Here is a 558,285-nt window from a genome sequence, read left to right on the forward strand (position 1 = left end):
GTACACCATCCATCCATCCACTTTCTATAACGCTTATCTTACAGGGTCACGGGGAACCTGGAGCCTAATCCAGGGAGCATTGGGCACAAGGCGGGGTACACCCACTGGGTAGCAATCCATCATAGGGCAGAATCACATACACATTCACACACCCATTCATACACTATGGACACTTTGGACATGCCAATCAGTCTACTGTGCATGTCTTTAGACTGTGGGAGGAAACCGGAGTACCCGGAGAAAACCTACGCAGCACAGGGAGAACATGCAAACTCCGCACACACAGGGCAGCAGCAGGAATTGAACCCCAAACTTTGGAGGTGTGAGTAGGATGTGCACCCCTCTTTACACTACTACAATGGATTTGAAATGAAGCAATCAAGAAGTGATTGAAGTGTAGAATTTCAGCTTTAATTCAAGGCGCTTTAAAAATGATTGCATTAACCATTTAGCAATTACAGGCATTTTTTCCAGAGGCTCTTTTCACATTTTCATTTTCACAGGCTCAAAAGTAATCGGTCACACGAATATAATCATAATGATTAGGATTATTTTTAATACTCGGATGCAAATCATTTGCAATCAATGACTGCCTGAAGTTTGGAATCCATGGACATCATCAAATGCTCAGTGTCCTCCCTTGACATGCTTTGCCAGGCCTTCAGTTGCTGCTTGTTTGTGAATCTTTCTGCCTTCAGTAAGTGAAAAGCATGCTCAAGTGGATTGAAGTAATTTGACATTTAAGAACACACACACACACACACACACACACACACACACACACACACACACACATATATATATATATATATATATATATATATATATATATATATATATATATATATATATATATATAGATAGATATATATATATATATATAGATATATATGTATGTATGTATAACAGTTAATACAATATTTTGTTAAACCCCTTGAATTAAAGCTGAAAGTCTACACTTCAATCACATGCTGATTGCTTCATTCTATTCTAAATCTACTGTAGTGGTGTACAAAGACAAAATTAAGAAAATTGGGTCACTGTCCAAATACTTATGAACCTGAGTGTATAACATCCCAGTATATACAATAATACAGTTTCATCACTATTATACTGCAGTGCTGCTGAATTCTCAATTCTGATTGGTTGGAAGGTGTATAATTTTCTATATTATAAAGGTGTAATTCATCCCGTTCTGTTTTTTCTGTAACATGACAAGCTGTGTTTTTATGTTATTAACTTTAAGAGAGAGAAAAAAGAGGTGAGGCTTAAATGTACCTGTAAACATGTATGATGTGTCTTTCTTTAATAAATAAAAAAAGTGTAGGCCTATTTGTTGACAAACTGCTGTGGTATAAGAGGAATAAAACACTTCAGTATGTGCTGTTTATAGAAAATAATCACATGAAGTGGTAATGCTAGCTTCTCACCTCATCATCTATTATATTCCAATAAAAGCATCCCGTATCATGTTTTATTCCTTAATTATTGCCAAAGACCAAATAGCATGGGAATAATGAAACATAAATCTTTGTGGAACTCATTAACTGGTCACTCTCAGATCCAAATGGGACTCTAAATGGGAGCTTTACAGTACTAAAAGGCAGGATCACTTGGAGGGTTAAACCTGTTAAGGCTATAGATAAAAGACTCAGAGCCAGTGCTAATGTTGTTCCAATAATATATATATATATATATATATATATATATATATATATATATATATATATATATATATATATATATATATATATATATTTTAACATTCCTCAAATCACTAAACATTTAATAATGAACATTTCTTGATTCATATATACACATTCCTTGTTTAGATTAGTCTTAAACTCAAGTAATTTAAACAAAAGTGCTAAAAGATGAGGTTTACCTAAAGTAGAGTCATGTAAAGTAGTGTTAAGCAATACACATAACCACATGTCAAAAGAGAAAACACATGGATACCATGTGCATCTGATGCCAAGATGTTTAGTATTTGAATGATTCAGATGAATGATTTCACAGTGAAGTGCATAAGGCAATACTTTGCAGTCCATGAGTTTTTTACATGATGAATACCTAGGATGTTGTTTCCTATTTCTTTTTTCTTGTGAAAACCCAATTACTGGACTTCCTGTCATTTTTGAAGAGTCATAGCTTCATAGCGTCAAAATACCGTGAGTAATATATTGCCTTTTCACACATCTCAATGTGCTTCATCATCCTTGTCATTAAATTTATCGTTAAATTCATATCTTATCATGTATGAAATCTTAAAAACATAAACATTACACACATGACACTTTAACACTGGCATCATTCCCAGCAAGTTCCCACATGTTTAAATATGATGATAAAATTTCCAATAACAGGGTAAAAAATATGCTGTCCAGTGTCCAAACAAATATATCATTTAACTTTCTTTACAGTGGTGTAGACACTGTAGAAGAATATTACACTGGCAGAAACAGGAGAAAAGGGTCATAAGTTAAAGTTTCATTTTTATTAATTTTTTCTTTATAATTTTTTTAATTAAATCTCCTATCACTGTTTCTCAAGCTCAAGAGTAAACTGGTATGACCTTACTAATGGTACATATTACGTTATATAACTAACCAAACATAATGCAACTGTGTAAAATAATGTAAAATTTAGTCTGAATAAATTTGCTCCTTTTTAAAAACATGCATGTTTCTTTTCTGCAAACATCCACTTGTGAAATTACATCAAAACAACATTAACAAACAAAACTAACACCAAACACTGTGATATGTAGTGCTGTATGCATTGCAAGTTATACTGTAAATTGCTTTAGTTGCAACTTGTAAAGATGTTTACGATACTATACTGAGACTTTATTTTGTGTAGGTTTATATAATGTAGGTCTTCCTGCTGTAGTGTAGTGTAAAGTGTCTTGAACTTTTGGACAAATGACACAAATGAAAGGTTTTTAACTACAGGAAATGTTTGTTGGCAACTCATGCATTATTGGCTAAATGATGTGGTACTTAATGTCATGACATACATATTGCTACTGTAATTAATCCTAATTCCAGTAAGAATATTTATTGTGAATCTTCAATGACTGTATTTATAGAAAAAAAATATATATATATATATATATATTGTGCATTCTGAACTGCTTTTCTGCTCACCACAGTTGTGAGAGTGGCTATTTGAGTTACTATCAGACTACTAATTACTACTTTAAAATTGTAATCTGATTACATTACTGATTACTGCATGTAACTACTGCAGGCTAGTAATTACATTACTTTCAAGTTACTTTCAAAATCTATCAAACCTATTAAAATACACTACAAAGTGAAACTTACAGTTCTTTCAGTAATTTTAGCACGTGCTCTCTGGTGATTCATTAAAGCGCATGCTCATTGCTCAGCTGCGAAGAGTGTTAGCTAGACTGTTAATCATCCAGGGCTGAGCCCAGATTCTTCTCCATGCATTTTTTGCAGCTCAGCTAGTAGCCTAAGTTTTGTTTTATAGACGCTGAGGTAACGTAGCTGTCAATGTATGACATGATCAGAAAAAGTTGGATTTATCATAAAACTTGCCTCAGGTGTTGTCACTGTTTGTAGGACTATGGGACCGATAAAATATAAAACTTTTCTAACTAGGTTGGTTTGGTGTCGCTAGTTAAGGGGAGGCACAATTAAGCTATGGGTTTAGCTGCTACAGTGTCATGCAAAGTACATTATCTTTCCTTATGCTCTGCTCATATCATGTTCACGTAAACTGGAACTCATATAGACATTTACACACCATGTTTTCCTGCTCAGCATGAGAGAATGTTGCTGTTTCAATTTCAACCCCTTTACTGGTTAAAAAAATATATCATATATATTTTATATATCCTATATAAATTTTTGTCACACTGACTGTGAGCTAGTGCTTGGCAGAATTGAGAGCTGTCAGCCAATAAGACATGAGTATTTCCACGTATTTTCCTGTAAACCCTGCCTGATTGGTCTCACCTCCGTTCACTGAAGATATAAAGTTACAACACCGCCATCTTCTTTTACTGACGTTCAGTTACGTAGTGACAAACTGCTACAAGTGGAGAATTAATTGGGGCTAAAGAAATTTTTTTTCGGGCTACAGCCCTGAAGGCCCAGGCCAGGTTACACCCCTGGCAGCTGTGCAAAATGTGATTTATTTTAAAAATGCATTTTACTTTTGCAATATTGTTTTCTTAACAATAAATTTGTAATGCAAGTAACAGAATTTTATGGACATCAGTAACTGTAATCAAATTACATAAATTTTAAATGTGTTACATTACTGCGTTAACAGAAAAAGTAATTAGAATACAGTAACGTGTTACAAAGTAACTATAATACAGTAACACGTAAAAGTAATTAGAATACAGTATTTTTGTAACGCGTTATACCCAACTCTGGTTATTTTAGCCTCCCTGTCAGCTCGAACCAGTTTGGCCATTTTCCTCTGACCTCCCACATGAACACATGAACACATGAAGAATTTTTATCCCCCAAAATGCCGATCACTGAATGTTTTTTGTTTTTGGTGTCATTTTGTGTACACTCCAGAAACTGGAAGATAAGCAGTTTCTGTAATACTCAAACCGACCTATCTGGCACGAACATCCATGCCATGGCCAAAGTCCCTGAGATCATGTTTTTTCCCCATTCTGATGTTTGATGTGAACATTAACTGAAACTCATGATTTGTTTCTGCATGATTTTATGCACTACATGCTACCATATGATTGGTTGACTAGATAACTGCATGCATGAGCAGGTGTAAGTGATTCTAATAACACCTGTGGCCGGTGAGTGTACAGTATATGGCTTCAAAAAGTCAAATATTTCATCTAGCTTACAGAACAGTTGTAATATCTCATGCTCCAGATTTTCCACCTTTTCAGAATTGAGTTAAGGCAAACATTTTAATACAGAACCTCAGAACCTGTGTGTGTGTGTGTGTGTGTGTGGCATATAGCAATCACCCAGTCACGCACATCCGACCGTTTCATCAGAGCATTGATTTAGCTAGCCTCATTTGCTCCAGTATTTAAGGTCAGGTTTGCTGTCAGCTCTTATTTACACTGAGCTAAAGAGGCAAGCCTGATGGAGCCTGATCTGACCCTGAATCAAGCACTGAAAGCAAAAATGCTTAAAAAACAAACAACCTCCCCCCCCCCCCCCGCCCCCAGCAAAATCAAGAATATTTGCAGTGCAGTGCACCTTTCTTTGCTACACACTTATTGAACCCACTTATATACTCAGCAAAAAGAGAAACATCCCTTTTTCAGGAGACTGTATTTTAAAGATAATTTTGTAAAATCCAAATAAGCTTTACAGATCTTTATTGGAAAGGGTTTAAACAATGTTTTTCATGCTTGTTCAATGAACCATAAACAATTATTGCACATGCACCTGCGGAACAGTCCTTAAGACACAAATAGTTTACAGGCGGTAGGCAATTAAGGTCTCAGTTACAATAATTTAGGACACTAAAGAGACCTTTCTACTTACTCTGAAAAACACCAGAAGAAAGATGCCTAGGGTGCCTGCTCACCTGCGTGAACATGCCATAAACCTGCTGCAGGGAGGCATGAGGACTGCAGATGTGGCCAGAGCAATAAACTGCAATGTCTGTAATGTAAGATGCCTAAGACAGTGCTACAGGGAGACATGAAGGACAGCTGATCGACCTTGCAGTGGAAAATTACATGTAACCATGTGTCCCCCCAAACATGATGGAGAACTTGCAAATGCCTTGGTGGAAGAGTGGAGTAACATCTCACAGCAAGAACTGACAAATCTGGTACAGTCCATGAGGATGAGATGAACTGTAGTACTAAAAGCAGCTGGTGGACACCAGATACTGACTGTTATTTTTAATATTGACCCCCTATTTGATCAGGGACTCATTATTCCATTTCTCTTTGCCAAATATCTGTGAAACTTGTTCAGTTTATGTCTCAGTTGTTGACTCTTTTTATGTTAATACAAACATCAAATTTTAATTTAATTTTAATTTTAAAATATTAAACAAAATGTCATACTATGTATCAGTATAGATCCTTTTGATGTTGTCATAAATACAGGGGTGCTTGGAAGTTTGTGAGCCCTTTAGAATGTTCTATATTTCTGCATAAATATGACCCTAAATCATCATCAGATTTTCATACAAGTCCTAAAACTAGACAAAGAGAACCGAATTAAACAAAAATATTATACTTGGTCATTTATTTATTGAGGAAAATGATCCAATATTACATATCTGTGAGTGGAAAGTAAACCTTTGCCTTCAGTATCTGGTGTGACCCCCTTGTGCAGCAATAAGTGCAACTAAACGTTTCTGTTAACTCTTCATCAGTTCTGCACAATGGCTTGGAGGAATTTTAGCCCGTTCCTCAGTACAGAACAGCTTCAACTCTGGGATGTTGTTGGGTTTTCACACATGAACTGTTGCTTCAGGTCCTTCCACAACATTTCTACCTGATTAAGGTCAGGTCTTTGATGTGGCCATTCCAAAACATTAACTTTATTCTTCTTTAACCATTCTTTGGTAGAAACACTTGTGTGCTTAGGGTCATTGTTTTGCTGCATGACCCAGTTTAGGAACATTTTGCAAATAATTAGGTTAATTGGCAACAGGTCAGTAACATGATTGGGTATAAAAAGAGTATCTTAGAGAGTATCTCACAAGTAAATATGGAATGGAATCTGGATGGAAGCATATGTTGCTCTAAAACCTGAGAAACAGGAGAAGGAAAGGGAGTGCTCATGATCTAAAGTATACAACATCATCTGTCAAACATGTGGAGGATGTGTTATGGCATGAACATGTTTGGCTGCCAGTGCAACTTGGTCACTGGTGTAAATTAATGATGTGACTGCTGATTAAGTAGCAGGATGAATTCTGAAGTGTATAGAGCTATACATTCTGCTCAGATTCAGTCAAATGCTGCAAAACTGAAAGGACGGAACTTCACAGTACAGATGGCTAATGACCGAAAACATACAGCGAAAGCAATCCAAGGGCTTCTTAAGGCAAAGAAATCAAATGTCCTAAAATGTCCAATGACCTCAACCAAATTGATCATGCTTTTCACTCACTGAAGACAAAACTGAAGGCAGAAAGGCCCACAAACAAGCAGGCCTGGCAAAGAATCTCAAGGGAGTAAACTCAGCATTTGATGAAGTCCATGGAGTCCAGATTTCAGGCAGTCATTGACTGCAAAGGATTTGCATCTAAGTATTAAAAATAATCCTAATAATTACGATTATGTTAGTTTGTCCAAAAGCTAACATAATGTAATTCCTAAAGAGTTAATGCAATATTTCTGTTAAACCCCTTGAATTAAAGCTTAAAATATATTCTCCAATCCCATTTTGATTGCTTTACTTCAAATCCATTGTGGTGGTGTACAGAGGCAAAATTGCGAAAATTGTGTCTCCGTCCAAATACTTATGTACCTGACTGTATGTAAGAATTTCCAATCGTTTCCTTATTAATGACTTGTGTAGCTATATATGTATATGTAGCTTTTTATTAAATATAATCTTGGCAGCATTTATTGTACTACATCCCCGTTTGTGTACAATTAAAGCTGATTTTCTGAGATTATTATTCACAGAGACAGAACAAAGCACATAATCAGTTAGGTACAGTAATTAGACTAATCTAAATCATTATTGCCTCTCTCTGTCTTTCTTCCCTCATTTCCTCTGCCATGTCATTCATTTGATTAGCTAATTAGGTATTCAGATACGTTTACAGAACAATCTTTACCCAGCAAGATGGAACAAAAGGATCTAATTAATCCTAATTTGTAATTGAAGCAACAACAAACATGACATTGGCCAGCTTTGCATGTCATACAATCTCTAGTTCTGCTCACTGCATTTAGCAATAAAGCACTAGGGTTGGTTGTAAACATTGAGTAACCTGAAATAATTTTTTTATTCTGATGAATAATGGTACCATGATAGTGAATTTAAAAGCATTCATGCAAGCAAACCTGCATGAAAAGGAACTGTTATGGTTGATTTGGTGAGTTTCGTGGTTGGAACATTACTTAGGATATCTTTTGTATGAAATCTGTCACAGATGATAGGGCACCTACGTCATATCCGCACCTGGAATCAAATTTAGGCATTTAAATCAAAGCCAGCGACTCTAGTGTTGATGCCTTTTATACTGTATGTTGGTGCTCTTAAAAGTCTTGCCTTACTTTATATTTTCTTGTCTATCCTCATACTCACCCTTATGTTTCCACCAGTCATTGCATTTTGCCCTGGTGATCTGTTGAAATCAAGGCCTAGTGAAGGCACTGTGAAATGCCATCCTATCAGTTTTGCAGCATTTGACTGAATCTGAGCAGAAAGTATAGCTCTATACACTTCAGAATTCATCCTGCTACTACATCAGCAGTCACATCATTAATTTACACCAGTGACCAAGTTGCACTGGCAGCCATACATGCCCATGCCATAAAACATCCTCCACATGTTTGACAGATGATGTTGTATACTTTGGATCATGAGCACTCCCTTTCTAATACACTAGGTTTTAGAGCAACATATGCATCCATCCAGATTCCATCCCATATGTACTTCTGAGAGACTCTGCCTCTCTAAGGTGCCAATTAACCTAATTACTTGCAAAATGTTCCTAAACCGGGTCGTGCAGCAACACAATGACCAGGGTCATCAAGTTGAACTTATTTTGTGTTTCTTTTGTTCCCTTTGCATTCATTTTGTATATAAATCCTCACGAAGTAGCTTCCACACAGGTCTTGTGGTCACAGGTCTAATCCAGTGATGTCGCTCTCACTTTTTATATTTCATGTGAATTCTGGAATTATTCTGGAGTTCTAGGTGGTTCATTTAGGAGATATATGTTTATATGATTCATTTCATCACACATTTATATTAAAGAATGAAAGCTACTATTTTTTTTTTCTTTTTGGTGTATTTTTGGTGTAAAAAATTGCATTTTGATTTTATCAGACAATGGACTTGTGTTTCACAATGTCATGGAATTCATGGGTTATTAATGGAAGTTCATGGGTTACAGTTGTAATTACATGTGGTATTCTGCTGTGGTATATGTTCATGGGGTATACATGTGACCACATGAAAATATATTCACTATACTCACAATTAGCCTGCCTTATATGATACCTATAGCTGTAGCACCCCCACAAAACCCCCATAAAACCTACAGAATGCCATAGGACCTCAATAAGGTTTCCCATAATCACCAATAAAAACCTGACCCTGTATATTATAAAGTCTATTTAAGACTCACATTACATGTTCTGCATAAGATTAATGTCATTTCAAGTTCCTGTTGATCACTAACCCATATAAATACAATAATAATAAACACCATGGAAATCAGACCATATTCAAATGAGTAACCCATGAAAAAAACAGAAATACAACAGAAAAAAAGACACATTTAGATTACGAGTTCTGATGTGCGTTCTTTCTTTAAACCTCATATTCAGTGGTTTGCTAATTTACCACAGAAGTCTAATTGAATACACGTTGGAAATTTCCTTTGGAATGCAATGGCAATTTTCCACATGACTCTGTCCAGATTCTGGGAAGTCAGTCCATGTCAAAGGATGGCAATAATCGTCTTACAATTTTGGTTGTCTTGTAACTACGTGCTTCCCCATGCATCATTATTGTAAGAACATTAAAACAGCTAAAATGAGTTTATGTTTTCTAAGTCTTTGTTTATTTATTGGCTTGACCTAATGTTCCTGCTTTATTATTTTAAAGCATAGTCATGTTGACATTTTTTTTTTTACAAAACCTTCTCTCATCTTATGTCATACTGTATTTTTGGATTATTATATACTGTATTTTGTCTTTGGTGTAGGAAAAGTATCCCATTTTTTGTTTATTATTTAGGCCTTGGTCATACCTGAAAGTCTATTTGGTTGTCTATGGCATGTGCCTGTTTGCATGAATGCACCTGCCTTGAATTTTTGTATTCAACTGTAAGTATAGTATTTCAGTGATGTTTGTTGGTAAATGAGGCCTTTTAGCTGTACTCATGTTCGACGCACATGAATCGAAGAGGGCTTCAGCTTAAAGCACGTTGTGATGATGGTACATGACGCGTCTTGGCCCAAATCTGCTGTAATTTTGAAAAATTGCAATCGCCTCTGAATATTGTGGACTTTGCTTGATTTTTGCTTTAATTCCTGCGATCTGAAAATCTCAAAATCCTGAAGGGACTGACATTATACTGTAATCACATGTTACAAGTTGCAATGTTAAGATGAACACAAAAAAAGCGATTGAGTAATCATACTTTTTTCCTTACTTTTTTTTCGTAAAAAAAAAAAGAAGACATTGGGTAGCTTTGTTGCCTCACAGTTCCAGGGTCATTGATTCAAGAATCTGAGCTCAGGATACTGTCTGCATGGAGTTTCACATGTTCTCCCCATGTCTAGATACAATGATTTAAATTGCCCCTAGTTGTGAATGAGTGTGTGCACGCTGCTTCATTCTTGTTCTGCATGTATATGGAGGAAATGTGTACTTATTTCTAAACATATTTCACAATAATATTGCTAGAAAATCATTCAAATAAATGGTCTGAGTTAATGGATTAATCTGTTGTTAAGTAGATATTAAACATGACAGTTACAATGAACATTTTGAATGAACCTCTGGACAGAGTTAGAGATTAAATCTTTTGGGTGACTGCTCTAAAGAATATATTAATATATTAAAAATATATTAAATGCACTAGGTAAAGCTCTGTGTTAGTTTACTTGGACAGTTTGTTCTGTTCTGCTGTTCCTTATCCTCAGAATAGATAATGATGATTCTTTAACATTATACTGATAAGAACTAGTCAAAAAGAATATTAGAACTATAAGGACTTCATGAACAATTTGGCTTGTTAAGAAACACAGTAAGATTTTTGTGTGCTTATACACCACTGACATTGTTGCTTTTTTCTTTTTTTCTTTGTTTCTTATGTCTTGTAATAACTAAAGTTCTGTTCTGTAAATTTGGATACTCCTTAGATAATCCTCATTGGCATCTTATCAAGATAACACAATGGTAGTGTTATTAGCCATCTTGGTGTTTAGCCATTTTGCTATTTTTATTATTAATCTAAATAGAGCTGCAGAAATGCATTGCTGTCTTAAGGATGATGCTCAGAACAACACCCATGGCCACTAGCTGTTTGAAATTAATACAGCATTGGGTTGAAATGTTGAGTAATAGAAGTAGCAACAAACCTGTCATTGTCATATGTAAAACTGAACAAAATCACTTTGCTTTGATTAAGCTGAATCAATACTTGAAGCAGAAGATAATGACTAGAAAAAAAAAAAAATCACTTTGAAGCGTTGAGTTAAACTGTGGAGTATTCACCCCTTTAATGTTTCCACATTTTTTAGTGTTACATCCTGGAACTGAAATGGACTTAATTGTGCTTATATTTCTACATATTTGCATATAAATAAAACTAGAATGCATGGTCCCATTGGACTGATGAAACCAAATTTGAAACCAAAAAAACCTTTTGGCCTTGGCACAAAACATCACATTTGGCGGAAACCCAACACTGCACTTTACCATGAACACCATGCTTCACTAAATCAAGGTGGTATCATATTCACGTCATCTTGTGGAGATGCTTTTTCAGCAGCAGAAATGGGCAAGCTTTCATTTTTGGCACCTTTGAATGTTAGACATACTGTGTAAATCACAATGTAAAAATCTCATTAAAGTCTGTTTAATTCCAGGCTCTAACATTGCAAAATGTGGAAAAGGAGATCAGTATTTATGCAGGGCATTGTTTTAGGAGGGATGTAACTGTTTATGTTGGCTCTGACTGTCGTAACTCCTTGGTATACCAAGTTATGTTTCAGTTTCCCAAAAATCACAAGCTTTCTTAACAGTGAGACTTCACAGCTGCATAGGCTAACAAAATAGGCTGTCAGCTTTCCAGCTGTCATCTTGCCAAGATTGCAAAATCAAGAAGCACTAAAGTGTGTTGGTGATGGAAGAGGGGGAAGGGAAATGAAATCTGGCCCCAGTTTAATCTCATGGCACTGTGATCCCTTTCCAGATCTGTTCAGACCTGAAAACACGGATAACAATACTTTCGTTTTTAAAACAGATGTGGGAGTTTATTTCCCAGCTTTCCAGTTGGAAGGAAGAGAGAAACATTTGATTAGAAATGTCTGATCTTGTCCTGGTTCACATAAGAGAATCTTTTTAGAACATTCAGTTTTAAAAACTTATTTATCTATTGACAGAAATAAGAGATTTATCCAATGTACTGTATCATGCAGTCCATACAGGATTTGCAGGTTTTTTTGTGGCCAAAAATGCTTAAATGCGTCTTTTTTCAAAAAATGTGATGCAACTTTTTTTTTTTTTTTGCAAAAAACTACTTAAATTGGCAAAATTGCAATTGCATGAAAATGTTTTTCACAATCATGTTTTTGGTAAATGAGACCTTTTAGCTGTACTTATGTTCGACGCACATGAATCGAAGAGTGCTTTGACTGAAAGCACTTCATGATGTCACATGACATAATATGACGCATCTTGGCCCAAATCTGCAGAAAATAATTACTGTGTTAAGAATTGCTTCAATGAATTATAATTTCTGTTAGGTTAGGAAAGAATACTCCCATAATACTCCCGTAAGTTTTTGTTTTTCCTCTTTCATTTACATTTACTTTTATTATATTTGGCAGATGGCTTTATCCAGAACAACTTACGGAAGTGCTTTGAAGTCTCTAGCAATAAATACATTCTGATTCTGGTTCACTGGGTCATGGATTAAGAATACTATCAGTCAAAAAACACATTTGGGAGGTAATATAGTCAGAAAAGCACACAGACAACACATTTTTTGCTTAGATGTGATCCAGTTTTGGGGTCATCGCAGCGGATCACCTGTCCGCATATTGATTCTGGCACAAGTTTTACACTGGATGACCTTCCTGACAACCCTGCCCACTGAAACTGAAAATTGATGTACAAACATTGCATTATGTTTTGCAGTACTTTGACAATTCATAACAATTCATGGGGGAGTTTGCTATGGGGAAAAAAGTTTTCCACTTTTTATATTCTATCATAATACTTATAATCTGAAGGAATATAAAAAGGCATAAATATATTATAGGGGGGCACAGTGGCTTAGTAGTTAGCATGTTGGCCTCGCATCTCCAGGGTTGGAGTTTTGAATCCCGCCTCCGCCCTGTGTGCGCAGAGCTCGCATGTTCTCCCCATGCTTCGGAGGTTTCCTCCAGGTACTCGGGTTTCCTCCCCCAGTAAAAAGACATGTTTTATAGGCTGATTGGCATTTTCAATTTGCAAAAAAAAAAAAAAAAAAAATGCATAATGAGTATAATACTTGTATATTTGGGGTGAAAGTTGTTTTTGTTTAAACAAAGGTTCGTCACACGAAACATTTCATTTATTACTGTTTACTGCTCTTTATAGTATTTTTAAATGTAGAAAAAATTTATTTCATTATTTTGAAGGCATCTTTGCTGTACAGCATTTATTTGCATATGCCTCAAACTTTTGCACAGCACTGTAGTTTTGGTGAGCCTGTACTGACTGTAGCCTCAGATTCCTGTTCTTGGTTGACTGGAGTGGAATCTGATGTGGTCCACCTTAAGGTTTGACATGTTGTATGTTCTGAGGTGCTTTTCTGTTCACCACAGATGTAAAGAGTTATGGGTCATTCCATCTCAAGCGGTCCAATAATTGTTTTTAATTTTTATATTTTTTAAATATTTTTTTTAAATAAATCTTGAGCATTACATTTGAACTTAACTTCTAAGTCTAAGGAACAAGAATGTGCAAAATGTTTGTGTGGCTGTACATGTACTTTGCTCGAAAGACCAGTTAGGACCTAGGACCATCCTCTGCCGAGATACTGAGGTTTCATTAAACAGCTGTATAACAAAAACTTGTTGTGTGCCATGACACAAAGATCATCGTCCTAGTTAAACCAAGTAAAAATAATTTGAAAAAAAAAGAAAAGAAAAAAAAAAACATCCCAATTTGCAATGACAATACACAGAGGTAATCACTCATTTTTTTTTTTTTTTTAGGAGAATCATAAACAGTTGAGCAACTTGCATTGGACCACTTGAGATGGAATGACCCTTGTTTGAGTTACTTTACACTTCCTGTCAGCTTGAACTAGTTTGTCCACTCTCCTCTGACCTCTCTCATTGACAAGGCATTTCCTCCTCTTTCCCCACATGCTGATGTTTGATGTGAACATTAACTGAAGCTCTTGACCTGTATCTGCATGACTTTTTGCACTGTGCTGTTGTCACATGATTGGCTGATTGGATATTTGTGTGAATGTGCAGATGTACAGGTATTCCTATTAAAGTGATTTTTGAGCACACGCGCATGCGCACGCACACACACACAAACACACACACACACACACATCCCCCCAAGATATCTCATAAAGTATATGATCTTCAGACATCATTCAAACGGCTTTTTTTGTTGCCTATATCACATATTAAAGCTATAAACATATGTTTTAACATAAGCTGGTTGATAATAAACCTTAAAAACAGACTCACACAAGAATCATAAATGTTTTACAGCACTGCAGTTGACAGTTAGCTGCCTATAGATGCACACATTTATAGATGCACATAATCTTTTAATGACTGCCACGATTGGTACAGTTGTGCAACTCATGCATACATTTTCCCACGACAGTGTCAAAACAATCAAATCATGCTAAACCACAGGACCTGTGTGAACATATTTAACGGAAGAGGATATTGTATAATCACTTTAAAGCCTCAGGTGCCTCTGACGACAACTGTTTGCTTTGTCTTAAAGAAGGACAGTTTCAAAGTCTTGCCCAACTCTGAGTTAACATTAATGCCGTCAGAAGCCTCAGTTTGGTGTGATTCTTCACAGTAAGTCTTTGCAGAGTGTTTGCCCTGACTTGTTGCAGAGCCGAGGGTTACAAACTAATGACGCAGAAAATTGTCACGCTTAGTAGCTAATGAAAGATATTGTAAAACAGAGCATTGTATAATATTCCTACTCAGTTGCAAATGTATTCAAGTTCCAAAGTAAAATCCATCCATCCATTCATCTTCTATACCGCTTATCCTTTTCAGGGTCACGGGGAACCTGGGGCCTATCCCAGGGAGCATCGGGCACAAGGTGGGGTACACCCTGGACAGGGTCCAAAGTAAAATATTAATCATAATTTAATTGACATTGCAGTGCAATGGTTTTTTAAATAGTCTGAATCTTGCAAATTTGTTACCATTTGCATATAGGAAAGATACAAAGGGTAAGGTTAGGGGTGGGGTTAGTATTTTTAAGTATTCTTGCAAACTTTATACATTTTAGGAAATTTAGGAAAATCTGACCACATAAATTTTTTGCTATTATTGTTTTTTTTTCATTTTTGCGTAACAGTAAATTTGATACGATTAATAGGCAGTTCTTAGGCAAAGATGATTCTGAAAATTAAATAAATAAATAAATATATGAAATGAACCATGCAAAATGGTTTGGGTTAAATCTCCTTTACAATTACTATAGGTTAAAATGCACAAAATCACATCTGCTGTAACTGATAGCTGGACAAATGGAAACATATCTTTAACAACAAATACAGTAAGTGAAATATCCATCCATCTTCTGTACCGCTTATCCTACACAGTGTCGCAGGGCCTGGAGCCTATCCCAGGGTACTTGGGACAGGAGACAGGGGACACCCTGGACAGGGTGCCAACCCATTGCAGGGCACAATCGTACACACACTATGGACAATTTGGGAATGCCAATCAGCCTACAACACATGTTTATGGCCTGGGGGAGGAAGCCAGAGTACCCGGAGGGAACCCCTGAAGCACAGGGAGAACATGCAATCTCTATGCACACAGGGCAGAGGCGGGATTCGAGCCCCCAACCCTGGAGATACTGTGCCCACCAGTAATTGAAACATCAAATTTCATTAAAAAAAATATTCCATCAAGAGCACAAATAGTAATTCAATTATAATCAGGTAAAGTACATATTCTAAAAAATAATCCTTAACAGATATTAACTATAAGTGTAATTATTTAAGTAATGCCCACCTCTGACTCTAACTTTAAGAAAAAATTGATTATTTTGGGTTAATTCTAGGGGTCTTTGGATAGTTAAATGTTTTTCACTTTCTGAAAGAGTTCTACTTGGAATCCTGTCTGATTGTGAAGAGATGCAGAGATGAGTGTGCCAATATAAAAGAAATAGAAAATAATGCATAATTAAATAATTAAAACGTTAAATGATTATTTAGATATATCAGCATTTAAAACAAAATGTTAAATAATCTAAGAATAAATAATCTAAAAAATATATATTTAATGTCTGATTTTACTGCTTGTTAAATTATTTCCATATTTAATCTTTTATTTTGCTATTAATTTTTTCTTGTTGTTTGGGAATTTGACCACCAACTTCATACTTGGGATTGTGTTCTGCCTTCTAATTAAGAGTGTCTGTATATAAGCATTTTACCAACTCAATTAATGGTAGTGGAGTAAACTCTTTAAATCCACTAGAACACAGTCATGAACACGGTAATTTCTTGTGCAAAACACATAATCAGCCCCTAAGCCCCCTTGACATCCCCATTTCCCTTCCTATTACTCTCCCTTAATGCATTCCAATCCTACTGAGCATGCCTGGAAATTCCAGTCTAAAAGTATCACTTGTTTTCCAATAAGGGGCGTGCCTCTTGTGGAAATCCCACCACTGGGATATATAAGAGCGAAAGTTGTCCTCTTCTACTCACATTACTGTTACTCACTCTTCAACTAGAGCACTAGACAGCTGGACTTCCATTTCTTTCTTTTTAATCCTGCATTAACATGACTTTTCTAACTCACGCTGTCAGCTTTTTGCTGGTTGTGGTCCTTTGTCTCCAACATAGCGATGGTAAGTCTGCAATGATTTGACTCATTTTGTGTTGAATTTAATATTTGGAATGATTTGGATTTGTTGGCAAATTACCACATATAACTAGAAAAATGTAGCAGTAGATGTGAAAATAATGGTAATCTTATTATGTTGAAATGATTATGCATTTAAAGAAGGCAAGTAAAGAGCATCAATATAAAACAAATTTTGCCTTATAACATGCTATTTAGGTATAGCCTTGCTTCTTGTGTGCATTAATCTGTATCTCTGCCTCACAGCTCAGTCAGTACCGGACAGATGCAGATGTCAGATCACGTCCTCTAAGCCTTCTAGATGGAAAAATATCGACGGGTTCTCCATCACTGCACCAAGATCCCGCTGCAAAGCCACCGAGATCATGTGAGTGTCCTAAAATACTGATAGTTGGAATTGTACTGTATCAGGCATCATATCAGCTTATATTCCTCTTGTGTGTACTGTTTATAACTCTTGTAACTATTGTTACTGGTTAATTTATAGTAGTTTTCATATTTGACTGATTTTAACTATTTGGGCAGAAATGTGGCCACATTGCTAATACAGTATGATTTGTTGTTGCTTGTTTTTAGACTGACACTGAAGACTGTAAATGCAAAGACAAATGAGAAAGAACGACGCTGTATTAGCCCAAATATATATCAGGGCGAATACCTTCAGCAATGCTGGAACAGGTACAGGACATCCTACTTTCAGTTTCTCATTCAGGATTTTGTGTAAAATTGACTTCATGAGAGAGCCTTTATGTCATTTGTACATTTTGGGATCTTTGTGCCTTCTTTAATTTAACACTCCTGATTCAAGAGGGAAGTAACAATAAGTAGTGCATGCTGGGAATAGATTCAACAGAATGCCAAAAAGAGCAAGGTCATAATTAACATGCATGATTTTAGTAGAAACACCTGTTAGTGATGTACCTTTTTGTGTCGTTATAAAAACTTAGCTAATGTTCTTGCATTTACAAAATGTTAAATAACATCTGTTGTTTGAACAGGATAAACAAAGATGGCAGGAGAGCCACTATCAAGATGTCTGAATGTGGAATTTCCAGAAACACTGCAGTAAAAATTGAAAACACAACCACAGTAAGTCAGCAGTGAGTTACTGAAGATTGGTGAAACTCCAGGAATCTTTGTGGTCATGTGACCAACACAATCCAGTGGGAATGCTGACATCCAGCCTCCTTTCAGTGTCTGTCTGTAAACTCCAGCTGGATGACCCGAGGACGATAACGCTTCCATGAACTGTCAAACACAGATGTTTCACAGAAAAGGCTGTTGCAGGATTACAATGAGCACTGAATGTTTTACAGGCCTGAAGTAGGCCATCACTTTAGGCCATCATTTTATTTACTTAGAGCCAGTATTTAAATCGTTATATATTATATTTATTTGTTGTTATTATTAAGTATTTTAAATAAATGTGTGCATTTTGTATCTTAAGTCTCGTGTATGTGTTTCTCTTTCGAAAATCAGCACAAAATGGTAAAAAATTATTCAAAAGTTTGCATGGTTTCAAACAGAAAGTAAACAAACTCAAGCCAAACATGATCAGAGGTCCTAGTTTGCTGGTCATGTGATCCATGTTCATACAGAGGGATTGAGCCCCACCTGCTGATCGCTCTGCAATATTTGACCTGAATATTTGATAACAGTTTTTTTTTTTTTAATTATTAAATTACTCAATGATGAGATCACTAAAATGACAGACTTCATAATTTCCACATGCACATTTGCTTATTTTTTCAATTGCAAGCAACGCATATTATAATAATCACAGGGCGACAAATCAGGAAAATTGATTCATTGTTAAACATCACGGTTCAACCATTGATTACTTTGTGTGATTTGCCTTTGTGGGTGGCTTGGAAAATATTAACTAATCACAAAAACTCACTGGATGTCCATTACACACATGTGGAGAAGCATGCACAGAACAATCATCTATTTAAACATGCATTGTAAATGATTGATGGTGCAGAGCTCATAAATACGTTTTATTTTTGTTTATTTTCATTGTAATTATGGTATAGTCTATAGTTTCAATGGTTTAACCATAAATATTTTTATTTAAAAAAAAAAAAGAAATGATGACATCTTTATGCACATTGCATTGCTTACAATTCATCATTACATGGGTGAATAGCAGTGTGTGTGTCTTTTCTGTATTTTCTGTCTGTGGGCTCTTAATGGTCTGAAGCAATATTGTATATAATTATAACAGGTAATAAGGTAATGCTATAATATAACCCATGCTTACTCAAATTCTTGCAAACAGAAGAAGCATGCACAAACTGAAAACTATACTAACAGTATGTGTAGAGATATGTTTTTCAAAATGTAAATTAAAAAACAAAACAAAACTATCTATCTATATCAGAGCCCTCCACTAATATTGGCACCCTTGGTAAATATGAGCAAGGAAGGCTGTGAAAAATGGTCTTTATTGTTTAATCCTTTCGATCTTTTGTTAAGAAAAAATTCACAAAAATACTCTGCTCTCATGGAAACGTCTGTTGAGGAGAAGGTGCTGGACATTACTACTAGATTGACAGATGAAAAAGTCGTTAGTCTTACTGTTATTCTCCCGAAGCTTTGAGGTCACAGCAATTAATTCTAAGCTGAGGTGGTCTTTCTGATGACTCTGCACTTTGACCAGAAATGTTGACTAACAACATCAATGTGAAATTGTGTGACAGTTCATATAAATCCCTCAGTTTACTGTCGACATATAGCACATGAAAATTAAAAACAGAGAGAAAATACACAGAAATTGGGTAGTTTATTCGCTTGCTCATTTGCTCATAGCTGCGGTAGATTTTACTCTTGAATCAGTAACAAAAAGCAACTTGGCCACAAAAAGCAGACTGGGAATTTGCTGTCAAGCGGCCCCAATTCGATACACTAAATTCGAACTGACACAACATGTTTCTCGATCAACGATTCATTAATAAAAACAAAACAAAACACACACACACACACACAACCTGTTCATTTGTATTGTTTGTGTTAATCTAATATGTAAAACTTTGTGTGTACACAAAGCAAAAATTCAAAGTAGAATTAATGTAATGATCACCTGACACCTAACTTGACAGCCTAATTTTTTTAAAATCAGAATTAATTAAAATATTGCAAAACACTCAACAGTGTTTAAACACAGAACTAAATTAGAACCAGCAGACTCTACTACTCTACTCCACAGTAGCACATTATACTCATGGTAAGTGGTCTGCACTTATATAGCGCTTTTTTAACCTTAGCGGTTCACTGTATCTCATTCACCCATTCACACACACACTCACACACCAATGGCATGCAAGGTGCTAGCTTGCCACTGAGCACTGAGCAACTTTGGATTCAGTGTCTTGCCCAAGGACACTTCGGTATGTGGAGTCACGTGGGCTGGGAATCGATCCGACACCCCTACGATTTGTGGACAACCTGCTCTATCACCTGAGCCACAGCCTCCCCATATCCACACTACATATTCACACAAAGCACACTAAATTTACAGCAAAATTCACATAAAGAACATTATATTCACACTGTATCACACAAAGCACACTATTCAAGATGACCTATTGAATATCTGTATATAGGCTATGTAATGCCAGGGTTGGGAAAAAAAGACCGTCCCACCGGGAAAATTCCCAAACTTCCCAATGGCTAGTCCGCACCTGGTCACATCCATTTAAGACAGCATGAAAAAAATGGCAGGGCACACTGTGCAAATATGTAGACCTGGTGCGAATTGGCACAAGGTTAAAAACAGGAACTAGTCCGGAATTACAATGAACTCAAACGTCTTTCATTGGCAACCCTAGCCATAACTATGCTTGGGGCCTCAGAAATGCCAAATCAGTCCCTGACCATGTCTATGTAAAGTAATTGTTTAGCACGGATGTCCACAGTATTGTAAAATTCATAAAGTTTAACCAGTTGATCAAATTCAATTCACTTTACAGTCATGAAAGGATTCATCCTCAATGTAGACCATGTCTTGTATGCAGAGATGAAATGGACTGCTCTGACTCTCTCTCTCTCTCTCTCTCTCTCTCTCTCTCTCTCTCTGTGTCTGAGTGTGTGTGTGTTCGTCCCTGTGTTCTCCAGGGAAATCAAGACCTTTCTCCTGGTTTAACTAACAGAGAGTGTGTGGGGAGAATAGATCCTCCATAAATTTGAACACTTTGTCAGTCTGGAGGGCCGGCTGGCGCTTTTTATGCTCTCTCTCTCTCTCTCTCACTCTCTCTCTCTCTCTTTCCTCTGATTAATCTCATGCCTTCAAACACACTGGAATATCAAGCGAATACTGCCACAGACCTGAAATAATAATTGCTTGTGTTCAGCTGTGGTCCTCAGGAGGAGAAACTGTATATATACTGTACCACACAAGGAGAACACAGTGTGTTGTTTCGATTACAAAAAAAAAACAAACAAAAAAAAAAACAAAAACAAATAGGAATTAAATGACTCAATTTTCTCCATTGCTATCCTTCCCTCCCTGCTCTCTGTATCTGTTTGTCTGTCAGTATAAAGACTTCAGTCCTGCACTGTGAAAGAAAACCATCTTGCTCAATTAGTACAGCAAATAAATACTGGTTGAAAAAACAGCCAATAAACTGTTGTATATTCACAGATACTTTACTGTAATCCTTCTTTTGCAGTGCAGTCCAATCGATATTTAGAGCCAATTACTGTTGTTGAACAAATGCATTTAAAATGCAGCTGGGAATTTAAATTTAGCTCAGAGCTTAAACTCATGAAAGAAAGTATATTTAACATGTTCTTTTTTCAACACTTCGGGTTATTTTAGCATGCTGATATTGTATTGTTTCTTATTTACATCACTTTTATTATGTAGTCTATTTTAATCGTGATTCCTGTTTTTTTTTATTTAAAATTATTATTTAAATTTTTTTTAAACATATTCTAAAGCACTTAGGAGTGCATATACAGTATACATGAAATGTTCTCCATAAATAAAGTTATTTTATTATTATCACAGATGCTGCCTTTCTGAATCATCATACCTCCCAACACTAAGAGTATTATCATGTGAGTCCAGGAAGTCGCAAAATGCACTGTGGCTAGAACATATGATAATGCGATACTAGGACAATATGACAAAATATGTATTTTTGTATATGAATACATGATAATTTTAGACATTTGTAGTTTTTAATTATAAAAATGAGAAAAAAAACATGGAGGTAGAGAATATTACATCACAATAGACAAAGTTACAGTGTAAATAACAATTAAAAAGTACATTTAGAACTAAAGTCCTTCTTCCTTTATAAAAAACAAAAAAACAAAAAAAAAACCAAACAAACAAACATCAAAAAAACCTAAGTTAATTAATGTAGCCCTATTGCACAATTTGTCAGCATTGACCAGATGTTATTTGGATAGTGGACTATTCTCAGCACAGCAATGAGAGTGATATGGTGTATACAAATTACATAACAATGGTGTTAGGAGACTCAGGAGAATGTCTTGGATCCTTATGCAGGAAGGCTTTATTGACAGAAGCGGAACACTGTCCAAATCCCCAAATGATAGAGCAAACAGGGGTCAAAATGACAAAACCTGAGGATAATCCATAGAGGAATCAGACGAACAAGCAAAATGTCTAGACACTTTAAGTGCATACACAACAAGTGACCTGGTGAGTCTTTGCAAGGTGATACTGAAAAGTATGAGCTTATATACAGTACATGAAAGGGGAATGTGAACAGGAAATTGGACTCAGATGGTGCAATACTTCAGGAGAGTGCAACCTCTGCTGGCAAGGAGGGGTAACATCCCGAACAGGTGTTCCACTCTTTTTTTCCATACATAATGTGTGCTTATAGTTCTTTAACACTTATCAGTGTCAGGTTATGATCACAGGACTGCTGGATATGGTACTTGATAGATGGGATTGAGCCGGGTGGACAATTAGAAAATAACAACAGATGAGTTCCCACACAACCCTAGAGCATAACAGATCCATCTCTATGCTTAACAGATGGCAAGGTTTTTTTGTTTCATCAAACGCTGCTTTCTCCAAACATACATTTGTTGATTGTTACCAAAGAGTTAATTTTTACTTCACCAGTCCACAGCACACATTTCCAAAATGCCTCTGACTTATCCTGATGTTGTTTTGTATAATTCAGATGTAGACTTTGTGATAAGGTCACAGGTAAGGTTTCCTTCTGATGACTCTTCCATGCAGATCATGTTTGTGCAGGAACCACTGCTTCTGTGTCAGGTAAAACTTCCTGCAGGTCTTTGATGTAATTTGGGGATTTTGCTTTGCTTTTCTACCCAGTGTGCTTTTAAATTCTTTTTGCTTCAAAAATCAACAAAATATGGATTTGGCCAGGGATGGCCAAAGGTCTGTTTGTCTTCCCTTCCCTAAACTGCTGCCACAAAATTGAAGCACACAATTGTATAAGATGTCTTTGCATGCTGTAGCTTTAATATTTTCCTTTGCTGACATTTGTAATGAAGGGGCCCAAACCTGTTCTAGCATGACAGCGCCCCTGTACACAAAGCAAGGCCTACGGTTTGCCAAACTTGGTGTAGAAGAACTTGAGTGGCCTACACAAAACCCTGCCATCAACCCCACTGAACATCCATTGTGTTGTATGAAGTAGAACACTGACTGCACTCCAGGCCTCCTAACCCCACATCAGCCTTCCCAGAACAGATGTGGCCACTGAAAAATGCGCGTCAAAGGACAAAGGATCCTGCGAAGGACGTTACCACTTCGCTATTCTAGCACACACATTGTTGTCACGTTAATTTAAATACTATAGTTATTGTACCTGTATTACCTGACTCGATTATGCTTGCTTTGTAAAATTTAATCTTGTAATTAGAAACTTGTTTAAATTAGGTTTGGCATAAGTTTTGATGAGAAATGTAATATTTTTATGTGAACCATACGTAATATTTTTTTTAAAAATCTAACCAACCACAAATTCCTTTTTTTTTGTTGTACCATGTCTTCAGCTACAGTATGTTGTTCCATACGCCACCTGGGGGTTATTGTGTGAAGCACAACAAATTAATTTAAATTCGTGTCTGTAGGGTGCCACGTGATCACACATGATGAATTGTGTGAAACCGCATGAAAGAATGCACATTCTTAACGCACCTTTTCTTGAAAGTTGCCAACACTTTTGAAGCAGACTGTTCATATAATGAGTCTTAATTGATAACATATACATATTCACAGTGAAATTCTTTTCTTTGCATACTCCAGCATGTCAGGAAGCTGGGGTCAGAGCACAGGGTCAGCCATGATAGAGCGCCCCTGGAGCAGAGAGGGTTAAGGGCCTTGCTCAAGGGCCCAACAGTGGCAGCTTGGCAGCGCTGGGGCTTGAACCCCCGACTTTCCGACCAGTAACCCAGAGCTTAACCATCAAGCCACCACTGCCCATATACTGTAAATAAATGTAGTATTCACAGATACTTTATACTGCAATTGTTAGAAATGGAATATGTTATTTCATAAAGGGCCAATAATACTGCAGTTGACTGTATGTACTATATCTACTAGTATGGATGTTTTTGAATGCGACGTGAGCTTGAGTGTACAAGCAAGCTGAATGTTGGTTTGATCTCTGGTTGAGTCTGTTTCTTCAGCTCTGAAAGGCTAAAGCTGAGCATTTTCTTGGTGTTGGTCTTCTGAAATAAAACCATATCTACCAGGTATCAGGAAGAAGTTGAACACAAAGCCAGGTTGTTCTGCAGTCTGGAATCCATTCTGCAGTCTCAGCTGCTGTTCACATTGGCAAGGAGGTTCTCTCTGTGTCTGTCTGGAGGATCTGCTGAGCTTCCTCTCTCTCTTCAATTTGATTGGTCTCTTTTTTCTGTGGTATGAGCCAACTCATAGCCACCCTGGCATTATAGTGTACCTGGGCATTTGCTGCCTGATTGCTTTATATGGCTCTGTTGCTCTGCAGCATGCCATTTGAGGCTGGTGTGGTATATGGGAGGCATGGTTGCATCAGCCATGAAATGGACTCTGACTGGCAAAACCATGCTGACTGTAACACTAAACTGACATTTTTTTGTGCTTTTTGAGATTGCAGCTTTGAGTGTGAGAAAGGCTCTAGTATACATATTATTATTATTATTAATATTATTATTATTAGTCATACCACCAATCACCATCCACAATGTCAGTGGTTTCATTAAGACCCTCTAATAAGCACTAATAAAGTTATTTCACTGGAGTGGATTAGAAAATCTGCTATATAAGGAATAAAAAATGATGGGGCCTGCTATTATAGGACAACTATCAACAGCATGGTGGAATGATGTGGCCTGAAGTGAAGCAGAGTTAATGTTAGCAGTCCAAAGTTGATTATTTACCAATAACAGCATGTCCCAATTTTTTTATTCCTCATATAAACCACAGTATTTTGCCAACTCTTACATTTTTTTTGTTATTTTTGAATGACAGAATTTTATTATTGAAGGACAAAGAGTCATACTTTTTTACTGTTTATAGTTTCGTTTAATGTGGTGGAATGTCCACAAGACAAGTTAGTTCTGTTATCACTTCTGTTATAGCAGCTATAAACAATTGTTCCCTCAACATCCTCTTTTTTCCTCTCTCCTGAGTTAATAAGACAAACAAACAAGCAAACAAAAAAAAAAAAACCCAAAGGTTGTCAGGTTACCGAGAAACCAGAAAGTGCAAACTCATTTGTCCTGAAGACTTTCCCATGGTGGAAAACTTACCGACTGTTACAAAGCGCTGACACTGGAGACTCCTTCCATAAATGTTAAATAAATATCTCCTTACAGAACATTTCACAATGTCAACAATGATTTATTGAGTTTTTTTCATTATAACTTATTTTATGTGGACCGTCCACCATACAAGTGCCAGTGTATGACCTGTTACCATAGAAATGATAAGATATTAGAACAAGCACATTAATATAAAGCTATGATTTGAATTACAGCCAGTATTACTATACAATATTACTATATACTATATATCAATATTACAATATTACTATCATTTCTGCTGTTATGGAAAAGTAGTGCTCATATATTTACATACCTCTTGCAGAATCTGCAAAATGTTAATAATTTAAAAAAAAAAAAAACAGGGATAATTAAAATTGCATTTTGCTTTAATACTGCCCTGAATAAGCTATTTCACATAACAGATGTTTACATATAGTTCACAAGACACAATAATAACTGAATTTACACAAATGAACCAGTTCAAAAGGTTACATAAGCTTGATTCTTAATACTGTGTGTCGTTACCTGGATGATCAGTGACTGTTTTTATGTTTTGTGATAGTTGTTCATGGGTCCATTGTTTGTCCTGAGCAGTTAAACTGACAGTTATTTCTTCAGAAAAATCCTCCAGGTCCTGCACATTCTTTACTTTTCCAGCATCTTCTGCATATTTGACCCTTTACCAGCAGTGGCTATATGGTGTTGAGAACCATCTTTTCACACTGAGGATGACTGAGGGACTCGTACACGACTATTACAAAAGGTGTAAACATTCACTGATGCTCAAGAAGGTGACACAATACATTAAGAGCCTGGGGGATGTAAACTTATGAACAGGATGATTGGTGTAAATTGTTATTTTGTCTCCTGGGAAACATGTAAATAACTTATGTATCTTCTGAAGGGAGGTACTAAATGAGAAAAATAAGATCTATAAACAAAATAACAAATTATAAAAACTTTTTGTGTTTTCTTCAAAAAACAATCATTTATTTATACAGCTGGAAAGGGCCAACTGTACATGTGTGTAACCTTGAGGAATCATGACGCCCACCGATATGTCTGCTGCTTGTATATATACAAGCATATATATCATTCACTTCAAATAAAGCGAATGATATCAGAGCAAATGAAAAAAAAAAATGTCGCAATGTTCTGACAATGAACCCAGTTACAACACAGTAAGAGACACCTTTTATTGTGGCTCAGTAAACAGCTTGTTATGTTGTCTCACTCTGTTTTATCTTTCACGAAGGCTTTCCTCTAATCCATTTGGCTCTAAGTGGAACTTCTGATGTCCCATCTTGTCAATCAACCTGGCTTGGCACGATAAATAAAGGATAACAAAGCTGTCCAACTGCACTGCATCTGTTCCGCAGGCCCTCAGAGAGCATGATGGGAACAGAGCACTTGTCATTTCCCAAGCTAAGGGGAAAAAGAAGAAAAAGGAATGACGTAAAAATTACCAAAAAAAGGAGTATGAGCTGCTGTATTTCTAGTGGATATGTGTATAGAGCTTGCTTCTAACAAGCCTCCTCACTGATGCTCAGCTGTGTAACACATCTCCTGATATTTCTGTTCCTTAGTCGATTGATGGCTACAGTATGTTGCTTGTTCATTGCATCATTATGCAGACGCTAAATGGGATTTCCTCGCCAGAGCAGGTTGGATGGGTAATGCAGGGCCACTCCAGCAAGAACAGCTTGTGTGAGCATGTAAGAGACAAACTTGGGATTTGGCTGGTGCTTCTAGTCACTGAATTTGGCTTCCAGCATGTCTCTTGGGGTGTTCAGATGGAGCGTCTGGAGGCTGTTCTGCACACACACACACACACACACACACACACACACACACTGAAAGGTTGAGATTCTCTTTAGGAGGATTATGCAAAGCTGACCTACTGGAGCAGCATAATTTACAGCAACTCCTCAGCTGTCACTCAGACACTAAAACTTTGAAGAATTTTGGGTGTAAGATCTGAACACTGCATTTGATCTAACTACAAAAAGCTACCACAGGGAGCCTCAAGTACATAGCATCATAGTTGTGTGTTGTCTTGCCACCCAAAAGACATAATTGTAATAAACACAGTTGATCTGACGAGGGCAGCAAAACCACCCTGAAGCATATCTCCTTCTCCGTTCTTGCATCAACATGCTGCCTAACTCCCCCTCCACATGTTCTCTGAGCCCTGGTGCGACCACCATAAGGGATCTGCTGCACTGCTCTACAGCACTGAATCCATTAACCTTTTCACCTGACTCCCATGGAAGAACACAGGCGAAGAAGCTAGTGGGCAAGAACCACAGCCCCATGAGCCCCTTTGTAAAAGGGAGGTCAGGAGACATGGTAGGAAGGGGCCACCCACCCCTATTTGTACCAATCAAGGAGGTGTCGCCCCAAATCAGTGGCTTAGTTATTCACAAGCGCACTCATCGCTCACGGTCATAGCGCTTCGCCGAAATGCAACTTCGCCCTTGATGTGCCTGTGCCCGACAGGCGACAAATTGCAAGAAATCTAACTTGTTTGTGATTATTATGTGAAGTCAGAGCCTCTGATGGGTTTCTGTCACTTGGAAGTGAGACTTCAGAGGCGGTTTGTGTCAAGGCGGGTAATGTGATGTGTTGTCATAAGGAATGACTTTAGGAAAAGAAACAATGGGCTGTTCTAAACTTTGAAGCTTGCCCAGCTTTGAAACTTATTAACAGTCATGTTACATTAATATTGTGTGTTGGAGGTTGTGTGGAGCCATACAAATACATATAGTAAAGCCCAAATGCTACTGTATGAGCTTCATTGCTGATTGGGCATTAATGAACGATTGTAATGATTGGGACATTAGGTGATCAAACATTTACAACTATCCAGTATATAATGTTAATTAAATAATTCAACTAACATAAATCAACTAATTATTATTGGAGTATGTTCCACATCAATTCCCAGAACTAGTAACCACATATGTACTGCAAATACTAAAAACCTAAACTTTTATCATATGAAAACTATCACATGCATCTGTTCAGGATTATACAAACGTCCTCCTATGCAAGCTGACATTTCTTCAGCTCACAAGGAGCTTCCTGGATAGGAAATTCATGCCTGGAACCCTTTGTCAGCTGAATACATGCTCAAAACAGGCAGAGAACATTATTACTGGTATTTTTTTTAACCTTCAGAGAGTACATCCCAGTCTTGTAAGAACAAAAAAAAAAAAACAAAACAAAACAAAAAAAAACATATGTTTTTGGAGTTGTACCCTGAAACCTTCAAACAGTCAGCCAATAAGTAATCCAGAAACTTTGGTCTATGAATAGAAAACACAGAAATGACAAAAGAATGAGATGACAAGGGAGGAATACCAAGCCGTCACACATTCTCATGAGGAAGCTGAAAAATTGTACAGATTGGCCTTGAGGTTTTTTTTCCATGGCAAGAGTAATCACAATCTGTGGGAATGAAGATCAAAAGGAATTAAAAGTGAAAACCGAGAAGGATTTCCATGAAAGCACCGAAGTACTTTTACGACTGGGAATTGCCAAAGCGAGATGATAAGAAAGCTTGACCTATGCTAGGTAGTTAGAGTTAAGAACTCAAAAAATAAAGGGAGAAGTTTTAATGAGAGAGGATGTGACAGATTGGAGATCAAGGTAAGACTAGGAGACAGAAGATGAAGATGTACACCTAGGTGACCCTGAGGGTTAGATTAGAGATTTATGGCTGGTGACTGAGAAGTCAAAATCAGATTTCATTACCTTAAGAGATGGAAAAAAATTGAGGACAGTTACTTCTAAGCAACTCCAATGAAATAGTGGGAAAACTTGGTGTAGTGGAAGTGCTATGCATAAGAAGATGGAAAATAGTTTGTTTTTGAAATGTAGATAAAGATGGGCATTTTCTTTTCATTATTTGTCAGTTATTTCCTTATTAGTGTCAAATGTTTTCAAGAATGAGCAATTTCACTCCTCTTTTCCTTTACAAATCCATTTTGGAATTCTAACAATAAGCACTTCAAACCACATTTTAAGCTAAATGAACTTTCGAAAGCAGACATCTGGACCAAAACCTTAGATCTATTTGAAATCATCCCATGGACACATAGACTATAAGAGCTATATGAAAGGATTTTAGCTTTCAGTATTTGCAAAGAAAGGGATGAGGTCAAAAACAGGTTAGGCTCAGTGTGAAGCGCATGGTTTGACCACTCGATGACCCTCAACAAAGCCAAAAACGGGTCAGCACTTAGTTGGCCGCTTCCTTTGGTTTGCTTTCATGTCTATGACAGCTGGATCCGAGTCAACTAAGTGATGCAATGGTGCATGTGGAGAAAAACTGACAGCTCCCATGCTCATATGACTTGCAAACCTATGGTATCTTGGAGAAAAAAAGACTAAGTTAGAAAGAAGTGAATGGCAAGTGAAGGTCTGGTGTTATGACTGAAGCAATTTAAAGGATTATTAAGTAGTGTGTGATGATTGGCTGAATCCAAGAGTATAATTTTATTCAAGATGAATCTTGAAATCATTGTGACAAATCATATCAGACAAAACACAGGCAGAAAAGATAACACAAGACAAGACAAAAATACAAAATACAAGGCATGATCATAAATCCCAGAATACCAATGGGATTAGAGTGGCGCTAAAGCAGCAGAAATGTGAACAAAAATAAGATCCTGGGAAAACACAGGGAACCAAGGCGAAGAATTGAATGCAGTTTCCCCCAAGACTTTGTTATGAACAAAGAAAAAACAGGGTATATACATACTGGGGATATACTGTATGTACTGAATACGAATACATTATTTAGCATGAACACATATTGTGGGGCGGCTGTGACTCAGGTGGTAGAGCGGGTTGTCCACTAATTGTAGGGTTGGCGGTTCGATTCCCGGCCCACATGACTCCACATGCTGAAGAGTCCTTGGACAAGACACTGAACCCCAAGTTGCTCCCGCTGGCAAGCTAGCAACTGTCAAACCATTGGTGTGTGAATAGGTGAATGAGACACAGTGTAAAGTGCTTTGGATAAAAGCGCTATATAAGTGCGTCATTTACCATTTATAATGTATTCTAAACAGATACAAATACAGCTACGAACAGGATGTGCACAAATATTATTACTAATATTATGTTTTATTGTCATGTAAGCAGGGCTTGGAGATGGATGCAAGTGAAGTTAAAGCTTTTAATGAAGAGAGACAGGCAGACAAATCCAAATCGTAGGGCAAAACCGAGGTCATGAAACAGGCATGGGGTCAGGCAATCGGCAAACAACAGAAACTAGGCTTAGACCAGAATCAAGAAACATGAGGACAAAACAGGATCAAAACCACGAAACGTAAACAAGGTTCAAAAGGCTTGGTACGGGTCTGGCGGTAAACACACAGAAACAATACTTTGAAACCTGACAATGAAACACAAGGGGTTTAAATATACACGTAATCTAAGGGGATATCACAGAACAGCTGAGACATTAAAACAACCAGTAACAAAACAGGGGCGGAGACAGGACAGAAAACAAAAAACCCCACAAGTGTCAAAAGTAAAAACAGTAATGACAACCCAGAAGCATGAGCTGTCACACTTCGGGCAGTTCACGCTTGCTGAATGCTCCGGCACTCAGCGCAAGGGGAAATCCTTGACATTTATACAGCTTACCAGAAAGGTTCTCAGGGCATCTGGTTGATACCAAAGGTGGGCATCAGGCCTGGGATCTCATGGAGCATAACAAAAAAGTGGGAGGTTTTTTACTTTCATCTGGGCATTAGTGAGAGTTTAGATATGAAGCTCGTTGGACAAGGAAAGACCACATTCATAAACATCAATATGTGGCACTGTGCACTGCTCTTAATGTACACTGCATCCTTAGTTACTGCCTGGTCAGGTTTGTTGTGGTTTAAATGAGGTGTCTAGTATCATGGGCAGATACAGTAGAAACCAAAATAATATCTGTGAAACAGTTCCATGCACATTTCTAGTTGAGACCAATTCTGAACTTGAGTGATGTTGCCGAGGTTGAGAAACTGTCAAAGCCAGACCACGCTGATATTGCCCACATTTCTACATCAGGGATTTTTCCACTGTTTTGGGAGGCATAAAGCTAGGGTTCATATTTAATTAAAATAACAATAACAACAACAAACCCCTTTCTTTTTATGCTATGCCCATCTTGTTTTTAAACCAGTGTACAGATGCAGATATGGAAGCATTGAACAGATTCCGATACAGCTGGTGAGATTGTGTTATACCCCAATACAGTCTAATTAAAGAGAAACAAAGAAGCAGGTGAACACATTCAGGGAGAACAGACAAATAATGTGATGAGGGTGAAGACAGGACCTAAACTAAGGTATAAACAAAACAGCTGCACAAAGCGCTAGTCTCAATGAGAATGGCAGTGTATATTGAGGAGCTTATGCTTTTATATACAGTCCTTTATCAATTACAGTTTGGCCTTTGGATTGCAAATTCATAATAACTCGCATGAAGAAGCTTGCACTGAAAGCTTGTTGTTTGAAAATAGAAATATTCTAAATGTTTCATGGAGGAAAAAAAGATGCGGTTTTGAGTTGCCATGGCATTTAATTTCCCGTAATACTGTGTAAGAATGTCATACTACCATTAAAGGTAATTGTCATGATTATATGACATTTTACAATATTTTAATGTTTTCTAGTGTAGATTTGATAACAGGTGTTATATACGATATGAAAACATAACATGTCATGTAGAATAGTCCAATATTTCAGCATCTGTAACATTGATGCGAAGTATAGATTTTTATTCTAATTTCTGATTGGATGGTAGGTGTATATTGGATGTCACTGCTGTCAATGCAGTCACAAATTTAGTCCCAGTTCTCAATCAATACTTCTGAATGTAACCATGACGATGAGTATAAATAATGGTTTATATTCCTACTTTACTATCACATATCATACAAAAGACCACTAGTAAAAATGCTTATATTTTGGATTCCCCCCCTAATTTAATAAATTTTTGTCATTACAAACTAAATTATCAACAGTAAATTGAGTGAATAGTAGAATCTCAGAAATATGTACATGAATTTCTTAGTACTAGATATGTCTCCCTTTTGCTTTTACTTTTTACTTTTTTAACAACATGCACTCAAGCTGGCATAGACTTCACAGATTTGTAGCAAACCTGATGATCCATGTTAGATCAAATCCATCACAGTGTTACCTGAACATGTGCTTTCATTGAAGGGATGAGGAACTGAAGGAAAATATGACCTTTTGTACAATGGAGGAAACATGGTCAATTTAACAAATTGGCTTCAAATTAAATAGTAACCTAGGAAAAAAAAAGGCAAACGTTTAAAACTTTCTGTCCATTTCCAGTTGGTTTTCAATGTGGTTTCAGAGTTGTTGGACCCCAACTGTCTGTTTATATGCAATAGATATACTGTATGCTAACTAGCCCACTTAGCCAAAATAAACATTTGCAATAAGCTATCATGACATTAGCTCTCATGTTTTTAGCAGCTATCACATGACAATCCAAATAGCTGCATGACACAGATATAGCCCTGGGCATAAATATAATGAATGTCTTCCATGAAATGTAAATGATGTTAGAATTATTATGCATGGGGTCAAGTAAAGTGTAGCCAAGTTGTGCATGTATGATGTTAATATACAGTTGAGGTCATAAGTTTACATATGCTTTGCTGAATCTGCAAAATGTAAATAATAATAATAATAATAATAATAATAATAATAAGAAGAAGAAGAAGAAGAAGAAGAAGAGGAAGAAGAAGAAGTAGAAAAAAAGGGATCATAAATATTGCATTTTGTTTTTTACAAGTATGTAGTCAACAAGACACAATAATAACTGAATTTACACAAATGAACCAGTTAAATAATTTACATATACTTGATTATCAATACTGTGTGTGTTACCTGGATGATCAACAACTGTTTTTATGTTTTGCGATAGTTATTCATGAGTCCATTGTTTGTCCTGAGCAGTTAAACTGAACACGGTTCTCCAGGTCCTGCACATTATTGACTTTTCCAACATCTTCTACATATTTGACCCCTTTCCAACAGCGGCTATATGATGTTGAGATCCATCTTTTCACACTGAGGACAGCTGAGGGACTCGTACACAACTATTACAAAAGGTGCAAACATTCACTGATGCTCAAGAAGGCAACAACTTTTCAACAGGATGATCAGTGTAAATTGTTATTATTTTATTTAAAGAAGTAGACAAAATTAAATGTAAACTTATGACCTCAACTGTAAAAAGTACTAGAACTTAGCATATACAAACAATTTGACACAGGTTTGGTTACCCCGGCCATTGCATATTTGGAGTTTGATTAAAGCAATTCTCCTTTGTTGTGCTTCATAGCCATGTAAGCATGACAGTGACATCTGTGCTAATTGCTGTGTTGTATGGGCTGATCACTGTGTGCCAAAAACACATTATATCGATACTGATCTACTTTTAATGAGGCACTGATGAATGGCCATATTGCAACGGTCTATACTCGGTGTAAAAATATGTCATCTGCTGAAGGACCAGGTCAGACAGAGTATGTTCAATATTTCAGTCATGTAAAGCATCTGACATCGATGCAGACAGTAAATGTGGAATACAAAACACACAAACACACACAAACACACATCTTGTACCTCCCATTTTACTTACACACATACACCTGACACCATGTCCACTCCATCTGCCAAATCAGAGGCACAGTTACAACTTTGCTGATAGGCAGCATATCAAATTTAAATGAAAACCTCATAGACAGGGCTAAAATTAATCCAGAAGTAGACATTTATCCTGAATAGTTAATCAGGATCTTAAAAACGGCTTTCTGAAACAAACGTTAACCTCCGATTCATTACTTCTGGACTACGTAGTATTAAATTAAGTTAAATAAGATTAAATTGAAGCCAACCATTGTCATGATTAATGAGTTTGAGCACACTCGGTGGCATGCGGAAGTTGCTTTTAAAATCTGGCATGGATCCAGAAAAGTGGGAAAGTGTCTGAAACTGGAGATACTAATTCAGTCAAAACAACGATCCAAAGCCTGCAGTGAGCGGGAGAAAATGCCATTCAAGCAAATTGTTATAAGGAAGCCCTTCACTTAAGATAAACAGCAAATATCAACTGTGCAATGAAGGAAAAGAAAGCTGGTACATCAATTTGCAATGAATTCACTGTCAATAAGCACACGTCTAAAAGAACAATGCAGCAATTTCAGGTAAGGACATTTATCTTTATTATCTCTTTTATGGACTCACTGCTGTGATGTTACCTTTATTATTCAATGCGGTTATTATGGAAGAACATGAAGATAAATGTAAATAGTGAGAGAAAAGTACCTGAAAATAAATACTCTAACCAGACAATGTTTGTATCAAGTCTACTAACTGTCCTACATAGAAAAGACTTGGATTTTAGTATTTTCAGACAGCTAAGAAGAAAAGTTGCAATAATGATAAGCATCTTCTTGATTAAAAGCACAGTGTTGTCTGAAGGTGCTGAAATCGGCACTTACAAACACCAAACACCCCCTCTACTAAACTTTCATCATGTAAATAGCACTGTTGCTCCAGCATTACTGGTTGTGAACAAAAATTCTTAGACTTCAGAGCATAGCCACTGTAAATACTGCACAATGAATCATTTTGTAATGATAATCAGTTTAAAAGACAATTGACATATTGGTAAATTTAACAAAAGTTAGCAAATTGGCTAACGTTAAAAATAAAGCTAATGTCAGATGTCAGTTTTATTCATCATGGTGCCTTAAACCACAAACTTTCCAGTCATCTTTTGAAAATGAGAAATAATGCATGCTGTTATAGTAAATAATTAATGATGGGCTGGTTTCAATGTATAGTAGGGAGCAGATACAGCCCTGAAGTTTTTTTTTTCCTTCCAACAATTGCATTTTTAAAAATGTATTAATGAACAACACATCATATGTTTTGTGTATAGTTATGTTTAATGTTGTTGTCCTACTTTCACTTACAGTGAGGCCCATTTTGCCTCTGTACACCACCACAATGGATTTGAAATCAATCAATCAAGATGTGATTGAAGTGTAGACTTTCAGCTTTAATTAAGGGGTTTAACAAAAATATTACATTAACCATTTAGGAATTACAGCCATTTGTTAGAGTCCCTCCATTTTCAAGTAATTGTACAATTGACTGATAAGCAGTTTCATGGCCAGGTGTGGCCTGTTTCCTTGTTATTATATGATAAATTAAGGAGATAAAAGGTCTGGAGTTGATTCCAAGCACTGAATTTGTATTTGGTAGATGTTCATTTAAACTCTCTGGCCCTGTTTACACTAGTGCGTTTTCGTTTTAAAACGCATAACTGTTGCTATGGTTACGCCTGTCGTCTACACTACTCCGAGACTTTTGGAAACGCCGAAGACCCTGTTTTATTTTAAACCCCGGGCTCGCGTATCAGTGTAAACAGACCAAAACGAAGACTTTTGAAAATGAAGGCGTGGCTTCGCCCACAATCGCCCCCTGATTGGGTCTTCTGGATCATTGCGTATCCTTCTCTGATTCGTCAAGCCCGTACCATATGACAATTACACTACCTTGATCGTGTACACAACAACACGGAGACTGAACCACAAGTTTCGCTGGCTTTGTCGTCATTCTTAGCAGCCACCGTGCAGTTAAATTCAGTATTTTATAATACTGCAGCTGCATACACGCGCAAGAGGCGAGCTATGATTAGAGAAATCGCCAACAAATCTCATTTCAAGCGGCGTAATCCCTACATGGACCGCCGGTTTGTTGTGCCTACCGGTGACTAGCGACCCACTTCCTGTTTACACTTGTTTGCGCATGCCCAGTGTGCATGAATGGTCATGTGACATGCATATTCATTCGTGTAGTGTGGACGGAGATCGTTTCTGAAACACGGCGGAAACGCCAATGTGTGGACGAGGATCGTTTTCATTTTATAACGCCATTTTCAAACGAAAACGCACTAGTGTAAACAGGGCCTCGATAAGCAGTCCAAAGTGGTGTCGATGCAAGTGACGGAGGACATCATTAGGATGAAAAAAACAAAACAAAAACAGACCTATCAGAGAGATAGCAGAAATCAACAATTTGGTACATTCTTAAAAAGAAGGGATGCACTTCTGAGCTCAGCAAGACCAAAAGGCATGGGAGACCACGGAAGACAACTTAAGTGGATGATCACACAATTCTGTCCTTGTTGAAGAAAAACCCTTCACAACATCTAGCCAAGTCAAGAACACTCTGGAGGAGGTAAGCATGTCATGGTATACATGTCAAAGTATACCATAGTAGACTGAAGTAAAGGCCTGGCAAAGCAACTCAAGGCAGGAAACTCAGCATTTGGTGATGTCCATAGGTTCCAGACTTTAGGCAGTCAATGACTACAAAGGATTTGCATCCAAGTATTAAAAATAATCCTTTGATTTATAATTGTATTAGTTTATCCAGTTACTTTTGAGCCAGTGAAAATGGAGGGACTCTGTAAAAAAAATGGCTGTCATTCCTAACAAACTGTTAATGCAATATTTTTATTAAACCTCTTGAATTAAAGCTGAAAGCCTACACTTCAATCACATCTTGATTGCTTCATTTCAAATGTACAGAGGCAAAATTACAATAATGGTCACTGTCCAAATACTTATAGACCTGACAATACATTTTAACAACTCTAAAAAAAAAAAAAAAAAAGTCGCTTCTTCACAGCCTCTTTTTTTGTGTCTAATGAAGTTAAAAAAGCAGCAACATGTTAAAAAGAAACCACATTCTGCATCCTGAAGACCTTCCTGTTAAATAACATCTCTTCACAGTAAACATCACCATACCAGCAATGGCTTTATATATATATATATATATATATATATATATATATATATATATATATGTGTGTGTGTGTGTGTGTGTGTGTGTGTGTGTATGTGTGTGTGTGTGTGTGTGTGTGTGTATATGTATGTATATATATATATATATATATATATATATATATATATATATATATATATATATGTGTGTGTGTGTGTGTGTATATATATATATATATATATATATATATATATATATATATATATATATATATATATATATTGGTTTATGTGGAGTAGCCTCTAAGGACGTTCCTATGCGAGTTGTTACTGTAAAAACAAAAAAGGTATTTGATTGAGCTCATTAATAAAAATCTTCAGCTGGAACTACTGTTATACAAAATAAATCAATACCTTCTGACCAAGGAGAATTCAGCAGCACTGTGGTGTTAGTTGAATCAATTGAGGATGAAGAATATTTTAGTCTAGATTAAAAAGACATATTAGTTCATGACTAGGCTTATTCAGGAAACTGTCCCCTTAGCTGTGCAATCCCTTTGTAATGTGCAATCAATCTAATAATAGTCTCTCATATGGTAAAAAAAAAAAAAAAAAAAAGAGTTTAATACTTTATGCAAGTTATTAACTGAATAACAGTAAAACACTGAATTAGTACTCAGTAAAAGCAAGCTGTAGTGAATGTCATGCCATCTCAAAATAATCTTTTTTTATGTCTAGTATCTGTCTGGGTTTAAATCTACAACAGAATCTTTTCTTCACCATTGAGAGGTGTATAAATTCTCAGAGCTTGCTGTTGATTTAGATTGAGCCGCAGTTCTTCTCTGTTGAGTTACAGAGATCTTATAATGGCCTTGAACTGTTTTGGTTGAGTGCGACTGTCGACTCTCAACGCTCCACTGCCAACAGCTTGAAAGATTTTATTGCAGACAGCGCATATAGACAAGAGAGAAAACAACTGCCATTTGACGAGACAGAAAAAGAGAGACAGAGAGGAAAAAAGTTACGCCAACTTGTTTAAATACATATGTAACAACCCCCCCCCCCCACTCCCCCACACCCACACACACGCTCCAAAAACAAAACAAAAAACAAACACCAATGCATCATGAATATTTCAGCTTTGGCGAGCATTTACATCATGTACAATAAAAAAATATATCTATATTCACTAATATTTTAATATCAGCACTCTGGTGATTAATGTTTTTTGATACAAACATTATAACCAAGTAATTCTTATAATGATTGATATGGTGAAGATTTTTTTTGTTAGGAGAAATGATTGAATATTTATGGAAGAAGTCTCGTTGTAAGCACTCTCTGTCTCGGTAACGTGTTCCATTTCCTCTGTAAAATGACTCGTCTTCTCACTCGTGCCACATCATTATTTTTGTATAACACCACACTCTGTTGTGTGTTTTTTCCTTACTTAATGCTCACTTTCAGACTCGAGAATTCACCCATGCTGTGGCATAAACAAGATTGACATGTGTACAGACATACAGTTCATACAGACACAGTACAATGCTAAGACTGTGTTCCTTTATATATAAGATACATAGAAGACATAGAATAGGTAAGTATATTTATATTATATACACATATAAATACTAAATGGGACACACATCATTAAAAAGAAGTGACAAATTATGCATGGTAACTCTCAACCATCTTCCACAATTAGGAATAAAGTGTTTGCATGCATGCATTAACAACACTACTAACACAACTGATCAAGATAATCATCTCTGTATTACGCAATGGTAATTGGATTATAAATATGTAACAGCCCTATGCAAATACTACCATATAACTGCGGTATGAAAATAAACTTTACAAATTAAATAAAACTTTCTAACATTAATAACCCATTCAATAACTCTAATTATGTGTGATTGAGTTCATGTCAGTGACAGATATTAGAAATAACACATTCATTATGTGCCTAGGACATAGAAAAGGAAATGTTTCAGGCCTGGTGAACTAACTCAAGCTATCCCTATCCTGTACAATTTAATTAGGAGAATTAAAAAAAAAAAATTCTTGTGTAGTGTATCCAGTTGGCACTTATTAGTCTATTTTTAGCCGCAGCATGGGTGTGGGGTCATATTTTCAGTATGGTATGCTAACTAAACTGGAATGAATCCATCCACAGTAGTGCAAACCCAAAACTCTGCCTCCCTTAGTTACCTCTGAAGAGACTTCCAATGCATTCAGGGTTTCAGAAAGGCACTTCGAATTGGTCAGAGCATAGCAGTTTGGAAAGGTCACTCTCAGAATCCAGATATTTGTGTAATACAGTCATATATTTTATTGGACAATTTCTGATTATATTTGTTTGGCAGCATCTAATGTGAAATAATTAAGTAATTGACAAGAATACAACTGCTCATGCATTTATTTCTACAAAACTAAATGTTGAACGATATTCTGGCATATGTGAATATAGAGTGGCATTTACTGTTTAAAGTGCCCCTGTTATGTTTTTTCAGATATTACCTTTCATCTAGTGTGTTATATAGCTGTTTGTGAATGTAAAAAGTCTGAAAAGTTTCAAAAATCAAAGTTCATGAGAAATGGAGTTATTGTCTCCCAAAAGAAAGAGCAGATTCTGAACAGAATGAAACAAGTCGTTAATAATTTCAGACTTACTTCCTGCACAAACCTATGTAGGTTTGTAACAAAAAAACTCGCCTTTGGTCTTCATTGGCTGCTCGCAAAAAACGTGTACTTTGACCCACCTTTGTTGTTGCCATAGTATCCGAAGCACAAACTGTAAAGGCACAGCCCTCTTCTGGAAAGGGGGAGCTGTGCAGCAGCTCATTTGCATTTAAAGAGACACACACAAAAACAGCATGTTTTTGCTTCCACCCAAAAAGGGGCATTTACAGCATGGTATTAAAATGATCCTTGGGGTATTTTGAGCTGAAACTTCACAGACACATTCTGGGGACACCTGAGACTTATACTAAAAAGGGGCATAATAGGTCCTCTTTAATATATGCACACTACAGGGTGTCCCCAAAGTCTCCATACGTAGGTGAACTTAACACTTTTTAGCAAAATGTCTTCCAAAACTTTTAATACTTAGTTTATATTCTATATATTTTTTCATATAGCCTTCAAGAATGCCTTTGACAAAAGTAGAACACCTTAAGATCATTCTCACACATTGAGATCAACCTGTCACAAGGTTTCGATGGACTTTACAGGAAACATGGCAAGCACATTACACACGACACTGTTGCCGAGTTATTAACAAAAATAAAAAAGACTGTAAGTGTTGCATATCAACCGAGAAGTGGATGTCCACGAACATCCACTGAGAAAAGCACAACTGACATGGTGCTGGCAAACATAGTCCCCCTTGTATGGAGAGTTTTGGGACACTCTGTAGATGCATTGAGCATTTCCAATGCAAGAGGCAGCATCTCTTATTGCTGCTAAGATCTACATTGCATCAAAAAAAGTATGCATATACACTGTATTGCTGAGGGTTTGTGGACACCTGACCATCACATGCATATATGAGCCCTACCCAAACTGTTGCCATGAAGTTGGAAGCACTTTAACTTTGTATTCTGCATTACAACTTCCCTTTATTGTAACCAACAGGCCCAAACCTTTTCCAGCATCACAATGCCCCTGTGCACAAAGCAAGCGCCGTGAAGACATGGTTCGCCAAGATTGGAGTAGAAGAACTTGAGTGACTTGCACAAAACCCTGAACTTAACCCCACTGAACACCTTTAGGATGAACTGGAACGCCGATCGCACCCCAGGCCTCCTCACCTGACAATCAGTAGCTGACCTCACTCATGCTCTTTTGGAATGAGCACAAATCCCCACAGCCATGATTCAAAATCTAGTGGAAAGCTTTCCTAGAAGAGTGGAGGTTATTATTTCAGCAAAGTTGGACTAAAACTATAATGGGATGTTCAACAAGCACATATGGGTCTGATGGTCAAACTTTTGGCCATATAGTTTAGTTCATTTTCTATTTCTGTCTAAATGCATGTCTGGACTGTGGCTACTCTGAACTGTTTTTCCTTTTGTCATGTTCACAACCTCATTTTAAGGTAGTTAATAGCAACCCAAACGTGATTGTGTAACGGACCAAACTATGACTTTCCAGTAGGTAAGGCTGCATTTACACTGTAGGTCTTGATGCCCAATTTCAATTGGTTGACTATATCCGATTTTGATGTCAATCGCCATCGCAGCTTTTTTTTAAATAACGTACGACTCGCATTGACAAGGGAATATCCGATCTGTCCGCTTCATGGCAGACACAAATGCACGTATCCGATTCATATAAGATTTATATCCACATATGAATGAGGCTTGAAACGGATCTGAGAATATCGGAATCCATGTGCTTTTTTCCTGCTTACATATTCATGGGTCATATCCGATCTGTGCCACATGGGAGGAAAAAATCAGAATTGGGTCACTTGAACTATGTATTGTAAATGCGGCCTTGCTACGATTGTGGAGGCAGTGATTAACCAACGAAATTCAAGATACTGTATTTCACTCAACAAGTGTCAATCTCCTAAATGTAGACAGGCCACCTGTCTATCTAGTGGATAAATTAATAGCTAGGCCTAAAGCTGGACATTTGACCACCCTTATTGTTCCTTATAGCAAAAAGGTTAATACTTTTCTGAGTATTTTATTGGTTTAATGAAGAAAGCTTAATTTTATTCTCATCAATATATCAGATTTTATAGCTAAATAAAAAAAGGTCAAATACCTTATTAGCGTCTTTCAAATTTGAAATATTATTTTATATTGTGCAGAGTATAGTAATGATTTATTGTTCCCTCGCACTTCAAGTAGTGCTTTACATAATCAGACATTTTATTAGGATGTTTGTTCTGCATCATTGTGATAACTAGGCATAAGCAAACGTGAAAATTGCTTTGATTTTGAACCACAAATTCACCTTAACTACACTCTTAACCCAAGTTATTTCAATAAATTACAGCAGAAGGTTTTATTTTCTAGCAAAATGAGACAATAATGAATAAAATTATTGGATTGAGTTCCACTAGATGGTACTGCGGCACCCACAGCTTCTCACTTCCCACTATCTAGATAAGATTAGTTTAAATTATACATATTTCATGCAATGATTGAAATGAGCAAGCTTAAGCCACAGGTGGCTTGCCACACCATCCAACATTTTATCATCTTTCACCATATTTCCATGACCCAACAGACCCATAGTAATGAGTTAAGAGACATTCTAATTGGATGGAAAGCAGATGAAAATTCATTTGAGTAGTACAAATAAGGTCTTTGTATCTCAAAGAGGAAAAGACTATATATATATATATATATATATATATATATATATATATATATATATGTGTGTGTGTGTGTGTGTGTGTGTGTGTGTGTGTGTGTGTGTGTATGTGTGTGTGTGTGTACTGTATACACCTGCTCATTTATGTAATCAGCCAATCATGTGGCAGTAGCACAAGGCTTAAAATCATGCAGATACAAGTCAAGAACTTAAGTTAATGTTCACATCAAACATCAGAATTGGGAAAAAGTGTGATCTCTGTGATTATAACCATGGCATGGTCGTTGGTGCCAGATGGGCTGGTTTTAATATTTCAGATACTGCTGTTCTCCTGGGATTTTCACACACGACAGTTTCACAGATTTTACACAAACAAACAAACAAACAAAAAACAATGAGTGAGCAACTGTTCTGTGGGTGAAAATGCCTTGTGATAAGAGAAGTCAGAGGAAAATGGTCAGATTGGATCGAGTTGCCAGGAAGGATATAATAATTCATATAATCATGCTTTACAATCGTGGTGAGCAGAAAAGCATCTCAGCATGCACAAAACATCGAATCTTCAGGTGGATTTTTGTTTTTTGCACCATTCTGTGTAAGCTCTAGAGACTGTTGTGTGTGTGAAATTCCCAGATCAGCAGTTTCTAAAATCTTCAAACCAGTCCATCTGGCACCAAAACCACGACATGATCAAATTCACAAAGATTAGATTTTTCCCCCATATATGTATGTTTGTATACGTGTGTGTCTGTTTGTCTGTGTGTATCAATATCTGATGTGAAAACCTGAAAAGTAGCCAAATCTTTTGAAGGAAATCTTTCCTTCTTTTCCTCTGAGAGATACAAGGACCTTATTTGCTCAACTCAAATAAAATTCCCTTATATCCAAGCAACTGTGAAATTAGCAGTAAAAGGACCTCAATAAAAAGAGTATTGGAATGAGTTGTAGAATTTCAAAGAGCCATGTAACTGCTTAGCTCAGCAAAATCGCCCGAGTGTCGAACACGGCTTGGGTTTTTCATGGGTGTTGCACGAATCAAAAGGATCTTGACAGTTCAGAAAGTTATTGTGTGAGTTGTTTTGGCCACTATATCTTAACAGAGATCACATTTTTGAATGTGAATCTTAAGTTGCATGATGTTCTTTTGTGTGTGTGGGTGTATATACATACATACATACATACATACACATGCATCCAGAAAGTATTCACAGAGCTTCACTTTTTCCACATTTTGTTATGTTACAGCCTTATTCCAAAATGGATTAAATTCATTATTTTCCTCAAAATTCTACAAACAATACCCCATAATGACAACGGGAAAGAAGTTTGTTTGAAATCTTTGCAAATTTATTAAAAATAAAAAACAAAAAAGCACATGTACATAAGTATTCACAGCCTTTGCTCAATACTTTGTTGAAGCACCTTTGGCACCAATTACAGCCTCCAGTCTTTTTGAGTATGATGCTACAAGCTTGGCACACCTATTTTTGGGCAGCTATTTCAGACTGTGCATTTAAGTTCTTCGACCAGGGTGCTTTGTTGCTATGGCATTTCATGAGACTTATTTTTGAAATTTGTTCAGTGACTGCAGGCTTCTATGTGCACATGTGCATACATTAATAGGGAGGTTGTTAGATAGACAATGTTTTATTTATATATATATATATATATATATATATATATATATATATATATATATATATATAAATATATAAATATAATGTATGTGTATAGTACATACAACTACTGGTGCTGAGGCATCTAGCCTGGACTCTTCTCTTCCAGACTGCCAGAAGGCACCCTCCCATGAATTCTAACAAACTTCCTCAGTTGCACTCAGTACTTCCTCTTGGACCACTATAAAAAGGACATGAACTTGAACCACATGTGAGTCAGGTGAGTTCAAAGCTGCATATTTTTGGACCGATTATCTATGTTTTGACCTGTTTTGCCTTGCATATTTTTTTCCTATGCCTATTCCCTTTATTCTGATGAATCTGTCCATCCATCCATCCATCCGTCCATCTTCTACCGCTTATCCTCTTCAGGGTCACGGGGAAACCTGGAGCCTATCCCAGGGAGCATCGGGCACAAGGCGGGGTACACCCTGAACAGGGTGCCAGTCTATTGCAGGGCACACTCACTCATGCATTCACACACCCATTCATACACTATGGACACTTTGGACATGCCAGTCAACCTACCATGCATGTCTTTGGACTGGGGGAGGAAACCGGAGTACCCGGAGGAGACCCCCGCAGCACGGGAAGAACATGCAAACTCCGCACACACAGAATCTCACACAGAATCGAACCCCCGACCTGGAGGTGTGAGATGAACTTGCTAACCACTAAGCCACCGTGCGCCCCCTGATGAATCTGTTTTTTTTTTTTTTTATTTTGACCCTGGTCTGGCACACTGGCTTACTGGTTAGCATGTTTCCCTCACACCTCTAGGGTTGGAGAGGAGGGTCGATTCCTGGCCTCTGTCCTGTGAACGTAGAGTTTTCATGTTCTCCCTGTGCTTCAGGGGTTTCTGCTGAGTACTCCACGTCCTCCGCCAGTCCAAAGACATGCGCTGTAGGATGACTGGCATTTCCAAATTGTCTGTAGTGTGAGTGTGTGAGTGTGTGTGTGAGTGTGTGTGTGAGTGAGTGTGTGAGTGTGTGTGTGAGTGAGTGTGTGAGTGAGTGTGTGAGTGAGTGTGTGAGTGAGTGTGTGTGTGAGTGTGTGTGTGAGTGTGTGTGTGAGTGTGTGTGAGTGTGTGTGAATGTGTGTGTGAATGTGTGTGTGAATGTGTGTGTGAATGTGTGTGTGAATGTGTGTGTGATTGTGCCCTGTGATGGTTTGGCACCCCGTCCAGGGTGTCCCCTGCATCGTGCCACGAGTCCCTTGGGATAGGCTCCAGCAAACCTGTGTAGGATAAGCGGTACAGAAAATGGATGGATGGATGGACCCCGGTCTGTATTCCAACCCTGTTTTTGGATTCTATTTTTTGGATGTATGTTTTGTCCCTGGTGAATCCTCTGATAAACACCTTGCCTGTTCTGACTTTGTTTTGCCGTAATAAATCCCATGCACATGGATCCTTATTCTGTGTCTCTGAGCCCTTTGTTACAGGTACCAAAATACAAACATATAAACATGATACAATGATGATGAGGACATAACAAAACAGAAAAATTGTACAACACCTCATACATGAATGCACGAACCTCACAAAACTTCCTGTTTCCACTTCAGCTCATGTAAAATTCTCCAGATCGACTTCAGATGTTGAGCAAGATGTGTATGCACACAAGTGTGTTTGAACTCGGGAAAGTGGAACAAATGTGTGTCACATTCATGAAACATTTATACTTTTTCTTGCAAGGATTTTGCATTTCTTGCCTTTTATTGTTTCTCAGACAGCCGTGGAAACAGGAAGCGTAATACTTTTTTCCTCCCTTAATCTTCTTCTTTCTGCACCTTTCCTTTCTGTTTCTTTGGATAAACGGGAAGCCAGAGTTTCTGAGTCTTTGTTCAGTATGAAAGATACAGCATCCAATCTAATGCCTGTTTTGCTGTGTGCTATATAGGAATAGAAATTGCACAGTTTAAAAGTTGGGTCGTATTGAACAGTTGAGTGCACTGTGTTCAGTTCTAAATTCGCCTAATTCAATCTAATGCCTGTTTTGCTGTGTGCTATACAGGAATAGAAATTGCACAATTTAAAAGTTGGGTCACATTGAACAGTTGAGTGCACTGTATTCAGTTCCAAATTTAGAACCGTATACAGTGCACTCAATTGCTCAATGCAACACAACTTTTTAAATCGTGCAATTTCTACGTATATTGGTACATCGAAGTATAAGACACAGTGTGGTCTGTAAGTAATTACATTGTTTTTTTGTCTCTGTACTACAGTCAAATTTTGGTCCTGGAACTGAAATGAGACATTAAGTCACACTTTACAATACTATACTTTATGCCATCATGCTGTTGAATTCTCGAAGGTGTTTTCATTTTCTATAACAGTAGCTCTGACAATAGTGACGACTGCAAGGCAAATCAAAGGTTAATTTTAATATTGTATAATGGCTATACAGTTGAGGTCATAAGTTTACATACACCTTGCAGAACCTGCAAACTGTTAATAATTAAAAAAAAAATAGGGATCATAAAAATTGCATTTAATTTTTTATTTAGTACTGCCCTGAAAATGCTATTTCACATAACAGATGTTTACATATAGTCCACAAGACACAATGATAACTGAATTTACACTAATGAACCAGTTGAAAAGCTAACATATTGATTCTTAATATTGTGTGTTGTTACCTGGATGATCAACGGCTGTTTTTATGTTTTGTGATAGTTATCCAAAAATCCTCCAGGTCCTGCACATTAGTTGAGATATATTCTCTATGTTGATGTTGAGATCCATCTTTTCACACTGAGGACAATTGAGGGACGTGTACACAACTATTACAAAAGGTACAAACATTAATTGATTCTCAAGAAGGAAACACGATACATTAAGAGCCTATGGTGTAAACCTTTGAACAGGATGATTGGTGTAAATTGTTATTAGTGTGTAGTGTGTTTAAAGATATTTTTTTTCATTTAGTACTGCCCTTCAGAAGCTATATACCATGTTTACATGTTTCCCAAAAGGCAAAATAGTGTGATGATGTTTATTTAGCATTTTTTGGAAGGAGTCTCCAGTGTAAATGCTTCTTTACAGTCAGATGTGAAGCTGTAACTTTATATTTTCCAAAAAGTCTTCAGCACAGACAACTTTGCCCTTTCAGTAAAATGACAAGCTACATTTTTTTTTGTTTTACTAACTTGAAAAGAGAGAAACAAAACAGAGGCTGGTAAGGCTTTATTGCTGTTACACACTACATGGACAAAAGTATTTGGAAACCTTATGCTCACCCCCATATGTACATTTACATTTATTGATTGGCATATTGGATTGGATTTGGCAGATGCCCTAATCCAGAGCGTCTAACATAAGTGCTTTGAAGTCTATCAATAAATACATCCTCATATTGGTTCACAGGGTCAGGGACTAAGAGTACCATCAGTCTAAAAACCCTGTTGGGGAGGTAGAAAAGTATGAAAGACAAAACAATTTTATTGAATAACAAATTGTTAACTGAAGAGGTGCTTCGTGAAGAAGTAGGTCTTTTGTCATCGTTTGAAGACACACAGTGACTCAACTGTTCAGACAGCTATGGGAAGTTCATTTCACCACCCAGGTGCCAGAACAAAGAAGAGCCTTAATAGATTCCTTCCTTGTACCCTGAGAGATGGTGGGTCCAACCGAGCAGTGCAAAAATTGGAGGGAACATGGTGCAGTATGGGGTGTGATAAGTGCCTTAAGGTAGGTGGGTGCTGCTCCATTTTTGACTTTGTAGGCAAGCATCAGTGTTTTAAATCTGATGTGGGTAACTACAGGGAGCCAGAGGAGGGAGTGTAGCAATGGGGTAGTGGATGAGAACTAGGAAAGGTTGAAAACACATGCTTGTTGAATGTTCTATTCCACATGTATTCCTCACTTTGCTGTTGTACTAAGCTCCACTCTTCTGGGAAGGGTTTCCACTAGACTTTAGAGCATGGCTATGGGGATTTGTGTTCATTCAGCCACAAGAGCATTAGTGAGCTCACACACTGGACATCTATTGACTGGCATATTCCACTGATTTGGTAGCTCAGTAGTTAAGACATTGGACTACTGATCGGAAGGTCATGACCATAAAAAAAAAAAAAAACACACACACACACAAAAAGAATAAAAATGAAACCCCATTGTTAAATGGTTGAACGAGCTTCATATAGGGTTTTGTAGGCTCTTTACCAGTGAAGATCTTTATGATGCTTTTGGAAAACTAAGCCCAATTTGTTATTACTAAATTGAAAATGTGTAATATGTGGAAGGCTGTATATTCCTGAAAGTAATTTCAATTTTGAAAGCAAACTTTCAAAGTATGCTAGTTTATTTACATTGCCAATGCCCTTGATATGAGTGCTTGGGTTTACATAATTTTGTCAGTGTGATTTTGACATTTATATCAAGCCAACCAAAAGTATAAACATATTCATGTTTGACAAATTAGATAAGCGCTGCACTAGCCTGGACTTCTGAAAAGTAATTACAAAAACAAGAGGTTCCCAGGCCAAATGCCATTTAGTAAGTGTAAGCCAAATGTTTGCAGACTTTCAAATGATAATTTTTCAAATAAAATTCAGTCCATTGTTGCAACGCTTTGCGTAACTTTGACAAAAACAAGTCTTTTAGTTGACTTTGAAATGAATTTGTTTGGCAATAACCCAAGGATTATTCTATAGTCTAAGCTTGCTTGGATGTAAAAGTACAAAATTCTAAGTGAGAAACTCAGAATAACAGATACTCTACTCTAAATTTACTTAATATGTGCAGGATCATGTTCCATTAGCCCATGTTCTGTTGGTGACTCTTACTTTCTCTTCCACTTAGGTCAGACCCATTTAATTCTTCATGCCCTATAATGACAGTATAATTATGTTATAATTTAAGATCCAGCCACTCATGGGACCCAACAATTACTTGGTACTATGCATAGCCATTACAGCCACTTTGTTGCCATTAACTGGACCCAGTGAACTTATGATCGCAGCTGCTGCATTTAGACAAAAACTGAAGGTCTCAGAATAATACCATTATAACGGCAGAATATTATTGGTTATCTGGGTGAAAGAGAAAGATGGGACTATATAACTAATAATAATAATAATAATGATAATAATATAATAGAATTTATGCATTAATTTTTATGGATACACAAAAAGCACCGAATTACAGTCCTAAATTAATAATAAAAACTAATTTTCACTGCACCTTGTAGTTTCTGTTACTCACTGTCTTTAGACATATTGTTTTACTTTTGTTTACTTTTGTTCATAGTGTTTTAATTAGACATTGCAGATCTTACTCGCGCTCCCACTGTGTATCAGCGCACCTACACCACGCGTGAGGAGCAACGCGGCCTTGTTACATTTACATTTACATTTATTCATTTAGCAGATGTTTTTATCCAATGCGACTTACAAATGAGAAAATACAAGCAAAGCGATATATCAAGCAGAGAACAATACAAGTAGTGCTACCATACAAGATCCATTAATTGAGTTCCAGAAGAAGCAAAGTGCACAGAGTAGAGGTGTAAGTGCAATTTTTTTTTTGCAAAATTTGTTTTTTGAAGATGGTGAGAGACTCTGCGGTCCGGATTGAGATTGGAAGATCATTCCACCACTGAGTAACAGTTAGTTTGAATGTTCTTGAAAGGGACCTTGAGCCACGCTGAGTAGGTACCACTAAGCATCGGTTGCTTATCGATCACAGATTGCGCGAGGGAACGTAAGCCTTCAGGAGAGAGTTGAGGTAGAAGAGTGCTGTTCCAGACAAGGTCTTGTAGGTGAACATCAAGGCCTTGAATTTGATGTGGGCAAAAACTGCTAGTGTTCCATTTGAGATGATATTACCTTTCTAATATTCATACACTAGACAGTAGAGTATATAATACATAGTGTAAGTGTATAGTATGTCATTTTGGACACAACTTTAGTATTTACTCTCCGAAGCTTGTTTTCGGAACATAAGTAACACAATGAGTATATGCACACTGTGCCACGTGCAGAACGACTAATTGATAATGAGATTCGTTGACAACGATTTTCATAATCGATTATTATCGATTTTATCGATTAGTTGTTACAGCTCTAATGGAAAGATTTATGTACAATAATCAAACACGGTCTCATGTTTGCAAAGATATAAAATACATTACAGTTCAAACCAACTACTAGCATAGTCTGTCATATTTACTGCAAATTTATACCCACATGACTTACACCACCAACTTGTATGTGAAGTTAGGGTTACGATGTTCGGGTTTCATTTATGTGAAATCCAAGAAAATCTTTCTATTACTTGAATTCCTACGAGGATCAAATAATGAACTCAGTAGCTTCAGCATGGCAGTTTTCCAGTATGTGTGTTTTTTAAGATATTCATTTAAAACATCAATAGTTTATCAAGGTGGCATGGTGGTGCAGAGGGTAGGGATACTGCCTCACAGCTCCAGGATCCCTTAATTGATATCTAAAATGAACAAAAATGACTAAATATAATCAGCTATAATGAATTTTATGAATATTGCAATTCATAAAAATTCACACAACTCAAGTTTTGAATGGTAAACCTTTGGATAGGAAGTGGGGTTAGCTGTCATAGTCATAACTTGGCATATGACTTTGTATAAAAATAAACGGATAGTTATTCAAAACTCTGATTTTGGTGGGAGACAATAGACGGCAAAAATCACTTCCTGGAGTGTCGTCTTAACTAAAGAAAAAGCAAGAAACCTTTTTTCCCACAGGGCATACCAGGATTATTATTATTATTTTTTTTACCAACATATCAACTGGGATGCGATATACAGTACTGCATATTACCTGGTAATTTCAACTGGTCTTTTTCTAAATGATTGCATTGTCATTCCAGATTTGTGTATGCATAATGCATAAAAATTACTGACATGATGGATTCAGACCAAAATCCCAGAGATACTTCAGTAATAATTACATTACCACATCTCTCCTTATACCAATAGGAAAACAATACAAAAGCAGTAGTCCAATACGAGGAGGGTTTATTTATGGCCCTTTGATCCATCCATCCATCTTCTACCGCTTACTCCTTCAGGGTCGCGGGGGAACCTGGAGCCTATCCCAGGGAGCATCGGGCACAAGGCGGGGTACACCCTGGACAGGGTGCCAGTGGCCCTATGATAACATTATATATTTATAAAATGCTAAAGTTGTACCTGGTGTGGATGTTAAGGATGCACGCTTAGTGTTCCCAGTCAGAAAGGGTTCAAAGGGTTAGACCCTGAGAATCTAAGAATCCTTAAATATCCAAAGAATGGAACAATGAACAAGAAGTACTGTGGCCAAGAAGTGCAAAACAAAATACCAAATCCGAAAACAAAATAACAAATCTGACAACAAACTAATAAAAGTGATGTATGTAAGTTTGTTAGCAGCTTGCTGTTCTTCCTGTATATCTTGATTGAAAGATGTCTCTTCCAAACAGCAGTAAGTATTCCATTCACAAATTATTCCTACCGTTTCTGTTTTGTCTGACTTGTTATTTTGTTGTCAGATTTGTTATTTTGCTGTCCGATATGTTATGCACTTCTTGGCTACCAAAAAGAACCCATTTTAAGTATATGTACAAATGCGAACATCAAAATAAGTACGAGTTTAAAAACTATGTTAAAATGATCTTAGCAAATTTGGGTTCAGATTTGTTATCTGCTTTCCTCAGAGTAACTATTTTATGCCACAGTGAGTTGAGTTCTGTATGATGAGATGTTGCCCACATGTATAATTCAGTAATATTTCATCCTCTATCTTTCATATTTGGACCTAAGAGTCAGGCAGGCTTCATGCGCAGTGGCAGATGAGACACTCATATTTGCTGGAGGCAAGAAGGAAGTGGTGATTAAAGACTACCTAGACTCTTTATACTGTAATAGCAGTGAAAAAGGTTATCAGAGACAGAGCACCCCACTGACATACACATTTAGATGAAAAGTATAAGCAGATACACAGATCTTTGATCTCTGCAATATTTTGATCTAAATCGAAAAGATGACAGGGATTATAAACTATTTCTCCATAACATGCTGTTTGAATACTATTTTCTCTTTTTCTTGTTTGCCATATCAAGCCAATATTAAGCCATGATCTAACCTAGCTCAAAGTGGAAGATGTAAAAATCATAAGCAGTGTCCAAGCCACACAATTCACCACCACACTTAATTATTAATGACTGTGAAGTTAACTCGATAACTTTAAACAAAAACAATATCACTTCCAAATTCATAAAAGCGTGTCATTGCGGCTAATTACTCGAGAATTGAATAGTGTTACTGTAAAGGTGTAGTTCCACTCAATGGGGAACATTACACTGTGGCATGACTTGTGATTTTGGATGAGAGCAAGGCAGATCTGAGGTGGTGCATAGTCAGAATTGTGATGTGAATGCATTGATTTCACAGAGGATGAATACAATGCAAGGATATCAGGGTGCTCCTTATGCATCTTTCCTCCCTATGTGGGACCAGGAGTAATTATACTAATCAGGGATCTCTAATGTTGATATCACTATCTTTTACTGTACTATTTAGGCTTTGCTAAGTTTGCATCAGTTCCTTTTCCCTACTATGTGTGCACATCATTTTAAATTATTTGAAATTGTTTATCATTCTAAAAGTATTTTCTGACAAATGTGTCGCCACAAATGGAAAATGACCTATTCATATACATTTATTGGATCTGAAATGCTTTATCAATGGTGTGTTTGTAAGAACAATTCCTGCTTTTAGTTTATATAAAGGTAAAAACAAAACAAAGACATACAAATACATTTTCCCAAGTGCAGGTAAATGCTGATAAACAACAGCAAAGAATGTGTCAAACCACACTTCAATTAATAGCAATACACAGGCTACAGATTTTAGTAACAAAAATAAATAAATCAATGCAATAAATTTGCAACATAAGAAAATCTGTGTATCACATTGCACTATTTAACACTGCACCAATTTTTAAAAAATATATATTTGTGTGGACAACCTGGTGGCTCAGTGGACATTTCTGACTCTGAAACTGAGAGTGCTCAGCATGGAAGCTCATGTCTGTAAACTGAGTCCTCATTATAACTCAATGACCGGCATTTCTTAGGATGATTTCTAAGGTACTGTGTGGAGGTTTTCTGCCAAGTTCAACTAAAGCTTCAGTAGCATCCAAAAAGTTATTTTTATTTCTTGCAAATGTCCTATAATTTGATTTCCATTATGCCAGTGGAGTGGAATGCCAGTGTGAGCAAGGGTTAATTCAAGTTTGAGTAAAATGGACATAAAATGAATTGTACTTAAAATATGCTTTCTTAAATTCAATACGATTTTTTGTGTGGAAATTGTTACCACACTTTTCTTGAGTAAATTTCACTCCAGTATTTTTTCAGTGTAGGATTGGATAGTAATGTGCAGCACATAGCAACAAATGTACTCATTCACACAGAACTGGCCATGATGGAAGTCAATATATCACAGTGCAAGTATTTTAATTAATTTAGCTCTAATGGACAGCAAAAATACAGTCTCATGTAGATTAAAAACAAAAATGACTTCCCATCTTAGTCCTATGCAATGAGCTGATTAATTGGCTTAATCTAATCTGAAATATTCTCAAATTAAGAAAGTACATTTAGCCTTTCTTTACTGTGTGCCTGTATTTCCTTACCATTTGCCTCTCTGGTTTTTCCAGCACCCTTAGAAGTGGACAGCTTCCCACAGTTTCGATAATATTAGTTGACTAGTCTATAAAACCCTTTTATACATACCATTTTCTGACAATATACGTATTTAATACCATTTTCATCATGCGCTATATATACTTGCCACTAGATGTGAGAAGCCAGACACAACTTTTAATTTTACACTTGGCCAGTCAATGTCAAAGTCTCTGCATCCATGTGTTTATCTTTTCATATGAAAGGAAAGCGCAAGATAAATTATAGGAGAAATGTTTATTAAACATTATACAATCAAAAGCAGTTAAGTGTACATGCTGTATCTATTTACTAAGGCACATAAGTATCAAGGTCTAAATCAATGCTTGAGGTCAAAACACAGGCAGACAATAAAAGGAGAAAGTTCTACTGTATAATTGCAATACATACAGTACAGGCAAGGGTCAAAATCACATGGAAGCTAAAACACTGCATGGATAAGAAACTGGAGATATGAGAAACTAGAATGAAGAAAAAGAATCAATGACTACGTTTACATGGACAGCAGTAATCTAATTATTGACCTTATTCTGAATAAGACAATATTGTGATTAAGGTGTTTACATGAGTCGCTTTTAGAATATTCTTTTCATATTCCTGTTTTACATGTTATAGAACATAGTTCGATTAACATCACACGTCATTACGTCACCGCGCCACGCTGTCCAACGTTCCTTCCAGAATTTCACGTATGAACTGCTGATTTATATTGGAACTGCTGATGCACACAAGACAACACAAAGGCTGTGTTTAAAATGACAGGCTGTGTGTTCTACTTATACTAAATCAAATACACAGTACATGAACAGGAATATTTCCAAGACACCAAAGATACCCAAATGAGCCATTTCATGGTGTACTGCATCCCTCAATACACTTAGTCATTTCATTTCTAAAATAAAACTGGAAAACTACAGTGACGAATACATTAGACATACATGCAAATACCTGAGTTTATTTTTTCATGCATTATGTTGTAGGTAGTACACATGAACACACTTATAGGACAGCTCTAACAACCCCAAATCATATCTATTGGCTAACTTTCACCTGTGATTGGCTAATGTCAGACTGATTGACAGTAGATAGGAAGGCCATGGACTCATGGACATCCAGCTATGACTGACTGATGATAAGGAGGTAGGGAAAACACTTAGACTGTTAAGCGAGATCCCTTTTAAGTTGTAAGAAAGTTTATCTGAGGTTTATACACTGAAAATATTATCACTGCTGCAGTTTTCTGAAATCTGCTATGTCTTAATCTTTAAAAATAAAAGCCAAAGTCTCCACAGAGTGACAGTGACAACCCCTCTTTTTTTAAATATTTTGTTATTAGTATTTCTGATTCAGAAATTGCTTAATGCACCTTGGCATGCATACAAGCCTGGGGAAAAAAAGTGTTATTATGTGCTGATTATACAAAGTGGGATTTGGCAGCCTTTGTGCTGACGTAGGCAGAACAACAGATATAAGAGCACTTCTGTCTCAACGGAAGCTCAGCTGACTATCAGCGCACAGCTGCCACTGGCCTGCTGCTGTGAGGTCTTGGATAAATTGAAAAACTCCTTGAAAGTTGGACTTGGAGACTGCATTAGAGTCAGACATTAATTGGTCTGTTTGCAGTGTGCACCTAGTGAAGTATGTGCTTACACTAGGCTTTTTTTTTTAAAAGTGATTAATCAGGTCTTTGTAGTGAATTCAGCTACAGGAGAATGTGCATAGCTTAATGGTAATGATGGAAAATTAGACAGGTTTGCAAAGGTCCTTAGTGCATCACCTAAGAACAAAGTGAAGAAGACAAAGAAATATAATTCATAGCAAGAAGACATGTAGTGGGCACACAGTGGCTTAGTGGTTAGCACATTCGCCTCACACCGCCAGGGTTGGGGGTTCATTTTCCACCACTGCCCTGTGTCTGTGGAGTTTGCATGTTCTCCCCTTGCTGCGGTGGTTTCCTCCGGGTACACCAGTTTCCTCCCCCAGTTGAAAGACATGCATGGTAGGCTGATTGGCATGTCCAAAATGTCCATAATGTCCGTAGTGTATGAATGTGTATGTGATTGTGCCCTGCAATGGATTGGCACCCTGTGCAGGGTGTACTCCTCCTTGTGCCCGATGCTCCCTGGTAGGGCTGCAAGATTATGGCCAAAATGATAATCCCGATTATTTTGATCAATATTGAGATCTCGATTATTTATCACGATTATTAATTAATTTTAGCGACAACATATTTTTATTGCACTTTCACGTTTATTAAATTTTCTCATGCCACAATATAACACACAAGTAGGCATGAGAAAACTTGAGCTGGTCAATTATGACAGAATTTAGGAACATAGTGTGAGCCATGACACATTCATTTACCTTCTGATAAACTAAATGTAATATTTTCAGTTCATTTTACAGGCTGTATGCAAAAAAACAAACGTTAACCTGTTCCACCTTGTAAACAAATACAATAATCATCAGTGTTCAGTCTTTGAAGTCTGCTCCTCTTAAATATATTTAAAGCTACACTATTAGACATTTTCCACTGTCATGGTTCTGGGCTGGAGTCAGTCCTCGAACCGCTCTATGTATATTGTGTATATATCTGAATAATCTCACATAGGATGTGATTGGGTGAGTTCATTTTAGTTTAATGGTGTTCATTACTGATGCTCTGATCAGGATTTTTACAGACGATATGATCCAGATACCAATCTTTTTTTGTTTAAACTTTAATCAGGAGGTCTGTCATAAACAGTTAAATGTAAGCTCTCTGCTCGTGGTCACTGTTAATTGAGTTAAAATAATAGCAATGAGATACTGTTGGTTAATTGATAAATAAACAAGCATAAAATATTTATCTTAAAAACAATAAAGAATCCTAATTAAGAGTAGACTTACACAAAAATGATCCATATTAGGAAAAAGGATGGATGGATGGAAGACACGTAGTGAGTTAGGTTCTCTGTGTTACTATTATGCAGGTGTGGAAGTCTACAGACTACATGTACTCTCATTAAAGTACTTCAGCACATGGTTCACGGTAACAGTACTTTTTCTTTATAATTAAATTATAGTACTTTTACTTGAGTTTTTTTTTTTTTTTAAATTCACCTTCATCACATTTATTTTTGATCACTGTTGTAAAAAGAGTAAAAAAAAAAAACAGAGTAAAAAATAACAATGCATTTAACCCTGGAACCCTACATTTTTAAATAATACAATTTCGACACCCAGTCAATATAAAGTAGTGTCCTGCTAAAAGTCTACAAATACCAGTGTCCTGGTAGTGTCCTGCTAAAAGAGCCAAATACTTAGTCAGCAGCAGCAATGTCCGAGACAGTGGAGACAGATCAGCATGGCCGAATTAATCAGGTATCTTCAGTTTTAAGTGCTTCAAAGGAAAAATCGAGATAATGATCTGCAAATTATATTAGCCAAAACCTGTAGAGATATCAGTGTTTCACAGCTCAACACACAACCTATGGTAACATGTCCAGGTAAAATATTAGCTAGCTGAGTGAGCTAAACTAGCTAGCCAGATTTTTTTAATGCTTTACAGTATGAAAAGTCTGTATTAAAATTTCATTTCAATGTTTAGTACTGATTGCCTGTTTTGCTCAGTACACTATATGGCCAAAGGTTTGTGGACACCAGATCAAAACTTCCATATTTGCTTTTTGAACATCTCATTCCAGATTTAGCCCACCTTTACTGTTATAATAACCTCCATTCTTCTGGGAAGGCTTTCCACTAGGTTTTGGAGCGTTGCCTATTCAGCCACAAGAGCATTAGTGAGGTCAGGCACGGATGTCAGACGAGGAGGCCTGGTGTGTCGTCAGCATTCCAGTTAATCCCAAAGGTGTTCACTGGGGTTGAGTTGAGGGCTCTCGGCAGGACACTGTAGTTCTTCTACTCCAACCTCAGTTGTCAGGTTTGGGCTTGACCCCTTAATTCCAGTGAAGGGAAATTGTTATGCTACAGCATACAAAGACGTCCTATACAATTGTGTACTTCCAACGTTGTGACAATAATTTGGGGAAGGCCCAAATATGGGTGTGATTGTCAGGTGTCCACAAACTTTTGACCACATAGTGTATATCTAACAGCTGCTACAGCCTGACAATAACATTCAGAATACTGTGTAAGGGGAATCTTTGCTAAATAGATAAATCTGTATCTAGAAACATGTATGAAGTTACATGAGCCATGTAGATAGCTAGCTAATGAACCCAGCAAACTAATCAAACCCCAACAGCACATGTAATTTGTAAAATAATTACTCAATTCTTCAAGGTAACAGATGAGTTAATTACTCATGCTTGAGTACGTTTCTTGATCACTACATTTACTTTTACTAAGTGAATTATTACTACAGTAGCACTGCTCACACTGTCAGTGTGCTTTGCTCTCTTTCCACCTATTAAACCATTAGGAAGATGGGGTCTCATTACAGGCTTAAATCTCTTACACATAGGAACATGTTTTTGAAAGACAGAAAGACAGCTCTATTTGTGATAGTTCTGAATAGCAAGCACAGTAAACAGAAAAGCTGCCATTAGCCAGCTCTTTTGTTTGAGCCAGACAAAACTCATGGCTCTGCTGTTTGTCCCTTTGTAATTTGTACATTGGTTAGCCTTAATGTTTGCATAATTTATTTATTTCTCTCTATCCTCTAAAGGTGTTTTGAAAAATCAGTGGTTGAATAAGTACCTACTTCATTCATGTTTATTACACCACCATTGTATTTCACCTTCTCAATCACGATTGATGATTCTACGGATATGTCAGCGAAGTAGAATAGCATTCTTCATTCTTGTGAGTTCTGAGCTGTGGTTAGTCTTTAGCTTGATTACCAGTGAATGACCTTGGTTGACCAGCTCTTTGGATTTGCTTGCACTTCTTATCTTTGGTGTTTTTACCCTGTCTTGCCACTTGACTATGTTTTGGATTGTGTATTGGACTTGTTTCAAATGTGTGGAATTTCTATGTTTGACCCCGGCCACTTTGACCCTGATTTATCTGCTTTTGATTTATTTAACTGCCTTTGCATATGGGATCCATATAATGCCTCCAAGATCCCTGTGTTAGAGTATGTTAAGATACTAATAATGAAAATATTTAATAACCCACCCTTTCCCTTAATAACTGCCTCCAAGAATTTTTGCATCCTTTGAATCTTTTGAATATAGCTATTAGCTTTGAATATAGCTATAGCTATATAAATATAGCTTTTGAATCCTTTGAATATATCCTTCAATATAGCTATATTGCTATATTACTTTTGGATGTAATATAAATGTCCTGCAGACTGATGCTGGCTCCATCTTATTTGTGGAAAACACAGGGTCCTAAGCGACCAATTTCTAGGGGCCCATGCCAAAATATATCCTTATAACACCTTAAATATGATCATTAGACCATTAAGCTACTTAGCATGGTGAAACATTACATTGCTTCATTGGAAATTACATTACTATATAGATTGACATTTCTCCCAACTGAGCAGTGATTAAGTCAATAGGCTATTGTTTTTATAGCTACAGTAGTAGTAACAAGCTAGCAACTTAAAATGATAGCCTCTTCTTCCTCTAGGTACTAGCTAGCTAGTTAGACCTTAACTTTTTTCCATTTCAATTACATCAACAAACAGAAGCAAGAAGCTGGATAAGCTGGCTAATTAATCTCTATTGAGTATCTAATATCTGATTAAATTTCTAATTAATTAGCATTCATTTCTTAATGTGTGTTGGGTCTGTTTCTCCTTTTATGCTTTTTTTTTCTGTCCCTGATAGATAAGAACACTTCATGATCACCATTGCTTCATGATGATCTGATGCCAATTATGCTAGTTAATGAATTTAGTTACATAAATTGCAGTTTCTATACTTTTCACACCATAAGGTCCTCACCCTATGACTACCTGATACATAAACCTTTCTGTAAATGATAGTAAAGCGTATTTATTATATATCGCTTATAACAAGATATGACACTGGTTGTTCATGGATACACAGGTTCATGTATATACAGATGTGTGCCAGTTTTTATGGCTGAATGCACTCTATTTTATTGACTTTTTATTGAACTCTTTTATTGCATTGTGTTCACACAGTTGCCAGTGTAGCTTACTGTGTAGATGATTACAGTCAATATGCCTTGCAATTTTCTCGTTAGGGATAAATATTTGATTTTCTTCAGATCTACTTAGCATGGTGGGGTATGAAAAATAAAGTGCTTTCAAGACTTCCAACTTTGATCCTATGAATGGTGGCATGATTGGTACTTGTAATGACCATGAAACAACATGCATGAAAGGCTACAAAGGTTAAAGAGGGAGGTTATCAGTCAGAGGTTTTAACATGACTTTATTGATGTAAAATATCACTTTGTAACAAATCACAGCAGCACAGAGGAGACCACAAAGCCAGGGTAAAATCACATGCAAACTTTTATTTATTGATGCTTGTGCTGCTTGGCATGGTCAGTGGGCAGTAATGTAAAATTTAAACAAACAAAAGTGAAGCTTTCTAGTTCGCTTGCTGCTCACCCTTTGCTCAGCTCACCACACACACACACACTCATCTCCCTGCTCAGAAATAAACGATAAATAGGGCATCAGATGTAAAATATAAGTGTGCTGCATCAACCACCATTGCAGACTCCTCCTAAACCCTGCACACACCGGCTACACAATGAAATTTTTTGCTTATTTCACATACTGTATGGGTAACACTTTACAATAACAGTACATGAATAATCATACACTAATACTTGAATTACTACTTACTTAAATATGAACTAATGATGAGTTAAGGCATGTACTAATCACAAACTAATGAACAACTAACCTTAACTATGACGTGAGTCTTATGAATTCATGCGTGAAGTACATTAAGTACATATTAGTACGTGTTCGTTAGTTAATGTTAACACGTTAATATGTAGGGGTAAACTTTTTTTGTTTGTTTTAAATGTTAATAGATAACGCATGCTAAATGAATAAATGGTACTGTATTAATTTCACCCTTGTGGGCAAAGGAGCAGTGCCATATGCCCTAGCCCAGAGCATGTACTAGTACTAGAGTGGGATTTGAAAAGAAATGGCTGGAGTATGACATAAAACAGGTTGAGATTAAATTATTGGTATTTATTATTAGTGCATCTTTCTACATTCAATATGGAGGATCAGTGAAAATTATGAAAGTAATCCAGCACCATCCAGTGATGTTTTTGTACGCAGCTGCATATGGCAAATTATATAAACAATTTGAATTTATGCACGTTTAATTTATATTCTTTCTTATAGAGCATGTTTGATTTAGTTTACCCTTACATGGTAATTAATACATTAACTAACAAACATTAACTTAAGTTTTCATTATTCACACATGAATTCATAAGACTCCTGTCATAGTCAAGGTTAGCTCTTCATTAGTTCATGATTAGTACATTCCTTAACTCATCATTAGTTCATATTTAAGCAAGCATTACTTCAGGAATTAGTGCATGATTATTCATGTACTGTTATTGTAAAGTGTTACCCAAATGTATAGAAGGCAAATTTCTTTCTCTGGTGTGTTTTTTTTTTTTTTTTTTTTAAAATTTACTTTTGTGTTTTGATTGACTTGAGAAAAAACAGATATTCAATTCAATTCAATTTTATTTATATAGCACTTTTAACAATGAGCATTGTCACAAAGCAGCTTTACAGAAATGTATACATTGAAGATATACATTTATAAATTGATAAATTTATCCTTAATGAGCAAGCCAGAGGTAATGTTGGCAAGGAAAAACTCCCTGAGACGACATAAGGAAGAAACCTTGAGAGGAACCAGACTCTAAAGGGAACCCTTCTTCATCTGGGTGGACTACTTCATCTATAGTGATAGAGATAGTGATAGGGATAGTGCAATTATAAATAATTCCCTTCAATAACTGTGTACTACATGTTCAAAAAGTGCAACTGTATGAACAGGAAATTCATTACAGTTTTAACATGATGTCTATTTTGTTGAAGTGATAAACTATTCACTGGTGGAGACTTGACTGCAAAACTGTTCGTGGCAATTGCAGTCCAAAAGCTATCATAGTAATTGTCATCCTAAGCCATCATAGCAAAACTGTTCATATTGATTGCAGTCCAAAGCCATCTTCATGGTTTGCTTGATATGCAAGATATGCATGCATGCACGTGTGTGTATCACAGGGAATATATGTAATTTTTCTTTTGACAACAATTCTCAATTCTCCTTGGTATTTATCACTGCGGGCATCATTTGAGCTTCGATATATTATGAAATCCTATTTAAGGATCGTTGGTGCAAAAAACATGACCCCGTCTCGGATAATAGACTATTACCGAATGTGATTACACCCTGTATGATAAGCTTCAGCGGTAATAGAAATCTCTGCTGCGTAGAGAACACCAGAATGTTCAGGGAGGGTCTTGTGTCATCCTTAACAAGCTTATTTAATTACCTTTTTTTTTTCTTCTGTGGCCTGTAACTCTGTTCAGAGAGGTTACTATCAGTGCTCCTTCATAAAGCTCCAACACAGTCATCTTACACTTTAGGATTGTTTGTTTTTGATTTGTCAGAGTGCTTTAAATCTCTTTATTACACACTATCTGCCTCAGTTGCTGAGCTGTATCGCAAGCATTAAAAGTGCTTCCACCAATAAAAAAAACTAATCGGCTAATACATACATGGCTAATAAATTGCCCAAACAAATGGCATCAAAGTTCATGGTATGTCTAATCCTATTGTAAATACTGTGTGTTGCTGCGTGAATATTTAGAGGGCATGCAGCAGTGTGTTGCTGTATTTTTCCTCCATCTTAAAACTTGCTGTACAAGCATTACGCATCAGCACTCATGAATAAAGAAATACACATCAGCAGAAAGAACACTTTTGTCATTTTGGGTAAATAAATGTCTTGTTTTTTTTTCCAGACTTAAATTTGATATGTTGCCTGCTGCCATTTTAACATAGTATTGTATACTAGTATACTATTGACTTGAAATAGATGGTAATGTACAGAAAGTTATATGTATTTTTTTGGCCAAGACATTTAATAACTTTTAACATTGCTTATACTCATTTTAACAGAAAGAGTTCAATGATTGTGTTGAAATAATGTTAATGTATATTCTTTTAACACAACATTTGCACTAATAAGCAGCAAAATCACAGAGAGCCATTTCCCGTATACTGTATGTATATGCATTTTCAATACTGGCAGTGACAAGGCAACATTTGAATTTTTAGTTGAATACCCAATCGTTACAACTTTAGTTTCTATTTGTGTCCTATCTTTAGTTCCCATCCATCCATCCATTTTCCATAGCACTTATTTTACACAGGGTCACAGGGAACTTGGGGAACAAGGTAGGGGACACCCTGGAGGGGTTTCCAACCAATCACAGGGCACAATCGTGCATACATTCACACATTACAGACAATTTGGAAATGCCAATCAGCCTACAATGCATGTCTGGGGAAGGAAACCAGAGTACCTTGAGGAAACCCCCAAAGCACAGGGAGAACATGCAAACTCTGTGCACACAGGGTGGAGGTGGGATTCAAACCCCTAACACGCTGAAGCCACTGTGCCACCATGTTTGGTGAATACATGAAGTTAAAGCCTGTTCTTTTATTATTATTATTTTTTAACTTAAACCTATTTTTAATCACTGTATTGATGCCTTGCCCACACAAACACACTAGCTTTTTCAATACTTTTCCATCCACAGTGAAACATGAAAATTATGAAAATGGCATGCTCGGTATATGAGTGTCTGACTCATGACCTTTGCATTATTTTGGCCATTTTGATTTGTTTGAACAACATGAATGTTAACAAAATATTTTTTGGACACTCAGTGTTAATTGTATTCTTTATAAACACTGTCAAGCATTGACACAAAATTACCTAATACGTAAAACAGCATCACAATACATTTTGTCATCTTGTATTTGTAGAAATCACATGCGAATCCTACAACAAAAAGCTTTGTTTTCCCTTATCCACAATGAGCCTTATTGAGTTGAGTCTTGCAGAGGTATAGACAGAGGTCTGTCTCAGTTATGTGTGATTCTGACCTTGAACTTGCAATAAGTGAAATTTTCTGCTTGAGCAAGGAGCAGTATTAAGTCTAGCACCATGATCTGATAGAGTGTGTTAACCACAGTATGTCACCAAGAAATTAATGTTTTGGGCTGTAAATACATGCAATTCCAATTAAGGCCTATATACTGTAGTAAAAACAGGGTAATGAGTACTGAATGCACTGATTGTGTCTTGGCCTTCAATAGTATGTTGTAGCCAGCTTGACTCTTTGGATTCCAGTGACTACTTTTCTTCTAAAGATCGAGTTAGATGCCTTATCTATAGATGTTACTAAGTCCTGTTTAGTACCTTGCATGCACCTCCATACATTGATTATATTCAGACTGAATTCTGCCTCAAGGTCTCTGTTGTTTTTGGCTGTTCCAAGGTAAAACATAAGGGTGTCCTGTTTGCACTGAAGCTGTGGAAGAGCTTAATTTTGGACATTGGATCTGCTCTAACCGTTTCAGTTTTTAAGCATATTTCTATGTTAGTTTTATAAATGGATGTGTGTGAATGTGTGTCTATTTTGTCTGATTTTATGTTTTCATTTTTGATTTTATGCTTTTTAATGCAGTTGTATGTACTTTTGTTTCAATGTGCTTATTACTAAACTTACTGACTACTAATTTACTAGATAGCAGCAGTAACCAAGCATGGGATAACTAAGTGTGTGATAGCATCGATTACATTTTGATTGTTTATTGTGAGGTTTTGTGGAAAAAAAAAAAAACTGTATAAAAATAAGCTTATAAGCTTATTTATTCCCACTTGATTTCAAACCTGCAACTTTATTACACTTCATACAACAGTTAAGGTTATGGTGATGGACGAGGTTAGAAGTTGCAGCTTTTTTTTCTACTTAAGGTTTCAATTTTCTCTCTGCTGCAAAAGACTTTTCAGTATGCTAAATGTGTTCCCTAGATTTTAACATTCTGAAATGGACCTCTTAACGGTTTCAGTACGCTGACGCACGTTTCAGCTCAGCCCTGAGTCCTGATACCTTGATTTAAGTTTGGATATTCAGAAAGATAGGTCATTGAAGCATGGCAAGATGTACCATTAGTATGAGAGTGTGAGGAATGCTGCATAAGTGTGTGTGTGGGGTGTGTGTGTGTGCTACAGAGGCCACCGGGGAACAGTGAAGACTGAAATTTCCTCTGCCGCTTTGATCAATCATTTGAGTGTGGCCCGGATGTAGTGACTCGCTGAATGTCAATAGCTGCGGTCAATAGCCCCTGTGCTGTTTGATAGAGATAACTAATGGCAAAATCTTTTAATCGGCATTGTTAAGCCCCATCTAACACCCTGCAGCCATCACTCAATCTGGACTAGTTAGGAACATTTCCATTGCGGTGTGAGTGGAAGGAAGCATAGCAGCCTCATCTCATCTCAGGATTCATAATAATCATAATAATGAGTGATAGAAATGAAAATTTCTATTAATGAAGTTATGAGAAATGGTATGATTGCTAAACCTGATTCACTTCCTACACTTACAATGGGGGAAATAAGTATTGGATCCGTCAACATTTTTTTCAGTAAATATATTTCCAATCAGACTATTTACATGAAATCCGGAAGTATAATGAATTCACAACATTAAAGTCCATGAATAAAGTAATATGTGTAATAAAGTGGAATGACACAGGAAAAAAGTATGGGAAGTATACTTCCACTATCCAATTTGAGATGTGCTGCTTCAACACAGCATCACTTCTACGGTCGCCACCAAAGCAGGCCAGCAACTGCTGGTTATGTAGACCCTACCTGTATAAGGAGGCTACCCTGCTGAGAAACGTGAACATAGCCCTCCCTGGTGATTGATATATGAAACCACCACTATGTTGTCTGTCACAACTAACACATGGTGACCATGGTGGACAATGCATAAAGTCATGCAGATACAGGCCAAGAGCTTCGGTTAATGTTCACGTCAAACATCAGAATGTGGGAAAAGTGTGATCTCAGTGACTTTAACTGTGGCATTGGCAGTTGATCTACAGCTGATCTAAGATTGCCACACAAAACAGTCTCTAGAGTTTACACAGAATGGTGCAAAAAACTGGACAGTTGAAGGTTAGAAAAAAAAATCACCTGGTCTTTTTCCAGTCTTCAACTGTCCTGTTTCGGAGAGTCTGCGCCCATGATAGAGACTGTTGTGTGTGAAAATCCCAGGAGATCAGCAGAAGCTCAACAACCATGCCACAGCTAAAGTCACAGAGATTACATCCCCCCCATTTTGATGTTTGATGTGAACATTAACTCTTATTAGCTCTTGACCTACATCTGCATGATTTTATGCATTGCGCGGCTGCCACATGATTGGACGATTGAATAACTGCGTAAATGAGAAAGTGTACATGTGTTCCTATTACTGTGGATGGTGTGTGTGTATAATAATATCCTGCAAATTAATTGTCCTATACATCCATATATTGAATACAATATATCCCTCTATGTGGGATGGTGCCCATGTGAACAATTCTTATCCATTTGTTATCAAGAGGGGAGGACCCAGTAGTAACCAACAGAAATCCAAAAATTTGCCATATGATCCACTGGCAGCCAATTTGATTCTTCATTCAGCTTCATTAACCTAATTAATAGCAAAATGTTCCTGCAGCTGTTTATTTTTAGTAACACTTACTTTCCAGCCTTTTGTTGCCCCGTCCCAACTTTTTTGAGACGTGTTGCGGCCATCAAATTCAAAATTACCTTATTTTTTTTTCTTAAAGTGGTACATTTACTCAGTTTAAACATTTGATATGTTATCTATGTTTTATTGTGAATAACATATGGGTTTATGAGATTTGCAAATCATTGCATTCTGTTTTTATTTACATTTTACACAGCGTCTAAACTTTTTTTGGAATTGGGGTTGTAGAAAAACACTACAAACTTTTTTTTTTACCAAGTGGTATCATAATGCATCACATACAGAGAAGTAATGTGTCCTACCTTCACTATGTACTTAATATGACCTTGCGGCACTTCTGGTTACTAAAAAAAAGTAATTGCTCGTTGCCACCTGCTAACTGTTAAAAACCATGAATACTAATGATATGTTGGTTCATGATTCATTGCAGCCATGAGCCCTAAAGTGGAGAATTAGTAAAAGGCTTGTTGAAGTTTTTTTCCCTCTCCCTGGTGGAACGACATTGGGACACAGCTCTGCACTAGTGTATTAAATGAGTAGCCATGACCTTAACACGGCTTCATAATTATTTTTTTTCCTGCCGTCGGGCTCCAACTCTACCTCACCACCACTCAATTAGCCAGTCTTCTTCTCAGCCCTGCAAGGTCATTATCATCAGACCCACTTAAATTACGCTCATTGCCTGCTTTACTGCAATGTACAGGAGACTGGACAACGAAGACATATGAAATGCATCAGGTCAGCAGAGCCTTCCAGCTTATATGGTACAGTTATTAGAATCAGTTTCATTAGACTTTTCAGTTTTATTAGCAAAGAGTTGCTTGCCTTAACCCAGATGCTGCACCAAGAATGAATTAAGAAGGAGTAAAGGAAAGTTGAATACTCTTATGCAGTGGTCACCAAAACTCTTCCTGGAGAGCTCCCTACCTGAAGACTTTAGCTCCAACCTTAATTGTGCCCACCTGACCATCTAATCATTGGCTCAAGAAGTTCTTGATCAGCTAAAACAGGTGTTTTAGATTTTGGTTGGATGAAACTTGCAGGAAGTTAGATCTCAAGAAAGAGGGTTGGTGACCACTGCAGTACTGCATAGTGATGAATAGATGTATCAAATAGTAGAAACAACAGTATGTGCATATGGAATAAGATGGAAAAATTGGACAGTATACTGTAGTAATTACTGTAAAATTATCATGATTCAAGCAGCTATTTTGATTGAAATGGAAATCATGGCACTGCCACACACGTGCACAAACACACACATTGGCCTCTGCAGTCAGGCTGAATGCATGAATCCACATGGGTTCTTCAAATAGCAATGTATGCCATAGTGGATATAAAAAGAAAAAGGATAAATTGGATCCCAGGACAGTCAGGTCTTTGAAGTTGCAAGGAACGCAAGAAGTCACCCAGTGTTTTCAGGTTTGCCTCACTTTTACAATAAGACCTTTGACAAGAGAGAGGCTTTTTTTTAAGAGCAAAAGCGATGAGACTCATTTAGGTTTCCCTTTGAGTTTTCCCCCATGTTGCAAAAAACTTGTCGCAGTGATGGCCTTAGTGTTTCTGTTCCACACTTTGCCTCTGAACTTTATTAGCAGGAACAAGAAGAACAAGATATACTGCAGAAGACATTTCTTTGAACATATCTTTCAAATCCATTTTCAGCCCATCATGCTACCAGTTTTTCCAGGTTATTCCCAATGCAGTACAGTAATACTGTTTTGCAATGTGAAACCAAGTATGAGCTCATGATTGTAAATAGAATCATGCCCTTCTCTATAACCATTGGCAGCTCATTGATAGGTGCCTCACCCCATATACACTCTATTGGCAAAAGTTTGTGTACACCTTACCATCACACCCACATGTGCTTCTTGAACATCCCATTCCAGATTTAGTTCCCCGTTACCTGTTATAATAACCTCCACTCTTCTTGGAAGGCTTTCCACCAGATTTTGGAGCATAGCCACAAGATCATTAGTGAGGTCAGGCACTGATGTTTAGTGAGGAGGCTAGGGTGAAGTCAGCCTTCCAATTCATCCCAAAGGTGTTCAGTGGGGTTGAGGTTGGGGCTCTGTGCAGGCCACTCAAGTTCTTCCACTCTAATCTTGGCACACCATGTCTTTGTGGACTTTTTGTGCACAGGGGCATTGTCATGCTGGAACAGGCTTCTTAGTTCCAGTGAAGGGAAATTATAATGCTACAGCGTACAAAGACTTTCTATACAATTATGCGCTTTCAACTTTGTGGCAACAGTTTGGGGAAGCACCACATATGGGTGTGAATTACTAGTTATTTATTTTAAGTGACCAATAGCTTAAACAAATGTTGCTATTTGACAAAGGTCCTTTCTGTGTTATTTGTTCCATAGAGTTATTATTGCACCTAGTGATCAGCAATGGGAACTTTAACAAGCTCTTACAGATGGCCATTGGGGACAGACTGCAAAAAGGTTTGTGTGGGGTTTTTTCCCCCCCAATTGAGTTAGTTAAAAATACTCTGTGGGTGCCAAGATCTTTAATAGCAAATAACTGGAAATAAACCTAGTACACTTTTCACAAACAAAGGCAAAGTGCATACAAACTTCAATCTTTTTGGGTAAGTCAATCAGTTTGGAACATCTTGACTTAGCAATATTCTTCTTTGCAAAAGCATTCTAACTCGGTCAGATTGGCTGGGCATCTCCTGTGCACATCCCTCTTCAGGTCACCCCACAGATCGTTGATTGGATTTAGTTCTGGACTCTGGCTGGGTCATTCCAAAACCTTGAACTTGTTTTTGTGAAGCCATTCCTTTGTTGATCTGGAGGTATGCTTCATGTCATTGTCATACTGAAAGATGAAATTCCTCTTCATCTTAAGTGTTTTAATGGAAGTGTTAAGGTTTTGCACTGGTATTTGGAGCTATTCTTTAATCCCACCACCCTGATTAATGCCCCAGTTCCAGCTGAAGAAAAACAGCCCTGTGACTTGGAAGTATGATGCTGCCGCTTCCATGCTTCCCCATGGGGGATTGTGTTCTTTTGGTGATGTGTTTTTTTTGTGCCAAATATATCTTTTGGTATTATGGCCAAAAAGTTTGAAACTTTGTTCTCATCAGACCATAACACATCATTCAACATGGTTTTGGGAGATTGGATGATTTTTAATTATTATTATTTTTTTTTGGTTAAAAAGAGACTTCTGTTTTGCCACCCTACCCCATAGCCCAAAGATATGAAGAATTTGAGAGATTGCTATCACATGTAGGGAGCAACCAGTACTTGCCAGAAATTGCTGCAATTTTTTTTAATGTTGCTGTAGGCCTCTTGGCAGTCTCTCTGACCAGTTTTCTCCTGATCTTCTCATCAATTTTAGAGGGACGTCCTGTTCTTAGTAATGTAACTTTCGTGCCATATTTTCTCCACTTGTTAATTATTGTCTTTACAGAGTTCTTAGGTATATTGAATGCCTTTGAAAAAATTTTGTAACCCTCTCCTGATTTATATTTTCAACAATGAGATCCCGTGCCTGCTTTGTAGACTCTTTGTGGTCCCTGGTTTTTCTAGTTGGATGTTACTAAGAAGATGTCAGGAAAACCCTATAGGAACACATATTTGGGGGTTATCAGTCACTTTAATTGATGGCAGGTGTATACTAATTAGTATTTAACATGCATTTGAATGTAATTGGTTGATTCTGAACACTGCCACATTCCCAATTATAAAAGGGTGTGCACACTTATGCATGCTGGGTATTGGAAGTTTTAGGTTTTTCTTGGGGGCTTGTTTAAGGTGTTTTGTGTGGTTTTTGAAATGTAAGTGAGCTGGAACTTTTGATGAAACTTGGCAACCCTGGTTAATGATATTATCTTTTCTGTGTCTCTCGCTGGAGACAGGAAACTCACCTGCTGTATCAAAGACAACTGAATGAAGGTACATCTAGCTCAGAATGAGCTGCTATGCTGTATGCCAAATGACTATGTTGTCATACACTCATTTGCCTATTATTGGATTACTCTAAAAATTCACTAGATAGTAGCCTGTAGCATAATGTAAAACAGATATCTATACTAAGTAAAACAAGGTGTGAACTGTCTTTTAATTATTATTTTAACTATTAAATCATTAAGAAAATCTAGTTTCAGTACCTACATTTCATTGTTTACTACATGCACATTTATAACAACTTGCATATTCTCTACACACTTTTTTTCAGTGAAATAAATCACCAGTTTATCTCTTCATTTTATTAGCTGGAGGTCAGTGATGTGATCTTGTTAAGATTAGTGTCGGTGCCAGTCTGCATTACAACTAGAGTCTCAAGCTGTTTTCAATTATCATAACTTACAGCTCATTAGTACAGTTAATGTACAGTTAAATGATCTGTTGTGGATATTTTAGTCCACCTTCAAAATAAGTTAATGGCCTGAATAAGGCTTGTCTGCTTTATACAACAATATTATTATCGTAACATCATAATCAAGCACACGAGTGATAACATAGTAGCAATCAACAGATTATTTTTTTTGTTTTGTGTTCCATGACCAATTTATGCGTTTTTTTTTAAACAGGGTGTTGTGAAGCAGAGTTACTTTTTGCTGATTACTTTTCAAGAATGGCACAAAGTGTTTTATTCTTATATCACAGCAACTTACCAACACAATTAAAACATGGTTCTTATTAAATAATGACATCTCACACTTTTCATACATTGATAGTTACATTCAATGTTGTGAAACTAGTCAGTTCCTGTTATCACTCACTTTAAAACAGTTATAAACAATCATCCTCTAACCAGCCTCTCTTTTTTTTCTCTCTATTAAAATAAGTCTCAGCTAATCATGTTATAGAGAAATTGCAAAGTCCTCTCTCTGTCTCTCTATCTATCTATCTATCTAATATATATAATATAACATTTCCACCATTTTTCTCCATGGTGATCACCTGCCATTTCCCAACCCAACAGCCAGCTCTCCCCTGTCATACAGCTACCAGCCAGAGGGTGAAGGCTAACAGACTCAGAAGAACAGCACTAACTACCCTCTTCCACATACATGAGCTCAGAGATGGCCACGACTGGCTAGTGTCGCTATGATTGACAGACTAGGGAAAGTATGATATCACTCTGAACCTGAAAGCATGGTCAATTTATCTCCATTGGCTACCAGCCCACAAATAGCTGTGGCATTGCTGGGATTTGAACTTGTGACTGGGCAAACATTTTTCTGTTGCAGCAAGGACATCTAAAACATACTCTGTTAAAAGAAGCTCTGTACTTGCCAACTGTTGTGTTCTTCTCTACTGCTATTTTGTAGAGTATTATGTAACAAAACTATATATTTTTCATTATATTATAGTTTTCATTATGTAACCATCTGTTCATAATAAAAAATGCATTTTTAATAATCGGAATAAAGCATCTGCTTCTCAATGTGGAATCATATTAACGGAAGCAATTCATAACCCCCCACATATGCTGAAGTTTAGCGCAAGACTTGATTGAAATGCCGCTGGCTAACCTGCATTTTTTATATATATATATATATATATATATATATATATATATAATATGAGAAGTTGTAAATCCTGATGCTTAAAAGAATCCATATTCAGCTTCACAAAAGCTCTGTGATTTGTGCAGAACAGAACAGCTCGTTTCTTTCTGTTATAAATGCACTGGATGCATGACCTTTTAGGATTTGCAAAAAAATGTGGCATCATGCTGCCTACTTTGTCCTCATTTACTGCAGGAAATGTCCATATGTTATTTTCAGCATATGAAAAGTGGGATACGGTGACCTCACCAGAGGGAGTTTTGAGATTTATATGCAAACTCTAAACTTTATGAGGCTTTGGATTTCTTTGTTTTTGGGTCTCTCAACTGCAGATCTGAGCTGCACAAAGGGAAAGAGAAACAGAAAACTTGAATTTCCTTAATTCAGCTTTACAAACAGGTGCAAATGGAAAATTATGCAAATCGGATCCCACTTAAAAATGGTAGGAATTCTAAACGCAAACAGAAGTTTAATTTGATTTCATATGACATACATGTTGACTCAAGGAAATTCTTATGAAACCATGTTGGTGATGGCTCTCTAATGTTTTATTGTTAAACTCAGCTTCATGTAATCTAATTTCTCCTCCATCATAAATTCAGACTCAGAGACAATAAGCACTCTATAAATACCATGTTCTAACATTTACACTAATTTATTAGTTAACAACTAAATTACTGTTAATAGTTTTTCCACAAAACAAGTTAGTTCCTATTATCACTTACTTTATCACAGCTATAAACAGTGGTTTCCTCACCAAAGCTCTCTCTCCAACACCCCCCCCCCAAACTTTATTTATGAAGTTAATAAAAATATACATCCTTTCTCCTGAACACCTTCCCATGGCAGATACCATATGAACCGTTACAGAGCATTGGCACTGGAGACTCCTTCATTAAATGTTAAATACATTTTCTAGCTAGTTTCTCAGCAATGCTTTGACCTTTTTGCACCAGAATTGGCAGACACCTCAATGACGAGTTTGTGAGACAGGTTCTTAAGTTTCATCATATTTGACCACTAGTCGGTGCTATAAAAAGGAAAAAAAGTTCTCCATTACTTTTGAAGTGTTTGGTTTAGAATCATGACTATTGTTTTCACTGAATCATTGGAAGCTTCTAGGGTCAGCTGAAGTCTGAATTTCAGTCAGAAATTGTATTTTAGGAACAATTTGGAATGTCTTGAGAACCCTTTAAAAATTTCCACACCCTTCAATTTTTGTCCAATCTTCACCACTTCTGGCTGAAATCATCTTCAGATGAAGCTGCATAAAACGTTTCAGATGGACCTTTGATATTCAAAACCATTCGCCCATAGCATGTAAAAATTTTGACAGTACGGGTGTAGAACAGGACGTGAGTTGAACAACAAGATCTCATTCTGGGCTTATGTCCCCTTCCCCATTTCCATTTTTTCAGAAACAGTAGTGCAGTGATGTTATTGCAATTGCTGGCCAGTTTTTCAAGCTGCTGCTGGTACTGCCTGAGGAGAAGAACCTGCACTGCCAACTCCTGCCTTAGCACTCCCAATTCTGCTGTATCCATATTCAGGCCAAGCATTCTGTCGCAAATGCAGAGAGTATTTAATGAGAAAACAACTAATAAACAAACAAAAGGCAGGAAAAGAACCAGAACCTATAAAAACTAAAAACAAAGGACTAACTAAGGCAAGACAAGGAAAATTGAACATGAACACAAATACTACTCACAGTACAAACACAATAACATAATGCTTGACAACGAAGGAGGGAAAACACGAACATAAATAGGGTAACTAATTAGGGAAACACTAAACAGACGTGCACAAACACAGGAAGTGAGACAACAAAGGAGGAAATTAAAAAATGTGAGTGAAGGTGCCTTTTGGCAGTCTTGAGGGGAATTGTCCATAGTGAATGTGACACACATTGAGCTCTGAAACCTGATATTTTAACAGATGGCTCGCCGCATTTGGTATGTAGAAGAAACGGTGCATTTTTATTATTGTTATGAAATTTTGTGAAGTTTTTTTTAAGTGAATTATTACTAATGTAACATCTGTTGATACCTTTATAGGCATAAAACATTAATCATATGTACACACACTAAACATTGCACAAATCTGTGCAGTTACAGTGTCAATAAAACTTCAATATTAATGAATAATTTCAGTGTTTACAAGCACTACAAAGATCTCAGTCAGTTATAAAAAAAAATGTGCTCATAAGTCTCCAATTGTTTGATCTGAAATGATAAATCATTTGTCAATAGATTCCTTGGAGACTGACATTTTGAAGTCATGTATTGTTTTTGAATTATGCAAAATAATATAGCAGGCATTCATTGTGATGTTACCAAAAATAATGTGAGGTCATATTTTTTTTTTTTTTTTTTGCAGCGCTTCATTGTATTGACAAAATGTGAAAGCTATGTTGAGGACATGTCCTGAGGGAGGACGTTGGTGTCATTTGACTACGTAGTGATTGACCCCTAAGTAGCTGCTTGCAGCTATATTTATTGTTGTTATTATTATTATTACTACTAGTAGTAGTAATATTGTTGTTATTTACTGTTTCTCCTGAGTCACCCATCCTTATTTATTGTAGCTCATGACTGGCTTCTTAATTAGCCGATAGTAGTAGGTGCATGTTAAAGCAGAAAAAAAAAGCTGAAGAAAAAAAAAGCTATCATTTGCTGGTAATGTTGAATCTTACTAGGAAAAGACTGGTGGTTATCAGAAATTGAGTGACTTGCAAAGCCCCCAATTCAGAACCAATTCTAGTTCACTGGTGCAACAAATCCTCATATTATTCTCACCAGGAGAGAAATGAACAGACCAAGTATGCAAGTACTGCATTTTTTTCTTAGCAGATAGATCCTAAAAATGTACTTAACTTTTAGATAATTATGTTTATAACTGTGTTTGCAAAGCTATGAAATTCTACGCCTGGATATAATTGCAGTGTCAATTTTACCCAAAGTAAAGTTTGCAGTTCATGACTTTTTATTTACTTTATTGGGGAAATTACAGGACTGACTGTCTAAGCTCAGTCTGCAGCTGAAAGAAACCACACACAGCAGCAAATTTGGTCTTCAGTTACATTGCATTGTCTCATAATAATGAATAAAATGTTGCCTATATAACAAAACAACTGGCTCTCCAAACTTCATGATAGTGTATTATGTGCAGTAGTATTCATTACTTCTAATATAATTATGTAGCAATATTCATTACTCCTTATAAAAAGTCAGTTACAGTTACCAGTGCATTTTAGATGTTTAAGGACCTTAGTGCTCTAAAGGAGTTTTACTTGGAACATTATCTGAAAGGGTAATCATCTTTTGTAGGGTTCTACATAGAATCATTAAGGGTTTTACCAGAGGGACAACCCTTTGCGATATCCATTTTTAATACCAGAGCACAGGTGTAGTATAAGTATAGTACTGAGATCTACTTGCCATTTTACTAGGTTTTATTTTGCTTCATTTCACCTATTTAATTTATTCTCTGATTGTATTTACAATGCTTTATACAGTCCCCTCCGAAACTATTGGAACAGCAAGACCAATTCATTTGTTTGTGCTATATACCTAAGACATTTGGGTTTGTGATCAAAAGATGGATATGAAACAAGAGTTTAGGATTTCAGATTTAATTTCTTGGTATTTACATCTAGATGTGCTAAACAACATAAAACATAGACCCTTTTGTATCAGACCACCCAATTTTTAGGTGAGCAAAAGTAAAGGAACAGATAAGTCTTGAAGTAATTTAAAGTAAATAACACTTAATATTTGGTTGCATATCCCTTGCTTTCAATAACTGCACCAAGCTTGTGACTCACTGACATCACCAAATTGTTGTTTTATTCTTTTGTGATTCTTTTCCAGGCTTTTACTGAAGCCTCTTTCAGCTGTTATTTGTTTCAGATACCTTCACCCCTGCTCAGTACCTTCACCCATCCACCACTTTCTCAGTACACCAGGGGTTCTTTCTTTTTCAAAACATTCCGAATTGTTGTATTGGCTGCGCCCAATGTTTGTGCAATGCCTGTGATTAATTTCCCCTCTTTTCTCAGCTTCAAAATGGCTTGCTTTTCTCCCATAGACAGCTCTCTGATCTTCATGTTGGTTTATCCTTTTTAACAACAAATGTGGACTTCACAGGTGAAACTGAAGGCTAAAAATTAGGAGTAGATGTTCAGAGCTATTTATTATTTAAACAGTCAATCTTACAGGGCACACTTGGGTAACAAGAAACACCTGTCAGTGACATGTTCCAGTATTTTTCCTCACCTGCAGTTTCGTTGGTCTACGAATAAAAGGGAATAAAAGGTGAAATTCTAAACTCTATCATATTCATTGTTTGATCTCACACCCAAATGTCTTCAGTCTACAGCCAAAAAAAAATAAAAAATTTGGCCTTGCCACTCCACTAGCTTTGGAGCGGCCTGCATATGTTACTTTCGATATCTATATCCATTTACACCACAGCTGTGTTGAATTCTCTGTGCTTTTTGGTCAGAAGGTGCTAATTAATTTTCTAGCCTAGCAGCTTTGACAGTAGTGCAGCTGCAATGAAAATCACAGGTTTAGATACGTAATTATAATGTCATCTTTTCTAAAATAATTCCAAAATAATTAACCATTTCTGTGGTATTTATACTGCACAATTACTTGCATAATATCTACCGTTTGTCCAATATATCAGTGTATTTTTGTCCTAATGCATTAGTACATAATACTGTATCCCAAATACAATTGCCAGTGGTTTGGAGTTCCACACACACCTCTGTATATAATACCTATAACACACAACACGTTGCATGAGAGATATTACCGATAGGTAGTTAGGTAATGAAATAATCTGATTGTATTATGGGTTTATTATGATCAGTGTAGCTGGTTGAAGGATGGATATTGAATGGACATGGTCTCAGTGGGAGTGTGTGGGTGGGCGTAGGAGTGAGTGGTTGTTTGGTCTCTCACTGAATGATGGATTGCTTAGGGTTGTTTTTTTTATTTATACATTTTTTATTTTGAAAGAATTTAGAGGATTTATTTGAGTAATTTCCTGTCAGTCACACAGTCAGCCCATAAGTAGCTTTAAATTAATTAATAAGTAATGATATTACTTAAACAGTGAGAATAAACCAGTAGAAACTGAGGTGAATTTAAGGAAACTAATAAAAAATGTCAGATCCCACTGATTCACTGCCATCAAAATGAAATCTCCTTTTTTTTTACTTTGTAAACATTGTGAATGTAAATTGAAATCACAAACCATCATTTATAATCAGTGAGTTGATAACTCTTTTGTTAATAATTGTTAATGCATTTACAGTTGGGTTAGTTTAGTTCCTAAGGATTAAACTAGGCATAAGTACTGAACCCCTTGATTAATTATACAAGGCTTATGCAACTCTACTCAGTACAACTCATACAGCTAAGTCAAACTGTACATGACAACAACAACAACAACAAAAAACAAACATGTTGAGACTTAAGCATATTCATTAGTGTTGATGGCAGAAAGTTTTGCATGCAACCAAACTCTTTCGAGACATTCAGAATAATAAGTTTCAGCATAGTGTGAAAGGTACCATTTTGAATGACTCAGCTCTGACATATCCTTCTTTTAATATTCTGTTCCTACTCATGCGTATTGTTCATACCAATGACCTCTGGAAAGCTGGTATTACCAAGGGATGATGTAGCAAGGGTATCCATCAAATCCAGAAAGGTCTCTGCTTCTGTATCGCTCAGGTCAGACCTATGTTCCTTAGCCTCACATACTCCTGCTTGGCGAGCCTCCCTGCTGAATGTAGAATTGAATACAGTGTGACACTTTTCCAATAGGGAATGTCACTTTTTCTTGTACTGCTGAATATACATTAGACACACTGGGCCCATCTGAAGCAAGTGAAATTCCTTGTCCTTTTTAACGTAAAATGTGTTGAGGTATAAGATACAACATCTTCTCCCTGGACACCATGAACATGTGTCTCACATTGACCGCACTTTGTTTAATGGTGAACTCATAAGGTCCAGCACTATATAGTACTGTATGTAATTATGCTTCAAACGATGAACTTCAGCTTCATTTAGGAAAAAAAACCTGGTTGATATTATATTGTTACCTGCATAGAGATGAACAGGAGAAGCTATTACACTATGGCATATTTGCTAATGTTGGAAGTTGTTTTCTGAGTAATGTATCTTGTGAAACTAGTGCTTTGGTCCAACTATTGATGTCTGATAATGTCTGATAATAATGAATGCAGGTGAATGATGGCGCTGTGTCATTAAAGTCAGAATTGAACTATAAATGGGTTAATGGATCACTCAACCACTCTAATTAATTCTAAATGAGCATCCACCAAAGAATCATGGGAGACGTGAATGACAATTAAAAAAACTGCCAGGATGCTGGTACAGCTATTAAAGTAAATATATATCATAAATTATGCCATAGCTGGAATTGTTGCTGCCTCACAGCTCCAGGGTACCCGGTTTGAGCATGAGATTTCTGCATACTCTTCCTGTGTCCATGTACGTTTCCTCTGGTTTCCTCCCTAAAACCTTCAAGTTCAGGGGTGTCCAATCTTATCCCGAAAGGGCCAGTGTGGGTGCAGGTTTTCATTCCAATAAAGCAGAAGCCACTCCTGAATCTATTGAAAGCCAAACTCAACTGATTAAACAGGTGGAATCAGGTGTTGCTCCTGCTTGATTGGAATGAAAACCTGCACCCACACCAGCCCTTTTGCGGATAAGATTGGATTTCCCTATTCTAGTTGGTAGATTGGCTAGGTATGAGTAAGGTTGCAAATGTCTGTGTGTGTGCATGGTGTCCTGCAACAGATTGACATCCCAATCAGGGTGTCTTTCTTGAACCCAGTGTTCCCAAGATAGGATCCATCATGAACCTGACCAGGATAAAGCTGAAAATGAATGAATGAATGAATGAATAAACCATAGCTTTATAATGGCAATATAGAGTTTTGTAAAGCTTGTGTAATATGCTAAACTTATCAAAATGACACGATGAAGATTTGAGTTAAAGTATATTAGTCATAAAATACCAAAGGGAGTGTTTTTGTTATTGAAGATGGAAAATTTTTGTCCATATGTTGGAATAATTGGTCTCTAATTTATTGTGATATTAAAGACAAATTATTTTTGGGTGGCTGAGTGCTTAAGGATTTGGACTATTTATCAGAGGGTTACTGGATCTAAGCTGCCACAGTTGGTCCTTCAGCAAGGCCCTTAACCCTCAAGTGCTCAAACATATCCAGTCTGAATTTGGATTATATTGTCAACTAAATGAGGAAATGTAAACGTAAATACAGCTTCATTATAAATACAAGCCTTTCATTTTTTTGATTTTAGGAAGTAATTGTGCAGGATCTTTTGTTATTTTCGAAGTGGTAATAAGCAGCACAGAGTACTTTACTCAGAATTCCAGAGGCATAGTTGTGAATTATAAAACAAATGACGTCTACTTGTATGAAATTATTGAATAGGGCCAGTGAGCCATGGCTGCAGGTGCCGTCTCGCTCAAAACTTGCCAATGCCACATTATGCAAAGAGCGTGTTTATCAAGGGTTGCTATCTGCAGAAGAACAGAAACATTGCCATGACTAATTACTTAACCATCCGTTAATATTGCTAGTTTCTTTTTAACTTGGGGAGGACACACTCTTGGCCCCCTAATATGATTCAAGTTTTTAATCATTTTTGAGTATTTTTGATCAGAATTTACACTTTTGCAGTACAAATGTGCCCATTAATCAGTTATTCAAAAACCAGATGAGGGCAATTATCCATATGTATCTGTTAGGTAAATGTAAATGTAGCTACCCTTATATGCTACAGCAATGTGAGAATTGATTAATATGCATATTTATGTGCAACTTAATTAATGAATTGTGAGAAAAAATCATGATCTCGTAGGCAAAACCAATGATTCCCATTTCATCAAGAATCATGAGACTAGTGTGATCTTCTGGGGACATGTGGTCAGTCCCCACAAGGTTTATTTTGAACAAAAACTGCAGCTTTTATTTAAAAAAATATGAAAAAATGGAGCTTTTGCTGCATTAAAAATTATGTCAATGAAAGGTTCTCCTAAGGATTGAAAAACAAATATATGCCGTGTGTGTCTGTGTGTGTTTGTGTGTAAAATCTTAATCGAGCTGTGTATTTTTCTTTGCTGACTCTGCACAACCGCTACAAGGGCCCTGCTCTTCCATTAATAAGTTTTTTAGCAGAGGATATAGGTCTCCCACTGAGGCGACATGAAACTGCCACCCTGCGGAGTGCACCAGAACAAAAACTCTATATCCATAACCTACAGGGCCGGATAATACAGACAATATTAAACATACAGGTTGCTGACAGTTTAATTTCAAGGCACCAAGGATAAGTAATAGTGAAAAATAGAGTAAGGGTTCGGTCTACTATGTAAAAATGTATGCATATATAAAGATCAATGCTTTTTATCATATACAGTTTGTGATTGGAGTTTGGGTTTCATGGGTTTGAGAAAGTCAAGAGATATTTGGCAGAAAGTAGGTACAGGGAGCTATTATCCTGAGGCATTGAGAAAGAATCTGTGGCTTAGAATCTGTTGTTTCTCTCCCTCATTGCAAATTCATATATCAGGCACCTGTATCATGAAGTTCTCAGTCTCGTTTTCTGCTTCATTGGTTCCTGGTTTTGACCTTGTTTATGCAAAAAATGATTCTGATCATGGGTTATCCTAGTTTAATATTGTCTGTCTGTGCTTTGACCTCTGCACCTGACTATGATTCTGGATTTCCTTGAGTTTTCGCACTCACCTAAACACATTATGTTTGGATGCATGAATAACGTTGCAGGAAATAGTAAATAGGAACCGTAGAGTAGATAGGTCACATTCCATAGTTCTTCTTTAAACTGCTCTGAGCAACTTTAAGCAAGTACATTTGGACAAACCAACATCGTTTGTTAGGCCCTGTTTACACTAGTGCATTTTCGTTTTAAAATGAAAATGATCCTCGTCCATACTGGCGTTTCCACTGTGTTTCAGAAGCGATCTCTGTCCACACTACACGACCGAAAACGGATGTCACATGACCATTCATTCACACTGGGTATACGCTTACAAGTGTAAACAGGAAGTTGGTTGCTAGTCACCGGCAGGCACAACAATGAGCATGATGGCGAGGAAAAGCAAAGGCATCTGATATTTTATGTTTGTATTCATGTTAATTTAATTAAAACTTAATTTACGACTTTTGTGTTGTGATACTTAATGTATGTTTACAATTTTGTTATTTACTTTGATATTTTTGTTAGAGTATTTGCTTTTTTAAAAAAAAACCCAAAAAACATTGTGTTTATTACTTTCTAATCATTCTATTTTCCTTGTCATGTTTTTTTCTTTATAAATATGGATAATCGAAGCTAGCATGTACACTAGCATGTATTTAATCAAACTCAATGCAAATTCAAATAATTGAATTCATTTGTACCATTTGCACATTGCAGTAAAATCATAACCGATACATCATGGTAAAAACAGATGCATAGGTCACATAAGTAGTCATACACTCGTTATGTAATAAAACAATAAGGGATAAGCTTTTTTTTTTTTTAAATGTAGGCTGCTCAAATTGCTTATGAGTCAAGAAACCTTGTCAACACGCGTCTCACTCTTTTCCCCTCAGTTTTGTTGTCCGCTCTCTCAGCCACTCTACTCTGGTGGGTGGCTGAAAGTCCCTTTCGCACTGGAGAGCAGCATTTATGCATTGTTCATTTATAGTTTTGTGGAGCGCTTCACAATAGTGAAAATTCTTGGCCGAAGCCGAATACTGAACACGTTTTTTCACGTTTTTTCCATTTATTTTGCCATTTTTTTCACCATTGCCTAAATTAAATAGTCAAAATGTGCTTTTCACTATTTTGTCTTGCTTTTCAAAGAAAAAAATCAATTACAAAAACTACAATTTCAAAATATTTATTTAACACTGAACATTTTTTTTTCCATTCCAGCAGGCATAAGCTACCAACAAGGCACAATATAACTTTAAATAAATAAATGAGTAAAATAAAAATATTTTGATGTGGTCATCTTTGAGCCCCCCTTGAATAGCCTATGTTAGGCCTATAACTGACTGCTGAAAGAATGGAACACTCTGTAGCCTACAACTAAAAAGTGCATTGACAAGAGTGCAAAAAATGGTTCTATTCGGTTATATACGACTGATTATATTGGGGATATATACCGCTCGCGTCCCTGTACACCTCGCGGAGTATTATAGTAAATATAATATAGTTAGATACGTTGTTAATGTTATGTTCCTTGATAGATTTAGTTAGTTTAAACTATAGATTAGTTCATTTAGTCCACGCTGGGTTTTCCGCTCCCAGTCCATAGTACTAGATCATGTTTCTTGTTTTGTATTGTGACCCTGTTTTCTGTGACCGCGACTCTGATTCCTGCTTTGCCCCATTTATGCCTGTTTGCCGATCGCCGACCCTTTGCCTGTCTTTACGTTTTTTGGATTACGATTTGGATTTGTCTGCTTGCCCTTAAATAAATACGTCTTTACCTGCTTCCGTACTCTACTCCCTTACGTCTCGCGACGTGACAGAATACTCCGGAACAGAAACAAAACAAATGCACGTGTCCACAGTAAACAATGTCACGTTTGTCAACATCCAAAGAGCATGTGCTCGCTGTGCACGTAGCTCGTGCATGCACGCGCCCCCTCATCACTCCGTCCCGCTGCCGGACGTGGAGGTCGTGACATTCGCGCGTCTCACTCTGGTTGCTAGGCTATTTGGTCGCGTCATCAAACACTGTTCGGTCAAATTTATTCGACCTTTTCACTAATTTCGGTTGCCGAACATTCGGTGCATCCCTAGTTGTGAGTAGGGCTTATGACGCTTGAAATAAGATTTGTTGCTGATTGCTCTAAACATAGCTTGCCTCTTGCGCATGTAGGCAGCTACAGTATTATAAATACAGAATTTAACTGCACAATGGCTGCTAAAAATGACTATAAGTAAGTAAGTAAAACATAAGTAAAACAGGGTGCTCACGCACACCTGATTGTCATCCCATTGATTGAAAACACTTGACTTTAACTTCACCTTCAAATTAACTGCTAATCCTAGAGCTTCACATACTTTTGCCACTCACAGATATGTAATATTGGTCTCATTTGATTAATTGGGTTCTTCCTGTCTGTCTGTCTGTCTGTCTGTCTATCTATCAGAGAACCCCTAAGAGTGCTGAAGTTAAACTTGTATTTGGAAAGAGTTAAATTCCTGAATGCACTGAAATACTGCAATTTATTTCAACACTCAAGTGTTATTGTGCTTTTGTGGTCTATTTGGCACAAATTATAACATTGTCAAGAAGACATTGTCACTTTCCTTCCTTCAGAAACACAGTATATGTTGCATATATTCAGCCTTTGCTATAATAACAGCCTCTAACTTAAATTTTCTAGCCAATTTAAATTGAACTGGCAGCTGGGCATAAAGGGGTAATGTTGCTGAGCAAGTAATCGTTTGATACTCATAGAAAGGACCTGCTTCCTGCCAATATCCTTTTAGATCCAGTGCTAAGATCAGATTAAAGAGGTTAACTGCTAACATTACAGGCAAAGCCATTAGGGGCCTTTTCTAAGAATCTAAGAATTTAGAATTAAGCATTCTTCATGGATATTTTTGGGGGGCTTTTTGAATCCATAACATTATAAAAAAAAAAAAAAAAAGAGCCATCAAAAAGAATTCTTTCTTCAGTTCTCCTGCATGCATAGAAGTCAGTTAGTGTTCATTTGTCATGAACTACAGTTCAATTCAGTCCAGTGTTGCCAAATCTTTTCAGGGGAAGTAGTTAATGCAAGCTTAAAACATCACTAGAAGTCAACAAATGATGTCATAGACTAATTTCTATTTTCAGTGATTACTCTCAAAAGCTGTTACTTAAAAAGGAAGATATTCTGTAGACATTTAGAATAGTATAGAATAGAGTTTTATCAGAATAAAAAAAATAACTTATTTCTTATTGGAAGATGTCGTCTTTGGTTATGGCATCACAAATTGTTTACATGTCTTTACAAAATCTTATAACTTGTATCTAGAATGCAGACAAAAAGCACTGAGTATTTGGGAAATGGACATGAACGGAACAGTAATGTATGTAATAATGGGCTTTTATTGCTTGTAAATAAAGCCAAGAATACAGTTTAAAATGAAGAACAGAGAAGTGTGTTGGTGGAATAAACAACGGTGATCAGTGATTAGTGTTTGGGGAAAATGGTGACCAGTTATTGGTTGTTGGGAACAATGGTAATCAATGATTGGTCTTTAGGAACGATGGTGATCAGTGATTGTTAGTTTTCTCTTTTGTTTATTTTACTTGAGTCATTAACTAGGCCCTGTGTGTGTGGAGTTTGCATGTTCTCCCTGTGCTGCGGGGGTTTCCTCCGGGTACTCCGGTTTCCTCCCCCAGTCCAAAGACATGCATATTAGGCTGATTGGCGTTTCCAAAGTGTCGGTAGTGTATGATTGGCACCCTGTCCAGGGTGTACCCCGTCTTGTGCCCGATGCTCCCTGGGATAGGCTCCAGGTTTCCCCGTGACCCTGAAGAAAGGATAAGCGGTATGGAAGATGGATGGATGGATGAGTAATTAACTATTGGGTAATTTATGCACCACTAATTAAACAAACTCAGTTTAAGCTGAATTTTCTTTCTTTCTTTCTTTCTTAAATACAATTGCATTTTCATTTTAGTTACATTAGCTATAGTCACATGTTGCAATTTATAGATACTTCAAAACCATTTTTTGTTTTATAATTCTTACAGTGAGGTTTTTTTTTAAAAATCCATACATTATAGCTAACTTTGTGCTTCATTTGAATCCTTGGCAATTATGTAATATACTAAATGAGAGTTCCATGAGTTAAGATTTTTATATATATATATATATCTCTGACCATATGTGAAGAGGAAAAACAGACTTCTACAGTACACTTATCTGATAGCAAATAATGTGCATGTGGATATGTGATTGTTTGACCAGTGTTGGTGACCAGTCATTGAGGGGGTTTGGAAGATCTTTTGCATGAATAAAATAATAAAAAAATGTGTGTATGCCCATGTAAAACTATATTCTACTTTATGCTATTTAATTATTGGACAATTGATTTTTGCTAATGTCACACCCTGTAACATAACCCCACAAAGGCATTTAAATGCCATATCTTCTGTGATATCATATAAAGAAAGGCATCGCTGCCAGCTAAAGTTCCTCCTCTGTAATATACCAGTGCTTTGTAGTTATAAAACCAAGCCACAAAGGGCACATTGGGACACTGACTCTGGCATTTAAACCTGCATTTGTTTTGTTTTCTGCAGGTGCAATTTGATCTTTCGGACTGACCTGGGAACAGCTTTCACAACCTTTCTCCTAATCTCCACAATTACCACAGAGGGATATGAAAGTGGTGCCTAATCAGCACTGAAGGGCATTTTCTTTTTTCAAGCTTAACTCTGTTTTTCTCTTGCATCTTTGTGGGAGCTGAATGACAAAAACAGGGGTGGCCAGAATGAGGCATCCAGGCTGTTCTGGCAGTCTGGATCCTCATAAACAATGCATGGACCTGGGGCTTTGAAGCCAGCTCATAGCTGGCTGGCCACAGCAACAACTTCCCTGGGTTGTCACACTAGTGGATTAAAGAGAGACACCGCAATCTGCTACACTAAAAAGGAACAGTGGATAACTTCTATGAAGTAGTCTCTGTGAGGACACTCGAGCTTGGATAGATTACCTCAGGGATGGTATTGGGATGATGGGGCAATGCATTCAGTGAAACTACTGTCTATGCAGTATTTAGTTGGGAAGTACAGCCTTGAGTGTTTTTGCAATGAACCAGACTCAGTAGAAGACTCCATGTGCAGATTTCATTAAAACATTAAAACACAATCAAAAATTTGTTACACAGGCAAAGATCCAACACAGTAATGGCACAAGTTTTCAATCCAAAGAAGAGTTGGGGAAATGGTCAAAACTAAATGGTGCAACAGATAAGCATTTGCCCTGTCATCAATTAGCGAGATTGTGAGTCAAAATTCCAACAATGGCACAACAATCCATGGTGGGAGCCAAAGGAGCAAAATCAACAATGCTTTCTGGTTGGGAGGGATGGCATAATCTTTTCCCTGTCAATCCCAGCAACACTAGCCAGTTGTAGGGGTGTAGCGCTCTTCTCCAAGTGTGTTAAGCTGACTCAGCATGAGCACCAGTTTGAAAAGATGTGGTTGGCTGGCTTCATGTGTCTTGGTGGAAGCACGTTTTAGCCTTCATCATCCCTGATTGGTAGCTGTTGTATGAGAAGGAGGATAAAACGGATAAAACAAGGATCCAAACCTAAGTATTTAACAGAGATTGGCAAGACTTGCAAAAATGCACTGGAGAGCTGCTTATGATATAGAAAGAGAAACTTGAAAGTAAACAGGAAATGCATTCTGATGACACTGATCTTTGATGGCAGGTAGGGGTACTGTCCTGGCCTGACACTTTTATTATGCATCTTTCGTGACTCTGTATCTTTTTCCAGACTCTGTATCTTTTTCCCCTTCCACTGCCACCCTACACACTGTTTATCAGGCTCATGAGATCATCCAATCACTATGAGTCTATAGACACTAATTTTGCACACTCTCAGCTATTCCTCAGATATTACAGAACGCCACTGTCAGGTTTTCCTGGCATGTTGATGGATGACAGTTGAGGGAATTTCATATTCTTTTCAGCCTTTGTCAGTCTATATAAATCCTATTTGCACTAATGCTCAGACTCTAGACATCTGTAATCCCAGTTCCTTCCACCAGGTGAAACATTCACAGCCAAACTCAAAAACCTGCAGAGAGAAAAAATAAGGGGGACTAGTGAAATATTATGCAGAGTTCTATTTTTTTCCCGTCATAGCTCAGTGACTATGCTCCATAAGAAACAGATGCCTGTGCCAAAAACTGCTTGATGAGGATGGCCCTACTGGATGTAATTACTTGTCAGTGCTCGATTTTTATTATGTTATGAGGGAATGCAGACAACCTGTCTTAGCGTCATAATAGAGAGGCATTCATTCATCTTACCCTCTAACACACACATGCTCACATGCTAATAGTGGCAGTTGGTGCTGACTCCTTTAAAGTGCATAAAAAACTAGGCATGAGAAATGCAATGTTAATCCATGAATAATGAACTCTTCAACGATAACTACAAATTCCTTTGGAAGGGTTGGTGGAATCATGATAGTTCTCATGATAGATAGCAACTAAGGCCTGCTGGGAAATGAACTTGTAGCACAACACGTTATTGTTCTGAACCCCATTACTCTTAGTGGAAGATGTGTTTTTAACCTAATCTGATCATGCATCACTCCAGACCGCTCATTACAGTCTGTTCTACAGTAGACATCGTGGACTTTGGCACCTTGTCTACTTGCTTTTAAACTGACAGGTTTCTTTTTCTCAGATGATGACAATGCTTGAACACCCCCCCCCCTTCCCCCATGTTCTATTTTGTCCTTTTGCAAAATTTATGACTATTCTTGCCCTTCAGTGTAGAGTTTAATCAATGAGCTTACTCCTCAGAGTGAAAGGCTACCTTCGGTTGAGAAAGAAAACCTGTTTCCTTGCGTTATGTGCTTCTCATACAGTAATCTAACATGTTTCAATCTGTTTACATGTTAATCATATCCATTCTTTTATGTTTTATGTCGCAGATGTCTTTTTGAAATTGCACCATCCATTTACCATACTGCTTATCCTGCACAGGGTCATGGGGGAGGTTAGAGGTGGGGGACACACTGGACAGAGTGCTACCCCATCTTAGGGCACAATCACACACCCATTCACACACCATTTCACACACTACAGACAATTTTGAAAATGCCACTGAGCCTACAGTGCATGTCTTTGGACTGGGGGAGGAAACCGGAGTACCTGGAGGAAACCCAGAAGCATGGGGAGAATATGCAAACTCAATGCACACAGGGTGCTGGCAGGATTCAAACTCCCAACCATGGAGGTGCGAGGCAAACCACTAAGCCACTGTGCCCCTGAAATTGCACCATTAATACAGCAAATGTGGGTTTTTTGGGCTTTAAAGCCCAAAAAAAACACACAAAAAAGCCACAAAGTACAAATTACACAAGAGGACAGATGACAGAACCAAAAGTGTAAAATGTTTTTTTGTTTACTTAATAAAAAGAGTCTATTTATTTATTTATTTATTTATTTATTTATTTTTACCATATGTGGCAATCAGAGGAAAACCAGTAGTCATGAAAAAGGCTTGAAACACTTCCATATAATATCACAAACACCCATCACTGGCTTTAATGTCTTGTCAGTAATTGCATGAACTGTCTAATTGGCACAAATGAACAGGGACAGGCAGCTGGATGTTTTATGCTTCAGAAGGGACTTAGGCACAAACAATCTAATTGTCTTTCAGCATGTATGCAAATTCAGGTATCTTGCATTTTATTGGAGTTATCCACCCAAACGCCTTGGGTAGATAATGTAAATGAATGGCAACTGAATAGGGGCTTTGCTGTGCTTCATACGAATTAGACTGTAATTGGGTTTACTTAAGCAGTTGATTGTTAATTATACAATGAAATTGCTAATAAAACCAACATTATTCCTCCTATTAAAGTGAATCAGAAAGCAAGGCAAAGACAGTTGCCAGCTACCCATTTACTTAGAAAATATTTTTTTTTTTTTTTGGGGGGGGGGGTTGTTGCGTATTGAAAAAGGGTCGGTTCAGTTTTGCCATTTTTATTTCTTCCAGAAAAGACCCTCAGAGTTAAACTAAAGAAGGGGTAATTAAAAGACATTGAATGTTAAAATATACTCACATTAAATTGCTTTACTCAGTGGGCCTTGAGAAAATGTGGCCTATTTTAAAACTAATTTGCTGCAATTATCTAGTTTTCACATTTTAAGCTTTGAGGAAGCCACGAATCGGATAAAGCTGAAACCCTGCCATGTACCTCATTTACATCTACTAGCATGATTAACCTGCACGGCACTGTGTTCTTGTGTCCTGAGTTTCTACACTTTCTTATTCACACTGTAGGGCCAAAATGAAGTTTTTATTCAATCCCTTTTATTCAAAACTATGAAAGTAGAGAAATAATAATGAATCAGACTGAATTAGTGTGAAAAGAGGTTGAGCACTTGTTAATTAAGGATCTAAGTGTACAGCAGAGAATGTGTAATAAGGAATAATATTCCTTTGCATGACTAGCCAGGCAGAACTCTTTCAAAACTTTGCTCATCAGTTTCTCAAGGGCACTGTGAATAGACATGATGTCACTGACCATTTTCATTATGAAGCTGATTATAGAACTAATTATAGGTTGTAAATGCTACTCTCTCTCTCCCTGTGTATACAATATGTCTTTTGTATCTCGTTCCACCTGTTTAAAACATATGCAATTAAGTGCAAATTCTGTGAAGTGGACTTGGACTTGTATTTCATGCAGGGTTGCAGGACTAGGAAATATCAAATAAGCTTTGCAATGCTGCAATGTCAACGTCCTGCCTCAGTATTCTGTTTCAGTAAGGCTAATTAGCCTGGGGGGAGGTGGAGTGTGTGTGAGGGGTCGGGGGGGGGGGCAATTATGGGGTGAGGGTAGCATATGAGCCATGCGCTAATCGACAGATGCTAGTGCTAGATCTCCTTCTGTGCAGTAGATCGTGCAAAAGGACGTGCAGACAGAGCAGCTGGATTTGCCACCAGTATCTCCCAGTTGCTGTGGTTATAATCCCCTCTTGCTGATGGGGTGTTCCGTTTTACTTTCTAGACAGTGATTACTTTCAAGTAGCCTAGGGAGGATGCTGTGCTCCATGGCCCACACACTTCCAGAACTAGTAGCAACAGTGTGGCAGTGTAATGCTCCAGGGAATCAGGCTCAGTGAATAATAAGTTGGTGTGTGTTGCTCACAAGGCTCAAGGAAGCACAAGGGACTAAGTGGGATTGACTAGTATTGAGCTGTATGGCTGCACTATGATGGCGGATACTACACTTTCCTCAGCAGCTGGGAGTGCATGAAATGGAAAATGACTGATCATGGCTGATCTAATAGCTCCCGAGAGGATTCTTTTGTCTTCATTTGGTATTTAGTGCTGTAGAGGAAGGAAGTGTGAAGATTTATTTGAAGCATGCAGCAGATGTGATCATTTTGCAGCCTATTCAAAAAGGGGCTCACAATTGCAAATTTGACAAGTTGTATTAAAACTTACAAAGTTTGGGTTCCCAAGTTTGCACTCTGAGTGTAACACAGCATGAGCAGTATTTCAAAAAGATGCAGTTGGTTGGCTTTGTGTGTCTCAGAGAAAGTACATGTTACCCTTCAATCTCCCCAGTTGGTAGCTGTTGTATGATAGGGGAGAGCTGGCTGGTGGGAAGGAACTGGCAGGTGACAAAATTGAGGAGAAAAATGGGGGGAAACAACATGGGTAAGACAAACATGGAAGATACAGCTCAGAAATGGTATAACATGAGAGATTGGCAAGATTTCGCAATTATGAAGCAAAGAGCTTGTGCTTGGAGAAAATGGGGGGAAATCCTTGAAAAAAGGTTTCAAGGTTAGGGTCAGGGATAGTGTTTTTACCTTTTTCTTATGACTTATTTATATGAATTTATACAAAATCCAACCATATTGCCATTGATTGTTTGAATTTATAGACATTTCTTATTAGATCAGATTGAGGTTCCTTCACCATTTTATGAGGCTCACTGGAATTTTGTTTTTCTATGGTTCTACTTCCCATCATTTGGTGGAACTGATGAAGCTCCACAGATGTTTGGAGAAACCTGTTCAAAATTATGCCAAAATATAGTTTATTTGCTTTACTTCTAGTAACTATAATTTCTCAAGCTGTATCTTCTGTAATTTTCACTGATTCAGCCATTTTGTTTACTTTCTTTCAGCCTCTTCCCCCGACATGCTGCATACACCTTTTGCAGCCAATAAGGGAAAGGCATGAAACCTGCTTACAGCACTACTTTTAAATCACTTTATTGCATGCTACACCAAGAAATGTCAATACAATTGTTGTCAGGGTAATGTAGTTACATGCCTTAGACTTTTCAGGAGAAAGGGGAGAAATGAGAGAAAGTGAAAATCCACCAAAGGCAAGAAAACATTTTAATAATAAAATGTGTAAAATACACTAAAAATAGTATAAAATAGTATCTGTTTTTTTTTCCACACACAGTGAAGCTAAGGACATGTTCACAGATCACAGCACAGCCTAAATCCTTCCACCTCATTTTGTGTTTAAAGCATAACGCCAAAAATGTCATGCTTGGGAGGCGCTGTTCACTGATCTTAAACATGCTTTTACACGCTGGTGTTTGATTTGGTGTCCAAAATGACAATTTTCAAATATTGTTGTTGACAGGGTGGGTTTTTCCATTTCCTTTTCGGTACAGTATGTCCAAAAAAAACCAACAAAAAACGTTCACATAACTATACAGATGTGGCCATTGAGAATGCACGTCAAAGGAAAAGGGATCCTGCGATTTCATGCGGTATCACGCGCATGTTGCAGGCACATGAAAGACAAGACCAATAGGGGGCAGTTGTGTTTCATTTGAACAACCACGGCTTGCTAGTAGATTCAGTGGTTCTGCCAGGATATATACTGTACAGCAGATACCCTTTTTCCTACCAAACGGTGCTGTTTCTTGTACTGAAGCCTATGATCTGCTTGTGCTTGGCCAGTGGATCTGTGAAACTCTCTCAGAACCGTTTTGCAGCAAGTAGCATTGCAAAATATGGAATGTGTCATCAGTTAGTTAGATTTAAGAAAAAATATAATGTATGTTTAACATAAAAATATTCCATTTCTCATCAAAACATCATTTCATTGCTTATGCTAAACCTAATTTAAACAAGTTTTTAATTACAAGACTGAATATAGTGCCATATTTTGTGTGTTTTGCCGTTATAGTCATGTCCAAGAGCATGCATATTCAACAAAAATTTGTGAAGGCCCAGCTACATAAAATTAATTACTTACAAAGATCTGGATAAACAACTAACATGACTGAATAGTTACATTATTCAGATGTATTGGGCAAGTAATGTTTTCTAAATGAATATAAAAACAGACACGAATAGTAACTTCAACAAAAAAAATCACACACATGGGAGATTTTTACCTTCATACTTTCATACTTCATACCCACCAATGGTGTGAGTATGAAGCTCATGTGACTAGGACACGTTTATGAATTCCTTTTTGAATAGGAGGCACATGTTTCTTGTCTCATTTTTTTTTTTTGTCTATTGTCAGTAGTTCACTCCAGTATTTTTGTACAAACTGGCCTGACATTCACAAAAGCAAAAATACCATGGGCATCTCTCTGCTGGGGTCTCATTTAATGAATAATAATAATAATGAAAAAAGATTACCTTTCATTTCCTCATTTTCAAAAGAATGTTTATTAAAAGAAAATCTTCCAGTAAAATCAAATGGGAACTATGACATGCAACTTAAAGGACCCTAGTTTGACAGCAGCACTGCATCCCAGCGTTGTAATACATTCTGATAGCATGTCAATTGAACGTTTCTTATCTTTCTGGAATGAAACAAACCCATAAACGGAAGTACATATAAACAACAGTTTCTTGATTCAGGAAAGACATTGTTGAAAGATAGTTAGATTTATAGATCACTTTAGAAAGATTTCCAGAAAGCTGTGCAGGGCATCTGTTAGATACCAATTATGATCTGAAGTTCAGGAGTTGAGTAACATGATGTTCTGCTATTATAATATTTGAATGAAAAAAAGATAATGGCATTGTGTTACACCATTAATGGCTACAATGATGATTAGTTTATGGCTATAAATAAGACAGAATTGATTTAAGGTAGTCATGTTTTGTTTTGCACTTCCTGTTACCACTTTTATCATCATGGACTCATGAACAGATTTGACATCGCTTTAAACTTGAAGTGGAGAATAAACGCATACTTTTTAAAAATCTTTAACCATTCCAGTAGACAAAAGATCTAGTATAGAAGGTTTGTGTTTAGAAAACTGGAAACTCTGAACTATAGCCAGTTTTGTTTTCATATGTTGATTGGTTTTCCTACTTTTTTCCTTTCTAGTTCTGAAATGCTCTGCTAGGTAACCTCCAGACCATAATTCGCCAATTGACAACCCGTGGTATACGGCATAGTGAAGAACTAGTGCTCTATAATATTCCAAACATGTCCAAATCAGTACAGTATTCCCATAATGAATAGTGCTGAATAAGGTGTAGTATTAGTATGCATGATAAAATTCCACAGGAGCTTGAGTCTGTGTGACACTTTTTAAAATCGGCAGGCACCATAATATGAAGCCACTGGTTCACACCTTCTCCTTCACACTTGGTAGGAAGACAGAAATAAATGTGCTGTTCCTTTCGTTACACATCTCAGTTCTTTCCACAGAAGATTAGGTTTTAGAGGGGCTTATCATCTACATTTACATCTGGCTATCCTCAGTTGTGGTTTTAATTCTTTTATGGGTAAGATTACCAATAAGATGCAATAAATCAATGTGATGTTTTTTTTTTTCAAGTTCCAGTGAGTGTGAGAGTTGATTTATAAAGTGTCTGTTTTACAGATGGAGCAATGTCATCTTGGTGAGTATCGGCAGATTGTGAGAATGTGCACATTGCAATGATAAAATATGGATTTTTCAAAATGAGACTATGAAAAATCTGTGAAATCTGTCCTGTTGTGTTCCAGGTGACCAACCATGCTATATCACCTGCTGCAGTTAATAGTGCTGCCATATTGGAGAAATATTAAGGCATTTCAATGATTAACAAAAACTGTAATGTCTGAGAATCAGTATATATACAATGGGTAAACTTGTCCTTCCTCCTAATTTATTCTAACTACAATGTACCACAATGTCACTTATTGTATATAATAATATATTGCAATACCAACAGATACATGGAAAGGTTTTTAACTTGGGATCATTTTCACATCATATCTGCCAGGAGCCTGTGCCTCATGAGGTGAAGGGACACCTCAAAAATTTATAGGACATATGTTTTAAACAGACTGGGCTGTTAGTCACCTGCATTTTTCAAGGAGAGTACCAGAGACTTTCCACCTGGGGTGATGGGATAAAGATGCACAGCACTCAAAACCTGTAGTTTCGAAGAACAACAAATCTGGGGGGATTTTGGCGGCATTAATATTTGCGCACCACAATAAGCGAAACCATGTTGATTTGCAAACGCAAGCCCAGGCGATTATTTATTACATTTGGTATTACACTTGATATTACATTTAAAAATATACAGTATATGTAAAGTAAAAGACATTTTAAACATAGGTAAAGTGTCCTTGATAACAATCTAAGTGTTATATTCACAGAAGGTGACCAAAAATGCAAAAGTTACATCAATATTTACATGAGGTAACTATTGATATAACCCCCCCAACCCGCCCCATTTTTTTCTGTGCTGTCTTGTGTAAGACGATGCAAGAGGCAAATCAAAAATGAAAACTCAAAACCACTAGTACACTGATATAGGATTATTCAGTAGCTTATAAAATAGTGTGATCCAGCATGTCCTATTTTTTTCCCCTCCAGTTTATATGTTTATATTGCATACCAAAAGTTCATTGTGCTCAAAACTTACTGAAGCCATGAGATACTAAAGGGGGTCATGAAAGTGTGAAATAGTGTGTGTACGTGATTAGTTCTTGATTTTAAGTTGTTGAATTAATAAACGTAGTACTTTTGCCAGGGTTTTTGTTACTTCACTGTACTCCCCTGTAAAAAAGACATTCTGATGGTTTGAAGGATAAGCTTAACCACTTGAGTGTAATTGAAAGGTAATACTTGAAAGAAAGAGACACTTTTTTATACACTTTGGATAGTCCACAAATCATCTATAGACCGTCAACATCCTGTCAGGTGATTGTCAACAACCTGCCAACTAATTCTAATCAATTTAAACTGTTTATGATCGTTAATGCTAGTAGATAATCTACTCTCCATAAACTCTATAGAATCAATTTGTCACTTGTTTTCTTTCACTTTATTAGTCAACTTTATGGTTGTTGGTGTTTAGTAGATAATCTATACACACTCTATAGAGTCTATAAATCAGTTTGTCACTCGTTTTCTTTCATTTTATCAGTCAACTTTATGGTTGTTGATGTTTAGTAGATCATCTATAGACTATCAACTTGTCAGCGCATTCCAGGTCCTATCATAATTTTACAATTCACTTCAAGTAGACACTACTGATACATTTTATAACATGTTTATATGGGCATGTTAATGGACACACATTACTGTACATCATGATAGATATTTTACACTCTAATTTAACATGAGTGTTGTTTACACGTTTTAAACCCTTTTAAATCTCAGAAATCATGAGTCAAAAATTAGCTATCATGTTTAAAAGGTCATCTAGGTTTCAGGTCCTTTAAATATTGAGGAAGAGAAAGGCAAGAAGAAGACAAGCCATGATTAATAAGGCTTAAAAAAAAGTCTTATTAATGCCAGATCATTAGCATACACAATCATGTTGTCTAATTATACAACAGCTGTGCCACACATTAAAAAAAGTAACTTCTAGACTTCGCTGACCTCATTAGTGTGAGCAGAAAAAGCAACTTGTACACTATGGTAGTCACAGGTGAGAGAAAACTCATGAGAAAAATAATTGCAGCTCAGCATGGGTTTACAAAGCTGTCATTTTTGAGCATGCCTTAAAATGACTCTTTAATAATTTAAGAATTGGTGTTGTAATTACCCTGTAGTTTACCTCCTATGACAACAATAAATTAATCTGATTAACTGTCTAAATTTAAAATTCCAAGTTGATACTTAGAAAATGAACCTGAACCAATAAATTATAGTCAGTTTGCTAACACTTCACTTAAGGGTAATGTTTCTTAGAGCTACACGATTGAATACACTCTGCATGACAACTGACATGAAGTTCAAAAATTACATCAATATTAACATGGGGAGAAGTGTACTTCATATTTAGAGTTGGGTTATGTAGGTGGTTAAGTGGAATTGCCTAGCAGTTCATGCAGATGATTAAAATAACTATATATATAATATATAAATCTAAAACGGCATTTCAAAAAGGCCCCGTTTTCGGAGTAGTGTAGATAACAGGCGTAACCGTAACAAAAGTTATGCGTTTTAAAAACGAAAACACACTAGTGTAAATAGGGCCTTAAAAAACCTAATTGCTCCCGTAAACTTAAAATCTGGTTGTGCCACCTTTAGCAGCAATAACTACAACCAAACGCTTCTGATAACTGGAGATCAGTTTTTCCCAGCACTGTGGTGGAATTTTGGCCCACTCTTCTTTGCAGAAATGCTGTAGTTCAGCCACACTGGAGGGTTTTCGAGCATGAACTGCCCATTGAAGGTCCTGTCACAGCATCTCAATTGGTTCAATTCAGTGACTAGGCAACTCTAAAACTTTAATTTTTTTTAAGCCATTCAGAGGTTGACTTACTCCTATGCTTTGGATCATTGTTTTGCTGCATAATCCAGTTGCGCTTGAGTTTAAATTTATGGACTGAAGACCGGACATTCTCCTTTAAGATTTTTTGTTAGAGAGCAGAATTCATGTTTCTCTCAATTATTGCAAGTTGCCCAGGCTCTGAAGCAGCAAAGCATCCCCACACCATCACACTTCCACCACCATGCTTGACCGTAGGTATGATATTCTTTTTGTGGAATTCTGTGTTTGGTTTACGCCAGTTGAAACAGGACCCCTGTCTTCCAAACAATTCCACTTTTGATTGATCAATTCACAGAACATTCTCCCAAAAGGTTTGATGATCCTCAAGGTGTGTTTTGGCAAAATTTAGATGAGCCTTAATGTTCTTCTGGGTTAGCAGTGGTGTTCACTTTGCCACTCTTCCATGATTGCCATTTTTGTCCAGTGTCTTTCTGATAGTGGAGTCATGACCCTTGACCTTTTGTTGCAAGAGAGGCCTGTAGGGCCTTTGATGTTGTCCTTGGCTCTTTTGTGACTTCCCGGATGAGTAGTTGCTGTGTACTTGGAGGAATTTTATTTTTCTTTAAGCCAATAATGAACATAAAGTGTGGGACATATTATTATTATTATTATTATTATTATTATTATTATTATTATTATCAAAGTGGCTTAGTAATTAGCACCTTTGCTTCGCACCTCCAGGGTTGCAGGTTTGAATCCCGCCTCCTCCTTGTTTGCATGGAGTTTGCATGTCCAAAGACATGCGTTGTAGGCTGCTTGGCATTTCCAAATTATCCGTAGTGTGTGAATGTGAGTATGATTGTGCCCTGCTAAGGTTAGCACCCTGTCCAGGGTGTCCCCCTCCTCATGCCCCAAGTTCCCTGTGATAGGCTCCAGGCTCCCAGTGACCCTGTGTAGGATAAGCGGTACAGAAAATGGATGGATAATAATGATGATAATAATAATAATAATAATAATAATAATAATAATAATAATAATAATAATGAGATATACTGTAAAAATGTTTTTTAAAAAATCCTCCAAAAAATATTCAATATGTCAAGGAAATTTAAAATATAACATCCATTTTTAATTGTGTAGGCAAAGTGAAGCACCAAAGTTGAAAAAAATTGTGTTTAATTCTATGTAATTAGCTTATGTACTTACTATGTGTGACATTTGAAAATGCTTACTGTATATGATATGGCAAGAAACACAGTTTTATACTAACCATTTTTTAAATTTATTTTAGACCTTAAATTTAATTTAAAAAAAAAAGTTAAAGGCAAGGACAAGGGTCAAATAGCTGGTGTTCAAACTAAAAGAGCATCAGTCACAGAAACAGCTGAAATTTATCAGCGTTGAGGGCAGTCGTGTCAAAAATCATCACTGAATATGCCAAACAAATAGAAAAAAAAGCCTCGGGAAAGAGGAGCAGTGTGTTAGTGAGCTAAAGCTCAGTGACGGGCATGGAGAGACTTTGAACCACAGCAAACTGGCTTTAACAGCTATTTGTCATTTGCTTTAGGGCTGAATTTTGGAAACCATGTGCAAACATTGCCATGATAAAATGGACTCAGTGCCTAAATTGAGCACCCGAAAAAGTCAGCATGATTAAAGGTGTCAACTTTTAGTCTTTAGATAGCTTTATATTTGGAGAGATTGTAAAGGTCATATTCCACCTCTGCTTACTGACTGTTCTTGACTGATATACCAACTCAGTCTCATGTAAAAGTCTAAACTCACTAAAACATAAAAATCTCTTTTGTTAGATTTTGTAAAATGTTGTTTTAAGTAAAACTATAACTCTTAATCCCTTGTAATAACTTTAACCATTTATGTTTTGACAGGCAAATTAGTACTCACAAAATTTTATTCAAGTTCCATTCTTTCTCCAGCTGTTAAGAATTAACTAGCAAGGGTCGGTGTTCTTAGGGACATGGTCTCTCTTAATTTTGACCCATTTTTATTTTTTCTTGGCCATTAGTTTTGATAAAAAAAAAAACTTTCTTTTTTTTAATAAATTGTACACAAGCAACTATTTTGATTTATATTTTAATTTTTGTTTTATGATATAATAAATAAATAAATATGTTTTTTAAATTATCATTTAAAATTTTTTATTTGGCTTCTAGGCTACCTAACTTTTGCATATAATACCCTAATAAATACCTAACACAGTTGTCCACCTTGTGTATATATAGTACGTAAAGTTGTCAACTAACTTTGGCATACTTTTTTTTTTACACTGCTAGTGTATATATTCTTTTTTAGTCACCCTATAACTCCAATATAGCTACATTCTGCCAAAAAAATATGTAAACTATGAGTGGTCTTATATTTGCTCTTTAGTATTGGTCTTGACCATTAAAATTTCCAATCTTGTCATGATATAGGTTATTTTGGGTCTTGTTTGCCTCTAGAATAAGACAGTCTTGACTTCAAAAATGATAACCAATTTCATGCCATTAAGAGGAGCTGTTGCTACTGTACAGGATGTCAGGAGATTGCATGGGGAATGTACAGTACCATTTATAAACACCTGAAATGAGTGGAAATGTCATATAACAAATTGCAGAAAACCTCTGAAAGGCAATGAACAGTGACATTTCAGGAAAAACCTTCTAAATGGCCCCCTTTCATTACCATGGTTATAGTCTTAGCCTTAGATGCTCCACCCATGACACACAGCACTACTGATATCTATTGTGCACTTTTCTGGCCCAAGCTTCAGAATTGGTGTAATTAAATTGAAAACAAATATTCAAGCACTGTGGCAGAATTTTGGAGCTAAACATAGTCATTGGAATAAAACAAAACTCATGACATTATATATATTTAAGAGTTTTTACAGAGATCAAACAGGCTCCTCTTCTGGAATCAGATAGTTCTGGGAAACATTTACTGACAAAACGTACCAGACTCTGTAGTACCAGGTTGAAGTCTGGCTTGTGAGACTACCACTTCTATGACTTGTGAAGGGTGTTTCAATGAACAAGAGGTCTTATCTCTCAGGATTTCAAAACATAAAAGGAAACTAGAGGAGGAATCTAGAGGAAACCAAAAAAAAAAAAAAGGATAATGTTAAGTTGTGGTGGAGATCATGACAAATTAATGAAGGATGAGAATTGTAAAGTAAGAAGTAATGTAACGTTAGCCCATATTTTTGTTGTTGTTGTTGTTGTTTTCTGACAAGCAAGCAGCTAGAGAAAGTGCTCAGTCTGGAGTCTAGACAGTTGAGTTGTCTTGATAGATATTTTTTGGCCTGCAGGTTTTAGAGTATACTGTATACAGTATGATTGTTTACATTTATATTTACGTTTTATTCATTTGGAACATGCAAAAGCAACTTACAACTGAACTGAGCAGATGAAGGGTGGCGAGACCCCTTGTTTTTGCAAGACATTATTCAAAGTGGTTGGTAAATTTCCTGTTATGGATCCAGTGTATTTTTGCCTTGGACCTCCACAGTCTCTTTTGCTTTTGATGGTAAAAAGCTAAAGATTTACAGTTATTCTTTAGCTGAGTAAAGTCATATATGCTCTCTAAAGGCCTACACAACATGCTTTTGCACACTCACCTGTGTTTATCATCTAACTCCTGGTGCTCCTAATGCCTAGACTCTTATAAAGATCTTTCATAAACATCTACAGTTGGTGATAGTAATGGTAGACAAAACACAGGGGAATCAATACACCTTTCATTCAACAGCATGTCTGAATCTAGTGAAAGGTCAAGCAAACACGAACATCGATTCCACATCAAATGTGAACAGTGTGTGTCAGAAGTAAATGTTTGACAACATGAAAAAGGAATGACACTCATGGTATAAACATGGCAAGTGTTTACAGAACTGCAGTATATATTGGCCTGGCAGAATTTACCTTTATTTTTTGTTATACTGTCTTTCTGTTTGAATGCTGTATTTTTGTTAAGCTGCACTAGAAAGACTGATAGACAACTGAAAGTATTCATTTAACAATAGTGCAAGAGCTCAGAATAAATATTTTCTTCAAGAATGTGCCAAAACATTATTTATTTCATTGTCATGCAGAAACAAAGCCATTTAACATCCAAACCCATGTATTTTATTTATACAAGTGTGAAAGTGATTAGGCAGTAATGTGTGTTCTTTTAATTTCAATCTAGATGAAATAATGATTATGAAGTGCATAATGTTAGCTTTAAATTTAAGGATTAGTATGTCCAGAGCAGCTGAACCCTGTAGGAATTACAGCCATCTTGTAAATATAGTCCTCCCAATTTTGTGTACCAAAAGTATCTGGATAATTGACTTTCAGTTCTTTCATGGACAGCTGTGTTGTTGTGTCATTATTCATCCAGGGCAGAGCTAATTAAAGGTCTAGGGTTAATTCCAGATGTGGCATTTGAATATGAAATTTGTTTCTCTTGTCTCTAAACATGTTGATCAAGAGCCAATACCATTAAAGCAGGCTATCATGCTATTAATCAGAGACAAAACATTAATCATGTTGAAATGTTGGTACTTTGTTAAGAAGCAAGGATAGGCTGATGGGTTTATAAACAGCAAATAACACAGAAGGCAAGTTTTAAACGAGTGAAAACTTTTTAATAAACTGCATTCATTCATCTTCAATAACTGCTTTATAAGGTCACAGTGGATGCAGTGGCTAACAGGGAAGCTAAGGCCTAACAACAGCCTTACTCATGATAAAATCGCTGTAATGCATGCCCTTAATATTAAAGCTTACTGCTTTAATATAAAATATTTTATTGGGAACACCACACTAATATTGGATAGGACCAATTTGCTCTCAGGACAGCCTCAGTTATTTGCAGAATGAATTCCACAAGGTGTTGGAAAAGTTGCTTTAAATTACTTTTCCATGTTGACATGATTGCATCACATAGTTGCTGTAGATTTGTAAACTGCAGGTTCAGTCTTCCTATTCTACCACATCCCAAAGGTGATCTATTAAATTGAGACTGGGAAAGCTACTGAAGTACACTGAACTCATTGTCATGTTCATGGAATCAGTTTGAAATGACTTCTGATTGAACTAGTACACTGCAAAAAAGGAAACGAGTCTTATTTTTTGTGTGAAAAGAAAAATAACCGTGTCAAGCATGTTTTGCATTAGAAAAGTAATATAATTTTAAGAAAATATATCTAACTTTGTCTTAATAAGCTATTCCAGCTAATGTTGAGCAAGATTTAACCAGTAACAAGCTACAACAATGGTTTGCACAAAATACCAGCAGAGGAACAAGATGGTTTTCCTTATTGTAAGACTAAGACCAATTGCACAGTTAAATTTTTCAATGAAGCAGCTGTGTCATGGTTATGCTTAAATCCACAGTGGACCACATTACCCATCAGCCCCAGTATGTCACTTGTCCCACTTATCACTCACACTTGTTCTGTGTTACCCCTAATAAGAAGGTGAACGTTGTGTCCCAAATGACATACTGTACACTATACACTTATACTATGCACTATACACTCTGCCATCTAGTGTATGAATTTTTGAAGGGTAGTATCGCCTCAAATGGCACACTTTCTGTATTGTACTAACCGGAAGTATATGCTGTTTCCCGGTTGAGGGCAAATTACGTCAAACGCTTGTAATATGATGGTGCTAGCATTAGTGAAATAGCCAAACAGATAACAAAAATGAATTGGTACATTTTAATGTTTCCTTTTATGCCCAATAAGACCTCAATCACCATCAGACAGAGGTGTAATCATCTCCGCAGGTGAATTTTGCTTGCACAATTTAAAATCAACATAATAAGTTGTGGTAATGCAATGCAAAAAAAATGCTGGCAATGCAAAAACACTTGTTCAGCATCTGAGCCTGATATGGCCCCTCCCCATCCACCACGTAAAGAAATCTGCGACTGTTGAGTGCATGAAGTGTCCATCGTTCCACACTTTGTTTTTTCGGTTGAATGAGTGCATCATCCGGAAACTTAAAATGCATTTTGTTTTGGGGGTTTTTCAATGTGAACACACTAATCACACTATTTATACTACAAAATGGTGTAGAATAGTGGATAAGTGTGCAATCTGGGACTCACTATCTTTAATTCGTGTTCATGTGGTGTCATGTGAGCTATAGCCGCTCTCATAGTCTGCATGTTTTTGGTTGTGTCCATTGTTACATTTATGTTTTTTATTTCCACAGTTTTGGTTGTTTGTTTTGCACTTTATTCAATAGAAATCTGCACTTGCATCCACTGCCTTCTGCAATCCCTGACACTATGTTGTAGAGTTTTTCCCTGTTTCAATAAAAATGCTAAAAATAACAATGCTTCTGGTGCCTTAATTTAAGACAAAGTCACTTACTTATTATTATATTGTTTGAAGAAATTGTGTCTATTTGTTAGCTCAATCAAGAGTTAAGTTTTTAAGTAAGTCTATCTTGAATAACCACGTTTTCATTGCTTGTAAGCACAGCTTGCTTAAATTTTGGCATTTTTGTCTAGTTTTAAGAGCCAACAGCATTTTTTGTGAATAGATATTTATGCTATTTTCAAAATTCTTACCAAGGCAGTTTTGCTTACTCCATTGGCAGATTTTTTGCTTTGCTTATTTATATATTTTTATTTTAGTACACTTTTACTAGATTGAAGTGTGTCTTGCTTGTTTCAAGAAAGGCATTTTTTTTTGCAGGGTGTCAGTATTAGACGGGTAAATTGTGGCCATAAAAGGATGGTTGTGGTCAGCAACTATACTCTGTGGCATTCAAACAATGTTTAATTGGTATCAAGAAGCCCAGTGTCTACCATTAAAAAAAATAAATCCCCACACCATTACACCACCACCACCAATAAATGGAATGTTCTGAATTGGCCAAGTAAGTCACCGGACTTGAACCGTACTGAGCTTGTGTGTTCCGTTACTGAATATGAGACTGAATACAAAAGCTGTAAAAATCTGACTATTGATATATTACTGAACTGTCAAAGCAACAACAGGGAAGATAGCCACAAATATAAGATCATCAAAAAATAGCAAGTAAGAATAGAATTCCAGTGAAGAATAAGTTAATTGCTTAATTACTTTTGTCTGTTGAAAATGGGGACTATATATATTGTGGTGTTACATGAACATAGTGGGGAGCTCATAAACTGCTTCTATAATTTTAGTTAAATATTGCTCATGAGGGGTGGAGTTTAACAAAAGACATTATGTGTGATTCTGACCTTGTACTTAAGACCATTTTTCTTGCAAAATATTGGCTTGAGCGAGCAGAAGAATTAAGTTTAACACTACTCTCTGATAGTTTGATGTAATCAATAATTAATGTAACCACAATTTGTCAGAATGTTTTGGGTTATAAATACATGAAAAAATGGAATACCACTTGATGCAAAACAAATAAACAAACAACAACAAAAAAACATAAATATGACACTATTAATAGACAATACTATTAATTAAATTAATAGTATTATCTCTTTAAGGCGCACAAATTTTTTTTTCCATCCTGGGCAAGTCAAAATAATGAAGTAAAAGTGAATTAATAGTTAATTAAAACTGTAAAATTAAAGATTACACCTTGTGCGCATATTATGGTTTCATTAACTGTTAAGCCACCACATATAAAAAAAAAAAAACAAACAAAAAAAATAATAATGAAGGTACTGGATCAGGTGCTGTTTTAGAAGTTATTGAATAATGAGGTTGGAAGTCAAACTGCTAAATTAAAGCAAATTTGCAGTGATCTATGTGATAGTTACTACTAAGACCATTCAAGCAGCAATATACTAGACTCCTATGTTTATTTCAATGTTTTCCATCTTGTCATTTTTTAATATATATTTTTAATTGTAAATTGTCTCTTGTTTTTATGCTAAATCTTAATGCATTTGACAGAAAATATTTGCTTCTTCAGTCAGCATTTTCTATACCTAATTTTATTCAGGCTTAAAGATAAGTGCATCTTGGATACTTCCACTAAAAAAAACAACCTTACAGGTATGTACTACACACAGGTGATTTGCATAATCAAAAATTGTCTTAAGCAGGTGTATAACCTGATTCTGAATATGTGCAATTTCCCCCACATAAATGTGTGTGTGTGTGTGTGTGTGTGTGTGTGTGTGTGTGTGTGTGTGTATATATATATATATATATACACACAGTATCTTACAAAAGTGACTACACCCCTCACTTTTTGTAAATATTTGATTGTATCTTTTCATGTGACAACACTGAGAAAATGACACTTTGCTACAATGTAAAGTAGTGAGTGTACAGCTTGTGTAACAGTGTAAATTTGCTGTCCCCTCAAAATAACTCAACACACAGCCATTAATGTCTAAACCGCTGGCAACAAAAGTGAGTACACCCCTAAGTGAAAATGTCCAAATTGGGCCCAATTAGCCATTTTCCCTCCCAGGTGTCATGTGACTTGTTAGTGTTACAAGGTCTCAGGTGTGAATGGGGAGCAGGTGTGTTAAATTTGGTGTCATCGCTCTCACACTCCCTCATACTGGTCACTGGAAGTTCAACATGGCACCTCATGGCAAAGAACTCTCTGAGGATCTGAAAAAAAGAATTGTTGCTCTACATAAAGATGGCCTAGGCTATAAGAAGATTGCCAAGACCCCGACACTGAGCTGCAGCATGGTGGCCAAGACCATACAGCGGTTTAACAGGACAGGTTCCACTCAGAACAGGCCTCACCATGGCTGACCAAAAAGTTGAGTGCACATACTCAGCGTCATATCCAGAGGTTGTCTTTGGGAAATATACGTATGAGTGCTGCCAGCATTGCTGCAGAGGTTGAAGGGGTGGGGGGTCAGCCTGTCAGTGCTCAGACCATACGCCGCACACTGCATCAAATTGGTCTGCATGGCTGTCGTCCCAGAAGGAAGCCTCTTCTAAAGATGATGCACAAGAAAGCCCGCAAACAGTTTGCTGAAGACAAGCAGACTAAGGACATGGATTACTGGAACCATGTCCTGTGGTCTGATGAGACCACGATAAACTTACTTGGTTCAGATGGTGTCAAGCGTGTGTGGCGGAAACCAGGTGAGGAGTACAAAGACAAGTGTGTCTTGCCTACAGTCACGCATGGTGGTGGGAGTGTCATGGTCTGGGGCTGCATGAGTGCTGTCGGCACTGGGGAGCTACAGTTCATTGAGGGAACCATGAATGCCAACATGTACTGTGACATACTGAAGCAGAGCATGATCCCCTCCCTTCGGAGACTGGGCCACAGGGCAGTATTCCAGTATGATAACGAACCCAAACACACCTCCAAGATGACCACTGCCTTGCTAAAGAAGCTGAGGGTGAAGGAGATGGACTGGCCAAGCATGTCCCTATTGAGCATCTGTGGGGCATCCTCAAACGTAAGGTGGAGGAGCACAAGGTCTCTAACATCCACCAGCTCTGTAATGTCATCATGGAGCAGTGGAAGAGGACTCCAGTGGCAAACTGTCAAGCTCTGGTGAACTCCATGCCCAAGAGGGTTAAGGCAGTGCTGAAAAATAATGGTGACCACACAAAATATTGACACTTTGGGCCAAATTTGGACATTTTCAGGGGTGTACTCACTTTTGTTGCCAGCGGTTTAGACATTAATGGCTGTGTGTTGAGTTATTTTGAGGGGACAGCAAATTTACACTGTTATACAAGCTGTACACTCACTACTTTACATTGTAGCAAAGTGTCATTTCTTCAGTGTTGTCACATGAAAAGATATAATCAAATATTTACAAAAATGTGAGGGGTGTACTCACTTTTGTAAGATACTGTATATTGTAGCGAGCTTAGACTGTGACGATTTGAGCACAAACACACAGGAGGCCACTTTATTTATACAGTTATTTATTTATTTAATTATTTATTCAGTAGTGTGGGTGTGTGGTTGAGAAAAAGGTGTGGTGGGGTGAGGTGTTTGGAGGTTGGTGTCGCCCTCGGGGTTGTAGAGGGCGTGATGGGGTCTTCCAGAGAAGTTGAGGTCCTGTTTGGAGGTCAGGGAGCTCTGGGGAGGCAGCCAGGGAGTGAAGTCTTCTGCTGTGTCCCTATCTTCTGTGAAAAATAGAAAACAGAAAGTTATCATGATTTCGGAGACTGTATCCCTCTTTATTAGAGGAGGTAGGCCCTTTTATACACTCCTGCCGGCTGCTGGATTGTGGAGAGCTGCCGCGCTGATCATTAGCCACCAGCCGTGTGTGTTTCTGTGTCCCCGCCTCGCAGCCACACGCTCTCTGGCTGTCCAAAACATTAGTGGTGCTGAAGCGGTGCTGTCCTTTCAGCACCCTGGCAGCAGTCACGGGAGGAGCATTTTTCCTCTTTTCTGTGCCGGCCGCTGGCCTGTAATCACAGTATCCCCGCACCCCCTCAGTTCCGAGTCTACTTCCGCTGTGCGTTGGGCCATCAGTGCGTCGCGTTGTGAGGGGGTGTTCCCATGCTGGTCCGTCTGGTCCGTCAACAGAGAGAAGTGTCGACCTGCCAGGTAGTAGTGCAACTCTTCAATGGCCCACTTTATTGCCAGGGCCTCTTTCTCCACAGCAGCATATTTCCTCTTGGCCGCTTCCTGTTGATGTAGAGGACCGGGTGCTCTTCTCCGTCCAAAGTCTGTGAGAGGACAGTGCCCAGCCCGGTCTCTGATGCATCTGTGTGTACCGTGAACGGCAGGGTGAAGTCTGGGTTATGTAGTAAAATACAGACCATTTCACCTGGTCCAGTTGTCCCTTCTCTGTGAGATCTGAGAGGAGGGAGGCTACAGAGAAGTTACACACGAATCTGCGGTAATACCCTGTCAACCTCAAGAAAGCACGTAACTGTTTTTTCATTGTAGGCCGAGGGTAGTCCTTAAATGCCTCGATCTTCTTTGCTTGTAGCTTTAGGAGGTCCTGGCCGATATGGTAACCAAGGTACTCTGCCTCGGTCAGCCCTCGGTGACCCTTTTTTGGGTTGGCTGTCAGCCCGGCCTTCCGGAGCTCCTTCAGAACCTCCCTCAGGTGGAACAGGTGATCAGACCAAGTTGAGAAGTGTATGACTACATCGTCCAGGTAGGCGGCTGCGAATGCACGATGTGGTTGTAGGACGATGTCCATCAGCCTATGGAACATTGTGGGCACTCAGTGTAACCCAAAGGGGAGATCCCAGTACTGCCAGTGGCTGTTCACAGTACTGAAGGCAGTCTTTGGTCTTGCTTCTGGGGCCAGTGCTACTTGCCAGTAACCTTTTCTGAGGTCTAGTGTGGATATGAATGGGGCTCTCCCCAATCTCTTCACAAGGTCGTCGATTCAGGAGAGGGGATAGCTGTCAAATTCTGAGACCTAGTACAGCTTCCAGAAGTCATTGCAAAGGCGAATACTTCCATCGGGTTTCGGCACAACCATGATGGGGCTGAACTAGGGGCTGGCAGTCTCTATGATGTTGTCCTGAAGCATCCAGCCAACCTCCTCCTCGATAGCCTTGCAGCGGGCCTCCGGGACATGGTAGGGCTGCTGTCTAACCACAACTCCCGGGCGGGTCATCCCTGCAGTTCTGTCAGCTCCTGTCTCTGTGTGGGGGTTAGGTCCTCTCCCTGCCAGACCAAGGCACATTTGCTGTGATCTATGTCTAATGTAGCAAAAGCAGACAACACTGGAGCAGGTTTGATCCACTTCTTCAACAGGTTTATATGATATGTTTGTATCTCAGCCCTCTTACTGGGCTGCTGCAGGCGATAGTTCACAGCACCCACCCTCTTGAGTACTGTATACGGGCCTTACCATCGGGCCAGGATTTACAGGCGGTGTTCAGTACTAGCAGGAGCACCCGATTCCTCGGCTGGAAGTCCCTTGGTGGTGTCGTGCGATTGTATACTCTTCTTTGTTCCTCCTGAGTGGCTTTCATGTGTTCCTGTATGATCGGAGCTACTCAGTCGATCCGCTCCTGCATCTCTTGTATGAACTCGATGACTGAGCAAAATGGTGAGGGTGGTTCCTCCCACGCTTCCCAGGCCATGTCCAGTAGTCCTCGAGGTCGCCGTCCGAAGAGGAACTTGAATGATGTGAAGCCCGCGGATGCTTGAGGGCACTCTGGGACGGCGAAATGGATGTAGGGCAGGAGTAGGTTGCAGTTCCTCCCTTCCTCATGTACCACCCAGTGCAACATCCGTTTCAAGGTTTGATTAAATAATTCAACAAGCCCATCTGTCTGTGGTTGGTAGACGGACGCCTTCAGGTGTTTAACCTGCAACAGCCGACACAGATCAGACATTAGTTTGGATGTAAAGGGCATCTGTTAGTATGTCCTTCAGAATCCCCACACAGCTGAACAGGAGCACCAGTTCCTTAGCAATGTTGCGGGAGGCAGCTTTACATAGTGGCACTGCCTCGGGGTACCTGGTGTTGTAGTCCATGATGACCAGGATGTATTCATGACCCCGGGCGGATTTCGGGAGCGGCCCTATGAGGTCCATGCCGATGCTCTTGAAGGGGATGCCAATGAGGAGAAGAGGGATGAGGGGTGCTGGTGGGGGCTTCCTTGGAGCAGAGCGGTGCGTTGGCACTGGGGGCACTGAAGCCTCGGACCTTTGCATACATTCCAGGCCAGATAAAGTGGTCCTTCAGTTTCTCCGGTGTGTTTTGGGCCCCCAGGTGGCCCCGAGTGAATGGGCATGGGCCAGGTGCATCAGTAACCGGGTCCTTGTCTTGGGTACTACTAGGAGGTCGTCAGTTTCTCCTCTGCGGTTGGTCCTGTAATAGAGCAGACCCCCCCGACTAGAAAGTACGCTGTGGGGAGTCCATGGTCCGGATTCTGGTTGACTCTCTCGATCTGTCGCACCTGTGCCCAGCAATGTTTCAGACAGTCATCATCTTTCTGCTCCCACCCAAAGTTCCCCTGTCATTTCACCTGCTGGAGTACAGAAGGAATTGTGTTAGTATATGTATGTGGCTCACCTTCTGCCGTGGTGTCCCCTTCGTCCTGGGCTATGTAGGCCTGCTGGACCCATGGAGCTTTCCATCGTCGTGGTGCCCTCTTGGTCATGGGAGCTAGGCCAGTCAGGAACCCTGGCCAGTCTCTTCCCAGGAGTAGCAGCACTGGAATGTGGCCACCAGGAGTGGCCAGGTGCCTCTTTTGCCCTGAATGTGTATCTTGCACATGTCACCATGATGGTTCCTTTCCTGACAGTCCTTCTTGGCAGGATTGACGGTCTGGCCATTGTCACTATGCTACCTGAGTCTAACAAGGCTGTGACTGTGTGTCCCCCTACCCATACTGTCTGGGTGGGTGTTTTGGATTGTCCATGATTTCGGAGACCGTCTCCCGCTTTTTTAGAGGAGGTAGGCCCTTTTATACTCTCTCACCGGCTGCTGAATGGTGGAAACCTGCCACGCTGATCATTAGCAACCAGCCATGTGTGTTTCTGTGGCCCCGCCTTGCAGCCACGCACTCTCCGGCTGTCCAGATCATTAGTGGTGCTGAAGTGGAGCTGTCCTTTCAGCACCCTGGCAGCAGTTGTGGGAGGAGTGTTTTTCCTCTTTATATATATATATATATATATATATATATATATATATATATATATATATATATATATAACTCTATCAAATGACATATGGAATTGAGATCTAGTAGTCATTTTCACAATTTAAATTAACAAAAAATCTGATCGGTTACATGGAAATAAGTACACGCCTACATTTATCTCACCTTCAAATTCATAAAATTAGAATCAGGTGTTCAAAATGAGAAAAACAGTGAATCAGTGATCAGTGATCAGAACCTGATTAGGGAGTGCAGCTGGAACCTGTCTTATTTATAGCCCTCTCATATTTAGTGTCTGGTGTTCCCTTTGCTAAGTGTGTGGTGTCATAATGCCAAGATCTAAAGAGTTCTGTAAGGTCTTCAGAAAAAAAGGTTGTGGATGCTTATGAGTCTGGCAAGGGATTTAAAAAGAATTTGGATGACAGGATATGCTAGTAAGTCTTGCAACTGTTGGTGCCAAATTGCATGCTTCTACAATCAGAAAGAGCTTGCACAAATTTCACCTGCATGGGAAGCATGTCAGGAAAAAGCCTTTGCAAGACTGCAGTTTGCCAATGAGCATATCAGCAAAGACCAGGCCTTTTTGAATAATGTGCTCTGTACAGATGACTCAAAGATAGAGTTGCTTGGCCACAGTAAAAGCAGACATGTTTGGCACAGATCAAAGACAGCTTTTCAGGAGAAGCACCTCATAACAACTGTGAAGCACGGTGGTAGAAATGTTATGGTTGGGATTGCTTCGCTGTCTCAGGGACTGGACAGCTTGTATTCATTGATTCAATTATGAATTATGCATCATATCAAAGAGTGCTTGAAGACAATTTGAGGCCATCTGTCCAAATGTTGTAGTTGATCCGCAACTGGACCTTTAAACCAGATAATGATCCTAAGCACACTAGCAAATCCACCAAGGAATGAAAGAAATCCAAGAAAATGGAAGGTTATGGAATGGTCTGGATTTGAATCGCATTGATGTTGTGGGGGGATTTCAAACGGGCAGTACATGCAAGAAAACCCTCAAACATCTTGCAACTGAAAACATTTTGCATGGAAGAGTAGTAAAAATTCCAGCAAGCCTGGTGGACAATTACATTTACAGTTATTCATTTAGCAGACGCTTTTATCCAAAGCGACTTTCAATTACACAAAGGGGGAAATTCTAGCTTATGAGGCCAAAGGTGTACTTACTTTTTCCACAGACGAATATCACATCTATTGATTGAATGATTGAAAAAGCTAATTTTCCTTGTGTTTTTGTTCAAGTATATCAACTTTATTAATAGGCACTGTTTCAAAGATGATCAAATGTTTGCTTGTCCAAATATAAATAAAACATTTTTTTGCATGGGGTGTAATTATTTTTTCACCTGAATGTATATAGATAGATAGATAGATAGATAGTAATCCATATAAACAGATATGGATTACTCAATAAAGTTACACTGTTTTACTTCAAATACACTTTGCAGGTGGCATTGATCACCGACTACCATGACTACTATGTGGACAAGTTATGGGGTAAAAACTCACTTAAATACAACTCTACTGTATGTGTATATGCACAAAAATTGTAGTATGGTTACATTTGAATTATTAAAAAAAAAACTTAGGCAGTGTTGTGGATAAAAATGACATGAAATAAACATGAGGGAGACCTAGTATGAGTAATATGTAATTTTATTCATGCTTCATGTTTGACTCTTCAAAGGAACAAGCTTTTATACTGAACCTGGACAGATTCCTTGCACCAATCCCACTGGCTACCAGTTGCAGTTTTGTATCTAAAATGCAAAATTTATATTTGTTTCTGACAAATCACACTGAAAAATAAAATGTTATGAAAGTACATACAAGTGTACTTGTCCCTTCTCCCTTTGATCTTACTTCCAGACAAAAAAAAAAAGAAAACATAATATAACAAAAGCTTGAAGCAAAACTGAAGACACAGATTAAGCCCTAATACCTTCATTTTCATGCTATTGAGGAACTGTAGAATTAAAATCGGTCCTGCTCCGTGTTGCAGAATAGCATTAAGACCGCGGGGACTCATTACTCATCTGAGAGATAGATATTGGTCTGATCAGAGATGCTGAACACAAAAAGCAGAGATCCGATCTCAGTGGGCGACTGATGCGGATGAACACCTGTGGTTCTTGGACGTGGCACTGAATTTAATTATAGAGAAAGAGAGGAGATGAGAGAATGAAACATAACATGACTGAAAGAGGGGAAAGGGTTTCCAACACTTGAAGGGAGGAAGAAAGGATTCTAACTTTTGTCAATTTTATTAGCTTTCTGGGAAGTGAGGTTTGAGTGGTTATTGGCTTTAATGCTATGTATAGCATGTGAAGTGCAGAGAGTGTAACTTCATAAGTTAAGACTTTTTTATTTTTTTTCCAATTAGAAACACCATTATTGCTGCCTTTTGAATACACCAACACCAAGGGAGCAATTTATATTCTGCCAACTACATAATAACAAATAATTAGTGCATACTTAGGTTTTAAGTTTCTTAGGTTTGCTGAAGTCAACAAAACTTGCCGGCCTTTGGGGCCAAAAATGTACTTTTGCAAGATGTGTGTAATGTAAATAAGTTTTCCCCCAAAATAGTGTGCTAGACTTTTAGGAGACATTAAAGGAAAACTCAACACTGAAACACATTAAATGTGTTTATATTGAAATATTTGTCATGTGCTTAGCTATTCTCGTGATAATTTGTCGGTTGTTGCTGTATTTTTATTCCTGTGAGAAGTTAGTAGTAATGTCTGCAGTAAGGATATCATATTAACCATACAGACATCTTAAACATAATGGATAACAGTCCAGTTTCAGTATTGGCTCCTAAAAACAGAAGAGCAGGAGCTTCTTTTCTCACTCGCCAGTTTCCAGTTTCCATATTAATAAGACATCCAAAGTAGAAATAGTGTACACAGCAAATTTAGAGCAGAATACATTGCAGCTATACAATGTAGTTACACTGAATTATGGAAGAAACTCAGCTCAGCTAGAACTTATGTGTTTGAGCAGAGTGTACAGATCAGAAGATGAGAGAGCTAGACAGACTAAAGGATTAAAGAGCTGTGCATTGCTCTCTTGAGGTAGAGATGAAACAAGTGGTAAATCCCTCTGGCACCACTATTATGGGTTAGTTGAACAGCTCTGTGAGTAACCATTAAGCAAAAATAGACCAACATATCACTGAACGAAGTCTAAACTAAACTTTCATTACAAAATAAATGGTCATTAAAGATCACACGTTAATGATTGTAGATTAATATGTAAGTCGTTCAGGGTGGATTTTTCCTTTAAAGATAGCTTAGTCTATTTCTGTGAGAAGCAAAAAGGTAAATTCAACCACTAGCTGAGGTGAAACATGCAGAAGATCCCAAGATGAATCTTGCTGGGCTTTGAAACAGGCCTCTGGTTTGCTGCATCAGTGAGGTTTTAATATTCTGTGATGTTAGAAGATCAGAGGAATAGGATCCGCAAGGGTCCCAAACAGATCTGAAAACCTTCTCCACACATTTCCTGATGAGGCCTTCATTTTTGCATTACTCCATACCAGCTTGTCCAGGGAGACTATCCAAAAACGTTAACAAGAACAGCACCGTCTTCTTTTGGAGGCAGCGGACACGAGAATGGAATTTACTTGGTCCACAGAAGGGGGCCATAAATAAGCCCAAATTGGTTACGACAGGCAAATATGGTGGCCTGCACACACGTGAAAACATCCTAATTTAATCATGCAAATTCAGTTGTCTGGGCAGCCGTGCAAGTCGAGCAGCACAAATCAAGCCAGGTCCCATATTAGCAAAAAGACTGTGTGGAGTGGCTTTTTGCAAAAAAAAAAAATGACTACATCAAAGGTTTATGAGGATATGCTGTAATCAAGATCTTGCTTGAAATGTTGCCATTCCTTTAAGATGCTCTTTGCTGTATTAAAGTCTAATCAAACACAATATCATTAGCAAAACCTCATCCAGCACCATCATTTAGCATTGTTAAGAAGAATTCTTCCTTTTTGTAAATAGATGCAAATCACAGTAATCCTAACCAGAGATAAAATAACCCTATTGTTTTCCTGTGTATGAAAATCTTTTTCTCGTGTAGTCTAATATGCTTTCCTCTGCCTGAGAACCAGACTGAGGCTCCCACACGTTGTCTTCTCTTTCCAGCATCTTATTGGACCATGAAATTAATATACAATCATAAATTATTCATTATAGCAAGGCTTTTTATCTGACGGGTCCTCTCTGGAATGGCCTAATGCCTTGGTGTTGACAACACCCAACTGGACGGCGCGTCCTAGTTTGTTATGTTTAAACATTAAATTTAACAAGCTGAGACGGGCTAGCATCAGCTCCGTTATAAAACTGGCAGTGTAACCCGTGAGCCCAGTGTAACCGCACTTTATCTTTCATTACATGGACACTGAGATTACCACTTCCTGGGACCAGGAGAGACCTAATTTATATCCAATGAAGGCCTATCTGTTTAACTCCAGATTTACAGGGTTATCAGCATGATGTGTTGGCTTCGTGTTAACGCTAATTAGAGGTGGATGACTTCGAAGTAGGGTTATGGTGCGTGGAGATGGTGGAGTCTTTGCTCTCTATCGTCTTCATCCTGAATATTTTTAATGAGTGAATGGATCAAATTAGACTGCTGAGTTGCTAGGTTACTCTCAAGCTCCAACGGAGCCGCTGACACAGGCAAGCTCCTTAAAATGAACAAAGCAAGTGCAGAAAATATAGCATATCCACTTTTTTCACAGTGTGGGTTAGATTTGCACCGCACTTTGTAGCTCATATGTGAAATGATCAAACAAGAGTACTGATGGCATAAACACCAGCAGAAGCAGGAAGAGAGCAGGAGGATTGCAAATGCTTATCACTTTCTGATCTGCTAATCAACATAAAGGCTTTGCATCACTACAGACATGATTTATCTGAAGTCATCTTCAGTTTAAGATCTAATCAGATGCTACTAAATATTGCAAGAATGATGTAATCTGATCAAGCTCATTACAAAAGGTAATAATTTAATTTAATCTGAAGATTCAGGTTTTCCTCTGCTCCCAACTCACTTGCTCTAATTCAGCTCATGAAGGGCTCCTCAGTACATTATTAAGATTTTGAGGCATGTTGGCAGACACACTTTACTGAATCTTATATATATATATATATATATATATATATATATATATATATATATATATATATATATATATATATATATGATTGTTATTAAATAAGAAAACTTTCAGTATATTCAGTAAATAATTTTTCAATCATGTTTTGGATACCCAAATATAAATCCATTAAGTAATCAGTAATTAGGGAATGAAACACTTTGGGGTGTGCTGTTAAAGGAGGATAATTAACAATGGGGTGTTATGGTCCAGTGTAAATCAGAGTTACTGTTACTACCCTCAAAATGATCACTTCTCATAACCACAAATCCCAAAGTGTTTTATTGTTTTGCCAACAATTATATTTTTTACTTTATTAATTACAACAACATGTTGTGCTTTGTAACCATTTATAATTACATTTAATGTTGTGGAACATCCATGAAACAAGTTTGTGGAATGATATCAGTTATGATATTCCCTCACCGGCTTGCCATGAAACCAAGAAAACAGAAAGTGCAAAAAAGCAACCATTTCAACGTGCTTACACTGGAGACTCCTTCCATACTGTAAATATTAAATAAATGTTTCCTTCCATACATGAAAACTTTACCGTATCAAGACTCTACATTTTTCTTTGTTGAATAAAAAACAACACTTTATTAATTAAAAATTAGTTAATTATTAGCCTTAGATTAACTACAGAAATTATATTATATTAGAATGTGTGTGTTATATAAATATAAAACTGAATTTGTTTTACAGCAGGCATTACTGTTAGAGTTGTGATTTTACAGAAAATTAATAAATACCTTCTCACCAATCACATTTGAGCATTCAACAATAATTACAGTCCCCTCCTAAATTGTTTGAACAGCAAGACCAATGCTATTGTTTCCACTACACATTAAGTACATTTGTGTTTGAGATCAAAGATGGATATAAGACGAGAGTTTAAGATTTCAGCTTTCATTTCCTCATATTTACATTTAGATGTATTAAACAACATAAAACATGACACCTTCAGTGGCAAACCACACAATCTTTAGGTGAGCAAAAGTATATGAACAGATAGTCTTACAGTAAATTAATGTGAATAACAATATTTGGTTGCATATCCCTTGCTTGCAATAACTGCATCAAGCAAGTAACCTATTGACATAACCAAATAGTTGGTTTCTTCTTTTGTGACGCTTTTCCTGGCTTTTACCGCAGCCTCTTTCAGCTGTTGTGTGTTTCGGAGGTGTACTACTTCAGTCTCCTCTTCAGGAGATGAAATGCTGCTCAACTGTTAAGGTCTGGTGATTGACTTGGCCAGTCTAAAACCTTCCACATTTTCCCCTCCAATGAAGTCCTTTGTTGTGTTCGCAGTGTGTTTTGAGTCACTGTCTTGCTGAAGTCATTGTCCTCCCAATTAGATTGAATGCATTTCTCTGTAAATTGGAAGACGAATTGTTTCTGTAGACTTCTGAATTAATTTATCTGCAACTATCATTAGTTACATCATCAATAAAGATTAGTGAGCCCAGTCCAGAAGCAGCCATGACACTACCTCCACCATGCTTGAATGATGAGCTTCTACGGTTTGGATCATGAGCAGATTCTTTCTTTCTCTGCTCATTGGTAGAGGTTAATCTTGGTTCCAGAACTTTTGTAGTTTATCTCTGTATTTCTTTCCAAAATCCAATCTGGCTTTCTGATTCTTACTGCTGTTGAGTGGTTTGCATCTTGTGGTATGGCCTCTATATTTCTGCACTTGAAGACTTCTTTGAATGGTGGATTGTGATACCTTCACCCCTACCCTGTGAAGGTTGTTGGTGATGTCATTAACTGTTGTTTTTGGGTTTTTCTTCATAGGTCTCACAATGTTACTATCATCAACTGCTGTTGTTTTCCATGACTGACCTGGGGATATTCCAGAAAGCAGGGTTAACTTACCATCACATAAACCCTGAACTCTCGGTTGATTAACCCAAACCTTGCTTACTTGGAGTATGTTGGTTCCAGAACACTGGTTAGGAGTTATTTCAATCAACCTCCAATTGGTAACTCAGAGTTACCAACAGCGAGTACATAAAGACATTATCAATGGATTGCAGAGTTCAGGAGTCACCATGGAAACCCAGGGTGAAAAAAGTGAGCTGCATACTTCAGTGAAGCAGAGTTAGAGGTATTAATGAATTCTTATGAGGAATATAAGCCATTTATAAAAAAAAAAAAAGTAACTGCTGCTTCGGACATAGAGTTGGCTTGGAAAATGGTAATGGATCAAGTAAATGCGTGAATTTATAAGTTCATAAATATCTGAAAAGTTTCTTATTATTATGATGCTAAATTAAACAGTGATCCTATTAGACCTGTGCTGTAACATTTAATAGATATGCCTTTACTTTTAACCCTCCATCAATTTCTTAACATTGTACATAATACTAATAATATAATAGGTTTTATATTTTATCAGGTGTAATCCTCTGGACCCAAAAGAACTTGGAGCCAAGTTAAAATGAAATACAAAAAAAGATCATATTTAATAAATCTCCTAAACTGTAACCTAACTAATTGGCCCAACCTTCTATAATAACTTTTCCTTAGGGTCGATAAAGCCACTGGAAGAAGGCAGAGGCCCGTAAAATGGGTGGGGGACCAATAACACCTTCACTCACTTAGGCTGAGGAGCTGGCACTGTGCCTTAATCAAGAGGGCAGTTCCAGGGGGCAGTTCATCAGTCAGCTACCTCCCCCTTAAAGATCATGGCTGGGGATTCCTGTACAGAGGAGGGACCATCTACCGCCACACACAATCTTGGCGGTGTAAAAAATTGTTTGTAGTTGTCCTGATTAAAAATATTTGGTGTGTTTATGTATTACAGACGTTTATGATATCAATTATATTAATTATCATTCTGTCTTCCTAGCTGCCTGCAAAGGAACTGTATAAGGCCCATCTTCAAAGGCAAATTAGAAAAAAGTGATATGGAGATGAACCTTCTACAACTTCAAATGAAGGAAAAAAAACAGGAACATAAAAAGGCCAGGCTTGAAACTGAATTCCTGAAGCGCATACTAACGTTAGGCAAAGTATTTGCCTGGTGATGATTATTCTGTCAGTTATTGTTGAATGGTAAAGCAATAAATACAAATGTCTTTTTCAATTAGAGTAAATAAAGAAACAATGAACCACACTTAATGTTTCACTTTGTGCATTAGTCAATTAATTAAGAATGATTTTGGCAGATCACATCTTGTACCACCCTGCCATCTCTTTGGCTCACTGGGGGTTCCTCTTGGCATCTTCATCAATTGTTCATCATGGTTTATGGCCAGGTAACTTCACAAAATTGTGTAGGAACCGTTTGAGTGCAAGGCATACTGTACGGCATACTGTACCTGCTCCGGAGCAGGTTATGTTCAGAGAGTAAGTTGCTATGGCTACTTAGATACCCTGAAAGTTTTTGGAACCGAAAGTTGAGGTTATCCGTTAAATCTGAGTAAATAACCTGCTTTCTGGAATATCCCCCGTTCCATGTCTGGTTGTTAATACACCAGGGGTTTCTTTCTTTTTCAGGACATTCCAAATTGTTGCATTAGCTATGCCCAGTTCTTGTTCAATGGCTCTGATATATTTTCCCTCTTTTCACGGCTTCAAAATGAGTTGCTTTTCTCCTAGAGACAGCTTTCTGGTCTTCATGATGGTTTATGACTTTTAACAACAATTGCACTCTTCACAAGTGAAACCTAGGGCTGAAACCAAAAGTAGACATTCAGAGCTATTAATTCTTTAAACAATCAATTTAATAGGGCATACCTAGGCAGCAAGAAACATTAGTCACATCTTCCAATATTTTTGATCACTTTAAAAAAAAATGTGTGGGTTCAAACAAAAAGTGCCATGTTCTTAGTTGTTTAACACATCTGGATGTAAATATGAGGAAATGAAAGCTACAGTTATGATCTATCATCTCATATTCATCTTTTAATCTCAAACCCGAAATCTTCAATGTATACCAAAAAAAAATTAATTGGCCTTGCTGTTCCAATACTTTCAGAGGGGACTGTATGTATTCCATGTTTATAAATAATTTATAGCCAACCCTTAAATTAAAGTGTAAATGTAATTTAGTAAATGAAATTTAAACAAATCAATGGGTTAAATTAGACTGCTGTTAATGCAAAACAAATGTCTAGAAAAAGAGAAGAGAAAGTTTAAAGTGCTGAATATGAATTAGATAAATGACAATGATTTAAACTCTTCTTGCTCATAGGTTTTGTTATTTCAAAGAGGCAAGTAGTCTTAAACTGTTTGTCTGTATTCAGTCCACACCAGAACCATCAGCAAGTCATCCTCAGAATTTTAATCAAGTAGCTAAAATTATTGAGATTATTTATTCAGAAACTGTTTTGAAGAATCCTGCTGAAAGTTCAGGGCACTTATTTTTATTTTATTTTATTATTATTATTATTATTTTTTTTTACTGTCAATCAATATTAATCCATAATTTTATCTGTCCGTTTGCTAGCAGTTCCATAACAATTTTTACCTCAATTGTTTGAAAGGTTTTAATATTTAATGTCAATATTCAATTCGGCTAATGATATTAATTAGGTAGATGTGTTTACAGTATTTGAAGGCTTTGCATTTTTCTACACTGCAGTCATTGCAGTCAGATAGATCATACTAATTTGAAGGTGCATTAGGCAAGATTAGTCAAAAATTTGTCTTTAACAGTTAGGTAGGTGGGGTCCTTGAATCTTTTACTCATTTATATTTCTTAGTCCTTGTATTTTGCCAGGAGTACATAGTTCTTGAAGGGCACTTGGCCATTCAACTGCTTGAAACCCATGTTATAACACTATAAACAGGAAATTCGACTGATTTATGAGAATGGTTAAGAGTGCCTTCGCTGTTCTCTTTTTCTATGTAATGAGTACTCATGAGATTGTAAGCTCTGGTGTTAGCATTGTTAACATAGTTAACTGAACAGAAGTTATCTAGCATTACATACATTTCCTGTGAAGGTGATTTTTCCAAAGCATTTCCTTACATGGCTCTATCAGTGATCAAATCGTATCTACGTCGTTCATTATATAAGGCAGGCATTCTAAACAATTAAACCAAAAAGCTTTATACAGATTGTATTTACATACCTGTAGTAAATTATTCCATCTTGGAAAAGCACTGCTAGTGTTTATTCTGGTTTTACTGTGTTTCTTGTTAAATTTTTTCAAAGCAAAGTCTGTGTTTTTGCTTACAGGAGAATTACCAAGCTGTACTGGGGTTCACCAGTTTCAGATGTTTTTTCTTTCTGAACAGCGATGGGGTGGACTGAAGGGGCATTGGGGAGTATAAAATGACAGACAGGAGGCTCATGTAAACACAAACAAGCACTATGTGCAGTAATGCAATTTTCCAAAAGATTTTTCTCAGCCATATAATACACTTGTGCTGAGAATATGAGACCATACAATAATTTTTTATCTTGTTCTACATATATTCCAGGCTGTTGTTACAAGTCAGACATAATATATTAAAAAAAAGACTGTTGCACCTTTAAAGCACAAAGTACATACTAATGCACTCATTATAGTGGCGTGACTGGGGACCTTCACCCCTTGATGAATTCATTATTTATGATCTGGCTCAAATCATTAATTCTTTAAAGTGAATTTTTTTTTTGTCATCTAGGATAACAAACGATCACTGGTCTCCTAATTATCATTTATTTTCTCTTGTTTTTTTTTTCTTGTTTTTTTTTTTAAATTTCCTTTTCTTTTTAACCAGTCATGATTTCCCTAGTTTTCCAAATGAATCCTAGAGAGAAGTGGAGAACAGGGAAGGGATGAGCTTTGCTTAGCGAAAACATTCCCAATGCTGCTTTCCCTGCCAGACAGAGTATGAGGTAATTGCACCACCCCCTTTCCCCTCATACTCCACCTTTCTGCTGAAACACATGAGTTCAGAGATTGTCTGGATCCACTGCAGATGGGCTAAAAATACCAAAATATCAGCGCTCCAGCCAGCGCTCCAACCACGGATTCTAGCAATTCCCATCAATGTATCAGGTTTGTAGTTTAATTCTCTTTAAATGAGATATCAGTCATCAATAGTTGCAACTGTCTGGAATCATACTTACTCGATAACAGTCTATCTTCTCAGTGCAAATGTTGAGTTCATTAGTTGTAGCTTGTAGGTGAAGTATTCACTTGAGTACAGTTTTTCAGCCCTGCAATCCCAGCTGAGAGCCCTAGACTTGATTTTAGTGCCTGCAATTATCTGATCCTCAATGCTGAAGATACAGCAGTGGGCAGCAGGAGTGCAAACTGAAGGCCATGGAGCAGTCAAGGTCAAAGGATGTGGTGGAAGAAATACAACGATAGGTTAATTGCTCTCCTCTAGCTAATCCTAAAAGACAGAATGCCTGCTGACATGGGGATTTAGAGTCCATACTATAACTGCCAAAGATGAGTTAAGGTGAACGTGCAGAAGGGAGGAAATGACCATAATAAGGTACGAATCATGGGTGATAATAAGAAGTAAGTAGCAGTAGTAATAATAATAATAATAATAATAATAAGAGGTAAGTAGTAGGAAATTATGAAATAAACCTTTTTTTTTCCCAGACCATTTTCTGTTGAGAAGCAGAAATGAGAAATAATCCATTCTTGAATAATAAGTAGTATTTATTACATATTCAGAATTATACAAAGATATACATTCAGTCCGCTCTAAAACGATTGGAACAGCAATGCCATTTTTTTTTTTGCTGTAGACTGAAGACATTTGGGTATGAGATCAAATGATGAATATGAAAAGAGTTTAGAATATCAGCTTTTATTTCCTGATATTTATATGTAGATGTGTTAAACGACATAGAACATACCACCCAGGTGAGCAAAAATATTGGAACATGTTACCCTGGTGTGTCCTATTTGTGTTACTTGTTTAAACAATAAATAGCTCTGAGTGTCTTCTCTTGGGTTTAGCCTTCAGTTTCATCTTTGAAGACTGCATTTGTTGTTAAAAAGGGTAAGCTAACATGAAGATCAGAGAGCTGTCTTTGAGAGAAAAGTAAGCCATTTTGATGCTGAAAAAGGAGGGAAAATCAATCAAACATTGGGCATAGGCAATACAAAAATTTGGAATGTCCTGAAAAAGAAAGAAACCACTGGTGTTCTGAGAAACAGATATCGAATGGATCGGCCAAGGAAAACAATAATAGCAGATGACAGAAACATTGTGAGAGCTGTGAAGAAAAACTCAAAAACAACAGTCAGTGACATCACCAATATCCTGCACCGGGGAGGGGTGAAGGTATACGAAACAAACAATAACTGAAAGAGGATGAAATAAAAGCCTGGAAAAGCATCACAAATGAAGAAACAATTTGGTGATGTCAATGAGTCGCAGGCTTGATGCAGTTATTTCAAGCAAGGAACATGCAACCAAATATTAAGTGTTATTTAATTGAATTTTCTTTAAGAATTATCTGTCCCTTTACTCTTGTTACAACAGGTTATATGTTTTATGTTGTTCCACACATCTAGATGTAAATACCAGGAAATAAAAGCTGAAATCCTAAACTCTTGCCGCATATCCATCTTTTGATCTCAAACCCAAATGTTTGTGGTGTATAGCACAAACAAATGAATTGGCCTTGCCATTCCAATAGTTTTTGACTGTATTCAAATATATTTTTGCACTAACTTTTGGTAAATAATAAAGTAAATCTGTATATGTATATTTCTTATTTCTTGAACTTGTGAAGTCATTAACATGTAGTTTACTTTCTTTCCTTTGATATATATAGTCAAAAACTTTTCAGTTGTTCAACTGAATTGCAAAACAAGCACAGTAATACAAGATGACAAAAAAACTTCTTCGACATTTCTTTTATGATGAATGCTACTTTTACATTGTCAGACAAAGAAGCAGGTGTGATTCGGCATTTTGCTCTGTACTGGAGTTTTTATCTTATATCAAACGATGTCGACTGCACCTCATTTAATATTCACAAAGGCTTTGCTAGTTCACTCATCATTTCATTCAGGTTGTGTGTCAGCAGGAAAAGTCTAACCTGAATAGTCGTTAATTTTTAACACTTTAGCACTTATTAGGTGTGCTAGAAACCCCAACATAAACCAAGAACATCAGAATGGCCTGTATTTTAAAAGGTTTATCCATGACAAACTTTGAGCTATATACAATGTGAACTATATACAATGTTAACTATTATCACATTTATTGAGAAATATTTATTTTTAGAATGGCAGTGAAACATTGTACAAGTTTGTGGTGCTATTTTTGTGCCAGCGCAAGTATATTTTGCTGTGTAATGCTTGTGATTTTATATTTTGGTTGAGACTTTTTGTTTTTGTAGATTTGTGCCCTGTTGCTATTTTTCTATTTATAAAATAATGCTCTCCGTTGACGTCGGTAGAGCAGCGTAAAGGAGGCCATTTAAAATCCACCGATGCAGTTATTTTCAATCCTACTTTTCCACTTCAACACCTACTGGTTTGAAACTGTATGTGTTTCCAGCTCCCAAGACCCCGTCCTAACCCAGACACACACAATACTGTACGTTATTTTCCTGACCTCAAGCAGAACCTTATAAATCTTTTCACAAATCTTAGAACAGTTTTGTGCATGTTCGTTTTTTAACATTCTCCAACATCAGTAAATAAACTTAAAGCTTCTCGCCTCCTAATGGTTATAGGTGCTGGTTTTCTAATTAGAGCAAATGGTTTTGTTTTATACTAATCAAATATTGATGTTATCTTAGAAGTTCTTGTAGATGTTATTTTGTTGATTTAAGTAATAATTTTCCACTCTCTGTTCAACAGTTCATATACAGTGGGGTCCAAAACGTCTGAAACCACCCTGATAATCTTTTTTTTTTTTTTTTTTTCCATTTAAAAATTGGACATAAACAGAAGGTTTTAGAATTTTGAAATATTTAAAACAAAGAAAGTAAATGTTCAATGTGTTGAATATTTAATATACAGTAGGCCCCTATTTAAATGTAAGCAGTGATACTGACCATGTTAACTGCTTTGTACAAAAGACCAGATTTTCCTCATGCCTTCCTCACTCATGCAATATTCCAAAGATTCTATTTTTTACTCTAGCTCTTATCAATAATCCATCCATCCATCCATCCATCTTCAACCGCTTACTCCTTTTCAGGGTCGCGGGGGAGCCTGGAGCCTATCCCAGGGAGCATAGGGCACAAGAAGGGGTACACCCTGGACAGGGTGCCAGTCCATCGCAGGGCACACAATCACACACACATTCACACACCCATTCATACACTACTGACACTTTAGACACACCAATCAGCCTACCATGCATGTCTTTGGACTGGGGGAGGAAACCGGAGCACCCGGAGCCACGGGAATCGAGCCCCAACCCTGGCGGTGTGAGGCGAATGTGCTAACCACTAAGCCACCGTGCACCCCTCTTATCAATAATATAATTTGTAATGAAAATTGTTCTATTAAATTTAAAAAGAATGTAAAATAGAAGTATTTTCACTAGTGCTCTCAGACTTTCCACTGTTTCCACTGTATTATGTGAAACTGCTGGCTAGAAATCCTAAAATGAGTTTGATCTGCCTCTCTCACTATGGTTTAAAAACATGCGATGCATCTTGCAATAATAAGTCCAGGAATTAAAAATATTTCTTTTGTCTGGACTTTGTGTTTTATAAATTATTATTATTTATTATTTATTATAAATGCATACTTTATTAAAGCAGCAGCCTAGCATAAATAGTGGAATAATTTCTGAGAGTTTAATACCATGATGACACAAAGATGACAGCGATCACAAAATATGACATATTTTAAATCCCATTTCCATGTAGAAAAGCCAAATATGTTTTAGATTGTAGCCCATATTTTTTTTTTTGTTTTTACTAAGTGGTTGCTTTATAATTAAGGCATTTTCTTCATTCCAGTTGCATAGTTGTTCAGCCAATCCAAAGACACCTGATAAGCTACAATTAAGCGTTTTGACTTGAAATGTGCAAATAAATAACATTGAGATCTACAGTATTTTAAATCAGTGATTCTTGTTGTAAGCTTTATATTCATGTATAATTTGGTGTGATTGGAAAAAAAAAACTTAACATACCCACTTCTGTTTCCCCACGTCCCTCCATTAGTTTAACAAGAAATGTAAAAAAAAAAAAAAAAACACCTATATGTGATATCATTCTAGTGCTATGTCGCAGTTGTTGGTGTGATTCAGTGGGAGTCTGAAGTGGGAGGGTGTGATTTCAGAGACAGAGAGATAGTTTCAGCTTTTAAGATTTTCAGTTCTGCCACAGATGTTTGAGTGCTGGTGTGCCTCAGGCACTCATTCTGTTGTCCTTCATCACCCATGCACGAAGCTGTAGGATGTGAAACCAGTTGGTATTTATTTCATTTCATGGGATTCTAAAGTTCTGTGAGTGCATGAGTTTTTTTTTTTTAGTTAAGTCTTCTCACATCATTGCTGCCATAGCAACAACTAGCAGTGCTAACAGAGATGTTATTAAAGTTATGGGGCGAAGGTGCTTGGTGAAATAATCAGCTCTTGGTTTGCAGGAAAGAGAATAAACAACTTTGGCAGTGATGCATAAGGAGTGATGGTGGAGAAAAATTATGCTTTAGTTTCGAGTCTGTAATTTTAGTTCCTGTTTTGAATTTGCAAGCAAGAGTACCATTTTTTATTATTGGACAGAGCTATTATTATTTCACTTCTGACAAATTAGAGGAGGCTCTTTAAAAAGAGAAGCAGGGTTTGTGAAGGATTGTTTTTTTAGTATAATTCCCTACAGTGTTTTATTACTTTGATAATAAGTGAGCATAAAGTCTCTCTGTCTTTCTCTCGCTCTCTCTCTAAGCGTATACTCTTAACAGGTCAGTGCATCCATTCACCCTTATTGACTCATATGACAGAAGACATAAATTAGGCCTCTGTATTATTAAATCCATGGAAGGTTTAACTGACTTCATTTAAGAAGTTGGCTTCTATGCTCAGCAACACGTGATTGTGTTGACCTCTTGTCAGAGAGCAGAGGAATCAATTTTCTTTCAAGAGCAGGCAAACACGTGACTCATTGGGTTTAGATAACAAAAGGAGGACTCAGGTGATTCAAGTGTATTTTCACACTCAAGATTCATCATCTTTCTGGCAGGATCGAGATTTAATTAACCCAAGTGACATGCTCATTTATATTCATTATTCCACCTTTACTGTCTGAAGATAGTCTTGTTTGAAATAAAGCAAAAACAATGATTATAATCAGATATGTGTTTCTTTGATGTCTGTAGTCTATTCCAGGTGGGGGGTGGTTGTTTGGGCGTAGATTATAATGATGTTCCCTCTGTCAGACCCTGATTAAACATGCTGGGAAAATGTACCTTTAAAACGACATCGACGATTCCTCAATAAGACAAGACTCTGTCTACAAATCATTAATGTTTTTAAGAAATAACCACTCATTAATAATACATGCTAATGTGATGTGAGATTTCTAGGTCCCTAACTTCCCAAAAACCTTATTTAAAAGTTACACCATTTTTATCTACAACAGTAGTTAGTAACTTAAGACCACAGGCTACCTCTATGTTTATTCTGGACAAGTTACACATATTCAGAATTGGGCTATGCAGCTGTCCATATTATGGGATCACAAAGCCTCTGATGTTGCCAGGTTCTCCTTTAGTAGAAGCTTCCAAGACAGTGTTTCTTAATAGGATTTTGACAACCTTTAAACAGAAGAATTTGCCTTTAAGACTGAAAAAGAAAACAGCACTAGAAAACTGAAGCACTGAAAAAGGAAATAGCTTTTTTTCTTTGCTATCAAATGTAATAAGATAAAATATAAAATATAAAAAGAGAATGATATATGAGAAGATTGCAAGCTTTGAAATTAACATTTAATAGGAGCCTAATGCTATTGCTGCATGAACAGTCTGAATTGTAATTATCACATTAATCACTTCAAATGTAGTTTAATTTAACAACTCATTATTCGGCAGCTTATAAAATAGCACTTGATCCAGCACATCCTATTATATTACATTTTATTTTGTTTTACAGTTAATTGTACTTGATGAACTCATGAATTACGATAATTCCAATTAATGAAGGGACGGGATACTAAATGGATGTCATGGAATCGCAATGTGTGCTTGGGGTGTAGGCTATTTCATTATGCTTTTAATTGGCTACATTGAATTGTTGATGTGCTCTCATGTCAAGAAAAAGATGCTGATGACTTGAAGAATAAGCTGATCAAACATGCTATGCCATTGCTGCATTTGGCTAGAGGGAAGAGCTAACTTGCAATTCCCAAAAAGCCAAAGAAAACAACTCAAAATTCCTTGAGTCTTCTCAACTACAGGTTCCTCCGAGGTCAGGGAGTGATATCAAATCAACATGGCTGTGCACAGCATCAAAAGTAAACAAAGCAGCATGTCTTACCTTTAAATGAATTAGACTGTATATACAAGTATTTATTTTAGAACAATCAACATACAGACATATTCGCTTGTTAAATCTATAACAGGGGGCATGGTGGCTACATGGCACATTTTCCTCGTACCTCCAGGGTTGGGGGTTTGAATGTTCACCCCGTGCTTCAGGGGTTTCCCCCCCAGTCCAAAGAAATGTGCTGTAGCCTGATTGTCATTGCCAAATTGTCCATGAGGGGGTATACATCACCAGTCCCCCCCCCCCCCCCCATAAATTGAAAGCATGAAATGCAAAAATGAAATGCCATCATTCTGAGCTCTGACTTCCCACTTCTGAGGTAAGTCGAATGCAGCATATGCTTTCAGCTCACTTTCATTTAATTTATACCTTTTCCTAAAACATTTTGCTCCTTGACTCAAGCAGTGAGTTAAGATGATGTCTCCTCAGACAATGAGAAAAAAAACCTTTTCTTGTACTTTAAAAGGATGATACTATTAATTCATTAATAGTGTAATATTTATTTGCATTTCATATTGGCCTCAAATGGCATTCTATTTTTTTTTTGAGTGTATATTTACACCCCGAAAACATAAATTACTGTCTAACATGGTTCATCAAACCGTCAGACAGTGTCACTGAACTTAATACTGCTCCTTGTTTGAGCTGATATCACCCAAGAGAAAAAATGTGTCAAACTCAGACAAATCTCTGTTTTAGGCAAACTGTGCCCCGAGCATGCAATCCTCATGCAACTCTCTCAATATCACTTAAGTCTGTAGTTGTTTGAGGTTTGAATATCGATGTGTGCAATTTTGGTATTAGATCCTAACTATGTGCTCTTAACTCAACTCTGAATATAGCATTACCAGCAGCTGAAGATAAGTAAGTAACTCAACCTGGCAACCCAAACCGCATAACCATGCACTTTGGCCTCCAATAACTATGAAAGCTTTTGTATCTTTTATGTCATATTTAACGTACTTTGTGCAGGCCCACAGCCAGGTCATCAAAGACACTTCAGCTTAGTTAATTCAACACACAGTGCTTTCTGGCAGGGGGTCCTGTTTGCAAGATTGATGAGATGGCTGTGTTTAATTACCTTAATTTGGGCTCCTGGCACAGATGTGTTTGCGGCAATGCAAATCAGCCAGGGGCAGATTCACACCTCAGCCAGTCCCCCTTGTTGGACATCAGTGTCAGGCCAACGGATCTGTATTAAGTTATTCAGTAGGTGAGGTTTATTAGAATGTACATACCTGAAGCCATGTTCTTGTGTTGAATTGTGCTAAAACCTTCACATTCTATTCAAAATCTTTTTAGTCAAACATATGGTCTGTACCCTTGGCATTAATTTTATTACATTACAGTGACATTAAAAGCTGTTTCTGATAGTAACGTGATAAATATGTCAAAGCAGCATGAAATTACAGGCAGAACATCATTTCCAAAACAACACTACAGCAAAAAAAGGAATTTCATATAGGAGAATCAGGGCAGTCCCTTCTTAATTGGCAATTCATCCATGAGCTAAAACATTTCTCAGCTTTTGAGAGTCACATCAGCATTGGCTTCAAGATTTCAAGCTTGCTAGACAGTTAAGTGTTTGGCTAGTACATTTATTTGACACACACTCAGAAAATTATAATATAATGCTTACTTAAGACAGTTAATCAACTCACCATCAAATATGGCACTGTAGCTAGCTAGCATGTGTGTGCTCTTATTTCTGTATACATGCAGACCTGCTAGCAAAAAAAAACAAAACTATTAAGAATGAGTAACTAACTAGCAACATTATTTCAGCTAAAATACTGCAATTGCAGGTTTGACTGACTGATATTTATTAAGGGCTTCCACATAAAGGGTTTCAGCCACATGAATATGTGAAAAAAATAAAGTAGCCTTTGGACAAGTGCTAGCTGTGCTTAGCGTTGCCTGTACCATGATTAGCATGCGAGACACGCAAGCAATTTTTCACCTGTCAAATGATAGGCTATGCTGAGCTGGGGAATTCTGACCTTTAATACAGGAAACAGAGAGAGGCAGGTGAAACAAAGAGCTGTCTTTTTCCTGCTCGGGGGGGCATGCCGAATAGAGAAAACAACAGTGTAATAAAAGAAAGTGTAATGTATTTCATATTCAGTTAACTTAATCCCAAAGTGTGGCAAGATGAGACAATAGTTCTGACATCCCATGAGTATATTCTTATCCCACAAATTCTCAATCCTAGCTATGCAGCCACCATAAAGCATTTAGAAATATAAAACGCTGAGTAATTTTTCCACAGGAATTGTACTTTATTAAGCAGTTAAAATATATTTTAAGTCATGTAACAGTACTTTTATTTTGCTATTTCCCACTCCTGATTTTATAAGTTTGTTATTGTTTTTCCATTTCCTTTTTTTCTCCCTTGCCAGGCATTTCAATTTGCATAGAAAACCTGAGTGGTATTAGTACAACTGGCACCAACTGTCAATAATCATGCAGGTTGTGGTTGTAATTTAAGCAGCATTAACGTTGTAACATCAGAACATCCATAGCTGCATGTGTACATTTTTTGTGTACAAGTGCTGAGATATCGGCATTCTGATATCCATCCATCCATCCATTTTCTGTACCACTTATCCAACACAGGGTCAAGCCTGGAGCCTATCCCAGAGAACTCAGGGCATGAGGTGGGGGACACGCTGGACATCGCAGAGAACAATCGCATGCACATTCACACACCACGGACAATTTAGAGATGCCAATCAGCCTACAAAGCATGTTTTTGGGCTGGGGGAGGAACCCGGAGTGCCCAGAGGAAACCCCTAAAGCATGGGGAGAATATGCAAACTGCATACAGACAGGGAAGAAATCGAACATTTGTGTGGCAAATGTGCGAACCACTAAGCCACCGTGCCCCCACATTCAGAAATTCAGCCTCTAACTTTAAGAAACATAAAGTTTCCGTTTTATGCTAACCAATAATATAGCTATTCTCACTACTCCAAGTACTTTTAAACAAGCTACTCTTTTTTTTTGTAGTTGTTGAGATACTTTAACTCTACTCAGACTACATTATTTGGTGGAAAAACAATACTTTTGCTTGATACTTTTTCAGTACCCTTTCCTTTTCTATCCCCTGATAGTGTGAGGAATCTAAGTCTGGACATATATGTGGTTAACAATATTATAGTAATGCTTGAATCTGATTGGTCAGAAGGTGTTGATTAATTATCCATAACAGCAGCTCTTACAATAGTGCCAGCTGTCATTTGAATCACAGGTTTATATCAATTCACTCGTGGCCCACATAAAGATCACCATGAGATTATTAGGGACTGTATCACATAGAAACCATAAAGGTGGCTGTGGATGTTCTTCCTTGGATAACCATAGGACTGCAATCACTAAGAACAATTGGCACTCAAGACTCCATCATTGAACAGTTAATACCTTCAGTTTCATACAATATATTTAATAATAGAATTAAAATAATGAAGTGACTCAGCTCATACTAATAGGTTACTCATAATCTAATAAGTTCCTATTTACATACTGTAGTTGCACTTTTTGAATATAGAGAATACAATTATAGAAGAGAAATTATTAATAGTCACACTATCCGGTGTCAGCTAGATGAAGATGGGTTCCCTTTTGAGTCTCATTCAACTCAAGGTTTCTTCATGTTGTTTTACAGACATTTTCCTTGACACCATCACTTCTGGCTTGCTCATTATGGATAAATTTAAATAAATTTAAATTGTATATATTTCTGTAAAGCTGCTTTGCGATGCTGCTTTTCTGTACATTGTTAAATGCGCTACACAAATAAACTTTTATTTTATTGAATTGTGAGTAATTATATGTTCATTTAACATTTACTTAAGGACTCTTCAGTGTCAGCCCTTGGTAATGTAAGTTTTCCACCACCGGAGAGTCTTTAGTACAGAGGACTTTGCACTTTCTGGTTTCTCTGTGACATGACAAGTTGCCTGTGCTTTGGGGGTTTCCTTTGAGTACTCTGGTTTCCTCCCACAGACCATAGACATGCCTTGTAGGCATCTCTAAATTGTCCATAGTATGTGAATGGGTGTGAATGTGTGTGCGATTGTTCCCTGCAACGGGTTGGTACCCTGTCCAAGGTGTCCCTTGCCTTGTCCTCCAAGTCCCCTGGCATAGGCTCCAGGCTCCCTGCAACCCCCAGTTGGATAAGTGGTACAGAAAATAGATGGATGGATGGATCTGAGGCTGAGAGACTGAGGACTGTTTATAAGTTCCACAACATAAATGTAACTATAAATGTAAAAGCATGATGTGTAATTCATTAATAAATATACAAAAATTGTGTTCATTCACAAATTGTTGTGCTTTTAAGAGGAATAAGACGGTTTACTTCATGCTATAGAAAAAAAATGCTGTATTGTGATTTATTCCCTAATTTACTATTGCACTGAGAATTATGTAGCCGTACAATTTATTTCATTTTGATCTAGAAGCCAAGCAGTGTCAGCTGCTATACCTATACTATACCCAAATGATGCTCACACCGTTTTGTTTTCTTTGCATGATACAATATATAAACATAAACAAGTCCTATTATTTAATATATTAAAGCACCAGTTAAAGGAGGAAAGATATACAGATTTTAGCAAAGCAATAGAATGTTAACATAACCTTAATGCCAATGTATGTAATTAGAAAAAGGCCTCATAGGGAGGACTGTCCGTGGGGGGTGGGTGGGGGTGCAACAGCCTGACAGGAGTTGGAGAGAGAAAGGGAGAGAATGAGAAAGTGCCTATCCGGAGGCTGGTAATTGGTGAGCTGTGTTCAGCTGAGGTGAAAGATCCTGGGGCCACACAAGCACACACAAGCGCGCGCACACACACACACACACACACACACACACACACACACACACACACACACACACACACTCTTGCAGTGTACTGCCAATGTTCAGCCAACGCTTAGAGAGATGTAACCTTGAAAGCTCCAGTAATCACTCTGTTGGGCACCGGTTATCAGTGTCCTAGCTACAGCTAATCAGGCCTGAGAATGGATTACATTATCTACCATTTCAGGAAATAAGGATATGCCAGACACCAGAAGGCTAGAAATGTATTTGGAAAAAAGTGGCTATGAAATATAGTGAAACATCAATAAATTTGTAAATATTTTCCTGTTTATCAGATGAACAACATTTAAATCACAGCACATAGTCAACTTTTCTTCAGACACATAACATACTGCCCACTTATATTCAGAGCTCTCAGGTGGTGTGTTTGTATTGCTCATAAGGATGCATAAATCTACACAATATATGGTAACACTAGACTTAAGAGTTATGTAATGGTAATATTGTGACAGAGCCTGCTGAGTACTTTCTAGATAAACTCTGTATAGGTATAACCTGTATGTGGTACATGGTGGGAGCATTAACCAAAAAGTATGCTGTATAATATTTTTACTAAAGCCCTATGCGGACAGGATTCAATTTATATGTGGACCTGGAGTAATTCCATCATTTCCACATGCTACCCTGTGATTTTATTTCCATCCGGATCACCCATTTCAGTATTTTTCTCCCTGCACCACTGTGAAAATTACAGACCAAATTATCTACTGTTTTTTGAACAAATTTTTGGTGATCTGAAAACTTTAGTCCCATCCAGTTTGATACATTATTGATTTTGCAGAATGATGCCACCTCTTGCACTGGAAAAGTTTCTTGACCACTGCTACTTAATGTATTTAGTCAACTATATGAAAAGATGAATACTTTAGAGGAGTCTCTCAAGGACTTGCTTGATATGTGTTATATAATATTGACGTCATACTGCATATGCTGGACACCCATTATCAGAGGTAACAGAATTAAATAATATTAGAACACAGCAATTCCAACAGATACTTAAAGGGGATATTATAATGTCAGCTACGCAGTGGTGGCTGATCCATGGGGCAGCGATATATATCAGCCATTCAACAAGTCGTAATCTTCATAAAGTCCTCATTCACAAGTCTGTGTTTTAATTCAAATACATATTTGAAGTGACCAAAGTTATTTATTCATTTATATATTTATTTAAAATCCATATGACAGATATAGTATAAGCCTGTGTACCACTGAATTGCTCACTTTTCTAGATGCTGTGCAATCATAATGTGGAAGCATGCTCACTGCCCCATTTAGCACCACAGAGTTATTATTACATTGACTGGTCAAAAATGGGAACTGCAATAAGTGGTAATAGAGTCCCATTAGGGCAAGAATCACACTGCTCTATGCTCACTCTATGAACGTTTTCAGTGAAGGAGGAGCAGCAGACAGGACAGTTAATGACAGGGTTGCCAAGGTTGTGTTTTTTTAACACTAATTTGTGCTAGTTTAAAATACTCTGTGGCCACCAACATTTTGTTTTATAGCAAATAATTGGAATTAAAATTCATCATGTTTGCAAACAAACTCAAAGTGTAAGTGAATACATTGTGAAGTACAGAACTATTTACTTTGTTATATATATTGCAAAGACTGGGAGAGGGAAAGAGGGGTTTGTGGAGTGGATCAATATCACATGCAGCTGTTGTGATGTTATAATGTAAGTTGCCCTGGATAGTGTCATAACACAACCTTATTTTCAAAAATAATCTGCGTTACCTGGTTTATGTGTTATGTCATCTTAAAAGTGAAAGAAATTAGGCATTATGACAGCTAAAGTCTATTAAAATAGGTCTTTATAAATGTAGGTTTATGTCAGTTGTAATGAAAGATATTTGGAGGTCTTAGCCAATATATAGAATTGTTAGCCAATATATAGTACAAAGCTTTGTTGTTGAGCATAAGCATTAAACATTTTTATTGTGGCTGTACATATCATGTTTTCTAGTGTAGAGCCAGAACCATATACAAATAGAGGTCTGGTTATACACTATATGACCAATTGTTTGTGGACAACTGATCATCACACTTATATGCATTTCTTGAACATCATATTGCAGATTTAGTCTCCCTGTTCTGTTATTATAACCTCCACTCTTTGGGGAAGACTTTTCAATATATTGAAGAGTGGCTGTGGGGATTTGCCCACTCAGCCACAAGAGCATTAGTGAGGTCAGGCACTGATATACAGTGAGAAGGGCTGGGGCACACCATATTAGGCAAATCTATTTTTTGAAGCATGAATCTGTTCCAACAGCTAGAAGATGTTTGTCACCCTGGGAGAATGATACAGGAAGGTACGCGCTGACCTTTGTGTTAAGACTTTAATCATGCACCCACGGGCAAGCCCACTCACATTACTACTCACATTATGAGTACCTAATGCACTGTTAGAAATAATCACAGCACACAAAACACTATACTCAGTGTATCTCTAAGTACACTGATCAGTCATAACATTAAAACCACTGTAAGGTGAAGTGAGTAACATTGATTATCTTGTTACAATGGCACCTGTTAAGGGGTTGTATATATTAATCAACAAGTCAACAGTCAGTTCTTGAAGTTGTGTTGGAAGCAGGAAAAATGGGCAAGTGTAAGCATCTGAGCGACTCTGACAATGGCCAAATTGTGATGAATAGATGACTGGGGTGTTCCCAGTATGCAGTGGTTAGTACCAACCAAAAGTGGTCCAAGGAAGGACATCAAGCGAACCGATGACAGGGCCATGGGTGCCCAAGGCTCACTGACGCTTGTCAGGAGTGAAGCCTACCCTGTCTAGTCCAATCCTACATAAGAGCTACTGTATCACAACTTGCTGAAAAAAGTTGTCCACAAAAATTGTTCAGGAATGGTTTGAGGAACATGATACAATTTATGGTGTTGACTTGGTGTCCAAATTCTATCTCAGTCGATCAATGGACAAAGTCCAATCCATGGAGGCCAGACATCGCAATTTACAGGACTTAAAGTATCTGCAGTTACCATCTTGGTGCCAGATACCACAGCACATCTTCAGAGCTCTTGTGGAGTCTATGCCTCGACATGTCAGAGCTGTTAGGTGGCACAAGTGGGACCTACACAATATTAGGCAGATGGTTTTAATGTTATGGCTGATTGGTGTAAATGCATTGCTTAATGCTTATGGTTTGTACTGCATGCTATGGACATTTCATACAGTAGAGGTTTAATTGGTGACTTGGTAAAAAAAATTCCAGTTTCTTCTAAACAAACTTGATCTCACACAAAATATAGTAGTCAATTAAATGAAATTACGAAAACATGGCAAAAGAACTAATATGTACCACAAAAACCCTGCCTAATGGACAAATCATTCAGCATTGAATGATATGAATAGGGGCAGTTGTAGCTCAGTGGCTCGGGCAACTGACCAGGTCATCATGAGTTCAAGCTCCGTTACTGCCAAGCTGAAACTGCAGGGGCTGGACCCTCTCTGCTGTTATCATGGCTGACTCTGTGCTCTCACCTGAGCTTGCTAATAAGCTTGGATATTTAAAGAATAGAATTTCACTGTAACACACTTGAATATCTGAGAAACATACTATCTTCTAATTTTCTGTATTATCCTTGTGAGGACCTTCCACTGACATAACTGTTAATGCAGCTTATTAATGTTATGTCTAGCTCCAGGATTTTTTGACATCAACGAGTATGGACATTATCCACTTCATAATCCCCCTTTCCCTATGCCAAACTTTGCAATTTATTGGTGCATGGATATATCTTACAGAAATGGTTTAGTGCAATGTACTGTAGATACCATAGCCTTGGGTACATGCAAGATCTGTGCACACAGGTCGGGAATCCCAAATCCCAACTCCCAACTCTGTGTGCGTAGAGCCCGGTTCAATTCCCGCCCCTGTGTGCACAGAGCTTGTATGTTCTCCCTGTGCTTTGGGGGTTTTCTCTGGGTACTCCGGTTTCCTCCTGATTAAGCAATTAATGCAAATATACCCCAAGGCTATGGTGTCTATGGTGTCACTGAACCATTTCTGTAAGCTATATCCATGCACCAATAAATTGCAAAGTTTGGCAGAGGGAAAGGTGGCTTATGAATTGGATTATATCCATACTCAGTGATGACAAAAAAAAAAAAATCAAAGCATGGGGAGAACGTGCAAGCTCTGCGCACTCAGGACAGGGGCGGGAATCGAACCCCCAACCCTGGAGGTATGAGGCGTGCTAACCATTATGCCACCGTGCCCCCCACATATAAAACATACCAAGATATTAAATGATATTTCAAATAATATCCCTGGTGTCAGATGAGACGACATCACACACTTCATAACATCTACGTATTTCTCTGTCATATCCTGTTGCATACTTAAATTGACTGTATACATTATGCATATTCATTTTAATGTGTATTCTTAAGTATTCTTACAGTCCTTGTCAGCGGGTGTATAGTTTCACGAATAATTTCATTTTCCGAATGCCCAGAACGAGATGAGATTTCTTTTTGTCACTGTTAATACTGATAATATTTGCTGTTGTAGATCTACTATGGTTACAAAAAGCAAAATAACAACACCAGCCATATTTGTCACCAGGCTTAGTTGTGAAAACAGTTGTTTTCAATTAATTATTTTCACAATTGTGGAAATTGTATGCCTAGTTATTTTACACTGCCATGAAAGACATCTCATTTTACTCAGTAAAACTATTTCTACATAAAGTTTCTTAAGTTAGCCATAAGTCAATTTCACAATGTAATATATACAGTACCCATAAGCCCCAGCATGTCACATGTCTTACTAATCACCCTCACCTGTGTATCCATATACCTTGTTAGCACCACTATATAAGTGCTAGTTTTTCAGTATCCCAGGGTCAAGTTTTCTGTTGTGATAGCTGTAGTTGGTGTGTGTGTGTGTGTGTGTGTGTGTGTGTGTGTGTGTGTGTGTGTGTGTGTGTGTGTGTGTGTGTGTGTGTGTGTGTGTGTGTGTGTGTGTGTGTGTGTGAGTCAGTGTGTCTCACAGTCTCGCTTGTCTGTATGTTTTTGCCTTGTATCCACACATAGGCTCAGGATTATGGCACTGTTGCTAGTAACAGGAAGCTAGATAAAAAGAAGTAGGCAGAGGTTATTTGCAATAGGGGGGCCTTGTCATTGGCACCCAATTTCAGCTGAGCCATGGCTCGTCCTTCAGTTTGTTCCATGTCTATTGTTCTAAAGAGGAAAGGGGATTTGACTTCAGCTTCACTTCAGCTGAAGGATGAGTATGATGTGTTTGATGATTACAGTAAATGTCAAATGCAGTTTGGTGGAAAAAAAAATAAAAAGGAGAACAAAAGGGAAAGAAAACATAAGAGACGGTGCAGTTAATTGTGTTAGTTCTGCTGAAAGAGTCAGGGCCAGTTTAGTCTAGCCTAACATTTAATAATTTCACAAAATTTAGCTCTTACAGTGGAGTGAACCTTAAGAATCTTGTCATATAATCCTGTCTGAAAGATTTTAATCTTCATCCATTTTTCCAAGGAGAGCTGTTAGGTTTCATTTGAATCAAATGTGAAACTGAAAAAGAAAATCACAAGCTGCAGAGCGTGCCAGAATTAGGTGTAACCACAAATGTAAATAGAGTAGACATATTAATTTAAGTCCAGAAGCATTGTATTTTTAAATAAATGCACATATTTGTGAGACACAATACATTTGTGGGACTCAATGAGAGGCAGAATGAGAACATTCTGTATTAATGGTCATAAGGTCATAAGGGATTGTCTTGATTAGATTTTTTTCTCAATCATCTTGGAAATGGTTAGTAATTTAGTTAAAATTCAGTTATTTAGTTATAATTTCTTTAAATGCGTCCAAAATGGTAACTCTGTTATGACACTGACTACGTTTACATGGACAGCAGTAATCTAATTATTGACCTTATTCAGAATAAGACAATATTGTGATTAAGGTGTTTACATGAGTGGCTTTTAAAATATTCCTTTCATGTTCATGTTTTACATGTTACAGGACACAGAGCGATTAACGGCACACGTCATTACATCACTGTGCCACGCCATCCGATGTTCCCTACAGAATTTCACGTATCAACGTACAGTTCGTCTTCTTTATGGTACTGCATACAGTTTTGGGTGTTTTTATTTAAAATTTTACGAAAGCTTCAAGTGCAGTTAATTATTTGTCATACTGTATGTGCAAATGGACGACTGCTTGAAGCCGTGGGCTACGTCCCAAACTGTGTACTTACCTACTATATAGTAGCCGAAATACATGTATCAAGCCTACTATATAGTAAGTAAGTACGTGGTTTTGGACACAGCCGTGCTCTCTTGTTTGTCATCAAACGGTTAAGCACTGCCATGTGTGATCGTGTCCTGTCGCAAAATGCGGTGAAAATTCCCACATGACGTTAAGTGTGATTAAGGTGTGTACATGTCTGTAATGCACGTCAATAATGCGACTAAAACAGGAATACGCCACGTCTTAATTCGATTTGTGTTTACTTCGTTTATGACTTTAGCCGGATTAAGGTAATAAAAAATTGCTGTTTACGTGGTAGTTTCTTAATCAGAGTACCGTCTTAATCGGGTTAATATTGGATTATTGTTGTCCATGTAAATGTACTGATTGTCAGATTATTGAAATGATCCCTATGGTTCAGATCATCAAAATGTTTTCTTCCAGATGTTAATGTAATCAACTAATGAATTTGAACCTAATGAATTGCTATAGGGTTATAGTAGGGTCCATTCTTCTATAGAGTTTCTGTCGAGGTTTTTTTTTGTTTTTGTGATTGTTGCAGCCAAAATGCTTGATTTTGCTGTGGCTTTTTTCAAAATTTGTGATGCAGTTTGCAGAGTTTTTTGTGCTTTTTGGGGGAAAACTACTTGAATTGGTGAAATTGTTTTTCACAGTGATGTTTGTTGGTAAATGAGAACTTTAAGCTGTATTCATGTTCAACACAGGTGAATCAAAGAAGGCTTTGGCTGAATGCACGCTGTGATGACGTCACATGACATGTCTTTGCCCAATGCAAACATTGAAGGATATTGGACAAAGTGAAACTCTAGACGATTATTACTGCAAGAAGTGGACTAAAAGAAAATTATGGTGGACTAAGGTATGTACTAGCATTCTGGTTTGAAAATATGTTTTAATTGGACATGCTGGAAAGGTTGGCAAGATACAGCTAACCTGTGAAAGAATGAGAGGTCACACTGACAGAGTTCTTTGACTTGCTTCATCTCCAGGAGAAGTGCTCTTTATCCTGTATGTTGGAGCCTTTGGGACTGGAGCAGGTGGGCTTCATTATGAAGTCGAATGCTTGTCTCCAGGCATTCACTCTCAGTGCTTGAACTGCACAATCGACTACGCTGCATAGTCCATGATCTTGATCACTTCCTGATCCTGAACTGCTGCATAGTACTGCCAATATTCCGAACTGGCATTGTGTTACACATTCTCCATCATATTCACACACAATGTATTTCTTTCACATCAGTACTATTGCCCTGACATGGGAGCAAGTTGTGCTCAAAACTGGAGTGAAATTGTCTACAGTAAGCCCTTATTTGGGACAGGATGGTGAGATAGATATGTTGATGGCATTACAGTGACATGTTTAGAATCAGAAGCAAGTATTTTGAAATTTCTTTCCTTTATAAATAGCATAATGCCATTTCAAGACTCAGATGAATTCCCCTGATTTAAACTTCCTTACAAATCACTGTGAGGTACTCAACTTCACTCAACTTCAGTTGAAAACAATCCTTAGTGCAAGCAATTCTTATTCCCTCTGGGTTAAATTGAAAAATGTTCTTAGGTCAATGAGAAAAACAGATATGAGACACTGAAAATTAACATTTTAAAGGGTTTGTCAGAGCAATTATAGACAGAACACTTGAAGGAAGTGAGGAAGAAAGGCATCACTTATTAATAAACAAAATAAAAAAATCTCTTTCTCAATATCCGTATCAATGCTGATACTTACTAGAATATTTATATCATGAATATTTGTGATTTATTTTAAAGCAGTGATATTCAGTATAACTTGGCAACAGAAGATGGCTGCTTAGAAGATATATGTTAAGGGTGTTGGTTGATACAAAGAACTTTTGTCACATAAAGTAGGAACAGAACAGAAGCAAGTGCAGGTAAGGCAGTATAATCAACAAAGTCCAAAGGATCAGGCAGAAAGCAAAGTCCAAGGCAGGCTACGGTCAAACGATCAGGCATACAGGCTAAACAAGGCAGAGCAGAGAATCGAGGTCAACAGGGTAAACAAAGTCCATGATCAGAAAAGTAAACATGACATAAGGCTCGGAAATATGACAGACACTAGGCAACTGAACGTAATACTTCGCAAAGTTATTGTATAGAACCAGTCTCTTTATACTGTAGTTGTGAGTGCTGTGAATTGTATGCGTGGCTAGAATGAATGTGAGCGTTCTGGGAATTGCAGTCCACGGCGGCGATGTTTGTAGGTTGCAATGCAGGATGGGAAATGTAGACACTGGCTTGCTGTGATATGACAGCTTTTATATTGGTATCATATTGAAAATGGAAAAAGTGGGCTTAGTACATCAATGCTAATTATATATTGATTGTGTCTGCTATTTTAAAATGAGGTTTTAAAGTAAAATAGCTTTATTCTTGTTTCTCTAATGGATAATAATGACCTGTTTCAATGGTTTAGCCAATGGAATAGTGATTAGTGAATGTAATATGATGCAAATTGACCCGGTTGTAAATGGAATGTGAAAATCATGATTCTACAATTGGCCAAATCATAAAGGGCATGTAAAAATAATTATTCTAATCAACCACCACATATTTACACTGTATTTATACTAAGAGTGGCATCCAGTGGCTATAAATACACCATAAAGTCATGTTTAGCAAGGTTTACAGCTACAGTGTCATGAACTTCCTCAACATAATCCCTCAATCCTATCCTCAAGGGCTAATATCTTTATAATGGTTATTAATACACTGTTTCTTACATGAGAGGGACATATAGATTTCAATTCTTTCAATGATGTCATTAATCCCCAATCATAAGAATGTTAAACCACTGGATATTCATGTAGAAAAAAAAAAGACAAAGCACAGAAGAAGAAGAAAAAAATCTGCAGTACAAAAGAGTTTCAGTTAGTTCAAAACTAATTAGCAACTAGAGCATCTCAATCAGATTCACATTAGCACAATCAATCGTTGTGAAATGGCTAAAGAACTGTTGTAATAAACCACGATTCCTCCCTTTTCCTCTTTCTTTCATTAAGAAACAGATCAATCTTCGATCACAGCCTCTCAATCACATGATACAGAATCTGGATTAATTGGGCGTGTTAAAGCCTGGTTTGTGGCTTTGGAATAGGTCAAGGCAAATATTTACGGCAATCAGTGAGGGAGTGGGTCTCAAATTGTCAAAGTGTCCTTGTCCCTGCCAGAAGCCTTAAGCTGGGGGGGGGGATCAAGGAGTGTGCACATGCATGAATCAAAGCACTGGGCAAACAGGGGATGTGCCGCAAGGGTTTCTTATGAGAGGAGAGAGACAAAAAGAGACTTACAAAAAGATAAAGCATACATGCAATGTATTTTCTTTCCACTTTCCATGCTTTGCATTTCAAGAACCTTGACAGTGCCGCTACCTCAACAGCTCAGCTCTCTTAATACAGCCAGTACAGACTGATAAACCTTTAGATCAAATTTCAGATTAATTCTACATACTCAAAGACTCTGTGTAAAATCACAGATACTATAGTAAGCATTAAATGTCTGGGGTCTTTTCTATGCATTCAAGTGGGCATTATGATCTAAGTACTGCAAAGAATGTTTGTAGGTCTAAATGTGTGTCACTGCAATGCCTGAGTAATTTGACTTTTGGACATTAAACAGTAATTAAACATCAAACAGTGCTGTATTTTCATGATAATTCAAATGCAAATAAATAATGCACTAAATGGCAGATACATTTGACTATCAGTACATGTGGTATCCAGGCTAAAAGCATCATAATTATAAGGAGCCATCTGTTCTTTGTAAATAAATTAGTTTTATTTTGTGCACATTCACAAAATGATAGGGAGCAGGATTTTTAAGCTTTTGTTTGAAGTCAGGAAAATTTGACCCTTCCGTCTGTGCCAAGAAGCGGTCTTTGTAATAAATGTTAGCACTGTTGACACCAAGGGCGTAGGTTTGATTTTGACATTGGTGGGGACATAAAAGCAGTCCACAGAGACATGTGCCTAATCAAAGCTTTCATTTCAAACACACATGGATGAACCATGCAGTACATCAGCCTAACATTTGTCGCAATACTGAATCTCACTACTAACATATCACCATGTCATTGTTCAACCTCACCTGTGACCCTGCCTTTCCACCTGCGTCTCTTCCGGTGCTGTCCGAGATGCTACCTGGCAGGACTGTTTGTCATCTGACCTGACAAAATAACACATTGATGCATGCCATATGAACATTTGAGGAAAAACATTTATGGCTTAGTTAAGTATTAATATTATCATTATTGTTGACTCTACACATTAGAAATTGAGAAAATATTTAAGTGATTTACATTTTGACATGTTGTAAAATAGCTCCTAGTGTACACTCGTGTGTGTGCGTGTGTGTGTGTGTGTGTGTGTGTGTGTGTGTGTGTGTCAGTTAGCCTAATTTCGTGATATACTGAGTCAAGATGGTGGCCAGACAAAGAAAGGTGGGCATTAGGAACTACTTTATAACAAGTCAAAGTATGCACACGTGTACACACACACTAACGTTTAGGCTTGCCACTCATCTCGTTAATACGGGATTGTCACTTATTTAAAAAATGCACTGTTCCTGAATCAATATGAGACGCGATTGATTTGTCCTGTATTTTCGTGAACAGAACTGTTGGTATAAGGATGGTGTCTTCCTCACGTGCCGGTAGTCTTAATGATGCGCATTTAATTGACGGAGCTTTGGTGCTTCGTACCACCGAATGTTAGGAAGAAACGGCAAATCCAATCCTATTAGTGACGTGAGTTAGGGAGGCGGGACTCGTAGTAGAGAATGAGATCTGTTAACCATTTCTGTGTAAGTTGTGCTGCTGCACAAATGGCCAGGACGTTCTTGTAAAAGAGATTCTTAATGAGACATTTCCTGGTTAAATAAAGGTTAAATAAAAATTTTTATAAAAACCACAAGACACAGACGGACAACGGTGGTTATATATAAATACATTTGAATTGTTTGATCAAAATTATTGCTAGGGACAATTCAGTAGTCGCTGAATATTGGTAGGGACATGTACCTAGCATCCGTACTAAATTCGATGCTCCTGACAGACTCTCTCGTGCCTCTCCTGTCACACTTATGTAGAGGAGTTCATTCCTGGGCACAAAAACTAAATTAGCAATACACTAGCAGTATACCAATAAGATATTCTCATGCTTGCATACAAATAAAAGCCTTGTCCAGTTTAATTAAACACTTTAAGTTGTTTGTGTACATACAGTATAAAATAGGATACATACATTTTTGCATCAGCTGTGGGGACATTTACAGCCTGCAGCCTTTAAAACATACCTATTATACTGATCCTGGCTCAATGTGAGCATTTCTAAATGTTTGCCTGTGTGTGCCTAGTATTAGTCATCATTCATTAGAAGTAGAAAAGATTAGAAAAGCTCTGGCATGCAAAAATTACATTCCTTCCACTGGAAATTGTTGTGATCAACGTGAGCAAAGTTCATTAAACTTGTGTCACCAAATAATAGATCACCTGCTCTGGTTGCATTCAAGAGACCCATTTGTACTGTATTATAGTGCAGAAGATCCAAAATGGCAGAAGTTCTAACGATGCCCTTGTGCAGGATTTACCCAAGATTTCATGTAATACCTCCTAAGCCTACTATAAATTATTCCATAAAAAATACCAGGAGACTGGTTAAGATGGTATAATTGTATACATAGGACTTCACTGAGTACTATTAAATTTGTGTAGGAAAGTTTGCATTTATGGTGCTAGCAATCCAAGACAAGGCTAAAAATGTTAGGCCACAGCCAAATTGCTAACCAACTGCACAAACACAATAACACAAATGACTTTATTCATAGCCAGTCCTTCTTCCACCCTTGGCTTTGGCCTTCCTGTTCTTCCGGTTCTTGCAAAATTCTGCATTTTAAATATGTCTATTACACAGATCCATCCATCCATCTTATATACCGCTTATCCTTTCTTCAGAGTCACAGGGAAACCTGGATCCTATCCCAGGAAGCATGGGGCACAAGGCAGGGTACACCTTGGACAGGGTGCCAATCCATCGCAGGGCACACTCACATACACATTCATACACTACGGACACTTTGGACATGCCAATCAGCCTACCATGCATGTCTTTGGACTGGGGGAGGAAACCGGAGTACCCAGAGGAAACCCTCCGCAGCACGGGGAGAACATGCAAACTCCGCACACACAGGGCCACGGTGGGAATCGAACCCCCGACCCTGGAGGTGTGAGGCGAACGTGCTAACCACCATGCACAGTACACAGATTTCTGTTTAAAATAGGTTTTTTAAAAAGCCGTCTTCTACTACTTTTTATCAGGGGAAAATGTTTTCATTTCATTTGTCTAAAGAATGTGAAAGGTGGGTATAAATTCTTTACATACGTTTTGCTTCCGAAATCGGTCTGTAATTATCTTTCTTTTTTTTAGTTTGCCATAAGTGGAAATCTAAAATGACCAAGGAAATGATATGTGGGACGGGCAAAACCTTGTAGGATATATATGTATTCACCAGCCATTTAAATTGGAACATCTCTGATGTACCTCGGAACTTTATCGATTATCCAATGGAAAAACCTTGCCTGTTTTTTTTTTTTTTATCTAATCTTAAACTATCCAGTTTAGGTGAACAGCAAATTCCTGTTCTTGGCTGACAGGAGTAGAAATCGATATGGTATTCTGCTGCTTTAGCCAATTCTCCCCGTGTTCAACATGCTATGCCTTTTGAGATGCTGTTCTGCTTACCATGGTTTTTACCATGGAATTTAATTGTTTAATTGTTACTTCCTGTGAGATTTTGTACTTTTGTAGAGATAGAAATATATTTATATATAATATATATAAATATATATTTATAATATATATTTATAATATATATGTATATGCACATACATATATTGCAGCATTCTTTGTAAACTCTGTAGACTGTTGTGTGTGAAAATCTCAGGGGATCAGCAGTTTCTAAATACTCAAACCATCCCATCTGGCACCAACAACCATACCACAGTCAAAGTTACTGAGATCACATTTTCCCCCAATTCTGATGTTTGATTATTGACCTGTCTGACCTGTGTCTGCATGATTTTATGCATTACACTGCCATATAATTGGCTATCTATATTAATTACTTGAATGAGCAGGCATACATGTTCTCCTACATGCACATGTGGAATGATGCACTGACCAAAAAAGTTCAACAAATCAAAATTATTTTATTTTGTAAATAACCAGCATTCCTAATGAAGCTTTGCACACTCTTGGCATTTTCTCACCCAGCTTTCACTCAGGAGGCTATTTTTAAACATCGGAATAGGTCAAGCTCCTCTCTGCTTTTCCTAAATTTTAATTGAGAACTACTGATTTAGGTGAACCATTTAATTTTAAGTAAAAACTAATGTAAGAATGTCCTCAATATTTTCATTTATCAAAATGTCTTTGCAACAAAATACAGAAAATATACAGTATGTTTGATTTACTATACGTATATGGAAATACCAGACTGGATATTTATTAACTCTGTTCAACCCATTTGAACAAGTGAATTGCATTCTAGATTGAATATATTTTAACAAACAATCAAAGCTTCAATTTGCAAACAGCCATTCTCATGACTGCAAATAACCCTGTGTTTAATGGTTTAATGTACTGGTGTTTAACAGTATATTGACAAACCCTCGAAATCACAAGTAGATCCCACATTATCCCTCATGATTGATCCAGCTCGCTTAATACCTGATGAACCTGAAACCTGATCAGCAAAAAAGGGGGTTAGGGTTAGCCAAGCCAATAAGCCTGTTTGGCCTGTCCAATGATATTCACACTTCTTATGAATCCTCAACGGGACTGAGTAGGACCTATACAGACTTCATCAGATTAACCATTGATTTCAATTAGCTCTGGGCCACAACTAAACAGCTGTTGTCAGTCAACCATCAGAGCTAGTGCTATATTGATTCACATGGGATTATTCTATTCTGTTTGAGTATGCGGTTGGTGGCATGTCATCTGATTGGCAGGTTTTTTTTTTTTTTTTTGCACACTCAGCAAGCTATGTGTATGAATAGACGTACATAAAGGTTGCTAGTAAGGTTACGGCACCACATGTGCAAAAAAAGATGACGGCTTTCTAAAGGTCAGGATTGATGGAACCCAAGAAATAGAGAGAGGCAGAGAGTTGCATGATGAAGGAAGCAAGGCAGCTGTGAGGGAATGCATGAAAGACAGGGGTGAAATAAAATGTCCTTCTACACTTCCACAATCTGATTTGGGGTTGGATGTCAAAAGGAAAGCTACTGATACAGCAGTACAGTAATGCTGTCTCTGCAACCGTGATGTTGTACTTAGTTAAGTATTGGAAAGGTGTATATATGTGTATGTGAAAAATATTGGTGACTGGGTCATAGTGGCTGGGTCATTTACACTGACTAATGTATCAGTGCACCCCTCCCCCACCCAAAGCCTCAGCCCAGCTCCTTGGGTCAAATCAACTAAGCGTGGACTTTTTGAACTCCCCTCAGGTGGAGGTAGCGGTTTTCACACAGACAGTCTGTTAAATTTATTTGGAGAAACAATGTTTGTATCAATATATTTATCCATAAAACAATTACTGTACACTAGAAAAAGCAAAAATGTGTGATAACAGTCCAGTTTACATGACCTTAAATGCACTACCTTTGTTAGCTTTGGCTTACTTGTTTTAATGCCCACTGGATCATAAGTTGGTTACTCAGTTTTTTTTGGATGTTTTAAACATCTCCTTTGATCAAAATCTGACATTTTGTCTTTTTGAGTCTTTTACTTCAAAGTATATATATAAACACCACTTTAGCAGCTCTAGCAATACATTTTTGAACACCTTCTTGTAAATAAATAAATGAGATACCATGTTGAAATATTTCTTTATAATGTGGTATATTTGACATTTTCAAAGGGTAAAAATAACCCTGAAAATAATTACCCATTTATGGAATAAAATTAACACAGCATTTCTGTAAAAAATAACCATTCTTTGGTTGGAAAAACGACCCGTTTGGTGAGTTAAAATGAACAACACAACTTGATGGGTTAGTTTAGCTCAAAATGTGTTCTGTCTTGTATTTACCCAGCTGTTGGGCTAAAAATAACCCAATTTGGGTTGTTTTTAACCCAGTGTTTTTTAGACTGTACTGCTCGGCTGTTGATACAGTATGCACTGATCGTGTCTAGTATGAATACAATACTACATGCTACAACCAACATACTACATCCGCCATGTTGGCACTGTCATGTGACCTACAACTTCAAAAGAGCTGATGTGCTGCTTTCTGCCATTTTTGATACTGGCAGCTCTTCCATGCCAGTCCTGTTGCCTTATGGTATAGTGCAGTGTCCATTGCTTCCATACTGCAGAATCTCGGCAGAAGCAGAAGGCCATCTGGGAATTTATCGCCTACTGTTTTATCAATACTGATAATTCGGACACGCTACTCCTTTGGCGTACTGCTTTTCATCTACTGTATAGTAGGGTAATAGAGATATTCGGACACAGCCTACGTGTCTCACCAAAGGAAGACGTAGAAGGAACACGAAATGCACTTGAATCCTGCGCACATTGCATGCCATTTGACATTATTCATTATTGCCCAGGTGTATGTCACGTCAAACCTAAACTTTGTGAATGAGACACAGCGAGCCAATTAATGGAATAAATACCCATTACTTGGGCTACTTGGAAGTTATGAACTTTCTAGAAACTTTGAAATTAGTTTATTGATTGTTCCTTCTATACCCTGTGCCCTGTCTTGACAAAATAAGCACAAACCTCCATCTTTTCCCCTGCTCTCTCTCCTTTCTCTCTCTCTTTCGCTCAAAGATATGAGTCAGTGCTTTCCATGCTATGGATTTAGAGATTTTTCTCATTATGTCTTTTTTTTGCTTATGCTATCATTAGACCATTCATACATTGTTATCCACAGATAATTGAGCAATCAAGGCAAAGATCAATGCAAGGCAAGTATACATTTGTTAACCAGCTTGAGGTGCATACAGATCTGCTCATGACAAAATTCTTCCCAAAATAAAAGTATGAGTGTGAGCGAAGCTTATTTTGTTCTCCAGCAGACTTGGATTTACTACAAAAGGTTCAGTTTAATTACACACTGGCTAATGTGCCACAGCATTTTACCAGCTGCATTTATAATACATCCAGATTTGGCATGTGTTGGGTATCAGATTGGTTGGCAGAGAGTTCCTGGTTTATTTCTCATAAAGTTATCTGTAATTTTATGCCATGTGTAAAATGGTACAATGACCTACTCAACCATGTGGCATCTCAAACTACAACAGCCTGAAAGGCATCCTAAAAATCAAATATAGCATGTTTCTAGGAGTGTGACAGCAGCTCCTGGCAAAATGTGCGCTTAACCCCTGGGCCTGCCATCCAAATTTATGTAGTAAGTTAAAAATGGGTGTTACTTTTGCAGTGTGTCAGACAATTTAATGGGAATTCAATTCAATATTATGAGGTAAGACAGAGAAAGCACAGAACTTAATACTAATTGTAAACTTAACACTAAACCACATTTAACATTTCTACATATTAAGAGCAAACTTGAAATGTTACTCCAGTAACAGAAATTGAAAATTAATTGCTACAAAAGTAAGTCATTCAAATAATGACTTGACTATGTCTAATAAAATATAAAGTGCAAAAAATCATTCCAGGAATGTATTACTCTTCACACAAGATAACATATTTAGAACAAGTAATCAATGAATATATGTGACATACTGTAGCTGATGTTAGAAATTGGCATTATATTAAACTCAGGACATCAAATTCTGTTTAAAAATGTAAATTTTAATCTTTTTAGACTCTTTGTCCATTGCAACATATGTCACATGATTCACTGATTTTCTTTTTTACTTAAAATGCATTGCTTAAAATAAAGTTAAATTATTAGATAACAAAGAGCTCTGGGTAACCTATAAGAGTACTATATAGAACATATGTATCACAAAAAAATTCAGAAGAGGAGGGATCTTGCAAAACTTCTTTATATGCATTTAAAAAAATATTGTTAACTAGATTTGAGGATATAAATTAGTGCATTTGAACAGTAATTACATAATCTTAAAAAAGAGTGGACATTCTGCCTGAACTGAGGTCAGTAACTATAAGTATATACAGTATATACTATGAAGATGTAGTCTTAGTAAATGCAAAAAAAAAACAAAACAAAACAAAAAAAAACAAATGCAATGTTTTTATGATTATTCAAATATCTTTACTAACAACTACACTGGGAACAAGACGGGAGAGTTCGTCCCAAATGGGACACCAGTTGCAGGGAACCATTCATACACACACACACGCAAAAAACCGCATGTCTTTGGACAGGGGAGGAAACCGGAGGACCTGTTGGAAACCCTCAAAGCACAGGAAGAACATGCAGGAAGAACATGCAAACTCCGGGCCAAACTTGCAAGCCAAATGTGCTAACCAACTATTGTTTTTAAAAAATCAGGACATAAATGATTATATTTATGTTTACAGCATTAGAGATCTTCTGGATATCGGTCTATAGCTGAATATCTGTCAAACCTGAAATCATTAGGCTCTGAAAATAAAAAATAAGATCCTATCTGCACTAACACAAGTGGTCTATTCAGAAATTATGAAATAGGAGTAAAATATTTGAATACTTAAATAAAATACAGACAGATTGATCCTAGCACATATTCAGTGGTTATTTTCAGTAATAACAAAAACAAATTCAGAATGCAAGGGAGACATGCATTAAAAGCCATCCAAACAGGCAGAACAACCAACCCTATCACACATGATAAAGATCACCAACTAATACAAAACAACAAGCTCTAGAAATAGAATTGAAGTTTGATGTGATATGGTTTGCAGTATTATATAAATGTATAATATACTGTATAGGATAATAGTTATAATGATAAAAAGGTGGTAGAAACCATTCTGCACAGGAAAACCCATATTTGAGTCAAAAATAAATGCTGTAAAGTAAATGCCATTCTAGAACATGCATATAGTGCAAATATAAAACATATAATGTAAATATACAGCATTTACAAATGTAAATAAAGAAGAGTAGAAATTATCCCCTATGTGGAGCTTCACATGTTCTCCCCATGTTTGGATGGGTTTCCTTGCACTGTCCAAAAAAGTGCACAGGCTCAGGATCTGCAAGCTTGACCATAATAAAGCATTTACTATAGATGAAGAAAGCATTCCTGTGCTTTTTTGGAGGGTGCTATTTACAGAAGAATCAATAATAAGTGTTTTAGCAACTCTGGCCTCAGTGACAGTTAAAGCTGCATTAATGAAAAGCCTCTAAACTTTAAAAGGTTGTGTTACATTAAATACCCAGCAATCTCTGTGGTCTCATCACACTTATCAGGTGGCCATTTTCATTTATCTCTGTAAGGACTGAGGAAAAGCTTAGATTTAGATTTAATGCATTATTGTGAGATATTTATTCGATATAGGTACAATACTGGACTCTTAAGACAAAACTGACAAACACTGACATTAATATTAAGTACAAATGCATCCATTACGTTGTCCTTGTTCATTCCACTTCGTCCAAATTATTGGTGGTGCCCTTTCTTATTACTTGAACACAAAATCTGACCATATCCTTCTAGTTATTATCTTGCATTGTACTGGATTGACATAATGTTCTATTAATTGGCCCATTCAAGTCAATTTAATTCAACACATAAAATGTATTTAAGAATCCTGGTGGAATATAATGGCAAGAGACTAGATGTGCTTAAGTGGTCTTATCATTTCAATCAAAATCTATGTGATTCCACTACAATATTAAACTACAATATTAAATATTAGGCAACCATCACCACATTGTTCTCTGGAGATGCTTCTGTGGACCATTATTAATATGCTGCCAGAGGTAGAAGGATGAGAGTATAAGAAAATAATGAGGCAGAGAGAAAGAGGGCTAATGATAGAGAGACAGAGGATAAGAAAGATTAAAAAAGGACACAAAAGGGAATCTTACAGTATATTAATATATTTCATATATTTATTTTAAATAATTTTCGGTTTTGTTTCAGTACATAGAGAGTTTGTTTTAATTTTCTGAAAATTACATTTAAAAATGTTGTTGTATTTTTAAGAATTTGGGAAGGTCTTGATTATTGTACAGTTGTGTGCAAAAGTTTACTACATAATATAAAACAAACCAGAGAAATTTATTTCATAGCAACAAGATATTAACTCTAAGAAAAATGGTCAAATTTACCTCCAACAGCTTTCACATATGATCAGCTGAGGATCTTCTTAGTTTGCAGTGTTTGTCCCCCCATACTTGTCCTCACATGCTATATCTGTTCAAAACTCCTCCTTTATTTAAATATTTTTTTCAGTTGATTTCACCAAATTGTAGCAGGTGGGGGTGTGGTTTGGTGTGTGTCTGCATCATGAAAGAGAGATTTGGGGACAAACCATAGGGTAATGACAGAAGTTATGGCACAGTAATGTGTTAATTTCCTGCATGTATTTATTGTATAGTTTCCTCTCTCCTGCTGCCTGACACTAAGCTGTGTGTACTGTATGTGAGTGCTTGTGAGCAGAGTTTACTGTGACAGAAGGGATGGAAAATAAATGTTTATGTTGAACTTGACCCTTAGGTCTTCCATGTTTCTGAGCTGGATGCTCTCAAACTTGTCTCCACTCACTATCCAGTCTGCAGGAACCCCAACAGAGCTTCTGCAGTCCAGATCAAGCTGAAAGACTGCTAGTATGTTTTCATTTGTTTATTTCTCTTGGTATCATGGCACTGCTGTTGTGCTAGAAGCACGAGGTGGAAAATAAAACTTCACATTTTGATCCTGAATCTGTTCAGCAGGGTGCTCTCTTGTTACTCATTTGTTACTCCTGTGTTTTAAAAATTGTATTGGAATTTTATTTCTTTTCTCTTTTTTGGAGATAATTATCAAATAGACCCACTTTTTTCACCCAGAAATCGTCTGGGTTACCCTGTTCCCTGAGAAGGAAACGAGATGTTGCACTGGGAGCACCTCTCGTGTGTGACCGGCATCTGAAGCTTGTGTAAAATCATGCCTATTTATAGGCCTGCCATGATCAGGTGACGTGGCAAGTATATGCACGTCACGTGATATAAATATGGCACCTGTGAACCGAGCCATCAGCCTCTATTATCTGAAACGAAGACGCAATTCACAGGCCTGCCCTGCTATGACAAAGCTACGCAATGTCTAGTTCCCTTCTCATTGAACAAGGTTACATGCGTAACCTAGATGTTCCCTTTCAAGCAGAACTTCGATGCTGCAGTCTCTCTTGTTCCGGTGTGGGGAATGGAGGAGGGCAGAAAGCCTGCAACACCACAGGGTGGACAGCCGATGTAGGCACCTTAGGAATATAATATATATAAACTTGGACATTGGCTATTATAGTTGAAATTATGGTTTCTCTAGCACACAGTGAAAATTAACCAAGCTAAAAACGAGCGGAATTTCAGTTTGTCAAACACATTAAATCATGTTAGTCAACAGAGTATGGATAGACCTTTACATTGGTAGGCTTCTTGCTTTTAGGGGTACATGAATCATTGGCATTATCACTATTGTCAAAGTTATTATATTTACTATTAAGTTCTTACAGTTATCCTGTTTCACAGGTAACTTGAATTCAATGGGTTTAATTCAGTAACTTCAGTAGCTTAAAAACATGTAGAACTATAAACAGTGTCAACTTGGAACTATTGTGTTCTGTCAGTTGAAAGTACAGAAAGCTCTATAGCCCATGTATTGTAATCTGTCTATGCTAGATAACCAGCCATTCTCAGCTGTTGAGGATGTGGAATTCTGTCACTTAATATCTCACCTGGAGCCTTGCCATGGGCTTTCCAGTTGGATTTTTTTTTTTTCAGGTGTTGCCCTGCCCTAGCTCTGTCAAACAGTTTCTGCCCACATAGACCACCTCCTGAAAGTAACTAGCATCACTTTAAATCATTGTGGTACCCCATTTGCAAGCAGTATATGGAGTTCAGACATTAGTCCCACATCTATGTTAAGCTTAACAGCTCAGTGAATCAATTCCAGCTAGGAGCTGCACAGTGAAGTTCGGCATGCATGGGAATTCACCAGCTCTCACACAGCTATTCCTCTGACTACACACTTTGGAGTTTGACAACATGCTTCAATAAACCAAATTAAACTGGGTTTGGTGTCTTTGCCTGAGTACGTAAGTTTCCCAGTCAAACTGCCCCCAATCAAAATCGGCATTAGTCAATCATGATTAATAATATTTGACAATCAGTATTGACCTCAGAAAACACTGGATTGCAATTATCCAATCAGCCAATTGTGTGGCAGCAGCCCAACACATAAAATCATGCAAGATACAAGTCAAGAGCTTCAGTTAATGTTCACATCAAGCATCAGAATGAAAAAGAATTTGATCTCAGTGCGTTTGACCATGGCATGGTGGTTTGTTCAACATGGACTGGTTTGGGTATTTCAGAAACTGCTGATCTCCTGTGATTTTCATTCACAACAGCCTCTAGGGTTTACACAGAATGCCACAAAACAAACAAACAAAACATCCAGTGAATGGCAGTTCTGTTGGTGGAAAATATCTTGTTGAAGAGAGAGGTCAGAGTAGAATGGCCAGACTGATTTGAACTATGGTACAGGAAGGCTATGGCAACTATGATGACCATTCTTTTCAACCAAGGTGAGCAGAAAAGCAGCTCAGAAGGCACAACACATTGAACCTTGTGGCATATGGGTTACAACAGCAGAGGATCACATCAGGTTCCTCTCCTGTCAGCCAAGAACAAGAATCAGAGTCTATAGTGAACACAGGAGCCAAAACAGGACAGTTGTATCTCTTGAGAATCATGATCCCTGCTGTGACATGCAGATGGGTGTTGAAAGTGCCCATATTGAATTGTGGCCATAAATGGGATGGGTGTGGTCAGCAAAAATACTCTCTGCCATTCAAATAATAATGAACTGGAAGGTGGGCCTCAGATTCTTGTTCTTGGTTGACAGGAGTGGGACCTGATGTGGTCTTCTGGTATTGTAGCCCATCCATCTCAAGGTTTGGTGTGTTGTGTGTTCTGAGTTGCTTTTCTGCTCAACACGGTTGTTAAGAGTGTTTATTTGAGTTACCATAGACTTCCTGTCAGCTTGAACCAGTCTAGCCATTGTTCTCTTATATTTGTATTTAAGGACTTTCAGACTTCAGATCAGCTTTAATAAAGTCAAATGCACTTATAGGTTATTCTAAGCCTATACTTGTCTTACAGCCTCAGATGCACTTCACTTGCACAGCTGATAAAGGTCTTGGTCCAAAAGTCCTGTTTCTTTGGAAGCTGTGTGTACTGAACTCACTTACTCGATCTACCTTTCTAGCGAGAGAGAGAGAGAGAGAGAGAGAGAGAGAGATGGCATCATGGCGTGTTCAAATATACAAATTGCAAGCTACTGAATTAATTTACATTAGTGGATTTAGTGTATATGGTACCAAGAAATTGAACAAAAGTTAGGAATATTGTTCAGTTGGGGGATTTAAACATCATGCATCTATATCTTCATTACAGCATTATCAGTGGAGTTGTGTTTACTCACTTTGTAGACATAATTACTAAAGCAGTTTCCAGACATTGTGAAGTATGGAGCCTTAGAGGTAAGTGATAAGTCCACTGCACAAAATAGACCTGCGAACACTCTAAAAGCACATGGCCTATATCCGCAGGCTTACTTCCAACAGGAAATATACAATACAGACATTCTGGCTGGCCTCCACTTGAGGATGCCACTCATTTCTTATGCACTCATCCACGAAGTGTTTTCCTAGTTAAGTCTGAGCACTTCACCATCCTGTTCAGTTTTTATTTCATTTGTACCTTCCTGGTGGAAGGATATTCTGTTTTTGCTTCCCTCCAGATAGTCACAGAGCCCATCGTTTTACATATTGATTTGATTTGTGGGCCAAGGCCTATCACTGAACGTTTACACCTGGTTGCCTTTAATATATCAGTATAAAAAGAGCTGTTTCCACAGTTGGTGGAGGAGGCAGTGATGTGAAAAGAAGATGAATTGAGAATAGAGTATAATTTATATTTAAACTTAAATTTATATATATTGTATGTATATATATTTATATATATACATACAATTATAAATATAATATAATATAAATTTATATATATTGTATGTATATATATATATATATATATATATATATATATATATATATATATATACATACACATATGTAATATATATGTAATATATATGTGTGTGTATGTATGTATGTATATGTATGTGTGTGTGTATAATACATACTCTGCAAATAAAGAAACATCCTTTTTGGTAATAAACTGCTTTTATTTCCAGCAAATTTCTTAATGTGTAAAAATTTGTATTAACATAAAACTTTCAATAACTGAGACTTAAACTGAACAGGTTTCACAGACATTTGGTGGACAGAAATGGAATGATGAGTCCCTGAACAAAGTGGAAGTCAATATCAAACATAACAGTCAGTATCTGGTGTGGCCACCACCTGCTTTAAGTACTATAGTTCATCTCATCCTCATGGATCAGGTTTGTCAGTTCTTGCTGTGAGATGTTACTCCACTCTTCTACCAAGGCATTTGCAAGCAAGGACGATCAGCTGTCCTTCCTGTCTCACTGTAACACTGTCTTAGGCATCTTACATTACAAACATTGCAGTTTATTGCTCTGGCTACATCTGCAGTCCTCATGCCTCCCTGCAGCAGGCCTATGGCATGTTCACTCAGGGGAGCAGGCACCCTAGGCATCTTTCTTATGGTGTTTTTCAGAGTCAGTAAAAAAAGTCTCTTTAGTGTCCTAAGTCAGGGGTTCCCAAACTTTTCCAGGGCAAGGCCCCCCAAATGGCATTAACATTTGACCAAGGCCCCCCTTTTGCAAGATGTCTTTAAAACACATTAAAAATACAGACTTCTGAATATATCTCCCTTTTTTATTAACAATTACATCTTACATCTTTACATTACATTACATTAGGAATTGATTTTGTGTGTGGTTGTCTGAGAGTGAGAATTTATTTTTCACACCAAATTGTTGAGGCCCCCCGGGCGCCCCCTGGCAGCCCCCAAGGGAGCCATGGCCCCCACTTTGAAAACCACTGTCCTAAGTTATTGTAACTGTGACCTTAATTGCCTAGTGCCTGTAACCTGTTAGTGTCTCAAGGAATGTTCCATATGTGCATGTGCAATAATTGTTTATGGTTTATGGTTTAAGCATGAAAAACTTTGTTTAAGCCCTAAGATCTGTAAAGCTTATTTGGATTTTACAAAATTATCTTTAAAATAGAGTCTCTTGAAAAAGGTACGTATATATTATACACACACATACTTGTCTGTCTTAAGGGTTATGGGTTTTCTTCCACAGCCTGGCCACCAGATTTAATCAATATCTCAGTCTTTAAGTTTCAGGGTCATAAAAGGGCAACTGAGATTTGATTCCCAATGCTTCATCCTTTGTTAAAATTTGAACCCACCTAACGGATATTAGAATATTCAGTAAGTATTTAATTATTTGTTTTAAACTACAGTGTTGCTGAATTATTGAATCTGATAATATTGGTAAGAAGGTGTTGATTAATTTTCTAGAACAGCTTGGCTAGAACAGTAGTGCTGGCTGTAATTAATTATATTTAATTATATTTAATATTTTATTAAATATATTCCTGCACTCTATCAAATATGTTATTATTTCTATAGTAACAATTCAGTCAGAGGGACTTTCCATAATCTAAGGCTAATAATATAAATTTTTCACCACTGGATGTCCTTCAAGATTGCTTTTTTTTAACTTCAATAGAATAGACTTCCCAGAACTTTCCAGAATAGTTTCCAGACCCACCGTGACCAGTCTGCTTGCCCATTTTGTTGCAAAAAAATTACTAAAGCTATAGAGCAGAATTTAAGTGTGTGCTGTCTTGGAAGTGGTTTGGTTGCCTCACTGGTTTGCATTTCATCTGCATTGGCAATGTGACCTTTGCATACAATGCTTTAAGGTGAATGTTGAAATCTGACTTGCATATGTGAGCCTTTCTTTATAGGCAACACTGTTACTTTTGTAGTTTAATATAATCAGTATGCTTCGATGGAAACTTCTTTTCAACAGCTGAGCTGTTTGTGAGCATGAATGGTGTGATGTGTGTTTGACTCCTTGCTGTGTGAGTGAAGCTGTAGGACGGGTAGGATACGTTTCACTGCTGGTGAAGATGTTTATTGAAGTATGCAGTCCGTGTAAACTTTATAAGTTTACACAAAGGAAATTGGGAGCCGAGTCAGCTCTTATTGGTGAGATGTTCCAAATAATCTGACTAACTGCAAAGAATCTTAATTTCCATCTCTAATCTGTACCGATTCGCTAAAATGAACAGCCAATTACAGCCAGTCAGTAGCTTTGATTGACACTGACACCAACAAAGGACAACTAGTGACAGAATTGTGGCATACATTATGGTTGTCACGACACCATAAACATATCTTATGATACTATACCAGCTGAAGTATCACAATACCAAGTAGTATCACGATACCACACAATATTGTGTTAATTCATAATTCAAATCTCCGAAATGAACCAGATTTACAGAAATACATAGATATAAATGAAATGTTTTCTTTTCAATATGTTATTACAGAGAATGAATAACTGGCTGTTGGAAAAACTCAAGAACAATCAGTTGGCAAGCAACTAATTCATTGTACCACATATTTAATCTATTGTTCCCTAGGGTATAAATAACTGAATTTAGAAACTCAAAAAAAAAAAAAAAAATTCCTATAATTGGGAACGTTAGTTTGCTTACTATCAAACACGGCTAATTTTATTATTTACACACAGTAGTTAGTGTAACGTTAGATTGCTTACTATCAAGCATGGCTAATTTTAGTATTTAAACACAGCGGTTAGCAAAGGGGTGGGCAGTCTTATCCGGAAAGGACCGGTGTGGATGCAGGTTTTCATTCCAACCAAGCAGGAGGCACACCTGATTCCACCTGTTTAATCAGTTGATCTTGGCTTTAAATAGATTCAGGTGTGCCTCCTGAAAACCTGCACCCACACCCCCTTTCCGGATAAGATTGCCCACCCCTGGGTTAGCATAATGTTAGCTTGCTTGCAAGCAAACAGGAAAACTTTAAAGATTAAGAATTTATGTTAAATAAAGTGTATTAACCTTTGTGTATTCTGCAAAATCAGTGAGATGTGTCATTTTAGCGAAAATAGTATTAACTACCGCACGTACAAAATAACTTATGGTACTACCGTATTGAAGTGACTACCATTTAAAATATACATTGGCATCAGCTGTATTTTGAAGCTTTAGTATCGTGATAGTAACGTAGTACAGTTATACCATTCAACCCCAGTATACAGCACAGCAAAGTGTGGTAAGCATGCTAAAGACTCATCTCAGAGCATGCAGAGAAAACAGTGTGGCCAGATCGGCACTAGCCTTATATCTCACAATGTACTGCTTTATGAAGTGCAATTATAGCTCATAAAATCAAATCAAAGTCCTCCTGCTTCATTACTAATGCAGCAATTAAACCATGGGTTGACCCCTTCTTTTCAAAATACTTCATTACTATCAGGAGCAATTTCCTGTAATCAATACTGTTATTGTGCTGTAGAATGCATGCCATTTGTTCAGGAGTTGCATCGGCCTTACTTACTTGAATCACATTTTTGCCTTGAGGCAAATTTTTAGCATTGTGGTACTTTGCAATTCCCTTGAGCACATCTGTGCATCTATTGGCTTAACAATTAGGCTCTAAATGTTCAGCTACAAACCATGAAGGCTTTATCCTCGAATGAATCTGAAAAGTCTTTCAGTTAAATGCTACACTTTCCAGTCTCTTCATGATTGATTCCATTTTTTTTTGCGTCAGGTGAAATAACATCAGGCCTGAGGAGAGGAATGAGAGCGCATGCTTGAGTATGAGAGCCAGACACAATAGAAAGAGACAGAGTGAGACGCTGAGAGAGTGCATGAGGAGTAGAGAGTCGAACAGAGACAATATAGAAAGAGACAGGAAGATAGTGGATATGAAAAAAAGAGAGAGAGTGAGAAGTAGCAGCTTGTATAATGACACTGAGTAAGGGGTGTTAGAGATTTTGCTGGGACAGCATTAATGGCGAGTACACCTGACGTTCAAGTGGCCCCTGTCAGCCACATTACAGCCTCAGGCTGCCCAGACAAGTGGAAAGCCAGCCGAATCAAAATCTAGGCATCTGCAGAACCCCAGAGAAATGGTCATGTGCAAATTTGCAGTGTGAAGCTGTTTTATTTGCCTGAATGAAAGTCAAGTGCATGTCAACAGCACCGGTATGCCTCGGATACATTTCATGCTTCTGGTTTCATTTGCGTGCAATTTGGTGCAATCCAATCTGTGCATTCTTTATATTTCCCTCTGCTCTGTAACATATTTGCCCCACACTTCACTAATTTCATCATCCACCTTAAAATCCAGACTGGCTACACAGTTTAGATGGGTCATTCTACGGAAATGTGCATTTTTCTGTCCCTGGATTTCACAGAATGATTACACTTGAAAAATCACTTTATTGTTACAATGTATTTATATTTTAAAGTAAAACAATATGTTATTTGAACAATTACACCTTCTTGAGCCATCACTGTGGCTATATTTGTTTTTTAATCAATTATATAGAATTTCATCACCATAAAAGTGCTTGTCCCCACTGTCATGTATAGAGGTGAGTGCTGTATTTTGAAGTCAGAAACATGTTTTTTTTTTTTTTTAACCATTTAAACAACAATAATGTATGCATAACTATCAAATATCTGATGTAAATGATGTAAAAAAAAAAAAACAAACAAAAAAACTAAATGTCAAATAAATATTATAAAATATATAATAAAAGTAGTTGTCCCCTAGAGTCATGTCACTGGTGTTACCGTACAATAAAAGTCTCTTATTCTGAAATAAGAAATCATACTGATGTCATAATTTGACTTCCTGTGGCCCCTTCCCTGAGGATCTATGAGGAAAGGCACATGGTAAGTCCACTGTCTCTTTTTAGTTATTAGAAATGTTGTCATTTATATCATGATTTCATACGAAGCTTTTAGTTGAGGTCACTGGTATGACCTACTTTATTCTTAGGGAAATGTAAAAAAAATTGAATACAAATGGATTAAATTACATATTTTAATGTGTATGCCATGATTTACAACATGTGGCTTGAAGCCCTGTAGCAGCCATTTTGTAAAATGCATTTTTCATGAAAATTGTCACTGGTGTTTCCGTCACTGGTGTTACCTTACCTATAGGTAACACCAGTGACGATGAGTAACACCAGTGACTCCCATGTATAAATAAACTTTATTCAAAGCTGTTCCTTGAGTTCTTTTGCATAGAATATCACTCCGTTTTCAGGATTATAACGTATTTCTCATGGTTAATGCTCCTTTGCACAGTTATGACTAAATTGAGTGCAGATAAGAAGCAGACAGCGTAGGGATCTGGCAAACAAGGACCCCATGCTCTTCTGCCCGATCTCCCCCAGCAGAAGGCATGACCCACGAACTATATGGGCTCATTTGGACCCTCTTCTTCAGTTCCTGGCAAAAGACCACACTAATGTCCAAAACCTTCACTTTTTTAGTGATAGACCTGCCACCCAATACAAGAACCGTGCAAACTTTTATATGACAGCCACTGAACCACACCAAAGAGGTTTCTCAACAGTGATGTGGAACTTCTTTGAGGCAAGTCATGGAAAGGGTGCACCAAATGGAGTGGACCAAATGGCTAGCAGAGGGCACTGGCTCGGCTCCTGACGAGTCACGTGACATTGTTTTTGTTCGCTCTCTTCCGGATTGAGCATTTTGTATTAAGTGACTTTAATTTGCCCCAGGTGTCCATGCCCTGAGTTAATCATGTTCTTTATTTAAATGCCTGGGTGACTGAGGGCTTCGCTCAGTATTATATGGTGTCGTTAGTTGATCCTGGTTAGTATTGTGTGGATCAGTAGTCTCGTTTGTTTTCTATGCCTCGAATGTTCTCGTTTCCGGTGAAGACCATGTCTACTTGAATCGTGAGTTTTGTGTCTAATAAAGGCTGTGACCTGCACCTGCATCTGCCTCCAGTCTACGTTTCGAACAGAATACTGAGCCCAAAATGCGGAAGCAGCAGGTAGCCATGAGCGCAAGCCGAAGAGGCCAGGATTTGGGGCGCTTTACCGTTCGTCCCTGGAGATGAGCAAACAGCTCGAAGAGGAAATTGCTCAGTGCAAAGCCGAGCTGCGTGCCGCGTTGTCCCTCGCGCCATTTACCCCGTCCCTGCCGCCGAAGAGCGACACCGTGCAACGCAGCCAGCAAAATGATCTGAGCATCTGGGGCTTCCCACGGCAGGGGAACTGTACAGCGCCACGCAGCCAGCAAAGTGACCTGAGCATCTGGGGCTTCCCGCTGCAGGGGAGGTGCACCATGCTGCGCAGTCCAGAGGTGAAGGCTGGCCCAGAAATTTTTTTTGGGGGGGCAACGAGGACAGCAGAGCTCCAGCCTGATGCCTACGGGGAGGTCTCAGCTTTGGAGCTCCCACCTGAGGTCAACATGGCGACCTCAGAGCGACAACTTGAGGCGACTGAGGAGGCCGTCCCGCTGCCCTGCCCGGCCGAGGAGGCCGTCCTGCTGTCCAGCCCAACAGAGGAGGCCGTCCCGCTGCCCTGCACGGCCGAGGAAGCTGTCCTGCTGTCCAGCCCAGCCGAGGAGGTCATCCCGCTGCCCTGAACGGCCGAGGAAGCTGTCCTGCTGTCCAGCCCAGCCGAGGAGGTCATCCCGCTGCCCTGAACGGCCGAGGAAGCTGTCCTGCTGTCCAGCCCAGCCGAGGAGGTCGTCCCGCTGCCCTGCACGGCCGAGGAAGCTGACCTGCTGTCCAGCCCAACAGAGGAGGCCGCCCAGCCCTCCAGTCCCGCTGGGGATGCTGCCCAGCCCTCCAGTGCTGCCGGGGGTGGCACCCAGCGTTCCAGTGCCGTCGGGGGCGGTGCCCAGTGTTTCAGTTCCAGAGCCGCTGGGGGTGGCACCCTGCGTTCCAGAGCCGGCGCCCTGTATTCCAGAGCCGCCGGGGGTGGCGCCCTGCATTCCACTTCCAGCGCCACACCCGACTTTCAACCCCGGTGGGGGTGTTGCTCCGCCCCTCTGCTGCCCGATGGAGGCTGCCTCGCTTTCCGTGGCAGCGAGAGACAGCTTGCACAGGGGCCCGGGACCCCCGTTGGAGGGGGGTTCTTGGTGCTCCGGGAGGAGCACCCTTTGGAGGGGGGTTCTGTTACGCCACGGCCAGCAGAGGGCACTGGCTCGGCTCCTGATGAGTCACGTGACATTGTTTTTGTTCGCTCGCTTCCGGATTGAGCATTTTGTATTAAGTGACTTTAATTTGCCCCAGGTGTCCATGCCCTGAGTTAATCATGTTCTTTATTTAAATGCCTGGGTGACTGAGCACTTCGCTCAGTATTATATGGTGTCGTTAGTTGATCCTGGTTAGTATTGTTTGGATCAGTAGTCTCGTTTGTTTTCTATGCCTCGAATGTTCTCGTTTCCGGTGAAGACCGCGTCTACTTGAATCGTGAGTTTTGTGTCTAATAAAGACTGTGACCTGCACCTGCATCCGCCTCCAGTCTACGTTTCGTAACAGTTGCATTATCAATGTTATTCTTTACCTCTGACTACATGTGCTGAAGAGGTTGAAAAATAATATTTCATAAAGACCTTTATTATTGCCAAACGAGTAAGGTAACACTAGTGACAAATAGACGGTGCATGCCTTCTTTAAATAAATACACAAAAAAAGAAAAAAATCATTAAGCTGTCATTTAAGTGTATTCATACATCCAGTGATTTAAGTAATAATGCGGTCAAAGTTTAAATGTTAAAAAAAATACATTTTAAGACATTCTGCCATTACAAAAGTGCATGTTTCTGTAGAATGACCCAGATCCACTCACCTTAGCACCAAGCCCTTAATTCCCTCTGCAGCACAGAGTGTTAAGCACCAAAACACAGTGGAACTTAGCATCAATTATCACTCCCCTGATGGCTAGCATCCTCGCACTCTTCTGGATAAAACGATCACTATTTAAAGAAACATTTCTCACATAACACTGAAATAAAAGCTGACACATTCTCACATATATGCAATTTTTCTATTCTATGCTAACAAGAAGACCATTACCGTGTACTTTATAATTGCATGTATCACATGGCACAAATTCATATTACAGTGCTCTTTTGTTTCTTACACACAATTCATCATGCTAAGCATATGCAAAAATATGCACCATTTATGCTGAAGCAAAATAAAAGCCCATCACTCTGTTGGGGGTCTTGTTGGGTGGTGAATACACAACTAAAGTGCACAATTAAAAATTCTATAACTGTCGCTGAAACATCGTGGAATTGTTAAGAAAATAGGAATGGAGGAAATTCTGTTCATCTTGTCAAGGAGAAATCAGTCCAGTGAGACGTTGGTGGAAAGGGTCCAATTTAAAGAGGGAGATCAGGGAGTTAAGAGCAGAGCAAAGGGCCCATAATTGGCATATTGTTTGCCTTATTAAAAGAGAAAGCCGTGCTGATCTCTTACACTTGCCAGAGTTTTATTAGCATCTTGGGTAAACACAGTGGCTGGACTATGTGAAAAGAATACTGTAAGTACAGGAGAGTACTTGGTGTCCATTCTTTTATTTACATGAGTTAATTGGGACTATTTATTAATAAAGATAATTCATACAGTGAATGAAGGCTTTGTGACTTCAGACCCTGTGTAGGTTATATTGCATTAGCATTTGAATTTGGGAGGTTTATCGACTGCTAAACTGCCATATGCCTGTTCCTTTTCAAAGGGAACTCAACGTTTCGTGCGCTTCATGCTGTGGGAAGCGCTCTCACGCATGACCAGTATCTGAAGCTTGTGTAACATTATGCCTATTTATACGCCTTGCGTGATCAAGCAATTAAGCACATCGTATGATATAAAAACGGCACCTGTGAACCTCACTGTCAGCCTTATTATCTTCAGCAAGACTGCATGTCGGTCATTTGTGTAACGCTCGTAAAAAGACATAAAAAGACGCTCGTAAAAAAAGAAAGAAAAATCTCTTTACTTTTCTGTCCCCTTAAAAAAAAGGAGAGAGAAAAGTATGAGTGAGAGAGAATTCAGGAAGTATGTCACGTCTTGCTCCCGTTTCATCATGGACACACACACACACACTCTGTATGAACTGTTGAGGCACGCCAGAGCAGCCTCGAGAGGTCTTACTGTGTGTATTGTGAACGCCTAACAATTTGGAAGCTCCGCTTGTGGCTCGCTCTCTTCTCTGCTGAAGGGAGTTGGGTTTCAGATTCTTGTAGATCCTGGGGATCTCATATGGATCTGGAAGAGGAGCCGGAGATGAGCGCTGCTTTATCTCTTGCTGTGTTTTCTGGGGCTGGCTCTCTGCCGGATTGTGGAGCTCATGTTGCGACTCCTCCTTTCGCTATGGAAAGGCAAAAAATACCCAGAAGGGGGTGCCATGGCACCAAAACCAGAAAGCAGCTCTCAAGCATATAAAGAGCTGCTTGAAGTGATTACTAAAGCAGTTAAAAAACTAAATCTAAACTGTCTTGGGGAAGAGGAAATGGCTCACAGCAGGCTGGACTTTCTCTTTCTCCCCAGTGAAATTAAATCTCCCACACAATGCAGAAAACTGATTTTTTCTAGAAGTGCAAGATGAAATATCGCACTTCTGAGGAAAACCATACACTAGCCATATTTATAACCCTGCGCCGTCAGATTATTCGGCCATTGTGGGGAATGAACTGTAAGTCTATTTAGCCATGCCGAAGGTGGAGGAGGTGCTTGCGAGCTACCTCTTTCCATCAAAGACAGGTAATTTGGGGGGGCTGGCTTTGCCATCCAAGCCATGTAAAGCCACCTCGGCATTGTTGGTCAAAGCCTATGTGGCAGAGGGTCTCACTTGTGGGTCGCGGCATACAATGGCAGTGTTGCAGGCCTACCAAGCAGACCTGCTGAGTGAGCTCAACATATGGCCGTGTTCAGCCAGTTCCTTCCCCATGGTGTCGAGTTCACAAGGTGAGCCCGGGCCAGAGCTAATGCAAGGGAGGCACAGAAGAGAAGTGTGGTGGCCCGCCTGCCTCCCCCCCCCCTGTTGGAGAGCCAGGGGGACCAGGCGGCCAAAGTCGCAGCATGCTAATAGGCCTGATCTGACAATGATCATAAAGGATCATAGATCATAAAGGATCATAAAGCAGACAAAGAAGTTGCGCTCCTGAGGGGCCATGGAAGGATGTATCAGGGGATGTGAGGTTGTTAGGGCGGATAGCCCCCAGTACTACTGTAGGGCCTCCCCTAGCCAGGGCTGTCCCGGCGAGCTGGCACAGGCAATGAAAAGCTGATGCTTTCCCTCCAGCAGAATGTGGAAGAGTTAACATCACTAAAAGACCATCTGACAGTGTGGAAACTACTGCCAAATGTGCCTCCATGGGTTCTGTCTACCACCTACCACAGAAAAGGGTGACCGGGTACAGTTCAGAGCGCGACCCCTCGGTTCAGAGGTGTGCTCACCACAGTAGTCAGCACAGAGCAGAGCCTGATGTTAGCACAGGAAGTCAGATCCCTCTTGGAGAAAGGGGCCATAGAACATCTACATGGTCTGAGAATCTGGAGGTGTCCCTGGTTTCTAGCCTCAGATCACACTCTATGGGCATCTCCTTATCATAAGATGGTAATGACAGATGCTGGGGCACAGTCTTCGACGGCTGTCCAGTTCATAGTCTCTGAAGCGGCCCTCATCTGGAGTGGCATATAAATCGCCTAGAGATGCGGGCCATATTTGTAGCACTGATATTCATTCTTCCTCAATTGAGAGGTCACCCTGTTAGTTGTGACAGACAATACAGGAGTGGTCTCATATCACAACCACCAGGGAGGGTTACGTTCGTGCCTCCTGTTCAGGCAGGCACAATTAATTCTTCTTTGGGTGCAGAGAAAGTTTTTGTCAGTGCGTGCAATGTACATTCTGGGCAACAGGAAAATACGGGCAGATGTCCTATCAAGGCTGGGGCTGAGGCCCAGAGATTGGAGGCTCCATCCACAAGTGGTGGAATCCATATGGTGGAGGTTTGTCCAAGCAGAAGTTAATGTGTTTGCCTCTGAGGAGACAACACACTGCTCCCTGTGGTTCGCCCTCACTCCTTTCACACCATCGGGGCTGGACGCCATGGTGCACATGTGGCTGAGGGCATGACTGTATGTTTTTCTTCCAATTGCTCTGCTCCCACAAGTTCCAGTGAGAGTTCACCAAGACTGTCTATGTCTGCTGCTAGTAGTAACCTTATTGGCCAAACTCAAATATGGTTCTCAGAAATAATATCCCTGCTAGACAGCACTCCTTGAGAGATTCCCATCTGCAGGGATCTACTGTCTCAAGCTGGAGGGCTGATTTATCACCCTCGGCCAGAACTATGGAAACTTGGGTCTGGCCCTTGAGTGGCACCATCCATGAGGAAATTGTATGCACTCAAGTGGCAACTGTGGAATGTCAGTTAGACCCAGTAAACTGCATAATAGCTACAGTCTTGGCGTTCTTACAAGGATGTTTTTCAGCATGGTTGGCTCCTTCTACAAACACACCCTTATTGATTGAGCCTCTGTGGGGCAACATCCTCTAACATCGAGGTTTATGCATGGTGTCATCTGCCCATCTGCAGACCACGCATACCTTCCTGGGACCTTTCAGTGTCCTGGAAGGTCTGTCAGGTGCCCTTAGAGTCAGCCTTAGATAAGCTCTTCTACTGGCCCTGACATCTCTCAAGTGAGTAGGAGATCTACAAGCTCTATCTGTTGCCCCTTCCTGCCTTGACTTTGCCCCTGGATTAGCCAAGGCCTTCCTATATCCTACGCTAGATCCATCCATCTGGATGAGGAAACCGGAGTGCCCAGAGGAAACCCCCGCAGCACGGGGAGAACATGCAAAGTTTGCACACACTTGGCCCCAGCGGGACTCAAATCCCAGACCCTGGAGGTGTGAGGCGGACGTGCTAACCACTATGCCACCATGTGCCTAGGCCAGGTTATATTTCTAAAGTGCCTACATCTGCTGCCCAGCCAGTAGTGTTGCAGGCTTTCTTGCTTCCTCCGTTCCTTTACCCTTAAATGATGTGTGTGCTGCGGCGGGGTGGTCTATGCTGCACATATTCATTCAGTATTACAGCATGGATATACATTCCACTTCAGGCTCGAGTGTCTTGGTATACATTCCACCCCGGGCTCGAGTGTCAGGATATACATTCCACCCCGGGCTTGAATGTCTTGCAGTGACCCTCAGGCTCGGCACTTTTGAACAGGCCATGCCCTCAGTATGACGGAGTGGGTATTCTCGTTCCCACAGCGTGAAGCTCACGCATCATTGAGTTCCCTTTGATAGGGAACATCTGGGTTACGCATGTAACACTGTTCCCTGAGAAGGGAATGAGACGTTTGCATAGGTTTGTCATACTGGGGCATTCCTGTGAATTGCACCTTCACTTCAGATAATAGAGGCTAACAGCACGGTTCACAGGTGCCGGTTTTAAATCACACGACGTGCTTAATTGCCATGTCACCTGATCATGGCAGGCTTATAAATAGGCATGATGTTACACAAGCTTCAGATACTGTTCATGCGTGGGGGTGCTTCCCACAGCGTGAAGCTCATGCAATATCTTGTTCCCTTCTCAGGGAACAGGGTAACCCAGACATTTCCCCCCTGATTTCCTACAGGAGTCTGAACTAAACAACAGAGTATCTCCATCACCATATTTGTATAGGTGACTGATACCAAAATTTTAAATGTTATATGTAAAATCTGTCTGATTAGAACATAAAAGGGTGATTTGGTGTTATTCTGTTTGATTTCATATAAAGTCATAAGAATATTCACTCTTACCCCTAAGCCTAACCTTGATATGTTTTCAGATTAAACTGGAATAATAAAGATAAAACACTCCTCAAAAACCAACTGCTTTTTTTCAGCAGACCATGCTGAGAACTATCCAGTCATGGCCCTGTTGAATGCTCTCTGTCCCAGACTCCCTCACTGCTACGGCACTCAGGCAGAACTTTATACAACGCCACAAGAGGAAATTAGCAGGGTTGTTAAACTATATCCATGAATGCTTAACAAAGAACTCCTCAAGTTTGTTTTTGGATAGTTCTAGTATTTTGAAGGGGTTCGCGAGTAAAGTAGGTTCTGAAGTGGTTTTACTTTTAAAAATTTCTGACAATGAAACCTTTAATTGTAGGTTTACACATTTAAAGGGTGCTAGATGGAAATTTTCTAAGGTCACATTAATCCATCTAAAGCTCTGTAAAGGCAACTCAAGTTCTTCTACTCAAACCTTGGCAAACCATGTTTTTATAGACTACATTTTGTGCACAGGGGCATTGTCATGTAGGAACAGGTTTTGGCTAGGTCAAATCTTAATGCTTAATGCAAAGACATTCTACACAATTGTGTGCTTCCAACTTTGTGGCCACAGTTTGAGGAAGACCCACATATTGGTGTGATGGCCCAGGTGTCTACATACTTTTGGAAATAGTGCAGTTTCGATTATGCTTGTTGAAGATAAACCATATAAAAGTTTTGTGGTTGCCTTATGATTGGTGTTTGGAGGCTTTATTCAAGATTTGAACTCTCCAGTTTACATCAAAGTTGTTAAAAGTGATGAATTCTGACATGTAGATATTGAGCAGTCACCAATTATTTAGCATATCCCAGACTGTAGATTTATGCAGTGACAGTCGTAAAAGGATGATTACGTGATAACATAGAGTTTTTTTTTATCTCCGTCTCCATTTCATCGACAGTGATACGAGAAGATGCATATCAAATACAGTCATGGGTGTAATGAATGCAAACAAGGTGGATTATTTAATCTTTTTCCTTTTTCCCCCAAAATGCCTAAAGTAAAGAGAGCACATATTGGCCAAGCAAAGTACCTATTACACAAAAGGACAAACAACAGAACTGTAAGACAGTTTTGTGCTTTTTGGTTGGAGCAAATTTTCTGTTTACCATTTCTGTTTGGTATTTGAAGGAAAAAGGCATAAAGCCATTAGAGCAATACAGACTTGAAACACTTACACTTACAAAAAAAAAAGCCAGGAATGCAACTACCTATGTATGTAGTTGTACACAAACTGTTGATATTGACCTCCAGGGTTGGGTGTTCGATTCCCACCGTGGCCCTGTGTGTGCCGAGTTTGCATGGTCTCCCCATGCTGTGGGGGTTTCCTCCAGGTACTCCGCTTTCCTCCCCCAATCCAAAGACCTGCCTGGTAGGCGGATTGGCATTTCCAAAGTGTCCGAAGTGTATGAATGGGAGTATGAATCATTGTGCCCGGGGGCCATCTTCAGTCGTCTTGACTCAGTCTTGCCACTGGATCATAGTGGTCACCGGGAAGTGAGAGCGAGGCCGATGCTGCGCAAGTCTTCCTCACTTTAATCCAGTTCATGCGCAAGTCGAGTTCCAGTTTGTATTCTCCATAATGGAGGCAGAAATGAAAAAATTTCGGTCTTCGTCGAAATCGACGAAGACCGAAATCTAATGGTTTGTCCCAAATCATTCTTATTATGCTTTGATGAGACCATTGCTCAACCCTGGTAGTTTCACTGCCAATCTATTAATTATCTCTTTATTGAGACATCATTTCCCCCTCCTCACCAAAGAAGAAAAACTTTCTTTTCTTTTCTTTTGCAAACTTTGGATTTTTGTCAAGGCTTTCTGTAAACTTTTCATATAAACAGTTGGATGGCAACTGCAATTTACTCTCTTCCTCTCCTCTTCAGCAACTGTTCCTATCTTTTACTTCCTTGACATTTGCTTCTCTTGTGCAGCTCAGTCACTGTGTTCCAGTCTATCGCTCCTCCAAGTATTAATGTTTATCTTTGCATCTCACTTACTCAAAACCTCGCTCTTTCTCTTTGTGCCAAACAACCTGGCAGTGAAGTAGCAATCTAGAAGAAAAGCCTATTATGGTTGCCTGCAATTCTGGCAGCCCTCGTCCTCCCTCCCCTCTTCCCCTTTTTCCACAAGCACCTTTTTAAAATAATGCTGATGTCCTAACAAATCTGACAATTAGAACTTTTGCTGTTTTAATATCAATTCAAAGACCACAATGAGTTCATATTTTTTGGTGACAAGCTTGGGAATGGGAATTTACTCCAGAAGAGACATTATAAACAGAGGGTCCACGGCTAAAATAGCTTACTATATGTATAATGCATATATTATTTTGGATGTGTATCTTTGACTTACAGGCTCATTTGAGTACAAACAGATTTTTATTGTATAAAAGTACTCACTGATAATATATCATCAGCCTTCCCTCGAAAACATTATGAAAAGTTGTCAGAACTAGTTGAGTACTATATACAGTGTATGAAATAAAAATATCTCTCAAAGTTAAAACAGAATTATTAGATTGACTCTTTCATGGTAAACAACTCTCAACTAAGCACAGACTACAAATTCATTTTCTGTCTAATCTCCTGAAATGTGTTTACTTATGAGACATTTAAACATTACAAATATTTTTTTGAAGCTACTTCAAGCAGAAAAAGATTTTGAAACTTAAGTTTTGCTTCACACTTCTTAACCATGTGATTAATCTGATGTACTGCAATTTTTATTAACATAATATGTGAAGATATCTTGAGTATAGCAAAAGCTACCTAATATTTATCATTATGAAAATATTATATAAGAAAATATTCAATTATTAAGGCTATTTCTGCACATACTTATTAATTACTAATCATGCTTACATTATCTTATTCTATTGGCAGTAAATTTAGCCTCTTCCTAGAAATAAACGCATGAAAGAAAATATCTAATATTTAATAGGCATAATAAAAATAATCTAATAAAAATAAATATTAATATTAAATGTTAATATTATCTAAATTAGCTTATATTCAAGACATATGCTAAGATATCATATGTGCAGTGTGGTAAAAATCTAATTGTGGATATGGATGTGGCTGTCACAGTTACTGCATACTAGGAGAAAAAGCAAAACTTCTTACTTTTAACTCTTTTGACCAGAGGCCAAAAAGGGAATTTCTGCCTGTTTTGGGGTGCCTGTGTTCAGCATTGAATTTTTATTCTTTGTGATGTCACACTCCACAGTAGTGGTTAATGGCTCATATAAAAGTAGACACTTAGGGCTTTAAGAATTTGCTGTTTTTACATAAATATTATTTTTTTTACCTAGCCCACTAGGTTTAAATGTTATAATTTTATTGTGGCAGTTATGCAGTGTTTTACTATCAAAAAAGCTTTAGTTGCGCTGTCCATTTTATCTCTGTACCAGTGTTATTGTGGAGAGGTGTGAATTGTTTTCCTAGCAGAGAGCTCACACCCATCCCTTTTCCCATCGCTATGCTCACCAACAGCTAAACACAGAGACATGATACTCTACACACAGAAACCCAACAGTGTCCTGACTAATCTTATTACAGACTTGTTTCAATAAAAAAAAATCCTATCCAAACATTGCTGATTTGATCACTGATAAGGCAATTTAACTGTGCTTGGAGTCAAAATGAAACACTTACAAAATGAGCTAGGCAGCTAACCTTATATAGCTGGATATAACACAAGCTCTTTTACAGCTCATTGCAAAGCCAGCCAGGATTCTATCATTGGATGTTTATTAGAGATTGATTTCTTAGAACTTGAAGGGGTATGAGATGGTGGATGATGCATCTGTCCCAAAGGTATACACTAGCAGATACACCAATCCGCCATAACATTAGAACTACTAAAAGGTGAAGTGAATAATATTGATTATCTTGTTACAGTGGCACCTGTCAGTGGGTGGGATATATTAGCCAGCAAGTGAACAGTCAGTTCTCGAAGGGCAAGCATAAGGATCCGAGCAACTTTGACAAGGGCCAAATTGTGATGGCTAGACGACTAAGTCAGAACATCTCCAAAACAGCAGGTCTTGTGGGATGATGCCAGTATTCAGTGGATAGTACCTACCAACAGTGATCCAAGGAAGGACAACCAAAGGCTCATTGATGTACGTGGGGAGTGAAGGCTAGTCCGTCTGGTCTGATCTCACAGAAGAGCTACTGTAGCACCAATTACTGAAAAAGTTAATGCAGGCTACACCGAAAACACTGCAACACAGCTTGCTGTGTATGGGGCTGTGTAGCCGCAGACCAGTCAGAGTGCCTATGCTGACCCCTGACCACCACTGAAAGTGCCTACAATGGGCACGTGAGCATCAGTACTGGACCATGGAGCAGTGGAAGAAGGTGGCCTGGTCTGATGAATCACATTTTCTTTTACATCATGTGGATGGCTGGGTGTGTGTGCGTCACTTACCTGGGGAAGAGATGGTACCAGGATGCACTATGGGAAGAAGGCAAGCCAGCAGAGGCAGTGTGATGCTCTGGGCAATGTTCTGCTGGGAAATCTTGGGTTCTGGCATTCATGTGGATATTACTTTGACATGTACCAGATACTACAGCACACCTTCAGAGGTCTTGTGAAGTCCATGCCTCGACAGGCCAAAGCTGTTTTGGCTGCACAAAGGGGGAACCTAAATAATATTAGGCGGGTGGTTTTAATGTTATGACTGATCAGGTTAGATGAATGCAAGCCTCGAGTACCATCAATCCAGTGTCTACTTTCTTAAATCTCAAACATAAATTCAAGCAGATGCGTTACATTTAAGATAGAGCTGTCAGATCTCATTAGGTTGTTACCACATTCTGCATATTTCAGATGGGCAGCACTTTTAGGATCTATCCTCATCTCAGGACTAATGGTGGTGGTGATGGATTTCAGGTGAACTTGGCATTTATCATCTTCTAAGTATGATGATGGGGTCTGAAAGAGAATAGGAAAAAACATCTTTCAAATGGGTAATGGTCAGCTATCTATGCTTATCTAAGATTTCATTTCACTGAAACACAGTACATTACCACCTTAAAAAAATGTCATGATAAAAGCTGGCTCATTGGTTGACAATTTCCAGTTTATACTGATCTGGAAGATAATTGAGTAGCAAGATACATGTAGTTCTTATTCCCTGAGCACATGAGGTAGAACAGAGGGGTCTGGTGTAGGGAATGTGTATTACACCAAAGATTGAATGCTTTAGAACTCACTGAGGCCAAGGACTGAATTCCCTACAGACCATTCCTTGTTAGGAATCTCTTCATCAATGACCTAATTGTCAACTGTGTCAGTAAGAATGTCAGCAGAAAGATAAAAGAAGAAGGAGAAACTGCTGAGAGTGAAAGGGAAGCAGGGATCAGAGGGGTTATGGTAAAACGACACACTAAGTTTTACCCCTGTGCCTGCAATGGAACTGAGAATTATATATTTCTTAGAAGTAAATAAATGGCAGTGTCTATTTTGCAGGATGACCAACATTCCATTTTGAAAATATAAGATCTGCAATACACAATGACACATAATGACCCTTACTCATCAAAATTACATAGAAACAACTGCAGTGAAGTGAAAACTAGCTCCTGTCCAATACTTTACTTATAACTTACAACATGCATTCAGCATGATTTAATTTAACCTCATATACAGTTGCAATCAAAATTATTCAACCCCCATTGCAAATCAGGTTTACTGTCAAAATTTACAGACTTTCAGCTGTTTGCAATGAACAAATCAAACAAAAGAAATTTAAATAGTTCAACACAATGAATGCTTCAAGTGGTTTCCCCAAATTAAACTGAAAATGCAACTAATGATTTCTCTGGTTTCAAAATTATTCAACCCCTTCATGACAAGCATCTTTAGTACTTAATAGAGCACCCTTTTGCTGTTATGACCTGCTGTATACAAGATGCATAGCTTCTGGCAGCATTCCTGAGGAATCTTAGTCCATTCTTCATGAGCATTGGCCTCCAGTTCAGTAATATTCTTGGTTTTGTGTGCTGCAACTGCCTTCTTCAAATCCCACCAGAGATTTTCGATGGTGTTTAAGTCAGATGACTGTGATGGGCCTGTAGAATCTTCCAGGAATTCTTCTGCAACCAAACCTTGGTGGAATTTGAGGTATGCTTGGGATCATTGTCCTGTTGGAAGGTCCACTGATGCACAAGCTTCAGCTTCCTCACAGATGGCATGACATTTTCTCCTAGGATTTCCTGATACTTCAATGAATTCATCTTGCCTTCCACACGCTGCAGGTTTCCAGTGCCAGAAGCAGCCCCAGAGCATCACTGAGCCACCACCATGCTTGACTGTGGAGAGAGTGTTCTTTCTTCATTCTTCCATTGTGCTTAAAAGTTCCACAAAACAGAATCCCAAAACTTCTGTGGCTTATTTATATGATTTTGAGCCGACTTTTCTTGTACTTTTGGGTCAGTAGAGGTGTATGTCTTGGAGTTCTGGCATGGAAACCTTCTGCGCTCAGTGCCTGTTGCCACCAAGTCTTGCTGCAGGTCTTTTGCAGTCACTCGAAGGTTATTCAGAACCTACCTTCTTAGAAATCTGGTTGCAACCGTTGATGGCTTCCTTTTTCTGCCCCATCCAGGTATTTCATGTATTATCTGACCTGAGCCAGTTCAGGTATTTCATGTGTTCCAGCTCAAGCACACCTGGTGCAACTAATGAAGCCCTTGATTAGTTGCATCAGGTACGCATGAGACAACACCTGTTTTGCATATTTGTGCTGTTGTGTGGGATTCTATTCTATTCAGGGGGTTGAATACTTTTGAAACTGGAGAAATCATTATAAGCTGCATTTTCAGTTGAATTTGGGGAAACCACTTGAAGCATTCATTGTGTTGAACTATTTAAATTTCTTTTGTTTGATTTGTTCATTGCAAACAGCTGAAAGTCTGTAATTTTTGACAATAAACCTGATTTGAAATGGGGTTGAATAATTTTGATTGCAACTGTACAAATAATTCAGATGAAGCATGCCTTATTTTATGCAGGGTTATTTTAAGGTTGCTCAAAATAAAAATGAAAAGAAAAAAAGGAACAGAAGCTGAGTACAAAATGAAAATATGAAATAACGTTAAATTAGTTAAAACTGTTTCAGTGGAGAAAAAGATACTCTAGAGTGGAGGAAAAGATACAAGGGTCCAAGTAATTTGTTGTAATCCTTTGTTTTACTGCTTTGTTTGTTTTACTGATGTAGGAGATGTGGGTAAAGTATTAATATTAATGTAAATATTAGAAATTATTATTCTTTTTAATAATAACTCTAGTAAACATGGCACCAGTCCATTGGAGAAAATAATCACAGATAGAACCTAATAGTCATGTCAAGAAAAACAAATGATTTGTCTAATATATGAAGAAAATGTCTTTACTCAAATTATTTGAGTTCTACACAGAAGGATGCAAAAAACAGTGCAGTTCTGCAGGCAGAAACACTTTGTTGAAGTGAGATATCAGAGGAGATAACAGTAGTTGTTAACTTTCTCTTCTGCAAATTGAAAGTCTTTAAGTTCGTATTCTTGATTAATTTACTGTAATAAACTGTTGAAAGATAGACACAGGAAGAAAGGAATGATGAATCACATCAGCATATGAAAATGGTTTGACATTTAGCTTTGATTAAGAGGCAGTTATTCTAAATAACAGTGCTGGAATAGGTGAGTGAATATATATTAATATAAAAAAGTAAACACTTGTTAACACTTGTTAGTAAACTTGTGGCAACACAGGCCAAGAGCGATGTATATTTTTCTTGTTGCTGCTAGCTAGCCTACTTTCCCATCCAAGGCAGGTACACGTTAGAGAATGGTAAACTAAAAATGTTTGTTAATGTTATCAAAAGAATCAAAATATAAGAACCCGTAAATACATCAATATTATTATTCTAAACTTTACCGTTCATGTTTTGTATTGTTACATAGCACGTTCCTGCATTTTCCTGAAGTATCCAGTGCATGTAAGGTAAAACGGAAGTACGTATACACTGCTTTGCGGAAAATCAAACGTTTTCTGATGTCATTGTGTAATGACTATTAGATGTATTACATAAACACTTGATATGCTGTTTAAGCAGCCTGTTGTTAAGAAATAGAGACTAACTCATGAAGTTTACCTCATCAAAGCTTTTAGCACATTAATATTATTATTTTTTTTGCACTCGTTCAGACCCCTCTATTAATTGGGGTATAAATAAGAGGGCTGTTTTTTGTATTCAAGGGGGAAGTGAAATTGACAAAATTGTTGTGAATTAAATTGTTTGTTCAGTTCAGTGGAGTTGTTATAATTTTGGAACAGGGGTTCCTGTCAGCCAAGAACAGGAATCTGAGGCTATTGTGGGTACACTCTCACTGAAACTGGACAGTTGATGATTAGAAAAACTATTTGTGAATTGTTGAGGCTGTCATATCAGAGCAAACCAGCGACTCCATTTCCGAAGAGGACTACACTTCACACACACACACACACACACACACACACACACACGTTCACCTTCTGCGGAGTTTTAATCAGAGACACCTGTTCCCATTTATACTCACATCACACCACACATAAAAGAGACTGTTCAAACACTTTGCGAAGTATACGCTCAGGTGCCTTGTTTCTGTCATTAACCAAGCCTTATATCGTGTCTGTTTATTCTGGTTTTTTGATTTTGCTTACATTTACGACTTTGTCTGTTTGCCCTGCCCTGTTTGTGCTGTTTACCTGATCACCTGACCTCTGCCTGTTCATGATTATTGTCTTCAGCCTTACCATTTGGACTTTTTGGTTTTTGTATTGAATTCCCATACCTGTATATGCTTCTGTCTGCACCTCCATTATGTGAGAGAGGCTATGAATTGTGATATTATTCTGTAATAGATAGAGAGTTGCACTTAGATTGCGCAATATACGTAATATGAGCCTTTTTTTTTTTGGTCAAAAATCAGGACTATATCAGACATTCAGCTGACTAGATCTAAAATCTAAATTTAATTCTAGAACTTAAGCCTGAATTGCAATGTCAAAACGAGGGCCATTGAGTCATAAGAAATCTATCTACAGGTGTAGTAGAGGTTTTAAAACCTGGCATAAATGATGAATTGGACAAAGCCCATCAATAACTCTAATAGATCTCCTTAATGGAAGCATAAAAGCAGACAGATAAGAAGTTTAGCCAGGCAAAATCATAAATCACATCCTCAGGCTGACCTATATAAAGAATAAATGACCGAGATGGGATTTCATGCAGAGTAAATGGACATTGGATCACAAATAGCACTGTTATCACAATTATAGGGATATGTACACCATCAGCAAATGACATAAATTTTCCATTAACACATTTCAACATGCTAAATCTTAGTGTTGTCATTTAAAGGGATTCACGCAATACGTAATACATGTTGTAGGCTTCCTCTTACTACTTGTTATAAGTTGCTATATCCTATTAATTCATGTTTACTTTATTTTCCAGGATTTTTGTCTTGAAAAAAATTAAAAGGAATATCTTAATTCTGCAACAGTATGATATAGGCTCAGATGGTTCCCCAGCAACTCAGTCAATTCCAGCTTTGAGGAGAACATAAGAGAGCTGCATGAATCCCTTCACAGATGAGCCACAGATTTGTGCATGCTGCTTTGTTCTATTTCAGCCGACTCTGCTTTGCCTCTCCTACAGTCTCTTCTACATGTCTAAAAAAAAACTCGCACTGATTTCCAATTGCTTCACCATGCATCTCCGTAGGGCACTATTTGGAATGTTAGGGTTGAAAAAACTAGCCACAATTAGCTTGTCGTCATGCTGCATTGATGTTTCACCCCATGGGCCTTGTGATCATCAGTGATTTATGCTAGAATATAGTGGATAAGAGACAACCCACTTCTATTCATGCTGCTTTATAAAGTATAAAAAGGTTATAAAGGCTAGACTGAATCAAGGGAACAGTGAGTTGGGTATTAGCTTAGAAATCAATCATCCTACCATGTTTTATACCCATTGTGGTTACTAAGTTCACATAAAGTTCTAAGTTTAGAGTAAAGTTTAACTTTAGTAGATCAGAATTGAGCCACAAAATACTAAAATGGTGTGTGAAAATTATCATCATTGTTAGTAATAATGGATGATGAAATGCTAATCAATCTCTGGCTTGCATTTGTTGTTAAACAGGTATACAATTAACAACAGTGTTGGATAGAGCATTTACTTTTATTTAAGACATACATTTCAAGCAACACTCCCACTTCTATCATAATTCTGCACACATCCACCACTATCATCTACTCCACCACATGGTTCATTTCCCAAAGAGGTCATTGTGTTTTTAGTGGTGCATCAAACTCTTCATTCCCTCAACCATAAGCAAAGATGAGACTTGAGTGAATGTGTTGCAGAAAATCCTGACATCCAGCCTTTTTTATGGCCACTTGCTATTCCTTTTTCTTCATTTTAGAAGCAGTGGAGGGAGACTGATTGTGGCAGATGCACGGCCTCTTGGGTCGTGTAAGGTAAAAGTTCGATCCTGATCTTGTGCAGATCCTGTCCAGCATCAGGCATTAGAGGATGGTGCAGGGAGAGGGAGCTCATGCTGAAAATCATTCACGTTAAATGCCAGCTAAGAATAGATTTCAAATCAATCAAGATTCGCTAACACAGTGCTGGCACACTGTTGGCCACATATATTCGTTTGGAAGTGCTAAAGCTCTGGTGCAAATTTGTACAGGAAAAGAATGCTTCCAGGATAATTGAAAACACTAACCAACATTGATTAGTTTTCCTGAAATGTAGCCTTATTTCAGACCAGTAATTTACATTTTCAAATAAAAGTGCATTGATGTTAATAATAATGGCTATACATTGACCAGAAACAAAGTTTATTGTAAAAAGTTGTAAAAGTTAGGCATGCTTGCATAGTTCATAGAGAACTTCAAAGATTAGCACAATGTGTTTAAATGTGTCCAATAAGAGTCTATTTATTGGAACATTTCTGAGCTTTCCCCTCACAGCACACATTTTTAAATTATCATTATCATTAGATTGAAACTGACATTATTCATAGGCCAACTTGTTTCTGAGGTATTGCATTTTGAATAAAACCCATATCGTGTGCTGCACAATGTTTTTGTGTTTTCATTATGTTAGTTTGTGTCCCTGGTTTAATAAATAATGCCGACATTTTGGTAAATTTGTGCCGTTCTCTAAAGAACACGTGCCCACAGTTTAATGGGTATGCTGACCCGATATTGGTATGCTTTGCTCTAAACGCGAACCTCAGGAACCTCAGAAATATTTCTATGTGGTAATATGCCTCTTTTTTCTATCATCACCAACCATTCCTCAAACTGAATCTTTGGAGCGATAAGTTTGAGCATCAGCATCTTGTACCTGTATGTCCGAAGAGTACGGTTCAGATGACGCAGATCTAAAATTGGCCGCATACTCCCATCTTTTTTGCGGACCAGGAAATAATGGCTGTAAAAACCTTCCTCCCTTAGGGAACAAGGGTACATGTTCTATGGCCCCTTTTTCCAAGAGGGATCTTACTTCCTCCGCTAACATTGGGCTCTGCTCTGTGCTGACTACTGTGGTGGGCACACCTCTGAACCGGGGGGGTCACGCTCTGAACTGGACCCAGTAACCCTTTTCTACGGTAGACAGAAACCACGGAGACACATTTGGCAGTAGTATCCATGCTGCAAGATGGTCTTATAGTGATGTTAACTCTTCCACAGTCTGTTGTAGGGAAAGCACCAGATTTCATTGCCTTGTGACAGCTCGCTGACCAGAGAAGACTGAAAACTTGGGACGGCCTTGGCTAGGGGAGGCCCTACAGTAGTACTGAGGGGTAACTGCCCTAACAACCTCACGCCTGCTGATAAGACCCTCCACAGCCCCTCAGGACCGCTTGTTCTTTGTCTGCTTGGCCTTTATGATCATTCTCAGATCAGGCCTATTAGCTGGCTGCAACTGTGGCTGCCCAGTCCCCCTGGCTCTCCACGGGGTGAGGCGGGCAGCCACACTCATCTTCTGTGCCTCCCTCGCACTAGCGCTGGCAAACTCAACATGACAGGGAAGGAACTGGCTGAATGCCACCATATGTCGAGCTCTGCCATTGTATGCAGTAACCCACAAGTGAGACTGGCTGCTGCATAGGCCTTGCCCACCAATTCTGGGGTGGCCTTACATGGCTTGGATAGCAAAGCCGGCCCCCCTAAATTGCCTGCCGTAGAGAGAGGTAGCTTGCAAGTGCCTCCTCCACATTCAGCATAGCTAAATAGCCATGCAGTTCATTTCCCATGATGGCCAAATAATCAGACAGTGCGGGGTTATAAATATGGCTAGTGTATGGTTTTTCCACAGAAGTGTGATATTTCATTATGCACTTCTGGAAAAAGAAGGGAGTTTTCTGCAGTTTGAGGGAGATTTATTTTCACTGGGGAGAAAGCACTTGTCCAGCCTGCTATGAGCCACTTCCTCTTCCCCGGGCCAGTCTAGATTTAGTTTTTTTAACTGCCTTAGTATTCACTTCAAGCAGCTCTTTATATGCTTGAGAGCTGCTCTCCATTTTTGGTGCAATGGCACCCCCTTCTGGCTCCTCAGAGTCAGAGAGGTTTTTTTTTGGCTTTCCATAGCGGAAGGAGGAGTCGTCATGCAAGGTCCAAAATCCGGTGGGGAGCCGGACCCGGAAAACAGAGCAAGAGACACAGCAGCAGTCTCCTCTTCCAGATCCATACAAGATCTCCAGGGCAGCTGTCCCAAATCCGCAAGGCTCTGAAACTCCCTCCGGCTGAAAAAAGAGCAAGCCACGAGTGGAACTGCCTAACTGTAAGACGTTCATAATGCACACAGTCAGACCTCTTGAGGGCTGCCCTGGCGTGCTCCTTCCCTAGACACTTCACACAGAAAGTGTGCCCCCCCACCCCCCCGTGATGAAACAGGAGCAAGGCATGACACACTTCCTGAATTCTGTCTCACTCATACTCTTATCTTTTTTTAAGGGACAAAAAAGTAAACAGATTTTTCCTTCTTTTTTTGAAAAGACAGGGAGGAAATAGAGTCTTTTTACGAGCATTACTCAAACGACCGATATGCAGTCTTGTTGAAGATAATAATACCTCAAGGGCTGGGCCAGATTATCCATGGGGCATTATGGGCATGGTTCAGGGGCTCATGCGCATTTGGGGCCCAAGGGTGGGAATAAATTTTTCTTTTCTTTTCTGTGTTTTTTTTTTTTTTACATTGATGAAAACGGAGGGCAATGTCTGGTTGGGCCACACCAGATTAAAAAAGACACATGCCACTTAACGTCTACAATGGTGTAGGCCGTAGGGAGTATGGCGCTTGAAAGTAACTTTTAACGTTTTAGACCCGAGTTCGAATCTGCCTTTTGCTGAACTTGCTCTTCTCCCTTTTCCCATCACATATCAGATAAGAAAGGCATTTATTTTCAATAAAATTGAGGAAGATATTAGAAAAGTGGAAATAAAGTGCCTAATGACTGTTTAACAATAAAGTGTTTATCGGTTAGTGGTAGGTGTAGGGAGGTGCAAATATCTGCCACTATTTAAAGGTTTATATAGCATCTAACAACTATTTGCACTTATTGCAAAGAACTGCTACTTTTATATAATGCAAATAGAATATATCGCTATTTATTTTCACTTAGTGTAAATAGCATATCGCTAAGAAAATGCTGCTATTGTCACTCAGTGTAAATAGAATATAACGCTATTTTCACTTTGTGTAAATAGCATCTATCTCTATTTGCACTTAGTGCAAATAGCTGCTGTCTTCAGATAATGATTTTTAATAACCAATAAAAAGCACGCTGATATTTTTAAAAATCTAAACAGAATGATATAATTGATCTAGCCAAGCTACAAGACATTTTGCCCAGGGGTCTCTGAATTCTTAATCTGGGCCTGCCCAAGAGTTAAATATAATTGTTCAGTGTACACAATTCCTCACCTTTGCATGCTTACCACAACTCAGGAATATGTTAGGTGTTTTATGTCTCCATACTGACCAAAATATGGTTTGTGAAAAAGCTCAAACATTTAGCTGATCATAAATATAGTAATAACATTGCAGTGAGTGTTGAAAGGTCATTAAGGGAGGTCATTAGGATCAAGGGAGGATGACAGTCTAAATTGAATGCCTGTCTCAGAGCAAGGGAGAAGCAGAGGGTGCATCCAAAGCATCAGTTAAGGTGAGCAGGAGCTCAGCATGTACAATGAAAATTTCTAAGGCCATGAGAGCTCATCATGCCCCTGTTATGTCCCCGATACATTCTTGAATCTTGATGCATTATAATCTGTTATTTATAGAAATTAAGCAAAAGCAGTTTTCAGGTAGGAGGGCTAAAACCTTCACCTTCTTTTTTTTTCTACAGCCTCACCCATCTCAATTGCATTAAAAAAAATCTAAGCAAATTTGTGTACATGCAATGTTGCAACAAGAGCCAAGCACAAACCATTTAAAACTGTTGTACTAAGTAACCTTGCATGAACTATTTATAATTGTGAGTCTATGCTCATCAGGTCCATCCTGTTATCTCAAATTATGTTTAAACACAGTTTTGCGGTTTTGTGAAGGTTTAAAATAAAAAAGGTACCAGTTCTCTGTGTATTCCACATGGTTTGCTTCATGCTGTGTTACTTCAGGAGTCTATAATTATGTCTGACAGCCACATCTACTTCTTCTCTAGTGTGCATTTCGGACATCACAGGCATAATGGATGTCAAATGAAGCACGGTACCAGTAAAAAAAAAAAATCCTCAGCCCATCATTTATCACTCTTAATCATTTCCCGCAGATTCCTCAAGACCATGTTTATTGAACGCATCTATCTTTCTCCAGCTCAGCTGCCGGACAGAGACGGATCACAACAGCGTTGAGATTTAAAGACTTTCCTGGACTGTCAGGGTGAACTGACAGTTCTTAATTCTTCTAAATGCTAACCACTAGCTTGTGCGAAACTGGTAGGCATGCATTCAGACACACACACAAACTTTCTGGCTGAATTAACAATGTGTGCATTGTGATACAGCCCGGGGTTGTGCTTGCTGAAGCACTAAGGGGCAAATTTTTCCAGTCACATGCAGGAGACAGTGAGTAGGTGTGCATCTATGCATGAGTGCAGTTTGTTACAATCAATGCATTACATCTTTATTACTTGAAAGTCTTGCAACCAATGAAATGAGAAAACTGCTTTAATAAAAAATGATTAAAACTCACTTAGGAAAATGAGTGCGTATGAATTGCACAATTATATTACACTTAATAGTACATTTCTACTAACTCTCCTGAACATTATCCCTTCCCTAAAAGTCTTTTTGGTGCTGAATATAACTAGCACTGTAGTCTACATTCAGATCAAATACAGAGATAAATAATTCATGAAAGCAAAAAGTGAGACGGAGAGAGAAGGAACAAGAGAGACAGGGGGAAAAGTCTATTTTTGCATTCATTCAAGCGAAGGCTACGACCCTCATTAATGCCCTCGGATAGGGAAAGGGGACCTTTCAGATTGCAGACTAAAAGAGAAAGAGATGGTGTTAATGATGAAGAGAAAGACCGAGATACACACAGAGAGGGTTTGTGTTTGGAAAGTTTTCTGACAGCCAGCTGGCAAGACAGTGATTCCTGTTTAGCCTCTGGTGCCTTGTCTATACGTAATAACCTTCCTCATGAATATTGCAGCCCGGCTGAATTATTTATCCTCCTGTGTTCAAAATTACACGCCAAACAATTTCAGACTCTCAGAAAACCAGAGGTACAGTTTTGGAAAAGGGAGACAAGTAGGGTAGCTTAAAAACCTTCATTTGATTTAATCCTTCATTAATATCAAGATACAGAGATACAGACTTCTAGAGGTGCCTCACTCATGGTTTCTCTCTTCTGGTCTTAAATTATATATATATAATGGCTTCAAGCTGGAGAAAAGAGAGGGCCAGGAAGTGGCATGCCATTCTAGAAAATCCTTTTGGAGTTTTGTAAATAGCTGGTAGGCCAGAAGCAGTCTACTCTGAAAACTGTTCTGAAAAGGATATTGGCCATTAATAGAAGCATGCAAACAAGACAGTCAGTGCAGTTCCCCGATAAACCCAACTGTACCAAGTGTAGAGTTTTACATGAAGGAGACTGGTCAGAAGGAGGTTCAGGAGGTGGTCAAGAAGGTCAGAGCCAGTTCAGTCCCTGCACCAGGAGGAGCCCAATAAGGCACTGTCTGAGGTTAAGTCTCTCCAAAAATAATTTCCAAAATAATGTATGATCTTGATGGATGATCTTGATGGATGATCGTGACAAACACACTTGTCTTAGGGAGCAGGTGGATCCTCAAGTATCTGTAGGAGGCCTGTGTGAGATCCAATAAAGCCAGATTACTGGTTTTCAGGACAAGAAAGACCACGAATAAGTTCCAATTCACTCCACAGCACTCAAATTCCATCCATTATGGAGAATCAAGTAAAGGGCTTAAGCAAGGTGTTTGACTGCAGGGTTGCAGAATCCATTCAGATAAACCAGCAAGAGCTGGAAGTCTGTTTAGCTGCAGTGGACAAATAAGTCTTATGTGGTACAGTGAAGGGAAATAAGTATTTGAATATTTTTGTTTTTGTTATTTAATATACCGTACTTCCAATGTACTATATATCCACTTCAAATGTACATATATAGTATAATTTGACTTTGTTTTTATAAATATGAACAAAATAGTATGTATTTATAAGCATAAACAAAAATGTTTAAAAATGAAAAAGTATTCAGACACCACAAAATAGCAAACTTCAAGATGTCTATAGAAAGAAGTAATTAGATTTTGCAGGATTGTGGTTCAATTCCACTTGGCAAATTGTCTTCAGTTCCCCAAAGTTATAAAGGTTCCTCTGACAGACTTGCAAAATCCTCACAAAAAATCAAGTCAGGAGACTGGCTAGGCCAAACAAGACATTTTTGACTGTATACAGTATTTGTTTCTTGTTGTCTTGTTGAAACATTCATATTCTCCCAAGATTCAGTTTCTTGGCCAATGAGATTAAATTCTACTCTAAATATCTGGGTAGACTGCTCAAGTCATGTTTTCTTTAATGATATGTAACCCCCCATTACCCTTTTCAGAGAAGCAGGTCCTTGGGATCATATAACCCCTTTTTTCTTCTTTTTTTTTTACTGCTGACTCTGAGAACTTTAGGAAGCTCCTTCACCTTCACCATAATTTCTACTTGTTGCATGAAACATTCCCAACAAATGGCTAGTGACCTGGGGAAGCAACTCTAATCCCGGAAACAGTTACAGTAATATCACGGGGGTCAGACATATTGCTGCTGTCCGAAACCAGCAATTAGATCATTCTCTTGAAACTTACCATTCCTTAGGAGGACCACATGGTCCATTCCGTGAAAGGAAGAGGGTAAAGTATACTGACATCTTAGAGCTGGGCAGCAGCAATAGGTATTAAGTGAGGTATAAGCCCATTGATGTTGGGTGCAGATGATTTGCCAACTAATCAATATCCAGGGTCTACATTATGCTGGACATCACAAAGAGCCACCAAGTGAAGGGCAATCCAGATGGTAATGATTACAGAAGAAACTGCCTTTAGGTGGCTGTGGCTCAAAAGCTGCGGGTATGTAGCACCACGTTGACATATCAGGACTTGATCAACCCTGGTTTGGTCATCTGGGCAAGGGCATCTAATGTTAAAAGACCTAAAACACCTGATGACATCATTGATGATGTGTCCAGATGTACCACAAAATGTGTGAAAAAAAGAATGGAGTGAAGTTTTATCTATTTCCTAAACCAAATACACCAGAGGAAAGGCATATGATTTGGATTAAACAATGTGGAAGATTGCATTGCCAATTTATGTCTGCCAAAAATCCCATGCCACAAAGGTTTGTGCTAAAATATACAGTATGTCTGTGTGTTGTGAAAGCTTGGAATTTGTCTGGTCACTGGCTGTTGAAGTCAAAAGTACAGCTTGTTAGTATAGCCTTTTTAGATGTATGACCCGGTACCAAAATAGTCATCAGTAATCTAAGTTTTTATTGTATGGGTCTACTTATAATTTAACCTTAAGAAATTGAAAACTTCTCAACTCAGAGACAAATGATTTATAGCTGTATGAGAAATGAGTAAACTGGACTACATCCTACTCGAGCAGGCAACGCGGAGTGAGTTTAGAGACTGCTGTGTCTTTGTCTTCACGGAGATGTGGATCAGCGACCGAGTTCCAGATGCCACCAGTCAGCTAGACAGGCTCGTTTCGTTTCGTGCCGATAGGAATGCAGCTCTGTGCAGTAAGGCTCGCAGTGGTGGCTTGCGTGTTTACATCAATACAGAATGGTGCAAAAACTCGGTACTAGTTTCTAGTTACTGCTCATCACTGGTGGACTTTGTGACTGTTAGATGCAGACCATTTTATTTACCACGGGAATTCACCACTGTTCAGATAATCGGAGTATACATCCCCACCCAGTGCTAATGCTAAGGAGGCATTCTGTGAACTGTATGGGGCTATTAGTGAACTGCAGAACACACACCCCCATGGACTGTTTATCGTCTCTGGAGATTTCAATCATGCAAATTTCTAATCAACATGTGGACTTTACAACGAGAGGGGCAAACACACTGGATCTTGTTTACACAAACATATATTTTCACTGAGATGGTAGCTCAAGTAGTCTTAATGGTTTTGTTTCTCCATAACACTTTTTTGTATTTACATTGGTAAAGTATAAGGAATCTAATTAGTCAAAATTGTATTTCATAACTGATGAAACAGAGACACTCTTTTATAATTAATTTAGACCCAAAAGGATGTGAAACTAAAGGATAATTACATTATGTAATACAGTGATTACACTGCACATTAAGTGCTTAACTACTTTGTGTCTGGCTTTTTACTCCTAAGAGTCCCAAGGCAATTACTAAGTATTTGTACAACTTAGTTGTATTAATGTACAAATGGAAAAGACACATACTTTCAATAGCACAAATATGTAGTGTGAATGAAGGCTTATTAAAGAAAAAAAAAACTCTGCCATGGAAAAGACAAATGGAAAAGACACATGCTTTCAATAACTCAAATGCGTAGTGTGGATGAAGGCTTATTAAAGAAAAAAAACTCCAGAAAGAAACAGAAACCATGGAATGATGTGTTATGCCAAGAGAGTGTAAAGGCAATGTATAATATACTGTACAATGCTTATTCTTAGCATAACAGCACCGACATGGCACCATAGGTAAAAAGTAGAAGGAGTTAATGACAGTTTGAGCTGTCCAGGATTTAGGGTATGTTTGCTCTCACTGTGCTTGGGACATTACATATACAGAGGCATGGTCTTCCAGGAATGCAGTAGGAATACAATTTAGGCCTTTTCACATTGCACCGATCTTTTGGCAGCATTTATTTACTTCACTTCAATGGGGATGAACAACACTAGTAATGATGTTGCAGCTAATATTATCAATTGTTCACTGAATGCATTTTGTGTTCCCTTTCAAATGGAAGTCAACGCTGCATGAGCTCTATGCTGTGGGAAGTGCCCTCGTGTGTGATTGGCATCTGAAGCTTGTATAACATAATGCCTGCATATCAGATGTTTGTGTAACACTCGCAAAAGACTCTTCATTTCTTTTATACTTTTCTGTCCCTTTAAAAAAGAATTAGCGAGAGATAATTCAGGAAGTGTGTTATGCCTTGCTCCTATTTAATCACGACGGGGGGGATCTCGTATGGATCTGGAAGATGAGCCGGAGACGAGCGCTGCTCTATCTCTTGCTCTGTGTTTTGGGTCCGGCTCTCTGCCGGATTTTGGAGCTCGAGTCGTGACTCCTTCCACTATGGCAAGCCAAAACACCCTCTCTGACTCCGAGGAGTCAGAAGAGCATGCCATTGCAACAAAAACTGAGAGTTCGCCAAGACCATCTACTTCTGCTGCTAGTAGCACCTTATTGGCCAGCTCGAATATTGTTCTCAGAGATAATATCCCTGCTAGATGGCACTCCTTGGGAGATTCCCATACACAGAGATCTACTGTCTCAAGCCGGAGGGCTGATTTATCACCCTCAGCCAGAACTATGGAAACTGTGGGTCTGGCCCCTGAGCGGCACCAGCTCATAGATTCTGGTCTCACAACTGTGGTTGCAGAGACCATGTTGAATGCTAAAGCACCATCCACGAGGAAATTGTAAATGCTCAAGTGGCAACTTTTTGTCTCATGGTGTGAGTAACATCAGCTAGCCCCGGTGAACTGCACAATGGCTGGAGTTCTTACAAGGATTTTTCTCAGCAGGGCTGGCTCCTTCTACAATCAGGATCTACATGGTCACCATTTCGGCCAGCCATGCCTCTATTGATGGAGCCTCTGTGGGGTAACATCCTCTAACTTCAAGATTTATGCATGGTGTCAGGTGGCTGAGGCCCATCTGCAGACCATGCATATCTTCCTGGGACCTTTCTGTGGTCCTGGAAGGTCTGTTAGGTGCCCCATTTGAGTCCTTAGAGTCAGCCTCTGAGAAACTTCTACCTCTAAAGGTAGCTCTTCTGCAGGCCCTAACATCTCTCAAGCGAATAGGAGATCTACAAGCTCTCTCTGTTGCCCCTTCCTGCCTGGACTTTGACCCTGGATTAGCCAAGGCCATCCTGTATCCTAGGCTGGATTATATTAGTAAAGTGCCTACATCTGCAGCCCAGCCAGTAGTGATGCAGGCTTTTTGCCCACCTCCGTTCCTCACACTGGAACAAGATAAATTGCACCTACTGTGTGCAGCGCATCTCTAATTGGATAGTGGAAGCAATCTCTATCGCTTATGAGGCGCGCGGTCTGGCTATGCCTCTGGGCATAAGGGCTCATTCCACTAAGGGGCTCGTCTCCTCAATGGCCTTGTACAAAGGGGGATTCTTACAGGATGTGTGTGCTGCGGCAGGGTGATTTACACCATACAAATTAATTCTATATTACAGCCTGGATATACATTCCACCCGGGCTTGAGTGTCTTGCAGGGACCCTCGGGCTCGGATCTTTTTGAACAGGCCATACCCTCAGTATGATGGAGTGGGTATTCTCGTTCCCACAGCGTGCAGCTCACGCAACGTTGAGTTTCCTTTGAAAGGGAACGTCTGGTTTACGCATGTAACCCTGTTCCCTGAGAAGGGAACGAGACTTGCGTAGCTTTGTCATACTGTGGCATGCCTGTGAACTGTGCCTTCGCTTCAGTTAATAGAGGCTGACGGCGGGGTGCATAGGTCATTTTTATATCACACGACATGCTTAATTGCCACGTCACTTGATCATGGCAGGCCTATAAATAGGCATGATGTTACACAAGCTTCAGATGCTGATCATGCACAAGGACGCGTCCCACAGCATGGAGCTCACGCAACATCTTGTTCCCTTCCCAGGGAACAGGGTTACATGCGTAACCCAGACGTTTTCATGGTTACTGGTTTATTGTACAAGTTGGTGGAATCTAATTTCAAACTAAGTTTGGGGACAGTAGTGGCTTAGTGGTTAAAGCTCTGGGTTACTGATCAGAAGGTTAGGAGTTCAAGCCCTGGCACTGCCAAGCTGCCACTGTTGGGTCCTTGAGCAAGACCCTTAACCCTCTCTACTCCAGGGGTGCCATATAATGGCTGACCCTTCACTCTGACCACAACTTCCTGGCATGCTGGAGTATGTGAAGAAAAGTATTTCACTGTGCTGTAACCAATAGACACTCATTATCATTAAGTTCTCTTGTTTTTATTTATTTCTTTGCTCGGGCTGATCCTTTTTTCAAATGCGCACTGGAAAAACACACTTCAGTGACAGGCCCACAACTTCCCCAGCTGCCCCTTCTTGACAGCAGAGCTGATCACTGGCATAAAGAGACCTGCACACCACCACACAATCTACCTTTGGTAGCAAATTGTCCTACTGACTGGCATACCAACTTCATACTCCACAAAAATGTTGCCTATCATTGTTGTTTACATAATTGAGCCCTTTTCTTTCTCATCAACCAAATCATTGCTGTGAAAATGTTGAAAGTGAGCCCAGTGGGTTTTCATTACACATGGATTTCAAGTTGTAACGTGCAATAATTTCCATTGTCTATATGGGCTATTGAGTGTGTGTCGCTTCTGCATTTTGTGTGCAGATCTATACATATCTAAGGTTCTTAGTGATTCAAGATTTAACAAGTTTCTTAATCAAATCCCTGTATAAGCTAATATAGGAGCTGTTTCTCTGTATTTATTTCCCAGATCGGCAGATGTTTTGAGGGCCCTTTTGAATGCTCTTAAAATTTCATTGAAATTCCCCTTTGAAGTTTGAAAGTCAATTTGAAACCAATGACTTTTGCTTTGAGTGCCTCAAATGCAAGCATGGGTAGACAAAATGTGCATACTGTACAAAAACAATCATACTGGCTAAAACACTATTTCTATTTCTTGGGTAGTTTCCTAAGGTACATTTAGGTTTGTGGTAATTGATGTGCACCATTGGACTAATGGGAAAATGCTACATATTACTTTTAAATAGTCTGTTAATTTAGCAATTAAATTTTGACTGATAATGTCTGATAAATGTAAATACACTCACCACCCACTTTATTAAGAGCACCTATACACCTGCACATTCATGCATTTATCTAATCAGCCAATAATGTGGCAGCAGCACGATGCATAAAATCATGTAGATACAGGTGATTTTTTTTTCTAATCTTTAGCAGTCCAGCTTGGGTGAGTCTGGGCCCATGATAGCCTCAGAGTCTAGTTCTTGCCTGACAGGAGTGGAACCTGATGTGGTCTTCTGCTCTTATAGCCCATCCACCTCAAGGTTTGATGTGTTGTGCATTCTGAGATGCTTTTCTGCTCACCACAGTTGAAGAGTGATTTTGTTAGTTATTATATCCTTCCTGGCAGCTCAAACCAATCTGTCCATTTTCCTCTGACGTAAGACCCCCAGAACTGTTGCTTACTCAATGTTTTTTTTTTTTTTTTTTTTTTTTTACAGCATTCTGTGTAAACTCTGGAGACATGTTTGTGAAATTCCCAAGAGATCAGTAGTTTCTGAAATATTCAAACCAGCCCATCCAGTACTAATATCCATGCCACAATCTAAGTCACAGAGATCACTCTTTTTCTTCAATCTGATGTTTGATGTGAACCTGAAGTTCTAGACCTGTATCTGCATAATGACAGTGAGTGTACATGCACACCCAAGCATACTGTACTATTTCTTTCTTTATCACACACTTTATCGCTATCATATATATATATATATATATATATATATATATATATATATATATATATATATATATATATATATATATACTGATTATTTTGTATATTTCAATACATTCTGTCAATCGTAGAAGATCTGATTTAGCAGAGCAGGTTGCTTTATTTCCATACTGTTTTTGGCAAACTGGGTTATGAGAAATCATTGGATTATAAGCTACCTCCTGGTATATCTCTCAATTTACCCTTCACTACAATATAATAGTTTACTGCTGTTGTACTAACTACAACTTTTGTGATCATAGCACCCAATCCAACATGAACTCATGATCACTAATATATAACTATTGGTATGATTAATAGAAATAGTAATAATATTAAAGGTTTGTCATTTGTATAAAACCTGAAATCATGAAATCATTAAATCATTCTCTTTCAGAATAAATTCTAAACCATGAAATTATAAAATCAGCTCTTTTGTGTACTGCATTAAAGATTTTTGGCATCAAGTTCATTCAACAGCTAAATTCCCATAGCTGATTCCAGGCTTGAACCCACAGGTTCAGGTCAGAATTCGTGGCTGGTGGCATGTGAACACATGCTACACAGCTCTACCTGGTCATGCCATGCCCTTGAGCACAGAACTCAACCCTCATCTGCTCAAGTCCACCTGGAATTCAGTGAAACAAGGACACAAGTGAAATGACAAACTCATACACACACCTTTTTTTTTTTTTTTTTTTTTGCATTGTCTAGTTTACACAACATAGCTCTAAATTCTCAAATGAATGTACAGTAATTTGGTGGTATGTACAGTATATATAAATTATACATACTTAAGAGCAAAATTGTAATTTGCTTTTTCTGATTTAAGCTGTATACATCTGCCTAACATTCTATCATATTTCCTTCTATTTTATACCTGTGGTTTTACTTGCAATTTTATAAATGATACTTATGATGGAACTGAAAATCATTTAAATTTCCATTATATTTTAGATTTGCTGGCAGGCATGAGAATTGCCTCTTTATATTTGTAGTCAAAAACTTAACTACCGTTCTAAATGAATCTGCCTAATTGCCATGGAAGCAAATTGGGGTGTAACCATGACAACACGCATAAATATTTGATGAGGCTAGTGTATTTATGCTTAGTTATTATGTCAATAAACCAATATGAAGCTTTTGGCTCTCTGTTCTTCACTGCCCATCTACCGGAAAATGTTTTAATTCAATTGTATAAAACCTGAACCAGGATGTATCTAATGGATAATTCACATCTCCTGTTTTTATTGCACTAGAGTCAGCTGCATCCCACAGCTTTTAACAAACAAATTCAAAAAAATATATACTTGGCAAAAAGAAAAAAGAAACATTCTCTCACATTCAACTGCTTTTATTTCCAGCAAATTTCTTAACATGTGTAAATATTTGTTCAACATAAAAACATTCAACAACTGAGACATAAACTTTCACAGGCATTCGATGAACATAAATGGAATAATGAGTCCCTGAACAGTGGTTACATGTAATTTTCCACTGCAAGGATGATCAGCTGTCTGTCCTGTCTCTCTGTCTTAGGCATCTTACATTACAGACATTGCAGTTTATTGCTCTGGCCACATCTGCAGTACTCATGCCTCCCTGCAGCAGGCCTATGGCATGTATGGTGTTTTTCAGAGTCACAAGAAAGGCCCCTTTAGTGTCCTAAGTTATTATAACTGTGACCTTAATTGCCTACCACCTGTAAAGTGTTTTATGGACTGTTCCACAAAGTATGAAAAACATTGTTTAAACCCTTTCCAATAAAGATATTTAAAGCTTATTTGGGTTTTTACAAAATGATCTTTAAAATACAGTCTCCTGAAAAAAGGGACTTTTCTTTTTTGGATGAGTATATATTGGAACTATCATAATATATGTAGGAGTAAACAACGTGAGATCATAAATGTGAAAAAAAAAATCTTAATGATGCTAGACAATATAAAGAAACCAACATAGTAAATTCAGGTTTTCTATACATATTTAGGAAAGAGAATGAAATGTTATCAGATTCTCTGTGTTAAAGAGCTGACTGAAAATAGACTGAGGACATCAATTTGTCTTTTATTGACAAGGGAGACACTTTCAGGGAAAGGCCTTGTTTTTCAAGCTAAGATGTTCTGTATCTGAGTCACTGCAGGTCTACAATTGTATCAGCAAACTATGAGAAGGCAATCAGTCGAACGTGATAGAGGAGTTAACAAAACTAATATATACTCCTCTGTCACAAACCGTTACTCTTCTTTTCAGGTTATATTGAATAAATCTAAACACTCCACAAGGATCAGCGGGTGATGGATGAAATTGATTGAACTGTTTTTTTCAATGAAGATGTTTTTAGGTAACCTAATCGAATAAAACTGCAAAATAAAAAGTCTTAGAATGTAATAACATTAACCAACAAAACATGTACTTTAAATGACCTTATTTGTGACAATCATTTATCATTTATGATATTGACTGCATTTTATGGAATAAAACCACCTTATGGAATAGTAAGAAAATGGGTGGCCTGATTTTAGCTTTGGAACTTTTGGAATACAAGCCAGTGGTACTAATGATGGTCTTCAGCCTACTTCTCTATAACTAATCTCTATAACTAATCATCAAATGACAGTCTTAATTAGTTCTTCTAATTAGACTTAATTCTTCTAATCCTTCTTTTAAGTTAGCTATTTTTATGTTATTTGATTATGATTAAACAAAAATACAAAACTTCTAAACCTCTAAACACATGTAAGTGCTATGATATAACCATTTCCTCAGAAAATAACATCATGGTGTTATTCACCTATGCCTCAAAAATTTTCTTGTAACAGGGCAATTTTCTATATGACACAAAGAAATACTCAAAATAAGGTTTCAATTTGCTGCTATGACAGTATAGAATTTCTGAGTTCCAGCCATACATTTTCTGTACCACTTTTTTTATTTTTTTTTTTATTTTTACAGGGTCATGGGGTAGCCTGCAGCCTATCTCAGGGAACTTAGGACACAATGTGTATGATATCCTGGACAGGGTGCCAACCCATTGCAGAGCACAATTGCACACACTCACACACTACGGACAATTTGGATATGCCAGTCAGCCTTCAACACATGTCTTTGGACTGGAAAGCCGGAGTACCTGGAGGAAGTCCCTGAAGCACGGAAGGAACACGCAAGTTCCACACATGGCAAAGGCAGGATTCGAACCTACAACCCCAAGGTGCAAGGTAAACATGCTAACCACTAAATCTAGACTAGATTGTGCCCACCAGAATTCTTGAGTTGACTGTTGTTGTTGTTTTTTGATGTTCTAAAGATCTAACAATTTAAAACTTATAGCTGCAAATATAAACATTATAAATGCATATATACAGTATATGCATATTCCTGAGGATTTATATGGAACTGATACTCATGTGTTATGATTACTTGTTAAGCTTTCTGCAATTTCCAATTGCACCTTAGTGTCAGCCAGGGTGAGAAAATGAACAAACTGAGCATAATTCAGAATTTTTTGGAAGAAGTACATTTTGTGGCTATGAAGTTACCAGATAAACAGTAAAGGAAAGTACAAAAGCAGAGAAAAAAGAGAAAAAGTGCATTTGAGAGAACACATCTCATTCTCATTGGTTCTGCTGAGTGCCAGACCCTAGATGCTGTTTTGCATCATTCCCCCATAATATTTAATTTTCATGATGCATGATCATTATTTTTTTTCCCTTTGGAGTTGATTGTCTGTAAGCGATTTTTCATTTTTCCTCCTGCCCTTCAGATACATATCAAATCCATCATCATCATCAGAGAATCAAAGCTGGATGTTCTGAGGCAATCGTGGGAATGCATAATCATCCGTTTGCCTAAAGCATTACAGCTACTTTATTTGGTCTATCTCTGCACCTTAAAAGCTTGTTTCCAAACACACTGCTTGCAGACTTGTCCTTCAAAGACTGAAGTGTTGGTGAGAGTCGTTGAGAGCCGACATATCACAGAACTGCGGGATGCTGGCAATTTACATATTCAGGCTCATTTTCGGGATTGACTGAAATGGAAGTTGGGTTGACATCAATAATACTATTTTGTACTTTTTAACATCAGTGTTTGCAGCTTGCTTTTTCAAGAAGAGCAATTTTTCTTTGGATTATTATTATTTTCCCATCAGTGTAAAAAGAGCATTGACCACAAACTACATCTATATTTTCTCACAAATAGTACAAAGAAGTTGTTTTTTTAAAATTATAAATAAAAACAAAGAAACAGATGGTCACGTAATGTAGGTTGGGATGGATGCAAGTGCAGATAAGAGCTTGATTAGACGAAAGATAGGCAGACAAATCCAAATCCAAAAGAAACACAGGCGTGGTCAGAACAGGCAAATGGCATGAGCATAACATGTCGACCTCCTGGCTTGGGAGGCTTCTCGTCGCCCTCAGACAGGAACAGGGTTTGGGAAGCTATCTTATCGACCTCAGACAGGAACATGGCTTGGGAGGCCGGCTGGTCAACCTCAGACAGAAACTTGACGTGAGAGGTCGCCTCGTTGACTTCTGGCAGGAACTCTATAGGTGAGACCACCTCATGGATCTCAAACTGGAGCTCTGGGGTTGAGGTCACCACACTGATCTCCGGCTGGAGCTCTACAGGGGAGACCACCTTATGGGTCTCAAGCTGGAGCACTGGAGATGAGGTCACCATGTTCATCTCAGACTGGAGCTCTGGGGATGAGGTCGCCACATTGACCTCTGGTTGAAGCTCTGGAGCCGAGGTCGCCACGTTGACCTCTGGTTGGAGCTCTGCAGGGGAGACCACCTTGTAGGTCTACAGCTGGAGCTCTGGAGATGAGGTCACTATGTTGACCTCCAGCTGAAGCTCTGCATGTGAAACCACTTCGTGGGTCTCAGACTGGAGCCCTGGAGCTGAGGTCACTACATTGACCTCCGGCTGGAACTCAGCGGGTGAGACCACCTCGTAGGTCTGAGGCTGTAGCGCTGGGGATGAGGTTGCCAGGTTGACCTCTGGCAGGAAGTCTGCAAGTGAGATCACCTCTTGGGTCTCAGGCTGGAGCTCTGGAGCTGAGGTTGCCACGTTGACCTTTGACTGGAGCTCTGCTGTGGGGGCTGCCCTGTTTGCCTGCATATAATAGGTGGTGAATGGCAGGGCAGGTTTATCTGCCAAGCTGACCCCCCTCCCAAAAAGATGTTCCAGGTCAACCTTGGATTCTGCATTCCCAAACACTATCACAAATAGTCCCACAAACTGAGTTCTAAAGTCCACTGGATCCCATGGCCACTAGAAGCTGTGCCCACTGGTGGGCTGGGCCGAAGAACCGGGGCAACAGGAACCTTAGCCATTGCTTCTTGCCGGGCTTGGGGTCTGCTAGGCTCGCAAAATAGAACTGGCAGTCAACAAGAAAATATTCAGAGTAGCCAAGAAACCCATTATATGGATAGGGGAGATCTATGACAGTCCACTGGGGTGGCTTTGGATCGAATCCAAAGCTGGGACCGTTTGCTTGGTTTCCCTAGCATGGCATCTCCTCCGTCTTCCTGCTACATCCATGTTGAGGATGGATTTTTCAAGCTTTGGCACATGCTGCATGCTACAGCGCTAGCACGAGCGGAAATTGTGACACAGATGGGTACATGCCAAACAAAATTTACATGCCCTTTAACAACATTAGCTAAGCTAGCCAGCTATTTGCATATATGCTATGGTTTAAATAATTCCAGCTTAATAGTCGGCCTAGCTAATGTATATTTCTTCAGTAGCATGTTTGATACTACTCAAGTAGTCACTAATAGTAGTCACATTAGTAGTCATTATTGTTCATTGTCAGTACCATTACATTGTGTAACCCAGTCACCCAGTGTGATAACAAGCTAACTAACATTGGGGTATTTTGTGTAAACTGTTAGCCAATCTTGATAGCAAGTATTGTGTGGACACGTGTCCAAGGTTGCTTAAAAACAACAGGAGCCAAGTTTGATAGCAAACTACCTATCTCTCCACAGCTGGTCTCGCTCAATACATCTGGGTAACCTTCTTAAATAGCAAAAAAAGACATTTGCTATACAAGTCATCTAATAGGGAGTCCTCCTTCCCACACCATGGATGCCAAGGTGGTGAATCCTGACTTTCTCAGAAGAAGTGTGCCAGATCGTTGAGGGAGGGCTCGTGTCTCTACTGTGGGGGCACTGAACACTGGTCTTCAGATCTAGTGCAGCTCCATCTCCATAGAGCAAGCTGCCACTAATCTTCCACCACATCAGCCCTGGAACTGTGGTCACTACTCCACATTTCTGGAAGGGGGAAGACCAGAATACTGCCTTCTCCACAGCCATGGGATTTGAGAGTTTCTAGTGATGCCATATGGATTGCCCAGTGTCTTAACTGTGTACCATTCATTCATCATTCATGAGGTGCTCTGTGACATGCTCCACATGTATGTAATGGTTTACATTGCTGACATGTTGATGTACACATGGGTGACTAGTGTGGTGCAACTATTATTTAAATTTTATCAGTGGCCTAAACTTTGCATATTTGCCCTGAAATTTGTCACTCATGTTCCTTGTTCCTTATTGGCACAATCAAGACAGTTACCAGCAGGAAAATGTCTTATTTATCTAATTCGGTTTTCTAAAGTATGTTGTTTGATCCTTCTTATAGGTCAGACTACAGAGGCCATGTTCCAGCACATCCACTACTTTGGTCTTCTTGAAGACATCTCTGACTTAATAACCTAGTTCACTTTCCAGGGATGGGAGGCCTTCATTAGTCATTTGGGTATCAAGATGATCCTAAAGGTTAGTCACCAGCCTGGTACAACAGTTTGGTGGAGAAATTGAACCAGTAGTTTTGGAGGTATCTCTGCAATTATTGTGTATACTGCCAGGTGACTTCTGTAATGAACTCCATGTCCCATCATGTTGTGCCAACGGTCCTGGCCTTGGCATTGTGTGCCCAGTGCTCCATCTCACTGGAATACACCTGTAGTTCATTTCACAGCCAATTAAGGATGCTATTTTAGTCAAGTTCATTCTCACAGTCCTAATGCTTTGCAACTTCCTCTCACGCTCTCTGACGTTTGAAGTAGTCTCTGTTTAAAACTTTACAGCTTTGGTCCATAGGCTTTGTTACAGCTGACATCACTAATTCCATGACTGTGTGTTTGCATGTGTGTTTTAGGTTTGGGGTTTATTTTTTTAAAATTCATTCCTGTTTCTGTTTTATACTAAGTTGCAAGTGTAAATAAATTCACCCACTATTGTCTAACCACAGTTTAGGTGTTGTTACACTAGCTAACATTAGGGTATTATGATATGGTGTAAACCAGAAATATAGGTCACTAAAAGCCAGCTAACATAAGGGCAACTTACAAGGTATAATGCCAAAGTTTCTAGCAGCCAAGATAACATTAGATTATCACTAGTAGGCAGGTTTATTATCGAGTTAGTTAAGTTAGTGTGATTGTGTTACAGCATACACAAAACAAGTACAAAAGTACAAATGCAGCACAAAACAACAATATAGAAGTTTCACTTGTAGAAACAGACAGATTGTCTGTAAAAACTGATTGTAAACTATTATAATTGCTTGTGTTTGTGTATGGAGCAGCATATAAAGAATCCATGTAAGTAAGTAAAAGGGTTCTCTGCCTGCTAAAATTGTTTAATATCCTTCACCATCTTATATTTCCAAAGCAATTACCCTCAATCCATAGCCTCAAGGGCAGAAATATTGCATCGTAACCACATTATGACATTTCCTCAGGTAGACAATTAAAAACACCTAATCCTAAATGTGTCCAGTGGGTACTGGATAAATTACATTACCGTCCACATGCCCGGTTTTCCCACAGAGCATCTAAAACATTTAATTTCTACTTATCCAAGCCTTCATGTCCCACCAGATGTAGTACAACAACTGAAGAGGGAGTGATGTTAATTCATCATACTACATTAAAGGCATAATAGCTGAGCTCAAACAGACAATTAGTTATTTTTTTGGTTTTATTATATAAGCTACACATCTTTAGAGTGAGTATAAACATACATGAGCATACTTTCCAATGAACATAGTATATGAACAGCTACAAGGTAGGCTAAAAAGGTAAATCTACTAAATTGGCCAGTGTGTGTGTACTATGTAAATGCTCCATCAATGCTGATACACGTATATGATACCTGGTCAGTGATAGTCCTATGCTGGTCACTTTTCATTAATGGGGTGGGTTGGGGGCAGGGTGCGTAGCAATAAATGGGCTACTCTCAGTACTTGTATATTAAGAAAGTGACATATAAGTAGGTTATAGATGAGTATATCAAAAGATAAGTCCTATAATGATAGAGCACTATCCTGTTGTTGATTTCCTTTTTTTATTTCCTTTATTACTAGGCTGCTAAAATTGTAATTCAAAGAAGCAATCATGCCATGCGTTTTCAGGATATTCTTGGTATCAAAGAATGGAGTGTCATTCAAACCTCTTTCTCTCCCTGCTTTTAGAGCCAAATCACTACATATGACAGAATGGTGATGTTCTCGCAATTGTCATATTCATATAGTATTTTTTGCTTATGCTTTCTCAAAATAAATAAAATTAGATTTTTTAAAATAATTTTTATTCTACTGTACATTTTGAAGATTGTTTGAACATTTTATAGCTTTTCTTGCTTAGGTCCACCAGCACACACGCACACACACACACACACACACACACATACACACACACATTCAGGTTCAAGGACACCATCTTTCGATCATTATTCTATCCTTTTTTTGCAGCATTATGTAGCTTTTTCTGAATTAGGACTTTTGTAGTTCTATACCCTCCTATAGACACTTGTCACTATAAACCACTTAAACAATGATTACCCAAAACCCATGTAATTGCAGTTTGTCGTAATACTTTGGCACGCTCCACTAGTGTTGATAGTTCTGTATATACCTACTGCTGTAGAGGAAGAATTTAACTGCATATTGTACTCTGTGCTTGTGCAGTTGAACCCGAATTTAAACCTACATCATTACAATGATCTTTATCTCATTTCAGCATGTCAAATCCTGAGTTATGAAACTTATGATCAAGTGTAAAAATTCCTGCAAATTTGAATTGTAAATCAATAGAAAGTTATTTTGACTGTTCAAATTCATCCTGTGATTAAATATTTCCATCTTGATGTGCGTGGTCTATTCCTTTGTGACAACGTCCCCATCAACACGGCTCACTGAATAGTTTCATAAGTACGAAATTACTTTTAAAAAATCTTATGCTACAGTCATCAGAACTCAATCTGGTTGAACATCATTGGGAATTTTTGGAGTGACGTATTGGAGGGCGTTCTTGATCATCAAAACATCATTCTGTGCGAAACTGCATTGAAGCTGTTCTGGTGGCTCGAGTGGCCTACACCTTAAAGTACTAAGACTGTTTATGTTGGCTTTTTCTTCAATTTGTAACCTGTAGCCTCACAGAAATAACTTTTAACAATGACAATAAATAAAAAGAAAATTCTTCTTGTCTTCATTTTTTATCTTCAGAAAATCTGGTTCCTACACCCATCTTCTGAGATGATGCTTATTTTTGTCAAGCCATTGAACAGCAGTTGCAATGTCTTTTGTTATCAATGGCTCCTTCATGAGACAAGAACACAGAAGTATGGGATGAAGTATAGAAAATATTTGCAACAATACCTATTTTTGTACAGTATTTGAGTCAGGAGCAGGAACCATAGTAACATTTAGGAATTATTTGTTTTGTCATATCTCCCTTTTTGAGTCTTAAAGGGATATTGGCATCATCATTTAATAGCATACAGTATTGTAACGGCATGAGGGTGATTAAATGACAGAATTTACATTTTTGGGTGAACTATCCTTTAAAAACACACATACCGTTTTGCTTCTCTTAGTGTCCTGTCCTTGTTTCAGTGGCACTTGCACTTCAAAGGCATTTGTCCTTTAACAAACTTATTTTAAGTTTATTTAGATTCAGATAGAGAGAGAAAATTATAAACATAAGAAATATGGATATAACTTTGGATAGAACAGCAAAATTCTGCAAAAGAATATGACCACCATTTCCTTATGAAAGAAAGATCGCACTTGCATGGAGAGAAAAAAATAAACACGTTAAAATATCATGTAAAATAAATTCATGAATAAAAAAGGATTGAGGCCTTCACCTGCAACTGAGGTAACTGTAAGCCTCTCTGAATTGTAATATGTGTCTACAAGGGAAAAAAGCACCACACATATTGCTCAAATTCATCAACTTTGACCAATTCAATACTTACATTGCTCAAGAAGACTAGTATTAAATTCACAAACTGTGAATACAACATAAACTGGAACAATTTATACTAATATACAATTTATCTGTACAATTTATACAATATCAGTAAAAGCTTCAGTGACTTTATCGCTACCATAACGTCACTTTAAAAAAAAATCGTTATGGAGTGTGCTTTCGAAAGTCTACGTATTTGTTGGAGTAAAATGACATACTAATGTGGAAAAATAACGATATACTTAATAAACGTTACCAAAAAAATCTTACCGTGTTCTGCGCCCTAACTTCTAGCCAGAAACTGCTGGCTTGGTCCTTTTGTCCTGGAACTACTGCTGTGGCTCTGTAGATGTATACTATTGTGTCAAAGGGGGTAGCATTGACACTTCACAGCTCCAGGGTTCCTGGTTCGATCCTAAGCTTGGGTTACTGTCTGTGTCTCTGCACATGTTCTGCCACTGTTCACTTGGATTTCTTCTGAATGCATTTGGAATCAGACTGCAAAACAAATCAAGACAGCCATCCAAGAACACAATTAATTTTCCTAATTATGAAAGAACAAAGCAAACTAACAAACTCAGTTGCAGCCGAAAAAGGGAAGAAGAAAACGTCTGAATATGCTTGGAGAATTATTAAATCAGAGTTTAATAACGAAATGCTATGGTGCATTGCAAACATATTCAGTTACAAGAACAAGAAATTAACATATGTCTAATCACACACAGCACAAACAATTTGGAATAATTAATTTCAGATTCCATATTTGTATATGTTTGGGAAATGCTTAAGAATTATGGATATACAGTGGGGGAAATAAGTATTGAATGCATAAACATTGTTTTCAGAAAATATATTTCCAATAAGGCTATTCACATGATATTTTCACCAGACATCAGTATTAACTCAAGAAATCTGGAAATATGAAGAATTCAGAACATTAACATCCATAAATAAATTTATGTGTAATAAAGTGGAATGACACAGGAAAAATGTATTGAACACACTAAGGAAAAGCAGTTCTCCAAGGCAAGGTAAGGCAAGAAACCAGCTGAAATCCATAAGTAATTATTCCTTCTATCTATGCAAATTAATATTAGCTGGGTTAGTAAATTGATGTTCTACAGGAGCTCCTAGCAAGATATCTGACCAGTCAGTCAGAAGAATAGTCAGAAGCGTAGCCCAAGAGCCAAGGACCACTCAGAAAGAGCTCCAGAAACACTAGGAGGCATCAGGTGCCATCGTCACAGAGAAAACAATAGGCAATGCACTCCACTACTCAAGCTCACCCCGCAAGACTCCATTACTAAAGAAAAGGCATGTTGAAGCTCGTTTAAAGTTTGCTACAACTCATTTGGACAAGCCTATGAAATACTGGGAGAGTGTAGTCTGGTCAGACGAGAGCAAAATTGAACTTTTTGGCTGTCATACTGCACATCACCTTTAAAACACTATACCAACAGTGAAGTTTGAAGGTGGAAACATCATGGTGTGGGGCTGTTTTTCATTGCATGGTACTGGCAGACTTCATATAATTGAAGGAACGATGAATGGAGCCCTTTACCGGGAGATTCTTGAGAAGAATCTGCTGCCATCCACCAGGATGATGAAGATGAGACGTGGGTGAACCTTCCAGCAGGACAATGATCCAAAGCACACAGCAAAGGAAACTCTCAATTGGTTTCAGAGAAAATAAATCAAGGTATTACAATGACCCAGTCATTCACATGACTTGAATCCAACTGAACAAGATTTAAAGACAATATGTTTTGATGAATGGGACAAAATCACACCTGAATACTGCGGCTGATTAATTTCTTCATACAGGAAGTGTCTTGAAGCTGTCATTACAAACAAAGTCTTCTCCACTATTAAATAAATTTCAGCTAGCGTGTCCAATACTTTTTTCCTGTGTCATTCCACTTTATTACACATAACTTTATTTCTGAATGTTAATGTTTGGATTTCTCTATATGTGTGGATTTCTTGAGTTAACACCAAAGTCTGGTGAAAATTTAATGTGAATAGCCTCATTGAAATTATATTTACTGAAAAAATGTTGATGCATTCAATACTTATTTCCCCCACTGTATATTTGATATTCAGTAACAGCTTTATAATGGCAGTGTAACCACAGAAACCATTTTGTGAAAGAAGTCTATTAGTTACTGATTCAAAGACATGTTTTAGTCTGTTGTGTTGTGCCAATGTTGTGATGGCCATCTTTATCAACCACCAATTGCCTTTCTATACCTTGCAGATCCATGAAATTGGACCATCCATGGAGAGCAACTCATCCTCTGGGGCTGTACAACGATGCAACAGATGCACTTCCAAGCTGGCACGTACACCTAAGGGATCGGCATCTGCACCTGGACATAGTAGCCCAGATCTGGGAAAGGTTTTTCAAGGCACAGTTAGGCCTCTTTGCCAAAGCAACTTCAACATATTGCTGATTGAGGCTTTCTCTGGCAGGGCTGGGCAGCATGCTGGGACATGATGTGTGAGGGTCTCCCCTGTGTTAGCAGTGGTTGGCATACTGGGTGATGGAAATCATCACTATAGTCCATAGCTATGCAGGACACCATGACTCTCTCAAGCATGTTCTCCAGGTTATTTCCTAACTTTTCTAGCATCCCTCCCAGTGGTGACTGCAGCCTCACCTCTGAACACCTCTCCACTTAGTCGTGAAGTGAATTTGGACCCTTATGACATAGTTGACATAATTTATCTGATGACTGGACATGGAGATATAGAAGTAGTGTTCACAGTGCACCGAGTGTACTCTTCAAGTGTACCTGGACTTGGATTCTAAGAACCTTGTTGATTCTGCTCTGGCAGCCCACTTGCAATTGACACATGATATGGGGGAGGCTATGCCTTTGGCTGTTTTATGTTGTAGACAGATATGGCTGGCACAAACCTCTTTGCCAGAGACCATAAGAAGTGAACTAAGGAATTTGCCAGTAATGCACAGTCACATCTTTCATTCAGATTCTCAGGAGGTGCTGGATAGGGCAACCTATTTCATAATTCCAAAAAAAGATGATGGTCATCGTCCCATTCTCAATCTCAGGCACTTCAACCAGTACTTTAAAATTCTTCGATTCACAATTCTTCTATTCAAACAGATTCATGTAAAGATGGTAATGCAGTCCATATGGGCAGGAGAATGGTTCACGTCCATGGACTTAAAATACATGTATTTCCACATTCCAATTTGTCCAGAGCACAGGCCTTTTCTCCACTTTGCTTTTCAAGGCCAAGCTTTTCAGTTCTCGGTTCTACCATTCGGCCTGTCTTTGGCACCGACAGTTTTTACTCAGATGATCTCAGCTGCCCTAGCTCCCCTTTAGTTGCGGGGTATCAAAATCCTGCCATATCTGGATGATTGGTTAATTTGTGCTCCTTCTCTAGAGCAGGTGATCAGGAACACGGAGGAGGTACTAGGTCATATTCTGCCCCTGGGGTTCAGGGTGAACTGGAAGAAGAGCAGTCTGCAGCCTCAACAGCAAGTAAAATTCCTGGGGCTATATTTCAATTCTATAACAACAGAAGCATGTCTCACTCCCCAGAGAATAGGCAGCCTGGAGAAGGCTTTAAGTCACTTCCAGAAGGGGAAGCTTGTGACAGCTCACAGGGCTCAGAAACTGGTAGGACTGATGGCGGCAGCATCAATGGTGATTCCATTAGGCATGCTGAGGACACGTCCAATATAGAGATGGTTCAATTCTTTTTGTCTTCTTCCAAAAAAGGACAGAAGAATGAGGCTGTTGGTGACACAGGCCTGTATGCGGGCCTTACTCTGTTGGCAATCTTCCTCACAGAAGATCGGTGATAAAAACAGACGCATCATGACAAGCTGGGGAGCCGTTTAGGAAGGCATGTCAGTAATTGGCAAATGGGACCCCCCTTGGTCATCAGAACACATAAATGTGCTCTAACTGAGGGCTCATTCTCAAGGGTTTGTTACTGTTTTTATGTCACAAGCATGTGCTAGTAAGAACAGACAGCACTGAGAGCAATCCACATACCAGGGGTAACAAACAGAGCAGACGACATTTTGTCCAGAACAGGGGCTCTCCTACGAGAGTGGCTGTTACACATGGGAGTAGTAGCCCAAATTTGGGCCCGAAACAGGACAGCTCAGATAGATATTTTGCCTCCAGGGAGACGACCCATTAACTGGGAAGGTACTCCCTCATGGTACAAGAAGGCAGCTTAGGCCTGGATGCTCTGTCACAAGAGTGGCCGACAGGCTTATTATACACCACCCCCCTTACCGCTGATTTCCAAGGTCCTCCAGAGGATCAAGGAAGGTAATTACACATTTCTGCTAGTTGCTCCATGCTGGCCGGGAAGATCATGGTTCCTGGACCTAGTTCAACTGATTCAGGGTACCCCTGAGTCTGTCCCTCAACAGCTAGATGAAACTGTATGTGAGACATTGGATAACGCCAGAGCCCCATCTACTCGCATTAATTACTCCATAAAGTGGAGAATTTTTTCATAATGGTGTTTAGGCATGAATGTTGATCCAAGAACCTCCTCTGTGCCACTTGTCCTTAGATTCCTGCAGTCTCAACTGGATCAAGGCAAAGCAGCCAGTACAATCAAGGTTTATGTCTCAGCTATTTCAGCATCTCATTAGGGAGTTGATGGCCAGCCAATAGACCAACATCCCTTGCTATATCTGTTTCTGAAGGGAACTCGTCGCTTGTGTCCAAATCGCACTTTGCGGGTACCAAATTTGGATTTGCCCTTTGTACTAGGCTCTCTCACTAAGCCCCCATATGAGCCTATGGCTGATGCAGACTTAAAAGCTTTGTTTCTCAAGACAGCTTTTCTCTTGCCTATATGCTCTGCTAATAGGGGAATTGTGTGCTTCATCCATTAGTGATGATTGTTTATGTCGGAGGCCAGATGGCACCGGGGTGACATTCTGGCCCAACCCTGCTTTTTTAACAATTTAATACTCACTCTAGAAATCAGGTTCTGGAGCTAGTTCAATTTCAACCCCTTCTTCTTCACAAGCAGAACAGCAGAGTTTACTCACCCTATGTCCAGTTAGGGCATTACTCACCTGTGTAAATTTTACTCAGACTTTGAGGTAGTCTCATTCTCAGCTTTTTGTTTGCTATGGAAAGGCCAGACTGGGGTTGCCACATTGGTTGGTTGATGTTATTTCCCATGCTTATACAGTAATAGGGTTGCCAGTTCCTATGGTAAAATGGGCCCACTCAACCAGAAGTGTAGCTACTTCTTGGGCAGCCCTAAAAGGAGTTCCTGTGGGGGAAAGTTGTGCGGCAGCATAATGGTCTACACCATGTACGTTTGCAAAATTTTACAGAGTTGACATAACTAGTGCAGCATCTGTCAACACTGCAGTTTTGATGTCTGTTGCGCAGCAAGGTGGGAATAGTTCAGATTCTGTAGTTGCAACTCTGTTGACATGAGTCATCCTATTTAGACCATAGTGACAGTCAGAGTGGGGTTGAAACTGATCGTAAGTTATGAATATAATTATGGATCTGTGAGACTGAAGTGGTATTCACTTCACCTGTCAGTGGTTTTAATGTTATGGCTGATTGTTGTATATAAAAATTTATATATATATATATATATATATATATATATATATATATATATATATATATATATATATATAACATAGAGTATATTTTAAGTTAAAAAAAGACATTCAGCTTAGCTTTGAAAATACTTACAAAAAATTGCAGCATATACTGCAATGGCGTGTAACACATTTTATTACTTAAAAAAACATAAACATTAGTTGTTGAACTATCAAATAATCAAAGATGAATCTATTTAGGCAGGACATGTGATATAAACTGACAGCCAACATCTAGACAATAATGTGCAATTTTTCTGTTTACTTGAATTATAATAAACTTGTATAAATTGCTATTTTTTAACCATAATTGGGGCTGTAGAAGTGTTGTACAAATATTCAAAGAGTTTCACTACAGTTTTACAAAGCAAAGTTTTTATTGATTTTTTGCAATTGTATTAGTATCTCTTAACTTACATGTATGGCTATATCTAATACATTGTTAAACTGGCATTCTCACAGTCACATCACTGTCAGCCTTGAACTTTATTTCCCATCAGACTCACAAACTACTACAGGGTCACGTGACTCTGTCTCAGGATCTAGCTTATAAGAGTCCTGATTATGCACACCTGTTTCCAATAAACCCCACAGTATATAAGGGCTACACAAACACTCAGTGTTTGTGACTTCTCATTCCTGGCGAATACTACAGATGTTATTAAAGTTTTGTATTCTCAGGTGCTCTCATGGTTTTGATTATAACATCCAACCCAATATTTGACATGTATCCAACCCAAACCGCCTCCATGACACAACTGCAAAAGAAAGAAAGGACTCCTGAGCCAAAATGTATGAAGAGTTATGAATTAATAGGTTGAGAGCAATGATCATACATGAATTGATTTTCTTATCTTTCCTTGCATTGCGGCTCATATGTTCCAAATACAAACCTCGTTATAATTCATTGGAAGTTGCCCCCATGCCTTGATGTGTGAACTTATGCTAGGCATAAACCATGTATTTTTCATGAATCCTACATGAAATTTCATAAATGATTTCTGTTTTTCTTTCACTCCATTATTGCTATGCAATACCACGGTATCTCTATCTGTGTTCCAAATATACATATCTGTATCGGTCTTTAGCACAGTTGGGTGTAATACATTACAAAGTAACTGTAATCGAATTACATTTACATTTATTCATTTAGCATATGCTTTTATCCAAAATGACTTACAAATGAGGAAATACAAGCAAAGCGATATATCAAGCGGAAAACAATACAAGTAGTGCTGCCATGTAAGATCTATATTTGAGTTCTAGAAAAGCAAAGTGCGCAGAGTAGAGGTGTAAGAGCCACAGTAAGGTGTTTTTTAAGGGTTTTTTAAAAGGATAATGCGGGGTTGGCACTTTAGGGGTTAGTTATGTGCTCACGGAAGAGGTGGGCCTTTAGCTGTTTTTTGAAGATAGTGACAGATTCTGCTGTCCGGATTGAGGTTGGAAGTTCATTCCACCACTGAGGGACAGTTAATGTGAAGGTTCTGGAAAGGGACCTTGAGCCACACTGAGTAGGCACTACTAAGCATCGGTCGTTAATCGATCGCAGATTGCATGAGGGAATGTAAACCTTCAGGAGAGTGTTGAGGTAGTGGGGTGCTGTTCCAGACAAGGTCTTGTATGTGAGCATCAAGCCAGTGGAGGGAGATGAAGAGGGGTGTTTGATGGAGCTGGCTGGGAGGCCCGAGGGTAATAATGATAATGATAATGAGTCTTTATTTATCACATATACATATGCACAGTGAAATTCTATTCTTCACATACCCCAGAATGTTAGGAAGCTGGGGTCAGAGCACAGGGTCAGCCATGATACAGCGCCCCTGGAGCAGAGAGGGTTAAGGGCCTTGGTCAAGGGCCCAACAGTGTCAGCTTGGCAGAACTGGAGCTTGAACCCCTGACCTTCCGATCAGTAACCCAGAGCCTTAACTACCAAGCCACCACTGCTGCTAGTGTAGAGTAGTGCGTTGCAGAAGTCCAGTTTTGAGATGACAAGAGCCTGGACTAGTAGCTGTATAACCTGTTCTGTGAGATAGGGTATGATTTTCTTGACATTGCACAGAATGAATTTACAGGACTGTGAAGTTGTTGAAATGTGGTCTGTAAAGGTCAAGCTGTCATGAAAAAGCTGAATTACTTTTTCTGATAATGCAGTAATGTAATCCATTACATTTTAAATTTATGTAATTTGGTTACAGTTACTGTTGTCAATAAAATTGTTACTTGTGTTACAAATTTATTGTTGAGAAAACAATATTAAGTAAAATGCATTTTTAAAATAAATCACGTTTTGCCCCAACGATTTTTTCTTTAGCCTGAAAAATTCTCCACTTGGAGTGGTTTGTCACTACATAACTAAATGTCAGTAAAAGAAGACAGCAGTGTTGCAATTTTATATCTTCAGTGAAGGGAAGTGAGACCAATCAGACAGGGTTTACAGGAAAATACGTGGACTTATTGTCTCATGTCTTATTGGCTGACGGCTCTCAATTCTGCTAAACGCTAGCTCACAGTCAGTGTGAGGAAAAATGGATATATGCCGATTTTTTTTTTTTTTTAACCAGTAAAGGTGAAACTGAAACAGTAACATTCTCTCATGCTGAGCAGGAAAACAAGGTGTGTACATGTCTATATAAGTTCCAGTTTACATGACCAGAGCATAAGTAAAGATTGTGTACTTTTCATGGCACTGTAGCAGCTAAACCCATACAATGATAGCTTAGTTGTGCCTCCACTTGGCTAGCGACACAAAAGTAGCCTAGTTAGAAAAGTTTTATATTTTATCTACAAACAGTGACAACACCCGATGCATGTTTTACGATGATTCCAACTTTTTCTGATCATGTCATACATTGACATGTGATAAAATTACTGAAAGAATGAGTTTCACTTTGTAGGGTATTTGTGTTGGTTCAATAGGTATTGAACGTAACATGAAAGTACAGTAATTAGTAATCTGATTACTTTTTACATGTAGTAATCAGTAGTGTAAACTGATTTCTTGTGTTTTGTGTATATCTCATACTAAATAGTTTTAGATTTTCAAATTAATTACAACATAAAAAAGCAACCTGAGTAAACACACAATACAGTTTTTTTTTATTTTATTTATTGAAGCAAAAAAAGTTATCCAATGCCTATCACCCATGTGAACAACTAATTGCCCCCTTAAACTTAAAATTTGGTTGTGCTACCTTTAGCAGCAATAACTGCAACCAAACACTTCTGATAACTGGAGGTCAGTCTTTCAGTGTTCATTAAAAGTTGCCCAGGCCCTGAAGCAGCACAGCATCCCCACACCATCACACTTCCACCACCATGCTTGATTGTAGGTATGGTGTTCTTTTTGTGGAATTCAGGACCCCTGTCTTCCAAACAGTTCCACTTTCGACTCATCAGTCCACAGAACATTCTCCCAAAAGGTTTGAGGATCATCATGGTGTGTTTTGGCAAAATTCAGAGCCTGTTCTTCTGGGTTAGCAATGGAGAATGTAAATGAGCTGGCGAGTTTTGAGAGTTTCGTCTTAATCAGAAGTTAATTCATACCTATGTAATTGAACTTCAGACCTTGCCCACTTATGTTGTTTTATAAGTGATGTGTTATTGAAAGAATAAGCCACACTTCTATGGATGCCATTGTCTTTTTGATAGTGGAGTCATGAACAGTGACTTTTATTGATGCAAGAGAGGCCTGTAGGTCCTTTTATGTTGTCCTTTTGTGACTTCCTGGATGAGTAGTTGCTGTGCTGTTGGAGGAATTTTGGATGGTCGCCACTTCTGCGAAGGTTCACTACTGTGCAGAGTTTTTCCATTTGGAGATAATAGCTCTTGCTGTGGTTCTTTGGAGTCCCAGAGCCTTTGAAATAGCTTTGTAACCCTTCCCAGACTTATGTATTTCAATCACCTTCTTCCTCATAATTTCTGGAATTTCTTTCAACTTTGGCATGGTGTGTTACTGGGTAAGACCTTTTAACCAACTTCATGCTGTTGAAAAAGTTCTATTAAAGTGTTGATTTGATTGAACAAGTTTTGCAATAACCAGGCCTTGTTGCATTTAGTCCAGCTGAACCCCATAATGAATGCAGTTTCATACATTTGGGGAATTAGTAACTGTGGGGAAAATACATTTTCACACAGGCCCAACTGATATTGGATAACTTTTTTACTTTAATAAATAACAATCATTTAAAAACTGCATTTTGTGTTTACTCAGGTTGGCTTTGTTTTACCTTAGATTTTGTTTAAATTTCTGAAACAATTTAGTACAAGATATACACAAAATCAGAAGAAATCAGGATGGGGCAAATACTTTTTAACAGCACTGTATAAACAAACTAGTAGCCTAATCTAAAACACAGCAACTCTGACCAGAAAGCTTAAGAAATTAAGAATGAGCATGGTCTTTCGTTGTCATGAGCAGTTCAGCTACTTTCAGCACCAGCTGAACATAAAAACCGTCTGCTCACATTACATTTTTGTTGGCAAATATTTGTATCTCTTCATTTGAATTGCCTGCTGATGGATATCTGTTGTCACTTTGATTCCTCTCCATGTTTACATCCATGTGCAAGATTCTTTAATCAAAAGTGACCTACAGATCATATAGGATACAGTGCAAAGATATAGCTAGAAAGCCAAAATCATGTAACTGGTAAACATTTTGTTGCAGTTACATTATATGTGCCATCTGGATTTATTTTTCTACAGTTAACACTATGAAAGATCATTGACCTTAATTTCAGTATCGCTGCAAGCCCTTTTAAAATGCAATGTAAAAACAAAATTCCAGAATGAATTCAAAGTAAATATTGAAAATACCACAGAACAACAGATACTCTTTGGTATTTACTGTATAAGGCACTCAATTATGTATTTCACAATCATCAGATTTATGGGCTTTCTCTCAGGTCACAGAGGTATGGCAGAGAGCAGCTTATGAAATGTTAAGGGTTCATTAAGGCTCTTCTCCTCGTAATTGCAAGGACCAATTAAAACGAGGGGTCAATTTCAAAGCCACTTCTTGTCCTCCCAGAGAATGTAAATGAGCTGGCGGGTTCTGAGAGTTTCGTCTTAATCAGAAGTTAATTCATACCTATGTAATTGAACTTCAGACCTTGCCCACTTATGTTGTTTTTATAGTGATGTAACTGCTTGAAAGAATAAGTATTTGAAGAGGGGGTAAGAAAAGTCTGTTGTTTATTTATTTAATCTAAAACTTACAAGGAAGACATAATAAGCAATTATCTATGTAAATATTACAATAAATAAACAAGGAAACATGAGTGGGTATGCTTCGCTGATTGCTCTTTTCATTCTTTCATCAGTTTATCTTAATCATTAATTGCTTTATCTTGGTCAAGGATTTTTTTCTAAGAGTGCCTTTTATGTAGTTTACATCAAAATGGCCATATCTTGGAATATCATGATGCCAGATTTGGGCAAATGCATCCACGATATTTATATAAAACAAATATGATTATGGTTGGTTCAATCAAACTATAGTAAAAGTGACTAGTATTGTTAGTATGCCTGCAATGTGTAAATAATAAATAAATAATAATGACAACATTCAGCAGCATGTGGAATCACAATCAAAGACATATTATTGACATACTAGATGTGGTGCAACATACAAGTCTACATACATACATAAATCCTAACACATTGATATAACATATCACCACATCATCATGAAATACACCTTTTTGCATGCCCTTTTATTCTTTGCACACCTTGTGCTTTTGTTTGTTTCACCATGTGCCTTTGTTTTGGTTTTGGTAATGTCTTTGTTCCTGTCATATCATTGGTCTGTTCCCCAAATGTGTGTACCTGTTCCGTGTTTAGACCTTAATTAGTTCATCTATTTATACCCCACAGTTTCTATGTTTCCTAAAGTCTTGTAGAATGTTTTGTACATTAGCAATCTTTAATTCATGTTCCTTGTTTTTTGATCTGCGTAGAATTTGGATTTGAATAGAAAACAAATAACAAATCAATTTTACACACTTGTGTCCTTCTTTCAATTACACTGTGTTAGAGAAGACTTGCAAAGGATGAAGCAGCTCGATGTGCAAAAGTGTGAAACATGGTAGAGAAATATAGCTCTTCTGGTGGAGTGATGAACCAGTGCATTTTATTGGTCGTAAAATATTCTTTTATTATTAAAAAAAATGTAAAATTGAAAGATTGGATCAAAATGATAGACATTGTAGCTCTGTTCTATTTTAGTATACACACATCAAGTATAATTAGGAATGGTTGTGTATATACTGTATGTGTGTGGGTGTATATATATATATATATATATATATATATATATAAACATAACTTTATTGTATTAGGAACAAGTGACTAATAAGCAGTCCTTGCTCAAAGATGATAGGTGATAGTGTCAAATTGGTATGCATGTGATTGTGTGTATATACAGTATATCTTTTACACAGATGAGAAGTTCTTAAATAATTGATATATGCTACTATACTTGGCTATTTTAGAAGGTTTCTTCTTTAGCTGAGTATAATTTTAAAATTAACACTTTCCTTGGGTAAATTACTGTGAAAATAACCCATTACATTTTCATTCAGATATTTCAAGTATCTCAAAATTTCATTATCATGTTTCTGTGCATTTTAACTTGATTTATTAACTATATTCAAAGCATCCAATCAAATGCATACCAATTTGTTCAGACACCATCACCTATCATCTTTGAGCAAGGACGGCTTATTAGTCACCTAATTTAATAAAGTTATTTTTTTTTCTTTGTTTGTTTTGTTTTATATGTGAGGTAAAAAAGAAGGAGAAGAAGAAAAAGAATGCTAACCTTGTCCATAAGTCTAACTTTACAAATGGGAAGTAGTGAGCACAAGATTGGACCTTTTTCCAAATGTGAGACCATGTTGATTAAAAAATAAAGTTATAGAGTACATTTACGGGTCAACACTTAACTCTTAACTAGTTAACTCTAGTAGAATCTTGATGAGCTACTTCCACTTTTGACACAATATCCATATTTTCACTTTTTGGTAGTAGGGAAATAATATACTAGTGATCCTGCTATTATTTTTTTTTTTTACATTAAGTTTTGTATGAAGTTTTTGAATGAAGCATAGTGGCTTAGTGTTTAACACATTTGCCTCACATCTCTGGGGTTGGGGGTTCAAATCTTGCCTCCGCCCTATGTGTTCGGAGCTTGCATGCTCTCTCCATGCTCCGGGTACTCCAGCTTCCTCCCCCAGTCCAAAGACATGTGTTTTAGGCTGATTGACATTTCTCTAGTGTGTGAACGTGTGTGCAATTGTCCCACACCTTTTGCATTGAGTTCCCTGAGATATGCTTCAGGCTCCCCTGTGACTCTGTGCAGGATAAGCAATATGGAAAGTGGATGGATGGATGAAGTAATAAGGAAAAAATACAAATGATAACCCCATCCATAAGTCTAACTTTACGTATTGTTAGATTATGTAAAGTTGCATACTAGTAATTTGAAGATTTTAATTGTTTCAAATGTGATACCATGTTGGAAAAAAATTGTGAGGACAAAAAATTGTCCTGACTAATTTTAGTTGTATAATGATTTACATCGTTATTTGTAATCACTTTGTAATTGTAAATGTTTTTTTTTTTTTGTTTTTTTTTTTTTAAATATTTACAACATGGAATCTACTTCCATATTTGGAATCCCATGCAAGTAAGCTGTTTCGGCTTAATTTGAATGTAATTTCTAATCCAATCCACTGATGTATTTATGGCATGGATGGTTGTTATGTTGACTGACACCACACATCTTGTACATGAACATAGACAGATTGTCATAAATCACACTATCACGCCTCTGACTTGTCAACAGAAGCTTGTAGCTCTGACACTTGGAGCTCTGATACTGGGATTATTGTATACATAAGTCTAATATTAGAAATCTGTGTGTACAAGCAGACAGCAAAAAAGCCAACCAAATGCAGTTTTGTAATTTAGTGTGACCCATTACATCTGATGCATTTTGTTAAATGATTTCAACTTCCAGCATAGTGGACTGAAAAATAAACCTTATTAATTATAATGGGTCTTTCACACTGTGGTCTGCATTATTAATAATGCAGACTACAGTAATTAATAATTAGTATTAATATTTCTCATGCATCAGATTTTTACAGATTTTAGAGTGTACATTGAATTCATACTTCAGGCAGATCAAAAGGGGTTTTTTTCTCCTGTCATGTCAGTTTTTTTTTTCCTCCTGGAATTAGGACGGATACACGATAGTCACATTACATATTTCTGTCATATGTATGCAAAGATACAGTATCTGTATGCAATAAATGCTGTTTGAAGGCACTATGCAAATGTGCATTTGTAAATCGTGGATGCATTTGAATTGCATCTGTAAGTAGAGAATGAAATATGTTTGTATGGGTTCATTTATTACAACTAATAAAAATGGTACCAAGGTGAAATGATCAATGGAGCAGGACTGCAAGGAGAAGCTGCATTAGATGGATTTCCATTTCCATTTGAAGCATTGTGTACCCATATTGCTTGAAGCAGGGTGGTTGTATCAGAATAGTTGGGCTTTGTGGGTTTCTTCCTCTGTGAAAGGATATGAATGGGTGCACTGTACAGCTGTATGGTTCATGCAATATTCAAATTGCAGAGGCGTTCAAGGATTTATGGGTGCATTCAGATTGTGCCTCTTCAGATCCTCTGAAGATGGAAAGATATTCCAGTCTACATGCTTTTCTTGTATGTATTATTTATATACACCAAACTAAAAGGATTTAAGTAGCAGGCTTATACAGTCAATGTTAATAAGAAAATTTTAAGCACTTTATGACCTGTAACTATAAGATTTAATGTTTTGATTTCTTCTGTTTTTGTGTATATCTCATACTACATAGTATTAGATCTTCAAACAAAATACAACATAAAACAAAGGAGTAAACACACAATACAGTTTTAACCATAAACTTAAAATCTGTTTGTGCAAGTGCTGGCAGTAATCTAGTCCAGCTAAACCCCATTTTGAATGCAGTTTCATAGATTTGGGGAATGAGCAACTAGGGGACAAATACATTTTCCCACAGGCCCAGTTGGTTTTGGGTAACTTTTTTGCTTCAATAAATAACATTATCATTTAAAAATTGTATTTTGTGTTTCCTCAGATTGCCTTAGTTTTATCTTAGACTTTGTTTTCACTCCTGAAACAATTTAGTATGAGATTTACACAATAACAAAAGAAATCAGCCTGGAAGCAATTTTTTTTTTTTTTTTTACAGCACTGCAGAATTAGCAGAACTGAAGAAACCCCAGCAATAAATTTTATTTACTTTTATTAGGTGTAATAAAAATCAATAGTGCACCTTTATTAAATGTGTCCATTACTATGAAGCTGCTGCATGTTAAAGACAGTTGTAGCTTTTGATAGTTTCAGCCAGCACACATTGCATATGTTGAAATGCTTGGAAAGCCAGTGATAGCAATGTACATTTTAAATAGCATTTTAAACATTTAATAATAATAATAATAATAATAATAATAATAATAATAAAAATAAAATTAGCTTTCTTGGGAAAGCTTAAATTAACCTAATGGGGAACACACTTTTATAGGAACTCCTATACACCTGCTGATTCTCGAGAGTTTACATACATACATTTACATACGAGTTACACATGTAATCCTGTTCCCTGAGAAGGGAATGAGACGTTGCGTTAGCTGAACGTGGCGGGAAGCACCCTCATGCATGACCAGCATCTGAAGCTTGTGTAACATCATGCCTATTTATAGGCCTGCCGTGATCAGGTGAAGTGGCAATTAAGCGTGTCGTGTGATACATAAACAACACCTGTGAACTGCACCGTCAGCCTCTATTATCTGTAGCGAACACGCAATTCACAGGCATGCCCCAGTATGACAAAGCTATGCAACGTCTCGTTCCCTTCTCAGGGAACAGGATTTCATGCGTAATCCAGACGTTCCCTTTCAAAGTGAACTCCATGTTTCGTTAGCTGAACGCTGCAGGAACAAGAATATCCACTCCATCATACTGAGGGTACAGCCTGTTGAAAAAATCCGAGCCCGAGGGTCACTGCAAGACACTCGAGCCCGGGCCGGAATGTATATCCAGGCTGCAATATAGAATGAATTTGTACAGCATAGACCACCCCGCCGGAGCACACACATTCTGTAAGGATACCTCTTTGGACAAAGCCTTCGAGGAGGCAACACCCCTAGTGGAATGAGCTCTTATGCCCAGAGGCGTAGCGAGGCCGTGCCCCTCATAAGCGATAGAGATTGCTTCCACTATACAATTAGAGATGCGCTGCTTCAACACAGCATCACCTCTACTGTCACCACCAAAACCGACCAGCAGCTGCTCTGACTTATGCCACTTACTGGACACAGTTGGTGCAATTTCTCTTGTTCCAGTATGAGGAACGGAGGAGGGCTGGGCTGGGCTGCAGATGTAGGCACGTAAGGAATATAATCTGGCCTAGGATATAGGAAGGCCTTGGCTAATCCAGGGGTAGTCAAGGCAGGAAGGGGCAACAGATAGCCGTAGATCTCCTACTCACAAAAGATGTCAGAAGCTTCCCAGAGGCTGACTCTAAGGGCTCAAATATGGCACCTGACAGACCTTCCAGGACCACAGAAAGGTCCCAGGAAGGTATGTGTGGTCTGCAGATGTGCCTCAGTCACCTGACATCACGCATAACCCTCGAAGTTAGAGTATGTTGCCACACAGAGGCTCCATCAGTAGGGGCATGGCTGGCCAAAATGGTGGCCAAGTAGACCCTGATTGTAGGAGGAGCCAACCCTGCTGAGAAACGTCCTTGTAAGGAATCCATAACTGTTGCTATTGCGCAGTTCGCAGGGTCTAGCTGACATTCCTCACACCACAAGACAAAAAGTTGCCACTTGAGCACTTACAATTTCATCGTGGATGGCATTCTATCATTCAACATGATCTCTACAACCTCAGCTGTGAGACCAGAATCTATGAGCTGGTGCCCTTCAGGGGCCAGACCCACAGTTTCCATAGTTCTGGCCGAGGGTGATAAATCAGCCCTCCAGCTTGAGACAGTAGATCCCTGCAGATGGGAATCTCTGAATGAGTGCCGTCTAGCAGGGATATTGTCTCTGAGAAACATATTCGAGCTGGCCAATAAGATGCTACTAGCAGCAGAAGTAGACAGTCTTGGCGAACTCTCCCTAGAACTTGTGGGAGCAGAGCGATCGGGGGAAAAGCATATAGATGTGACCTCGGCCACATGTGCACCATGGCGTCCAGCCCTAATGGTGCGGGAGGAGTGAAGGCGAACCACAGCAAGCAGTGTGTTGTCTCCTCGGAGGCAAAAACATCCACTTCCGCTTGGCCAAACCTCAGCCATATGGACTCCACCACTTGTGGTTAGAGCCACCAATCCCTGGGCCTCAGCCCCTGCCTCAACAGTATGTCTGCTCCCACATTCCAGTTGCCCAGAATGTACATTGCACTCACTGACAAAAACTTCCCTCCACCCAGAGAAGAATTAGTTGGATCTGCCCGAACATAATCCTCCCTGGTGGTCAATATATGAGACCACTGCTGTGTTGTCCTTCAACACATGGTGACCTCTCAATTAAGGAAGAAAGAATTTCAGTGCTAGAAATATGGCCCCAGCCCGTGAGGGAGGTGTCTGTCATTACCGTCTTGGAGACACGTCAAGGAGACACCTCTAGACTGTGACCCAAGGCACTGACTCTGATTACTCTCAGGGGTTTCATCCTTGGACGAAACTCCCAACTTTTCAGCCACCACTGAAACTCCTGTGCAATAGCTGTAAAACCTCCCTACCTCATGGAACGGGGTACATGTTCTATGGCCCCTTTGTCCAAGAGGGATCTTACTTCCTGCGCTAATGTTGGGCTCTGCTCTGTGCTGACTACTATGGTGAGCACACCTCTGACCCAGGGGGTTGAGCTCTGAACTGGACCCGGTAACCCTTTTCTACAGTAGACAGAACCCATGGAGACACATTTGGCAGTAGTTTACACGCTGCCACATAGTCTTTTAGTGACGTTAACTTTTCCACATTCTATTGGAGGGAAAGCATTAGATTTTTGTTGCCCTGTGACAGCTCACTGACCAGAGAACACTGAAAACTTGGGACAGACTTGGCTAGGGGAGGCCCTACAGTAGTACTGGGGGCCAACTGCCCTAACAACCTCACATCCCCTGATATGTCCCTCCACGGCCCCTCAGGACCACTCCTCGTTTGTCTGCTTGACCTTTATGACCATTCTCAGATCAGGCCTAGTAGCAGGCCGTGACTGTGGCTGCCCAGTTCCCCTTGCTGTCTGCAGGGGGAGGGGGGCTGCCTTACTTGCCTTCTGTGACTCCCTCACAATAGCGCTGGCCCGGGCTCCACTCGTGGCTGCCCAGGTGAACTCAACACAACAGGGAAGGAACTGGCTGAATGCCACCGTATGTCGAGCTCACTCAGCAGGTCTGCTTGGTAGGCCTGCAACACTGACATTGTCTGCAGTGACCCACCAGTAAGAGTGGGTCACTGCAGACCCACTACTGCATAGGCCTTGCCCACCAATGCCACGGTGGCATTACTTGGCTTGGAAGGCTAAGCCGGCCCCCCGAAATTACCTGCCATTGATGAACAGAGGTAGCTCGCAGGCACCTCCTCCACCTACAGCATAGCTAAACAGCCATGCCGTTCATTCCCCACGCTGGCAGAATAATCCAACACGGGGTTATAAATATGGCTTATGCATGGTTTTCCCCCATAAGCATGATATTTTGTCATGCACTTCTGGAAAAAAAGGGGTGTTCTGCAGTGTGAGGGATTTATTATCACTGGGGAGAAAAAAGCTCATCCAGCCTTAGTAATCACTTCAAGCAGCTCTTTATATGCTGCTCTCAGTTTTTAGCACATCCTTCTGGCTCCTCAAAGTCACAGAGGAATTATTATTATATTATTTTTATTTTGTGTGTGTGTGTGTGTGTGTGTGCTTGGGTTTTTTTTGTTTTTTATTTGGCTTTCCGTAGTGGAAGGAGGAGTCACGACGCGAGCTCCAAAATCCAATGGAGAGCTGGCCCCTTAAGACAGAGCAAAAGATAGAGCAGCGCTTGTCTCCGGCTCCTCTTCCAGATCCATATGAGATCCCCTGGACCTGAGACGGCTAGCTGCCTTGGCAGCGGCCGGCCCAGATCCGCGAGGCTCTGACCCTAACTTGATTCATCTGAGAAGAGAGCGAGTCACGAGCGGAGCTGCCTAATTGTAAGGCATTCACAATGCATACAGTCAGACCTCTTGAGGGCTGCCGTGGCCTGCTCCACCTTAGACACTTCACACAGAAAGTGTACAGTCCTCCCCATGAAGAAATGGGAGCAAGGCATAACACACTTCCTGAACTCTCTCACTCATACTTTTCTCCCTTTTTTTTTCAAAGGGGCAGAAAAGAAAATTTTTTTTTTTGGAAAAGATAGAGAGGAAATGAAGAGTCTTTTTGCAAGCATTACACAAACGAACGACATGCAGTCTCGCTGAAGATAATAAGGCTGACTGCGCAGTTCACAGGTGTCATTTATATATCACGCAATGCGCTTAATTTCCACGTCACCTGATTACGGCAGGCCTATAAATAGGCCTCATGTTACACAAGCCTCAGATACCGGTCGCACGCGAGGGCGCTTCCTGCAGCATTCAGCTAACGCAACGTGGAGTTCCCTTTGAAATGGAACATTCAGTGAGCAGCATTTCTGCAGGAGGAATGGCCAGACTGGTTTGACTAGGACAGGAAATTGAAATCAAATAACCATTCTTTGAGCAATTACTGTGGTGAGCAGGAAAGCATCTCAGAATTCTCAGCACGTTGAGGCAGATGGGCTACAACAACAGAAGACCACATTCGATTTCACTCCTCTCAAGCTAAGAACAGGAATCTGAGGCTACATCAAGTGCAGACTTAGTGAAACTGGACAGTTTAGTACCATTCTGTGGAAACTATAGATTGTTGTGTAAAGCTCAGGCTATGAGAGGTTTCTGAAGTACTCAAAATCAACCCACATACCTGGCACCAACATTCATGGCATGGTCAGTGTCACTGAGGTCACATTTTCCCCCATTGTGATATTAGGTGAATATTAACTAAAGCTCTGGACCTGCACGATTTTAAGCAGCCATGTGATTGGCTGATTGGACAGTTGCCTGAATTAGCAGTGATACAGGCGCAATTGATGTTCCAATCCATTCCAAAGGTGTTCAATGGGGTTAAACCACTCAAGTTCCTCCAGAACAAACTTGTCAAACCCATGTCTTTATGGACCTTGTTTTGTATACAGGGGCACAGTCATGCTGGAACAGGAATGGGCCTTCCCCAGAATGTTGACACAAAGCATATATTTGAAAACATATATTTTTCAAAATGTATTTGTATGCTGTAGGATTAACATTACCCTTCACTGGAACAGAGGGGCCCAAACCATGAAAAACAGCCCCAGACCATTAAACTTTACTGTAGGCACTATGTATTCCAGTAGGTAGATTTTTCCTGGCATCTGCCAAACCCAGATTCATCCCTCAGACTGCCAGATAGTGAAGTGAGATTCATTACTCCAGAGAACATATTTTCACTGCTCCAGAGTCAAGTAGCAGTGTGCCTTACACCACTCCAGCTGACGCTTGGCATTGTGCTTAGTGATCTTCAGTTTGTGTGCAGCCATGGAACCTCATTTCATGAAGACTCTGACACACAGTTCATGTGCTGATGTTCCTTCCATAGGCTGTCTGGAACTCTGTAGTGAGTGATGCAACAGAGAATAATTGATTTTTATGCACTATTTTGCCCCACTCTGCGAATTTCCATGGCCTAACACTTTGTGCCTGAGCTGTTGTTGCTCCTAGACACTTCCATTTCACAATAACCACACCTACAGTTAACCTGGGCAGATCTAGCAGGGCAGAAAAATTTAATGAACTAACTTGTGGTAAGATGGCATCCTATGACAGTGGCACATTTTAAGTTACCATGACCTCCATTATGTGCTTTATTTTATGCACCTTTTTTTTGCACCCATTACAGTAACAGTGGGTGTGGCTGAAACACCTGAACTCAATAATTAGGAGGGATGTCCACATACTTTTGGCCATATAGCATAGTTTTACTTGTTTTGCTTTTTGTAAACTAAACCTAGAATACAATTAGTGAGGGTACTAATTCAATCACCAATACAGTATACTAACTAAAACTATGGATTTTTTTGACAAATAAGTAAATCCAAATTAGCTGTCAAAATTTAAACTGCTGTATTCTATGTATTAGAGCAAGGGTACTCATTACTGTGAAATCTCAGACTTGGAGGAAGTTCACAATGGCTCAGCATCTAGACAGAGCAGAATAATGAATTGATTACAGCACTCGGTAACTCGGTATTTAAGGAATCCTCTTTGGAAGGCAAGGGTGAATTTTGCTGGCACATTTCATTCAACCAAACTTCCAAAACTGGCAAATCTGAAATTTATTCTTAACACAAAACCTCGCAGGGAGCATACACATACTCTCTCATTTTCTCTGTCTTGTATTCTGAGAATGGATAGACTAATGAGAGAGAAAAATACAAAATCAACAGCATTTGCTATCAGTAATAGCACATGGCATGTAGTCTTGTTAATTCCATTACACAAGAAAGTACATCACTCACTACATTGTGAAGCAAATGAGGCAATACTGTGGCAGTTTTGTTCATGACCCCCTGACCTCAAAGTAATAAAATTAATCTCCTTCATGACTTCATTCCTAAATACAGACATATTTTGTTCTTTGGTGGATGAAAAAAAAAATTTGTTATACTTCCCATGTCTCCTATATGTTCAGTCTGAATTGAACTGGACTGATTGGATTGACTGAAGAAGTGACTAATGGAGGAAGTGTTATTTTTAGCCTCCTTTTTGTAAGCAATAGATTCTCTGTTAAGTAATTGTTATGGTTTAAGAGAAGAAAAATTAAGGCCCTCAGAGACAACATTCTAGTTCTTCCTCCCAAAATCCCAACTTTGAACACTGTAAACTAAACAGCCAACCCATACTGGTAAACAAGCTGTGTTTTTTTAAAAAAAAAAAAAGCACTACTATGTGACCTTCATATTCTCAATATGTCACAAAGGTTGTAAATCCAGCCTACTGAGATCACAAGTAAATCCAAATTTTTGTTTTGTTCCAGATGACAGAGTTCATCCTTTGGTGACCTACTTTTGAATACATAGAACCACTGCTGTGTATAAATATGTCCTTCTAGATGCACGCCATCTTTTTTTTAGCAAATTGCCGTGCCTTGGGCTAACATGAAACTTTGATCAAGCTCTATGTGTCTATAATTTAAACAAGAATTTATGCATGTCGACATGCTGGACCAGCGGGTGGTGTTGCCACCTCACAGCTCCAGGCTCCCTAGTTTGATCCTGGGTCCCCAGTTAAATGCTGTCTGTACATAGTTTCTCATGTTCTCCCTATGTCCAAGTGGGTTTCCTTTGGGTTCTCCAATTTTCTCCAACCTTCCAAAACTTGCCTATATGTGAATCAGCCCCTAAATGTGAATGTGTGTGCATGATGCCCTTGGATTCACTGGTGGTCCATCCAGGGTATATTCCTGCCTTGCACGCATTGTTCCTAGGATAGGCTCCACATCCACCCTGACCCTAGCCAGGATAAAGTACTTATTGAAGATTAATGAATGAATAGTAAACTACCCCCAGTGCACAGCTTGTACACAACTTCACCTCAGGGTGAACATGTAAATGTGTAACTGTAATCTCATACATGGAACACAGTGTCAAATATACAAATTATTAATGAAACCCAGTTGCTTCATTTCAATGGTAATAATTAAATAAATGAACACAAATCTATCAATTAATATAAATAAGACCATCTATTCAACTGTGACAAAAGAAGTGCTGCTGTATAAAGGGAGAACAGGCATGCTGGTTTGTAATGCAGAGCATCACTTTAGCACAAAGACTAAGTGAATAATAAGTAACAGATCTGGTATGTCTCAATATGCAATGAGCCGTATACTTCCTACTGTGCTGCATGTGATCATCTGCTTCATCCAAAATACACCAGGTTTCCTTCTGATAATCGCCTTCCTGCTTTTTCAACAGTATCAGGGGAGGGTGCATTCAAACACGTGAGGCCAGACTTCTGGTGCAACAGTCATTGAGAAACTATGTATTAAATATAGCAGTTTCCCTGTATGATGAACTTGGTGTCCATAATCAAGTAGTTACAGTGTTGATATCTTTTTTTCTCTGTCTTCATGTCAAACAATTTTCATTTCACCCTAAATTCAAACAAATTTAATTCACACCTAATTAACCTTTTCTTTAATTTACCTCCAGATTTTGCCCATTTCAGGCTGTTTCACTACCAACTGACATTTCTTTAATTGGTATAGATGTTATTCAAAATAACTTCTGCCTTTGACAAATTTCTTTTCTTTCACCAATTTGTCCTTAACTTGGTCTATTGTGGACCCTGGAATTTAAAGAATTGACATTCATGTATGGGAACTTTTGAAGAAGGCTGGCCAAAGGTACCAACACTACTCTGCAAACAATTTGGAGTTTTTGATAGCCTACTTATACCACTTCCAGTTAGCACTGAGAAATTATTGCAGTGACAGTGCGACATGCAGCACCATAAAACTATGGAATTGTGACTGGAGTATTATTTGATGGTGTTGATGTGATTGAGCCAGAGACAGTACACACTGAAAGATGTATGACAGTGTTCATTTTTGGATTTTGAACATGAAATTTTGTGTACCTGACTATTGTCTTATGGCCTATTGAAATAGTGTAGTGTTTCTGTGCATGGCCATAACTAGCTATGAGGATGTACTGGCCAAGACAGTGGATGTTTTGGAAGGTTCTGGTATTTTTGTTGTCAAATTCAATATTGAAACTGATGATTTGTTTTTGACTGACCACAGAGTAGCAGTGGAGGTCACTTTAGGTTTTCCCATAGACTTAATAAACCATTATGCTTAGCTCTCATGATGCATTATACTTCTAGACATAAACTTCTTGTTCAGAGATAGCCAAAGCACATCTTACATAGCTATGATATAAATGTTTGAGCTTATATGAAAATATAAATAAACTCAAGGGTTGCAGTAAAGTTAGCTGATGCCATTTTTATGTATGCTTTTAATGTATGCTTTTTCAGTAAACAGAGAGAAAGAACAGGAGGAGCACTACAGAGAGAGAGAGAGAGAGACAGCTGTGTGTCAGAGCAGCTAATGGATGAATGAAGCATCGATTGATGTAGTACACATTCAGCATTATTAAATATTACCTACGAAGTGAGTTACATGTTGACATTATTCAACATTACATGTGCCCTGTAATGCACATGTGTCGCAAGAAGCATCTGTTAGGTGAAGGCTAAACATGCACAGGGCAGCAAAACATGCACAAAGGAAAGTGCTATCTGCCCTCTTCTGGAAGACAGGGGATCGCTAGCTGGTGGGTGGGTGACCAAATGGGGGAGAAAAACGGGGGAAATGTTAGCTCCTGGTTCTGGTGCTGTTTGAATGTTATTTCATATTGGTTGACTATTTGCCCATTTAGAAACAATGGCCCATATGTGTTTCTGCAAAAATGGCAGTTTGGCACATACTGGCCTTCAGTTTGGGGATTTAAGGCACAAAGTCACTGCTGCTTGAAAGGGAAATTTTTATGCTTAAATGATTCTGCCTGGAAAATCACTACCAATTTAATACATCTTTAAAAGATGTAAAATTAAATTGGAGTAACATGTTAGTTAAATGTCTGGCTCACTAATCTCCAAGGGTACACTCATCAAGTAGAAGCCCATCTCTCATCTGAAGGGTCCTTTGGTTTGTGCCTCTGAGGGAATCCTTACGGGTTCCGCTAGGTTGAAAACCAAAGAACCCTTAGAGCATTTAGACTTGAGCAAGAGGGTTGTGAAGATACAAGGAGAATGAGAATTGCTGTGGTATCTACAAATACAACACAAATTTCGAAAAAGGTGGGACACTATGGAAAATGCTAATAAAAACAAAGAGGAGTGATTTGTAAATGTACTTTGACTTGAATTTAAACAAAAATATATAAAGACAAGGTATTAGATGCTTTACATAGTCAATTGCAAAGTTTATTTTGAAATTGATGCATGCAACATGTTCCAAAAAAGTTGGGACAGGGGCAATTTAGGACTAATAGCAAGGTGTCAAGTTGAAATAAGAAGGTAATGTGAAACAGGTGAGGCAATCATCTAATCATAGTATATAAGCAGCCTCCAAAAAAGGCCTAGTCTTTCAAGAGCAAGGCTGGGTCGAGGCTCGGCAATATGCCAACAGATGCATCAGTGAACAATCCAGCACTTTGAGAACAACATCACCCAAAGACAAATTAGGATTACGATTCTGAGCATTTCACCTTCTACAGTGCAAGATATAATTAAAAGATTCAAGGAATCCGGTCAAACCTCAGTGCACAAAGGGAAAGGCCAAAAACCACTTCTCAATACGATCCCTCAGACTTCACTGTCTTAAAAACCCTCATGAGTCTGTAATGGATATCCTAACATGGGCTCGGGAATACTTTGGTAAACCTTTGTCAGTCAACACCATTCGCCTCTACATCCACAGATGCAAGTTAAGGCTTTACTGTGCAAAGCAGAAGCCAAACATCAACACTGTCTAGAAGTGCCTCTGACTTCTCTGGGCTTGGTCTCATCTGAGATGGACAGTAGAACAGTGGAATTGTGTTTTGTGGTTAGACGAGTAAACATTTCAAATAGTTTTTGGACAAAACAGCTGTCGTTTTCTCCGGGCCAAAGAGGAAAAGGACCATCCAAGCTGTTATCAGCTTCAGGTCCAAAAGCCAGCAGCTGTCATGGTATGGGGGTGTGTCAATGCTCATGGCATCGGTAACTTGCATATCTGTGAGGGCACCTTTAATGTGGAAAGATATGTACACATTTTGGAGCAACATATGCTGCCATCCAGACATTGTGTTTTCCAGGGACGTCCCTGCATTTTCCAGCAGGACATTGCCAAACCACATTACAAGCGTATGGTTGTGTAAGCAGAGAGTGTGGGTGCTAGCATGGCCTGTGTGCAGTCCTGCAGCCAAAATAAGGCAACAAAGGCCTTGTACAGTTGCACAGCTGAAGAAATACATTATGGATGAATGGGGGAAAATTCAGCTTGCTAAATTTAACCAACTGGTGTCTTCAGCCCCTAAGCGCTTAATAGGTGTTATTGAAAGAAAAGGTGATGTTACACAGTGGTAAATAGTCGACTATCCCAACTTTTTTGGAGTTTGTTGTCATTAGATTTGAAATAAGTGTATATTTCATTAAAAAAAAATAATAATTCACAGAATAAAACATTAAATAATGTGTTTTCAATATAGTACAGGGTGAATTGAATTTTCAAATGACTCTTTCTTTGTTTTTTTTTTGCATTTTCCATACTGTCCCAACTTTTTCGTAATTGGGGTTGTAGTTGTGACACTGATGTTGTTGTTTTAGAAAGTGGATTTTGTTCTTATTGAAGCAAATTAATTAAATTAAGTTGCCTTGTCATTCACATCCAGGAGCAGTTTAATTTTCTCAAGTCTGCTTAGGATTTAAAGATCAAACTGATCACAAATCAGCATACCTCAATACGAAAGGGCATATTCACAGCAGACTGTGAAGCCATGGCTTTGAGCTCTACTGAATAAGACACAGCACCCTGATTGTTTCTGACCTAGTCAGTGAACTCAGCAGTGAGGAATACCAATACTCCATACAGGAAACATCTCTATTCAGTAGAAGTCTCTGTTTTAGAGATAAAAAAAGAAGACTATGAAAAAAAAGGCAATTCAGTATTGAGGTCTCATGTTTGGAAGGTTTTTTCCATTTTATTTTTTGCCTTGTATTTTCCCCCCTGGAGATCCATGAAAAAAAGGCTCTCTTTGTAAGTCATCCTACTGTTGTTACTTTGTCAAATCTGTTTGGATGTATCCCACACTGCAGTGGCAGTCCATTTTCACACAAGTTTATTCTCTCTGTTTTTGGGCCAACATGAAATCTGTGCATTCAGAATTCACAAACTTTGCATTTATTTAGTCTATATACTAGTCCATGTATTTAGTCTATCTCCACAATTTGTCTCCTACTCATGACAATTTACAGGCCCCAACCCCTCCCCCCCATCCCCCCCAATGCACACACACACACACACAATGTTGCTATGCAGACATGGATAACATTTGCAGCTTGAAGTTAGTGCCTAATTAAATCAAGAGGAAAACATAACAATGAAGTAGACGGGAGAATTCACCAGCATGAGTGGCTCAAACTATGCTTTCAGCAATGTGTTTTCTTTTTTATGTGTGGACCCCATACCATCACTCATCTGTCTGGGTGATAATTGTGTTTTTCACAAATGCTGGCATGTGAAACTGATTCATATAGTCAGTGTGGCCTTTTAGCCCTCACTCCCAGTTGGTTTTCAACTTGTAGAATGTTAACTATGGAAACTCAGAGAATAAAGAATATGAATAAAATATACAAGGAAACCTGATAGAGTGGAATATTTAAAGCTGGTCAAACAGCCTCCTTCTGGAAACAAACCAAACAAGTGACACCAAGTGAGTCCATGTAAACAAAAAAAAAAAAAAGGAAAAAAGAAAAAAAAGGGTGGTGGTTTGGTAAATAGCATGCTTGCCTCACACCTCCAGGGTTGGGGGTTCAAGTCCTGCCTCCACCCTTCGAGTCTGCATGTTCTCCCAGTGCTTTGGGGGTTTCCTGCAAGTACTCCGGTTTCCTTCCCCAGTCCAAAGACATGCAGTGAATGTGTGTGTGATTGTGCCCTGCGATGAGTGTCCCCTGCCTTGTACCCCGACTATCCCAAAAAAATCTTTGTTAAATATGTGTGCAACAATTTTTGGCACCCCTATGAATTCATATGAGAAAAAATATATTTGAAGTATACTCCCATTGATATTTAAAAAAAATAGACTATTTTTGTTAATTGTTTTGTGAGTTGAGAATATATATACACAGTGGTGCTTGAAAGTGTGTGAACCCTGTCGAATTTTCCATATTTCTGCATAAATATGACCTAAAACATCATCAAATTTCCCCAAAAGTTCCAAAAGTAAAGAGAAACCAATTAAACAAATTAGACAAAAAATATTATACGTGGTCTTTTATTTATTGAGGAAAATGACGCAATATTACATATCTGTGAGTGGCAAAAGTATGTGAACCTTTGCTTTCAGTATCTGTTGTGATCCTCTTGTGCAGCAATAACTGCAACTAAATTTCTGGTAACTGTTAACCAGGCTTGAACTGCTTGCTTCAGGTCTTTCCGCAGCATTTCTATTGGATTAAGGTCAGGACTTTGACTTGGCCATTCCAAAACATTAGCATTATTCTTCTTTAATCATTCTTTTGTAGAACAACTTGTGTGCTTAGGGTCATTGTCTTGCTGCATGACCCACTTTCTCTTAAGATTCAGTTCATGGACAGTCCTGACATTTTCCTTTAGAATTTGCTGGTATAATTCACAATTCATTGTTCCATCAATGATGGCAAGTTGTCCTGGCTCAGATACAGCAAAACAGGCCCAAACCATAATACTCGTACCAGCATATGCCACAGATGGGATAAGGTTCTTATGCTGGAATGCATTGTTTTCCTTTTTCCAAACATAACACTTCTCATAACCAAATATTCTACAGGTGCAACTAAAAAAAAAAATTATATCATGGAAAAGTAAATTTTTTTCTGTAATTTAATTTTAAAAGTGGATCTTTCATATATTCTCAATTCAGTACACATAAATTGAAATATTTCAAGCCTTTTACAGCTTACAGCTCATGGAAATTAAAAAAAAATCCAGTATCTCAAAATACTAGAATAAATAATTTCTTCTAATAGATCTTTAGCAAGCTGCAGCAATGTTCTTTTTGGAGAACACACCATTGTTGTTCAGTGTTCTTCTGATGGTGGACTCATGAACATTAACATTACCCAATGTGAGAGCGGTCTTTAGTTGGTTAGAGGTTACCCTGGCTCCTTTGTGAACTTGCAGACTATTTCAAGAGCCTTGCTCTTCGAGTGATCTTTGTTGTTCAGCCACTCCGCGGGAGGGTAACAATGGTCTTAAATTTCCTCCATTTGTACACAATCTGTCTGACTGTGGACTGGTGTAGTCCAAACTCATTAGAGATGGTTTTGTAACCTTTTCCAGCCTCATGAGCTTCAACAACTCTTCAAAAATCTAATTTGTTCAAGCCCTGGTACACATCCACAAACATCCACAAACTTTGCTAGATCCCTTTGGGGTATTCCAAAAAGCAAGGTTAACTTACCATCACATAAACCCTGAAGTCTAGGTTGATTAACCCAAACATTGCTTACTCTGGGTTTTCTGGTTCCAGAACACCTGTGAGGAGTTAGTTCAATCAACCTCCTTTTGGTAACTCAGAGTTAATGCACGTACTGTGAGGACATAAAGACATTGTCCATGGTTCCACGATTTCAAGAGTTACCATGGAAACCTGGGTGAGAAAAAGCTAGCCACATACATTAATGCATTATTAGAAATATAAGCCGATTATATATATATATATATATATATATATATATATATATATATATATATATATATATATATATATATATAAGTTCCCTTTCATTATGAAGTAAAATTTAACATTGATCCTATTAGACCCATGTCGTATAGATAAATATTTACTTTTAGCCCTCCATCAGTTTCTTAACATTGTACATAGTACATTGGCTAATAATATATAGACTTTATAGGTGTAATTTTATCAGGTGTAATCCTTCTGGATCCAAAGAACTTGGAGCCAAGTCAAAATGAACCACAAAAAACATTCTCCAAAAAGGTAATATTTCATAAACTGTAAACTGACTATTTGGGCCTACATTCTATAATAACTTTTCTCTAGGTTCTATATAGCCAACAAGAAGAAGGCTGAGGCCCATAAAATGGGTGGGACGACCTCCACCTTCAGTCACTCCGGATGAGGAGCTGGCCCTTAATCAAGGGCGACCCATGGTCGATGGGATTCCAGGGGGTAGTTCATCAGAGTCAGCTACCTCCCATGATATAAGTGGCCTGTTAAAATGTAGGTATAACATTAGTACTAATAAGATTTTTTTTTTTTCCAGTGATATATCCTTAAACATTCAAGATGACCATAAACACTGCCACCATTTGAAAAAGGCATTTTGAAATAACACTTTACTGTCACTGTTTCACTTGTGTATTATACATGCTTATTTTATTTTAATGCAAATTGTGTGTACAATCTTAATTGTAGTGTGCCTATTAGATCAAATGGAGTTAAAAAAGATGACCATAAAAAAAGCTAAAGGTGGGCAAAGTATTGTATTTGCCTAGTAATGATTATTCTGTCATTTATTGTTGAATGCTAAAGCAATAAATACAGATGTCTTTTTGAATTACAGGAAATAAAGAAACAATGAACCACACTTGACTGTTTACTTTGTAGTCATTTAATTAGAAATGATTTTGGCAGATCACATCTTGTACCACCCTGCCATCTCTTTGGTTCACTGGGGGTTCCTCTTGCCATCATCATCAGTGGTTCATCATTGTTTATGGCCAGAGAACTGCAAAAAATTATGTAGGAACCGTTTGAGTGCAAGGCATACTGCATGAATGGCCCTACACACCGTTGCCTTATCCAGATGCTCTGCATCACCCACATTATGTACAGAAAACTCCCTGTGGCAAAAAAAAAAAAAAATTTAGGCCAATACATAAAATGTGCTCACTGTTGAGCGTTGATCCAGGATGTGTCATGTTGGCGATGTGAGATTTCAAAAAGTTTGTTAAATAAATGAACGATTCTCAGTAACGGTAAAACAGTAACACTCCCGCAAATATTCATCTGGATATGAAAAAGATTTCCTATAATCTGTGCTTCCTCATCCACTGGACATTATTCAAAAGGGCTTGCTATGGTCAGTCAGCTCTCAGAAACAGACTAATCCTGGAACATAACCTGCTCCGGGCCGCCTCCATATTTGGAACCGAAAGTTGAGGTTATCCGTTAACTCTGAATAAACTTACCCAGGTTAGTCGCATAACCTGCTTTCTGGAATACCCCCGCCCTGTTTTTGAATTCTGCCTTTACCATTTGTTTTGGATTTGTCTGCCTAGCCTGCTATAAAAGCTTTAGCTGCGCTTGGATCCATCAACACTTACTTTATGTAACATTTTGCCACTCATGGGGATATTGGATCATTTTCCTTAATAAACAAATGACCAAGTATAATATTTTTGTCCCATTTGTTTAACTGGGTTCTCTTTGTCTACTTTTAGAACTTTTAGGAAAATCTGATATTTATCCAGATATATAGAAAATTCCATACGTTTAAGCATCACTGTATGTTCAAAACAGTTTAGCTTTAAAACAATAATTATTACAAAACGCTCTTGTATTTTTCCTTTGCTTGTTTTTCATCGATCTTAAATGATGCAGATGTGTAAACAATTGAGTGGAACCCAGTGTGGTCTTTGGCTATTGTAGCCCATCCGCTTCAAGGTTTGACAAGTTGTGTGTTATGAGATGCTTTTCTGCTCACCCCAGTTGTAAAAAGTGGTTATTTGAGTTAGCGTAGACTTCCAGTTAGCTCAAACCAGTCTGCCCATTCTTCTCTGACTGCTCTCAAACAAGGCAAAGGCATTTCCAGTCAAAGTCACTGTGATCACATTTTCCCCCATTATGATGCTTGGTGTGACCTGTTTATGCATTGTGCTGCTGCCACATGATTGGCTGATTGGATAATTGCAAGAATGAGAAGGTATACGGGTGTTCCTAATAAACTGGTCAGTGAGTATTTTCAGTTGTGGTCAAATCTACATCCAGTCTGGAAAAAAACTGTATGCCACAAAATTAAAATGCAATATCCTTGATGAACATGATGATATTAGCAATGACATTTTCATCCGTGCAAATCTGAAAAGGTCAGTCTGGGAAAATTTGATCCAAGATACATGATGGTGGCCCTAAAGTAGCCCCATATACAGCTCTGTATGTATGACCGCATATTGTATGTGCAAATCGCACTTTAATAACGCTGATTGCTACTGAGGGGATTTGAACAGTCATGTTGACTAAGCGAGTGGAGATGAGATGATGAGGCTGAGCTATTTTTCTGAGCCTGGTCCATAGAGAGAGGAAAGGCGGATGGATGGGACAGAGAGAGGAAGAGAGTGAGGGAGATAATGATGAGTGAGACCATAGCTCTGAAGGCCTGTCCATAGCAATACCGTTAATCTAATACAATATATCTATTTAATTTTGTGAGTCGAAGCCTGTGCAGCTGTTAATCATTTTTAACACCTCTGGTATGTCAAGGCACCGGGTTTAATTCGTACAAACGCATAGGGAAGTTGGAAGAGAGGGAGAGAATGAACCGGGTAATCAGATGTAAGTTCATGTACTGTACAGCAGTTTAGACAATTGTGTGTACATACTAAACAGACATCCTGCAAAATTTACAAAAACTTAACACTGAATATCAGCACAAATGAGGGAACAAAAATTTTCAATCAAGTATGACTTACATTAATTTGGCAGGGGAAAATGTTGGTGAGAGAGAGAGAGAGAGAGAGAGAGAGAGAGAGAGAGAGCTGAATTCTTCTACTCTTAATTTTACTGATATTAGGTGAGAACAAGTCCACACTGTCAAGTGGAAGATTTTCCCAGCTCTACAAGCACAATGTTCCCCAGGAACATTTATACTGAATTATGTTTTGTGCATTCCTTCCTTCCTTTCTTAATGTTTATAATTAGGCTCCTTGGAAAATGTGCTGTCTTTATTTGACTTTTAAAGTTAAAGCTGCATTATCGAACTTTTTTTGGTTAAAAACTAACAAAAATCAATTCTTGAGCAAGTACATTAAAAAGTCTCCTTACCTTACCCAGATTTACAATGGTAAGCTTAAAAATTATTTATAATTTGAGCTGTCAGGTCGGATTTTGCGGGAATGATGTTGTTCGTCTTTGTGTGGTTACGTTACGTCCGTAAACAGAAAGAAGAAGCTACTATATTGGGTGTGGGGGCTGAGGATGGTGGAGTGTTTGTAGCTTGTTCTTACAACAGGTGCTTAGTATTTAAACCTGTCATCTAGATGGCTGCTTTAATCTGGATAGTTCTAAATGAAAATCACTGTTGACATCTGGGAAATCACCTAAAACCAAGAACCCTAGAACTGCGGAGAGCCTGCAGTCAAAAAAGGGAAAGTGACAGAGCCCATGCTAAAACAAGAATAAATATCAGCATGGCTATTGAGAGGTGTCAACAACTCAGAGATCTGAAGGGATTGAAGACCAACGCTTCTGTTGAAGATAAGACATTTTAGTGTCTCAATAGGTAGCTAGCTAACATTAGTATACTTGTTCGCTTGATTCAGCTAGGTATCAAGATTCCTATGTTGATGTTTTTTTGTTTGTTCACCTCTACTGCAAAAAAAACTGTATCTGCCGTCACCTCCGTTGTCAAGTATCAGAGCTTATATGCAATCCATACGAATACCTCAAATCATCAAATTAATCCATGTAGAGGAGCAGTGCCGAAGCATATCCCAAGTAAAAAATAACTCTGCAAGTAACTTTAAGTTTCAATCAGAGATGCTGCTAGAGAGGCAAAAATTCAGTACTGCAGCTTTAATATAAATGAGCTTACTTTAGGCTACACTACATCATTGTGTTTTGATTAAGAATGTCTAGGTGTCAGGTTTATTAAATGAAGGAAAAAGACATGTAAATTTTGTCAAATTTTTATGAACAATTTACATCTTAATTTTTTACATTTAAATTTGCAGACAGAACAGATTCCCTGGACAGAAAATTCCCAGGGTTGAATGAACACCTACAATTAGTGTGAAACGTAAAATCACACAAATGAGCTTATTATGAGAGTTTTTTTTTTTTTTTTTAAAACATAATGATTCAGCATTGTATATGCTAATTCACATTATTGTATACCACAGCACTGTGGAACTCTTGAATCTAATTGGTTTTGAATCTAATTAATTTTCTATAAAAGCAGATCTTACATTAGTAATTCAAATTTATGTTAATCCCCTTATTCTAATAGGTCATCATGTCTATAATTCACAGGCACTTGTATGGCGGATGCTCTACATAATCTAAGACTAATAATAAATATGGTGTTTAACAAAGAAATGCATATAATCCTTGATATCGTGATGTTTTCTGTTTATTTAATTACCAATTTTGAAAGGAATCTTCAGCACCTTGTAATAGTACAGTAAGTGTTCACAACAGAGGGGATGACAACCTGCTTTTTTTGTGATTGTTGCAGCCAAAAATGCTTGATTAACTTTTTTGCCTTTTTTCTAAATTCATGATGCAATTTTTTTTTTGCACAGTTGCAAAGATTTTTGGCCTTTATTTATTTATTTATTTATTTATTTTACAACATTAAAAATAACTCTAAATGGATAAAAGTATGATGTCATTAATTAATAAATAAAACACTGTATTCATTGCCAAATGATTGTGATATAAGAGGAATAAATGTATACTTTCTGCTGTGTATGAATTAAAGTAGCTTATATGCTGAATGCTTGGCACCACAGTGACTTATATTTGTCTGATCCATTTCTAATTCAATTTTAATTCAGTCCTGTGATGTGCACATTTACCAGTTCCAGTACTGACTGAAATGTTTATTACGTGAAATAGGGTAAAGTCACAAGGAGGATTATTCCCCCTGTTTCACTCTGCCTTTTCACTGAGCAGGACTGGACTATAAACACACTAATTACATTTTTAAAACCCACTAAAAAAGCTTTCTGTTAAATTAACACCTACAGGGTTTAACTTCCTTTACAACTTTGAACCATAAGGATTAGTATCCACTAACTCTATAGAATGCAAAATGCAAAAAACCATGCAAAATAAATATGCCAAAGCTGTGTTATGAGAAAGGGAAGTAGAAGGCTTAATTAAAATCTGTGAGCGCTCATTTAATACTGCTGGTTCAATTAACTAAGTGTTAATTCAGCATTAGTGCTCTAAATCTAATTACTTTACAATGTCAAACTCTCCCTGACACATGATTCTTATGTAATCTGTAAAAGTAAGAAACCAAAACATGTGTGTTTATAACAGCAAAAAAGCCAAGTGCTTAATGATCACTAGTGGTTATATAATTCTAGCTGGACACAATCAATGGGTGGCACCAATGTTTCATTTCAAGTTCTTGCTGAGCACAACCTCATTCTTTTGGGTAGACCCTTCTGCAGAACTATTCTATGAGCTGCGAAGACAACTCTGCGAAGCACTGCTAACAAGCTTTAACGGGTGACTGTCTGAGATGTTGAAAAATTCATATGACTTGCTCAGCTCACAGTTAATGTTGCTAGCTAGTATTGTTTGTGGTTGGGATTTTTAAGTTGCAGCGGAAAGGTCTCTGTTTCAACCTGTGTTATTTGGGCTTTCAAAAAAAAAAAAAAGAGAGAGAGAGAAGAAATAAAATAAACACAGTGCTGTACTGAAAGTCAAGTGGCTGGTAAATTTGTCAGGTACTTTAATTGCCTACCATTTTATGCACATTTCTGTGTGGGCATTCTGTGCAGATTAAATATTTTATTTCTGCAAGGAAGCATCATAATACGTCCACAATATACACACATACAGCTTAAAGGTAAAGGTAGAGCTGCAGGTAGTGTTTCCTCCTCACAGCTCCAGGGTTCCTGAGTTCATGTGGAGTTTTCCTTGTCTCCATGTGGTTTTCATCCGGGTTCTCCGGTTTCAAAAACCTCCCAAAAACATACCAGTAGGTGGATTGGCTAAGATAAATTGCCCCATTGGTGTGAATGAATGTGCGATTGTGTGTATGCATGATGCATTTGATGATCTGGTGTCCGATCCAGGATATATTCCTGCCTCGTTCCCAGGTTTTCCCAGGGTAGACTCCGGGTCAGAATCTGAATAAAGAACTTACTGAAGATAAACGATTTAATGACACTGCTTCCATCCTGATTAAAATTCAAATACATACTTCAATAGAACGTGATGAATCCTAGAGTGATGGGTACAAAAATATTCGCCCCCTGTGTTGCTTGATTGTAATTCGTGTAGAAACAAAAAATAGTCACAGAAACAGTTTCAGTGCGCCTTGGTGTCGATTTCAAAGCGCGGCTCGGTTTGGAAAGCGTCCGTCCAATCTGGCAACCCCGCTCCTCCTCCTCCTCCTCCTCTTCCTCCTCCTCCTTCTTCTCTTTATTTGATGAAAGCTTTCAACTCAGAGCGCTTGCACTTTTCGCGACGAAGCGATTGACGCTGCGTTCTCTGGAACTTGGGAGAAGAGTTCATTGCTAACTACCAAGAGAAAAAAAGAAGGACTGAACACGGAGTGAGAAATACAGAAATATAGTGTTTTCAGCGATGCGGAGAAGGAACGGATTCGCTCTGGTTTGGCACGGGCTTTCCTGTGCCCTGTTTTTGCTCTGTATCGGGATGCTGGTCGAGGCGGACATAAGTTGCCAGTTTTGTCAGCCGGTGGGAAAGTGGCGCCCGAGGCAGCTTCAGCTCAACATGGACGCTCCGGTTACTGCAACAGGCGAAGTTTTAGGACGCGGACAGGTTTTCAACGTTGAGCACGACTGCGCAACTGAGCCCGAGGCTGAATCTCTGGGTTTCTCAAGGCGCAGACGGAATACTCGCGCGCAAGAGCCACTGGTGACAGCGCGCGGTATCCGGAAGTCCAGTTTAACCCGCAACGAAGCGCCGGACGAACCCTACACACACAGCGCGCGCCCTGGTGCGATCCTTCCACCGCGTAAGAAACAACGCGCGCGCAGAATGCGCAGGGACGCACAAGGATCCCGGGATGATCCTAAATCCCGACTGCAACTCACCAGCTCCACGTTCGCCCTGAGCGGAGACTCGGCTCACAACCAAGCCATGGTGCACTGGTCCGGTCAGAACAGCAGCGTGAGTCTTATAGCCTAACTTACTTATCCCAGAAGCATTAGTTTGTTGATCAACAACATCTTTTTATGCAATAAAAGAGGTTCAAGTTGTTGCTCTCCAGAGAAACGTGCGCGACGCATGAACCTGCGCGCGCCCTGTGCGCAATCTGATATATCGTTTCTGCATCGCGGTGCTGGACTTTGTGATACCAATCACAATTAGACGTTTTCATATGGTGCAATGAGCATCCTGAATTTGCCTGACACATTGTATTTCATTTTTGTTTTGCAGGTTAAATCAGTGCAGTCTCAAATCAAGTCAAGTCAGGAGTTTACTGTTCATTTGTTGCAGTCTATATCATTCCATGATGGCCTAATATTTTGGCCATATGCAGCTTAAATGGCTTGCTTATATCCTGTTGAAAATTGTCTCATGAACAATTGAGAAGGATCCAGCCAAGCAAGAGGTTTTTAAAAATGATTAAATTCCATGTTATTAAAGTTAGAAACGGTATCACCTCTAAACCACATAAACCACAACCTTAACCTTTGTAAGTTTTCATTCAGGGCTTGCTCTGATTCCATTTGTTTTTGTTGTTGTTTCATTTGATATTGATGATACTGATCATAGCTCAGAGTATTGGTTGAAACCCAATATAAATCAGAGACTGCTATCTTTTTTTTAGTCAACTTTATATAAGCTTCTTCTGCCAAATTATGCAGGATTCATGTTTGGCTTTAAGGCAAACAATCTGTAGAGTGTAAGTCAACATCACACAGCAGAGAAATATGAATAATGGAAAACATGGTGACTTTGATCCTATATCAATACAATGTTTCTGGCTAGTATTGGGCTTGTTCCTGAAATTCAGCCTTATTTTATGTGAAATGAGTGAAGTGAATTTTTCACAATATTGCATGCAACCATGGTGGTCCTGTGTTTGTGTGGGATTTTAGGTGATGTGTGCGTGTTTTTTGATCAGACCACATTTTGTCTTAGTCAGACATGATATTTAACATTCATGTCAGTCCTGTTTCATACTCGATTGTACATTTTTGGACAGTGATTTTACAATAACATCACATACTAATAATAACATACTTAAAACTCTAATAATGTTATTTTGAGAGATGCTTCCACACAAACTTTGATCCATTTGCTGAATTTATGCACTTTGCACTAGAGCTGCAACAGCTAATCGATAAAAATTTATGATAATCGATTATGAAATTCATTGTCAACGAATCTCATTATCAATTAGTTGGTCTGTGCACGGCACGGGGGAGATTTACTCACTACACTACTTCTGTTCCGAAAACACGCATCAGAGAGTATATACTAAAGTCGTGTCCCAAATGACATACTATACACTTGCACTGTGTACTCTACCGTCTAGTGTATGAATTTTAGAAAGGTAATATCATCTCAAATGGAACACGAGCGTGTATAAGCTGTTGTTATTATGAGTTTTTTTTTTTTTTTAAATATAAGAGTTCATTCAGCATTGTATATGCTAATTCACATTAGTGTATACCACAGCACTGTTGAATTCTTGAATTTAATTAGTTTTGAATCTAATTCATTTTCTATAACAGCAGATCTTACATTAGTAATTAAAATTTACGTAAGTATAAGCTGTTTCCCAGTCAGTGGCACGTGACGTTATACGCATGTAATGTGATGCCGCTGGATTTAGCAGATACCCAGAGTCACCCAGAGACTTTCTTCAGTTTACTGTTTGTCAGCGTTACCTTTTATTCCCAACATGACCTCAGTCACCATCAGACGGAGGCGTAATTGTCAAGTGACTGAGGAAGAGTGTGCAACCCAAGTCCTCTAAGGCAGGGGTGGATTTTTTATTAAATACCGCAGAAAAGGATGTAACCTGTAAACTTTACAAAATGGAGCTTGTGTAACAGGGAAGCACGGCAGTGATGCACGAGCACAAACTTATATTTATATCCAAAATGCTCCACTGTGTGCAAGGGGTTGGGGAAACTGGTGCAAGTTGCTTAAAATATTTAGTTTAATTCTAGTTTATTGTCATTATATGCTGTATCTGCACGGTTGTAGTGTAACTTTTGTCATTTATTATAATGGAAGTGATATGTTAGTAATGAGGCCGTGTTGCTCCTCACTCACAGTGTAGATGCGTTGATGCAAAGTGGGCGCGCAAGTAAGATCTGTAATGTCTAATTAAAACACTATGAACAAAAGTTAGCACAAGTAAAACAATTTGTCTAAAGGCAGTGAGTAACAGAAACCACAAGGTGCAGTGAAAGGGAGTTTTTATTATTAATTTAGGACTGTAGTTTAATTCAGTGCTTTTTGTTAATAAAATGAATAAATACTATTATATAATATAAACTAATAATCATGCATTATTTTTTATGGATGCACAAAAAGCACTGAATTAAACTACAGTCCTAAATTAATATATATTCTTGTTTGTGTCTGTGTGTATTGGGTTCTTTTCAGTCTTATATAATTGGACAAACAGTGATGTAAAGTTTTAGTCTGAAGTTTATATTTGTAACACTCAGTTTGTGGATTTTATTTTAAATACATGAAAAAAATGACCCCCCCGCCCCAAATTAATCGATTAGTCGAAGAAAATAACGATGGGTTCTGACCAGTCCTATCACCTCCCCTTCTTCTACAAGAGCAGAAATCTGTCTTTTATGGCTCTCCCAAGCCTGAGCGTCTTTGTTATATGCCTTAATTGAATTTCCCCACTTTTGCAGTGTGAATAGCAAAAATCAATACATGAACTTTTTGGTTTTTTTTTTTTTTTTTTTTCCTCCTGTAAGTGTGCGAGACCTAGATGAGAAGCTTAGAATGGATTGAATAAAAAAGGCATGTGTTAAAATTGTCTTATTGCACAGGATAATGCAGCGCAAAAAAAACTATTCGTTATTGTGTGAATGCAAAACAAAAGGGGAGGCTTTTAATGGCTGCATCACACACAAATGTAAATAGGTATTAATGGAGGTATAAAGCTGTGGAGTGTTTACACAGACACTGTGAAGGTTTATGCACTAATGTGGAAAGAAAGGGGGTATGGGTATGGGTGTGAGTGTGTGTGGATGCTTATGGAGGGGTAGGACATCTGCTTTCTCACCACAGTCTAGCCACCATTCTTACACTCACACACTGCACACACAGACACACACACACTTCCACTGAGACAGATGGACCACACTCCTGAAGATGCCCAGAATCTTGTTTCTCTCCACAGTTTCTACATCCAGCAGGGCTTGTTGATATAAAAAAAAAAAAAAAAAATCAAAAACAATTAATGTAAGACAGTTCTTGTAATGATTATAGATTGCTGCCATCATCTTGAAGCGCTTAAAGGATGTGATGATGAGCCAAAGTGATTTAGTGCCAGGATTTAGAGCTTCTCTACTGTAACAGCTAAAGTGTTCTCATCCATAACCAACATTAATTAAAAAATGAACAATGTGATGCATGTGGGATGAATCCTAGTGATTATGATAGCACTTAGTGTTAAGTGATATGATTATATATATGTATTGTGATAAAATAAGAAACAGTATACTTTTCTAAAATCAGTTATTATGATATCTTTTTATAAGATAAAAAAAAAAACTATAAACTGAATGGGAGGAGCTGATTTAAACTTAAACTTTTGTACTTAAGCTTTAAAGATTTTCAAATGTTTTCTCTTTTTCAGTGTTTTTAAAATTTTAAAACAAATAATTAAAAAATATATAATTTTTTCGTTTAATCGGATTGGGGGGGGGGCTTTCAGTAACATTTTCTCTTTAAAAAAAAAAAAAAAATCCACAAACTGAGTGTTACAAATATAAACTTCAGACTAAAGCTTTATATTAACATAACTGTTTGACCAATATATTATAATATAAGTATTTATTATTTATTATAAGTATTTATGCATTATTTTTTATGGATGAACAAAAAAGCACTGATAATTAAAATACAGTGCTAAATTAATATAATAAAATCTCACTTTCAGTGCACCTTACAGTTTCTGTTACTCACTGCCTTTAAGCATATTGTTTTACTTATGTTTACTTTGATCATACTGTTTTAATTTTACATTACAGATCTTACTTGTGCTACACTATTTATCATCGTGTCTGCATTGTGAATGAGGTACAACGCGGCCTTGCTACAGATAGATCACTCCTGTTATAATAAATGAGAGAATGCACACTGCATCGCGCATATACAGCATATAATGACAATAAACTTGAATTAAACTAAACTTTTTAAGCAACTCGCAACAATTTCCCCAAGCCCTTGCACAGTGGAGCATTTTGGATATAAACATATAACTTTGTGCTCGTGCATCACTGTCATGTGTCCGTGCTACACAAACTCCGCTTTGTAAAGTTTGATGATCTTCTCAGCATTTAATTTAAAATGCTCCCTTGCATTACAGGACTTCTAGGCTCTGTCTGATTGTGACTGAGGTCATGTTGAGCATAAAAGGTACTGCTGACATAAACAGTAAACTGAAGAAAGCCATTGTTGTTGACTCTGGGTATTCTGCTAAAGCTAGCGGCATCACATTTCGTGCGCATCATGACTGGTGCCATCGACTGGGAAACGGCTTATACTTCCGGTTAGTAACAAAACGTTAGTGTTCCATTTGAGATGGTACTACACTTCTAAAATTCATATACTAGATAGTAGAGTGCATAGTGTAAGTATATAGTACATAATTTGGGACACAATTTTAGTATTTACTAACTTTTTAGTATATATCTATGATGCATGTTTTTGGAACAGAAGTAAGGAAATGAGTAAATGTAGCCTGTGCTATGCGCAGATCAACGATAATGAGATTTGTTGAAAACGATTTTCATAATTATTATAAATTTTATCGATTAGTTGTTGCAGCTCTAGTGATATGATATTTTTATCATATTGCCCACAACTGATATATCAATAAGCATAATCTTTACCATAAGGTATCAGTGGTTTTTTGATTATTTTCTTACTTGGGCTAACAAGTATCTGATTAAATTGTAATTGTGTTTTCTTAAAATTGTGAAATATTTATTCACGAATATGTCTTCAGGTATCACAATATTTTTATCATATTTTTCAACCCTCTATGGATGGACACTAGAACAAGCCTTAGCTTCCAAGCTTTAATCAATTCTGATTTTTTCCTCTGTTAAATTTTGACGTTTTATGTTTGTAATTGACTAGCTGTTCATACTTGAAAATGGCTCTTATTCTTTAAAGTGTATAGAAACGAGTGCAGATTTAAGTGCAAAGTGTTGAATCAGCTTCAACTGTGTGGAAACTAGCTCCCGCCCACTAGTCCTGTATTTACATTGCATGTGATGCCCCAATTCATGCTCATATACATCTAATTTACATAAAATACACCCTAATTCCTGCATGAGTGAACCAATGGTGAGCCAATAAAAGGAAAGCATTCAGTAGGCAATCAAAATCCTTGAGTGAAGAAGTGCTTTGTTCGAGGTTGCTGGGGGAAAAAAAAAAAGTAGAAAAAAGCAGCTCTTGTGTTATCAAGGGTGGAATGGTGTCTTCCAGTGGTATTTATGTGAACTATTTATAGCTAGGTTTTTATCCATTTTCGAACTTGAACACATCAGATGTAATAAAAGCTTTAGTTATAAAGATAGATGAGCCATGCTTCCATCCTGATAATCAATAAAGAAATCCTTAAGTCATATAAACACAGTGCTGAAAGAATTGAATCGACAACTAAAAAGCAAAGCAAAAATGAATAAAATCATATTTGACAGGTTTTGCTGCTGATATGAAATTATATAATCTCACAAAATGTGTGATGTGTACATGAATGCACCTGTTATCTGTTACTAGTTAAATGAAGGACTAATATTGGCCGTAGGCATGCTTGAAAGGACACAGGGATTCAAATGCATTAAAGAAAAGCAGAAGAATTTCATAATTTCAGTGGCAAAATAAATGAACAATCATCACAAGCTTGAATTGCATTGGAGATTGCCTAACCTCTCATCAATGGCTCAGGATCAAGGCGAGAAGGCAAAAAATGGCCAGATGCACAGCTTTGCTTGCACAAGAGCTGTGTGGGTGCAAGAAAGAAACCACTAGCGATATGAATATAAACAATAAAGTGTCATAGAAAGCACAGACATGTACATCGGAGTGTTCTTAAGACTTCATTGATTTACTATTTACTTATATCTCTGTTTAGATTGAATTCATTTTAAATGGGAAATGGGTTGATGTCACAATTACTGAGATGTCTTAATGATTTTTAGCTCTGTCCAAATATGTTTTTATAGATTACATTGTAAAATTACCATTTGAAATAAGCACCAGTTTAATAATGATGATGATGATGATGATAATAATAGTTATAGACAACTTTATTTGCTGAAATAAAATGATGAAACGTAATGTAATAGAATGCACAGGATAAAATGGAAGGTGCAGTGAAAATATAAGTGCAAAAATAAGCAAAAAGTGAATGTGAAAATGATGAAACAAAAATAAAATCAATGAAATGCTTTCACTTAAATGCCAAAAAAAATAATGCTAAAGAGTTAGAACTTTAGAACATCTATATTGGCATTCCAAATTAAAATGATACTAGAGATACACCGATCAGCCATAACCACTTGGCACCTATGAAGTGGTGGGATATAGTAGGCAGTTGATATGTTGGAAGCCGGAAAAATGGGCAAGCGTAAGCATCCTAGTGACTTTAACAAGGGCCAAATTGTGATGGCTATATGACTGGGTCAGAGCATCTCCAAAACGGCAGGTTTTCTGAGGTGTTCTCGGTATGTAGTGGTTAGTACTTACCAAAAATAATCCAAGGAGGGACAACTGGTGAACAGGCAACAGGTCCATGGGTGCCCAAGGCTCACTGTTACCCATGGGGAGTGAAGGCTAGCTCGTCACATCCGATCCTACAGAAGAGGAACTGTAGCACAAATTGCTGAAAAAGTTAATGCTGGCTATGATAGAAAGGTGTCAGAACTCACAGTGCATCACAGTTTGCTGCGTATGGGGCTGCATAATCGCAGACCGGTCAGAGTGCCCATGCTGACCCCTGTCCACTGCCGAAAGTGCCTACAATGGGCACGTGAGCATCAGAACTGGATCATAGAGCAGTGGAAGAAGTTGGCCTGGTCCAATGAATAATGTTTTCTTTTACTTCATGTGGACAGCTGGGTACATGTGTGTTCCTTACCTGGGGAAGAGAGGGCACCAGAATGCACTATGGGAAGAAGGCAAGCCGGCGGAGGCACTGTGATGCTCTGGGCAAAGTTCTGCTGGGAAATTCTGCCACACAATATTAGGCAGGTGGTTTTTATTGCAATGGCTGAACAGTGTATATTGGCCTGCTAGTAAAGATTTTTGGGCTTTCTGTGTTAGTATGGAGACACTCCATTAAGCACTCTTTTGTATTGTCTCTTTCATATGTCATGTTTCATGGATGGAATGTGAAATTTTGACAAAAACCAGAAAGCTTTGATTGATGAAGTCTCGAAGCCCTTCATTATCTGGATTGTAATAGTCTCTCAGTTTTATATCACTTTGTCTGAAAAGGTTTGCCATATAAATAAATATTTATTTCTGATTATGAGATGGAAAATACAGCTGTGAGCTCAGTGTGTGAAACTGCCATGTACACATAATTCATATGCATGCAGTGCTGTTTTTAAGTTTGGCACACTTCCAAAATGGCTGTCTGTTATGATCAAATGCAAGTGTAATGTTTAGGGATGTATAAATGCCATTTTTCCCAGTATGACTACACAGTTTTTTGTACTCATTGATACTGTTACTAAAACTGAAATGAGTAATCTAATATTACGCAATCACGGGTGTCATGGAACATATTGTAGGAGAAGAATGTTGACACAAATTTTGAGTTTAAATGAGACTCTTGCAGAAGTTCACGCGAGAGTAGCGCTTTGGTGTGAGTGTGTGAGGGGAAGATAAACAGCGGGGAAGTACATGTGTGATCCAGTAAAATGGGTTTTATACGCCTGCATTGTGTCCTGTATTGACTGAGGTTCACAGCCAACCGGCCAGCCTAGGACCCACAAAATCATGCTTGGTAAGATGGGTCAGTGGATCAACGCTAAACTCACGCACTACCGTAGTATGCGGATAGCAATTTTACATTATTATTTTGATCTGTTTATGTTGGTGTGCTGTTAGCAGTGAACTCCTAGTGCTGAGTTTTGTGTTTTTGATGTTATGGCATTTAAACATTATAATTAATAAAGAATGTGGGGGTGGGGGACCAGACTGTGGTCTTTAAAAATGAGTGCTGTGAATTGCACCTTGACTCACGAGAAAACTATAGATGCTAGAGAGTGAGAGGAAAGAAGTGTGTGTGTGTGTGTGTGTGTGTGTGTGTGTGTGTGTGTCTGTCTCAGTGCTTAGTGCTCGCATAACTGAAGTGCTCTCACACATGACAGTGTCTCTGCACTCTCACTTCAGTACTCCATGCTTGCAAATACCTTTGTGTGAAATTAACATAATCATTCTCACATTTATAATGATCATAGTGATCATATAAGACCATAATGCTTTGCGTGCTTAGGTTGGCCTATATTTTTCTTACTATAAAAATACTACTTAAAATTCCGTAAGATGCTTTATCACGTTACTTGTAATGTAGGAAGATGCTGTAGGTGTTTTGAAATTTTAGCAGAGAAGTTTGCAGTCTGTCTTGCAAACCTTACCTTGCATTCTGCCTTGATTGATATCATTAACCTTGAAATACACCCAGGTTGCTGTCATTTTGTGCACATCAATGTACACTAGACGTATATCACAGTTTTTCACATGGTTCGGGATGTCGGTATTGGAGCATTTTTACGAGCAGGGTATTCAGACCAACACCATTATTGGTATCAATGTATCCCAATAATGTTGCTACTTTTTAGAAGTCCATAATAAGAGTATTGTATTATGAGCATTCTGTCATTGGTTTGTTACTAATTGTCTAAAGAACCACCAGAAAAAAGAATCAACTCTTGCTTGCTTAATTATTCACTCAAAAACAATCACATAAAGTTCCCGTTAACCTTGCAAAATGCACCACGTACACCAGTTGTCACACACAAGAGACCAGCTTGCGTTGCCGTCACAGCATGCTAAAATCTATTTTTGGCTGCTTTTTTGCATGTAAAGTGTTAGGAGTGCTACATTTGCAGGAATAACGAGAGAGAATAGGTCTGATCTTGCAAAGCTCAGTCTCCAGCTTTCATCCTTCTTCTTGAAAATGTGCCTAATTGGATGGCTTGTAAGACACAGTAGTCTAGAGTCAGCACAGCTCCAAGTGTTCAAACTAGCATGCAACAGCAAGGTGTTTGCATAGTGCAAAATAGTCATAACGAATTATCATGTTCATGCTAGTACCATTTTCTTTTATATATGAAGACCTAGTATGCTTGCTTATGTTGGCTTCACATTTTAAGTACTTGTGCAGTGCAACCACACATTCAACCACTCTCTCACTCAAATAATGAAAGATTTTTAAACTCAGTAGTAGAAAGTTTTCATGGTAAGTGTATGGAATAAACCTGCTCAACCTGTAAGCCTTTCCTGGATTGTATGTTTTTTTTTGTGTGTGTTTTTTTTTAAAACACAAAATACAGTTTTTAAACGATAATATTAGTTATTGAAACAAAAAAGTTATCCAATACCAACTGAGCCTTTGTGAAACTGTATTTGCCCTCATAGTTACTAATTACCCCATAATTCCCCAAATCTATGAAACTGCTTTCAAACTAGGGTTTTGCTGGACAAGACTCAACCAGGCCTGTTTCCTGCAAATCCTGTTCAATCAAATCAGCACTTTTTTTCATATTTTTCAATATGGTAGATGACGCACTTATATAACGCTTTTATCCAAAGCGCTTTACACTGTGTCTCATTCACCCATTCATACACACACTCACACACAAGTGGTAGCAGAGCTGCTATGCAAGGCGCTAACTTACCATCAGGAGCAACTTGGGGTTCAGTGTCTTGCCCAAGGACACTTCGGCATGTGGAGTCATGCGGGCCAGGAATTGAACCGCCAACCCTACGATTAGTGGATAACCCACTCTACCACCTGAGACACAGCCGCCCCATATAGCCGCCCCACAGCCGCCCCATATTCAATAGTATGAATTTGGTTAAAACGTCTTGCCCAGTAACACACTATGCCAAAATTTAACGAAATTCCAGAAATGATGAGGAAGAAGTTGATTGAAATACATCAGTCTGGGAAGGGTTACAAAGCTATTTCAAAGACTCTGGGACTCCAAATAACCACAGTGAGAGCCATTATCTCCAAATGGAAAAATGTGGCACAGTAGTGAACCTTCCCAGAAGTGGCTGACCTTAAAAATTCCTCCAAGTGCTCAGGAACTACTCATCCAGGAAGTCACAAAGGAGCCAAGGACAACATCAATGGACCTTTAAAAGGCTTGTATCAATGAAGGTCACTGTTCCTTACTCCACTATCAGAAAGCCACTGGGCAAAAATGGCATCCATGGAAGAGTGACTAGGTGAAAACCACTGCTAACCCTGAAGAACCTTTAAGGCTCGTTGAATTTTGCAAAAACACTTATTGGTGATCCTCAAACCTTTTGGGAGAATGTTCTGTGGACTGATGACTCGAAAGTGGAACTGGTTGGAAGACTGGGGTCCTGTTACATCTGGCTTAAACCAAACATAAAATTCCACAAAAAGAACATCATATGGTCAAACATACTGGTGGAAGTGTGTTGTAGGCTGCTTTGCTGCTTCAGGGCCTGGGCAACTTGCAATAATTGAGGGAAACATGAATTCTGCTCTCTACCAGAAAATCCTGAAGGAGAATGTCTGGTTTTCAGTCCGTAAGTTGAATCTCAAGTGCAACTGGATTATGCAGCAAGACAGTGATTCAAAGCATAGGAGTAAGTCCTAGTCCTAGGCTTAAGTGAAAGACTGGTCTCCAGTTATTGGAAGCGTTTGGTTGTAGTTAATGCTGCTAAAGGTGGCACAAACATATTTTCAATTTAAGGGGGCAATTAGTTTTTTACATTGGTGTTGGATAACTTCTTTTTGTGTGTGTGTGTGTGTTTACTCAGGTTGCCTTTGTTTTATGTTGTATTTCGTTTGAAGATCTAATCCTATTTAGTACGAGATGTACACAAAAACAAAAGAAATTAGGATGGGGCAAATACTTTTTCACAGCACTGTATATAATACCATATAGAGAAACAGAGAAAAGAATAAGCAAGCAACAAGAACAACACTTGGAATAAGATTTAAGGGCAAGGCATTGAAAATAAAAACAAATGAGTGACATCCCATGATGGACAAAACAGCACAAATATCACTTATTTTCTCCTCTTAAAAATGATGTGGGTCCATTTTGGGATGCCTGTTGATTTGAACAGCTCTCTAAGTGCTGCCCTCAAAGCACTAAGTGCCAGATGCAGGGTTTGAAATGCTTACCTCTAACTTGTGAATTGGAAAAGTGCCCTACTTGACGTGGGAAAAACATAGCATCCAGCCTACTACCACTACTTACAAGTGCTACTCATTTATCAATCAAAACATTCAGTTTTTACAAGACTAAAGAATAGTCATGGAAACAGAATATTTTTATTTCTTTGTTTTATAACTTAAATTTTTTATTTTAAGTGGCCTTAATTTGGAGAAAGCACTATGTAATAAAATGTATACAAAATTTATTTTCTCAAAAAAGTAGTAGAAGAAGCAATTTATAAATCTAAATTAATTTAACTGAATTATGTGGTTGGATTTCATTCGAAATTCACATGTAATTTAAGAAAGCCATAAGCAAGAAAAGGTAACATTTATGCTTGTGAGATTGTGTGCAATGTGCCATTGTCCTGTTATACCTGCTAACTATTACCAATTGACAATAGTATCAGCTGAGCGACTCTGAAGGAGAAAAAGAAGGGGGCGGGGCCAGACATATGTAACATGTGTCATGTATATGTTATGTCATTACAGCAAAAAAACCAACCAAACAAAAACAACATAAAAAACAGAAGCTGGTTATGAGTCGGCCCCCTGCGACCCTGTGTAGGATAAACTGTACAGAAAATGGATGGATGGATACTCCCATAATATTGGCAAACTTGGGGTAAATATAAGCAAAGAAGGCTGTGAAAATTTGTCTTTATTATTTAACCTTTTGATCTTTCGTTTAAAAAGAATTCACAAAAAATACTCCGCTCTCATGGATATCAAACACTTGCAAACAAAACACAGGTTTATTAAAAAAAATCTTTGTTAAATATAGGTGTGCAACAATTATTGGCCCCCTTTTAGTCAATACTATGTACTACCTCCCTTTGCCAAGATAACAGCTCTGAGTCTTCTATAATGTCTGATGAGGTTGGAGAATGCATGGCAAGTGATCTGAGACCATTCCTTCATACAGAATCTCTCCAGATCCTTCAAATTTCGAGGTCCATACTGGTGGATTCTCCTTTTCAGTTCACCCCACAGGTTTTCTATGGCTTTCAAGAGATGACGAAAGAAGCTATGCCTATGTTGTTATAGCATCATGTTTATACATTAGTGTAGCGGTGGAGACCTCTTCCATTCAGAAGGTTTTCCAACCAGTCTTGCGGTGCTTACGTGTTCTCTGGCTAGGGCAATGACAGTTGATTAAGCAGTCCTTTGTTGTTGTCGGGGACACAGTGAGATGCTGGCCATATGTGGCCATATGCGTCCTCTGAATGTGTTTTGAGTGATTGGATTACAATGCATCTTCAAGACTAATTGGACCCAGTTCACACCTGCGTTGTTGGCTCACCCAGGACGTATGTTAATGCCAGGTGTGAACAGGCATTTGGACCCCATGGATTGATTATGGCCTGACATGCACTGTTGTGGAACCTTATCCAACAGGTGTGTGCCTTTTCTAAATCATGTAAATTAAATGTGTCACAAGTGGACTCCAGTCAAGTTCTAGAGACCTCTTAAGATAATTAAAGCAAAGAGGATGCACCAGAGATCAATTTGGAGTGCCTTTTGCCAAGGGTCTCAATACCCGTCTAAATGAGAGATTTCAGTTTTTAACTTTTAAGAAATATTTCTAAAAACGTATTTTTGCTGCCTCCATCCTGTGTGCAGAGTGGGAGTTTGCATGTTCTCCCTGTGCTTCGGGGGTTTCCTCCAGGTACTTCCGTTTCCTCTCCCAGTCTAACGACAAGCATTGTAGGCTGATTGGGATCTCTAACTTGTCCATAGTGTAGGAATGGCTGTGTGAGTGTGTGGACAGTTGTGCTCTGCGATGGGTTGGCACCCCGTCCAGGGTGTCCCCCACCTCGTGCCCCGAGTCCCCCTGGGATAGGCTCCAGACTCCCTGTGTAGGATAAGCAGTACAGAAAATGGATGGATGGATGTTTTTGCTTTGTTGTTATGGATTATTGTGCATCATAATGGCTAAAAATGTCAATTTAACCCACAAAATGTGCAAAAACTGTAGGGCTTTGAATACTTTCTGAATCCACTATATGACTGGTCCTTAATACTTCAATCAGTGATCGGGTCTCAAATAAATAAATATTCTTTCGGATTATATTTTTAGAAATGTTTTAATGTAGCCTATTGACTACAGAAGTTGGGCTGCATTTCTATCATATGGATGCAAACTGAGATCATACAGACCTCGCAACCATGGATGAAGTTCTAAATATAAATGTGTGTTCCTGTAACTACTCATGGTGCTTATGGAAGAGTAAAAACCACTGATAGGTCTTGAAAGTTACTGATAAACTTACAGTTGTGCTTCTATGTTTAGTTCTTGATGAAAAGGAGAGCAAGTTGCACATGGCATATGGGTAGAGCACAGTTGTTCCAAAGAATTGAAGCTGGAAAAAAAAAAAAAACTTTAAAGAAGTGGCATGCAATTAAAATTTCTGAAATTACAGTTACATAAAATTCCTTGCTTACAAACTTCTGGATAAGCAACTAACATGACTGAAAGATCAAACATTTCGCTTTAATGCTTAAAAAATAATGATTAGTTTATAGGCATAAAAAAAAGATGATACAAAAAGGGTTTTTTTTTTTTTGCATTGGCTTTTCACCTTCCCACTTTTGCCATGGACATTTAACAAATGCAGCATCTGCATGTGGGGAATAAACACAATTTTTCTTGGTCCAGTCATTTAAACATTCTGTTTTTATTGTCAAACCAGATCGTCAGTTCACTAATCAGACCAGAGAGGACATATAAAATGGGGGAAAAAGTCTTTGAAAACTCCTCTTTCTGACCAATGCCTCTGGCCCTGTAGCTAGTCTCTGGTCCAATAATTTGCCTTCAAATAAATAATTTGCATAAATAATTATGATTTGGATCTACCAATATAGTTTGTGAGCAGATTTTGGTCTGCTGAATACTGGCACGGGTCCACTAGTTAATGACTTCTGATTTGGAGGCTTGCATATCGTTGGTAACAAAAAATTGATATTGAAATTATTAGAATATTACAATATTCTAATTCTAATCTATCGGTTGCATTCTGCCACTTCCTAGAACACATCAGGTCAATAGACTAGTGTATATATACATACATACATACATACATGTATACATATTTTGTGTGTGTGTGTATATATATATATATATATATATATGTGTGTGTGTGTATATGTGTGTGTGTATATGTATGTATGTATGTATATATGTATGTATATGTAGTGTGTGTATGTATATGTCATCTTTAATGGTGATTCTAATGAGCGCTGCTAGCCATCCATTAATACATTGTGTTGTAAATATTAGGAAGTTGGATGGATGGATGGACTTTAGAGTCAACTTGCAGTGAAATGGGGAGGATGTATAATGCTTGATAAAATCTTGATTAAAGTTTTCCATACCAGGGAAAATAATTAATTTGGTGTGAAAAACTGGTCTATACAGTATAGATAGTTAGTGCAGTTACTGAATAATTCATAGCTGAGTAGTACACTTTAAAAAGCTGTTTACATACAATACAAATTGACAAAATTGTGCATCTCTGCAACTTTAGGTTTTGGTTTTGAACTTAGCAGCAGAATAAATAAATAAATAAATTCATTGTGTTATGTTGTTATTTAATGTGATGTTACATGATGTTTTGTGCAGCACTTTGGATCAACTATTGTTGTCTTTAAACATGCTTGATAAATAACATTTGATGTGACTTTGTTCACAGAAATCTTGTTAATGTCATACAAACTACAGATTTTATGTTCAGAAGCATATTTAATGTAGCAGAGGTGACAATCATTGCATTTGCAATTTTGATCCCTTGCTATATGCAATATATGAGATATGGGAAAAGTACAAGAACGAATTTCTCAGATAATGTAGTGATCAGACCAAACTTCAATAAAATTCACCCAACAAAAATCCAGTTCACTCAAGAAGAAAGAATGCTAGGTGTCAATATTGCTTTCAGTTTTGTGCCAAATTTATATACTGTAGCTGAACTTTGACCTGTGTATTTGTAAGCCAATAGAAAAAAGGAATGCAGGACTGTGGGCTCTCTAAATAAATAAATAAATAAATAAATAAATGAATGAATACAGGAGCTGCTTATTATTAAGTAACACTCACACTGTACTTTTGCCTCTCTGTTTTATTACTGTTGCTTGGGGCATATCTGAAAGAAAAATGAGCTATCTTGTCCACCAACACACTCTAGGGTTTTCTGGTAAAATTTGGTTTTTTTTTTCTACTCACTGCTTGCTGTGATTTTCCTGTTAGCAATGTTGTCACCTCTGAAGTAGTCTAGCAAGCCAGGTTTGTAGCATTCACTAGATAGTCTGGTACTTTTCATCACTTTTCATGATTCTTAACAGTATCTTATGCTAGTGGTATTCTTAAATGCTGGCCAATTTACAAAGCAATATTTTAAAATGCTCTGAATAAGGATGTCTACCAAATTCTGTAAATGTAAATGCTGTAGTAGTCTTACATTTATATTCCCACTGTGGGAGAAAGGTAATGGACAAATGGTCTTTGCTTGATTGGTGAGCTTGACTTGACAGACAGGAAGGCTGAAAACTGGATGCCAGTTGGTTTTGCAAGAAAACACAGAGCCATATGACACTTCTTTCATTCCTCAAAATTTTCAGCAAACTTCTCCTCTTGGCCAGTCAGCCATCATTTGCAGCTCTCACAATCCAAGTCTCAGCAGTGTTCTTCTCATAATCAACCCATGAGCCCAGGGTTTTGGGCTCATTTCTGCAGTTGCTAAGATAATTGTGGCCTGCTGGGTTTGCTGGGTCACAGACAGAGCACTCATTGCCTCAGACACGCTCTGCCGCTTATGCTTTTTTCCTTATCAACCAGAAAGACGGTGTCTGGCTGCCATTATTCAACACTCCTCCCAGGTACCTCTGTCTCATTGAGTTCGCTGTCTGTTATCTGCATGCTGGAAAAAAATCTATTATTAATACAGAGAAATTTAGCTGCTACACAAACTGTTCCCTCTGGGATTCAGAGATCCTCAGTGAAAAGGGACCACATAAATAAAGATGTGATTTAGTGCAGAGGAGTTCAGAAGAGACCCAGGTGTCCGTGCAGGATTTCGTTAAGTATGAGACGTTCCTGTGTGCATAATTTGTCTCCTTTCAAAATTAAATGCCACAATCACTTTTCAATTTATGGCATGTAATCGTAAAGCAGTTGCTAGGGTGAACTCGTGCCTGTGCATGCGCTCTGAGTACTCCATTTAGCTTGAGATCACAGCTGCTTGGGATGATTTAACATTGCAGATTAGTGTCAGTGACAGTTTTCACGCTGTCTTCAGTTTCAGTAGGATAACGGTAGGATGTCGTGTGATGTCATTGTAAGATGAGTGAGGTGAGAATTAAATCTATATGCAAATGTAACAAGGCACCACATTCCCAGAAAATGTTACAAGTGGAATCAGACCAATCTGAATAAATATACCGTAAAATATATACATAAGAATAAAGATGCATAATGAGTAGTTTGTATATTTTATTTACTGTATCTAAGAGATAACGGCCAATGACAATAATGTAAAGGCAAAGAATCTCAAGTGGAGTGGTGTTCAGTTCAGCTCAATTTTATTTTATTTGTATAGCACTTTAAACTGTTGGTATTTTTATTGTTTTCTCTGCCAATTTTTTTTTAGTTTTATAATAGTGCAAATGCTTTTCTGTTGGAGCATATTACAGCCTAATATTGAGATGCTTGAGATTCGCTTTCTCCATTTTGTGCTTAGCTGTATAGAACCGATATTTCTCTGGCTGTGTTGTCTGGATGTGGTCTCCAGCTGTGAAAGCAACTGTCTAAATTGTAGTATAGAAATGCTCAGTGGAAAATAAGCAAATTTCCCCACATGCAGCAATCCAGTTGCAGGGAACATTATCAAGACCGTAAATATATTTGAAAGTGCTTTCACATATGCAGCATCAAGCCCATTTGAATAGAACCCTGGTGATCTCTATCTTGCAGATGAGAACAGCAGCACACTTGGGTGAGGACCAGAACAACCAATAGAAATCGTCTAACCTAGGTGGTCTCAATTCAGATCCAATTGAAATCTAGTATAGATTGTTTTCAACGAGACAATGATTTCTTCTTGAATTTGATGACATTAAACATGTCCTGTATTTTGGATTGTGTACAGTAGATCTGCAACTAACCATTATTTTCATAATCAGCAGATTTTTTTTAATCGGATTTAAAAAGAATCAAGAATCATTGATTCTTTAAAAATAATCAATTAAAAAGAATCAAAGAATCATTACAGTAATACATTACTGTAATGTCTGTAATTTAAGATGCCTAAGACAGTGCTACAGGGATACAGGAAGGACAGCTGATCATCCTTGCAGTGGAAAATGACATGTAACCATTTGAGCCTCGCCCCGCGCCCCCCTTCGAAAAACGACACGATCGAGAACTTACAAATGCCTTGGTGGAAGAGTGGGGTAACATCTCGCAGCAAGAACGGACAAATCTGGTGCAGTCCATAAGGTTGAGATGCTCTGTAGTACTTGGTGGCCACACCAGATACTTAGTGTTACTTTTGATATTGACCCCACTCCCCTTTGATCAGGGACTCATTATTCCATTTCTGTTCATCAAATGTCTGTGAAACTTGTTCAGTTTATGTCACAGTTGTTGAATCTTTTTATGTTAACACAAATATTTACACATGTTAAGAAATTTGTTGGAAATTAAAGCAGTTGAATTCTTTTATATATAAATAAATAAATTATATATAATGATGGTGACTGTGGTCATGATGGGCATAAAAGGTAACATTGACATAAACAGTACACTGAAGAAATTAATTTTCGTTGACTCTGGGTATTCTGCTAAAGCTAGCACTGACGCATTACCTGCGTTTGTCATGTGCCATCGACTGGGAAACAGCTTATACATCTAGTTAGTAAAAAAAAAACAATGTTCCATTTGAGACTATATCACCCTTCTAAAATTCATATTCTAGATGGTAGATTACATAGTGCATCGTGTAAGTTCATAGTGTGTAGCATGTCATTTGGGACCAAGACAACTTTGGTCTGTACTCTCTGCGATATTTCCGATGCAGGTTTTCGGAACAGAAGTAACTCAATGAGTAAATGTGCCCCACTCGTGCCATGTGCAAATCAGCTAATCGATAATGAGATTCTTTGACAACGATTTTCATAATTGATTATTATTGATTTTATTGATTCGTTGTTGCAGCTCTAGTGTACAACATTTTTCTGTAGATGTGACCTGCTACAAAAGTGACCTGTGAGGCACAAACTGAGCCAAAGGTCAGAAATGTAGCGCTGCAGAAAGCTATTTGTTTGACAAACAAAAGAGAAAGTAAAACTCTGGATGCAATACAAAATTATTAAACTAGTTGGCATACTGTAAACAGATGGTGTGAAAGATCCCAAAGATTCATTTGAGTCATAGCATGGTCTAGATTTGCTAGATGGGTTGTGCTTTTATCAGAAATGAAATAAGACTTTGGTTTATACCTCTTTTTTGTTATTCATCAAGATACAGTATAATTCAGGAAAACAGAATGGGGTGGTGAAATGGAGCTGGCAATCAGAGATATTGAGACACATCAGACTGCAAAAATACGATAATACATTTGTCCTTCAGAGTGCTAGCAAGCCTTTTCCATTATTGTTTAATGGGGTGATGCTAGTGATTTGCACTATAATCATTTGAACATTTCTTGGGATTACAATTAAATATGGCCAATTTTGTAAAACAATTAAGATTAACATCCATCCAGATTAAACAGAAATGGAAATAATTGTGCATGACTGTAACATGGCACTGTATCAAGGTAATTAAAGAACTTTGCATAACACATACAGCATGTTCCATGTTGTTTAGCATGTAATGCTAGCGAAAAATGTAAAGCAATGAGCTGCATATGCGACTAAGTTTTCTTTAAATTAAAAATGCAACCATGTTATGGCAGATAATAAACAATTCACACAAATGCCTCGATCATGGAAAGAGCAATGCTTCTTTCCCCTTTACTCTCAAGTAATTAAAATCTTTACTTTGGACGCATTGCTCTGTGCATACTAAGTAAGAAATCTTGATGTAGAGTAATGGCACTCTTGGCAAATATTACAAATGATCCCATTGCTGAATGCATTCTGTTAATTGGTGCATGGCTGTTAAGTGCAGTCTCATGTTTGGTGACTTCTTTTTTTTTTTTAAAGGAAAGTTTAATTTTTATTCCTGTTTGCTCATCGCTTTCTAGAGGTACTTGTCTAGACTCTCAGGATGTTAAGTATGAAAAAGTGTACCGGGGAAAATGAGGTGGGGATTATATGGTATAATATGTTGATTTGCAAAATAGTAATAGTTTGAACATGCTAACATGTATGAACGTAGGAATGGTTTTAATAATGGTTCAAAATAAAGAAGTACCAGCTTATAAAACAAATTACAAACAATTAAGAGTATGGTAAAGGATGGAATTAGTGGTGATTTCTTATAACTAAATTCCAATCCAATCTTATATGATTTGTACGAGGTAGGTTCAATTTAATTTAATTTCATAAAAAATATAGTCATCAAGCAAGGTATTATGGTAACCCCGCTTTAACCTTTGTAACCTTTCATGGAAATTGTCTACTGTGAATTTTTATGGATTTGCAGTGGTGAGAACATACAAATAAATTCCTGGTTATTGTTATTTAAGGATGATAAGCACAAATTAACTCATGACTGATGCTAATAGTTCAGTGAGCTAGCTCTCTTAAAGGCAGAATGACAGCCACAAGCTGTCTAGTAGGTCAATAGTTTCTTCAGCTTTGTTAGTAAATTATGAAAAATATTCCATACAACTAGAAATTACACTGCTGATATCCATGGCTTACCAAACTATTGAGAAGCATCAACATTCCATGTCTGTACAGAGAGCTCTCAGAAAATGTATGAATGCCACAAGATGGGCATGTAAATGCAGTAAACATGACCCCATTGCAACTCTGACTCTTTAGAAGTCCTCATACAGTATGAATTCATCATGCATTCAGCTTATAAGAATCGTTTTCCTTGAGGTTGATACACACTGGGCTTTTGTGATTATTGATATTTATTTCCCTGCTTATGATTGACCATTTAAAAAAAAAAAAATCGCTATTGTTAATTTAATCGTCCAGAAATGATAGCCTAAAAAGACAAAAGAAAAAAAAAAGCATTTCCACCATTTCAGGTTTAAGTACCGTAGAGGAGGGTGTAATAATATTAGCTCTGCAGTCAGGAACTGCTTGCCAGCAGCGGCAATTGCAAAAACTCAGCTGGAAGTGATTCAGCAGTAATGTTCAATAAACAGTAAAAAACAACAACATAATAATACTTTTTCAATTGAATTCTTGTACAAAATGGTTGTCTAATATCCACATGGCAAACACTTTCACTGTTCATCTGCTGCTCAAAGTGTTTGAACGTTGAACGTGTGGGATGACTAGTGCAATAGCAACACAAATACAGTGTATTTATTCACCTTAAAATACAGTACATTTGACATTTTATTTCATATTAATGAACTCAAAACATTCTCCATTTACCATGACAGAAAGCAAGGGCAAAAGAAAGCAATTCCCCAAGTTGAGAGCATTTGGGATGGGGGGAAGGGCGGGGCTTCCATGTGATGTTAGGTTAGGTTAGGTTCAACCTTAGTGTCCTTGTACTCTGACAATTACAGAGAAAATGAAATGCAGTTAGCATCCAACCAGTTGTGCAAATAGTAAGTAAGTTAAATAAATACGGTTATGGTGTGATAAGTTAACAGTGTACAGGTAAAGGTACTGTAAACACAATGATGCATACCAGTGGTGATGCAAATGGAAATTATGTTAATTGCAATATATAGGAACTGAGGTGCAATAGGTTGAGATAACCAGTACACAGATAGAGGTAAACAGCATGTAGCAGTAGGTACATACAGTGGATTACAGTAAATATACAGTAGATGTGCAAATAGCAATAAAGTGCAAACAACACACACACACACACACACATACATATATATATATATATATATATATGTATGTATGTATGTATGTATGTATGTATATATATGTGTGTGTGTGTGTGTGTGTGTGTGTGTGTGTGTGTGTGTGTTATTTGCACTTTATTGCTTTATATATATATCCAAAAAAGTTGGGATGTGCAATATAACGATTTCATTATCCGTACAAAACCTTACTTGTATTATATTTTACAGATAATTTTTTTTTTTTTGGCACTGATTTGTAGATCTAGTGGAGCAGCTGATAGTAAACAGCCTTTGGCAAGATTTGACCTCACTCAGTAGGTTCACTGGTAGCTGCCAAAGTTACACACCTGTCTCACATGCTGGGGGGAAAAAACTGAAACCTGGGACCTGGCAGATACTCTGCTTTGATCTTCTGAGTGTTATCTGTCCGGTATCTAGCAGAGAAGGAAGAGCAGATAGTAGGGAATGATAGTGTTCACTTAGGATGGCAATCATGGTTGCAGGGAATTCTGTGTTACAGTGATCCAATTTCTATGCAAACATAGTCGGGTCTAAAAATCATGAATTAAGTGAGTGAGTAAGCAAGTAAATAAATAAATGGAAAATAATACATTTTTACTGTATCAATTATCCAAGAATTTAAAGTTTAAAACTTTTTAAACTTTTTAAAATTCTTTCTAGCTGTTTTTGATCGTATAGATGAAATTGAAATATGTATTAAATGAGGATATAACACAAATTTATTCTTTTATTGCTTATTTTTCTCTCACAGCAAAGTCCCAAAGTATTTTATTCCTCTTATACCACAGCAATTTGACAACGAGCACTTTTAAAAAATTAACTAAAGAAGGACACTTCATACTGTTTTGTATCATTTTATACTTGGATTTAATGTTGTGGAATGTCTAGGAAGTAAATGTCTCTTACTTCCTGTTATCGCTTAATTTATGTTGGCTGTAAACCACTGTTCCTTCACCACCCTTGTTTTACTTTCTCTGGAAGTTAAAAAGACAATAAATGCAGCTTGTCATATTACCTAGTAACCAGAGAGTGTAAAGTGCTCTGTCCTGAAGACTTTCCCATGGTAGAAAACTAATAGACTGTTACAAAGTGTTGACACTAGAGACTCCTTCCATACACATTAAATAAATGTCTTTATAAATGTCTCTACTTCTTTCAAATGGTAACACAGAGTATGCACTTAATACACAGTGTTAATGTTGTCTCAGTGACTTAATTGTGCATGAGATATTATCGCTGCTACTGCTTTTAGTACATAAGAACCAATTTGTGCAACTTGAAGAATTTGTGCCAATTGAATTGCTGTTCAAGTTCTGTGATAAATGTTCCAAAGCAAGTTTCTGAAATTAGATTACTTTTTGTCTCACATAGTTTCACTGCTTCACAGTGAATCCTTAGTAACCCAGACCTGTCTGATAATGAGAGGGAAACTCAAGTAGAGCAATCTCAGTTAAAGGGACGTATGCATGAACAGCGGTCACTGGAAAGGTAGTTGGCTTTTTCCTTTCAAACTTTATGCAAGTCTGCACTTGACACTGGTGATGAGCATCACAGGGCATTTTTACATTGGTTTCAAAAAGATATTCAGATTAGTCTGTAATGGCATGTAGCCTCGTCTTTTAGAATTTATTTACAGGATACGGTGAGCGCTTTTTCATTTGTTCTGCAAATGACTGCCCTTCAGTTGAGTGTGTTCAAGAATGTCAGTACATAAAAAGGAAACAGAATGATGATCTTTCACAAATTGCAAGTTAAAAATGAAATCACATACTGACAAGGTATTTTATGAATACAATCATTCCTTTGCAGCTCTTTCAGTGGTACTACAATTGCAAATAAACCAGATATTACATGTTTTTGTAGGTGAATTAAAATGGATGGAAGAGCCTTAAGCCATTAGGGGATAAGATATTTTCTCAGACTGACAACGATACAGAGAAGAAAAAGGCTTGTTGGATGTATGGCATGTCAGAAGTGTGAATTATTATATAAATTATTCCCAGAACAGCCACATTTCATGCGAAGGTGGTCAGAATTCTAACATTCAAGGGTGATTGCATTTCATTTTCACATTTATGACTCAGTCCCAAAAATTGAACTTCAGACTGCTGTGTTGGTCATTTTCCTTTACACAAGTACTGGGAGTACTGTGAGTGACCACAACACAGAGAATCCAGATTATCTATGAGACATGCCCCCTCTCCCAGCCTTAGTAAGTCAGATTGACAGGGGAGATTGCCATGTAGAGAGAAAGCTAGAGGTCTCCTTTTACCTCGAAATGCATCAGAGAGAAAAAGTCCCATCTCCGTCCCGATCAGCCACAGATGGCCCACTCGCCACATTTCTGAGGGACAAATTGAATCTCGTTCAATCTATAACCCTTAGGAAAATGAGTGAAGGAGCAGATAAAAACGCTATTTTCCGCAGTGTAGCCATAGCCATGAAACAGATGAGATGCGTGGCGGAGATAATTGAGAAGCGCCACACGGAGAGAAATGGCTTAACGCTGGACTGTTGTTCTGACACTGCCAGGTCTGCTGTGTCATGTGACAAGCCATCAATGTTTTATAAGAGCAGTGCAGAATATTAAGTGGAACTCATTTTTTGTTTTTATATAAGATGAGTGATCCAGGAAAATGCACTAAGCAAATTTGGGACAAATATCTTGATTAAAATATATGGAAGCAACATCAAAATAATCCCCAATACTGTCATCCTAAATCAATTTCAATATTGATTATACTTTAATTCTTTTATCCTGGCTCTCCATCAATATGACTCACTATAACAATATTATAATGATCACTGTGAGTATCCCAGCAAACACAACATTTCCCTAACGTTAACATTTTGCTTTTTTGGGGGGGCATTTCATAACACTCTGGGAACACAATGTTCTCTTATGGTTATATGACAGTTATATGACAACCAACGAGGACTGTTGTCCAAAGCCCGATTCCTTTGCGGCTTGTGGTGGAAATCCTTGGAAATAGGATGGAATTACTGCAGAACTGCCATAATACAAATATGACAGTGTGCCAGTGTCTACAACAATGTAATGCTAGAATGCTACTGCTAAGGCTGCATTTACACTACATGGTTCAATTGACACAATTCTGATTTTTTCCTCCCATGTGGCACAGGTCGGATATGACCCATGAATGTGTAAGCAGGACAAAAGCACATGGATTCCGATATTCTTAGGTCAGTTTCAGGATTCATTCATATGTGGAAATAAATTTGATATGAATTGGAGACGTGCATTTGCGTGTATCATGTAAGCGGACAGGTCGGATATTCCCCTGTCAGTGTGAGTTGTATGTCATTGAAAAAGCATTGGTGGTGAATGACGTCAACTCAGGTGGACACCAACTGCGAAAACACAATTCTCATGGTGCAATGGAGGACGTTCATTACATTCCCATAACTTTTAAATCATTTGAACCTAATGTTAGAGGAACATTCCCTGAACTCTACCTGTACGCACCTGTTACTATGCTGATACGGTATTTTGCGTTAATTTAATTTTCTGTTTTTAAATCTGAAATCAAAAATGGGGAAAGGTCTCTGTTTGGTTTTCTTATTCATAAGAATAAATACAGCAACCATTAAAGGCTTTCCTTTTCAGAAATTATTAAGATTATTAACAAGAACAGTATGCAATAAATTTTGTATAAATTTCATACAATATACATTTGTATGAAATTTAACGAAATTGTTTCATTTCTTATATTCAGCATTAGATCAAGATAATTTACTCTTCCCAATATCTACTTCTACCTTTCAGCTGTTTGCATCATACACTGCTCTATCTAGATGTAGACACAACAGAAATGAATAAGGACCTTCATGCTCTCTGAAGAAGGTGTGAGATTGATGACCGTAAAGCAGCAGAAGATGAGTCCTGTGGCTGTTCCTTTCCAGCCTGTGTTGAAATGCAAAGATGTAGTGTTTAAGGATGACATCAAATCCCATTCAATAGTGAAGCCTTGTCCATGAGAGTGGGGGAAATTTGGACCTAAATGAATGAAACGAAAGGCAAAACCCATGAATATTATCTGAGGAGAAATAAAAGAATGTATTTTTCTATTATATGATAGATATAATTGTAATAAAATAATCCACAGTATGCTAAAATAAGTACTGTCAGTTACCATATATTTCTGCTTGCTTTTCCTTTGCATGCATCTATTCTACCAGGAATGCAATAAGAATGCAATACTAGCACATCCGTTTCTCGTTTCCATCCTTCATCGAGATACATGTGCTCAATTCAACTCCAGCTGAACCAGCAGCACACAAGTGATCACAACAGCAAGACAAAAAAAAAAAAATCTATTTAGTCTGACCTCAGTAGGATTCAAAGCAATTAATGTATGAGAACATTGAGGGAATGTCATATTTTTTTCAGTGTGGTTAGAAGTGTTGCTGATACACTTATCATGAGATCAAGTTGGAGCATGTATATGTTTGTGTGAAATTATGTGGATGTGTGTAACAGAACCAGGAAAAAAAACCCCAAAAATCCAAGCCAGTTCTCGGCGGAGGAGCACAGAAAAGACCGATCAATCTTGAATGTGTAATTGACATTCCCTCTAGATGCTATTAAACATGTGCCACTTCAGTCTTTCAGTCTGTGCTGCTGCTTCAGAGTGTCCAAAAGCTGCTCATCTAGTGGAAACAAGCTGATAACACTGAACGTCTGGGAAATGTTGTAGTGCACTGATTCCCTGATTCGTGAACAACCTAAAACACTAACACTGCACCTGATTGGCCTGGTGGACATGTTTAATCAGCAATGGTGGAAAAAGAAGGACCAGGAGAATTCTCTCTTCCTTTCTTAAGCTTCCATCGCCATAATATATGCGTCTTATTTCAGTCAGTATCACCGAAAAAGAAACCTTCTAGGAAAAGAAAGACAAAATTAAATCATTTTAAGGATTTTGGCTTTAAATGTTTACAGATGGTCTACATGGCCTATATTTATCTTTGTTTGTCATTGTATCTCTCCTTCTCTCTGTCTGTCTGTCTGCCTCATTTTCAAACTTTTCCCTGTGCCATCTTATTCACAGTTCTGTTTCAAATTAGCGTATTATTGGAGCAATTGCCAAATCAAATTCCAAGTTAAATTTCCTAAATGAAAATCTTTCTGATTCTGCTTTGCAAATTAAAAGTCTATAGTGCCTTGCATAAGTAATCACCCCCTTCTTTACCTCTTTCACATTGGAACTGGGATTGACTTCATTAGGACTATATGCCATGATTCTATTCAAAATAGCCCAGAACATAAAAGTGGGAGGGGAAAAATTACTATAGCTTGCAAAATAATTTAAAAATAATTTTAGTTGTGTGCAACCTGAAGTCACATAATTAGTCTAATGGATTTCACAAGTGTGTAAGTAAAGTCTCATGTGAACTTGATACAAATACACCTGTTCCTGGAAGAGTTTGCAAGAGAAGAACAAGGAGATATCAAAAGTCCAGGACAAAGTAAAGAGGCCAAGTGTAATTTTATTCTTCTATTTTATTAAAATTCAAGTCAGGTTAACTCTATCTTTATCTAATTGAACAGCTTGAAAGAGAGCTGTTAAGTCCTCATACTTGCATCCTCCTGACACCTTCATGACAGAAAAAAATCCTTACATTTGAACAGTTACAAAAATCAGGGCAGGTTAACGTGCTGATCTTTTTTTTTTTTTTTACCTAGTATGGTCTTTAAAGTGTTCCACATCATTTTTTGATGGGTTAATGTGCTGTCACTGGAATCAAAAGGTATGAGAGGCTAAGGTGTGCGTCAGACTCTGGCAAGGCCCATCTGTGCGAAATGACTTTGAAACATTGAACTGGAGACAGATGAAGACATCTGGAAGCTCCTGCCACATCTGCCACTGTCCAAATGTGTTTCCCCCCAAAGCACTCTCATCTCAGCACTAAACGACCGTGCTGCTCTTTGATCAACCGTGTGCCACCTTCGCTCTGGCAGCGTCTGGTAATTTGGGGTTGATTATCTCCTCTCATCTGATATGAATGCACGGTAATATCAGCAAGGTGCATCAGTGTACAACACAAATTAAACACAGTGTATACTTATTTTATCTTACTGAAGAATTCAGTTATGTCAGTGACAAGATTTAGCAAGATTCACAGTTGACATTATGTGGTAAACAATGGTTTTGCATAAATACAACCACCTTTTCTGTCAATTATCAGGCATCAGGATTCTCATCGTCTGCCATTTCCTTATCCAAATGTTGACATTAAAATGAAGGACCAGGGAATAAAAATAGTACTAATGATGTTGTTGTTGCCCCCCCCCCTTCCTCCCTATTTCCCCCAACTGTTTTACTCTTTAATTATCCCCCCACTCTGTTTAACCGTAATTTATATGTAAAGCAGTGTGGGGAAGTTGCAGGTGGTGGAATGATGAATTGGATAAAGGCCGGGATACAACATGCACATCATTAAGAACTGGGTCGTTTGGACAAGGATATGAGATGGAGAGTAATTGAATCATCCGACTCACTTGTAGTGCACTCCACTTTAGAGAATGAAACGTATTTTTCTCCTTAAGCTATTCGCCGGTCATGGCCAATTAAGTACCACCAGCTCACATTATTAATAAGGGATTAAGCAGATAAATCCATAAATTCATATATTTACTGTATTTACAACCCAATATTATGACCTTCTATATATTGCATTATGTGCATCAATTATTTGACAAAACTGGCTGTGTTGATCATTTTGAAAATTAACAATACAGTTTAATAGTTTACTTAACCCTGTATATATATTTTTTGTGTTCATTTTGACTTGTTCAGATTAATGGTAGTGTGATGTTGATTTGAGTTTCTTATTTGTAATTTTAATTAGTAATTCTCATTTAAAATGGGTAGAAAATTGCTGGGTGATTTATTAAGTAAAATAGATAAATAAAACTTTGTAGCCTGGCATTAAATGATTTATGATACTGCAGTAGCAGTGCAAATGTTAAATGGGTTGATTAAGGAAATGACAAGAATTGAAATAAAAATTTGTTAAAAGAATTACTTGTGGCCATGGATTGATATTGGATTGGAAAAACGATCTGTGATGATAAGGCACAGATCTTATATGAACAGGATGCAACTTGTCATAAATCAGTATAACTTGGCAGCATAAAATTCAGATGGGTTTTAAGGATGATGTCAGTATCAGATCAGTATAGGAGATCAGTATCATATGAATAATGAAAAAAGTAGGATTGGTGCATCCCTGTTACAATCAATACTGATTCTTTCTCTTAAAAATGTAGATCCAGGATCATTAAATGGTAGCCTACAGGCTGAATAAAATTTTTCTTCAGTCACCACCCATCCTACAACACCTTTTTATAGCTACATTAAAATTTTGTAAAATCTGTAAAAAAAAAAAAAAAAAAAAAAAAAAGAAAGAAAGAAAACTCCACTACTGCCCTTAAGAAGACCTATTGAAAAGTGTAACTAAAAATACCCTCTTGCTCTGTTGACAGAGCTGTGTGTGTGTGTGTGTCTAAGCACACAGACACTGTGCCTTCATCACTAACAAAAAAATCCTAGTTCAATTTGTCTCTATGCTAACAGCATAAACAGCATAATTGTTTGGATTTATAAGCGACCAGCTGAGTGTATAAGCTTGCTTTACCAATTCCATGTCATGTTGCACATCATAACTACTAGTGTAGTGAAAGATATTTGCTGTTGGTTAACTGACACCTTTGTAGATCTAAGCACGGGTATACAGACATTGACCAAAAAAAAAAAAAACAGAATTTAATTACACTACACATCAACCTCTATAGGAACACAAGATACTCTAAATATGGTAGCTTATGTAATGCAACAAAATATCAGATGGTGACTTATTATTAAATGACATTTATGTTAATACAGAAATAAAAAAAGTACATTCTATCTTTTTGCATACAGTTCACTGATTTTACTTTTCCCCACTCAGATACATCTAGACTTTTTTGGTAGCACTAACCGGACACCTGATAACATTGAGTATAAACCATGGACACACAAGATTTTCACCACATTATTGTCCTCACCTATGATTAAAAATAAGCCAATAACAGGCAATCATGATGGCATTTGATTGTAGAGCTGAATGTGTGTGAATCAAGAGTAACAAAGCATAAAAAATGTTTGGTGTGATGGTATGGCTTGGTAGTGTTGCCTTCTTGCAGCTCCACAGCTACTGGTTTAATCCTGACACTTTCTGTGTGATGTGTCTGGGGGTGGAGCATGCCATGGCAGCCCTTGAGAGGTCTGACTGTGCGCACTGTGAGTGCCTTACAATCAGGCAGCTCCGCTCAAGGCTCACTCTCTTCTCGGCCGAAGGGAGTTGGTGTCAGAGCCTCGCAAATCTGGGCCAGCCGCTGCCAAGTCAACCAGCCAGCTCAGCTCCTGGGGATCTCATATGGATCTGGTAGAGGAGCCAGAGACCAGCGCTGCTTTATCTCTTGCTCTGTCTATCGGGTCTGGCTCTCTGCTGTATTTTGAAGCTTGCGTCGTGACTCCTCCTTCTGTTATGGAAAGCCAAAACACCCTCACTGACTCTGAGGAGACAGAGGGGGTGCCATTGCACCAAAAATGAAGAGCAGCTCTCAAGCTTATAAAGTGCTGCTTGAAGTGATTACTAGGGCAGTAGAAAAACTTAATCTAGACTGGCCTGGGGAAGAGGAAGTGGCTCGTTGCAGGCTGGACGAGCTATCAGTGAATATAAATCTCCCTCATACCACAGAAAACTCACCTTTTTCCAGTAGTGCATGATGAAATATCACGCTTCTAGGGAAAAACCATAGACTAGCCATGTTTATAGTCCTACGACGTTGGATTATTCGGCCATCATGGCTATTTAGCCATGCCAAAGCTGGAGGAGGTGCTTGCGAGATACCCTTCTCCATCAATGGCAGATAATTTAGGGGGGCCAACTTTGCCATCCAAGCCATTTAAGGCCACCTTGGCATTGGTGGGCAAAGCCTATGTGGCAGCGGGTCTCGCTTGTGGGTTAATGCATACATTGGCATTGTTGCAGGCCTACCAAACAGACGTACTGAGTGAGGTCGACATCGGGGAGGGATTTGGGCCTGAGGCAGTGGCAGAGTTTTGTCACACCACGGATTTGTCTCCCTGGACGACCAAGGAAACAGCCCGTCATATTGGCCGTTCAATGGGTACCTTGGTTGTGGCAGAGAGGCACATATGGCTCAACCTCTCAGAGATGGGGGATAAATATAAGGTCTCCCTGCCGCCCCTCAGGACGCCCCTGAAGATCCTTGTGGCCTGTTCGGCGGTGCAGTTAATGCCATCGTCAACAGGTTTCGCAAGGCAAAACAGCAAACGGTGGCGTTCAGCCAGTTCCTTCCCCATTGTGTCGAGTTCACCCGGGCATCTACGAGTGGAGCCCAGGCCAGCACTAGTGTGAGGGAGACACAGAAGGGGAGTTTGGCTGCCCACCACACCCCACGGAGAGCCAGAGGGACTGGGCGGCCACAGTCGCAGTGTGCCAATAGGTCTGTTCTGTGAATGATCATAAAGGCCAAGCAGACAAAGATGGAGCAGTCTTGATGGACCACAGAGGGAAGTATTCCTGTGGCACCTCCCCTAGCCAAGGTCATCCCAAGTTTTCAGTCTTCTCTGGTCAGCGAGCTTTCACAGGGCAATGAAAATCTGATGCTTTACCTCCAACAGAATGTGGAAGAGTTAATGTCACTAAAAGACCATATAGCCGCATGGCAACTACTGACAAATGTGTCTCCATGGATTCTGTTTACCACAGAAAAGGGTTACTGGGTCCAGTTCAGAGCGGGGTCAGAAGTATGCTCACCACTGTAGTCAGCACAGAGCAGAGCCTGACGTTAGCACAGGAAGTAAGATCCCCCTTGGACAAAGGGGCCATAGAACATGTACCCCGTTCCCTGAGGAAGGGAGGTTTTTACAGCTGTTATTTCCTGGTCCGCAAAAAAGATGGGAGAATGCGGCCAATTTTAGATCTGCGCCATCTGAACCATACTCTTCGAACATACAGGTTCAAGATGCTGATGCTCAAACTTAATCCACAGATTCAGTTTGAGGACTGGTTTGTGACTATAAAGCTTAATGATGCATATTTCCATATAGAAACATCGCCCTGTCACAGGAAGTTGTATGAGATATGAGCTGTTTCTGTTGCCCCTTCCTGTCTGGACTTTGCCCATGGATTAGCCAAGGCCTTCCTATATCCTAGACCGAGTTATATTCCTAAAGTGCTTATGTCTGCTGCCCAGCTGGTAGTTCTGCAGGCCTTCTGCCCTCCTCTGTTCTTCACACCCGAACAAGAGAAATTGCACCTACTGTGTCCAGTAAGGGCTCTCTGTACTTATGTCCATTGCTCCGGCCAGTGTCGTAAGTCAGAGCAGTTGCTGGTCTGTTTTGGTGGTGACAGTAGAGGTAATGCTGTCTTGAAGCAGAGCATCTCTAATTGGATAGTGGAAGCAATCTCTACCTCTTCTGAGGCACAATGTCTTGCTAGGCCTCTGGGCATGAGGGTTCCTCCCAATAGGGGTTCACCTCCTCGATGGCTTTATCCAAAGGGGTATCCTGACAGGATGTGTTTGCTTCAGCAGGGTGGTCTATGCCACACACATTCATTTGATATTACAGTCTAGATATGCATTCCACCCCAGGCTCGATCGTCTTGCAGTGACCCTCAGGCTCGGATCTTTTGAACAAGCCATACCCTCAGTATGACTGAATGGGTATTCTCATTCCCACAGCGTGAAGCTCACGCAACTTTGAGTTCCCTTTGAATGAGAGTATCTGGATTATGCATATAATCATGTTCCCTGAGAAGGGAATGAGACATTGCACAGTCATACTGAGGCATGCCTGTGAATTGCGTCTTTGCTTCAGATAATAGAGGCTGACAGTATGGTTCACAGGTGCCATTTTATATCACCCAACGCGCTTAATTGCCACTTCACTTGATAACGGCAGGCCTATAAATAGGCATGATGTTACACAAGCTTCAGATGCCAGTCACGTGTGAGGGAGCTTCCCACAGCATGAAGCTCACACAACGTCTTGTTCCCTTCTCAGGGAACATGGTTATATGTGTAACCCAGACATTTTCCTTTTTTTTTCATTGGCTGGAGATTGGAGAATTGACAGGTCAATGTCCACTTGGGTAAAGTCATAGAAAAGCAAAAGCAACAGCTTGAGCCCAGGTCAAATCTAACTGATAACCATTGATGCACACTGCAAAAAAAAATGTAATCTAAAAAATAGTCAAATTTATCTAGTAATTCCTATTATTAGATTACATCAAACTAAATATAAGACTATTAAACCTATTTCTAATTTCAAGCTTTATATTTTCTTAATCTATTTGCAGATATTGTATAATTGCTTCTTTCAAGAAATAAACACTAAAAACAAGCATTAATTAAAAATTTATCTAAAAGATTTTCCTCTCTCTGCCAATAAAACAACCTTGAACTATTTCAAGCTTGGAATTAGTAAAGAAAAATAACTAGAAATGGGCTTAACAGTAGGCTTTAAAGGAGACCTATTTTAAGCCTTTTTACAAGATGTAATATAAGTCTCGGGTGTCCCCAGAATGTCTCTGAAATTTCAGCTCAAAATACCCCACAGATCATTTATTACATCATGCTGAAAATGCCCCTTTTTGGGTGGAAGCAGAAACACACTGTTTTAGTGTGTGTCTGTTTAAATGCAAATGAGCTGCTGCTCCCTGCCCCCTTTCCAGAAGAGAACAGGTAGTGCTTTGGATACTACATTAGCCGTGGAATCTGATAACAAGCTCATTAACAATGCGGCCTGGTGTAAAATGATTCGCACAAAACATACACTGTCTTTTTGAAAACTATCACCTTACTGTATTGTGCATAAAACTGGTTTCGGGTTAAAAATAAAAATGACAACATAGCTCTGGTCTCCGTGAAAACAATCAGAGACCATGGTAACATTAGCCGCATGAGCCATGGTATCTGCTAACAAGCTCATTTGGAAAGGCGATTTGCAAACATTTACAAATTATAAAGTGCGATACTTACATCTTCTGGATATGAAGCTGGATCATGAACAGTTGGTACTGATCCATACTTGAGAATCAAGTTTTTAGCAAATCCTGCTTTGTATTGACCCTCATTCACAAAGCAGTTTTGTGTAAAATGATTTAAGGTATTTTTGGGGCACATTTCCTTCAAAAGTAAAAGTTCTCCACTGCGTATTCAGAGGTTCTGATGCCGGGAGTACATAAAGACTGCAACATACAGCCAACAACGGAACACTTACAAAGCTTACGAAGCTGAGACATTCTTTTTATCACTGTAGCTCATCACTGTAGCTGCTCCAGCGTGGAAAACATGGACGACTGTGTGTAGCTCACTCAGGGGAGGATCTATGCTAATAGGGCAGAGCCCCTGGGAGGGGATTGTTCCAACGTGACGTCGCGTTAGGGCAAAAAATAAAACGGCTCATTTTGAGACACATATGATTTATGATTTATTGGGGATATAAAAAAAAGGAGTGAGTGGATTTTTAACATTGTCGGGTGGTTGTGTACGCTCTCTGCCGACAGAGATTTATGTTCAAACACCATTTAAAAGTTAATTTTGCATAATAGGTCCCCTTTAATGGCTATAATGGAAATAATGTATTGTCCTATGCCTAGTTTCAAGCATGATGCAGCTTGGCACAAAGTGAGAAGGTCTGGATTGAAGAGTACAGGTGTACTTTTCACCCAGTTATATATCTGCCCGTGGCTTCAGTGCAAGTGCTATCGAACGTCAGAGAATGTTCTATTATTTATTATTTTACATTATTACAGCATGAGCACAGTGAGATATTCCAGTTCAGCTGTAGCCCAGGGACTGATCATGTGTCACACAGCTACTCTTTCAACTTCAACACTCAGTCTGGTCTTTGTTGCTCCTATACATTATTAATCTTTCTGTTTGGTTCATTACCTAAAGAAGCAGGTGATCTGTTTGATATTGAAATCAGATGTATTTTTGAATACAAAGTAGATCAGGTTTTACCAACAATGTCAGAATGTCTGTGTCTTTGAAAGGAGGATGATCCCATAGTTATGGTGAAAAGGAAAACATTGAGGTAATGATGACATCAAAGTTGCCCACACACCTTCCAGGAACAGTGGCAGGTGTTTGATAGTGGGATGTTGGAATGAAAGAGGATGAGTAGGTGAAAGCGTGTGTCAGCTTTAGTTCAGTTGAGGTTTTCGTAATATGTTTTCTGCCCATGCCAAGGACATTCTGGACAGGAATACCTACATTGACAACTAAGCCATTTCAAATATTTTCTATAGATTTATTTATATATATACATTTCATATATATGTACACCTTCAGAGGTCTAGTGGAGTCCATGCCTCGATGAGTCAGAGCTATTTTGCTGGCACATGGGGGACCTACACAGTATTAGGCAGGTGGTTTTAATGTTATGGCTGATATGTATGTGTGTGTGTGTGTGTGTGTGTGTGTGTGTGTGTGTGTGTGTGTGTATTCTATATATATATAATATATTCTATGGTTTTTATATATATATATACACGACAGACAGACAGACACAGTTGGGCCAAAAAGATTGCATACCCCTTGCAGAATCTAAGTCGTAATACTGTTAACAAAATAAGATTGATCATAAAAATCCCATGTTGTTTTTTATTTAGTACTGTCCTGAATAAGCTATTTCACATAACAGATGTTTACACATAGTCCACAAGACAAGATAATACCTGAATTAATAAAAATTACCCTATTCAAAAGTTTACATACCACTGATTCTTAATACTGCATGTCATTACCTGGATGATCCACGACGATCCTGAGCACTTAAACTGCCCACTGTTCTTCAGAAACATCCTCCAGGTCCTGTACATTCTTTGCTTTTCCAGCATCTTCTGCATATTTGACCCCTTTCCAGCAGTGACTATATGATGTTGAGATCTTTTCACACTGAGGACAACTGAGGGACTCATACACAACTATTACAAAAGGTGCAAACATTCACTGATGCTCAAGGAGGCAACACAATACATTAAGAGCCAGAGGTATGTAAACTTTTGAACAGGATGATTGGTGTAAATTATTATTTTGTTTAAAGATCTTTTTTTTCATTTAGTACTGCCCTTCAGATGCTAAATAAGATAGTTACATGTCTCACAGAAGACAAAATACAAACAATTTACACCGATCATCCTGTTTAAAAGTTTACTTCTCCCTGGCTCTTAATGTATCGTATTGCTGCTTTTTTGTTTTAGTGCATTTTTATTAATGGAGAAATATTTCATTTAATTATTTTTGAAGGCATCTTTGCCCTACATCATTTCAAAGACTTTTGCACAGTATTGTAAATATACTATACAGTACTCTCTCTCTCTCTCTCTCTCTCTCTCTCTCTCTCTCTCTCTCTCTCTGTGTGTGTATGTGTGTGTGTGTGTGTGAGAGAGAGAGAGAGAGAGAGAGAGAGAGAGAGAGAGAATATATATATTATATTATATTATATTATATTATATTATATTAGTGCCCTCCACTAATATTGGCACCATTGGTAAATATGAGCAAAGAAGGCTATGAAAAAGTGTCTTTATTGTTTAACCTTTTGAGCTTTTAATTTAATAGATTTAGTAATTTAGTAATTTAACAAATATACTTTGCTAATATGGATATCAAACACTTGCAAACAAAACACAGGTTTATCCCCCAAAAAATATATTTGTTAAATATAGGTGTGCAACAATTATTGGCACCCTTTTAGTCAATTCTTTGTGCTACCTCAGTTTGCCAAGATAACAGCTCTGAGTCTTCGCCTATAATGCCTGATGATTTTGGAGAATACATGGCAAGGGATGTGAGACCATTCCTCCATACATAATCTCTCCACATCCCACAAATTTTGAGGTCCATGCTGGTGGACTTTCCTCTTCAGTTCACCCCATAGGTTTTCTATGTGGTCCAAGTCAGGCAGCTGGGATGACCATGGCAAGACCTTGATTTTGTGTTGATTTTGATGTATGTTTTGGATCATTGTCCTGCTGGAGTATCCAACTATGGCCCATTTTATGCTTTCTGGCAGAGGCAGTCAGGTTTTCATTTAATATCTGTTGATATTTGATAGAGTTTATGATGCCATGTATCCTAACAAAATGTCCAGGTCCTCTGGCAGAAAAACAGCCCCAAAACATTAAAGAGCCACCACCATATTTAACCGTGGGCATGAAGTACTTTTCCATATGGCTACCTCTCTGTATGCACCATATTTATACATGTGTGAAAAACGTTTATTTTATATAAACCTGTTTTGTTAGCAATTGTTTGATATCCAGTATTTTTGTGAATTATTTGAACAAAAGATCAAAATGTTAAACAATAAAAACAGTTTTTCACAGCCGTCTTTGCTCTTAGTTACCAAGGGTGCCAGTATAAATGGAGGGCACTAATATTGGCATGATGCGAGTGCACAAATGAGAACATAGGATCAAATAGTCCAGTAAATCAAACCATTGAGTCAGCGTCAATCCACACTGTTAAGTCACTTGACCTAAAGATTACAGACTCTTATAATGTGAAAGTCATGATATGAGTGTAATGCATGCTGTTCATGTGAAAAAAGCTAATACTGATGCCATACCAACATTACCTGGAAAAAAATGACCCAAACATATCTCTTAAGACCTATTTGGACAGGTTTGGGACCCAGGATAATCCCCTAGGTTATTTCTAACCAGATCAGCCATTTTCATGTTTTTCCATCCACTTTTATTTATTTATTTTTTTAACAAAACAGTGTTCTGGTCATTTTAGCCCCATCGTGATAGATACTACTGGGATTTTTGCAGACATTTTATTGAACACTTCCTGAATCAAGAAACGAGAAAAGTGTGATCTTGAAAGCTGATTAAAGGGATGATTAGGCGTTGGCATTATAACAATATCATATCATTTTTTTTTAAAGTCATTTCTTTGATACATGACATGTATCATGCTATATAGATTTGGCCACAAACTGCCAGTTATACAGTAGTGTTGCATTTAAAAAAAAAAAAAAAAAGTAATTGAATAATTTTTTTATGTCAACAAAATAATTTTTTTACTATATATATATATTTTTTTTAATTAAAGATTAAACACAGATTTTACCACCACATTGGCTGCTTCAAGTCAGTTTGTAATTGAATTCATATTAAATATTGTTTATTATATAATCAATATATAAATATGAAACAAATAAATATAATCATAAATGATCCGGTAATGCTATTTACAGTATCTCACAAAAGTGAGTACACCCCTCACATTTTTGTAAATATTTGATTATATCTTTTCATGTGACAACACTGAAGAAATGACACTTTGCTACAATGTAAAGTAGTGAGTGTACAGAGTGTATAAAAGTGTAAATTTTCTGTCCCCTCAAAATAACTCAAAACACAGCCATTAATGTCTAAACCACTGGCAACAAAAGTGAGTACACCCCTAAGTGAAAATGTCCAAATTGGGCCCAAAGTGTCAATATTTTGTGTGGCCACCATTATTTTCCAGCACTGCCTTAACCCTCTTGGGCCAGCAGTTCACCAGAGCTTCACAGGTTGCCACTGGAGTCCTCTTCCACTCCTCCATGACGACATCACGGAGCTGGTGGATGTTAGAGACCCTTTGCTCCTCCACCTTCCATTTGAGGATGCCCCACAGATGCTCAATAGGGTTTAGGTCTGGAGACATGCTTGGCCAGACCATCACCTTCACCCTCAGCTTCATTAGCAAGGCAGTGGTCGTCTTGGAGGTGTGTTTGGGGTCGTTATTATGCTGGAATACTGCATACTGATCATGTTCTGCTTCAGTATGTCACAGTACATGTTGGCATTCATGGTTCCCTCAGTGAATAGCCGTATGAGTGCTGCCAGCATTGCTGCAGAGGTTCAAGGGGTGGGGGGTCAGCCTGTCAGTGCTCAGACCATACACCGCACACTGCATCAAATTGGTCTGCATGGCTGTCGTCCCAGAAGGAAGCCTCTTCTAAAGATGATGCACAAGAAAGTCCACAAACAGTTTGCTGAAGACAAGCAGACTAAGGACATGGATTATGAGACCAAGATAATCTTATTTGGTTCAGATGGTGTCAAGCATGTTTGGCGGCAACCAGGTTAGGAGTAGAAAGACAAGTGTGTCTTGCCTACAGTCAAGCATGGTGGTGGGAGTGTCATGGTCTGGGGCTGCATGAGTGCTGCCAGCACTAGGGAGCTACAGTTCATTGAGGGAACCATGAATGCCAGCATGTACTGTGACACACTGAAGCAGAGCATGATCCCCTCCCTTCGGAGACTGGGCTGCAGGGCAGTATTCCAGCATGATAACGACCCCAAACACAACTCCAAGATGACCACTGCCTTGCTAAAGAAGCTGAGGGTGAAGGTGAAGGACTAAACCCTATTGAGCATCTGTGAGGCATCCTCAAACGGAAGGTGGAGGAGCACAATGCCTCTAACATCCACCAGCTCCGTGATGTCGTTATGGAGGAGTGGACCAGGACTCCAGTGGCAACATGTGAAGCTCCGGTGAACTCCATGCCCAAGAGGGTTAAGGCAGTGCTAGAAAATAATGGTGGCCACACAAAATTTTGACACTTTGGGCCCAATGTGGACATTTTTACTTAGGGGTGTACTCACTTTTGTTGCCAGCGGTTTAGACATTAATGGCTGTGTTTTGAGTTATTTTGAGGGGACAGCAAATTTACACTGTTACACAAGCTGTACACTCACTACTTTACATTGTAGCAAAGTGTCATTTCTTCAGAGTTGTCACATGAAAAGATATAATCAAATATTTACAAAAATGTGAGGGGTGTACTCACTTTTGTGAGATACTGTATATTCTATCAGCTGATGAATATAAAACAACTTATAACCATGTGTGACGTTTGTTTTTAGCAAAAACTCCTCCGACATTCATTTAATTGCCTTTCAGATGCAAGAGTTTTATCCTAGAGGAGACACTGTTAGACCTCTCGCAGTGAACATCATTCCGTTTGAATACTGATTTGTTCAAATTGGTATATGTCAGTGACTGATTAATGATTTGCATTCCACTCAACACAGCACAAAGTACATAAAAAGACAAGAACAGTGGAAAGTTAAAGAAGAGTTGAAAATAAAAGATTATAGAATGTGTTTACATTTTATTTTCAATCAAATTTCCATTTTTTGTACACCCTGTGAATTGTGATTCATAGATTTCCTGTCTTCTGCTAACTCGGCTTTGCCTGCCGCCCTTCACTCCTCCACGGGCAGTGCCAACAGGCCTGGATGCCTGCTTCCCTACTGGGTAGTGGCATCCTGATTCCACACCCATCTGGTTGGTGCTCTCCATGCTCTGTTTGGCATGTGGCCAGAGCTTCTTTTCCAGAGCTGGCTGAGGCCTGCGTCCTGCTAACAAACTCCAGTCAAGGTAGCGCCATCCTCAAAGCAGATGGCACACTGATCAAAGTGTAAGGCTCAGGAGTGAAAACAAAGGCAACTTGGGTAGATAGAATTAAAGAGAAAATGCACTGAAGGAACTGAGATAAAAACGTAATTCATCATGATAAAATGTTTTGCAGAACTTTGTAATGAGAAAGTGTGGGTAAGAATAATGTGGAAGTGAATTGGATTTAATTTGATACCATGTTGTTGTGGAAATGTCAAATGAATATGATAATACAAGACAAAGAGCTTTGTTTATCCCCTGTTTACCCTTATAATCAGAAATGAAAAAGAATGACTGACCTGGGATATTTCTTTTCAGGTTTTCATCCTGATCTCCTATCGGAGAAGTAGATACGTATGTTTTACACTGGTAAAATGCCTGAACATTAAGCAACCTTCTTTCATCATGATCCAGTTCGTATTTAAATTATTTTCTGCACAAGCCTAACTATGATTCTTACACTCCAATCAGCAGGGTCTCTTTTCACACCTACCCTTCCAGCGTTGCAGTACATAAGTGCCAGGCTCAAGGCTGTCTAAGTCTCCCTTGCCACTTCTCCACTGCCTGACTACTGCAAATTAGGACATGGATAATCAAAAGTGAAAAAAGAGAAGCAGATTGAAAAAGGAGGAAGGAGAGTGAGAGAGAGAAAAAAAAAGTAGCGACACTTTCCAAGGTCAAGAGTGCCTGGACTGAATCGCCAAGCTGTGCAAGCATATCCTTTCAGTTGAAGCTTCGCCTGGGAGAGAGTGCGTAACAAAAGGGATAGGAGCCATGAAGAAAGTTGTCGATGGTTCCACGTTATCTGATTGTTGCATTTGATAGAAAAAAGGCTGAAATGCAAATTTAACAAAAGAAACTGGTTTGAGAGATATTGTCATCTGTGAAGGGCTTACAAAATCTTAAAGCATATTCCTCAATCTCATTATGTCTGAAATGTGGATATAACATAAATTTCATACAAGATTCTTGGGAAGTTTGCCAATGTGTAGGGTAAGGTGTTGTTTGTGAGAAAGAGTCAAGAAATATGATGGATTTGCATTCAAACGTTGCAATTTAAAATTAATTTCTGAAAAATTAGCAATTGTTCCGTGAGGGGTGTAACACAATGTCATCTGTATCTACAACCCCAATTCCAAAAAAGTTGGGACGCTGTGTAAAATGTAAATAAAAACAGAATTCAATGATTTGCAAATTTCATAAACCTATATGTTATTCGCAGTAGGACATGGAAACATATAAAATGTTTAAACTGAGGAAATGTACCATTTTAAGGAAAAAATAAGGTAATTTTGAATTTGATGGCCGCAAGCATCTCAAAAAAGTTGGGACGCAGTTAAAAAAGGCCGGAAAAGTCAGTGTAAGCATGTGTCAGCCATAAGCTTCCGCTTTTTATTCAATACTCTAAGAACATAGGATACAATTACAAAAGACACAATGTACATGGTTGATTTATTTTGCTTGTGGTAAAAAAATGTGCTTTAATCTTTTTATTCAGGACTTAGCTTTCATTCATAAAAGCCGTCAGCTATAAATGCCACTTTGTCACACACTGGTCTCTTTCTTCATTTGAAGATGTGGTCCAATATAGTACATACATGTTCTAGCTAGAAATCATTGTTGGTGTATACAATCCTTCCTGAAATTGCTAGGGTGTCTAGTGCTCCTGTACTTTATATAATTATATTATATTATGCACACCAGTTAAGACTTGTATTCCCAGAACAGACATTTGTTCCCAGAACTGGGATAACTATATGTCGGACTCCCAATGAAGAAACAATCCACATTCATTAGAAAAGTTACAGTTATGTTTGTCTGCTTCTGTGAGCCTTCAAAATGTCATGGTATGATTTAGAAAAACAACAACAACAACAACAAAACACTGCTTCTGTCTCCAGTGTAATGTTTGCATTCATTTTTTACATATGAGTGCCAGATAAACTATTGGCAAAACATAATTTGTATTGTATATGAATAGAAAATATAATTCTACTAAATATTCAGTTCTACTTTACAGAAGGTTGACAAATGATAGGAAAAATGGTTGCTCTTTTATACTTATTGTTGTTATCCACTGAGAGGGAAGGGTCACTAGATCTCAATCGATTAAAACACCCATGGGAGATTTTGGAATTTTGGGAATATTTCTTGGAAGAACAGTGTTCCATCCCTATAGTACAGTCCCACAGAACTGAAGCTGTTCTGATGGCTTGTGGTGGTCCAACACCTTAATAAGACTAATTTACCCCTGTCTGTTAGGTCGTGTTAAATTATTTCTACATAAGCCACTTTTACTCCAGTGTACAAAATGCTTGGAATACATTTTTTTTTTTTAAAAGTGTAATGATTTTTTAGCTAATGTGATTTTAACTTTTTGTCAATGTGCAGTACTTGAGGAAACAAATATGTCATAGAAATAAAGACGTCTACAGTAACTCCACTAACAACTCTTTACAAACTTGCTGAACAGAAAAGCATTTCAGAATGCACAACACGTCAAGCCTTGGAGGGGTTAGGGTACAACATTGGGTTCCATTTCGGTCAGCCAAAAACAGGAAACTGAGGCTACCGTGGGTACAGGCTCTCCACCACTGGAGAGCTGAAGATTGGAAAAAAGACCAGGCAATGTTTTTCCAATTTTTGGTGAGTCTGCATTGGTGGTACACGTTAAAACATACAAATCAGTTGGACACCTGGGACAATCAGATTATGCACCAGGGTTCTTTGTTTTATTTCATTATTATTATTTTTTATTTATATGTAGTTGCCCAGACAAGTAGGTTCAATAAGCTGGTTGTGTGACACATTTTGACTCTACAACACAAGAACTGCTACTTGTACCCAAATCCTGCCACCTGCTTTAGTACAGCAAATCAAATCAGGGTGCAATCTGGCTGTTGCTACAAACTATTTTTGAAAGTTTAATTAGCTTGTGCAGATGACAAACGACCTTTTCAGAATCAGGAACACTCAAGGGTGTGGGAATACTGATGAAACCACAGTAAAAACAGTAATTTTTAGCCTAGTTAACTGAGTTTTTAACCAACCAAAATAGGGGATGGGCAAGCACATTAAATGTAGTTTGCCCTGACATCATTGTGTGATTTAAAGAAATATGTTGTAACATATGTCTTATCTAATCTAATGGCTACCACGCTAGTCATTTAAAACAAGATAGCTAGTCATATCAGTCCAGTGTAGTTAACTGATGACACTGAAGTGTGTTACAGTTAGAGTGTTTTTTTTATGCCCCATATTTTAGATGGAAAAGAACTATACAGTAGCTAATGTCCTTACTAGAATATATTAGCTAGCATACTGCAGCATAAGTATGTAGTTTGGAAAATAGTACCTGGAAAGTACCCACATTTGATGGCACACCTGCTATTGCCTGGCAAATCCCAACTGCTCTTTTGCAGAAGAAGAGGAATTTAACATCAACAATCTGACAATATTTGCATAACATGTCATCTCCTCAGTGACTAGCATACCTTTCTCTTAACTGTCAACGCTTGACTGAATCGGGTTAGGCACCAGCACGGGGGGATAACAGAGGCAGCAGCACACAAGGATGACACACATCTGTCTGCCCGGTGTTCAGAACCACATGGGCATCGTTTCAAAAAACACGAGCGTCTTACATAAGCCATAAGAGGAGTGTGGGAAGCCATGGTGGGTGGAGCAGACGCTTTGAACAGGTGTCGTGATGCTTTATAAGTGCCGCTTCATTGTCAGTGTGTGGAAAATGCGGCACATTTATGATGAGGACATGTTTCTTTTTAGGTCAGTACAGACCATGAGCAAATAGTATAGAGATGGCACTTGCTTGGGCAGCTGTTGAATGTATTTTAATATTAACATTATTTTTTTTATTGTAAATGTCACACTTTGAGGCACCACACTAGGAGCAATTTGTGTAAATAACTCAAGTGTCAGACAGAAACTAGGCTTTAAGAGGCCTGAGACAAAGAAAAGGCGTTTAAAAAAAGAGTGAAAAGGAAGTGCGAAAAGGAAGCTTTGCTGATGCCAACAGCATCGGCATTATGTGGAATGAAGCATGGCAGTGAGAGATGGCAGGGTGAGGCTGGCAGAGAGAGGATAGAGCAAAGCTGTTCCGAAACTACACTCGTTGATTCAAACACACACACAAACGACCTCCCATAGATGCACCCCACGCACACCCTGCTCTACACAGACTTCCCTGCAGCTCCATACGGCTTCGCTTTAAAATAACTAACCGTATAACACTAGTGGTACAGCATCAAAACATCTCCTTTTACCAAAACTTTCTATGACTAGTACCAACCTCACAATCTTCACCTTTGTGCCTTAGGAGAAAAGATACTTAGCAAAATGTCTAAACAAAATGGTGGATTATAATAGACCAAAAGTTCATTCAGAACCATTCAGTGCTTTACACATTCGTGTAAAATTGGTGTGATGCAAGATAAAATTTTCTGGTTCTAGTAAAGACTGTTGCTGCTGCATCCTGGACTTACAAGTGGAGCTTACACTATAGACTTAACTCTTATAGGAAGTCTAAACTCTGAATTACATCGTTGTTAAGCTACTAAGTCGGGGAAAAAAAACATGAATGCCTCAATGAAGGTATGTGTTTTGTTAGCAACTTTTTCCAAACAGCATTTGACCTATTTTGACAAAAACAGGTCAGTGTTAAAATTTTAACAACTAATGTGTATATGTTGATTGAGCTAAAGTAAATTCTACTATAAACACATTTAAAATCGTGAAATTATATTTTATTTACTGTTGATGGTGTGAGTAGCCATGTTGGCACAACATAATATGCTGAACATGAGGTTGAGGTACACTTCCTAATTTCCTAGTAGGAGTTTCAAATTGAGCGGGATTTACTAAACATTCTGAGAGCAAGATGTTACAATAGTACTTAGTACTTCTAATAAGTAATACTTATATGTAACAAAATCATGAACTAGTCTTTTTCTACAGTTTAAATTGATAGAATGGAGACATTAATCACACCAAGATTTCTTTTCCAGATGTACATGGTGTAACTGAAAGGCACCAAGTGTTATTGCATAATTAGAAAGCCTACTTCTAGCTGCCTGTAGCCCTATGAGAAGTACTCCTGTCTTGTCAGAATCAAGCATAAAGATGTTACACAGCATCCAATGTTAATGTCCTTTTCATTCCTCAACTTTATTAAGCTGGTGTCTGTCATCTGATTTGGCAGAAACGTACAGGTTTGTGTCATCAGCATATGAGTGAAAAGTTTATTACGTTAACCTGTCATGTTTCAGCTGTGATGAAGCCTAAACCCTTACTGAAATATTTAATGTATGTGATTCCTAGATAAATGTGAACCGAGGTGAGCTGCCTTAACCTTTTCTAGGATCTTGGAAATAAAGGTGATATTGGAAATAAAGGTGACTGGTCACATTGGTCACATTGGTCACAATCCAAGTTTCTGTTAGATAAAATAATGCAAGGGGGTCTTAGCTTCAGATAAAAGGTGCTGGTGGTGCACTTGGCATGATGAAACATTCTAAGATTTTCTGTATAGTCAGTGATATGTGGGTGACAAAAGGCAGTCATGAAATGATTAATTATTTAGTATTTAAAGAAGTAGATGTTCTAGTGTTATGGCTTTTTGCCTATGTAATGTTTTCACTCAGTGCTCAGTGGAAAGGCAAAGAAAATAAAGTTAACAAAAAAGTTTACTTTATTAATGACTGCTACCTTTGGTTTAAAGTTTTACTTTCAATTAGCATGTGCCATGTTTTATCAAGTACAAAATTACGTGAAGTTGATTTAGATTACAGATGAAGGTTCCCTTGTTGTTAAGGGAATTTTTGCACACAACCATTTCATCACTACTTCTTGGTTGTGTGTGTATATATATATATATATATATATATATATATATATATATATATATATATATATAATGTATATAAAATAATATACCATACTGGTCTCGTCAAAACTTCCCTTTATTACCTTTTCAAGTCTCTCTGGCTGAACAGTATTTCCTTCAGCTAAATCGTGAATGTGATTGAATAAACTGAAACAAAGAATCTGCTACACAAGCCAAGCTGGTTCACATTTACTAAATCATATATTTCTTGCACACTAAGTTGTTGGATTTTTGGATTGTTGAAATTTTCTTTTCTAGAAATATTGTTATAATTATCCAGAATTAACATACTGCTTACATTCTTCCTGTCATTACTTCAATTGCCACTGTTCTGATACTAGAGTAACTCTGGCATCAAAATTGGAAATTCTGGTGGCTTGGCTAATTTGTCAATGACTTCATTGCGCACTAAAATGTGCAGATATTTTCTACCCTATATGTCAATGACAAACATTTTCGCACCTTCAAAATGATCTGTATTATTTACTGTAGAACATTTGGCTACAGCCTATTCTTCCACCACTTATTAGCACATCATTAGCCAGCCTAATTGCTCTCAAGTGGAAAGTACACTAAATAGTTTGCCCATCTTTGCCTAGTTTATATTTGTCTCATGTTCCTGTTACAGCCTAGAGAGTAGGTAACTGACTTATTTAATTTGCTCACATGAGATGATTTGAAGTTTCTACCCACTGCAAGCTTCTAGTGAGACGGTTCATTGATCTCCTAACATGGCACAGTCCACCTACTGGGATCAGCTTTGATTCAGCCCAGGAGATAATTATATCATGCTTTCATTAATACATTAATATATTACTTTAATATATTTAGTAATGTACATCTGAGACAAGTACAGGTAACTAAAGTAACATTTCTGTGCCGTTCACAGGATGCTGACTTGACTAAAGCTAGCTGGTGGGAATTTTTATTTGTGTGTGCCTCATATAAGTGTTGACTCTCCACCTGGGACTCTTAAATAGTGCTGGTTTGAGCAGTTTTCTTTTTCTACCTCTCGTTGTTTTGCTCTCCTCCAACATGCACGTCTGAATTTTGCAGCGGTGCAGGTTTTCACTTCTTCCTTTAAGCTGGAACTAAAAAAAACACATATAGTTCTCCAGGTTCCTTTCACTGCCATTCTTCTTATCTTACTGTTGTCCTTTAACAACTCGCTCATGCTTAGGATTGGCTCAGCTCAAACTTCCCTGACACACGACTTGCAGAAAAAAAGCTATGATATTGCACCTAATAAGATTTCTCTGTGCTTTTCCCCTTGCCCTGGGCCTCCTCCTCCGTTACCAAGGAGGCTGTTTAGTTCAAGTGGAGAGGCTTATTACTGTATTCCACTGTCAGAGAACCTGTAGAGAGAGAGAGAGTGAAAAAAAATGAGCTTTACCTCAAGCGACTTTCCATCATGTATGATCCTTGAGATAGACTGTAGACCCTGGGTATGATCTGAAGTAAATCAAAATTACAGCACAGCAGGATGGGAAAAAAGATAAACTTGCAGTGGTCTACTTTTGCACCTCTTTGCCAATGTCAGTGTAATTGTAAAGACGGACCACCTGTTTGTTAAATTTATTTATATTTAACATATTTTTAATGTATTTGTTTGTTTTTGTTTGTTTATTTTCTTTATTTTATGTAGTAATTGTTTGTTTACTTGTTTTAGCTGACATTGATGATGCAAACATGGGCACAGTGGCTTAGTGGTTAGCATGTTTTCCTTGGGAGCTTGAATCCTGCCTCTACCCTGTGTGTGCAGAGCTTGCATGTTCTCCCCGTGCTTTGAAGTTTCCTCTGGGTACTCCCGTTTCCTCCCCCAGTCCAGAGACATGCATGGTAAGCTGATTGGCGTGTCCAAAGTGTCTGTAGTGTGTAAATGGGTGTGTGGGTCTGTGTGGGATTGCGCCCTGCGATGGATTGGCACCCTGTCCAGGGTGTACCCTGACATGTGCCCGACGCTCCCTGGGATAGGCTCCAGGTTCACATTTCTAAACTGTCCGTAGTGTGTGATTGTGCCCTGTGATGGGCTGTGTGCCCCCGCTCTGAGTCTCCTTTGATAGACTCCAGGCTTCCAGTGACCCTGTGTCAGAAAAGTGGTACAGAAAGTGGATGGATGGATGATGATCCAACCAAACGCAAACAAAACAAACAAAATTATTCATATTTTAATTGTTTTCTGCCTTTATGCCTTGTCTATATGTCTGTTTGCATCGTAATAATTAACACATCCCTTATGGAATAATAAACACAAATTTATCAACAGTAAACATTTATTAATTATTCACACACAGTTATTTGAATAATTTCATGTGAACAATTGCAATTAGCAATTTTAATGATTTTATACCACTTTTATTTTAGTCGTGTAAAAACAAGCAATAAGTAAAAAGCATTAGTTAAATAATTAACGTTTTAATTTAAATAATGTACATATACACATGGATATCAGACTCGGGACAAAATTCTGGCAGAACAAATACTGATCCAGTTTGATGCAGATCAAAAAACAAAAAAATGTGGGTATGCTATGAAATGTTTAAGGGGCAGAGACTTTTGAAGAGTGGTTATATTAGTCCTTACACTTTATATGCTTCTTACATGACTGTATATTTGTGTGCATGTTCCATCCAAATCCAGCCAGTAGCCAGAGGCGTCATGTATGTATAATTTTATTCTTAGGCTAATGTATAACACCAGAATTGCTTAATGGCTTCTGTGATTGAATTGACTTTAAGCCTATTAATTACGGTTCATTCTGTTGATTAACTTCGACCAGTTTTTCAGTTCAGTCGATGCTCATATCTGGCATAAATTCTAAGCCACATATAAAGTGTTCATAATTTGCACTTAAGCCTGATATGATGTTCCGATGATGTACTGCAGAATAAAAATGCATGAATATGAATGACCATGCGCAGGAAAAAAAATTATCACACACTTACTGAAAAGTTTCTTTAGCTGTAGCTGGATTACCATATCATTAAGTGTTTGTTGTTCATTGAAGTTGTCAGCTGCTGGACACACTGAGATTGGTTATTTAATGCTGAAACAAAAAGAACATTGTGTTTTAGTGATAGCAGTGGATAATATGTAAGAATACAAATAGCAAAAACTTGCAAGGATCGATTGTAAACACAAGTGCCTTTAAAAAAAATGTATAGGCTTTTCATGTCTAGGTTTTATACAACCCCAATTTTAAAAAGTTGGGACGCTGTGTAAAATAAAAAAAAATAAAAAAAACAGAATGCAATGATTTGCAATTCTCATAAACCCATATGTTATTCACAATAGAACATATCAAATCATATCAAATGTTAAACATGTCAAATGCACCATTTTACCATGGTTTTTACATTTTACCATGCACCAGCTGTTTCTTTTTAGTAACACTTATTTTCCACCCTTTTGTTGCCCCGTCCCAAATTTTTTGAGACGTGTCGCAGCCATCAAATTCAAAATGACCTTATTTTTTAATTTAAATGGTACATTTACCCCAAACATATAGGTTTATGAAATTTAGAAATCGTTGCATTCTGTTTTTTTATTTATATTTTACACAGCGTCCCAACCTTTTTGGAATTGGGGTTGTAGTTTATCATCCTTTCATCCAGTCCCCATGCAGACCCAGCACCATCCTGTACTGAGCACTTAAAAATACTGTAGCAGAGCATATCAACATGTGCTCAACATGAGCTGTAGTTCAGAGATGTTTTGTAAACATGAGCCATCTCAGCTTCTGTTGCATATTCTCTGTGCGGTTTATCCAATCACATGCATTTAAATAAATTATTCAGCTGAAGGCAGCTCATCGGACCAAACAGAAAATTTATTGCAGTGTGGATGAATGGACAGAGAATTGTGCATTTATTCTCCTGCTTCATAAACAGATGTCTCTCAACAGTCCAGAGAAGAGGTGTGTATCTGGACAGAAAAGTCACTGGAGTGGGTGGTGTTTACTTCAGATATGATCTAAAAGTAGTCAGATATGAAACCATAAACTATTTCATAAGATGTCTTATTTATAACCACAAACCAATCGTTAAAATTAATGAATAAAAAGGTAAATTCAGCCATGGTAGACATTTAAAATTTTACGTAACTGGACCTTTACTAATTTTGGTTGAATACCCCTGTCATAACCCTTTAATGGTAACGTATCATATAAAATAGATGCAAATAAATGATTTACCAAATGGAAAGGGTATACTCAGACAGACTGCACTTGATAATGAAGAGTTGCTGAATAACAAGCGTAGAAACTATAATTACCTCCTTGAAATTGCAGTGACAGCGAACACATTATTAAATATCCAATTTGTGAAAACGATTTCTCGGTCAATTTGAGATATCAAGATAATGCAGCAGATCATAAAACATGATGAAGATAAAGAGGAGGAAACATGTGTAATAAATGGAGGGAAATACATTTTTGGACAATTCAAAAATAGCAACAGTTTTTTTTAACAGGAGATGGATAAGGGAATTAGCCAAACGTGAACGATAATTATGTATGATGAATCAGCCTCATCACTATATTTTGGACAGCTTTCAGCATCTTTTCTTCAATGACAGAATTCTGCTTTTATCAAATTGTCTACTGTTCCTTGACCCGTGATGGTCAAAAGTCTTTCTGTGATGTCATTCATATCCTTTGTCCCTTTGACTCGGACTTCTCGGGTTCCCATGGGGAAGTGGAGGGAATGTTTATCTCAGAGTTTCATATTTTTTCTGCATGATCTCTTTTAACTCTGACAGTGTTTCGTTATAGGCTCATGGCTTTATTTTAGAGTGTCACTGGTCTTCTATTAAACGAAAAATCCACCTTTAACAACTTGTATATTAATATTTATAATTCATTTGGGATCTTCAATGGCGTTACATTTTTTTGTTATATTTGTTGAGTTTATTTTTTAGCTTCAACTTCTGTCATTGACATGTTTGTACCTTTTCAAAGGGTATTCAATGTTGTGTGAGCTTTACTCTGTGGGAAGTGCCCTTGTGCGTGACCAGTATCTGAAGCTTATGTAACATCATGCCTATTTATAGGCCTGCCATGATCAGGTGACGTTGCGTGATATAAAAACGGCACCTGTGAACTGCGCCGTCAGCCTTATTATCTACAGTGAGACTGCATGTCGGTCGTTTGTGTAACGCTCGCAAATAGACTCTTAATTTCCTCTCTATCTTTTACAAAAAAGAAAGAAAAATCTCTTTACATTCTCTGTCCCTTTAAAAATAGAGAGAGAGAGAGAAAAGTATGAGTGAGAGCGAATTCAGAAAGTGTGTTATGCCTTGCTCCTGTTTTCTTCATAGGAAGAGACGGATACACTTTCCGTGTGAAGTGTCTAGGGGTGGAGCACATCAGGGCAGCCCTCGAATGGTCTGACTATGTGCATTGTGAATGCCTTACAATTAGGCAGCTCCGCTCGCGGCTCACTCTCTTCTTGGCCGAAGGGATTTGGGGTTCAGAGCCTCTCAGATCTGGGCCGGCCGCTGCCGAGGCAGCCTGCCAGCTTAGGACCTGGGGAGCCTGTATGGATCTGGAAGAGCGCGTCTCTATCTCTTGCTCAGTCTTCCAGGTACGGCTCTCTGCTGGATTTTGGAGCACAAGTCGTGACTCCTCCTTCCACTATGGAAAGCGAAAAAAAAACTCTCCTCTCTGACTCCGAGGAGCCAGAAGGGTGTGCCAAATATGGAGAGCAGCTCTCAAGCATATAAAGAGCTGCTTGAAGTGTTTACTAGGGCTGGACAACCTTTTTTCTCCCCAGTGAAAATAAATCTCCCTCACACCGCAGAAAACTCGCCTTTTTTCCATAAGTGCATGATGAAATATCACGTCTCTGGGGAAGACCATACATAAACTGTATTTATAACCGTGCAATGTCGGATTATTCGGCCATCATGGAGAATGAACAGCACAACTATTTAGCTATGCCAAAGGTGGAGGAGGTGCTTGCGAGCTACCTCTCTCCATCAATGACAGGTAATTTAGGGGGGCGGCTTTGCCATCCAAGCCATGTAAGGCCACCTCAGCATAGGTGGGCAAGGTCTATGTGGCAGTGGGTCTCGCTTGTGGGTCACTGCATACAACGGCAGTGTTGCAGGCCTACCAAGCAGACCTGCTGAGTGAGCTCAACTTGCATTCAGCTCCGTTGTATCAACTTCGCTAGTGCGAGGGTGTCACACTCTAGGGGCATCTCCTTATCGCAAGATGGTAATGGCAGACACCTCCCTCACAGGCTGGGGCATGGTCTTAGATGGCTGGTCAGCTTGCAGTCTTTGGAGCGGCCCCCATCTGGAGTGGCATATAAATAGCCTAGGAATGTGGGCCATATTTCTAGCACTGGAATTCTTTCTTCCTCAATTTAAAGGTCACCAAGTGTTAGTCGTGTCAGACAACATAGCAGTCTCATATATCAACCACCAGGGAGGATTACGTTCAGGATTACGATGGACCATCTACATCTGCTGCTAGTAGCACCTTATTGACCAGATTGAATATGGTTCTCAGAGATAATATCCCTGCAAGACGGCACTCCTTGGGAGATTCTCTTCCACAGAGATCTACTGTCTCAGGCCGGAGGGCTGGTTTATCACCCTCGACCGGAACTATGGAAACTGTGGGTCTTGCCCCTGAGGGGCACCAGCTCATAGATTCTGGTCTCACAACTGAGGTTGTAGAGACCATGTTGAAGGCTAGAGCACCATCCACAAGGAAATTGTATGCTCTCAAGTGGCAACTTTTTGTCTCGTGGTGTGAGGAACATCAGCTAGACCCAGTGAACTACACAATAGCTACAGTCCTGGAGTCCTTACAAGGACGTTTCTCAGCAGGGTTGGCTCCTTCTACATCTATGTGGCCGCCATTTCAGCCAGCCATGCCCCTATTGATGGAACCTCTGTGGGGAAACGTCCTCTAACTTCGAGGTTTATGCATGGTGTAAGGTGGCTGAGGCCTATCTGCAGACCATGGATACCTTTCTGGGACCTTTCTGTGGTCCTGGAAGGTCTGTCAGGTGCCCCATTTGAGCCCTTAGAGTCAGCCTCTGAGAAGCTTCTGACTCTAATGGTAGCTCTTCTGCTGGCTCTGACATCTCTCAAGCAAGTAGGAGATCTACAAGCTCTCTCTGCAGCCCCTTCCTGCCTTGACTTTATCCCTGGATTAGCCAAGGCCTTCCTATATCCTAGGCCGGATTATATTCCTAAAGTGCCTATGTCCACTGCCCTGCCAGTAGTATTGCAGGCGTTCTGCCCTCCTCCATTCCTCACAAGAGAAATTGCACCCACTGTGTCCAGTAAGGGCTCTTTGTACTAATGTCCACCGTGTCGAAGCAGTGCATCTCTAATTGGATAGTGGAAAAAATCTCTATCGCTTATGAGGCGCGGTCTCGTCACGCCTCTGGGCATAAGGGCTCATTCCACTAGGGGGGTCAACTCCTTGAAAACTTTGTCCAGGATGTATGTGCTGCGGCGGGGTGGTCTATGCTGCACATATTCATTTGATATTACCACCTGGATATATGTTCCAACCCGGGCTCGAGTGTCTTGCAGTGACCCTGTTCCCTGAGAAGGGAATGAGACGTTGCGTAGCTTTGTCATACTGGGGCATGCCTGTGAATTGCATCTTTGCTTCAGATAATAGAGGCTGACGGTGCGGTTCACAGGTGCCGATTTTTATATCACGCAACGCGCTTAATTGCCACATCACCTGATCATGGCAGGCCTACAAATTGGTATGATGTTACACAAGCTTCAGATACTGGTCACGCGCGAGGGCGCTTCCCACAGCGTAAAGCTCATGCAACGTCTCGTTCCCTTCTCAGGGAACAGGGTTGACATTTATCATCACGTTGGTTAACTGTTTCCTACATTCAGTGCTGTTCGACTAGCTGCTGACAGTGGTGCCAGTGAGATTTATATGGAATTAAATTTCTGCCAAAATTATTGAACGTAACTTTTCAAGAAACAGAAATATACAATGAGAAAGAAGAAAAACACTCTGAAACTGACAACAGTGAACTCAGTGGCAAAAATTTAACATGGTCTTCAAATAAACAGCATTCTTTGTTAACAGTTTGCTAAGCTTCCTTTTTACTAATTATGGTTTATGAATGCCGCTCCTGAGAGCTCATCTAAAAAAAATAGTCGTATGAGACTACCCAAACCTCAAATATTAATGACGAACTAATATACTGATTAAGTAAGTAATTTCCACTACAAAGTACAAACACTATAACTAAGAAGAAAAAACGCATGTAAAATGTGTAATAATAATAATAATAATAATAATAATAATAATAATAAATAATACTCAAGAAGTTTAGAAAAAGGTGCTTGATCTTTACTATACCTATAATTCCCTCATTTAATACTCATGCAGTTGGATTTAATATGGAGTCTTTGACATTTAACTACCATTTTTTCTCATTTAGTTCTACACAGCCTACACTCATATTATTATGAAAAGATATCAGCTTGCAAATAAAACCATTTTTGTCTTGCATGTTGAGCACAGCCACTAATTGCACTTTAGGTTCATTGTACTACGAGGCAAAGCAATTCAGAATTTTTTTGCCTCATCTGGAGATGTATGTTGAGCTCATATCAGATTAAACACGGAAGTCGAAGGTTTAATTTACTTCTCCGCAAAATAAAAAAAAAAAATGCTGACAGCGGTATTCTTCAGCAGAAAGTAATTATATCTCACTTTTCATATACGAGAGGACAGCTTGGTGGAAACAGTTTCAGAATCGCAAGTTGAATATTAGCTATGTTGGAGCGTGCGGCTAACTCGGCAGTGAGCTCATGGAGAAATTTCACCATAATGTACTTTGCTGAGGCATGGAACATGCTTCCACAAACAAGGGCATCAGCAATTTCATAAATGAAATTGACCAAAGTTGTACAGAAAAGGCAATTTCATTTAATCCATAGCTGCAGGCGGGGAGGCTGCACACTCTTTTAAGGTGAAAATTGCACGCAAATGGCTTCATCTTCTCTAAACCCTTCTGTAGTTCATAGGCTGAATATGGTGTCAGTGGAGAAGAAAATATGAGTGATACTAAAAAGTCGAAAGAGCAGGATGCTCAGATCAGTTGCATTTATGAGCAAAAAAATACACCTAATGGGGAAAATATGGGTATCATCATACCAATACCTATCGATACCAATCATTCTTGGCTCTCATAGCTCCACTTCTGCTATTCAAGCTCAGTTAGGATCCCTGTCATTTAATGTGAAGTCTCATGTAAAGAACCTCGGAGTTGTGTTCGACACCTCTTTATTATTTGAAAAGCAAATCAGTTCTGTGCTTAGAGGCAGCTTTTTCCATCTCAGGGATATCACTAAATTGAAGTCCTTCTTGTCAAGGAAGGACTTGGAAATTGTGATTCACATCCTTATCACATCAAGGCATGACTCTTGCAACACTTTATGTTGGTCTTTCGCAATCGTCTCTTGGCCGATTACAGCTGATGCAAAATGCTGATGCCAAATTTTTAACAGGGACCAAAAAGACAGAGTACATCACACCAGTTCTTGCCTCTCTTCACTGGCTGCTGATGAAGTTTCATATAGATTTTAAGATTCTGTTGTTTGTCTACAAGGCCTTGACTGGACCATTACATGGTAGGTCTGCTCCTTCCTTGTCTAGTTTTAAATCATCTCTAAAAACACACTTGTATTCTTTAGCATTTAATAGTGGCTAGGGTCCTGAATTTTTTCACTGACTGTTGTTTAGTTGAATTGTTTTATTTCTTGAATCTGTACTTTGGAACAACATATGTTGTAATTAAAGTAATGTGTTGTAATTAGAATTGCAATTATAACTTATCAGGTAGGATGCCTCCTTGGTGATCCAGATAAATACAGGTGGATCGGTGTCATTTAGGTTTCTTTATTTTGGACGCTTTAAAGGAAATGTAAAGTAATCAATAATACAAATGTATTGTTATTTTAGCTGTCTACCACAAGATGGAATTAAATATTGAATATGATCTCAAAGTGCAGATTTTCTGCTTTAATTGGCGAGTACTGCCTGAAGTCTGATACCAATAGACATCAGCAAATGTTGGGTTTCTTCACTGGTGATGCTCTGCCAGGCCTTTACTGCAGCTGCATTCAGTTCTTAATGTCTCTTGGGACATTTTGCTTTTAGTTTTGCCTTCAACAAGTGAAATGCTTGCCCAATTTGAATCAGGTCAAGGGTTTGCATTTGGCTGAATCTGAGCAGACTATATAACAATATAAACTTCGGACTTCATCCTGATGCTTTTGTCAGCAGTCACATAATCAATAAATACAAGAAAACAGGTTCCATTATCAGCCATACACGCCCACACCATTAGATGAGGTGGTATACTAAAGATCATGAGCAGTTCCCTTCCTTCTCCATACTCTTCCCTTCCGATCATTCTGGTACAAGCTAATCTCATCTATCCATAGGATGTTGTTCCAGAAGTGTAAAGGCATTTTTCCATGGTCTTCCAAGCCTTTTGGTGTTTCTCAGCTTTTTTATTTATTTATTTATTTTTTTAAAGAATTTACAGAATCGTTGATTTGGCCACACGTAATGTTTTTGTTATTGCTCAGGCTTGGCTCACTGGCAGTGACAGCTCTTTGGACTTCAAATTGAGAGTTAACAGCATCAGATTCCAAATTCAAATGGAATCTTTTGCAAAATACATCCTATTGTCTAATAACTTTCAGTCCCTTGAAATATTCAATATACTGTGGTAGATGGCAAATATGCAAATAATTCTGGACCTTACTGTACATGTGTCTTTCATAAAGAAGCCAATTTCATAGCTCTATGTTTCCAAACCTTAATCATCAACCTAAATTATTACCCCTTGGCACTGTAAGTTTAAATTTTTTACCTAAAGCATGTTACTTTTCAGTATAAATATATACTATCTCTACTAATGTTAAAAAAAAATTAAATTAAAAATGAAATTAACTTTATTAAATTAAATAAAAAAAATTCTTGGGGACCCCAAGAATGAACTACTGTAATAAACAACCATCATAGCAAAATTTTAACTTATTTATTCTCAAAACATTATTAGCTATGTAATTAATGTTACCTGAAAAACAAACAAACAGATTATTATTATTTTAGGAAAGTTACAGTTAATTCGCTTATTGTGTAAAACAAAAATAGATACTTTTCTTTAATACAAATTGCAGCTTTTATACCAAGTACAATCCACATTAGAACTTAAAAGTTTATTTACCATCCTTTGATTCTGGTATAATTTACTTTTCAGTAATTTCAAGTTAACATTATTTATGTTATATTTATATGGTGAAACAAACCGGGGTCATTTTGACCCCAATATAAAATAATTGAAGTAAACCCATAGTCATTCAAACTTCATTTTTTAAAAAAAAAATTATTTGTTGGACATCCACAGCAGCAGGTGGAGTTTTCCTCACTCCCATTGATGGTCATTGCTGCTCAGATTAGGGCTTGGAGCATGGCAGTATCAGCTCCCCTCTTCATGGGTGGCCTGACCAGGGCATGCCCCAGCTGTCTCAGGTAGATCCAGCGATGTTTGGCCACTTTCTGAAAAAAATATATATATAATTGTGGCAACAATATTCATTTCTTTCATTAGAAAACTAACATTTTATTTATAAAAAAAATATATTTTTTAAATGGGTAACTTGGAGCAAATTATTCTGAAAAGTAGCCAATAAATGTCCAGCATAGGTGAGAACTCCTTTAATACAGTTTTAAAAGCATCTCAGGGTGATTCCTTAAGAAATTGGTTGAGAAAATGCCAAGAATACACTTCTGCAAAAATTGTATCTTCTTTGAAGATGCTATAATGATTATTTTTTTTTATCTCAACATAGTTCCCATAGTTCCATTTGTGTTATTCCAGGATATTGGTGTTCATTTATAGATAATATGTAAAAATAGACAGTATGTTTAATAATAATAATAATAGTAATAATAATAATAATAACTCAGGTTTCCTCCCCCAGAATGGATGTGTGAATGTGTGTGTGATTGTGTGCCCTGCGATGGATCGGCACCCTGTCCAGGGTGTACCCTGCCTTGTGCCCGATGCTCCCTGGGATAGGCTCCAGGTTCCCCATGACCCTGAAAAGGATAAAGCGGTATAGAAGATGGATGGATAATAATAATAATAATAATAATAATAATAATAATAATAATAATAACAATAATAATAATAATAATAATAATAATAATGATGATGATGATGATGATGATGATGATTTATTATTATTATTAACAACAACAACAACAGCAATAATAATAATAGCAGCCTTAGTTCATGGTCCTTCAAAGGCTCACAAAAATATTGATGTGGTCCAGACAAAATTTGAGTTTGAGTCCCTTGGCTTAGCAGAAAGTTTTACAACTGCCAATCTGGGATTTAGAGATTTATTTTATCCTTTAGCCTGGGAGCAATTTGGCTAATGTTTTGCCATGTTCCTCATGTACAAGCAACATCCTTCCAAAGTAGCTCTCAAGGGCAAAAGCCATCAGCTGGGATCAAATCTGTGTCCTTGAATCACAGCCAAATTGCCTAATATTCTGGCCTTCGTGTCACATGTTTGCAGTAGCTCATTATATGTGCATTATACATGTGCATTATACATGCATTTGTCAGTCATGCCTGTTTGTCAAAGGTGTCACTTTCAGATGTTAAATGTTTGCCAGTGGCTATTTTGAAATCTTGTGACAACCATGGGAATCAAATTTCAACTGGCACTCTTGTGACCCAACTTCCTTTAAGTGACCCGTTTGTAAAAGGTAGAGCTGCTGAGACATAAAGTCTATCAAAGCCACATTATTCAGTGCCAAGGAATATATTACAGAAAGTCTTTTTTAATACATGCTATGTCAGTGTCGACTTTGAAGAGATTACTTTTGGATTTGGTTCCTCAATTAGAACCGGGTTGAATTAGGGCTTTGTTAAAAGGTCTGAGGATAATTACGCAGTGTAAAATTATGCAGTGTAATAGTCGCCGGCATAGGAAGGGATTACCAGTTAAATATTTGTTTTCTCTACTGGGGAAAAAGAAATTAGTAGAAATTAGTTCAGTACTATGTACAAGTATGGCTTGTTGATAGGTTTATATGATATTGATGTTGCAGTAAATTACAGAAGATAAATACTGAATATCCAAAATATTAAAATATACATTAAATATTTATAACATTTTACATTTTAGCTGTTTTCAGATTTTAAATGCCGTTGTTCATTAAAAATTCTTAAAATGGTACGCAAAACTGCTAGTCTCTTTGTCAATTGTCTCTGAAGAAGGTTTTTCAATCAAAAGTATATGATTCACTGTGAGACTGTCAGATTGTTGTTTTTTTGACTGGTCGAGTTAGTTAGTTAGCGTGCTGAGACTATAGAGTGCTAGTACATTGCAGCTAGCTGGCTATTTCATGTGGTGTTTAAAGATTCAGTTAGAAATTTCTCACAACTAATCAGCACTGTTGCATGATATGGAATTTATGGGTTGAACAGGTAGCCAAGGTACCCAAATAAATAAACATTATAGGTTCTGCTACATAGGCAGTGTTAGCGCTTTTCAAAATTTTACGTAAAATACTGAAATACTGTACATACAGGCTTAGGTACAAATATTGAAGCTTCTCTGTTGCATAAATCAATGAAGTATTGTTCACATAACAAAGTCTAAGGATTACAGTCAGGCTAACAAATTTCTTCTAGTTGAATTCATTTCTTTAGAAAAAAAGTTGAGACTGATGTGCAATAACATTAAAGCACACTATGAAGCTTTTTTAATGGAATATTTAACAGGATTTTTTGAGCAAACTTTTACTTCCGTGCACAGTTGCCATTTGGTTTTATAAAGTCCTCTATTATTTATATAGTTCTCAATAATGTAACACCCAGGTCAAGACCATAACATCCATTTTACTTAGATCTCAAGGTTTTTTTTTTTTTTTTTTTAATATTCCCATTTATATTTTACAGTGCATGCTCATGGAAACCTCATTCAAAATCGCCTAAAATTACCATCACATTTTCACAAACAAATTCAAGTTCAAGTTCATTTTATTTAAAAAGCACATTAAAAAAAAAAAAAAAAAGCCTGAGACTGAGCAAAGCGCTGTACAGAAGACACAATAAAACAATGCTAGAATACAAGGAAATAAAAATAAATAAATAAATACAAATACTATATCAACACTAAAATGTATAAATGTATAAATAAATACAAATGAACGCTAAGTCAACTCATACGAAAGCAATTAACACTTAAGGTAACGGTGTGGAGAAAGGTACTCACGTTTGCTGGTTCGAATTTGGCATGAGATCAGGTTGGAACTTGGCCATCTGTTGAAAGGCATTTATGAAATCAGTAGCAGCTTTGGTTACTATAATGCTCAAAATTTCTATTTTTATTTATTTTTTAATTTAATTTTATTTTTTTAAAGTGTTTCATGTCTGTAGTGCTCTACTGGCTTCATGCCATTCCCTCAGAATACTAAACATCAGAGGTAAACAGAAAAGTGCATACAAACATAAACCCACTAAACTTAATCTATCTTTAGTTCTCCTCCAAAAGCATTTTGGGAATTCAATAATGAATGTTTTACAGATGTATGAAACATATTATCCCAAATGCAAAAATATAATGGGTGTTTCACTTCATGTAATCACCTGACAAGACTTTTACTGACTTTTTACTGACTTTTACCTACAGTATGGGCTAGAAAGAAATTTGCCCAAGCCTTGGGTGTGTCTCGATCAGCTCCCTTGCTCTTTAGGTTGTGAATCAGTAAATCGTGTGCACGAGTTCTGGCACTAGTAAGGACCCTGGCTCACTTCACATTGCGACAATGATAGCTCAATTTCCGGTGACATAACTATGTACTTAAAAATTACTAAAAATTAAAAACATAAAAATATTTTAGTTTTATATGTCATATAATTTGTTAGTTTAATCACATGCATGTCTGTCATGGAACTTCAAACAGGATCATAGGCTAGCTATTGGATTAAAAAAAAATATATCATTAAACATTTAAAAGTCGTTAGTCTCCAACAAACTATATATAGAACATCAAATAAAGTTAAAAATAGCTAACGTAAGTAATCATTGGAGTGCTACAACAACGAGAAAAAGCTACTTACATTTGTAGACAGAAATTGTAGATGGAAGTCATTTCCAGTAAGGGACCATAGTGAGTATTGATGCTCCCAGGTTTGTGCGTGCATTGTGGGATGTTTAAGGAGCGAATTTTCCAATTCTCTGGAAGGATTTGTTACGATTGAGATGGCCTTTAAAATGGCTGTCTCTTATTTATTTTTATTCTAAAAACTCTTGGGTTAAAAACAACCCAACTAGTAACCCAACTAAGGGTTGATATAACACCTTCCCAACATTGAGCTATTTGTGTGCAGCTAGGATAATGTCTTATTGGCAATTAATGGCATCTAACAGAAAATAAATTATTCATGAAAATACACTTAGGGTTAGGGTAAGGTTAGTTTAAATTGTATCATAATTGGGTAAAGTCTGCAATATTATTTCAGTATATGTGCAACAGTAACCAAGCTAATAAGCTAACAAAAATAACCTCTATTAACTTTGTTACCGACTGGGATGTAACCGGCTTAGCCGTGTTAGCCCATTCATAGCAGCCGCTCCTGATTTGAGTAATAAAATCTGGTTAGCTCTTATATTGCTTAAGCTGTGAGCCAGTTGACGGAAACCCTCAAGAACTGTAGGGCTCTGTAAATCTGTATTAAATGTCATCTCAGAACCCATGAGATCTGTTGGACTGCCCTAAATATGCTCTCTACAGGTCAGGTGACAGTATTCAAGCAGGGGCTCTGGGCTTAATGGAAACATGTGCCACATGATTTATGAGGAGGTATCCCTGTTCAGTTGGCTGATGTCTTTGGGGTGGAGCAAAGTGTCATCACTTTGTAACCCCAGAAACAAAAGTGAATGAAGAAATATATTTATATTAATTTAGAGTAGCATATAATGTTGTGCTTATGATATGGTTATCAGGAACTGAAAGCTTTTACATGTGACTTGGATTTATTCTGCTAGGGAATGGTGGTTCATTGTCATTTTTGTTCTACAATTAGCTTTATTGTCATTATTTTATTTTTATTCTTCACCATATAAATCAATTTGAATGTTTAATACTAGCAACTGAAACTTACTCACTACATGAATACTGCTATGACAGTGAACATGCACAGTTTTTTTTGCTGCACCCCTGAGTATACAATAGTTATTATATCTACCGTTTGTGGTGCAAATTGCCGGGCACCTTGTATAATATTCTAAACAACGTTCATTCTTCCATTCAGAAATTGCATAGCCCATTGGGAATCCTGACACTGCAGTAGAAATTAAGTTCTGTGAATATGTTATGCTATCTAATCGCTCTTTTTTATATATACCAAAAATATATAAAAATTCCAGGGAGTAACTGCACTTGATTTCTGTAATAAAGCAAATTGCAGAGTAGTATATAAAACTTCCCAAGAAGCAAGGCATGTTGGGCAAAAGTCCATCCTTCAGCAGGAAAAGGGCAGGAAATGAAACTGTTTTAAGATGTTTAAAGCATCAGATTTATGTCTAAAGTACCTCATGTATTCCATGGGGTTGCAGTGAGTGTAAATGAGTTTTTTCTTATTTCCTAACCGCATTGCTGCCATAGCAACTATTAGAGCAATGCCATAAGTACTATCATTAATGTTATGTCAATTGCTCTTAAAATATCTTCCTGTTTCTTATGGAAATGAAAAGTCTTTTTTTTTTTTTTTTTTTTTTTTTTTTTTTTTTTTTTTTTTTGGAAAAGGATCATCCAGGGCTTGTTTTAGTTTCTCTAGTACATTTCTTTGAACATGCAGAATCTATGGATGCTTTGAGCAAGGAGTAAATCACAACAGGGTGCACTGTTCTAGGAAAACAAGGAACAACCACCCATTACACCACTGTTACAACCCTGAAGTTTTGAAGTTGATGATTTTTCTATTACAGCATTACATATTTTATTCCTCTTATACCATAACAATTTGTTAGCAATTACATTGTGTTATTAGTTAAAGAAAGGCACTTCATACCTTTTTTTATTTATCATTTTGTAGCCATATTCTATGTTGTGGACTGTCTGAGAAACAAGATTAAGTTTAGCACTTATGTTATAGCAATTATAAACAGTTGTTCCCTCACCAGCCTCTCTTTTTCCTCTCTCTTGAAGTTAATAAGATGCAAAGAAACCAGAAAGTGATAAATTCTCTGTCCTTGACAGCGCCGACACTGGAGACTTCTTCCATAAATGTTACATAAACAACTCCTTAGAGAAAACTTCAACATATCAATTAGCATTGATTGGTAAAAAACATCTCCTTTTTAAAAAATCTGTTCATTATTAGGTTTAGATTATGTGGCATGTAACCATTCAATCCCTGTGAATGAGCTGCTGCTATGGAAACAATAATATATTGTAAATCTGTGATTTACCTTGTAGCTGGCACTACTGGCAGAGCTGACCAATCTGATTTGGGAATCCAGCAGTGCTGTGACATAATGGGATTGATCAGTTCCAGTCAATTAAATGTGGTAGGTTATAGGGGGATCTGAGTCATAAATGTGATATTATTATAAAGACATATTGTAATATGTAATATTGTTACGGTTATCCCTGTCATATATCTGCCTTTCAGCAATGTCATTTATTAAACATCATGCATGACATTAGATTTGCAATGATTTGTCATCTCCATGATTACTGCCATATGAATTTGGAATAATGTCAGTTATAATGGAGACTTTTTTAATGTCATTAAATGATAGAGCAACGTCAAGGCCCCTTTTCCCAGCGTCATAATGAACAAAGCTTGTTCTTTCAGCCACTCATTAAGCCAGAACAGATGTTTTATTAATGGGAATAAATTTTTGTTCATTTGTGACGATTCTTCAAAGTCAGATTTGAAGGCTGAGAACACTGACAGGACAAGATGCCTGACTCATTACATAATTGAGCCTAATGAAGATTAAGTATGGGTGCGATTGACACTTTGCCCAGTCACACTCGTGTCTTTGAAGAGTCTTCACTTAAATAAGTTTAAAAATGAAAGACAATACTCAGCCGCAGTGTTACACACATGGATAATCAACAAGGTTTCATTTATTTTGAAGTCAGTTGAAGTGTCTCTTTCTAGTAACTACTTTAATTCTCACTGCTAATAAAACAGCATTACCACTGCACACTGATAAAAATGTTCATTACCTTTCAAAGTTCATTAGGGTTGTATCTATTATTTTAACAGCAGTTTAAGTGGCTTATTAAGTCACACAATAATTCTTTCCTTATTGATCCCACATTGGGAGGCTGCAGGGCCGGCCAAATATCATATTTTTCAAATGCTTCATGCTAACATGCTAATGATTTTTGAAAATTTGAACCCTTACCCTCATCCAGACCATTACCACCCATCAGTACTGGCAATGATCTTACTGTGGCAGCAGCATAATGCATAAAATCATGCAGATACAAGTCAAAGCTCCAGTTAATATTCACATCAAACATCAGAATGGGGGAAAATGTGATCTCAGTGACTTTGAATGTGGAAGAATGGTTGGTGCCAGATAGATTGGTTTGAATATTGCAGAATCTGCTGATCTCTTGGGTTTGTTTATGACATCTTCAGACCTCAGCATCAATTCTTAGCCATATGACAAAACTGCATCATGTCCTAGCATGTTAAGATGCTTCTGTAAAACACTCTTTCAATCTGGACTGAAGATCATGATCATATTATTTGTGATCATGTAATAGCTAGCTGAAAATAGTGATGGCTTCTTATCAGGTAAGATTTTACAGTTAGGTTGTTTCTGTAATATGATCTCTAAATACTACTTTATGTTCCAATAGTCTGGCTGTAGGTTTTCTCTGGGTACTCCGGTTTCTTCCCCCAGTCAAAAGACATGTATTGTAGGCTGATTGGCATTTCCAGATTGTCCATTGTGTGTGAATGGGTGTGTGAGTGTGTGTGTGATTATGCCCTGTGATGGGTTGGCACCCTGTCCAGGGTGTCCCATGGCTCATGCTTCCAAGTTCCCTGGGATAGGCTCCAGGCTCTCTGTGACCGTGTGTAGGATAAGCGGTACAGAAAATGCATGGATGGATGGATGAATAGATAGTCTGGATGTAGCGGAACTAAACGTTAGTGGTAACGGTGGCATTGTATACTCTGCAAAGCAATTCCTGACAGTAATCATGCAATCCTGGCAAGCCTCCTCAGTATACCAGTCATAAAGGTTCAACATCTACCATCCTGACACACAGCAATACCATTATTTGCCAAAATGAGACCCAGGTGCCACTTTCAGTGGAATAACTTTTCCATCAAGCAGCTGTACCCATGGCTTCCATAGTGCTACATGCTGAGAGATGTCGTCAGTTATAACAATAGTCATGATTTCACTGCAAACTGCCAGCTCTTGATGATCAATCCCATATATTTATACACCACCTTGGCAAAGACCCAAGTCAACCTTAGACTAGGAATCCAGCTTTTGATCACCCCAGGCAACACAGTAATGACTTGTCACTGGCTTACTGAAACATGAAAGACGAGGTTTGTTTTTTTTTTTAGTTGTGATCTCAAGGCCCATTGAACCCTAAAGGTCATTTGATAACAAGGAGAATGTGATTATGTATAGCCATGGATTATTAACCTTGTGTTCTGTTACGATCAAATTTACAAGATAAAACATGATATGCTTGGTTAAATGTCTCTAATGAACACTTAAATTAATTTAACTCCTTATTATCCCTCATGCATTTTTCATGACAGGGAGGGATATGAGTCTGGAAACATCCTTTGAAAAGAGTTGAAAACAGCTGACGTAAAACAAAGTATTGTGCTTGGGTTAGTGCTCAATAAAGCCGATACCGATCAGTTACAAAATGCCTTAATCGGCATAAATATCATCCCTAGAGATAGGTCAATGGAATGGTAAGTTATGAACAACACAAGGGCATAAAAGCATGTTAATGTTACAGAAGTGAGAGTGGTGATGGTGTAATTCAGTGAAGGGAATATCTGTTATGAAAAACTGAAGGCTAGTGAATTGTTAGAATGCTAAGGTGACAATCAGTACGTTTACATGAATCCAATATTAACCAGATTAAGACAATACTCTGATTAAGAAACTACCCTGTAAACGGCAATTTTTTATTACCATAATCCCATTATAGTCATGCTCGAAGTAAACACAAATCGAATTAAGACGTGGAGTACTCCTGTTTTAGTCGCATTATCTACATGTATTACAGACATGTACACACCTTAATCACACAACGTTGTGTGGGAGTTTGCACTGCATTTTGTGACAGGACACATTCATACACGGCAGTGTGCAACCATTTTACGACAAACAAGAGAGCACGGGTATGTCCGAAACCACATACTTATCTGCTATATAGTAGGTGAAATACATGTATCTCGGCTACTATATAGTAGGTAAGTACGCAGTTTGGGACACAGCCCATGGCTTCAAGCAGTCGTCTGTTTGCATGTACAGCATGACAAATAACTGCACTTGATGTGTTCATAAAAATTTTAAATAAAAACACCCAAAACTGTATACAGAACCATAACGAAGACGAACTGTATGATGATACATGAAATTCTGGAGGGAACGTCAGACGGTGCAGTGCGGTGATGTAATCACGTGTGCTGTTAACCGCTCTATGTTCTATAACATGTAAAACAGGTACATGAAAGGAATATTCTAAAAGCAACTCATGTAAACACCTTAATCACAATATTGTCTTATTCAGAATAAGGTCAATAATTAGATTACTGTAAATGTAGTCATTGTGACGTGTTCAGCATACAATCTCTTTAAATATTGCTTTTACACTTTGATTTATATTTCAAATTTGCTGGTAAGATTCTCATTGTATTGTTGAACTGTGCTTGACATTCTGAGAACATGCAAACAAAATGAAATAAAATGAATGATAGTGATTGCACATCACTTTTTTTAATCTGGTGTAATAAATAAAATATAAGCATCTATTTGGCAGTCAGGGCAGGTTCTGAAATAAGATGGAGATTGTGATTGGTGCTTTTTCTTTCCTCTGCCACAGTAGGATCAGATTCATAGAGCTAAGTGCAGAGATGTGAGATGTCATAGTGAGAGTCTGGAATAAGGGATATGCAAGGCACACGCTCGGGTCAGAGTAAAAGCAATAGGAGAAAACAAACAAACAATAAGATATGATCTCTACCACCTTCTTATATTTGCTGGCTTGTTCACCAAATATTTGTGTTTTGGTGTAAAAAACAAAAAAACAAAAAACAGTACACTCAATGAGCACTTTATTAGGAACACCTTAACACCTACTTATTCGTGCAATTATCTAATCAGCCAATCGTGTGGCAGCAGTGCAGTGCATAAAATCATGCAGATATGGGCAAACAGCTACAGGTAATGTCAACCATCAACCATTATATTAAGGGGAAAATGTGATGTCAGTGATTTTGTCTGTGGCATGATTGTTGGTACCTGATGGGCTGGTTTGAGTATTTATATAACTGCTGATCTCCTGAGATTTTCATGCACAACATTTCTAGAGTTTAGTCAGTATGGTGCAATAAAGAAAAAACATGCAGTGAACAGCAGATCTGGGGATGGAAACGCCTTGTTGATGAAAGAAGTCAATGAAAAATGGCCAGACTGGTTCAAACTGACAGAAAGGCTACAGTAACTCAGAAAACCACTATGTACAATTGTGGTGAGCAGAAAAGAATCTCAGAATGAACAACACTTTGAACCTTGAGGCGGATTGGCTACAACAGCAGAAGACCACGTTGCGTTTCACTTCTGTCAGATAAGAACAGAAAGGTGAGACTGCAGTGGGTACAGGCTCACCAAAACTGGACTGGACTTGCTTTGCTAATCTGCCAGTGAAACCTAACACGTACCATTTAAATCAAACAATTTTCAATTGGATTGCATAATTTCATTTGTGTTTAAATACTCATGTTGCTTTAGAAGCATTTACATTTTGTCTACTACCATTTTTCATCAGAACTAGCTCTACAGTGCAACTCACAAGCAACAAGTAAAGTTCACTATGTGCCTACAAGCGACATGAGCTACATGTTGCTTGCTAGTGTGAACTTGGAGGAAGGTTCATAGTATTAATGCACCATAAATGTGAAATTGAGGTGTTTCTAGGATTGTGTCTATGCTGGCAACTCATAAACAGGTATTCTTTTTTCATACAGGAGGACTGAAAAAGAATTAGAGCTTAATTCACAACTACATTTTGACTGAAGAATTCATGAACGCTACACCAAAAAATGTTTTCAACACATCATCAAAAATTATTACCTCAGTAACTGCCTTTAGTTAAGTGGCTAAGTGAATTTCAAGTATTTAAACTTGAACAGTTGCTGTTCTTTTATCAAATACTAAAGACAGGGTATATGGGGAAAAAAAAGTTGATAATTGCTGGAGTATTACTTTAATGTTGGAATGTATGTGTTCTGCATATATAGTCCACACAACAAATGCAGCAATGATGGCAATGTTTTTGTTTTTGACATTTTTATGTGATTAAAAATGGCTGTGTTAAGGAGTCAATTAATTTGTCATTTATATAGACACCAAAGAAGTATTCACGGGCTGCCATTTATAGAAAGTATTGTATTCTATGTCTGTATATGTGCGTGTGTGTGAAAGACACGACAGTGACAGAATGACTGAGAGAGAGGGGAAATGTAGAGGAGTAATTTGCTGGTGTTAAAAATAAACAGCAGCTTCAAGCTTCAGAGGGCCTGGGAGAGTAAGAAAGTGGCATTGATGCATGATCATCCCAACCGGCTTATGATTGATACCCGGCAAGGGCTAGACTAAATTGCCACAATTTGTTTAGATCCTCAGCAGAGAATATCTAAACATTAATAAAACATTATCAATCATTAGCATGGAAGTGGGAGAAACTCTGTGAGACGCATGGCAAATTAGTCGTCACCCAGAGATGCTCGGGAAACTTTCTCCAGTTTAGCAACTTCTGCCAAACTAAATGCATTAATGAAGCTGTGAAAGTGAAGGCTCACACTGAAATCTATTCTTAACTTTTCATCAGCTATTGCATAATGATGTTAATGCTGTATTTTGTATACGCTGCATATTTGCCTGCTCGTATGTAGGCACTTTTTCAGAGTTGACATTATGGTGAAGTAATAAATGGTTTAATTAATGCAAGCGGCCAAGGCAGAAGGTGCCAGCGCATGGCTCAAACAAATGCATGTTTGTTCACTTAAAGCTATTGACAGTTCCATTACTGTTCCAAATCTTGACAGCAAGAGGTGAGAGTTGCGAGTACATAAATAACCGAAGGTGTCAGCGAATTAAAATAACACCAAGTGTCGAGATGGGGGGAAAAAAGCTATGGAAACTTGAAAAGACAGAATCTTGTGTGTGTGTGTGTGTGTGTGTGTGTCCTCCACCTTATAAAACTCTTTTCTTAAATATAGAGTGATACATCAAGGAGGAGAGAGAGCAGGGAGAAAATAATTAGTCTCTATAGGGTGAATAAGACAGTGAAACCTGCTCCAAACCAAGCACACCCCCCCCCCCCCCCCCCGCAATCACCGTGCATGTCTTCAATCTAGAAGAACAAAGACAAGGCGGTGTGTTTTTGTACCTGAGATCCTTTTTTCTATTTGATGGGATATAAGAACAGATAATTAACAAGCAACAGCAGGTATCTTGTAGGGAAATAATGTGTACAATAAACAGACAAGAATTGCAGCTTTGTTTTCTCTTTGGGATTGTGACACAATTACATTTCCATTTATTCATTTAGTAGGTGCTTTTATCTAGTGGGATTTGAATGTAGGACAGAATACAATACCAAAACACAGCTGAGTAGTTTGAATAAATTTTGAGCTCACAACCTGAAAGGAAAGAAAGACTTGCATATAAATTTTCACAATTAAACATCAATGAGAACCAAAACTTATTAATGTAATACTATTTTACGTGGAGTTTTTATTTATATTGGCACCCTTGGTAAATATGAGCAAAAAATGCTGTGAAAATTTGTTTTTAATATTTAACCTTTTGATTTAAAAAATCACAAAAATACTCTTATCTCGTGCATATCAAACAATTGCAAACACAACACAGGTTTATATATATATATAAAAAAAACTTTGCTAAATATAGGTGTGCAACAATTATTGGCACCCCTATGAATTCACATGAGAAAAATATATTTGAAGTATGTTCCTTTTGATATTTAAAAAAAAAAATAGTACATCTGAAGTGACTAGGAACAGGAAATTGTTCAACCATGACTTCCTGTTTCACAGGACTATTAATATGAGGTAACACATAGGCCAAATTCCCTTAGTTATTTATAACAATGGGTAAGACCAAGGAATATAGCTGTCAAGTGCGGCAAAAGGTTGTTAAGCTTCACAAAATGGGAAGTGGTTACAAGAAACTAGCACAAGCATTGAAAATCAAGGTGCTGCCATGGTCATCCCAGTTCCCTGATTTGAAGCCCATAGAAAACCTGTAAGGTGAACTGAAGAAGAGAGTTCACCAGCATGGACCTTGAAATTTGAAGGATATGGAGAGATTCTGTATGGAGGAATGGCCTCACAATCCTTGCCATGTATTCTCCAACCACATCAGGCATTATAGGGCATTATAGGTGTTATCTTGGCAAAGGGAGGTAGCACAAAGTATTGACTAAAAGGGTGTCAATAATTGTTGCACACCTATATTTACCAAATATTTTTTTGATAAACCTGTGTTTTGTTTACATTTGTTTGAAATCCATGAGAGCAGAGTATTTTTGTGAATTTTTTTTTTTTAAAAAAAATTCAAATGGTTAAGCAATAAAGACAATTTTTCACAGCCTTCTTTGCTCATATTTACCAAATAGTGCAAATATAACTGGGTTGAATTGAACTTATAGGTCTATTTTCCCCATCAGGTTTTCATACATATACCCACAATGCCGTTCAACTGTCACGAATACTGCATTTGTTGAACAATATATTGTCCAGAAATAATTGTGATAAACGATATTATTGCCATTTTATGACCATTTTACGCCACAGATATAACGATAATATAATAGCATAATAATGCAAGTACACCCTTTCAAACAGCAATGAACTTTTAATTCTTAAGAATATTCAGACATCGGCATTGGCAAAAAAATTATTTTTGTCTTCTGATGAAAATATCCTTTAAATTTCATGATTTATTAATTTTAGTCAATTCATGCACTGTGCAGCTTCAGCTCATGCAGCTTGAGCAGGTAAATCCCCAACATTATTGACTATGACTGGATTATTTGAAACACTCGAACTATTATTCCTAGATTTTTCTTCTTCAAAAAACATTGTTAGAGCATTGATAATATCTTGTGTGGAATTTTTTTCAACAGTATGTTTTAATTAAAATTGGTCCTAGTGCTTGCTACACATAAATTGAAATGCACAGTTTTTGCATTCAAATGTGCATTTTTATATTAAATTTGACGAATATTCCAAGTTGGAATTTTAATTTGACAGCCCTAGAGCAGATGACAGGACAGAAGCAGCCCGAATGGCTAAAATGTTGGTGGCATTCATTCATGTAAACAAACAATCAGGTAAACACAATGGGCAATATCAAAGTCAGCAGAAATGATTGAGGTCATGTCCATATATCATATGATAAGTCGATGATGTAATAATCGTGACAGGCTTACTGTTGACAGTGGCGCCAATGGGAATTGCTTTATCTGTACCTAAAGAGAGTGATGCAGCAGTGCTTTAGTGTTTAGTCTGTCTCACTCCCTCATCTGTACACTCTGCTCAAACAGAGCAGGTTTCAAAGTGTCAACTTTCTTGCTCTTACCAAAGTAGTGCTCGTCATCTTGCAGATCACTAACTGCTATAACTCTGCATTGTGTAGCTGCTTTGCATTCTGGCACTTTCAGTCCATCATTTGCTATCTCCATGTTGGATTCCTCATTAATATGACAATGAATATCCAAATCTTGAGTTCAAAGGCAGTAACAGTGAAAGACAGACATTATCCCTTATAGCAATAAATATATCCGCCAATGACATCAGAATGGCACACAACCACAAACTCATAGAAATAATGAAAATACAGCGCCAACCAGAAAATTAGCACCAGGATCACTAAGCACATCATAAATAATTCAATATAAATGTATTAAATGTGTTTCAGGGTGGAGATTTCCTTTAACTGCCCACCAAGTTTGCAGCAAATCTGACAGCAGTGTTTTTACAACAGCCAATACAGATAAAACCAGGCTGATGCAAACTGATTATGCTCTGCAGTGCAATAATACTTTCATGAATAAATAAACAGTGGAGATTTTCAAAGACTTGCACAGTTTATTTTCTACCTTAAGGAAAAAGAAGTCCGTGATAAAAAGCATGCAATAATAATATAATGGAATAATGTATTTGTAATTGCATAATGTACTATAGAAGAATGAAATAAAAGTTTGATTGTAGGTGTAACAGATGGTCTAACTTCACTCACGAAATTACTATACTCTCAGCGCATATGGGTCCCTCCATGCCTAGAGTAAAAAATAAAATAAAGTTTTCCATGTCTATCTTGTGGACGAAAATTCAAGGCAGAGTAGTTCAAAGCCCTCTGATCTGGATGCTGACAGCATGTCGGCACATACTCAATTTTGTCAGCTTTCTCTCATTTTTACCTCCCTCCCTTTTACTCACCATGGTAATGGACAGCCAACTTTCTGTCCCTGTGCTCTACTTTGACTCCATATACTTCGCTCTTTACCCTCACTGTTATTTTGAGAACTGATGTGGGCTGCCCTGAGCCTCAGATCACTTTCCCAGAAGGACTGTTTGCCTTGCTTCAGCCTTTTATTTCATAAGATCGCTCTTTCAGATCTAGCCATCTGTAACACAGCAGGCAAGAGCCTAAGGCCATTTAGTGGGAGTTCAGTTTGGAAGAAAAAGAGAGAGAACTAAGGAAAAAAGAATTAACTGATTGATCACAACCACAACAATTAAACTAATCAATGCTCAACAAATGATGCTGATGTGGCTAACAATGAACAGGTTAATACTAGGAGTTAGCATGAAACCACCATTGTGTGGCTTTGCCAGTTCAGCACCACAGGGGTGTAATCCATTGGTTGTTTGTTACCAAGCAACGCCAATGACGCAGTAAGTGCATTTGACTTTTTTCAGTCCAAGTCCAAGATTGCTGTATAACAAATAAATCAGTGAAGTAACACTAACACAGTACCATCTTACAGTCTTCAAATACATGCTTGCTAAACCTCTCTTTCACAAACACTGGGCCTCATTTATCAAACTTAGTGAAGTTAAATGTAAATGTTTACATAAGTCAGTCCGTGCAGGAGCTTTTTGTGATTGTTGCAGCCATGATTTTGCTGTAGTGTTTTTCAACATTTACGATGCAATTGCTGCGTTTTTGTGCTTTTTTTGTGGAAAACTATTGGTGAAACTGGTGAAACTACACAAGGTTGTTTTGCATGGTCTTTCGCAGTGATGTTTTTGGTAAATGAAAGCTTTTAGCTGTGCTAATGTTCGACGTACGTGAATCAAAGTGAGCTTTGACTGAATGTGATTGTGTCACTTGACACATCTTGATCCATATCTGTGGTAAATCCTTGGTAATTTAGAAAAATTGCAAGCTCCTCCGAATTCAGCAGCGGTTGCTTGATTTTGCGCTAATTTCTGTGATCGCAAATTCGTGAAATCATGGAGGGTCTGATAAGTCAAGCCAAAGAAAAGTGACTTGGAAAGACTGTTTTTTTTGTACTCATCTGTGTATGTTACACTCCTAACATGTAAAGCACATTCCCGACATTTGCATGTAGTGACGCCCACAAAACTCCATTAAAGTTTACTGCTGAAAGCTTGAAGTGGAAGTTATTTTGACTCAATTCTATGCCAAAAAATAGTTACTAAAATATAATATTGATAATAATAAGCAAGTGCTAAATCTTCCATCTGTTGAGGCATTTGTTTATGGTTTGTGGTTATGCACAGATAGATTAGCCCATCCTCTGTTTATAAAGCATCATTTTGTTTGTAACAATGAAATAATCAGTTTTATTTTCTTAATTTATAGGTTTGTGTTTGCTCACCTTCTTCCTTTTTTAAATATATTATTTAATTAATACCAGTAATATGAAATGACTGGTTTTCTCAATTTTCTCAGTGATATTCTTAGTCCATGACCTAATATACTAGCATGAGGATATGTTTTTGATAGAGACTACAAAGCTCTTTTATAAGTCACTCTGGATAAGGGCATCTGCTAAATCCTGTAAATGTAATAAAAATAAGCAATTTAATCTCAACAGTATATTCCAGATATAAAGCTACAGATTATATAATTTGAAGTTGATCAAGTCAAGGTTTATATTAGTTAGGCGTCTTATGCATAAATATCCACACAGCACAAGTAGGATATGAACTTTTTCCCCAACTTATGGGATTTTCATAAATACCTCATTTCTTTTGTAAACAATCATATAAATGATTTATGCTTAAATCTGTTCATATCCAGCTTGATAAATGAGGGCCACTGACTGTAAGATAAGTAAGCAATAAAACTTGAACGGTCATGCTGTTACAGGAAAACCATCACTATCAATGGTTGATGTGATATGGTCCAGTGACGTTGATTATTTCCTTATAACAGCATGTCCCAAGGTGTTTTATCCCTCTTTTACCACAGCATTTTGCCAATGGTTAATTTTTTTATAAACTCCCCATGAAATCAGTGTGTGATTTTGAGGCTTTTGAGTAAATAATAATTATAATAATTATAATAATAATTTAAGTTGTAGCTGAAGCTGAAGCTCAGTCTCCTCTTGAAATGCATGATCAATTGGGTTAAGTTCTGGTGATTGACTTGGCCAGCCTAAAACCTTCCACTTTTCATCCTGATGGAATCCTTTGTTTTGTTGACATTGTGATAAAGGTCATTGTTTTGCTGCATGATAAAGTTCATACCAATTAGATTGGATGGATTTCTCTGTTATGTGGCAGACAGGATGTTTATACTTCTGAATTCATTCTGCTGCTACCATCATGAGTTACATCATCAATAAAGATTAGTGAGCCTGTTCCAGAAGCAGCCATGCAAACCCAAGCCATGACACTACCTCCACCATGTTTCACAGATGAGCTTGTATATTTTGGATTGTTTTCAGTTTTTAATATTTTCAGATCCTTTCTTTCCTCAAACTCTCATAGAGGTTTATCTTGGTTGCAGAACTTTTGTGGCTCATCTCTGTATTTCATTGTGAATTCCAATTTTGGCTTCTGATTCTTACATCTTCAAAATGGCTTGCATTCCTCCCAAAGACATCTCTCTGGTCTTCATGAATGTTTATTCTTTTTAACAACAAATGCAGTCCTCACAGGCAAAATCCAGGGCTCAAACAAAGCGTAGATGTTCAGAGCTATTAGTTGTATAAACAGTCAATCTAACAGGGCACAACTGAACAAGAAGAAACACCTGTCAGTCACATGTCAGTCAAATATTTTTGATTACTTGAAAAATAAGTGAAAAAAACAAACAAAAGGTGCTATGTTCTAAGTTGTTACATCTAGATGTAAAGATCAGGAAACGAAAGCTGAAAGTCTGATCTGTCATCTCATATATCTTTTGATCTCAAACCTAAATAACTTCAGCATATAGAAAAAACAAAAAATATTGGCCTTGCCATTCCAATACATTCAGAGGAGACTGTATGCATTTAGATAAGTGTAAATTCACTTAGTGTCATAAAATCATATGGATTAGATAGAACATCCAATGATACCACTTTGAATGAACCTTTGACTTGTAAAGTAATTCTAGTGTCTTTGCTTTTGTTTGCTTTCAATAAGAGATGCTAATTTGTTTTATGTCAAGCTCCTTTAACAGCATCATCCGAGAGTTCCATCAGTCCCATTAAGTAACAAGCAATTTGTTTACTTTTGCTAGACTCGTCACTCTTGGAGCCAAACCTGCAATCAGGCTGTTTTGCCTTTCATTGATTCAACTTATTTCAGACATAAAAGAATGATGCTTTAGGCTGAGACCTAAAACTGTTGCTGATTTCTCCATTTGAGAGGTCTTTCAGCACTTACCAAAAATTTTTAACTATTTTTTTTAATGTCAGCTGGATATAGTACAGCGATTTGCTTGCTGGGAGAAAACAGCTACTGATGCCTATGTTGTGGATAACTGGAAGCTGAGGTGGGTTGGTGCTCTGTCTTTGTATTTCTTTACTCATTTAATTCATTGAAAGCAAGTAAATTCAAGCATCTAGCTTGTAATGCTCTTTCATGGAAGCCTTGCAGCTAAAGGAGAAATAGTACAATATCCGAACGGAAAAGTGCTGGAACTTTGGCTCACTGCAAAAAGAAAGGATTAAGACCCTTTGCTGTTTTGAATATGTTTTATCCACACTATGTTCATGTATTAATCAGAGTCACTACCATGACATTCCTCAATGACTATTATTAACTATTCTCCTTATTCTTAGAAACTTGAAAACTGTCTCCTTTTCACTTTGCATATAGGGTTTAGAGATCTCTGGCTTACAGTGCAAATGTAATCATAAATATATTTCACCAATATAACGGTTTGTTGTTTTTTACTTTTTAACCATGCCTTGGTTGTCCACCTACAGAAAGGAGCCAGTTCAACAATGGCAACTGTAAAAACAGTCAGTCTGCCTAAAGATGTTTTAAAATTTACTAGCTACAGTAAGTGATTTTCTGACACAGTGTATGTTATGCTTTGATCAAGCTGTTTATTAGCTATGTGCTTATACCAGCTGTATCACTGAGAAAATGAAAACAGATCAGTCCATCTGCAAATGGATCTAAACATGTCTAATTACCCAGTTGCATACACTACAGTATCTTGTCCTATTTATAAAATGTTAAAAGCATGTACCATAAGGAAAGAGACTGCACTGAAAATTGACTGCACTGAAAAAAAAGCTCATTTAATTTACTTAATTCAAATCTGTACATCGGTTCCATGTGATTGAATTGAGTTACATTAACACGATTTGTTTTTGTACATCCAACATAATTTGCTCATGTATTTTCAAAGCCATGGCATTTTACTACAGCCACATTACCAGTGTGCTATTATACTGAATATGTTTTAATTGCTTTAATTTAATATTATAGTTCTTTATTTATTTATTCCCAGCAATGCTAACATCCTCGTGAAATTTCATAATGTGATTGGTTTACATTAATGCCACGTGAATTGATTACACTCACTCTACATAATTCAGCATAGTAATTAGAAACTTGTTTAAATTAAGTTTAGTATAAGCAGTGAAATCACGTTTTGATGAGAAACTTAATATTTTTATGTGAAATATATCTAACATATTCTCTTAAATCTGACTGACTATATATTCCAGTGTGCCTTATGACATGATATGCCAAGGGATGGGGTTATTGATTTTAAATTAGTACTGATTAGTACCCAAAGCATTGATAATGTAAAATCGAGAACTTGGAAATGCACATATCACATGGATAATGCTTCATAGTACTTTCTCTCTTGTTTTTCTTCATGGTGTGGGGTTACACAGTAGGGGTACACACCCACTCATTTAGGAATTTCAGAGGTGTTCAACTACACACAAGGACACAACGATAGAACAAGAAGATTGAAGGTTTGGTTCCATTTTAGTTGAATGGGTGACAAGAGAGCTTGCTGTCAAAAGGGCAATAAAACTTCTGCTTGTACAGGAGGTAATGCAAGCAATTTAGCAAAACACCTGTTAGCCAAGCACTATATAAATCTCCAGAACTGCACAGACTTTGAACGCTGTACTCACAGACCTCCTTGCCTCACTGCCCCAGCCACCAGCAGATATGCCATAAAGAGCTATATATGGAAAAAAAATGATTACAAATAGGAGTATTTAGGAAAGCTAATTACTTATCTACATACAAAAGCACATGTATTTCTTGAGACAAGATAGTTAAGAAAACTATTCTTAAACAGTTCTATAGAGCCGTCATGCAGATAAATAATGATTTCTATTGCTTTCTGGTTTGGATCTGCTAATGTGTTGTCTAAAAGCAACACATTAGCAGAACAGAATACTATCAAGTGCAGTAAAAAAGCCATTACCTGCAACTTTCCATCCTTTGCTGAGCTGCATGAAGCAGTGAATTGGGCTCCAATTGAACAACCAAGGTTGCTGCAAATTCTTTGCACCCCAGACGTGATGTACTGTATTTCAAAAGCTTTCCACTAGAAACGGCTTAAGGGCACTTGGTGCCAAAACTATGAGGACCTGAATAATTTCTTTCCTAATAGTTTCTTGAACAGTTTCTTTAGTTTTCTTTTCTGTCATATGTGCTGAACCTGCATCATCCTGTTAAAACACCTCATGCCAAGTGAAAATTGTGTTTTTTGTGACCTTAGTTTTATACGGTTCTCTCACTCATTATTAACAAAAGATTGAACCTGAATAGCGATGCATTGATACAGATGCAGTTACTGGTGCGAATGTAATCGTACTTGTAAAAAAAAAGGAGAGTACATTGTTGAATTAATGAACATATGACACAAAATGACCTGAATGTATTTCATGATTAATTATTGAAAGCAAAGCAGACTGCAAACTGCTTTGTGGAGGAACTGCATCATCTTCCTACATTACAACTAACCTGATAAATCATCGTAAGTATAAAATTCAGAACAAAGAGTTTGTAGCCAGCAGTACATGGCAGCAACCAACACTGCCAGAAATGCTGGATTGGTGAGAAAAATGTCTACAGACAACGCTAGGTGAGTGAAAATTATAGCTCTTACCAAGTATGTAGTTTTTGATCAGTCATTATCGCTCATTAAAATCATGGGTTCCTGACACAATGAAGACAATGAAATATACTTTACTTACAGCTGATGAAAAGCATTTTTCCAAAGTGAAACAAATGGTCACTATTTAAACGCAGGAAACATAAGCAAAGCTTCTGAAATTGTATTATAATACTAAGGTTACGAAATGTGCAATTGATATTCGAAATGTGTCTACTGTATTTTTTCCCTCCGCCATTTTGATTATTTGTTTTCCAAATTCAGTACCTAGTCTAATGTTCACTAGACAAAACATAGCATAACTCCAAATTAACTCTGAAAATCTTGAATCTAGCAATCATTAATTTATTCTGTGCCACTGGAAGACACATAGAGCTCTTCTTTATTGTAAGCACAATGTGGGTTGTGTGTGCAATTTCTATTCCTGTTAAACGGGATGTTATAGAACCACAAGTGTGATCAGATCTTAAGATTGCTATAGCAGACCTAGTAAATCAAATCATGACATTTTAACCACATTCTATTTTTGTCTTGTAAAGAAAGAAAGAGGTGAAAAAATAAACACACACACACACATAGTACACATGCACACAGTGTGTTTGTGTGTGTGTGTGTACTATTTATACCACAGCACTGTTGAGTTTTCGAATCTGATTTGTCAGAAGTATAACCACAGCTTTGAGAGTAGTGCTGGCAGAAATTAAAATCACAAGAATATATTAATGCACTTGTTCTTATAAGTAATAGATACCTCCCAGGTTATTCACAAAAACATATAAGGTGGAAGCTGCACAATAATCTAAGGCTAATAATAAACAGGTTAAAAACATATTGTATATGACAAAGAAATCATATTGTTGTTATGGTAAAACTTTCTGTAAGGAGAAGTTTATTTAACATATTGTCACATTAGGGATATTGAGGCAGATGCAAATGCAGAATATAAGTGAAATGTTTAATAATGTATCAAACAAAACACAAGACTTTCATGAAACCAAGACGAGTATAACATGAAACAGAAAGACAGAGAAAATAACGCAAGACAACAGTGTCGTGCCAAATGGGACAATGTATACACCCATGTTAATGAGGCAAAACGTGAAACAGGTGAAATGAGACATGTGACCTTGTGCAGTGGCTGCTGGGAAACATAGTTTCAAGTCCTTCTCTTACATGACAGATACCCCCAACGCACGGCTCCCGAATAGGTCCCTAAGCATTTCAGAGTTCCATTGTGTGTCATCCCTCATGAGGCTGGATAGAGAACGCTTGACATGTTCACTGAGGTTCAGACGTGGGTTGGCCTCTACACTGTAGAGAGATGACGTGATATCCCCGGCCTGGCTTGAGCACGGAGCGACGGCTACTGTGCAGCTCAAGGCGGAGACCGAGGGGGGAGCAATGTTCACCATGAAGCTAGAGGGAGAGTGACTATCTCCATGTGGAGAGAGAGGGGAGCAAAGTTCTCCACGAGGCCAAAGATGGGAGCGATGCTCTCCGTGAAGCATGAGGGAGGAGCGATGTCCTAACTGGAGCAGGAAGGAGGAGCAACATGCGGTGCGAAGCAAAGGGAAGAAGTGATGTCTTTACATTTACATTTATTCACTTAGCAGACGCTTTTATCCAAAGCGACTTACAAATGAGAAAAATACAAGCAAATTTAGCAGATCTGCTTTGCTTTAGCAGAACATGGAGGCAGAATGACATCCTCAGCAGAGCAGGATGGGAGAGGGACGTCCTCAGCCGAGCAGGATGGCGGAGCGATGTCCTCAGCCAGGCAGGATGGCTGAGCGATGTCCTCAGCTGAGTAGGAAGGCAGAGCAATTGGCTGCACTGGGTGGTTGAGCAACTGAACAGGGATGCTGAGCAGCATCCTCTGTTGAGCTGCTTATTATTATTGTTATTATTCTCCACTAGTCGTCTATGGCAGCCCTATGAACCATAAGTAGGAAAATGATGAAGTTTGGCACACTCATAGATATGACGATGAATAGTATCTGGACCAATTATGGGATCTCTAAGACCAACTCTATAGCGCCACCACTAGTTCAAAAAATCACTCTTCAAACGGTTATAATTGTTGAACACTTTGTCCAAGAGTAAAGAAATTTAGTTCATCAGATTACTCTCCTCATGGTGATCACAATCCAAGTCTTACTTTAAGACTCCACCCATTACAGTAGTCACCATTTTGAAATGCTCCTCCTCGTTCACATATTGTCCAATTCTTTAAATAATTGGCTCAGATGATGATACTGAACAGAATTTTGATATTCATATTTGGTCAAAAGTTATGATCCAATATCAGATAACATTCCAACTAATGCTTTTGTGTGCTCATTCTCACCTTGGAAGCTTTTCTCAGCATCAAAACAAACGTGTGTTCTTTGTGTGGCACACTGTGATAAACGTAAAGCTTCAGTTCTAAAGGGCTTGGGTTTGATTCCCTTATGGTGAAAGTGCTTAAAAGTGTCTGTAATCTTGTGTCATTTGGTTCCTTTATTTTTTTGGCTCAGCATTGCACAAAATTTTCAACCTCTTGGCATGCAAATAAATGCCTCTGTTCTGTTCATTTCCTGTTCAGTCTTATTCTCAGCTGTGCTTATGAGCCTATTATTATTTTAATCTGTGAGAGTGGCTGGTAAATTAACCTGTCAGTAGTACATTTTCTCTGCATTTGACGGGTAGGTGGGTGTCAGTATGGCATTATTTTTGAGCAGTAAGTTCCTTTTCAAAGGGAACTCAACATTGCGTGAGCTTCACGCTGTGGGACACACTCTCGTGTGTGACTGGTATATGAAGTCTGTGTGAAATCACTATTTATAGGCCTGCCGTGGTCAGGGAGATGTGGCATTTCGCACATTGTGTGATAATGAAACGGTGCCTGTAAAGCACATCATCAGCCTTATTATCTTCAGTGAAAGACCACATGTCGTTGGTTTGTGTGAACACTCCTAAAAACTTCACTTCCTGTCTAATTTTCAGAAAATAATATACATATATGTGTGTGTGTGTGTGTGTATATATATATAATATATATATCTCTTTACTTTCCTTCTTTACTTTTCCTTTGTGAGTATGAGTCAGAGCATGTTCAGGAAGTGTGTTACTCCTTGCTCCCAGTTTATTATAGGGGGGCGGGCACACTTTCAGTGTGAAATGTCTGGGAGAGGAGCATGCGCAGGAGGGGGCTGACTGCACGCATTGTGAATGCTTCAAAATTAGGCAGCTCCGCTCTTGTCTCACTCTCTTCTTAGCCGAAGGGAGTTGGGTTTCAGAGCCTCTGGGCTCTAGGCCGGCTGCTGCTGAGGCAGCCAACCAGCTCAGATCCTGGGGATACTGTATAAATCTCCCTCTCTCCCAACTCCCCATTTTTCGAGAAGTGCATGATGAAATATCAGGCTTCTGGGGAAAACCATACACCGGACGTATTGCAACCCTGCAATGTCGGATTACTTGGACGGTGCGGGGAATGAACAGTACGGGTATTTGGCTATGCCAGAGGTGGAGGAGGTGCTTGCGAACTACCTCTCTACATCGATGCCAGGGAATTTAGGGGGGCCAGCTTTGCCATCCAAGCCGTGTAAGGCCACCTCAGTGTTGGTTGGCAAAGCCTATGCGGGAGTACATTTCGCTTGTGGGTCACTGCATGCAGTGACAGTGTTGCAGTCCTACCAAGCAGACCTGCTGAATGAGCTCAACAGCATGGAGGGAACTGGGCCTGAGACAGTGGCGGAGCGTCGCCACGGCACGGATTTGTCTCTTTGGATAAGCAAGCAAATTGCCGCGTTATATCAGCCGTTCAATGGGTAGTTTAGTCACGGCAGAGAGGCACCTCTCAGGAAGGGGAGACAAAGATAAGGTGCTGGACACCCCTGTTGAACCTTCCGGCCTGTTTCGTGGTGCGGTAAACGCAATCGCTGATGGGTTTCACAAGGCGAAACAGCAAATGGCAGCATTCAACCAGTTCCTTCCCCATCATGTTGAGTTTGCCTGGGTATCCACGAGTGGAGCCCGGGGCAGCACTAGTGCGTGGGACGCAAAGAAGGACCGCTCTCACCACACTCGCCTCCCGCCACAGAAAGCCACATCTAAGAAGGATCATGCCAAGCAGGCAAAGAAAGAGCAGTCCTGATGGGCCGCAGAGGGAGGTATCAGGGGACGTGAGGTTGTTAGGGCAGTTAGGCCCCACTATTACTGTAGGGCCCCCCCAGCCAATGTCATCCCAGGTTTTCAGACTTCTCTGGTCATATGCTTTCCCTCCAACAGAATATGGATGAAAGTTAACATCACTAAAAGACCATCTGGCAGCATGGAAACTACTGCCAAATGTCCCTCCATGTGTTCTGTCCACTATAGAAAAGGGTTACCGGCTCCCCCCGGTTCAGAGGTATGCTCACCAGAGTAGTCAGCACAGAGCAGAGCCCAAAGTTACTGCAGGAAGTAAGATCCCTCTTGGACAAAGGGGCCATAGAACATGTACACCTTTCTCTGAGGGAGGGAGGTTTTTACAGCCGTTATTTCCTGGTCTGTAAAAAAGATGGGAGTATGCAGGCAATTTAAATTCTGGGTCATCTGAACTGGGTCATCCACTCTTCTGACATATAGGTTCAAGATGTTGACGCTCAAACTTATCGTTCCACAGATTCAGTTTGAGGACTGGTTTGTGACGATAAATCTAAAAGATGCATATTTCCAGATAGAAATATTGCCCAGTCACAGGAAGTTACTGAGGTTCGCATTTGAAAGCAACATGTACCAATATCGGGTTCTTCCCTTCGGTCTAGCTTCATCCCCTCACACCTTCTAGAAAGTGCATGGATGTCTGCTCTGGCTTCCTTGCGACTCCAGGGCATCCGTGTACTAAACTACCCATATGAGAAGCTTGGGACTCAGGTTGAACCCCAAGAAAAGCATGCTTTCTCCAGTCCAGAGGAGTTATGTGGGATTCTACTATGATGAGGGCGTATCTATCCCCAATATGCATAGTGTCAATCCTATCAACATTGAGCAAGATAAAGCTTGGTCTGGGCATCTCCTCCAGTCTCTATGAGAGACTGTTGGGGCTTATGGCAGCAGCAGCCAACATCATTCCATTGGGTCTATTGCACATGAGACCGTTTCAGTGGTGGTTGAAAAGTCGGAGAGTAATCAGTGTCACGTGGCAATGCCTAAGTGCTCTGAGAATTTGGAGGTTTTCTAGCATCGGGTCACACTCTAGGGCTGTCTCCTTATTGCAAGACAGTAATGACAGATGCCTCCTTCATGGGTTGGGGTGCAGTCTTAGACATTCGTCCAGCTCACATGCAAATTGCCTCGTCACCTGACCTAAAAAAATAGGCATGATTTCACACAGACTTCAGATACCGGTCATGCATGAGGGCGCTTCCCACAGCGTGAAGCTCACGCAAAGTCTCATTCCCTTCTCCTGTAACTGACAAATACTGTTGTTTCCAGTTTCCAATAATTAACTCTTGTTACTGGTATATTTTAATGTTGTATGCTCATGTTTTTCACTTTTCTGCATTCATACTGTATGTTCTTGGTGGAATTGCTCTTCTTCATCACATCTGTACTCATTCTCATGCATACTATACAGCTGTCATGTCCCATTTCTGCATACACTGGGTGATGGGCAGCATAAAATGCAGTAATGCTGCTTAATCTACTATTAAAATGATCCCTTGCACATTTGCACTTTGCAGTCATATATCCCATTGTATATACAGTATATTGTATTAAATATGCTGTACATTTGGACCAAATACAGTATTCGTATATTCTTGAACATTTTTTGTCATTTATTGTTGTCATGAAATCAGTAAGGGAACTCTGAACTACAGTTCCCAACAGCCACTGCTTCATTGTCACATGACCACCTGCACCTGATTCACGTTCCTGGTAATTAGCACTCTTGTATATGGTCATAGTTTGCAATGCACTCTTTGTCTCACATTATCGTCTCACTATACTTTTGTCTATGCTGCCATATTTTATCTTTGCCACGGTGGTTTGTTTCCTTGTTGTAGAGTGTTTCATATGTTTGTTTGTTATCAAACGATTAAGAATCTGCGCTTGCTTCCCTCTCTACCTTTGAACTGTGACAATTATTATTTACCTTATTATTATCACTTACTGAAGATGAATAAATTAAATACATAAGCACCTCTATTTACAATCCAGTCACTTAAATGACATAACTGCACTATTCATACTGGATTAGGTTTCTGTTATGTGAGCTATTAGCAAAAGGCATCTCTTCCATTAACAAAACCTGATCGATGTAGGAAGTGAAATTTTTCTATTTATTTTCTATTAGATGATCCTGTAACTGTTGGAAATCACAATCAGAGTCTGGTCTAGGACCAATTGTGCCCGTGGCGTTGCAGAACAGCCAATGAGCAGCTTTCACTTTTAACAATGCCCGGTGCGACAGTGTGTTCTTGGTCCGGTGTTTGCTTTTCATCTCACTGACATGGCTCTCTTCCTAGGGATTGATTTGACAGCTTCACATAACCAAGTGATTTAGCTCCCAGTATACTTACTCTAAAGCCCTGTAGTGATGCTAGACATAACGAGAGTGAAGAGGGCTGATTGAAGAAAGGTAGATAGGTAGAAGTAGACATTCAGTGATCAAGATGACGACGACTTATCTTTATGTTATGAGACATATCATTTCCCATGTTTTCAGAGCACACACCTCTTGGCAGAATGCCCATATAATTTCTCATTTCTCCTTAAACCATAGGTTTTACTGTGGAATTGTAAACTGTATATTTATGGCTGTTATTTCATTTTGATCAAGACTTTTGTTAGAGCACTAGATTGCCAGTGTTGAATAGTTATTAGCTAATACAATTTGGACAACATTAATTATGTTGTTGGTTTAAGCTTTGCCTGAGATTAAATTCTCTCTCACAATGTCTGTGCATGAAACAAAAATGACACTGAGAAACTGCCAAATTTTTTAGACCGTGGGATTAACACCACTAAATGTTACAAATTACTACCCTTGAGTCTGGCTTATTGGCTGAATTCAGACTTCAGTATTTAACTCTGTCAGCATTAGTGTCTCTGTATTCTGCTCTCATTAATGTTCCCATGGAACATACAGTCCTAATGAAGCATGAACTGGGATTTCTCTCAGTATGCCATAATCCACTGTGTTAAATGACTTTGCTTAAGTCCATATCAATTTGAATTTCTTGAATTTCTTGCCTCATTCTCATCTTGGATATCAGCTCAATATTCAGTTAGTCATGGTATACACTCCAATACTTCTGGTAATACACTGTATGACAGAGATGTAAAATAATTTATACAAAGTGCACACTTATTGCCAGCCATATTTGACCTTCAAACACTCTGTAACTGGCAGCCCTGTATGTAACCAACTTAATAGAGCTCTTGATCTGAACCACTTCATATATCCTTCTATACCTTGTTTATTTACTCACTTCATTTTCTAACTAAATTCATTCAGACCATGAAAGACCTACAAAGAAAATTGGCTCTCTGTCATTCTGCCATGTTTAAAGAGAGGGGGAAAATATCCATATTAGTGTTGAACTGCATGATTGATGTGTGACCTGTGAAAGACAGAAATGAGAAAACAATGCAGGCAGATGGCCCTGGATATGCTTATGTGAAAGGGAGGGAGGTTATATTCACTGAGAGAGCTCTCTTGGTAACACTGGCATCTTTGGGGAGTTGCCAACCATCCAACTGTACCATTTTTGTGCTGCTGAAACATAATAGTTTTGTGTGATGTTAACACATTGTTTTGAATTGAAATACAAGAAAGAAAGAAAGAAAGAGGCAAAGGAGGGTAAAAGTAAAAAACTGCTGCCTCATCATGTTTTTATCAGATATGACCTTGGCTATTACAACACGAGGTTCGAGATATCTTTGGAAATGTGCCATGCTCTCCCTAAGTTGAAAGTTAATGGGAGAAGTATCAGCTGTTCCATCCCAGCGACGCTGCCCTTTGCCAGCTGGTCTGCCTTAGCAGCCGAACCTCAGCTTTACCCAGAATTCACTAGGCAAGACTAAAGAGATTACACTACACTGTGTTTTGCAGTAGGAAGCTTTTTTCTTTACTTTCTTGTCCTATTTTTGTCTTTTCCCCTCTAGACTCATAAACTTGCAGTGCCCACAAGTGTCAAAGATTTTCCATTGCCTATAATGCGTACAAGTGTGTGCTAATGTTAAAACCTGCTCAGTTTCCAATGGAAGCACAACGAAGCCAAGATAAGAAAGTGAATAACTCTGCAAATGGAATATTCTCTGTACATTTTAACAGCTTTAACAGCTTTGATAAACAATTTTAAAGCATTGTATTAGCAAGTATTGCTCTTACATACTACCAGTGTTGTAGGCAAGTCTGCCTCAGTTGAGCCCAAGGGGATACCAAGACTATGCCAGTCAAGATAATGTTTTACAAGCCAAAAAACAAGAATAAATACCAAGATTGCAAGTCTTTCTCTTGGTTCCATTGGAAATGTATAGTGTATATATTGTGTCTCAAGCCCATTTTGTTGCTGTCTTGACTGAATTTAGCCAAGAAAAAAAAGTTTAAAAAGTGATGATCATATGCTGCAAGTACACTAATGTATGCTGTGGCATAATTAAGTAATCAAGTGTAGTGTAATTTAATAAACTAGGGCTATCATGCCTGAGCATACTAACTCTGGAAAACATTCTACTTGTTAAAGCTTTTTATATAGCATACAGCATCAAGTTTTTGGCATGTGTTCCTGCATATTTTGACATTTTTTTTTATTAGTGGACTATTATTCTCTCAAGGTGACAATGGTTTCTATGCTGCAATGATTGTAGATTTTGAATGACAGTCCACTGAAAAAAACTTTAGAACACCAAATAATTGTAAAATGGGTCAGATATTGCATCAACAAAGTGTTCATCTTTTTGTGTTGACCAAGTACACCACTAAAACACTACTTAGAAGTTTTTATTAGGATGGGATAACCAATTTAATTCTTGGTGCTTTTGGACAAAAGTGATACTAGGGGTGGCCTAGTAACGTGTCATTTGTTGTATCAGAGACAGCACTAATAGCTGTGATCCAATTCAAAGGTTTTTCACCCTCAGCATCCAACTAAGAGCATTAGCAAATGGACTGCCCTAGTAGTGGTCTAAGTGCTTATTTTATGAGATCTTTTGTTGAAATTTAAAGTGCAACTCTTACATTTATAAAACTGCTTTAAATTATTTTGCAGGGTTTAATCCCTGAATGGTGCAATAGGTTATAATAAATCTGCTAAGTTTATGTGGCTGTTTGTTGTATTCATTAATGTCGAAATGAAATAAAATGACGTTAGCTGCCACTGAGAGGCAGAGTGGCCTGCTGGTGTTATACAAATAAAAAGTTAAATCTTATCCAACATAAAAAGATTATTTGTAGAATGGGTTGGTTTGAGTATCTGAATACATCTGAATGCCTTTCTTGGTGTAATAGCCTACAATACAAGAGGACAGTGCCTTTTTAATTAGTTTAAAATGAACTCTACTAATAACAAATATCTGAATGTAAGGGATATTTCTGGAACTGGATATCCAGTAACTAGAGAATATGTCCATTTGATGGAATTTAGGGATGTCATGATACCAAAAATCTAGTACTCGGTACCGATACCACCAAAAGTACACGATACTCGATACCAAAGTCGATACCACGGTGTGGTATAAAAATAAAATAATATAAAAAAAAATTTAAAAACTCTCCTGGAGGACATCCTCCTCTGGCTGATACTGACAAAGAGAGAGAGAGGGAGAGGGGGAGAGAGAGGGAGAAGGGGGAGGGTATTTTAGTTATCAAACACTGTCTGACAATGAGTCTCCGGAGGTGCACTCCTAAACATGCGCGCACACACACACACACGCCCACACCTTATACTCTGAATGCAAGCATTAGTTTAAATTCACTGATAAGGTGGCAGCCCAAAAAGATTTATTAAAAGCATGAACATTTGAATAATTATTAGTGACATTTAGCTGACAGGACACGGGCTGAATGGCGATGCATGGAGGCCCATTAAGAGGTAGTTTATAACATCGCAATGCGTTAGCGTCAGCGTCTTTAACAGATAACTGGCTATCGCAAACATTACATGGAGCATAACGTTAGCCGTTTTCATGGCTACAATGCCAGCTGCCTCAAACAACTATAATATAGGACCGTCTTTCAGGTGCTTCGCCAAATTCCAGGTGTTTCCTCGATTTGTTTGAAATGAACAATAGCATCGGTTGCACACCGGAAACCGATACTAGCTTTTGTCTCAACGATTCGGGTCGGAGCTAAACTTGTTAAGCTAGGCTAAACTTCTGTAGTTTTTCCCGTGTGCTTGTAGGCGTTCTTCTTCACCACTTGTGGACCGACTAAAACACTTGCGCGTATTTGCTGCCCCCATCAGGTCCGGAAGAATCGCAACCTCTGTACTTTTGGTACTTTTGTTACAAACGATACTAAGGCTAATGCAGAAAAACAAGTACGTCACATTTTAAGAATGTTGGTACCGACTTGGTACCGAAGTATTGGTTCTCGTGACATCCCTAATGGAATTAATAGTTTGCAAATGGTTCATCAGAGCATAATACGCAACACCACAGATTCCTGACTGCCATAAACATTTAACCTCATGACCACAACATGCAATCTCTAAGGGTGTGTTCACATATGCAGCATTTATTACATTTTGTGACATCTAGGGACATTTGGCAAAATTTTGTTTACCTTTTACCATTGCCATACGGTGTTTAAACCAACGAAGTAAAGAGATTTAGGAGACATTTTCTAGTCCTACATGCCCCTTCACCAACATTTTTGCATTTTGATGTGTTTAATTAACTTTATTGTGAAACTAAACCAAACCAAATTGCAAAGAACCAGAAGCATTGCACTGTTTTGCTGTTATGTAAATGTCACAGCATTCAAGAGAACCAGCATTGTGACTTTGTGAGTATTTCCCAGGGTTGGGAGGGTTACTTTAAAAATGTATTCCGTTACAGTTACAAATTTTAATCAGTAACATAGTCCAAGTATCACAATATGAAAGTAATGTAATCTGATTACTTTTGGATTACTTCAAAGTCACATATGTAAATAAAGTCATGAGAAAAGCAATATGATCTAAAATACTTTTATTTAGAGCTTAATTTAGAGATTAAAAACATAAATAAATAAATTAATTAATAAAAGGTCAGTGTCCCTGATGCGGGTAACATTACATCACAAAAGTTAGGATGACCATATTCTGGTTTTCCAAAAAGAGGACACCTTTTTTTTTTCATGTCTTAACAGCATTGAAAACAATGTTACTACGAATGCAGGTTTTAATGCACTGAAAAAGATGCACTATTAGCATCACATAATAAATATATATATATATATATATATATATATATATATATAATATATTATATATTATATATATATATATATATATATATATATATATATATATATATATATATATATATATATATATATATATATATATATACCTTCTGCCAGCTTTTACACATCTGAATGGCCATGTAATACGAAGCAATGTGATAACATGAAATTAAAAATAACTTATATGGCCATGGACATTGTTTTGACTCAAGACAGCTGTCATTTGCTGCTATTGTCAAGCAACTGTTTGATGCCGTACCCAACAACACTTCATCTTCGTGCGTTCGCTGAGAGTAGGCTAATGGATGAGAGGCAGAATTTGGCCAATAGTTGCTGTAAGCCTTTTAGAATCGACCAGTTGGTGTGCAGGAATTACAGAGAGGTGTTAAAGCAATGCAAATATGTGCACGCATGTTGCAGTATTAGCCAATTCGCACATCATAATGAAACTAAAGCTGAATCCCGGACATTTTCTCAATTTAGAAATCCCAGCCGGACACTTTTTTAAGGTCTGAAAAAGAGGACCTATGGTCACTATAACAAAAACATTTCAGAACAATTTGTGTTGATTTCTACCAAATTAACTTTGCACAAAATTTATTTGCACATGCACCAGGAGGTTGCTCATGTGAGTCATGACTGGCAAGAGAGAACCAGAACTATAATCAAGCAGCTGTCTATATGGTTATGTCAAAAGATTTCTTTGGTTTTAAATAAAAAAAAAAAAATGTAATCCTGATAGTATTCCCATATTTTTTTTTTTTACAAAATGTACCTGTAATCTGATTACTTTGTTTTTTGCCATAACTGTAACAGATTAGAGTTACCAGTTTTTTGTATCCTGATTATGTAGTGCTGTTACATGTATTCCATTACTCCCCAGGCCTGGTATTTCCATATACTAAAATTTGGAGCCCCAAAATTCTTAGTCAGATAGCAATGTCCAGACAAACAAATACATGTGTTACATTATATAGACCCAGAACCCAATTATTATTGATTTCAATCCATTTTATCTATTTACTTTCATATTGTACCATTTGGTTTACATTTGTCCATTAATAAAGCCTACAAATCAGGTAGCTAATACAGTGCATCCAGAAAGTATTCACAGCGCTTCACTTTTTCCACATTTTGTTATATTACATCCTTATTCCAATATGGATTAAATTCATTATTTTCCTCAGAATTCTACAAACAATACCCCATAATGACAACGTGAAAGAAGTTTGTTTGAAATCTTTACAAATTTATTAAAAATAAAAAACAAAAAAGCACATGTACATAAGTATTCACAGCCTTTGCCATGACACTCAAAATTGAGCTCAGGTGCATCCTGTTCCCACTGATCATCCTTGAGATGTTTCTACAACTCGATTGGAGTCCACCTGTGGTAAATTCAGTTGATTGGACATGATTTGGAAAGGCACACACCTGTCTATATAAGGTCCCACAGTTAACAATGCATGTCAGAGCACAAACCAAGCCATGAAGTCCAAGGAATTGTCTGTAGACCTCCGAGACAGGATTGTATTGATGCACAGATCTGGGGAAGGGTACAGAAACATTTCTGCAGCATTGAAGGTCCCAATGAGCACAGTGGCTTCCATCATCCGTAAATGGAAGAAGTTTAGAACCACCAGGACTCTTCCTAGAGCTGGCCTCCCGGCCAAACTGAGCGATCGGGGGAGAAGGGCCTTAGTCAGGGAGGTGACCAAAAACCCGATGGTCACTCTGACAGAGCTCTAGCGTGTCTCTGTGGAGATAAGAGAACCTTCCAGAAGAACAACCATCTCTGCAGCACTCCACCAATCAGGCCTGTATGGTTGAGTGGCCAGAAGGAAGCCACTCCTCAGTAAAAGGCACATGACAGCCTGCCTGGAGTTTGCCAAAAGGCATCTGAAGGACTCTCAGACCATGATGAAACAAAGATTGAACTCTTTGGCCTGAATGACAAGCGTCATGTCTGGAGGAAACCAGGCACCAGTCATCACCTGGCCAATACCATCCCTACAGTGAAGCATGGTGGTGGGAGCATCATGCTGTGGGGATGTTTTTCAGCGGCAGGAACTGGGAGACTAGTCAGGATCGAGGGAAAGATGAATGCAGCAATGTACAGAGACATCCTTGAAGAAAACCTGCTCCAGAGCGCTCTGGACCTCAGACTGGGGTGAAGGTCCACCTTCCAACAGGACAATGACCCTAAGCACACAGCCAAGATAGCAAAGGAGTGGCTACAGGACAACTCTGTGAATGTCCTTGAGTGGCCCAGCCAGAGCCCAGACTTGAACCTGATTGAACATCTCTGGAGAGATCTGAAAATGGCTGTGCATGACGCTCCCCATCCAACCTGATGGAGCTTGAGAGGTCCTGCAAAGAAGAATGGGAGAAACTGCCCAAAAATAGGTGTGCGAAGCTTGTAACATCATACTCAAAAGACTGGAGGCTGTAATTGGTGCCAAAGGTGCTTCAACAAAGTATTGAGCAAAGCCTGTGAATACTTATGTACATGTGCTTTTTTTTTTTTTTTTTTTTTTAATAAATTTGCAAAGATTTCAAACAAACTTCATTCATGTTGTCATTATGGGGTATTGTTTGTAGAATTTTGAGGAAAATAATGAATTTAATCCATTTTGGAATAAGGCTGTAACGTAACAAAATGTGGAAAAAGTGGAGTGCTGTGAATACTTTCCTGATGCACTGTATATTGTTTAGAGAATATTTTATCCTTTCCAAATCCCACCAGTTATCAATGCAGAAATGACTCAATCTGACTTTGGATCAGACTGAACAAAAGTCTTCACCAAACTGCTGTGTAACTCATTATGATTCCTTTGTTAAGCAATGCCTTGTTCCCCTTTCTTCTCCTGCTTCTTGGCTCCACTGCTTACACCTGCAATTTCATATCTGAGCTCAACTCTAAAAACTGCTTGCATAAATTATGGCTATATTAAGTGTCTAAAGACAAGGGGGATAAAAGCAGTTTGTTGCACACATATAGCAGCAACATATAATGAACTCACTGTATCACATGCAGTGATAAAAGTCTTTACAATGATTTCTGAAAGCCTGCTGCCATTACGAATTGGGTTTAAAATGTTCTAGATAGTGCTGTTGTATATAGTTTACTTACAAGTAATAGAATATGTACATCTCTAAAATAAAATGAATACTTAGCTAAATTAATGTTCTTAGTATTATGACATGGTACCAGACCCCTTTCTCCTGTATTTGAGCTGAAATGGAAACAATAAAGTAGAAACCAGAACTCTAGTTGATGTGTCTTTGTATGTAAAATTGGTGAAGTGATTTATTACACTGAATCTAGTGAATCAAAGTAATTTTCAACATTGACATATGATTGCAAATATATAATTTACATCTATATTATGATTACAAATGGTTAAATTTTTTATATAGACTCATTTATCTGGAGTCTGATAAGACCAAAGGCTATGTTCACAATTAAGGCTTCATAACACTGTGAATGAATTTGAGGATTACATGCAGTATGCAACCATGGTTCTGCGACCAATTGGCATATCCTTCACAACTACTGTAGTACGTAATTTGTTTGCTTCCTTGCCAATTACCAATAGCAAAGTCATAAACTTATGACTGTGACCCTATGTGGGTAGCCTATAAAAGGTCCCTGCTAGGCCACACTCCTCCTTTGGACATTCTCGTCAAGCCAAGTGACCAAAGTGGCAGTGAACATCCTCCACTTGGTTGTATAATCACAATTAGGCTACATAGAAAAGCTGTCACAAGGGTTTGTCTCTCCTAATAGTGGACCCTGCCTGACAAGAGCAGACAGCACTCATAAATAGTTCTAATACAATATTTAAATGAGGATGACACTCTCTCAGAATGTGTAAAGTGCTCAATATTGAGTATGAGAATCACTCAGTTGCTGATGTTGTTCTACACTGAGGATAACAATCAGTCACAATGCTGATATTGTTCAACTTAAAAGATAATAACTCTGGGTGCTTATACTGCATTTTATTGAGGATAAGAATTGATTTAAGTCCTGATGCTGTACGGTATTGAGGGTGAGAATCACTCAAACTCAACATAGACCATGTGGGTGTGAACGCTGAATCTATAAAATCTGGAAACGGTAGATAGTGAACTCCATGTCAATGGTTAACAAATGGCAATTAGTGACACTCCTCTCAGTGCCACTCAGCAGGGAGCCATAGTATAGGCTGTAGTTTCTAAATTAGCTGAACTCCCTCCCTCCCTCCCATTAGGAGGTTCCTGACAATGCTGCGCCAGTAGACATACATTAGAGATGACCACAGGACTGTTTTTTAATCCCACTTCTGCCCGCACCCAAGGAATTCTGACCAATCTTGCCTACTAATCCTACTCCTGCAGAAAGTTTGACCAATGCTGCCTATTCCCATAGGTGACCAGGATAAAGCAGTTACTGAAAATGGATGTAACGAATAACGAATGTGTTATACACGCAATACATTAATGAATCCTGTTAATGAATTTGGCCTTTCTTTATCCCACAAACTTAATCTCAAACCCCACTAGGTATCCCATTCCCAATGCACATGCTGGATAAGTTGCTAAGCTTACTTCCTTTTCTGAATTTCATGTGATATCAGGATGTTGCTGTGTAGATCTCTGGTGTAGTTATACTATAGATGTATATAAAAATGCATGCAGCTCTTTCTCCCTGAGTGTATGCATCCCTTAGTTGTATGTAAATGAAACTATAGCAGATTTGCTGCAAATCAGACTGACAAGGTGTTCTCACAGGATGTAACTCCTGCTCTCTTTCTCTCTCTCTCTCTCTTTCTCTCTATGTCCCTTGCTCATTTGTGCTGATTTCAGCTCAAAGTAGTGGCATTGACAGAGTGCCGTCTCCATTTGCAAAGCCCTGGCATGCTTCCTGGTCATGTTCTCCCCAACACGCCAACATGGATCTTGTTTAAAAAGGCTCCTTTTATAGTGGGGTTGGGATTGGCAACCTGAGAGAGGGGAGCAAGAGAGCAAAATCTAATCTAATTAGGATATTAAACCTGATGATCTATCTTAATTAATAGGGAGACTTTTGTTTGTAGTCCAGTACTGACCCTGATAGTGCCCTTTTCTTAAATTTTATATTGCAGTTTAGAAGGGGAGATATTGGCACTAAATCAGTACACAACCACAGATTCTTTACAGTGTTTATTAAAAATGTCATTCTTACTCATTGGCTTACATGCAGGAATTTCCAAATATCCTGGAGGAGCACCATTCAAGACATTTAATTGGAATTTATTGTCATTTCTGTATATAACAAATATCAAAAATACAAACAATAAATACCCAGGACAATACATGCAAAGAACTGTGCATGCTAACTTGACAGGACAATATGTGGATGTATTATACAGCATAGTTCAGAAAAAGCTGAACATAGTTGTGCAACAAAATCAGGGTAGAAGTGTCCCACAGCAGCATAATCCAATTCATGGAATATGCTGTAATGTTTGAAATGGTCAAAACTTCAATGCTTCATTCTATGGTGTGTGTTGGGAAAGGTCTTGGTTATGTCTGGTAGATGCTGGGGGAAGCAGTGTAAGTTTAAGTAGTCTGACCACCTTGGGGACAAAGCTGTTGCTGAGTCTGGTAGCAGTGATGCGGGTGTTCCAGTACCATCTGCCAGTGTGGTGGCAAGATGGTAAAGAGTCTTGCCACCACAGAGAGTGGAAGGGGTCACACACAAAGCTGGTGGCCTTACTTAGAGGTGTCATTGGTGGGTAGAAAGACCCCAGTGATTTCAGCTATTCTCACAATCTGCTGTATGGTAGAAAGTGGAGAGGATAAAAGGGGGAATATTTACATTTCTGATCGTCAGCAGGAACTATATGTATTATTGACTTGCAGGTGGTGTTGATGGTCTAGAGGGTTATCCAAGTCAAATGTTTCCAGGCACTTGAATCTTTTGATTTGCTCCACAGTTGTACCATTAATCTGCAGTGGAAAGTGATCACTGCTAGTTCTCCTGAAGTCAAGAATATACAACACTAGCTGCCACCTACAGAAGTTGATGACTCCTCTAATGTACATCCATAATGGGGATGGATTAGAGTACAGGAAGCCAGCAGAGGACTTTTTCTTGTGGTACACAAAAAAGAAAACCACCTGTGACTAAATGCCAACAAGACAAAGCAACTTGTAGTGGATTTTAGTGGGGATATTAAACTAGTTACTATCCAAAAGGAGGATGTGGAAATGGTGCAGGTCTTATAGCACTTATAAGCTTAAATGTATGCAATATATATATATATATATATATATATATATATATATATATATATATATATATATATATATATATATAAATATATATATATATATATATATATATATATATATATATATAAATATATATAAAATTAGTTAGCAACCACGGCCCATTTTAAGCAGGGGCAGTCAGGTTTTCATTTAATGTCTGTTGATATTTGATAGAGTCCATGATGCCATGTATCCAAACAACATGCCCAGGTCCTCTGGCAGAAAATCAGCCCCAAAACATTAAAGCGCCAACACCATATTCAACCGTGGGCATGAGGTACTTTTTCATATGCCTACCTCTCTGTGTGTGCCAAAACCACCTCTGGTGTTTATTGCCAAAAAGCTCTATTTTGGTTTCATCCGACCATAGAACCCGATCCCATTTGAAGTGTCTGGCAAACTAAAGATGCTTGAGTTTGTTTTTGGTTGAAAGTAGAGGCGTTTTTTCTTGAAAAACTTCCAAGAAACTTGGTGATGTAGGTGACTTCTGATTGTAGTTTTGGAGACTTTCTGACCCTAAGACACAACTAACTTCTGCAATTCTCCAGCTGTGATCCTAGGAGATTTGTTTGGCCACTCAAACCGTCCTCTTCACAGTGCATTGAGACAATATAGGCACATCCCCTGTTCCAGGTTGAGTCATAGCATTTCCAGTTGACTGAAACTTCTTAATTATTGTCTTGGTGGTGGAAATGGGCATTTTTAATGCTTGTGCTATTTACTTATAACCACTCCCAATTTTGTGAAGTTCAACAACTTTTTGCTGCACATCACAGCTATACTCTTTGGTCTTACGCAGTTATGAATGACCAAGGGAATTTGGCCCATGTGTTACCTCATATTTATACCCCTGTTCCTAGACACCTAGGTGTACTAAAAAAAATTAAAATATCAATGGGAATATGCTTCAAATATATTTTTCTCATATGAACTCATAGGGGTGCCAATAATTGTTACACACTTATATTTAACAAAGTTAAATTAATAACAAACTTATATTTAAAAAATCTGTGCTGTGTTTGCAATTGTTTGATATCCATGAGAGCAGAGTATTTTTGTGAATTTATTTGAACAAAAGATCAAAAGGTTAAACAATAAAGACAATTTTTCACAGCCTTCTTTGCTCAAATTTACCAAGGGTGCCAATATTTGTAGAGAGCCCTGAACCTGTAATACAGTCTTATTAAGTCTTGGGGGTGGGGAACAAATTAAGAGCTGTTACAACATCCATATGAAGTCACTATTAGGATGAATTAAGAGCTATTAAAAATATACTATTATTGCCATGCAGATGTCATGCAGGCTGTTGTACAGAAATAATGGAGGAAATCATGCAACATGTACTTCCAAATAGAGAAAGACAGATCTGTCTATGTGAATAGTATACATATCGACTCACTTGCTGTAATCATATGATGGCTGTCATTTTTAATTTCCTTGCTGTACTGAGTGATTATGCTTCATTTTCAGATAACTGGAATGCCTGGCTGCGTTTGAATAACAGATTGTTTACTGCTTGTAATTTAGAAGCAGCTCATGATTTTATCTGATGCTGTCAGTTTTTGACACAGCACTGTCATAATTATGATGCCACACCTGGCAGGAAATTAAACCGTATATATCCTGACTGCTAAAATGTGTGATGTTGATTGAAAGAAAAAAAAAAAAGCTATGCAGAAAATCTCACAATCCAAAAGTTTGGAATAAAGGCAGAAAACTCTGTTACAGGTCAAAAGACAGATTTTCTCCTTGAGCAGCTAGTTTACTAGTAACTCCAGCCAAAATTCAAAGCACATTTAAGTTCTCTAGCCCATTTCCTTAGACAAGATAACAATTTGTACTGAAAGATTAAGAGTGGGTTGTCACTGACTTTGTTTATTCTATGTTTTTATCAAAATAATCTGATTTTTATAGAGCATGTCATTTTTATCAGATATACTGTACCAGGAGGTAGAGTATAGCAGCATCATTTCACACATGGGTGCATAGGTACAGACATTGTGTAATTTTGACATTTCATACATAAAATTATAATGAATATGCACTTTTCCCCTGTGAAATAGCAATATTTTATTGATGAACTGTTATATGGAAGTCTGATCATTGTGCATAAATTGCAATGAAGTAGCATATTAAATAATTTTCTCATTTTAGTTTTACGAACATTTATTTTCCAAAAAAGTTGTTGTCAATGTTACAGAAAAATGTTTTTATGTCAGTAAAGAAAGCAGCATATTATATAAGAGACCACTTTTCAGACAAAAAAAACATAATGAAGGCTGCTGGGTTTGCACGAAAATAAGAAACATTTGTGACAGTCAAAATCTCACAGAGGATCTGTGGCTGCTTCTGCAAGATGCTCAGTAAAACTTACCAGCTAATTTCCTTATAAAACTGCACAAACTGTAGAGGGGACTATTATTTAAGAAAAAAAGAGGCAAAAGGTCGTCATACCAAATATTGAGTTTGTTTAGTTTATTACAGTTTATTGCACATTATAGTATTTTTTCTTTTAAGTAGGAAATATTTAATTTCATTATTTTTTTTGTCAATAGGCTTAGAGAGTTATCAAAACAATATAGAAATGACATTTCATCAGTTTTGCACCTGGTGGGTTTGAGCTTTAAGCTTTTACCATTAAGTAAAATATCAATCAGTACACCAATAAACAAAATGTAAAGAACTGTACCTAGAATCAACACTTTTTTATTATTTTTAATTTTTTTTTAATGAAGGCCAAATGAAGGCCCCTGAATGCAGTACATTGGTTGCATGTTATAATGCGTTCATAAAGCATTATACACATTGTATACTTAATAAAAGATATTAAAATTAAAATCAATGATTAGAATGCATTTACAAATGATTAAGCATAGTGCATATAACGTTATATCACCAGTATTAATGAAAGTCAGGCTTATGTGCATTATGTTTATAAACAGGCTTGGGTAGTAATGGAATACATATAATGGCACTACGTAATCAGGACACAAAAAACTGGTAACTGTAATCCATTAGTTACCTCAAAAAAAAAAAAAAATGGGACTACTATCAGGATTACATTTTTTTTTTTTTTTTTTCATTTAAAACCAAAGAAATGTATCTTTTGACATAACAATATAGACAACTGCTTGAGTATAGTTCTGGTTCTCTCTTGTCAGTCGTGGCTCACATGAGCATCCTTCTGGTGCATGAACAAATAAATTTTGTGCAAAGTTAATTCGGTAGAAACTAACACAAATTGTTCCATGAAAAGCTTTGTTAGGGTGACCATATATCCTCTTTTTCTCGGACATGATATCTTTCGGACCTTAAAAAATTGTCTACATTAGAGAAAATGTTCAGGATTCGGCTTTAGTTTCATTATGGTCCTTATGGTCTAATTTTGCAACATGTGCAGGCATCTTTGCATTGCTTTAACCCCTCTCTGTAATTCCCGCCTTCTGACACACCAATTGGCCGATTCTAAAAGGCTTACAGCAACTATTGGCCAAATGCCTGCCTTTCATCCATTAGCCTACTCGCAGCGAACGTGCGAAGGTGAAACGCTGTTGTGTACGGCATCAACATAGCAGCAAATGACAGCTGTCCTGAGTCGAAACAATGCCCATGGCCATATAAGGTAATTTTTCATTTCATGTTATCACATTGCTTCGTATTACATGGTCATTCAAATGTGTAAATGGTGGCAGAAGGTACACTTATATTCATGTGATCCTAATAGTGTGTCTTTTTCAGTCTATTAATGTCTGCATTCATGGTAACACTGTTTCGATGTTTCGAATGCTGTTAAGACCCCCAAATAAAAAACAAAAACAAAAAACAAACAAACAAACAAACAACAACAAAAAAAAGGTGTCCTCTTTTTAGAAAACCAGAATATGGTCAGTCTAGCTTTTGTGATGTAATGTTACCTGCAACAGGGACAGTGATCTTTTATTTATTTATTTTATTAAAACAAATCCAAACATTGAACATGTTTTAAGCTTAAAATAAGCTCTAAATAAAAGTATTTTAGATCGTGTTGCTTTTCTCGACTTTATTTACATATGTGGCCTTGATGTAATCCAAAAGTAATCAGATTACATTACTTTCATATTGTAATACTTGGATTACGTTACTGATAAAAAAAAATTATGAAGTAATTTGTATCTGTAATGGAATACATTGTTAAAGTAACCTTCTGAACCCTGTTTATAAAACAGCCACGTTTAGCCTTAGACACATACTTAAAACTTCCAGGATTTATGAGGTTTTTTCAAATGATTTTGTTATAATCTGTCTGGTAGAATTTATTTATTTATAATTTGTTCATTAATACTACACAAAGTAGGGCTGAGATTCTAATTTGTTATAAACACTACAGTTACTCATTACTGTTTCAGATTCAGATACTGTTGTGGTACAGCCCCAGATCTAATTATCATAACGTTGCATCTCACACAGTAATAGTCAAAGAAACTAATTTTGGACAGCAAACTTGTGTCTAATTTAAAATGGTTTCAAAGGTGTTATAATAACAGATTCTGACTCACTCAGAGCAATGCATGTGTCAACGCTCGTACTAATAGTGTGAAATTGGATTTGAGTTAGCAATCAGAGACAGCAAAAGCTTGCACCGGTTGGAGACAGCTCTGTTTTGATCTCGCTTATCAGTGGACACAGAGACAGTGCGAACCCTAACAAAGAGCTAATTAAGGCATAACCACAGCCAACCCCCCAGAAAGGAAAGCGTATACAATCTCCAGTCTCTGTAATTACTCATTAGACTCAAGGCCATTCAATTCGATCTGGCACCATTAGCTGCTTTATAGGCTGCATCTGTGCCGGCGTGCGAAGACGAGGATTACAACTCAATGCTGTAGCTGTCTTCATGTCTTCAGGTGCGGATTTCAACTCCCATTAAATGAAGTCGTCACAATCGGGTTTGCCACCTGGCCGAGCTTAGCTTCTATGCCATAAGATCCCACGGGAGAGAACAATTATGCAGAGGTTTTCAAGGATGTGATACAACCAGGTGATATCTATGGAAAGTGTAAAAATAGTAGCCTATTTAGTGACATATTTAATTAAAGACTGTGCAGTTTATGTTCCGTTTTTGTTTTATGGATTATGCAAAAGCATTTCATGCTTAATATGTCACTGAATTAATCTCAAGCACAGACAACACTGTCTAACATTTACAGAGTTGAAAGAATTTGCACAAAGTAACATTTACAGTTATGAATAGCTGATGAGGGAAATGGTTAGTGGTCACAGATTTACTTAACAGTTTATTCATCTGAATTAATCCAAAATGAAATCCTGCCTCTATTTTGTCAATGTTTTTCTCCAGATATTAAGATTTTTCTTCAGCTATTTACATGTAAATAACTATATAAATAATAACATTCCTCCTCCTTCTCTTCCTCCTTTTCCTCAGCGTGTTTATGAATTGTACTTTATTTATTTTAATTGCTCCAGCAAACCTAGACTTAAAGCTTTTTCCATTAAAAAAATAATAATAATAATAATAATAATCAGTTCTGAGGCCCGGCCCACAAGAGCTGTATAAGTACAAACAGCCCATCTGTTCAACCGTGCTTACACACAAACACTCTTTACTGCATCATAATACAGTTTTATTAATTTTACCACCTCAGTTTTCACACTCTGTCATTGCTCTGGGGATTTCTCTTGAAAATAGTCAAATATTCACTTGCCTGTACACTTCACACTTTTTATTGTACAGGACTGTGCAGGGTTAAACTTATAAAACAACATTTGGTGTCAGCTCCACTGGTGGTTTACATGTTTGGTACTACTTTATTTTAGGTTGGATTGTGAGTAGTTTAGCGTTAGAGCTGAAGAGTTGGTAGGTGTTAGGCCAAGTTCACAAATACTTTGTTTGCAGATTGTATGCGGTGTGTATTATTTTTCCGTGCCCATGTTAACAGGTTAGAGCATTCAAACTGCATACGGATGTGGCGCGGCCAGTGTGTTGCAGGAGCGGTGCAGCAATGCACAGATTGTTTCTGCACCATGTCTATTTTTGCTGTGCTGCACTCGCTGAATTAAAGTGATATAGTTCGTGGTCAGAATGAACACGGATTGACATGAAAATGTAGTAATTTCACCATAAATGCATATAAATAAAGTATACTACTGTTTTTCACAGTCATCTTATTACTTTAATCCTGGGTAAAGCAAAGAAAACCAAAACATTTACGAGAAGTTGCAAAAATAACTAATGTGGTCAAAATTATATCTAAAGTATATATTTTTAATGTGAAATACACTACATAGCATGTAATATTGTGGGGGCGGGGCAGAGTGACGTCCTCAGCAGAACAGAAGGGCAGAGCGACGACCTTAGCAGAGCAGGAGGCCAAAGCGATGTCCTTAACCGAGCAGGAAGGCAGAGCGACGGCCTCTGTGGAACAGGAGGGGCATAGCAAAGTTCTCAGCCGAGCAGGAGGGCACAATGAAGTCCTCAGCCAAGCAGGAGGGCACAGTGAAGTCCTCAGCCGAGCAGGAGGGCACAGTGAAGTCCTCAGCCGAGCACGAGGGCACAGTGAAGTCCTCAGCCGAGCAGGAGGGCAGAGCGATGTCCTCAGTAGAGCAGGAGGGCCGGGCTACATTTGGAGCAGAGTAGGGAAGCAAAGTGGAGCTCTTAACTGTGACGGGAGATGGAGAGATGTTCTCAGCTGAGCAGGGAGGCTGAACAGCGTCCTCAGATGGATAAGGATGCTGAGCGATGTTCTTAGTTGAGGGGCAAGGCTCTGCGTCATTCTTTGTCGATTCTGCAGGCCGATCTTGGTTGGCTGTGTCAGCAGACTCTGGTGTCCGCAGAGCTTGGTTGACTGTATCAGCTGATTCAGACATGAACAGAACTTGGTAATCGGATGTAGACCTCAGATAGGAACTTGGCTTGGGAGGCCATCTCGTCAACCTCGAAAAGGAACATGGCTTGGGAGGCCGTCTTGTCAACCTCGGGCCAGAACGTGGCTTGGGAGGCCATGTTGTTGACCTTGGACAGGAACTTGGCTTGGATGGGACCACATGTGGTTCTCAGGTTGGAGCTCTGCAAGGGAGACCACCTCATGGGTCTCTGGCTGAAACTGTGAAGATAAGATCCACTTGTGAGTCTCTTGCTGGAGCTCTGGGAAGGAGGCTGCCACGTTAACCTCCAACTGGAACTCAGCAGGTGAGACTGTCTCTTGTGTCTCGGGCTGGAGCTCTGGGAATGAGACCACCTCTTGGGTCTCAGGCTGGAGCTCTGGAAATGAGGCCGCCTCTTGGGTCTCGGGCTGGAGCTCTGGAAATGAGACCGCCTCTTGGGTCTCGGGCTGGAGCTCTGGACATGAGACCGCCTCTTGGGTCTCGGGCTGGAGCTCTGGAGATGAGACCGCCTCTTGGGTCTCGGGCTGGAGCTCTGGAGAGGAGACCGCCTCTTGGGTCACGGGCTGGGGCTCTGGAGATGAGACTGCCTCTTGGTTCTCAGGCTGAGGCTCTGGAGATGAGGTCGCCACATTGATCTTCGGCTGGAGCTCTGCAGGTGAGATCACCTTGTGGGTCTCATGCTGGAGTTCTGAAGTTGGGGTCTCCACACTGACCTCTGGCTGAAGCTCTGCAGATGAGGTCACCATGTTGACCTCCGGCTTGAGCTCTGCAGGTTAGACCACCTTGTGGGTCTCATTCTGGAGATCTGAAACTCTCTTGTGGAGCCGTTTATGGGTACGCCGGCTGCTCTTGAAGCATTCCTGGGAACAGAAGTATGATTCGGTTATCCCAAGTTTACAGCACATAGGACATTGGAGGTGGGCTTCTTTATAGCCGCCCTTGTATTACCACCACCGTTGCCCGGTCGACCTGCTCACTCTCGTAATACATGGCGAACTTCTCGTAATATGTTGTGAAAGGCCTCACGGTTTCGGCCATCATGCTGGCTCTCACAAAAAAGCTCTCTAAATCCAACTGAGGATCTGCTTTAAAATACACTTTCATGATATTCACTAACTTGGCCACACTTCTCAGACTGGAGACACCTGTGGTAACTAGGAGCTACGTCCACTGGCATGCTGGGCCAGTGAATCGGGATATCATAAATCGCATCCACTGCTTCTCTTTGGGCTTGGGATCCACCAGGCTGGAGAAATAAAGCTTGCATTGCAGAAAGAATCTGCACGGGCTTTCAAAGCCTTTGAATGGTGCCAGGATGCCCATGGGAAACAGTTGGGGAAAGTACACGGATTCAAACACTGGGAAACAGAATCCGGAGTGACATTGCTCTCCTGCTGCCTCCATCTTCTTGGCGAAGTATTCTGTCACGGACGACGAGGAGGAGACGTTGGGTACTTTTGCAGGAAAGAGCTTTACTACAAAACAGGCAGATTAATCCAAAATGTGAGACAAAAGAGTGGTCTAAACAGGCGAATGGTCAGGTGAATAGCAAACAGGATAAACTAGGCTAAGACCGAAATCAGATAACGAGGACGAGAATAAGATCAAAACCATGAAACAAGACATTGGCTTAGTATGTAGAGACACTAACTAGTTTACACTAACAATACTTCACCCCGAACGTAGACACCCAAGGGGTATAAATACCAAATGAAATTAAAGGGAAAAAATAAACACCTGAGACACATTAGGAGACAACCGATGACATGACAGGAGCAAAGACATGACATAACCATAACATACTATAACCGTAACAAGCACACGTGTAGAAAGAAAACAAAGTCAATGTCATGTGTAAACCCGGTAGTGCACCCTCACGCTTCGAGCTCTGTAGCACGCTACTTGTTCCAGTGCTTTGTGCAGGAGGGAAATCGTGACAGCAGCACTGAAGCTCATGTTCATGAACAGAACCCTCCTTATAGCTCAATGATATAAATGTAAAAAAAATAGAAGAAGAAGAAAGCATAAGAGTTGTGATATGTTTTGCATTAACATTATAACAAACATTTAGAATTTCTTTTATTAATTGTTGTTCTTATAATATAACCAGTGAATTTTAGCCCTTCCATTTTAACAGATAGTGTAATGTTTTGATTAATATAAATTGAATTGACAAGATGATGTAGTTTTGAGTTGCTTCTATTTAAAGTTGCCAAGTTGACATTGTTTAAAATGTAGCATAAGATTAAAATCACAATTCCTGAAAAAAAACTTTTATACTGTGATTGCAGATAATTAATTGATTAATCAGACTAATCAGGCATATTGTTATGGATTAGTTGACCTTTCAGCATGGCATTAGCAAAATTAATTCTGAAGGAAGACAGAAAGCTGTTAATTTACACAGTGCATTGGCTGCATTTTGTCACTAAAATACTTTTAGGACAGAGGTGCAGGAGAGAGGAAGTATTCAGCAACTTAAAAACAAAATAAATAAATAAATACACAAACTTTTCAAGAAACACAAAGGTCTTCAACACAATTTTTTAGTGTCCAGAATTTTTTCAGCATTATTACTAGTTGTTACTTCCCTCGCATTTAAGTTTCTCTTTAACCTCATACAGGATATCCATGTTTGTCTGAAATGCTTCACATATAGGACCAACAGAAGTCTGTTTTACATTTTGATTGAATCTCAGGCAGGTATAAATGCAACTAGCATGTTCACATTAAATTAAAAAGAAAATTAGAAGAACTCTGCAAAAAATAGTGTCATTATTTATTTTTAGGAATTTGTCTTTGTACTTCTGCCCTGTCTGACATCCCACACTCCATCATGCTTGCTGCTTTATTGTACAGGAGAAATGAGGACCAGGTGAAATGTGTACTGTACAAAAATACATTTGAGAATGGAGAAGGGTGAGACTGGATAGTTTATTAGTAGAGTGAAATTGTGGCAACAAAAATTTTTGACCAACAAAGTCAAATAAATAAATAAATAACTAGATAAGTACAAAATGTATTAAAATGGCACAGGTAAAACTGCAATTTCTTCACACACAATAAAAAGCACCTAGCCAATTTCATGAAATCAGTACATGAAAAAAACAGCCAAAGTAGTTTATAATCTGTGTTATTTGTGCTACGGTAATTTTTGTAGAGCCATGTCTTCTCTCTCTCTCTAGCTCTCTCTCTCTCTTGCTCTTTAATAATATTGTTTGTTCAATGATATGAAGCCTTTTTTTTTTTTTACAAACAATTAAAAATTATATATTATTGCAATTTGTGCAGTACTAAAAATTGTACTACTACTATCAATAATAATATTTCTTTATTTATGTATTTATTACTAATACAACTATTAGTACTACTAGTGGTAGTGGTAATAGTATAACAATTATGACCGTATTATTATTATTATTATTATTATTATTATTATTATTATTAATAATAATAATAATAATAATAATAATAATAATAATAATAATAATGGGGGGCAGTTAATTAAGGGGGCATTATAAAAAATAATAATAAAAAAAAATTATAATGGCTTAGTGGTTAACATGTCTGCCTCGCACCTCTGGAGTTTGGGGTTTGAATGTTCTCCCTGTGCTTTGGGGGTTTCCTCAGTGTACTCTGGTTTCCTCCCCGAGTCCAAAGACATGCTTTGTAGACTGATTGTCATCTCTAAATTGTCTGTAGTGTGTGTGCAATTGTGCCCAGCGTTGGGTTGGCACCCCGCCCAGGATGTCCCCCGCCTTTTGCCCCAAGTCCCCTGGGATACTGTAGGCTCCAGGCTCCCCAAGACCCTGTGTAGGATAAGCAGTATAGAAAATGGATGGATGGATAGATAAACAAAAAAATTAATAATAATAATAAATAATATAGATTTTGGTGTTCAATTTATTTGATCCAGTGTGTCTTGAATTTCACTATCATCCAGTTAATGACATCCATATACAAACTGTCTGCTAATGTAAGGTTTAAATTGGATCTCTGAGATCAGTACTTTTCCTTCCTTGTCATCTTAATATTCTAATCATAGTAGGTAAATCATATTCCCTACTTCATCTACTCCACACTGCGTCTGGTAGAAGCGGAAGAAGCCAGCAACATGCGCACTGTAATTTCAAGGAGGGTGCTGAAAATTGCATCTAAATGGAATCATAAGCTGGCCAGGCAGCCGCGGGCTCTGCTGAGTCTTGACCTTCTGTTTTAGTCAGGCTGCTATGGCATAATGAGAAACCTGACTCAGAGAGGGCACTTTTTCATTGATGGCTTCAGAGCAATTTCATAGAAGTAGTAGGGATTGCTAGGGCTGAGACTGGAGAAATCAGGTAGAGGGAGGAAACATGGACAAGTGACAAGGCCGTGAAATAAGCAGGGTGACATAATACAGATTTATAGTTCAAGATATTATAGATAGCATCCTCCTTTTTAAGGCCATCTTCACATTTTAAGCCTACAGTGATATTTCCGCTTCCTATAGCTAAAAATGCCTCTTGTAGCCCACTGAGAATGTTGCAATCACCACGGTGATGAAAAACCCAGCTGTGCTACAGTGATTGTGTATTACGTAACTACACTTTTTGCCAGCAAGGGAAGGAGTATGATTTGAAAAAGGTACTCACTCTTATACTCAAGCAGACATTATGTGTATTGATGAGAATGGCAGGAGCTCAAAAGGAGCATTAGGTTGATAAAAGCTCTGAGGGAAGCCCCAATCTCCACCCTATTGACATGGAGCCAAGGGACGACTTGCAATCACTTGCCTCGAGTCAAATATTGAATGAGGTTTTGATTGCGATGCTCTGATGTGAAGCTCGTCGATGGATCTTCAGGCCCTCATTGACACTCACATCTAATTTAGCTGATGCAAGAGTGAAACTTCAGATCAGTCGGATTTAAAATAAAACAACTTTATTACAATAAATGATGATTACACCATTTCAATGACCTCAAGGTGTGCAAGATACTTGCAGGTTCTCATGTTTCATATTTCAGAGCTTTGGATGTTCGCTAATTGGTCCTTGATTGTTGTTTTAGGCTCGACAAGACAGGTGGTTAAAAGTCTCTTTCCTTATGCTCTAAACTATTCTCCTCATTAAAACCATCTTTGGAAGGAAATGGGAGATCTATTATAGACTTTGATGATGAAAGCTCACTCAACACTGTGTGACCTGAAATGTATTTTCCCCTAAGATAGTAGTTATGCAAATTCTGATTGGACATTGTAAGAGGCTCTTACTTAATAAATTACACATAATAGCATTTTTTCATAGCCTTTGTATATATAATCAGAGCTATACACATTCAGTGAATTATTCACTTTGCAGTCTCAACACATATTCCTCTTCTTATTGTTGTTGTTGTTGTTGTTAGTATATTGAAGAAATGTTCATGCTATGATACACCCATAGAAAATATTTCTGAAACTTTGGAATTGTTGAGGTCACAAATGTGATTTTTTTTAATGATATAGTTCAGGTTTTGTGGTGGGGTACTAAATACAGAACATATAGTCCTTTCACAAATCTAATGTTTAAGTCAGAAACTGTGTGCATATATACAGGGTTTTATGGTAACAACATGGCACCTTTGAGAGTTGGTGATGGGGGGCTGGGGGGGTTCAAGGGGGGTGTAAGCATGTCTGTTAAAGTTTACAGTAGAAAAGTTAACTTTCTTAAAGTTAAGTAAATTGTTTCCACAAGTACAACCCCTTATTCCACTTTCTATTGCACCAGTGTTGACCATGCTGTTTGAAGGTTTTTAATCACTTTCTAATTATCATTACCATTAAAATTATTTGCAAATTGTTCGATTTGACTCTTTGACGCTCAATTGCCTATTTTAATCTTGTTTTTTCTTTCAGTCGTACAAGTGACCTAATAAATATAGTTAAGTAATGTTATCTATACACTTCTCTATATTTACATTTACATCTATGGCATTTGGCAGATGCCCTGATGCAGAGTGACTTACATTTATGTAATTTATACAACTGAGCAATTGAAAGTTAAGAGCCTTGCTCAGGGGCCCAGCAGTGGCAGCTTGGCAGTGCTGCGATTTGAACTCAAAACCTTTTATCAGTAGTCCAAGCACTGAGCTATCACTGCTTTATATTTCTCTAATGTTAAGTGTCATCTAAAGACACATTGAAATAATTTATTGCATATTAATGAAATAAAAGCATTCACCACAGATAGAAAGCAAGGGCATTGCATCATTCGACTGGGAAAATTGAGCAAGGTGTAACTTGTGAGGTGGGGGAATGGGGCGGGGCTTCCAGGAGGTCAGATAATATCAGAGATAATAACGCATACTAGCATACTCCAATGTTAAAAAGTGGAAAATGAGAAAAACAGTTAACAGGTCTGTCTATGTTGTAGTAAAAAAAAAAAAACGTTGTATGTTTGATAGCAATACATGAATGCTGTTTAGGATTTTATTTTCAAACAATATGTCACATTAGGTTATGTTACGTTATGTTGTGTTACATTTTCCTATTCGATGATGTAGAAACCACTTGATATTGATCTAAACAATACACACACAGTGAACGAATGACTATATAGTAGTTACACACTAAAGCTACAATGTTTATATAATACGTCAACCTATTTTCCTTCACAACATGACCTGTACTGTCAAATCCCTCCAAAACATGGATATTTCTAATCTGTTCTTCCACTATTCCTCAACACCCCCCCCCCCGATAGGACTGTGCTCTGACGCATTTATACTGTTTCGTAGTCAGGTCCGACAGCTCATCGTGGCACTAATAAAAGCACACCTTTTTGTTCTGAGTTATAGTTACATGTGGTTCGAGCACAATTTATGTGTCACTCTCAGATTGTGAACAAAAGGGATCAGTCGCTCGTAAGATTTTGGTGGCTGGTGTGACGGGTCACTGATGTGTGCCGCGATCTGACACTGCTATCTATTTTTGAACATCACCTGCCGCAAGGTGCAACGAGATGGGAGCAATTGGAGCAAAAAAGATGATGGCGACACACACACATAACTGAGGCAGTGCAGCTGTGTTCTGACTGCTCTTAACAAGAGAGAACAGCAGGAGCATCATTGTTGTGTGATGTGTCAAGGCTGGAGGCAGAACAGGAAGGCTGTTGCACTTGCTTTCTAGTTTATGCACTGCAGATGAAGGAGGACGATTTGTGTCCCCCTCTAACCTTGAAGTTAAACCAGACTTGTAAAGGTCATAGGGCTACCGATTTATAAGTAAAACTTGGATAATGTCCAAGTACCAAATGCATCTTTTTCATTATTACATGCAGAGTTTTACAGTCGACAAAGCTCTCAAACCACATGAAAAATGAGCCTACAAATGTGGTCAGAGTGTAGACTGAGCAAAGTCCAAGTCTCTACAACTTGAAGCACTTTTAATTTTGCTAAGACTAAACTTAATGGACCTCATTTATCAATTTTTTTGTAAAAACATGTGCAAATGTTTTCATTGATCAAATGGAACAACAAATCCCCACCAGATTTACAAAAGTTTTTAGGTTATACAGTGTGTGTGTATATATGTGTTGTTCACGGAAAAACTGATTCACAATAGTAGCACCCACAAAATTCCATAAAAGGCAAAGCTTACAGAGGACAAATTGTCCACTAAACATTGAACGAGTGATGTGGATTGTGATAAATCATCCAGTAATGCAGCTCAACCACTGCAGTGCATCAGCTGCCAAAAAACACCAACTTTTCCTCCTTTCATTTATTCCGCATTTGATTTGTCAAATTAAATAGCTAGTCTTATTTGTCTTAATTTATGGATTTCTTATGGATCGGTATTTAAACTTGCATGTTCTCTTTATTTAAAATTTGCTGTAACTCGCCAATTATAAAATTTATAGTAATAAAAATTATTAGTAATAATCATTGTACTTAGATTTTCATATATGTTTTTTTTCTATTCTCACTGGGCTTTCATGAATCACTTTTCATTAGAGATGCACCGATACTAAATTTCTCAGCCGATTCCGATAACCAATTATTCAGAGCGATATCGGCCGATACCAATAACCGATAGTTCTGCCTTTTATGCCTTCTTTTAAATGAATAATAATTCATTCCACAATTCTGAATGAAATGCAAAAAAAAAAAAAATTATTCTCTCCTTTTCAACAAGGTGTTTCACAGTAACCGGTCTCAAAAACAGAAAACACATTACTCTAATTAACATGAACACATGAACTAAATTCTGAAGATTAAAGAAAGATTTCTTAACTAGAATGTTATTAATTCATATTAACATTGAATTCTAAAAAAAAAAAACCCTCCTATTAGGCTTCACATTCACTCACCGCAAACAAAAGCATTTCTACTTCATCATTGAACATCAAACTGGAAATATATAATATCAACTTATATATATATATATATATATATATATATAAACATTAACTGGATATGAAATACACTACTCTACAAATATATTTTTCTGTGCAATATATACTTTTTTGTCAACTCATCTTCATTTAAATGTTTCAACAGTGTACTGGTGCATTAATTCAGCACGAGCAGCTCGAGCAGTGCAGCAAAATTATTTTTTGACTCGATGCCGAAACTCCCGCTTCACTGCTGCAGCATCCGGTGTAAAGTTTTAGCAGTGCAGAGCTTACAGAGCTTACAAACTGCAGTTTTGTCGTCATTCCACACAAGAGACTTTAAACACAGCACAAAATCAATGTGTTTTCCCGCCCTCTTTTGATTGACAGGATATAATCAGCCCTGATCATCGGATGTTTTTAAACTATCGGCTGGTGGCCGATAGCCTGAAAAATTGTCTTTATCGGCTGATACCAATTATTGGCCGATACATCGGTGCATCTTTACTTTTTTTGTTTACATGCTCTTGTGTATGATTTTCGAATAAATTTGTTTGTACTCAGTTGATAAATGAGTCCTAATATTCAAGCTCACATGGTTAACAAAGAACTTGATGACAAAGAAAAAACAATAACAATAAACTACACCCCAATTGGACAATAGCATTTGTATAGTACTAATTAGTTAATTAGCCAAAAACAGCACCTTTATGCAAAATATTCCTTTATTAAGCAATCTAGCACCTGAAATACTTGGTCCCAGGATAGCAATAAAGGGCAAATTATCAGTCCAAAATCAGCTTGTGCTATGCTATCTTTAGGAAGTTTTAACACAGGTCCAGTGTCGGTTGCACTTTCTTTGTCCTCAACTGAGTCAATGTGCTTGCTCTTAATTACTCGCTGTAAATATGGAACTCCAGAACTGATGAGGCAACTTAATTCCAAGTGCTGACAAGCCAGAAAAAAGGAGATGAATTGCATTGTAGTTGGCCTTGCCAGACAATCTCAGGTGTGTGCGTGTTTTTTGTTTATCATAGATAAACCACTCCACGGGATACATGTACCTAATTACTGTTCACTCGAAGATCCTGGAGCATGGAATAATTAAGCACGAACATTGCATTATGTGGGTTTAATTTGTCTCTGAGAATATGCATCTCTAGATGTTTAGTCTGAATCCTGACAGATGAAAAAAATAATACTTTTATGCCCTATGTAATTACCTAACAGGTTTGTGTGTGTAAAACATGCACAATTGATGCAGGCTAATTACAATGGTTCAAAGGAGTAAAATAGCAAATCTTGACCATTTTGTGTTAATGTGAATATGTAATGTAGACATTTCTACTAACAGGTGCTAAATGCGGTGCTGTGACTATTAAAAAACAATTAATAACAATTTCAGTGTGATTTACTAATCCTGAAAATCACTAAAAGAAAGGGAAATTGCATGTGCAAATTAAGACAACTATTAAGACATTATTAAGTTTTATTTATGAGAACGATGATAAAATTATGACTTAATGTTACTCAGAATGTTTCTTGAAATTATTATCTATTTTTTTGTTATATTAACACATACTGTATTAAGAATACACACTCATGTCTATACTCTTTTATTATGCATTCACATTGTATTTTTAATGTTTTGCATGTTTTTTATTTATTTTATTTTTTTTTGCTTTTTTTTTTTTTTGCTTTTTTTTAAAATTGGTTTTATACCTTAATGTATACCAGGGGTTGGCAATTGGTAGGTGTGAACCAATCAAAGCATTTTAGCACATCAAACTAAGTACTTGAAAATACTGGAGCAGAACCAATAAAGGTATAAACAAAAGTGGTTCCTATTCACTGACTTGATTTTTTTAAACATGAACCAGCACAGGTTCTGTAGCAGATCCGCTGTTGGGGCCTAAACCAATCATGCCAAATTCACAACAGCCTCATCTGTTCAGAATCTCTGGTACTAAGCAAAAGTGGTAATCTGAAGTGCCACTACAACACCAAACATAATCACTTTGATTTGTCTTAATTATAGTCATAAGCAAATCATTAATTGTTAACCATTAAAATGTAGCTGTTGCTGCCATTTGGTCATGTTAGTTATTCATCCAGACCTTCCCAAGCAAGGAATTTTATGTTACTGGACCTTTATAAATTTTTGCTGAATACTCCTGCCTGATACTATAGTGACTAGCTTCACTGTTCTGCTGAGGATTCTTTGTCTTCATTTTCACTTTGTTTTCTCCTTGTACTTTGCACATAATGGTATTTGCATATTTATTCTTTGCAAATTATCCACAACACCCATGATTTCTGCAATCAATTTATCAGATTGTACATTCAAATTAGCTCTCATTATGTAAGATCAAATTGTTCATGCAAACTATGAATAAAATCATCTAAAAATCAATAATATGACCTAATATAACTTCAAAATATGGCATGCAGTTGAATAGACATAATGTACATACAGTATGTAGTTCAGTATATGCCTTTCTGGACATAAATATACCGTATATTGTCTTTAAATTTACCATACATAATACAGACTACTTTACATTCATAGTCAATGCCTGCCAATGCCAGACTTTGTCTGGAAGCACAGTGTGCAACAGCGAGGTCAGCTTCTATAGATCCGCCCTGAGTCACTATCAATAACACGATAGATAAAAATTTAAAACCAGTTATGTGTCTGTCAATGCCTAATTCCTTCTTCCATAATCTCCCTGCTCCCTTAAGAACTGCTGTCTATCTCTCTCTTTTCCTTTTACTTTCTGCTGACCACCCAGAATTCCAATCTTCCCCTTAGTCTAAAACTTTCCAGCTCATCATCCCCACCCTGTCTGCTGTGAAGCCACAATAACCCATAAACGGGCAGGTGGATCATAGAGAAAAGGTTTATGGTTTACCAATAACACTGTTTTTATTGCCTCCCTATAGTGCAGGAACGTGCCACTGTAAGCTGCCTAAGCCATGAATAACTCTTCCTCCTACAGGCTGGCCTATTAATTTATGCATTAAGTTGGATAGCTTCCAGTTCAGAAATTTTTCTGGTGGCTCTCGGTCATCAGAGGAAGCCTAAATAATTTGCTGGAGGGTAATTGGATGGTGTGAAGAGAACCATTAAACCAGGAGCCAGTGGTGAAGGAGGGGAGTCAGTGATCAATCAAGCATAACGGCGAATCGGAGGGGTCTAAACACAACACAGCTCATTTTCCTTTAAAGACTTTAATAGATGTTTGTCTTGTGCAAACACTAATGGTGGCAACAAACAATTATGGCACTACAAGCCACCTCTATCTGAAATGGAGTTGGACTTTCTTTATTAAAGCCATTTAACAACTTAGTGACAAAGCTAGAGTTTAAGCATATAATGGTAATGATGACCAATAGCGAAATGTTCATGCAGACATAGCATGATTTTCTGCTAACTAGCATTAGTGTTTATAGATTTTAGCCCTGTACATTTTATTTACATTTCAATTTAAAGAATCCAATCAAGTTTATCAGTGTACAAAAAACATGCCAGATTTTCATTCATGACCTTCTTATTTTAAACAATGTAGAAGAATAAGCCTTTATTTGTCACATATACATTATAGCACAGTGAAATTCGTTTTTTCGCATATTCCAACTTGTTAGGTAGTTTGGGTCAGAGCACAGGGTCAGCCATGATACGGCGCCCCTGGAGCAGAGAGGGTTAAGTGCCTTGCTCAAGGGCCCAACAGTGGCAGCTTGGCGGTGCTGGGGCTTGAACCCAGACCTTCTGATCAGTAAGCCAGAGCCTATCTATAGTAAGAAAAGACTTGTATAAAATCTAATTTGCTTACCTAGAAGGCATTAAGTATTTTATATATGGCATGTTGAGGAAAGTGTTGCTAATTTGCTAACTTTTCCTTGCTAAAGCCAGGTTAAACTAGCATAACTTTCAGAAGCTAGCATAATTGGCTATACAGCAAGACTAATTATAGATAATGGTAAATGTTGGTTATTTGTAGGATATTTACTTCTGATTAATACATTAGCAAACTATGTAGTGTTAATTTACACTATACATTTACAGAGATTGAAATGTTTTCAGGAAAATAGTGTAATTGCTTATAACTGGTTTTAGATATGTAAAAATTGTTAGTTTTCACATAAAGAATACATTTATATTTCACTTTTATGTGTATTTATTTATTTATTTATTTATTTATTATGATTATTCTTTGCTTTTACTAGAGTACACATTTGGCTGGATACTGTACGTCCACTTTTAAATGAAAAATAATATCCATACTTTCATATAGTATATTGTCTCATTATATTTTCACCTCTGAGAATAAAGTAGGTCAACCATCAAATATAACTTTCAAACATTATTTTTACTTTCTAAAGCTGAAAGATGATAGAAGAATTATCATGGATCCTTCTACATCATTGATGTCATGGGTAGTTCTAATATTGATTGTATTTGATTCTTAATGACTCATATATTAATGAGTCCATAGTCATATCAACAAATGCTTGGATCCCTGTAGGATCAACAAATATTGAGCTTACTATAAGATTAGGAAATGCTCAGATCCTTAGAAGTTCAACAAATGGTTGAATGCTTGCATCCAGAAGTAGTTGGATCACTACATGATGTACAAATGTTTGAATCCCCATCACATCAACAAATGCTTAAATCACTATAGGATATACAAATGTTTGGATCCCAATAGGACCCAAAATTATTGGGATTCCTACAGGATCAACAAATGTTTGGGTGCCTGTTGCATCAACAAATGCATGGATCCCTATAGTCTCAACAAATGTTTGGCTTAATATACAGTAAGATCAACAAATGTTTTGATCTTTGCAGGAATTAACAAATGCTTAGATCCCTACAGGATGAACATATGTTTGAACCCCTACAGGATCTACAGATGCGTGGATCACTATAGGATGTACACGTACTTGGATCTCTGTATTGTGGATCCTTAGGATATACAATTTCTTGGATACCTGAAGGGTCAACAAATGATTGGATCCCTATAGGATTTACACATCAGGCTGTTTATCTTTATTGTTTGTGATTTCATTTTGGGCTTGCTCGTATACAAAAAAAAAAAAAAAAAAAAATATATATATATATATATATATATATATATATATATATATATATATATATATATATACTAATCAAGTTCAAATTGATTTTCTTGAATGTTATCTTGGAGGTAGTCGTATTTTAAACAACACTAAGGATTATAACCTGAATTGTATAAATTCAAGGTCCAGTCTAATCTTGCAGAGGACAAATATTAGGGTGTTTTTTTTAGGAGCATCACTCATGCATTTGTTAGACCTATGCTCATCCATTTGGAGAATTCAGCTGTTACATCACTCTAAGACAACAAAGGCTGTTCTGTCAATATTTGTACTGGTTGAAGTGGCAAGACATCTTAGGATACTGAGATAGTTCTCTGCATAGTGATTTTCTTTCAGGGACTTGAGTGAATACTTCAAGGTAATATTAATGAGTTAGTGAGGCAGGGATTATAGTGAGGGGTTTCTTTTTTATTTTCTTTTGGGTTTTTTCCTTCAATTTTAGTCTACCAAAGTATCCTTAACCCTTAAACAAATATCTCGGACGTTAGTGACCCGGGACGTCATCCCGTACCCTCCCCCTCATTAATTTTTTCACATTAGACCTCCACCTACTTAGTATTCCTCTATCTATTTATTATCTACAATATAACAAGAAAAAAATATAAAATTGTCTAATAAAATCTGTTTTATAATTAATTTATTGTAAAAAGTCTATAGGGTCGCTACTGACCTGAGGAATGTAATAGTGTAAGTATATTTTTCTGCACAACAATATTGAATCTCTCACAGCTCAATAAGTGCAATTCACTTTTATTCCTCAAGGTGGGAATGTTTGGTAAACAATGATGATGTAATGTGTCAATCATAATTTCCCCAGACATGAAACAAACTTTACAAAACTTGACATGGCTCAGTGATTTACTGCAGAACAAGTTTCTAATCAAATATTAGTGCTGTTTGATGGTGGATCTGATGATGAAGCTGTCAGTGAGCAAAACATTGATTTTGATGATTATGAATACGATAGTAGCCCTATTGAGAGAAACGTATCAGATGATCCAGATCCTGAATATGAGCCAGATGCTGAATTTACCAGGCACAGTGCAGAAGGTGCCACATTTGCCTGTCATAATATTACTTGATAATATTGTTTTTAGGCAGGGGCGTAACCTGGCCTGGGCATTTTTTTCTTTAGCCCCAAAAAATTATTCTTTTGGAGTGGTTGTTCACTACGTAACTGAACGTCAGTAAAAGAAGATGGTGGTGTTGTAATTTTATATCTTCAGTGAACGGAGGTGAGATCAATCAGACAGGGTTTACAGGAAAATACATGGAAACACTCGTGTCTTATTGGCTGACAGCTCTCAATTCTGCCAAATGCTAGCTCACACAGTCAGTGTGAGGAAAACTGGATATATTCCACTGATATAGATCAGTGATATACGACGATTTTTTGTTTTTGAAACACTAACATCCTCTTATGCTGAGCAGGAAAACAAGTGAGTTCCAGTTTACGTGAACATGATATGAGCAGAGCATAAGGAAAGATAATGTACTTTGTATGGCACCGTAGCAGCTTTGTTGTGCCTCCCCGTGTCTAGTAACACCAAATAGCCTAGTTAGAAAAGTTTATATTTTATCGGTCTCGTAGTCCTACAAACAGTGACAACAGCCGAGACAAGTTTTACGATAAATCCAACTTTTTCTGATCATGTCATACAATGACAGCTAAGTTACCTCATCTTCCATAAAACAAAACAGGCTACTAGCTGAGCTGGAAAAAACTCATGGAGAAGAATCTGGGCTCAGCCCCGGATGATTAACAGTCCAGCTAACATCCCTGTTTTTAGCCATGAAAATTATACATGAATAAATTACTTTAATTACAAAAATATCAAATACTTTCACTATTTTAGTGTGTGATTTATAAGTGCACAATTTTAACGGTGTATATATTTCGATATGTTTATTGACAATATGTCAATGAAATATGCTGTATTTTATTATTTTGTATTGTTAATACAATATTAGGACAGTTTTATACTACTGGGGCAGTGTAGATACATAATACGGGTCGCTAACGTCCCGAATGTGTAATAATGATTGGTGAAACATGCATGCATTTAAGGGTTAAGGAGCCACATTTTGTGTAGGTTCTCCATCTTTGACAATTGGAATGAAGTAACACAAGCTTCTTAGACAATATTGTTTGTCATCTGTGATCAAGCTGATTTTTCCTTCCGTTACAGCTGTCAGTAGTTGTAGTGAAAAGCATGGCTGACAGTTTATGTTCCTGTGAACTTAGATATTAGCTGTAACTATTTCCACAAAGCAGCCACAGACATGGATGGCTTATACATTTGCTTATCATCACCTTGGTGTTGACCTGACACTCATCTGTTTCATTGCTTTTTGCAAGTCCAAATTCAGGTAATTTTATTCTGGTGCTCATGACAGTTGATCCTTTCATTATACTGTATATCTGTTCAGACAAATAAAAAGACCTCCTAGCTCCAAATCCTCTGGATTACATTTTATCATCTCATTACTGGGGAACTGAAGCAAGGTTAAGACCCTGGTTGATTACAATTCATATACACATGTATCTGTTATCTTTATCTGCCTCCATTTCTGGCTGATATCCTCGCTAGCCTTATTACACCATTATGCACTACATAGTATGCACCAGCCACAATTACCTCCAGCATCTGTTTTGGAGTAAAATGCATGCAGAAATCTGTATTGTGTTTAATTATTTAGGTACACCATTGCTTTTGGTAATGCAAGAGGAGAGGGCATTGAATGTGGGAGTGGTATGAGGGTCAAGGGCCTCCCACATTCCCATGAAGGACTTTGCAAATGCACATGACTGGACATGGGGACTGAATCAGCCAGAATAATCAAGACTAACTAATTAAAATTGGAAACCTTTGATTATGATATAAAACCACATCAAGTGAATCCTAATATGAGTGTAGTTTATTGTAGAAGGAGGTCTGAAAAGCTCCTTCAGACACTGAACAAATTGATGAGCTGCATTTTCTTTAAGCACTATATTCTGTATAGGTGGACAAATAATTTTGCAGGGTAGGACTTGTGTGGTGTTATTTAATTTATTTAATTTCATGTGTTGGGGCATTGTAGCTTATTGGATAGTATGTTTGCCTCATACCTCAGGGGTTGGGGGGTTGAATTCCTCCTCTGCCCTGTATGTGAGGAGTATGCATGTTCTTTCTGTGCTTTGGGGGTTTCCTCCGGGGTACTCCAGTTTCCTTACCCAGTCCAACTGGGGCAGGGGAGTCTGGAGCCTATCCCAGGGAACTCAGGGCACAAGGTGGGGGACACACCTTCCAAAAATGCTAAATAAATAAGAAAAGAAAACTGCACTATTTACATTTTTTATGTTTGTGAAGCATCTGCCATACAAGTCCCCATGAAGATTAATTTGTTACTATAGAAATAATAACATATTTAAACCAATCACATTAATATAAACACCTTCTGACCAACCAAAAAGTGTTGTGGCAAGTTGGGCTTTTGAAAATCATATTTTATGAAGAAAGAAATTCGGACATAACTAAGCTAGAGAGATTTCAGAGTCAGTGGGGCCACTCTAAAGATGAACTGTCATCAAAACTCAGGAGTTTTAGATGGATGATTATTGAGCTTGCCAGATCTGAGGATGTAGCTAGGTGGGGAGGCAATAGGAAAATCAAAGAGATAAGAAGGAGGAAGGTTTTTAAGGGCTTTGTAAGTGAGGAGAAGAATTTCAAATATTGTTTTATGGGAAACTTGAGGCTGTCAAGTTCAGATGTGGTTGGTGTTAGTGTTGGCATAAGACCACGTACAGCTTAAAAATGTTAACATAGAAATAATTATAGTAATTTAACATTCTAACACATCACGTGGTCCTTTTCTAATCTTCAGCTACTCAGTTTTGGTGAGTCTGAGATTCTTTTCTGCTCACCATTGTTGTAAAGTGTGGTTATTTAAGTTAGCGTAGTCTTACACACATGCACACACATTATTTATTCAATTAAGCCGGTTGATAAAGAGTGACCATGCATCCCATTTTAAAAATTGTGTCAAGTGTTATCTCTGCCATATGGCTGTGAGCTAAGCGATGATTTATTACTCGAATAAATGCTGGTTTCAGAGACATCATTCATTTGGAATGCCGGTTGCCAAACAGAGCGAGAGGTGTGTGTCTGTGTGTGTATGTGCACACACACATGCACACACACATATATATTCTAAGTATCATTTGCACTCTTTTCCTTTCTCTCTTCGCACAGACACGCTTATTTGCTCTGAAATATGCAAACAACACATTTCTGTGTGCATTATTCAGAATGTGCCACTCTATCACTGTCTTTGTGTCAGGCTACATAGTGCCGCTGAATTAAAGTTGAAAGACTGTGTTTGCTGCAGTTTCTCTGACAAGGAACTGCTTTCAAACAGTAGGTGGTTGCTTATAAGCAAATATACCACTGAAACTACTTATGAAATCCCATATGACTCTCCATTTAGGACAAATGTAACCTCTTTAACAAATGTAACCTTGAACTCATTGACTTGTTCCTCAAGCCATTCTTGAACTATTTTTATAGTGTGGCAGGGTATATTATCCTGCTGAAAGAGACCACTACCATTAGGGAATACCGTTGCCATGAAGAGGTGTACTTGGTCTGCAACAATGGTTAGGTAGGTGGTACGTATCAATGTAACATCCACATGAATGCCAGGACTCAAGGTTTCCCATCAGAACATTGCCCAGAGCGTCATACTGCCTCCTTCAGGTTGCCTTCTTCCCATAGTGCATCCTGGTTCCATCTCTTCCTCAGGTAAACGACACACACACGGCCATCCACATGATGTAAAAGTAAACATGATTCATCAGATCAGGCAACCTTCTTCCATTGCTCCATGGTCCAGTCCTGATGGGCACATGCCCATTGTAGGCACTGTAGGCGGTGGACAGGAGTCAGCATGGGCACTCTGACCGGTTTGCGGCCCCATATGCAGCAAGATGTGAGGCTCTGTGTGTTCTGATACCTTTTTATCATAGCCAGCATTAACTTATTCAACAATTTGTTCTACTGTAGCTTTTCTGTGGAATTGGACAAGACAGTCAAGCCTTCACTCCCCATGCACATCAATGAGCCTAGGGTGCCCATGACCCTGTCGTTGGTTCACCGGTTGTTCTTCCTTGGACGACTTTTCATAGGTATTAACCATAGCATAATGGAAACACCACAAAAGACCTCCCAATTTGGAGTTGCTCTGAACCAGTCATCTAGCCATCACAATTTGGCCCTTGTCAGAGCTACTCTGGGACCTTACGCTTGATCATTTTCCTGCTTCCAGCACATTAACTTCTAGAACTGACTGTTCACTTGCTGCCTAATATATCCCACTCCTTGACAGGTGCCACTGTAATGGGATAATCAATGTTATTCACTTCACCTCTCAGTGAATTTAATGTTATGGCTGATCGGTGTATATTTTCAGTATATTTCACTTTGTTTACTTGTTTCCCTGGATAAGTAAGGAACACTACTTGTCATAGCTTGTCAAGCATAGCACATAGTCACATTGGAATTGTGCGTTGCGCCTAGGTGCTGATGTGTTTTCGTACGTTCCAATGCAGATCAAGCTTGAAAGCTGGGTATCCGACAGTCTGACATGCTGGTCCTCATCAAACCAAGCCTGGAAGACCCTAAACTGAAAGACAACAACATTTGTTAATATTCAGGCATAGGAACATGATGCCAGCTAATCTGAGATTATCTAAATGGCAGCCTGAACTGAAAGATCTGAAAAATCTTACTCTTAAAGTTCTTAACCATTGTATTTGCCGATCAAAACTAAATAGAGATAAGGCACTCTGCTTCTATTCTAGTCAAGTGCAGTGCATAGTGTTATATGGAGGTAGATATTTGGTAGATATTAAGTTTTTGAGAATTTCAAGGCTATAATTTCAGGTTTGCTTACACCATAACTGTAAGTTACACTTTTTTTGGCTTTCACAGCTGAAAGATTATAACTCAATGCCAATTACAGCTTATTTTAAACATGTACCAAAACTACTGGTTTGGTAAAAGGTATAATTCTGCCAATGCTAAACATATTTATGGAGTTCAGAGTTCATAATGTTTCCGCGGTCAAGGAAATATTTTGTCTTTTTTGCACATGCATGTTTGAGGATCTTCGACCGTTTTCTTTTTAGAATCCAGGAGTCTGGGCTGGCAACGGATACTATAAGCATAAGCAATACTCATGAGAAACCAAACTAAGTGCAGCTTTCTACATTTTGCTGTACCACTGGGAACAATTTGGGTTTTTTCAAAGTGAAATTTACAGTCTGGTCGTACTTTTGATCTGTACCGATTTGTACAGCTTGAGTTGTATAAAAATATACAAGTTTTAAGGTTATGAAAAATATAACATTCTAGTTTGACAGCTTTTTTTTTACTGTTTGAAATGGTGAGATGTTTAATTTTGCATGTGAATATAACTTTACTCACAAAAAAGTTTATATTTGTTTCTTCAGCAGGCAACTTTATCCAAAGCAACTAACAATTAAGACATTTAAAGTATGTAACTGAGGATTAAGGGAACAGAAGTGGCACTCTGGCAGTCCTGAGATTTAAACTCTTTACCCTCTGGTTAGTAGCCTAAAACCAAACTACTATTTATCTGTGAGAAGTAAGAAGTAGTGCTGTGACAGTAGCTCCTGGCACAGAAGAAAGAACGAAAAACAAACAAAAACGCTTTACTGCCCTCTAATTTAACTTCCTGTCATGCAAAGGCAAGCAGCTTATTAACTATTTTAGGGTGTTGACTTTTGATTAACTTTGTCATACAGTATTTATCCGTTTATAACATTGTGAGCCTATTATACAGTGTTCCAGTGAATGATATTACAAATGCATTAGTTAGATAAAAAAAAATACAGCTTGTTATGTTTTATAGTACTAGGTATAGCTCATGATTATCTCAGTTGTACTGCAGCTCCTCTAAAAAAATGTGAAGTAGAACATGAACAACTACACTAAAATAGTGTATACAAAAATACAAATTTATGACTAGTTGCAGGTTTGCTCTCGATCAGACATAGAGTCTGAGCAAGCAGGAAAGAGGTCAGTTCAGTTTCTGTGGTTGGGCCTTTGTCAGTAGATGTTTGTGGACATTCACTTCTCAGTTGGTCCGCAACACTTCCAGTCTTTTTAAGTTTCGCTACAGAATTTTGTTTTGTTTTCCCCCCCCAGATTTTTCATAATAATAATAATAACTTTATTTTATATAGCGCCTTAAAATCAGCTTCTCAAAGCGCTGCACACAAAATAAGCAGTACACAGAAAAAAATTACAATTATAAAAATAATAAAAACAACAACAACAATAATAATAATAATAATAATAATAATAATAATAATAATAATAAAAAGTAGACAAAAAAGCAATCAAATGCAAGTTAAAAAAAATAAGTCTTGAGTTGAGCTTTAAAAATGTCCAAGGTCTGAGCTTCCCTAACTTCAAGAGGAAGAAAGTTCCAAAGGGAAGAAGTATAGACAGGAAAAGCCCTGTCACCCATAGATTTTAAGCGGCTTTGTGGAACTGTTAACAAATTACACTGTGAGGAGCGCAGTCTGCTTTTTGGGGTGTAAGGGATTAATAAAGCAGATAAATAATGAGGAGACAAGCCATATAATGCTTTGCATGTCAGCATCATAATTTTTAAATCAACATGGAACCTGACCGGGAGCCAGTGCAAGGACTCCAAAACAGGAGTAATATGATTGCATTTCCTGGTCCCAGCCAGGATCCTGGCGGCAGAGTTTTGTACATATTGGAGTTTATTGAGTGTGGATTTAGAAACTCTGGCTAAAAGGGCGTTACAGTAATTTATCCGTGTGACAACGAATGAGTTAATCAGTTTTTTGAACTGTGTGTCCCAGGCCTCCCTGGATTTCCTGGGTCGAGCCAAGCTGAACACACCTTATGAAGTCAATTTCTGACTTAATTAGATTTTCCGCCATCTCTTTTTTCAAAAACTGTTTTTTCCCCCCACTACTTGTCCTACAAATTTTGTCCAATCATCTAAAAATTTGGGCACGTCATCTTCAGAGTAAGCCTCACAAAATTTAGCGAAAGAATTTTGAATACTCCAAACAGTTTTCCATAATGGGTCAAAGAATCTGACAGCAAAGTCACCAAACAGCAGGAAATGAGACTGTATCAACAGAATCTATAAGTAACAGTCACAGGCAAATTATGAAAACAAGTTGACAGCATCTTTAAATTGCATTTGGATTTCATTTACGTGGTTTCAATACTCAAATTCAGTGGGATATTACTGAGCCTATAATTTTATACTGCCATAGACAGAAGGACCATTAAAAGGTTAATACTATAATTTTATCATAAACTTTTATGCTCCAGACTTTTAAATGTATATTCCCCCATAGCAATGTTTTCCTTGTCTCAAATTAAACTTTATGTTTTTTTATGTTACCCTGGTTCTGTATGCATATGTTTTATTCAAACTACTATACAAATCTACAGCACTCTCCTAAAAATCCTTGGCACTGACTGTATATGGTCACTTCATAGGATATAATACTTCATACTGCTCAGCACCAAACCCCAGCACCACCAAGCTGCTGCTGTTGAGCCCCTGAGCAAGGCCCTTAACCCACTCTGCTCCAGGAATGCCATATCATGGCTGACCCTGTGCTCTGACCCCAACTTCCTAAGACGCTGGGGTATGTGAAGCAAAGAATTTCACTGTACTGTATGTGACAAAGAAAGTCTTTTTTTTGGCAATTTCAGATTCTGTAAAGGAATATACTCTTAGATAGTATCACTTTTAGGACACATTATTTTATATTCCATTAGAAAATGTATCTATCACACACATGAAACTAAAGCATTAATAACATGCCTGCTAAAGCTATTCAATATGCTGTACTGTGTCATGTGCACTCACTAGAGTGGGTCCATCTGAGGCTGAAATCATGTCCACCCTTAAGATTTGTACTTTCTTTACTTCAGAAATGGTATAATGGACTGGTGCATGCACATACAGTACAATGAGGGTTACAGACACATGCTTGAGCAAGGCGCCTAATGTATAATGCACACACATACACACCAATACAGATACGCACCGGCACTCGCGGTCACACATAAGCAGCCATTCACTGTCTCACACACAGGCTTAAGTACACTAAGAGGCTTAAAGAAGCCCTCCACGCTCCCTCACTCTTCATCCTTCTCTCTCTTTTTTAAAAATTCCCACTCACTCACTCACCCACACACACACCACACACCCACACACATACTTCTAGTCTCACTGACAGTCCTAGTTAGCAAGAGAGCTGAAGCCAGTGTGCGATGCCTGCAGCGGTATCAGCACGCCCTGCTGCACCATCATTAGCATGCACGGCTTTCTTTTGGACATTTAAGGTTAGCAGCTCCCTAGACTCATTCCCCTTTGCTGCAGTTTAGCTTACGGCATGCATGCAGACGCACACACACTCTCTAAATAACTCTCATACACACACAAAGCCAAATGTTTTTTTATGAAACAGCAACCCATTTATAGTGATCAAAACTAAGCTTCTTCTTTATCCTGGTCTTTCAACTTCTGTACATTACATTTTACAAGCTGGTCCTAGAGCTGGTGTTAAATCCCAAAATTTCAATTGTGTCATCTATAGCTGAAACTAACGATTATTTTCATAATCGAATAGTTGGATAATTTTTTCGATGGGGGGGACTTTCAGTACCTTTTTTTTGTTGTTTATTTAAAATAAAATCCACAAACTGAGTGTTACAAATATAAACTTCAGACTGTAACTTTACACAACTGTTTGTCCAATTATATAAGACTGAAAAGAACCCAATACACACAGACACACACCAGAATATATATTACTCATTTAGGACTGTAGTTTAATTCAGTGTTTTTCGTGCATCCATAAAAATAATGCATAAATACTTGTATATAATATAAACTAATATAAGTTTATATTATATAATAGTAATAATGCATTACTTTTTATTAAAGGTAACGTTGACATAAACAGTAAACTGAAGAGAGTCATTGTCGGTGACTCTGGGTATCTGCTAAAACTAGCGCCGTCACATTACGTGCGTATGACCTCATGCGCCGTCGACTAGGAAGCGGCTTATACTTCCGGTTAGTAAAAAACCCGCTAGTGTTCCTTTTGAGACAATATAACCTTTCTAAAATTCATACACTAGACGGTAGAGTATACAGTGCATAGTGTAAGTGTTTAGTACGTATTTGGGACACAGCTTCAGTATTTACTCTCCGAAGCATGTTTTCGGAACAGGAGTAACGTAATGAGTAAACGCACCCCGAACTGCGTGCAGACCAACTAATCGATAATGTGATTCGTTGACAACGATTTTCATAATTGAATATTATCGATTTTCTTGATTGGTTGTTGCAGCTCTAGTGTCATCAGAACATGAAAATATTCTTGATGCATGATGATGTTATAAAGTTGTTTTTTTTTTTAATTCCCTAAAATTTTCCCTTTAAAATGTTCTGAACTAAGGCACAAAGTATCATTATTTTTTATGCATAATTGTACCTACTGCATTTGCAAAAATATTTTTATTATCCGAATATTAGATTTAATTTAGATTTATTTTTAATTGGAATAAGCTGTGTGATGTTAGTTTTTTGCCACATCTGGCACCTGTCCATCAAATTGAAGATGTAGTGATGAATATCAGTTGATCATGGTAATTAATTTTATGTGCTAAAGAAATATAACTGCACCGTTTCAGTTATTCAAGAAAATACCTGAAGTTAGAGTGATAGACAAACTTCTTTCACTTGCACTCAAGTCAACAGAAATTCTGTTGTAAAAGGAATTGCCATTACAAATCAATACCTGTCATGTCAGTGCAAACTAGCGACTCCATATTCCAGACTGCACCACGAACTACAAACATGGCCGATGACTACAACTCCCAATGGAACACACGGCACCTTCTCCTAAGGACTAATCACACACACCTGTTTCCAATCACACCACACTGCTTAAGAGACTGCTTATACAGAAGTTCTTCCCGAAGTAATATGTTCAGTTGCCATAGTTGCTGTATATTATATATTGTCTAGTCTGGGTTTTGATTCTCTTTTGCCTTTGACATTGATTTCTGCCTCACGTGCTCTAGTCTGTAGTGATTGGGAAGTTTGTATCATTTTACTGATTCAGATCTTTGAATCTTATTCAGCAAAATGAATTAATTTTTTTTTGAGTCATTTTGTTCATTTCAGAAGATTATAATTAAAATGTCATGTTAAATTCCCCAGCACATCTAGTACTTATGGAAACAGTGATCACATTTGGAATAAAAAAAATTAACTATAAGCTAATGCAACCAAGGCTGAGTTATGAGAAACAGAAATGATTCATTAATAGTTTAGCTGGGTCTTCAGGCTATGCAGTCTGTTAGTTCACCTCACTTCCAGATCCGAGTCATTCTTTCTTTTGTCAGGTCATATTTGTCACGCCTGTTCCCCAGAAACAGAAGTGATTCGTTCACGTCTCGAGTCTTCAGGTACGATCGTTTGTTCATCCCTTTTCTGGTATTGCATGGTGCATTGCCTATGGCGCGTTCACCTTAAGGACAAACGACTCGAACCCGAAGACTCAAGACGTGAACTAATCCTTTCTGTTTCCTATACAGAACAGATTGGGATGCTGCAGCGCATGCGTGGTCAAAAATGGACGAATCACTCTGAGTCAACTCATTTTTCCCCGAGTCATATTAAAGATCCGTTCAATGTGAATGAATCGTTCATGAACAACACATCACTGCCTGTCTTTGTTTATGATTTATGTATTTTGTCTTGCCCTCTGGTTAATATAATCTTCATTAATGCTCTTAACTGCAATTGCATCCGTCCTAACCCTCAATACGTGACAACACCAAGGACTCACCATTGCAAATTTATTCAAATGTGCACAAGCCACCTCATGTGAAAAGTCTGGAACAGCATGGAGCTAAGTGGTAATTTTAGAAGATGTGACAGTGTGATTTAACACAAAGTAAAACGTTTTTTTGGATTGGACTTTGAATTAAGGATGAGTTTATTAGGTTTATTGGTATGATTTCATTTGATTTTACCAAACACACCCCTGAAGACTTTCTCATGCTGGGAAAGCAGCATGATTGTTGCAAAGTGCTGACACACAGTACTCCTTGAGATTTTTTTGTTCAACAATAACTTTTTATTATTATTGTTATTATTATTATTATTGTTATTATTATTATTGTTATTATTATTTGAGCTGTTACTACAGAAACAATAACAGATTGGAATGAACACATTATTATAAACCTATCATTCATGTTACAGCTGGAACTACTGTTCAAGTTGTGCCATGGTATAAATGAGAATAACTGAAATTGTAATGTATCATGGCATAATGTGATTAATCTCTATTATCCATGTGTAGTCAGGATAATCTAAATTTAATTCATATTCAAGCAAATCATACCTCACTGCAATGATTTCCCCTTTAGCCTGTCCATAGCTATCAGTATCTGTAGCACAAGGTAGTTATCTTAGCAATCGAAGGTATTCTTGAATATAGTTTAAATTATCTGGTATTTTTATTATAAGATTAATAAACCAAATACAAGATCATTAAATCTATTTTTTATAAATTATTACTCATTTCCAGCTTGTTGTTTTCTTATTGTATTTGCAGAATTTTGCTTCTTTTTAGAAATAAATGGTTACAATGAGTACAATTATCTGCCAATAGAACAAGACTATTTCAAGGTTGAAGTGAGTACAAATGGCTTGAGTTGTTACTTAATAAGTAGTGGTCACACCTGACATTTCACTTGCTGTTTTCTTATAATTACTTACCCCATATCTGAGATAAATTAGCTAATGTTAACCCTGCATTCTCTCTGAAATCACATGCCATCATGATTACCTGTAATTGTCTGATTTTGAATTGCTAGTGAGGAAAATAGCATAACCAGTGCCTATGGCTTAAACACCATCCCTAACTAACATATGGTTGATGTCTGCAACTCAGCAGAGTACATGATAAGTTAGACTACATACTACCAAAAAAAAAAAAAAAATTAACTGCATGAAAGGGAAAAAAGTTTTTTTTTTTTTTTTTTTTTCAGTAATAAAAGCACAAGATGAATTGTGCTGACAGTATATAGGCTACATGTGTATAAGCATACTTGTAATAATTTTATATAGTTTATTATATGCAGCATACTATGAACATGGACCATACTGCAGAGTGCATATGCATTAATGTTCATTATGTAACATATTTGTATACAGTAAGATTCAAAATCTACTGGGTGCTCATAAAACCAACCATTTCTGCAGATTGCAGTTAAATCCTAGTTTAAGAAATACCTGTTTATTATTTATGCTGTGAGCATTGAGTTGCCTGTCTGCCAACAGATGCTAGTTTATTAATGATAAAATTCTCCTTTTTTTTCTGCAAGGATTTTCACTTTGGTGATGTTGGGACATCTGCTGTTCTAACATGTCCAACTCAACTAAGCATCTAATTATTTGGAGACGGGTTTTCAAATGAATCTTACTTTGAAGTTAATTTTAAAAAATACTGTATACACAAATATTTAATTTGAGTCCTGTCTTTTCCTAGATCATCAGGAAACAATGTACCTTACTATCTACTTCTCATATCTAGCTTTCCTTCCATTTAAATGAACACGATGTCTGAGCCTTGCACAGGAGGACAGGTGGCAGATGTCGGAGCATAATGAGTGTGATAACAAGCATTATGTGGAAATGTGATTCCACCGCACAGGTGCACATGTTTCTATCTTGTAGTTGTTGACACTGCTGCCTGTGGGGTTTTTTTAAAAATTATTTTTTATTTTTTTACCCAAGCAAAGTCATACCACTCACCTGGAGATCAACTTCACACCTAAGAGGAGGTCATTAAAATGAAGAAGATAGATAATAAAATGAAATACTTGTTCAGGCAAAACTATGACCTCCATTACAATCCACATTAATGTATATTTCAACAGTATCTCTGCCTTTGCAGACTTTCAGCCCTTAAACCAAGTCTTAAAGTAAATAGATCAGAAGTTTTTCATATGTGCTACTCCTTTTCACTCCAGGCAAACTACAGTGTTTCCCGCTTATATTTTCCCCAAGGAGTACGATTGACCTACTTAGGAAAGTCTTGTGTAACCAAAGTGTGCTCTAAAGAATATTTGCACAGTGGTACTCAGTTTCAGAACATTATAATTAAGTAGTAAAGAATGTCATGATTAACTTCTCACACAGGAAGGTGACAAGTTGGTGCATCTTTCAGAAGAATTTCCCAACAATATGCTCTTGTACACAGTGATGCTCTGAACTGTGGTGGTTTCAAGGTTCTAACAAAGCAGATCTTGAGGTTTTCATATTAAGTGAAATATATTTTACATATTACATTTAAATACATATTTCATATATAGTCAGCTCCAGAATGATTAACACTTGTTATGAAAAAGAGGCAAAAATGAATAAATAAAATTAAAGCTGGAAGCAGAATTTTCAGGGGCCAAGACTCAGTGAACCACACATTCACAGATGCGCTAGAATTGTTGCATAAGCAATCACAGGAAAGCAGAGCCATAACTATAGGCAAAGGGATTCAAGAATGATTTGTAGTTTCATGCATTTGCCAGTCCATTAGGGGAGAATGCTTTTGAATATCAGTTCCTTTGAAAATTTTTGTTTAGAAAGGTCTCAAGGTGATGTGAGATAAATTTGGTGAAGATTGGACAAAATGTGGAGGAGGAGTAGCAAACATGGCACTAAGATGGAAGCATTTTTGGCATGTTCTTGTAACTTTTGGCCACTGTCATGTGGCAATATCACAAACTTTATTGCATATAAATTCATTAAATGCCCTGAGGAAGCCCACCAAGATTTGTGTCAGTGTGCAAGGTTTTTGCTGCGATACAGCCTCACTTCCTGTTTGGCAGCTTTGCTGTCTGATTTTTTATTTTTTTTGGCATATTACAGGCAAACCATTTGGAATATCAGCATTCTTTTGATAAGATTTGTCCAGGTTAGTCTGAATATAATGTTTGCCAAATATTTTGTTGATTGGACATAATTTGTAGCAGGAGAAGCAAAAAAAAACTGTTTTTTACAAAATCCAAGATGGAAGAAAATGTAATTAGGCGGAAATTAACATCATAGGGTGTGCTGAACTCATCTCAACCCAGGGAATCCAGGGATGCCTTTTGAATTTTGGACACACGGTTCAAAATTTAAGACCATAAACATCCTTCCAAATTAGGCCAAAATTTGACCTAGTGGAGGCATTAGAGCATTGGCAGTACTTGACCCAAGTTTGTTCAGAATGGTCCTTAGACCCTCCCCAATCAGTGTGCCAAATTTCACAATTTTTTACCAAACAGTCGGCTGCCATAGACACCCTAGACAGAAGAAGAAGAAAATATAGAACAGTAAGCTACCTTTGCACCTTCTTTACTTGGCCCCTAATTAGCCACAGATACAATTGTTGATATTTTGAGCTTAAACATACTGTATAGGAAGGATATCTGCATTATCTTTTTCAAACATGAAATGTCTTTCTCCATAAGACCTGTTTCATAATGACTGACAAACCTACAATTGATAGTTTGTGAAACCTTGTCTGGTGAGAATAAAATCAGTGCACTCCTAATGTCTAACAAGGTTGAAGACACTTGTAGAAAGATCTTGGATGAGACCTCCATATTAATTGTTCTACATTTCAGTCTTATTTTTATGTTTCATTGTATCTGTGTGTCCAATAGCAAGTGGTTGAATGGTTGTAGAATTTATATGGAATTATCAGTGTAACCAGCAGATGAACTTCTGGCAGAGACAATCAGAGTTTGGTTCAAAATATCCATATGCAGTATCTCACAAAAGTGAGTACACCCCTCACATTTTTGTAAATATTTGATTATATCTTTTCATGTGACAACACTGAAGAAATGACACTTTGCTACAATGTAAAGTAGTGAGTGTACAGCTTGTATAACAGTGTAAATTTGCTGTCCCCTCAAAATAACTCAACACACAGCCATTAATGTCTAAACCACTGGCAACAAAAGTGAGTACACCCCTAAGTGAAAATGTCCAAATTGGGCCCAAAGTGTCAATATTTTGTGTGACCACCATTATTTTCCAGAACTGCCTTAACTCTCTTGGGCATGGAGTTCACCAGAGCTTCACAGGTTGCCACTGGAGTCCTCTTCCACTCCTCCATGATGACATCACGGAGCTGGTGGATGTTAGAGACCTTGTGCTCTTCCACCTTCCGTTTGAGGATGCCCCACAGATGCTCAATAGGGTTTAGGTCTGGAGACACGCTTGGCCAGTCCATCACCTCCACCTTCAGCTTCTTTAGCAAGGCAGTGGTCGTCTTGGAGGTGTGTTTGGGGTCGTTGTCATGCTGGAATACTGCCCTGCGGCCCAGTCTCCGAAGGGAGGGGATCATGCTCTGCTTCAGTATGTCACAGTACATGTTGGCGTTCATGGTTCCCTCAATGAACTGTAGCTCCCCAGTGCCGGCAGCACTCATGCAGCCCCAGGCCATGACACTCCCACCACCATGCTTGACTGTAGGCAAGACACACTTGTCTTTGTACTCCTCACCTGGTTGCTGCCACACACGCTTGACACCATCTGAACCAAATAAGTTTATCTTGGTCTCATCAGACCACAGGACATGGTTCCAATTATCCATGTCCTTAGTCTGCTTGTCTTCAGCAAATTGTTTGCGGGCTTTCTTGTGCATCATCTTTAGAAGAGGCTTCCTTCTGGGACGAAAGCCATGCAGACCAATTTGATGCAGTGTGCGACGTATGATCTGAGCACTGACAGGCTGACCCCCCACCCCTTCAACCTCTGCAGCAATGTTGGCAGCACTCACGTCTGTTTCCTAAAAACAACCTCTGGATATGACACTGAGCATATGCACTCAACTTCTTTGGTCGACCATGGCGAGGCCTGTTCTGAGTGGAACCTGTCCTGTTATACAGCTGTATGGTCTTGGCCACTGTGCTGCAGCTCAGTGTCAAGGTCTTGGCAATCTTCTTATAGCCTAGGCCATCTTTATGTAGAGCAACAATTCTTTTTTTCAGATCCTCAGAGAGTTCTTTGCCATGAGGTGCCATGTTGAACTTCTAGTGACCAGTATGAGGGCGTGTGAGAGCGATGACACCAAATTGAACACACCTGCTCCCCATTCACACCTGAGACCTTGTAACGCTAATAAGTCACATGACACCAGGGAGGGAAAATGGCTATTTGGGCCCAATTTGGACATTTTCACTTAGGGGTGTACTCACTCTTGTTGCCAGCGGTTTAGACATTAATGACTGTGTGTTGAGTTATTTTGAGGGGACAGCAAATTTACACTGTTACACAAGCTGTACACTCACTACTTTATATTGTAGCAAAGTGTCATTTCTTCAGTGTTGTCACATGAAAAGATATAATCAAATATTTACAAAAATGTGAGGGGTGTACTCACTTTTGTGAGATACTGTATATTCTTTTCAGTTACCTGACTGATTGTACAGAGTGAATAGCATGTTTCAGCAGATGGATTTCAGTGCCTTCTCTGGAGTCATTATGTGATTAGCATGTACAAACAAATCATATTTCACCTTCAAGTTATGCAAATATATTAATCACACATTACCATGAGCCATGAGGCTTGAATAATGAAATAACCACATGGTGCTTTTTTTCCAGGTAATTCTCATGCTGACCAAGCTGTATGACTTCAACCTTGGCAGTGTCACTGAGAGCTCCCTGTGGAGGTAAGTTTGGAAAAAGAATCCTCTAATAAAATTATTTTCGTGAACACATGTTCTAGGTTTTCATAAAGACCTTCAGATCTTTTCCTGTTGTTTCTCTATTACAGCAAATTGGATTTGAAATAAAACAATAATGACTGGGATAATGTACAGGCTGTCTACTTTATTGTGAGGATATATGCTAAAATTTCCATGAACCATAACTTATTTCAGTCACATATTGAGAATTAGTGATACTGAAGTGACAAATGATTTAGTAAGAAATGGTAAAGAAATTGTTTACCAAAATGCAAGTACTTAATAAAGCATAGTGTGAAATGTTTAGCATTCATAAAGTGTTTCATCAGTTTCGGTGGAGTATTTCTGTCACGAATCGAGGTTGAGCCAGAAGCAAGTGCAGATAATGACATTTATTTAAACAAACGTACTATAAGACAAAGACACTAAGACAACTTGGTATAACACTGTGGCATGAAACAAAACACTGAGACATAAACAACAAGCATCTAGGACAATGAAAGACAAGCAAACAGTGCAGACAGGGACTATATATACACACGAGTGCTCATTAACAAAACGTGAGTCAGGTGCAGGTGGTCATGTGACAGCTAGTGCAGTGCAGTGGCTGGCTGATGGGAAGTGGAGTCCAGAGTTTCTTGATACATGACAATTTCCAAATATGTTTCCTAATATTCTCCTATATATATATATATATATATATATATATATATATATATATATATATATATATATATATTTAATGAAACAACACATGATATAGACTATACCATTTGATGTTAATCTTGTGTTATATAATGGTTCATGGAAATACTTGATATTTGTGTGATGTTACATATTTAAAGTAGGAAAATATGTGACTACTGATGCTGGGAAGGCCTGCTTTTGCTTGTTAAGATTAATGGTAAAGCATTATGTTAATACTAATTAAGTCTAATTGATTATAACATTAATCTTAAGTTGCAGCCCTATCAAATAAAAAATAAACAGAAAAGTTCCCCTGTTAGAATTTTTATACTATGAAGTTGACACTGGGAACCCTATCTAAATGAAGCAAATTTTTACTCATTCTCATAACTTTTTTTTTTTGGTAATTTGTTAGGAAGGTTAGGGTTGTGGTGGGGTTATACCGTTTCTTACCACCTCATTCAGCTGTCTAACAAAGGCCTGCAGATTTTGTGCCAAAATAGATTGGTATATGGAGCTATCCATGATTCTATCTGTCTTGACGAAAACCCCAGTTCCAGCTAAAGAGAAGCAACCACATAGCATGATGCTACTATCATGGTAAATGTTCTGCACTTTTATATAGTGCTTTTTAACTTTAGCGGTTCTACAAAGCGCTTTACACTGTTTCTCATTCACCCATTCACACACGAATGCAAGGTGCTACCCAATGCACACCAATGCAAGGCACTAGCCTGCCATTGGGAGCAACTTCGGGTTCAGTGTTTTGCCCGAGGACACTTCGGCATGTGGAGACATGTGGGCCAGGAATCGAACCGCCAACCCTACAATTAGTGGACAACCCGCTCTACCACCTGAGTCACAGCCGCCCCGATCATAAGGCTTTACCATGGGTTTGCTGTTCTTTGGGTGATAAGCTGTCTTGTTTTTTTTACCAAACATATCTTTTAGAATTATGCTGAAAAAGTTCTTTCTTGGATTTATCAGATCAAAACACATTTTGCCATATGGTTTCAGCAAAATTTAGGAAGGTTTGGATGTATTATTTTTGTGAGCAAGGGCTTCTGTCTAGGCACCCTACCCCATAGCTCAAACATGTGAAGTATGAGATTGTTGTCAAAGGCAGGGAGTGGCCAATACATGGCAGATATTCCTGCGCTTCTTTTTAATACTGCTGTAGGTTTCTTTCTCCGCTTTGCTGGTAAGAGTTTATTCCTTTTTGTCAATTTTGGAGACACGTCCTGTTCTTAATAATGTAACTGGTACCCCATTTTCTCCACTTGTTGATGACGGCCTTCATGGTGCTGTATGGTACATCTAATGTTTTGGAAATTCTTTTGCAACTCTCTCCTGATCAGTACCTTTCTACAATGTGATCCCGTACATATTTTGTAAGCAATTTTCATACCATGGCTTCAACAGTCAGATGAAACCAAGAACATGTAAAGAAAATCCTACAGAAACAACTGGTCTTTATTGTGATGCATCAGGCTCACTTCATTGATGATAGGTGCAACAAAATTACTTTTGATTACTTTTTGGTTAATTCTGAGCACAGTAACACATCCTATTTTAAAAGGGTGTGCTCACAACCATGCAACTGTCATGACTGACGAGGAGGAGATGCAGAATGCATGTGTACTAAAGAGCTTTGTATAAAGGAAATCAAGCAGACAAATCCAAAACATGAATCAGTAACATGGTTGAAAATAGGCAAAGGTCAGGCGATCGGCAAATAGGCATAAGGCAGCCAAGGCAAAAGGACAGAACGAGAAACTAGACACAGGATCAAAACACTAGATACGTGAACACAGGACAAAGGGTTGGTGGAGAGAAAACACTCACAATACTTTGAGTCACACATACACACATGAGTGGTTGAAGTAACAAACGTAATCAAGAGGGAAACATAAACACCTGAGGCACATTAAGACACAACCAATGACATAACAGGGGCGGAGACATGACATAAATCATTTACATTTACATTTATTCATTTAGCAGACGCTTTTATCCAAAGCGACTTATAAACCATAACAAACACACGTGTCGAATGTAAACAAAGTCAATGTGACTGAACCCAGAAGTGCGTGCTCTTGCACCTCAGGCTTCAGAACGCGCTGTGTATTCCAGCGCTCTGCATGAGGGGAAATCTCTGACAGCATTCAGGTTAATGTAAGGTTTTTTTTTTTCATAAAACATTTTCTTTTTTTTCATTCATGATTTATTTTTGTTTCACTTTTTACATCACAAAAACCTACCATTTTAACAGGGGTGTGTAGACTTTTTATATCCACTGTAATCCAACCACATTGCTTTTGTTCATTTAAATCTCTACTTATAATTTCAGTGGTGGAAACCACAATCAATCCTTAAATTATTATATTTCTTATTGACTGGTCACTTGAATTGAATTAATTTAAAACAAAACTCAATAACTCAAAAATAATTCAATTATAAATGTCAGTTGGACCTACTGTAGGGCTCCAACAAATAGCCAGAATATCACTGTATGCTTTTGAATAATTAGCCTTTAGAGCAGCCAGAAACTCTTTAACTATAATGAATGACCATTGTCCATCATGGCAAATCGGCTTAAGACCAATTCAAGGTGGCAGTATTCACTGGAGTTTTTCCTTAATGGCATCATTCTTAGTAAACTCTAGAGACAACTGTGTGTGAAAATCCCAGGAGATCAGCAGTTGTAAAATACTCAAGCCAGCCAACAATCATACCACGATAAAAATGACTGAGATCACATTCTTCTCCCATTCTTATGGTTGATGTGAACATTACCTGAAGCTGCTGGCCCCTATCTGCATGATTGTATGCATTGCACTGCTGCCACATGATTAGCTTAGATAACTGATGAATGATAATTGCACGAAAGTGTAGGTGTACAGGTGTTCCTAATAACATGCTCTGTGAGTGTATATGGTATTCCTACTGTAATTATCAACTTTCCCAAATTAGGAAGAGATCTCATAAGGGAGGAGAGCCAACAAAGATACAAAGTGTAAAGTGAAGCTAACTTTTTTTTGTAGCAGAACAGCATGAGTACCAAAAGCTCGCTACTGCACACTTTGGTAAATTTATTTAAATCATCAAGCCCAGACACATGCTATTGTTTATGCTGTATATCAGTAATTCAATTTGTGATTTTTATACAACACAAAATTTACTAATCAAAAGAAAAAATGGAGCTACTTACCCTAGTTATTCAGAAAAAGCAGAGTTGATAATTAAATTCTATGTTATAGCATGCTGACAGAGCTTAAAGTTCAGTGACCTTGACTTAATGAACCGTGTTTCATTGTAGCATTCATTGTGTTGACACACAACAATGATCTATATCATCAGAGCATAATGAATTGTCACAGGCTTCAAAGATTTATCAGACACACCTATTATTTCTTTTATACCTATTTCCTTGGACTTTAAAGCAATCCTTTAAGCCTATTACTGTTCTCGGATTCTGGCTTATTGACAGTGATATGGCACTTTATGATTCACATAAAATGTCATATGCATTTTTTTTGCCCCTGTGAATAGCTGTGAACATCTGCATTAAGGCAAGGCACCTCAGGTAAGGCAGTTCAGTAAAGCAAGGCACCTCAGGCAAAAATTATGATTTTCTGAGTCTTAAGCCTTAAAAGGAGGAATATCCATATCATTTCACACATTGGTTCTTAGGCTCTTAATGTGAGCATGTGTACTTAGCTTTTTGCCGGTTTGTGGTTGAATTTTGGCCCATTCCTCTTGGCAAATCATTTTCATTTCTCCAAGGTTAAGAGGGTCACTCTGATACACTCACGATTTCAAAATCCTCTTTCTTTTTGAAACATCTATCTTCTCCCTAGATTCAGTCTCTTGGCCAATGATATGAATTGACATATTAGAGGAGAATTTAATGTTTCTTTCAATGACATATAATGCCCCAGTACCACTTACAGAGCAGCCCCAATTCATGATGCTTCCACCCCCGTGCTTCACCATTGGCATGGGATTCTTGGGATCATACACACCCTTTCTTTCTCCAAACATGACAAGTTGTATTATTGGCAGTGTGTTTTATTTTTGTTTCATCTGACCAGTGTATTTTTCTAAAGGAGTTCTGCTTTGTCTAAATCTTTTTAGGCATGCATCTCTGTGCTTCACTGTAGTCACAGGGATGTTTAAGGCCTTTGCTGTGGCTCTGTAGCTTTTTTCCACTCAGATTGTTTAATAATGTTGTTCCTGAGAACATTAAGAAGCTCCTTCTTCACCTTCACCATTATTTGCTATTTTTTGTGTGACATCTGCATGTAACCATGGCTTCTATATATTTTAATATAGTGTCCAAATAGTTCTTTCTCCCATCAATTTTATTTTTTAAACATATAATTTTTATGCTTATTAATATGTACTTGTTCATATTAACAATGTTAAATAATAAAAACAAAAATGTTTGAATACTTCCACCCACTGTATCAACAATTTTTTTTTTTTTTTTTTTAAATCAGTTTATGTGGAGAATTGATCATTTTTGATAAATAATAATATATTAGAACCAGTGCTGGCGCTGATCTCAGAAAATTAATCAACATCTTCTGACCAATCAGAATCAAACATTCAACAGCACTGTGGTATAAAACTGTATATTTATATTTTATACCACGGCCTGTCAGAGTACTCGATTCTGATTGGATGGATGGTGTGCGTTAAAACCACAGGTAGTTCCGGTCAGTATACTCACTGTTCTAAATTAATGTGCTGCCTATAAACAACTGTAACCATAGTAACATACAGTTAAACTCACCTTCATTATTAGTAGACAGATGCCATAATTCACACACGCACAGTCTCTCTCGCGCGCTCTCTCTCTCTCGCTCATTCGCTTGCTTGCTCACTCGTTCTCTCTCTATAATAACTATTTACTATAATTAATTCAAATAAATATAATCTTATACTACTCTATATTTGTGTATAATTAAAAGCGGGCAGAATTCTAGATGTAAATATAAAATAACTAATGAAAATGAACCATTATTTTTATCTTTCCAGTCAAATTGTACAATGCAAACATTTATGACAGATTTAACTTGTCAGTGCTGGCAAGTGACCATGGTATAAGCGGGATAGTCCATAGCTACGTGTGAATTACACGATTTTTTGTTTTGAGCCACTGCCATATTTTCTTGTTTAAACACATTGTAAAGACAATTGTAAATTGCTTACAGAGTTATAAATGGCACTTAAAATGAACATACAAACCCACAAACAAACAAACAAAAAAAAACCCCTGGGAAATAAACAGGACCTGGTGAACATCAGAAAGTATTGAGTATCATATCTTTAGAACATAAAATGAGGCTGATTTGCTTAACTATTGGGGTTTTCAGTAAGGCAGCTCTCATTATCTTAAACTCAATTTGGAGCACAGCCTGCTCAGCATGTATGCAGATTCTAAGCTATTAAAAACTAATGAAGGTTTTGAAGTCTATTCTAAAAGATTCAAGCCACCATTTTATTGAAGGAAAAGAAACATGCTTTTGCCTTCTCTAAGTTCAAATAAGGTTCAGACTTTGAATCAAAGCAATGCCACACAGAGAACACCATTTATGTAAGACAAACACAATGTACAAGTGTGCCCTTGATCAAAACACTTGAAACATGTGAGTGAGGACATTTGTAATAAATTAATAAAAAATAAAAATTAACACAATAATAATAAATAAAATAAAAGTACATCAATAAATAAACCACTTACCTGCACATACAGTCACCAGCTAATTTATTACCATTCTAATAATGGCAGGAAAACTTTGTTCTCAGTTCATGGCATAGCTTCCATAATGTATTAGAAACATTCCTTTGAGATTCTTGTCCATGTTGACTAGCTTCCTAGATCTGGTGACTGGAAGTACCATGAAGTACCCTGAGATGACTTGTGCTTTGTGACGCTGTACATTATCAAGCTGAATGTAACCATTAAGAGAAAGCAGATAGAGAGGCAATTTGTGGCAATAAAGGGGTGCACATGGTCAGCAGCAATACTCAGCTAGGCTGTGGCATTCAAACGATGCTCAATGGTATTAAGAGTTCCAATATGTGCTAAGAAAACATTTGCCACACCATTACAGCACCAGCAGCCTGAACTGTTGACCCAAGGCAGATTTGGATCCATGGATTCATTCTGTTGACACCAAATTTTGAACCTACCATCTGCATGTTGCAGTAGAAATTTATCATTTTCTGTGAGCCTGTGCCCACTGTAGCCTCAGAATCCTGTTCCTGGCTGTGCTCTTCTGCTGTTCTAGCCCAAGGTTCGCTGTGGTGTGCATTCTGTGATTTTCTTCTGCTCACCAGTGAGCATAAGAGTAGTTATTTGAGTTACCATAGACTTAATGTTAGCTCAAACCAGTCTGGCCATTCTCTTCTCAAGTCAAGTCAAGTGGGTTTTTACTGGCATTCCTCTATATAGCTTGTATACGTTGGAATGAAATAACGTTTCTTCAGGACCATGGTGCAACACGGAACAATATGCAAGACTACATAAAGTGCAACTACGCAATAGTGTGGGACAAGTACACTATTGTGTTGAGCAATCTGACTGCCCCAGGGAAGAAACTGTTGTAGTGTCTGGTCTGCTTATTTTGGCACAGACGCTCCTATACCTTCTGCCAGATGGCAGTAGGGTGAATAGTCCATGAAAAGGGTGACAGAGGTCTTCCGCAATACTGGTGGCTTTGCAGATGCAGCGGTTGTTGAAGGAGGTGTCAGTGGTGGGTAGAGACCTGATGATCTTTTCAACTGTCCTCTCAATTCGCTGTAGGGTTTTGTGGTCTGAGGCTGTGCAGTTACTGTACCACACAGTGAGACAGCTGGTCAGGACACTCTCTATTGTCCCTCTGTAGAAGGAGGTGAGGATGAGAGGGGGCAGTTTGGCTCTCTTCAGACTCCAGAGGAATAGATGATGGGCCTTGCCTTCTTGACTAGGCTGGTGGTGTTGAGAGTCCAGGAGAGGTCCTCAGTCATGTGTACACCAAGAAACTTCAAGCTTTTGACTCTCTCCACTGTTGTTACACAGTTGTTGATGTGCAGTGGTGATTGGTCCACTTGGGTTCTCCTGAAGTCGACAACCATCTCTTTAGTCTTATCAACATTAAGAGATTGATTGTTGTCTCTACACCATTCTGCGAGCTGGTTCACTTCCTCCCTGTACGCTGACTCATCACTGATGCTGATGAGGCCCACAACTGTAGTGTCATCAGAAAACTTGATGATATGATTAGAACTGAACTTAGCAGCATAGTCATGAGTCAGCAGAGTAAACAGCAGTGGACTGAGCACACAGCCATGGGGGGCTCCGGTGTTCAGTTTGGTGGTGCTGGAGGTGGAGTTGCCGATCCTGATGCACTGGGGTCCAGGATCCATTTGCAGAGGGAGGTGGTCAGACCCAGCAGACTCAACTTTGTTGTCAGTTGTTGTGGGATGATTGTGTTGAATGCTGAACTGACGTCTGTGAACAGCATCTTTACATAATTGTAATTTATCTAGATGGGTCAGAGACAGATGGCTGGTAGCAGATATGGTGAGTGAATTTCAGCAGTCATCCACGGTTCCTGGTTTCTGACCAGTCTCATCAACAAGGTGTTCCCTCCTGCAGAACCACTATTCACTAGATGTTTTTTTTTTGTTTGTTTGGATTTTATTTTTTGTTTGCAGCATTGTGAGTAAGTTCTAGAGATTGTTGTGCATGAAAATCCCAAGAGCAGTTTCTGAAATATTTAAATTAACCTGTCTGGCACCAACAACACACCACGGTTAAAGTAACTATGTAACATTCTGATATTTGATGTGAACATTAACTGAAACTCTTGACCTGTATCTGCATGATTTTATGTATTGCGCTGCTGCCACCCCTGCTGAAAAAATACAAAACAATAGAAAAACTCATGGAATTTGTCATGGATTTATTGCTCATAATGGGATTCTTTTAGTTTTTTCTTTTAGTTTTAGATTCATAGTGGGTCCTGGTGGCATGTTATGTCTTGCAGTGGTCGGGAACCTATGGCTTGCGAGCCATATATGGCTCTTTCAGTGATTGCCTGTGGCTCAACAACAGGGAAAACATAGGATTCACGAAAGCTAGTGTGTCAATTCAATTACTCTTACTCTAATCAAAAACTCTACATATTGCACATTTTTAAAACATTGTTATTCAAAATCTATGCCAGTTTGTCATGTATACACCAACCTGTGGCACAACAAGCTCAAGTTTCACTGAATAATGTGAAGCAGAGCATTAATTTCCCGGTCTAATTCATAAATCGGTTAAAAATGACATAGCCAGTTTTCTTTTTTTTTTAACCAACGTGAAATGGCTAAAAGAAAAAAAAAGACAGCATTGTTCTTTCCAGTCTGAACAGACAGACGAGTTTGCATATTTGGAAGTCACGTTAATGGTAAGTAGTCTTCAGTTTACTCTTACTTATGTACTGCATCTTGTACTGATTTACCATTTGATGAAACATATCACAATTGGTTAAATGGAGTCCAAGTCCCACCTACAGGCCTATTAGGTGAAGTGCAGGCTGTTAAGTCAAGAACACGTAAATTGTCAAATGGCCTTTATTACATTACCACTTTTTATAATTATGCAATAACAGTAAAGATAATAACTATAATAATAAGAAGACATACAAAACAAAAAAAAATATGTTAACTTTTCTCTCACTCTTTAAAGAAAAAAGCATAACTTTTTTGGGCTTTTATGGCTGTGACAGCTGAAAAGGTTCTCGACCTCTGGTCTAGTGGATAACATTAAGGACCGGTAATGGTAGTGGTTTTAATAGTTAGCTGATTGTTTGTAATAGTATTTGTGGTGGAAAGTATTAGAATTTCTGTGATGGTTTCTATTTTTTATTTTATTTATTTATTTTTACAGCAGGGACAAGATTAGCTGATTGAACAATTGCATTAATGTGCTAATAAAGTGACCAGTGAGTGTAGGTATAGGTTTATGATTGTATGTGCATGTATGTATACCATATACTAGGAATATACTAAATTTGCCAGTTTGCGACTATAATTGAGCTGCTCTTCAAGCATAGCCTTAGGCTATAAACAGAACTCTGCTTCCCAACTCAGCTGCAGTAACCTATGCTCTACAGGAAGAAAAATGCAGCCGTTCAAGTTAAACGGCTATAGATTCAGCTGCTAAAGCGAATGCTCATTACAGTTGAATGAAATTGGTGACTAAATCTTGTGAAAGTGAAGCTTTTCTCCGAGCATCATTTAGTTCTTTTCACTCAAGATATCCCTTTTTTTGCCTTTTCCCTCAGCACCTGTGTGGCAGTGGCAGGGACATTACACAGGTCCAGCCACGCAACATTAAATCACACATCTTTTAAAATAGCCTGTGAGTAGCTGATCGATACAAAGATGATGTAATTTTCCAATAGTCCTGTGTGACCCCTGCGACGGTGCAGAGCGCTGGTCATGAATCACCTCCTGCCATCTGGGTCCGGTGAGAAAAGTACTGGATTTCATCTGCTCTGTAACCATTTCATTATAAATCTCGGCAGGAAAAGAACCCTCCAGAGTCAGGCTATTTATTGTCAGCCCCTGGCAGGAGTTGCTGCTTTATGCTGATCTCAGAACAGCCTTTTTATGAGTTCTTGTAATAGTTAAAGCTCAAGTTAAAGTAAGGTTTTAGGATGCCATAAAAGTGTTGTAGCCAGAACATTTTAGGCTGTGGTTTATCCTGAACAGAAGAAATGAAAACTGTTACAATAAATCGCACCTGATGGTGTAGTGCTTTCAGCATGCACATTTAAAAGAATCAAAACTGCTTATATCAAGGCCACTATTTAAGCTATGCATCTGATTGCTAGCACTGAAGCAACATACATTTTGATTAAGTCTGAATGGGAGATGCCTTATCTTATCCATAAATTAAGCTATCTTAGGCAAGGACTTGATTATTTAGGCCTTGCACAGAATATATTTGAAGTTGCAAGTGAAGAAAAATGAAAAGTTTTTAAAAAACTTTCAGAAGTTTAAATTGGCACATCTCAACAGAACACAGATTTCACATTAGTACTAGACTGAATTATTTAATGATGCTCACCCCACATTAAACTACTTGAGCGCTTGCCTAGATGGGATGTGAGAAGACATCCAATGTTGAAATTGTCCAATGTTGTAAGAGGGGTCATCGGTTAGTCTCACAGATGTGGAAAATCTAAAAAAAAAAAAAATGGACGAAATGTTTTTGCTTGTTTAAAGATGATCTAAGTATTTATTTCATCTCCAGTGCCATTAAGGCAGGAGTTCTCAAAGTTTTTTTTTTTTTTTTTTTTGGAGCCAATGAAAGCTATAACTGCAAAATAAACCCTGTGGACCTTGCCAGTACAGATTTTACAAACATAATTCAATTATTTGTGTAAAGAAGATTATTTATAGGCTGACTAGTTTTGGAGTTATTATGGTTTGGATTCAATTCAACTGACCAGTCAAACAGGCTAATAACTCTAAAAGCTAAGTAGTAAATATAATAAATTGGATTATGGTTGGTTGTGATGTCCACCACTGTAACAACTGCTAGACTGTACATTTCATCCCCCATGTGAAGAGGCACCATTGACTTTTTGGCAAACTTGCTGAAAAACTAGTTCACTAGTTTGCTGCTCATGTACACTAATTTCCCCATTGGGGATAAATAAAGTACCTACCCCCCCCCCCCCTCTCTCTCTCTCTCTCTCTCTCTATCTAAATCACAGATCCCCTAGCTAAGCTTGATTGACTCCTAGGGGGTCCACTTTAAGAACCACTGGTGTAAGAGACAGAGTCAATGGGAGAAGGGGTTGGTCAGCAAAAAAAAAAAAAAAGTCTGAATAATTTAAAGACACCTGGGTTTAAATATATATATATATATATATATATATATATATATATATATATATATATATATATATATATATATTGAATACAGTTTGAAAAAAATATCTTGAACAAAATCAGGGGGTTCACAGGTTGTTGTTGCTGCTGTTGTTTTAATTACCCATAGTGGGAATTTAATAAAAAAATAATAATAAAAAAAAATGGTAAAGCTACATGCTAGCAATTTCCAACCAAATGAGGTAGCAAATTCTCAAAAAATGAATGCACAAAGCCTGTGAGCTATTCTCTCAATGCAGTTCATGTTCCAACACTAAACTGCCTCTTGTGGCTAAAGTTGGTACATCGTGCTTATTTTGAGCCAGCTTCCTCCCTTTCAACTGTTTTGTTATTCTGGATCTTTTCTGGTTGAACCGTGTGCCGGACTGCCATATATCCGCTTGTAGAAAACTAAATGGAATATAGAGCCTACAGCATGCACATTAGAGTGCACTGTTGATCACTGCATTGTTTAATCCCACAACAGGAGTGCGAGGCACAAAAGCATTATTCTTCCAACAGTTGTGTGTGTGTGTGTGTGTGTGTGTGTGTGTGTGTGTGTGTGTGTGTGTGTGTGTGTGTGTGTGTGTAGCCAAAAAAAACCCTAACTGGGGAACCCTTAATGGTTATATGAAGAATCACCCTGCAGAAAGTTTACCTTTCAGAAAAGACTTCACATAGAAGCTCTTTAGAAAGCTACACTTCGGGGAAATAAAGGTTTAATTCAGAAATGTTATGTCTCTCCTAGGGAGAGAAAGCTAATTCAGAGGGTTTCCCATTGACAAAAGGTTCTAAGAAGAACCTTTTTTGTGATAGTGTATCTTTGGCTTCTGCACCTCAGATAATATTTGAATGTACATATAATTTACACAATTTATGTGCATGCAACCGTATTGAGAAGACACAGAAAGCCACACTCAAAGGGAAATAAATAATATTCTAAAGGGTTCTCCAGCTTGTCTCCCTGGAAAACCTGTAAAGGTTCTGCAAAAAGGTCACAAAAGGTTCTACCTAAATAGAACTTCTTTAGGAAGATAGACTGATTAACCAACCAAAGAACTACAGTGGAATTCTTTCATAAGCCCATAAAGCCAGTACCAGTCCAAATAAACATACAATATATGGATATATTTCTCCTCTAAAATTATGGCATATATCTTTAACTTTTCAGGTCAGTCCCTGAGAGTCTCATATCCCAGAGTTGTCACTAATCCACAACTGACCACAGATTTGTGCTGAGAAAAAAAAAAAAAAGATTGAAAAATTGACCCTTCTAGAACAGCAAACTGAAGCTGTTTATCCCTATCTCAGTGTAAACATTATGAACACTTTTGAATGTATAAATTGTGGAGGAGAGGAAAGTTGTGTGGTGGTAAAATGCCTTGACCTTAGCAGATGAGGTCAAATGCAGTGCTGTGGCTGTTTTTGTAAACCGTGTGCATGTTTGGTCATGTTGAGAGATCTTTATGTGGCTTGAATTGAGAAAACTACCCTGGTCATATGTTTTGGGGACACAGAGGCCAGTGTATGGGTCACTCAATCTATACATAATTGAAGGTTTAAAAAGGGCAGAGGGAACATTTTTGTGGAAATCCATGTACTTTTTTTGTGTGTGTGTGAAGGTAATACCAAGTAATGCTAGTTGAGAGGAGGATGTTCCTTCAGGCAGCACACATAGGTCACAAAATCGCTAATAATAAAACAATGTCAAATCTACAACCCTGGCAGGTACTTTGGGAACCATTTAAAGGTTCTATATTGAATTCTGCAGGAGAGTAACATTTCAGTAGTAAAATGTAAAAGAAGCTAAACATTAAATATAATCCTATGTCAGGGGTGTCCAGTCTTATCCTGGAAGGGCCAGTGTGTGTTCAGGTTTTCATTCCAACCAAGCAGAAGCCGCACCTGATAGTCTACTGAAAGCCAAGATCAACCGCATTTTGCACATTATATCGGAAACCACTGTCCTAGATTATAAGATAATTATTCCATCATACGAGAAGTACAGGGAGGCTAAACCAATATGTGGTGTTCTGCGAGAAACCATCGGATGTTTCTGTGGCTCAATTCTGAAAAATATGCAAAATTAAAAAAAAAAAAAGGTCTTTATTAAATTTAACTTTGAATATACCTATCTCTAATTTATGAAAATATAAATATATTTTACCAAATTGACACGTGTTTTTTTTGACAATTTTTTAACCTCGCGTTGGTGTCTTTCTCCAAAGATTATATTGGTTAAGCAGCCGGTTTAAAATACGGCAACAGTGTTGTTTTTCCATAATTAAACTAGGTTATAAATGTAGGTATTGGAATGAAATGTATTTTTTCCTCTTTATGACTTTTAGGGGTAACCAGTCTTTAAATGCTAGAATTTCACTTCTGGATGAAATATGTGCAAAAGAGAAACAACTGTGTATAGTAGAAAATGTCAGGCTTGTTGCTGAAAATGAAGCTAACTATTTAATTGTACGATCATTTGTATATTACATTTCTAATCAATTTTTGTATAGTATATACAGTACTTGCAGTGCATTGCCTGTAAAGCTACAGTACATCATAAGAAGCAAAGAACAGATTCTGTGAATTATGTCATTGGGAACAGTTCAGAAGATGGCTGACATTTTCAACAGGACTCTAATCAGACTGTGTCTCAAATGATAAGCTCTATATCCCTATACTCTAAATAGTAAGTTTAGCCAACTTGGTCAAACTAATTCCTTCACTGAGCTGTGAACAGCCTCCACAAGAGCAACAAACAGTATTAAACATCCAAAATGTCCAGTTTGAAGTGTAACATACTTGGAGGACTTGACTGTCTACCCTCTTCCAAATACATAAGCACACAGGCACCCATGACTGGCTAGAGGTGCTGTGATTGACAGGAGAGAAAGATTATGCCATCCCTCCCACCCAGAGAGCATGGCTAATTTTGCTTCTTTTGCTCCTTGCCATGACTGGCTATTTAAACTTTTACCCCTTAATCTGAATCTGTGCTATATACACATTTCACAAAACAGAGCACACCCAAAAACAAAATGAAACCAAAAAGAGGAGGCTCTGATGGATCCAGCCCCTCGTTTAAAGTGTCCAATGGTCAACATTACATTTTTGATGGTTGAGTAGCATCGTTGTAAATAATAGTACATTAAGTGAGATCTAATTATAAGTTCTGGAGTACAACAAAAGCATGTCTCAGCATTGTACAATATATCTCTGCCTTATTCCATTTCATGGAAGGCTCAGTTGTTCAGAGTGCTATGTAAGGTACCACTGCTGTTCACTGTCGAATAAACACCGTGACAAAATTGACTCAACATCGTCTGGTTAGCTACACTTGAGACATAATAAATAACATATTCAAAGAACTAGACATGAACTCTGACATTTATAGCATATGCAAAGTCTCCAATGGGTAGTTATCTCATCCATATTTCTCAGTACACCTGTAATTCTACGAAAATGTTTATGAGGACTGGAAAATACACTGAAATGATTTAATTTCATGCATGGTCCTCAACTGGTTAAAAACATGATCAGATTTAAATTGTGACAAGTAATTCATTCAGTCTTCATTGTGTTCTCTCATTAATTTGCAGGTCAACTGACTACGGAACCACTTACAAGAAGCTTAATGAGAAAGTCGGGGTGAAAACCATACTTAGTTACTTGTATGTCAGCCCAAATAACAAGCGAAAGGTAAGTCTTGCTTATAATATCCTCAGTATAAATATTTTAATGTATGGTTATAAAAAAAGATGGTAAGGACACCTTCTATCACTTTGTGTAGAAGAAAGCTGCCTCTCAGCTTAAATGTATAATAGCTAATATATTCCTTTTTTAATATTCATTACCCCTGTAGCCCTGGCATCCACTTATATCTTATATGATATGATCAGTACAATGAAAGAGCTCATAAATACATCCAATAGAACATGCAATAGACAAAAGAAAATTTCATTAAGAGATTTGGTAATATTCAAAGCAAAACACTTGTACTTCATTCATATTGATAAGCCTGTAGTTTCTGTCTCGCATGGCCACTGAGTTATGAACTGCGTGGAAAGAGAGTTGTAAATTTGCAGTGTTTTAATCAAAGGCGAGACAAGAGGGTTCAAATTTACGGCCCAGAGGCTCCTGCGGCTCATCGAGTGATGGCACAAACCATTAGTCTCACTCCTCCCTTGTCCTCTTATCCCTCCTCAAATCCCCTTTTCTCAGTCACAAAGGGCTCATTTTCTCTTCATTAATTAAAGCCTTGTAATGAAGATAGAATGTGTCTCTGGCATTTTCTGTAGGACCTGCATGGTATATATGCCCCTTTAGCTGCCATTTTGAAACATTTACTAAGTGATATACCAATATTTAATATTACTATAAATTCTGTAAATGTACATATAAATTAACGACTTGTTAATATTATATTATTTTACCCATGCAATTATTTGTGCTCATTTCTAGTAAGTGTCTCAGTCCAATTATAAATGAATAAGTAGTTTTATATTTATAATGAGATGGCTACTTGTTTACCATCTCCTTAATCCTTAACAATGGCTTTGTACATTGTTAATATATTATTCTTTATAATAGTTAGCTAGGACTTAGTTATGTTAGGACTAAGTGGTTTTGAAACATTGAAGCATATATATCACAATAAGTAATAGTAATGTATGTGAATACAGTTTACTCATAGCAATAGTTATTAGTATATTAGTATATAAATATTAGGTTTTTTATATTAAGTAGTAATAATGTACTGGTTTTTAAATTATTCATTAACTGTTATTTAATGCAAAAACAACTACTTTGCTAATTTATGCCATCTTGAATATATTTATTTGAGTTTTTATGTAACCTGATAAGTGCTTAGTATACTATTAATTAATGATAGTGAATAAATATATTATGTATTTAATGCTATATGGTCCATGGTGTTCAGCCAATCAAGACAAAACCACTTCGTGCCACTTCTAAATTTGCCAGAAGTGCCTAGCCCATCCACTGTTGTAGGAATTTCTCCCACAGTTATTTTTGTTGTCTTTGAAAGCTAAATGAAATGAAATAAAATCCTTGCATATAAATTTAATTATATAGTATAAATTATATAAGGAATAATGAATGAAGAAAAGCTGAAATGCAATGAGGAGTTTGTATACAGTGATAGTGTTTTCTTCCAGGCAGCAATGTTCTCTTCCATTACACAATGTGTTAGTATGTCCCAGTACTTGCATACTTTTAGTAAATAGTATAAGTATGCCAGTTGGGATGCAGAGTGAACATTCAGCTGCTTGTCTTTATTAGTGTTTTGAGCATCACATTTCCTGATTTAATTTTGTGTAGTTTGCCAATCATCAATCATCTGCTACACTGGTTTTAATAAAAGTTGAATATCTGCACTTGTATCCATCTGTCTGCTTCACAACACATTTGGAGCTTGCTTAATGTTGGTGATATTGTTTTTTTCTTTTTTCTTTTAAATAGGCAGTCATTTAATTTTGTCATAAAATAATGCGTTTACTTGTCATCACCCACTGAAACACCCTACAAACCAGTGTTACAATGCTGTAAATTTCAGGATCTAGATTTATGTGAACACTTGAAATTTTTTTAAGTATGATTTCTAATATCAACATCAATTGATATCTAACTATCAATAGAACAATCACTAAAAATGCAAGGGACATTTTCTAATATATTCAAGGCCAGTGCATGCATGAGAAAAGCAAGACTGTTTTTCAATTTCCCTCTCTCCCTCTTTTTTTTTTTTTCTTCATTTTGCTGTGTTTAAGCAGAGAGCTCTTTTTACTGTTCATTAAGGAGAGCTCGGTAATGAAGATGGAACACGTCTGCCACTAGTTCCTCTCACTGCGTCTCAGTGATCACACAAAGCTACGCCTGGAGCTACATGATAATTAAGGATTACACTGACACTAAACACAGTTCCTTGTAGGTCTGTGTGGAAAAAAGACAACAAAAAATGAATGGCTAACAGAGCATATCTATGTGAACACGAATAAAGATTTACGCTTGGAGATGAACTGTAAAAGGCATATCTAGGACCACGAAGCATGACCTTAAAGATTAAAGATTTGTTACTGGTGTCATCACGCTGCATAGTAATATCTCTCTCCTACTTGTAAGTGTCAGAAGCCTGTTATCAAACGCAGTATTTATAGGATCAAATGGTTATCTTTCAGCATATTTTTAGTTTTAATATACAGTATCATGAAGTGATTTGAGTAATAATGTGCTTCATTTATTTCCGCCAGATATACTCGTTTATTTTCGTACTTTCATGCCTATGTTGATGAATGTCAATCACCTGTAAACACATGCAGTTCATTTGCATTCAGACGCAAAACTAAAGGTAAGCTCACTGAAAACAAGAAATGAGGACATAACAAAAGGCAGAAATGGAAGTTATTTTGACTCCGTTATAAAATTATTTAGGAGAATAAAAGAATCTGAAAAGGCCAAAATCAGGAGACAAAAAAGATGAATTAGGTGTGAATTAAATGAGGTGAAAATAAAATGGTTTGACATGAAAACAGAGAAAACACAACGTTTACACTGTATGCAGGTGATCAGGGACATCAAGCACCTCACACAACAAAACTGCCATGTTTAAATTCTTTAAGTGTCTCGGCGACTGGTAGACAGTAGTTTGTCACACAATTCAGCCTCTTGTGCCCCAATGCACCTGCCTCAGTGCCATGTTGGAAGAGCAGGAGGTCATGCAAGATGTATTTGGAATGCCTGATGATGGCATGCAGCACAGTAAAGAGTATGCAGTTCATTGCAGATTGAGACATATATGATCAGTCACTTATCAGACACTTAGTCCTAGGTTTAAAGTGATGCATAGCATTAAAAGAAGATTGGTGCCTAATTATTGAGTTCAGGTGTTTCAGCCACACCCATTGCTAACAGGTGCATAAACCCAAGCACATAGACAAACATTGGCAGTAGCATGAGTTGTACTGAAGAGCTTGGTGACTTTCAACGTGGCACTGTCATAGTATAATAAGTCAGTTCATGAAAGTTCTGCCCTCCTAGATCTGCCAAGCATCGAATGACGTTGTGTAAAGCACACTGCTACTGGGGCAGTGGAAACATTTCTCTGAAGTGATGGATCACACTTCACTCTCTGGCAGTCTGATGGAATAATCTTGGTTTGGCAGAAGTCAGAATGCATAGTGCCAACAGTACAGTTTGGTGGAGGAAAGATAATTGTTTTTCAGAGTTAGGGCCTCTTGTGTCCAGTGAAGGGTAATGTTAATGGTAAAGCATACAAAGACATTTTAGAGAATTTATGCTTACAAATTTGTCAACATTCTGGGGAAGGCCCATTCCTGTTCCAGCATGACTGTTCCCTTGTGTACAAAACCAGGTCCATAAATATATGGTTTGATGAGTTTGTTGTGGAGGAACTCGAGTGTATTCACCTTGTGACAATGGTTTGGGGAAGGCCCTTTCCTGTTCCAGCATGACTGTGAACCTGTGCACATAGTGAGCTCCATAAAGACATGGTTTGATAGTTTTGATGTGGATGAACCCGAGTGGATTCCACAGAGCCCTGACCTCCACCCCATTGAACACCTTTGGGATGAACAGATTGAGACAGGCCTTCCTGTCCACAGACACAGTCCAGAATTCCCATAGACGCACTCCAAAATCTTTCAAAAAGTCACAAAGAGTGAAGGCTGTTGTAGCTGCAAGGGGGGTGCCAACTCCATTTTAATTCCCACGTTTTGTTTTTTTAATGGGATGTCCAACAAGCTAATATACAGTAGGTGTGATGGTCACATGTCCACATACTTTTAGCCATGTGGTGTATCTTTACATGTGCCCCAAACTTTTGCACCATAAGAAGACTTGTATGAAAAGTAATGAATGAAGTGATGAGCTACTGTATGATGATTTTTAAAAAAAAATTGAATATGTTAGTCCATATGAGCTAGAATTGATGGTATAATTGTTAATTCTCTTCTGTTTTATCCTCAAGAAAGACAGTGTATTTTAGCTTAAACCAGGGCTGGAAACTTCTAGTTCTGATGGAATAGGGTTTACCACAGTTTCTAGTATGTCATTGTTTAATAGCAAATTGTGTTTTTTTTGTTTTTGTTTTTTAACCAGAACTGAAGTGAGTCTAAAGATTTCCACATCACCACCCATATTTGCTGATTGGCTTGTCCAGTAGATAAAGTATTATTGCTGATTAACTGGCATCTTTTGGAAAAGCCAGTTTGGCAAATGAATGCACAGTGAAGTAACGCTATATAATTTGATCCTTTATAGCTGAGAGCTATAAAGGTTACCCATGCTGAAAAGTTGAAATCATGACAATTGCTCCCTTAGGCGCTACTCTCTCTGATGTATAGTCATAGTTATAGATTTGTACAAGATGTACGGTATTGTTCCCTGAGTCTCGGAGGCAAAATTAGGTAATAAAACTGAAAATTAAAAATGAATTGGATTGCGATCAACAGCATTATGAGGCTCTGTGTATTCTGTTGTTTTCTAAGGAGTAATAAGTATATTTTTTTTATTGGCTAGTAAAATTATGTTGCCCATGGTGCTGTGTTTTTATAACCCTGTTAAGTTTTGCATCTTTGTGCATGCACAGTATTGTACGCAAGTGATCTCCATCTAGTTTCATGATCCAAGTTTTCCTTTTTTACTGAACAATCGCACTTTCTAAAATAAATAATAAAATTATTAAGCCCCCCACTTTCCACCAACCAGACAAAGCACCATCAGGGCCTGCTCGGTTAGCAGTGACCTTATTATCATTAGCATTATTATGACTGCAGATGTTTCACTCTGTTTAAGCGAGGCCAGTTTAAATTTTTTTTACAACAGAGACTAACTTGCAGTGCAGTTGGTGTCAAAACATGAACCCAGCCTTGACCTATTTGCATATGTAAAAGTCATAAGTCCTCAGTCCTGATGTATTCTGGGATGTGTTTAAGACATCAAGGCTATGATTAATGCATGAGACTCTTCTGAAGACAAACTATACAAAGATATATTTTCTTTTTAGCACTACATTTAAGGTTTTGCACTAGTGACCAGAAGATTTTGACTTCAGTTCACAGACAGTGATCCACTCTTGGACTTTTGAATAAAGCCTTAAATTCTCTGTGCTTGGCATGGATTTTGCCTCATTTGATAAAAATAAATAAATAAATAAATAAAAATCCGCCAAATAAAGGCAGAAGTAATGCTATTGATAGCAAAGCCCTGAAATCAACCTTTTAATGTATTCTGTTGAAGTCTTGCAAAGCAGAAGCCAGCTGTGGTATTTTCATTTTACATCAAAATAAATAAATAAATAAATAAATAAATAAATAATTACATGCTTCAGGGTTTGTTTTAGGTGGTTTGAATTTCTTTCGTGCTTTTATAGGCAATGAATAGAGATGGAAATTGATTTTACTTGAAACTGATTACCGAGTCTGACACTTTCACAGTTGCATTTACACCATGTAAATCCTTTACTTATGACTGCTAACATAACTCATACTGTTTATTGCATTGTAATAAGAATACGACTGGTGGGAGCTTAGGTGAAATGGCATATTCTAGTCACTGCTTTAGAAAATGTTTTAAAATGTAATTTGTAAAATTTAAATAAATAGTAATTATATTAATGTTTATCTTTTTGTGCATGTATTTTTCCTGGTATAAGCTGGTTTGAATGGAACCTTTTACAATCCTTAGAATCCTAAGCATTTGTTTCTTCATTCACTTAAAAAAAAAAGGGGGGGGGGTCTTCATTTCAATGGTGTGTCATTTTTGTGGTTGAAGATCAGGTTGAAACATATCAAGGACAGAAATGTACAGTTGAACATTAGGTGTTTCTTTTCCTCCTACCTTGTATTGCAAGATAAAAGATAATCAAGTTCATAAATATGTCTTGCATACAAACTGAGACAGCATTCAGACTGAATCTCATGGTGACAGCGAAATCAGTGAAATGAGGAAGAGGTTGTTTACACCATGATGGAAGTGAACAGTACACCCTCCACCACACTCCAAAAAAAATAGAAAAAAGGAAAAAAAGTAGAACATCTGTTGGCCCCTCGGCAACATGCATGTGCTGGGGGGGGGACGTATTCATTTGTAGTCCATGACCTAGACACACAGCTTTTTGCAAGACCTCAGGAAAGACGAAACAAAAAAAAAAAAAAAAAAGAGTTGCCTTGTTTGATGGTTGCATTAAAATCTTATGACCTATCAAGCTTGGAAAAGATGCTGTGTAACCTACTTTTAGAGTGTGTGTGTGTGTGTGTGTGTGTGTGTGTGTGTGTAGGGCTCTGCATCCCAGTTACTTTTGAAGGAAATCAGAAGTGACGTTTGACCAGTAAATGGCCGAGAATGAATCAATTAACCTGTATTTGAAGCATCTCTGTGGGATCATACTGCACTTTTCGACTTTAATAACAGTATTTAACTGAGTGTCACCTAAAATGTCAATGGAATCATCACTTCGTTTGGAGGAACACAGCAGTTTCTTTACTAAGGACATCAATTAGGATAGAATAGTCTTTTGTTTCATTTCTTTAGCCTTGGCGGTAACATTGTTTGAAGGTCACTGTTCAATACACCAGTTGCAGATGCTAATAGGACATATTATATTTAATATTTTAGTGTTTTGTTTGTTGTTTGGGTGGAGGTAGAGCTAATAAACATTGAACACTGTGCAAAGACTGTGACAGTAAGGCAGATCAAAAAAAAAAAATGTTAAAATATTAATGTTAAAAAAAGGCAGGCTAGTTGTAAGGATAAAGCAAATAACAGCTTTATCTTCACTTTTCCTCCGTCAGCCTTTCTTGCCTCTGCTTCATTTACTCTAAAGAAAAACTAGCGCATGTGGGTTATCACGGAGCGTATACGGCGCCGGAGAGTCTAAATGAACACACTGGCAACCAGAGCAGTTCAAATAGACGTCCGATTTATTCGTAGAATAACAGAGGCTTTTATAGGTACAAATAGCCGTGCATAGGCGTACTGCTGTGTGGAAATAATATGGCAGTTGAACTGTCTGGCCACATACATGAAAAACATCTTAGGCAATACAAGAATGTACAGCAGTTGTTGAACATATATGGTGTGGTTCGCTTAACAGAAAAGAAGAAGTACCTATGGTGACATGTTAAACTGGCATGTACACATCAGACAGATTCTGTAAAGTTCATGAGACAGAAATTAAACTATAACCTAAACAGACTTATACATATCTGAGGGAATAGAGAATAGCGTTTCCAACACTAGCCTTATTTGATAGTTTAAAGATACAGTATTTTAGACTAGATGAAGCCAGTCAACTGTAATTGATCAGTTTGATCTATAGTTGTTTTTAAATGAAATTGAAATAAAATCCTTGCACTGTGTCATAATCAATTCCATTGTGACCAGCACTATGTGAAAGAGCACTTTCAGAGCCGCAGGTTGCACATCACTATTCAAACCCACTCTGCAAGTTTCGAGTCCAATTAGTGGCCCATGCCAGCTCAAAGAGGACAATCCATACTTTTCTTTAGGATGCTGTTGAGGCCTGTGTTGAACATGGAATAAAAACCTGTCAGACATTGCTGTAGCCATCACCCCATCCATTAAGCTGTAAGGAGCCTCTGTGCCACTCTGCATGCTTTCAGTTTGCTGCCAGCTCATCCACACAACAGCATCTTAAGAATTGTTATGCCCCTTTTTTAGTGTAGTTTTGTACAAAGTAGAGCTGCAACAACTAATCGATAAAATTGTTAATAATTGATTATGAAAATCGTTGTCACCGAATCTCATTATCGATTAGTTGGTCTGTGCGCGGCATCGGGGAGATTTACTCACTACGTTACTTCTGTTCCGAAAACACGCTTCGGAGAGTAAATACTAATGTTGTGTCCCAAATGAGGTACTATACACTTACACTATGCATTGTGTACTCTACTGTCTGGTATGTGGATTTTACAAAGGTAATATCATCTCAAATATATCACTAGCGTTTTTTTTACTAACCGGAAGTATAAGCCACTTCCTAGTCGACGGCACATGACATCATACGCATCTAATGCGATGCCACTAGCTTTAGCAGACACCCGAGTCACCAACAATGACTTTCTTCAGTTTATTGTTTGTCAGCGTTACCTTTTATTCTCAACATGACCTCAGTCTCCATCAAACGGAGGCGAAATCGTCACGTGACTGAGGAAGAAAGTCCTCTAAGGCAGGGGGGCATTTTATATTAACACCGTGGAGATCAAACAGTGCTGCACGAGCACAAAGTTATGTTTAAATCCAAAATGCTCTACTGTGTGCAAGGGGCAGGAGATACTGGTGCGAGTTGCTTAAAATGTTCAATTTAATTTAAGTTTATTGTCATTATATGCTGTATTATTGTGTAAATTCTGTTGTTTATTATAACGGAAGTGATCTATTATTAATGAGGCCACGTTGCTGATCACGCGCTCTGATACACAGTGGGAGTGCGAGTAAGTTCTGTAATGTCTAATTAAAACACTACGATCAAAAGTAAACACAAGTAAAACAATTTATCTAAAGGCAGTGAGTAACAGAAACCACAAGGTGCAGTGAAAGTGAGTTTTATTATTAATTTAGGATTGTAGTTTAATTCGGTGCTTTCTGTGTTTCCATAAAAAATAATGCATAAATACTTATATATAATATAAACTAATATATATATATATATTATACAAAAAATGCACATTTTATGGATGCACAAAAAGCACAGAATTAACCTACAGTCCTAAATTAATAATATATATTCTGGTGTGTGTCTGTGTGTATTGGGTTCTTTTCTGTTTTGGATGGCTGTTAATTGAAGTGTTGTTTGAGACTAAATTTGTCTGCACAAATTAAACAGCCTAAAAATACTCATGTTCTAAAATAGTTTCTGCCTTACTATAGAAAAGACAACCACTTGACTAGTCAACTACTTTTGTAAACGTCTGGTCGACTGGTAAAAAAAGAGTAGTCCTAAAACTCTTTCTACATATACAGTCATGTGAAAAAAATAAGTACACCCCATGGAAATCTTTGGGTTTTTTTTTTTACGTATTTGAGTGAGGAAACATTTGATCATCTTTGAAACAGTGCCATTTAATGAAGTTGATGTACTTGAACAAAACCACAAGGAAAAATATATTTTTATTCAACAGAAGTATTAATACTTTTTCTATGGAAAAAGTAAGCATTCCCTTGGCCTCAGAAGCTAGAATTTCCCCCTTTAGCAGAAATAACTTCTTGTAGGCATTTTGCATAATTGTCCACCAGGCTTGCTGGAATTTCTGACCACTCTTCCATGCAATATTCTTTCAGCTGCAAAATGTTTGAGGATTTTCTTGCATGTATTACCCGTTTCAAATCCCCCCATAACATTACAATGTGATTCAAATCTGGGCTTTGACTAAGCCATTCCATAACCCGCCATTTCTTCTTTTTGAGCCATTCCTTGTTGGATTTGCTAGTATGCTTAGGATAATTATCTTCAAGTACTCTTTGATATGATGCAGAATTCATAATTGAATCAATGAATGCAAGCTGTCCAGTCCCTGAGGCAGAAAATCAACCCCAAACCATAATGTTTACACCACCATGCTTCACAGTTGGTATGAGGTGCTTCTGCTGAAAAGCTGTCTTTGGTCAGAGCCAAACATGTCTGCTGTTACTGTGACTAAGTAAGTTTATCTGTGATTTGTCTGTCCAGAGCACATTATTCCAAAATGGCTGTTCTTTGTCTAAATGCTCATTGGATCTCTTGCAATCTCTTTCTGATTGTAGATGCATACACTTTGACACCAACAGTTGCAAGACTTACTAGCAGATCCTGTGATTAAATTTTGGGGTTCTTGGAGACTTATTTTTGCATCTAGTTTTGGGCTGAATTTTCTGGGACAGACAGTCCTGGTCAAATTGACAGTTGTTTGAAATCTGCACCATTTGTATATTATTTTCCTTGCAGTCAAATGATGGAATGATTTCATATAATTTTGAGATCTTTTTAAATCCATTGCCAGATTCATAGGCATCCACAACCTTTTTCTGAAGGTGTTTAGATCTTGGCATGATGACACCATACACTTCAATAGCAAAGGGAAAAAAGGATACTAGATGTGAGAAGGGTATAAAAATAAGACAACACCCGATTCTAATTTTATGTATTTGAAGGTGTGATAAATGTAGGGGTGTACTTACTTTTTCCATGAGACTGATCTGGTTTTTGTTATTTTAAGCTGTGAAAATGAGTACAAAATGTCAATTTTATGTGTCATTTGATAGTGTATCAACTATATTAATATGAACTGTTTCAAAGATGATCAAATGCTCGCTTGTCTAAATATGTAAAAAAAAAAAAAAAAAGCCAACAATTTTCATGGGGTGTACTTATTTTTTCACATTACTGTATATGTGCTTGTGTGGCGATATTGAAATGTGAAGGGAGACATCTACCCTGCCGACCACACCAGAATGTGGCAATATTCTCAATTGGAAGGAGACGTTTATCCCAAATTCAGTAAATCCAACTACGCCACCCTGGGGGAGAACCAGGGAAATACTCCCAAACAAAAGGCACACAGATAAGTTTCACGAATTGGGACAAGGAACATGAGAGTGAGACATGAGTACGAATATAAAAAATTATATTTTATTATGACACTTCAGCATCATTTAAAACTTAACATGAAAATATAAAATCGCTTTCCCATGAAGCACAATAAGGGTTTTAAAACTAAGAACTTCTCCAGGCCCAGGCTTGGCAGGGACAAGGCAGGCCAGCTACAACTCGGGAGGTCATCCAAACCCACTACAAGTCACACCAAAAATCACACTACCTACACCATAAGGAAGTTGTGTTGACACGCTGAGCACGTTGTGAAGCACACCACTGACTAAATGCATCTAGCCTCCCCTGTCCCACCAAAACTCACTGGCTCCTGGAGAGAAAGAAGATACCAGTTAAGCCAAAATCATACAAACACTAAACAAGAAGACACAGAAAGACAAATATTACAAACACTGTGGTATGGTAGCTATAACACCCAGGCCCACTGACACCACCACAAGAACTGGAGGCAGTTGACAACATCCAAGCAGGACCAGAATTATGGCAAACAGTACAAATGACAATTATGGCCACTATAGCATGGAGACAGTAAGGCTCAACATACACCCTCTCACTAGTAAAGTGAGTAAACCAGACATACATCCAAAACTAAAGAAAAACAAAATACATAAAACCATAAAACAGAACAGTACATAAAAGCAAACCAATTGTTGAAGCAAAACACAATAAAGCAAAACAATCCAATAAGCAAAACAGTTATTGAAACAATAAAGCAAAACAGTTGTTGATGCACTAAAGCAAAACAATCACTAAGCAAAACAGTCACAAAGCAAAACAATCACTAAGCAAAACAGTTATTGAAGCAATAAAGCAAAACAGCAGCGGCATCACATGTAGCGTCTTCGGCTAAGGTTTGTCTTAGAGACGACTTAGCTCAACTTCCCACTCTCACCATTAGATTGAACAAACACCAGATGCGAAGTTGTATGATTACTCACAGGTACCGCGGCTCGACCTACACACACACACACACCATTCAGCCACCGGCTAAATGTTGCGATCACTTTACGCGGTCTCCAGCGCCAATTTGCCTCAATGCACGCGCCACCAGCGCCACTCTAAGACTGAATGGAAGTGGGAACCGGAAATGCCAGGGGAGCAAGGGACGGAATCACCAAGACACCTATCTACTTACCAAAATAAGGGTCCTTAAATAATCGGGTAGCTTTCATCCTATTGGTCTGCAGAACCCATATCCCAAGCAAAGCCAATAGGATAGCCAAATCACTTACCCTGCCACACTTGCTTATAGTTAATTGCCAAAAGCTTCAATCACCCCATCTATTCATCCATTCATTCACTGATTCATGATTCATAGGTTTCTTAATAGTGTCTTGAGCTGGACAAATTTCAATAGCACTATGGTTCTCCAAACACCTCTCAGTCCTGTGCAAGATGTTTGCTCATTTGGCTCAGGTTGCAGGCTGACATTTCTCCTGCTGATGTGAAGGATCCATAGGCGCTCCTGTCACCCTTTCGCCTCTGCCTCGCTGACCTTTCACCACTCATTCCTGAAGATTTCGATTAGGTTCTGTGGCCCTGATGCCACTTTTTTTTTTCCCCTACCTTGGCCACTGTCAGTTTATTTTGAAGGCAGCAGAAGGGATACAAATACAAATAGAAGATTTCTTAGGTATCTAATGTATCTTTTTTTCCAAAAAAGTGATTTTTTTTTTTATTTTTTCTTTTTTTCTCTTTTTCCCCTGCCAAATTAAGGTACAATACAAGTATAAACTTTCAAAATGTAGGCACACTCATCTTTTCATTTGCCAGGTGTTTTCCTAGCATATTACAAATGTCTCACTCAGAAACTGTTAATTAACAATTGATTGAGTCCCATCTCTAAGGTTCCTAACCCTTTTTTTTTTTTTTTGTCTTTTTCATGACATTTTTATGGTTAACCCCATTAGAGAACCTCCAAGGCTCAACTCTATTACAGCTTTTCTGTTAGTCAGTATGTTATGGTACAATATGGTAGGATACTCCCTTTATTTTATTTATTTATTTATTTCTATTTTCTCCCTCAGCAGGTTTTCAAAGCCTAGGTATTCCTTTAGTCATTATATCTGTATAACATAAACCCAGGTCAATAGACCAAGAGAATAACACTCTTTTCACTATTTCTATCTTTTAGAAGGGCAAAAAAAAAAAAAAAAAAAAAAAAAAAAACATCTTATCATGAATAGCATCCCTAGTCACCCATAGCCCAATTCTTTTGGCCAGCATAGCAGATATGTTTGGGGGTCTAGTGCATACATTCACTATGTCTGTAATAATAAGGGGGCAATTCAGAATTAAAAAGGCAAGAGAAAGAAAAAACACAACAAAAGTACTCTTTGCAAAAGTAAGAATCAACACAGAGAGATATTCAGCTTGATTAACAGCTTGTAATCATCTGAGTGATACAGATGTTCATATTTTATGGTCTCAGAGTTCTTAGCCTTAGCGCAAGACTACTAAAATTGACCAATTTTATCAAATTTTGTTTGTTTTATCAAGTTTTACTGTATACTGTAAATTAAGACCGATGTTTGGAAAGACAATCTACTTTACATGAATATTGCAACTAATAAGCCCATCTAAGTCCAATATAGTTCTATGCTGTTTAGTCTGGAACGAAAACATGGCCTTAATTGCATTAATATTCTATCCTAGGGTACTTATATGGTCACATGATGGAAAACACTCAAGCATTCATAGCCACACGCTGCCGTGCTCTGGGTGGGCCAGCAGAGAGTTAGAGCTTAATTAACCTTTGTCTTTTCAACCCTATTTGGCTTTATAATTTAGAAGCATTGATATGGATTCTGTGCATGGCACTGAACAAAGAGGTGGCAAAATTGTAAAATACATGCCAGAGTTTGAGACTGAAAAGTTTTGTCGTGTTGGAACAGTTTTCTGAGAAATTTGGAGTAAAGGGCAAGCTTAGGTAGGTAAAGGTAAAGGGCAAGCTTACAATAGCATGGTTTGCTAAAATTTAATACAGTTAATATAAAAATGTAGAAACATATTAGTGTTCATCTTATAAACCAAGGAGTGTATGATATCTTTTGTCCTCTTGTCTGGTCAAAGTTTCAGAACCTTATCTGTCTGTGAATCTTATAGGTTGTACACACTTCCATGTTCCAGAAAAACAAGGTTTGAAATAACATGACAAAGATTAGCTTTAGGAAAAAACATATACAGTAGTCACTAGATTTTGTTAAAGGTTCTGACAGGGTTTTGTTAAAGGAAATATTGTTGACTAAACACGGTATCCTTGAGCGGTTGCATATATTTGGTTCTTTGTGATGTCAAGTGCCACTTTCTGTAAAAATAGGCAGTTGTTTGCCATGATAAATGACAAAAAAAGGAATCGCTGACTTAGTTAGGATGGAAAGACTACAAACAGCTAGGTAAGGGGTAAGAGTGTTACACCACTCTGTAACCTATTTAAATAGGAAATAGCACCTGGTTGATACTAAAGCTTTTTACAAAACATTTAAATTACTAGGACATAATGGCAAATATCATAACATAACGAACAATAAGCTTTCTCTGTTAATTTAATGAGTATTATCTCTTTTTTTATACCACAATGTTGTTTTTGCATCTGACTGATCACAAGGTGTTCATTTTCTCTGAGAGGAGTGCTGGTTACAAGGCAAACCACAAGTTTATATATATAGTCATGTGAAAAAAAAAGTATATCCCATGGAAAATGTTGGATTTTTAAAAAATTTTGGACAAGCAAACATTTGATCATCTTTGAAACGGTGCCTATTAATGAAGTTGATATATTTGAACAAAACCACAAGGAAAATGAGCATTTTCAATCATTTATTCAACAGAAATATCAATAGATGTGATATTCTTCTGTGGCCTCAGAAGTTAGTATGGCCCCTTTAGCAGAAATTACTTCTTGTAGACATTTTGCATAATTGTCCACCAGCCTTGCTGGAATTTTTGACCACTCTTCCGTGCAATATTCTTTCAGTTGAAAAATGTTTGAGGGTTTTGTTGCATCTGCTGCCCCTTTCAAATCCCCCACAACATTTCAATGGGATTCAAATCCGGGCTTTGACTAGGCCATTCCATAAGAAGAATAAGAAGTTGTTTTATTTATATAGTGCCTTTCCAAAGCTCAAGGTCGCTTTACATGGTATATGTCAGATACATACAAATACATACAACACAAATGTAAAAAAAAAAAAAATGCAATTCAATGAGATATGTCTTTAGCTGGCTCTTGAAACTAGGCAGAGCGGTGGTGTTACGAAGAGTAAGAGGTAGTGAGTTCCACAGTTTCAGAGCAGCAACACAAAATGACCTTTCACCTGCAATGGACAACCGAAATCTAGGAATGGACAAAGACCTTTTAGTGCTTTGAATGTTGGAAGCAGTATCTTAAATTGAATACATGATGCCACAGGTAGCTGGTGGAGATCATACAGAAGAGGAGTTATGTGAACAGAGTGCCTGGTGGAGGTGAGAACCTTTGCAGCTGAATTTTGAACATACTGTAATTTTGAAATATATTTTTTGGACAAGCCAATAAATAGGGAATTACAATAATCCAGACGTGAAGTGATTAGGGCATGAACTAAGATTTCAGCACCAGTCAGACTGAGAGAGGATTGAAGACATGTAATATTATGATGGTTGTAAAAAGAGTTTTTAACTATAGAGTTGATATTGGAATCAAAAGAGAGAGTTTTGTCAAATAAAACACAAAGATTACAGGCAGAGATATAAGATTTAACAGGAACCCCATCAATATCAAATAACATATCCATCCTTTTCACTGAAGTAGCTGAACCAATAAATAATATTTAAGTTTTATTATCATTCAGTTTTAAAAAGTTCAGTGACATCCAGTGTTTGATGTGTCTAATGCATGTAGTGAGTGAATCAGAAAAAGATGGCTTATCAGAGCTGGTGGTAAGTTAAATTTGGATGTCATCAGCATAACAATGAAATTGATTTCCATGCATGCATATGATGTCACCAAGTGGATTAAATACAAATGATAAACAGTAGTGGCCCAAGAACAGAGCCTTTAGGAACACCCTGTGTCAGAGGAGCAGTGGCAGATTTTAACCCTTCAATAGTGACATAATACTTTCTGTCATTGAGGTAGGAGGTAAGCCAGGAGAGAGCTGGACCAGTGATGCAGATTTCAGAAAGATGAGAGATAAGTATATCATGACAGACAGTGTCAAATGCAGAGCTTAGATCAAGGAGAATTAAAATGTTTATTAAACACGAATCGATGGACAGGAGAAGGTCATTAACCACACTAAGAAGAGCATTTTCAGTGCTGTGAGATAGATGAAATCCAGACTGGAAAGGTTCAAAGAGATTTCTGCATCTAAATAAAGACCTTAATTGCGTGCTGACTACTTTTTCCAAAACTGTACTTAAAAATTGTAAGTTTGAGATTGGTCTGTAATTGTTCATATTTTGATGATCAAGGCCAAATTTCTTAAGAATGTGGTCACCGCAGCAGTTTTTAGTTCTGCTAGAACAACACCAGATGCTAGGCTATAGTTTATCAGATGAGTTATGGAAAGTGAGACTTCGGAAACACATATTTTGAGTACAGTAGTAGGTGCAGGGTAAGCCTAGCAGGATGTAGAATTGGACTTCGTAATCAAATCACATATAGCAGAAGGTGTAGTGGAAGTGAAAGCAGAGAAAGAGTATTCTGAGTGAGCTGTAATAAACTCAACATGTGGGGCACCTGTATAAGGGGTATCTTTGTCAATAGATTCAGTGATTGACTTCACCTTGTCCAAAATAAATTTAGAAAAACTATTCACAAGCTTCTCAGAGCCAGAGATAGCATGCTGTTGAGGGTTAATGAGCTTCTTTACCATAGCAAAAAGTGATTTGGATCTGCATGTAGAGTTCCTAATAGTGTGGGAAAGATAGGAAGAACGAGTGTATTTCATGTATATTAAAATCACCAAGTACAATTACAGATGAACATGTTGCACAGACAGAGTCTGAGTCCATTGCTTACAGTGGAATGATGTATACTCAGCAAAAAAAAGAAATTCCCTTTTTCAGGAGACTATATTTTAAAGATAATTTTGTAAAATCCAAATAAGCGTTACAGATCTATATTGGAAAGAGTTTAAACTATGTTTTTCATCTTGTTCAATGAACAATTATTGCACATGCAGCTGTGGACCAGTCCTTAAGCCATTAACAATTTACAGGCGGTATGCAATTAAGGTCACAGTTACAATAACTTAGGACACTAAAGAGACCTTTCTACTGACTCTGAAAAACACCAGAAGAAAGATGCCTAGGGTTCCTTCTCACCTACATGAACATCCCATAGGCCTGCTGCAGGGAGTCATGAGGACTACAGATGTGGCCAGGGCAATAAACTGCTGTCTGTAATGTAAGACGCCTAAGACAGTGCTACAGTGAGACAGGAAAGACAGCTAATCATCTTTACAGTGACAAACCATGTGTCCCCCCAGACATGATTGAGCACTTGCAAATGCCTTGGGGGAAGAGTGGGGCAACATCTCACATCAAGAACCGACAAATCTGCTGCAGTCCATGAGGATGAGATGCACTGTAGTACTTAAAGCAGCTGGTGGCCACCAGATACTGACTGTTACTTTTGATATTGACCCCCGCTTTGTTCATTATTCCATTTCTGTTAATCAGTCTGTGGAACTTGTTCAGTTTATGTCTCAGGTGTTGAATATTTTTATTTTAATACAAATATTTACACATGTTAAGAAATTAGCTGGGAATAAACTTTTTTTTTTTTTTTTTTTTTTGCTGAGTATATTTCAAATAATTTGGCGATCTTTTTAAATCCCTTGCAAGACTCATATTCATCCACAAAATTTTTTCTGAAGGCCTTACAGAATTCTTTAGATCATGGCATGATAACACCACATACCTCAATAACAAAGGGAACACTAGACACTACATATGAGAGGGGTATAAATAAGACAGGTTCCACCTGCACTCCCTAAGCAGATGCATTTGGATTTATGGATTATACTAATAAACATATGATGGGTCCTTATTTAATAAATAATTAAAAATTGTAATTGTTGGTAAATTTCAGTAGTATAAGATGAATAAAACACGAGATTTGCTGTTACAGGAACATATCTTACTAGGATATGAATCAAGTTACAGTAACTTGCCTCACACCACCCTGCTGTTATTATTTTTGTGTACATCATTCCCCGTAGTGTTTTACTTTCCAGTGGTTTAAATTATGATGTTTGTGTGTGTTATCATTCCTTATAATAATATGATTGATTTGGAAACAGCTATGCTTTATTTAGCCTACTTTGTAGTCAATATTGTTATTTTTATTATTTTTTTAGTATGATTTTATGATGTCCTTTCACATTGTCCTTTCTTTTAGGATGTAAAATGCATGTGCTGTATGTATGGTAAAAATATTAGCTTTTTTGCTGCTTGAGCTTTAATATTTCTTCACATTTCTTGCAAAGGTGCCTTTAAATGCACCCCACATTTCTGCATCAATGTTATCAGCTGAAATCATTCAAACTCTTAGCTGGTCTATGGCAAGCTCTCAACTCCCAGCTGTCTTACTCTCTCTCTCTCCTTATATCTCTTGCCAACTAAAGGTCATGCAGGCAAATATCACCGCATGCAGTGAACTCAGCCTTAGTGTCCCATTTTCATACTTCTCCAGGCTGTAGAAAATCGATTTAAAAGAGATTAATCACAGGCAGCCGCTGGCCCTACAGCGAGCCTTGTCTCTGATACATGACCTATCCTCTTGCTACAACATGGTGTGAGAGGAACAAATTGTAAGAAAATAAGAAATGATTACCATTTGATTCAGATGTACGTAGTGAGCTATGCATTTTCATTTAAGTGTGTCGAGGAATGTTTGTTATAGCCGGTAGCTGCTTGGAACTGTCAAGTACATGTTGCACAGTTCTCAATACTCGTAGTGGAAATATTAACATCAACAGTTAATATTATACCCCTTTATGGATTGAGACCTTGCCATGGAGAAGGGGCTTGTGTGCTTTGATGAAACCTTACGGCTATGTCACCAAGAGGTTAATGCCCCAGTGGGACCATCCTTGGTGAACAGATTTGAAAAGAGACTTCAGGCATAGAGTACCATAAAAGGTGCCTGGATTAGGATTACCAGGACACAATCCCTGGAGCTAGTGCTGGGGTTAGCAATGAGTGTATAGTGATGACATGAAGTCATTTTGTTGGCTCACCACCTATGAGATGAAGAAAGTGATAAAGGTACAATGCCAGTCAGGCAGCAGGCATCTGATGGACAGGTTGGATTGATTAGATTTGGCAACATGTGAATCACTCTCCTCAGCCTGCCTGGAAATCTATGTCAAGGTCCTGAAGGGTAGTCTCAGAATTTAATCTAAGATTTAGGAGAAACCCAGGCCATGAAACAGTAGACCATGTTTTTTCTCTTGCACAGCTTTGTTGGGTGAGTTTGTAACGCTATATGGTTGTGTGTGCCTCACATTTGTCTTGTGTGAGGTACTGCTGGAGGACAGACTTCTTGGGATCTGGGCTCTCTGAGCACACTGAGAGTTGTGTCCACATTTGGCATTAAGTTGAAGTCTGATTCTGTCAAGGCTGTTTGTCTTCACTCCTAAATATCAAGACACAATGCACAAGCTGAGTCTGGAAAAGAGTATGATGTCACCTGCAGATGAAGGGAGAAAAAATTCCCTTGGTGGCAGAGTTCAACAGGATCTTATTTACGAGTTACAGACAAAGAGAGTATGAGACCAGGGACTACAATAGCAGTTTTGCTTAGTTTTTGGACAAAGTTCACTTTTTACAAGTTAATATATCCTGATTCTCACTCTAGACTTGGCTGACCTTCCCAGACCCTCACCACAAGCGGCCAGAAGAGGAATTTGACCAACATTTCAGCTATGAGCTTTGGTGTTCAGTTGTAGCATCACACTTAAAAGACAATATGTATATATACACTCCCAGACCACTTTATTAGGAACACCTGTACACGTCCGCATTCATGTTGTAATGTAATCAGCCAATCGTGACATCAGTGCAATGCAAAAAAGTCATGCAGATACAGGTTAAGAGCTTCAGTTTATGTTTACATCAAACATCAGAATGAAGAAAAAATGTGATCGCTGTGCCTTTGATTGTGGCATGGATATTGGTACCAGAAATGCTGGTTTGAGTAGTACAAAAACTGCTGATCTCCTGGGAATTTCACACACAACATTCTCCATAGTTTACACAGAATGGTGCAATAAACAATAAAACATAGAGTGAGCGACAGTGCTGTAGGTGGAAATGCCTTGTTGATAAGAGAGGTCAGAGGAAAATGGCCAGATTGGTTCGAACTGCCATGAAGGATATAGTAACTCAAATAATCACAAATGTGGTGAGCAGAAAAAGCATTTCAGCATGCACAAAACATCAAACCTTGAGGCAGATGGGCTACAACAACAGAAGACCACATTGGGTTTCACTCCTCTCAGCCAAGAACAGGAATATGAGGCTATCATGGGCACAGACTCACCCAAACTAGACAGTTGAAGAAAAAAATAACCTTTTTGCAAAAAAAAATCTGCCAAGGTTGACACCAAAACCCAAATTAGGATAAAACCAAACAAAAGTCCATCCACATGTGCAAATGAGAACAATTCCAAGGCCACCAATTCCAGAAATTATAAAACATACACATAGTACACTCTCAGTGTGGTTGATGGAGAAAAGGAGTATTGTTTAATTTGATCCTCTGAGGCAACCCTTAAATGTTGTATGTAGAACCTTAAAGCAAAGGGTTTTCCTTTCAGAAATTTTGGTTTGATTTACTGTCATTTTAAAAACTTAGAACCATTTAAACATTAAAAGAATGATTGTAGAACTTTATTTTCTAAGAGTCTACCACTTGTGCATTTTGTTCCCATTTTGGGGAACAATGTTTGTCACTGCTAACTTAGTAGTAAAGATTTTATGCTAATGATTGGAAGCCTGTGAATTTAATCTCTACTTTGCTTGAGAAACCTCCACTGGGCCCTTAAGTAAGCCATTAAACTGTAACTGTTCAACTGTATGCCTGTATTTTATTTTCCATCAATTGTATATTGATTTTCATATAAGCAATTGTCAAATAAAGGAATGTAAACTACTGGAAAGCAGACCACATGGTTGTGCAGTGGGTAGAGATGCAGCGTCACAGCTGCATGGTTCTTAATTTGTTCCTGGGCTCTGGTTACGTCCTGTGTGGACTTTTGCATGTTCTCCCCATGTATGTCTGAATTTCTCCCTGAGAATGGGCTACGCTAAATTGTCCCTAGGTGTGAATGTGTGTGTGAGGTTGCACCTGCCTTGCACCCCGTGTTAACAGGATATGCTCCAGATCCAATGAGACCCTGACCAGGATAAAGACATTACTGAAGTTGAATGAGTGAATGAACAAGCAAATTAATATTGCAAAGTGCTGAACTTTAAAAACAATATTTTCAAAAATATCCGTGAATGAATGTTTACTTCTAGATAATTGTGACACATTTCTTCTTGACCTCTTCACATTTACCATTTTATATTTCACATTCATTCACTCATATTGTAACTTTGTAACACTTCATATACAGCTCAAGCACAAACAGTTTGCACTTACTTTTGATTTTCCATGTCCTAATTTCTGCTACTAAACTTTGGAACTTTTTACAAACCTCCCTATGAATCATCAGCATTAACATAACTGCATAAGGTTTAGCAGGAGGTCTACATGAACGTAATTTGATTACACATGAAAATTGATTAGTGAAGGCAGGGGGGCAGAAAATCTTTGAATTTCAATGATGCTATTTTATTGTTTTAGGTAATTGACAGAAGCTCTGACCTTTAAAAACTTTTTAAATCAGCCATGGCCCATTGATCTAGCCATGCAGTCTGGTTTTTTATTCACCTTCCCTGAGGTGATAATGACCAATACAAACAAATCAAATGCATGTGTGCAGACACACCTACACACATACAAATGTACACACTTTAATTCCTATACAGTGTTAGTGATAAAATTTCAAATGCCGGCCTGCCATACAAATCGCACTTGAAACCGAGTCTACCCCTCTCACATGCCTTCAGACCAGTTACTTTGTTCTGTCCCCCGTGTGACTGCTGTGATACCTGATTAAACGAAAAACACCAAGGAGGGGGAAACAGCAAGATTTGTTTCAAATGCAATAAATGCACTCTAGGTTTCAGTTGGTAGTGGAGCAAGATTCTTTTGTAAATGTGTCTATAGACTGTTATCGAAGTCTACACCCAAGGGGGCAATCACACCAGGGTGACATTCAGCATTAATAAATCACATTGTGAGCGCTAAATTATTCTGCATGCATAGACACCAAGACTTCTAGGCCAAAACAAGCAAAATTGAGGTCAACACCCAAAATGGTGACCCAAACATGTAAAGATGTGTTATTTTTACAAATTTGAAAGACATCATGTAGACTTTGGTTCCGGCAAGTTTCATTCCCTGCGGTTGTACTACAGATCTGTACATCGTTTTATTTTTTTATTTTTATTTATTATTATTTTTTTTTAATTAATAGTGCTTGGTGCCTTACAGGTCATTTTATTCATATGAGTAATAAACTTGACCGTGGTTCATCTTTAGGAGAATCAAGATCCCACATCTGTGTAAATACAGTGTATACCTTTTAAAAATGAGCAAAAAACAAAGTTAATCAACATATTTGAGAGTGCCTTATACTTTAATGATGCACAAAAAAAATATGGTAATTGTCGTATTTTTGCTTTTGAATTTTATCTGATTTAGTTTCTTTTGGGTTTTAAGAAATACCACTGACTATATTTACGGAATGCTATGTTTGGATTGTTTGCTTTAGACACAATAGAAACTATCTATAAACTTCCGTTCAGCCTGCCAGATTCTCAACATGTCTCAACATACGTTTATCTGTCTTTCAACATCAACTCATAATATGTATAAATAGATTCCATATGAACTGAATTTGAAGTAGTAATAGGTTGAAGGATGAGATCTACTACACATCAAGAGCTATAATCTAGCAGAAAGCTAGTTGATAAGCAATTTAATAGTTTAGATTAATAATAATAAAAAACTCCTCTATTTTCATTGCTGTACTTGTACTACTACTAATAATAATTTAATAATAATTCCTTAGATTTATATAGCGCTTTTCTAGGCACTTAGAGCGCTTTACATTGTATGGGGGAATCTTGTCAACAACCACCAGTGTGTAGCATCCACCTGGATGATGCAACAGCAGCCATAGTGGGCCAGAGCACCCAACATACACAAGCTATTGGTGGAGAGGAGAGGAAAGCAATGTAGACAATTCAGGAAGGGAGATTATTTGGGGCCATGATAGATAAGGGCCAATGGGGGAATTTCCTACTCTTTTACAAGATGTGTCCTGGGATTTTAATGACCACAGGTAGTCAGGACCTCGGTTTAACATCTCATCCAAAAGACGGTGCTGTTTTTACAGTATAGTGTTCCTGTCATTATACTGGAGCATTAGGACCCACACAGACCACATGGTAAGCACCCCCTGCTGGACTCCCTAATACCACTTCCAGCAGCAACCTTAGTTTTCCCCAGGAGGTCTCCCATCCAGATACTGTCCAGGCTCAATCCTACTTGCCTTCAGTGGGATACCAGGCAAGAGCTGCAGGGTGAAATGGCTCTGCCATACTAACTCCTCTCTATAAAGTTTTAGACCCTGACCTATTTGTACTAGCATAAAAATACATTTTGTTGGAGACTACAGGATAAGGATGTGTGCCAAATGCTGTAAGTGTAAATCTATCAGACATCAGCAACAATAAACCAATGACATATCATTTATGTTTATTTGGTAGTCTGACAGGGTGTTAACATTTGATCCAAAGGGTTCGTCATCTATTCAATAACATAGGTTCCTCTATTGTAATGTATTGCTTACGACAGACTTATGAAGCTGTATATTACACCCAAAAATGTAATCTTTCTAACCACAGATGGAATTTTCTGGAATCCATTTAGCGTTTGCATAATGTTAGCTGACACCGCCTATCTTTTACTCTGTGTTAGCCATGTTCTTACTTCACGGTAAAGTGTTTTAACTGAGAGGATTTGACTTTTCAAGGATTTTACTGAGAGGATTTGTTTTGATGTTATCACACTTTGATCCAGATCATGCTGCTGACAGACCCAGAGGTGGAGAACAGTCTGCTGATCAGCACGGATGAAGGCGCCACATATCAGAAATACCGCCTTGGCTTCTATGTACTCAGCCTGCTTTTCCATCCCGAGCAGGAAGATTGGATTCTTGCCTACAGCCATGATCAGAAGGTATGCGACCCTTTCAAAGCTGGGTTTTATGCCATGTAACGCTGAGTTATCAAAGGACACAGGGCTGTCACTATGCACTGCATCAGTGTTACATTAACAGCTTACAGCAGTGCTTTTCAAATAACAAAGCAACCGAATGGGAAAAAATCATGATGGCACCAAAAGATATATGGACAGCACAACATGGAGATGGTAAAAGTCAATCAATCAGAAGATTAATCTGTTGTGACATAAAATTCAAACAAATCTTACTTCTCCCCACCCAGTTAATGCATGCCTGGGAGATATGGTCCAGTATGACCATTAACATATTTGCTTGTTTACTAGATTTTTAGTATTATTACATATCATTTTAGCATCAAATTGCAGATGGGTGATGTAAATTCACATATATGTATATGTACATGTAAAGCTGCAATACATGTTTTGGGGTTTAAATGGAAATAAATAGCTTTATATCATTAGATAATTAAAAAAAAAACCCAAAATAAAATACGGTATTCATGTAAAGAATCTTCTAATATAGCAATTAAAAGTTATGGCTGTATTCTTAATCCACACAGAACCTTATAATACTACGATATGTCATCACTGACCCACCCAAATATCAATTGTGTTTTATGTCCTGTAGTCAAGGCGAGAAAAAACAAACATATAAAAATATTGTACATATATTTCTAGAGAACTGGACAAAAAAAATCTGAGCTACAATGAGGATAAGTTCCACATTTTTAAGTTGTGCAAGAATTATACAGTTGTGTTTTTTTCTTGCTAAACAGTGAAAATTAGTAAGAGTACCTTGCAGAAGTATTCACCCCCACTGAAGTCCTACACATTTTGTAGTGTTACAACCTGCAATTGAAATTAATATCCCAATTAATTGAAATGGAATTAATTGGGATATTTGCCATATGATGTATAACATTTAAAGGTGCAAGAGAGCCACCTTTGGCTTCAATTACAGCTGCAGGTCTTTTGGGAAATTTCTCTGTCAGCATTGAAAATCTGGTTCCTACTGTACAGTATTTGCCCATTCTTCTTGACAAAACTTCTCCATCTCTGTCAGATTGAGACCTTTGATGGACAGCACTTTTCTTGCCACAGATTCTCATTCAAATTGAGGTCTGGGATTTGACTGTCTTTGCCATTCTCCCACATTCAGGTTCTTGGTTTTGAATCTCTCCAATGTACTCTAGCTTTTGCAGTATGCTTAGTGCCATTGTCCTGTTTGAAAATAAACCTCCGCACAAGTCTCAAGTCTCCTGCAGACTGGGACAGGTTTTTTTCTTTTCTAGTATTGGTCCAAAGGTGTTCAGTGGGGTTGAGGTCAGGTCTCTGTGCAGGACACTCGAGTTCTTCCACTCCAACCTTCGCAAACCATGTCTTCATGGACCTCGCTTTGTGCGTTGGGGCACTCTCATGCTGCAATTGTCACGTATCAAGAAACTCTGGACTCCACTTCCCATCAGCCACTGCACTGCTCTAGTTGTCACATGACCACCTGCACCTGATTCACATTTTGGTTAATGAGCACTCATGTGTATATATAGTCCTGGTCTGCACTATGTGCTTGTCTTTCGTTGTCTTAGACCGCTGTGTTCCACGTTTCTTGATCTTGTTAGTTTATGTTTAGTTTTGCCACAGTATTATGTTAAGTTGTCTTAGACTCATGTTGTTTATGTCTCAGTGTTTTGTTTCATGCCACAGTGTTTTTTCAAGTTGTCTTAGTGTCTTTGTTTCTTAGTACGTTTGCTTCAATAAAAGTCATTATCTGCACCTGCTTCTGGCTCGACCACGACTCGTGACAGAACGAAAGACCAACTATCAGAAGCAGCAGATCCCCACGATGGATGCCTGGTTTGAAGCATATGCGGAGTGGTATTTAGGACTGCTGGAGCAGGGAAGAAGGACAGATGAACTGCTCACGCAGAATAACCGCATGCTAGGCCTGCCGCAGCTGGACAGACCATGCACCAGGCCACACCCGGCATTCATAATGGATTACGCCAGGACACGCCGACGGGAGGGGGAATTTTTGGTCGGGGCTGAGACTAACTCCCACCCTCCCTCCCCTATTATGGATCTCTCTCCGCTTTCATGCCCCGCCGAGGACGTCGCTCCGCTTTCATGCCCCGCCGAGGACGTCGCTCCGCTTTCATGCCCCGCCGAGGACGTCGCTCCGCTTTCATGCCCCGCCGAGGACGTCGCTCCGCTTTCATGCCCCGCCGAGGTCGTCGCTCCGCCTTCCTGCTCGGCCGAGGTCGTCGCTCCGCCTTCCTGCTCGGCCGAGGTCGTCGCTCTGACTTCCTGCTCGGCCGAGGTCGTCTCTCTGCCATCCTGCTTCACTGAGGATGTCACTCTGCCTCCATGTTCCGCTAAAGACGTCGCTCCTTTTCTTTGCTTCTCTCAGTATGTCGCTCCCCCTTCCTGCTCCACGGAGGACATCGTTCCCCCCTCATGCTCCGCGGAGAGCATCGTTCCTCCCTTGGGCCTCGCGGAGAACCTCGCTCCTCTTCCTGGCCTCGCGGAGAACCTCGCTCCTCTTCCTGGCCTCGCAGAGAACCTCGCTCCCCCCTTGAGTCTCGCGGAGAGCCTCGCTCCTCTTCCTGGCCTCGCGGAGAACCTCGCTCCCCCCTTGAGTCTCATGGAGAACATCGCTCCCCTCTCCTGTCCCGTGGAGGACGTCGCCCTGCTTTCATGCTCTGCCGAGGACGTCGCCCCGTTTTCATGCTCTGCCGAGGACGTCGCCCCGCTTTCATGTTCAGCTGAGGAAGTATCTCAGCCTCCCTGTGCCGTTGTGGAAGCCGCCCGGCCTCCTGGTTTTGCTGGGGACATGTTTTCCAGGGGGCCAGGACCACCCGATGGAGGACGTATAATTTTGGGCGCTCCGGGAGTAGCGCCCTTGGGGGAGGGTTCTGTCACGTATCAAGAAACTCTAGACTCCACTTCCCATCAGCCACTGCACTGCTCTAGTTGTCACATGACCACCTGCACCTGATTCACGTTTTGGTTAATGAGCACTCATGTGTATATATAGTCCTGGTCTGCACTATGTGCTTGTCTTTCGTTGTCTTAGACCGCTGTGTTCCATGTTTCTTGATCTTGTTAGTTTGTTTAGTTTTGCCACAGTATTATGTTAAGTTGTCTTAGACTCACGTTGTTTATGTCTCACTGTTTTTTGTTTCATGCCACAGTGTTTTTTCAAGTTGTCTTAGTGTCTTTGTTTCTTAGTACGTTTGCTTCAATAAAAGTCATTATCTGCACCTGCTTCTGGCTCGACCACAACTCGTGACAGCAATATGTTTGGGTGAAGGGAAATTGTCATGCTGCAGCATACAAAGGCATTCTTGGCATCATGTTATTGTTAATAATAATAATAATAATAATAATAATAATAATAATATTATTAGTAGTGGTGGTATTTTACTCTATAATGGTGATTTTAAAAAAAAAATGCAAAAAACTTGAATACTCATGTAAAAATACTATGATTTAATTAGAATCAAAAAAGTACTTTACTTCATGCTCTTTTAAATATTGTTTATAATACAATAAACAATATAATAAAACATATGTCTAAACACACACAGTCTGAAAAAAGGAAAATAAAGCAGAAAATGAGATTGCCAAAGAAAAAAGTAAAGAATGCAGTATTAATGTAATACTAGCAATTTTTTAATTGTCCAAATATTTCAGTGACATACAGAGAGTATTATACTTAGCCCACGTATTGTAAATAAAGCTATTCATGAGTCCCCAGTAATCTGGAATTAGGATTATTAAAATGCAGTACTTGTATCAAGCTCGTTCCAAGCTTGTTTCAGACCTAATAGATTATGGATATTGTGTTTTTCACACCTTCACACATTTGTAACAGAATGAAATATACAGGACCATATAAAGGAAGGAGACCAACCATACAGAGACACGATAACAAACACAAGAAGAAAGAAAGTAGAAATTAAGAGAACTCAGTGATGAAGGCATTGGATAACACCATATGAGAATTTAGTCATGGTCTGTGATCACAGTTTCACTCACTTTAAATTTAACATTGACTTCACCCTTGAGAAGAGACCACCAATACAATTAAGATGAAATAAGCACTAACAAATAGCGTTATTGTCCAACTGATGGATAATTGCTGGCTGTTTGTGCACCACGCACGGTCACCCACGCATGATAAAAAGTGAAAACTAGCACAAACAAAAACACTATCACCAAACTAATTAAATCCCCTCTCCAAATCTATCCTGCAAACAAATGAGTAATTTGTTAGTGTTGACATATTATTTTTCACAGATAGCATTTTTTAAAGTAACTGTTGCAATGTCCACAGTAGTTTAGATCTTTTGAGAGTTATAATCCACATTACCATTTTTAAAAAATTACCCAAAGTTACAGTTACAGTTGCAGCAAACTAAAAACAATATCATATTTGTAATGCAAAACCATTATCAACATCACTGGGGGAAGTTCCTATTGAAAAATTACATTCCCAATTGGTGCCCAGCTGTATCTATTGATATGTAAAAGACAAAGAGCTTTATTTGTGTGCCATCACAAGTGTAATTTACTGTTTAATGCTGGCATGTTTGTCAGGTCAACTTAGTTAATGAACTCCATCTCCCAGAACACACAAACCTTTTCATGTTCACAGTCACTGATCATGCATACCTGTTCACAATCACACTCACACCCTTTATAAACGGACTTTCATGCTTGGATATTTGTAAGGTATATGTTCAGTTCGTTTTAATGTTTTGATGTTACCAAGCCTGTCCTGATATCGCTGTTCTGGTTTGACCTTGACTACCTTTGTCTAGTATATGCTTTTGCTCAGCGCCTGACCTAAGCCTTCGAATTTTATTTTTCCTACCTCTCATTAAAGACTTACCTGCACTTGTAGCCATCTTAGCATTAACATTGTTGCTATTTTGGTTGGGCGCAGACCGAATTGACCATGTTTATGTGCTGGAAGGACATTCAAAATCCACTGGTACACTGGTGCATTTATTTTGCTCCTGAAGACCCCCATGGCCCCCTCTTACTGCAGTTGCAAGTATTAGGCTGTATTTTTCTGGCCAAAAGAGCTTGGGAAGTGTAGCCACTTTGCCAAGGTCTGGAAGAAGAAGAGGAAATTGGTCAGGAAAAACCCAGGAACCACCAAGACACAGGCCTGCCATGAACTGGAAACTGCTGGAGCATCAGTGTCACTGTCAACAGTCAAGCGAGTCTTACATCTCCATGGACTGAAAGGCTGGCATCCAAGAAAGAAGCCCCTGCTCCAAAATTGACACCGTCAAGCCCATCTAAAGTTTGTGGCTGACAATATGAACAAAGAAAAAGCCTTCTGGAGGAAAGTTTTATGGTCAGATGAGAGAAAGATTGAGTTGTTTGGCCACAATGACCAGAGGTATGTTTGGAGGAGTAAAGGTGAGGTGTTCAACCCCAAGAACACTGTACAAACTGTTAAGCATGGTGGTGGTAGCATTATGCTCTGGGGCAGTGGAACTGGTGCATTGCACAAAGTGAATGGAATAAAGAAGAAGGAGGACTAGCTTAGAATTATTCAGCATAATCTCAAACCATCAGCCAGACAGTTGAAACACAATTTGGTGTTCCAACAGGACAATGACCCTAAACACACATCAAAGCTGGTTGTGGAATAGCTAAAGCAGGCTAACATTAAGCTTTTGGATTGGCCTTCCCAAAGTCCTGATTTCAACCCTATCGAAAATTTGTGGACCATGCTTAAAAGTCGAGTCAAGGCCAGGAAGCCAACAAATGTCATTGAAATTCTGACAAGAAGAGTGGTCAAATATCCAACCAGAAATCATCTAAGTGTATATGTATATTTTTGACCCTGTATGTATAATTTTGGTCCTGTGTTGATTACAGAAAACCCCAAATGAATTAAAACTTGTGAACCAAATTCTTGTTTTTTTTTTAATTTTTTTTTTATTATTAAAGATATGTTGTACAATCATTCTGCCCCAGAAAACGAACAGTTCAAATAAATTATTGAAAGGCCAATATTGCCATGACATTCATGTTCCTGATGAGTGTATGTAAACTTCTGACCTCAACTAAGGTAAAACTGTTACTACTTATGTGTATTTAGTTTAAATATTAGTTTTTTGCTGAAAATCTGCAATAGTTTTAGTCATAGGCTATAATAAAATAATAAAACTTTATTTTCTATAGCGCCTTTAAAAGTTGCATCTCAAAGCTCTTTACAAAAGAAGAAATAAAAATACAATGAAAATATAAATGAAGAAAAAACATGCAATAAGAGCAACTTAAAAATACAATCCATAATAATCACATAAAAGCTATTCTAAAAAAAAAAAAAAAAAAAGTGCATTTTCAGAGAAGGTTTAAAAATACTCAAAGATTCAGCATGCCTAAACTCAGAGGGAAGAGAGTTCCATAGTTTTGGTGCAAAAGAAGAGAAGGCCCTGTCACCCATAGAGCGTGGGTGAGAAGTGGGAACATTTAATAAACCAGAATAGTTTAGTTCAGGTTAGTCACTGTTAGTTTTAGTCTAGATTTAGTGTGGGGAGAAAACTGCAATTTTATTTATCTAAAACTGTGCATTTTTAGACAAAAGAATAGCCCACATGCTGTTTTATTTATGCATGACAACACAATATAGCATGAACCTTGTATTTTATAATGTATATACTGGGAAAACATGCCATGGGGGAAAAAATGTGCTCTATGCATGTGACTGCTTGTTGTGTATGGCTTATTAACCTTCTGCACATTTTCTCTTTTGCAATCAGTGCAATAGCCTAGTATGTTTAGGCTATATTTAACTCCTAGCATGGTGTTAAATTATTGTTGGTATTAGATTAGATTGTTGATGTTTGCATTCAAAATTAAAATTGACACGCACACACACGTATGCATGTCTGCACATTTTTTACACTACCACAACAAATATTTACATATTATATAGGCATGTGACATAGAAGACAGAAAATATATCTGCTATAAGTTCATCAGCAAGCTGGTTATTAGTACAATTAAATATCTATATGAATTCTGGAAGTAAACCTAATTGCATGATACATACGGTTCATACATACAGTTCATAATGGGAAGTTCTTTTAGTTCTTCACTCAAGTTCATAATTGGTCTCTACCATAACTTATGTGAAATCCACGATGCCATGATTGACAGGTTCATTCATGTCCTGCATTGTAGACAGACATGGCTCTTAAGTGCAGAAGAACTGGTGCACATGTGCAGAGCAGTGAACATGTTCCCTCTTATTTTTTGTCAAAAGTCAAAACTGCTCACAATATTTTCTAACAAGTTCTCTCTCTCTCTCTCTCTCTCTCTCTCTCTCTCTATATATATATATATATATATATATATATATATATATATATATATATATATATATATATAATTCTAAACTATTCCTATTCACAGTAGCCTAATTATACAGGTATTAGCAAGTTATTGTTACCCTATTGGGGCGCACGGTGGCTTAGTGATTAGCACGTTTGCCTCACACCTCCAGGGTCCGAGGCCCCCCCCCCCAAAGACATGTGTGGTAGGCTGATTTACATGTCTAAAGTGTCTGTAGTGTATGAATGGGTGTGTGTTTGTATGCATGCGATGGATTGGCACCCTGTCCAGGGTGTACCCTGCCTTGTGCCCGATGCTCCCTGGGATAGGCTCCAGGTTTCCTGTGACCCTGAAAAGGAGTAAGTGGTAGAACATGGATGGATTGATGTTACCTTATTCATGTGTGCCTGTTTGAGCTGAGCTACCCCTCCACCTTGTTTAATACAATCTTCCCATGCAAAGAACCCCAGGTATTTGTTTTTTTTTTGGAAATTCACAGTTAAATTTATGCACCTCAAGGCCCAGTCAACCCTGCTGTAACCCGTAAACCATAACTTCCCTACACTCATCTAGCCTATCTATGATTTTGTTTCAAACCCCATCCATTCACAGGTGGCATCTGCAGTAGATGTGGAAGCCAGTGAAATTGTAAAATTTCAGCACCCTAGTGATGTGCAGGCTTGCAAACACCAACTGCACAAACCCCCCACTGCTTTAGATCTGTCTCACTACGCCTGGTGAGACCACCCTCGCATGTTATAAAGAAGCTTTTTTTTTTTTTTAAATCAACTTCTTTTCAAGACCCATTTAGGCAGGTTTTTTTGTTTTCTCACACTGAAAGCCTGCTGGGAAGACATAAACACAGCTGTTGTCTTGTTTGTGGATGGATAATGTGATGTTTGAATTCAGAAGCGAGTTAGGACACCATGGTTGCTGCCAACATTCAATTTAAATTTACTTCCATTAAGATGGATTTCAGGATCTTTGAATAACCATATATACTGCGCAAAAAAAGAAATGTCCCTTTTGCAGGAGACTGTGTTATAAAGATACTTTTGTAAAATCCAAATAAGCTTTATAGCTCTTTATTGGAGAAGGTTTAAACAATGTTTTTCATGCTTGTTCAGTGATCCATAAATTATTGCACATGCACCTGTGGAACAGTCCTTAAGACATGAACAGTTTACAGGCGGTAGGCAATTAAGGTCACAGTTACAATAACTTAGGACACTAAAGAGACCTTTCTACTGACTCTGAAAAACACCAGAAGAAAGATGCCTAGAGTGCCTGCTCACCTGCGTGAACATGCCATAGGCCTGCTGCAGTGAGGCATGAGTACTGCAGATGTGCCCAGAGCAATAAACTGCAATGTCTGTAATGTAAGACACCTACAGGGATACAGGAAGGACAGCTGATTGTCCTTTCAGTGACAAACCACGTGTAATCATGTGTTCTTCCAGACATGATTGAGAACTTGCAAATGCCTTGGTGGAAGAGTGGAGTAACATCTCACAGCAAGAACTGACAAATCTGGTACAGTCCATGAGGATGAGATGCACTGTAGTACTTAAAGCAGTTGGTGGACACCAGATACTGACTGTTACTTTTGATATTGACCCCCCTTTAATCAGGGACTCATTATTCCATTTCTGTTCGTCAAATATCTGTGAAACTTGTTCAGTTCATGTCTCAGTTGTTGAATCTTTTTATGTTAATAGAAATATTTACACATGTTAAGAAATTTGCTGGAAATAAAATCAGTTGAATGTGAGAGGATGTTTCTTTTTTTGCTAAGTATAGTTTGAACTAGTGTTATTTTTTTAAAGATGATAATTGTTGGGTCAAACTTTAGAGATCTGTTATTTCTAAGAACTTGCTGAGTTTTGTATGCATCATATAATCACACAAGGTCTGTCAGCATTTGCCTTTCATTCAAGCTAACAAATTGAGCCTGTTTCTTTTTTTTAAAATTCTGTCTGCAGCTTTACAGCTCAGTTGAGTTTGGACGACGGTGGCAGCTGGTTCATGAAAGGGTTGCGCCAAATCGATTCTACTGGTAGGCACTTTCTTTTGAATACCCAGCATTGATTACTTTGAGGCCCTGCATTTTGTAACACTCTGAAATAAATAGAGGATATGAACATGGATTTCCACTGAGATCTCCTTCCACAGGGGACCGTACTGTTGTTATATTTTTAGTAAAAAAATAGTTTAAGGGTTGTGAGTTTAAAGATTTTGTCGCTGCCTAAAAAGGTTGAATTGGAACCCTCTCTGAAACAGAAACCTTCTGTTGTGGGGTTTTAAATAGAACCTAGGACCAAGACTTCTGTTGTCAAGTTCAAGACCAGGACTAGCCAAGATCGATTTTTCAAGTCTTAAGGGGGTTGAAGCCAAGTCAAAATGAAAGTGAGACCAAGTCAAGATCGAGTACATAAACCATCAAATCCTATTTGAGGCCAACTATTTGGCTACATTTGTGAATGGTGCCAATGATTAGGTTATGTTTTCTAAAAGAAATTACTTCTTTTCAAATTTTGTGCATGCGAAAAGAAAAAGACAACACAAAAAACTTTCAGTCAAGTTCAAGACCATATTTAACGAGCCCAATACCAGTGCCAAGACCAAAACAAGTCAAAGTACAAATGCCAATAAGTCTGAGACAAGTTAATAAGTTAATAGAAATAAACAAGTAAAAATCTTGAGACTGGACTCAACTCCTACAACCCTAATAAAATCTCTGTTAACCTAAAAGGACAAACTGAAAAACTTTCTAGAGCTCTATATTTAACCTTTAACAGTTTGAAAGCAGTAAATGTGTGAGTAATACACATGTTCTTCTAGGACTCTTTGGATTGTTCTGGGTTCCCAGCTTACTAAAAGGGTTCTACTTACAGTAAAACCCCAGTGGTGCCAACATCCATAGTTTAGCCGTTTTGACTTTCAGGGAGACACCTGAAAACTACATTTTTTTGCTTTCTCAGCTAAAGCAGTGGTCAGACCAAGCACAAATAAAATTCTCCTGGCTGAAAAGCCAATTCCCTGAAGGAGAAAGCATACAGACACATATTTACACCTGGTAGCTGTTACTTTTCCTTTACACCAAATTTATCTAGGTTAAGTTTCACCTGGGATTTCACAAGCCTTGTGCACCAATAGAAACCAAGGCAAAACTGTGATTTCTTTATGGTGTTGCTGTTTATTTTTAAGTAGTGACATTCTGGACTTTTGTCTTGCTGTTTTCATACTGTTGGCACTTACCTGTAAAATACATTTTAAACATACCCCTACATTCTTTCCAAAACCATATGCTATTATGGTTGCCAATGTCTGTCTGGATATGAGTGGAGGAACTGGAAATGCAAAAAGCTGAAAGTTTAATTTTAAGATTTTTATTAAATAGTATTTTGCATTACTGTGCAGGGTAGATGTTTTAGTACATATGCTATATATAATTTTTATTATTAAATATAGCATTTTTATTTTATTGTAGTTTATCATGTATGTGTATTTTGCAGACCGGGTAAATTGTGCTGTATGTCACCATAAAACATCTTTCAGCATGTGCACTATATTAAATAATTTATTTATATAAAAATCTTTTTATTTTTTATTATAATTTTATTAATCTATTCATTGACTATTTTTTTATTAAATTAATTATTAATCATTAGTATTTTCTTTTTTATATTTAAGCAGAGACATTCATAACTTCTTTCTTCTGCCAGTAATAAAATTGTAAAGAGCATTTGTTTGGTCAAAATCTTTACACTGATGCATAGGTATACAAATTATTCAGCTAATCAACAGTACAGTAAAGATCTTTTCTTTACAGTTGTAAACAGTGTATTATCATATGCAAAAGCTGACATGTAAACACATGCACTTATGTTAATTTTGTAACAACTCTATAAAGTATAAAGCTTATACACTCAGCTGGTTACTTATAAATCCAAACATTTCTGCAGATTTATGTTAAACATCAGTTAAAGGTTTCCACTTTAGTTCTTTACTTAATTCCCTCTGATATATAAGCTCTTTTAGGGTTCTACATAGAATATTTAAGCCACTAACAAAACCAGCTCTACAAATGAAAAAGTTGGGACAGTATTGAAAATGCTAATAAAAACAAAAATGAATGATTTGTAAATGTACTTTGACTTGTACTTAAACATAAAATGTATAAAGACAAGGTATTTCATGTTTTACCTAATTAACTGCATAGTTTTCGAAGATAAACATTTATTTTGAAATTGATGCATGCAACACGTTCCCAAAAAGTTGGGACAAAGTAAAGTATAATGAAAAACCTCTTAATTGTCTATTTGTAAAATATATTGCATTATAAATACATCTTGGCATGCATATTGTCACGGATTTCCCCTCATGAACTGCCCGAAGCATGACAGCATGCACTTCCAGGTTTTCATTGGCTGTTTACTTTTGACACATGTGTTTTGTTTTGGTTTCTGTCCTGTCTCCATCCCTGTTATGTAATTGGTTCCTTCCTAATGTCTCAGCTGTTCTCATTTCCCTCTTTGATTAGTTTGTATATTTAAATCCCGGTGTGTTGTTGTGCCATGTGATGTGTGTTTCTGTGTGTTTATTTCTAGACCCCTACCGAGCCTTTTGATCCTTGTTCCAAGTTCCCTTTCAAAGGGAACTTTGGCATTGTGTTTAGCATAACACTATGGGGGGAGCACCTCTCGCGCATGACCGGTATCTGAAGCTTGTGTAAAATCATGTCTATTTATAGGCCTGCCATGATCAGGTGATGTGGCAATTAAGCACGTCGTGTGATATAAATATGGCACCTGTGAACCACGCCATCGGCCTTTATTATCTTCAGCGAAAGACTGCATGTCAGTTGTTTGTGTAAAGAAACAAAAAGACGCTTCATTTCCTCGCTATCTTTTCTAAAAATCTCTGGACTTTTCTATCCCTTTTAAAAAAAGAGGAATGAGCGAGAGAGAAAAATATGAGTGAGAGAATTCAGGAAGTGTGTTACGGCTTGCTCCCGTTTCATCACAGGGAATAGTGCACACTTTCTGGGTGAAATGTTTAGGGGTGTCATGCGATGGCAGCCTCGAGAGGCTGCGCATGGTAATGCCTTCATTAAGCAGCTCGGCTCGCAACTCGCTCTCTTCTCGGAAGCCAAAGCGAGTTGGGTTTCAGAGCCTTGTGGATTTGGGCCAGCAGCTAACCGTCTCAGGTTCGGGGGATCGTTTATGGATCCGGAAGAGGAGCCAGAGACGAGCGCTGCTCTATCTCTTGCTCTGTCTTCTGAGTTCGGCTCTCCGCTGGATTTTGGAGCTCGCGTCGCGATTCCTCCTTCTGCTATGGAAAGCCAAAAGGGAAAAAAAGTGAAAAAATAAAAACACACACACAAAAATAATACTAATAATTCCTCTCTGACTCCGAGGAGCCAGAAGGATGTGCTAAAAACTGAGAGCAGCATATAAAGAGCTGCTTGAAGTAGTTACTAAGGCTAGATGAGCCTTTTTCTCCCCAGTGAAAGTAAATCCCTCGCACTGCAGAAACTACCCTTTCTTCCAGAAATGCATAACAAAATATCAGGCTTCTGGGGGAAAACCATGCATAAGCCGTATTTATAACCCCACAATGTTGGATTATTCGGCCATTGTGGGGAACGAACGGCATGGCTATTTAGCTATGCTGAAGATGGAGGAGGCGCTTGCGAGCTACCTCTCTCCATCAATGGCAGGTAATTAGGGGGAACGGCTTTGCCATCCAAACCACCGTGTAAGGCCATTGTGGCATTGGTGGGCAAGGCCTAAGCAGTAGTAGTTTTGCTTGTGGGTCACTGCAGATAATGACAGTGTTGCAGGCCTACCAAGCAGACTTGCTGAGTGAGCTCGACATATGGCGGCATTCAGCCAGTTCCTTCCCTGTTGTCTCGAGCTCACCCAGGCATCCACGAGTGGAGCCCGGGCCAGCACTAGTGCGAGGGAGACCCAGAAGGCGAGTATGGCAGCCCGCCAACCCCCGCAGACAGCCAGGGGAACCGGGTGGCCACAGTCACGACCTGCTACTAGGCCTGATCTGAGAATGGTCATAAAGGCCAAGCAGGCAAAGAAGAGCGGTCCTGAGGGGCCATGGAGGGACGTATCAGGGGACATGAGGTTGTTAGGACAGGTAGCCCCCAGTGCTACTGTAGGCCCTCCCCTAGCCAAGGCAATCCCCAAGTTTTCAGTGTTCTCTGGTCAGCGAGCTGTCACAGTGTAACGGAAATCTGATGCTTTCCCTCTAATAGAATGTGGAATAGTTAACAACACTAAAAGACCATCGGGCAGCGTGGAAACTACTGCCAAATGTGTCTCCATGGGTTCTGTCTACTGTAGAAAAGGGTTACCGGGTCCAGTTCAGAGCTCGACCCCCTGGGTTCAGAGGTGTGCTCACCACAGTAGTCAGCACAGAGCAGAGCCCAACTTTAGCGCAGGAAGTAAGATACCTCTTGGACAAAGGGGCCATAGAACATGTACCTCATTCCCTGAGGGAGGGAGGTTTTTACAGCCGTTATTTCCTAGTCCACAAAAAGTAGGAGTATGCGGCCAATTTTAGACCTGTGTCATCTGAACTGTACTCTTCGGACATACAGGTTCAAGATGCTGATGCCCAAACTTATCGTTCCACAGATTCAGTTTGAGGACTGGTCTGTGACGACAGCTCTAAAAGGTGCATATTTCCACATAGAAATATTGCTAGCTTTATCCCCTCACACCTTCACAAAGTGCATGGATGTCACTCTGGCTCCATTGTGACTCCAGAGCATCCGTGTACTAAACTACATGGACGACTGGTTAATTCTAGCACGATCCAGGGAACTGGCGGTTCAACATCAAGATGTTGTTCTTGCCCACATGAAGAGCTTGGGGCTCAGGTTGAATTTCAGAAAAGTATGCTTTCCCCAGTGTGGTGGACAACTTTTCTAGGGGTTATAAGGATTCTACAATGATGAGGGCGTTTCAATCCCGAACATGCATAGGGTCAATCCTATCAACACTGAGCAAGATAAAGCTGGATCTTGGGAGACTATTGACACTTATGGGCCTATTGCACAGGAGACCGTTCCGTGGTGGCTGAGAAGTTGGGGGTTTCGTGCAAGGATGAAACCTCTGAGAATAATCAGTGTCATGCCGCGATGCCTATGTGCTCTGAGAATTTGAGTGTCCCCAGTTTCTAGCCTTGGGTCACACTCTAGGGGTCTCTCCTTAGCGCAAGATGGTAATGACAGACACCTCCCTCAAGGGCTGGAGCGCGGTCTTAGACAGCTGTCCAGCTCACGGTCTCTGGTGCGGCCCTCATCTGGAGCAGGGTGGCTCCATCCACAGTGGTGGAGTCCATACGGCGAGGTTTGGTCAAGAGGTGTTCTGCGTGTGTTCGCCTCTGAGGAGACAGCACATGGCCCGCTGTGGTTCGCCCTCACTCCTCCCGCACAATTAGGGCTGGACACCATGGTGCACATGTGGCCGAGGTCACATCTGTACAATGTCCCCCCCATTGCTCTGCTCCCACAAGTTCTAGTGAGAGTTCACCAAGACAGTCTATGTCTGCTACTAGTAGCACCTTATTTGCCAGCTCGAATATGGTTCTGAGATATAATATCCCTGCGAGATGGCACTCCTTGGGAGATTCTCATCAGCAGGGATCCACTGTAAACCTAGTGAACTGCACAATAGCTACAGTCCTGGAGTTCTTACAAGAACATTTCTCAGCAGGCCCATCTGCAGGCCACGCATACCTTCCTGGGACCTTCTGTGGTCCTGGATGGTCTGTCAGGTGCCCCATCTGAGCCCTTAGAGTGGATCTACTGTCTCAAGGCGGAGGGCTGATTTATCACCCTCAGCCAGAACTATGGAAACTGTGGGTCTGGCCCCTGAGGATCACCAGCTCATAGATTCTGGTCTCACAACTGAGATTCTAGAGACCATGTTAAATGCTAGAGCACCATCCACAAGGAAATTGTATGCACTCAAGTGGCAGCTTTTTGTCTTATGGTGTGAGGAACGTCAGCTAGACCCAGTGAATTGCGCAATAGCTACAGTCCTGTAGTTCTTACAAGAACGTTTCTCAGCGGGGTGGGCTCTTCTACAATCAGGGTTTACGTGGCCGCCACTTCGGCCAGCCATGCCCCTGTTGATGGAACCTCTGTGGGGCAACATCCTCTAACTTTGAGGTTCATGCGTGGTGTCAGGTGGCTGAGGCCCATCTGCAGGCCGCACATACCTCCCTGCGACCTTCTGTGGTCCTGGAAGGTCTGACAGGGACCCCATTTGAGCCCTTAGGGCAGCCTCTGAGAAGCTTCTGACTCTAAAGGTAGCTCTTCTGCTGGCCCTGACATCTCTAAAGTGAGTGGGAGACCTACAAGCTCTCTCTGGTGCCCCTTCCTGCCTTGACTTTGCCCCTGGATTAGCCAAGGCCTTCCTGTATCCTATGCCGGATTAGATTCCTAAGGGGCCTACATTGGCTGCCCACCCTGTGGTGTTGCAGGCATTCTTCCCTCCTCCATTCCCCACACCGGAACAAGAGAGAATGCATCTGCTGTGTCCAGTAAGGATTCTCTGTACTTACATCCACCGCTCTGGCCAGTGGCGTAAGTTGGAGCAGCCGCTGGTCTGCTTTGGCGGTGACAATAGAGGTGATGCTGTGTCAAAGCAGCACATCTCTAATTGGATAGTGGAAGCAATCTCGATTGCTTATGAGGCGCGCGGTCTCACTACACCTCTGAGCATAAGGGCTCAGTCCACTAGGGTTGGTCGCCTCTGCGAAGGCTTTGTCCAAAGGGATATCCTTACAGGATGTGTGTGCTGCTGCAGGGTGGTCTACGCCACACACATTCATTCATTATTACAGCCTGGATACTCATTCCACCTCGGGCTCGAGTGTCTTGCAGTGACCCTCGGGCATGGGTCTTTTTGAACAGGCCGTACCCTCGGTATGACAGAGTGGGTATTCTTGTTCCCATAGTGTTATGCTAAATGCAACATTGACGTTCCCTTTGAAAGTGAACGTTTGGGTTACGCATGTAACCCTGTTCCCTGAGAAGGGAACGAGACGTTGCATAGCTTTGTCATACCAGAGCAGGTCTGTGAATTGCGTCTTCGCTTCAGATAATACAGGCTGATGGCGCGGTTCACAGGTGCCATATTTATATCACGTGACACGCTCAATTGCCACGTCACCTGATCATGGCAGGCCTATAAATAGGCATGATTTTACACAAGCTTCAGATACCAGTCACGTGCGAGAGGCGCTCTCCCCATAGTGTTATGCTAAACGCAATGTCTCGTTCCATTCTCAGGAAACAGGGTTACCCAGACGTTTTATGGTTTTGAACCTGTTTTTTCCTCACGTTTCTCAATTTTTGTCTAAGCCTAGTTTATGTTGTTTGCCGATTGCCTGACCCCTTGCCTGTTTTGTGACTGTGATATTGCCCTATGTTTTGGATTTGTTTGCCTGCCTGCTCTTCATTAAAAGCTTTAACTGCACTTGCATCCGTCTCCAACCCCGGTACATGACACATATTGTGTAAGACTATCTGTTAATGTATTATCTCTGCTCAAGGGAAATATCTTCTTTCTCCAAACTGCCCCATCCGTCTCATTCTCTACTGTCATCTGTGTCTTATTTGCTTTGGATATCCCATCCAATGCTACATAAGCTATAACAGTCAAATCCAGCCACTTAGAGACATTATAGGCCAAGATTAAGTTTTGGTGAACCCTTTAGTCAAACAGCAATGAAGGAACGTTTCAGACAGCACTGAGCTCCAACATCGAACTGAAATCCTCAACAAACTCAGCCAAAGTGTTAGCAGCACTTCTAACAGGGTTCATAGACACTAAAGACCATTCTATTCCGTGAAACTGTGAAGTTTAATCAGCAAATGCAGACTGAGAAAACAACATGCACAATTTGTCATCATTTAGTGAAGTTGCAGATGTTTTTTGTAGACCAAACTGAATTAATATTTTCCTCCAGATTTATAAAAATACTGTCAACATTGATTTTCTTTGTACTTACATGGGTATGTTTATAAAGGCATGCATGATCATCCATGTATTACCGTGTTCAGTTACAGCTGATTTACATTTAGTGACATCTACAAAACTCTTTTTAAAGGCGAAGCTCACTGAAAACTGAAAATGACAATATGATGATTAAATGGTGAAAGTGCACCTCCTACATCTGGAGTGGGATAAACATCCAATAATGCAGCTATGCCACTGCAGTGTGTTAACTACCATATAGGCACACTAACAGATGTACTCTTCCTCATACTATAGGGTGCCATTACTTTTGTCTTAATTAAATAACTAGTCTTATTTGTTTTAATGAATGTTTTTTAATTACTTTATTAATATAAAACAAATATAAAAAGTTCACAAACTTCTCATTATTGTTGAAAGCAATTGAAATAAATAAGTAATTTAAACTTGTATACAACTTGTGTATACACTCAACATCCATTTTATTAGGATCACCTGTACACCTGCACATTCATGCAGATACAAGCCAAGAGCTTCAGTTAATGTTCACATCAAATATCAGAATGAAGAAAAAGTGTGATCTCTGTGACTTGGTTGTTGGTACCAGATGGGTTTGAGTATTGCAGAAACTGCTGATATCCTAGGAATTTCACACACAGCAGTCTTTAGAGTTTATGCATTGAAGATCTTGACCTGTATTTCCCAGATTTTGTGCATTTTTTTGTGCTGCTGCCACATGATTGGCTGATTAGATACAGTAACTGCATGAATGTGCATGTGTAATAAAGTGGTCGGTGAGTGTATAATTGCAGGACAGTATAATTTGAAGCTTATCAGTTGAGGTTTACATTAGTGAGTCTTATTATACATAAATTTGCACACACTCAAGAGCTCATATAGGATGCAAACATTTTTACGAACTGACTTGTTTTTCATGAATGCAACATTTCTTGTGTAAATGCTCCTGTGAACAATTTACGAATAAATTTGTACATATACAGTTTGATAAATGAGGCTTATTACTCATTGTTTACACATGAATATTTTATTTGCCACCTCTTTAGCATTTAGGAATTACATGAGCTTCAATTCAATTCAATTCATTCTTTATTACAGACCCATAGGTCCATATCAAAAAGTAAAAAAAAACAAACAAACTACTATACGAACATATATTTTTACGAACAACAAATATTATTTAAAAACATACAAACTTTCATTCCAATGCTTCCAAAAGCAGGAAAAATACCTTGTATCACTTAATGTAATATTATTTAAGACCATTATGATACTATGTTTTAATCAATTAATTGACATATGAAAATATACATATAATTCCTTAAGACAGCATACAAAGTGGGTACATTATTAGATACAAACATTTGGTTTGCACTTGTCCATCTTGGGAGCTTAAGCAAAACTCTTAATGCATCATTAAATGCCACCTGGAGCTTTTTCATTTTAGCTTTACTATATTTACACCACGTGTGCCGTATAAAGAGAAAACTAGCTATTTTAACATCATCTGTACACATATAAAATTTACGAGCCAACATATTTGCCTGTCCATACAGCACTGGCGCTGCACATCATCATCATCACCATTTAAATCATTTCTAATTATGTGACCCAAGTATTTTACTTTATTTACCATGTTTAAAACTTGGTCACCTATATATCCTTGTTGGTGTTTGAAGGTTTATACAGTTTATCCATCACTTTCAAAATATTAGCTTACCTATGGGTTGATGTGGATTTTCCACACCAAAGAACCAATTTTAATCCAAACTCAGATCTCATTCTTCTCAATATTGTTCCAAGTATGAAGTCTAAGTGAAATGAAGATGGGTCAAAAAGTATAGCTCAGCTACTAATATCGCATCAAACGGCTTCCCTGTATCTAAGGGAAGGTTGCCAATAAATAAATAAATACATAAATAAATAAAACAACAGTAACAGGACGTGAAAATCTTTGCAGGTACCATCTCATGTTTGTTGTGGAAAATGAAGGACAAGCTTGGATGTAGTATCTGGAACACTATCAATACTGTCCTATGAAGACAGACACAGAGGATACCTCTGCCCTTTCAGTGTACCTTTCTGGAGCATATACCTCTGATTCTACTCTCTTTAATAAATATTTAATGTTATAATGATTTTGTTTTGGCACAATGAAGTAAAAGACAGGAAAGAAGAGGATGGTATGTGTTGCCTGTGGGCATTTTTTAAGAAAGAAAATGAGAAAGGTTTCAGGTTTAACGACTAATGATTTATCCATGACTTCTGTCAAAATAATGGTTAGAGTCTTGAAAGATGCAGGGTTGTCTAAGGTAGCTTCATTCACCTAAAATACTGTCTCTAGAGTGATGCCACTTATGCTTGTCATTATCTATCACATGCTGGTCAAATTTCCAGAAAGTCTATAAGGTTTAGATTTGACATTGTTGAAAGGCTGTTTTTGTACAGAATAGTTTACAGTATTATAACACCTGTTGCCTGTTAATGTATCATGGCAGCATACAGTATACCAGAAAACCAATTAATACTGATTGTGTTTATATTGATGCATTTAACTCTGCATGGTTATGTACTGTATAGCAGTTAATTAAACTTTTACTTCTGGTAATTTTACTTCAATAACATTCAATAGGAACTTAAAATCATTTGCACTTCTCAGTCCTACATTAATTCATTAAAAATTCTCTCTCTCTCTCTCTCTCTCTCTCTCTCTCTCTCTCTCTCTCACTCACTCACTCACACATACACACGAATTAGGTCCAAAATGGGTCTGGATAAAGAACCTGGGCTGATTCACTTGGAGACTACCATTTCAGAGACACGTAAGACTGTGCTTACCTTTATTTTCACTACACTGACATGTCAACTGTCATCACCACTGCGTAATTCTAGATTCTTTTTCCAAGTTATCCAAGTACGGCTCAGAGACCACTTAAAAGCTAAATATGATCATGTCTAATGCACACAAAGATTGTGAAATTTTCACAGCTTGCTGGCAATTCAGCAGCTTCCTGCAATCAAGAGTAATGGCACTTTATAGGCCACAGCCATGTGACATTTAGCCAGTGACTCTACATGCGTGAAAGAAAGCTGTGAGGTATTTCTGAGCTACATAATGCTGCTGAATGCTGGGCCACTAGGGATGTGGTCAGATGGACTATACATTCAATAAAGCCATCATAATGTCATTGCTATTATCCTGGTCAAAAAGTCAGGGATGTACTTAGCAGACAGGGGTGAGGCTTTTTCCCCAAGCTTCTCTTCACCATTATCCTTGTATTAACTGTTTATTGACAAATCTGACTGCATAATAGTGATATTGGCATGCACACTGTGATAAGTAAGGCATAAAACATGATGGGGAAAACTGCTGCGGTATAAGAGAAATAAAACACTTCAGGATATACTGTTAAGACAAAACAGTCAACTACAAGGGTGGTATGATATAATACCATCCAAAAGCATTTTTTTCTTTTTATGCCAAAGCAATTTGCCAATGCTAACCTTTTTTTAATGAAGTAATTGTAATTGTAAATACTGGGAGATGGGTTAGAATCTAATTTGTAGAACCCTTTATTAAACAACTCCAAAACACACGGCTAAATCTCGGTGAATGAAATAGGCAGACAAATCGGCAAACAAAACAAAACAGAAGGGTAATCTAAAACATAAATCTAGAAAGATGGGCAAAAGGTCATAACATGAAACACAATGAGAGAGATCAGACAAACACTCCGTAAGGCTGATAAACTGGCAATACTACGCAAAGATTTTCACAAAGTACATGGCTTATAAACCTGTACACAGGAAGTGGCTATGGAAGGAGTGAGGTGGAGTCAATATTCTGGAGAGGGCTCCCTCTGGCGGTGTCATGAGTGGGTTTCAGATTGTGGTCTTACAGAATCCCCCCCTCTACGAACACCTCCCGGTGTTCTTCACTGAGGGTGTCCCTTGGTCGGTGTGCTGGGTGGTTGGAGTGTGTTAGGTGGAACTCTTGGGTCAATAAGGGGTCCAGGATGTCTCTGGCAGCTATCCATGTTCTCTCCTCTGGTGTGTATCCTTCCCAGTCCAAAAATTACTCTCCTTCTGGAGTCCAGGATTTCCCTGACCAGATATGTTCAAGCTCCATCGATCTCCAGTGATGGTAGGGGTTCTATGTCCATGGTTTCTGGGACAGATTTTGGGTGGGTATCAACAGTGACACATGAAAGGAAGGAGAGATGTGGTAGTTCTTACTGCCGGGATGATAGGTGACTGTAAACTGGAACCTGGTGAAGAATAGTGACCATTGTGCGTGCCTTGGGTTTTTGTGGTCTGGGTTTTTGACCATGGACTTGGGTTTTTGACCACGGACCATAAAATTTGGAACGTGTGAGCTGCCCCTTCCAGCCAGTGTCTCCATTTTTGTAAAGCTGAATTGATGGAGAAAAGTTCCTTATGTTTTAATTTATTTATTCATTTTCATATGATTCATTTACATGTGATTCATTTTCATGTGATTCATATTCATGTGATTCATTTACATGTGATTAATTTTCATGTGATTCATTTACCTTTTCTCTTCTCTCCTCCCTTCCCTTTCCCAAATATTTCATTGAGAAGAAAAAAAACAACAACAACAAAGGAAAACAAAATTCAAAGTACCAACCCCCCCGCCTACAAATCATCAAGGCTACTCAATAACTGTCGCTGGTTATATAAATATTATAAAACCCAAGAACAGGCACAAAAATTTAAGTGGGAAGTGTCTGTAACTCCATAAAGTATACAATAAAGGAGAGAAGTTCCTTATTGCCTACATCGTAGTTCCACTCTGCAGCAGTCAGCTTCCTGGAGAAGAAGGCACATGGATACAGTTTGCCTGGAGATCCGTGTCTTTGTGAGAGCACGGCTCCTATCCCACAGTCCGAGGCACCAACCTCTACAATGAATGGGAGGCTTGGGTCTGGGTGTTTGCGGATAGGGGCTGTAGTGAACTTAGTTTTGAGAGTGTTGAATGCAGCTTGTGCTGAGTCTGTCCAGCATAATTGCTTCGGTTAACTTTTAGGAGGGAAGTCAACAGGACTGCAGTCAATCCATGGTTTTTGATGAACTGTCGGTAGAAGTTGGCAAAGCCTAGGAATCTCTGTAGTTCTTTGATGGTTGTGGGGCGTGGCCATTCTGTAACTGCCTTAATTTTAGCCAGATCCATTTCCACTCCTTGGTGACTGATATTGTATCCTAGGAAAGTGGTGTTGGTGGTGTGAAACTCACATTTCTCCGTCTTAACATACAGGTGGTTTTCATGTAGTTGGGTCAGAACTGTTTTCACCTGCTGAATGTCTTGTGCTTGGGTCTTGGAGTATATGAGGATGTCGTCTATGTAGGCGATGATGTACTGGTTTAAGAGGTCACTGAGAATTTTAACGCGCGATCATCCCATCCGCTCTGGGTGGCTAGCATGCGGAAGTGAACAGCATATTCGGCAGCAGATTGTTTTTCTTGGCAGAGGTGCAGTAGGTGCACATCCAGTCCTCCAGCGCGATATTCGAACACTTTTCTAATTTGTTTTGCAAAATATTCAAACGAGGTTTGTACCTGCATGTCTGTGTCCCAAACTGTCAACGCTCAATCCAGAGCCTTACCGTTGATGGAGTGAGGTGAGGTGTAGTCAATATTCAGGAGAGGGCTCTCTCTGCCAGTGGGATGAGTGGGTTTCAGTTTTTTTTTTTCCATTTATAGTTACATATAGTGTCATATATCAGTACTATATAGATTTGGGTTGACATCATTAAATTTTTTTCTACATGCATAAAACATTAAAAATATATGTGGAAATCAGAAATATTGGGATCACACAGACACTGCATCATTCTAGAAGGGGGCACAAGTTAACTCTGGAAGGGGGCATTAAATTAAGAGATGAACAAAATTTGGTTTGCAAAGTTCAACTGAACTGCAAGAGAACAACAAATTAACTGGTTAAGGAACTGGAGGCATCAGGTACGAAATATGTACATCGACTATTCAGATAGTCTGACATCGCCATGGCCTGAAAGGTGTTCACACAAAGAAGTGTTCTGAATCAACCCCTTGATTATGATTATGATTCTGAATAAAAAATGACTGAATGAAGACTATGAAGAATTTTTATAATAATATTTAATAAAATAGTAATAAAGTCTGTGTACATAGAACTACATTGCAAATAATTATTGCTAATAATTTCCTATGACCTAATCTGCATCTCAGATATTTAAAACACATTCTAGACATATCTCTATACAAATAATATAGTAATTTGTAGTGCTGCTGCAATGTCATTCAGTGCCATACACTTTACAAACGTGATATCCCTGCTGAAAAAAAAGAAACCCTCGGAATTTGTATTGGTTTTAATGGTTATAATGGGAACTGTATTGGTTTTAATGGAAACTGTAATGGTAATTGTGGATCTCTACTGGTAATCTGTTGCCTTCTATTGGTGACATGTTATGTCTAGTGGAAACCATTAAAGGCCAATAATAGTAATTTTAATGGTTAGCTGATGGTTTCTACTTGTATTTGTAGTGGAAACCATTAGAATTCTGTGGTGGTTTCTATTGTCTGTTTGTTTTTTCAGCAGGGATGTAAATGGATACAGAGTTCTGTAATATTATGTTACATGTTTATCAAATTGTTCTACACCTAGTAAAGAATATTAGCAGGACTCTGTTGCATGGGTTCATGCTTTCTTCCTAAAGCCAGAACATTCTGTAATGACTTTTTTTCATTACCGATTCTTTCAGAGGCTCTGTACATCACCTGCAAGCTGCAGAACTGTACGGAGGCCAACAAGGGCAAACCTTTCCCCGGCTACATCGACCCCAATTCTCTGGTGGTGCAGGACGAGTATGTGTTTGTGCAGGTGAGTAATAAACGGAGGTGACATGGCAGGGGAATAGAGCGGTGACTTACCCCGAAGTGGTGACAGATTCACCAGACACTGTTAAAAACACCATAGTGAAAGATGGCGTCCATGAGAAAGAGTTGGAATTGGCTTTGTGTGAGTTCACAGAGGCATCCCATGATCATCTTGTTCTGTATGTTTTTTGTCCCTGTCTACCTATAAAGCTCATACAGCGTGGGCTAAATTTGGGAAGCGATTCAATGTGACAAAGTGACCAAGCAATTTAGAGCTGATAAATTGTTTCTAACACCTAACAGCATTTACAGAGGGCTGCTTGTACTCGCTGGTAAATTGCCACCTGGTCTAAAAGTAACCTCTTGTACTTGTGTTTGTGTCTGTCTCTATTATCCAAAGGTGTCAACAGGCGGTCGGCCAATCTACTATGTGTCATCAAGGCGAGACCTGTTCACACCAATGAAGCTTCCCAAATATACGCTTCCAAAGGTAATTCCTAGGCAAAAGATTGACATGCATATACATAAATTAGCTTTAGTTTAAAATACTAACAGAGTATCTAATAATGTTCATTATCACACAAGTGAAATCTAGAACAATCTGAACTGTTTCTTGCTAGTTCCGTAGTGGATAGCATGTTCGCCTCATACCTCCAGTGTTGGGGGTTCTATTCCCACCACACAACACTGTGTGTGTGTAGATTGCATGTTCTCCCCATGCTGCTGGGGTTTCCTCTGTGTACTCCGGTTTCCTTCCCCAGTCCAAAGACATGATGATTGGCATGTCCAAAGTGTCCGTAGTGTATGAATGGGTGTGTGAATGTGTATGTGATTGCGCCCTGCGATGTATTGGCACCTGGTCTAGGGTGTACCTCACCTTGTGCCCGATGCTCCCTGGGATGGGCTCCAGGTTCCCCGTGACCCTGAAGGATAAGCGCTATAGAAAATGGATGGATGGATAGATGTGAAGTCTAAAATGAAAGGAACATCATCCATCTATCCATCCATTTTCTGTACCGCTTATCATATACAAGGTTGCACAGGGCGGAGGACACCCTGGATGGGGTGCCAACCCATCACAGGGCACAATCGCACACACACTCACACATCCATTCACACACTATAGACAATTTAGAGATGCCAATCAGCCTACAACACATGTCTTTGGACTGGGATAGGAAACCAGATTACCCGGAGGAAACCCCGGAAGCACAGGGAGAACATTTAAACTCCACGCACACAGGGCAGAGGCGGGAATCAAACCCCCAACCCTGGAGGTGTGAGGCAAAAGCCACAGTGCGTCCTAGACTTCACATATGAAAATTAAATATGTTTAATTCAATCAGGTTCCACAGCTCTTTTGTGTGTGGCCCGCATAGTCAGTGGTAGATGAAATTGGCAAATTGCCAGCATGTGTTTTTGAAGTTAGCGGAGCCCAACAAACTCAGTTTAAAGCTAATAATAATATTAGTTGTGTGTCAGAGCTGGGTAAAAAGAATAAGGTCTGATCATGATTATTAATCTGTTTTGGCACAGCGGGGCAGGATCAGCCTGGCTCTCCACATGGCCCCTTCACTCCATGCCACTGCATTTAAATTCAGCCGTGCTTGATTGCAAATGAAAATCACATTAAGGCTAATGGTTTTGCTTTTTTATGTATGTAAGTGTAGCAAATCAAATGTTTTGGGTTTCAAGATAAAATAAAAGTGTTGCTAAAAGGCATAAAAAATCTAATTGCCAGCAGGCCTATAAACAGTTTATCGATGGAGTGTGCTGGCTATTTTTCAATATTAATATTGATAATTTTGCCAATAACTTGCATTTACAAGTATGCTAAATATGGAATAAAATTTAGATATTCTATTTGAAGAATACTTAAAACTTCTGGGATAATTTCAAGTCAGTGAAGCTTTCAATACATGAAATCTTCTCAGTACACCAACTATTAGAAAAACAATATCACAGTGACAAAGGAAAGATAAATGTGTGGCGGTGTGAGAAAACCCGTCAGTTGTGACAGTGGCTGGAAAAAAAGCAAAAAAGATAGCAGGACTTTGACCAAATTTTCTTTTTGTTTTCTGCAGATAATATACAATAATATATTTCAGTTTGGCATTAATGTTGTTTTTCTGTAAGTGGATCAGGTTATAAACATAGAGGTACTAGAACTTTATTTGTGGTTAAGACATTTCCATTCAGGAAACACATTTTTTCAGGACTATACTGTATATGGTGGAAAATATCAGAATATGTGAACATGTGAAGGGTTTTTTTTCCTAGGCCGTCACACATATATCACAAGATCCTAAAGCAGGGGTCATCAATCTTGTCCACAAGGGGCCTGTGCAACTGCAGGTTTTCATTCTAGCCAAATAGGAGGCATACTTGATAGTTGATTGGAGCCCAAGATGAACTGATTAAACAAGTGGAAACAGGTGTGACTCCTGCCTGGTTGGAATGAAAGTCTGTGGCCACACTGGTCCTTTTGGACAAGATTGAGGTTCCCTGTTCTAAAGAAGTTTATCTGCTCAGAATATGTCAAGTGATTTATTACCATTAGCCTAAAGACAATATCTATACCTACTTTTACTTCCCAGGACTTGCACGTGATCAGTACAGATGAAAACCGGGTGGTGGCAGCGGTTCAGGAGTGGAATCAGAATGACACCTATAACCTCTACGTCTCAGAGTCCAGAGGAGTGTACTACACACTCGCCTTGGAGAACGTAATGAGCAGCATGGGACCTGAGGGCAACGTCATGATTGATCTATATGAGGTATTCCAGTTTTGCTTATAAAAATCTAAATCTTCTTGTCTATTAAGACCAGCAGTCAAACTAAAGTGGAGACAATTCCTTATTCACTGAGGGTGATTAAGGGTAATAATTCTTACATTTAAACTTTCTGTTCTGCTTCTTCCTCTCCTTTCTCATGTAAGATGGATGCTCAGTGTAAATGTGCATGGCATCACATACAAAAGACTCAAACTTCTGTGCTACCTCATTGATGTCAATGTAATACACATCATCTTTCTGTGATATCTACTCAATTTTGCTATGCACTGGTTGTGCATATGGATAGGCTAACATGAATCACAGTCTCACCCTATCTCACAATCATATAATTACACTGTTGATGATAGCATTCACCCTATAAACCTGGCCTGGAGAGAGGAATCCAGTGCCTTGATTGAGGTCACCACCCATCACCATTAGCATATGCTAAAAATTGCTGCCACTGTCCAGATTAAAGTATCCAGTTATTGAACACATAATGACGTCCTGTTCTGCCTCATTCTTGGTTTGCAGGTAGCAGGAATTAAAGGTATGTTTTTGGCCAACAAGAAATTAGATGACCAAGTGAAGACATACATCACGTACAATAAAGGCAGAGACTGGAGACTGCTGCAGGCACCCTCTACTGATCTACAAGGGAACAGCATCAGCTGCATATTGGTGAGACAGGATGAGAAAAAAGGGGTGTGTGTGTGTGAGTGTGTAAGTTTTGAGGGAGGGTGGGTGGCAAAGAGGAACAGCGAGAGACGGTAGGAAGAGAGAGAGTGATAATGAGACTTAGAGCTCTTGTTAAATGCCGCCTGTCTAAAATGTGTCTAATGTAGTCAGAGCTAAGCATCAAAAAGAGCAACGCTCAACACACTCACTCATCAAAGTCCAATGGCATGGCATCAACCTTCCACTAAAAGGTCAGGTGACATAAAGTATTGAGCTGCCTGTATTCTCTAAGGAGAGCAGCAATTACGTTGTGGCAGCATTGCTTCTTTCACAACTCATTATTGCACACGTTGAATTGTTTGCATACAGTCCCCTCTGAAACTGTTGGAATGGCAAGGAAAATTCATTTGTTTTTGCTGTAGACTGAAGACATTTGGGTTTGAGATCAAAAGATGAATACGAAAAGAGAGTTTAGATATCAACATTTATTTCCTGGTATTTATATGTAGATGTGTTAAATGACATAGAGCATAGACCATTTTGTAACAGACCACCCAAAAATATTGACACATGTGACTGACAGATATTTCTTGTTACCCAGGTGTGTCCTGTTAGGTTGATTGTTTAAACAATAAATAGCTACTCTTGGTTTTAGCCTTCAGTTTCACCAGTGAAGACTGCATTTTTTGTTGAAAAGGATATGCCAATATAAAGATCGGAGAGCTGTCTATGGGAGAAAATCAAGCCATTTTGAATTTGAGAAAAACGGGAAAATCAATCAGTTGATGCAGTTATTGCAAGCAAGGGATATGCAACCAAATATTAAGTGTTATTTACTTTAATTTACTTCAATGCTTATCTGTTCCTATACCTTTGCTCACCTAAAAATTGGATGGTCTGATACAAAAGGTTTTGTGTTTTATGTTGTTTAACACGTGATTATAAATAAAAGCTGAAATCATAAACTCATATCCTCTCATATCCATCTTTTGCTCTCAAATCCAAATGTCTTTGGTGTATAGCACAAACAAATGAATTGGGCTTGCCATTCCAAAAGTTTTGGAGGGGACTGTATGCACATGTGAATGTAAAGGGAAAACCCTTTGTATTGATATTATCCAAAATCCCCACTGTTAGAACTGGAGGAAGCAGAACGAGTTTAACTACGTGAAACAACATGTTGAAAAGCTCTACTGTTTCACTGCTGATGCTGTGCAAAGCCATGTTGATTTGATGCCATTCGCTGAGCTCAGAGGATTGAGCTCAGAGAGTTGAGGATACCATTTAATGTAGGGCTTCATTCTAGTCAGAGGTTGGGGATTATGAGTTACAACCTCAAGCCGACTGCAGCATTAGCATATGCCGCCATTTGGATTCACTCTTTCATCATTTTGTCATGTTCCGATCTGTGAACTTTGCCTTTTATGGAGTTTGGGGCACAACTAAATGCAAATAGGCTGCCACATGAGCAAGCTTGATAACTTACAATTAATTTCATATGTGAAAATGAAAAAAAAAAATTGTGTCACTGAAACATTTGGGAATGTTGCAGAAAATATTAATTCAGTTTGGCCTATGAAAACATTTCCAAACAATTTTACTACATTATTGACAAATGGTCCACTGTATGCTATTTAGTCTTCATGTAGGTAAAGACATCCCTCAGTAAACCATTGCTGTGACAGAGGAGCATTCGTCTACTTCACTTGGATGCTTGAGCAAAAAATAAATACCCGTTTGATAAATTTGACTAATTAATGGTCTCACGTCCGGCCTTGCTTTCAGCCCCATTATAGAGTTATTTGTCAGAAAATGTCAAAGTTTTCATAAACCCCCAAACAGCCAGTGCAGCATGTGGTTTCCATTGGCATTTGTAGACGTGTAATGAGAATTGTGCCATTAAAGGTTACTCCAATCAAAATTAATGTTGGGATGCAACCGGTGGGAGTGTCTGCTGCTGTGGGATTTGTAATTAGAGCTTTATGGCCATAGAGTGACAGCTTAGTTGAAGCTACTTAAAGAGAATTTATATTGATTTTTACCACAGTTAAGGACATAAATTAATGTCTGTGTGGGTGTGTGTGTTGACTGTAGCCATACTGTTCCTTGCATTTGCAACTCCATGTGTCAGCAAACCCTTATACATCTGGAAATATTGCCAGCAAAGAGTCAGCACCAGGAATCATAGTGGCATCAGGTAAGTGAACATTTCCTCTGGCAATATTCAAAGTTCAGAGTTGTAATAAAACTTCAATGAATAAAATCTCATGGGGTAAACTGGACCTAGCACTGCTGGAAAACATGCCTGTCATACAGTATTGAGTCTAGACTGTATCGTGTGCTGTTTTTGTAGTCTTAGCATGTTTCTTATGAAATCCAACTAAATTTCTCTGACTTATTATAATTCCCACAAATTTTACAAAAGATCAGGGTGGTATTTAAGGATTGTTGAAGAAAATAACTTGGCTGAAGGAATAGCTTAAGCCAAGTCAGTTGTGCTCAAGCCCTTTGATAGACTTTGCCCATTAATTCTACCATTGTATGATTTTTATATACCATTATTTGAAACTGGTTAGTGAGGGCAAATGAATCCAACATTAAATGATATACATATATTTGTAGACTATTTCTATTACATGCTAGGTAGAAAATAATAAAATAGTGTTCCCCAATCAGCAATAGAATGCATAAAAACCATGCAGATACAGTTTAAGCACTTCAGCTCATGTTTACATCAAACATCAGAGTGAGGAATAAATTTACCATGGCTGGTTTCAAATACTCCTGCTCTCCTGGGATTTTCAAGCACAGCAGTTTTTGGAGTTTACACAGAATTTTTATTTGGATAGTCCACTGTAGACAAACAATAATAATAAAAAAATCTTTACACTGATAGTACCTTGTCTGGTGACTCATTAAGTACACTATCAACTAGAATCAATATGGCAGCAGTTTGTTTGTTGATGTTTAGTTAATAATCTATATACACTCAACAGACTATCAACATATGCCTTTTTCCTTTCACTTTATTTGAATGGTTCAGTTTACTGTTGTTGTTATTATTTAGTAGATTATAGAATATCAACTTTTCCCTTCTTCTGTTGACTTTAAATGGATAGTCCAATTTCTTGCTCTTGATATCCATTAGATCATCTATATATAGACTTTTAGATATAGATAGACTATAGACTATTAACTTGTCACTATCACAACTTTAAATTCAATCCATGTGGACTCTGCTGATACATTTTACGTAGAAAGATTACTTTTGATATAGTTCTAGCATGTCTAAATATACTAAAACAATTTTTCATCTATTTGTTTTTTGCACATACTGATTGTTTATTATAGCCATGGTGATTATTTCCACTCAAAACATTCTGCAAAATGCAGTACATATTGTAGGCTTAACTATACAACTGTATTTTTTTAGGAGTGTACTTGGGAAAGGTGATAAGCAGCATTACCATGATCTATGCTAGATAACAAGCAAACAAATCGTATCTATTGAGTGTGAGCCTGGCACTACAGCACTACTCTAAAGACTGTTTTGGTTATACTAAGCATTTAGCTCTGCACATTAAGACCCTTTCTTACTTCTCTTGTAAGCTTTTATAATGCTGCTAATGTTCATATGAAATCCATGGAGAAACTGTTTCAGAATATGGCCTATAAACAAGATTAGTGCCATGTCAGCACAAACAAATAGAGACACTAAGTGCTGCGCTTGAGACAAGTGAGGGCAGAGACTTTTTAGAGTACTTTAAATCTTGCCTTTCGTCATCTCCCATGTTCTCATTCAGCCTTCTCGCCCAACTGCAATTCATTCTATAAGATTGAAGGCAATTGTCACATTTTTTTGTATATGACTCTTACAGCTGTGTGTCTATCACTATATTCAAATACTATATTGTTTTGCAGATGAACACAGATGGAATATAAATGGCTCTCTGACTTTCTAGATAGGGAAATCCCCAGAGGGGAGTATATTAGATGTACCTCAGCGCACTGAATTTGAGGTGATTGATTTGACTGTCCTGAGGTTTCTCATCATGGGAACGGCGGATGTAACTTATTTAAGGTTTCACATAATGTTCCATGATGGCAGAAAACTCTCGCTGAACTTGGCAATATAGCAACAATGGCACTTATTCATCAAAGATGTGCAGAAACGAGTGCGGATCTGAGCAGACTGAATGATGCATCTGATTCATGAAACTGTCGTGCGACATCAAAACAAGCAGTGATCTGAGCATGAAAGATGAATCAGCTTCAGATGCATTGACTCATGCTCCAACCCATTAGTCCATTATTTACGTTATATGCATACAACATATCTCACTTTACTCTCATATGCATGTAATTTACATGAAACACACCCTCATTTTTTGCAGGTGTTGTGATAGTGAGCCAATAAAAAGAGAGCATTCAAGTATTCAGCAGGCTATAAATGCCTGGGGAAGATCCAAGATCTGAGAAAAGGGATCATAAACAAAAAAAAATGTCTAAGATCTGAGGAAGAGGGGAAAAAAGAGGTGAAAAGAGTTGCTCTTGTTACTGAAAAAAAGGTTTAGGGTTAGGGTTATGTATTTTTTTTTATTATTTATTTTTTTTTTAAATGTAATAAAACTGTTTACAGCTGTAATCGGTTTTCAACCTCAACTAGTTTTTGTGAACTCTAGGTTGTATACCTGGGAGCTATTTATTTATTTATTCATTATAACTTAAATAAGTCAGAATTCATGAATACTAATACATCCATGTTTAATTAAAGCTTTGTTATAAATATAGGTGAGTATGTACGTATTCCACCTGGAAAAGTTTCCATATGGGATACTCTAATGTTTTCCAACTCAATCATGACGTTTGTAGTGTATGTGTGATAACTATGGACAAGAATGCATGAACATATTTCCCTGGACTGGTGGTGAGGGTATATTTGTTATACATTAAGTCTAAGAGAGTCGGTAAATTAAAAAAAAACAAAAAAAAACACACAAAACTTTTTTTAACTTTAAACTGCAGAACTACATACAGAAACATGAGCTCAAAACTATATCCATTACACTCAACAATATAGATTGTAGATTGAGAGATAATTGAGAGAAATTCATATTAAAGTTGTTCTAATGGAGTTTCATCCTGTATTCTAAGGCTAGCGCAATAGACTACAGTAGATCTTTGTACTCTTAATACCAAATTCCGATGACGACTACTACTACTACATCTATTACTACTACATTTACTACCACATCTACTAATCTTTTACTACTACTGCTGCTGCTACTACATTTACTACCACTACTACATCTACTACGACTACATCTTCTACTATTACAACAACTACTACTGCTATTACGACATCTACTACTACTACTACTAACCATTAGCTATTAATACTCATTTTACAATACAGTTTTTATTTTTTTTATTGAATAAAAAAAAGTTATCCAACACCTATCACCCATATAAAAAACTAATCACAGTGCTATGGTGGAATTTTGGCCATATTCTTTGTCAAAATGCTTTAGTTTAGCCACATTGGAGGGTTTTCGAGCATGAACTTCCCATTTAAGGTCCTGCCACTGCATCTCAATTGGCTCAAGTCAGGAATTTGACTAGGCCACTCCAGAACTTTAATTTAGCTTTTTTTTTTTTTTTTTTTTTAGCCATTCAGAGGTGGACTTTATGCTTTGGATCATTCTCTTGCTGCATAAGCTACATAAATTAGTAACTACAGGGGCAAATACATTTTCACACAGTCTCAGTTGTTATTGGATAACTTTTTTGCTTCAATAAATAACATTATCATTTTACACTGTATTTTGTGTTTACTCAGGTTGCTTTTGTTTTACCTTAGATTTTGTTTTAATTTCCAAAACAATTTAGTATGAGATATACACAAGAACAAAAAAAATCAGAAACTTTTTTCATAGCACTGTATTATGCATTACATTAGCAATAATAAATCACAGCAATTAGTAAAGAATTTGTGAAAGAGTAGATATGTTTCAACAACTGCCAGTTGTTGATTTTAAGTGAGTGTTGCGTATTTTATTTTTTTCCCCAGTACAAAATGTGTTGGAATTTTTGCCTGTATTAATCACACACGCACTACAGATGCAAAGCAAGCAGAGATTAGATTGAAAAAAAAAAATGCTGGAGTGTTCCTTTATTCAGCTTGCCATAGTGTTGAGTGTAGATTGCTGAGCAAAGGAGCAAGTGGAGAACCTGCACCACCACCTTTATTAGAGGAGTAAACATACAGTTTTGCTCCCTGACTTTGTATTCAAAAGTTTATCTAAACAATATGTTTCATGAATGACACACTGGGCAGCATTGAGTGGATTAGTACCGAACAATTTGATCAATGCAGCAGGAGCCACAAAATGTGTCCAAAGTCTCTGGCCATGCACATAAAATCACGTGGTCCTGCATGCTGACGACAAAATTGTATAGCCTGGATCATACAGGATCATGCCATTGAGTTTTATTTATTTATTTATTATGTTTATCTTATTATTTTTATAGTGTACACGATGTACAGTGTAGTTTGACTTTTTTTTTTTTTAACAAACAGCTTCTCAAGGCAGAAACCTAATTAGTAGTCATCTTGACAAACTTGTGAAATAATTCTTAAGAGGATGTGATCCTCAAGATGACGACTGTACTCCAAGTCATTAAACTTTCTGCCTTTGAAAGGCTGTTTCCGTGGCTAATATACGTGCGTGTGGTTCTTCAAAATAAAGCCAAACAAGCATGGATATATGTTTTAATTAATGACTACTTTTAATAAATTACTCTGTGTAAAATTTGCTTTAATGGAAATTATATATTTTTGGATCAAATGGAAGATAAAAGTAGCAAAAAAAACCCCAAACACCTTTGGACCTCATCCACACCAACCATTTTCACACAAAATCATGTGCACATGATGTTAAATGTATTATACCGGATGTCTAAAGTAGTAGAATATTGGCTGTAGATTTAATCTCTTGTTTATTCAATTTATTCATAACTTCCCATCCAACAACCTCAATATTCTGTCCTGTACACAATGTAATATGTCTTTTTTTTCCACCGTGTCTCCATATAGGTTCCATAGGTGCAGAGTTGTCTAGCAATAACATTAGCATATTCATCACATCTGATGCTGGAAACACATGGAGGCAGGTGAGCATGCCAAAAACTGAGTTTGTTCAGGGGATGTCATTTCAATATTGATGCAATCTTCAAGTCTATAAATCCACCTGCTTTATACAAGAGTTGGTAATCAAACTACACCTCCTGAGCAAATTGGATTCAATGGCGTGCCTGCAGGTGGCTCTCGCTCATATGATGGCACGTTTTAACTCTACAGGGGGATGCCATCTAATTAAAAATGGTGGGCAAGAATAATTACGAGAAAATTTGATGTGGCAAAAAGTTAAAGCTTGTGTGTGTGTGTGTGTGTGTGTGTGTGTGTGTGTGTGTGTGTGTCAGGAACGTTTCCCCTACCATCAAACACAATGTCAGGATAATCTTTCAGATTTATGATTTAACGTTGTTTTAAGTGCGATGGATGCTATTTGGGTTTTTATTTAATCAGGCTGAAAGTTCTTCCCGGGACGATGACCTGAAATCACATCATAACTCAACTTATCCAATCCCTCTCATAAGCACAAGACAAATTAAACAAGCTGATGAGACATTGTGACTAGGAAGGACATGAAAGTCAAGACACTTTATATTGTCTCCTGCCAGCCTTTATTCAGTTTAGCTCTGCATTTTAATATCAATAGGATCTTCAATAAACAGGGTCTTCAATAAAAACAGCAGATGAGACAATCGACACATGCATCTGGAATTACTGACAATTGCACATATTAACTGACACTTCTTAGAAGCTGTGCCCCCTCCCCTGATCTCACATTAGTAACATTTTGACCTGTGCTCAATATATATATGTATATGTATATATATGTCGACATGCACCTCTACTTCAGATAAACACAAATACACTTATTTAAAAAAAAAATCTAAATTTATTATTATTATTATTATTATTATTATTATTATTATTATTACCTTCTAAACCATGTCTAGGCTTTCTACAAAATTCAAGTTCTCTAAAATGCCATTTTAAAGAAAATTAAAAACTTTAACTGCTAAAAACTGCCAGCCTGCCTAAAGATGATTTAATGGCCTCATATAGTGAATGTAATGATTTGATCAAATTGTTAGTTGCATACCACAGCAAAACAGAGACATGCCTAGTGGATTCGGTTTGCAAATGGTCTCGCAGTTAAATTATCCATGATGCACATGTGGCGTCACTTACACTGAAGAGATGGCAATTCTAGTAATCTATAAAAGTTATTAGCCCTTTTAAAAGATAAAATAAATGACAATGTTATTGGACTCGTAATGACTGCTGAATGAGCAGGGCTAAAGACTGGTATAAAGACAGCCATAGTTTTCATGATGATATTCATTATTTTTATATTTTAATTATTATATTTTAAATGTCCCGAGACCCATTAGGATAAGCAGTATAGAAAATGGATGGATGGATATGTTAAATGTAATGGATGTGTCTTTCAGTGGAGTTGGAAAAGGGATCTTTGAATGCAGTTTTCTCACTTCAGACTTTAAAATACTACAACTTGTGGTTTTGATTTGTTCAGACAAGGAGTATATTTTAGTTCAAGAAAGCTTGTATTGTGCAAAATTACATGTAATAGAAAATGTCAAAATGTGAAAAGGTGAAAGGTTATACCAGGCCATCACACTGGTTTTGATCCTTTTTTCAGATATTTGATGAGGAATTCAGCATCCTATACCTGGACCAAGGAGGTGCACTTGTAGCTATCCGACACACTCCTCTCCCTATCAGACACTTATGGTAAACCCATACAAGCATGCCATGTATTATGTTTTATGAACATGTTGCTAGGGTGAGTCAATTCGATCTTACAGAATGAGAGTATGAATACTGTATAAAATGTGAAAATATTTGCTTTAATCTCAGTGGGCTGTGTAATACTCTCAATAGAAGCCTGAATTGTAATGCACTAAAGTCATCAGGCTGGCACAGTCTGGCTTTTTCAATTACTGTAGTAGTCAGGCATGTCAAGGAAATGAGGTCTTTTCAAAGCAAAAGCAATGATGTGTTGCATAAAAACAGTTAGCTCTGTGTGTGTGTGTGTGTGTGTGTGTGTGTGTGTGTGTAATGTTTGTGTTTCTTCACAGGTTGAGTTTCGATGAGGGCCGGGTATGGAATAAATACAGCTTTACATCTTCGCCACTGTTTGTAGATGGAGTTTTGGGTGATCCGGGGGAAGAGACACTTATTATGACGTACGTATTTTAAAAAATAAATAAATAAATGAATGGATGGTTGGATGGATGGATGCTGATTTACTCAAGTGAGAAGCTTCTTTAAAAACCACAACTGAAAAGTTCAAGATAAGTATTTCCAGGATTAATGCTTTGTATTCATCAGTGTTCAGGTGTGTGCCTGTGCATCTATAACGAACAAGTTGCCATTATTTCCCCCTTTTCTCTCACTAATAAGGGAAGGATTTCTTTCAAGGTCTCGCCAAACATCGAAATGACCCCTCCTGCATTTTGATCAGCATAGATCAATGTGCAAGAGGTCGAGCCATGCATTCAGGCCTATTTTTGGCTCTTCAAATCACCAAGGGAAAAACCATAAGAGAAGAACTTTGGAAGGCAGAGACTCTACCATGTTATTTTTTATTTAATTTTTTTAGACATTGCATAATGAGCTATTAGGGCCTGCAGGCATGAACAATATTTTCATGTATAATCTTTACTGTCATTTGATGGTGTTTACTAAAAAGATTCCAAAATATCTATTAAGATAGGTCATCATCCAAGGTTAAGCCTTAGTACTCGTCAAAACTCTATCAATTTAAAGAAAGACTTTAAAAATGCTAATTATTGCACCAGTTAGCATCATGCAAATGAGATCCTGGTAACCGGTCTTATTAGCATTCATTGGCACATTAGCCATTTTGGGCAGAAATATTCCTTACTTTGTGATTTTTTTTTTCTTGCAAAGTCAAACCAAGGTTTTTTTTTTCCCCCAAGGTCTAAGAATGTCAAAGGTTTGCTTGTATTTCAGTCAGGTAATGACTGTCTAGGGCAGAGAAGACATATGACAGATGCATCGCTGGCATGTCACAATAATCACTTGTGTCAGTGAAGACCCAATATGGCGGCTATAGCCCAGCACATGGTGGCTGATGGGATTCTCTTTATTTGCAGAATTTTCGGGCACGTCAGTCATCGGTCCGAATGGCAGCTGGTGAAGATTGACTTCAGGTCTATTTTTAACAGGCGATGCACTGAGGCAGACTATCAGACTTGGCACCTCCATAACCAGGTGAGACTTTCAACATTCAAGTCCAAATTTTGGAGAGACATGCCCATATTTTTAATTAATCTCAGAACTGAAGATTTTTTTTAAAAAGCTGTTTTCACTTCAATATTCAAGTTTCCAAAACGTCAATTCCAAGAAGCAGAAAATATACATTTATACATAGGCTACTTACATATGCTTCCAATGATAATGTATGTCTTGTGTTTCATAAATCAGAAGCTGTTTAATGTTTAGAAATAAAACACAACAGCAAACCAAAAAACTCACCAGCAAAAGAAATAACGCAATAGCAAACGAAATAACACAACAGCAAAATCAAAAACATGACAGTAAAATAAATCCAATAACAGTAAAACGAATATCATAACAGCAACACCAGAAACACAACAGCAAATCCAATAACACAACAGTAAAAGCAATATCATAACAGCAACACCAAAAGCACAACAGCAAATCCAATAACACAACAGTAAAACCAATGTCATAACAGCAACAACAAAAGCACAACAGCAAATCCAATAACACAACAGTAAAACCAATATCATAACAGCAACACTAAAAACACAACAGCAAATCCAATAACACAACAGTAAATCCAATATCATAACAGCAACACCAAAAACACAACATCAAATCCAATAACAGTAAAACCAATATCATAACAGCAACAACAAAAGCACAACAGCAAATCCAATAACACAACAGTAAAAGCAATATCATAACAGCAACACAAAAAACACATCAAATCCACTAACAGTAGAACCAATATTATAACAGCAATACCAAAAGCATAACATCAAATCTAATAACACAACAGTAAAAACCAAAAACATGACAGAAAAAATAACACAACAGCAGAACCAAAAACACAACAGCAAATCCAGTAACAGTAAAACCAATAACATTACAGCAACACCAAAAACACAACAGCAGAACCAAAAACAAGGTAGCAAAACAAACCCGTTTTTTTTTTTAATGATCAATAAGGACTTCTCCTTTTATGTTTTGAGTTTGCTGTTGCGTTTTGGTTTTGCTGTCATGTTTTTTATTTTGCTGTTGTGTTTTTGTTGTTGCAATTTCTGGTTTGCTATTGTGTTTTTGGTTTGTTCATGCATTTGGTTAATGTAGGTTTTATTTTTTTCATAGAACACCTTAAAAATTGCCGTCAAATTGTAGTAATCATGATTGAAGCATTAAAATTCTGAAGACCTCTATACTTTTATTACTGTCACTATACTTTTGTTAGAGTAATATTTGTTGTTGTGTGTTCTAACCCTTCCTTCAGAGTTGTACAGACAGATTGGGTCCAGCACATGGTCAGGCCCTAGGGAACATGGGTGCGAGTTAAGAGCTTTAATATCAGAGTAGGCAGGCATACCAGGTTGCCTCCAGCTGCTGATTTCCTCTCGTCATCTGTTGTGTCAATCATTGCATTTGAACTTTACCTTAGCAAACAATTCAAATAATGAAGGAAAAACTCAATGGAACAGGTCAGCACATTTTGTTTTTCCACAAACAAGGTCTGTAAAATGGGGGTGCCTTATAGGCTTATCCAAGTTGCATAGGAATGAGTGAAGAATTGAGTGCAAGGAAGGACATACAATCAAATCTGTCTGGTTCATGAAACTGTTGTATAAAATCATAATGAATGCTGCTAAAGCATTCAGCAGGCTATAAACAGCTGAAGAAAGACTAATGGACAGGTTTTTGTTCAAGGTTGCTGCAAAGACAGTTATGGAATATGTTAGTTTTTTGTTTGTTTTCTAAGTAGAAAGCTGAATTATTTTCAAACCTCACTTGCACATAGTGAAATATATTTATATCTACTGTATATTCCTGTAAGTCAAGGACTAATGAGCTAATAAAGATCCACTTCTGTGCTATTTAATTCATATTTACAAATTACAGAGGGGAAATAAGTATTTCCAATGAGGTTATTCACATGAAATTTTGACCAGACATCAGTATTAACTCATGAAATTTGCAAATATAAAGAATTCACAACATTAAAGTCCATAAATAAAGTTATGTGTAATACAGTGGACTGGCACAGGAAAAAGTATTGAACACGCTAAGAAAAAGCAGTTCTCCAAGGCAAGGAACCAGCTGAAATCTGAAACCAGCTGAAAGTAATTATACCTCCTATCTGTGCAAATTAATATCAGCTGGGTTAGTAAATTGATGGTCTATAAAAAGGCTTTTCTTTACCAAGGTGTCACACAAGAAACTTTTCATGAGGGGTAAAAGCGAAGAGCTCTCCCAAGACCTTCAAACCTTATTGTTGCGAAACAAATTGATGGACTCAGATACAGATGTATTTCAAAACTTCTGAATCCTTCAGTAAGCACCATTGGGGCCATTATCTGCAAGTGGAAGTAACATCACTCCGTTGTCAACCGGCCACACACAGGAGCTCCTCACAAGATTTCTAACCAGGGAGTCAGAAGAATAGTCAGAAGTGACCCAAGGACCACTTGGAAAGAGCTCCAGAAACACCTGGATGCAGCAGGTACCATCGTCACAGAGAAAACAATAGGCAATGCACTCCACTGCTCACGCTCACCCTGCAAGACTCCATTACTAAAGAAAAGGCATGTCGAAGCTGGTTTAAAGTTTGCTATAACTCATTTGGACAAGCCTATGAAATACTGGAAGAGTGTGGTCTGGTCAGACGAGAGCAAAATTTTACTTTTTGGCTGCATTATTACACACCATGTTTGGAGAAGAAATAGCACTAAAACACCCTAAAACACTATACCAACAGTGAAGTTTGGAGGTGGAAGCATCATGGTGTGGGGTTGTTTTTTATCACATGGTACTGGCAGACTTCATATAATTGAAGGAACGAGGAATGGAGCCCTTTACCAGGAGATTCTTGAGAAGAATCTGCTGCCATCCACCAGGATGATGAAGATGAGATGTGGGTGGACCTTCCAGCAGAACAATGATCCAAAGCATACAGCAAAGGAAACTCTCAATTGGTTTCAGAGAAAAAAAATCAAAGCATTAGAATGGCCCAAATTCACATCTGAATACACATCTGAATACTATTCTACTTGATATATTTGCAATAATTATTGATGATATTGATTAGGATTAATTAACTGCAATTAAAAATTGCACTTCTCAGGTTGTTAAAAATGTAAAGCTCAAATTTTACATACACCCCAACCTGCGGTGAGTTACACCAAAGATATAATTGATGAATAAAGAAACTGATTGTAGATTTTGCATACGCTTGATTTATAATCAGATTTGTCCATTTGCAACTTTGATGAATAAGTAACACTATATATTAATCTTCACAAGACTAGCTAAATATAGAGACCAGTGAAGAGTTTAACCAGAGCCTTTTACTTAACTCTTACTAATAGAGAATCTCTGATGGTGTATAAATACAGAATTGCATTCTCACTCAGTCTCCCTGCCTATCAAAAAATTGCTAACGTGTACAAATTTCACCCTCATCAAAACCATTTTTTCCAAAACATATGAAGGGTTAGAAAAGGAAATAGTGTACGGGAAGACACAACCAAAAACACATCAACAAACCATGTTTACTGCTAACAAGATACTACAGTAGAGCAATCCCTGCCTCTGGGGGTGTCACATATATGGTTCTAGATAGCATTTAATTAGACAATCACAAATATTTGCACAATTATGACTAAAAAAATGTATATAATTTTCCACAAAGTGAGAAAACTTCCAAGTCAATTTATTTATTTATTTGTTTCCATCTACAGTATTTTATTGGCTAAGGGACAGGATCAAAAACTCTGAAACACCATTTTGGATTTCAGGAGCATTTTAAGTGATGTTGAGCATTAGATTTCAGGAGCATTTTAAATGTTATTAATGTTAACCCAATAATGGGCACCTGCAATAACCAGTTTCTAGCAATAATTTCTAGACATTGTAATTCCTATATAATTATATAGCTATAAACCAGAAGGTGAAAAAATTACATACAGGTAACTAAATATTGAGAAGATGGATTTAAAATTATGTCGCTAAATAAGATGGACAGGGCAGCTTATAAAGATTTTAATCAATGGTTACATGTTCTTCTTTGTGTTTTGATTGATTACACCAGGACTGAAATGAGTGTTTCTGTAATTCTGTGGACAAATGCATTACAGAATTTCTTTTACTTGTACAGTATTAAAAAAACTAAGGAGGAAGTCTAATGCATAAAAAAAACTAATGCATACATCATCTTGGACTACAGTATGCAGAGGTCATTGGTGTAGGGAAGCATGGGGATATTGCATCATATGTTTTGAACAGTCCTGGTATATTGGTATAGCAACTTGTAAATTAGAATAAATAAAATTTGTATGCATTAACCCTATTGCACAATTTGCAAGGATGATAAATGTGCGAGTTCTTCTGTTTGTCCAGTGCTGGAGCACAAATTCTGATAAATGCAAAAAATTCTAATAAAGTGAGGGTATATGTGACAGAAGAAGATAAATGGACTTGAGTTTCAAAAAGAATTGTTTTTATTCAGCTAGCAAAAGCAAAACAGCTGGGTTTGGAACAACAGCTTAAGTTTGGCATAATTGGAAAAAAACAATATAAATATATAAATATATACAGTATCTCACAAAAGTGAGTACACCCCTCACATTTTTGTAAATATTTGATTATATCTTTTCATGTGACGACACTGATGACACTTGCTACAATGTAAAGTAGTGAGTGTACAGCTTGTGTAACAGTGTAAATTTGCTGTCCCCTCAAAATAACTCAACACACAGCCATTAATGTCTAAACTGCTGGCAACAAAAGTATCTCACAAAAAAAACTTTTGTGAGATACTGTAGATATATATTTATATATATATATATATATATATATATATATATATATATATATATATATACACACACACACACACGCACACACACACACACACACACACACACACAGCACACTAGAAACCTGCAAATGTTACCTTTTCTCTCAGTGTGTTACATTCTATCATGTGAATTATTTATAGGAGGAGTAAATTGGGTGAAAACACCATTTTCTGACTTTATTGTAAAATAAAATTTCTACAGGGTGAGCCTTGCCTTATGGGTGTGAAGAGAATCTATCGGAAGCTGAAGCCAATGGCCAAGTGTGTTATGGGTAAGACCCACTCCGTCACCGTGACTTCAGATCCCTGTGAATGCACTGAGTCTGATTTTGAATGGTGAGTAATCCCATTTTTAAGAAAAGTGCATTTACTTTACTTTACAACATACATTACAACTATATTATATTGATCACATGGTTTTGGGTTCAAATTTCAGGGAGTCATTGTTGGATTCTTGAACAAAATCTTTAATTGCCAAAAGAATAACTATAATATACTGTACTTTATATTTAGGGGTGGGAATTTTGAGGCCATAATTTGAAGCGATTTCAATTCAGGGTGCCAACATGCGATTCTAAAATAATATTTGATACAGCTTAGCTGTAAACATTTGCTTGATCCCATGTATACAGCTGTAAGGTGAGTTTAGCACACTTCCCTTTCCTACCAGCAGAGATTGCTATCACACATTTTAGCATGATCACTAGCAATCACTACCTGGTTACTTTTATAGTACTTAGCAGATATTATCTTAGCCATACGTAGAGTTTGTGTAATTTCTCAGCCTTTGTTATGTCTGACTGCCATGCTGTGTTCTGTTTGTTCTGGATTATTTTTTACTTTACCTTACTCTTGGGTCATGTTTACTGTTTCTGATTGTGTTTTGACTCTTTGCCTACCTCAGCATTTTGGACTTTGGATTGCGATACAATACAATAAAAGTATTGTATAACCATGGTGTGGAGGAAGACTTAAGAGACAGGCAGAATTTTAACTGAGCTCTGGCCTCACTTTTATTCAGACTGTGCTTTTCAGTGCACTTTCAAAACTCAACAGAATACAAACACACTTCTTAGTGTATGTACATGTGTGTGTATGTCTCACAAGCAGACCTGCACTTTTTGATTCATCACTCCACAGAACAGAATCCCAAAACTTCTGTGGCTTATTTATATGATTTTGAGCCAAATTTTCTTGTACTTTTGGGTCTGTAGTGGTGTATGTCTTGGAGTTCTGGCATGGAAATCTTCTGCGTTTAGTACGTGACATACTGTATTTAGTCTTTTGCAGTTACTCGAGGGTTTTTCACAACTTACCTTCTCAGAAATCTGGTTGTAGCCATTGATAGCTTCCTTTTTCTGCCCCGTCCAGGTATTTCATGTTTTTTTGCCCCTATCCAGTTGACTTTGGGGAAACCACTTGAAACATTCATTGTGTTGAACTATTTCAATTATTTTTGTTTGATTTGTTCATTGCAAATGGCTGAAAGTCTGTAAATTTTGACAATAAACCTGATTTTCAATGTTGGTTGAATAATTTTGATTGCAACTGTATATAGTACTCCTGAAATACTTTGCACATGACATGCCTCTTATCTGGTTCTTTTCTGCCTTTAACTCATACAATCTAAAACATGCCCACATAGTAACTTTCACAGTGGAGGATGTAGATCTGATTTTGCCCATATTAAATGTTAGCTAGGTAACTTTTGCTTAACTCTAGCCTATGCCTTTATGTGTTACAAATTTGGCCGTTTATTAATTTTCTCAAAAATAAATGTTATGTATATTATGGGGCTTGAGCTGTTTTGTGGCTGTTCTTTGAAAATATAATTAAAAATCTAATGTATTTGTGCAGTGATGGAGTATTGTTTAAAGTGCACCTACTATGGTTTTGAAACATGCCTAATTTTGTGTTAAAGGACTCATACAATAGATTTACATGCATCCAAGGTCAAAAACACTTTATTGTGCACATAATTTAAATTGCAGCATTACCTTTTTCCCCCAGTGACACAAACAACTCGTTCAATGATCCGTTCTAAAGGATTCATTCTAAACTCCTCATTTCAGAGAGCATTCTCTGCTCTGATTTGTCAGATGTCCCAGTCTGTTGCGATTGGTCTACTGCTGTCAGCGTGTGTCGAAAAGGAAACACCCACTACCATAACATCTGTTTGCGAGCAGCCAATGAAGACCAGAGGAGGGGCTTTTTGTTACAAACCTATGTAGGTTAGTACAGGAAGTAAGACTGGAATTACTAATGACTCGTTTCAGCTGTTCAGAATCGGTTCCTTCTTTTAGGAGTCAATAACTCCGTTTGTCATGCACTTTGATTTTTGAAACTTTGCAGATTTTTTTTTACATTCATAAACAGCTATATAACACACTACATGAAAGGTAATATTTGATAAACCATAATAGGTGCACTTTAAAGAAATAATTGAGATATTACTTTTTTCTTCACTCCTACTGTACTCTGTAATTACTGTTTAATTTGGTGTGAGAAGTACAGCATATGGAAACTCAAATGAATAAACAACTAAACAAGAAAAGGGTTCACTGTTATGCCTAAGCCACTATGCATTAGCATTTCAGGCAAGCTCAGCTAGAATAGCTTTGAGACTTCTTTCAATAAGCGGAAACTAGTCGACTGTGAAACTCCAGGCTGTGTGAAAGAGGACAGTCATGATGAGGGATTGGGATCATCTGGTAGTGTGTTTGTATACTGGTTCTGCATTACAATGTAATATATCGTTACATCCTCACATCCTCTGTAAAGCTTTTCCCAGAATTCAGCAGCACTCCTGGTTCACGTGATTGGAATGCTCCTTTACTGATTTTCCTGTGAATTATCAGAATTATTAATGTCGCTTTCCTAACATCCCCAAATCTAAAGTCCCTGTGGGGGTAAACGCTACTCAGAATACACACTGAAAGACATTATTCAGGGAGTGTAATAGCTTTCATTAACTATCACAACGTGGTCGCATCTGTGTAGTGTGTCGCCGTAATTGCAGCAATTTGTCCCCATCATCTGAAGCTGCACAGTCACATTGGGTTTTAATTGTAGGACAAACAACTTCAGCTCATCTGGTCTGTATGCTCGATCAAAAAGACAAACACAGTCGAGTTTGTGATCTGTTGTTTATCTGTGGCATAGGAACGTTTCATTCATACTGCAGACATTCTCATCTTGTCAGTGGTGTTATGTAAGGAAAGAAAGTAGCAGCAGAAGCTAGATGAAATCTGTTTGATGGATTACATCAGGTTTTGGAAAAAGAGAGACTTCTATAATGATGTTTACTGCATTCACAATTTTACTGGGGTTTGTTTGTTTTTGTACTGCTTAGACGTGTGTGTGTGTGTGTGTGTGTTTGTTTTGTAGTGATTATGGCTATGAACGGAGAACAGATGGGCGATGTACACCAGCATTTTGGTTTCATCCCTCTTCCATGTCCAGGAGCTGCATTACAGGCCACAGTTTCCTCAACAGTACTGGGTGAGCACTTAGTTTCTTACATTAGCGTATTTCTCTACAATACAGCTATTCAGGTCTAGAAGCTGAGGAAGAAATACAACAATGAAAGCATCTTGTATTCACCTGTACTCTTTATGCAGAATTACTCTGTAATCGTTTGTAATGGACCACTTGTTTTGTGTTAATATGTGAAGGACATTGATCTGCACAAGATGCAAACATGAGAGTCTTCTTTAATTCCTCATAGATGTGAATATCCTTAGATCCAGAGTGAAAGATATTCAAGGGATGAAAAGGATGAGCTGATGAAGCCTCTCGGATGAGTGGCAAAGACATGCAAGATTATGATTAGCTAAGACAGATGAACAGCAGCAGGGTTGCTATGTTGGTGGGCTGAAACCAGCTCCAATGGATTATTCAAGAAGTGAAGGAAAGAAAAGATAGAATGAGAAGAAGAAAGTACAATATTGAATGGAATTAAATACAATTAAAATAAATATATAAATAACAGTTGGATGAATGAATGAATGAATGACTGATTGAATGATGATGATTAAGAGGGACAGGGGCAAGACAGAAGAATAGAGGAAAAGAAAGAAAGAAACAAAGAAATGGGGGAAGTGATATTGAAAGATAGAAAGAAATAAGAACAGAGGGAGGGAGGAAGGAAGAAAGAAAATGGAAAAGACAGATGGAAGGATAGAAAGTTAAAAAGTGAATAAAATAAAAAGGCTAAGAAAGAAAGAATTGGAAAGACAGATGGAAGGTGAGAAAATGAAAAAGAATAAAAAATGGGAAAGAAAGAAAGAAACTTGAAAAGAGATGGAAGGCTAGAAAATGGAAAAAAGTGAATAAAATAAAAAAGGGAAAGAAAGAAAGAAGTGGAAAAGACAGATGGAAGGATAGAAAGTGAAAAAAGTGACTAAAATAAAAAAAATGGGAAAGAAAGGAAGAAAATAGAAATGAGATGGAATGCTACAAAGAACAAAGAAAGAAAGAAGAACAGGGAAGGAGAGAAAGAAAATACATTTGCCAGGAAGAGGGAAAAGTGGAAGACAGAACAAAAGGTAGATAGTAGAAATTAAATAATGCAACGAAATAAACAGTGGGAATGATATAAGGACAACATGAAATAGAGGGAGCAATAGAGAGAGGGAAAGAGACAAAAGACAAACAGAGGAATGAAAGAAGAGTGAATGAAAGAATGTGAGATAGAGGGTAAAGAAAAGATAAAAAGGGAAAGATATTAAGGAGGAAGAGAGAGTAAGGGAGAGAAGTGTTACTCTAGTCTGTTGGTTAAAACCCGACTCCAGCATGTTACTGGCTAAGAAGAACAAACGCTCTCCTTTTGGTTTATAGTTAGTTTTTAATAGCAGAAGAAGTCACTTATGTAGTGTAGCTTTATAAACATTTAAATTCTAAAATGCTAATTTTGCCATTTTGAGTCTACAATAGCTGAACCCCATTATAGTAAAGCACTTCTTGATCTAAAGAATCTTGCTTCATTTTCTCTATTTCCCCTCGTTTATTTCCATGTTTTAATCTCACTATGATTGCTATACAGAAATTAAAAGTCTATGTCTAAAGAAATCAGACTTTGGATCCTATTTTAAGGTTTCAAATCATCTAGTTCTGCCTAAATTCTTCCCATGGAGTAGTGCCGATTTAAGTATCGCTGAGTTCAGTGCTTCTTCTCCAGCTGAGTTAAATATATTTAGGATGCATTGCTCCACAAGACATCGCAAGAGTGTCAACTTTTTATTAGAGATTATGCAAGATTGTTTGTGCATATATAGCATACACTTAAGCTTAATGCTTCAACTTTCCACAGCTATATTCATTACAACAGCATAAAACTGTGAGTTTTAAACAAAACTGCTGATTGGGCAGCTGGAAAGCATATTGGACTAGATTCAGAGTTGAGTTAAGTGTACACTGTGAGGATTTAATACTGAAAATGTGCACACAGTATTACCTCAGAGGTAACTACAGACTTTGCTGTATCTAGAGAAGTGCAGATAACTTACTCATGTAGGAATGCCTTTAGAGACCACCTTGGAATGCCATTAGAGACCAATATTAAATATATAAATATGACAGAATTAATTAAATAGCATCATCCCTTTAAAGTGCACACACACACACACACACACACACACAATGCACATATTTTAGACGCTATTGAAAAAACCCCATCTCAAATATTTCTACTCAAGTAAAATCTGGTAACCTTTGAGGTGTGAGCTACATACAGATGATTTACAGTATCTGAATGGGGCTCACAGAAAATCAACTTAAGTGCCTGTGTAACCCAACTCTGAATACATGTAACTTTCCCTGTATAAAATAAATAATGACGTAGTGTATATGACCAAAAGTTTGTGGACACATGCCCAACGGATCCATATCTGCTTGTTGAACATCCCATTCCAGATTTAGTCCCCCTTTGCTGTTATAATAATCTCAGCTCTTCTTGAAAGGCTTTCCATGAAGAGGCAAATTTTAAAATTCCTGAACTTTCCATTAATGTTGGTTATTTAATTGGGAAAGATGTACACTTGAAATGAAGTTAGTTAGTTCCGTCCGCGCAGCGGGGCGCATCGGGCAACAAGCATTCGCCAGCGGGCTCGGTCGGAAGCGTCGATTTCCACATCTTCCCACTTGACATCGAGCGCTCGTAGATCTTCCATGAATGTTCGTTGCCAAGTATTCCGCGGCCGCCCTACTCTTCTCTTCCCCCGTGGCGGCGTCCAGCGCAGCGCGATCTTTGCGTGGCGGTGGTCAGACATCCGTAGAATGTGTCCTGCAAAGCGCATTCTTCGCTCTACGACCATTTCTGCCAGGCTGCGGGAGTTTGTTCTTCTTAGAATTTCTTCGTTTGAAATACGATCACGGTATGATACACCGAGTATTCTTCTCAGGCATCGTTGTTGAAACACATTCAGCTTGTGGATGACTGCCCTCGAGCTCTTCCAAGTTTCAGATGCATAGATGGCGGTTGGGATGATGATGCTATTAAACAGGCGAAGTTTGCTGTTGGTGTGGATAGTTCGCCTAGCCCAAATCGGTTGTAGCTGTTGGAAGACTGCAAATGCTCTGCCGATTCTGCGATTGACATCCACGTTAGTCCCACCATCCGCAGCCACAATGCTGCCAAGGTAGGTGAACTGTTTGACTTCTTCGATCAGCTGGTTGCTCACCGTGATCCGCACCGGCGTCATCCGGCCGACGGCCATGACGTTGGTCTTGTCAGTGCTGATCCGTAACCCAACTTTGGCTGCTTCGTGCTCCAGGCTAGTGGTCATCTCCTGTAAGACTTTCCCATTCTGCGCCAATAGCACAATATTGGCAAATTCCAGGTCGGTCAGGCGTCCCTGGCCTGTCCACGGAATTCCAGACGCTGGCTGTGTTAGTGCTCGTCGCATGACGAAGTCCATCATCATGAGGAAAAAGAATGGTGAAAGAATGCAGCCCTGTCTGACTCCAGTCTCGATGGTGAAAAAGGCAGTATGACCTGTGTCCGTCCGGATGCAACAGCTAGAATCCTGATATAAGTTCTGGAAAATGGCGATAAACCGCTGTGGAATGCCATATAGCCGTGCGATGTTCCAAAGCGATTTCCGGTGGACGCTGTCAAACGCCTTCTTAAAGTCTATAAAGTTGACCAAGAGCGGTTTCTGATATTCGGAGCTTTGTTCAATGATGTTTCGAAGAGCAAAGATTTGTTCAGTGCACGACCGACCGCTTCTAAACCCGGCCTGTTCGTCCCGTAGAGCCTGATCGACTGCTCGCAGTATCCGTTTGAGGAGGACGAGACAAAATACCTTGAAATGAAGATATAAATTAAAAAATCTAGCAAGAACAAAAATACAAAAAATACATAGACTTAACAAAAGACAGGAGAAAACAGAATATGTCTGTGCATTAAACAGTTCAGACGGTATTTACCAAATACCTTTAGAAGAGTAATACGAAAGAAGACAGGGACCTCGTGTGTGTGTGTGTGTGTGTGTGTGTGTGTGCGGAGTTTGCATGTTCTCCCCATGCTGCGGGGGTTTCCTCCGGGTACTCCGGTTTCCTCCCCCAGTCCAAAGACATGCATGGCAGGCGGATTGGCGTTTCCAAAGTGTCCACAGTGTGTGAATGGGTGCATGAATGGGTGTATGAATCACTGCGCCCGGGGGCCATCTTCAGTCATCTTGACTCAGTCTTGCCACTGGATCATGTTGGTCACCAGGAAGTGAGAGTGAGGCCGATGCTGCATAAGTCTTCCTCATTTTAATCCAATTCACGCGCAAGTCGAGTCCCAGTTTGTGTTCTCAATAATGGAGGCAGAAATGGAAACTTCGGTTTTCGTCTAAATCGACGGACGAACTCCTGGTGGTGTGTGTGTGCGTGTGTGTGTGTCTGTATAATTTATATATTTCTGTAAAGCTGATTTGTGACAATGTTCATTGCTTAAAGCACAATAGAAATAAAAAATATATATGAATTGTAAAAGAAACAGGTGGGAAAAATAGCAAAAATCTAAATAAGAAAAGTGTGAAATAAAGGAAAAATGAGAAAGCAAGAGAGAAGGAAAGAGGAAAAAAAGCTGAATTTTTTTTTTTCCTCCAGAAACTGGGAAAACATTAATAGGAATATAAGAAATATATAATAATAATAATAGTAAAAATACAGCTCAGCTTAATGTATGCAATAATGTATATCCAACCCCATTCAGCAGCGATCAAAAGTAGATTTTGAAAACCTTAGATTTGGCAACCTTGCACATCTGATAATTGATGAAATTTTCAAGGACCATCCTACTCACTTTAAATACAAATACTTGTACAATATTTATCAGTGTTCTAGTCATTTCTGTACCTTTCTATCTCTTTGAATGTGTGTAGCTACAGAAAGGTGGTGTCTAATAATTGCACGGGTGGTGTGGTGGATTTGTACATGGCCCGTAGGCGCCCATGCCCCAGCCAGGCCCCTAAAGGCCTCCATCTGGTCACCAGCGAGGGGAAACTCACAGCCACACTGGGCCACAATGTCACCTTCCTCGTTTTCCTAGAGCAGGTGATTTATCACTACAGCATACAGAAATACTTCACTCAAAATGTTAATGAGCAACTGAGCTACTTGGACCAGTCATTTGCTCGATGCTAAGTGGCTTTCGGTCATTAATAGAGGGCTAGCTTGTATGGCTACTAAAAAAGGAACTTGAGTAGCATTTTACCTAATGCATCCCTAATGTACCGCTTTTTCCTCTTAATGCTAATCACCAGCTTGGACCATGCTAATATGACTTTCGCTTTTTTTTTCTTCGACTCGCCTCAGAGCTAGCTGCTGATTTTTTATTTATTTATTATTTATTTATTTTGTTTCCATTAAGGTCGACTTAGGTTTTGCCCATAATTTTACTCTTTTTTTTTTTGTATTTAGTGGGACAGAATAGAGCTGTCCGGATTAAACAATAGCAAGATGTACAATAGATTAAGTCATACTGTAGACATCAGTGCTTATGTTTTTCTTTGAAATTCTAAGGTTTTGAGCCAGACAACTGGCTGTCTTGTGTCAAAGTTGATTATTCACTAAATCATGTCATTGCATATGAAGGAAAGACTGGAACTCTGCCTGACAAGTGCTCGTGAAATCTTCAAGGCAAAATTCACTCGGTTATATTTTAATGGCTGCCAAATGCAATAGCTTATTTGATGTTGAAATCATTAGTGTCATTCCCGGTTCACGGCAGGGTGATGGATCAAGGACGAGCATCACAGTGGACTTCGGCGACGGCCATGCCATCACATACTCCAACGTGAGCTCCATCGAGGATGGGATCAAACACATCTACAAAACTGTGGGAATATACAGAGTGACTGCTACAGCTGAGAACAGCCTGGGGTTTGAGACGGCGGTTCTTTTCTTACATGTTACATGTGAGTTACTGACTATGAAAAGATTTTCACCAGGTACCTAATGAACTGTTTATATGTACAGTATACTAAAGTGGACATTCTGTAGACAATTTCCATTTATATACAGTACACCTTAAATCACGTCATTTGATCCACAGTGACGCACATACATGAAGTGCGTTATAGTGTCAGTGTTACCATAGCGATGAAAATTGCGTGAGTCCAATCAGTCTGTTCTTTTTTTTTAATCATACTGTTTTTTTTTTTTAATACATTTTTTTTTTAATTAAAATTATCTTTTTATTTTTTTCCAGCTCATTAAAATGTGATAGAAGTGTGATTGTAAGTTGACAGTGAGCACAAGAGGTTGTACCCATAGTTAAGTTTCTCAGCATTTCATATTTGACAAAAATTCAGAAATAATTCATTCGGAAATAATAATGCCCTGCTTGTTTGATTGTTGAAAATAACATAAAATGTACACATTATCCATCAGTATTATGCCTTTACTCATCTTTTAATGTTACCAACATTCCAATTCACTGTCTGAGCATAACTAAACAAGAAACATATATTTTTTAAATATCTGTTATATATCTGATTATATCATTTATAAAATATACAAATTAAGCAGTAAAAATAGGTAATAGTGAATATGATGATAGAACAAACATAAAATAAACATAATGGAGAAAGACAAAAACTAGAGAAAGGAATGTACTAAGGAAGAAATATAAATGAATCAAAACATTAACAGTCCATGAACGCTTTTCTGCAGAGGTAAATCTCCAGATTAAAGGCCAATTACTGTCCTGCATCTGAATGCTTCATTGCACAAGGAGCTCATTGTGACCCAAACGTGTGTGTGTGTAGACACAGATAATCAGTAATCAGACACAGCACTTCTAGGTGGTTATTATTGTTGTATGTATTTAATGGGATATCAAAATGATTCCCCACCTTATTTGATCGGCTAGGAATTTAATTGGGATTGGCCTCAAACGGTTTACTATATTCCGATTGCGTTGTATACATTTAAGCATACAGATTTTTTTTGTTGTGATTGAATCAGATCACATAAATGAAACCCCTAGTGGTGTAGCAGTCATACTTGCAAAGTCTAAAGTCCTTCTAAAGTTATTATTTATTTATTTATTTATTTTGGAACATTGTGGACACTCCCCCCCCTAAATGTACCCAAAACATTATTTATTTATTTATGTTTTGTTCTTTTTGGCAGTTTTACAGGTATTAATACTAAATTGGTGTCAAATTCAAAGAGCTGAGATAAAAGTACTACTTATACAGACTAGCGAGTCATGGTGTTTGTGAGCTCATGCACAATATGCTGAAGGGGCAGATTGCGCTTTCCTATGAGTGTTTTACTCTGTGGTATATGTTGTGTGATGGGAGAGAACTATCTGGTGGTTGGGAATTGGCAGATGACCAAATTGGGGGAGAAACTGAAAAAAAAAGTATGTAAGCACCAGCTATTAAACAGAAAATATAACTTTACCAACATTTCCCCAGATTTGTCATTAGAAACTGCATAATTATGCAATATGGAGCTCATGATCTTCAGCTAATTTATTTAATCTTGTGTTATTATTTCTTTGGTCTCTATGCAAGACATCTGGTACTTTACATTTTTGTTTTCATATTTAATATACCATTTTTAATTAGAAAAAAGTGCCTATAACCTATAATATATTTTAGTAACATATTTTAGTGCAAAGGTAGATCTTAAAATTGGTACACTATGATTTTCTTGGACTACAATCCCAAATATCAAAATATGAATGCTAGTGTTGCTTTTGTGATTTCATGATCCAAGTCAAGTTTTTGGTAAATTTTGAACCAAAGATTTAAGATAAAGGTGTCATATGGGATATTGATTCTATACAGCATGATCATACTCTTTCACAGGCTGTTAGAACATTTTGTTATTGATTTAGGTCAGGCTGTACTTTGGCATTAAGTTGATGTTGATCTGATCAGAAATCATTAGGTACAATAATCAGTATATGGTGTTTCTTCCTTCGTCGTTACCTCTGACCGAATTGACCATTGCTGGTGTGTTGAGACAGACAGATGCCACGGAGCTGAGTTATTGATCAGGGAAAGACCCCGGTCTTCAAATCTGCCAATCTGGCCGAGCTTGGAAAACAGAAATGACTGCTTTTGAAGCACAGGAGATGAAAAATCTTTTACAGATGGCAGGAGCTCCCTGGGTGGAACAGCTGCGAATATATATTAGATATGACTCTCTTTTTTTTCTTACTTTGTCCTGTAAACAAATTTTTTTCCTGCTATCTGTTTTCAGACTCCTGTTTTTTTTTTTGTTTTTTTTTTTATCTGTGGCTTCATTTTCTCTCCTTCTCACCCCTCTCTTTATTTGCACTCTTTCTTTGTGTTACTTTTTGGAGTAGGTCAGCTGGAGTATATCCATCTCTCTGCGCCTTTTGTGGCAGTGAAAAATAAGGAAGTCAACCTGACAGTGGTTCTATGGCCGAGCCAAGTGGGAACTGTCACCTACATCTGGTGGTTTGGGAACAACTCAGAGGTACTGCAGTATCTTCTCTTTCAGCCTCCATGCATCAAAATGCAAATAACTCTGTATGGCTCAAAGTGGGACTTAAGTTAAGTTCAGGGAGTAGGAAAGCAGCTAGGACTGAAGCAGTAGTACTATTACAGTTGAAAATATTATAATATTACTAGTATTAACGTTTCATTGTAGCACAGAAAGAGTGGATTTCATAAACAGGATTTAGTAGGAATGTGCTAAGAAAGTGAAAAATGACTGTTCTTTGTTAAACTTTAACAACTTCATGTGCGATTCTAAGATAATATCGAAAATAATACAATTCAGAAAAGCTGAGTATTGAACAAAGCTGAATTTAAAAGGATATAGATTTTGGTCAGTTAGACCATCATCAATGCATGAAAAAGAAAAAACCTCACAAAGCATAATTTAAAGGGAAGACACTACAGGTAGCACCAACAAATTTGGTCAACCATTTATTTATTTTTTTAATAAATTGCATTTATACAATTTATCCCATATATATATATATATATATATATATATATATATATATATATATATATATATATATATATATATATACACACATATATATATATATATATATATATATATATATACATATATATATATATATATATATATATATATATATATATATATATATATATATCAAATATTAAAGCTTAGCAGAAAACATTTATCTCACTGTATCCCTATTTAGAATCATATTACAGAAGAGTATTCCATAATGTTGATAATTGTAGGATTTCATTTTAATTTTATACTGAAAATCTAACATTCAATCAACAATTAACCTTGCACACCTGCTGGTGATAGATAGGTGCGTAGGAAAAAAGACCACAAATCAAGTCAAAAATCAAAAACGAAAAAATCCCACACACTAACAATACTTGCACATGTATCAAATTAGCTTTATTCACAACGTTTTGGTCTTATGACCTTCATCAGGCATATTGAAACAATCTATTCAACACAATCTCATTTAATATACATAAAATACATAAAACGCATGACCAATCACTGCAATGAGCCATCATTACCAATAACAATCATTGATGTAATATATTATTGTAACCACATCATCATTTAAAAGGGTCATAGACAAATGGACATAAACAAATAAACATAAGTCTATAGCATCACATTAAACAATGCTTCATCGTTCATGGCCATAGGTGATAAAGTCTGAAGAGTAACAATCCAAAATAACTCACGTCTCTGTAACAGCATTTCTATATCACCCCCTCTCAGTAGCATTTTCACTTTTTCAATACCACAAAAGTGTAAGGAGGAAACATGATTCAAAGAAGACAATGGGCCGCAACAGGATAATTAGCATCCTTACTTCTAATAGAACTCCTTTGTTCACTAATTCTTTGTTTTAATTGCTGTGATGTTTTCCCAACATAACTGAGATCACAATGACAACGAATAAGATAGACATGAGTGGAAGCACAAATAATGACTGAATTAATTCTATATTTTTACCAGTTCTTGGATGATAAAAAAAGGATGTTTTGAATGTATTATTGCACTGAGCACAATTAACACATCGATAATTTCCATTCTGTATAGAACTAAGTAATCTCTGAGATGGACTTGGGATATCACTATGAAACTGGACATGTGCTAAATAATCTCTCAAATTTTTAGCCCATTTGTATACAATAAGCGGAGGGTGTTAAAAAAAAGAGCACTTAACTTACTTTTTTGTTCTTTTTTTCAACAGCTCAGAACGTGTCTTTTGAAAAGATGTAATAAATGTTTCTTTGACCCATTCAGACGGGTAACCCCTATCTAAAAAATTTTTGTTGTGATTTTCAATTTCTCAATAAAATCTAAATCAGAATGACAAATCCTCCTCAGCCTATAAAACTGGCTCTTAGACAATCACTTTTTTAAAACAGTCAGATGGAAGCTAGTAGCAAGCAACAAAGTATTACGTTCCATGTCTTTTTCAAATAAAGTCGTAATCAAATTACCATCATTTCTGCACCCACATATCTAGAAATTGTACCCTGGACAAATTAACCTCCAAAGTGAATTCCAACTCATCCACAAAGTTATTTAAAATTGATACAAATTCTCGAGCTCATTAAGATCTCCCAAAAAAATACAAAATATGTCATCAATATACCTATACCATTTAATAATACATGAAAAAAAAGGTTTACTTCACTAGTGTATACATAACAGTGCTCCAAAAAAACAACAACCCATAAATAAGTTAGCATAATTCGGGGCAAAATATAACCCATAGCCGTGCCACTGACCTGAAGATAGAAATCATTGTCAAAATTGAAATAATTATATTTCAAAATGTACAAATCCATCTACGTCAAGAATTCTGAAGGTGGAATGACATCACCACATTCAGCAAGGTAATGTCTAAGGGTACTAAACCTAATCTGATGTTGACAATAAAAGAAGTCAAACTCTGACTCCGATATCCAAGCTTGTGTTTTTTTCTTTATTTAAAAGGTAAAATACCTCAGATTGATAAGTACTAGTAGGATCATTCAGAAGCTTCTTATAAAACCTCGTCTTTTGTAATTGGGAGAGAATTTCTTGCTAATATTTAGTCATATCCTGGACTACTATCCCCACTCCTTTATCCGCAGGTTTTATAATAATATTCGGATAATTGATCAATTCAGTCAAAGCTTTTTTTCTCATTCAACAAAAGATTGTGAGAAGATTTTGTAATAGAAGATAAGCAAGTTTTCATCACATCTTGTTCAACCAAATTACAAAAGGTATGAATAGTATGATTAGAAATATTCTGACAAAACATACTTCTAGTCCTAAAAGGTGTACTAGATAATGAACCAGAAACCGATTTAGAAAAAATGTTGTAGTTTTATCTGTAAAAACATTTAAAGAGATCCACCTTTAGACCAAAAGAATTAACACCACTAGTGGGAACAAATGACAATCCTTTGGACAAGACACCAATTTGATCATCAGACAGTTCTTTTGCAGAAATATTGATTACAGTCTCTTTGAGGAGCTCAGAGTCCACGGTCTTTGATGATTTTTTTGAGACCCTTGAACCACTCTGCATTTTTTCTTCTTCCTTGTTGTCCCTGTAAAGGAGCTTGCTTGCCCAAAAAAGAGGTAAAAACGTATGCACTAGAATCACTGTCCAGGGTAAATTCTCTATCATTAGAATCACTCTGGCCGTTATAATTAAGCGGTCCAGTGCATCTCGACCAATTATGAAATTGTGATGTTGCTCCAGATGGTCCATGTCCTGGTACACTGGTCTCATGAGTTTCACTACCACTGATGTTGGAAGCGATAACTACTGGTGTAATGTCCCAAGGATATACCTCATTCCAAAGAATCAGGCCCATTTTCTTTCTTTGAATCATGATGCTTCTTCCTTATGCTTTTGGTACTGAAAAAGTGAATGTGCCCTGAGAGGGGCTGATGTAGAAATGCTGTTACCAAGACATGAGTTATTTTGGATTGTTATTCTTCAGACTTTATCACCTATGGGCATGAACAATGAAGTATAGTTTAATTTGTGGGACATTTCTTGTCCCAAAACCAAACTTGTCCCAAAACCAAGCATTTTAAACACATTAAAATTGTAATGTTAGGTACTGATAGGTCTGCTCACGCCATGAACCCCATTTCCCAGCCTACAATTTTGCTCCATAACTCTCAGGTCAAAAATAACTGGGAAATAACATTAGCAGTAGAAATATGATTTTTAAAACGTGAATATTTATGCTTTGCTGCTAACCAAAACTGATACGCAATTCTCAGAAGGTATGACTTTTTACTTGTTTTCATTCCTGTGTCCCTCTGTATGTGTTTCTTTCTTGCCCTTGCTTCCACAACCCCAGCCAATAATCACACTGGAGGGGAGTGTGGCTTTCACTTTCCCTCGGGAAGGAATAAATGTTGTCACTGTTCAGGTGGTAGCCGGGAGCACTATTCAGCAAGACAGGAAAACCATCGCAGTCCATGGTGAGTGGCTGTTTCTTGACAGCTTGCCAATGTGGGAATACTGTTTTTATGCTCTTATTCTGCCCCCTGTCTCTGTTTTGCCTGTGGAAATAAATCTGTATCTCTGTCAGCTGGGTTGAAATGAAATGCATGACTGCTATGATACATTACACAGTCAGTGTACTGCTTTGGAATGACGTGAGACTAGCACAATCCTTATGTATGTGTATATATTTATATATGGATGCGTATATTTTAAGACAGGATATATGCAGCAAGATTACCAGGAATGGACCATATCATCATCTAAGGAAAACTTTACAATTATTACTTAAAAGCATTTTCCTTAATATATGGAAGAAAAGTTCTTAATAATTTAAGTCATAGTGGCAATAACACATTATACATAATGGTGATCTGTGGGGTCCAAGCACTCTCTGCCAACACTGCTCCCAGTGACCAGCTCTTGCCATGTTACATAAACAAATAAAGAAGCCATAGTTGAATATACTGTTAATATTTGACCATGGCAGTTTAATGGAAACACTGTAAAATGCCTGCTGAAAGCTGATTTTTGGTTGCCATTTTTTAAAGTCATTATTTAAGGTTTGAAATCCAAGGACATATTAGCACAGTGATGCAGTACATCAAATTTCAGCTCAGGTTCTATACAGTTTATGAGGAAACAGGTATTTGAACTTAACTCCACCCACTATGAGTGATCTAGTCCTGAACAAAGCCCTGTGCAAATCCATTTGTCATGTGTTTGAGTAAATTAAGCTCTGCTGCATGTGGTGGCAATATTGTTTTTAAATCTCAACGTGTGTTTGTATTGAAGATCAGACTAGCAACTTACTGTTGAGTAATTTGACATCAATTTTGTGAAGATTGGCCTAAAATAGTAGAACTATTTTGCAAAAAATGGGTTTTGTATATTAGGCAAATTACCTCAAAGTGGGCAGTGGTAAATGGTTCACGAGATCAGTCCAATCAGTCTCCCTTTCAATCAATTTCTCTTGCCTGAGTAGCAGCCAGTGTGTGAGTCACCAAGTGCTTGGACCCCAAATATTTCAGTCTGTAATGTTCAGTAATCTATCAGTAACTTACTTATCCAGTATTGTTTAAACTGTACAAATTCTTATTTTTAATTACAGTTTTAAATAATAGGGAATGTTAAAGTTAGTAATTTATCATAGTGCTAAAAAAATAGCATTGAATGAATTATTGAATAGGTATCAATCAAATAAGTCAAATTTCTCAAATAACAAAGTCAGTCTTAATTGTATCCTACTGATGTTTGTGTTTGTTTATTTGTCCATATATATATATATATATATATATATATATATATATATATATATATATATATATATATATATTTACTATTTTACAGAATATTTCAGGTCTCATCTTTTAGCCTTTTCCTCCAATTTGGATGAGCACAACCCTGACGTGGCAGAATGGAGGCTGGATGTTAGCAGAGTCATCAAAAACTCCATGGTCCACGTGAGTGAAGTCTGAGGCCTCTTCTATTTTGATGTATTGGATCAAGAGCACTGCGCTAAGATTTCCCCCTAATTATTATAACCAACCTGAGCTGGAACAGTTCTTCCACTGCCTGTGGTTCCTTTGGCTCAAAGTTCAAGACTTCCAGACTTCCCTAAATCACTGTAAAATTGAATCTGTTGCAAATGAGCAACAAATGCATCATAGTGCCACAGGAATATCATTTCTGCCTCCCTCTCAATAATCCTCATCTGTCAAATAAATGAAGCTATGAACTGCAACAGAGCAGAGTTTATGATGCTGTCTAATAACTGCACAATAGGTATTTTTAAACTTTCTGCTGACCAACGAGAAGTTAAATCACCCACCACTGGCATATTTTTTCATGGTCAGTAGCTGCATCAAGTGAATGAGTTGGAATGCTAGTTATGTTAAGGGAAGGCTAGTTTTTTGGTCAGAGGCTAACAGAGAATACAGAATAGAAATACTAAAATTAGTATTGTGATTTATAACCCAGCACTTTTGCATTCTCAAATCTGATTCAGATTTGTTTAATTTATATTATAAGACCTGTTCTGACGATAGTATGGGCTGCAATTCAAATCATAGATATATTTAATACACTTGTTCTATTGTGTTATCCTTTATATAGTAAAACTCATTCACAGGGTCTTGTATAGTGTAGTCTCCACATAATCTAATATTTATATTATATATATTTATCATAAGTTAGTGGTAATGTCAACTTACATGTTTTGTGAACATTCCACAACAAATTGAACTATAAATTAGTAAAGGTAAAATATGTTGCTTTGTATTAAATAAAAAATGGCAGTTGTTGGCAAATTTCTGTGATATAAGATGTGTAAAACACTTCAGGATGTGTTGTTATTTAAATAATCAACTTTGAGGTGGTAACAGTAACTCTGCTTTTGCTTTCAGCATCACCACCATCTTTATGTTGAATTTTATTTCCCTATAACAGCACGTTCCATCATGTTCTATTTCTCACATGCTACAGGAAAGCATGTGAAGGGTTTTTTCAGGTCAATTTCTATAAATAATTTATTTTGCTGATATAAAGATATATCAGCTCAAAATAATACAGTTCAAGAAATATTATGAGCAATCCTTTTGCTACAAACTCAAAAGATACAGCCAGGGGCAATGGCCCACAGTGCTACCACACAAAAATCCAGGATCTTCTAATATGCATGAATGCGTCTACTGGTTGCAGTGAAAAAGAAAAAAGTTGTTTAGCTCAAACTACAGTAGTCATGTTCGCCATATGTGTGCTCCACTTCACTGGAGTTATAATGTGTCTAATGAGTTTTCACAGACCACATGGGGCCTTACAGAAGGACAACACACTTTAACCTTGTTTTTTGACGTGAAACTAATGTCAATTTTAACATTATGGTGTATCATTATCACTACTTATATAGTGTTTATGATGTACCCAAGTTGATGGAATTGGTCAGATTTACTGTGTGAGCAGAAGAGGTTTATCAATGTCTCAATGGGGTCGAAGTAAGATCAGAAGTCAGAATTTCTGGGGAAGTTCCCAAGGTAGGTTGCAGGGAGCTGGCAGGAATGGTCAGAATGTTGCGGGGAGCTGCCAGAATTGGTGAGAATTTCTGAGGAAGCTGCCAGGATTAGTCAGCATTTCTGAAAGAGCAGCCAGGATTGTACAGAAGTTCTTTTTGAGGAAGTAGGTGTGATAAGTTAGAAATTCTGCAGGTGCTGTCAGGATTAGAGAAAAAAATCCCAACCATTCCCAACACCAATATACTCAATGATACCCAAGGCCACAAATGCTGTAAAGTTCACTTTCACATGTCTCACATACACAAGGACAATTCCTCCACTAATGTGCTTTTTGATTTATTATTGAGGTATTTTACACATTGTTGCCATGTCTGTTTTCTAGGTGACTGGAGTGAATCCAGAGCATCTGTTGGTCACTGTTTTGCCAGGACTGCCCACTGCCGCTGAATTCTTCCTGCTCCCGGATAAAGAGCTAACAGAGGGCAAAGCGGACAAAATAATAACACATTTAGACCAGGTATCCACAAATACACTTTGCTTTTATCCACTGAAAAAATGTGGGCTAAGGTTATTTATTTTCACTATTAATGTAAAGAGTACCTCAAAGTAAAGAGTAGCCAAATCCAATCAAAATTTTAATCCAATATCCAGTTCATTTTTATCTGCATTTATTTACATTAAATGGTTTTGGTCTCATCTTCATCATAACCGCTGCTCATCCTGAAACATATATCTGATCCTTATACTGTATTGATTCGTTCTTACTCTTGCTCAAATAGACTAGGATTTTTTGTCATTCCAGGAGGATCTTGATTTTAAATCCAGACCAATAACAGGGAGGTGATGTGAAAGAGTTTCTGGCTTCCTCCAGCAGATGTCAGTGTTGGCCCACAGAGCTCTCAGCAATAATCTATTCCATATACACACACTCACAGTTACACATAGCAACCGGTTCGAACGAATAGTTTGAGGAGAAACACAATGACATACTGGTTCATTTATGTTAGACATTTATGTTATTTTGCATGCAGTGACATGGTTTGTGCTTGTTATTGTTTTAAGATTGAGTCCACTAAGAATGACAACAGGATGAAATGTACTGTAACTTAAAAGTTATACTTCACATTCAAATTTATTCCCAAAAAGGGGAAATTCATTTTGGGGCACAATGTGATACATGGAATCTTAACATAAATGGATGGATGGATGTATATTAAAAATAAATATGTTTAAATATGTTCATATGTTATGCCTCACACTCTCAGAACAGTTCAAATAGTTCATATTTATTCGTCTTATTGATAATTAAATATTTTATATTGAGATATACTGTATTATATAAGACTTTTTTTTTTAAAAACATTTGTTTATAGAAATTTTTTAGCAACCCAGGGTTTATTTTATTGTACTTGGATTTTATTTTAATGTTTTTTAATGAATTTATTTAGGGCTTTTCCCCCTTATGGACAGCTAATTAGTGACAGAAGGCAATACATAGCAGTTTTATTCCTCCAATGAGTAAAGACCTTCACAAATGAAAAAAAGGAGTCTCCACAACAGAGAAAGCTATAGATGATGCCAAGCTCTCTGTGATTAAGGGAAAAAAACTTTTTGTGAAACTCAATTATATGGTGATGTTATGTGAATTCAGGTCAGTGTCTGACATAATGAGAACATCCCAATTATGCAGCTGAAGCATGCTGATGCTGGAATGGATCCAGGATTTCACAGACCTCATCAGTCTTTACATTCTTGAGGTCCAGGCCATATAGCAAAGCCTATGAAATACTATTATAGTCATGCAATGTTATTTTTATATTTTACTACAGATCAGTGAATAAAACTTTCAGGAAAATTAAAACTCAAGCTTACTGAGAGCACATATAAATTGTATAGACTATAGATACTGTTTAGATATAGTATCGACAGTTATACCATGTAGCATTTTGACCAGGCGATTTCAAGGCTTTAACCCACTACCAAAATATTTAATAACAGTTCCTAATGCTATTTGTAAGTGTTTCATATAATACACATTCAGCACAGTTGATTATATACATGTCAGATAGCAGGGTTTTGTGCAGTAATCATGCAGTAATGATGTTGATAAAAGATAAACAGTGAGTCCTTTTTTTTATCCTCAGGCATCAAATTAATGCATCACTTTGTTTGTTTAATCGGATTTCATTGAGTGCAAGCAGCAAATGTGAGAAACTGATGAAGTAGACAAGGTTAACTGCAGGAGGAGAAAAAGAAGGGTAGATCTGGTTTTATAAGAAAAATCTTATTTTAATAATTTTAACTGGTATTATTTTTATGGCAACATTATTAATATGGAAAGGTTGTTTGATATGTCGTACTTATCTATTTAATTGTATAACACTGATCATAGTGATGTTATTTAGTACATTTTCTCATTCTTCCCAAAATTAATTCGTAGCTCGTCTTCAGAGATGCTTCATCTTCAATTTCCATTCATCTTTAGTGTTAAAATCCCACTTTATAAAAGGACCAATAACACCAGAAAAGCATCCAGAAAGACCAAATGTATACTAGTGCAGCACTAAAACCACACCAGCAGTATGTCAGAAATGTACCTTGTATAGTAAAAAGCTTTAAAACCTTATATAAGAAAAACTTCAAACCAAACACATCTGTTCTCTTGATTTCAAATTTGCTTGAGATATGAAAAGTTGCAAAACATTTCAGGTTAAGATGAGCAGCGAAGATAGTGAGTGTAACATTTTTACATTACAAATCCAACAAAACTATGGAATTAAATTTCTGCCAAAAATATTAACTTTTCAAAAAAAAATTATAAAAATATACAATTAGAGAAGAAAAACACTCTGAAACTGAAAACAGTGAGCTTAGTGACAAAAATGTAACAAATAAACAGCATTCTTTGTTAACAGTTTTCTAAGCTTCGTTTTCACTAATCATGGTTTATGAATGTGCTGCTAGAGTTTTCTTTTACACTTTCAAATTTTCATTTATGCTCCGCATAACTTTTAAGTTTGCCATTCTGCCACAAACTTCACGTGTGGGCAGGGCTTAACAGCAATTTACTCTCATTGGCTAGTGAGATTTGGATCGACTTAGCTCGAGTGTCCAGCTAAGGAGGTGGAGGATATAGACCTCAAATATTACTTAGGAACTAATATACTAAGTAAGTAATTTACTTAGTAATTTCCACTTCATAATACAAACATTATAACTATACAGAGGAACCACATTCAGAATGATGTCCAAAAGTCTGAAGTCTCTACTTCCTGATCAGGGAGCTGTTGATCCAAATCTCACTAGCCAATGAGATTAAATCACTGTTAGACCTGCCCACACATGAGATTTGTGCCAGAATGGTGAACGTAAACTTGTGAAACATGAATGAAAATTTTAAAGCGTAAACGAAAATTCTGGCAGCACATTCATAAACCATGATTAGCGAAAAGGAAGCTTAGAAAACTGTTTACAAAGAATGCTGTTTATTTGTAGACCACTGAGTTCGCTGTTTTTGGTTTCAGAGTGTGTGTGTTTTTTTTCTTTCTCTTTATTTTTGTGCATTTCTTTGGAAAGTTATGTTCAATACAAATTTAATTCCATACAAAACTGGGAGAGAAAATAAACTCTTTCAGTATGCTTGATAGTTTTGCAAGTGAGAGTTCTAATTTTGCTCGAGAGTCAGGTGTAGAGGTGTGTGTCATGACTGGAAATCCGTTGCACATAACAGAAAGTCGCAGGACTTTTAATGTGCTCTATGCTGGTTGGTAAGGAGATTTTTTGAAGAAAAAAAAAAGCACTTGAGGCGGTGTGACCTTCTAAATTTGAACTTTTTTTCTTTTTCTTTTTCTTTTTTTACTTTTGAAAGACTCCGATGTTAAAAAAAAATAAAATAATAAATGCCAGTGGCAGTGCTTTTTAATGCGTCCACATTCCACCCACATTACTGCTGCTCCTCAATGGATTACATTGTAAATATGAGGTTGTAATATTGAAAGCAGCCTAATATCAAAAAAACATAAGCCCATACACAGGGAAAAACAATATGCAAAGATTGATCTGAATTTTAATTGGAAGTGTAAAGAGAGATGGATGGTGAATAGAGTTTGACTTCAGGATTCATTTGGTAAATGAAGCAAACAAAATTAATGAAGGCTGGAAAGACGAAAGAACAAAAGAACCCCTTGGAAGGCATAAATAATTATACATTGTACTTCCTTCAACTTTTGGCCTTTGAGAAAGGTCAGAATAGATTGGAGTCTGCTCCGCCTTGCAAAAGGCATTGTAATGAAAATTCTGTGATTTTATTTTATTTTTTATTTTTTAAAGGTCTCCTTTTTGGATGAGACATTACAGTTAATCTCAGTTGTCAGGATTTGGTTGAACACACATTTGATTGTCAGCTATGAACTGTGTGTGTGTGTATCGTGAGAGACAGAGATATTAGACATAAATGAGATCCCTCCCATCTCATATATCTTTATTTCACCTTCAGGGTTATATGCTTGATTTATGTCTAAAGGCATTGTGATGTCTGCTGAGATGTTCCGCTTTTCCAAATGTGGTTGGTCTTCACAGTAAAGATGTCATATTTCAACTCAAAGTGCTATATATTATTGTCATACGTATATTATTGCCATTTTTCATGCAGGCTGAGGTTGCAGGCTTCAAACTTGGAGCCAATAAACAATGCCTTGTAAATGAAGTCTCTGCACTGAAGAGATATATTAACTCTAACAAGTGGTAAAATTGCCCCCAAAAAATGAGGATATGATAATCTTACATATATGTGTTTGTTTGTTTAATTTATTAATTTAAATGGTGAAGTAAAATTAATATCCATAATATCCATATCCATGAAGCAAATCCATATCCATACTCATATGATATAACAGTGCAACAACAGGGCATTTTTTCCCTACAAAATCACATATGTTGCACATAAAGTGTGCTTTCAAGGTTCATTGGATGATTAATCATTCTAGCTTTTTTAAAGGGTATCTGCTTGAAAACCCTTGGGACAAACGTGAGAACCCTTTAAGGTGCAAGATCTATCTTTTTTTTTTCATCTGGCGTGTACCAGTGTGGATTTTTCAGCCCTATTCTAACGATTTGAGATTTAACTTGCAATTATCCATTTATCCAGTATGCTCCATTGGATAAATTGTGATTTTTGTTCCCTCTAGCTCTCAGAGTTGGTTTTGAATGCGCTGAACCAGAACCAGGTTCAGTTCACATTAAGACCAGGAGTTCAGATCACAGTCTACGCTGCACATTTATCTGCAGGTCAGTAATTGACTTTCAATGAAAAAATCCAAACTAATTAGATAATTATTGTTTATTGGGCTGTGTAAGGACATTGAGTTAATTTTTCCCTCTGAGTTAAGCATTCTTGATGCTCAAGAATTAATTATTGATGCTCAAAGATTTTAGTGGATTATTGAATATATAATTCTTATACAAAAATATTAGCATATAATGTGATATTGATGTAGTGATATAATGTACAGTCACCAGACACTTATAGGAATAGGAACACCTGCTCATTCATCCATCCATCCAATTTCTTTACCGCTTATCTTACTGGGTCGTGGAGAACCTGAAGCCTTTCCCAGGGAACATGGGGCAATAGGTGGCACTAGTCCAGACACCCTGGATGGGGTACCTGTTCATTCATGCAATTATCCAATATGCTGTCATTTGGCAGCAACAGAATGCATAAAATCATGCAGATATAGGACAGTAGCTTCAGATAATGTTCACATCAAACATCAGAATAGGGAAAACATTTGATCTCATTGACTTTGACCTTGGCATGGTTGTTGGTGCAAGATGGGCTGGTTTGTGTATTTTATAAATGGCTGATCTGGGATTTTAACTTACGACAGTCTATAAATTTTACACAGAATGGTGCAAAAAGCAAAAAAATATCCAGTGAGTGGCAGTGTCTTGATGGTGAGCGAAGTCAAAGGAGAATAGCGAGACTGGTTCATGCTGACAGGAGGTCTACTGTATCTCAAGTAACCAGCTTTACAACTGCGGTGATCAGAAAAGCATCTCAGAACTCATAACATGGTGAACTTTTCCAACCAAAAACAGGAATCTGAGACTACAGTGGGCAGAGCCTCATCAAAACTGTACAGTTGAAGATTGATAAAAACATCACCTGGTCTTTTTTCCAATCTTTAACTGCACAGTTTCAGTGAATCTGTGGCAACTGTAGCCTACGATTCCAGTTCTTGGCTAACAAGAGTGGAACCTGATAGGGAACCTGCTGTTGTAGACCATCCACCTCAAGGTTTGACATGTTGTGTGTTCTGAGATATGTTACTGTAGCACTTTGTGTCAGTCTGGCCATTATACTCTGACCTCTCTCCAAAAAAGATCACCAGTTTCTGAAATATTCAAACCAGGCTATCTAGCACCTGCAACCATTCCAACCTTGTTAAATTCACTGAGATATTTGATGTGAACATTATCTGAAGCTCTTGACCTGTATCTGCATGATTTTATGCATTGTGCTGCTGCCACATGATTGGCTGATTGAATAATTGTATGACTGAGCAAGTTTACAGGTGTTCCTAATAAAATGATTGGTGAGTGTATATATGACATGCAATGTGTTATCTGATTTATGCCTGAACACTCAAAACACTGAACCAGACTATATGTTTGCCATGTGGTTATAGAGCTATTCCAGGAATAATGCAAAACTTTAGCAAACCCGTTCATTTAGCAAACACACATATGGACTAACAATTGCACCAGGTATTTCTCACTGGTATAAAAGATTATAAATGGTTAAGGATAGGGTGTATAGTGCTTAACGTTCAGATTTTCTGATGACCCGATTCACATGAACTCCAGCCTTTGGTCATTGCTGTTGATGTGTTGTGATATCTTTTCTCCCAGCTCCCCTAGTGGACACCAGTGAGAATCACAGCAGCTCAGCCATGCTAATGCTTCTCTCAGTGGTAGTAGTGGGTTTAGCAGTGTTCCTCATCTATAAATTCAAAAGGTAAAGTGCACATTCATATCTGATCCTGCTTAATTAAGAAATGGCTCAAATTTTATGCTTTTGTGCCTATGCAAAGATTAGCAATGCACTGTCATCATTTATATAAGTACAGCCTTTATCTATTCTAGTTGGGTCATTATGTGAGAGGAAGTTGAGCTACTCTGTGATAACAGTAGTCATTTTATATATATATATATATATATAATTTTTTTTTTGTAATGTCAAATGAATTTCTCCAGACAGACTGACCCTCTGTTGTCAGTTCAGTATGATAGCCAGAGACACTCCGTCAAGTGCTGAGTGATATTTCTCAACTATGTTCCCTGGAAGGCATCCAGTAGATTCATTTTGTCTCTGTGCTTGCCGCCAATCAGAAATGTCAGTCAGTGCTATAGACATTATCAATATTTAGGTCTTGGGAGTTGACCTTTATAAAATGTTAAATGATTGCGCCTCTCAGAAAGGAGAGAAAAGAGCAGCAGGGGTCAATAAGACAAGATCTAGCATGGTGGGGGGGGGGGGGGGGGTACAGCATGGATTAAATTCATAACAAATAGCTTTTTAAGAGTGTGTTAGTGTAAAATTGAACTCATACAGCTCAGTCAGCTCCCAAGAACTTGATGGTCTCTGTGTATTTATAAAGATTAATCAAGTATTGTACAACTCTGGAAATTAATAACACTTAGAAGAATTGTATTCTATTACAATGATTACGTCATATTCCTAAAGATGGTTATAAAACTGCTTTCCTTACCGTTCAGTCTTCACTCATCCTCTGGCTAACTCCCTCTCCACTTTTTGTCACTTTTGCAATCATTTGCCTTCACCCCACATCTCATTGTAACTCTTTCCTCAAGGAAGATCCCAGGCCTCCACCTCTATGCAGCGATGCAGAACGAAAAAGAGCAAGAAATGATCCGGAGCCCAGCGAGCCCGATAGAGAGCGAGCCGAGCAGCAGCTCTCAGAGAGAGCTTCCCACCTCGCCGGAGTCTCTGGACACAGAGTTCAACGTCAATACCATTGGTGTGTACAGGTTCACGTTTCAAATATATGCCACTGCAATATTTTGTTGTTGTTGCTTTTATTGTAAACAGTGTGACACAATTGGGACAGTCATAATTCACATTTGGTATAGATCATCATCAAGACTCCTTTGGAATATGATCCACCACCACTTCCTGGTACCACTTTCATCACATTACATCAACCCATCATTGATTATTTTCCTATAACAGTATGCCAGGTTTTTGTATTATCCATCCATCCATCCATCCATTTGTATTATTCCTTATTTAAATGGAAGGAGAATAGCTGTACGACTGATTCAGAGGCTCATTTGCTATCAGAAGGTGATGTGCTTCTCTTCAGAGGCAATGTGTATTTTTGAGTCATGAATCTATTTTTAAAATGCATGGGTAAATTGGAAAGTGAATGGAAAAGATGAGGGTTAAAATGAAGTAAATCTGATATTGCTGAGCCTTGCCAGCAAACTGTGTGAACCTACCAATTAAAATGAGCACACCAAAGCCACAACAGAAGGAAAAGCCTCAAATCAATGAAAAAGAGTAACAGAATAAAATGTTCGGTTTGTTGGACATTCATACAGAGAACTAAATTTTCAGGAATGGTACGATCCAGGATACATCTTGCATGAGTGAATCTGTAGCAGACTTCGAAAATGTGACTTAAGCAGAGGGAAGACACTGTAGCATAAAGGCCCACCAAATTAATTATTTTTTTGCTAACATTATAACCTGTGAAAAGGGACTGTTGGGACTGTCATGCCAGTAAAATACCCTTTGATTTAGGATTATGTGAAAATCCAGACTAGTGTCCATGCAGATAGATACAATTAGTGCCTGTAGCCTGAAAGTCACTTTTGGAACATTGTGTGCGCAAATTAAGACAACCCAAAGACAGGTATTAAATTTGCAGAAACCAATTTGCAGTGTCCATTGACTCAATACAAAAAAAAAATTACTAATCCTTAATAAGCAGTGTGTTTATCTACATTATGTCTTAGTGTCTCACAACAATCAGAATGTTTCTCAAATTGATGACTCATTGCTGCTGTTATTTTGGTTTGACATTGGATATTTACCACATGTTCGCAATTCTGATGCTGGCTGCATTTAAACAGTGCCTTTGAAAAGGTTTTCATTCATTTTTACCTTATTAACAAAATGCATGTACATGTTTCCCTGCTTTTGTTTTACCACCTTCAATTGCTGTTTTACTTCAGGTTCAGGGAGTCTCTTTGAGATCCGTACTTGTTGTGCCTATTGAGAACAATTAACACAAACACAACCTCATTTACATGTTGTTTTCTATCCCTACTTTGCATTTGACTTAAATCACACAATTATTCTTTGTAAATGTCCGCTAATTGTGTGTTTGATTTATCCAATTAGCAAATTACAATAGTACTCGATCAACACTGTGTTCTTCATTATGGCCTAAGAGTGCGCAAACAGTTGTAATCAACCGTATTAGGATTAGAAACCACATGCCTGTTTGGATCATCATAGTCAATAAGGAATAGTTTTATCTGTATGAGACTTTCCCACCCATGTTCATGAAGCTCTGCCCCATGACCTAGACTGCCCTATAGAGTGTCTATAAAATGACTGACAGGAGGCCCATCCAAATACAAATTTACAGGTTTTTGGCAAACACCCTTATCCAGAGCGACAATTATCTCATTTAAACAACTGAGCAGTTGAGGATGAAGGGCCTTGCTCAAGGAGTCAGCAGTGGCAGGTTGGTGGTTCTGAGACTCATGACCTTCCAATCATTAGGCCAACATCTTAACCAGTGAGCTACCACTTCCCTCAAATAAGCATTCTAGACCAGGAGTCAGTTTTCCAAACGGGTTTTTTCAACCACACTTTTGCTAATGCCATGGATCAAACCATTATTTATTATTATGTTTACATATCTTCCAAGATATTTGTACAATTAAGGAATAAAAAACTATCACACCTTTTAGCTTAAAAATGTTTGCTCAATCTTTGGTAGATTGCAAATTCGAATCTCGACAATGCCATATCCATCCATGGCTAGGGATGCAAAATTGACCGCAAAATTGGTGGGATAGCATACTCTCTGTCCTATTTTAATCACAGCAACTCGAACCAATCACATATGTTTGTGAGCTTATGTATGTGGAAGAGGGCAGATAGTACTTTCTTCTGAGTGGGTTGCATAAACGTAGCATTAACAAGAGTTCAGAAAGATGCGTTTGACTGGTTTCACATGTCTTGAAGGCAGAATATGTTAGCCTTCACTCTCCACAGTTGGTAGCTGTCTAAATGGCTAGTGGGTGGGAAAATTGACAATGTGAGCAAATTGGGCAAAAAGAGTGGAGGAAAATTAAAAAAGAAACATGTTAATTATTTTTCTTTAGTGACTCTAAATATATAATCAATTTGATAGAGTGATGTTGGAGCAAATAAATGTTTGATTAATGGTACATTAATTTCAGCATGCCATAAATTGTGAATTTCACTCTAGTCCCTAAAACCAGTGACAGCTTTTTCTGCTCCTCTTGTTCTTTTTCTGTCCTCTCTGAATGCAGAATGCATTAAACCTCATCCACGTGTCAGAATTTCAACAGAACCTCCTGTCTACATCGACGTCTGACTTTTCCAGACCGCCACTGCAAAGGGACATTGACCATCCAATCACAAAAAGGTTTTAAGCTTTATACCTGTGCATGTTGGACATTGACACGTTACTGTGCTTTGTGAATACCAGACAAAAACTGTGTACAGGTTTTTTATACGTATGTCGAATAAGAGAACATTTTTAATGATGTTTATTTATAAGAAATGATCAGTACATACACAATCATACAGAAAGGCCAGCATGTATTATAATAAAAAAAAAGGGTGGAAAAAAAAGCAAAGAAAAATAATGCTTTTAAATCCATTTACTTTACTGTATTACTTTACAATGAATTGGTATAATGAAGTGGTAAATATTTATCTGTCTGTCAGTATATTTAATACAAATGCGAGAGATTTAAATTCAATTTAATTTGATTACAATTATAATTTATGGTACATTCTGCACATGGTACATTAAGACTTACATTTTGTATAGAACCTTATCCAACATATAAAATTTTCATTATTATTATTATTATTATTATTATTATCAGCCTTTCTTTCTATATTTAGGTTCAATATGGTTCAAGATTTGGATCAAATTGGAATAAAGTTGTAGAGCTGAAAATAATAATTATTTTTTAACTAAACACTGTACATAAGACTATGCACTCCCTAAGAGAGCATGAAATATCATTATGCACAACATATTTATTTTTCAAAACCCAAATTCACTGCATTTCATTACTGATCTTTTTTTATATTAGTTTCCTTTTCTCTTTAATTTCTCTCAGATCTTCAGTAAAATAGTGAAATGCTGAAATGCAAAAGTTTTATCACAATCCCATTCAACAGAATAATATGAATTTTTCATTATTGCTTTCAGTTCACACCAAAAGGGAAATTTACACTATATTTGAGTATATAGTGAGTATATGTGTATTAATATTTAATATTAGGATACATTCCTCTTGCTTCTAAGCAGTATATTAATATACTGCTTATTATTATTATTATTATTATTATTATTATTATTTTGTAATAGTAGTAATATTCCCCATTTTTGTTAAGAATTTACGTGTGTATGGTGAACATGGAAAAGGATTTTATATCAAAGTAATTTGCTGATATTAATGAGCTTTTTCACCTCAGTGTAAATCTCTGATTTTGTCTTGTTTCAGCAATGTACTGTTATACAGACTGTGTTAGAAATAACAGTGTAATATCTTAGCATCATAAATTATCTTACTATAGGTCTATACCAGTTTTCAGTGTACTTTAACAGTAGAATAAAAAAAAAAGATTTCTTGTTTTTTTTTTTCTTCCTGTCTCTCTTTGAGTGCTTTAAAACCACTCAAAAATTCATTACCACTTCTTTCTCTAATTCTATAAACCGATGAATGTAAGTGGATAACATCTTTATTACTGAATGAAGTTCAAACGGGCTGCATGTGTAGAAATGAATTCATGTTCTTTCCTTTAGTTTTTTTGTTAATTCCATTACATCCTGGATCTTGGAATAGAACATAATGCCATCATGTATAAAAGCTATGTGATCTGATTGTCTTTAACAGGAGCTGTAGGATGATGACACTCATAATAAGCTTGTGAGATAGTTATCCTACGTATTGATGAAATGCCTGAAAGGTAAAAGGCCATAGAAACACCAGCAAACGGATACTAATCTGAGTCACACGCACATTACAGACAACAGCATATGTTTAATACTGTTTTGTAATACTCTGTTTCATTTATTGATTTGTCTTCATTTGAGAAAATGGTTAAAGACCTGGTTTGACCCACATTTTAAGGTCATTTAAACAGATAACATCACAAAAGCTAAGCTTATGTTTTACCAAAAAAAAAAAAATGCTAAATCCAGCCAACTACAATGTCTCTTGATTTGCAAGAAAAAAAAAAAAAAAAAAAAAAACATTTTTGGAGTTCTATTGAATGAGAGATATTTGTTTTATTTCATATGAATGACAACAGCAGGTGCAACAGCTCATCAAACCCATAACAGTAACTGATCATATGGTTTTTAACGGTTTTTATTTATTGCAAATCAAAATAAGCTTATTCGTTTTCTTTTACTCATATCAGAACTTATTATATCAGAATCTATTTTTTGTATTATAATTTTTATTACAGGTTTTTGTATTTGTGTGCCAATGAGAGTGTAGATCATTAAATAGGCATAATTTATTTGTTCATTAGTGGGTTTTTTTCTGTTATGTACCCAAATTTTGGAAATATTTCTGCATGGAATTATAGATCAGTTATTCAACATACATTAATCTTCATAAAGTCCTCATTCACAACTTCATACATTTCAAAATCTGTTGAAATACTCTTATGATGGCAGATATAAGGCAATGTTCAATGGGATTTGCTCACCTTTCTAGATCCAATCATGGGACAGCACACTTACTGCCCCATTTAACTCCATAGCATCATTAATATGCCTAGTGGTCAAAAATTTGAACTGCAACAAGCGCTAAAAGTAGCCCATTGGAGAAGGAATCATGCTGGCCCATGCTCACGGTATGAACATTTTCACTGCCAGAGGAGCAGCAGACAGGATTGTTAATGACAGGGTCGCCAGGCTCACAGTTTTTTTTACGACAAATTGGGTTTGGCATAATCTCCATGGCTGCCAAGATTTTGAAGAAGAAGGTTCTTCTTGTTTTACAGCAATCTTGTTTTATAGCAAGTAATCTAATCTAATAGAATCGAATAGGTTACCTCAAATCAAAGGCAAAGAGTATGTTTAGACAATGTGTCTATGATGTACAGAACCATTTCTATAGTAAGATATATGCAAAGAGGGATTATAAAGAGTGGATAGCGTTTGTACATCAGAAACAAGTGTGCAGCATAGTGACCTTGTTTCCTACACAGTTCCAATTTTTTTGTGTTACTTTCAGGGCTTTTATTTCGTATATGGGTTATAGTTGATTGGACATTTTGCTGAGACTTGGCAACCTTGGTTAATAATATTAGCTCTACTGTGTTCAGCTCACACACTGTGACAGTAGCGACAAGAAACACACCTGCTGTATTAAACACAGTTGAGAAAGGTGCATCTCAAAACAAGCTGCTAAACTGTATGTTGGATGACTGTATGTTGTCGACTATAAATTCCTATTACAGGATTACTCTAAATATCCACTAAATAACAGCCTACAGCATAATTCAATTGTGAAAGCTTCTCGACTTTGTTTGTAGTGGAATTAGAGGTCGTGACTTTTCTTTTGCTTTCAATCATGTGAAATCAAACAAATTTTCTCTCACTCACTACAATACCTAATTTATTTTTGTATGAGACTGCATTGTATATCCACAGATGTACAATTCTTAAATTTAATTCATTTATTTCCAACAGAGGAACAAAGTATAGCCTATTGACTACAAGGAAAGTCATAGCGTCACACAAATTGGCACTGCAATTTATGATCAGTTTTCTAACAGGAACAGAAAACAAGAGTCCACTCCCCTCTCAAGAGGTAGCAAGATTATTTTTGTAGAAAACGAAAGATTTATTACTGTACTAAGTTTTTATATAAATTAAGCAAAATTCATTGTATACTGGTTTATTTTTTTCAGTCTCAGTTAAGTGTCATGCGATTATTTTTAGTTTGATGCATTTACAATAATATTATTCAGTGGAGTAGAGTTGTGTTTTGGTTTTATTACAATATTTGTTATATATATATATATATATATATATATATATATATATATATATATATATATATATATATATATATATATATATATATATATACACACACACAAAAAAAAACGCACACATACACTATGTAATTTGCTGAAGTATTCTACAACCTATAGATAAAGAAAAATTAAGCGTCATTCATTATTGTGTGGACATTGTATTTCTTCTGAACATTAATGCTCATTTGAAATTTTACATAACTTCATTACAGAAATGAATTCCAGTTTCAATATGCTCGGTTAATTGGTTTGTTGTTATTGCTAACAATAAAATCAGGTTCAGCCTCACACCCAGAATAATAGTTACAAAGTGCTTCTACAACATGTTGTTTTTACACATGAAACATCAGTGTGACTAAGGTGTATTAAATATCTTTATGATATTATAAATACAACTGATGCACAAATATATTATTAAAATTGCTGGTTGAAATCATTCTTACACAATACTTGCACAATTTATTTGAGCTCATTTCAACAACATCCAGGCCCTACATGGCTTCTTATTCACTCTATATGCGCAATACATAGGGTATAGGGTACGTTCATTGTATTTCCTGCAGTCTATGCCTTTTGAGATTCCGCCACAGAAAAAGTATAACTCAGCTAAAGTCATGAAATGATGAATGGTTATTAATCCAGATTTTCCTCTGTTCAACTGGTGAAAAAAACCCTGACACTAATTAAATTAACTTGTGCTAGATGACAATGGTGTACCACTATAAGCCACTGACTATACATATGACTCTATCGCATCAGTCCAAATGTTGTGTTTATCACTTGTTGCATAATATTCAGATAATGAATTTCCATCATGATAACAGCAATCCTCAAACTGGGTCCCAAAATGATGAAACAGTGGTGCAATTCAGTAACAAGAAAGACGAGAGGCATAGAAAACTTTCTCTTAAGGAAAACATGAAGGTTATTAAGAGATTCAAAAGAGGTGACTTGAACTAAAATAACCAAAAGAGGTTCTCCATTTGAGTTTCCTCTGGGTTCTCTGGTTTCCTTACACCTACCCCAAAAATTAGCTATGCTATATTGTGTGTGTTAAAAAGTATGTGAATGTGTATGCATGGTGCTCTCCCAATGGACTGGTGTTCCATCCAGGGAGTATTCCCACCTCGCACACAATGTTCATGGGCTCCAGATCCACCATGACATAAATTATTATTATTATTATTATTATTATTATTATTATTATTACTATTATTATACTACTACATACCCCTCCTTGTGCTCGATGCTCCCTGGGATAGGCTCCAGGTTCCCCCGCGACCCTGAAGAAGGAGTAAGCGGTAGAAGATGGATGGATGGATGGATACTACTACATACTGTTTTTTTTTATATTTTGGATGGATGAAGTTGTTTGCTCGATTTTGAACCCTTGTCCCATTGAATGATGAGAAATTAAAGTTTATGGAAGTTTTCCAAGAAAACTTAGCGGACTTTGAATTTATTATGAATATTTGAGTATTCAAACAGTATTCAATAACAATTCACAGACATGAAACTACTGGCACTAACTACCAAGCACATGATATGGCACGAAAATATTGGGCCAAGAAAGCCTATGTCCTGCTAGTGTCCTTAGTAGGAAAAGCTCAAACAAACAAACAAACAAACAAACAAATAAATAAATAAAAAAAGTTTATTTTCTGCTCTAGCACATACATTCCAAGGACATCAGTTTTAGAAATACCCAGTGTAACATGCTCACAATCCCTTTCAGCTTAAGACAAGGAGATAGAAAAAGGACGATGTAGAGGAAGAAGAAAAGAGACCAAGATTGAGGTTATGTGTGAGTGAGAGAGAGAGAGAGAGAGAGAGAGAGAGATAATTCCCTAGGCTTTCCCCTACCATTCATGCTCTGATAGGCCTGTGTCCCAGAGGAGCTCTGCTAACTCAAAGCAACAGAGTGAAGGTCACATTGTTACCCATGTTAATTTGTCCTGCCTCTGCTGATTGCCATTTAGGAACAAGTCATTTGATTAGCTGTCCCAGAGGGGACATGGCAGTTCCACCAATGGTGAAAAATTTTTGCTCTGAACTTTTCTTTCAAAAGGGAGTACCTACATCTGCTGATGCCAAGATACAATGGTTATAAAACTCTACACACACCTGTTAAAATGGCAGGTTTTTGTAATGTAAAAATGGAAACTAAGATAAATCATGGCAAAACTTTTTCCAATTATGACATAACAAAAATTAAGTGGACAACAGAAACACTTTTAGGAAATTTAAAAAAGAAGAAAAAAAGTTACTGTAACCTGGTTGTACAAGTGTGCGCACCCTTTTAGAACTGGGCATGTGGCTGTGTTCTGAATGAGCTAATCACATATGTTCAAAAGTAATTATCATACAGCTGTGATCAATTAAATGATTGTCTAGAGTTACAGAATAGTCCAAAAAACAAAAAATAATCCAGTGAAATGTCTGGGTTATGCATTTAACCCTGTTCCCTGAGAAGGGAACGAGATGTTGCGTGAGCTTCACAATGTGGGAAGTGCCCTTACCTGTGACCGGCATCTGACGCTTGTATAACATCATGCCTATTTATAGACATGCCGTGATCAGATGACTTCACAATTAAGCACATCGCGTGATATAAACATGGCACCTCTGAACTGCGCCGTCAGCGTCTATTATCTGACGCGAAGACACAATTCACAGGTATGCCCCAGTATGACAAAGCTACGCAATGTCTTGTTCCCTTCTCAGGGAACAGGGTTATGTATGTAACCCAGACGTTCCTTTTCAAAGGGAACTCAACGTTGTGTGAGCTTCATGCTGTGGGAACAAGAATACCCACTCCATCATACTTAGGGCATGGCCTATTCAAAGGATCTGAACCTGATGGTCACTGCAAGAAACTTGGGCCGGGATGGAATGTATATCCAGGCTGTAATATCGAACGAATGGGTGTGGCTTAGACCACCCTGCCACAGTACACACATCCTGTGAAGGTAGCCCTTTGGACAAAGCATTTGAGGAGGCGGCCCCCCAGTGGAATAAGCGATAGAGATTGCTTCCACTATCCATCTATAGATGCCCTGCTTCGACACAGCATCACCTCTATTGTCACCACCAAAGCAGACCAGCAGCTGTTCCAACTTACGCCACTGTAGCTATTGCACATTTCACTGGGTCTAGCTGACGTTCCTCACATGACGTGCAAAAAGTCGCCACTTGAGAGTATACAATTTCCTGGTGGATGGTGCTCTAGTGTTCAACGTGGTCTCTACAGCCTCAGTTGCATGACCAGAATCTATTAGCAGGTGCCCCTCAGGGGCTAGACCCACAGTTTCCATAGTTCTGGCCGAGGGTGATAAATCAGCCCTTCGGCTTGTGACCATGGCTACATGTGCACCATGGCGGCCAGCCCCAGTGGTGCAGGATGAATGAGGATGAACCACTGCAGGCAGTGTGCGGTCTCCTCGTAGACGAACACATCCACTTTTGCTTGGCTGAACCATATGGACTCCACCACTCGTGGATGGAGCCTCCGACCCATATTCAATTCAATTCAATTTTATTTGTATAGCGCTTTTTACAATAGACATTGTCTCAAAGCAGCTTTACAGAAATATCAACACGGTATACAGATATTAAAGGTGTGAATTTATCCCAACTGAGCAAGCCACTGAGTGGCAACGGTGGCAAGGAAAAACTCCCTAAGATGTTTTAAGAGGAAGAAACCTTGAGAGGAACCCGACTCAGAAGGGAACCCATCCTCATCTGGGTAACATAGGTCTTGCCCGTGAATGCTGAGGTGACCTTACATGGCTTGGAAGGCAAAGCCACCCCACCATAAATTACCTGCCGTCAATGCAGAGAGGTAGCATGCAAGCGTGCAAGCATGCAAGTGGCCTCCTCCACTGTCAGCATAGCTAAATAGCTGTGCTGTTCACTCCCTATGATGGCCGAATAATTTGACGTCGTGGAGTTATCAATACGGCTAGTGTATGGTTTTCCCCAGAAGCATGATATTTCATCATGCACTTCTGGGGACAAAAGGGGAGTTTTCTGCAGTGTGAGGGAGATTTATTTTCACTGGGGAAAAAGCGCTTGTCCAGTCTGCTACGAGCCACTTCCTTTTCCCCGGACCAGTCTAGATATAGTTTTTCAACTGCCCTAGTCATCACTTCAAGCAGCTCTTTATATGCTTGAGAGCTGCTCTCTGTTTGACACGCCCTTCTGGCTCTTCTGAGTCAGAGAGGGTGTTTTGGCTTTCCATATCGGAAGCTGGAGTCACAATGCGAGCTCCAAAATCCGGCGGACCCAGAAGAGAGAGCAAGAGATAGAGCAGCGCTAGTCTCTGGCCTGCCCTGGTGTGCTCCATCCCTAGACACTTCACACAGAAAGTGTGTCCATCTGTCCCCGTGATGAAACAGGAGCAAGGCATGACACACTTCAGGAATTCTCTCACTTGTACATTTCTCTTTTTATTTAAAAGACAGAAAAGTAAAGAGTTTTTCTTTCTTTTTTCTTTAGAAAAGATAGAGAGGATATTAGTCTTTTTGCAAGCGTCACACAAACGACCAACATGCAGTCTTGCTGAAGATAATAAGGCTGACGGTGCCGTTCACAGGTGCTGTTTTTATATCATGCGACGCACTTAATCGCGACATCACCTGATCAAGGGAGGCCTATAAATAGGCATGATGTTACACAAACTTCAGATGTTGGCTATGCGTGAGGGCACTTCCCACAGCGTACAGCTCACGTTCCTTTTGAAAGCGAACACTGTTACTGGAAAAGCCTTGTTGGTGAGAGAGGCCAGCAGAGAATAGCCTTTCTGGTTCAAGCTGGCAGGAAGGTTACAGTGACTCTAATAACTACTATTTACAATATCGGTGAGCAGAAAAGCATCTCAGACTGCAAAACACATCATGAACCTTGAGGTGTATGGGCTACAACAGCAGAATAGCAGATCAGATTCAACTCCTTTCAGCGAAGAACAGGAATCTGATGCTTTAGTGGGCATAGGCTCACCACAACCGAGAGCAAAGGGAAGCCTGGTATTATTATGGTGGCCAGTGAGTGTAATTAACCTTTTATTTCCAAGAATATCATCCTGATATTTATCTTAAAGAATATTATTCAGTAACAACTAAATGCAACATCAGTGTGGTTAAGAGAGTGAGGAATGTAGTGCTAAAATTGTAAAGGGTTCATTTTAGACATCCTTAAATATGTTAGATGCAGCTTCCAACACTTTGATTTCAGATTAAATAAAACAGAACGGCACCAGAAAATAGTCAGGATTATTCCAGTGAGGCGTACTCCATCAATATATGTTTATGCAAAGCATGTATTTTGTTGAATCATGAATCATTTAGGCAAATATATTTGTGAAGTAAATCTTTTATAATGCTATAAAAGATGCAGCTGTCATTTCAGAAGGAAGATTTTCTTTTGTTTTCAATGTAATTAATTATGTCTGATTGCTTATGGATATCAGAAAAGCAGGGAAAGTATAAATAACAGGGGGAACAAATATTATAATATTGGTCCAGCTTTGTAAAATTTCACCTTGGCATTCACAGAATTTTTTTTGCATGTAACGGTTCTAGTTTGAATGTGTTTTATAGAATAACATTTTAGATTCCCTTAATTAAGGTTTCAGCATAGTGTCTTGATAGCAGTGACTCGTAGCCATAGAGTTGGTGGGGCAGGACATTAATAACGACTTAGCTTCAAACAAAATTTGAGAGACTACTTTGCTTGACTTATGCTATAGGCTATTATCTGGTGAATTTTTAGAATAACTACATAATACTGTAGGTAGTAGGTAGAATCAACAATTAACAGGAATCCAGCATACATTCTAGCAGCTCATCAGTGAATTGTAATTTCAGTGCTTCTGTTTCTTTTCAAGCTGGCAGACGCATAGGAGGAGCCTCTGCACTTTCTTTCCTCATACTGCACAATGCAGAATTAATTTGTGATCATGCGTACATTCAAAATTTAACAGCCCAATGGTTCAGCAACGTCTGTGTGACTATGCCCACAAATCTATCACAAAGTACACACACACACACACACACAAACAGACACACTGTCAAAGCAGGCAAAATGACTTACCTTAATGAGCCTTTCAGAGAAACCTACCTCCTCCCCAAAGCAGTTAAATCAGACATAAACAAGATCGGCTGTAGTTATGAGTCATTACAAGCCACAGTGAAGGCATGCATGCATAAAAAAAGATGAACTCCTAATTCCTTTGACAGATTTATGGTAATATCCTATAAAAAAAAAAAAAGAAGAGCTCACAAGCATAACATTCCATTAACTCAGGCTGTGTTCATTAGACAGTAATGTGGCTTACCTTTTGTTTTTGTTTTTTTTGCATATGAGACAAATGAATTTGAATGATCTAAACATAGCAGAAGCCCATCACTGTGAACATCCTATTCTTCCTCTGATGGGCAAAAGTAGAATACTAATGAGCATATGCTGAAATAAAGATGACATGTAAGTGCATATCAATTTTGTAGTATGTGCTTTGACTGAGATTACAGCTGAAAACTGAAGCCTAAATTGTTTTCTGGCAGGATTTATTCTCCTTATCAAACATTTCCTCTGTAATTGCATGGTGTAGTTGAAACCTCGCAAAGGCACATTATATTCTGCGTAATCCATACAAATTTCACATTTACACAAAATATTTTGGACTGCACTATTATTTACACTCAATAGGGGGTGGTATGAGTCCATGAGCATATTATGTTACAAATGATGGTCTGACGAAGTAAGAAAAAAAAACCTGATGATGGGCACTGATAGCCCCTGCCTCATTTTTGTCCCATCTTATAAATATACTGTCCCTTGTTTAAATAACAATTACTGTCAAATCAGACACCCACTGGTTCACTTAGCTACTCAGAAGTACAAGTGCAGGCACCCAGTGAGGCTGAGTGCAACACGTGAGATAACAATAGACAGAACATCCAGCCGTTAAATGAGGCAACCTTGCTAGGGTCTAGGGTGACACTGTAATCACAAGCTAGGAGAGTGAGCTGGACGCGTGGGCTGACGAACTGACAAAATGCCATAGCTATTCCCCTCTCTCTCTCTCTCTCTCTCTCTCTCTCTCTCTCTCTCTCACGCTACCTCCTGTCCTCTCCACTTCCCTCGCTCCACAGGGAGGGAGGGACGACAGCAGGGCAGAGCAGCCCAGGAGAACTTCCTTACATTTTCTGTCCTGAAAATAGAAAATTACAACATAGAAAGAGAAAGAGACCCCCTGTTGGGCGATGGACGTCAAGCAAGACTTTTATAGTACTCGATGCACTTAAGACTTGACAAATTAAACTTGTGTTTTGGTGTACACACAAAGATGAGTGGTAAATTAATCATAGGGTTCTATTTTCATGATCATGGATCACATGCAAAGATAAGGATCTTCAATGGTTCTTTAAATGTCACATCTATTGTTGTGCTGCTCCACTTTTTTATGACCACAAAACAATTGGTGCAAACCTTTACTAAAATGATGTGTGCCCAATTAAAACAACAAGGCACCACTAATACTTAGCAAATAATTGTTCTGCAGGCATAAAAAGAGCCTTACTGAAGGTCTAGCTACATAAAATTGTATATTTAGACCATAATTGTGTGATTGATTACAGTGATCCAGATATGCAACTAACATGACTGAATGACAACAACAATAATCATTAGTTATTAGGTGACGGCTATATAAGACACACCAATTTAAAGTATCGGTGTATTGGTGTTTCATATCACTATTTTTGACTAGGATCACAGGCCACAACCATATTAATCAGGATAAATTTGAAAATGCATCTTTTCCTGTTGCTTTGGCCTTCCATTCAAACTGAGATGGCTGTTTTGTTGTCTTCTTTCTTTAAGCATTGTTTTCATCGTCTATTTTTTTGTTTTTGAACAAGCCATGTTATCCGTTTGCTAATCAGATAACAGAGTGAATAAAACAAAACATACATAAAGTCTGTGAAAACTCACACTGAACTGAATAATTTGCATAAATACACAACTGGTTGAAACAAGCCTCAACAGAGGAACTGTTAAAAAAAGATGTGATGTTTCATGTTTCTGAACTATGGTTAGTTTTCTCAGACATTGATCAGTTTTGCTCCTCGTTTTTTTTTTTTTTTTTTTGATCCTCTGAAATATGTTTGGTTTGATCAGAGTTGGCTGTAATGCTACAAAGTAACGTGCTGCTGTAATTAATTACTTTTTCGGATAATGCAGTAATGTAATGCGTTACATTTAAAATGTATGTAATTTGATTACAGTTACTGATGTCAATAAAATTGCCACTTGCATTACAAATTTATTGTTAAGTAAACAATATTAAGTAAAATGCATTTTTAAATAAATCATGTTTTGCCAGGAAGAAAAATATTTTCTTCCTGACATTATAAACATCAAACAATACTGTAGACTGAAATTACTCAATTAAGTTACTTACCTTCTTCAGCTGAAATGATTCCTCTTGAAAAGGAAGAATGACTGCAGCCTCAATGATCCTAACCGATTTAACCGCCAAAACTTTTTTCTTTCTTTTTTTTTTTTTCCAGGCAGCTGAGCTCCTTAATTCTAGCTGTGGCCCGACTGTGACTTAACGAACTCTGGCCGAAAGTAGATACACACCACTACACCGAGCATGGACCTGCCGCAAATACACCCGCTTTCAGCCGAAATTGGCCCACATGGCAAAAACCGTCTGTCAGCCAGAAGTGGTGTGAACAGTCGGCAGGGCTCTGGCCAATTACCTTTTCATCGATGCCGGTGTTCTGACGATCTGTCCTACCCGCTCAGGATGTGCTACCGGTAGTTCAAGTTGTCATGTTAATCTAACAAAATGTGCTTCTTTCTCAGACTGAACTACCACCTTAATAAAGGATGTAGAAAGAGGGGTAGCACATCTTACCAGCTTTAAATAGGCCTGTGGTGGTGTTTAATCGTACCACATATCACAATCACAAAAGTATTATATTGGTAAAGACTAATTTTTACTATAAAATACTATTTATGTTAGCATTTTAATTTAAGAAAATAATTTAATTCAAGCTAGATTGATTTTACTTACATTTCGCATCCAACTTCGTTATTGTAAAGGCAAGGTTATGGGCGGGTCTTCAGATATGCCATAATCAAGCGTGAGAACGTTTTGCGCATGCGCAGTACGTGTGGGTAGCACATTCTGAGAGGTAGGAGAGTTTGCCAGAACACCGGCATTGAGCTGACAGTAGCGCATTTCTACCGGAATCGGCCCAATTTTGCTTGCTATCTGGGACATTGATGCACGCTAAAAATCACAGAAAGAACTGAGTTTCACTTTGGAGTGTATTTTTGTTGTAATCAGTAATGTAATCAGATTACAATGTTAAATTAGTAATTAGTAATCTGTAGTGGATTACTTTTTTTGAGTAATTTGCCCAACACAAGGTTTTGTTCCTCTGAAATATTTTGCTGGGTCTGGTGATCCACCAGTTTGTTTTTTTTTCTGTAGTGGTTTGCTAATCCTTCAAAGATTTCACAGGAATCATAACAAGCAAGAGCAATGAATTTAGATTTCATACATAAGGATAATTTCATATATTTTGGCAATGCACCTTGGCAGTTGTTTTCAGTCATACAAGATCAGGCTCCCATCTCTTGAATGAGGAGAGGCTTTTCAATAGAAATAGAAATGGATCGACAAGAACTTTTTCAATAGAAATTGATTGACACGAACATTTTCAACATAGATTTGAAGTAAAAATAAACAAACAAACAAACAAACAAACAAACATACATATTTTTCAGGTAGCTCTGCCTACTGCACATGCATGGCTCTAATGCAAGAACTAATGTAGGACATGTAAGTGTAAGAATCTTACAGTTCAGGTATTTTCTGATAACATCTTAGCCAACAAGGAGATTGACTCTTTTTCCATGAGGGGCAGGGCTCATGTGATAAAGCTAGCATGTTGAGAGTTACATACTGCCTTTTAAGTATTTACACATTTTAAGTATTCTTTGATTAAAGTTTGTACTTTTTCCTTAATTCATACAAAATTTTACATAATCAAAATCATATGGCCCTTGAGTGTTTGAATTCATGCTTATTTTCTAAGAAATGAGAATTTAAATAAACACCCTCCATTTCCAGCTATAAAATTGCATCTCATTGAAACAAAAATAAATAAATAAATAACTAACTTGTTAACAATGCAGCTCCACATAATTCTTAGGCAAGTAGTAATCGGAGGTTTAAGATTTGCAGGAGGAGAAAATTTATATTACACTATTATTCTGTCTCTTAAAAAACTAGTCCTCCATCCCTTGAGCTTAAACCCTAAACCACTCTCTGCACTTTCCATTCTGATCTCCTGCCAAAGCTGAGCCACCCCTGTACTGATTTGTGCATTTATTTAATCTTTCTTAATATTGGTGGAGAACCAAGAGCAAGACAGCAAAAATAAACAAAAACTCTGTCTTTGTTAGAGGTGCCAGCAGCCACTTGTAGTTCCTGCCAAGGAGACGGGAGGAGATAAAAAGATGCAAACACTTGTAAAAATGTTATTTTTTGTATAGCAGAGATGCACAATGGGATACACAGCACAACGTATCATATAACAGTTAAAAATACTTTCGGCAAGCTTCCATTGTGTGATTTCATTCCTCTAGTTTTTATTATTTTGTATATCTATTCATTATTCTGAGGCTATGCAGTAGATGGCACTCTACATGCATCGTTTGGCGAATGTCTTTTATCTGATATTTATTCATTATTTGTTTCTGGTTTGCTTTTATTTCCAGCATCTTGTCACTCAATAGCTTACAGATACACAGTGAAAAGGTAATACATGTAAAGCCGCAACATTCAACATCATTAAATTTCCAATTTATTATACTCAACACAAAAACTGGATCACAGAGTATGTGTGTGTGTATATATATATATATATATATATATATGTGTGTGTGTGTGTGTGTGTGTGTCGAAGACCAGACAATAGGGCACTGTATGGAATCTAATAGTGCTTTCTAATGAAATATCCAGTAAGATCACAACATCTCTGTTTGGCCCACTACTGCACTAATAGCAAACTCAGCCAAATCTGGAGAGACAGTACATTTGAATTAGACCTTATCCAACATGGAGAACCACAGAGCTGTAAGTCCTCCCTGGGCAGAGTACAATTTCACACAGCCAACTACCCCAGCAGCTCCCTCTTGACAGAAGTTATAGCCCAATTCTTCAACGTCTGCCTATCTGGCAGTCCAACATGGTTCTGTGGAACGAATCCAAATATAGCTTTGTTGCAGGAACAGAGTTAGCCACCAGGGAGGCCAGAAGCCAATTTGCAATTATAATAACTTGGTCATATTTTTTGGTACTGCTAACATAATAAGAGTAATGACAACACTGCAATACCACACTTACATGCTTACATGTTTTCATTTTTATTTGATTAATGAATTTATTCATTTTTAGGATTTGTAACTTCTTAAAGGGGTTCTGTTTAAATCTAGAATCTACTTCACTGAAAAATATCTAAAAGTACATGAACAGACACAATAGTTTGAATATTATTATTATTATTATTATTATTATTATTAGTAGTAGTAGTAGTAGTAGTAGTATATTATTATTATTATTATTATTATTATTATTATTGTTATTATTCTTCAACATTCACTTCAATTATGCTGCAGCATTTATTTATTTAATTGTGGGGTTTGGGGTTCAATTCCTGCTGCCACCCTGTGTGTGCGGAGTTAGCATGTTCTCCCTGTGCTTTGGGTGTTTCCTCTGGGTACTCCAGTTTCCTCCCCCAATCCAAAGACATGTGTTGTAGGCTGATTGACATTTCTAAATTGTCCGTAGTGTGTGAGTGTGTGTGCGATTGTGCCCTGCGATTGGTTGGCACCCTGTACAGGGTGCCCCCCTGCTTGTGCCCAAGTCCCTTGGTATAAGCTACAGGTTCTCCCGCACCCCTGTGTAGGATAAGCGGTACAGAAAATGGATGGATGGATGCATTTATTTATTTGTTGTTGCTTATTCATTTTGATTTGGTCCGGGACCACAACAGTTTCTAAATATTGCCTTTGTTACAGCCCTTTTTGTTTCTGCGTAAGAAACCAAGTGAACCTCTGGCTCACTGTCAGTGAGTGGCAAGGGTTGTAAAATATATCAAGACAACAGACACCAGTTTAATAGTTAGAAAAGTATTTCATAATCATATTTACAATAAGTGTCAGGGTGAGTCTCACCAAAATAATAAATAAAAGACTTCTATCTCCAATTTTTAAAGAATCTACGTTTCCTTGCCAGAACCAAAATGAAAGAAAATAGTTTCTTTCCTTTCTACCTATCTATCCCCAAAACAGGGGAAAGTGTACTCACCCTATAGTCCCAAGACAGCTATAGTATTCCAGTGTTTACTTTTACTTTCACATGTGAAGCCAGCCATGCTGTGCCACAGTATAACACACTCGGAGGAAAGCGCTGTCTACCCTCTTCTGCATGCATGAGCTCACATATGACCACAATTGACTAGTGTCACTGTGATTGACAAGAGAGAGAGAGGGAGAGAGAGAGATTGTGTGAGTAATGACATCCCATCCACCCAGACAGCATGGCTATCTGTTTTCTCAGCCACTGTTGACTGTGGCCTCATCGGGATTTGAACTTGTGATCTCCCTATGATAGAGCGAAAGCTTGTCTGTTGCACCACTTGGGAGCCCATATTACATTGGAAAAACACCAAAAAGTAACTAAAGTTTCATGAAATTCCTACAGTCTCCACATTCCATCTGAGTATTGTATTAATAACTAATTAATTATGTACTTAAATGTTGTGTCAATGTGATTCATTAGTTAATAAGCAATTCGTCAAAAATGATTAATTAGACATAACTCAAGTGAATTAATTACTCTCTTAGTGCTAGTACACTCTTAACCCCAAAATCATAGTTGTTGGTAAAGTTTACATACTGCTTACCAAGGTAGCTTGGTTAAATGTTGGGATTTTATGTTGATACCTATAATATTTTTCATTTCCTTGTCTCTCAGCAAGCACTTACAACACTTGGATGCATTTATCCTGGAGGCTCAAAGATAAAAATGAAGTGATTCAGTTTCAGCAGGTGGTATGCAGTGTCATTCATCGAATCCAGCTTTCAGTCCATCACAATGAGAAAATACGTCAAAAAACATCAGTCAGTGTCTGTCTGTCTCTCTCTCTCTCTCTCTCTCTCACACACACACATACACACACACACATACACGCACTCATTCAGTCACACAAGCTTCTACTTATGGATTCTTGGAGACAAGCATCTGAAGGCACACCCACTCAACATTTAACGTTGAAAACAAAACCCATTAACATAAATAAAACCACTGCTCTCATTAACGGCAATAATTAACTGTTGGTTACTGACAACCACATAAATCAATTACAGTCTGTGCTGCAGCTTAGATGCAAAATAAGTAAACACTCATAAGGATCTGGCCGTTTAAAAGGGCAGTATATATTTAGAGTGCATAGAATTGCCATACTTTTCAGATGCTATTAGTATTAGACACCAACCTGCAACAGAGGCAGGAATTCGGAAAATAAATTGTTGCTGCAGTGAAACTGACAATGTTATTTGCATGTTTCCTTTGAGAGAAGGTATAATTATCTCTTGTAAGGAAATCGATTTGAGATCACGAAGTACTTCAGGAAAGAAATCAGGGCTGCTGAAATGGCCAGTGATGTCGGCGCAATCCTCTGGAGTAGGCTAGTATGTGAAGTAGGTCTTTATAAAAATCATGATTAAAACCAGAGTTGGGTGTAACATGTTACAAAGTAACGCTTTACTGTATTCTAATTACTTTTTCTGATAATGTAGTAATGCAACACATGATATTTTAAATTTATGTAATCTGATTACAGTTACTGATATCAGTAAAATTACGTTACTTGCATTCCAAATGTATTGTTAAGAAAACAACATTAAGTAAAATGTCTTTTTAAAATAAATCACGTTTTCGCCTGAAGATTTTTTCTTTAGCCCTGAATAATTCTCCACTTGGAGTGGTTTGTCACTACGTAATTGAACGCCAGTAAAAGAAGACCACGTAATTTTATATCTTTAGTGAAATGGAAGATGGATATACGCCGTTTTTTTAACCAGTAAATGGGTTGAAACTGAAACACTAACATCATCTGATGCTGAGCAGGAAAACAAGGTGTGTAAATGTCTATATGAGTTCCAGTTTACATGAACATGATATAAGCAGAGCTTAAGGAAAGATAATGTACTTTGCATGGCACTTACCTATACAATGATAGCTTAGTTGTGCCTCCCCTTGGCTAGCGACACCAAACGAGCCTAGTTAGAAAAGTTTTATATTTTATCGGCCTGGTAGTTCAACAGTCAGTGCGTTTACATGGACAACAATAATCCACTATTAACCCGATTAAGACAATACTGTGATTAAGAAACTACCATGTAAACAACAATTTTTAATTACCTTAATCTGATTAAGGTCATACTCGAAGTAAGCACTAATCGAATTAAGACATGTGGAGTACTCCTGTTTTAGTCACATTATGGATGTGTATTACAGACATGTAAACACCTTAATCACATTATTATCTTACTCAGAGTAAGGTCAATAATTAGATTACTGCTGTCCATGTAAAAGTAGTCAGTCACATCAACCGAGGCAAGTGATAAATGATAAATCCAACTTTTTCTGATCTGGTCATATTAGTCATCTTTAGTGGATTACTTTTTTTGAGTAACCTACCCAGGACTGATTAAAACAGCAAAAGAGAGAAAGCCTAAATTAGATATAGAATTGGCTAACAACAAGGCTTACAATAAAATCTAGGGAACTGAAACTAACATAACAATGATAAGAGTGACTAGTTAAATCACAGACAAGAGTTTGAGACAAAGGGCTGTATTTAGAGTCTGCAACCTGAGCCCAAAAGCTATGTCAGTATTCATGCAGGGAAAGTTACTTGTATTCAGAGTTGAGTTATGCACCTGCTTAAGTTGATTTTCTTTGCATAGACTATGCAAATTACCTGCATATAGTTCTTGCTTTCGAGGTTGTCAAATTTTGTTGAGTAGAATTGTTCAGGACAAGGTTCTTCAGTAGCATCTAGACCTCCACCTTTAAAGATAAATGGATGATAGAAATAAACGGGCAATAGAAATGAGTACTGATTAAACAGATTTTTCCCCTTTGCTGTGAATTATATTATAAGCATTGTGGCTTAGTGGTTAGCACATTTGCCCCAGACCTCCAGGGTTGGGGGCTCAAGTCCCATCTCTATCTTGTGTGCGTGATGTTGCATGTTCTACCAGAGCCTAGGGGGTTTCCTCTGGGTACTCCGGCTTCCTCCCCAGTCCAAAGACATGCGTTGTAAGCTGATTGCCATTTCCAAATTGTCCATAGTGTGCGAGTGTGTGTGATTGTGCCTAGTGATGGGTTGACACCCCGTGCCATGTGTAGGATTACTGGTAAGGAAAATGGATGGATGGATGGTTGGATAAAAACAATGATATATGAATGAGAATATGGCAAGCATTAAAAGAAACATGTAATGTCTAGCAGTCTAGTATATTATATACTGCATGAATAATATACAATATACTGCAAACAGAGTATCCAAGATCAAGGCAAATGAATTTAAGGCTTGGTACTTCAGGTAAAAATTCAGAATTGATAATTTGCAGTGTGACTGAATGTAGAGCGTGCTTAAGTAATGTGTGGTGGTGATTGAGTCCAGATGATTGATCAGTAATCAGGTGACTGTGAATGTGACAATGAACATGATATGTGGGTGTTGTAGTCCAAGGTGTCCATGTTTTAGGTGGAGATACATATACGTATTGTGCGAAGTGGAGTTTAGTGCAAATTCAGATGTAGACATGAAACCTAGTAGTAATTATCACATGAAAGATTGCAAATTTGGTTTCATTTAAAGCATGACTTCCACACTTATTAGCTGGCAGTTTAAAAATAGCACTTGATCCAGCACAGCTTCGTTTCATTTAACAACATGGCTTCCACATTTGGTTTCATTTCATCTACAGTACTGTGCCTACTATGCCAATCCATAAGGAATGTCTCTGATAAACAACATGCTGCGTCCTCAACTCTGAATAACGCCCAAATGATTTTGCGGCAGAACATGTATATTATATACACATACATACAGTATATTATATATTATACAGTATATATATATATATATATATATATATATATATACACTGTATAATATATATATATATTATACAGTATATATATATATATATATACTGTATAATATATATATATATATTATATATATATATATATTATACAGTATATATATATATATATATATATATATATATATATATACACATACACACACACACACACACACACACACACACACAGTATCTCACAAAAGTGAGTACACCCCTCACATTTTTGTAAACATTGATTATATCTTTTAATGTGACAACAATGAAGAAATGACACTTTGCTACAATGTAAAGTAGTGAGTCTACAGCTTGTGTAACAGTGTAAATTTGCTGTCCCCTCAAAATAACTCACACAGCCATTAATGTCTAAACCGCTGGCAACAAAAGTGAGTACACCTCTAAGAGAAAATGTCCAAATTGGGCCCAATTAGCCATTTTCCCTCCCCGGTGTCATGTGACTTGTTAGTGTTACAAGGTCTCAAGTGTAAATGGGGAGCAGGTGTGTTAAATTTGGTGTTATCGCTCTCACACTCCTTCATACTGGTCACTCGAAGTTCAACATGGCACCTCATGGCAAAGAACTCTCTGAGGATCTGAAAAAAACAACAATTGTTGCTCTACATAAAGATGGCCTAGGCTATAAGAAGATTGCCAAGACCCTGACACTGAGCTGCAGCACAGTGGCCATGACCATACAGCGGTTTAACAGGACAGGTTCCACTCAGAACAGGCCTCGCCATGGTTGACCAAAGAAGTGCACATGCTCAGCGTCATATCCAGTATCCAGTGTCTTTGGGAAATAGACGTATGAGTGCTGCCAGCATTGCTTCAGAGGTTGAAGGGGTGGGGGGTCAGCCTGTCAGTGGTCAGACCATACGTCGCACATTTCATCAAATTGGTCTGCATGGCTGTCGTTGCAGAAGGAAGCCTCTTCTAAAGATGATGCACAAGAAAGCCCACAAACAGTTTGCTGAAGACAAGCAGACTAAGGACATGGATTACTGGAACCATGTCCTGTGGTCTGATGAGACCAAGATAAACTTATTTGGTTCAGATGGTGTCAAGCGTGTGTGGCGGCAACCAGGTGCGGAGTACAAAGACAAGTGTGTCTTGCCTACAGTCAAGCATGGTGGTGGGAGTGTCATGGTCTGGGGCTTCATGAATGCTGCCGGCACTGGGGAGCTACAGTTCATTGAGGGAACCACGAATGCCGACATGTACTGCGACATACTGAAGCAGAGCATGATCCCCTCCCTTCGGAGACTGGGCCGCAGGGCAGCATTCTAGCATAATAACGACCCCAAACACACCTCCAAGACGACCACTGCCTTGCTAAAGAAGCTGAGGGTGAAGGAGATGGACTAAACCCTATTGAGCATCTGTGGGGCATCCTCAAATGGAAGGTGGAGGAGCACAAGGTCTCTAACATCCACCAGATCCGTGATGTCATCATGGAGGAGTGGAAGAGGACTCCAGTGGCAACCTGTGAAGCTCTGGTGAACTCCATGCCCAAGAGAGTTAAGGCAGTTCTGGAAAATAATGGTGGCCACACAAAAGATTGACACTTTGGGCCCAATTTGGACATTTTCACTTAGGGGTGTACTCACTTTTGTTGCCAGCGGTTTAGACATTAATGTCTGTGTGTTGAGTTATTTTGAGGGGACAGCAAATTTACACTGTTATACAAGCTGTACACTCACTACTTTACATTGTAGCAAAGTGTCATTTCTTCAGTGTTGTCACATGAAAAGATATAATCAAATATTTACAAAAATGTGAGGGGTGTACTCACTTTTGTGAGATACTGTATATATTTAATAACTATTAAATATCAGTATTCTTTTTGACAATTGTTGACTTGTTGCACAATAGTAATTGACCTTAAATTTGTGTTGTAAATACCATGCCTCTGCTAAATGAGCATGCTAACATACCTACTGCTAGTCACAGAACAGTCCTGAACAAGGCATGTGATATTCACATACTGAAGGATTAATAGGATTTATGACAGCTCCACTTACATGAAATTCCTCTTAGTTGTGACTAGCCCGTAGCACAGCATCCAGTAGGTCCATATCCCGACATGAGGTCTAAACAAATCAGGCCTGTTTATTAAAAGTGAACATGCAAAATGAACAGGAGACTCCTGCCTAGCACCTGCTGCTGTGAGTGCTTTAACAAAACTCTGTGCGTGTGTGTGTGCGTGTGTCTGTGTGTTCTCAGATTCTCATTTCATGAGAGGTCCAGCATGGTGGAAAAGGACAGCAGGGTCATGTGTGTTAATTGGCACAGAGGAGAAGGTCAGTGAGAAACCAGTGGATAATTGGCTTGAACTAACAGGAGGAACACTGTGTATGATAGTGAATTCTCTTGTAGTAAGATCTTTGGCTGCACAAAAAAAACCCTAGTCAAAATGTCAAGCAAACAATAAAGAGGTATACTAGGGTATTGACTAAATGTATTACTCAGCAACTGTGCAATTTAACTTAAATTTCTGAACAAACTATTGGAGGAGGCACATATCTAAAAGAATAATCTGATCTCACACAAAATCAGCAGGAATTATAAGGAGAGCAGTTTTGTTGCTAGCCATACTCTTCAGCTGTCACTGATTCTAGTTAATATATCCAAAACTGAACAAATATTTAATTGGAAATGCTGATATGACTTCCCCTTGAGCAATATTCTATCATCTGTATAATATTTTACCAATATTTTATGCTGTTGCCAGAAGAAAATGGTGTTTGACCTTTTGCCTATTCTTGACTATTATTTTGCCTGACAATTTGTACTCACAACTTCATCCACCTGCTTCTGAGTTCATGACACTGGGCAACAAAAGCAAACAATGTTTTTTCAGATGTTTGTTTTCCACATTGAATGGCCATAGTTCCACAATATGTATAAAAAAAATTGAAAAATTATAGTTATTGATCTAAATATATATATATATATATATATATATATATATATATATATATATATATATATATATATATATATATATATATATATAAATTTTTTAATACCAGGTATCCCAGCTCTTGTATTTTTCATTTTAGGTAGAATTTCAACAGGTGTTTTAAAATCTCTTCATACTGAATTGTATAGCATTTTAAATCTTTTAATTCTTAATTTAACACAATGACTTATGTTTAAATATTGGTTACTGGCAGTAAATTTGTCATATGCTTTCTTAAAATGACCTCAAAATGATCAGCCTTTGAAGGTGGAGCCCTCTCATAATTTCACATAAACGTTCATAAGTATTTAAAGTCAGCTTTAGATTTTTTCCCCTTCAGTAACACTTTATTTAGATAATTGTAATAAATTTAATTTGACATGTTAAGGTTGGCTACTCTTTTGTACTTTTATCCATAAAACTATGCAAAATAGAATACTGACCTTTTTTTTCTAAAAAATAATAAGTTTGTACTTTAGAGGGGTTATCATCATAAAATGACAACAAATGATCCATTTAAAAAAATATATATGCAAATTTTGCTTTATTTGCATATCTCTAAATATACAATATATGGTGAAAAATCCTTGTATTCAGTGTACATTTTAACATATAGTGTGTTTGAGTAAGATAGTGTTTGGCACTTTGTGCATAAAAAACCTGTGACAAACAAAACCAACATAATAATGGCTTTAATTTCATTCTGAAGAAGATTTATAGCATAGTTGTTGTAAAAACTCTTATGAATTTTGGTATGGGCATTATAAATGTATGTAAGTGGAATATATGTTATACTGTATATAAATTATATAAAGGTCAGTGATCATTAAATAGTATTGCAGTTACTAATCTGTAGTTGTACTAATCTATTGCACTTACTAATCTATAGTTGTTCATTAAGTATTCTCTACTGGATGAGAATTAATAACTATGAGAGAATATTTAGCATACTGTTTAATACCTAGCACTTTAAATGCCCATGCTATTTTCTTTAAGATATTCTCAGCCCCCTGGGACTCATGTTTTCTGCTAAAGTGCTTCAGCCATAGATGCCATCCCTAAATCATCTCACTTTGCAATTGAAAAAAAAATGTCATGTCACAGGCAAACATGAACACACCTGTGTTTTCCAGACAAGACAAACCACAGACACTGCCACCTCTGCATATTAATTCCACTTCTGACTCCTTTACGTTACATTGGCAGAAGAAGGGCTTTGCAAACACCAGGGTGATGCATTACTTCTCCAGTCCAGGCAAAAGGATCTATACAGATCTGCCAATACTAACTGCTCATCATTGGCAGACTTGTCTCAAGCTTTTAATTAAAATAGTCTGACTTCATTTTCTCCCAAGGTCAGAGGTGATGTATTGGAACATATGGACTGATAAATCATTCAAACACGAGTAGATTGACAAATAGTTAGTTAGATTCACTTTTAATTGAACTGTTCACAGGGGTTGAAGAGAAGGAGGGGGAGGAAGACTTCAAAAGACTGAGAGACTTTTGATATTGTTTAAATTTTGGTATGCTTAAAAAAGTCTTTTGAGATGATTCATTCTAAGGGATGAATAAAGGTCAGAAATAAACAGTCTGTTTTTGACCCCTCATTGACCCCTGTTCTGATCTCTTCACATCTAAAATATGCTCTACAGAAGATAATATCATAGCACTGTTTTATTTATTAATATGGTGATTCTATGCTTATAGTGTCATTTAGCCCATAAACTTTAATTTTTAAATATTTTTTCAACATTGAACGAAAGAAAAAATTAATTTAACCATTCAGTGAAATATGAAACCTCAATGATGGCAATTTTGGGTTACAGGGATATTTTGTTTGTTTGTTTGTTTGTTTTATTTTTTTAACCAGGTGGGGGTGGCTTAGTAGTTAGCACATTTGCCTCGCACCTCCAGGGTTGGGGGTTCGAATCCTGTCTTGGTCCTTTGTGCACCAAGTTTGCATGTTCTCTCCATGCTTACCTCCCCCAGTCCAAAGGCATGTATTGTAGGTTGACTGGCATTTCCAAATTGTCCATAGTGCATGAAGGATGTGTGAGTGTATGTGATTGTGGATTGTGCCCTGTGATGGGTTGGCACCCCTCCCAGGGTGTCCCCGCCTTGTGCCCCGAGTCCCCTGGGATACAGTAGGCTCCAGGCTCCTCACGAACCTGTGGAGGATAAGCTGTACAGAAAATGGATAGTTGAATTACTTAATTTACTACTTCTCATAATCTTCAGGAAATTTGGATGAACTGTGAATCATCCAGTTCATTTGGATGAACTGGATGAAATTTGGATTTACTGATTCACCCAACCAGGAAGGTTGGGTGAATCAGTAAATATTATGTTCATGAACTGATCCATTATTAATTCAAAAAGGGCTGTACACTACAGTACATGGACAAGAGAATGTGAGTTTTTATTTTGTATCAAAAAAGAAAAGAAAAAATTGCTTTTATTATATAGACATGTTAATTCAATGTCAGAAGAAATGCCACAACCAACATTAACTTAGCCTTTTCATACCTTCTGAAGCATGTGATGGTAAATAAAATAATTATCCAGAAAGAAATGATGAAAATGGATGAAAGTTATCACTGCGGCCTGTTCTGAAATGATCATAGTCATGCCCTGCAAAAGCCACAAAATCCGCATTGAATATAATGCATAATCGCCATTGAAAGTAATTGCCAATTGTAATACACTTAAACATTTCAAAGATATTATGTGCAGAGACCTAGACAAAGGTGGGGTCATTGTTCATATCTCTCTCTCTCTCTCTCTCTCTCTCTCTCTCTCTCCACAACCTAATTCATATTAACTATGCTCTGGTCATAACTACGTATTGTATGAGATTAGATTGATATAACAGCATCAGCTCTCCTAAGCAGCTATAGATTGCAACAATAAAATCTCAATTTCCTTTGCTACCTCAATTCAATTTCTATCGGTTATGAAAGGATGGCAATGGCAAGGCCCCAAACTGCGTGATTATATCCTTCGCAAGCATTTTGCTGTTATTTGTGAGATTCTGACACTGAGCAACAGGAACCCCTAACTTTGATATATAGCATCACATAGGAGCACTATGTTTTGACAGGCCATGACAAATGATCTCCATTGTTCAAGATTAATCTGTATTAGGATAATGAGCGCGTTTGACTTGGGGGAATTTGAGATTAGCCTTGTGATGTTTACAGCAATGCCGTTCAGAAAAAAAAATAATTATAATAAATAAATAAATAAATAAATAAATAAATAAATAAATAAACAGTAGCTGTGTTTGTCAGATGGGGGTGAGAGAGCTGGCCAGAGCTGCTTTTCAGTTGCAGGCTGTTCCAGGAAGTGATGAATGAGGTAAAGCAGGGACAATCCATCATGAGGAGGAGTATTAATTAATGTTGTAGGAGGGGTGCCAGCAAGGCTTGTTCAGCAGAAAAGAGGCTTCTGAGATTTTCCAATAGTATCACAAATGTACAGTACCTTTACTGCCATGACTAGAGTTAGCCAAGTGGGCAGTAGAGGGAAAAAAAAAAGTGATAGGAGTAGAATGGAGTTTCAGCTGCTTGCTAAGAAATGCCTTGTTGAAATCAAATAAGCAATGCTATTTTTTTAAATAAAAGAACTCTTTGGAATTGTTTGATGTTCAAGAGCTTTAGTTAATGTTCATACCAGAATCAGAATGGAGAAATGTCTTGTTAATGGGTGAATGGTCAGACTGCTTTGAGCTGACAGGAAGGCTATGGTAACTTAAATAACCACTCTTTACAATCGTGGTGAGCAGAAAAGCCTCTCAGAATGCACAACACCTCAAACATTGAGGGGGGATGGGCTACAATAGCAGACAACCCCATCAGGTTTCACTCCTTTCAGCAAAGAACAGGAATCTGAGTCTACAATTGGCACAAGTTCACTAAAATTGAAAAAAAAAAAAAAACTTGGCAATGTTTTTCTAATCTTCAATTGTCCAGTGTCAGTGAGCCTGTGCCCACTGTATCCTATGATTACTGTTTTTGGCTGAAAGAAATAGAACCTGATATGGTCTTCTGCTATTGTAGCCAAATCCCCCCTCAAGGTCATATATGATGCTATTTGTTTGAGACAAATACCTGCTTTTTTAAATGGTTGGGATGAAGGTTATGGTGTTGTAGTAACCAGGTAGGCTACATGACCTCTGCATTTTCCACCTTTCAAAGATGGTTCTAGAAATTCTCAAATTCATAAAGATTGTGATGATTACCTCTCTGCATTTCTGATTGTCTGGGAGTTTACAAGGATTAATGGTATTGTAGTAGATGTCATGGCATTATATGCTGATTATAGTTTATGAATATTAGTTCTATTTGTTATTTTACAATATTTTGTTTTACACTTTAGTGTAAAACATCTACTTGATATGATTACAATGAAAACGCAAAAGGGTACAGATGAATGAGTGGCTAATATGTAAAGAAATAAAAAGTATTGCCACAAATAGAACAAATTAGACCCATTTCAGAAGGTTTTGATGACTAAACATATGAAAATGGCTTATATGATTATTGTTGTAAAGCTTCAGAAATAGGTCTAATTTGTCCTCTTTGTAGCAATAGTTTTTATTTCTTTACGTATTAGCCACTCGTTTTCATTTTAGTCATTCATTACACACACATGGTGAGGATTTAATACGGAACCTGCTCACCTTTGCATTCAGACCTCAGATGTAATGATGGGGTTAAGCACTATATGGACATTTTCATGGGATTTGTGGTGCACAGGGCACAGTCTGCCTAAAACAGAGGCGTCTCTCCATTATGCGTGACCTTGTGTCTGGACTTAAACCCATTTTTCTTGTGTGATATTGACTAGAGCAAGGAAAAGTATTAAGTCCAGCTCTAATATATCATGCTAAAATTTACATTACTGTGCAAAAGTTTTAGGCAGCCTATTTATTTTTTAGAACAAACATTGTTATAGATTTCAATTTTATGATGAGTCAGTACAAAAACATTTTAGATTTCCAAACATTAGTTTTCCAGTACAAAATTAAATGTTACACAAAGATGTCTGTATGTCATTAAAGAAACCAGGATATTAAGTGGTAAGAGACACTTTTCAGAAAAAAAAAAAAATGATGGCTGCTGGATTTTGCTGCAAAAATAAGAAGCAAGTGGAGTGTCAAAGCCTCCAGAAGAACTGTGGCTGGTTCTGAAAAATGCTCAGCAAAATTTACAGCTCATTTCTAAAGCAAAGGTTTGTCACACCAAATATTGCCTTTGTTTCATTTATTACTAATCATGTTAATAAATATTTTTTAAAAAATTCAGGGTTTAAAGCAAATGCGTGTCTTTGAAGAAGAAATATCTAGCTACCTTAGAGACGTGAACTTCACATGTAGGTCATTTTGTCATGTCACGGCCAGTTTCAGTAACGAACTATTTCAGCAACGTTCCTATTCACCACTGCAAAACAACATGGCCAAAAGTAAGTCACCTGATTCAGTCACCCGCTCTGCATCGCTAGACTTCTGTTTGCATACACCTGTCACTAATCACACACACACACACACACAGAGTAATATATCCTTTAGAATGTTCTATATTTCTGCATAAATATGACCTAAAACATAATAAGATTTTAAGTCCAAAAAGTATACAAAGTGAACCCAATTAAACAAATAAGATAAAAATGTTATACATGGTCATTTATTTATTGAGAAAAATGATCAAAGATTACATAACTGTGAGTGGCAAAAGTAGTGAACCTTTAGAATTAGCAGTTAATTTGAAGGTTAAATAAGAGTCAGGTGTTTTCAATCAATGGGATGACAATCAGTTGTGAGTGAGCACATTGTTTTATTTAAAGAACAAAGTCAAAGTCTGATCTTCACAACACATGTCTGTGGAAGTGTATCATGACATGAACAAAGGAGATTTCTGGGGACCTCAGGAAAAAGAGTTGTTGATGCTCATCAGGCTGGAAAAGGTTACAAAACCATCTCTGAAGAACTTGGACTCCACCAATCCACAGTTAGACAGATTGTGTACAAATGGAGGAAATTCAAGACCATTGTTAGCCTCATTTGATCATCAGTCCTAGATATTCATAGATAATAATCCTAGATCATCTTCTGATAAGTAAATAATAATAATAAAAATAATAAATCTGAGATTTTTAGAACAAATACTACATAATACAAGGAATTGTTCCTCAATTATTAGATTTGAGTCAGGCATTACATTTTTAACTATTAACATTGAAGTTAAAAACAATCAGTGTGTGTGTATATAACACTCTACTTTGTTCCTTCTCTTAGCCAAAATCATTTTTAACCCTTGCCTTTTCCTGGGCTATGAATAAAAACCCTTCATTTGCTAACTATGTAATTAGCTGCAAAATTAAGCAATCGGCAACAAAGCCCCATTAACTGCTAAACAAAGCCCTGCTGTCTGCTTTAAATGCCATTTGGTGCATCATTGCAGGAGTTATAGTATGACTAAGCGGTTTGTTGGGCTGTGCCTTTAGAGTTTTGTAAAGTCACTGCAAGATTTTTGTTTACTGAGGAGTGTGGCGCAAGCTCGTAAATCCTGATGTCTCTGTAGTATTTCACACATTCCTCATTACAATTGGCCATATACTGCATGAGGGATTTGGAAAGCATCAGTCATTCTGCCCCAGCAAGACCACAAAGGGTCAAATATCATGGAAGCAAATTATTAGTAGCTATCACTGTTCATGAGGCATTTTAAAGATGACATTTATCATAAAGCCTCATCTCTGACTTACCACTAATATATTCCTCATTCAACTGGGGGGGGGGGGGGTTACTTATGACACATGATTATGAATATAAGGTTTTAAAAGGAAAACTTGATAATGTACTTGGAAAGTCAGTAACTAGGTAAGGGGGGCATTAGTCAAGGGTCAAGGACATTATCAAGAGGCCAAGTCTAACTCCAATAGACCTGTAGAGATTCACAACTCAGACAGAAGAAGCTGTTCATAGGACAACCAGAATCCAGATGCTCCACAAAGCTGGGTTTTATGAAAAAGTGGCAAGCCATGTGAGATCCTGACTGGAGTTTGCCAAAAGGCATGTTGGAGATTCAGCAAAAATGTAGAAAATTGTTCTTTTTATTTTTGGTCTAGAAAAAAAGTGACGCCTAACACTACTCATCACTTTTTTTTTCTTTTTTTTTTAAATCAATGCTATCCGTAGAGTGAAGCATGGTAGTGGTATCATGTTGAGAGTAACCCTTGGTCTTTTGGTTCCTGACTAATGCAGCCTTTAGCTGGTCACTAAGTTTTTTTTTTTTTTTTTTTTTTTTTTTTTTTATGTTTCAAGGCAGAGTTGTGTTTGTGCTATACAGCAAAAAAAGAAACGTCCTCTCACATTCAACTGATTTTTTTCCAGCAAATTTCTTAACATGTAAATATTTGTATTAACATAAAAACATTCAACAGCTGAACAAGTTTCACAGACAATTGATGAACAGAAATGGAATAACGAGTCCCTGAACAAATGGGGGGTCAATATCAAAAGTAACAGTCAATATCTGGTGTCCACCAGCTGCTTTAAGCATTACAGTGCAACTCATATTCATGAATTGCACGAGATTTGTTAGTTCTTGCTGCGAGTTGTTGTCCCACTCTTCCACCAAGGCATTTGCAAGTTCTCAATCATGTCTGGGAGGACACATGGTTACCTGTGGTTTGCCTCTGTAAGGACAATCAGCTGTCCTTCCTGTCTCTTAGTAGCACTGGCTTAGGCGTCTTAAATTACGCACATTACAGTTACTTGGTCTGGTCACACCTGCAGTCCTCATGCCTCCCTGCAGCATGCCTATGGCATGTTCACGCAGGTGAGCAGGAACCCTAGGCATCTTTCTTCTGCTTTTTTTCAGAGTCAGTAGAAAGGACTCTTTAGTGTCCTAAGTTATTGTAACTGTTACCTTAATCACCTACCGCCTGTAAATTGTTTGTGTCTTAAGGACTGTTTCACAGGTGCATGTGCAATAATTGTTTAAAAATGACTTTTCTTTTTTTTTGCTGAGTTCATGTATATATATATATATATATATATATATATATATATATATATATATATATATATATATATATATATATATATATATATAATGGATGTGAAAGTGATCCATTAAACGTTTGGATGTCATGGCCTCCGGGGCAGTTCCACCCAGTTTCCTAGCCTAGTGTAGCTTCAGCCTAGCCTTCATGTCCTATGTTTTCTGTCTTTTTCCCTACGTTTTACTTTCATTAAAGTATTCTGCATTTTGCATCTGTCTCCCTGGACTCTCCATTATGACACTGGATTTTTTTATTTTTATTAATCAAACCATGATTGATAGTTGCCCAGCACTTTGTCCCAGATTTGTTTTGAAACTCTGTGGCCTTCCAGGAACAGATGTATTTATATTGAGATCATGTGACACGTTAATTGCACCAGACTTCAATATTATGGGTTTTTTTTTTTTTGTAAATTCATAACATTTAAACCCAATTAAATCCATTTCAGTCCCAGTTTGTATCATTACAAAATGTTCAATACTTATGAAAGCCACTGTATATGCAGCCATTAAACTGAAAGCCCAAGAGTGAATGCACTGACCAGCTTATTTTATTTGACACTTCATCACAAATTTTTTTCAGCCCTTCACATTTCATGATTCTGTTGTACTTTCTGCCTTTGGACTCAGTGTTTTATACCTTCTTTTGAATTTCAGATGACAAATACTGGTCATCCTGGAGATACTCTGAAATATTCCCTGGATCACCCATGTATCTTCTTAGCAGCCCAGACTGTATGTGTTAGAATTTATTCAAGGCCATAAAAGTGCTATTGATTTCCGACTGTGCAGAAGGAGCGAGCAGAGTCACTGCCAGTTCCATTAGCGTTGCTTCCAGTGCCATACCTGCAGATGCGGGGAACTACATATCACCAAAGCGAGACATCACACAGATACTATGTCTCAAAGAGAAGTCAGAGTAGCAAAAAAAAAAGGGGGGGGGGGGGGGCAACACACTAATACCCCCTGCTAACATTCACTCCGCCATGTGTTTTGCCATAAAATGGAGTTCATTAAAACCTGGTGAGAACAGGATATACTACAGAATATTGTAAATTGTACCACAGCGCTGGTAAGTTCTCGAATCTGGTCAGAAGGTGTTGATAAATTTTCTATAAAAGCAGCTCTGGCACTGTGCAGCTTTCTGTAGGGAAATGTTTATTTAACATTTATGGAATGTTATATATGGAATATGTATGTATGCGTGTATGTATGTATGTATGTGTATATATATATATATATATATATATATATATATATATATATATATATATATATATATACATAATATTATTTAATATAATAATATCACATACGCATATTATATATATATATATATATATATATATATATATATAATATGCGCACAGTGGCTTAGTGGTTAGCACGTTCGCCTCACACCTCCAGGGTTTGATTCCCGCCGGGGCCATGTGTGTGTGGAGTTTGCATGTTCTCCCCGTGCTGCAGGGGTTTCCTCCGGGTACTCCGGTTTCCTCCCCAGGTCCAAAGACATGCATGGTAGGCTGATTGGCATGTCTAAAGTGTCCGGAGTGTATGAATGGGTGCATGAGTGTGTAAGTGATTGTGCCCTGCGATGGACTGGAACACTGTCCAGGGTGTACCCTGCCTTGTGCCCGATGCTCCCTGGGATTGGCTCCAGGTTCCCCCGCGACCCTGAAGAAGGAGTAAGCGGTAGAAGATGGATGGATGGGGATATATATATATATATATATATTTATATATATATATATATATATATATAGAGAGAGAGAGAGAGAGAGAGAGAGAGAGAGAGAGACCTCCCTTTTTCAGGAGACTGTATTTTAAAGATTACAGTTCTTTATTGGAAAGGGTTTAAACAATGTCTTTCATGCTTGTTCAATGAACCATGAACAATTATTGCACATGCACCTGTGGAAAAATCTTTAAGACACTAACAGTTTACAGGCAGTAGGCAATTAAGGTCACAGTTACAGTAGCACTTAAGAGACCTTTCTACCGACTTTGAAAAACACTAGAAGAAAGATACCTAGGGTTCCTGCTCACCTGCATGAACATGCCATAGGCCTGCTGCAGGGAGGCATGAGGACTGAAGATGTGGTCAGAGCAATAAACTGCAATGTCTGTAATTTAAGATGCCTAAGACAGTACAACAGGGAGACAGGAAGGACAGCTGACCGTCCTTGCAGTGGAAAATTACATGTAACCATGTGTCCCCCAAGACGTGATCAAGATTTTGCAAATGCCTTGGTGGAAGAGTGGGGTAACATCTCACAGCAAGAACTGACAAATCTTGCAGTCCATAAGGATGAGATGCATTGTAGTACTTAAAGCAGCTGGAGGCCACACCAGGTACTGACTGTTACTTTTGATATTGACTCCCCCTGTGTTCAGGGACTCATTATTCCATTTCTGTTCGTCAAATGTCTATGAAACTTGTTCAGTTTATGTCTCAGTTGTTGAATATTTTTATGTTAATACAAATATTAACACATGTTAAGATATTTTCTGGAAATAAAAGCAGTTGAATGTGAGAGGACATTTAATTTTTTGTATATGTGTGTGTGTATGTGTACACTCACCTTCCACTTTAATGGGAACACCTGTTCATTCATGCAATCAGCCAATCATTTGGCAGCAGCTGAAGGCATAAAGAGCTTCAGTTATTGTTCACATCAAACATTTGAATGTGCAAATTGTGATCTCAGCAACTTGCCATGTTTTTGGTGCCAGCTGGACTTGTTTGAGTATTTCATTAAAGAATTTTAGAAATATTCACCAGGAGATTGACCAGGACCCTCTGCTTACTGAATGTTTTTCGTTTTTTCCATCATTCTATATAAACTCTAGAGATTGCATTGTATAAAATTCCCAGGAGATCAACAGTTTCTTAAATACTCAAACCAGCCCATCTGGTACCAACAACCATGCCACGGTTCAAGTAACAGAGATCACACTTTTCCCCCATTCTCATGTTTGATGTGAACATTAACTGAAGCTACTGACCAATATTTTTATGCATTGTGCTGCCACATGATTGGTTGATTGGATAATTGCATAAATGAGCAGGTGTACAGGTGTTCCTAATAAAGTGTATTGTAAATATCTGCATAGAGATGTGATCAATATTTAACATGCAGAGGATCACAAAAAAAAAAAGCAAAAAAAAGTTAATTAATGGAACTTTCCCATTACAAATGTAGCGCCCCTTTGGTGTACTACCGTTGACTTGGGGAGCTACCCTGAGTTCTTTTCTATTTATTAACAGAAATACCAACCACTCACTCGTAATCAAACCAATGCTTAAATCTTTAACCTTTTTTACTAATATAGACACAATATTTAACAAGAAAGTTCAGTCATCAAACATTCAACTACAGTTTTAAATTATAAACAGTTCTCAGAATCCCTTAATAAGTTTTAAACGTCACAGATTAACCAACAAAAAAATCCACATTACCCCATAAACAAACAAAATACTAGTACCAAGTTCCCCATTGCAGGCCTGAATGTGCGTAAAAGCCTCAAACAAAATGACTGCTTCACCACGAGGGCAAGAACAAAAAAATGGTACCTTGATCAACAATGGGGTCACAGTCACACAGGGTCATTGCAAGATAAGAAGAAGAGAAGGTTCACACACAGGCAGTCATCCGCGAAGTCCACAGCTCCTTTCTCCATGAGAAACACAGTCTCTGCTCCTCCAGTCGGCTGTTCACTAACTTCTAGCAAAGTCCATGTGTGCACTAGTATCCAAGTCTTAACAGCTAGCTCTTAACTATTATATTCTTTCCGCAGTAATATAACATCTCTCCGAGGTTATACTCTCCACAGATAGCTTATTACACCACTACTGTTACATATAGTGCTCTGGTCGACCACTTAACTTGCAGTGATGTTACTTGAAAGAAACAAAAAACCCACAGCTAGCGAATTCACACTCCTTCCACCGCACGTGCTTCTCCCTTCTCTCTCTCGCGTCGTTTTTTCCCTCGACCACCCGGTGACCTGTAACTCCCTCCTGATTGGTCCATTAACAAAACAAATCAAACTCACTCTTTTTTTACATCCACTCCCAAATACACAGGTAGTATAGCATCACACATAATACATTTAACCCTTTAAATCTATTTAATAATTTGTTCTATGAATGAATCAATTTAAATAAGGCCACTATTTTACACCTCGCTATACAAATTACAATCAAGGTGCTTGATTTGTTTTATTCCTCAACCATGATAAAATGAATAGTCATAAGCCTACACTTTTTCTTTTGAGTAGGTTTTTTCATTGTTGTTTTCACCTTGAGTGCTTTATCTCGCTCCACTCGTTGACCTTTACTCGGGGGAAATCACGGATTGGCTTAGTCATAAATGATTTCTTCTAATGTGTTTGGGTTTGATTTCAAACTACTCGCTCTTGCTTCGATTACTGTGGATTATTGTTGTCCTATGTATGCTTCTATGCACACAGACAAACATTTTAAATTGGCAAATACTATATCGGTGTCATGTTAGTGCTGGTAAGTGTGCAGAACTACACTACCCATCAGCTCCAGAAAATCACATGACCAGGTCGCATGCCTCACTGATTACTTACAACTGTTTCTTGGTGCACCTAATTGGCACGCCTTTATAAGTTCTGTGCCTGAAAATACTCCTTTGTTCACTGATTCAGTATTCCCTATGTAGAGAATGACATTTGAGTCCACTATATGGGGAAGAAGTGAAGGAAAATGAGTGAGTGAATTCTGACACTGATAATGTGTCAGAGAGCACTCTGTCGTGGAGATTATGGATTGTATAGTAAAACAGTCAAGTCAATTTTTTCACTGTTCATTTGTCACGTTTATTGTATTAATTGATAAAGAGAACAAAAACAACTGCCTGTCATGTTAATTTACTATTAGTATTATTTATTATATTTTAAAAAATATAGTATGCTTAAAAATAATTTAAAAAAGAGAATAAAAAAACTACTGTCTGTCACATTTATTTTATTTGTTTATTTTAAAAAAGTAGAAAAGAACTATTTTCGCTGGGTTGAATTTTCAAGGGGTTTCCTGTCAGTGTCCTCAAGCTCACTCCTTAGGTAAACCTAGTGTAAAATGTACTCCGTCTGGCTAGTTTTGGTTTTGGCGAAACATCATTTTCCTCAGAAGAAGAAGGCAGATTTCAGAAAGAATACCAACTTTAAGGCATGCTTTGTTAACTAGAAGATGCCATCTATCGGTAAGAAGACATTAGACAAAATACATCCATCTGTTACCTAAATAACTGATGACTAGGTCCTTCCAGTTCCTGTAAGAAACAAATGCAACTATATACAGTATCTCTTGGACATTTTCACTTCGGAGTGTATTCACTTTTGTTGCCAGCGATTTAGACATTAATGGCTGTGTGTTGAGTTATTTTGAGGGGACAGAAAATTTACACTATTACACAAGCTGTACACTCACTACTTTATATTGTAGCAAAGTGTCATTTCTTCAGTGTTGTAACATGAAAAGATATAATCAAATATTTACAAAAATGTGAGGGGTGTACTCACTTTTGTGAGATACTGTATATATTTTCCCCATCCATCCTTAACTTAATTGAAAAGTCATCAATACATTCTTTTCTAATATGAATGTGAATACTGTACTATGAATGTGTTAACTAATATATGTGAACAATCCACCAAATTATCATTTGATGTGTACAGTGTACAGTCATTTAAAAGTTAAGTTAAATTGCGAACTAAGTGGCTAAAAATAAATACTGTGCCAAATAATCAATTATCTGTGTCATTTCACTTAGAAGTAACATGATACAGACGTATTTTAATTAATAAAATGTTACACTTACATTTGTTAAAGTTGCCGCCTCCAATGTTACCGTCTGCCATGCTTATTTTTCTTTTGCGGTCTATCGCCGTTTCGCGTTGGAGTATGGGAAATAGTACATTGGCGAGTGTACATCGGATGTACACTCGAAATCAGAATGCATTGTAGGTATAAAAAATGAGTAAACGAATGTAGGGAATGAAGTTGTTTACTCAGAATTTGGACACCACTACAAAATGGCCGACATCCTACAAAGTGCACTATATAGGAGATAGGGTATGTTTTCAGACACAGCACTGGTTTCTGTGTGTTTCTTTGTCAGGCTTTTGTTGTGTGTAACCTATGCTTTTTTTCTTCTTTGTGTGTAACCCTGTTTTTTCTCTTTTGTGTTTCCTTTAATAAAAGTGCCTGCACTTGCATCTGATTCCAAACTCTCTGACAGCTGTCATCTGAAACTGGCAATTTTTCATTTATTAATGATCAACAGATTATACTTTTAACCATTTATAGTTGCATTTAATGTTGTGGAGCGTCTACAAAACAAGTTAGGTTATGTTATCACTTTTGTTATACCCGCTATGAAATGTTCCTTCACCAGCCTCTCTCTTTTCTCTCTCTTGAAGTTAATAGGATTAAACAGAAAGAATGCAGCTTGCCATGTTACCACAAAACAGGAAATCACAATAATTCTTACTGTTACAAAGCAGTGACCCTTCCATAAATGTCTCCATCTCCTTACAGAAATCTTCACCATATCAAAAATTAAGCATTTTTCTTTGTTAAATAGTAGCAGTGTTTAATCTATTCATTATTAATGTTATATTATATTATTATATATTTATATTATATATTATTATTAAGTGTTTGCTATACAAGTCCATGAAATAGAGGTTACTACAGAAACAAAATTATTTCCCATCAGATCTATTATTAATAATAGATTTGCAATGCCAGTTTCATACACAGTGTATATTAGCAAAAAGTCAAATGCTAAAGATAAGATATATTAGTTATATAACCAATTAGTAATGAGCTACCAGACTCATTTATCATTGACAGGAACTGGGAAAAGAAATAGGACACTGTAATTTTCTGCAACTGCACTAGACATGCAAGGTTTTGGCCCAAAGAACTGTATTGCACATAATTATTTTGTCAAAAAATTAATTTAAGATTGGATCGAAATTCTGTTGAAAGCTTGCAATATTAACACATAACAGTACAAGTGAAAATGAATCTTGCTTTAACGAAAGAAGAAAAAGGAGTGAGGGAGAACAACAGCAATAGGAAATTATTAAAGCAAAATTGAAAACAATCAAGTTCCTTGTGGAACACTCAGCCTTTGAACTGTGTGGAAAATATACTATTCATTACTTGAATAAGAAAAAAATAAAAAAGGAAAAATAAGGAAAAAGACTTTGCATAACAGCAATTTTGGTGCCTTTCAAGATTTATTGTCTTTTCATGTTCCATATGAGCATAATGTGAATATGATCAGCTGCACTGATAGCATTTGAAAAAAAAAAAAAACATGGAAATGTTAATAATTTTTAAGCATTTCAATAGTTTAAAAGTTTTGAATAAATGAATAGTTAGTGTGTTTGTAAGCCGGTCTTGTATTTGCACATCATTACCCACCAATTAGGTATTAAACATATTGCACTAAATTTGCTACATTTAATTTTAAATTAAGTAAACATTATTGTTAGAATTATTACTCACTTTAAATTGCTAGTAAGTTGACTCATTATATTAATTAATGTGGTTGATGAATATAGACTCTGCATATTTTCCTATTCATAAACTAATTTCATGATAACATTCAGATTTTTTTCTTTCTGGATGTTGCTAATTTATATTTTTTAAGCTGAGCTGATGACTTTCCAAAACTGTTACCCAAATTTATTTTAATTGACGTTAGAGTGGTCTATTTTGTATCAACAATCTTATTTCCAAATTAACCAAACTCCTCGCCAGTTACTTGAAGTTTAATTCACAGTAAGTTTATGCAATTAAATTGAGCTATATTAATATTAAAAACCTAATTAGCTGTGGAACTAAATGAAATTCCTGCACTGACATGATGTATGGTTTTTATAGTGGTTTAGTATTTGAAAGCTGTTAATTAGATGTGACTCTTGAATTAACAGTAATTAATAAGACATTATTATAACATCAGTGTTATAAACTATGCAAGTGGTGCATTATTCTCAAAAGATTACAACTGATTTATTATGCATACACTATGCATCATTTTCATTCTGTCATTATTTCATAATCTGCTTTAAAACTACTATTATCATGACCCTGTTGTTTTGATGATTATCATCATAGCTGCAATAATACTCTATGCCACATTCAGCTTTCAATGTTACTAACAATGTCACTGCTATCATAATCTCCATCACTACTACCACCACTACCACCATCATCCTACTGCTACTTTTGCAACATGGACAATTTGTCAGGTCCACTCATTTATCAGGAGTACTTGTGCCAAAGGTCCACTAATAATCTTGCTGTCCTTGTGATGCCACTGAGCTCATATATTATCTCCAAACAAATGCCCAGAGGGACTCATCCATCCTGAAGCCCAGGCCATGCATCACTAGCTTGCTGTTTACAGAGCATACAGGATTTAGATGGCAAAGAATGTTACAGCCATCCAGAGTCTCTCAGGCATAACACCTCCTGCCACCCAAAATGGTGGACATTAATGAACAGCAGACATAAGTTTCATTGTCTACAATGGTCTTGCAGAAAACACAGCTGCTATTTAGGGAACAGGGGCTGAAAGTAGTGAGAAATTTCACTCTGTAAACTGCTGGGTTAAAAAAAATAACCCAACCTTAACCCCATTGCTGGGTAAGTATGGGACAAAACATGTGCTGGGTTGGTTTGACCCAAGTTCTGGCTTTTACCATTTAACCCAAAATTCTGAGTTGTTCATTTGACCCAACCTTGTGGTGGTTGGGTCAAACAACAACAACAAAGTAATGTAATATTATAATTATTGTTGATCTGTAATACAATAATACAAAAAGAGGCCACTGTAAATGTGATTTTAATTAATTTTCACATTTTTTTCCAAAACAATGCAGAAAAAATGTGGAACTATGCAAAACCTTTAGGCACTGTAGAGTCTCAAAAAATTCATTCATGCCACATGACAATCAGTCCAAATCTTTAAAATCATCAAGTACTATCTTCAGCCACAAGAACAAGGAGTCCTGCAACAGATGGTCCAGCATATGTTCCAAAAAACATTTCAAACATGTTAAATGTTTGAAAAAACTTTAAAAAAAAAAAAAAAACTGTTGTCCTCCAAAATGTAACAGATGAGGACTCATGTCCATCAATATGATAGACCACATGATGGAGAAACTCTCAGGTAGGAAGACACTGCTTGGTGTAATTAACGTCAAACACAAAAAAAATGCCTTGACACAAATATCAACAGCCTCCAGCAAAGAATCTGTTTCAATTGCCTGAAACAATGGCGAAGGTCTGGCATGTCGCTGTCTCATCCCCAAGGCACAAAATGTGCAGGAATATTTGACTGGTATCTGCATTTTGCGGATTTTCCACCATGGTGGGCCCCACCTGTTAATTACACAACACTTACTTAATGTTGCGATATAACTGACATTTAAGTTATAAAGCTTATTGTGTGGAATTATAAAAATGCAAAAAAAATAAATAAATAAAATAAAAATAAAAAAATAACCCCGCAAAAAAACACTGATTGCAAAAACTGTTTAAATATTACCAAATATGACCAAATGCAAATATGTGAGGCAAATAAAATTTGTATTTAAATTCAGTATTTGCAAACTGAATAAGAAAGTTATTTTAAAATAGTATTTTGGGCTATTCATATTATGATTGGTAATATTATTTTAATGCCAATATTGTCTTTATCATTAAAACTCACAAACCCACACAGCTATTCTGCACATATCAGGGGTCCATTTTTTGTAAATTGCTTAATACTTCTGAGATGATATGACATATGCCAGATCTTCTAATAGTGTTACTTGATCTGCAGATTTGATTAAAATATCTGGATTAAGTTGTCTGTGATTACTGTGCATTCTTGTATTCATTGGAAAGGGCAGATGTATAGATACTCGAAATGATGATCAACAATACAGCGATTGGCTGGCAACAAGACAGCAACGTAATGACATCATTTTAAAAAAGAACTTTACACAACATGTGTATGTGTGTATATTTTTATTATACACACACACACACACACACACACACACAGTGCCCTCCACTAATATTGGCACCCTTGGTAAATTTGAGCAAAGAAGGCTGTGAAAAAATCCACAAAAATACTCTGCTCTCATGGATATCAAACAATTGCAAACACAATACAGGTTTATCCAAAAAAAAAAAAAAAAAAATGAAAGGAATGATTAAAAAAAAAGCCTGATTGTGAACCAGTTTCAATTGTCTTCTCCTTTTTATCCTTTTTATAGATTTTATTCTTCAGTTACATTTCTTTTCCCCACAGTTTTTTCCCCACAGTTGTGTTTACTTATCTACAGTACATTTTGCTTTCTCATTTACTGTTTGATTTTCTTATTTACAGGTTTGGTTTTATGTTTACATTTTAATTTAATCATTTATGGGTTGTTGTCTTTTAAACATTCTGACCATAATACCTTCATAGTTATCAGGCATATCAAACAGTACAAATGCCAACCCTTATTAAAGTAGAAAAACTAAAGCAAAACTTACAGGTTGCATGTCAGTAAATGACCTCCTGGACTCCTCAGTGGTGGGTCTGAAGTAGGGCTGTGTATTGCGACCAATTTGGCGATTCCATTCTTATTTATATGGTTTCAATTCGATTCGATATCAATATTTCATTTAAAATGTTAGTTTTGCAGACATGGAATCCATATTTTAATATGGATTGCTGTTAAATGCTGGTAATTGAAACACTCATACTTAAGTATATTACTGAAATACACATTTACATTAACATTAGGGCCCACACAATTATGTTTAATTATTTTTTACTTTTACTTTGAGTAACACTGTAACAAGAAATCATAAATATGTGTATACAATGCATACAAGGTAAGCACAAACTGCACAAGGCTCATTACTGTAAAAAAAAACAAAACAAAAAAAAAACACAACATTGTAAATGTGCAACAGCGAACCTCATTAATAATTTGAAACATGTTTAAGAAATAAAGTTGTCAAAATTCAAAACATGAAAGATGGCGACATCTTCAGGACGAGAGGCGAACTACAGATAATATTCACATCCTCTCATATAAAGCTCAAATACAAAGCGATTCATATAAAGAATCGATTTGGGGATTTGGATTGGGGGGGGGGGGCTAGAGTTGGCAAGATCTTCAAAGCACTCTCCCCTTTAGCAGCTAAACAGTTTGAGCATAATACAGTGTTGCATTAAAACTGAAATAATATGATATATTTAACAATTCACGTTAGCGATTTCCTCAATAATAATTTAAACAACAAGTTGCAGAGCGTCCAAATTGCAGAGTATATCCATTGCGCCTCAGGCTTCGGCTTTTTGAAGTTGTGGGGGGATGCTGAGGGATGGTGGGGGTTAGTGTGACCATGGGGGTGACGCACCTGTACATCCTCCGACCCAGGAAATCACTGCTGGGCCTGGTGATGGTTTGAGGGCATATGATGAAAGTGTGGCTGCACAGGCGTGTCACGGCAATGAGCAGGTCCCGCTGGCACCCTAACATTCGGAGCACGCTGCACCTGAGTTAGCTGCTGAGTGGTCACGGACAACTTCACGCGCCTCTCCAACACGTCAGACATGTCTGAATCAAAAAGATATCCCGGAACTATGGGAAGCTCTCTCAAAGTCTTTTTATAATCCTCTGACAACCTGGCTTGAGCAAGCCAAACCTGTCTGCGAGCGGTCCACAGTGTTTCAGTGAGACCGCCTAGTTCTTGCATCACATGGCCCATGGCCAGCAAGGCTGTCTGCAGAAATCATGGAACAGAGGTTCTTCAGAACCCAAGGAATTAGAAGCAGCCAAAATCAATTGGCAGATGGTGTTCTCAGCTCGAACGACATAGGCAACTGACTCGTATGCTTTCTTCAGAAGCGAATTTGTGCGGACACACTGAGCGCTAGGACATCAAACGTTCCCACGCAGTGCCTCATCCGGTGACACCACCAATGCGGCGACCAGCTGTTCAACCTTGGGTACACACCGCACTTCGATGGACTCCGCTTCTGCCATAGAAGCTAAGGTGCAAGCAGACTTGGAACACCTCTTGGCCATCTCTGGTCCTTTGAGGGCATTCGAGAATTCCATAAAGTCCTTAAATGCAGACATAATAAATGAGTTATTAGGAGAAGGCCTGCGAAAAAACACACTGGACTGAACAGGGTGTGCAGGGAATTCATCCAGGCCAAGACGGGCCACTGCCATCCAAAGCACCTCCAATGTATCATCCAGATGAGGTGGGGCCGTCCTGCAGGAGTGAAGAGAGCCATCACCAGAGCCACCGGTTTGTCCTGAAGCCCAGCAACATCAGTGAGGAGATGGTCCTGAAAATGTGTCTCAGAAGCAGACATAGTGCCATTGTGGGGGCTATGGTGAAGGAAAGGTGAGACAGTAGCCTCCTCGCTAGAAGAGTGCAAGCAAGTGTCCCCGATGGGAGCTGTAGTAGAAGCAGAAACTGCGCCTGTTGGCTGGAGGGCCTACAAGAAACATTTCATCTCTGAAGAAAGGCCAGTCACCTTCTGTGATAACAGGTGCCTTGCCGAATAATTTCCCATAGAGCTAGATCTTCTTTTAGCTGAGGGTAGGCCAGTAATTGCTAAGGCACAGCCTTTCTGAGCTCTCTGCCTCAAACCCAAACTTGCTCCCAAAATCTTAGTGTCCTGGTTGTGGTTCAGTCCAGCCAAACACAGCTGTGTCGCAGACATTGGAAGCAAACTACAATGCGGACATTGGTCGGTAAGTGCATCTTTCAGATGCTGAACACCCAGGCATGATGGGTAGAGATCATGCCCATCATCAGGAAGAAGCTCATTAGGGCAGAGCTTACAATTCAAGAGATAGGCAGTGGAAATGGAGCTGAAAGCCATAGCTGCTAAAGTGGAGAGGCTCTGAGTACAACCATGAGGAGAGCCAGTAAAAAATAATCCAATTAAATACTCACCCCCGGATGAACCGCAAGGAACGGAGAGGAAAGCACACGAGCTTCGAATAAAAAGTCAACAACACCCACGGTTAGGACTGGCAGGCACAAGAATGACACTGTATATATAGCCCGAGACAGCAGGTTAATGCAACTCGCTAACTAGCCAAAGCGGGTAATACACCTCAGGATAGAACCATGAGGTAAGTGGCACACCGTGCAGAGAAAAACCCAAAGGAAAATAACTCACGTGCCACAGCAAGTGGCTCGTAGCTCAACAGCACGTAGCCATGATGCTAAGGAGAAATCCTGTACTTACCAGTGGCGAGCAATCCGGAAAACAAGCAAGTTGTTACTAGTAAGACAGCGCAGTGCTAAATGTATCATCACAGCTTGGGAGGACGAATTATCGCTGCTTTTAATTTTAATTTTGATGAATTATCAAAAGGTCAAAGCAACGAACATTTACTTTGAGGCGAGTTAAGATTTAGATGATGACATCGGCAATGTGATACAATAATTACAGTATTTTAACACATATTCTGTTGGTCACTCCTGTGATTTATTTGATAATTTATTGGATAATTTAACACAACATGTGTCGAAATAGTAATAAGACAAAAAGTGTGTATGATATTAACACATACTATCTGAGTGTGTTTCTCTAAATAAATCTAACAGTCTGTCCATGTGAAAACTGCTATCTCCACCTGAGGCGAATTCTGACTTGATTTGACCCAAGGAGCTGGGCTGAGGCTTTGGAGTGCATTGATTCAACTGTTAGTGAAAATGACACAGCCACTAACCCAGCGATTGGGTTACACAAAACTTCCCCAAAACTACCTAAAGCTGAGAAAATAACCCAATTAAATGACCCAAAAGGCTCAACCCAGTGTTCGGGTAGAAAAAATAACCTAGCATTTTTTATACTGTACGTATCCGTTTTCAACAAAAGTCCTCATTTACTCAATCATGCCATATATTTTTTAATTCTTCTGAAATATTAATGAGCTCTTTGAGTGCCTAAAGATTTTTTTAAACATTGCACTTTGTCAGTATATGCTGATGTTTCATTGAATTACCCACCTTTCTAGATGTTGCACAATCGTAGGACAGCATGCTGACTGCCCCATTTAACTCCATAGAGTTATTGCACCTAGTGGTCAAAAATGGGAACAACAATAAGAGCTAGTAGGGGGCCATTGGGGAATGAATCACACTGCCCCAGGCTCACCCTATGAACATTTTCAGTGCAGCATCAGCAGTAGACAGAACTGTCTAGATAGTTGCCAAATTCACATTTTATGTCAATTTTTGTTTTGGCCTGGAATAAAAATACTCCATGGTTGCCAATATCTTGTTTTACATAACAAATAATCAGAATTAAATTTAGTAAATTTCTGCAAACAAAGGCTAAGTGTAAGAACAGACAGTGTGTCTATGATGTACAAGATGAATTTCTATTTTTGATACAGTATATTGCAAAGATTGGGGCAGGGAAATGGGGGATAAGATGTGGGCAATGCCCATAGATCAGAAATGTATGTGCACCATAGTGGGCTTATTTCCCATGCAAAGGCTGAGGTAAAAGAAGAAAAATATCTCTCGATTTTCCAATACCTGAACTTTTGAGAATAATTTCAGGTATTTTGTATGGTTTTTGAGATGTGGTTGGATTGAAAATTCTGCTGAAACCTGACAATGCTGGTTAATGATTTTACCTCTTGTATTTGCCTCACCCACTGTGACAATGGTGACAGGAAATACTAGTGTTGGATCTGAATCTGCCTTTGTCGAGTTTGAGTCAAGACCAAGTCATTAACCAATCAAGTCCAAGATCAGTTGCAATTGTAAACTCAACACTGGAGCTGTTAAATTAATATTTTAACTTTCACAAACCAATGGCAGCACAAATGTAACAAAAAATATCTTGCCATTGCCATTTAATATTTTTATTTAATGTCATCAGCACCTTGACTAGTTTCCCATCAAAAAATGCTTTCAAAGAAAAAAAAAGTATATAGAGGTATATGTAGAACTTTATTATATTACAGGTGTATGGAAATATAAATGAACCTGTTTTGTTATTGTATCACACTATATTGTGTTCTCCAGTTCGAGTTGACATTTCAGTTATTTGAGGCGTCTCCCCCACAGTTATACAGGCTATGAGAGAGAGTACAGAGTAGAGTTACATTTAGCAGCTGTTACGTAAGGTAGACTGGAGGCGGATGCAGGTGCAGGTCAAAGTCTTTATTAACAGTAGACAAACAAACACAGGGAACGCGGTCTTCACCAAGAAAACAAGAAACTGGTATCGTGGCTTGAAACTAGAGCAGGGCATGAAACCAGACCGCTTAACATGCTAACGCATTCACTATCGTAATCAACCATAACCGGGAACCGCATCAACCGTTTGGTACAAGCTATACCAACTATAATACTGTGCGAAGTGCGCAGTCACACGGGGGGTTTAAATAGCAAACCAAAACATGGACACCTGGGCAAATCAGAGACATGATCAAACTTAATTCAATGTCCAAGCAAAAAACGAACGAAAACAAAAGAGTCACGTGACCAGTCAGAAGCCGTGCCGCAGTGCCCTCTGCTGGCCGTGGCGTAACAGCAGCATGTCATAACAACAAGCTTCATGCTTTATTAGTGCTTTTAATCTGTCTATGAATGACAACAAACTCATTTCTGAACACAGCTCTGTTCTTGTCATTTTTTTTTCATTTTATTTCCTAAAATGAAGAGAAAAAAAACTATCGCCAGAGTTTATGATATTTACGAAGTACATTTCACATTTTACCTGAAATTCAAGACTGGAAAGTTTGCATGAATATTTGGCCAGACCTGCTTTTTGACATTAAGTTTCTGTATTATTTGACCGTCCAAGCGTAATAAACCACTAAAGAGAACTCAATTCGGTACTCGCACAATGCAGCAGCTTTGAAACACGTGCACCGAAAGCCCCCTGTTCAGACAGGGAGACATTGTTATTTATGTTTTATATTTCTTTTAATGTTACACATGACGTGGACTTGGCTGTAGTCTGAAAAATTTCCAAATCCAAAATGTCTGAGTCCGTGTCAAGTTCAAGTACAAATTTAACTGAGTGCGTGACAAGTCTGAGTACATTCGTAATTGGACTCGTGTCCGAGTCTGGGCTTGAGAACCCCAACTCTAGGAAACACACCTGCTGTATAGAGTGCAGTTAAACAAAACCTCTAGATCAATATGTTGTCGAGTCTAAAGTGTAAACAGGTTTACACTAAATATCCACTAGATAGTAGCCTATAGCACAAGTCAAGTGTGACAGCTTTGATTTAACTTTGCTTGAACCTATGTCATTAATAATGGCATTCCTAAAACCCAGTTGGTCCTCAAGTATTAAAAAGTAAAAAATACATGTTTCTAACTGATGAAATTAAGCAGTGTTGCATTTTATTGTGAAAAGTAACTTTTTATTTATTACTTTCCAACATGTAACTGAAACTAGACTTAATATTATATCTAGCTGAAATGAGATTTCTATAGCTGAGAACAGAAACTGGAAAAGTTGTGGAGTAATTCATCCTTGCCTCCAATCCGCCGGATACAGAAATTAAAGTGCTAATTGGTCCAAAGTAAAATATCCTGTAAATAACCAATATTTAACATTAGTTAGAATTTTATTTGACATAAGTAATTGATGCTAGTTTAAACTGGCATTAGCAAAGAAAACAGGCTAACACAGTTAGGTTAACATTAGCAAATTAGCAAATCCTAATGTCAACTTACCTCAGTGTGAATTAAAAAAAAAAAATAGGTGGCTAACAGTTCAAGCTTTCTAGGCAAATGAGACACATTATTCTTTGCTTACTCCAATAATGTCCACACTGCAGTCCAGGGGCTTATCCAGCTTCAGACACACATGGATATTTATAGCATTAACTCAATTGTGTAGCATGAGAATATCAATGCAAATGATGAATAGTTATTTTTTCTACTAATTAATTTAACTATATAGTCTTCAAAAAATACCTTCAAGATTTGTAATGAGTACCTTGTAGGTCTAAATACAAAATGTATCAAGAAAAAAGTATGTTTTTTTTTTATTTGAAATGTAATTAAGTAAGAGTATTTCATTTAAATAACATTCAAGTATAAATACTACAACATAATACTTAAAGAAATATGTTAATGTCATGTTAAAGTGTTAAAGAAATACTATATATATATATATATATATATATATATATATATATATATATATATATATATATATATCTCAAACCAAAATACGGTATGTAGTACACAACATCTAGTGCTATGCTCAACATGGCCATGGTGATATGAGATTTTTTTTTTTATCTCTTCCTTCCAGAATCTCAAGCTATATCTTTACTTGACTTTTTTTTTTTACCTGACTGTACAGACAGCGCAAAGTCAATCTGAAAAGCCAAGCAAGATGTATACACAATAGAATATGATCTATAGGGTCTGCCAAGTGCTTCTCCTCACCTTGGGTCTTAACTCTGACCAGAAAAAGAGAGAGTTGCATACAGAGCTGTCTGCAATTACAACACCTCTGACCTTTGATGATAATGTAGCCTTTCTACATGAGAGAACACTGAGAAAGGAAGGAGTGAGTCAGAGGAAGAGAGATGAAGCCATATGCATGTGTATATTTAGTTCAAGGTACTTCATAAGATGTGTAGGAGGTGAAACCAGTTGGTAGCCAAAAACACAACATTCATTTCATGGACTGGAAGTCTCAGCATATATCAACATCGCAAAATCTCAGCTATCATATCAACAGTTACCAAATTTACAGTAACAGCTTTCTGGTGTTTGGACAAATTCTCCTACTTACTGAGGCATTCTACCAGGGGTTTCTGCGCATGCACACTTCCTTTTTGAACACCCATAAATTTGGCTTTCCTTATATATTTTAATGCTGGAGGCATCAGAGTTTCAAAATATATCAAGCATATCAAAATACGAGGTGTAACACATGTAGCCACTATTCGTATCTGTTTAGTGCACCACATATTCATATCTGTATCTTTATTTGGAATTAAACCCAAAGTGAGTAAGGCCTAAATCAGAAGTTTAATTTGCTGTTGTTCAACAAAATATTTGGTTGCATCTCTACTAGCTATCATTTCAGAGCTAATTTTCTGACCAGACCACTACAAAAATATACTGCCTGTAATTTTCTGCTGGAGGCATTTTCTGAGAAGGTCACAGTGATAAAATGGACAAAATAGCACATAATATATGCTATGGAATTTGACAGTTTTATAAGGTAGAACATATCATAAGAACCCTCAGTAACTTGGTAAAAATGTGAATTTTCTACTTGAACCTGCTAGAGGTGTGATGGAACTCATGGTCACACACTTGGGTAACAAGGGGAAAAACCTGTTGGGTGGTCTGATTGGGTGGTCTGATACAAAATATTCTATGTTCTATATCATTTAACACATCTACATACAAATACCAGGAAATAAGGGTGAAATTCTAAGCTTTCTTCTCATATTAATTTTTTGATCTCAAACCCAAGTGTCTTCAGTCTACAGCAAAAAAAAAAAAAAAAAAAAAAATACAGCCTTGCTGTTCCAATAGATTCAGAGGGGACTGTAAGCTAACCCTTTAACTCTTTAATGTTAAAGCACTGATTTTTCATAAACTCAGTGATCATTGGAGTGAGATGTAACTGAAACTGCAACCTACTCTCCAATCACTCTTAAAGTTCCTCTAACTTCCACTTCAACCCCTCACAGTATCTTCTTTGTCAATATCTTTGTCATATCAATTGTTGTAAAAATGTAAAACCAATTCACAAGTAAAAGTCCTCACTTCTGACAATATAAAGTGTTTGAAAAAAATGAAAAGATAATCTAATGTTGTTTTTTATTTTTTTTTTTGTAAATGTAGAGTTGATTGCAGAAGATGCAATAAACAACTCCTGTGGTGATTCATGAGGAGTGACGACTGATTGATCATTTAGAGTCTGTAATTTTCATAGCTGTGATAATAAATTTGCATGTACCACATCTTGATTGGTTGCATAAACTGGCAAAACTTTTGCTTTACTCCTGAGATCTATGTCATTCCGTTTATTCATCTGGCAGGCACTTTCAGCTAAAGCAACTTCAGGACATTATTAACTTTCATTAAAAAAAAAAAAAAAAAAAAAAAAGACACATGGTAACTAATTGTCACTCATAGCTTGTAGAAGCTGTGTTCAAAACTGGAAAAAGGATATAATTTTTTAAAAATGATTTCAATTAGGTATACGTAATAATAATAAATAAATCTCTCATATGTTTCCTTTGTTTATAGGGAGATTTTTTTATTTACTATCAAAAATATTTAATAATAGTATTAATTAAATAATGATATGTACAATATATACAGTAGCGCTTTTCAAACTCATTGCTAGAAAATTGTGACAGAAATAAGGAATAACATATTTGCAACAAAATCAGGGCAGAATAAAGTAAGCATAAGAATATGAAAGTAGTTTGAGTTAATAATTTATTCCTACCTGCTCAATTAATTGTTATAAAATAATTTCTTGTGACTAGAGAGATGTTTTTAAAAAATTTTCAGTACATTTCTAAAGACATTTGTTTTGTTTTGTTTTGTTTTGTTTTGGGGTTTTTCCCCTTCAATTTGTAGCTACTGGCAACTACACAGAGTTATATAATTTCTAAAATAAATAAATAAATAAATAAATAAGTGTATGGTTTTAGAGCATTTCTTAAAAATCTGACATTTGTACACACATCGTTGCAGTCATTAGCACTGAATCTTGACTGATGACCTTGCAATTCCCCATCAAACTATGATGAAAAATGGTCTCAGTTGATCCTAAATGTTTATTTCACATCAAAATACAATGTTTAACAAAGAAAAAAAAATAGATTTGTCTTTCACTGGGGTAATTATTAGTGTGCACAATTATTGTACAACTTTTCAGTTCTTTTCAAAAACTGCCATGAGCCTTACATCTATTGAATCTGTCAGATTCTTGATCTGTTCAATCAAGACAACCTCCTAAATACTGTTCAAAGAGGTGAATTGTCTTCTCTCACTGTAAATCTGACACTTGTGAAAGTCAGGTGAGGAAGGAGGCCAGGTCATCATTCTGTCATCATTGATGCCTTTGCTGACTAGCCAAGCATTGCATTGTCCTGCATAAAACTCATGGCTTTCTTGAATTTTGTTGACTTCTTCCTGTTCCGGTTAAGTCAAGTCAAGTGGCTTTTATCGTCATTTCAACCATGTATAGCTGGTACAGTGCACAGTGAAACGAAACAATGTTCCTCCTGGACCATGCTGCTACATAAAACAACACACTAACTACATGAGATGACACAGAATTAATTAGACCTACACATTCTACATCAAGTGTCCTCTCGTTGCAAAGTCCACATGTTGGTGTAATTTAGGGAACGCTTCTAGAAAGTGTCTTCTAGAAATTGGCAGTAGGTTTGGGAGTTGATTTTCAGTCCATCTTCAACCCAAAAAAGTCCAACTAGTTTTTAATGATACCAGCCCATAGCGGTACCCCTCCTCCTCATTGCTGGTGCCTTGCTTGAACTGATACTCTGTGCCCATTAGTGATCCACCCACAGGCCCACCCATCTGCTTCATCTAGACTCACTCTCATTTCATCTGTCCATAAAGAAATCAGTCTTCAGGTGTTTCTTGGACCAGTCATGACACTTCAGCATATGAGTCATATTCAGTGGTGGTCATGTTTCAGATTTCCATACCTTAGCCATGTCTCTGAGCACTTGACACCTTGTGCTTCTGGATAATCCTGAAAGCTTGCAGTTCTGAAATGTGGTGGCATTGGTGGCTAAAGGGTTTGAGGTCAACTTGTGCTTTTTCTTCTCCACATATTTTTTGAGATCATGTTGAGTATTCAGTATAAAACTTTTGATTGTCCGGTGATCACACCTCAATAGTTTTGCAATCTGCAATGTGCTACATCCCTCTGATTGCATTTTACCATTATTGACTTTTCAGTCTCAGTTAAATCTCTTTTTTGGCCCAATTTACTGAGGTAGAGAAGCTGCTAATAATTATGCACAGCTTATATCGGCTGTTAATAACTTTAAGCCACACCTGCCCTCATTAACCAATTAAACTTCACCAGAAAATAATTATATTCAGTTAGCATTCGGGTTTATATGGCTAAGAGTTAAATAATATGCACAGAAATCATGATCAGATCATAATACTAACTTGCCTAATAACTGTGCATGCAGTGTACTGAGTAAACTTATGAAATTATGAGAAAATGTAATTCATACATGTATCAGTAAATGCATGGTGGACTAGAAAAATCCATCAGATGTTGCTGTGGATGAATTCTGGTAAAAAGAAAACATGCATTTTTATCCAGAATTAGGTTTCTCTGTTTGTAAAATTCTTACTAAATGGATCACATTCAATAGAACTTCACTTATATATTTTGTTATTCATTTATTATTCTTTTTTTTTTCTTTTCAAATGGACACTTTAGATTAGGAGTTATAAGCATCTACCGCCTGGTTGAGTGGAGTGTTACCTGGTTTAAGGTAACAGTAGAAGCACCTATTGACCACAGTGAACCAGTGGTACAAACCAGTAGTTTTACTTTTACAAATTACAAATTTTATGAATTTTGATTGCAAACTAACAATTAACTATCTTCCTGCAAACACCATGCTAGATATAGAGGCAGTCTAACTGTCATTTTGGTAAAACACAGTCAGTCTGTCTAATGAAGTCTTAAATCTTGCTAGCTGAGTGTGATGATGATTCCTCATAAAGCAAATGTCAGGATTTAATCAAGTTGGTGAATAACTTTATGCCTTAGTTTAATGGATATGTGTAATCAGTTTCATTCTGTAAAAAGAATTACCAATCAAGAATTGCCTAAATATTACCATAGACAATGCCCTGAGAGTGGTGTAGGCACAGAAGCAGTAATGTGAAGCATATGTTTTTTAGAAATATTTTTTCACAAGAGTTGGTGACAAAACAAAATACATGTCTTATGTTTGATTTCAGCATTGACAGTCGACTCAGTGGGTGTCCATGATTGTGTTTTCATTTGCCTTTTGGATATTACCATTCCCCCTGCTGCTGAATACCTTGCAATCAAAGCAGTGCTCTCCAGCAGAATAAACCAAGAATGTCATTTATTGCTGAGCAGCCTCAGTATGCTGATATGCAAACATAGAAATATGAACTTCAAGTAACATTATTTTATTTGGATGCATTACTGATATGTTAAGATACATATTATACACACAGCGAAGCTTACACACACACACACACACACACACACACACACACACACACACACACACACACACCCATGCACCCATGCATGAAAGCATTTGCTACACTGCAAGTTTGTGCAGAGATTCAGTCATAGCAAAGCAGCCTAAGTTGAAATAAAACATCTGTCTGGGAAGCTGTTGAATACCACAGTCTGTGAGCTGTCAGATATTCAATACCATACATCTTTTTTTATATGTAGGCATATGTTTTTGGGGAGTTCGAAGCAACAGTTGAATTGGGTCCTTCCTAACACAATGCCTCATTTTGCCTCAGCAACCTCCTCGGGTGGGGTTTAGATGGTGGCAGAATACAGAGCTGCACTTCTCTTTAGTATCTCAAAAGATAAGTAAGGAGTAAAACACAATGGAGGTTTGATGTAATAGGAAAATAAGTAAAGCCAGGGTGGTGTGATGCAGTTGTTCTGAATGTTCTGCTTTATTTAATTTCTGTTATATCACAGCAATTTGCCAACATGTTTTCAATAATTAGAGAATGTGACATCATACTTTTTATCTGTTTATAGTTACATTCTATGTTGTGGAATGTCCACAAGACAATGTTGGTTCCTGCAAATGGAGACTCCTTCCATAAATGTTAAACAAACGTCTGCTTACAGCTTCACCATATCAATTATTATACGTTTATATTTTCATTAATAATCTTAAAAATGTGGACCGTTCACCAGACAAGTCCCTGTGAATGATAACTAATGGTTTGAATTACAGCCAATACTACTGTCTGACAGGTCAAACCAGTCAAAGAACTCCACTTCCCAACACAGACCATGGCCTACAAACATTGCCACCCTGGACTACACTCCCCAGAACTCACACACCCTGCCTAGTTTGATGAAGCACACCTGTTCCCAATCGCACACCACACACACAGAGCACTCAATCAGCTCCCTAGTTCAGTAGTCAGGGCACTGATCAGGGAGTCATCCATTTTAAGGGCTGATTCAATCGCAAAATCTTTCCAATGCACTGGAACACTCCCTAAAAAAATCCCACAATGCACCGCAAAAACCAGGGAGCATCGCTGCTCACTATGTTCCCTTACTGGAAATGATGTCATGTTTTCTGAAGGCTTTCAGCTAGAAAAAAAAATGGGGGACGAACTCTCAGGCAACTTCCATCTACAAATGTAAGTAGCATATTATCGTTGTTGTTGCTCTCAAATGATTACTTACTTTAGCGATGTTTAACTTTATTTAACTTTATTCTCAGTCAGTATACAGTCTGTTTGAGTCTAGCAAGCTTTTTAAAAATCTAGTTTGATATGATGTTTTTATAAACTTCATTACTATGCACTGGACATAGTAGGATGTTTTACAGGTTTTATAAAATAGGTTATTTAACTATATAACAATACTGATTGAATAGTACAAATGTTCTCATCTTCTGTTGTGTCTCGGTGACAAAATGAAAAAAGCTATCCTTATTTTATATTTTTTTCTGCAAATAATAAAAGTTTGTTAAAAATGGGGTAACCTTCAACAAGAAATAATCCAAAACATGAATCAAAATCACCTGAAAAAGTACGGGTTTTTTTCGACTAACAACTGAGACTGGATACAACTGGGCAGATAAGGGTTAGGAGTCTAGCTCCAGGCCCCAACCCTAATAACTTGGCAGTGCTGGGATTTGACCTGACAACCTTCTGATCAATATGTAGTTCAGAGCCCTAACTGCTGAGCAATTAATGTACCTTTTAATAAATGTTGAACATTTATGTAATTACTATATGTGCCATCATTAATTCATACCATCTGCCATAATCTCCCAGTGTACTGCACAAACAGGATGCATGACCTTTGCTAAACGTAATGTATCTTTCATGTACTGCACAACAAAACAAAAGCTTTATTCTCTATAGAATTTGCCTATTATAGAGTAAGAGGTAACTATCTTTTCCCTTTACATAATAAGAATAAATAAGTGTAGTCATAAAATTATGACATGATGTTTGAATAAACTGTAATTATAGTGTTAATGAATGCTGAAAGCGTGGCACAGAGTTGCAGAAGGTAGTATTGCTGCCTCCCAGCTCCTGGTTTGATAGTGAGCTCAGGTTATTGACTGTGTGGTGTTTTGCATGTTCTACACGTGTCTTTGTAGGATTTCTCCAGGTTGTTTGGATTCCTCAAAACTTTTATCATTCACACTTGCATAAAAGATTACATCTAAAACCCTTAAGGGTTCTTTGGTTGTCCATCTATGTAAAACACTACAAGAAGCCTAGAACCCCTTTAGGAAACTAATACTATCCAATGTAGCCTCAGATTCCTCTTGTGGCCTTATGCTTATGTTGCCTATATGCCTCAAGGTTGTACATTCTGTGCATTGTGCATTCTGAGATACTTTTCTGCTTACCACGTTTGTAAAGAGTGGCTATTTCAGCTTTCCTGTCAACTTGAACCAGTCTAGCTATTCTCCTGACTACTGTCATCACCAAGATGTTTCTGCCCACAGAATTGCTACTCACCGGACATTTTGTTTGTTTGTTTGTTTTGTTCTGTTTTGTTTTTAGCACCAGTTAAAATCCATGTAATACTCAAATCAACCTAGCTAGGACCAACAACCACTCCATGGTCATGGACCAAGTCACTGAGATCACATTTTTTCTGCATTCTGATGTTTGATGTGAAACATTGCTTTTAATGAAGCCAGAGCCCATATTGATTTCTTAATTGAATGAATGCACTCCATCACCTTTAGAGGTGGATTTTAAAGTTTTTGGTTTTCAGAGCCACATGCAGTGGGCAGGCACCTGTTACATATAGTGAGACTTTGTTAGCTACATCAATGGGCTATATTGTGAGTGTGTACAATGTGTTTGTAAATTTTCAGAATTGATAGCTGTATTACCTGACATGTAAATGGTATGTGTGGGTAGTTATTGGCTGTTGGTTTGGTTTGTGTGATGAAGAGGATGTAGTTAAAAATGGCACTTTTTTGCATTATTAAAACAATCTCAGCTTCTTATTCAATTATGTATCTTCTAGTATATTATTCAGGCGTGGCACAGTGGTGCAGTGAGTAGTGTTGCTCCCTCACAGCTCTAGGTCCCTGCAGTGTAGTTACTGTCTGTGCTGGCTTTGCATGTTCTGTGTGTCCTCTGGTTTCTGTGGTTTCCTCACACCTCCAAAAAGTATGTGGGTTGGTGGAGTGGCTACATTAAATTTCTCCTATGTGTGTGTGGGGGGGGGGGGGGGGGTAATATGATGGACAGACATCCCATCCAGGGTATATTACTATTTTCTGCTTAGTTGTCCCTGAGATCTTGAGATTGAGTGTTCCTGAGGCTCCAGATCCACTGCTATCTTCACTAGGATGAAGTAATGCCTATCAACTGTTCAATAACTGCAGTGAAACTATTAAGGTATTGAATTATGACAGTGAGGAATTTGAGTGACTGCTAAAAAAAAAAAAAACCCAGAAACATCATAATACTTTTGGTTGTTGAGTATGGACTAAATATAAAAATCCAAGCTTAGGCTCAGTCAAACACAATTAAGTGGCATAATATAGTGTATAAACACTGTATCTATGTGTATACAGCCAATCAGCCATAACATTAAAACCACTGACCAGTGACTTGAATAACATTTATTCATGATTATCTCACTACAGTGGCACCTGTCAAGGGGTGGGATATATTAGGCAGCAAGTGAACAGTCATTATTGAAGGTGATATGTTGGAAGCAAGAAAAATGGGCAAGCATAAGAATCTAGGTGACTTTGACAAGGGCCAAATTGTGATGGCTAGATGACTGTCAAAGCATCTCCAAAACAGCAGGTCTTGTGGGGTGTTCCCGGTATACAGTGGTTGGTACCAACCAAAAGTGGTCCAAGGAAGGACAACTGGTGAACCAGCAACAGGGGTCAGGGGCACCCAAGGCTCATTGATGCACGTGGTGAGGGAAGGTTAGCCTGTCTGGTCTGATCCCACAGAGGAGACACTGTGATGCCAATTGCTAAAAAAAAAATAAAAAATAAAATTAATGCTGGCTTTGATAGAAAGGTGTCAGAACACACAAAACTTTGGAACATGGATTATCAGGCATTCAGAGATGTATGAAGGTGCAAGCATTTTGTTTTTTTTACAGTTCTTTGCTGTTCCATATTTATTTATGAATAAAAGCATTTGCCTTATTGAATTCTGTTATTATTGCTCTCTCTTTAATTATAATCCCTATGAATTTTTCATTCGTTTCCCCTGTTCTCTATAAGTGAATTTTATATTAGAACTACATTCTCTTGGCTCCCTAACACTTACCCTTCCTTTCCAAGTGGTCACACTAACTAACTAACTCACTTCATTAAAAGTTAAACGTTCCCTTTATTTCTGGATATTTCTGTCTCACCCGTGATGGTTGGAATGGGATGCACCCTGCAGATAGTTGCATGTATTCGGTCCAGCCTGCACTCTCTATCTAGTGAGCCACACATCCACCAAATGCATTAGTAAAGAAATGAAGCTTGCTTTTCCCCCATTAGTGCAGCGTTGTGGGCAGGACAAGCGGGGAAAGCGGCAGGGGAAAGCGGCAGGGGAAAGCACTCGCTGCTGATAGACAATTACTTCTGTTTACCCCTTTTAACAGCCCAATCTGCAATTATTAACCACTGAGGGAGGAATTAGATGTGGGGGGAAGAAGAGGTGGTATTGTTTTAATTGTCCAGAACTAAAAAAATAATAATATTTTTTAAATAGCCAGCTGGATGCAGTTGAGTTTGAAAATGTCATTTTGTGAAGTTACTCCAAGACCTCAATTTGCAGAATTCATTCAGAAACACAGAAACAGAAGTCTTGACTGATCAGAATTTGATAAAAAGCTGTGAATACCAAATGTATTTGGTAACAAGAATGAGAACAAGAATATAAGAGAGGAATACATCACAACAGGGCATGCATTTATAGGAAAATAATCAATGACTTTGCTCATTTTTCTATTAAAACACATTCTGGGGTGTTTTATTCCTCTTATACCACAGCAATTTGCCAAAAACTTGAATACAAAGTTTCATTTATTAATGAATGAATGTTCACACTTCATATCCACGTTACATTTAATGGTAGGGAAAATTAGTGCCCGTTATCACTTATATTATAGCAGCTATAAACAGTTGTGTACTCACACTTTGTAACCAAAGCCCCCCCAACCCTCCCCTATCATGTGGCATGCCCCCGCCCACCCCCATATTGGAGGAGACCAGGTATAAGGATTCTGTTCCATATAAAATCTATCTCTATCCATCTATCTATCTATCTATCTATCTATCTATAATCTGTTTTGATAGATAGATAAATAGATAGACAGATTTTGCTTTTGTGTTTTTGTACTTTTTTTAAAATTACTTTTCATAACTTTTATGACTTTTTTATAAATTATATAACAGACAGGTATGGAACATGAATTATCAAAAATGTTTCTGAACACTATAACTACTTTGAACAAGAGAACTATGTTGTAATAACATGTACTATTTTACATGTAAAACATGTTGCATTCAATTCATCTTGCATTCTAAAAGCATTTGCATACGAATTATGTAAATTGGAACGAAGGGCGCGTCTCGTTATCCATGACATTTTTAAATCATTCATTGGGACACCTGTGCTTGTTTCTTTTTACATTCACGTCTATATCAGCTGCCGTGCGATCAAAGGGATGTGCTGCTCCAGCTCTAAGCCACTTACAGAACAGAGCAGACACAGAGAGAGGGGTGAGTGCCAGGCCTGGTGTACCGAAGAGGGGGCATTTGCAATACTTAAAGGGGGCGATTACATAATGCAAAGTATTCCCAATTAGAAAAACATATGCAGCTCAGAATCCACATTATTGTGGGGCCAGTGTTCTGTTGAACTGCCCTACATCCTACCATAGCACAAATTTATAGGCTGGTCTGTTGGTCTATGCTACCGTGTCGAATCATGCTACTGGAAGTACAGTGACAAAAATATACAACCCATATGTCATGGACCGCGGAACGCACTTGAAATTGGTCGGGCCCATCAGGCAATACTCGCAATCTACACCCCTCTCATCCACACACACATAAAACGCCAGCATCCCCTTGATCCCACAACTGATTTGTGTTACAGGACACAAGCCAATACATTTTTAGATAGCAAAATGTTTTGCTTTCTTATAGGCTGTGGTCACTGGGCACAATAAATGTGGCTGCCATAGACTTTATAATTTAAAAAATGGGCTACAAAAGAATTTTATTGAACTATTTTCTGACATTCAAACACAGATTATTGAATAGCCTAATCTTAATATGAAAATATAATACCAAAATAAAAAGCAAAATATATTTTATACATTCAAAATATATATGTAGCCTGTCTTTTAATGGCTGGAGTAGCCACCACCACAAATATAAATGATGTCCTTGGATACACCAATTCAGCATTTTTTACCAATTATTTAGCCCTCAAAAGCATGGGAAAATATTTCACCTGATAGGCTGAGAGGAGGCACGACCAGAGGTGGTTGCAGTAAGAGGTTTATTCTTTCTAATCCTTTTGTGAATGTCCATGTTACAGAAAAAAAATTGTTTGCTTTTGCTTCTTCTTCTCCTTGTGTGGGTAAACTGTGAGTCTAGGATGATGTAGGGAGCTAGCTTAACTAGACAACCAATAACACACTGATGTTAATTAAAATATTGCTATTCTAATATTCACACTAAAAAGCCAACAGACTTGGGTGTTGTGATTTTTAAAAATTTATACTTTTTTTTTTTTTTTTTTTTTAATTTAATTACAATTTTTCACATTCATCTTAACTGAGGGACAGTCTGAGTGAGGGAGCGTCCCTCTTGCCCCCTCATGGCGATGGCCCTAGTGAGTGCAGTGGGAAAGCAGGACCTCGTGCTTACAGGACAGTACTAGCGACATTTGGAAAGTCGCTAAGGTTTGTCCAAAAAGTCACTAGATTTGTCGTTAGGCACTTTTTTTTTTTGCAAAAAAAGTGTCACTAAAGGAGTCTGAAAAGTCGCTAAATTGGTAACACTGGTCTGCAGTGGCAGCTAGATAAAAGGCAGGCTAAGCTCCGCATCTCCCCAGCAAAAAGAAAATGCAGAGAAAGAGGGAATGCAAGGTTTTTCATTTATGCACATCCTATTTGAAAAGCAATAAAATATACAGAGTACCAAAATGATGCCCTGTCTGTGTTTTTTTTTTTTTTTCCTTAAACAATTTGCGTCCCCCTTCCAATCTCTCCGCGCCCCCTGTGTTGAGAACCTCTGGACTAGTGTGATCGCTTTAAGTGATAAATCTATTAGGCAATCTATTAAGCATTTTAGAGGGCCGTGTGACCACGACTCCAAAATTAACTCTCAAAGTATACTGTTATAATGATGGACTCCATTGTGTTGTGTAAGAGCACTGTTCTTCCTGTTTTCTTCAAAACATAAAGTCACATCATAGTGACACTGACTAACTCACTTCATTAAAAGTTAAACGTTCCCTTTATTTCTAAATATCTGTCTCAACCGTGATGGTTGGAATGGAATGCACCTTGCATGTATTCGGTCCAGCAGGGAGTGGGGATGGGGGACAATCTGTACTGTACAAGGCAACCATGCCTAGTGTGAGTACACCCTTAGATTATGTGGAGATCTGCCATACAAGTCCCTGTGTAAGTTGTTACTATAGACACATTAATGTGCTGATGTTAGAATGAGTGCATTAATACAATCCTGTCATTTGTCTTACAGCTGGAAATCCTGTCAGAGCTGCTGTTATAGAAAATAAAATCAACACCTTCTGAACAATGAGGTGTAACAATGGTATAAAACTGTTTTCCTGATTAGGATATTTATTGATGCTCTTTAATGTAAAATGAAAATGCTTGAACATTTTCAATGCCTAACAACTGTTAGATATGGTCCAATTTCATTACCTACACTTTTTCCCCCACATGTTCCTTCCAATACTAAAAGAAATGCACAGCATTAAAACCTCATTGCAAACCTCTAATATAGAACTTTTCCCTATTGTAGCATTAATCATCAAAACACTGTGTGAAATATCTGAAGCGTTCTATTGATGAGTTGGAAATGTGAGTGCTGACACAGCAGCATTTCCCTGAAATGGAAGATTAATGACTGAAGTTGCCTTGCAAGTCTCTTCTTATTGCTGCATCCATACAGAAAATGCACAAAAAAAGACTAATTAAATTTTATTTACAGCAGTTTTCCTTTTTAATTCTATATCCTAATGTGGATATAATTACATACATGCAATGTTATATTTTTATGCTGTTATGACAAACTTGAGGCAAGACAAATATAACGCTGGCTCACTTTTCAACTATTTTCTTTCACATTATCTACTTCTTGCTCAATTTAAATTTAATCAGATGCCAAATAATTCACCTAATAAAAGTGATGCACTGCTTTGCTACTCAAAGAAAATAAAATCTGCCACACCGTGGTGGAACTAGAGTTTTATAAATGGGGTGGCCAGGGTGTGGCCACTGCCACACACACACACAGACAGACAGACAGACAGACAGACACAGACACACACACAATGTTGAGTTTCCATGTTTTATTCCACAATGACTTTATACTGTACAAACTGTATTTTCTATCCCCTAAATCTATCCATCACCTAAACATCACAAAAATTTATTTTTACTTTTTAAAAAAAAAAAAAAAAAAAAGTAGTATGTATAATTTAGTATGATTTATAAGCTGTTTTCCACTTGGGGACTAAACATTTCTTGTATTGATAGTAATAAGACACACACACACACACACACACACATGCAAAATCTGTTACATGAACTGCTGAGTTTATTTACAAAAAAAAAAAAAACACCTCACATTTACATACACACAGAAAAAAAAAAACCCCTATTTAGCAATTAGATCTAGCAGGCATCAAGCAGACAGGGCTGTTTGCACCTGATCAGCCTGTTTGTGCTTCTTTAAAAATAACTCTTATTTCTCTCCCTTTCTTTTCATGTTTAACTGATCCTGTGCAAAAATTTGACAGTCTATGGTTATATCTAATCATCCAATTACCAACATTTTTATCTTAATTACAAATCCTCATTTTCATAACTGTACATTAAAATCACCTACCAGTCTAAGTTACCAGTTTGATTCATTGCTAGCCCTACTCTGAACTGAAGTAACTGAGCTAGCTTATCGATTTCAAACTGCTGAATGTTAACTCACTGAACAGTGACAACTGTAACCTACTTCCCCACATTAGCTAAACATTTGTATAGTGTAACCTACACACTGTACAGTATGTGTGTATTACTAGCACAGATGTAAGCGTAAGGATTGTTATGCTAAATTGCAAACCAATCTCTCTAATCTGATTAACTGGTAGTGTAATGGTAGCATAAGGATATGTATGGTTTTATTTGGTAATACAGAGAGTACTGTATACTGTTAGTGATATGCGTATCTAATAGGGACAGTGCGGTCATGAATTGGAGATGGAGAGATGAAGCTGTGGGAGCACAGACGTTGTTAAAGGCTGTTGGATGTTGTTTAATAAAAGGAACGAAACAGAGCCACGCTTGTATCGCCTCATTTATATGTGCCGTCATAACATTACTGATAGCCTATTGGAGCCTTATTAACTCACACAGCGTCTCATAAGTTATTCAGCAAACAAGCCTGGTGCTAAACCTTAAAAACTTACTGCAAATATGATGTTTTCTTATACTATGGTATCATGCAACTATATTCTCTCGTCCTCGATTTGAAAACTGTACCCGCTGCCGGCAAACATTTAAAAAAAAAACAAAAAAAACACTTGTTTCGACAAGAGGTGAAATGATGTGTCAATCAGCATCAGCAGCTTCCAGTAGCGAACAAAATGTTGGGGTGGCCAATCGGATGTCAGGGGTGTCCAGTGCCACCCTGGACACCCCTCTGGAACTGCCACTGCCAACACGCTGGTGTACACACAAAAAATATTAAATAGATGTAAGATTCTAGCATCAATAACTTTTTGTGCTATTAGATGAATTCATAAGAGAAGGCAAAACAATTGGAAGGAAAGAAAGAAGAATTTTTAGAGAAGAAAAGAGAGAAAAATAAGTATTATACACATTCTGGTTAAACTGACCGGATAATAAAACTTGGCAGGTACAATAAGGAATAACCTCAGTAAATGAGGCACAAGCCCTGACAGTTAGCCTCTACCTTTTGCAGAAATGTGCCAGGCCGTGCTAGCATGCCACACGCCAGCAGAGGCTAATTAATTAAGCACAGGACTGAATAACAGAGCAGTCACGATTGAAAAGGTCACTGAAGGTATATATTATGACTTAATGAACTCAAAAGGAAGTGATGTGCATTCATACACCACAGTGGAACACTCCTGTCATTTATTATGATACTGACACAAATTAACATAATATGGTGCCTTGCATAAGTATTCACCCCTATTGAACTTTTCCATATTTTTTAGTGTTACAACCTAGAACTAAAATAGACTTATAATTTTGATTATATGTCATGAATCTACACAAAGTAGCCCACAACACTGAAATGCAGTGTAAAAATCAAAAGACTGTAGTTTGCTAATTTATTTGCAAATATTTAAAAAAAAAAAGTAAAAGTTATAATTGCACAAGTATTCACCTCATTTCCTGTGAAACAATAACCTTATTTATGGTGCCAGCAGGTGCCATAAAAATCACATAATTAGTTGAATTCAGCATAAATAACACACAATTCACATAAATCACATAATTACTTCAGCATAGTGCTGCATTTGACTTAACTCAGAAGTATTCGAAGAACGTCTTGGAATTACATAATTGTTGAGCTTGGTGCCTTCAAGCTACAAAGTGGACACATCCATGAAAGTCTGGGTTTTGTAAGCAACAAGTTTATGATGTATTTACTTTTTCAAAACAGTTAACCGTATGGTCAGTATTATAGATTTATCAACTAACATGGCTTTGTTGATTGATCTGAAGTAAATGTTACTATGAAGTGATATTTTATTTACTGTTGACAGTGTGAACATCCATGCTGACATGACGTCATGTGCTGAACTTGTTGAAGATTGAGGACACCTTCCAAACTTCCAAACACCTTCCAAGTCACAAGCTTTAGTTGAATGCAGCAAGACAAAGTTCTGGTCTGTTGGGCAAGACCTATATACTGTAACTACATCAATGTAAAAATGTGCCACACTTATGGGGTTCTAATTATCCTCCTTTTAGGTCACCCAATAAATCTCACACATGCCCCTACCTGCACAACATTTCCTTAATTAATCCCTAATGTCCCACAAGGAATGATTTGTTACAGATTGGAAAAGAAAAATCAAAAGTAATCCAACTGTGTGCCAATATTTGATCACTATTTGTCCTTTTGTGCCATTTACTATTTCCTGTCAGTCAGGTAAGTCAAAACCACTGACCTGTGTAAACTGTTTCACCCTATTTCAGCTTGGGATATGACTGGACATCCATTTGCCTATCACTTTGTGATTCTGCGACTGTCAAAGCATATGATTTCTAATACAGTTCTAGCGCTATCATTTGTGCAGCAAGTACAGCAAATACTTCATTTTAATTTTAATGCCATAACCAAAATAACCACAGATCACAGCTAGCAATTCTAACAATAAATAGCTTAGCTATTAGCCATTTTCCAATTATTGCAATTAAAAAACCTTTGGTCAGCGATTACATATTACTATATAGACTGTCAGTGTAGTCTGTTATGTAGTTCATCTCTTCTAGTCTGATATGTAGTTCCTCTCTATTCAGCGGACTAGATTTTATTACTCCTACACCAGAGATAATTTACACTTCAGCTTGACAGCCCCTATAGCAATCAAAGTAGCACAAGAAGGCATCTGTGTACAAGCTATGGCAATAAAAACCTTGCATATAATTAATCATAGTGATATATCTTTCAAATGTATTCACAGATATCCCAATAATCCAAGTGACTGCAGTACTCAGAGTCTTTGCTATTTATGTAAATACGATTTTGTCTGAGATTTTGATGAGCTTGGAGAAGAACTAAGGAGTATATACAGAGTAATATAACATAATGTATTCAGTGATGAAACACAATAACTCATGAACACACTTTGATTAGAACTCCCAGAATTCTTAGTATGCCATGCCACAGACAGGATAGCAAGCTTGCATTAACCGCATATCCGATAAATTTCCTCACACTCCGCGAAGTGTTGCTTAGGCAATCTTGAACACCATAATATTGCAGTGAGATTTGATACACTAATTCACTGAAATATAGAATTTCACCAAGACTGATTAATAATATAGACAAATTGTTAAACATTTCATTCTATTTAATCACATTTTAATGAAATTTTTGGGGAGGCCGTAGGAGGTCCCATGCAATCTCAAAGCAATCGTCTATGGTCTAAGCCTAATTAATATCTTTCCTCTCTTTTTTCTCCAATCCAAACACCGCGTAGGCTGACACTTTTTTTCAGCAGTAGGTGGCAATGAGAGGAAAAAAAAAAAACACCTTTTGGGTATTTTTCACCTTTTGACATTTTCGCTTTTTCTAATGAGCTTGTTACAGTAGTGTTGTATCGATGCAGTGCCTCCTTATCCACCCACAAGTAGCCTGAGGTCCATCTTTTATAACATTTGAATCTACAGCAAATCATAACCAGTCTATCACTGGCAACTGAGACCCGAAACTAATTCAAGATGACATTTCACCTCAGATGCACATACAGATACATGGTTGAACGCAGACTTGGCTACTAGAACAGTAACTAAAATATAGATTATTCAAGTTCAGTATAAGTGACAAATAATGTCTGGAGATGGTAATATATATGCAAAATGTAATTGTATGTTATTAAAAAATGAGTACATGGTGCATGCTTCAGCAGCTGAGCACATTTTGGAGGTGGAAGATATTCATGAACTTATGGGCATTAGCCATTGGCGAAATATTCCATTACAGTACGATAAATTGGAGCATTAATGTTTAATTAAGGTGGCATCTTTAGGGTGGTTATTAAATTTAAGATGAGAAATTCACTGTATCATTTTCAATTAGTGGCACATCAAGAATATAAATGCAGGATATGTTTAAATCAGTGGCTATTATGAACAGCAGTATTGAGTTTAAGTGGCAGCAAACATCTTTGGTACACATGCAATGATCATAAATACTAGGTTGTGCTAAACAAAAGCTGATTTTTTTTTTGGGAATTTCTGCTCACACATTGGGAAAAATTTGGGAAAATGTGAGGTAGGACATTTAAGGACAACCTCATGCACCAACGCATGAATTGGAAGTCGCAGGCAACTCAGGGTCTCGCTCTATTTCACAAGCACCGTTTTAAGCACTTCAGCTTGACAGAAACTCATAAAGGTGTGGGTGGATATCAAGCCTCTTTAACCGAACCATCTGCTGATGCTTCAAGGTGCCTTTCTGAGTTTCTGCCTTTGCCAAAGATAAATCTCAGACTGAACCTTAAAGGTTTAGCACAAACAGTTTTGCTTGTGAAAGGGTTAGATTTCTTACATTTATCTCACTAATGCAGGCAGAGGGGATTAGGTTCCATTCTGCTTATATACACAGTACACATTCAAAGATACACTGAGTGCAGTTGTATGATTGAAGAAGACAAAACACAAAGACTCTGAAATTCATACTTATGACTTGAAAGAACTTGGATTTCCAAAGGACTATTGCAATTCCTATATACTGCATATATAGGGTAAGTCATCACTGAGGCATTTTTACACTCAGCAACCAAAATGCATATATACACACACACAACACATTTTGTCCCTATTTACAGTAAGAAATTTACCAAATACACACACACACACACACCGAATATTTCTTATGTTCTTAAAGCATTAAGTAATAAATGTCTCTTAGAAGAAAACCAGGAGTAGATGCATTTCCAGTATACAATATGAAGAACGTTAGAGATTATACTAATTATACTACAATTAAGTATTGAACGCATTTTTTTTCAGTAAATATATTTCCAATGAGGCTATTCACATTTCACCAGACATCAGTATTAACTCAAGAAATCTGCAAATATAAAGAGTTCACAACATTGAAGATCATAAATAAAGTTATGCGTAATAAAATGTAATGACACAGGAAAAAAGTATTGAGCATGCTAAGAAAAAGCAGTTTTCCAAGGCAGGGTAAGGCAAGGAACCAGCTGAAATCCGTAAGTAGTTAGAAAGTAATTATACCTCCTATCTGTGCACAAAATTAAATGTTACAGAAAAATGTTTGTATGTCAGTAAAGAAAGCAGCATATTATGTAAGAGAACACTTTTCAGACAAAAAAATCATAATGAAGGCTGCTGGGTTTTGCTGGAAAAAATAAGAAGCAAGTGTAACAGTCAAAATCTCCAGAAGAACTGTCAAAATTTACCAGCTCATTTCTTTATGAAGACTAGAGAAGACTACTCAAGTTACTAGTTACTTCGGATATGGTTAAAATGAAAGGAAAAGCCTGAATCTCAGACTACATGGAGAACTTTAAGTCTCACCTTTTCTTACAAGTCTGTCTGTTCTGTTTATATGGTATAAAAGCTGGGTTCAAGATGAAGCAGCATATCCCAGTCCTGTGATGGGTAAAGTAACACAGAACCTGTCATTTTTAACACAAAATCTCACACACTCGGGTTTGTTTTTTTTGGTGTTTGTACTTTTAATTTCGTCTTCCTTTGTTAGTATAAAAAGAAAAAAAAAACTGTGAACGATTCCTGCTGAGTATTGCTTGGTTTGTTTTTTCTTCTCGATGAAATATTTGGGAAAGGGAAGGGAGAAAAAAGTAATGTTCAGCAGGAATGTTCAGCAGAAATGTTCAGAAGAAATGAAACTGGAGATTTGTTTGAGCTGAAATAAAAATACAAGAACACAAAATCTCACACACTCTGGGGAAAAAAAAAAACAAACATTTTCCCAACAGTTGACTGTCTTTATTTTCCCAACATGTTAACAACACAAACTTGTCAGCATCTGCATTTAAACAAGGCAACAAAAAATAAAAGAACAGACTATGGAACAAAACAGAAGGGAAAGTGTTAGCATGTGTATGTGCGTGCGTGTGTGTGTGTACACACGTACGTTTCTGCATGTGTGTGGGTGTCCTGCCTCTGTCGACACACTCTCTTTCCCCCCTCTCCAGGACTGAGGCGCTAAAAAAGTGACCAGTAGTGATGGGAAGTTCGGATCATTTTACTGACTCTGATCTTTCATCATGGATGGCTGTGCGAAGAAGGGAGGGCGAGTGGGCGTGGCAGGGAAAGGCAGGGGAGGAAGAGGAGGGGTGAGCCTTCATAACACTCGCAATAAAGATGGATAGTAACAAAAAGTTTACAGATGAGGCAGAGGACTTATCTCTTCCTGAATCTCCAGGGCTAAATGGAGACACAGTGGAGAGCAGTGCAGGTCCTCTGTCCTATCTATTTGAACCATTAGCCCCTGGTGGGACTATGGAGGAAAACAAAATAAATCCAGAGGCAGCGCAGATGGGAGAAGTGTCGGAATGGTAGTTAGCTAATAGGCTTGAGCTTTTCACGAATAAAAAAAGGCTCTTCCCTTCAACGCAGACTCTCGTTGCATACTGTTGCACGCGATAGCCTGCAGAGCTTTAATATTATATATGATATTATATTATATATTGTATGTAGTTTTATAATATATTTTATTCTATTATTATTAATTAATTAATTATTATTATATATCGTTTTCCTCAAGTTGGAGGCAGTGTGGATGGGAGCTAGCTAATAGGCTCAAGCTTTTCACGAATAAAAGGGGATAGGCTCTTTCCTTCAGCACGGACTCTCGTTGCATAGTTTTGCACGCGACGGCTCATTGGTGCCCGTGGAGCTTTAAGCAGTTTAATTAGCTCAAAAGGCAAGTAAAACTATCATGGTCAAAAATTAGACACATACCTCATTTTAAGGCATGGAAAAGTCCTTGGGACTGAGTACCTCATCATTGTGTAGACGCAAACTGCTTTCATGAGCAAGTCCACCTTTCTCCAGTTTGCATAGCTTTCCACTGAAACAAACACTTGCGACCCATTTGAACGGCTCTCTCATCTAGTACATCTGTAGGAAAGCACCACGTGCTGTCATGAATAATTAAGAGACAGCATCTTCTCATAGGATAAGAGCACGCAGGCTCATGAATAATTATGAGACACCAACGCATCATCGAAGTACTATAGTACCGTGATGTGTCCCATGATTATGATTTTAAACCCGGAGGACGAAAATAGTGTCAAAAATTTAAACTGACCAGTTTTCTCCTACAAATAAAATTAAAGGCTGCTAAGATTGTCTTTTATGATGTGCGACACGAACATCTATGCTATAATCTCAGAAAATGTAGTTTAAATTCCACAAAACATCTAGTACTTACGCAAACGTTGATCACATTTGGAATAAAAAATAAACTATAGGCGAATGCAGCCAAGGCCTAATTATGAGAAACAGAAATGATTCATTAATTGCTTAGCTGGGTCTTCAGGCTATGCAGTCTGTTAGTTGACCACACCTCCCGATCCGAGTCGTTCTTTTGTCACGTCACATTTGTTATGTGTTCCCCGGAAACAGAAATGATTAGTTTGTCTCTTGAGTCTCTGTGACTGCCCCATAGGCTGAATGCAGTGGGGCTGTGACATAATGAAAGAACGACTCGATCCCAAAGACTCGAGACATGAACTAATCATTTCTGTTTCCAGTATTGCATGGTGCATTGCCTATGGGGCAATCACCAAAAGAGCGAATGACTCGAACCCAAAGACTCGAGAGTTTAACTAAGCATTTCTGTTTCCGGTATTGCATGATGCATTGCTTATGGTGCGGTCACCAGAAGAACGGAAGACTTTAACCTGAAGACTCGAGACGTGAACTAATCATTTCTGTTTCCTATACAGAACCTTTGGGATTGTTGCAGTGCATGTGCTGTTCCCACAACATATTAAGCCTTGGGCTCAGGTTACACAATTCATGGCCACTGGTATGGTATCATAATAATTTGTGACAATGAGATACTTAGTTTGTGGCCTTGAAATATTAATGAAGTGGCCTCAGTATATTCATGTGTATTCACACTTGATTAAAAGAAGATCCATATGTGTACGAGCATGATTTGGCCTTGGAATTTTTCATGAAACCTCCAAGACAGGATTGTATTGAGACACAGATTGGAGGAAGGTCCTGAAGAACACAATGATTTCCATTATTCTTCAGTAGAAGAAGTTCGGAACCACTAAGACTCTTTGTAGAGCTGGTCTCCCAGGCATACCAAACAAATGGATGAGAAGATCTTTAGTCATGCAGGAATGACCAAGAATAGAACTCCAGAGGTCCATAGATAGGCAACAGATAGAGGGAAGGTCCTGTAAAACATATTGGTTTTCATTATCCTTAAATAATTTTGGAACCACCAAGCTTCACCCAGCCAGGCAGAGGGATGAAAAAGATTTTAGTTAGCAGGGAGATAATTACGAACAGAACTCTAGAGGTACAGTGTAGAGATGGGAGAACCTGCTAGAGGGACAACCATCACTGCAACTCTGCAACCAATTAGGGCTTCATGGTAGGGTAGCCATATGGAAACCACTACTCAATAACAGGCACATGACAGCAACAAGATAAATTCTGATCAAACCAAGATTAAACCCAGACATTACATGTGGCGGAAACCAGGCACTGATCATCACCTTGTTAATTTCATCTGAACAGTAAAGCTTAGTGCTGGTGGTGGTCTCATGCTGTGGGATGCAGGGGATGGGACATTTTCAGGGAAGGATAACCAGATCTTGCTGACAAAACTTGTCTGTGAATGTCCTTGGGTAGCCCAGCCAGAGTCTGCATTTGAACAATGATGTTCCGCATTCAACCTGAACAAGCCTGAGAACTTCTGCACACAGTAATTTAAACGAAATAAAAATGCTAAATTCAAATGTGCCAAGGTGGGGATCAGACCATACAAAGATAAAGGGTAGTCACATTATGTTATTTCCTATAAACAAATATTAGTATTTTTCCCCACTGTAAAAGGTATATACCTATCACTAAACCTACCCAACTATCCTCCATAGATGGCATATATTCCTGAGTGGTTGCTCCAGAACACTTGAAGTCAGTCCCCCAACACCTCAATTCCAACAACAACCACACATCTTTCAAAGGTCAAATCAGAAATGTTTATATTATTATCACCTATCTATATCTGCTTACCTTTTTGGTAACAACTTGTGGCCATTTAGCTTTTATGTTTCCATTTAGCATGAATTGTGAAGGTGAATGATTACAAAGCCAATTAAATTAAAAGCAAAGCTATCCAAAAACAGAGAACAGTAGGAGGCCTAAACACGAAGGAGCACAATAGCTTTCGACAGGCTCCATATGCTTGTTCCG

The 558,285-nt window shown here is 37.8% G+C and overlaps 2 protein-coding genes across 5 annotated transcripts; both read left to right on the forward strand.

Moving 5' to 3' along the window:
• The first annotated feature begins 16,811 nt into the window (after positions 1-16,811).
• Positions 16,812-18,430, forward strand: cxcl18b (chemokine (C-X-C motif) ligand 18b). The gene is made up of 4 exons (XM_053615588.1): positions 16,812-16,970; positions 17,231-17,351; positions 17,561-17,662; positions 17,983-18,430. Exons 1-4 carry the CDS (start codon positions 16,904-16,906, stop codon positions 18,086-18,088), a joined length of 396 nt encoding a protein of 131 aa, XP_053471563.1. The 5' UTR covers positions 16,812-16,903; the 3' UTR covers positions 18,089-18,430.
• Positions 18,431-238,765: 220,335 nt separating this feature from the next.
• On the forward strand, positions 238,766-487,041 carry LOC128602207 (VPS10 domain-containing receptor SorCS1). 4 transcript variants are annotated; one of them, XM_053615864.1, is made up of 27 exons: positions 238,766-239,655; positions 374,310-374,377; positions 389,602-389,701; positions 413,833-413,991; positions 423,336-423,409; positions 434,136-434,200; positions 438,146-438,264; positions 438,661-438,750; positions 440,858-441,037; positions 441,569-441,715; positions 443,807-443,909; positions 448,809-448,885; positions 450,505-450,596; positions 450,944-451,051; positions 451,985-452,102; positions 457,166-457,299; positions 460,351-460,464; positions 465,336-465,507; positions 466,184-466,370; positions 468,779-468,912; positions 472,773-472,896; positions 474,269-474,381; positions 476,312-476,446; positions 481,116-481,215; positions 482,842-482,947; positions 483,805-483,971; positions 486,526-487,041. In XM_053615864.1, exons 1-27 carry the CDS (start codon positions 239,107-239,109, stop codon positions 486,588-486,590), a joined length of 3,600 nt encoding a protein of 1,199 aa, XP_053471839.1. In that variant the 5' UTR covers positions 238,766-239,106; the 3' UTR covers positions 486,591-487,041. The 4 variants fall into 4 exon arrangements, with proteins under 4 accessions (XP_053471839.1, XP_053471838.1, XP_053471840.1 ...); XM_053615863.1 differs by lacking the exon at positions 486,526-487,041 and having other exon boundaries at positions 483,805-484,234; XM_053615865.1 differs by lacking the exon at positions 486,526-487,041 and having other exon boundaries at positions 483,809-483,936.
• Positions 487,042-558,285: the final 71,244 nt, after the last annotated feature.

The sequence above is a fragment of the Ictalurus furcatus genome, chromosome 26 (assembly GCF_023375685.1).
Source record: "Ictalurus furcatus strain D&B chromosome 26, Billie_1.0, whole genome shotgun sequence".
NCBI classification, from domain to species: Eukaryota; Metazoa; Chordata; class Actinopteri; order Siluriformes; family Ictaluridae; genus Ictalurus; species Ictalurus furcatus.

Bases quoted from the DNA above. Each gene is read 5' to 3' on its own strand.
- cxcl18b (XM_053615588.1), top strand. From the start codon at position 16,904: ATGACTTTTCTAACTCACGCTGTCAGCTTTTTGCTGGTTGTGGTCCTT. The intron at 17,352-17,560 runs GTGAGTGTCCTA...GCTTGTTTTTAG, and splicing joins TGCAAAGCCACCGAGATCAT to ACTGACACTGAAGACTGTAA. The intron at 17,663-17,982 runs GTACAGGACATC...TTGTTTGAACAG, and splicing joins CTTCAGCAATGCTGGAACAG to GATAAACAAAGATGGCAGGA.
- LOC128602207 (XM_053615863.1), top strand. From the start codon at position 239,107: ATGCGGAGAAGGAACGGATTCGCTCTGGTTTGGCACGGGCTTTCCTGT. The intron at 434,201-438,145 runs GTAAGACTGTGC...CGATTCTTTCAG, and splicing joins GACTACCATTTCAGAGACAC to AGGCTCTGTACATCACCTGC. The intron at 438,265-438,660 runs GTGAGTAATAAA...TATTATCCAAAG, and splicing joins ACGAGTATGTGTTTGTGCAG to GTGTCAACAGGCGGTCGGCC.